Raw genomic sequence first — 576,716 nt, 5'->3', positions numbered from 1 at the left:
TTACCTGACTTCATTTTGGTGGGATATGCAGTGTTTAACACTGCTCAGTAGCTAAGGAAATTCTATTAGACTACTTGTCCAGATGCTCTAATTTAGACTAGAACTAATATTTAAACACAAAATAATGTCATTCTATATATTACTTTCAAACTTTACTTTTAAAAAAAGCATCAGAAAAGTCATGTCACAAATATAAAAATGGCCACAGAGGAGTCTGCACCAAATATAACAAACAAGTGAACAATGCAGTTAAAAAAGCTTCCTTGCTTGGCAGTAATTTTTCTGCTTACTTCCAAGTTTCTATTTATCAGAAGAGAATGTTCTACTCAAAGAAACAAATTTTATCATTTTTAGCAGCTCATTAAAGTGCCAAAGACATGGGGCATCCATAGATAAACAACATGAATTCAAAACCAATCTCATCAGACCCACAGATCAACTTCTCATCAGCATGTAAAGAGGCACAAACTCTCCATCTTTTCATATAGCTCAAGTCTGGACATAATTTCCTTCTTCTTGACATGCAAACTGTATCAAGTCGTACATGATGCATGCAGACTCTACCAGAATGTTACAGATTTTCTTTTTTGTCATATGGTATTTTTCTAAATTACAAATACAACTCGCTGTTCAGTTTGTCATCTCTGGAGATACATGTTCCTCACTCTCGGAACACAAAACACTTTTCTCAAATATTTAGTTAAAAGTTTTTACTATTTTTTATTAGAAACTCTACTTTTGACATTGAAGAACTACATTAGAGATGAGCTCTATCTCTACTAGTGTGAAGCTCTATATCCAAACCCAGTGAAGTACTATTTCAATGAGATGTGTGATATGAAAATGTAGAATTTTTAATAAACAAGATGAAAAACAAAAACAAATTTCGTCCACCATTTACTCACACAAGAATAATTAATGTTAATAGCACTTACTGAACTAATATTCTGTTGATTCTTCTTTACTCTTTCAATCTCTGGAGTCTCTTTTACGGCTGTGCCAGCTCCTACTTCCTTCTTATAAAATACCTTTGTTTCCCCAAAAGAAAAGGTAATTATAAGACTGTTAGCAATGCAAAGGCAAGTTCTCATAAAAGGGCTGGGCAAGTTTCCAAGTTTCAAATTGGTCTGACTATAAATCTTGCTAAGAAAGCAAATACTTTAATTTTACATAAATCATACCAATTATCAATAACTATGATAATATTGTTTGTTTTAAACTGTTATCCAGATGATATATTCTCATCCTTTAGACTGACCTCAGCATTTTTAAGTATTTGTAATTATAGTTTTACCTTTGGAAATAATATTAAAATTTATGCAATAATCTATAAACTTTTACAAATATAACTTTTTGCTTGAGTAATTTCATTTGTTTCAATTAAACATACATGTACATGCAAGATTTGATTGGAGATTTTTAATCTTCAGATCTTAAAATACTGTGAGAAACAAACAGATACTACCATTATTTCTAATTTCACAAACTAGAAATACTAGACATACTCATGACAAAATAACCAAAACAACTAGAGCTACAATCCAAGTCATGCAATTTTTGACTTATGGGTTCAAGCCAGATAGCTGAGGACAGCATCTAAAAACAAAGCTCACTTCTGAAAAGATACACATGCTGTTTATATAATTCTCCTTTCTATTTCAGATACACATGCTGTTTATTTCAATTGTTTCAGTAAAGGATAAAACACAAAGCACATCAGTAGAATCAAGTTACTGAGAGAGACATTAAATAACTTCTCCACAGATTCCAAGTGTGGCTATAGTTTAAATAACCATGGAGCACCAGTTCACGCTGCAAAACTAAAGAAGTTTTACTTTAATTTCAGTATTTGGTGTCACAGCTGTTGCCATTCCAGTAAGTATTTCCAGGCTGCTGGACTAAAAAGCAAGTCTGAACCTGGAGTTCATAAAATAAACCTCTACCATTTAGTATTTCTGCCTTTCTTAAACCAAGGTCTACTTAACTTTTCCTATCAATAAGCCTTCAACAATAAAAACATTACCCTAGATTAATTTCTCCTTCTTTCCTGAAGTCCTCTGAAATGTATAGGGTGAATACAACTGTCAAATATTCTAGAGGACAGTGAATGACTACAGCTAATTTTTTTAATATACAGAAAAACTTCAACAATTTAGAACTCTGTTTTACCATGTGGCAATCAAGACAGTTTATGAGTAAGAACTTGAAAATTCTTCTGCAGCAACAGGTCAGTTACAAAGATGTATGTCGTGGTCTGCACTAAAATATACTTTTCTCCCTTACCAAGTAGGGATTGGTAAAATATGCTGGAGACAGGAATTTTTCTACGAAAGAGATGACAGTGCAGTAAATATTGTAAATCATCTGCCAAATAAGCTAGGGAGCAAAAAGCATCAATGATCCCATCTGCAGAGCTAGTCACTTTTTTTGTCCCCTAAGGCAGGAAAATACTTGAGACAAAATCCAAAAATCAGACGACTATTAGAAGTCATTATTTTTTTTATATTGGGGTTGCTTCCAGCAATATCTTATCTCAGTAAAAAGTAAACTACCTTTATACTCTAAATTGTAAAGAAAGATGGAAGATTAAATCATAGAAAAGGAAGGAAAAATATAAATCAATCTCAGCTATAAACCGCTTTCCTGCATTTGGAGGATCCATTTCAGAAATAGAAAATGGACAGTCACAAAATAAAGCAAATACAAATCACCTTGAAGACAAAGCATTTTATTTCATATTATCTAGTACACTAACAAAGAGGATAATTATCAGCTTGGGCACTGAAGGCTTAAACTGGCCTTAGAGGGCTGCAAGGGGTTCAGATGCATCAGAGGCTTGTCAAGGCTTAATTAAGTAGTGAAAGGTTATTACACGCATGGTACCTAACTGTTAGTGAGTCTGCACTGCCAGACCCACTGAGGTCTTCTCTTTGAGGACTTCATCAAAAGCTATCAAAGGCAGGAGCAGCTGGGAAAGCACACTATGGAGGCTACCTTGGATCCCCACTGTTACAGGGAGTTTCAGTGTAGCATGTTAGGATACCAGTGACATGAGAAATGGTGGTAACCACCATTGCACCATGAGCAGAGCACCATTCAAAATCAGGAGGCAACAGATGACAAGAAACAAAATGAGGCCAGTGGGCCTGTCATGAGCTCCTATTAGAAAGCACTACCATGGAAAGAGACCTGGGGGTCATGGTCAGCAGAAAGTTCAATATGAGTCAGCAGTGACCTGGCAGCCAAGAGGGCCAACTGTGTCCAGAGGGGCATCAGGCACAGCATCACCAGTCAGTCAAGGGAGGCGATAGCCCCACTCTGCTCTGCACTGTGGCAGCCTCATCTCGAATATTGTGTGCAGTTTTGGCACCACAATATAAAAAAAGACATTAAGCTCTTAGAGAGTGTCCAAAGGAGGGCAGTAAAGATGGTGAAGGGCCTTGAGGGGAAGCTGTATGAGAAGTGGCTAAGGGCACTTGGTCTGTTCAGTATGAAAAAGAGGAAACTGATGGGAGACCTCACTGCAGGTACAACTTCCTCGGGAGGGGAAGAGGAGGGGCAGGCACTGATCTCTTCTCTGAGGTGACCAGTGATGAGACCAGAGGGAATGGCCTGAAGTTATGTCAGGGGAGGTTTAGGTTGAACATCAGAAAGAGGTTCTTCACCCATAGGGTGATTGGGCACTGAACAAGTTCCCCAGGGCAGTGGTCACAGAACAGCCTGCCAGAGTTCAAGCAGTGTTTGGATGATACACTCAGACACATGATGTGATTCTTGGGGATGGTCCTGTGAAGGGCCAGCAGTTGGACTCAATCATGCTTGTGGGTCCCTTCCAACTCAGCTTATTCTGTGATTCTGTGAAAGATGTAGCTTTCAGCTGTCCTCATCCAAGGAAGAAAAAGAGCAGGTAGTGGCTGGAAGACATTACAGGAGTGACCATCATCTAGAGAAGTCTCAAGGAGTTACCTGCTCTTCTCTCCCAGCAGGCTCTTACTCCAGGCTGATGCTGCAGCTGTACCAGAAAGCTGCAGGTAAACACCTCTGAGAAACACTAACTGCTCTCACACTTCCGAGAACTGGAAAAGCTGAAGACACCTCTAAGTTGAAGGACAACATCTCTGTTAGATAATACTAAAATATTTAAGTAACTTATATTCCTTTCTGTCAAATAATTGGTTTTATTAGTATTAGCCTGCCATGAAGAACTGCCACTAACCCATCTTCTGTTCTGAAGACTACAATTTACTCCTCTTCTCTGTTATATTACAAGCAAAGGCAGAATTACAAACAACAGAATTAATGGGCCCAAAAAGGAAGTGGAACTTAATACATCCCAAACTGGGCAATTTTAGAAATCTAAGCTCATAATTTATATTTAAGGATAAACTGAAACTTAATCTAGAATAAAATTTTAAAATATACTCAGTGTAATATAAAATCATTAGAGATATATATTTTCAAAACCTGATCTGTTCTAATTTTATACCCAAATCTTGATGTTCAGTACATATGATAGGAAACAGATGAAAAATCTTATATGCACAGTAAGAAGCCTTAGATTTTTTTCCCTCTTAAATAAGGTACTTCCTGGGGCTTGATGGAAAAAGAAAACGATCTTCATTTAAAAATAACTGTGGCTTGGCACAGTGGTATGAATGGTTTAGAAATTCAAAATAACAGGGTCACACCTAGAAAAGCTGAGTATTTTTTTTTTTACTGAAAGAAATGAATGATACAGGTTTTGCCAGGAAAATTATGCAAATGGCTCAAAGGACTTTTACTTATAAGTTCCCTATTTCATGCTGTGGCACAAGAGAGCCTATTTAAAATGAAAAATATCTGAAAAGTTACAAGCAAAGAGAGAAGCACTATTACTCACTGAACTGATGTTTTTCTGAATACTTCTTATCCTCTCCATCTCAGGAGTGTCTGTGACAGCAGAATAGTTACAGAGCATCTTCTCTGCTTCATCTTTGTACATTTTCTGAAAAATAGTTTTTAAATGTCTATTTCTTGCTTTTTTGGGCTCCAAAACCAAACCAAAAGATGCTTATTGCTGATGAGTCTCCTCATCCCTGTCTAGTATTTATTTCAACCTCTCTCCTCCATGATATTGTTACCATTGTCTGTGTGGGACACCCAGCACTGTCCTCCACACTAAAAATATATAATATACATATATATAATATATCCTCATATATGATATATCCTCATATATATTTTTTCTTCACTGTCAGGATATGTGTAACATGCCATTAGGTAATGTCAAAAAAAACTACAGGTAGATGTAAACAAGTAAATGCAATTTACATGACATAACAGGCTTAGAGTCAAATAAGAATCGGGTAGTTCAGATGTTTTATTACATGTAAATTAACTTAGTATGGGTATGAAAACCTCTACAGAGCTAGAGAAGAAATATTTGGAGCAATGTATATCAGGTACTCAATGTTACACAGAATTAAAACATTCAGCCTTTGACTATGTCTACCTGGCTTGCTATTTCTGAAGCCCTTTTGCCCCTTTTGTATTTCTGGAGTATATAGACCAACTTTCATTCCTTTCCCTATAATTTCAGTCTCCAGATCCTTTTCATATTCTTTCTGAAGAAAAAATAGAAGGGAAAAAAACCTCCATAACTAATTCTAAAATTATCTTTACATGTTGTCTTCAAAGCTATTCTGATAATACTGGTCAGACTTTGAAAGAAATTCTTAAGAATATTCAAGAAGATTTTGTTTTTAACATCTCATTGTGGTTTAATTTCAAAGTAATCTTAAAGCGTTTAATTGTATACTCACCTGGCTGACAATTTCAGAAGCTTTTTTGGCTCGTTGTATATCAAGGGTGTCTGTGCTCACTTCCATTCCCTTTCCTTTAATTTCATTCTCTAAGTCTTTCTTGTATTCTTTCTGAAAAGAACAGCATTGGAAATACTCATGTTTGACAGCAAAATTCTTAAATTTTTCCCAATTTAATCTGTGTGATTCCACTAGTTGTCTTTGCAGTTTTGGGAGCCACAGTCACAGACACATGTGGATGCAACTTCCTCTCTCTGCCATGCTTTGCAAGACTGGGGTAACAAGGTTTTAGCATCTCTCTGACTCTGCTATCATTTGGCAGTAACTAAATAAGTAGCTATTTAGACCAAAGAGCAGTAGAGCCCACAACAATCAAACACATCCCAGGCCAGGCATAGTTCATGAGGAACAAGTACAACCTGCAAAAGAGGATGGCAAATTCAAAGTTCTGTAGTTTTAAGTAACTTTCTCCCATATGCTGATTATGCAACTTCCAGACTCTATGCATCTTAACAGATTAGCTACCTGGTGAAATCTGTGGTATAACTACTGCTTAGTTTGGCCAAATCCTGGACCTCTCAATGACGATAATTTGATGCATTCTGTCAAATGGAAAGATTGCACCAGGTACAGTACTGACCATGCTTGCAATTTCAGAAGCTTTCTTGGCTCGTCTTATCTCAGGTGTATCTGGACCAACTTCCATGCCCTTCCCTTTAATTTCAGTTTCCAGGTCCTTCTTGTATTGTCTCTGTGAAGATAAAACTTACACATTATATTCACAGTATCCAGAGAGTTAGAGGTAGATTTTTTGTTGGGTTTTTGGGGTTTGGGGTTTTTTTTACACAACAGATCGAAAATTAGGATTTTGAATCAATCAAAACTCTCAAGCTAAGGGTCACAACTCTCAAGACTGTTGGTAAGCTGTTGTCAGAAAAAAACACATAACAAACTACAGGAGGAAAACTTTTAGAAGGTATTTTTAATGTGGCAGAGGGTGGAAGGAGATCAGTCCGTACAGCTTGCTACAATTATCCTCTAAAGTAGAGGGGAAATTTAGCACTGCAGAACATAGTGTAATAAGCTAGTACTTTGTGCCAGCCTAATTGAAACACATTTTCTTTTAAGAAAATATTTTATTTATGAAAAGACTACATGTTAGAAATTCAATACCATACAGAATTGCTTCCAGTGAACTTCCAGAGCAGGAAGTTGTAATTTATTCATTTAATAGGCCTTTCCTGAATCACAGCCATTAGGCAAGTGGCAGTACTCATCTGTGATTGCTGGTTTTGGCTCACAACATAAATTATAAATAAGCAATAAACTGAAAACAAAATGAATATTTCATCTTCATCTTACCCAAGCAAGGATATATTACTAGTTCATCAGCAAATTATATTAAAATGTAATACTGAAATATTTTATACAATAGTTGTACTTTTTTATTTAAAAAAAATACTCTCAGCCAGTGCTATTTCTGCTACTATAGTAGTAATCACTCTTTTTCTGTTCTAGTTCATCTCTGCTTGTAGAAAACTTTTTTCAAAATACATACAAACAATTAAAAAATGCTCCTTTTCCTGTTTGCAAATTATTTTTAGATTGCACATTAGCTCGAAAAAAGAAGGATATGTTTCTACTCATTGCATTGGTCTGATCACCTACAAGAACAAGAGGAAAAAGGCCTTCAATCTTCCATCTCTGTCTCATTCTAATGTGGAAATAAATATGATAAAACAACTCTCTTCTTTGCAAAACACAATTTTTTGCAAAAAGTGTAAATTAACCTGCAGAAAGACATAATCTCTCAATTCCTCTCTGCTAGAAGTAGGATGGTAGATGTTTTCTCCAGGCTTCATATTGTGTAAAACACCAAGGAAAAGATAATCCTAGGAGTTGCAGCTACATATTCCTTGACTTCTTTACAGCAGTCAGATCGTCCCGATGCATGGCATTCCCTCTGGCTTTTATGGCTAAGTAGGTATATGTGTGCAAATAAACACATATACATATATATATAGAGATAATATATACACACATATTAAATGAATATAAAATACATATCTAAAATAAGTATATATATATATATATAATATATATTCTTCACAGGCATAGTGTGCAGCATGAGGTTTCTCTTCCCTCCTCACATCCCCCAGCACTGCTGCTGCTACCCAGAGACAGCCTTTGGAAGACCACCCTGAGGAATCTGTGTTCAGAAAGTCTGTGTGCTCAGCAGAGCACGTTCAAAATACTGTGTTTATTGACCCCATCAACGATCACCTTTAACCTTTTAATTGCCTGAAAATCTGAAATATTTGTCCTAAGTTGATTTTTATCAAAATTTTACTGTGTTTTTAAAGCAAAACAGAAATAGCCTTAGTTTCAATACTTAAGTATTTCATTGTAGATTATGTTAAAAAAATATGGAACCTTCTCCATTGCGTTTAACATAAAAGGTGCACCCTCTGTGATATTAATAACCTTGAAAACATAACATACCTCATTTAGTATCTGTGCTGCATTTTTCACTCTAATCAAATCTGGTGTATCTTCAAACACTGTCATTCCTTTTCCTTTCATCCCTTCTTCTAAATCTTTCCGATACTCTTTCTAAGGATTTGAAAAAAAAAAAAAGGCAAGTGAGCAAGAGAGATTTCTCCTCTTAATATTGTGTGCAAGATCTTGAAAAAAGATGTCACTTATTAAATGTCTGAAGGCTCTCTTTGAAATTTCTATGAAATATGAATTAGCTGAAGTACAGATTTCAAAGTTAAAATAGAATTGGAAATTGTGAAATCAAAAGGTACAATGTTGAAAAATGAGAAGATTTTAATGATTTGGTTGTGTTCTTGAAAACCAGTCCTCTTCCATACACAACTAGCACATTGTTTAGGGGCCTTCACGGTCTTTAGACAGACATTTTAGCTGCAGTAACATTTTCTTTCTGCAGACCAATACTTGCTGTGCTGCAGTTTTTACCTCTGTTCCACTAATGGCATCCCAATTAGGATGGATTCCCCAAACACCATAGTAGGACCTATTAAAACCACTGCTTGATAGATTGTAATGTAGGAGCAATATTCCTACCATCCCACTCCTGTGCCTCTTAAACACTGCACTGATATGACCTATCAGCATTCAGCAACTGCAGCCTACAGAGTACTCAAATGTTCAGTATAAAATTCAAAGCACACTACAGCCTGCCAACAGACATCTGGGGTTTTTTCCTCTTCCCAGCTCCTAGAGAGCTGAGGTAAGCCTACTGAAATCTTTGATTTTTATTGGCTCTTCTTGTCTCTGGGTGAGGATTGGGCTTTTATAAGCAAAGAAATTAGAACATTGAAGAAAATATATAGAAGAAGGATTTATAGAGACATGAATTAATACTCCTAATTATGTATTAAATTTCATAAGCAGCAGCAAGAACTTTTATCTCTCTATAAGCTCTTAATTTAAATGAAAGGAAAACAGGTATTTTTAAAGAAGATTGTTTTATCATCACAAGCATGTCCTACAATAAGCAGAAAACAACTTCTATTAATTCAGAACTATTTAGTTCATCTGTCTCTTCTAAAGGAGTTGTGAATGCGGTTCCAGAGAAGAAAGTTCATCTTCTGAAAAACTCATTCATTTTTCAGTTACTCCAGGTTCTTCCTGTTTTGTGCAGTATCTATATAAAGTTTATTATGAACCTTCAAGCAAAACTACTGAGCTACATCCTTGACTATGAAGAAATACATAATTTTGCTGAATTATGAAAGACAATAATTAATTTGACCTCTGCAATATTTGGATTTGGAATATGTTCCTTGTCTATGGATATAAAACCATAAGAAATTCATGCAATTATGTATTAAAATATCATTTCCATTTTCTCATATGCCCCTTTGGCTTATAAGCATGGTTTATTCCCTAAGTAATGAGCCATAAAACTTGAGGAGGTAAGAATTAGGGAACACTTTAATACATATAGCACTATGGAGGAAGCTCCATTTACAGCATATTACATGTGCAGTAACCACTTCTGTGGGCATTCAGCAGGCAGCAAGATGAACTAAACAAAATTACAGCATTTGCATTTTTCCCTAGTATGTAGGTATACATGAGATGTATGTACAGAATAGTACTTCACAAACTAGACCCAGCCTGAGACTTGCTTACCTGACAGCCAGGCTTATCAGAATAAATTATTTAATAGAGCAAAAATAATAAGGAAAATCTGAAAAGATTTTTTCTTTTTATGTATGAAATCTAGCATAGACTGGGATAAGTTGTAGAAAGAACCAGAAAAGGAAAAAGATTCAAAGGATTTTAATTCTATCATCTTCAATTTGTTTTGAACAAAACCAAAAAAAATCAATTCTTAATATAATAAATACAACCAAGATACTGTTGGCTTCCAAATTCAAAGGGAAGATACCTAGCAGCTCTGCTTTTCTCTTCTAGCAGTTCTAGATCTTGTAAATTTGATCAAACAGTAACTGGTTTCTACAGAACCAACCAATACTCAAAACCTGACAGGAAACCAATTTTGAATAACAACATAAAAAGACTGGAAGGATTCTCAGTTACAGAAAAAAACTATTTCATTTGTAATGACACATACAACTGAAAAACATTTGACAAATCTTGAAACAGTGGACACACAGAAAACCTGTACCTTCTAACAAAATTTACTCAAAGCAGATTTTGTAATATCGCAGCTATATTATGGAATTTTGGTCTTCTTTATTTTCATCCATAGCATGTATGATAGATAATTATTTGAATTAAATCAGTTCAAAGTGACCAGACACAGCTCAAGGAAACCATATAAGTGTAACAGACTATCAAAAATGTGAAATATTTACTCAAAAGGAAAAACTGCCATCTGAACAGCAACAGAAATCCTCCTTTCCACTGCTTCATCTATCTGAAAAGAAAATGGTGGTTTTCTGAATCAGGTGTGCTGAGCTTCATAATTTCCTTACTACAGGACTAATCAGAATACAAAATGATGTGAAGCAATTTCTACTCATGAAGTGACTTGTATTCAGCTACCACGTTAACTTTAAGTTATTCAGCACTCAGAAGCTGGCAGCAATGCTCCTTATTGCTCATTAACAACAGTATATATATATAAAAATCCTTTACCTCTTTCAGAAGGTTAGTGACTTGTTTTATATGCAAGAACTCTGGAGTCTTGTCTAAATCCAGTGAGGGTCTTCCCCTGATCCCTTCTTCAAAATCTTTGCGATACATTTTCTATTGAAGCAAAGCCTACAATTAGTTGTACATGCATATGCAATTCTAACCATATTTCAAAAAGAACACTTATACAGGACCAGAAAATAAACATGCCATAAATTAGTCATCACACTAATAAGCAACTTCATTACTCATTTCATTATCTAGATTATCTCCACAAGAGAGAGGCAATCTAGACAAAAATATGTGTGTGGTATTTCCAAAGAGAAAGTTGAACCTGATCTATGAAAGAAATAGTTCAGTTGGCAGAAAAAAGAGAAGACAAATTGCACACAAGGTAATGGTTTGAAACTCATTAAAGTTCCTACCAAGAGCATGAGGTCACTTGTTTTTCATGACACAGCAAAAATAATGGAATCAAACTGCAGCATGGGGACACAGGGAAATACTCTCGCTCAGGATGGATGGTGAAGCACTGAACTAGATTGCATGGGAGGTCACAAAATCTCTATCACTTGAAGCATTTTTTAAAAACAAAAAATACCTAGCCTGACACAGGGCAGCCTGTGACTGTTCTGGAGCCTGGGAACAGTCCTTCCCCCTTGCTGGGGAGCAGGTTTCACTTAAGGCATGGGGTTGAACTGAGTTTTGTGGCTTCACTTGCTCACACATGAGAACCATTCCCTCACTAATGATGGAATTAAAGGGAAAAGTTAAAAAATTAGTAATCTCTGATCTAGATGACCTCTTGAGCTTCTCAATTAAATTATGCTACATACAATTTCTGTGTAGTATTAGCACTAATGGCCTTTCAAGAAAAAAAAATTGAAGAACTGAGCTACAGAATAGCAGAGAAAACTACTCAGTATAATACTACCATATCCTCAATTTACACTCCTCTTCATAAATTTTCTTGATGATGTCTGTTAACATCTCTGTTGATCTAAGTTTTACTTCTTCAAGCACACATTTTTACTTACCTCACTTTGCATCTTTTGAGCCTCCTTTGAAACTTGATACATTGGTGTATCCACAAACTCTAGCATCGATCTGCCTTTAGATTTCTCATAATTCTCCTTGTACTTGACCTAGGAAAATTAAAATAAAGTCTGTTAACAGCTGACAGAATGCCAGATTTGATTGCTTGTCTTGGCAACAGACAAATCCTGTCTTAGCCATGCTCCTTAGAGGTTTTGACTTGGAAGACTCCTCCCAAAATTAACCTGTTGGAGAAACAGGCCAGCTAGATAAGGCAATTTTTTTTTTCGGGAGTCATTTATTTCTTTTCTTCAAAATATCAAAGCCAAAAATTGTGAACGTTGAGGACAGCAGGAGTGAGGAGCATCAATCACAATCCTTAAACTCAACTGCATGATTTTGGCCAAATGACCTATGTCTGAACAGCTGGCATTTTTTTGATAGGATTCCCTGTCATGTTTGCATAAAATAATACATTTACTGTAACAACAAAATCTGTTTCACAGCCAGGCCCCAAAGGTCTTTGTTTCAGGCACAGGAACACCACTCGTAAATGCACTTCTGTTTGTACCTGTGGGAGGGAGAAGGGAAGGAAAACTAATGCCTCAGTAGGATCTGGTCTTCCACCAGTATTCCCCTCACAGCTACTAGGGACCATGACCTTAAAGCTAGAGGCAAAATAACATTGAAGGACACAGGGTTAAGACATCAACTTATGACTTTATGCTAACTCACAAAGCAAATACACTTTGTTTGGAAACCTGGAGAAGCCTTTTGAACTCATTCCCTCACACTCTTTTAAGCGTAGCAAACATATTACTTCTCTCAATCAATCAGTGTGGGGTATGATGGAAGATTCTACACAAGCAAATTGCTACAAATCAAAATATTGTATTCATAATGAGTAATGTCAATTTAATTTACTTGTCTCTTCAAAAACAGTGAAGTCTGAATTTTTCTTCCCCTGTCAGGCTTCTGCATTAGGTTTGGATCCTGCAAAAAACTGTCTTCTTATGGGGTGCTTCTGACTGACTATGTACTATCTCACTGTAATCTGTCATGCAGCTTAGTGACTGATTTAATCACTGTTAGAATGCTGCATTTTTCTCTTTACAAGAGATGTTTGTGGTTGCATATACCTGATTTTGAAGCACCACATTTGTTTCGTGATGGATTTGTTCAGGGTGAAACGATAGAAACTCTAGCTTTTCTTATATTCATACTGAAATAAAAAATGTCCAAGAATGTTTTCACAGACAAAATCCAGAAGGTTTTGGAATTTAGACACAATTTAAAATAATATAGAAGAAAGACCATAGAAGAAAATGTATTTGAGGCCTGCTAATTCAGGAGTTCCGTCAATTTTTAATTTAAAATACAGTGATGAAATAAAAAAATGATATGAAAAAAATAATTTGTGTACATTCTTAGAGAAAATGTTTGTCCTGCTAATCCAAAACTCAAATGTTTATGTTTGATAGAAAATAAATGTTATTGTTTACATTTGATGTGCAAAGGAACACATATGACAGTCTAGTTCTGCCTCCTAGTGGAAAGAATTATAAATGTCACACAACAAGATCACTTCTGTAGTGGAAACAAATGAAAATTACCTCCATCTACAGATATTGATTTCATACTTTTACTCCATTCCTCAACCAATGGAACAAAATAAAAAATAATGCTTACATAAAAACAAATTGTCCAAATCTCATTTACTTTTTCTACATTAAACTACAAGCACCAGATTCAGTCTCTTAAGTTCTATTTATTTACCCCAATCCATAAAATGAAATACATCTAGGTTCACCTTTTTTAGCCTGTAGTTCGTTAGCATCTCAAAGTTTCTACAACAGGCAGAGACTTAAAACGTGAAAAATAATAAAATAGCTCTGATACATATATCAAATGTTAAATTTTATGTCTCCATAGTTCATGCTGCATGTATACCTGTCCCAGCTTAATCACAGGCAGCAACTAAGCCCCACACTGCTGCTAACACACTTTACCCCAGGAGGATGGGGAAGAGAATCAGAAAGGTAAAAGCAAGAAAACATATGGTTTGATATAAGAACAGTTCAATAATTTAAATAAAATAAATTTTTGTCATCATAATAAACAATAATTAAAACTAATAGAAAGATAAATAAATCTCAAGAAAAAAAGCAAGTGATGCAAATGAAAAATAACTGCTCATCACCGACTGACAAATGCTCAGCCTGTTCCTGAGGAGCAGTCCTCAGCCAGCTTGTCCCTAATTTATGTGCTGAGCATGACACCATATGATGTGGAATATCCCTCTGGCCAGTTTGGGTCAGCGGTTCTGGCTGTATCCTCTCTCAGCCTCTCATGCAGCCCCAGACACCTCAATGGCAGGGCTACATGAGATGCTGAAAAGTTCTGGACTTAGGGTAAGCACTGCCCGGCAATATCCAAACCATCAGTGTTTGGTTAACAACCAAATTGTTACCAACATTATTTTCATCCTAAATCCAAAACACAGCACAGTACCAGCTACTAGGAAAAAAAATAACTCTATCCCAACTGGAACCAGGACAATACCATATGAGGGAAGAATGCCACCTTGTAAAAAATCTCTTCCTCATCAAAATAATAAAACCAGAATGAGTTCAACCTGTCAAAATCAGTCTATTTGTGTCCAAAGATTCCCATCAAGCTTTCCTCTTAACTGTTGGAATTTATTCCTGTTGAAGTTACTTGTATAACAGCCTTGCATTGGTATTACAGCATATGTGCTTCAAAAAGTTGCACACACTTCTATGCTCTAGGTCAATCAGCAACCTCATTCATTCAATTAACCATATGAATTTATGAGTTTAATTAATCATACAGGTTTCAATCTGTGACACTGGTGCAGGTGTAGCTATGTCATGCAAAAGATGAAGAGAAGCACAAAGTTCAATGGAGAAAGGTATACTGCAGGGAAACAGCAACAGTTCAGTGTTTCAGAAGGAAAAAACCAGACTATATAATCAGTCTTTGGAATCAGTCAACACTATAGTCAGGAAGACTGTTTCATACAATGGAAGCAGATTTCAAGACAGATGTGGTAGGTGCTCTGAAAAGATAAAGAGGAAAAAACACGGAAGGTACTGGAAAAGCAGGGAGAAAGGCAGAAGAGTCAACCACTTTAAAATCAAAGTGTGTCACTGGTGGCTTATATCTGAGAAGGACTGTGAAAATGGGATTTCTGCAGAAGGTAAGTAGTTAGTGGAAAGATTAAGGACTGGCAAAGTATTATTTTTGCTGATTGTAGCAAGAAAAAATACCCATCAGCATCTGGACAATGCAAAAATCAGACTTAGTATTTACAGAGTCCTCCAACGAGTGAATAGACATTATAAATTAACTCTTCACGGGCAAAAGAAAGAAATTTTGCAAGATGTGATCTGCCTAAGGGAAAGGCCAGGTTTCTATCTCATTTAAGATGACAATTGATGAAGTTCAAATCTGTCTTGAAATCTGTTCAGCTCAACTCCTGCCAACCACAGAGCAATGTTCCTTCCCAATACTATCCAGTCATGCCTCTCCACAGCAGTTCTGCAGGTCTTCTGTGGTTTCTGGAGTAAAGATGGCAAATGCAGTTAACCAGCCTACAGACACCGTGCATGCAGCATAGGGGCTCCTGGAGTGGGAGAGAAGCTTCACCGTGGCACAGGAACCAGGGATGTCCTAGCTCTTCCTTTCTGTTTCAACCCCCACCACTACCATGTGTCACACCACCAGCCCCATCAAAGGGCTTATCTCACTACATGGCCCACTGGAGCATGTGCCTATTTTGACCCAGTGTAGGAAACCTCAGATATTTAGGAGGGGAAAAAAGGTTTAGGCAGAGAAGCCCTAAGGGAAGGCAGCACTCAGGAGGGTGCTCATGAGAGAAGTCCAAATATTAAACTAGCATAATGGCCATTTCTGTACAGACACTTGCAGATGAAAGCAAGATCTTAGACAAAACAAGATTTGCAAGGAAAGAAGTATCTCAGAACAAAGGAAAAACAAGACCAGGTTTCAGAACATATAAGAATAAACACTTAACATCAGAAGTCTGTGTGATTCTTCCACAGTATATTATTTGTTCTAATAACTGAAATATGTCTTCTTAAAAACCCATTTTTCTTCTGTACACCCCTCATCTACTATGGTTACAACACTATAGTCTATTACACGTGAGACCATGAAGCAAGTACTAAAAATTTTGTTTCCCACAGTGACCATTCATACTACATTTATCTTTCAGGTCATTCTTAAAAAGACAACTTACATCACTATGCATTTTGCTGATTCTTAAAGCATGATTTAAATGTAGCAGGTTTGGTAGATCAGATGCTGGATCATGTAGTCTTTCCACATCTTTCTTGTAATTCACCTGGAAAGAGAATTCAGGTTATGCAAACTAAAGATTAACAAAATATTTCACAGCTTTGTATTAGTGTGGCTGCCCAGAAACAGAAGGCACGAAGTGCTTGCCTGAACAATCTCTACCAGCCACTAGATGGTGGTCATCTACTATTATTTGGAAGAAAAGGAAAAATCAATATAGGATTCAATCTGCTGAGTAAGTATTTGGGAACTACTCAAACTTCTCCTCCAAAAAGGACACCTACAACAAAATCAGACTTCGTATGAATTTTAACTTTTCAGACTAGAATTATTTTTTTTCTTTTTTCCTCTCCCCTCCTCTCCCACCCCCTACTGACATCAAGATTATCTTCCTTAATACTTTGAGTCTGTTCATTTTAAACACTGTTAATTCTTCTTCTTTTCCTCCTGCTTCAGGCATTACACTAACTCACTAATTTAAAAAGTTGTATATATAGCAGTAAAAGGGAAGTGCTCCTGGATATTTTATCTAATTTATATTGCTTCCAGCAAATGTAAGCAATATGTTGGTCTACAGCAAAAGTTAATCACCTAATGAAGTAGCAGAAGATAACCCCCTATCAGCCTACAGCAGGATTTTCCATACTTTTGCTAGCTGTATATCCACTTTTACAGAAAGAAAACTAGCCACATTATCTTGGATGAAAAAAACATTTAAAAATACCTTTAGTCATCTCCACATATGTATTGTGTTCTTCACTGATTTAGGCAGACTCTAAATCAAGGATATTCAATTTGCACATTTCTTACAATAATAATGACTTCAATTGATTTGATACTATACACGTAGATTTCGGAAACAATTACATATTCTACTGTACCCTTCCCAGAGCCAGTCCCTCCTGTTGCCATTACATGGTGCCCCACACTTTGGAAACACTAGACTACAGAATTAAGGCTTGTCTCTTGTCTGTTGGGATCACAGCCTCAAAGGAGAGCTCACATTTCTACCATTCAACACACTTCTAAATATATCATCCCAACAGCATTATCACTCCATATAGATGTTTTCTCCAGACTGGCTCCAGCAGCAGACAGCCACTGCTAAACCCACAGACTGCTGTATTTTGTAATACCATTGAGAAGATCAACCAGCAGAATGAAAAGACAGACATCCAAATCTGAACTGCTCATGCAACCTCCTTCTAAAAGCACTGGAGAGATGCCAGCACCTCACTCCTCTAAAGACAGGCACCTACAACAGGTGAGAAGAATTGCCCTCTAGACCTGTTATTTACTTTCCAAATACAAAGTGACCAAGTACAAGGCAATTAACTCAGAGTAAGCAGTCATGCCTTTTGACACACAAAATTAAGCTCTGGATGCTACACACCATATAGCAGAGACTGCAGCTCAGTGTAATTCGTAAGGTGACAAAAGAAATCCTACTTGTGAACAAAGGTTAAGCAGGATGTAAATGCACGTAAAATACACAGCCAGTTAACTTACATCACTTGCCAAGGTGGATGCAATCTTTGCTTGCTTGAAGGAAGCACTGTCGAGGGGATTGTAGTGGTGGCTCTTCATTTCCTTACTGAACTGCTCTTTGTATTTCACCTTTCACCAGAACAAACAAGTCTCATATTAACACATAGCACTTAAAAAAGGCACAGAGAATTCAGACTACAAAGAAACTTATTGAAGGCAATTACTTTATTCGTAAATGTTTGAGAAATGTTTAAAAAAGCTCAGTTTAGCCACACCTGTGACTGTCTTCTGTTGGTTTCAAATTGAGTTTTATGTATCTGAATTTCAATAAAATTTTCAGATTGTCATATGCAACTACTGGTGCTGAAGGATTTATAAAAAAGAAACAAAACCACATGACTTACTTGAGTAACCAAATAAATCAGAATTGTTTGACTAGCAATAATAATTGTTCAATTCATGATTAACATCAAAACTGTGATTTTAACAAAAGAAAAAATCCAAGATGAATAAATTGCAAAATTTTTAAAACAAATCACCTTTAAATTTTTCAACCACTTGAAAATGGGAAGCCAGAATCAAACTTCCCACTCAGCTGTCTTCCCACCACCAGGTCCACGTGTCACTCGCACTGTGCTAGACTGTCACCAGAGCCCCCAGGACTATTTTAAATTCCGCCAGAAATTTCCCTTGAGACACTGAGGAATCTCTCTGTAGTAATCCTTTCTTAGGGACTATCCCCAGCTCATTACAGTGCTAGAAAGTATGCTATGACTGTCTGCCACCAATTTCACTCTCTTTTCTTCTCGTTCAAAAAAAAAAAAAAACAAACCAGAGGGAATGACATACTTAAGAAGAGCAATACACAAATATTGAGACAACAGTATTAAAAAATTCTGTAAGACATGCTGAAGAACTGAATTTAGAATTCAAAAACATGAAATTGAAAAAAGTATATCTCCCTCCTTTGCCCCCTTTATGTGGGATCATCAAACATCTGGAGACTCTGCACATATCTTTGCTTCTTTCCAACAGCTGGGTATAATGGAGGAGAATAAAGTTCAGTCTGAATTATGCTGCTTTTATGAATATTAGTCAGACACCTAATATATAAGCCTTTGCAACATTCATTATAATTTATCACACTCTGCATTAAATAAATATGCAGAATTTTTCCTACTCCTTTTTTTTATTCCCACATGAATGTCTGATAAAGTGGTTAAACTACCTCAAGCAACCTTCTTCAAAAATTAATTTTTTCTCAGCTTTGTTGTGGGAAGAGGGTGGGGCTTTTTTTCCTTTTTAGTTCTTCCTTGCCTCAAAAGACCCTTAACATGGTTTAGCTTACATAACCATATTACCATTAGCCACAATGCCCAATATTTCATTAATCAGGATAACAAGAAACCAAAACTAAGCTACCCAAACAGAAAGCAGCCACATATGTTCAAGAGCTACATTATTATTCCAGCACTTGTTAACTTTTCTAAGAAAGGAAATTCTAAAATATTGGTAAAGAGAAACTTCATCTGAACACATGATGAATTTTATAATCTTTAACTCGAGAACAGAGTACCTATAGCCTTCTGGTAAATTCATCTGGTACATATTGTTTGATATTTGCCTTGGCTTTGGATCAAGAGCAAAAGCATATATCTGAATACAAAGACCAAGGCAAATCCATGTTCTGTATGAGCAGTGAAGGAATAAATCAGAGAGATTTTCTCTTTTAAAAGGTGTATCCAAAACTTGCCTTCTAATGAAAATCAGGCAATGCTGCAATATGTCATTCAAAAAGCCTCCTAAACCAGAGATCAAGTCAGCATAGTGAGCAAAACTGTCTTTCACTCATTTACTTGCTTCATAACAATGCCATGCACACGACTTTAAATATGCAGCTCCTGCCAACTGCCCGACCAACAAATGGCCACCAACGTACACACAGATCGAATGCACAACGTGGCCCTTGAGAATGCTGGTCCGTGGGAAGGCATTGGTGCCAAAGGGACCTCTCCTCACATCTGGCTTGCCATCTTCCAGCTGCAGCTGTTTCATGCCATCTTTTAAAATATTTTTTTTGCAACACATTTCAATCTAGAGGTTCTGGTAATAGATTCTCTTTAATATCACTTCAGATCACATTGCTGCTAGTGTAGGAAAGAGCAGGGGCCAGTGAGCCCAATCTTCAGGGCGTTTGCGTTGCCTTCAGAGCTGGGTCCTGATGCCGATGTGCAGGAGGGTCCCACATTTAAGAATACCCCAACCAATGTGACTGTAAACAATCCTGTTGCAGTGAGGGCTGTCGTGGTAACTCCAGGCCCTGCTGCCTCCTCTGGCTGCTCAGCTTATTGCCTTTGCTCTCCTCCCCCATGCCATTGCACGGGTCGCTCTGGGGCAGAATGGAGGACATGCAGTAATATCTGCTGACCCCACCAGCATCTCCAGAGGACTTCTAGCAGTCATTTGACCAACTTGTCATAGGGGATTTGTCACACTGAAAGCTACATAGACATCCACTTTCTCTTTTATCAACATTTTCCTGTTTCTTTCTCTGTTTTGAAAGGAAGCATGGGGTGGGAGAGGGTGAATTAAATAGACCAAGCCCATGGATGAGTCACAGTGAGAGAACACACACAGTACTTATCCTTCTTTGAACAGGCTGAAGATATGAATGCAGTTTAAAGAGGGAAATATATACCTAAGAGAAAAGATTCTGAATAAAATGAGGAAGAAAAATACTTCATGTGATTCCTCAACCATCTGAAGGGGGAAGGTCTTAGCAATGCTATAATATGGTGGAAGAGCAAACAAGTGAGAGCAGAATTCATAATTGTTAATGGACACTTACTACAAATTTCATCATTAACTGAGAGCTTTACTTTAATAAGGGCTTAAAAAGATGGTTACTTATTTACCACTTTCATTAAAGTCTTAAGTTTGTTTATTTTTTTTTAGAGATTTCTAGGGAGGTGGGGTGGTAATTTAAACGAAATGTGTGGAGGTTGCTCTCTAATGGTTGCATAAGAAAGAGCAGACTGCAGACTTTTAACACAACAACATACCTGAAAAATCCAACTAGAATTAAATTAGGCCTGGATAAACAAAGTTCTCATCAGCCTTGCACAAAACCTATAAAAGTCAGAATTGCAGCTGGACAGAGCAGTGTCTTTTGAAGCTTAGCAACAACATTCCTAAATCAAATCTGTAGTTCAAAGCTGTTCACACAGGGAGTGTTCAGTTTCAGAAGTGGATGACATCACCCACTGTTCAGATTTACAAAGAAACTACAAAAATTGAATCATTCAACCACTGGGATCCCAGGATGAAGAAGACACATTTGCAGCTAAAGTATTTCCTCATGACCATATGAAAACATCTTAAAAAAAGGAAAAGTTTGTCAGAATATATATATATTGAAGGAAATGTAACATAAAAAAGAGCAAACTTGAAATATTCATTACTTAAAGCACTAGAAGAGTTTAAAGCAAAGCAAGAATATTAATATCCTAGGCTCTTTGTGTTGTTACTGAAAATCTTAGAGAAGGTGCATTTTGAAAAAGATCCTACCTCTAACAAATTTATCCCGGAAACAATAAGAACCAGATCCAGCAACAAATACAAATATCCAAAATTATTCCTCCTAAAACCAGTTACTGAGCACCATAAGGGGAACACTTTGTATCAGCAGATCTTTGAAAAAGCTAATAAAATGCTTTAGAAGGCATAAAGAGTACATAAACAAGAGCTTGTTTTAATTAAAAAAAAAAAGAAAAAACTGTCCAAATTATACAATGTACACTCAGCAAATTGACAGGCTTCATGTTTTCACAAGAGCTAACACAGTTTCTGTTTTAAATTTGTTTTAAAATCAACAGAAAAAGGTTGCCACGTGCTGTGGGTAAATATACAAGTTCTGGGAGCTATTATTTTTGCTGCTGTTGTTGTCAAAGCTTTGTTAAATAAAAAAAGGGAAAAAATAAGAGAGAGAGGAAAAAAACACTGATTTTGTAGAGCCTTGAGTGCCAGTCAAATATTAACACTATTTTCTTCGCTTTGTTTGCTTTCCTGCTTGCCTTGATTGCTTTCTCCCTTAGTTACACCCACACTGCCTGACCTCTTCTTGCTCCTGTACTCTATACTCCCTAAATTACCTACCCATATGCACCACATTAAAACATGTTATCATCTTCTCTTCCCATTACATCCATCAGAATTGTCAACTTTGCAAATTTACTGTGAGGGTCAAATAACTAATATTTCTCTACATGTCGCAGCTTATAGATTCAAGTTATTAAGTGAGATTATCAACTTTAGCACAAAAAGTTTATAATTCTCTCATTTGTTGAAAAATGGATGTAAACCTTGAACCAGAAAATCTGGAGACAATAAAGGGATCAGTAACATTACTATTTTTTAATTCACATAATTGTTACAAGCCTTTTTCATGATCCTTGCATGAAGAGGACTGACATGACTGAACCATATTTAGATCTCTTCCTCTCCTCCAGCACAGGTGCATTCGTCATCCTGCCCCACCACTCTGCTCTTTGGACACAGGGGTCATCTTCATTTTTCTGTGCTCTTGATTTATGATTAGTGTGTCTAAGTGTTATAATGATTCAAATAATACATAAAAACATTAGACAACTCATGGCCACTGCCTTCCCTTTCAGAGGAGATGGAAAGTTGCTGGGTGCACCTCCCTGCTGCTGAGAGCTGCCCGATATTTACACCCTACCTGTGGCCACAGGCAGATGGCTGGCAGTGGAGTGTCAGGCTGAAGCACTGTCTTTCTTTCGAAAAGTGTATTCCCTGTCACACACACTGCAGCCGGACACAACAATATAGACTGAGGAGAAGACAAGACAAGGAATGATCCCAAAACCTGGATCCAGGGCTAGTGGCTACAGAGTCCAGACCACCAAGATTAAGTGATTAAGTAACAATCTTCTTTACAATAAATCTGAAGCAAGACGAATTTTGTCAACTGCTTCTCCCTTCCTACCACACCTTCTGCACCATTTGGACTCTTTAAAGAAGTTAAAATTGCACAGTAAATGCTGCCTCCTGCAGAACAATCTCAGCTACAACTGCTGCCATCACAGTCCCTGGCAGTTAAGAGACTCTATTATAAAGTGTATGCAGATGCAGCTTACATTGTCCAAGAGAAAAAGTAAATCTAATAATTATGAGATAGAAGTGCGTTGATGAAGCTTCCATGCAGCTGGCTCAGCATCAGCCTGCAAGACCCCATGATCCAGATGGTATTTTTTGCTTGTTGTGATTGTTGGCCAGAATCTAATGGGTACCAGGCTTAGGAAGATGAAGAGGGTTATTGGAAATGGATCCTGTTTGGTCCCATTTGTGTTGTGACAGCAGGCAGCTGCAAGCCCACTAGGTTCTGAAATAGGCTGCAAGGAAAGGAGTGTTTAGGCAGTAGAGTGGAAATAAAGGACATTACACACTAAATTTAAATATGAACCCTTTTAAAACCCACTAAAGGTGTTTGCTAAATGACAGACAACTCCATTTCCTGTAATACCCAGGTCTAAGTAGCACCACACTGACTCTTTCTAGAAAGCACTAGTTGACCTCCTAGCCTGCACAATGCTAAATACCTAATAATCTCTTAGTAGACTTGCCCATCAGCAAAGGAATGAGCTCATGATCCATTACAAAATGCAAGACAGAAAACTATTTGGAAAAGACAAACTCATTTTGATTCTGAACACATCATCAACAAAACAATAAATTATTATAAAAAATAATTATTTCCTTGTTTTTCTCTTTGTGTAGTTTTTGATGGTCCAGTATGAAACAGGAAATCATGCAGCAGGTATCCCAGGATACCAGCAAAAGGAGTGCAATCTCCTGCAGACATGGCACTGTTTTGCAGAGAGCTTGTTCTCTACCACACTTTATTCACACTTTATGATAGTTCTAGACGTTTAGCATCTAGCCAAATCACAAGTATTTGTTAGACATCACTGATGCTGAGACTGTTCTAGTATATCCACTGTTTACATGTGGGGTTTTTTTCTAGCTCTGGGAAGGCTAACAAAGCCTTCACCAATCAAAGCGTGTTACCCTCCCCATATAGGAGGGCAGAATTTGTTTCTCGATTTGCAAAAGCTCCAAGGGTAGCTGGACAGGATTACTAGAGAGGATTATGCGATGTACTGCTAAAGAACTACCTCAGGAAAAAAAATGGAAAAAAAGAAAATACAAAAATAATCAGGAGTCAAAACTCTGTTCTTACAATGCCAGGTTGATCTGTAGTAGAGTCTTATGTGTAGATCTTAAATAGAGTACAAAACTACTAAGAGGAAGAAGGCATAGTTCTGTTTCAGCTTTCCTTTTAGTTAAGGACTAAAGTAATTTGCCCTTTTTTTCTGGGTTTTTTTTTTTGGGGGGGGGGGGGATTGGTGGGGGTTTTTTTGTTTGTTTTGGGGGTTTTTTTGAGGTTAATATATAACAGTAGTACATTAAAGGTTCAGTTTCAGGGGGAGGGAAGGTGGGTAGTTTACATGTCAGACCAAATTCAGATCCCATTACTCACATTAGCAAGCAGTTACACAAAAGACCTCAGTTACTGCAGCGGGATTAATCACAGGGCAAGGTTCCACTCAAACTGGATGAGTAGTAAAATTTGCCTCTAAATTACACACAGTTAGTACTTCAGAAATCCTAGATAAACTATATAAATATATACCATCTCCACAAGAGATTAGTTGTAACAGTCAAACTTCATTGTATTTTTGCATAAAAATGTGTATTTGGTTTCCTAAGAATCCTAAATTTACCAGTCTTTGCAATACTATGAAAAATTTGAGAACATAATCTTCACACAATTAGAGATAATCATCTAAAAATCTAAATATTTCTTTGCATTACTAGGAATGAGATATCTGAATGAAGTCATTGTAAAATGATGGAGAATCTTACTTGGCTTAAAAGTTTTGAAACTCCTTTGGCATGTTCAAAATCTGGTCTTCCAAGTACAGCAGGCTCCTTATTCAGCTCTCCCCTTCCTTTCTTGTACTCAGCCTTAAAAAAAAAAAAAAGATATTAATCACTCATAAATTGTTTGGTTTTGTTTTATCAAGAACAATGTAAGCATTAAAGCTACTTGGAAGAGTGTCACTTAATGATCTACATTGACACTACTGTTCTGATCAGCTCTGTATAAAACCCTTCTCAGGATTCAGCTCCTTCACAACATAAAATTTGCCTATTGTAAAACACAACGCACAGCATTCAAAAAGATTCAGCTTTAACCAAATGCACAGCTTAAGCCTGAGAAATATTGTCCTCCTGATCAAGGCAGAATGAATTACAGTGGCTCAGCATTTTTTATGACAAGGTCTAAAGTTAACACAAGATTATTTGTAGCAGCTGAAAGTAGTCTTGAAATAAAACTAGGCTGAGGGGCAGCTTTTTTTTAAATGTAAGGTCAAATTCCACTCTCAGTTTTACCACTGTGATCTTGCTGGATGTCAGTGAGATCACACTGGTGTAGCAGAGCAGAATTAGTCCCACAAAGTTGATGTTACGTGATCCATCCAGCAGAACTGCCTTCCATGCAAATTGCTGCAATTTGTTCCCACAATGCATTAGAAAAGAGCACGGATGAATCAACAATAGGTGCTTTGCGATACCACAAACTAAATTACCCATTGCCTAAAATAGGCTTCTTGAATTACTCAGGCACTGTGAATCAGCAAGGACACAGCATATCAACAGACTGGGAGAAATAAAAGTCCCAAAGCCACTCTAACACTAAGAGAGCTTGAACAGGAATTGGTAAATCTGCATGTTGAGCACACTTAATAGAAAAAAATCCTGGCTGTTAAATGTGAATCGCAGAGCTTTTAAAACTGTCTCTCCATATGTACTTAGTCAGTCCCACATTTAATTATTATCAGTTATTTAAAATCCTGACTCAGGGCATTTAATATATATATAGTTTGACTTGTTTACAATAAAATATTAAACTGCATCATACACTGCTGCTTCTCAAACTGCTCCTTCACCCATCCATTAGCCAAGGTCACAGTGGGAGGGCAAAGAGCTCAGGGAGGAGAGCCTCCATGCAAAAAGCCGCGTCTTTGCACAGCTCTCAGAAGGACAGCAAGGAATTACATTTTCCTGTGGCTGCTGGCTGAGATGGGGAAAGGAAGCTGAGTCCTGGAACACAAGCTTCTCCTGTACAAGGCTGAAAAAAGGCTTGCTATGTCTTCTGAAGTGCAGTATAGCATGCAAGCATATTGTTTATTTTGAGAATGGTTATCACAAATAAAGCTGAAACAAAATCAACTTTAGCAGTTTTGATGTTGCTTTAAATCAATTATCAATAATTGCAAAGATCATGTTGTCAACATCAAACCGGTAACTTTAAAATATCAGGCAAGACTGGGGGTTTTGTTGTTGGTTTTTGGGTTTTTTAATCAAACCTCCCTATCAGATTTGGGGTTGCAGGTTTTCTGCTCATGACATTTGAGAATTTCAGCAGCATCCTAAAAAAATCTAAAAAAATTGGAATTAAAAAATTACACATCTAAAAACATAGAAATAGAGCAAAAGGGGAACATACGTCACTTATTATCTTTGTTATCTCAGTTGCCATCCTTATGTCTGGCCTGTTCAGCACTTCAGTGTACCTATGAGTATCTTGCACATCCTTCTTATAGGATACCTGTCAAAAAAACCCGAGTTTTGTTTAAAATCAACAAAAATATTTGTAGTTTATAAATAAGCTTTGAATGACCTATCAACTCAGCCATAAATTCAATAGAACTTTGCCTAATTTATTCCAAGACAGTTCTGCTTGACAGGGATTATATAGTAAGACCCACACACAGGTTACCAGGGTAAGGAAGAAATTCAGAAGCATTAAATACAATATGAAAATGAAAAATTGTTTTGCTTACAAGTATAGTACAAAATGAAAGCACTGCAAGGACCAAAATACTAGCTTTTGTCATTAAATTTCAGAGGACTTTTAAGAGTACAGGTTTTTTTCCTACATTGTACCCTTTAAAATATAAACTAACCCCCACCTCACTCTGACACTGAGCACTGCAGATTGCAGCCCAGCAGACTGCAGCTACTCTGAACAGAAACTGTAATTCTTCCACAATGAACGTCTTTTTCAGTATTAGAAAATCATGTAGCTGGTATGTAATTCAATGATACAACTTTACCTCAGCATTCCCACAATGCCACTTATCTGCTCCTTTACACAATTATGGGAACAAGAAGGCTGAGTGTTCCAGCATGTTGAGTACAAGACTGAATCTTTCTGTTTGTGCAAAAGCCACTGTTATAATGAATGGGCTGAGAAAACTTTGGCCAGAAGGCTAAACCACAGGTAGGAGAGTCCAAACATTCTCCATTTAGCAAAGCAATCACAGGAAAGGCATAGACCTCAGGGATATCACAGAGCTCCACAAATTATCCTTCTTTCCCCTCTTCAGGGTTTGTGAACTTTGCTGTAGCACATGTACCAATCTATGCCAATTTCCAAAGGGCTGTCTTAATTTAATTATTCCCAATGATTAAGAAAATCATCCCTCGTATTCAAAAGTGCCTGACTAATTGAAGTTTCAGGCGAAAGTTAGAGAACATAAAGTTTCCAGGAAACAGAAAATATCAAAATAATTCCTGCTTTACTGGAAAATCTTTCAGATCTTTTCAGATCTGTTGCTTCACAAAGTTAATTGCCCTCTCAAGATAGTATTTCACCAGCAAGAAAGTTCTCAGCTTGAAGCTTGTCTTCATAACCTCTGATTCCATTTCCAATCTAAAGTTTCACTCTGGGTACAATGCAACAAACTCTTAAACTATAAAATAAAAAAATCTTACTTTTTGGCAAATATTTCACATGCAACAGGGAAGTAATTTTGTGTCCATATGGCTTCAGCTAAGTAGACAAGCTAAACAGGCTTCACTGTTGGCTGCCTGCCCACAAATAGATCTTATAATTTTTAATCTGCCATGAGTGACACACAAGTGTAATCACTGATAAAATAAACAAACAAATAAGCTGGATGAATACAGCCCAAAGTATCACATACCTAGAAAACAGAAGTTGATTCTCACAGCTGGTTTAAGTCACTGGAAGCTTTATTTTGGTTATGTTTAGATATTTTTTAGAAATTAGGTGTGGAGAGAAGCATTTGCAACTCAGGACTTTACATGAATTTAGTTAATTATATGCTGTTCACCCTAATGACCACATGAGGTGAGGTGAAAATCACATAGGCAGCAGAAACAGGTTTCTGAATAGCACCCTATCATCCATGTAAATTGCAAATTAAAGGCCAGCATATGTGCTCAAAATAGAAATCAGGAATACAGTGAATTTAACATCAGAGAATCAAGAACAGTGGTGATAAAGTTGAGGAAATGTGGTCACTTATTGCTCCCAAATGACATGATCATATAGTATATGAAATAATGGATTGTGGTTAATTTCAGGAAAAAAGGCTGGGGGGGGGGGGCTGAGAGGGGGAGGGGGTGGAATAAGACAGTGACAGTCCTTTATATTTCACCATTTCCAATTATATTAGATGCAAGGCCAATTGCTATACTTTTCCCTGAGTGAATTATTATTCTTCCTGCACCTAAACCAGTATACCTATTACTTATGTCGGAGGGAAAGTCATCTAGCATTTTACAAATGTCTGCAATATATATTTGCTCCATTCTGCAGCTTGTCATACTCCGGTGAGAATAAAAATGTTATGCAGCAGAACAGTAGTTTGTCAGAGGTAGGCCAAAGAAAGAAAAAATATGTTTCCCATTTCCTGAATAACCTCAATCCCTGGATGCTGACCCCTTCCCATTGGGACACTGTGCTGGCCTCTATTACACAGCTGCTATTCTGTTCCAACCAGTGATTTTTTTTTATTTTTTTTTTATTAATAGTGCTATGTTAGAACAGTAAAACCAGAGCTATTCTGAGAGAGCAGGAGAACAGATGTAGACATGGCAAAGCAACCAGCTTGGTGTGTGCACTCATGGGCATCAAGAAGATGGAAAATGAAGACTTCAAGAGGGGAGAAGCAACAAAAGAAAGGAAACAGAAGCTCCGAGGTAAGAGGCCATCTTTTCTCCTGAGTTAGTTTAGCCCCTTATCAAGAGGTTCATAACTTGACTGGAAATTTCCAGGCACTATGTGATGCCCTTCTTCAATCATCACTTCAAGGGGTTGCTCAGGGTGCACCGAAAAACACAGCCAAAGGCTCAAGAATTGACCCTCTTCATGAGAAATACAGGTTTATGAAAAGTCTGCTCTAACTGACCCCTTTGCACAGGAAAAAGTAACCAAGATACCAACAACTTTAGAGGAGAAGTGAAATGGAAACTTACAGCCGTGGGAAATGCAAGTGAGAAAGAAGTAGGAACTAAAAGAGAAAAAAACCCTACAATCTTGAGTTTTAAAATTGAAAGCAGTAAATTACAAATACCAACTGAACTTAAAGTGGGTTTCTGCCTCAATGTGAAGTTACAATAAGAAGTAGTTACATAGTTGAATATTTTTAAGAAATTATAATCTGAATAAAATACATTTCTCGTCTTTAGTCCCAAAAGTTATTATATACTCTGATTTGCAACTAGTTTTTTGCAAACCAAGGAAAATTTTCAGGGCCTGCTCATAATTAGTAGTCTGATTTTAATTGGGCCAAACCTCCAGCTCTTATAAAAAGGCAAAAGGTTCACTTAGGATAAACATATATGATCTATTTATTCCAGCTGAGGGTCTTGAATGATGATGCCACTACAATGCCATAAAGTAAACTGATTTCTAACAGGGCTGCAAAATATCTCAGGCTGTCAATTAATAAACGCAAACTTCTACATGGTGAGCCAGGCAAACTTCAGTTTACGAGATTCAGACCTTTCCTGCACTCTTTTATCTTCTCACCTTTTCTAACACCAAATCTATTCCAAGATATAGGTAATAAATTATTAAAATATGCACAAGCAGCTACGAACACATTTTGTCCTCTTAAGATGAAGACACAGAAGTCAACTAGAAGCTGGGCACATCTATCTGCATGAGAATTTGTCTCTTACTGTTTGCCTCTGCTTACTATTTTCTAAGAGCTGTAAGTCCACTAACTAATGGCCTGTCAGCTGTATCTCTGCACCCTTTTCTCTCATCTGCACTTTGATCAACACTAAGAAAATGACTAGCTGGTGGACAATTACATTGGCAACAGCTTTTCTGATTCCCACTCAAAGGATGTTGAAAACTGTTTTCCGGCTCATGCAAAAGAGACAAACATATTTCTGGCCCATCACAGATTGATGCATTCATTCTTTTCAGTAATGGGCTTGAAAATTGATTGGTCCCAATTACATCAAGAGCAAACATCATCTTCAGCACCAGTTGGAAGTGGTCCACGGGGACCCACTGCTGACAACCACTGTCAGCAGAAAGTTAGTTAGTGAAAGGTGATTTTTCTAATGCAGATGCTGAATAGAGAGCCAGGAGAAGCTTGACTTTAACATGGTCTGCATTAAAATAAACATCAACATTTGGATGTGTTACTGATGGCGTTTAAGTGCATCAAGTTTAAGATCTGCTGATTTGGTCGTATCAGAAGGAATATATGTTTTTTGTGGGCAGATTGTGGCTGCACAATATCCTAAACATGTTAAAAAACCTCATTCCCTAAAGAGAATAGACTTATTAAATATTCAAATTTCATAATGCCCAGTGATGGACCAGAGCATGGAATGGACAGAAAAGTGAACCACAGCTTCGTGTACTTTCATCAAATGCTATGTGCAGCTTCCACATAGGCACAAGGTGGCAAGTAGTTTCTTTGCTTTAGAAACTTAGTTGTCATGTCATTTCACTGTTCAGTTATATTTTTCCATCCACATGATCCTCAGCTACACATAAGGCAAAACATTATTTTGTGATCTGATGTTTTTTTAAGGGCCACCACCTAGTTTTGCTCCCAAGTTTGGAAACTTCCAGATTAGCTAAATTACATCAGTCAAGCACAGACATAAAGTAGGCTGATGGACCCTATTTCACTGTTCTGCAAATGACTTTGTGTGCCAAAGTCACATCATTAACATTCACTTCACCACACACACACAATTTATAGAGAAAAGTACTCTCATTTGCAAAAACATGCTTTCGTCCAAGTATTATGTAGTATTTAACTTCTTTTTCAAGTACATTTCCTATCATTAAAAAAGTCACTTCTGTTCATTTGAGAGCAATTTTATTCACTCAAAGTATGAAAAAGAGAAAAATTATTTTCTTACACATGATCACATTATTCAGGGTATTTTACAGTATTTCCCTTTTACACAGCTGCTGCCCACACCTATAGGGCATATAATGATATTCAAAGTTGTGTGAAGACCTATAGCTCATGACAGTTTCAAAATGTCAGCACAAATGTTTTGTAAGCTGAATACAGTTTTAATTTTTAAAGGAAATTAAAGGTTTCACAGAGTTGAATATAAATGTCAGCCTTATTTTAAGGCTGAGTAAATAGTCTTAAATACATCCTAATCCTTTTAGATGCAAACCCTCCATGTAAAGGTTGAATTGAATTGGAAGAGCATCGTAGGTAAACACGCGTTCTGCTGCCACAGGTAAACAGTACTGAGTGGTGGATAAAAGAGTTTTGTCCCTCTAGTCCCTCAATAGTTTCCCTTTTTTTCCCTGTACTTTCAAAGCTGCAGTTACACAGATAGCTTCAAACAGTCTGGAAAGACAAATGCTTCCTATTTACTCCATGCTTTAAGTCAAAGATGAAAACTCACACAGTTCTTAATTAAACCTGTACTTACAAAACAACAAATCCACAGCTGTTCACCACAAAGACCAAATATTACCCACAGGAGCTGTGTAACTTTGCCGAACAGTAACTGGATTTATGTAACTTTCTTCTTTATGTGTGATAAAGATGTATGTCCATTGCCCCACAGCTATTCATGAGCAACCAGAAAGAATTTGCTCTTAAACAGATAAAACTATCTGGTTAGAGTTTTATGTTGGATATGAATGGTTTATTTGATTTTTTTTTTAATTTTGCTCAGGTTCAAAATAATTTTCTTCATATTTTTTCATTATTTTGAATATGGTATTAAAAGTTCTCATTTATCAAAATATCATTCCCTCCTATCTTTGCCTTCATTTTTTTTTATTTCCTTGCTTTAAGAGTGAAAGAAAATGAAACAACTGAATTTCACTTATCCTCACATCTGTGCTCTGCTCTTCTCAATTCTGTTAGCAGGTGATCTACAGCTGTAGGAGGGGAATAGATTTTGCACTAGCACACTAATCCTCAGACCATGATGAATTCGATACAGAAACTCGTCTCATATTCCTCCTGGTCCCAGCACTTTCTCTGAGAGGGATTCCCATCTCTCTTTCCAACTTTATTTTCTTCCCTTATAGTCCACCATCATTCCTACTGTTAGGTAAAATAACCCTCTTTCTTATGGGGAGAGACATTCATGTTCCCAGCTCCTATGCTCTGTCAGTGTGACATCCTGATGCCTCCACCAGCAGAGATGGACGGAGTTTGACAGGAAGAGGGAATTCTGTAATCAAGGCAGGTTGCAAATTACTGCTGGGAGTTCCAATGCAGGTATTTCCCAGCAGAAGGAAAAGTTATTCTTCAAACATAATGCTTCCCTGAAGTTTTCCAGCAGCCTTTTAATCAGCAGCCAGCTGTCAAGATTCTGCACACACAGACATAGATCTAACATTGACATTTAGTTTTCAGCCTACAAAACCTAAGAGTGTTTGTTACACTGTCAGTAGGCAAGAGAGGGTAAATTTAAGATAATTCAAAATGAACACCCAAGCTTCATTTTCAGCATTGTTAGCAGGAAAAAAATATCCCATTTATCTAGGAAAAAAAGAATTGTAAAATGCCATGTCTACATGACTTGACATGGTTACCCAACAAGAATGGAAATGGATCATAACTTTAAAGGTATTTATACATCAGCTGTTCTTAATAGCTTTATGTACCCTTCAAAATGACCTCACTATTTTAACCATTCTTCTCCTAAAATTTACTTTTCTCATGTCAGCTTTTACAAAACCTAAAACTAACATAAGTTTTTCTTCAAAGTTGTCTTTGTATCATTCAAGACACTAATGTGAGTTGCATTTCTGCCCCAAGCAGTGGTGCACTGAGCTAGTATAAGCTAGCTTAACCATGAAAGCAAACCTGACTTGATTCTAATTGTTATGGGTTTGGCCAGATGGGCCTAAATTTAGTTTTTAAAAGTTCAGATTAGGCCTGGGAATTGTCAGCTGACTTGAGCTGGGCTGAGCTAGCTAACACCTGACTTCTTCTGGCCAATAATATTGTATTCCATACCATATTGCATCATCTCAAAAGGGGTAAGAGCTGGTGTGTGGGTGTGGCTTAGGCAGTTGCTTCACAGCTGTGGTGCCAGCAAGACACTCTGCTGTCCCAGGAGGGATGGGGAGGCCCAAGCCCAGAGCACCGGCTTAACATCATGTTATCTGAGGGAAGTAAAATGTTTGTTCTTAGCTTTTCTCTCTGCTTAAGTCTGCTCTGAAGAACCAACTTCTCTAGAATGATTTGTAGTTAAAATGGTAGAATTTGTGTTTACTAGGAAGTGGGAAGTTATTTCTTGTTATACATAACTTGTGTAAGTGTGTGTTATATTGTAGTATCCTCTTAATTTTCTCTTTTCTGTATAAATACACGTAGTTAGTTTCAGCATAAACCTGGCTTTGGAAGTTTTTTTTCCCCTCTCCCTCTTCTTTTCCCCTTAGCTGGTTGGGGGGAGGAGGAACCCTTTTCACTCTGTCTTGGACAGTTGGCGTTTTGCCAGCTCAACCCAGGACACTAATATAAAATATAAATACTATTATTAGGCTTTTATATTGTCAAAACCTACAAAACTTAAAGAGGATAACAAGCAGCTGGAAAAAAATCAACCAACTTTCAAAATATTGCTAAGCACTCCTAATTATTTGTAAGTTATCAAAATAAAACTACAAGAAAAAAATACTTTGGTCAAATGGTATAAACCAGTGCCAGGCATCAAACTGAACTCTATCATAAATTATTCTATCAAATTCTTTGAAACTCTCTTGATAAGTATTCATGAGATAGGAACAAAGTTATTCATGTGCAAAAAAGTGTGCAAGAGCAGAGCAGAAACAGCCCACTTCTCTCCTCTATACAGTACCCCTGAAAAACTATCCAAGTATTGACAATGTAAGACGCTGAAACAACACTTCCATTGATGTAAATGAAGAGATTTATATATTTTCAAAGTACAAGTAGCTACAAGTGAATTCAGTAAACCTGTTTGCAATTTTATTTCAAAGTGATAGCACTTAGTTACTACTGATAAATAGGAACAACTACTTTTCACTGCAATTCAGAATAAAAGTCACAAACTGTTAATGCATAGCATATTTTATATACACATCATGTCCCAAATTACTTCAGAGCAAATAATCTAAAAAAAACCACCAACTAATGAAATAAGAAAATATTTCATGCCAAATTAATTTCACTTAGCTATAGCAGATGTATCTACCCAAAGCACGGACTCCTTTCAGATGGGAGAGTACTTACATCACTCTGGTGTTTACTGACTTCCATGGCATGCTTAACCTCTGGAGGCTCCTTCATTCGTGCATAATCTGAAGTTCCTTTCTCAGCATCATGTTTTTGTTTATAGAGAACCTGAAAGGAGCAACATTACACTTTTGCAACCTGAGCAGAGCAGGTATAATAACATGAGCTCGGTTAAACCCAGTGCCATAATGTGCTTGCACTTGGGAAGATACATAATAAATAATTAAGCTCCTTAATGGAACCAGAACCTTGAAATGAGAGTACGTTCCACCCAAAACAGAGACATATAAGGCCCAGTCAGCAGAGAGATTTCTCCACATCTGTTATTACAACAGAGTATGAGAAGACAGGGCGAAGAAAAAGTAATATACAGAAACAGAAAATTAAGCCTAACAAGATGAAAAGACAGACCAGGGAAAAGGATAAGCAAGAGCTTTTTTTTTTTTTTTGCTCAAAACACACTATTTTAAAAAGAATTATACATTTGTCATAAACAAATAGTTTTACAGTAAGTTCTCATAGCCCAAACTTCTATTTCTTCCACTGCTAGGAAACTAATAGCACAATATGCATTTCAACTAGCCCCCTGGTTCACAAAGGGAAATACTATTTACATTCAATTATCACCATGGTAAAGAAAAATGGAATTGAATTGTCAGTATATAAACATATTTATTTTTATAACAGAAATGGAGCTTAATGTTGGGCATTCATCCAGCTTTCACTGTAATGTGTTATACTTGCATATACACACAGTCACATACTAGAACTGCCTGAAAAGCTGATATTGCATTTATCCTTGTCAGAAGCTTTTACTGTTATATTAAGGAATTTCACCAGGTTTGAATGCCTAAAATCAGCAAGCACCAAGAAAATTCATCTTCTAATAACACTCATGAGCAAGCACTAAAATAATCCCCAAGAAAACAGTAAATACTGAATAAGATTGAAAGCTGATCAGAAGAAGGATTGAAATCAAAACCCTTGATAGCAATAAAAGAATATTATGAAAGTTTTGTGAGAATTCTCAACTACAGTAATTCGGACTCTTTTAGGACAGGACACTAGAACTGTGAGAAAATGTTGTATCTGTTTCTGCTTAAAGCAGCACAATTTCATCCGAGTCACCGAGTAGGGTGCCCAAGGCAGTGTTAGTATCTGCCCTGACTATCTCAGATTACAAAATGATATGAAGACCGAGAGATTAAGACAAAAAGGAGGGGTAGGTGGTATTTTGGCACTGTTACTATGTGAATGAAAGTATCAACTCAGGACACTTAAAATGTGCCACCTCCTTATACAGTGTTGTGTATAACATCATCAGACCTCTGGGGAAACAAACACAACTTAAATTGAAACAAAAAAGAGTCCATAACTTGCCTACACTGGTTACATGTTGCAAATAGAGAAGTACATAATCTTTGAGAAGACTGAAGCAACACTTAGAAATAATTCCCTGTAGAGGTGTAATTACTATACAAACATATGCCAGAAAACCTTGTTTGCAATTTCTCCTTGCTTACACTGTCACTTTTAAGATGTTCTTCACCTAACACCATTCTGAAAAGCAGACCTGTACAGTTATTTCCAAAACCTACTAATTTACAGATATTTCATTACATTACCACTTTGTTGGTTCAGCATCTGTACTATTCTCATGACAAATGGGTTACATAACCAAGACATCAAAACACAACAGCACATCAACTCCCATCATGAGAAAATTCACAGAAATTACAATTAAGTATCCAATACCTTGGGCAAAGATGACCATTTCTTTAGCTTAATGCAGCAATATCTCACTTGCTATTTGGCATCTGTATTCTTCCTATCTTCTCACATTATTCTTGTTAACACACTGAAGTAATCTTGAAGAGAGTTCAATGGCTGTCTAGTTTAGTTTCAGACAGTTTAGTGCAGAACTATTCCCAGATTTGTAAATCAATTCCAAGGAAGCATGAAAGAATAATTATTACTATTTCATCAATATTCTTAGAACCATTATTTTACAGGTTAATATGCATATATTTATTTCTCTCTCATGTTAATTTTCAAGTTTTAGCTAAACTGAACTTTCTTTCTCAAATCTGCATATGAAACTACTCTACAGAGAGATCAAGCATTACAGGTCACTGACATAACCTCTACCCTGCAGTGGCACCATTTATTAAGCTGAGAAATACAAGGCAATTATTTAAGTAGGTATGACTTCACACTGAACTAATTTGTAAGTAGTCATTTTTTATTTTTCTTATCTCTCTTGTACACCACTCTGTCAATAGGAAGCTGCATTAAGGAAGGCTTTGTGCTCTTTTAACCTAGCTCTGACCCTCTGTTTTGCCATACTTTAAACACTATTACATTTTTATTCTTATATTACACAACTGGTTACTAGGGAAGGTCTGGATCAAAACTATCTCAAGTCAGTGAGCTGAGCTCTGAACTTAAAATCCACAAAGTAGGATTTTGTAGGAGGGAATGTTCAAGAACACAGAAAACGTCATTTTAATCTCTACAGAGAGAATTAGATTATCCAGTGTATCCATGTAAAACAAACACAGAGAAGTCCAGGAGACTGCCACCATAACACAGAGGCAATCTCAAACATGACATTTCATATCATAAAAATAAAATTAAAGAATTACATAAAACAGTCTGATAATGTGTAAAATGATTGCATATGATGCAGTAAATCATAAAATTGCCATTGGAGTACAAAAACCCCTGAAACTTTCTCTGGAAGTTGAAAATATTGCTTAAGATTCACTTGGCTCATCATCTTTAAAACCAAACAGAAAATAGTGTTAAGCATTGACATTTAGTTACTCTTTGAAATATTGCCCTGTGCAAAGGAGAAAATTAAACTGCCTTCAGTTTGCTTTAGATTATACCTTTATGATAAGAGGGAAAACAGTGCAATCACTTCTTATGGCAGAAATAAAGTGATGAAAACCATGATGAAATGCTTACTTTTTTCCCAACATTGTTTCCCCCTTCAAGCAATTTTAAATAACTTTATCATTGTGTGTGACACCTTATTAAAATATTGTTCTACGTAAGGAAGTATTCGGTATACTGATCTTCAGACAAGAAAAAGACTTGGTACAGAGCTAGCAGTGACCAGAAGTTTTCCTTCAGAAATATTTTCCACAGGAAAATTACAATCTTTCAAAAAAACATCCACTTCCTCTCAGGAAAATCAAAATGAAGGTTCCCTGCCTGACTGTTCTCATCAAATTTATTTTCCCATTGCAGAGAACAGGGAAATTGGTGACAGCTTTGTAGCCTGGCAATGAGAGTGAAGTTATTCAGTGGGGACAGGGACTTTTGCTCTCTCTAGCTTGCCCTGGGGACAACTATGACAAAAGTGAGAGAAGGAGGCAAATCTGGTTGCTCATCCTCAAGAAATTTATTTAGAAGGCAACAGTCAAATTTTCTGTGTAGAGGAAAAAAAAAATTGAAAAAAGCCACCCAAATATGTGGGGCTATGAAACTTCTTTTTCATTCTCCTGAAACATTTTTCCCATAACGAGTGTAATGATTTTTTGGTCACAAATTTTAATAGATGTCCTTCTCTATGGCTAATTATTTCCATCTTCATGATAGCTTTACATAAAACACAAAAGAGCAAATGTGGGTTTCATGCAAAAGCCAGCAGAGATGGTCTTGTTTTAGGCTTTCCTGTGTATCTTGAAGAGGGAATTGAGCAGGTATCAATACAGTCAATATGGGGAAATATCTCCAAGGGAAGAGAATCACATTTTACAGGGTGCTGAACTCTCCGTTATGGCAAGATCCATATGTCAGTGCTGACATTGCATGGCTGGAACCCTACAGAATGAGGTCCTGGCTCTGCTGAAGTCAGTGACAATTGCTATATGAGTTAAAGCATGCAAATGTGCTCCATGATGCTGTGGCAGTCTGCTCTAGAGAGAACAGTGGGGGGCAGCTGTAGGTGAGGAATAATGAAACACATGAAAGTTCCCCTAGCCGCCTCCAAGTTCCTAAATGATGAGTATTATTTGAAACAGTGTATCAAATCACTAAATTGGGCCAGTTCTGGGCAGGCTGAAGACAATGCTGCTGGTCAGCAGCAGTACAGCAGCATCATTTCAGGAGCTAACACCAAATCATGGGAGACCATTTGCCAAAGACACACCTGTGCAAGGAGATCTTCCAGAAGAGGCATGCCAGCCTGTGCCAGCAGCAGGGAGAGTCAGTGGCTCTCTTTCTTTCCACACCATCCTCCCCTAGTCCCGATGCACCTGCTTGGCAGATGAAGTTACGCATCCTGCCAAGAACATGGCACCACGGAGTGAGAAAACTACCTGATCTGGCTACAAAAGCATTCAAGCCCAGCATTTCATTAGAGAAGCATGAAAAGGGAGTCAAAGGTGTAGATTTGTTCTAATGGGGGTTAGAGAGGAGGATATGTACTTGTATTTTCTGCCTCTCAAGAAATCAGCACCTATTTTAAAATCATCTTACTATAATTGAGAAACAGACTGCAGTTCTGTGCTTGCAGCAGCCTTTTTGCACGAGGGCTGGCACAATGGCAAGATGGTGCTGTTCTCTCCTTCCTATGGCATCTCTGGAGTCTCCTCCTGAAGTGACGACTGGTAAATTTACAATCCCAGCTAAACAGATGCAGCAGAAATTCCCTCTGCCACATCCTGACCCAGCTGGAATGTGAAATCCTTGTATTAGCTACTTAGGTACTGCAGTGATAGGCACAATATGGATTAGATTTGAATACTGTGGAGAACATTTTCACTAGAAAATCCCCTGAGATCTCTCTCAAAGTAGCATTAAATTCAGGTCCACTGCAAGGGTAACCACAAGTTCAAAAAATGTGTCAGCATATCTTTAAGTTTTATGGTAGATTATGATATATAATGCATCTATTCCTAAGGGATGGTATGAATTTTATGGGGAAAATTTCTGCTTAAATGTAACTCATCCTATATGCATATTTGTTTCTCTATGACTGTTGGATGATCAAAGAAAACCTTCAAAAACTGTAAAAGTATCAGTCTTTACCTTAGAAGGGTTTTTTTGAAATATCAGTGTTTTCAATTTTAGTCTCAGTTATCTTTTCTGCCACATCACCAATGTTAATTAACTCCATTTGTGTAAACTAATGTAGAATACAATAATTTGGAATGAATCCGGGAGTAAATCTGTGGCAAAATAGTTAACTAATGTTTTATAAATCAACCTAATGGTTTTTAAATGTTATACAAGTTTAATTCCCAATTTATTTCTACTGTAATTCCTCTAATCACTCACTTTTCAGTGAGATGTTGCATTAAGGTAATTTCAGCTACTGTGCTGCTTTAACTTGAGTGTATATATGTCCCATTTCAAACTATGAAAACTAAACTATATGTCATTATATTTGTTTAATATAGCTTTGATTAACACACTGTTTTATATCAAAACATTTTTCTACAAGCTGTCCTGAGATTTCAGTCCTTTCTTTTGTTATTTTCCTTTGTCTGAAAAAATATCACTGCATTAGAAGAATGCATATTGAAATACAATCAATAATATTGATTTAGGAGCATGTTCACACACTCGCTGTATTAAACTGTATGTAGTTAATATCTTTAAGAGAGAAAAAAGTAAAAACAAGAAAAATGTGGAATTGCTTGGTGGACAGAAAGCAATGACCATCTATCAGCTGTAATTCTCATCAGTAACAGTGAAAATCTGTAACTTCATTCATATTACACATACTTAACATTCGCAATTCCACTGAGATCAATGGAAGTGAAGGGTCACCTGCCTACATTTAGGGTACTATATTTTTAAACTGCCCTGAAGGCAACTGAACTGGAATTTACTATTTTACTGGTTATTTACATATGTTCCACTATATTCAATATACTTGATTTCATATTTTTAATTCTACAGAATTTGTTGTATTAGTATATAGACCATCAGAAATACATTTACTCCTACCAGTAAGTGCCTTTAGAAGTCATTTAAGTTTTTTTTACCTTTCAGCATCAAACGCATTATAGAGCTAATACAACACCCAACTGGAAATAGTTATGTAATACTAATCTATTCTATAAGCACAGTGCAATGTCACCGAATACAGTAATTCCTGATTGCATTCATGGATTTCTAATGGATTAATGAATCCATTAGCAACTTTTAAATGTGCATTTAATAAACATTACCATTTCAAAAGATTGCCAACATTTTCAAAGTGAATAGTTCTTGAAGTTAAGAAGTTTATGGTGATAAACTCGCCCAAATAAATCAAAGCTGGCAGTCAAGTGTTCGTTCAAATATTTTGTTAAAATTGGACATATTGTGACACACAGAGTTAATCTAAAAATCATTCTTGAGATTCTAAAATTGTACCTTGCTCTGAAGGTGCATTAATTCTTTTGCAAATACACTGTCAATTGTGGCTGGCATCTGCTGATAAAGAGAGTTGGAAAGGTCTTTCTTAGCAGCTCCTTTGTACTTCACCTAGAGGGCAGGAAAAGGTGACATATAATGAAAAAATTAAGGTACAGTAAACATACTACCTAATTTTTTTTCTCATAAGTAAAACGGCATAGACCACAGAACTGAAAAAATTTAATGCTGTCATTAACTTCCAAGCAAAAACATATTTAAACAATATTTTAGATGGGTGTGTTTAGTTCATGAAACAATGGAAAATATCTCCTGATTAAATTCAATCACTTAAGGGGGGAGTATAAAATAAGGTAAGCCAGGCAGCTTTTCTACACTTTTTCAAATGGTTTTCAAAACCAAAACTTACCTTTGTTTTTGTCTCTTCCCAAATGTTGCGAAATGGGAGCAATGAGAAGCTAACAACACACTTGAGTTATTAATAAACAGGAATTAAATATAACTGGAAAGGACAGGCACATTGAAAATAGCATGACCACCATCATTTCTGCTTTGTCTTTTCATATTATAGTCTCATTTTTAAATTACTTTTTATTTATCTTGTATTTCCTCGAGTGTTCAGCACTAGCAATTCCTCACAAAAGGGTTTCATGAGAAAGATCAGATAATAGTTCAAAATCTGCAAAAATTCTGGTTGGTATCTAAGTTTTTTGAATTCATGAAACTAATGTTAAGTACTGCTGAAAGTAATCATAAATACCAACATGTTTTAAATTATACTGTCTAATGTCATTAATTTGTTGTGCAATACACAGTTCTTTATTAGAGACTCATTCCCCATATACATATATATACACATACATTAGATAGATAGATAGATAGATAGATAGATAGATAGATAGATAGATAGATAGATAGATACATACATACATACATACATACATACATACATACATACATACATACATCAATAATTTGCTGTAATGTTTGCTGCTCTTTCCCAAACTGGAGAGCTCTATCTCACTTGCTGTGGACATGCTGTTAATAATTTCAGTGTCCAAGATTTGCAAAAACAGGTTATGGGACACTAGAGGTCAGTAATTTACAAGATAAACTATCCATCACACCACTGGCTTCAGGTAATGCTGCAATAAGCAGATAGAGTGCTCAACAGTGGTAACATAAAATATATGGGGTTTAAAAATTTAAAAATCTCTTTATATCTCTAAAACTTTAATTAATAATTAGCAACTTTTCTTTTGAATCAGACAGATGGATTAGATAGATACTCTCTGTATGCTGTATTTTTGTAGACTACAATGGTCTATCTCTTATGAAGTGCAATTAAATCAGATTTACTTCCCTAGGAGTATGACACTCTCAGAAAACAGGAAGTTAAATACAACAAAAATATTCATTAGATGCACTTATACTGAATGTAGCCACACAGCATCCTGTTGTATATTAGAAAGACAAATACAGAACGTATCTAAATTACGTAACTTCGGACAGAGATACTGGGATGTTCTTTACCATATTCATAAAGGTGAAACAAAAATTGGGGTAACAAAAATGTAAGTCTTCCGAGGGCCACAATAACAGAAAAATCACCCAGAATCAATGATTCCTAAACAAAGCAACTCTGTAAGGTAAAACTCCTGCTGCTGTTCCCACCTGTGGAAAATAACCAGAGTTGCAATCCGATGACAGCTTGTACCTGCCAGTAAATGCTGCTCTGGCATTTCAGAAGCTGTTCTTCTTTCTTTGCTGCTACAGCTCAGGGGAACAGTGGCAGCGGGGGGAGGGAGGGGGGGTTGTGGTTGTCTGTGCATCTCTGTGTACATGAGGAGAGCTAAAAACTCTGACATGGGTACGCACAGATATGCATGCAAGTGCTCAGGGAACCCACAGAGGGCATTGACCTGATGTCTGCCCCAGGCCCCTTGCTTAAGGAGAACAAGGATAACACGGAAATAGTTTCCTTGTCTCCTGTTTGACATCAGGCTGTGAATTCTCCAAAGCAGGGAAACTGCACAGGTGTAATTTGCAAACTCATCACTGCAAAGTAACAAAAAAATTCATTTCCTATTCCTCAGTTTATCCACCCACAAAATGGGATAGCTAGGACTGGCTCAGAACCATTTAAAAAGTATCTTTGAATCCCAAAATAAAAGTGTCCCATATTTCCAAATTGTTATTGCTCACATTTACAGTATACATTAATTAGAGCCTTTTAAGTCAATTTAGCTATAAACAGCATTATTACTGGAAATAAACCATCCTTCTCCCACTAAAAGTCACCATATTCAATTGAAAGAATTTTTAGGAAGGATAAAAAGCCAAGGAAATTCTTCAGTCTTTTAGATCTTACCTCAGAAATAAAAGCACCCAGACTTTTCACATGTTTTAGCTGTGGGGTGTCAGGTACAAATATGCACTTGCCTTTAGATTTTTTAAACTCTTCTTTATAGTGTATCTAAAAAGATGAGAAAAAGAAATCTAATTTTTCTTAAAAACACACACGTACAGACAAAGATAAACAAGGGTTATTTTTACTTATATTTTCTAAATTATTATTCCTATTTTTTTTCCATGGGTACTATGCTAGATGGCTTGCAAATACCTCTGGCTGGATCAAATTAAACCATAAAGGGAAACACCCAGTTCTCACACACAGTACCAGGGCTATGTAAAAGTCACAGAACGCTTTAATAATAAAGATGAAAAAGATGGGATTTTTTCTCTACATCTACAGCACATTTTCACCACTGTTGTAGATGTTTTAATACCTCTAAAGAAAGAAGAATCAAGTAATTGATCTCCTGGATGCTTGATCTCAAAGATAAAATTGTTAAACTAACTTCTAACACAGACCTAGCAAGCACAGAATCTGTATAACATTATCAAATGACCTTTTCTGAATCCAGGAGTTACATGAATAAATTCAGAAAACCACTGCCAAACCATTGCCTACAAATTACTCTACAGACATTCAAGTAACAACAGAATTTAAACAAATTTTAAATTGAACCATTTTTGAAACAAAACACCATGACATATTTGAAAAAAAAAAAAAAGAAACACGAGTCTCTTTTTTTTTTTTTAACAACCAACCTTTTACTTACCATAGGCAAACAGTATGGGCAGGTATCACATGACTGTTGATGAAGTCACAGTTACTATTTGTATTAGTGAGACTGAAAGAAGGATGAAATCTATGGACATGATTAATGCGTAGGAACCTTTATTATATGTGAACTGCATGAAGAAAGATGATTAAGTAGGATGAGATTGAGTAAATAAGTTTGAAAGAGACACTTTACGTGGACAGCCTTAAATATTTTTAGTGCCATTTCCTTCTTTGTACATAGAATAGTTTAGATCAATGCAAATTGAATTATTTAGTATAAGCTTTCATGGTTATTATCTACTACCATTTCTGTAGTTTCATTTTCACATTCTGCATAACAGCAGCTTGCATTTATGCACTCTAGACTTGCTGACAAGCACTGACAAAAGCAATATGATCTGCATCCGAGCATTACAGAAAAACACAGTCTTCATTTCCTCTCTCTCTGAATCCTTAATGGATATCACAAGTTCTAGTCTACACTTCTCTACGGGGACCTGGAAAATTCACAAGGATGGCAGCTTACACACAATCACTTCCTGTACTTTCTGATACAAACTTTTTGTACGCTGCAAAATGGATTAGTTAATGCCAAATTCATCTCAAACTCATGACTACTTAATACATAGGAAACAACTTTGGTTAATATTGATCTTATTCACATTTGGACTTAGGAAAGAATCTACATCTCATTACCAAAACATACTGTCTGCCTTAGGGGACTACAGTCTATTCTAAATAAAAACTGCTTGGTGAACAATGGGTATAACATTATTGTGTCATGATTTTACCCAAGGACCACAAAGCCAATGGTGTGTGACACCATTCTCCAAGATAATCACAGAGCACTACACAAAAAACTGCAGTTTTATGATAAACAGGACCAGACACTTGCTGTTCAACCTGCACACATGCATGGGAAATCTACAGAGCTGACTCTCTACTGGTTAGGTTTGATGGCATTCTCAACAGAAACTCCTGTAAAGCTGTGACTCTGGCAGAGCAGTCAAAGAGTCTTACAGCTCACAACTTAAGATAGATTACTGACAGGTATTGAAAGCTGATTTATTGTAAATGATGCAAGCAAGACGCTCAAAAGGTTGGCTGCAACTGAGCAACCAATGGCTGGAAGGACTAGGCAGAGAGGCTAACATTCCTCTTCAAGGTTTGGAGTTAAAAATTCAAATGTCAAAAATACTGAATATTACATTTTGCCTGCAAGTGACTTGTCCTTCATCACAAAATACACTGTTTAGTTCAAGCAGATCTGGTAAGTCTTGTGGGGGAAAAAAAAAAAAGAATAGGCAAAATTTGCTAATGATGGCCTGGAACCACTGCTCTTACAATATACTTTTGAAGTCCAATAGCTCACCAGATGACCAATTTTTAATAGCTCTCTCCTTATCCTTTTCGTCTCCCTGACTCATCATAAAACTAGCTCTGACCTGCAGCACAGCTATACAGTAAAAGTGGATTAAAATTCCTAGACAACCACCAAAACAGTAAGCTTCAAGCTACATTTTTTTCCTTAATGGATGTTATATGGAAAGATCAACTTTATAAAACTAGGGCATCCAGACTTTAAGCTGAAGCCTCCCAGTTTGCCAAGAAAATTCATCTTGTCCATGGCTTGTTCCATCAGCCATTTTTGGGAAGGAGACACAGAGGGAGACTGTGGGCTAAAGAAAAGGCTCCAATTGCAAGAGCTTAATCCAAGCAGCCACCATTCCTTTGGTATTCAGGGACACGTATTAATCCAACTGTAATATGAATATGCTCAAAAAATTGTTCTTAATAATCTTAACATCAACAGTATAACCATGTCAACAGTCATCATGACAAGATCCATTGTAGAAATCTCATGTCTCAAATACCCATGTAAGTTTAGAAAAATGACAAAGCTGCTTATCTAGAACAAAAGAAAACTTTTTTTCCACTAAGGACCACTTTCCAACTCTACACTAATTAATTTATAATCTCTCATAAGACTTAGAACTGTGTCAGACCACAGAACCATCTAATACAAAATCCTCTCCCTGTGGTCACAGAAACCTAGAGAAAAGCATGAGAAAATGGCAAGCACACAGTACCATACTCCACAATATTTCAGTTTTCTCCAGCAATTTCGATCTCCAAGTCCTTCTGAGTTACAGGCTGTGAGTAGTAACAGTGAGTCCAGGGGAACAGCTGCACTCAGAATTAGGTGATCAGAACCCTGTTGGTATGAGTGGAAAGGCACACTGTTCCTGCACTTGACTGTAGGTCTTTTCAGCCTTTCCCCTGTAACAGAGACCTGCTCCAGCAAAATCAGACTCTGTGCAAGGACAGCTAAATGGCAAGGAGTTCTACTTTTGCTATAGAGGAAAAGAAGCACTGATACCACACATTACCAAAATTGAGCAGAATCTTCAGAGGCAGTGTCTGCCATTCTATCGAAAAGGATTATGACAGTTTCTTCAAATATCATGTATAATAATTCTTGTCTCTGCTTATAACAGTATTGACAACATCACACCACATAATCAAAACGAATATGAAAATAAGCTGCAAGCAAATGGACAAGCTCAGTTTCAATATGGAAGAGAAAAGACCTGGAAAGGAAGGTAATTTGCATAAATCAAACATACATGACAGTTTTGAAAACATCTGTGGAATAAAATTGCATAATGGAGGAAGATTAAATGAAATGCCTGTCAAGAGAAGCAATCCAGGGGGTATCAGAGCCACAGAACAAACATCTGCCAAACTCACATGAAACTGGGGACTTCCTCAAGAACTGGAGCACATATACATTTCACAACTTCCCCTGCATACAGCTCAAGGCTGACAGCCATGCATGCACTCAGGGCTGCCATCCTTACACTTTTTAAAAACCATATTGCCAAATTAAAGTCAGCCTGTAAAGAATGCAGGGCAAGCATAAGGCAACTCCAGTATCTCAGGCATGTGCACTCTGGCATGCATCGTGATGGAGGAGCTCTGCTGACAGCTCCACCACCAGAAAAAGGCAAACACCCAGTCTCGTGGGCAGCAAGGACACAGGCTGCTCTTCCAAGGTCATCTTAGGGCCAAACTGCAAATGCCATAAAACTACTGTACATATAAAATGTACAGATGTACAGGACAGATAAACCTTCACAAATGATAGCTTGAGAAAAGTTTCATGGTAAATAGGATAGGAAATATATAAAATGTTCTGAATGTCAGTGAGTCAAAAATCAAAGATAAGAATGCAAACTCCTTACAGTTTACTGGTCTCTACAATGAAGTGAGCAGGGTGAAGAATTTAACCCCCAACACAAAGGACTTCACTGGTCATAAGAAATTTCATTATAGCAAAAATTCTAGGAAATAAAATTACTACTCTACACATATGCATATTCCATTCAAGTAAATGAAGAAACCCCTACTGATTTCATCAGATGTTGAATAAGGCCCCAAAGCTGGACGCTATTTTTAAACAGAGATTAAATTGGTCTGGATCATTAAATGTTGTTCTTGCTTAGAAAGCATTAATGACACTTTGCCATTATGCTTGACATATCTCAAGGAAAATCTCACCCATTTGCAGGCTAAACATATCACAAGTTTACAGCAAAAGCTCACATCCCTGAACCATTATAAGCTTCAGAAATCTGGCTTGACTTATTCACTTTAGTTCTCAATCCCCTGCAGAAAATCCGAGAAAATACAGCCACCCCATTTATCAGTTAATTAGCAGCCACAGCCAACATTACTCCTAATGGGTACACAATACAGTAATAATTCCTTTTCAATTAAAGAAGATATTTCTTCAGCATTTTTCAGTACGTTTTTGCCTTTAAGAACAGCAATCACCTTTAGAAAGAAGCTGCATGAAAGCAATAAATGTATTTTGGGTCAGATAAGTGCTCCACGTCCATTTTTATTTTGGCCTTTACATGAGTTGACAGGCACTTGATGCACCATATGCCATTTTTTCCCAAAGAAAGCATGTAGATACAATCAGTAAAAAATATTATTAATCTCCATTACTTCTTAAAGTAGCTTCAGATTACAAGAGAGCCATATTGTTGGATTCTTTTCAGGATCTATCTAATTTTCAGTACTCTTTCTGTGAAAATTGAAGTAGACAATGTATGGACAAAGAGGAAACTTTGACCTTGTCAAGTCCCACTTTCAAGCTAGCACTGTAACATCCCAGATACTAAGTTACCTATTCTTTTTTGATATATAACCCCTAAAAATTTATACCTAAAATGTTGATTTTTTTTATTTTCTATTCCTATAACCTCAACATCACTAATTTAAATATAGATTACTACGCAAGCCAGACATCACTTTTCAGTTTCTTTAGAATATTTGTTTAAGCAAGTCACCCTCACCTCAGTAATGTCTTGAATCTGATCTATCATGTTTATATGTCTATAATTGATCAACAGTTATAAAAATCTATAGTAACTAAGTCAAAAATAAGTTAGTTAAATAATTTTTAAGGTATTCTAGCACTTCAATGTATTCATCCTCTGAGTGTAGTCAATAACAATATGCTGAGCAGTTCTGAACCTCTATGATCACAGACCAAAAGACAACACTCAAAATTCATCTGCCATTTTTAACCTCCCTCCTTACAGCTGTGTATACTGAACCCAATTCTGTTCAGACCAATCAAACTGCATAGGATTAGGCTATAGCCAGAAAAGGTACTGCAATTTCCTGATGAAAGCTGCCGAAGTGTTCTCATGGGAGACACCTGACATACATTTTGAAACATCCTCCTTTCTAGGGCCTATGCTTCATACCATCCGAGCACTCTGGAAAGCTCATCCTTCTGCAGCTGATAACTTACAGTAATCTGTGCTTTTCTATTACTTGGTGTGCTTTTATATCTGAGCCTTGGATGGGCACAAGCTACACAGTACATATCTGAGAAAACATGTATCAAATATAAACACACTTGAAAACAGAAATTTAAATATAAGGATGCAAACAGTCACTGTCACTTACATCACTTATTAATTCACTGCATTTTCGGGCCAGTTCCATATTTCTGTCCTCAATAACAGGCTTGGGGAAGACCTGTAAGAGAAAGGTAATCATTTCAGGTTTATCATCCTGAAGAGCAACAACAGAAGGAAATGAGCACTTTTTAAAGCTATTGTGGTTTAACTCACCATTTCTTCTTCTTCCCCATTCTCAATTTCATCCTCCTTGTGATCCTGAATAACAGACACTTGCATTTTAATATTTTGCAGGAAGGAAACAACAATGAAAACTCTAAAAAGGTTCAGTGCTGCAAGAAACAGCTCAGACCCTCCAGCACGCCTGGATTTGTGTCCTCTACTGCACTTAACCCTACCACAACTCCTTCCTTATTTAGGCAGCACTTGACAGTCTTTATCTGAACAACTCAGTGTGAGTGAACTCAAAAGCATTGCAGATGGCCTTGCTAGCTATCAGTCACAGCAGAGTTAGTGCTTTCTTACTGATAAAATATAATTAAATGACCTATCCCCCTCAACTATTTTTAAAATTACTATGAACACAATTAAAATTCTGTGAAACAGTCAATTGGTAACATAAGCAATTCAGTAAAATTAACAGGATTAAAAGGGGAACCTTGAGTCTAAGTTTACAAGAAAACTACCCAGCTCTAAAATTCAAGGCATTAATGACTCCAAAACCAGTTATCCAAAACTCTGTTGGCCCCATAGTAGTTTTCTCGGTTAAAAAAGCACTCTATTCTCATTTTCCAGTAGATATAACTGCTAGTATATTTTTCAGAACTACTTCTTTTCCACAAAGCTTATAAAATTTATTTAATACTTTCCATATCATGTCAGCTACCTGTGCATACATAGATACAGACAAGTCTGTATTACTTACAAGTATACATGGCTATGTATTCACACAGACATGTATGTTCCATCACTGTTACCAACTGTCATGGTCCGTACTCTTGAAACCAACTTATTTTAAGTACAAAGTTACTGACTCCAGCTGCAATGAAACTGAAAGATATCCTTAAGTTGGTTGATGCAGTGCCAGTTATTCTGTAAAATAAGCAAGGAGGTATTACAGGACCAGTTGAAGCAAACAGCATTTTACAATCATTTTTCTTTCCAAACTGTAGCTTGTATATTCCTTATTTTGTAGAGGTCATGATTTTGAACTTCATCTAGCAGAGTCATTCACCACTACACAGCTTTGCAATCAGGCAAACATACAAGAAATGTGTGCTCTTAAAAAAAAAACTTCAAAGAATTTTAAGTGCTTGTGCCCAAACACAATATCCTGAGAGCTTATTTAAAAACACACATTTCCATAGAAAAAGAAACATTTCAAAGATAAGAAAAAACACAACATTTGACCTAATTAAGGTTTGAAAATATGAAAAAAATTTTTAAGAACAAAGGCACAAACTGCTTTCAGCCTAAACCAAGAGACAGTATTCTTTATACATTAATGGTGTAGAAAGATTCGAGACTTTCCATTTCACTCTCAAATATAAGCTCTTGAAGTTCAGGTTTGGATGGGCATTGCTGAAGTTTAGGTTTAAATCTAGAAGTCTGGTTTGTATAGTTCAGAATTACCTGTGATTTATGCTTAATGCTTTTGGAGTTCAGGGTGTTTCATCCTGGTGAAAACAAATGGTTTAGTCTTACAAGATACGTGTTGACAGTAATAGGCTGCTTTTGAAGATTATGGCCACAGCAACCTAAACAACTGAGTCACACATGATTTCAAGAACCACAGGCTAAGGAGACAGAGTGCCTACAAAAGTCCCAGACAGAAATGCAGCACTAAAGCTTCACTTTGGGATTTTTGGTATGGTATTGCAAATACTAGATTCTTTTAGTGCAGATCATCTCCCTTTGCTTCCTACATTTAATAATTTTTTTAAGTGAAGACACTGAAAAATATTTAAGAGAGTAGACAAAACTATTAGTAGCTGCAAAGCTTGCTGAATATGGAGAAATCTTTTGCTATTTTTTGCACCAGAAAGCAAACATGGCCAAAATGACAATGTCAAAACTGCTCATGTTTTGGGGGAAAAGGAGGTGTTCAGCTTTTTAACATGCTTACATTTTATCTGGTGGGATTTCAGCAGCAGGACATACCAAAATTCTTATATTAATTCTGGTTTTCCTGCAATGGTTCCTTTACAATAAAAATTTGCAAGATTACTTTTGGTTAGCCCTGAAGTGATCAGGCAGTTTGCCTACATGATCACTATAAGTCCCTTTCAACTGAAATATTCCATTCCATTCCACTATCTTTAACTACTTTGGTCCAATGTATTTTTTCTAATTTTTGCATGATCTGGATCAGGCATAACTGAGCATTCAAATACTCTAAGTCCCATGTAGTTTCCGTAATACAAGGATTTCAAGACAGCTGCTATAATTTCATTATATATATAAATATAATCATACGAAAGAAAGATTTAAAACTATGCACAAAGGGAAAACTATCACAGAATCAACTAACCTTAAAAAAATTACTCAAAATTCCACTTTTCACGTAACAGATGTAGTAAGATACTACAGGACAGAGAAATCTGTCTCACTTTTTTTGCTCTCCTCAAAACACTAAAAATCTCCAAACTGACAATTCTGAATCATTTTCCACTATATATAATGGAATAATCCATAGCCTTTGTTGTGTCATGAAACAGCACAGATTAAACAAAATCCAATTGTACAGAATTTTAAGACAAGACTGTAATGGAGTGCTAAGCTGTGTACACACAACATTTAAATGCACACAAGGCATGGCAACATTAGAGTATCTTATTGCATTACAGACAGATTAACATGCATACAAAGACGAAAAATGGCTTCCTCAGGGAAGTACCCAACTTGAACTCATTCATACTTTGTAAGGAAATGCTGCACAGCTCCACAATTGTACTTCCACACACCCTGCATGGACATTCACATCTCAGTTCAAAATTAGCCTTAATAATGAGGTTATTTTGTTGAGCAAGATGCAACAATATCACAATAAGTCTACATACAAAATAACTGTAACAGAAGCACAGTACTTGCAATTCACAACCTTGACTGCATATGAACCTTTGATAAGGGAAGACAAGTGTTCTCAAAGCAAACTATTTGGCTGATCCTACAAAAGGAGACATTTCAACTCCCAACACTTGGGGCCGTCATTAGGTTGTGTCGATGCACTATTTTTTGACACAGAACATTACTCAAGTACTTTGTTTAAACACATATCTGCTGAAGAGGTGGAAGGGGAACAAACTGGGGCATAAATGAGCCTGAGTCTCCATGAGTATGAGTTGACCCAGCATGTGAATGGTTCAGGCACACAGCTGGGCAGCTTTCCTGCTTTGATCATACACAGCTGAGTCCACATCTGGCCAAAGCCCCACCATGTTCTTGTCCCTTTATCAATCTTTCAAGAAATACATTTGGGAGTTGTTAGCCCAGCAAGTTAAAAGGCTTCATCTCATTTTGGCCCTGATACACATAACATAGCAGTGATTCTCAGCTCTGTCCCTGAATAAACAATACCACTGGACTTTTTTGGCATAATCCCTAAAAGCCTTCTGAGATATGCAATGTCCACATGTATTGCTGAGCTGAAAGAACTTCACAGAACAGAAGAACCTTTGCTTGTCCTAGTAAAGATACCAGAAACATCACTATCTCAAATCTATTTAATGTAGGGTTCCTCATGGGGTACTTGAACATAGGTTGCAAATTAAAGACTAGGGTATTTCAGCTGAAAGTCTGCACAGCACTGTCCTGAGAGGTATACACATGTTATGAATATACTCTTTTCAATTATGGACTCAAAACCTAGTAAGAGCAAATGTAGAGTTTTAGTGCTTTTCCTGTTTCCAGTGAGTTAAAAATCAACCCACAGATATCCCTGAAATTAAAATGTTATTTTCTGCTCTTATTGAACTCACACACACATCACTGAAGTAAGTACAATTAATTTAACACAACACAGACGGTGGTGTCTTTTCAAAAAACACACAAGGCATTTGTAAGTGATGAGACTCAATTACTTCTCATTTCTAGAAATATCTGTCTGACTGGAAGTTCCTAGCAGCCCTGCATGAGAAAGTTCATAGTCAGGCTTTCAACACCACAATCACAAACAGAAAAAGCAAGGAATCCCAGCGTGCCAGCTTTAACCTCCCTGAACAAGAAACACCAATTCACATTAACTAAAGAAATTCAAGATATGAGTCTCTTTAGAGAAAAAACTTTTTCATGAATTTGTCAGATCATTAACACTGCATTTATCAACAACACTTCAAAACCTGCAAATATCTCATGGTTCTAAGCTAGGATTTTCATTCAATGAAAATTATTTTATTTAAGGTTCTGGTGAAGCAGAGAGTGGCAATGATATTTTTAAAGATAAATACAAATAAGACATTAGAAAACTGACTTTTGAATCCCAGAAAATCTAACGAATTTTCAATGCCTAACAAATACATAAACACAGACATTTTTTGCAAACATACATTCTCAGAGACATTGTCTAGCCCAACTGGATTTTGATGACAGAGCATTTCAGATGTCTGTATGGTACGCAGCTAGTTTCACAGAATAATACCCAGTCTAACCTAGATACCAGAAGCAGTGTAGCCTGAGCTCATTATCCTGTGAAATTAATCCATTTAGAAGTGAGAGTATTTATCAGGGCAGAAGACTGTGCCATGTGGATGTGAACAGGAACAATACACTGAAATAAATCAGCATAAAGCTTTTCACACACTAATGTATTCTAAAACACCACCAAATCCTCCACTTCATTTTTCTGCCAATATTTATAATTGCCTAAATGTTTACACAATAGTTTTTAAGCCTTAAAAATGGTACTTCCTAGATGGGATACACAGTTCCAGCTATTTTTTTCCTAATTTTTCATTTGTCAAGAAATTGAATCCTCAACAGTGTAGGAATTTGATGTTTCCACCCCCTCAATATTTTCCGATTAGCCAGAAGCCTGAAAAATGTATCCCTCCTACAGCTGTCTTCACAAGCTGATGCATCAGGAGCTGAGATGCCATGTTTGACTTCATTGCAACTGTTTAATCCACTCCACCTGACACAGCTGAGGCATTTTCCTTTCTTGTCCAGTGTCATAAAGCCCCTTTCCCCTTACCCAAGTGTTCAGATAGGCTGGCAGTCCCCCAGAGTTAACAACTGGAGCACAGCAGCTGAGGCTCTTCAGCACTCCCATCTCTTGCTAGTACACTACAATAAATAGTTACGATTTTTTTATTTATTACCTACAAAACGAGCCCTGGAGCTACATCTGTATGCCAAGTGGCCAAGAGATGTGCATGCTAGTCCCCTGCAACCAGTGGACAGCAACACACATCTAAGCTATGCCTCTGCTCTGACTCTTGTGGCTCAGATTTCATAAGGCTCTTCTACAGAAGGTGGCTAGAAAATTAAATTATCATCTGCCTGGGTTACTGTGTGAGGTATCCATAAAAGCAAAGTCACATTCAGCAAAAAGGGGAGTTATGAGGAAATTATGGCTTTTCTCTTAGACTCCTTAAATGCAGAAAAGTTTGGATAATACTTCAAAGTTTTCCATTTACAACATTTTCATTTTATCCAAAACTAGATCCTATGGAAGAAAGAGCCAGGAAAATATAATAAGAGTTTTGAAATATTACTTTTCTATAAAACACAGCTAAAATCATCAGTGATTGCAAGTAAAAGGTATGAAGTCAGTAATAAACAAGTTTCATTTTGCCTCAATAAATCCTAAAAAGCTAAAGATATTTCCTTTTCCCTTTGAGTGACCATATATTCATATACAGCTTACTCAAATAATAGAAAGATGTATTTGTCTTATGTGTTTGCTTGCCAGGAATTTTTCTTGTGGAATTACTTTGAATTTAACTGCCTGAACTAAGGTAAACTCCTAGAGCAGGAAGAGAAAATTGGACATTTCCTACAAATTTAATTTTCAGCCTATGACCCTCATCTAATGAATGCACTTTTTTCTAGAAACCAAAGCCATGGTGGTTTAATTTTACTTGTATTTAATTGAGTTTTTTCTTCTTCATATTTCTGCCCTTGTATTTTAATAGTACTTATACTGTAAGTCAGTGGAGCAAACAATACCAATATCGCTAAGTAACGCACACCTTTAAAAATACCTTTAAAACTGTACTGTTCCAGAACATTCCATGTGTACTCTGATCCTCAGGTAAGTTAAATTTGCATCAAATTGCTACAGACAGCTAACTGTAAAATGAAAAACTGCATTATTCATTGACAGTTATTTAAAAAAATAGCTTTTCAATTTCAGAATAGTCTTCAGAAAGCTACCCAAAACACAAAAGACGAAACTAAACAGGCCAGGATAAGGAAAGAAGTTGAATTAACACATTTGAAATCACAAAAGTCACTTGTACATTGATGAAAAATTTATTGCAGTAACTTCAATTTTTTTATCAAGACAAATAATTTCAAGTCATAAATAATCAATGGAAGGTATATCTTGCAGTACCTTCAGAAGCCAAAAGACAAAATTAAACCTTTACTTATGTAAAACACACAACACTCTTATTATGCTTAAAATTTCTGGTTGTTAAATCTCATTTGGAGAAAAAAAAACAGTTTAAATTTTTTCCTATGTTGTGAATTTTGCCCATTGTAAGATTTTAATAAGAAAACAAGTTACACATACTTTGTGTCCAGAAGTGTTTAAATCTGAACTGTCACAGTCAAGCCTCTCTCTTTGCTACTGTTGCATGCATGATAGGTTGAGGCAAGGATACACAAGAGCTGTGCTATGAACTTAGAACGTATTCGAAAAAAAGAAGCACATAATGTATAAAATGCATATTCAGGAAAGATCCATAACTTTAAAGACAGAGAGTTTATAATGACTGATGGATAGTTCATTCTCCCCCAAAAAGGTACAAACAGTCTACTTGAATAGAGTAAATATTAAAAAGTTTTTATAATATGCTACAATAGATTTGGAAATAGAGCTGTTAATAACACTGTATTAAAAAGAAGCTTTCAACAAAGAACCCCATGCTAAGGGCTCTCTGGACAGTCTAATCCTGTAATTGTGTTCATGGCTGTAATTGAGGAGAGCAACTTACAAGTTCTTAAGCACTGACTATGGTGTTGAAGAAAATACACTAAAAATACAGCAGCTAACAACAATAAGTCACAGAAATGTTAGATCCTTCTGCACACTCTGTTTAACAATGATATACATAAGTTTCCTTGACAACAGTGAGAAGATGATAAAAACATCTTCTTCCACCATCCAGTGAAAAATACTTTTCTGCTCATATCATTGATTAAGTGGCAAGTACCTGATTTAGAAATGTCGACTTGCATTTAGTAGCATATTTTATATTCAAAGAAATGCAGATCATCTTTTTCAAGGATTTAATTGAATACCTGAAGCAGAGGAAAATTATTCATTAGCAGATTTTTTTAGTCTTTTAAAACAAGTTACATCAAACTTTACCTTTTACTTTAGTCATGGTCCATCGTTTACCTCCAAAACTTCAACTTAAAAATTTTTTACCCTCAGGGAAATTTCTTTTGCATGGATCAAACAAAAGCTGTTCTAGCACTTTCCAAATAAACAGTGAGGATTTTAGCAGACTAATGTATTATTTTTAAATTGGCTTAATTTTGCTCCATCATTCACAGAAAAAAATAAGAAAAAGCACATAAAGCACTTATACTTCACCAGTTATACTTTATCAGTTACTTAATTTACATTCACATTAACGTACCATCTTACTCCAAGCCTGAATTGTCTCTTCAAAATATTAGTTGATACAAAACAGGCATTTCTTACTTCCATTTACTTTTTAGTCATTCCTGGGAGCTGGTTACTCTTGAAAACAAGGAATGACAACAGTGGAAATGAAATGTGCAGTTATCTCAATACTTCTCTTAGAGCAGTCCTAGAGAATGTAACTCAAACAAACAGGCTGTAAACTAAGCTTCGTGTACCCAAACAAGATAAAGAATGAACGTTACAGTTTTTGGTGATGAAATGCAATGACGCTGTGCCTGCTCAAGAACTGAGGTCATGATGATGAAGACGTGGAGGGACCAAAAAATGGACTTCCTATAAGGGTGTGACTATGTAAAGCAAATAAAGAATATGTATTAAGCAAGCAAGACTATCTAATGAATATGTAAACAATATGTGTAATAAAAAGCCCTGTCTGTCTGTCATTTGGCATGTTTGTTTAGTGGAGCTATCCTCTGAATGTCCAGCATGCTGAATAAAGAATGCCCTTTTTAACACCTACAAATTGGTGTTAAGAAGTTTGTTTCTGCCACTTTTCGGTATCAATTCTGGGTGAGCACAGTTCTCCATCTATTAAGAACTACCATAATATATATTAAAATGTCAGTTCTTATATTTTACTATAGGAAAAAGTAGCTCCTACAAATCAGTAATAAAAAATTAGCCCTACAGTGCTCTTTGTCTAACACAGTATATCTACATTACCACTGAAAAAAGTACACTGAATTATAGTTCTTCAAATCAAAGAAGGCTAATGCCTGCACTACATTAAACACCACAGTAGGCACCTCTTGAATTGAGAAAGGCAAAGAAAATAATATAGCAATGTTTTGTACACCAAATTATCCAGAAATATCATCTTCAGGTATGATCACTTGTTGCTGTTAATAGCATTAAAGAATAGTAAATACTTTTTAGTCATACAGCTTTTTGTGGGTAAGATTTAAAGATTTTATAAATACAGGGTTAAAGCCTTTGATTGAGAACAGAGACACAGAGCAAGCCAAGTCCTCTCCCTGTCCTCAGGCACTTGAGGCCTAGATGGAGTCAGGCTTAAGTAAGTGCAGCCATGGGCAGTGAGTAAGCCTGACCAAAAAAAGTGCTCATGATTGCCCTGCTGATTCACAGCCAATTGACAGTCACGGTACAGACAGAGGTTTGGGAGATGCAGCAGACTTGATCTGGAGAGCAAGTTGGCTTAAGTCTCCTTTGAACATCTGGAATTTTGTAAAAAGATAAATAACTCCTCTACAGGACTGGTCCTTGCTATATGCCTGAAGATATACGATAATCCTATCAGTCTGTTTTACAAGGTGGAGAAAAGTAAAGCAGCATCTCCACAGTAAGAAAGGAAGCCTGCAATGCATCAAGATTTCTTGACTCTCAGCCCTACGGTTTTAATGCTGGTATCACTGAGCTTCTCAACAGGATTTTTCCTGGCTCTTTTTCAGTGATATTTCTGTTAAGTCATTTCCACCATAAACTAACTCTTAACTTATAATACTCTATTTACAGCATTGAAGATTTTTTTTCCCTAGAACACCTTGTTGTTAAAGAAATTTTAGTGTTAATATAGCCTAAAGAAATAAGAAAGGAACAAGTGAAAGGAGATCAGAACACAGAGCAGTTCTCTCATTTAGGATATTATACTAAACTACAATTGGTAATCAATTGGGCTAATGTGCAGGATAGAGGTAGAATAACAGTGTAGTTACTTGTTACACAAATTAATTTCAATGTCTGTTCAACCAGGAGTAAATATTCAGCATGAAACAAGCAAGATAATGTCTCTGAAATATTGAATATTGAAAGAGAGAGAAAATACCATCTTCCTTCCTGGCCATCTGATGTCTAAATTAAAGTTATATTTAGATGGTTTTATGTTGAATTCAAAAGAATAGGTGATATTAAAAAGTTTATTTCAAGTATAGTTGGGTACATTTCTATTTAAATTGCATTTTTGTAAATATTTATTCTTTTTTTTCATACATAAACCATCACCAGAGAATTATTTTGTGTTAGGGCCTAAGGCCTAGCTTTGAAGAGCTTTTAGTCTTTTTATCTCTTTGATGATCTCATGGGAAGTCTAAGCCTGCCTTTCAGCACAAAAACCTCCAAAGCCTGAGGCTGCCTCTGGAAGAATTATATTTGCCTTAAGGTCTGTGGTAAATGTATTTTGGCAGCTTTACAGCTAAAGAACTTTCTCAATCTCATCAGAAAAGTGTATGCAATAATGATAATCTGTAATACAAAACTGCAAACCCCAGGGACGGGAAGTGCCTAATCTTACATACATGGACGCTGTTCTACAGTCCCAAATGGAACTACACATTTCACTTCCTTTTAACAATTTTAAACCATCTCTTTGCAAGATGAAGATGCAGCTATAATATGCTCTGCGTAGACATTCAAAATATGTCAGACTCAGCTTCCCCAAGCTTATATTTAAATCCTAGGATATTAACATCCAGTACAGCACAGTATTTGACTAATGCTATCCATAGGGGTTTCTTAAGATGTTGGAACTTTCTACAGCTAAAAATCAAATTGAGGTAAAAAATGAGTATCGGAGCACAAGTCATGTTAATCTCATGTTGGCTCCAAGGCTAATAATGAGTTTAATCTTATTGTTTCACCATCATTAAACACACAAACAGCCTTTGGAGCAGCAGCCAGAACCGAGACACCCAGTCCTTAGTGCGTGATAACCACAGAACTCAGACAGAGAGCCCTGCTCCCTCATGAGACCCTTCTCTGGCACATGAAAGCAGATAAGTGGATTTTGTTCATATATATAAAACTAGATGAATTTGCATATTGTCAAATTTAATCAGTTTTGTTACATAAAATTTGGTTGCTTCTACTTCCTGCTCAAGGCTTTCAGTCTTTGCTGCTTTGCTTTTATTTGAAAAGCATCAAATTTTTGTTATTTGTTTCTTCTGGTGTAAAATGACTTCCAGACAATGCAAGAATATGGACTCCTCATAGATTTTCTGTCCATTAGAACTTACAATTCATTCTGCTGGAGTCCAAAATTAATGATTTTCTTTAATTCACTACTATTCTCTTCTATTCTAGAAGTGTTTAAAAATAAACATGCTCTATGTTCTAAAAAATCCAACAACAGTTTTCTTCTCATGTAGATAGCCATTATCTTTCCATCAACAACGACAACACAACTAATAGGTAAGGCTCTGGTTCTACCAAACCAGAATTATGTTTAACACCAAATATATGCAAAATTCTCTCCCATATGCAATTCTCACGTATGAAAATGGTAGAATCCACAAACAGTAGAAAATATTACAGAGGCTCAGCACTCACCATATAAGTATTCCCATGCATTGAAAATAGCATAATTGACATCTGCATCATTGTGTTTGAAGAAACAATAGCCTAGTTGCTTTCTGTTCTGCAAGATCTGTATTTCAGTCAAAGAAGGAATATTTCCTTCTATAATGCATGATAATATTAAAATTAGTTCAGTACAAATTCTTTACTCTGTTTAACACCACCTGACCTCTTTTACAGACTATGCTGAATTCAAGTTTACTTTTTCAATAATTCATTATAAAATATTATCTATGTAGCACAATTTTCGTTATTAACATGTTAATTTCATGTAAGCCCTGAAACAACTCGGATCACAACAACCTGGAGAACACAAGACCAGAAATCTGTTTAATACGAGTTAGTGAACTTATCTAAGGCACTGGTAGAAGAAATGGCTGAAATCACTATCACCCTAATTGTTATTACCAGAACACCTCAAGATGGGACCTTTTCAGGCATGCTGTAAAAGAGAGATAAAGTAGCTGATATGTGTTGATTACTTATGTAATAAATATAGGTATTCCAGAGTTTTAAAATGGGTTTGTTTGGAGCTAGGGAAAGCTCGGGGGAAAAAGGCTAAAGTTAACTGAACTTTAAAATCAATTAGGCATAAATGGAAGCTGAGATCGTTAGGTAAATTTTGGTCTAGAAATAAAATCCAGGTTTCCTTCTTTTACAAGATGTGTTATCCACAGTACAGTTAAGTTTATTGCACTCTGAATTGCAGATGGTACTCTGCCAAAAGCAGTAAAGGTACTCACTGGTATGGAAAAAATCTATTCCTATATTGTCCATTCCTCTATAACCTGTTACATATTAAAATATGCATTATTTGTTTTAATTCAAATCTAAGCAGAGAAAGGTTTTTGTCTTTCCTCATTATGAAAGATAATATGTAGTGTTTGAGCCATATTAGGCCAAATATTATCTGCCAGTATTTAAGATTCATAAAGGTGGCCAAGAAGGCCAATGGGATCCTGTCCTGTATCAAAAATAGCGTGGCCAGCAGGACCAGGGCAGTGATCCTTCCCCTGTACTCTGCGTTGGTGAGGCCACACCTTGAGTACTGTGTTCAGTTCTGGGCCCCTCAGTTCAGAAAGGATATTGAGGTGCTGGAGCGAGTCCAAAGAAGAGCAATAAGGCTGGTGAAGGGACTGGAGCACTTCACTATGGGGAGAGGCTGAGGGAGCTGGGGTTGTTTAGCCTGGAGAAGAGGAGGCTCAGAGGTGACCTCATCACTGTCTATAACTACCTGAAGGGAAGTTATAGCCAGGTGGGGGCTGGTCTCTTCTCCCAGGCACTCAGCAATAGGACAAGGGGGCACAGGCTTAAGCTCTGCCAGGGGAAATTTAAGTTGGATATCAGAAAAAAATTCTTTACAGAGAGAGTAATCAGGCACTGGAATGGGCTGCCCAGAGAGGTGGTGGATTCACCATCCCTAGAGATTTTTAAACGCAGATTGGACGTGGTGCTGAGTGCCATGATCTAGTAAATGGACTAGAGTTGGACCAAGGGTTGGACTCGATCTTGGAGGTCTTTTCCAACCCAATCGATTCTATGATTCTATGAAAGATGTAGAAATCTCTTCACCTACATCACACATTTGAAGAACCAAAGACAGTATGTAGATTGGTTTTAATTGGACACCCCTGTGTTTTTACACATGGTTTCTCAGTTTCCCATAATCTTGCAGGACACCTGGGTTTTCATTCAATAAATAAAACCAAAATGTTTTGTCTTTTTAAATAAATAAGAAATGTAGGTTTAAAACATATCAGCATGAAGAATTTGTTCTGCATTTATCCTAGCCAGTACTATGGAACAAGTGTTCAGAATGATGGAAAGTGTTTGGAATGAAAAGAAATATGGAGAGAGCTGACTTTAGTAAAGCTCTTTTGTTCTGTGTGAATATTAATTACTCCTGCTCAGTCCTTCATCAAAAATTCATTCAGAATCCTATGCTATTGGAAAAAGTGCTCACCTGGAGAGACAAACTCATGTCATTGCTGAATCAGAAGCTGGCAACCACCACAACAATACACATTTTTGAAGCACATCTTTATCTTCTGGGTGAGTCTTCCATAAGGTAAGCTTAAATGACATGCCTTCCGTGAGCCAGCTTGTGATTTTGAAAATGTCTCTTTGCACCTCTACTCTTAAAGACAGCTGGAAATACACAAAATAAAAACATTTTAAGATAAAAATTATTGTGGATGGCAAACAAAATATTGCATAAATAGAAAGAATGCAGAGATATAAAAACTGAGAAAACACTTCATAATCAGAGGCAGTACTCAGCTCAGCCACACACTATTTACAATTTCATTTCAGTAAGTCTGTGTATTCATTTTCCTTTTTCCTTCCACACATTATTGTCAATAAATTCTATATGTACACAGCACTGGAAGAAATTGAACTTAAATTTTCAACCATATTGTTATACTCCCTTTCAGTGTTTTTTTTTTCATTCCCAAATTCATCTGCAATGAGAAATTCTTCTTCTCAGGTGAAATGGTTTGTTGAATGCTGTTATTTACATGAATACTGTATTTACATGAGGCAATGTATTTAGTGTATACATGTTAATTCCTTTCAGTATTCTATCCACCTTAGCTCCATATTCTTTCCAGATACAAAAGCATTTTTGTGGGGAAGTGGCAAAAAGGATGTTTATTTTTCCTACAGATAGCTGTAGCCACATGATTTCCTCCATACCACTGTGGCTTGTTCTTTTTTCTGACAACCATTCACCAGTGGTGCTTGGCTGCACAAAGTCCCCCCCATCATTTCCAATTTATGGAAGAAACAGAAGAAAAAGCTGGCAGCACAGAAAATTCGTTCTTCTTCCAAAATCTAAAGCCGAACACATTTTTGAAAATAAGGCACTGTTGGATACTTTCAATAACATACTCTCGTATTTGGATGGTGCAGTTAAAAATGTTTTTACTTGAATCCTACAGCTAGATCTCATTTAATGAAGACTGCTGCCACAGTATGTGCTTTGCACAGTACGTGGTATGGAAGCAATTCAAGATGTCAGAGTGAGTGTTACGCTTCCTCTGCTGCTGCCCTCCCATCCCTGGATACCCTAAACAATGCTGTGTTCCTCCTGGCCAGATCAAATGAACCTCAAGAATCACTAGCTTCACACTTCCCCAAATCTGTTTACTCTGACCACAGCTGAGGGGCTATGCCACACTAGCCCATCCTCAGACTACATTACTGCAGCCCCAAACAACACTTCAGAGATCATTTTGATGGAGCCACCTACACAGAAGACACACTGCCTATCCCATGCTACTATGAAAATCAGAGCTAGTCTAACTCATCCCAATGGTAACATCAGCAGCATGCTATCTGCACTAATGCAGGGTTTCTACGACAAGGAGATGAGGAGGGTGAAAGGGAAGAAAGGTCAGCTCTCACGAAACTACAACAACCACAGTGAAAAACTGCATAATACTTTTCCAATGCTTCCACAGGCTAACCTCATGTCTGCTCCTGTATCGTTCCCAACCCTCACCTGCTGCTGTTCTCCTTTCACAGGTGCCACATGTGCAAGTCTCCTTACACCTGAGCTGCAGCACACTCCCCTCTGTGCATGCGACAGTTTTAAATACTTCAAGCTGCAAAATTTTATATACTAAATATGTTCCATTGCAAGGTCAACCAGGGTAGTTTAATTCCACTGTCTTCTGTTCAGTGATCTTTTTCAGATGGGCCATAACAAACAGATGCTGACATACAGTAAGACAACTACTCCTACAATGAATGTATGGCCATGACCAGAACAGGCTCTCTTATGGAAAACATACTCTATACACCTCAACTGAATTCATACTTTTCTACCTCATAAAACAGAGTCAACACTACTGAGAAAGGTATGAAGCAGTGAACATTCATTTTCCAATTCAATCAACTTGCGATTGTAAGCACACGAAAGGCACATGCATCTGATCTGGAGATCTCAAATTTACATTGTCACTCCTTGGATGAGAACACTACTTTCCACACCCAAAAAGAAAAACAAAAAAGAGTGAAAACATACTTCTCCAGAAAATTTACTTATTGTGTAGAATTTAAAAAGGTCTAGCTCAAATTTCAAATCAGTTCCTATGAAATCAATAGTAAGAATTAAGAAAAACAGTCTTCCAAGTAAGGAGTCAGAGAAACAATTACAGGGCCAAGCAGGAAGCTTATAGCACATGCATTTGATGTGCCAAGATGACCCAGGATTTGTTAGAAGCTGGATTGAACATCCTGTTTCACATTTATAATTGAAGGTCAGTCCCAGATAAATGATCATGAGGTGGAAAGACAAGATTGGACAAAGAAAATATAGCAAATACAGTACTTAAGATATAAAAGATATGAAAATATTATACACAAAAACATTTGAATCTCATTTAGAACTACATCACCACACATACAGTTTTTACTGAGGATTCCAAGAGCAAAATGAAATTTGGCATTTCATACCTAACCTTACAAATGTTTGTCAATGCATTCACAGTAACTTTCTCTTCAATATTTTGCATGTAGTTTACAAGTTCATCTTTCTAAAAGCTATGAAAGCAAGAATTCTAGTACTGACGCTCACACAGACTTTACCCAGGTTGTAACATTAAAACCCATCACACAGATCTCTGGCACCTGAGCTGACAAACTAAGAATAGGCTGTCATGTCCTTTGCCACACATCTCAGTCTGCCAGTCCTATCAGGCTCAAAACAACTCCCTGTCAAAGTTACCTTTTATGTGGTATCTTTCCCCAAACACTAATGGATCTTTCCAAACTGATAGTCCCGCTTTCCTCGTCCAGGTCACCCTACTTTCCCCTATTTCCACCAAACAACAGCTAGTCACAATTTCAAGGCTCTTCTTTTTCAGCTTTCTTCAATCCTCTATTTAGAGCTTCACAGAGTTTGTTTTCTGTCTCCTTTACATAGTAATGACCTGCAGGCTGTAGACTATTGAGGCGTTGATGGTACATAAGGGAGAAATTTCCTATTCCTGTTTCAGATATTTCAGCTTTGTCCAATATGCAGCAGTCTAACATCCAGCAGCAAACATGGAGGTAATCCTAAGTAGCTGTTGGATAGTAAATTCTAGCTGTGCTACATTCCTAAAGCAAATTCGGCACAGATCAATAGACCAATACTCATCTTTCGTATAAATCTTCCTCCTCTCCTGCCTCATTTCTTTTCTTTTTTAACATCATATGCAGCAGAAAAAAACATTTAAGTAATTCAAAGGAAAAAATTATGTATTTTTTTAAATAAGTGAAGTAATATAGGTATTTTCCTTGGCTTTGGAAGAGCTGTTCCAGGATGACAACTGACATGGACATTTTCAGTTCCAGGTAGCAAGGTTAGGCAAAAGCAAGCATTTAGAATAGAAAGTAGTGGGTAAACAATGCGACAGACAGCTCTAGCAGGTTTTAAAGCAAAACCTGTGCCTCACAGTTTACCTAAGAACTCCCTGACAAGCACTGCTGAAAAGCTACTGCACTTGGTGGACAAACTCTACGCAAAGAAAGAAGGAAGAGTTACCTGCAATGGAAACAGATACGTGTGGCAAAACTAGACTTAAGAAATTACAAACTACCAACAACTTTTGATGTGGAAAAGGTATACAGTCACAAGTACTGCTTTCATCTGTATTGCTGGTTTTAGAAGGGAACTTGCTTACAAGTGTTCTGAACAAACTTCCTTAACAAATTTTATGACTTTACCATTAGAACAAATAATTAAAATTAGTGTTTGTCTTCAGTTCTCACTGAGTTACAGACATGATGACTGTAGTCTACTCCTATCCAAACCAGTACATTCAACAGTAATATATGTTGTTCAGGCTGGCCATTATTAATAATAAAAAGAAAATCTTGGCAAGTACTGTTATGTCATTCAAGATCTTTTAGTAAATCACATGAAATCTTGGAGCAGATAAAAGTAAACCTTGTTATCACTGGGTATACCAAAATATAATAAGCAAGACTGACACTGTGATTTAGGTGTATTTCATTTATTGTACTGTACTCATAAACAACCCCAAAAGGTACCTTCTTTTGTTAACAACAGGCTTGTTCTCCATTTAAATAATAAAATGAAGATTGTACTTCTAGTCACGTCTAGTGCTTCCTGGGCACATCCTATTACAATGCACAAACGCAGCATTGGAACAAAAATAGACCAGAGCAACAGTAATCTAATTCCAACCTAAGAGGGATTTTTTTGTCTTCCTCCAGCTTTCTTTCCCCAATTCCTGTCTGAATCTTTCATTAACTACTCTCCTTTTGCTTCCTCTCTATTAAAAAAAAAATCAAGTCTGAAAGCTATGAATCAGGAATGCTTCTATGTCACCAGATCACCACAGTATCTCTGGATATGGTTAATCTTCCTTCTTTAATTATGCTTCTATAATTTAATTATGCTTCTATAATTATGTTTATATTCTTCTTAATTGATATCATACTATCTAGTTGATTTGCAAACTATGCTTTCAGATTTTACTGAACCATGGCTGAGTAGTTCTGATCTGCCATTAGGTCTCCACTGTGCTAGGTCTAAGAGGTACCAAAATTCCCTCCCCAAAGAGCTTACATTTTAAACATAAGTTGATGTCAATCTTTGTCAAATCCTGAACACCATCATTTTTATATTCTCTGCTCTGTAATTCTGTTGCATAATTTGAGTTCTGACAAGAACATGAACATGAAACATGAACATGAAAGCGTAATAATTCATTTATATTCCTATAGTATTCCTTGTCATAGGATGCCAGCTCTTAGACGTGAATGGCAGCTTGTTTCATACAGGGTTTTTTGCTCATCTAGAAGATTATGAGTTGTCCAAGATCACAGAAAAGTCAGTTGAAGACCAGCAAAAATATCCAAGTCCTTGAACATGGGACTGCACATCCTCTTTCCCAATTGTACTTTTTTCAGACCAACAGTATATGAAATTCAAAGTTTACAGCTGTATTCAAAGCATCCTAGAGCACAAAGTCCATCTGTGTGCTTCCCATTACCTACCAGTTTGGGATCTTTTTTTTCTGTCCTGACTGCTTTGTATTTGAAACACATTTTTCCCCACTTACTCTCCTTTTGCACTTCTAAACTTTTGTAGAGTCTATGGAATTTTTTTTTAAAAAAAAAGGAACAAAATGACTGTGAGCTGATAGTCCTTTCCACATTTCAATGGTGTCCTTGAAAAAAATGAAGGTAAAAAGAAGACGCGCCTAACATACCAAAATCAGACTAAATGTCATGTCCCTGCTGACTAGGTATCATTTCTTTGAAACATTTTTCCATACAATCTGGGGCATATGAAACCAATTCCAATTCCTTCCTTCATAATTCCTACACTACACTTTTTCCCCCATGAAGTATATATAAAAATCCATCTCCCAACTCAAACAGAGAAATGTCACAAAAGTTAAAATTCAAAATGGAGATCTGTAAACTGTGGGTCTCAAAAGTGCTGCTTCATTTCAAAAACAATCATATCAGCAGTTTCGGAACACCTACAAGCAGGAGGTGCATTTATTAATATTCTACAGAAGCAGTTATACAAAAGTAATGCACATTGCCCAAAAAGCACTCTAGTCCTTCCCCTTAGTACTGGAACCTCTTTCAAGCTTTCTCCAAGAAAAACAAATGTGTCCCATATACAATACTCACCACTGCATGCTGATACGGTATTGATCACTGTAATTTCTTTAAGTTACAGTTCAGGCTTACTTTCCCTCTCTAAGGGAAGAAAGCCACTGGTAATGACATTTTCCATAGAAATGCCAACTGATGCCAAAATTACACCGTGTAAGTGGCTACAGACTGGCAAACTCAACTGAAACATCAATACTGTAAAAGATGTGTTCCATTTCATTCATAATTCAAAAGATTAGAAAAACATAGTCAACAAAACACTATTGAATTTGAAAATATAAATTATACTTTCGAGGCTTTATGTTTGAATTGGTTTAGATCTACCCTAAATTAATTGCTTTTCCTTCACTGTGCTGTTAAACAACAAAGTTCTGAAAAACTCCACAAGAACTGTTTTAAATGTGGCTCAGGTGACAGGTATGAGAGATACTGTAAACATGCATTAAAAAAATTAAAGAAATACTTCTGTGGGGGCTGTTCTATTAAGTACTGAAACTTTAGCTGGTAAGGGAAATTATTTTCTTGGTCTCCTATCAATGGAGGGAAAAATACTGTAACTCCTTAAAAGTGAAGTAAACATAGTACCAAAAAGCCACAGGGTCCCAGGCGAAGCTGTATTAAACTGGAGTTATGACAAAGTTTGTATCAGTTACTTATGAGTTAACTAATTTTTTCACCAGTTCCAAAGAGGACAAGGTTTGATTTCCCCAAATCTTTTGTTCTTCAGACATACCATCCCTGCCAGCTGTGACACCAGTTCTGTGTAGACCACCACACCATCCCCACACCTCTGGATATACCCAGCATTTCCTATATCCCAACCACAACGTAAGCAACTACAGCCAGGGCTGTGCTGGGTTCACATTTCTCAGGTTGATTATGGGGGGAAAAACCCCAAATAACAATAATAGTTCTAATTATGCCAAAATAAAGTATAAAGATACAATATTCAGAATTGTAGTGAAAATCATAAGAAAACAGCCCTTAAATCACAAATTTTCAGCCAAGAAACCACAGTGAAAAATATTCTTAACTTTTAGCCTGTGAAAACTCATAAAATTTCATATAGTAATTCCTTCATCACAGTATATAGCATAAATACACAAATGCATTTTTCTGTATTTCCATCTGGAATTAAAAAGACTTAATCTATCTTTATTTTGTTATCATTTAATAAATTTTGACCTGGCAGTGACACAGGCCATGGCATTGCTAGACAGAACACTAGGGCTGAGGAATTTATAATTTGTTCTGTCCATTTCAATTACTACAGAATTTTTCCTTGGGGGAAGAAGAAAAATTGACTTCTTGTGGCAAGGTCCTCGTATTTTCCAGCAATCTCAATCTATTCCATTCATTTTCCTGTATTTACTTTGCAAAAAAAATATTTCATAAAGAGGAAACTGAACTTACAGCTCTAATTCTGCTTGGAATTCTGTGTAACAAGTTTCCACATCCCCAGGGATTTCCATTACTGTCAGTAGAGCACGGTATACATACATATATTTATATAGAAGTGTATGCAACAGCAGAGATCAAATTACTTTTAATTACAGGGAATTCTACTTCACTGTAATCACATCAACAAGTATGGAGACAGAGTACAGCCCAAGCTTCTTTGGAGTAACTTAAACCATGTAACTAATTAGCTCTGTCTTTAGAAAGTGACAAAATATAATTTTCTCACAGGAATTAGAAGACTTGTGTTTTCATACTTTCCAGGTTTTTCAATGCAGTCTTTACAGCCACAGTCCTCCAATGAGCTCCACACAGGTACAGCTTTGCCTTTATGCAAAGTACTAAACACTTACCAATACAGGCAAAATCATGCACCCATACACTGTGATCAAAATGGTATGGAATAGGAGACGATAAATACAAATTATCTATCTCATTTAAAGGAAAAAATACGTCTCTAAGTGTTATTTATTAGGAATTGTCTCTATCATTTTGTAACAATCCCAAGATTGCCCCATGCATAGAAATAGATCTGGCTTAAGCCTCAGAAGACACTCATATTCTGCTTATTTAAACTACTAGCAGGTTATACATGATTCACAAACTATTGACTTGCATTTTGAAACAGCCATGCATGAAACACCCCCAGTGCCAACCAGCAGGGTCCATAGAGGTATGCTCTGACTGTGCAGAAAATAAAAGGCTGATGTCCACTTCTGATCCCAGCTCATAAGAAACAAATAACCTCAGTCACTACCATGTGGAATCTAACTGATTTTTATTTATCTTTATGAGAGCATGTTTTACATTATGGACAAAACGCAATGGATGCCACTGATTCTATAAAAACATTGTCTTTATTGCTTTCTAAGGGAAAATTTATATCCCTATGAGAAGTTAAATCAGTAACAGAGGGTCAACAAAAGCATCTATTGTCATTGCAATGGTTATAAGCACAATAAGCATCTCAGCAGACTCTGAAACCACTTCCTCTCTCTTCTTGAAGCACATTTTAATTGCACAAATTCAATACTTATGCATCAATTTATTTTGAATTCTAATCTTTTGAAAATCAGAGCTAGTACTACAAAAACTACATTTGATGAAAAAGCAATTTGCATGAAAAATGCCAAAAGGCATATATAAAATGGTATTTAAAATACCAAAACAAAATTACGAAGCCTCTTCAAAATTAATTTCATCCATTATCTATATAAAAACAGACTATAATGGGACAATTTTTCTCTGTAGCAAAAGGCACTGAAATTGCAGCATAACTTCCATTTACAAAGTTTAATACAGTTTCAGTGTTATCTCATATGTTGGCTTTGAATTTTCCAATTAAACATTAAAATACTTCCTATTTTTATTTTTCTATTATAACTGTCACCAAAACCAAATGCAAGAAGGGAATGAGTAAATATAGTCTTTGGCAAACTTATTTTACATTTTCATTTTTACCATTTAAAGATATGGAAGAACATTTGACATTTATGTCTGTTGTCTTTTATCTCCCTTATTTTCACCATTCATGATAAGGGGGGAAAAGAAGGCCATTTTTGCCTAAATTTTATCTTTTTTTTATATAACTGCAGTTTTAAAAACTGACATAGAAAAATGGAAGTGCTTTCCACAAAGAGAATGAACAACCCATGTCCATTCCAATCAAGAGAGTAAAGGTTTGTGACACAAGGTAACATTTTAACATCCTTCTAACTCGTCTAGTAACTTTTTCTTTGCCATTGAGCAATCTGCAAATGTTTGCAATTTCTGTTCTGAATATAACAAACCTTAATGACTTTGCTACAGAGGACAATTTTCTCCTGAATGGCCTATCTGCTCTCATATCCCAGTCTTCATTGCCCAAGGATTTCCATTCTCAAACACCTTTATAGCTCAATACCCTCTGTAGCCACAAAAAGCAGTTTCACTGATGTGCTGATCATCTCTCCTGTAAAGCAGCTTCTTGGAAGCCTTAAAGCCCTTTGGCATTACAGAAATGTCCAAAACTGAAACTTTTCTTTACTTCAAAGGGTTCTCAGTGAGCGCATTGGGACACTCCAGTTCCATGCTGGGGCAGAATTTTGCCTACTTGAGAAAGGCAGGAGAAAGATCACTAGAAAACTCTTACGGATTCCCAGCCCTTACAAGCAATGTTTAGCCTGTGTATAGACCAATGAAAAAATACCTCAGGAGATTCTGCCGAATACTCTTTCTGAGGGGACACATTGCTTTCTTTCAGGATTAACTCTGTGCACAGTGATGCACCACACCTTTGGCACAGCTTGAATCAAAATTCTCAAGGCACTAACTTAATACAATTTCTTATATCAGAAGAATCAAAGATGAACATTAAGGGTGGAGGAGCACTAAAGGCTGTAAGTTTTAAGTTATCTGATATGCCTTTTGGGCAGCATCTTACAGAAAGGGACTAGATCATCTTCTTTGACCTTGCATTTGGTGACACTGTCCCCAGATACACATAAATTGTATTAGTTTAAACTGAATAAAAACCTAATTTAATTAGATCAGCTAAATCTTTTGCAGGAGGGCTCTTAAATAACTTTTAGCACTATGAGCACTACTTTTGCCCCATAAAATTCCCATCTCCTCATACCTAATATTAAACATATGAGTCAAGATCCACAAGTCTCTTTTAAAAAATCAGAATTGCACTGTCACTCAAAAGAGCAATCATGTCCTCTTCCAGTCTTGCCATACAGCTCATATGTGTTAAATTCCAGCACAGATGGATGGGAACTTATCTGGCACTGTCACAGCAGACAGTGGTGGCATCTCTTTAAACAGCTCAAGATCACACCACAGCCTGAAATGCATCCTTCTGGTCAGCCATCAGTCCTGTATGCATAATGAACTGTGAAGAACAGCAAATGTTTCACTTCCATAAATTTTATTCTTTTGTCACCCCTAATTTCTGGGAAGTGTAGGTAAGCCCTTCTAAAATGTACCTGCTGCATAGCATGTGGACCAGTTTTCTTACCATGAACCCCCAAATTGCTGTAAAAGATGAGCTTTTGGTCAGAAAAATATAACCATAACTTAGCTTTATTTTTATTTCATTTTTCTGGCAATCTTCGTGGTTAATTATCTTTACTCTTGAAAACATTCATTTTAGTTTCTAACTTAAATTCATCATTCAGACAGCCGATCTTAGTTTTCTTTCTTTAACACATACAATTTCTTTCTCCAAACAATTCTCTTTCTTTACAAGATCCTTCAAAATTATTAAATGACTTCAGTATTTTATTCAACAACCAAAAAAACATTAGCCTCTCTAAGGACTAAAATCTTGCCTTAGATCAATCCTTTAGTATTTCTCCAAACTTTCTTTAGTTTGTTGAACTTTTCAAATGTATCCATCAGAACTGAAACTGCTGCTTCTATAGAGGAATATTAATGTAACAGAGAAAGAGACTATAGAAATGGTTTGAAATACCAGGACAATGCAAAGTCCAACCTCCAGCAATCCTGAGCATCTCTCATACAGATGTACACTTCTGTTTGCAGCTTACTTGCACCTCATTGCATAGCACAAGACTGTATTTTGTACTCTAAAACACTGAACTCAAGTACACTAAAAAATTTCAGTCCCAGGATGGTAAGCAGTTTGGCACAGAGTGAGAAGATATAGCAGCCACACTGCAGAAAAAGTAAGAAAGCCTCAAGTCCTTTCAAATACGTGTCTGAGAAAACACCTCCAGGCCCCACAACCAATCGGCCTGATGCGGAGATGAGCAAGACACAACAGGACTGCATTTTTAAAAGTGTTCTCTATAGTACCTAACAGCATTGATCCAGGGCAGATCACCTCTAAATAAAAATACTAACAGTATTCAACTATCTTCAGGAAGCTACAGTTTATTTAAATCCAAAGCCACAAGACTTTGCCATATCTCTGTCAGGACCACTGCTAAGTCCCAGCTTTACTGATATCTTTTCTTTGTGCAAATATCTCTATGCAGTACTAAAGCCATTTCTTTCTCACAAATGAATGAACAGCTGTCACTTCAACAGCTTAACATTATTTTTACGATCCCTAAGATCATTTTTGCTGTCCTCTCTTGAAGCGTTATTTCAAATCCACCTTACCATGGGGACACCGTAGTCTACTATCAGTCCTGATCCTGTACAACCTCTGCTGAGTGGATCATGCTGCTTCTACCTAGAGATGTTTTGACTGAGCCTCCAAGGGTATCACCTTGTTTGCCCTAGTGCAACGAGAGAAGCAAGTAAATAGGATGACTTCTACACTTTTCTGGTTTTCAAATCCAACTCTCATCCTGTGATAAGTATCATTTGCCTTTCAGGTTCATAAACAGATTATTTTACATCTGACTACTAAAAATAAGTCTTTTCGAACTTTGACCATTTAACCCAGAATCTGAAATCATTCCATAATGATACTTGTTGAAAAATCACCAAGTTTCCTTTTACTTTTGGAATTATTTAACTTTGTATCTGCATAATTTATCAGTAAACATCTCATCTCACTGGAGTAGCAATAATAATTGTTCCAGTTTTTAACCAAGGAGTAGCTGCCGAGAAAGCTACAAAAGCATCCCTATTTGTGCTCCTGTTTTGATAACAACTACATCTTGAAATCTGCCAGTTAGCCATCTGACATATGCCTCACTAATTACAGACAAAAAACCCTCTTTAAACAGTACTGTGGTCCAGATTCAGATGCCTTGAGAAAGTGAGATGAACACATCTTTCTGCTTCATTCCAAAATTATTGTAACTTTTTATATGTCCTGATTGTATCTTTTAAAAGTCTAAATCCCAAATGTAAATAAGAGCTTACTTATTTCAAAATTCAACATGCAAAACATTGAGAAAAATTGGAAAGGATTTGATTAGAAACCTCATTCCATTGACTTGAAATAAGATGATGTCAGCAGAAGCTATCTTGATTATAGCTAAAAACTGTATTTTATAACGATCCTTTATTTTAAAAGCTTTATTATTTTTAACTCTGTTGGCCATTTATAATGGACTTTTTCACCTTTCTATATCCTTTGAATTTAGCTAGTAACTTATATTCAGCATCAATTTCTTTCCATATAAATGTTTTAAATTTTAGATTTTTATTACAATTTTTTATATAAATGTTTTATCACTGCTTCTATATAAAAAAAGAATTTAAAAGTCTCTAGCACTGGCTTAGATCAAAGGTCCATCTGGCCTAGTGTTCTTTGTCCAAAAATGGCCGCAAGCATTAGCAGGAAGCAGTACAGGCAGGGTAAACATATATGATACTTCACACACACACACATTCCTTGACTCCAATTGTTTTCAGTCTAATGTATTTCTTGAGCCTGGTGTGGTTTTTCTCATTCTCCAGTATATTTTTCTTCTCAGTGCTTCCCTTGTCCTTGAACTAATCTAAACCTTTCGCACTCACATAATCGTCTAGTACAAAAAGACATAATTTTATACTTCCCTCCACAAAGCACCTCTTTCTGCTTGGTTTGATTGTACTTCTAATGAGCTTCACTTGTTACTTCCTAATTCTTGCATGAGAAGACAGGCAGCAGTCACTTCCCTGATTATACTCTCTATGATGATTGTGTAATCCTTCTACAACACTTTTGTGAATGCTTAAACACCTTTTGTCTAGGCTGAAGACTCCACAACCTGAACTCATTCATTCCTCCAATTGAATTTAATCATATTTGGTGATTTCTCAAAACTTTTTTTCTTCCCCAAAGGCACCAGAACCAAAAACATGATTCAAAGTATAGGTGAAAAAGGGAAAGCTTCCACAGTTGTATAATCAAGCTTTTTGCTTTTGTTTTCCGTTTTCTTCCTACTTATTTCTAATGTATGAGTTATGAATTGCTCTTCTGACTATTATTAAGCACTGAGATTGTATCTTCAGCAATGTAGCTCATGAGTGGTAATGGTCAATCCACAGGCCATTATTTTATAAGTATAGGCTATACATATGCATTTATCTGAACTTTCAATCCCATTTTCCATTTTATGGTTGTTATTCTATAAAATATTTTTGTAATTCATATTCTACTCTTGCCCTACCTTGAACAACTTTGAATTATCACAAATTTGTGTCATTCTTTGCTTACCCCCTTTACAGGGTCTTTTATGACCACCACTTCTTAACAAGGATTGATTCTGTGCAGTGTAATTTTGTATTTCATGACAATTTGGTTACAGTTATAATACATTTAATTTAATTGCTCTAAGTTTTGCAAGTAGAGTCTTTTAAAGGTCCAAATAAGCACAGTACTGCCTATATGGTCTGCTCACACGTAAGTACTTTAATCAGATCATAGTCATAATAACTGCCAATTTTTAAAATGCCAGTTAATTCTTCTCCTCTCTCAGAATAAAAATCTGTATCAAGTCTCCTGTATTGACTAAGGGACTGGTTTACAAAGCTATCACCTGTTAAATTTATGAATTGTCCTCAGAGACGTTAAAACTGGCAACTAAAATCTGCTTTCAAAGGGTTATATAGCGGTCAATTATCCAAAAAGTTTCTTAATGAACATTTATTTAATTCTTAAGACTATTTCTTTGTATTAAAATTCTAATATTATTTTCTTAGTATTGGTCATAAAAAATACAAAAGCAAAAAGATATACTAACAAGTTCTTAGACAATAATACTTTTGAAAAATATACAATATTTTACACCTCTTCCATCAAGGACAAGCCTGCCTTGAAGGATCTTGTTTCCTCTAAGAAGGAAACAGACTAAAAGTGCCAGAAGGAAGTTGGCAGATAGTTGCTGTAGATAATGATGAATGATACTGTGTTCGTGCATCCTTTCTGCACAGTACAGACATCCAGTTCAATGTGTGCAAATGTTCACATGTCTATAACAGACAAAAAAGAACAACCGCGTTGCTTTTTAAGAACACGCCACCGATTTTTCTTCACTACTCAGAGAGATTTTCCACTATCAACATTCCTATTCTTAAAGCACATTTTCAAAGGATACATGCAGAAATCTCTGAGTTCTGCAAAGGGAAATCCATCCATGCTCTTCTGCTCTCCATATATGTAAGAAAGACCTTCTTATAGATTTCAGAATAAAAAAGCCTTGCTAGAATTAAATAATGATTTAGGTGTTTTAAATTGTTATTTCAAGACAGCACAGCTTGCCACCATATTGACTATTAGCCACTTTATCAACAGAATGAATTTATTATTATTCGGTCTACCTCTTAACACTCTGTCAAGCAGAGTCACTTCACAAAGAAGTGGAGTAAGGAATTCTCATCATCACTATTATCACCATTGCTGTAACAGAATACCAGAAAAATATACTGAATTAAGACTGAGCCAGAAAGGTATAGGAGAAAAGGAAAGGGGAAAAAAAGGAGGAAGGCATTCAAAATATCTTGATTTCCTCTGTGCTGACTTAAGAGTATTTCTAGCCAACCTGCCAAAGCTACAGATGTATGAGAGGGAAGTGTGGAAAGCATATGTGTAGAAAAAGACAGACAAAGTAGAGATGTTGGCAAAACTCTGTACAGGAGCAAGACTTTCAGGATACCAAAAAGAAATTTAGTTTAAAGGACTAAGGAGTCTTTATAGGCCATCATTTCAATAAGAAATTACTCTTTCCAACTCTAGATATAAACCAAATGTCAGAAAATACATAACAAAAAAAGGAAAAGGAAATAAGAAGATTGATTATTGCTAGCCTTGGCTAGCAGACCTCTTTTTAAAGAACTAGCATTATAGAAAAGAGAAAGGAGCACAATTTTTTAAAACAAGCAACTAACTTAAGAAGGGATCACACTAACCAAATTAGAACAAAAAACTGCTGAGTGTCTACAGGGACATCAAGGTTAACTCTTGGTAAGAAAGATTAAATAACTTTTAGCACAGTGGTGTTATCAAACCATACGAAAAGCATCTTAACACACACCAAAGCATTACTTTATTCACCTATGGAGTTCAGGCTTCACTCTTTGCATTCAGAAAGCATTAGCTGCAGGGGACTGCAAATTGTCACGGTCATTTGAAGAAATTACTCTAATATAAATTAATTTTGCTTACAATTTAAAGTATGTCTTCTTGTAGGAAAGTGAGGGTTGCATGACTGCATTTGAATCAAATGCGACATGCTTTCTGTCATCAAGTTTGATACTGCTTTAATATCATATAAATGCAACAGTTCTTATGTATCAGTGCGAAAACCTCCTAAAATATCTATTAAAAAAAATTGTTCTAGGTCACACATAATGCACTACTAAGCACATGCATCCAGGCTTAAACTACTTGTTTACTGAAGCAGAATCCTAATACGGGCCTAAAAAATGGTTTGTAAAATGAACACAGAGGATACAGCGTAGCAGTGAAGTAACTGTGACAAAATGAAACCAAAAAGAGTAGCAGAATGTCCCCACAGTTTCAGGGATTTCCTTTGATGTAACAATCCACTGACAAGGCATTTGGAACTGGCCACAAAGATCTTCCAAGGGTTTGGCCTCGTTTACCGTGATAACTAAAAGTCTTCGGAACAAGTTTCAGATTTATTGTGTCAGTAAACCAATATGAGAATGCACTTGTGCCTCTACATTTCCTGACATTTTTTTATTAAAAACAAAAACAAACAAACAAACCAAAACAAACAAACAAACTAAAACTAGGGTGACATTAATCCCATCCTGAGAAATACATTCCACCCCACTGAGATGTTACCAGAGACACTTAGGAGGATGCCACCAGGCACTGAGCTGACAGAGGACTGTCCTAGGTGAAAAAGGAAGGCAGGACAGTAAGAGGCACATGAGAACATCTCACTGGCAAAACTGGCCAAAGATGACTAATTCAGATCTCACCTGGAAGTTACACCACTTGCCTCCAGAGAAGTAATCACTCTACAACCCATTCATGGTTGGATGGAGTTGAGAGGACAAAAAGAAACTTTGCTATGAGGGAAAACTGGTTGTGACTATCTGTATTTCTTTTCTTATGCTAGACATTAGCAGAATGAGAGACACACAGATGCTCCAGTTTTCTTGGCAGAATTGCAGAGGGACAAAGGGAAGGAGGGGGAAGACTGGTCTGTAGAATAGCCAAATACCAGATCTTGGCAGTAAAAGATATACGAGATGAGATACATGAGGAGCTCTTGAGTTTTGGTCGTTCACACGTTAAACCTGGAGCCTCTTTGGTTTTCATGTACAGATGCAACATGTACAGCCAAGTGTCAAATTCAAGTGTCTGCCACCTATTCATCATCTTTATGAATCCACACCACTGTGTATCCAGCAGGGCTGAAGGTGATCAGCACATTACTTCCCTGTAAAATTGAGAACTTTCATGCCATTTCCACAAAATTCTGTATAAAATTGATTTAACACATCATATATACAAGTGCAAGACCCATGTTCAATTTTTTCAAATAGGGACTGAGATCTGAATTCTGCTTTGGCTCTTTGAAACTGTGCATTAACTACTCTGATTTCTCACTCTTTCCTACCTCCTACTTTTTTTTGACAAATAGGTCGGCAAAGTGCAACTTTTCCAGTGGCAGAGATACATGGCAGCACAGAGACACAGCAGCAGCCTACATCTGAAACAAGTCCCAATACAATAGAACATCACACACTGAGCATACAAAAAGGATTGTTCTTGTTTCTGTTATGAATAATTTTCATAGAAACAGAGAATATGCTGAACTGGAAGGGACCCATCAGGGTCATCAAGTCCAACTCCTGGTCCTGCACAGGACACTTCATGTGCCTGAGAGCACCCAGTTCTGAAAGGCTCCATGCTGCAGCAAAAGCATTTGAAAAATTTCAATATATTTCAAAGTTTAAAGTATCCAGGAAACTCTTACTGCAACACATCAAACCCAAGAGCTATGTTCACATCCATAGTTAATGGCCATTAGTACAGTTATCAATAATAATAATAATAATACTTCTAACAAGGTCTTTAAGTTTTATACTGTTTCACATATTCCCATCAAGAAAGGACAGGCAATCACCCAAACTTTACAGAAAGCTGTATGAAACCAACAGGCAAGGGATTTCTTAAAGCCTGTAATCACCATACGATTCTTTTTTCTCAATAATCTTTTTTTATAATCTTGTATCAAGCAAAGGATTGTAAAACCTTGTGATAAAAGTTTTCCAATGGTATTTTCTATTTCCTCAAAAGTTTCCAACATGTCTATCATTATGCAGATTTTTATGTGTCCAAATTGAAAGAATGGAAAATAACTAACCAAGAGGAGGGAATAAACCCCTGGCACTCTGAAATCATAAATTTCACAATAAGCACTATTAATGACCTATCAAATCAGGTATGGCAAGCACAGAGAACTAGTACAAGAGTATAAGGATATGTATTAAGTTAGAAAATACAAACCTTGATCCAAGAACTGCAAATTCAGAGACAGACTAAAGATCAGCTCATTCCACAAATAATTCAATGAGTTGTGCTAACAGCAGAATGACGCTGAAAGATACCAAGAAGAAATACCTTAAGGATGTGATAATTTTTTAATAAGGCATGGCTGTAAATAAGATTGCCTATGTAAAACTGATCAGGTTTGAGGCCTTCAGTAATAAGATTGAATTTAACATTATTTATTGCAAAATATGCTCTTCAGAGAATTTCTGCTGCAAGTTTTAAGTTTGATAGGTGGAAAGAGATGTACTTGCACATCCAAATCAATCACACAATGACCATAGGCCACCAAAACAGCCCTGAAGAAAAGTAAATATAATCCTGAAATTCATCAGGAAAGGTATTTTTAGAATCTTACTTACAATAGCCTTAAATACACTGTCATCCTCTGCACTCAAAAAAAAAAGGGAATTCCCATAGGAACAGACAAAGGCAGGACTTTGTGGAACAGTGAGACTTTTGCATAGGCACATAAGAAATTTTTCAGGATCATATAAAAGGGTCTGAGAATGACATCCCTCTAAACCTGTAACAGAGGCAGAAGTGCCAGGCAAACAAGAAGACAACACCTGCATGCAAAGAGATATAGCCCTGCCATAAAGAATTTATTTTTGTTGTGTAAATTCAATGAGGCTTTTAATCTACAGACAGTGAAGTTATGAAACTGTCTTCAAAAAGAACATGTTAAAGCTCTGATTAGATTAATATGGAGTTTGACATGTTTTTTGAGAATTTTATATGGTATGCTTGTCTGCAAAAAAAGAGAACTGATGACTCAAGACACTCCCTCTTGTACTGCTTCCCGTGTTCCCCAGTTACCACTTAGAAAATTTACATACAAAAGTAACAACACCAGCAGCCATAACATTCAGATGTTCTATCACTTTCGTTATAACTTTAAGGAGTTTTCCAAAGGCCCTCAGCAGAATTACAGACCTCACAAATCCAGGTGTACTGTAATGCCCTGTCTTAGCACAAACCAGTGATGGTTGATCCATGTATTTAATCATGTTTAAGAGAAACTGTCTGACAAACAAGAAACACCTCAGGTAACACCTGGATAGACACTTAGGGTCAAAAATCTCAAGGCTTTCAAGATCAGGCTCAAAACATGCATGACAAGATTTTCATGAGAAAATACTGGTGACAGCTGAGGACCTAAGTCAGTGGCCCTTACAATGCAATGTGCTTAACTAGAGTGGGTCAAAGTGATCATTCAATATGAGACACTTCCTGAAACCCTTTCCTTCTGTCCAGCCAGTCCTTGAAAGTCAGTAAGAAGCAGCACCGAGCAAATGGCTCTGTTTCTGTGCAGTATATGACTGAGAACAGAAACCAAACACAGAGCAGGTTAGGTAAGTAAATGAATGCCAGATCCACGCAATACATTTTAACAGTCAGCTTTATTAGTTTAACAGAGAAGGACTCTGTGCCTCAGTTCTCAACTTTGTCATTTTACTTGGAGTTTGTGTCAGAAAAGGTCACGTTGCAAAATATAAACAAATTGCTCACATGGAGCAGATTTCCTTGGATTGCTCAGGTTATTCATGCTGTCTGAGTCATAGAAATATCTTTTCCTACAGGCACAAGCCTTCCAGATAACTCTTATACCTGTTGGATATACTCAATCCTCAAGTCTCATGTATACATATGACATATATTTATACACTGCTTCTAAAGCAACAGCAACCAGCACAGCTAAATTTCTGGCTACCTGTCTTCCCTCCTCTATCTCACACACACAGGATTGTGTGCTATATTTTGCTGATCCAGACATAAAAATATCATATCATGGTAAAATTCAGTTCTATCATGTGACAGATGCAGTATGTTATCCCCAAAAGTTCAGAGCCCGTATATCAGATGCAATAGCTCTCACTGATATCACAGTTATCTACCGCTAACATTTTGAGGTTCTATCAGTTGCAGATAGACTGGCTCACCGGTTATGCACCAAGCTTCCCTGTTAGGGGTTTCTGGCCAGGTTAATTTTGCAGATGGCAATAACCACCTAATCAATCCATGTCTTTCTAACTCCTAATGGAGCACCTGCACATCCAGATATGAATCTTCCTCCTGACATCCTCCACTAACATAAATTACAAGTTCAGTGCATACACCTGACAAGTCCCAGTGACCCCTTGACAGGGCAAACAGAGGTCATACAACAATCTGGTTTTCAGCACCCACTATTTCCAGCCTTCCCCTTTCTGAATTTTAAAGCCTGGAGTTGCAGTTAGTATCACTCTCAGGTCTCACAGGAACACAACTTCAAAGTGATCACTCGTTCCTAAACCTGATAACCTAAGCAATGTTTCCTTTAGGAAGTACTGCAGAGTAACAGGAGCAGATCTCTAGAATGACATAATACTGAGGACATAAAGTCCGTATTTTACAGCAGGGGGAAGTAGCTATGCTCTAGCTCTACTATGGTCCAATGGACTGTATACACTTTGGTGGGAGGAGGGCATCATTCAGTTCAGTTTCTTCTGCAATGAAGCTACTTTGTATGTTCCAAGAGAGTCCTGCAATGCCAGGAAAGGTGTGGTAAGATGATAAGGAGATTCACTTGAAAACCAGTAAAACACTAGTAGTGTCAAAGCCATCTTACTCTTGACTAATACCTTCTCTGTCAATCACCATGGCCATGCAAGAACACTTGCACATACGTAAGGAATATCTGTCATATCTCAGTTACCCTTGTACCACAGCCACATATTCAAAAATTTACCATCCAAGACTCAGAAAGGCTTTCTGGTTTGTAAGAGAAGATCTAGGAAGACAAGCAGATGTCATGAATAAAGCCTGTTGATATCAGACAGGTCTAGGGTCAGGTGCATAATTAATATTCATTTTTAACTCTAACCCTGTACATTCAAGACAGCTATTTATAGTCAAGGACGCAATGGGTTGGTCACTGTTTGTAGGGCTGAGCCACAGCTGCGACTAAAATAGCACAAGGTACTAAGCTCACTGATGGACTCACTGGTCTCACAGATGACACCATCATGGTTCTGTCACTGCTCAGTAATGCAGGCCAAGGCAAGACACCTGCGAAACTTAGTCTTCCCCTTGCTGAGATCCTTTCAGTTTCCTGCTGTGAGCATACCAACTTCTGTCACTGGATTTGGGTAACAACAGTTAATATTTCCTGATAAATTTAACTTTCACAAGCTTGTCTATTTTAATGTATTTTATACTTTATACTCCTTATTTTAATGTATTTTATACTTCTTGGCTTCTCTGGTTCCTACATTAATGAGTTTCATATTTTTATTATATACCACATATTTGTTTTTCTTTTAAGTATGATTCCTGACAGCTACATTTCCTGCTGCTAATTCGTGCCTTATAAGAAACTGTACATAATCACATTCACTTCTACAGCTTTATAGGCTTATTCCATGTAATGGGTTTTTTTCCTACTGAAAACTCAGTCCTTGTTTGTGAGTTCTCAGTATTCAATATAGGCTGATCATTTAATCTCCGGTCTCTCAATACTGCCAGAGCTTTCCATAACTTTTTGCCATCACCTACATTGATAATTCTGCCTAATTTTCAATTGTCACCAATTTTTTTTGAGCCTTTCATCCAGTCCATTTCTGTTGAAAAGGAACCTGACTGCTAACTCAATTCAAGAGAGTATGCCAGCTATTATTTGAGCCAGAAACACACACTGTATAGAAAGGAATCTTCTCCAGGGACACCACCATCACATCACCATAGGCAATTCAGAGCTTAAGTCAGTCCAGCAGTTCACTTATCTGGGAAGTATCATTTCCTCAGACGGTAAGATTGACAAAGAGATAGACAACAGGCTAGCAAAGGCATACAAAGCCTTCGGAAAACTCCATAAAAGAGTCTGGTCCAATAAACACCTGAAGAAAAGTACAAAGATCAGTGTCTACAAAGCCATTGTACTGTCTGCTCTTTTATATGGGTCTGAATCATGGGTCATCTACCACCACCACCTGCGGCTTCTCGAACGCTTCCATCAGCACTGCCTCCATTCAATCCTAAACATCCACTGGTCTGATTACGTGACCAATGTGTCTGTTCTTGAACAGGCAGGGGTCAGCAGTATCGAGGCCATGCTGATGAGAACGCAGCTGCGCTGGGCAGGGCACGTCTCCAGGATGGAGGATCACCGCCTTCTGAAGATTGTGCTCTATGGTGAACTCGCCACCGGCTGCCACAAGAGAGGAGCCCCGAAGAAGAGATACAAGGACTCCCTGAAACAACACCTCAGCCTTGACCATATTGACTGCCACCAATGGTCCACTCTGGCCTCCAATCGGGATTCATGGAGACACACCATTCACGACGCTGCTGCTTCCTTTGAGAATGCACGGAGAGTCAGTCTTGAGGAGAAAAGACAACGCAGAAAGAACCGTTCCTTGCCAATGTCACCTAGGGAGACGTTCGCTGTGCCTTTTGTGACCGGACCTGCCTATCCCGTATCAGCCTTTTTAGCCACCAGCACGCTTGCAGCAAGCGTGGGTAATGCCCTTCTCAAATCTTCGTTCGTGAAGCCTAGCCATGATGATGATGATGGATGATGATGATGATAGAAAGGAAAGCCAAACAAAAGGCAATGCCAAACAAGTGACCTCATTCCATGTCTGCTTCCCTTGTCCTGGTCAAGTCTATGGCAAATAAAACTTTTGGCCCTTTCCTTTGTGCTCACAACACCACAGACAAGGGCAGCCCAGCCCACACCAGAGCAGGTCTCCCTGATGAGCAGGCAAGAAAACATGAGAGATGAGATTGAGGCACCTTTCCAGATCCTCTGAATCCTTCATTTTCTGATGGGTGGTGCCTGAGGGAACAGCACTATTGGGTGGCTCTTCAATAAAATGGTAGCCAAGCTCATTCAATATAAAAGGTGACAAAAGGCCCTTGTCCCACTAAGTGATAAGGGGAGGGAACAGAATCCCTGCTCAGTATTGGCCCACTGAGGCACAGCCTGGAGACACCCTGACTTTGCCCTGACGCAGACTCTGGATCTTACCACAGCCTGTCCATAAGACAATCCTCTCCTTTTCCCTCAAAGACCAGCTCAGCTGTGCCAAACCCCACACCAGCCACACTGTCCTCCTCAGCTACTTATCCACTCACTGTTCTGGAAACCAGAACAGCTATCCTCTTATGCCAAACCCTATAAAGATCAGTTAACCCTGGCAACATAAGTCACATGGTTTGTATATATAAGGCTAGTAAAGGACTAGACTGGCCAAACTGAGTTCACTTTACACCATCATTCCCTATTGAAAAAAGGAGAAAGGCAATTAAATCAGGGGCACAGCAGGACTGAAGCTCAGAAAGGCTGAAAATAGCCAGTCTTGAAGTTCAATAAACCCACTTCTCAAATGCTATTTTCTTCAGACTAGAACTTCTCAAAGTCCAGTGAAGACTGACACTCAAACTTCTTCTATTTACTGCCTGTAGCTTGCTCAGTGAAATATTCAATATCTGCCCCTTTATATTCTGTCCTTCTGAGGGACTGAATAGGGTCACTAATTATGAATTGAGAAAGGACACGAAAGAAAGAAAGAAACTCAAGGCAGATCTTGAAACACTGGGGAGGAAAAAAAAAAGAAAGAAAAAAAGACCTTTCAATTATTCATTAAAATATTGTGGTTGCTAACAGCAAGACAATGTTGGTGTGAGCCAGAGAAAGAACCTTTCAAAAAAAGTACACAAATATTTCTGTAGCTAAGTAATTATTTGAATACCAAGACCAGAAAGGGTTAGAAAGCAATACTAGTGTCACTCTGATCTCCTTTTTGGAGAAGTAAACACATCTCAGACCTTTGCAGACACAAGCAGAAATGGCACATGTAAACTTCTGCTACTTCCCTTCTTGTATTAGGATGGTTAAAAATTTTAATCATTAATTATACTTTAGCTACAGTGCTGGCTTTGTCACAAGTGATGTATCTACTGACAGCCTAAGGAAATCACAGACATGTGTTAACATGCAAAAAACCCCCAACTGATTGCCACAGAGGACCAGATAGCCCTGTTGTCAAGGTCAATGATGCCTGTGAGACATTCAAATCTCCAGAGATCAAGATTAAAGATGATATTAGCAGAAGAAGCAGCAGACCATCTTGTTCTTCAGCAGGATGTTTAATGCTTAAGATGCTGCCCTAGAAACTGATGCAAAGCACAAAAGCATCAGGCAATACAGAACTAAAAGGTAAAATGATTGGCAGGTAATGGACAATATAGTAAACCAAAGAAATTAGAAATTATATTTTCCTTGCAATCATTTATCTACTCAAAGATCTCTGGAGGTGCTAACTTCTAGTTCTCAACTTTTTAGCTAATTAATTTTTTTCCCATTCTAAAAGCTCCATTTTAATTAGCTCCCCAGTTGAGCTGCTATGAAGAGGTTTCATTTTCATTCTCCTTTTTCTATATGTAAAAAACACTGCCTTCAAAAATATGCATTCATTAAAAATAATTAGTGATTTTGATACCACTAAAATATTCAAGTGACACAGGAAAAAATAAGTTGTTGGGGTTTTGTCATAATTTAATTGCTTAGTACCACAACAGGGGAAACAAACAAACAAACAAAAAAGACATATTTAAATACCAGAAAACTTCCTTCCTAATAGATTCAGTCTTTAAGTCACTGTTTAAAGTGAGTTTAAATGCAGTTTAAAGAGAGACTCAAGTCCAGATAATGGATAGGTACTTGCAACAGTCACCACAAAACACTTTTCATAGTTGTATTCATTACAGCTTGGAATTTTTCATTCCATAAACTACAGCACAAAGAGGCATGTGCAACACAGTCAGTACTATAGCAAAATGTGGAAGTAGCATAACTGTCAATTTAGTCCTCATATTTACATAGCCAGTTTAGCCTCCAATAGGGCGTTCAGTTATAAATAAGTGCAGAAGTAAACTTCATGTCAATTTGTGTCTGTAACAAATGCATCCATTGACAAGATGGCAATTACTGTGGATTAAAAATGAAGTCCATGAAATGTTATGCTACATATTTGAAGATTATGTAGTAGGGTTTTTTTAAGCCTTGCCTTGAAATATGAATGTTGTTATCACAAATGGAAAATTAAACCAGTGAGACAAAAATTTCCATCTTTTTCTTTTGTATCTCCTAACTAGATAATTTTACTTTATGTTTACTTTAACCAGGAAAAACCCAAGAAGTATTTTTCTAGACTGGACTGAACATTTTGCTCATCAAGAAATACAGCAGTCTTTATTGAACTGAAGTGTATCTAATGGACAGCAATTCATCAGCCTAAACATAGGTTTAAAAAAATACAGGTTCAACTTAAAACAATGCTGATGACATAAATGAATGCAATGCCTTTGATTCTGGAGTTCAATGACACTGTTCTAATTACCACAAATACATGTTTTAATTATTTCCCTGTAATGCTCAGCTTTGTTACTGTTTTCTAAAGAGAAGCATGACAGGGCATCCCTATCAAAATATTTAGGTCATCACTTGATTCAATTCTACTTAAAGTCTACAGTTTTGCAACCAATTTCCATTTAGCATTCATCTCTTATGCATGAGTTGACCCACTTATGCATGCAGTAAATCCATGCCTTTGGGGATTTTTTCTGGACTGCTTGCTTTATTTCCACCACACAACTCATTTTATTTTGTCAATACAGTGAGCAAAGTTACAGTCATCCTGTCAAATTTATTTATTTAAATTAGAATCAGAAAGACTATACTACTCCCTGTGGAACGTCACTGAAAACTTTCTGAAACTTTGAGGCTACATAACTTTTGTAATCAACTCATCTCAGATGAAAACAGTGAAACAGAAGAAATAAGCCATAGTTACAGCAATTTCTTCTGTAAACTTAGAAAAGACTTCTGACATCCTAGAAAATTATAATCAACAACAGTAATAAATACCTTATCATACATGCTTAAAAAAATTAGACAGAGATTTTTCTAAGCAAGCCTATAGAATAAAGCCAGATGGAATAAGATCATTTAAGAAGCAGCCATTGTAGGCAGCATATCTGCTTGCTTTGACTACCAGAGATCCACTTAACCTAAAATATTTCCCCCTGCATCTCTGAGGACAGTTTCAAGTTCCTGTTTGAGAAGCTTCTTTAAGGTCACTCACCATCCTCATAGTGGGGCTGCTCAAAAGGAACATTTCCCACACAGAAATGTCCCAAGGTCACATGTCATTCAAGGCCAAACAGACTCATGTCTGACAGACAAGCACTTCCATTTTGTACTATTGGCTAATGTGGTGTTTCACAAATTAGTAGCGCACCAGAACTTCAGTGTATATTTGGGGTTAGTGTTTCAATGGACTTACCCCAAGGCCTACCTAAATTCACTCACATCAAGCTATTCTGGGGAGTATGGGATATAAAGACCATTATAAATCCTTATAGCTTTATCCTGTCTCTCTTGGGCAGGGGTTTGTTTCCCAGTTTCTCAATGACAAAATGCTTCTGTTCTTTCTAGTGAAGTTACACACCTTTCCACCTGCCTTTCAAAAGAAGCAGCCTTGTAACAACATCACGGCTTCTCCTGCTCTGGACCAGGAAGTTGACCTTGAGTGGATGAAGAATGTCACCTTATTAGGGATATCTGTTTTACTACCCCCATGGAATATGGCCTAATACAACAGAGTTACACATTACTGCACCTTCTCAGCAGAACTTCTTCTATAAAGTTACCTAAATTATCCAATTCTACCTGTACTGACAGATTCACACATAGTGATTGTAATAACTACCTGACATTCCAGAAAGTATTCTTCAACTTGGCATTTTGAGGGCTAAAAATACTGTTTCTTCCCACATTTTGGGAGCTATTGTCACATATACAACAAGGATTAAGAAAAAGATACCAAGAAAGAGAATCTGAAAAAGTTATAGGGACAGAAAAAGAAGTCAGTGCCAACCCTGATGAACCATGAAAACACTGTTCTGGTTTCCCAGCTATCTTTTCCTCCCCAACAAACAGCTGTAAAATTGCCTTAGCAAAGGTTCTGCCTCCCTCTACCTCTAATGGAAGGCTGACACAGCAGATAATGATTTACTTCAGGTGCTATTTGCTGCATTAACATAAACACTTTAATCTCTGCGCTTTAGTTCTTCATACAAATCAGGTCCACATAAAAGAGCATTCCAATACCCCCTCATTTCTTAGACAACTCCATAAACAATGTAATTGAAAACCATTAAAGAAGTGAGAACGAAGCTTTAAGAAAAACTCCACAAACAAGTTACAGGTTCTTTTTAAAATATTTTATGGTGTGTGGAATGTCATACCAAACACTAAATGAAAGAAAATATTACCAAACTGAATGTTTGGTGACTATTGTTCTACACAGGGATCACAGCAGGAAGAAGTGACAAAGCACCTTGACATTAAACTTTTTACTGAAAGCGTAGGTAAAGAATTCATATATGCAGGGATTAATTTAACAGTCTTTTTCTAACTTTGCATAATACTTTGATGATTAGTAAAGAAGGATTTCTCTTTTTTTAAGTAGAATACACACTGAGGTTTCACATGCATTCTCAAAGGTTTCAATTTTTAGCACAAGTTCTAAAATATTAATTATACTTCCTCAAATTCATCATTTCTTAAGCATGAGTTCAGTCATTTTCAAAGAATCACAGAATATGACAAGTTGGAAAGGACCAACAAGGATCATCGAGTCCAGTTCCAGGCCCTGCACAGCATTATCCCCAAGAGTCACACCATGTGCCTGAGAGTATCGTCCAAATGTTTCTTGAACTCTGGCAGGCTTAGTGCTGTGACCACTTCCCAGGGAGCCTGTTCAGTGCCCAACCACCCCCTCTGAGAAGAATAGCCAACTTAAATCTCCCCTGACACAACTTCAAGCCATTCTCTCAGGTGCTGTCACTGGTCACCAAGGAAGCTGTAGACTGCAATGAGGTCTCCTCTCAGTCTCCTCCAGGCTGAACAGACCAAGTAACCTCAGCCGCAGCTCATATGGCTTCCCCACAACTTCTGAAAGCTTACAAAATATGAAAGCTATACAAAAATTTGTAAAAATAGTTATGGTACTTGAAAATTAATGTGATTCTTCTGATACTTTTAAAGCATTTATTAGGACTCTACATTTAAAGACAAAATGATTTCTCCTTAGTCAAAAGGGGAGGTCAAAGAAACTTCAATATAGAAATATTAGAAAGTCAAAGGACCTGGGGTTTCTCAGAATTTCCATTTGTATGTATCTATACAAAGAAAGCTTAGAAGATCAACCATAAAATGAACACTGCATAGGAGAACAGCAGGAGCTCCACCTTCTTGCAGAGACACGCTCATATTAGCAATAGGAATGACATACTGAACCTACTCATTTCCAGCCAGAAAAAAATGCTGTTGAAGGCAACTGATAGATGCTTAATCACATGAGTTATATGCAGCATATTTGAAGTGCAGCTGTGTGGAATTAAGCCTACTGCATACCAAATAATGAATGGCTCTCGGAGTTGCAGTTCATGTTAAACTGTCAGAGGAATCAAGGGGAGCAGAAGGCAATTGGTACTACAGTGCATCCAGCCTACCATACATGCCATGGACATGCAGCAATTCAGGCACTGGTCAGCAAGTGCTATTCACCTATGTTAGTAGACATAATTGCCCTATATGACTAAATGCTTATTTTCCCAGTGAAAGAACAACAAGATACAAATCATGCTTAGGAATATGAGGACAGTCAAACAAAGTATTAATCACTTTAGGAGTAGTAAAAATCCCAACATTGCCTAAAACAGCATAAGTTCTTTTTGTATGCAATTTAACATGCTTACCCAGTCTCTTTGTTGATGTGCCATGGTTGGTTTTGTGAAATGTACATACTGATATTGCTGTGATATTCTCTTGTTCCCCTATTCCTCTCCTTCACTTCAATTCAATGGAAGAAAAAAAAAGCCCATAGAGACACGTGTCTGCAGGTTTTGTACTGTGAATTCTACAAATGGACCTGTGGGCCATGTTGTTAACATCTTCTCCTGCCAATTTGCTCTACAATCTTTTTTAGCAATTTAAGACATCATTTTATGTTTGAGTAAGCAAACAGGTTGAACAGCTCTGCCAATAGCTTCCAAATAGGGAGCCATGGCTCACAGTCTGCTAGGGACAGTTTCAGATATGCAGATGTGTGCAGCTACAGTAGCAATGTGGTTTGTGTCCTGCTTTAGTTGCTACTGAAGATATATTTTTATCACATCTGAGGTAGTACCCAACTCCTTATCACTTGTGTCTTTCTCCAGATAACAGGTGTTTAGTTGATTCAAATTATGAGAGAAATCCTGTCCTCTGCTGCAACCCCTGAAGCTGTATAAATTTAACTGGAGGTAAAAAGTGACCCTTGATACTGGGAAAAAAAAAACACCACCATGCACCATATTTCATTAAAGACATTTAAAGACAATACACAGCTTTTCTCATTAAAATCCACATAAAACACTTCCAAGAATGCTTCAAGATTCTCATGTTCTCTTCTCTGCAGCCAACACAGGCTTCACTAAATTCAGAGAGGAGTTCAACTCCCAGTACCTGGGGGAGACACTCTCTTACCTCATAGTGGGTGACCTTTCTTTCGTTAACTCTACTGTCCTTGCTAACTTCTTCACAAAAATAGGATACCTTGGAAATGTGCTTTTCAAAGCAGATTTAATCTGTTTTCTTATTTTCCTTCTTTACATTAAAGTATAATTTTTGTTTTTTATACAATCCAAACCTATCGGAAAATGAGTCCCACACAAATAAAAGACCTGAATGTCTTCATTTTGCTAGCTCTGAAAGGGAAGAAGGGCACAGATGGGCAGTGCTTCTTGCTCCTGCATTACTTCAGTTCATAACAGTATTAATGTGGAAGTGATAAATGCCTTTACATGAGCTCTCAAAGTAATGAAGGCACCACTGTGAAAGCTTCCTTACATCCTTCCAGTCATACAACCAAGGCAGCAACCTCTACTATCCAAGCAATGGCCTTTATCTTAATGAAAGCTTCTCACTCCATCAATTTGTAGAGACACCTGTTTTCTTTTATACTTTGCAGACATTTACCAGGACCAGATTTAAGAAAGAGTAACTTATTTCACATAGGATAAAGCATCCTTCAACTCAATATAGCTAGACAAAAAAGTGCAGTTGCAGCAAGCTGCAGCTCATTGATGCAAACTGCTGAAAGTGTTCCATTTCCCTACAGAAAATATTATTATATTGAGTTTCTACTCCCTCATTTAGCTATGTGTCATGACAAATCAATAACCCTTTGCCATCATCTTTAATTATTCTGTTCTTTTTGCCACCTTAACTTTTTCCTTGCAAAACCAGTTTGCAGTTAGCTTAATTGCAAAATCACCTATAAAAATTCATGGTATGTTTTTCATTTTGAGAATGTTCGAGTTCATACTAAAAATCCTCACAAAGTTCAAGATGGACAAAAAACACTGCAAGGTTCTTAAACAAAATTTACAGATTTCTCTGTGTGAAGAGTATAAATTTTTTGTGTATTGACTACATATATATTCAACGCCAAAAGTATGTTGGACATCTGCAGAACTAGGTTTTTAATGATGAAAAAGCATGAGATACCAGCGTAAATTTTATTCTTTTCTAAGAAACTGCATTCTGGTCCAAATACCTCCATCACGACATAAAATAAATTCACATGTTCAGTCTAAGTCTTCAGAGGCAGGATTGCTGATGGCAAAACATCAAAATCCAACACCCTCTGTCAATCCACTCTCATTCCATTCCTTGTTTGATCTCTTTTTCCTCACAAGGTTTATATTCATAGCATAAGGGATTCTTTAAAAAAATCAGAGCATTCTGGTATTATATATGTATGCTGCCAAACTTACTATTAGGACAAAAAAGACAATATTGTTAAAACATTTATGCTAATTAATATCTATTATAATTATTTTATTTTTTATTTACCTTCATCAAGAACATCTACACAGTCAACTATGCCCACTTACCTCTTCAATGAAGTTGTTACAATTTTGGTTCAAATAGGCTCTTTGAGAAGTATCTAGTACTTGAAGGTGAAATCAAAACAAAACTGAAAATTAAATAGATGTATTAGTATTTTTCCAGTTTTCTTTATATGAAAAATAAAATTATTTTAGAATTATTAAAGTGCTTACCTTTCAGTCTTGAAACCTTAATTTGATCCTTAGTTCATGATGTATACTGCTTATCTGATAAATACAGAAACTACTCTGTGTGGAATGCACTTCTATAATACAGTAGTTTTCCAATTAGATTTACGTTCTGGCAGAAGTATTTTTCTAGGATATAATGCCATAAATGAATTTATTTTTTAAGTGTAAGCAGAAATGAAATGCAAAGCAACTTCTTTTATCATCCACATTTTACAATGCCATTTTAGCCTTCAATATTAATTCTTTCAAATACAGTCCCTGACTCCAAATCTCTGTCAGCTACATACATTAAAAAACAAAAACAACTCTGTATTGTTAAGCCTAGATAGAACAAACCTGTATTGTTAAGACTGGGTGGTTAGAAATGAAGAGACAGGAGTGGTACATGCAGTCACCAAGGAAAAAAACTGAAATAAAACCATTTTTCACATTTAAAACAGCTATTTCTGTTTTAAATGTGCTTTTCAGCTAGTCTGAAAAGTCAGATAGATATCTTTGGTTCAGGAACCAGAAAGTATCGCAGATTGTGCAACAAGGTCTTCTGCTACCAGAGAAATTCCCTTGATCCATTTAAAAGTAGAGGTGGGAAGAAAGCTCTTTTCCATGTCACAAAAACACTTGTTTGATTTTCTTATCTTCTTTTCCCACAGCAGAAAACCCAACATGCTTTGAACAAGAGAGAGATAAAGGGCATGCAAGTGAGCTGTGCCATATTATTCTGTAGTCTGAAGTTGAGGGTGCAGGGCTTGATAGATATAATTAAATTTATTTGAATGCCAATATCCAAACTGAGCACAACAGGCCTGCTGCAGGGTACTCCTCTCAAGCTCTCCTAACAGAGCACGCTCGTGCGAGGAATTAAATGTTCATCAGAGCACTGATCATTTCATCTCCTTGATGCATTCCAGAGTTATCCCACACAAAAGAATCACTCTTGCTTGAGGAAGCTATGCAGGTCATGAGAGGACCTAATTTAAGTTCCTGATTGGAATAAAAAATACAGCTGATTAAAACCAGGGACTCGCTGAAGTTTCCTAGATCCCAAACAAAAGTCTTAATGGCCACGCTTTTTGTCACTCTGAAGAATACATCTTCCTCTCTTACAAACCATAATTTCAGTTAACCCAGCATGAACATAAGAGATGAGCTTTTGTTCTCATCTTATCTATGCACAGGAGCATTTGCACATCTCTTAAATTAACCATTGTCCAAAGCTCCAGGAAATAAGCCTAAATTTTTCACCTCAAATAACAGATCTGGACATCAAAATCTTAACTAGCCAATGCTTTGGCAAGATTGGTACATCTCCATTCCTGTGAAAAACTAGTATTTTTCATTGACTTTTTTTTCAATAATATCTCAACCTGAAAAAAGCTTTTTTTTCTTTCAAGTAAATAAATTGCACCATTTTCTTGTGATCATACTTACACTTGGTGTCTCTGATGCAATACTGCTATTTTATTACCACAGACAATGATTCAAAAACATTTTCACAAAATATTGCATGGAGACAAGGTCTTACAGCAGAAGAATGATCAGGAGGAAAGTCAAGACAAAGCTGATAGTATTGATGCTGTATCACTTCTAGCTCATGCTAGTTCTTACCTATTTCATACATGTCATACATATCACCCAATATTCCATCATGCAGTGAGTTAAACACGCTACAAGTGAATACAATACAAATAAATATCTTTCCTAGTGAAAGTTAGTCAGTGAGTCATTAAAAAAAACAAATTAAAAAGATAGTAAGTCAGAAAAAGTCCCATTTTTTAAATCCCACTCCTGTAAGCTAAAGAAACGCATTAAGTTTTGCCATTTGCCATTTGTTTCTCATCTTGCAGAGCATTGTCCTTTAAAAGACAAAACACTTTCTTTTAAAACACAGCATCAAAATTTTTGTCTGCTTCTAGAAAACCCCATCTTGCCAGTTATGCTATTTTTTGTTTTACAGCCCCTGCTAAAAAAGAGACAAAATTGTGTAACTTACATAATTTATACAGTTTATATGTAAATAAAAAGTTACAAAAGTATACCTACTCACAGGAAAATCTATTAAAAAAGTAAAAAGTGTCAAATCATTTTAATAAAAAAAATCCTCTGAGCATACTAGATGAAAGCTGGAGAGGTGAACACACATTGCTAATGTGCTGTACAAGTCCATGGTATACAGTCACACACACTCCAGAATCAGACATACACAAATCCATCACCAAAATCCCACTCTTCACTCACACAGACTTCATCAGAAACACCAACAAACACACTTAGACACACTAGTTCTCCATCTACAATCACTTTTGGTAGCAGTCACATACATTACTGATTTGTTCCTGAGTCCTTTTCAGTCTTTGTAACTCGGGTGTATCGGTCACAATACTGAATCCTCTTCCTTTGCTTTCTTCAAAGTCTCTTTTGTATTTTACCTACAGAATAGAAAATACAGAACAGGGTTATTTTCGTTTTCCACAAGGTGCCCCTAACAATCTAGCAATTCTTTTTTACTGTCAATAAAGCACTTGTAAAAGGCTTTCAGCTTTTAAAGAAGCTGCCTGCCTTCATCCTCTAACAGGGACAGACAGCAAATGGACAAAATTCCCCAGTGCCCAAGCAACTGCCTCCTCTGAGGTGTCATGGGCTCACCTCCACACATACTGCAACTGTGGAAGATCACTCTGTGATCATTTCATTCTCAGAGCAGTTACCACAGAACTACAGATGCCAGCACAGCACCAAGCAAGCACTATTCTCACACAAAATAACAACTGTAACTAAATCTGGAGGTCTAATCCAAAACTTCACATTTCACCCTCTTCATGATTATTCTACCAGTCTTTTTCCCTGTTGAAACATAAATTACACATCAAAAAAATACTGCATGAAAAGAGTATTCAGAATATCATGAAGGCAAACATTGGTAAGTTAGGGAATGGCTGCCTGTACAAGCTTAATTTGTCCCTCTTGCACACATTCATTCGGATACTGTCTTTAATCAGGTACTCATATATTAACCTTTCAGAAAGCCCCCTACTTTATTCTGTGCACAGCAGAGATGGTTCCACATGCAGTTGTATCCTTCTTTCAGACCAGACTATTCAAATCCTATTATCAAGGTAAGAATATTGGTTTCATCAGGACCTTTTATATATCTCTCACCACAGCTATTAATCAATCTTTCTAATGTACCTTGGAAAGTGAGAATGGCAATATCCACACTTCCAGGGCAACCTGCAAACTGAGGTGAAATAAGCTTAATTTCCAAACACATACAAGGGTCTCAGGGTGTTCACTCTCAGATTCCTAACGGTTGAATACATTCAAATTATGGACTTTGGGTTACAAATAGCCAGTACTTCTGCAAATCAGTCTTGGAGATCTCAGTTTCAACATAAAGAAACAGATGAAACCTGCAAAATATTAAGTCACTGTTGAGCAACAGATAAAACTCTACAGCAAAGACGGAGTTGGGACTCATGTGTTCCCAGATGGATTCATCTATCTCACCCATATAAACTTCCTTTTACTTCCTGTGTCCCTGGCTTTATTCACTACACACATCCAGATTTTGCAATACCTGGGAGAGCAGTAGTACAGACATAGCAGGATTCTCCTTCACACAGCTGATAACCAGAAAACATCCAGCACATGTGGCAAGTTCAAGGCTGGCTTAGGTTTATTTCACAAGCAATCACCTCATGTTATGATGATCATACACAGGAATAAATACCTCTAGATCATGAAAATTAAGTTTCAGAGGCTATAGAACAGAGTTTGCCTTCCTCATCCTAAACCTCAATGAAAATGTTAATAACTTTTGGGGTTTTTCTTTAACTGCAGTTTTAGCATATATCATTGTATACGGCTCACAGGTAAGCCCATCACTCAAATCCTTAAGACACTGCAGCAAATGATGCCATCAATGAACCATTTTTCCTGTGTTCCACACTTAGAGCTAGCTGTGGACTTCACACAAGTATAATCTTTTCACACCACCTGGAGACAAAGGAAAAGCACTTCCACTGAGGCTTTCAGAAAACCAGGGGTTGATTGCCCCATGCCTTTCTGTTCGTATTCCCCAGGTTCAACACCTTTGCACCTTTCCTTCCATTTGACCACTGTATTCAGGTATCCCTTTGTCTCCTTCTGAATTTCTAAACTTGTCTAGTCCATCTCTCCAGGGCTTCTTGCTAAATCCCTTTACCCAAGGCACTCTAATTTTCGTTGCCCCTTATCTCTCTTCTACCAAATGGCTCTGCATCTTCACAGTGACTCTCAGAGGCTTCCTTAAACATACTGAATGGACATACTATTCCAGCACTGTCTGCTGCTAAGAAAGATGTCTTAAGAGTATCTGTGAACTTTCTCTATTTGGAGTCATACAAAACTTTATCAAAATTGGGCAGACTTCCATGGCTAAGGATACATACTTAACACAAAAGACTTCTATTTCAGCAAGCTTCAGCTCCTCTTGCCTACATGCTAAAAAAACTGAGCTGTTCAACAACTGAAAAAAGAAAAAACACTTGCTAATAATTCCAAGGGGAAAAACATTTATTCCAGTCTCAGCCATGGAAACTGCTAAGTATTTCGCATAAAAATTCCACATTTGGCCTGAAGCAGGCAGCTGACATACAAATGTTCAGCTTTACTGCTTAAAGTTTACCAGAATTATAAGCAAGTGAACGTATCTTACAATGAAAAACAGGTTTAGTCCTGCCTACAAGAAAGATTACCTGTTCTTAGAAAGAGCATTTCCTGCTATTAGTTCCAAATGTACTAGCCATTAACTTCAAATTACCTTTATTCATCTTAGAAAGGAATAGAAGAAGAAGGAAGGGAACAAGATAGTTTTACCTTAATATTATTGTAATCCTTCAGTCAGATAAAAAGGGCTTCTACTCTCTTAATAAATCACTTTGCAGGATTAAGGTTAACTATAGTTCTCAGAGCAGCTACTCTGAAATCATTAAAAAAACTTAGTTAAACTATTAGAGTTAATATATGCATATTGAATTTTGCTATCTAACTTCAAAATGTAGTTTTGAGTTATAAAAATCATAAAAAACATGATGTTTCATGAAGAGCACGGCTCCGAGAAATGTAGCCCACTAACATCAGTATAAGTTCAAAAGACAAAACATCTCAGTTTCCAGAAAATGTCAAATAATGAAGATGCCATTGGTGATTTAGGATTTGGATCCAAACAAAACTCATATTTAGTGTCAAGAATGAATATGAATGAAAAGGAGACAAACCAACTGCTGATTTACTTCCAATTTCAGATAATTTAAAAGTTCAAGTTTTGCTTAACTAGAAAACTTTTAGTAACTACAAAATCTAGGATTAAAATGTAATTTGATTTTCTTAAACCAATTTACAGTAGAAAAGAATATTCTGTATAGGAGCTGTAAATATCACTATAACAATTGACTTAGCTACGTACCGTGTCTGTCTGGGATGGAGATAAATTTCCTCATAGCAGCCCATACAGTGCTGAGCTTTGCATTTGTACCTCGAACAGTGCTGAGTACCAGAGTTTTGGCTATTGCTGAGCAGTGCTCACACAGAATCATCCCCAGCATTACCCAAAGACCAGGAGGCTGTGATGGGTGAGGGGCTGGGAGGTGACACAGCCAGGTAAGCTGACACAAACTGACCAAAGGGATATTCCATATCATAAAACATTATGCTCAATAAAAAAAGCAAAGGGGGAGAGGGGACCTTAATGATTAAGACATTTGTCTTCTGAAGAAACCACTATACATACCAAGGCCCTACTTCCCAGGAAATGGTGGGACATTGCCTGCTGGTGGGAAGTAGAAAATAAATCTTGCTTTTGCTTTCCTTCTGTGTGCAACCCTTGCATTTTTCAAAAAAAACTTGACCCACAAGGAGGTTTTTTTATCATCTTTTTTCCTTCTGTCCTGCTGAGGGAGTGAGAGAGGGGCTTGGTGGGCACCTGGCAGTCAGCCAAGGTCAACACATCCCAAACTGAAACCCTTGAAATTTAGTTTTGAAATGGAAATGTCTATAATCCCTAATGACTTAATCATAAATGCAGTCACCTCCTACAAGGATGATTTTCAGCAACTCCTCACTGAAATCCCAGCCAGTGGTTCATAATGCTTCCCTCTTGGCTCCAAAATTAAGTGCAGTCTCACAAATGCAGAGCACCCTCAGTGGTGACTGCACTGAAAAATTGATCCTTTGAGAGACAATGTGTTGCATAAACATTAGAAATAAAACTGTAATAAATCACCATAAATTAAAAAGTTTTAAGTGAAAATACTTCACGAGAAGTAATTCTGCAAAGACACATGGTGAAAGGACTAAGTGATCCAACAGATCTTTAACAAATCAAACTTCTCAGGTTTGTGAACACCAGAGACACAGATACATTTTAGAGACCCAAACACAGGACTGTGTGAATCCAGTCATGAGGTCAGCATGAAGGAGCTAGAGGGTCCCTCTTACACTGATGGACAGAGGGTTCATCTTACTCTGAACATAAAATATTATGCTGAGAAAGTGCTGCTCATTTTTTTCACACGTACACTTGGCATTTGGCAGCAAAGCCACCTAACAGCAAAACAAGATTAATTATTCCTGAGAAAAATACTCTGAAAATATAAATGGAGCCTGAAAGATTGATTATACTCTTGGGGGTTTTGGCACATACCCTTAATCCAGACTCATTTGCAATACCAGAAGCACATGAACAAATAACATAGGAGCCCAAAAACACCAAGCAAAAAAAGCAGAGCAAGAATTCAACATGGTGGATCCTCATGCTCTTACCATCACTGGAAAGCTGTTAATAACACCAACCTCAGAAACACTACTCATTCCATCCCATCCCTATCAAAAGGTTACTCATCCACTACAAAGCAAATATTAAATTACCAAAAACTAAGGCAATGTTAAAGTTAGCTTCCTGTACAGTCCCCTGTACAGACTGTGTAGCTGTGTAATTAAATCTCCTTCCTTATTCTGACACACTGCATGGCCCTACAGACTGGCATCATCATGCCTCATGTCCAGCAAGGAAGGAGTAAGCAGGGTAGAATGAGAGGATGGGATGTCTCACACTCACATTTGCCCTGAGAGGAATGTTCATAGACCTAGAGTCTTTACTACACCCTGAATATTTATGATTTTTTTTCAGTATGTTATGTTTGAGGCTTGCCCAGAGCCATCTGGTCCTTCTGTGCCCAGAACACACAACCACTTCCCAAAGGTCACCATCTGCTAATACACTGGTTTTCACAGACTGGCAAGAAATCCTCTCCCACAGCACAGGTCCCAGAGACACATCTTGGCAAAAATGCCTTTATTTGATTCTGCTTATTTCATGCAGCACATAGTCTGCTGATTTTGCCTTGATTTATCGTATTTCTTAGAGAATTAATGACAAGACAGAAAAAAATTTACCCTGTAAATTAGGTTTTTATGAACATGACTAAAACAAATGTTTACAGGTAAATCAAATATAAAAAACAATTCTAGACTAAACTCATTAGGACTTCTGTTTAGTTGACTAATCCCTGTTATGAAGGATCCCAAACACTCTCCTCTGACAAAGTTAGGTTTCAGTCCTCATGATATAGATTTTCTTCCAACACTGCCAGCAGGTCTACATCCCATTAATGTCTGGCACATATTAAAGGTACATTTAAGTGCCACCCATGACCCAACAATAGTCAATACCCAATCTGCCCAAGCATTGCTTCTCCTCATGGCAGTAAACATGGCCTTCTCACTGCCGCTCCATTAGAATTATTGTCTGCATTAAATCTATACAGCCATCTGGAATGAAGAAACTGGGAATGACCCATAGGGCAGACCAAACTGTCCTCGAAATTTCTACATTAACTGGAACCTATAGGTTGGGCCTCCCTTAGGGAAATCCAGGAGCCATGGACTCCTAAATGATGAACAACTTGCTGAAATAAGGGACTTCAGAGTTACAGATTTCATCACTGTCCTCACATAAAACAAAATAAACCCCCCCCCGAGACTGCATTTTGAGATTTTTTTCAAATGGTCTTCAGAATGTATAAAGCCAAATTTTAGAATTTTTTTGCTTTTAATATAGATAAAAAGCCATTTTCATAACTCATAGCTCTGAAGCATTCATCACAATATTTGGAACTTTCTGAGAGAAGAAAGTGCCTTCTGAGAGAATCCAGTTTTAAAGCTGAAAACATCAATATTCCAACATAACAAAAAAACTTTGCATCTATATGGAGTAAAAAGCTTAAAGTGCCATCACTAACATTAAATATTCTATCTTTCTATACACATCATTCAACTATTGTGAAAGTCTCTCTGTGCTACCCTCTGCAGTACAGCCTCAGCAAGTCTCTGACCATCTGCAAATCTCTGCACTGTAATTTCCTGAAGACCTTTGTGGTTTTACCAGGGAACTACTTGTAACAAACAAAAATCTTTGGAATAGACATCATCGCAGTTAAAATGTTGGATGGGTGAAAATTAAAATGTATAAATAGTAACTCTGTAGATAATGTGGTCTCTTTATACAGAGGATGATGCAAGTGGCTCAAAGAAAATGCATGGGCAAAAGCGTTCCACATCCCAGGCTGTGCAGGGACAGGAAATTGGAGGCAGTGAGAGATCAACAATTTCAGAATGAGAAAAAGATGGAGTCCTCCACACAATATCTTGTGAACAGTAGCTGGCAACCAAGTACAATCACAACTGGAGTGTGATCTGATATTATTTCAACAGGCTTGTCCCTTCAGCTCCACTCCACCAGAAGGTATTTCCACTGACACTACTTATGTTCTTCTGCCCAAGAAATTATTTTTATGCAACTAAGTATGCTCTCAAGTGCCCAGCACCTTGTTTTACTATTCAGCAAAGTGGAAGTCAGTGATAGCCTTTTCTATTAAAATATAACACTAATGTTCTCCAAAGTCTGCACACACAGAGAAGACAACATAAAAGACAAACCAGTCTCAGAACAAGCTGATTTCCTCCACTTCAGCCAGTGACTATCATCCATTCAATTTGTGAAACAAACTTGACATCCATATTTTAGAAGCAGCAGACAAATTCCATGAAGAACTGCAGCTGAGAAGATATGAGGTGGCAACCTTCATGATAGAGACACACCGTCACATCTTCTCTCCACTGCCTATCACGTGGTATACACTGTGCTTGAACTACTTTATCTCCAAGGAACAGAAGTCTGGGGAAGTGAAGGGACTCTACCACAACAGAAATTGATCTGACTTCACCATGTCTCCTCTTCAGGCAGAAAAGGAAAGATTGATATTGAGATAGGTAGACAGATAGACAGATAGACAGACAGACAGACAGACAGATGAATAGAAAATTCAAACGCAGCCTGATAAATTACCACAAATTTTACTAATACCCTCAAAAACTAAACCAATGACAGCAAACTCCTCTAAACAGAAAGATAATTATCAGAGAGAGTTAAAAAAAAAACACATTTAAATGTCTCATGTATAAATTTTGTAAATCATGGAATACTGTTTTTATCTCCAGGATCTGAAACAAACATACAGTCCCCATCTTGCTGTTTTCATTATCAGAAAAGAGAACAGTCAGGCAACCACCAGGAAAATTACAAACTCATGAGCTGTGTACTCTGAAGGAAGTCTGCAGTAAATCACAAGCACATGTGAGCTTGCTATGCCTACGCTCCAAGGTGGACAGAAAATACGTAACTGCTGGTTGGTTAGGTCATCAACACTGAGCTAGCAATTCCTGCTGAGAGGCAGGATGTGTTAGCACAGGCTCAATGCCATGCAAACCGCGGTCATGCAGCCTGTAGTTGGCTCACAGTACGAGTGGAGCTCTGAGGCATCTGCACACTGAGTAGTGTGCAGATATAACACAAAAATGCACATCCACACAAAAAGCAGGCAGCTACAACTGCAATCCAGGGAAAAGGGAGCAGGGGGGAGAGGGAGAAAGGGGAAAGTAAAAAAAGAAACAACAAATATTCCTTTCCCTGCAAAACCACAACAAATACAACCTTCTAAAACCTACCTAATAAATCTTCCAAATAACACGAGTCATACTGGTTCAAAGAGTGCAGAATATTCACATAAAAATGAAGCCAAATACTGAACTAAAAAATGCAGCATGTCAGGTAAAGAAGATTAACCACAGAAGGGATGTAAAAGAAGACTGATTTCAGAAAACTGTAATACAGATTAAGGGCACAAGTTGTATTCATATGCCGCAAAAAGTAACCAAAGCTAACACTAATGGGCAAGAGAAGCCTGAACATGATGTGTGATGGGAAAAAATACCCTGTAATACTTTAATGAACAACTGCCAAAAATGTCAGAGATTGTTCACTGCTGTAGCAGAAGAAGGAGGTTGAAATTAGTCCAACTGAGAGCCACCAGAATGCAGCCCAGAACAGAGTGCAGAAGAAAAGAAACTGGAAAATCCAGATTTGAGCAATGCAGATATGCAAGCACACAAGAGTCACAGAAAATAACGGGACACAGTACAATTATACCCTTGGGCCTCTGCTAACAGTTTAGCAAACTCAGGCTCTGTTTAACTCAGACACCATGCAGCTGGTGCCTTATATATCATTCACACCAGTAGCTATCCTGTTGTCTCATTACCCAACAGCTTCTTGTCTATTTCCATGGTAAGGACATGTCATCTCTTATTCCAGAGTTAACAGATCATTTGGCCTTAGGTGTTCTCATGGAAGTTGCTTGCAACAGTTTATTGTGCTTACTTCTTGAAAACTGATATATCACATGGGAGCCTCATTTGCAAAATCCATGGCCATTTCACACAGCCTGTATCCCCTTGGCCATGTCAGTTATAGATGTCCCATGCAGTCAGTTCCTCTGTCTCTGTACAACCAAGGGTAGGGGAGAGGGACTACCCCTCTTTTCCATTTAACTGTAAACAAATTCTAAAATTCTTAAAATTTTTTCTGCCTTCCAAACTATCTTTCTGCCACTCATTAAAGTATATAAAGCCCAAACTATTGAAGGCTCTATAAAGGTACACTGCTTCAGGAGAAATCTCCTTTTCAAAAGATGGAAGTAAAAAGGGGAAAAATTTGAAAATCCATAATATCCGTTTCCAGTTAATATCTGCAGTTTGGCATGCAGAGATTAGTTTTAGTTAAAGACTAGCTAGAATGTGACATTAAACCCCATTTTTTTGAGACTACAAATTCTTCATTTTGTTCTTTATTTAAAAGCAAGAAGGAAAAGAAGGTGAATGCAAAATGATACACATAAAAAAGGTAGTTTCATACTGGAAAATACATAATGGACACTTCAGCCTTGTATGTTTAAATTTTCATTCATTTTCAACTCTGAATGTCAGACACTCTTAAGAAATTTCAGGTGCAGAAGGGAAAAATACAGAAAATATTTTGTCCCAACTAAAATTCCAAAAACTATCATAAGACAAGTTTGTAAAGAAAACTGAATCACTACAAATATTAATCTTTGGAGAAGTCCATAGGGTGAATCACTTAGAGGGAATAATTTCTTATACAATTCAGTATGTGGGCAACCTCCTATAAATGCAAATTTAATATTTACATCATCAGCCTCTCAAATATCATGGTAGCAACAAGAAGAGTGAAACAGACACATAGGAAACTCATAAAATTCCAAAATTACCGCCACAAAAACTCAGATCAGAAGATGCGAAAGACCCCCCAGTAAAATCAAGTGTTGGAACCTGGTTCTGTCTTTTCTTAGCAAACACTAATGCTCGAATCATCTGAGTACACAATTTTCAGTATGTCCAAATCTTCTGCCTCTGTAGTTAGAAAAGGAGGTAAATCTACCTCGTTCGCAAGGAGAATACAGACTCATGACTGCAGAGTCCCTGGCTTCATTTGACACTGCCCTGTGATCATCAGTAATTGGACCCCAGTCCTGCCACAACTCACAGGAAAGACATAGGTTGTCCTAAGGTCCTGACACTTCAAGGCCCAAGGTATATATACAAAAAAATCTTAGCCACATACTCAGGGTGAAAGTCCAATAGTGAGAACATGGTAACTTGGGGCTAGTTTTGCAGTATTGACAGTAACAGGGCTATTAGGCCACTTCATTTGTCAGTTATCTAAGTAAAATGGGCAACAAAAATATATCCAGTTCCCTCATCCCACCCCCAAAAACATTTCCTGCTGAGACTCTAACTTGAACATCCTTCAACAGAGATCAGACAATTAAATCATACTCCAAGCTTGGCCTTCAATTTTAGGATCTTCTTTGGGAGCCTCAGCTAAAGCTTGTTACAGTTATAGGAAACTCCTAATCAAATTCAGTTTATCCTTTAATACTGTTATTCCAGGGAACTCCTCAGATGGTGATAAATGGCCAGAAACAGTGGGATCATCAGACAAAAAGGAGATGTCACTAATACAGACACCTCACTAACCAACTTGTTTTTACAGTGAGTGGAGAAAAAAAGACATTTTTAGAGACAAAAACTCAGCTTGTCCTGAAGAAATTTTAAAAAAATATTTTTAAGACATCTTGAAAAATACCTTAAAATGTAAAAATAAAACTTAAAACTACCTACAATATCTTTATGCATCTTGAGAAGATACCTAAAGATATCCCAAAAAAGATACCTAAATCCAGGTGAAATGAATTCTATCCTGAGCTTCAACACACCCCATCATGTCGTCTATACACCTCCTGTGATGCTGCACTTTTGTGAGCTCCTTCATAATAAATTTGGGATCAGTTTCCTAAATCTTCAGAATTCTAGAGCTGCACACAGATGCCAGTAACGAGTTTGGTGTGGGATCAGTTTCCAGCTGCATACAACTGTGGTTTTTAAATTGAGAGCTGAATCACCAGATTTTTTCAAAGGGTGCCTGTAGAGCAATATGTAAAACCCAAGTAAAAGTGAGGTTATTTATGATGTGCAAAGGAACGAGAAGGGCAAGGTACCCTTTAAATGCATCCATTATTCATTCCTACTGAATACACATGACTTCTGCTTCAAACAGTGAGGGATATGTTGTGAGAGATGCCCTTCTAATAAAAACAAGGCAGGAATGTTAGTACCAGAAGGTTCCCTGCAGGCTAAAAAGTGACAGTTGGCTGGGCTAGGATCAGAGCAAAAAGTGGGGTGTAGCAGCAGGGCCTGCTTGCCCAGTACCACAAAATAAAAATTGTAAAGGAAAGGACGGGTCCACAAATTCGAAGAATTACTCCAGAAATGAACTGAAAACTGTCTCGAGGGGGAGGAGGAAACAAACACAACCGTTTCAGAAAAGGAAGCCCAGGCACCCCGAAGGAGCAGACAGCAAATGTACTTTCCATTTCTTATCAGAGATGTTAGCTAACAATAATGATTGAGCAGGAGGGGAGGGAGGGAAGAGAAAGGGAACAGTTGCAAATCACCCCAGCTGTAAAAACTGCTCCTTTTGTTAAACGGTCCTTAGCGAAGAGAAGGTGAGAATTTAAAGAAGGATCTTTGTTATTTAAATGCTATTCCGTACTGCTTTTTCAAAACTTCCCTAGAAATGTATAGTGAGAACAACTATTTTTCGGTTCCAAGCACTAAAGGCCACAGTCTTGGGATTGGGTTTTTTTTTTCTTTACTGACCACGGAAAACTAGGAGAGAGAGGTCAATGTCTCTTATAAAAGAGACAAATGGCATTCCTCTATCTGATACATCCTACCTTCTGATTGCTTTTAAAATTTTGAAAACATCTGCATGGACAAGGTTTATCACCACTGTAAAGCCTTCTACCTGCGAAACAAAGGTTGAAACTTTGTCATAACTTTCAATGCTGTTTATTTTTCTTTCTCACCTCCACTAAGAATGAACTTACATCTCCCAGTACAACCTAATCCTTTTATTTTAGGGGAGGGAAAGTAGTGACAGGGATAGTCTGACAACAGTGATACAATCTGTATGTGACATTTGTATGAAAGGAAATAGACTGGTACACAATTTTTTTAAAAACTGCTAAGATGCTAATTTTCTTGGATATTACATGGTTTTCATATTTTTTGGATATTTTTTTATCTAGAAGGAAAAAGTCTACAACCAGCATGCTACATTCCCTTTTAATATCTCCAGAAACATCATATCCTACAGGTAAGGTGCAACAGGGACTCTGGTCTGCCCTGTTCAATTCACCTCTGCAAGGAGGTATAGTCTATAGAAGGCAAATACAGCTTCTGTGAGTAGTAATACAGCCAGCCTGCACAAATCAAACTAGCTGAATAAAAGATGCATTTAAAGTCCCTGTAATGTTCATTAATTGCAGAGAATTTCATCCAAAGCCTACAGGACCCTCATTTGCTTGCATAATAAAAAAAGGCAACTTCTGGCAATTTTACAATGTGTTTTCCAACATACTTACTCAAATTACAGAGATTAGATACAAAATTTCACATATTTCAAACAATGATTGTTGTTTTCCTTCACAATGTTTAATATTTTCTGCTGTGAGAAAATGTTACTTGATCCTTAGGTCTCCTGTCAAAGTCAATTTACAGATTTTGAGAAATGGTAAATATTGCTAAATTAGTTCTAATATAATATAGAAGGGAAGTTCAAAAATGAGCACTGTCTCTTCACAACAGAAAAACCAAAAGAAGCAACATCCTTGTCACTTCATGCATCTACCTCTGTAAAGCACATTTGAATCATTATGTCTTCTTGCTTAAACAAACCAAATTGGATTAACTCTGGGCAGGCATTTTAAGGGCATTATTTCCACCACAATATTATTTTTAAGCTTTTCCTATCACAAACCTTAAATACATATTATAATTTCTACCTGATGGAAAGATACGAAGGAGTATTCCCCTTTTTCCAGAGCAGGGGAAGTTTTGAAGGGAGGCCACTCCGGTACATTTTCCCTGAAAAATCTGCTGCTGAACTGGTCCGTGTATGTTATGACAGGGCTGTGTCCAACCTACTGTAACCAGCAGGAATGTGGACCTCTCAAAACCCAGCTTCAACTGCAGTCAGTGGTTGGAAGGGCCTGTTCTGCATGGTGACTTTTGCAGCCATCTAGGAAGACCATGCTAGCAGTGAGGCAATAGTGGTAGAGCAACAGTGAAGTTCAAAATCTGTCCAAGGAAAGATGTCTGCCTTTTCTGACGCCTACAACATGGTAGAAACAGGTACATGATGTAAGAGGACAGTGGGAAAGAAATAGAGACATCATATGCTCGGCACAGCTCTGACAAGAAAGTTCAGTGCTGCCACAACCACTGTCAGATCACAGCAAGCGGAAAGGAATCGTAACAAGTACATACAGGTGCATTGTACACACAGCATTAGAGACAGCTATCTGTTACACTGCTGAATGCCAAACTTCTTAGTGCTTTCATTTTCTCATCGCTTTACACCCTAGACCTGATTTTTACAGAGAGAGTAGAAGTTCTTTTCAGGCAGACACAGCTTTTTTGTGTTGAATTTGTACAGCTCCTAGCAAAGCACTCCAGGACTAGAATAATTAGATACTGCAGTAATCTGAATATTTACTGAGAGCTGACATAGTCACAGCTGTTCTCTCAGCCAGAATTCAACCAGGGTGTTCAGATGAACACCTATACTCATTGAGCCACAGCACCCAGGGGTACATGTCAGTATCATTCAAGATATTTGGGGTCTACAAACCAGCAGGATCCAGAAAATCATCTACAAAAGCAGAGGAACGAAAAAGACACAGAGGATGGGCAGCAGCTAAGTGAGGAGTTAAACTACATTCCCTGCCCCAGACCCATGTCAGTATGGTGTGTTAATGCTGCTTGTCTTGAAGATATATTGTTATGGGTTTAGCCAGGTGAGCCTAAATTAGGCTTTAAAGTTCAGATTAGGCCTGAAATTGTCAGCTGACTTGAGCTGGGCTGAGCTAGCTAACAGCTGACTTCTTCTAGCCAATAATATTGTATTCCATACCATATTGCATCATCTCAAAAGGGGTAAGCGCTGGTGTGTGGGTGTGGCTTAGGCAGTTGCTTCACAGCTGTGGTCCCAGCAAGACACTCTGCTGTCCCAGGAGGGATGGGGAGGCCCAAGCCCGGAGTATCAGTTTACCATCATGTTATCTGAGGGAAGTAAAATGTTTGTTCTTAGCTTTTCTCTCTGCTTAAGTCTGTCTCTGAAGAACCAACTTCTCTAGAATGATTTGTAGTTAAAATGGTAGAATTTGTGTTTACTGGGAAGTGGGAAGTTATTTCTTGTTATACATAACTTGTGTAAGTGTGTGTTATATTGTAGTATCCTCTTAATTTTCTCTTTTCTGTATAAATACATGTAGTTAGTTTCAGCATAGACCTGGTTTTGAGGGTTTTTCTTTTCTCTCTCTCTTCTTTTTCCCTTGGCTGGTTGGGGGGAGGAGGAACCCTTTTCACTCTGTCTTGGACAGTTGGCGTTTTGCCAGCTCAACCCAGGACATGTATCAATACGGACACAGCCACTGCCTATACCAGATTTTTGAGATGTGTGAGAAGCACAGATTCAAACAGCTTGTCTGTCACCACACACATGGTGCAGCTCACATCGGCATACGGCACTGGCACAGGGAGCAGAGTGTGGATGTATTCCGTGCTGGAGAAAAAATATTTTTGGTTAGCTTAGTCTAACTTCTGCTACTCTTAGCAAACTGTGCACTGTTTGTGCACTATTGTATGCTCAGTCTATGATCATGTCAGTCCCAGCTCACACTGTCACACCCCTGACAGAAGTGTTGGTTCATGTTTGGTGCTCAAATCAAGAAGCCATCAGATGGCAAACCACAGGCTGCCACACCTAAAGTGCTCTGCTCTTCAGGGTGCTTTTTCACTTGTTTGCTACACACTCATAATAGCCCAAGGCCTGTGGAGAAGTACCTGGAGCACTCCTGACAGGTTCAGCCTGTTGGATTCTGCTTGCAATGGGAGTTCCTCATTCCATCCCAGCAGCACTGGTGGCTGCAGAGGTGGTGGGGCAGGGTCACCTGCAGCCTCAGAGGCTCCTCAGTGGAGCGAGGTCTGCAAACCACATACCTGGGACCAGCAGTGTGTAACTAACGTGGGAGACCCAAGTGCTACAATGGGAAGAGAGTATGACATAGAGTTACCAGAGAAAGAGCAGACAGCAGGGAAGAGAATTGCAAGGAAAAATTTAAGAAGATTTGGGATATTTTTCTGGATGCATGCAAGCATTCTCAGGACCCTCAAAAAATCCTGGACCTGTCTCAGTAATTTTCAAAAGAAAAATGGAAGGGAAAATATATTTGGCATTGCTAGAATACCAGGTGGCTTCACTGTTTGGCAACCATCTGGTCTCAGTTTTCTCTTTGTTAGTAGCACCAGCACCAAATGAGACAGAAATAGGAAATGTTAACTATTAAAATATACACAATTAGACAAATAAAAGCTATCATCAAGCAAAGGAAAGCCAGCAAATGGACAGCAGTGTGAAGCGCATGGCAAATCATTTTTTAAAAAATAAATAAAGGCATGGCTATCTTGAATTATAACTAAATAGCAGTTACTTTAATGCTTGTAATATTGCACACGAATTATGATATTTTTGCTAATGGTTTCTCACTGTCTTCCTCTCCAGCTCCCACACACACCATATAGTGAAAAAGCAGCAGCAACAGCCAGAAATGCTCAGATTACAAAGAAGGCAACTCAACACAAAAGAGAAAAACTATAGGAAGGAGGGAAACAGCAGTGGTGCCAGAGCTGTAGATGACTACAAACGACCAATCCAAAGACCTACACTTATTGATATGTCATTTAAAATTAAATTAAAAGAAACCATACTTGAATTTCATGTGGAACTTTTTTCATAGATCGTGGTAGCTGAACAAAGAATTTAAGACTTCTCTGAAGTGTCATTGTTTCAAGATGGTGGCTATCATCTCAAAGGAAGATCAGTTATTTAAAATATGAAGCATATGCAAGGCTATTTTTTCAGATCAGGGTAGAGCAAAGACTATCTGCAGATTCATTTGCCTCCATGAAAAACCTCTTGTTTGCTCTTGTGCAGCAGACAATTACATGGCATTGCTTTTGCCCATTACTAATCTAATTTTGCAGGAAGAGTTTGAGACTTTGGCACAAAAATGTTTGCTTTTTTTATTCTAGAACTCAAATAAACAATCAAGTAGAAACAGAAAAATAACAACTATGGCAAACATATCCAACTTGAAAATTGAAGAGACGCAGTCCAGCAACTAGAGACCCTTTTGTCCTCTGCCACTTGACATCATGGTCTTATTCCAGCTGTCAGAGAAAACAATGGATGAAAATACGGTGAGACAATTGAATATCTAAAAAAATGCAACAGTGTGCCATAAATGCCAACATGTATAATGTAATCATTGCCATCAAAGAGCATCCATTTATAATGGTATATGTGCAAGAGATTTATCATCACAATCATATCATGCACTAGGAAGATTAAATATGACTTTGCCACAAGATAACTCTTGACCAGTAGCTTGATTTTTTATTTCTTTTGTTTAACTTCTCCTTCTTTTCATCAGCACTGTATTGGGAAAACTTGCTTTGCCCATTTCCACCTGCCAGATAAATTTCTGATAAATACCATTAATATCAATAATTACTGGTAAATGCCAACGGAGGCTATTATTAGTTCATCCTAATAAGAAGAGTCCTGCTGAACAGAGATCAAAGGACACACCCAGCACAGAGTGAGAAAGAACCTCCAATGAACATCAGGAACCTTGAAAATAGAGCAGCACTGCCACTGGGCTCCATCCCCAGAACATCCATGGGAAATCCAGTTCAAACCTGGTACTGAGGACTCTCCACTCGAATCTTTTACCAAATGCACTAAGTGTTAATTAGAGCACCATAACCTCACTACCCTACCTACTCTATTGAAATCATGACTACACTGTGGAAACACTGACAGAACACCTGCCTCTTCTCAGCCACTCATCACTTTGCTAAGTGCGTAAAAAAACGTAAAATTACAGCACAGAAAATATGTGACTAACTAATGGTGTAGACAGCTCATAAAAAGAACTGAAAATTACCTGAGAAAATGATCCTGGTATAATTTTACACTTCAAACTAATCTATTTAATTTCATTTCCATTTCTGTTATTCTTTAACAGTCAATATAAAAGATCCTCCAGTTTTAAGGGAAAAAATTAGACCCATCTGTGTTGCCATAACTGTTACCAAGTACTTGAAGACTTATCTAAACTGTATTTTGGCAAGGATTTATAGGAGTCATTTTGGTGACATGGAAATAATTGATACATATCAAAGGTGGATTATTTTACCAAAACTCCCCATACTGCACATATCTTGCCTCTGTTCCCCTTGATGTGATAACTATTAAAAGACTATGTGTAAAAGAAATTCTTTGCAAAGTGTTTTCAAAGTGGGGGCATGTCATTCTCTCTGAGCAATTCAAGACTGCCATTATTTTAAATGTTGAGAGTAGTATGTAAAGAAATCAGACAGACTGAATTCCAGAAACAAAAATGTTTGAGTTATTGCAAACATATTTGTTACCAAGATGCAGAGTGTTACTACTGTGTTTTGGCTTAGGAAAGCCACCCTCAATTAGCTGAAAGTATTCCTTTTTTAAGTATCAGTGGGTATTTATACCACAGTTCATCACAATCATCTACAACAGTGTCTCTTTAAGAGTAAAATGTGTGCATTTAATTTTTCTCATATTTATCTATAAATCGACATAAAGGTGGTAGTTTTTACTAGGAAGTCATGAAATCAGTTCAGCAAATATGGTAAACTGTTCATAATTTCTGTCATTAAGTGTAATATATAGTAGTCACTGTCCACATAAACCATCACAGATGTCATAAACCAGGCTGAGTAACCAGTCTGGTAGCACAACAGTTTTCTGTAACATTTCCAACATTTAAACCTTAAATTTAGAAACAAAAAAATTCAAGAAAACTGTACCAGCTGGTGGAAGAAAAACACAAAGATATCATGTTTATTTAGAATGGGAAGGTGATGATCAAGCATCTTGTACTGTAGAGTTCTCCAGGTCCATGCCTACTAATTAAATTCAGACACTGACCAGTGACACATTTCAGTTTGACCTTAGCCACCTAATGCTCTGAAAAGAATGTATGGGGAAAAAGGTCAAACGAATTTCAACTTACTTTTAACTACAGCCTGAAATCCTCCGTGAACTCCACACCACATCTTGCTTCTTTAAATGTCAGAAAAGCTTCAGCAGAGACCAGAGAAACACCATCTTTCCCATGAACCTTTTTATGATTCCTTCAGCTCACACTAAAGAAATTCCGTGACTCCAGTAATTACACACAGATCTTTCAACCAAGAAAGACTCAGTAAGCAAAACAGGACACTCTTCTTTCCCCTCAAAAGAAAAGCAAAAATTACCCATGCACAGTGTAGATTATCTACTCCAAAGGGATATAAGGCCCTTAAAGTTAGTACTGATTTTATTGAGAATTCCATAACTAAATCCACGTAAGTGTGGCGTTTAGGTCAAACTGTTCCTTTTACCATAGTGCAATCTAAGTGCCAGGTGCAATTCTAGCTGATTCAGCTGGAATTTCTGCCAGGAATTCAAGGGAGTGTACACGGCTACAGATGCTCAGTCACATTTTGAATGGATGCAGTGTATGCTTTTCACGTGCTTAAGCTGCTCTGCCAGCCAGTGCAACGGAGACGGTGCCACAATCCCAAACTCACGCTTCCTGCTTCAAAGCAAATACTGCCAGATGTGCTACCTCCATCCATGCTAGCATGCACAGGAACTCTGGATGAGGTTGAGGAAGGCTTCTCAGACCCCTGCTGAGCCATTAGTCACATTACTAGCTGACCCTCAACATGGAAAAAGCAGAAGGCAGGAGCAGAGTTTGCTTCTGGATACCTTTTAGCAATATGTTCTGAAATACCATCTATTTATTATTTTTAATTTGCTGAAAACAATACAGACACAGTGTAAAGGCCACACTTAAGAATGATAAAAATTCATGTCCTTAACTTATCCATTTCTAAGTCCTAAGTGTACAAGTTTGTACATTGCACATGCAATGCTTGGTCTTCCCTTACTAAGTCGCAGACAGCACAGCTCATATCATCAACTAATTACAACTATAAATTACATCCATGACCCAAAACCTAACACTGCAAAGGGTTCAAAACCCTCCCTAATAAGCCAGAAACAATACAACCATTTTTAATACACATTAAGCCACTGAAACTTGAGAAACTGGGTGAATAACGTAAGGTGGATTTAGCTCCATTGTAGCTATTTCTTCACATTAGCATACAATTATCACACAAAAATTAGCAAGAAAACAGAACATCATCTAAAAGGGTCTGTTTGCTGCAATCCTTCAAGCCTGATTTTCAAGATGTCTAAAAGTTTAAAGTTTTTCTTCTTAACCTCTTCTTTCTCACGCGCTTTCTTGTTTTTCCTTCTTTCATCTCCTTTCCCCCCATAACCCATCAGCAGAGATGGAGCCTTTTTCTTTACGCTCATAATCAATCCTTCCAAGCTGGATTCCACTACATTTTGACATAACAATCAATTACTTTCCACAACCAAGGGTTTTCAGAGAAAAAAAAGAGTCCAACATAAAGCTTTCCTTATTTGTTTTACAAAAGCAAACATGAACCTTTGAACAAAATTTTAGGGACGAAATTCCTACAAGTTTGATAGATAATTATGTTATTTGAGTACATGCAAAGTTCTTTTTAGAAGAGATCAGAGAAAAAGTTAAAAGACTGAAAAGTGTGATAAGGGGGAAACATGTAAAATAAAGGGCAGATCAGTAACAGAAGACTGTGGAAACAAAAGGAAATTAACTGAAATAAAAATGAACAAAGGGCAAGACAAAAAAAATTGATAGGGAATAAATAACAGATACACTATGTTCAGAACCTTCACAGCATCATTCTCATTTATGAGTACATTTTCCCTCATCTGACTCACAACTCAGGCTTTTATTCAGTGAGTCAACTCACCCCAGGACTGTTGAATAAAGAAAATGGGATAATAACAGGGGCAATAATCCGATAACAAATGTTTCAGAGAAGAAAGCAAGATCCAAAACCGATGGATTCACCCATTTTTATGAAAATCCAAGTACTAATATGTGATTTCCTGGCAAAAATTACTGTCCATATACTGCCTGAGACCAGGAAGCTAAATCTAAAATCCCAAATGAGTGTACTTATAATGCTGAACAAGAAGACAGTGTTACAGGTTTCTCTTTTTTCCCTATATGTTAGCAAAAAGCCATCAATATGCTCTTTCATAACTTCAAGGCATTTTCCCACACACTTATTTTGTTATATCCTGAAACACAGGAGGTCAGTACTGCACTATCATAAGGGGTTTCTGACATCAGCTGCCACAGAATTAAAAAAAAGTTTTCTTATTTTCAAACATATGGTCTAATATATTTCCCAGGAGGGAAGAAGGCAACAGTTAACCCTCTTCCTCACTCTTTAGTTCTATTTTGTGACTAAATCCATGTTTTTAAAATAAGTTGCTTTAATCTGGGTGATTTTTTTCTTCTCTTGCTTTCTGAAACACTGCATCTTGAGCCTTACAGTTTTCAAAGGTTCCTGTACAATTATTGTGCTGCATCTGCATAATTCAAAAGCTTTAATCCACTCTTCTTTTGATGAAGGACAGAACCTGATCTATTTTCCTGCTCAGTTCATATTTTAAAGTAAGACAAATGTTTATGGCACATATTGTTTATGATTGTCACGGAATCACTTTGCCACAGCTTTTGCTTTTAGTTTCTCCTATTAACTCGTGTAAAGCCATGCTTTTACATATATGCTACAATAAATACTCATCATATTTTGAAGGAAAAAACCAACATCAGGGAATTTTTCCACATGACGCCCTCCATGAACTCCAGTGAAGTCCTCCTCTCCCTCCTGACAGTATTGGTATGATGGTTTTTGTTGCATTCACAATCTGTGCCCTTTGAACAGTGATATCTATCCCAAACCGCAATCCAAAAATCAATATATATCTAACAATATCAGGAATATAATTTGATTGCCTGATTTTATTGACTCTTTCAAAAATTCTAAAATAAATCTTTTTAAAGCAACATTTGAGCAAACTCCCTTCAAACTATTAATAAACAGGTCCAAAAATTTTATACAAACAGTAACAGAAAAATACACACCTACAACCTAAGTCCTAGAGGAGCTTGTATCCTCTTTCAGATTTAAAATTAGTCTATTTCACAAGGCAGAAAAAAACCCTAGAAATTTCACTGTTGTTTAAACACCAATATATCTCAACCCAAAATGGCCTTGTCTCTGAGGAATATCTGCGAAATAAAAGAAACGCTTGACTAAAACAACTAAACAGCATCACAAACAGCATTTTCATTGTTAGAGCTCACTGGATATTATTCTTCTAGTGTATTAAAAACAGGACAATAGTCCTCATTCTGGAGATCACAGAACTAATACATGATGAGAAACTAAGCACTCTAGTTACCAGAGCAGTGAGGAACAGACCTTAAAAGAACTTGATTTACATCACTGTTTACTGAGTTATATTTCCTCTTCAGTATCTTATGTATTTATTACATTTTAGCTGTCTTCAGAAAAATATTTTTTCAAAAAATCACCAAATCAATAGTCCTTGTTTTCAGGAAAAATAACTGCAAAGCAGGGTGGAGATCATCTGGTCCAACCTTGTATTGAAAGCATGGCTTTAGACCAGATTATCAGGGCTCTGTCAAGCCAAATCTTGAATTTTTCCAGCAAGGGAGATGTCATCACTTATCACACTCTCTTTGCAAGTTTGCATGGTGAAGATGTTTTTTCTGATACCCAGGCAAGAATTTCTCCTGAAGCAACTATTCCTACTGCCTCTTTCATCCCCATGCAACCTTGCAAAGAGAGAAACTCCACTTAGTCTGCAGCTCTTTTTTGGACATGGAAAGACTGTGATTAAGTTTCCCCCTTAGTCTCTTCTTGAGGATGAGAAAATCCGGTTCTATCAGTCCTACTTCAGACATCAAGTTCTCCTCCCCTTTTAAGATCTTTGTGGCTCTACTGCAACTGGCTGAGATGTAGTTATGGTGCTGTGTTTTTGATAACACACTAATGTCTTAGTTGTTGAACAGCATTTTCACAGCATCAAGGTCTTCTATATTTCTCAGTCTGCACCCTCAGTGAATAGACTGAGAGTGTGCAACAGGTTGGGAAGAGACACAACCAGGAGTGATGGCAAAGTACTCACCTTAAGACATCACTTATCCCAAACAAAACACTTGATTTTTATGGGCAAATCACACTGACTTTTAAGTACTCATTATCTTAGTACTGCTTTTTGATTTCTAATTAAGCAAATTCAAGGGTCATCTTGTATCAAAACTATGGAATGAGACCATTAAAACAGCATTCTTAATGGAACTGGTTTGGATTTTTTTTTATTTTTATTTTTGAATTACATCCTTAGGACAGAACACGCTTTTCAAAAAGCTGTTACACAACCTAGAAGACCAAGTCTTAAAAAGCAACTTAATCATTTGAATCCCTAGGACCGATTTAAATATTCAGGTGTTCCATTTGTAACGAAAATACATTGGGCTGAGGCACTCAGGGGAACTAACTTATCTTAGGTTTCATTTCTTGTAACTTTAAGGTTGCCAAACATAATTTTCATTCCTGTAGAAGCGCTTTCACCACCAAAAAAGACAGCTCATAGAATACAAGGAAAGAAACACAATCTTTATTAGTTTGTTAGTTTGTCACTTTATATTTTCCTAAATTTACATCATATTAAATGAATAGCTTGAGGCATTTGGCTCCTGCAGCTTATGGGCAGTTCCCTATAAGCAGGTGTCAGAACAGAAAAGTAAAAGGTAGCCTAGGCTGAAAAGCAGGTCATCTTGATAGATTGTCATAATCTTACCATAAGGTCATAAACTACACATTTGGCTACAGTATTTCACCTTCCTATCCATAAGCTGAAGCTCTGGAAAGTTACAGGTTTTCATCAGTTTGTGTTACCATGACTGGAGAAATTCCAGTAAATGAAATTTAGGTAATACCTCAGACCAAACAGAGATAGCCCCTGGAAAGATGCACAGCTCACTGCAAAGCTGAAGTTTCAAAAGAATCATTTCAGCTTTGGAATGAAATTTAACAAATTTCAGAGGTGGAAGCTTCCCAAAGACAGGTAAGAATACAGATAGGAAGAAGGGCTCCTGCTTCTGATTTGCTATTGTTATCTTCAAAAGTAACATAAAACAATGCAAAGATGGGGCTGAAACTAGAGAATAGAAGTCTACTAAACTTTGTTTCAAGGTGGTCTCAGTTGTTTCTCACCAAGTCTCAGATCAGGTGCATAAACATGAGGATAAATTACAGCTACATATCAAAAGGTGGACATTATTTGGAGTTCAGATGAAGGAGACTGAGATGGTATAGACATCTCAAAAAAGCCCTTTGCTTCTTAATGATCAGGTTTGTAAGTGACAGCTTTTTGGCAACAGCCAGGAGTTATTTAGCATATGTTTACCAGGGATTTTAGGATTTTATTGGAATCTGGACAGTGATCATGCCAAAAGCAATGGGTAGAGTTAGTAAAACAGACATGACCAAGAAGGCAGCCTGCTTTTTAGAGGCTACCCAAGCAAGTCTAAGAGAAAACTGGATGTTCAGGAAACACGGTGTAAACTTAGGCACTATAAATGGGATTGGAAGGAGAGCCTTCTGAAAGAAAGAATAGGATTACAATGCAGCCACACAAGGGAAACACCAGCAAAACTACTTTAATGAAAGAAAAAAAAAAAAACAGGGACATTTTGAAAACACAGCAGTTAGGAATCTTTCACTTGTACTGGATTTGCAAACAGGCAGGGTTTTCCCAGCTTTTTGGCCCCGTGCAACAGCTCCAAAGGATCAAAGCAAGATGTTGTGCTGGCTCCAGCAGCCATTAGGACAATTGCAACTCCTTCAAAAGAGGAGAAACTTCAGTTATGTTAGAATGTAAGATCTCTAAAGGTCTCCTTGAACTCTATTAGAAAGTAGGGGAATGGTATTCAAGATGCATTATATGACTTTAGGCCTCAGTGCAGTACACAGTGTTAACAAAGGGCAAACTTCAGCATAAAAAAGATTCTGCCCTCAATTTGTATCAAATTAACTTCCCCTGCATGTACTGGGGAGTTCTTGGCAGTGTAACATTAATGTGGCACCATTGCATAAGGTTCAGCACGTGTTACTCCATAGTTTGCAAAAAGTGCTTGTTTTTATTTGCACTAATTCACAAAATTCAGTAATTGGCAATAGGTTGTTCCCAGCATTAGTGCAAATTACTAAGGTTCCACTTAATTTTCTCTAATTACTGGACTGAAAAGGATGATCATGTACATTGAGAGATAATTAGCTAAGTGGGTATTAACCGGGTTTGTTGTGTGTGAAAATCTCCAATCATTCAACTAGACTCTGACTTGGGCATTTCCTTTTGAGATAGATGTTCCCAATGAACCCCATTAGCTCCCTAAAGCTGCACAGTAACAGCTGGAAATCAGTGCAGGCAACACTCAAAGAAAAATGGGCTCAAACAGGAGCAGCTATTCCCTTCTGAATTGGACTGCCTCATACTAATTGAGAACAACTTCACTGGGCTGACAGAGCCTGTAGTTCCAACATGATAAAAATGATGTTTACGGTCCCCAGGGGTACCAAGTAGAAGTCTGCCTTCATGCATAGGAAACATTAGCAATTGCATCAGTTGTGAAAAACAGCTGCCTGACCACCCCCTCCCAGAGCAAAAAGACTCGACAAGGGCTGTTAGTTCAGGAAAAGTAAGAACAGCCACACAGGCAAATAGAAAATATGCAAAAATGACCAGCACTGGACTAAGATGCATACAAGCACACAATGCTATGGTAACAGAAATCAGATTTAATTGAAAGCGAGGAAAGAAAGAACTAGGGCAATAACCTCTGTCTTTCAATAGCATACATTCTTACTGTAATTGAAATATACACAAAGCAAACACCCTTAAGGCATAATATGCTTCAGTAATTTATTTCCAAATCAGGGTCAGGACAGTAGCTAATACTTTTTCATTTCTGATGCAAGAACACGTGCCTCAAAGAAGAAAAACACAGAAAGTAAAAGTAGATAGGATATAAAGCAATTGTAAGTTACAGGTTTGTTTCTGATCTGCTCTTTCAAATAAAATATCAAGCAGGAAATAGATATTCCCAACCTTTCCCTTCCTAGATGAAATATCTGTCTGTTCCCTTAGACAGACAACATCTCATCATTGCTGTTGTAGCTCATTACCAAGGTAGTAACAGCTACTCCACCATTTACATAGAGAACATGAATCAGCCTGGTGAGCACAATGAACCTCAGCCATCAATTCAGTACAGAAACAGTTTGCAGATAAATAATTTACTGCTGTCATCTCAACTAGTACAGAAAGGAAATTGTCTGTTTATTTCTAAAGCAACATTATTGACAATGTCCTGCTTAACTCTGGGATTATATTTGCTAGCTTTTTTCCCCTTAAAGTGGGGAAATTCTAGTATAAAGCTGCATATATTTCTTTTTTTCTTTACATTTCCAGTATTTACCATTCAACTGGCAAAACAAAGACTATTTAATTCTCTAGTACTGCTCTGAGAGACTTGTAACATCATCAGCATACACTGGAAAAAGAAAATCTCTAGTAAACTAGATATCTAATAAGACAAAGAAGTTCCTAGCTGATATTTTTATTTAGCCACTTAACTATTATTCCAAGTGAAGGCTTTTGCAGTCAATTTATTGACAGATACAATGCCTGCGTTGCTCTGTACAGCCTCATGGAAAGAGATCGAAGACATCGAAGTACTGCTGTTTAACTGTCTTTGCAATACCAAGTACTCAGCTGAATAAATTCACTCAGTCAAGGACCCATGCTATAGCAGCACTACACTACATCTAGATCCCAAGCAGTTACAGATGACTACACCACACAGAGCAAGTTCCTGCTGTGGCTTTATACTTGTTTCAGCAAAAGGATATTTTCCTTTGATGTCAGTAAAATTCCAAGTTCTAATTCCCACCATCAGTGATGTACCCGAAGTTTTGAAGCAGAGAGAAATCAATGAAAAAATTAAACCCATGTTACTTTAAAATAAAATATGAGTTTCCTTCAGCATATGTTGGAAAAAAATCTGACTATTATTGAAACACTCTATTCTAGACAAAAAACTTCTCCGTTTTAACTGCATCAAATGCAATATCTATAGATACTAAAAATAACTCAGTGGACTAACATCTTTTCAAGTTTATGTGATCTATACAGTCAAAAAAAATTCCTAAGAACAAGCTACCTGATCTAATTTATTTTATACTGTAACTATTAAAAGTTGAGAAAGCTTTCATTTAATAAGCTTGATTATTTACCAGCGAAGAAGTCCCCAAAGTACATAAACTCTTAACTAGTAAAGCACAATTTTCTTTTAAGTAGATAGGAATAATGAATCAGAAACACTCAAATGCTCCAGAAATTGATGCTTTTGTTAAAGCACTAAACAACGTAACAACAAAACAAAACAGACAAAAAAATTAAATAGAAATACCTGTTATGACCATTTGAAAATATCCACTCCTCAATTCACCAGCAGCAGGGTGGGACTTTCCTCTCAGAAAGAGGAAGTGTCCAGATTGCATATCTCTGCACATTCTATGTTTCTATTTGAAATAAATACCTTTAATATCTGTGGTCACCAGGAAGATTCTTTTCATCTTTTCTGAACAGAAGGATGCAGCAGAGGTAAAATATTAACCAAAAGAGTTTTTGGTGAGCCCCATCACCATGTTTCTCAAAACAAGAAAGTTCTATATGGTGCTATAAAATAAGGTGATCAGCATAATTTTCCATGAGTTTCTGGTTCAGGACAGTAGATGTGATTTTCCTTAGACTTCAGATGTGCCCTATCACATTTTAGTCTTTTTTTTCTCACATTTGATTCCAGTCACCTGAAAAACCAAATATGGTCTGGTTATCATGTCAGTCAGTACTCAAACACTGCCTGCTATGTAACAAGGCATCAGATTCTATCCTACTTTAGAAGTCTTTATCTGAGATGGTCATGACACTTCATAGAGTGGGCAGAAACAGGCATTTTTAGGAGCACTGTTCATACAACCTCTTTTCACTATTCAGATCCTTCTAGATCGTATTATATCCCAGGTGACAGAAGAATATGACCCTATGGCTTTGGCATCTACAAAAACAGGGGGTATTTTAAAAGTTTTCACCTACTAACAATCTACCATCAAAACATGCATTTGTAACTGTAACTCATTCAAAGCACAGGGGTCACAGCTCTCTGGAGTCCTGCCCTCCACATCCCCACTCAGTAGCTGCTGACCCACTGAGCTCTGCCATCCCTGGTGCTGTGTGCACAGCTGACAGCTTTCCAGGGCAGCAGCTCCATTTTTCACTGCTATCACTCATTTCAACTATTCCAATTCCTGCATGCCCAATACACATCTTATCACAAGAATTTGTCAGGTTAGATTGCAAAGCAAAACTAACACAAAGTAAAAGTGAAGACCAAAAGCAGGATCTGGGGCTTGAGGATGTAAAACAGGATGAAGGATTGGAAAAGGATGGAACTAAACTGAAGCAGTTAAATTTAAAAGGGTGGAAAGGGAAGAATAGCTTCTGTTGCAGGAGCTGGTGGAGACAGAAGCAGCAGTATCAAAAGACTCCAGTGTTCATTTTAGTCCATAAGCAGTGGCTGTGGGCTCAGGCTGATGGCAAAGGCCAGCATGTTCACAAGACATTGCTCTAACGTCAGGATACACAGGCCAATGATGCACCAGAAAGCCACGACTTAAGTCAAATACACCATTATTTGATTTTTTTATGCTTCTTTTACACACAGATCAAAGCCTTTTCTTTCTGTCAAAACAAGCAATGTATCCCACTTCTCATTTATCTCAAATGGTGCCGCACTGTGTGCCCAGCCTGGCTCTGTGATAGGTGCTTGCATTCCAACCTTATCACCTGTGCACTGGAGCATCCCGTCCTCAACACACTTCTCTCTCTTACTCCCTTCTCAACAGGATTGAGCAACTTGGACTGTTCTTCGGACCATGTTTTGACATTTAAGTTTTCACCAACAAGTCATTTACTGGTCATTGTATTACTCTAATAAAAAGCTATCTTATGTTGCAAAAATGAGCACAGCTCAATATATAAGTGGTAGCTTCATTCACGTTTGCATCTCCTACAGCTTCAAAGCAGTTTATCTACACTCCCTGAAAAAAATTTAAACAGAAATTTATGCTTCATTTTACCCAGTAAAATTATTTTCATTAAAGTGTAATTCAACTATTTTAAATTCACAAGTTATTAAAAAATAACATATTAAATGTAGATATATTTATATAGAACTGTTTACAGTTAAAATAAAACTGAACTGTAAGTTTATATAAATACAAAATATTTAAAAGCAAGCAAGTCTTCTTTTTTGCCTTTTTTCTTTTTAATTGAAACAGCTTAATGTATTTTGTCCTTGAAAATTTACAGTCTACTAGTAAGCTACTGGAAAAAATAAAACTGTGCTCCAGGCAGATTCTAAAGTCAAATCTTTCCCTCCCACCCCACCCCACCCCCAAACTGTTTCCACCAAATACCTTCAAAGCTCTAACATTTGGTGCAATTAAAGCATTTAGTATTTTCTTCCACTCCCTTTATTTTCGGCAAGGTTAAACATTATACTAATCCTACTCTTTTTCCTTTTTCTTTTTTTCCTGACCCTTTCACTTGAAAGCCCATCAGCATAATCTCCTGCAAGCATAGTACTACCTGACAAACTATCACCCCGAACAGACCTCAATCCATCCAGTAAGGCAGCAGTTCCAAGAAATCATTGAACTCTGAATGGTCCCTGCACCATCTGAAAATAAATCAGGAGGACAATATATTTCTTGGATCTAAAACAGCCCCATCAATAAGTAACCTAAGTATCAGGAAAATGACCAACTAAAATGCTGACAAACGTTCATGGCCTTTTATTGGGGTCAAGGGGTAGGACTGCCTAGGATCCCTCATGCCTTTCTTCTTCATCCAAACACTCTGAAAGGCCTAATACTATGCAATTTTGGATTCATGAGTTGTTTTGGCCTTGCACCACCAGGCAAGCCAAGGCCAGTTTTGCTTTTTCTCTTCACTGTAACACTCAGTATATTACAAATGCTCTTTGCACCAAGAGCAGACAGCTCAGACTACAAAGAGGTCAGAAATTATCAAGAACTGAAAAGCAAACTGAAAGAGAGAGACAGGCAGAGAGAAACATCCTCAAAGCTTCAAAGTGCAAAAAGTACCTCTTGCTGGAGCAGAAAAAGCCCTTCTGCAGCTATTCAAAACCCAGAAGCCAGCATACTGCATTTCATTGGGAAACAAAGGGAAATGACAGAGATTTTGTTTATTCAGTTTCTAATTTTTCTGCTAAGGCTAAAGATTTTTTTTGTCATTTTATTTGCTTAAAGCTTCAACTTTGTAAAACTTTCAATTAAGAGAATGAGACACTCTCATCAGGCTTGGATTTCTCCTATTAAGCAGCTTTCCTGGTCATTTTGTAAAAGCCACCTCCAGAACAAATGCTGACCGAAAACAGAATTAAGAATGGATTTAAAGGGTACTTCTCTGTTGCGATGCACACAATGGGAACAGCTGTTTTACACAAAGTAGAAACATGCATATGGATAGACTTTTTTGTTACACTCAGGAAAAAAAGCAAAAGAGGAGAAATCCACCCACTTTCAACTGTTATATAGACATCTTTAACAATTTAAAATCCTTTAGCAGATACAAGTAACTGCTAAACAAAATGCATACTTATAAAAGCTCTTTGAAAGCAGACTTAACATCACAGTTAATCACATAGGAGAAGCCTGTGGGTAAATCAGTATTTTCCTTTTTTCTCAATATAGATCTAAAGACTGCATCCATTCTATGAAAAAATAACTGCATCAAATAAAAATAAATATAATCATGCTCATGGAAATTCTGTTTGCAATTCTACACTCCTATCACAATAAAAATATGTAACAAGTTTATCAAAAAAAATATTCAAGTATGGGACAAACTACTAATGGATTTGAGGCAATTTCCAGAGTATGTTAGAGAAGGATTTGATCTCTCAATCTATTGGTAAACTTAAATATATGTTAAAATTTTAAAGATGCTTTCTCCTTTAAAAGGACACTACTGATACCTGCCAACCAATACACCACTGTGAGCAATCATCCCTCTCAAGAATCCCTTGAACAACAAAAGCTGACATAGAATCATATAATCAGTGAGGTCAGAAAAGCCCTCCAAGATCACCGAGTACAACTTTTGAGCGAACACCACCATGTCAACCAAATCACAGCACTAAGTGCCACGCCCTGTTCTTTCTTGAACACTTCCAGGGACACTGACTCCACCATTTCCCTCGGCAGCCTGTCCCAATGCTTAACTGTCCTTTCAGTGAAGAAATTCTTCATGACATACTGAGTTTGTAGCATCAGTAGGGAAAAAAACCCTTATGTCTAAAGAGTAAAAGTGGCTCAACCTCATAGAATAAAACTTCCAAAAAAAGATGAGGACCAAATTAGAAAAATTTTCAGAGAACCAATACAATTAGGAAAAATACAGTCATTTAACATATTCTTTCAACATGTAAGTCCATGAGAATAAGGACAAGACAAAAATAAAGAGGAAAATCAACATTGCTTCTCGAAATTCTCCGTTCAGAACCTCTGAAGTTTGTTAAGAGATTGCCACAGATGAACAAAAATTGGTTTCATTATAACAAGATGGAAGACTAACTCCATTCCTTGGTAAGAAACAGGTCAGTACTTCTGAAAAGATTTGAACTTAAAATGAGGAACTAAATGACAACCATTAATTGTCCCAATGTGAAATGCTAAATGGATTAATCTAATGCTTTGATGTGCAAAGAATTCACTGTTACAATCACATGTTGGAAAAAATTTGTTGAGCTGTTACGTTGGGTGAAAAGGCATTAAAAAAATACTCATATGGCACTTTCAAATTGTCAAACATGCCAGTCCCTACAATTTGCTGGAAGAAGAAAAAGATCACTTAGGCCCACCATTACACAAATGGAAATCTAAGGCAAAGACTAAGAACTTCCTGGAGGAAGACACTACCAATATCAAGAAAATAAATTCTCCTAACTCAGTGTGTTTACTAAAAGCATATTCCTGAAAATTTCATTTTTTATAACCCAGGGTGAATAAGTAAAGGCATGCTCCTTAGCTGTCCTTCATTTTAATGATGGCATGCCAACAGTCCACGCTGGATCAGATCAGTCACCTATCGAGTCAAGTTTTCTCTTCCTGATCACAGTAAGTACAAAGTGGCTTGTGAAAAAACAGCAGTGTCAGCAACAGGAAGTGGGGCTACATGGACCCCTTTTGATTGAACATGGCAGTCTGAAAGACACAGATTCGAAGCCCAGAAAGGAAAAAAGAGTGATGAGATCTCATTTTCTGGCTTTGACAGATTTTCTTGGTACAAAGAGTCTCCTAAACAGGAGAGGGCAAAGCAATGAACTCAGTACTGACAACCTCGATAAAACCAGCTGGGTGTGTGCTGTGCAGCCATCCCCAAAGCCAGACCCAGCACAGCTCAGTGTCTACTTCAGTGGAGGGAGCACTCCTGAAAGGACAGCAAGGACATGCCTGCACTAGTTTTGCTCCTTTTGACATGACCTGTCACAGCACACAACCAAGAGGACACTGACCCCACAAACTCCCCACGTTTCAGGGACATCACGTATCGGGACACTCAGTTTCATGCTTCACAAATGCCACTCTGATAGGCTGGTATGCAGCCCTCACACCATCTTAAACACTACAAACTGGGAAAAAAAATATATATCCATTACAGGAGGAGAAGCCATACACTCTGTGGACATAAGCCAGTACGCACTATTTGTCTTTGGAATCGGGAATTTTTCTTGGCCCTCTTGTACTCAGACAGTATAGATACATCCTCAGCATCTGACTGCAGTCCCAGAATGCCTCACTTATTATGGCAATTCTTCTGTTCTCAGTCTTTATTTTAAATTCTCTAAAACTGAATGCATTTTTCCTTCATGTGGATTTAAATGCTGTACAGTAATGCAACCAAAATGCAACTAACAAGAATCACAGCATCCAATTACCTGCAACACAGTTGCACAGAGCAACCACATTAAAAAAATCTCGTTCCAAAAAATAAAAACCAGAAATAAGCTCAAGAAAACGTGAAGAGAAACTTGAAATGAAAAAGAACATACACTCCATTCCTTCCTCATCCAGAAAAAAAGACAATTTTTAAAAGATTATAATATTTAGTGAATATTTTATATCATAGAAATTCTGATAATATCTCCATTTTTAAGTTATTATTTTTATTAATTGATTCTCTATAAAGTTATAGATATTTCAACACTGGTGCTTATGCAGTTAAGAATTCCACAGTTCAACTTACAAATAACAGCTATGAATTGTGCGTCTCTTTTGTCCCCTTTCTGTTACTTATGACTGTAGAAGTAAAGATAGGATCAAAAAAATCAAGAGGGATTCGGACTAAGATTTGGTGTTAAGGACATCCTACTTGCTGTACATTGATTCAATGTCATAAGTCTATAAAAATGGTTTTGCTCCCTAAGTATTCTATTTAGTAATCATGACCACTCTGCCCTCATCCTACCACAAAAATTACCAGTATTTCATGTAAATGTATTATCCCTTCACTTTTAACAGTTAAACATTATGTGCGTATGAAATAAGCATGTGAAAGAAAACAAACTATTTTTTATTGTCAGTAGATACTAGAAAAATTATTATTATTATTAATATTATTATTATATTAATATATTAATATATTTTGCATCTTAATTTTGAGCCTTGGCACTGGAAGAGGTGATTTTTCTACTGTGCCCGTGCATTCTACAGACTTCTTAATTTTTTAGCTCAGGAACCGTTTGAGCTGTGTGCTTCTAAAACTGCATTATTGTGTGTCCTTAAATGTAGTTCTGTTCTGGTTTCTCCCTATCAAATTACATCACGTTTTCACATTGCTATGGATACTAACAACAGGACAAGCACTAATCCAAAGGAAAAAAAACTGCTGCCACTTTTATTTTTGTATCATCAAACTAAGAATGAAAGGCTGAAAAGTTATATAGGTTCTTATTTTCCACATATTTTCATGTGCAAATATATCTTAAATTTCTTCTGAATGTTGGGCAATTATTCATCTTTGCTTTGCAATGTGCTCCTTCCATTATCATCTTTGCAGAAATGAAGAAACAATACAAAAAGAATAGTCTGAAGCCATTGTTTTGCTCAGGCACTGAAACCTGTAATTTTGTCCTCAGATATAAATGCAGACACACGTAATAGCATATGTTCAGGAAAAAGAAAAAGAATGTATTGATTTTATCTCCACAACTTAACTGACTGATTATCAAAGAGAGGTGTGACCCAGAAAGAAAACAGTCAACATCATAAGAAAAATAGGGTTTTTTATAAACAAGTAAAACCAAAAAAACCAATATTCCAACCCCTTTGTAAAAGTACTACTTCATACACTGACCAGTACATTACCAGTAGAAATTAGTTTAAAATTCTGTACAATTAAACAGGTCAATGATGTTAGATTAAAAAAAGAAAAACAGGATATGCAGCCAGTGCCAGGAATCAGATTTAAGACTCAGTCATAAAAATTTAAAGCTAAAGCAAACTGCTCTTCTATTTCAAAAAGTAGCCCATAATCATGTCTTATATGCCAGTAGCATATTTGTATTTCTAACAGTGACATCAAAGAATTTCAGAGTGCTACAAATGTGTCAGTAACACAAAATTTTATTCCACAGAGGAAACTCCCTCTCTGCTGCACAATCTGTTTACCAACTATTACAGTACAATATGCTGTTTGGCGTCTTTGCTTCATGTTCTCATGTCTCCTGACCACAAGGTTACAACATGTTTATCTCCACATGCTGTTTCAGCACCTATGACAGCAAAGAATAGCAGATAGGAAAGGAAAGGAAGCAGTACTGTCACATCCTGAATGCTACAGCCTAAGTAAACACAGAGGGAGGGAAAAAAAAAACCACAACCAGAAACAGTGCAAATAGATGGTACCACAGTAAGAGGAGCCAGTCCTGTGTGGACAGGATGTAGACAGGATCCCTCACATACTCGGCAAGATAAAAATCAGAAGAGGTGACAACCATTTTCCCAGAAGACTGAAATTCATTCTGCCTCCTGCACTTCTCTCAAGCTTTGTATTATTCTCATCAAGAATGATTTTTATGCCTTTGACTCATGCAGATAAAAGAAGTCATTTAAATAGTCTTCAGAGGGGAAGAAGGAACAAACAAGGAGTTGAAAAAATCACATTTAATATGGGAGAGTGATTTACAAAATACTACTGTGAGGGGGCTTGCAGGGGAGCAGGACAGAGCTTTCGACAGGCAGTCTGAGTTTATTTTAGTGCACAAACCTGACCAACTACTTCAGGACTCGTCACTCAAAAGTAGTAGCAAGGAGATGCTTGAGAAGCCTGCATTCCTGTTCTCTCTCTCCTCTTCATACAAATTGTCTCGGTTTGAGGGGAAAAACCAAAATGTTTTACCCACAAGCAGGGGAGGGGCCTCCTCCTCAATAATCACACCACTCTTTATCAAATTTAAGAAAAGGAATTTTAATACAAGAAGGATAACTGCTATATATATATATATATATATGTAAACAGACTAGTGCAACCCACTTCCCCAACACCATGAGAGAAAAAAAAACAACAACAACAAAACCCAGCAGGTTTTCCTCCGGGAGAAAAGGTTATACTTAAGTGTCCTTGTCACAGCCCGCTGGCTGCAGAGTGAGTTTCAGTCCCTCTCCAGCGAAACAGACGAGCAGTGGGCTTTCAGATGGACTCAGTCTCTTCCCCCTGTGTTCCCCGTCCAAGAAGCAGAAAAGGTACGAGCAACCAGCAGCAAATCCAAGGCAGGTAGCAGCACGGCAGGAAAAAGTAATCCGAAGTAGGCAGCGGCAAGACAGCCAGGAAAACCCCAGCAGTAACCAGCAGGGCAGCCTGCCTCCTTGGAGCCCCCACTCCCCCGTTCCGCCGAGCCAAGACTGAGGAGAATATCCAGAAAAAAACCAAAAGAGACAAACCTGCCCCCACCCCAGCGATCACAGTTAACTCCTTCTTTTGTTAACCGCTGGCCTGGGCAGTTAAGTGGCAGGGGAGAGAATTTACATAATAATCCCAAACTACAACATTATCCACCCCTAAATTCTCTTCCATGCCGATACTCTACATTAAACTTAAATTTTCTTTCAAATAATTAAGTGTTTACAAATACAGTAATATGAGTCGTTTACCCAGAGATAAGTTCCCCTTGAGGTACACATCGTGTCTCTCCATCTTCCTGCATCACCCACCAGGTGGAACCAGATCCTTGAGCAAAGACAACCCCACGAATGGGTTTGCCTTTGCCTGAGGCAGGGTTGATCCAGACTGTTTTCCCTAGCATACCTCTCAGGTGTATTACAGGGACTTTGTCTCCATCTACAGTGTGAAGGGGTTCTGATTGGGCAGGGCCGGCTCGATTGACAGAGCCTCTAGTGTTGACTAGCCATGTAGCCTTTGCTAAGTGTTGATCCCAGTGTTTGAAAGTCCCTCCACCCAACGCCTTCAAAGTGGTTTTCAACAGTCCATTACACCGCTCAACTTTCCCGGCAGCTGGTGCATGGTAGGGGATATGATACACCCACTCAATGCCATGTTCTCTCGCCCAGGTAGCAACTAAGCTGTTTTTGAAATGAGTTCCATTATCTGACTCAATTCGTTCTGGGGTGCCATGTCGCCACAGCACTTGTTTTTCCAGGCCTAGGATGGTGTTCCGAGCAGTGGCGTGAGGCACTGGGTGTGTCTCCAGCCACCCTGTGGTTGCTTCCACCATGGTGAGCACATAGCGCTTGCCTTGGCGGGTCTGTGGCAGTGTGATGTAGTCAACCTGCCAGGCCTCCCCGTACTTATACTTATCCCAGCGCCCACCATACCACAGGGGCTTCACTCTCTTAGCCTGCTTAATGGCAGCACATGTCTCGCAGTCATGGATAACCTGAGAGATAATGTCCATGGTTAAATCCACCCCTCGGTCTCGTGCCCATTTATAAGTGGCATCTCTGCCCTGATGGCCCGAGGCATCATGGGCCCATCGAGCCAAGAACAGCTCTCCCTTGTGCTGCCAGTCCAGATCTGTCTGTGATACTTTCACTTGCGCAGCTCGGTCTGCCTGTTGGTTGTTGAGATGTTCCTCATTGGCCCGATTTTTGGGCACGTGTGCGTCTACGTGGCGGACTCTCACAATCAGCTTCTCTACTCGGGTGGCAATATCTTGCCATATATCGGCAGCCCAGATGGGTTTCCCTCTGCGTTTCCAATTGGTTTTCTTCCATCGGTCTAACCATCCCCAGAGAGCATTGGCCACCATCCATGAGTCGGTGTAGAGGTAAAGCTTTGGCCATTTCTCTCGTTCAGCAATGTCCAGGGCCAACTGCACGGCTTTAAGCTCTGCAAACTGACTCGACCCACCTTCTCCTTCAGTAGCTTCTGCAACTTGTCGGGTGGGACTCCATACAGCTGCTTTCCATTTGCGATTAGTCCCTACAATGCGACAGGAGCCATCGGTGAAGAGGGCGTAGCGTATTTCCTCTTTTGGCAATTGATTGTATGGTGGAGCTTCTTCCGCACGTGTCACCTGCTCTTCCTCTTCATCTGCTAGACCAAAATTTTCACCTTCAGGCCAGTTTGTGATGATTTCCAGGATCCCAGGGCGATTTGATTTTCCTATACAGGCGCGCTGCGTAATCAGGGCAATCCACTTGCTCCAGGTAGCATCAGTGGCGTGATGTGTAGAGGCAGCCTGTCCTGACAACATCCACTTCAGCACTGGTAGTCGAGGTGCCAGAAACAGCTGTGCTTCTGTGCCAATCACCTCTGAGGCGGCTTGGACTCCTTCATAGGCGGCTAGGATCTCTTTCTCTGTGGGGGTATAGTTGGCTTCAGATCCTCTGTAGCCTCGGCTCCAGAATCCAAGTGGTCGGCCTCGAGTCTCACCAGGCACCTTCTGCCAAAGGCTCCAAGACAGGCCATTATTCCCGGCAGCGGAGTAGAGCATGTTCTGTATGTCTGGTCCTGTCCTGACTGGTCCAAGGGCTACAGCCTGAGCAATCTCATGCTTAATCTGGTCAAAGGCTTGTTGCTGCTCAGGGCCCCAGTGGAAATCATTCTTCTTACGGGTTACCAAGTAGAGAGGGCTTACGATCTGACTGTATGCTGGGATATGCATCCTCCAGAACCCTATGGCACCCAGGAAGGCTTGTGTTTCCTTTTTGCTGGTGGGTGGAGACATTGCTGTGATCTTATTGATGACTTCTGTTGGAATCTGACGGCGTCCATCCTGCCACTTCACTCCCAGGAACTGGATCTCTTGGGCTGGTCCCTTAACCTTACTCCGTTTGATGGCAAAGCCAGCTCCCAAAAGGATCTGGATGATTTTCTCTCCTTTCTGAAAAACCTCTTCTGCTGTGTCCCCCCACACAATGATGTCATCAATGTATTGCAGGTGTTCTGGAGCCTCACCCTTCTCCAGTGCAGTCTGGATCAGTCCATGACAGATGGTGGGACTGTGTTTCCACCCCTGGGGTAGTCGGTTCCAGGTGTACTGCACGCCCCTCCAGGTAAAAGCAAACTGTGGCCTGCACTCTGGTGCCAGAGGAATGGAGAAGAACGCATTAGCAATGTCAATAGTGGCATACCACTTTGCTGCCCTGGACTCCAGTTCATACTGGAGCTCCAGCATGTCCGGCACAGCGGCACTCAGCGGTGGGGTAACTTCATTCAAGCCACGATAGTCCACAGTCAATCTCCATTCTCCATCAGACTTATGCACAGGCCAGATGGGGCTGTTGAAGGGTGAGTGGGTTTTGCTGACCACCCCTTGGCTCTCCAGTTCACGGATCATCTTATGGATGGGGATCACAGCATCACGGTTCGTTCGGTATTGCCGACGGTGCACTGTCGTGGTGGCAATTGGCACTTGCTGTTCCTCAACTTTCAACAGTCCAACAGCAGAAGGACTTTCTGAGAGACCTGGCAATGAGTTCAATTGTTCAATCCCTTCTGTCTGTACAGTGGCTATTCCAAAAGCCCATCTATGCCCCTTTGGGTCCTTAAAATATCCATTCCTGAGGTAGTCAATGCCCAGGATACATGGGGCGGCTGGACCAGTCACAATGGGGTGTTTCTGCCAATCTCTCCCTGTCAAGCTCACTTCAGCTTCTAGCACAGTCAACTCTTGAGATCCCCCTGTCACCCCAGAAATAGAAATAGTTTCTGAGCCCACATGTCCTGATGGCATTAATGTGCATTGAGCGCCAGTATCAACCAAAGCCTTATACTTTTGTGGGTCTGATGTACCAGGCCATCGAATCCACACAGTCCAATAGACACGGTTGTCCCGTGCCTCTACCTGGCTAGAGGCAGGGCCCCTCTAACACTGATCCTGGTCATAGCGGTCAGAACCTTTTCTCGATGAGTACACCTGGGAGGTGCCCTCCTGTGGGTCAGATTCTTGCCCGTGGGAAACTGGGACTGCACTTACTCTCACTGACCTTCTTCCATTCTCCTTCAGTTCTTGTACTCGGGCTGCAAGGGCACGGGTGGGTTTCCCATCCCACCGTCCCATGTCTTCTCCATGTTTGGCCAGGAAGTACCACATCTCAGTTCGTGAGGTCTGTCCACTTCCTCTGGCTGGGGGGCGTCTGGCTCTGACTTCAGAGGTTCTCATTCGCACTGGTGCCACTTGGAGACTTTCCCTAATTTCCTCTCTGATCGCTTTTACCTCTGCAGGCAGCGTCTTGAGACTCTCAACCAATGTCTCTACAGCAGAAATACGGGCCTGCATTGGGCTGTGGGTCATGCTTTCATATATCCGGAGCTTATTTGCTACTGCGCCCACTGTTTCATGGTTCTCTTCCCTATACATGGATGCCAGGAAATCGGTGTATTCAGCTGGCCCCGAGCGTGAAAGGTCCCACCACATATGTGGTGTGCATCTGACCTTGTCAGGGTCATTATTGGCTTGCCCACCTCTTCCAAAAAGCACGTCCATCATTGCCATCTCCCTCAGACGTAAAATTCCTTCTTCCATCGTCTTCCAAGTCTTCCTAATATGATGTTCCTGCAGGATTTCTCTATAAACAAACTTCTCTCTTACACTCGTTAGAAGTCGTGCCCAGAGTGAAAGGGGCTTTGATTCCCTCACGAACACCTGTTCAATAGCCACGTCCTGGGCCAGAGCCCCCAAAAACCTGGCTTCAGCACCATCCAGTTGTAAGGTTTCACCCATAAGGTCCCAAACTCGGATCAACCAAGTCAGGATGGGCTCACCCGGGTGTCGAGCAATGTCTTTCCGCAAACTACGGAGATTATCAAATGACAATGACTCAGTGATGATCTCAGGCTCTGGGTCTGCTTGCTGTGGAGGTGCAGCAGCCCCCTCATCGTCTGCTGGATGGTCTAATTTGGTCTTATATTTCCTTTTCTGAATAGGGGCAACTTCCATAGGCTTGGCCTGTCCTCCTGGTTTAGCCTCATCCTTTTCTCCCTTCACTGTGGCATCAGGGGTTTTATTCTCTCGCTTTTCCCCCTTCACTGGGCTAGGTTTCTGAATGCATTCTGGAAAAACCCTGGCCCTACCTTCAAACATTCTGTAAGCCGCAGGGATACAACCTTGCAGAAAAACCATAAAGAGCAAGATATCTCTGGCATCCAGGGAGAATTTAAACATCTCAAAAGCTGTTGTAGCAGACTTGAATGGGGAATGGACAAAGGGTTGGGAGAAGAGATTCCCCTTTGTTCCTTCCCAAGGGTCCGTACTATTATCACTGAATCCCCAGAGGTAGCAGCTTAGGTTGCGGCAGGAAAACAGCCTGGAGAGCACCACCCACATGACATCCAAAGGCATCGAATTCATGGCACCATAAATCCAGAGTAAGAACTCAATAATAATTGCGGCTATTTGAGTTTTGCTCATTGATTTGTTGATAAGACTTAAACCTGCCGCTCCTTTTGGCATGAATTTGTACCAACAAAAAGCCAATATATTATACAGGATGGTCCTGATGAACCCTAAGCTCAAGACCCACATGGTGCCACAAAATAGCAGTTATCCTTCTTTGTTTACAAGCCCCACGTTGGGCGCCAAGAAATGTCTCGGTTTGAGGGGAAAAACCAAAATGTTTTACCCACAAGCAGGGGAGGGGCCTCCTCCTCAATAATCACACCACTCTTTATCAAATTTAAGAAAAGGAATTTTAATACAAGAAGGATAACTGCTATATATATATATATATATATGTAAACAGACTAGTGCAACCCACTTCCCCAACACCATGAGAGAAAAAAAAACAACAACAACAAAACCCAGCAGGTTTTCCTCCGGGAGAAAAGGTTATACTTAAGTGTCCTTGTCACAGCCCGCTGGCTGCAGAGTGAGTTTCAGTCCCTCTCCAGCGAAACAGACGAGCAGTGGGCTTTCAGATGGACTCAGTCTCTTCCCCCTGTGTTCCCCGTCCAAGAAGCAGAAAAGGTACGAGCAACCAGCAGCAAATCCAAGGCAGGTAGCAGCACGGCAGGAAAAAGTAATCCGAAGTAGGCAGCGGCAAGACAGCCAGGAAAACCCCAGCAGTAACCAGCAGGGCAGCCTGCCTCCTTGGAGCCCCCACTCCCCCGTTCCGCCGAGCCAAGACTGAGGAGAATATCCAGAAAAAAACCAAAAGAGACAAACCTGCCCCCACCCCAGCGATCACAGTTAACTCCTTCTTTTGTTAACCGCTGGCCTGGGCAGTTAAGTGGCAGGGGAGAGAATTTACATAATAATCCCAAACTACAACACAAATACAGATCCAGTTCAGATACTCAGACAACTGAAGAGAGATCAATATAAATAATCAGTGTCTGATGGCTATCTGGAAGAGTCCCATCTTTAAATTGTGTTCCAGGGTTTTACAAAACACCCATAAAAGTTGCAACAAGGTGTATGTTATCTCATCTTTCTTCCTTCTTTCCTCAGCTGAAAGACATTTTTATCTCTGTCTCTAGCTCCAAGGACTTTTTTGTCCATGACTTCTCCAATAATCTCACTCAGAGTATCCCAAGAAATCCATCAAATGTCTGCCTTAGTAACCCATCCAGTATTTTGTTTCCCTATAGCATTCACTGTGGCAGCTCATTCCAAAGACTTCTTAAAAGAAGTGCATATAAACTGAAAAGAAAAACAAAAAAAAAACAGCTAATAAGATGAATCTGACTGGAACTTTGCCAACGCACACTTTACAAACAGAGAAGTAGAAATGGTCAAGAGGAACCTGAGGAAGGACAAGACAGAGATCATTCACCAAATCTGAAAACAGATGAAGCTGCAAGGAAACTCTGGAGGTCATCTAGTACATCAGTCTACTCAAAGAACAGCAGATTGATCAGGACTGTGCCTAGTCCTCTTCTGAAAATCTCCAAGGATGGTCACTCCACAATCACTCTGGGTAACCTCTGCCAGTGTTCAGTCACCCTCACACTGGAAAAGTTTTCCCTCTGTATAAACAATATTCTGTATTTCAGTTGACAACCATCAGCTCTTGCACTGTCACTGGGAACTGCTAAGCAGAGTCAGTCTCTTCATCGACCTGAACAAAGAGGAGTATGGCCATCCTAGATGCAAATATCTGACAATAACGATTTTTTTTCCTTTTCTGAGGTTTACTCTCTTCCAAATGCTCAATTATACCACGATTATCCTGGGGAGAGTTGTAGATAAAGATACAAACCCAAGCATTTCCTCAGAAAATATAAGATTATTAGGCTAATACACTGATTCAATTGGGTATGTCTCATAAGAAACTATGTTACTTCTTGAAAATTAACATTTTATGAATTCTATTTAACAAGAAAAACTGCAAGGATGTTTCTTCCTACAGAAAAACATCCCATACAATTTCAGTTATCCAAGTTCTTTAAAGGAAAGCACAAGAAAATTACTTTCTCCCATATGAAAAGAAGCCATTAGTTTGCAAGTACAAGAGCCTCAGGGTATGTCACCAGAGACTAGGATAAGAAGGCAGTAGGACAATACTCATGATTCTGTATCAAGTTCTCAAGACTTAAAAGAAAGTACATTACCTCAGAAAGTGCTGAACTATGAGAACACACCTTAAACATCAGCCCTCCTTTTGATCTGACACTTCAATATTCTTCCTGCCAAAAATGGCTTCAGAATGTCTGTTTCTTTCTGCAAGTTCAACTTGGAGCTGCTCCTTTTGAGGCACACAGCATTGCTACAGACAAGAACTAGAGGCCACAGAGCAATTTACAGTTATAAAGTTAGAGAGATCAGTAGCTAAGGTAATGAAGGAAATTCTCAAGTAAACATAGCTGATATGAGCATATCATTAACTTCTGTATTTGAGTTCATCCAAGAGAAGTAAGTGCATGCGGAAAGCATCCATTGTGTGCCATGGAGTAAGAGACTGCACTAATCACACAAAAAGACAGGGCTTTTTCATCAGAGAAGCATAAAGAAAAATTTTGCTTGAGACACTGGATCTTTATTTATTTAGATGATGAAAGTCCTTAAAATTCATTCTCTTCTGTCAGGAGGCACACTGGTATGGAGAGTTCTCTACATTAGAAAACAAACTTCCATCCTCTCCTAAAATGTATTTGCATCTCCTTCCAGCTACAGAGTGGAATGAAAGAACATGAAAGCAAAAGGCTATAGTGGGGAAAAGCTCTGAAATTATATAATATAGAGGGCAGCCCTTCTCTGGAAAGCTTTTAAATATTGTCCTTTGACTACTTAACATCCTAATTTTTCAAGTGTTCTATAAAGCTATCCACTTTCTATTGACTCATCCAGAAAACAGTATTTTTGTTTTGTTCATTTTGCTCTTGTCATGTTATGTCAACATGACACCCTGGTACCTGATGCTGACTTTAATGGTGTCCTGGGTTGAGCTGGCAAAATGCCAACTGTCCAGGACAGAGCGAAAAGGGTTCCTCCTCCCCCCAACCAGCTAAGGGAAAAAGAAGAGGGAGAGAAAAAGAAACCCTCAAAGCAGGTTTATGCTGAAACTAACTATATGTATTTATACAGAAGAGAGAAAATTAAGAGGAAACTAAAATATAACACACACTTACACAAGTTACATATAACAAGGAATAACTTCCCACTCCCCAGTAAACACCAATTCTACCATTTTAACTACAAATCATTCTAGAGAAGTCAATTCTTCAGAGACAGACTTAAGCAGAGAGAAAAGCTAAGAACAAACATCTTACTTCCCTAAGATAACATGATGGTAAACTGGTACTCCGGGCTTGGGCCTCCCCATCCCTCATGGGACAGCAGAGTGTCTTGCTGGGACCACAGCTGTGAAGCAACTGCCTAAGCCACACCCACACACCAGCTCTTACCCCTTTTGAGATGATGTAGTATGGTATGGAATACAATATTATTGGCTAGAAGAAGTCAGCTGTTAGCTAGCTCAGCCAAGCTCAAGTCAGCTGAGTCAGGCCTAATCTGAACTTTAAAACCTAAGTTTAGGCCCACCTGGCTAAACCAATAACAAGTGGATTCTTGACAGAGGATCCAGCACTGGAACTTAAAATGCTGTCAGTTGCTGCTTAAATGAAAATCAAATCAACAAATTTACAAAAACATGTGTCTTTTAGCTTATACAATATTTAATGGTGTTTCCTTTGCCTATTCCTACTGCTTTGCTGAGCAAAATAAACAACAGTTCTAAAGCTACAGATTTTGAAAAAATACTTGGAGTCCTGCAGTTAAACACAGGGTTCTGCCTCTTCAGAACTAAAAACATTAAAGATGTTTACTTAGAAACTAGAAAGTAGCTATTACTGTAGAAAAGCATTTATCCTTTTTCAGAAGTTAACATAATTTTTTACATTACGTAACACAGAATTTGCTCTATCTCAAATTGTCAACCGCATTGGCAGGAGGCTCAAGCAACTCTGACACTGGAAGGTAGTAATAATGTGACTCTATCCAGTCAAGTTTGGTTTCATGTGAAAGGCTTTTCTTGAACCATGCACACCCTTTTTTCTTCTGCACAGCACTGAAATAGAATAAGACCTGAACAATGCCAAATTAAATCCCATGTATTTGTTTCAGCTGGGATTCTTTCAACTTCCCCTAAAAAGATAGGACAATGGCCTAGGTGGCAAATAAGACTGATTCAGGATGGCAATGTCTCTGTCCTTATACTCTTCAGAGTATTACAGAAACTATTCAGAATTGACAGCTCTATTTTACAAGATTTAAGTTGGATTAGGAAAAGTCCCTGGAATCTTTATTTCAGCATTGAAACAATTTGCAGGCTGGGCTACTTAACACCATCTAGATGTGAATCAACAACAAGGCAGCAAATGATGATCAAACAAATTATTGCCTTTCTTCCAAATAGGCAACTTTGTACCCTTATAATTTAGAATTATATTTGGATCTGCAAATCTTTTGCTGACTAATAATTTTGAAAAGGGCACATTGAACAAATTAAGGGTTTCTCTCCATTTCCAAGTTTTGAGCAGATCCTTACCTAACATTTTATGCCAGTGCATTATGAACAGTTGCAGCAAATTTATTTATAAGGAAACTCCAAATTTCTTGTTGATACTGTTTATCCAGTCCTAGAATACTAAATGATCCGTTTACAAATAGAGAACAAAATAGGAACAAGTTTCCTTATGCTTCCAAAGTGTCATGTAAGCTTGTTGAGAGAGGTTAGGGAAAACCATTTCTCCTACATCCTCTAGAAAGAAAAGTAAAATTTTACTATTCTCCTGAATCCCAACATTTTCTGTCAAACTTCTAAAAATAGTGGGCTCAACATTTATATTTTTTTAAGTAGGCCTGTAAAAAAGTAGTCTTTATAAAGTCCTCTTAACTTCATGACATAGTGGTAACTCCGACACACGGAACCACAGAACTAAAAGACAATCAAGCAAATTCCACTTAAAATCGACTGAAAACAAGAGATGTACAGTCCAGTAACTGTCCTCTTTCTAGATGGCAGAATTTCATCATGAAACAATTTCTCTAAGTTTTATAATCAATAACTGTAGTGCCAAAAGGTAAAGAAATTTTTAAAATGTATACCATGCTAAATATCTGTGCTACCATTTCTCTTTAGCACTCCTCCAATTTTACCCATTAACTACAGAAAGGTTTCCAAATGAGAAAGCTCTTGTTGTTTATTGTCTGTTTTCTCCTACAGGTTTTTATGACATTGGCAATGATAGCTATCAATTTATAATGAGAAATTGCAACTAAAACATAACAGATAAAAAACATCAGAACTTTCATAAAATAAAATACAATCGAATACTACGATCATCATACACAGCCAGGCCAACTTCCAGCACTGCATAAAATCAAATATACAAAAGTGATACTGGAGAGTGGGTGAGAGGAGGGATTTTCAGACATTAATGAGTTAGTATCAATCATAACTTCAAATTATGTAGTTAGCAAACATGGCATTTGGGTCACTTCAGTCTTCATTGACACTTTCCTCTCTTTATTTCCCTTTTTCTTTCTACATTTCAATTGAAATATATTTCTTATTAACCTGCATAAGTTTTAATTGATAATATATGACAACTGGATTATTGACTGTGTCATATATCACAGAATCACACAGAATCACAGAATATTCACAGAGGAATTAACAGACCCACATACTGATCATTCAGTTAGTTGAGTTGACAAATATTAAAGGCTTCTAAATATTTGCTAATGACAAATGTTTGTTAGCCAGACAGCTATTTCATGATTAAGTTTAATGCAAGCTAACAGTAGTTTGCTGAGGTAAATGGACCCTTTTTAGGTTGAGTTGTAACACTTCAAACATTAAATACTATTTAGATACTTTGTATACTGCTGAAAATGAAGGATTTCAGTGATGTCAATGGACTTACAGTGGTATGGTAACTGGTTAAGTGAGATCAGAAATAAAATCTTCAGTTTTGCAGTGTTACACCAACGTACAAATATGTTCTGCAAATACACTGAAGTGCTGCTATATATGTACAAAGAAATACTAATGCTACTTTGAAAAACTACAGAGAAGTGGACTGACAGCCTCATATTAACAAGGCAAAAGAAATCTTTCATTTACCTGACTTTGCAATTCACTTTGTTGCTTCAGGCGAAGATTTTCTGGTGTATCAGCCACTGTAGTGAAGGACTGCTTTGGGTAATGTCTAGAAGAAGAAGAAGCACAAAGCCAAACAGTAAATATTTGCACATGCTAGAAAGTCAAATGCATCCCAGCATGCTTTCCTACAGTGTACAGAATTCTGCCATAGTTTGCTATGAATTAGAAGTACTTACTCTAAAAACATTGCATCAGACATGCTTTGCAGAAACAACATGAAGGAGTTCCTGTAATGAATCTAAAGCCCACCCATTCATCCTGCCCGCTGACTTCAAAGAGCACACAGCCAAAATTTGTTTTCAATAGAGTGAACAAATCTAGGCTTAACTGCATTGTCTTGGTATACCCATGTGCTGAACAAAGACTAAACTAAAAGCCCTTAAAATGGAATTGTTTTACAGAAACCAAAGCTACATAAGAGAGCACAGCTGAAGTACCATAGTGTCTTAAAACTATTATTGGAGAAACCAGAAGGATCAAGGCAGGTACTTTCCAGGTAGAGAAAAGTAAAATGCTTTAATGATAAATAGGTCAATACAGCACTGTAATATCTAGTGCCAAAGGCTGTGGTGTCTCAGAACTTAAATCTTTCTGGCATCTTCTCTTTGCATTTGAAATTTTACACTCTTACATTATGTTTCCTATGATTTGCTTTGGCATTTTATGGTAACATGCTCTAGGGGACCATGCTTGAGCAGGGAGGTTGGACTAGAGTTCCTCCAGTGATCTCTTACAATCTTAATCATTCTGTGATTTTGTGAACTGTAGCACTCAAACCCTACTCACTTACAGAACCACTATTAATTTTCATGGACTTACCCTACAATTTTACTGTTAAACAAAAAATTTGATTATAGGAAAGATGAAAAAAAGAAGGAAAAAAATGAAATAACATATCCCAAAATCTATATATTTGTATGAGCCAAAACACTATGAGGAAACTGATCTCTAACTAATTACTTTCTATGGTGTGAAATTACTTTCAGTGTGAAACCAAAACGTTTATCTTATAACCACATGAGGCACTCCTGACTTCGGTTACCATTCAGTCTCCCATGTCTGGCAGCTATCCCATTTGTGCCTCCAACATTTCAGATACAAGACATCAAGGATAACATTTCAAATACAGTAATATTTGCAGCATAATTTCTACAGAAGTAATAAGGAGTAAGCATCTGAAGATTCAGGATATCAAACATTAAACATTTACATGTTCAAACTCCAAGCTATCTCTAATATGTTCTTTCAGCAACTAGTTCAGTTGCTATAGCTTCACCATAAAATTTCTGTTCCATGTAAAGATCACATACATTCTCATTCAAAAGCGTATTTTGTTAGAAAGTTTTCCTTTCCGTTTGGAAGTTCTATTTCCATGAAGTGCGTGATTTCAATAAAATATCAGGGGATTTTATCTGAAAAAATGAAGCAACCATGAAAAATTAAGGAGGATTTCAGGTTTTAGCAAAAGCTGAATGTTTCCTTCTCAGAAATGCAAAAGCAATACTTGATGAGAAATACTTCCTGGACTTTACTTAGTCAACTTTGCTTCAGGCCTGATTGCCCCCATCAAACGACATCTTACGCTGCCAGACTTCTACAGTATAGTACAATGGAGTAGACTCATGCACTAAGAGGCTGTGGAACATCCCCTCATTTATGGTGTCATTACACAGGGAGAATAAAGGAGAAATACAGTACAACCCAGGGATTTCAAGCTCTCAAACAAAAATAGCTGCATAGAAAGAGCAAAAAGTAAACACTTTGATGGAAGAAAGCTTTTCCTTCCAGAAGGGTAAGAACCATCTCGGGCTGGATACTAGCAGATGGACAAATATGCCTTGTGGGAGCTCATGGTGAGATCCCTTCCCACCCATTATGTCAGCCACTCGTCTCGGAGAGCTTGTCACTTAAAACCAGAAAACAAAATTTCTAGGCATGGCACCCTCCAGCCAATTCTTTTGGAGTTACAGCCATGCCTGCCCAAGTCCCACCCAAGCTGGAGCTTTCGCCACAGAGCACCATGTGCCGCATACACTGCTGCCTTTTCCCTTCCTTTTTTAAAACTAGGGGCTCCCCCACCACCACCCCCCTTAGAACCAGCCAATGCCAGCCAGCAGAATGGCTTAGCCACAGCTCCAGAGACACACAGGGAGGCAGAACCAGGTTTTGCCACGAGAACACCAGTGGGAACCAGCTCTTGCATGAAGCAGATGGGGTCAGCATTGTGTAGTACCTTGGGACAAGAATGATACCTCCAGAAGGGCTGCTCTTTTTTTCACTTCTATCTCACTCTTCCATCTTCTGTATAGAGGCAAAAAACAAATGCCAGACAGGCCACAAGGAGGTTCACAAGCCCCTTTTGGAAAGCAGCAATGGACAGATGGTGAAGGCAACAAGCCACCTCACAGTCAGGCCTTGCTGATACCAAGGAAGATTGTAGCAATGGTGCATAATTCACACCTTAAAGCATTGCAGTTTTCCACATAGTAGCCATGAGATATACATGGATAACTCCTATAGATGGCAGAATCCCTGTCCCTAAAAAAGTATCATCTGCCACACATGCATTTAAAAAAACTACATTATGCACATGTTGAATGCTGAAAGCATTCCTGTAAACATTCATAGCACTGCTTAAACCATGGTTACATATGATGACCCTGGTACTAAAATCACAGCAATCACTTGTATTCATCCTTTTTAACACGGAGAACACAGAGTGTGAGCCAGCTCAGATGAGTTTTTTGGCCTGGTCCCCTTGTGAAATGAGTGGACAATGCTGAGGCAAGTGGCTCAGCCACAGCCCCCAGGAACCCTGTTAGCAACAGCAGCAGAGAACTACAAACCCAGGCTCTCAAATTAAACCTCTCCATTCTGAAGCACAGGAACATACACCTTGTTTTTATCATATGCCAGCTCTTACTTCTGACCATTTGCAAAAGGAATGCTTTCTTCCACAGGCATTTCAACAGTCCAAGCAAACCACTTCAAAACCAATGTATTTAAGTTCATTATTTACTTTAGAAACAATAGCTGCATACTTCAAGTAAAGAGGTATGCCCAATCTTGAACAAGCAATTCTTTCATATGCTTCAAAATACTATGTAAACTGATTTTATCAATGAAAAATATTCACACTTGGCCACGGAAGTAAACAATACTCATGACAAGTGAACAAAACTGCTGAAATTTAAATCAAGCCTTTAAACTGATCATATAAACCATTTACTAAAATGTATTACAGTGATTAAAATAAGAATCATTTAGCAAAATTAAATTAGCAGTGCATTCTACTATGGGTTGTCATTTTAAATGCAGCTGATTTATGAAACTACTCACAAAGTATATCAGACCAGAAAGACATGGGTTCAGATACATCCCTTGTAATTTATGGAAATTCTTGCCTCAAATGCATTAAAAAGAATAATGTTAAATTTAAATCCTATCTTCAGCTTTCCACATTTGTTTTAAGCTTACTGAGAGCACGTGTTCAGGATAATTATCACTATTTAAGATACTAAATTATGTAAAAACTATCTAAGATACACTGTACCAATGGGTACTTTTGACTAAAATAGAACATTGAAACAAAAGTGTTAAAATTCACAAATCTGCTTTTTTAACTATCAGTTTAGGGCTATACCACATTTCATCAAAATGTTCTGAATAAGGATGAGCAACTGGATGGCAACAGCCTTTAATTCAAAAGGCTGACAGTGGTCCCTGGTAATCCATTGCTCAGTTTCTCTTTTGTCCAAGATGATGTCTGAGAAAGAGCCAAGAATTGGTTAAAGAGGTTGATCTCATGTCAGCTATTTAATAGCAATGTCCAAAGGATTTTTTTGTTTATTTAAAGTCTTTGTTAGTTGTCTAAGTCTACTTAGCAATATGTCTTACCACACTAATGCTATTAGGATTAATCCTGTATAAAGATCTATACAAGAAGTTCCAGAACAAATCAGGATACACAGTATGGTGTCTCTGCTGTGGGTTACTATATTGCCTCCTTCAGCTGCACAGCTTGATTAATAAATCAAACCACAACTCAATCTCCAGCTCCTTATGAGAAAACTCCTTCCCTTTTGATATTTGGAAACAGTATTAGTAAAACCTACAAGAATTCAGGAAAGTACCTGAAAGTTTCCTAGCTTTTTCAATGACTAAACATAGAAAATTTCCCAAATACTTAATTAGCTGTAAAGTTTTCATCAGCATTTCTACACTCTTAAACCAACAATAACCAACAAAAAGGCAGAAACCAAAAAAAAAAAAACCACCAATCATGTTCTGAGACTGGGATGAAGATTCAGCTTCCTTTCTTTTGAAAAAGGTCAAAGACTGAGATAAATTCAAGCATCTGCTGAAATTAACTTGCTCATACCTTGCACTGACTTGACCAACAAGAAAATTAAGGAATTTGTGAGGGTATATTCTGGCTTTAATATTAACTGTTACTGCTCATAGTTACAGAATTACAACCTTTGCCACAGTTACTAGATTTCTATTGTGTTATCTCTCCCCTAGAATACTGATTCAGTATTTGCCTCCAACATTAAATTTGTGATATCTTCTACCCAGAGAACAGGCACAAAATACACACATCGAAATTATTCTCCCAAGCAGAGGGTGAGATCCATCACATCTTTTCATAATACCAATCACCATCACTGGCTGTCACATTAGGCTATATCTCTCCTAAATAGTGTCTGAAATAACTGTTCTAATTTAAGCAAACTCTAAAAGACAAGGAGGTGAAGAAAAAGAAAAAAGAAAAAAGAAAAAGAAAAAGAAAAAGAAAAAGAAAAAAGAAAAAAGAAGAAAAAAGAAAAAAGAAGAAAGAAAAAAGAAAAAAGAAAAACCACTTATTTTCAGTTGCAGTAGTACAGAGTGGAACAAAATAAACCTGAGAAAGATCATAATAAATTTAAACCAATCTCACAAGAATTAAAGAAAAACTATAAAAGCTAGTTATTCTTTTAAAACTAGCACTTCAGTACAGTGTATGCAAAAATTCCAAATTGAATTTAAATGTTGAATAATGATGTAGCAGTCTGGATGTAACTCAAGCTCACAAAAACTGATGGACAGGTAGGGAAGCTCCATCTTGGACCTGCAAGGGCCCAATCTGCTAATTGTTACCTGAGACTACATCAACAAACAGCACAAAAACACAGAGAATGAACACAGGAGTTCTCCAATTAAGTCTCATATAAAAGATATGATACAAAATAATTTATCCAGGATAAAGGTGATAAGGTATTAAGTTGTGCTCAGCGAGGGAGTGTTTAAACTGGCAGTCTGAAGAGGCACAGGACTGCTTTCATCTCCCTACCTTGAAACTGTGCCATTCACAGAAAGACACATAAGATGCACAACAGCAGAGAAAGAAGCAGCAGGAGGGAAATCTTGCCCACAGCTGACTATTTGATTTGAAATTCGTGCCTAGTTGCACTTACTGCTCTGAAGCTCCAGGGGGGATTCCTCTGGGTTTTCTCTTTTGTTTTGAGCTTTCTGAGCAAGATCACTTATTTGCATGCAATTATAAAGGCTTTTGTAGGAGGAATAATGTAACTAGAGGATAATAGAGCTTTGGGATGATGGCAGCACTTGGGCAATGAAGTGGACAAGAGATATTATCACAATTCTCCAGAAATTACTCTGAAGATAGCATTCACTTTGGCTACTGGAACCTACTCCACTGTATGAAGAACAGGTACTCTGGCTGCAGTGAGTTTGCTTCAGAAGCTATTTTTCCATCTTTGTCTTCTACTTTTAAGGGACTTTTTCAGATATTTAATTAGTGTTGCTGTACTTCTTATTTGAAGAAAAAGAGAAAGTTCTTCCCGTATGCTAGCTAAATACAAGTTCCTATTGATGAGAAAAATCCCCTGGAGAGGTGAGTTTGTATTGATTCAGAGATTCAGCAAGCAGCAGAATCCATGAGAAAAAAAAAAAACATTACAAGTAAGGACTTGCACTTGCTTGTTGGGGTAAGCCATAACATCCGTGCTCCTGGAGTGAGTGAAAGGCCACATATCACATAAAACCCGACACATGTTGCACATCATTGTGCTACCAGACTTGCACGTGATACACAACTACAGAAACCCATATCTGGGGCTCCCTTCAAAAGCTAAGGATAGGGACCACATTAAATATTCCAACTGTATCTACTCCCAAGGCATAGGTTAGTACTCTACCAGTTCTCTGCCTGAGGCTGAAAAAAACCAATCCATTTACTGAAAAGGAGCAAGGCAGAAAATGTTTACAATTTAAATAGAAAGGTGTAAAAACTGAGTAGCCAACTCTAATATCAAATTTCATGACTCTCACCATTTGAAATTCCATTCATAAATTCTACTGTATCAAACTGGTGGAGTAGTTAGCTCTGCAAATGTATGTCATACATTGAGGAATACCTGAAATTACAAAGCAGTGGACTACACAGTAATCTTATAATCACTGGCAGAAGGGGCAGCCATGAAAAATGCTAGATAGGTGAGCAGGAACCTATAGTAGCTTATTTTATAATTTTAAAAGCTATTTTATTTTTTAAAAATACTAAAATCTTCTAAATTTTCAACTTTTTCACAGTCTATATCCAAAAACATTAACATTACTCAAGTAGCCAGTATTGTTCAAGTTTTAGAGAAAAAACATAGATGTATCACTAAATTACTTTGTACTTACAATACCAAGATGACCAAGAAACCTACTGCAAATACATTTTCAGTTAATGGGTTGTCTGCATTTGCAATGCTGCCATACTGATATTTTGATTTCAACCAGCTCCCCTGAAAACTGCTCCGAGCAGCATTGGTGAAGACAGAAGGACAAGTGCCACCACGCCTACACTGTCACTGTCACACAGGCAGCTCTGACTGCCATGGATTGCTGCCTTCCTGCTTCCTCCCAACAACTGCTTCAGAAAGAAGAAATCCTCCAGGTCTTAGGGGATACCAGTGTTTACCCCATTTCTTAAATTTCTCTTTCAACTCTCTTTTGCAATTTCATATTTATTATACAAGGAAAAGACACATTGTTAAGGAGACAGGCAAGTCTTGCTTTTTGAGAAATTTGGGTCAAAACACTTTCATTTTAAAGGTTTGAAAAAATACAGCAGAAGGGGGACACAGTTCACATTTAAGAAACTTTTCATATAAGAATTGTTATAATACAGATCTCAGCAAAGTAGTATTCAAATTTAGCAAAAAGATTAAAAGGAGTAAAATCCAACCGCCATGGATGTCAAAATTAGAACTGCTTGAATTTTCAATGCAGCCAGGCACTTACCCCTTCAATAATTTACCTATTCCTCAGCTATGGGATCCCAGTGCTTGGGGAAAGAAAATTAATCAGTAGCAGACCAAGAACTACAGGGTAGCCCAGAGCAGGAGTCCATTGGCAGCACACTAACTGGTATTGACAACAGATCACAAAGCAAGAGCCACTGCTAGAGAAGGATACACAAAAGATGCACAGAAAGTGCAGGGAAACTTGACAGGTAGAAGCAACTGTGCAAAACAAAATAATAAACAAAAACCTCACTGCAACAACAAAATCTGTCAAAGACACACATACTTCTTACCAATTGGCAGTGCTACACTGCTCCCAGGATACCACCCAGTGAGTTCACCCAGAGCTCACTCAGGTCTATACATCACATAGACACAAAAAAACCCACAGAAGCTTTGCTTTTAAATATTCATAGGTCATCATCAGTGGCACAACACAAGGCTGATGACTTAATATTTCCAAATTGTTTTCTTCCAGATACTGTGATTATTATAATTTCTTTCAAAATACCCAAGAGACAAAAGAACATGAATATAAGCATGAAAAAACCACAGACTGAAGCTGAGTTTCTCCCTAACTTCACTTGTCAATTTACAGCAGCAGATCTAGCAGAATGAAAAATCACACAGTATGAGCCATAGTTCCCATGGTCTATGTTCTTCACCCCTTTAACATCTTGCTGTCCTCTTTTAAGAATGTCAGCAAGAGCACTCAGAGATAGATCATAAAAGCAGCATGTTTTGCATAGGTCTAAATGCTTGGTCTGCCTGCTCCAATGTAGTCCTAACATGCTACATATAAACATACATACAGATATTTACCAAACCTCTATGGTGCAGGTTTGTTCAAGTTCCAGCTTTCATTGGGGTATAATTCATGCATATAGCTATGGCAAATTTTCTTACAAAATTCCTAAATCTTCCTATTAATTATTATGCCTTCAATATATCAGTATCTCAATCTGCATGACACTGAATTATGCAAGTACTTTCTAAATTCTGCTGTTACTTATAATGCGATAAATGTGCTCTTCCTGCACCCACCCCTCCCCCCAGTTCTGGAATATTTTCAAGAAATAGCTCTTATGCAAAACCAAAAAAAAATTAAATTAAAAAATTACTCATGTAAGTGCTTTCTCTTTCTGCACCTGAATAACCCCAAAGATTCCCATCTTACATACCAACGCTACCAGATCTAGGTGAGTTTACAGGTGGAACTTCAGTACTTTCCTTTCTAATATTGTAATTTCATCACCTGATATCTGACCATAGGTATTGTAATTAAATCATTTTTCTAAGTCTACCTCAGGTAATAAAATATGTTTGTATTAAGTGAAATGTAGACAATATATACAAAAATATATAGATAATATATTTAATAATTTCCTTACCAAAAAGAATGCCACTTTACATTAAACTGCATCTTTACAAGTAATGTATCTTAAGAAACATTATTTCCCTAATGTCCCTGTAGTACATCTAATCTATTCCTATTCTTCATACACAGACAGTAAGGTACTTTTGACAGAAAGTGATCATTGTACCTCAGCCAGCCATACTGAGAGCAAAAAATTCTTTCTGTGCATGTATAGCAAGTCAAACTGAGGAAATCTTGCCAGTAACCACATCTTATAAACACACAGAGACAAAATCAGGCAGCTTCAAAAGCTCCTAGGCAATTGGAAGCACTCAGTATGGGAATTTAAATACAGCATCTAAATGGACATCTAAATGTATGGCTTTCTGATACCAGGACAAGCCACAAGCAAAAGAGAAGCAAAACTTGTATTTATTCCAATAATGCTTTCTTCTCTGACAGTTTTTCAAATGCAAGAAATACAACTGGAGCAAGGAGTTTCATTCTAAAAGTTTTTTTGTTCAAAATCTATGAAAATAACATCAGAAATAAATTATTATCTACTGCTTACTGTTTGTATTTAGCCTTCCACTTCCAAGAAGGTATTGGCTAAAAGTATATTTGCTACTAAAAACTGAAATTCTCATTCATTCATTCATTCATTCATTTAAAACCTGCTAAGCCATTTAGCACTAGATCCCAGCTGTAATGAAGCTGAAGTCTACCTGTTGCACTCTAATAAAACTGAAGGTATAGGCCAAAACCTGGGAAACTGACTGTGAACTAGATTTCCTTCCAGTTCCCAGCTTCCATGTTTTCTACTTCTTAACTCTTCTCTAAGCTCACTAGTTTTTAATCTTTATGCTTTTCTTTATTTCTTTTGCAAAGCTGTAAAGCCAAGCTTCACTGGACAATTCATTAGTGCTTCTGAATTCCAATGTTATCATTCAAGACATGACTAATAGGACCAAGGGGACAGTGAAAAGCCACCCATAAGACCAAAGAGAAATAAGTGCTAGAAGGACATCATAGTTTTCTTGACCTCACAAAAACTACTCCTTTTATCAAGAGGGTGAGAAATCTAATATCCCTAAAAGCCAAAAAGCATCTGTCAAGTCATCAGTCTACTAAGCTTGAGTCATAAGCAGCCTCCTCCAGAGTTGCAAGTGACATCCTGGACAGCTTAGCCAACCACATACTACTCCCTTCAGAGGGACTGTTTCTGCAATTAACTATGGAAGCAGACCTGAGATATTGCAACTAAAGTAATTTGGACACTGCTAAAAAATGGGAGAGGAGACCAGTAGGCAGATAGAAACAATTCACTTCCAATGTCTTAATATTGCTACCTCTTTAACTGGAACCACAGTGTGTTAAGCATTTGTCCTCTAAAACTGTGCCAACATCATCAACTCCAAAGAGCAAAAACACATTAAACAGAGTAATGCTTACATGTGTGCTAGAGGAAAAAAAAGAAAACCTGCTTTTTTGCCAAGTGGAAATTTTATGAATTGCTTATTCACATATTGTAAATTTTAAGCAGTTATTTAAACTGTACAGCTCTATAAACTCTCTTGTTCAATGTATCCATTTCTATAAAACTAGTATTAGTAGAAAAAAACTTATTCAAGTGTTTTATAGAAGATAGTTTATGCTAGTATTTTGTATAAGATTTCATATTAAAGTACTTTTACCTATACAAAATTATTAATTCACAGTCAGCTTTTGCTCATAAATGAAAAATATAGTCAGTAGAACCTGCTTTGGCCTATTCTGCTGAAAGGGTACAAGGATGCACAAGCAAACACTGTAATTTTTAATGTAAATCCTCCACAAAAGTCAATGTATTATTAAATTATTGAATACAGTGACACTTCACAGGCCCCTCATGACGTGACACAGACCATCATATTTCACCGAAGATCCAGTCTGTAAAAGTACCAAATTCTAAAGCCTATGTAATCGGATCAAAGCACAGATTCTTCTTCATGTATTTATCATGAAAAAGCAACAGCCAGGTACCATTTTCACTAATACCCTGCAAACACCTCCAGAATTTCTGCAAACATTATGCTCTCTGTTCCTCATGGACTGTTAGTTACTTTGACTAGACCCAGGTGCAATTGCCATTGTTAATCAAATGCTCCACCGGTATCACAGCAAAGACTGTCTCATCTCCTCTCCTCTTTGCTTTCTCTCTGCTTGAAGCTATACCTGCATGTATCTTCCAATTAAAGTACAGGGGTGCACAGCTCTTTGTTTTCAATTTAAGACTTAGGCAAATGAAACAGATTTATGTAATTCATATCACACAGACTTTCTCAACACTTTCTTGGACACAGACCCTAAATTCCTCCCAAGCAGTGTTTCAGAGGCTGAAGCAACTGCATTGGATGTCATCCAAGATGATTTCCACAAGTTTCCACAGACATAGTTACTCACACCATAGAATCATACAATCATAGAAAGGCTTGGGTTGGCAGGGACCTTAAAGACCATCTAGTCCAAATCTGCTAACATGGGCAGGGATGCAATCCATCACACCAGGTTGCTCAAGGCCACATCCAACTTGTCCTTGAACACTTCCCGGAAGGGAGAATTCACAACTCCTCTGCAAACAAGCAGAACTTGGTAATATCTCCTGAGCTTTTCACTCCTTTAGCCTGAAGGCCTCGCTGTTGATCTGCCTCTCAACAACTTCAGATCAAAAGGCAAAGAAAAGTTTTCCATCTACCCCCTTGGACAGAAGAGAGCAGCTGACAAATGGTTGCCAATATCCTAACAAATTAATCCTTTAGGATATAAAATAGGCACAAACAAAATCATGTTAGTTGAGTAGCACATAAGAGGAATGCAAGCTATTACTAAGCCAATTTACAAAAATGCTTTTCGCAAAGCATAAACCAAGTATTTTAAGTACAACAAAATGCAGAGAAATACCTGTTTCCATGAGGTATGTAATAATTCAGCCTGTAGAGCAGATACATTATCATACTGCCAAATCAGAAAGGTGAATTATTGGATAGATGGAGAAGAAAGGAAGTCACTGAACTAATTGTGAAAAGACAAGGTATGTGTAAGATGAAAGGAAAAGTTCTTGCTTCAGATCACATGTCTTGTCATGAAATAGCATTTATACCACAGGAACACAGCAAGACCTGGGAAGGTGTTCATAACCATGAAAAAGAAAGAAAGTGAAACATGTCCTAACTCTCCTCCTTATTCCTAAATGATGCAGGCTGCGGATCTGTCAGATGTCACTGTCTGAGCCCCTTTACATATTACTAAACTCCTGCAACCCATCAGCTGATCTTCCATGGCCAGAAACCTCAGAGGGCAACTGAATCCATTCAGAAGAAAACCGAATACGTATCTTTGAGTAACAGATAGGGATGATAGGAAATGCAAAGCAAAAGATTTGTAGCTGCTATATTGAAGTTCACAATAACTTGCAGGAAATATGTTAATGACTGAAGCTTGCACATGAACACCTAAAATTAGTCTTACGGTTGAAAAGCTATTATTTGTACTGTAAGTGCATGATTGGCATTACCATCTGTTTGCTAGGAAAACAGAAAGTAAACCCATTAAACTAGTATCTTAAGAAGTCAATAAGTCAAGGCTACAAAATCACAAAAATTCAGAAATTCCTTTAAACTGATGGACTTCATTTCAGCTGCTAAATTAATTTTTTACAAAAACTATTTTTTGTCAAATAATGCTATTTCACTACAGTACTAATGCCTTTCTTGCAAAATTTTGTTACAATTACACATGGATTATTACTAACAAAGCCTTCCACAAAGGCAAAAATAAAATACATATTTTATAGAAATGAAGGAAGAAGCAATCAATACATATTTCATTATTTATAAGCAACTTTAACTCAATTTCCAAAGAATCACTAATCTTTCCACTGGGAATTAGATTATTTTTGTTTCCTACAGATTTACTGATATGCACACAATGAGCCAGCCAAACCTGTTGTGTTCAGAGAAATGAAAAATATGTTTCCACCAATTTCTTGCAACTCAGTGAGGAAGAAGCCTGAAGCCTCTGAAGCAGTTCAGTGATTAACATCCCCTGAGTACCAGCCAAGTCACATGAAATGACTCGTAAAGCACAAGGCTTCCTCTATAGGCCTGTTGAATTTTACACTAAAATAGTTTACATTCCAAAAACTGTACATTCTGAATATTTCAGAAACAAAAATAGTATTATAAAGTTTAACAAGCCATATGCCTTTTGTCAAAACTGAACTGTACTGCAAATGTCTTTGGAAATGTAATTATATTTCCTTACTTGTATTGAGATTCCTCCTGGGGGCTTCATATGGATGTTTACTCTCTGATGGAAGTATACTACCAAACAGGAGCACAGAATTCCTTCTACAAATAGCTTTTAACACAAGAACAAATGCACAAAATAAAAACTGTTTCAGTATGTAAACTAGAGGATTTCCAAGTGCTTAAAGCACCTTTTAAGCATTTGTTTAAAATTGCAAAAACTCAGGGCAGTTTTAAAACACATTGCTCAAGTCTGCAGGGAGACCCATGCTCCTTCATCTGTCTGTCCTCCTGCACCAACACATGTGAGCCTCAGACTGATGGAGCTCTGTTTGCTTGTTCATCAAAACCCAGCGACAGACATCCAGGTGTTTAATGTTGTCACTTCTATTCAACTGAAGATGAGCATGACCTCATTGGAGAACGGTAAGACATCTGTGCTGTGGAACACTGCAGTAGCCAACAAAAGCACAGGAAAAATTTCTGCGCACCATAATCCAAGTTTGCTAAGAATATTATTCAGATAAAAAGTAAAATATCTGAATGACAGCTGCCCACAATCAAGACTTCACAATTTCACTGAAATCCAAATGGTGAAACGCTATGGCTGAGTCCAAAATAAGCACCCGAACAAAACAAATGATTTTCATAAGACATATCTTCTGTGGAATAAAAAAGTATACTGGGGGGAATAAAGGTTGAAGATATACTGCATTAATCTGGTTTTGTCAAAGTTGTTAAAAACATACAAGTTGTGCATTGCTCACCAGTGAAAGACTATGTTCTAATTTGATAGGAAGTTGAATATATTACAAGAATGGGTATAGCAAATACTGTCAGCAGAGCTGTTTAAAGAACAGAATTTCTGCTGTAATTAGAAATAAAACAGAACAGAGCATAGCTATTGTTGCTATTCAGATTTTAAAATATATAACTTTCCCATGAAAATACTTCTATGTCTTTAAAGCTCTCCTTTTTTTTTATCTTCCCCAACTCTTTAAATATGTCTCTTAATGTCTTCTTGTGTCTTTTAAGGTTCTTCAATTTTTAATAAATTAAGTTGATACTTGGAGCTCAACCTCTGGGAGTTTCTGGCTCAGGTAGTCTTCTGCTTCCCTATCAGTTATAAAAGATTGGTGAGGTCCTGCCATGACAATCCCGCTGATTCACGAGCCTAAAAACATAGGAGCTAGAGCTGTGGCAAAAAAGGCAAATTTTCAGGTTGCCAGATATGGATTCATGTACCTAGACTTTAACAGTACTGCTGTGCTAGTAAATTACAAACCATGTAGCAACACTCTGTGCTAGTGAGGCTAGCCGGCCCACGTTCAACTTCTCCAACTGCCCAAAACATGGTTACCATGCCTGGGCAGAGCAGAAGTTAGTTTGGTTGTGAACAGAGCCTCACCCAGCAACTACCTGGGAGAGAGTAACTAAAACAAGCTAAAACTGTTGTGCTTGTCAACATTTTAGCAATTTAACCATGTATTCCATTGAGTTTCATATTGATGTCTGATTTGCTAGTACAGATGAAACAAAGGAGTCTGAGCTAGGATTCCCAGCCCCTCTGCACTCCACGAAGAACCTTCAACAAACCCCAAATAACCCAGAACTCCATTTGAAGGAAAGTATGATTCACTGTCTGTTTCCATCTGCTTATACAAATGTTCATGGTTTAATTTCACATACATGATAATGACACAATGCACTTAAAAGCTATCAGGCTATACAATTTATTCATATTAACAACATAAAATGGCAGAGATTACAATAATAATGACTCACTTTTCAGACACAGTTGGAGGTACCTACCCTCCTATTCTGAAATACCTACCCTCCTGGACTTTCTGAAATGTTGCCACCTTTGTTCTCTGATGCCAGGATAAAAACTGAAAACATGGTTGAAAATCCTACTTTTCTATTATTGGTTTAAATGAGAAAGAAAAAGACACACACATTTAATATTTAATTTTTGTTAGGCTTGTTAGTTTCTTGTTACTACTATTATTACCTTTAATGGTGAATTTCCTGCTACTGAGACTTCTCATATACAAATCATGTGGCTTTTTTACTCCCCAAAACCAATTGCCAGGTAAAGTAAACAAGGAAAGCACAGCTGCAAATGCTCATAATCAAATCAGTAGTGGGATGAAGGCAAAAATCTTTCCAATGACCAGCACTGCAGCTGGCCAGGGGAAATAAAACTCACTGTTTAAGTGCATTTCACTTTTTGTTCCTTTCTTTTGTTTAGACCTCTGCACAAATCTCTACTCTTAAAATTCTTCCTATTGCTTCTTGGCTGAAAGTGTTGGGAAAGAAGCAACAAATGAACAAGGACTCTGACATGCCAGAAAATGGTTCTGTTTCCAGCAATAATTCTTGCACAAAGGACCAACAGTGTGCAGTTCTCCCTACATGGTGCTGCATACAATGATAGCCTCGCATATGCCCCACAGTAGGTTACTCCACCACCAGCCTCACAACAGTTGGAGGCTGAGAGACATACCATGGTGACATACTGATAGTTGCTAGAGAGGCTCGACCATCTGCCTCCTCCTACTTGCATGACAATGCAAGCTAGTGTTTAAAACACCCCTGTTAAGTTAGATAGCCTTAATCCTCTCTGTCCTCATGCCCTCCATGGGCAACACAGCTTCCCTTTACACAGGAGGATGTCTGGGGCTGTATTAACAGGAGCATAGCCAGCAGATTGAGGAAAGTAGTTATCCAGTGCTGTCCAGTATTCATAAGACCACATCTACAAACTTGCATCCAGCACTGGGCTTGCAATACCAAAAAAGATCAATAAAACAGATTGAGATCGATGAGGACTAACAAGATGGTCAGGTGGCTGGAGCACTTGCCCTGTGAGAACAGGCTAAGGGAGCAGGGCTGGTTCAGCCTAGAGAAGAAATGGTTTTGAGGCAGCCTAACAGCAGCCTTCCAACACTTGCAAGGAGATGGAAAAGAAAACAAGAGAAAGATAAATCCTGCAAGTAGTATCAAGTATAGGAAGCTGTGCTTTTCACAGTGGGAACACAATAGAAAATAGACATAAACTGAAAAAGAGAAGTTCAGGCAGGATATAAGAAGAAACTCTTTCACCATGAGGACAAACAACTAGTAGAAAATACTAGCTAAGGAAGTTATGCAGGCTCCATCACTGAATGTTTTCAAGACTTGACTGGTCACAACTGACTCTCCTTTGAGCAGGACTGGTCACAGCTTACTCTCCCCTTCAGTCTGAATTATCATATGATCCTAAGACTGTTCCCATTTGTATTTCTGAGGCTCTGTACAGGTATCTTTGAACTGGGGTGGCTCTGACATTGAGAATAATGAGGTCCATGCCCAGCAGAACTTTAGATCCTTGTTAAAATCTGAGTCTTACTTCCCTCTTGAACTAAGTGAAGACAGTGCACCTGCTAGCACTGTACCTCAGCACACCAGAAAAGGAAACAAGTGTCAGAATAAGAACTATACTGCGCCGGTGCAGTAGCCCTCAGCAGGGTTCTCCCTGAGTTTCATTAAAGTCAAAGATGGACACGCAACATCCAGGCTGAGCACAAGGAGCTGGGTGTAGAAGTTAGGAAATGCCAACACCCCAGCAGTCTTGTCATGAGGAAAGCAGTGAGAATTTATCCAGGTTTGTATTTATACACGAAGCACTTGTATAAGCTTGTGCTTCAAACCTCGTGGGTAAAGGGAAGTTGAACAAAATGTATTTTGTGTAATGAAAAACAAGTTCAGTAAATATGCTACAGAGTACTCATGCATTGTGTGCCAGTTTAGTAGACCTTACCCAGAATCTTGTCAGTGCACAGAAATGGGCCAGTGAAAAACCTGGACTGAGCACAAATCAGGGCATATAAGAAAAATTTACAAGGTCATTTACCAAGTATCGGCTAATTTTACTATTTTCCAGGCTATAGTAACTAAATATTCCCACATATCACTGTAACCTACCTCATCCTTGTTTGTAGCACATCCCTTTCTACACTGCTACTTGTTAAATACATGGCCACACATCTACTACAAAATACTCCACTGAGATCCCCATCAGTCCAAAAGCACTCCAGCCACAATTGCTTTTGAAGGAAGCAAAGGTGACCCAGGCACAGCAGCGGCTCATCCTCATGCAAATGAGGCTGTCCCTGGAACAGAAACACAGTGACCAGCTGGCTCGGCAGATCCAAGTGGACTGTGCTGTATGTGACCACAGCACAGTTCCGAGTAGCTCTAGAAACACTTCAGCAGAAACGTAGTATAGCCTCCAATCCTGCTAATAGTTGAACTTGGCTTAAGTAAGGGAAGGCCTCTTACAACTTTTCACTGGAGTTCCCCTTCTAAATTATGGCATAAGGAAAGAAGTCATAGTACCAGAGTTGAACAGCCTAAAACATCATATATTTGCACAGCACCTTATTTATTCTGTGTGACACACACCCAAGGTGCCAGCAAAGGGCAAACTATTAGAAGTAAGCAATAATTCCAAGACTAAAAGGTGACCAGTTATAACAACTAGTCATTCAATTGAAATACTTCTTCAATTATACTCTGCTTTGAAAGTAGATCATAGGTCTCCTAAAATTAAGAGGAAAATTTTGTAACTTTGTATTTATTGATCTCTGCTGAGACAGAAAAAAAAGTGATGCAGCAGAAATTAAAAGAAAACACCACTTTCAAATGTAAAACTTGCATATGCAGCCAGAACAGCAAATGCAAAATTATCTCCTGTCTTTGGTCAATGTTGTAACTTGAAGTTCCACCAATTACTTTTCTATTTATTTTTCCAGTGAGTCTGAGAGCATGGACCCAGTTAATGGAGGCAACTCAGAGATGCACACTCTTGCCAAATGTGACCTAATCCCTATTAGTCTTAGGTACAGATTTTGAGTTAAAGCAGGTTTGTGCTCTCCATTTCCTTTCATTTGAGTAGATCAGTTCAATTTGAGCTTTGTCTGTTTTTAAAAAGATAGATTTCACTCGGATTAGAAAACCAACCTTTCACTGAGAGGCAGAACCATCTGAATTGAGAACATGTAAGGAAATACTGATGGGAGAAAGGCTAGCACTGTGATAAAGCACTCTGTTTTCTTGGGGGGAAAAAAAGCAGGAAAGATTGAGGAAAAGGAGGGTCTCAAAAATAGTTCATAACTGAGAGAGGTAGAAGAGAGCAGATGGAGAATAGAGCATAAACCATCTTCTTTTCTGCCAATATTCTATTAACTGACAGTGGCAGAAAAAGAGGGTAAATGGGTCAACAGTGCTAGATGAACAAAAACTCCACATTGCTATCTCTGTGCAGAAGAAAAGAGGACAGGATGGTCTTTTAGAAACATGTAACATGAAATGCAATCAAAGTACACGCAAGTCTCTCATGCTTTCTATCAGACAATCCGCCCTGAAATGTCAAGAAATCAGAACATGACTATCTATCTGTGTCGCTGAGAAAGAGAATACACTTACAGATCAATGGGAGCCACTCCCTGATTTATGAATCTCATATCCCTCCTAATTCTTCTCATAAACATCATGAATCCTTATGGTGTCCAAGTGTTAACATTTTGTGTTTGATTTAGCTAAAACATATTTAAAACAAACAAAACCAGACCCAAGATGTTTCTGTGCAACTGAAGAGCTCTCCACTAACTCCTTCTTAGCTGAGCCTCAGGAATGTAGAGTGTCCTTTATAATTCAAGTGCATTAAATCATATCTAAAGAACTTCCCATTTGCAAGATAACATAGAAACAAGAGGCTTTGTATTAAAAGAGTATGAAAAAAAAATTATGTGTGGAATGGCAAACCTGCCCTGTCTGCAGTTTTTTAGTGACATATACCCTAAACATGGTGGCTGCTCACTGCTCTGTAAAGGCTTCACTACCATTTTTAATTGTCTTTATTTTAAGCACAACTCACAGCTTTGAGTAAAGAGCCCGATGTCTGCAGGTGGACAACAGCAAACCGCAAAAGCCAGAAGCAGGGAAAGGCAACTTTACCAGCAGCACAGAGTGTCACCGTAGAAATATGTAACAAAAAAGTGGGTAAGAAAATTAAGAAAGCAAGGGCAGCCAGGCCAAGAAAATAAAATACAGACACACAGAAAGAGTTTCATAAATATGAAGTGAAAAACAAAAAAAAAAAAAAAAAAAAAAAAAAGAGTAAGTTAGTGAGGTGGAAAAAGAACACAGATGAAATAAAAAGGTGACACTTCATTGCAGTTTGGGGAAAATGACTCAGCATTCAGTGGGCCTACCATCCAGAGCCTGAAAAATTTTTAAAATCTCTTGAGATATTGATTAGGTTAGAAATTACAACTACAGCAACTGCATAGCAGGTTAAATTACTCCCTCACGACTGCATCAGAAAGATTTGCAGGAAAGGAAACATGGAGGAGGGCACGAGCATCATCTTTAACAAACAGCAGCGCTGAAACAGTAACTAGAAGAAAGTGTGTCATTGTCAGCACGACTGTAGGCATAAAAAGAAAAAAGAGAGAAAACTGTAATAGGAAAAATTGTCACAAGCTGATCTTCAGATGATAACACGGTGAGAGTCAGAATATCAAATATGGTTATGGACTAGTATGGACTAGTCATTCACTGAACAGCAGCTACCCAGAAAGAGAGTAAATTAATATAGAGTGGGGGGGGGGGGGGGGGTGTGCAATTGGTTTGTTGAGTTTTTTTTTTACTTTTAGACTATTACTTTGATGATAATGGATTATCCTCTCTAAAAGGTGTGAGGCTAATTGCGAATACAGTGATATTCCTCCCCCACAGTGAACAGTAACTGTCAGTTTGTTGCTGAGATGCAGCTTGGGCTCTCCCCTCTCCAGAGAGGGCATCTCATAATGGGTCTACTGCCTGTAACAGGTATAGTTTACTGCCCAGACATCACTATATGGAATAAATCACTAACACTTTTTAAGGTGAATTAAAGGAATCAACTTATATTGCTGTAGCTTACAGCAAACAGCTAGGTAAAAGTTTTGCTGACAGATCCCCAATGCTGATATCTAAACCAATCACCAATAGCTGTGTGTTTGAATAAGGACCACTTTAAAGCATATACATTGCTTATACTTTCTTCATTGAAAGCTTAATGGGCTTTGCTGATAGGACCTGTAATAAATCAATCCACCCCAGGGACTATCCACAGCCTCCAGTAAAGAAGAAAGTGTCTTGGCTGGCCTGGAGGTTGGCCTGCTGCCTACTGCTATGTGAATCACAGCAAAACTACCAATGGGGCATAAACTAAAATAAGCAAATCTAAACAAATTACACAAACACCTCAGTAAAAATGTACAGCTCTGTCTGTGTCAGTAAAATGCCACCAATGCATATTTCAGTTTTAGAGACAGTCACCATCTGCAATATAGCCTCAAGAACATAACTATGCTCCACCCCAAAACATTGCATGGATTTCATAAACTCCTTACCAATTTCACGCAAATTTGACAAAAGCATAAAAGCATACAAGTGCTGTTAACTAAAGTTAACATGGAATTCTCTTCACCCAGAAATGTTTCTCATCTCCAAAGTGCACAGGTATGTGAGAATCCTTTTTTTAAGTTTTGTTTCTTTCTTTGTGATCTCTAACAACAAATCTGGCACTGAGTCAAGTTTCAGCTGAACAATTTTCTGACAACATTTTTACTTGGCCTACATACCCGTCTTTCAAAAGTTTTCAAGGCCCAGGTGCATCTCCTGACCAGTAACCAGAACATCACTAATGGTACAGTAAGCTGAGTCTGTGGACTAAAACAGGAATGGATAGGTGAGTTGTAAGGTGACACAAATCAGGCTTTCCTCCAAAAATGAACAGACTGTAATTGGTTTGTCACAGACAGCATGGAATTTGTATCAGCAATCTCATTTCAGTAACCACCAAGGCTGTCTCTACAGATCAATGGAGAATGACAGAGACCTCTAAATGGTGACCCATCACATTCTCTAAGAGCTAAGATACTCTACATAAAAAATAGATTCAGCAACAACCTTTGGAAACAGCCTACACAAGACAAGGTTAAGTAAAGCCACAACCCATCACCGCTCCCTCCACAGGACCTTTTAGAAGGGGATGGCTCCCACCAGCCAATGGATATCACTCAGCTTTTTGAGAACTTCCCCATGGACAACAGTACTTACTGAGAATCCTATTTAATGCCACGAAACTGCAAAGTACTATCCAGTTTCCTCTTCCACTGTCATCAGGCCATCATTTATCCTACCCAATCTCTCTGCACATACATTTTCCCTCTTTGAAGCCTGGAACTGAGAGCATTAAAGATGCTGAGAGATACTATGAGACCTTGGAAAATGACTTGTGGACCAGAACAAACATTTAGTTAATGAGATAATCTTCATATCCACTGAGAGTAGAGTAAATAACTGTACTGTCAAAAGAAACCTGAAACTACTCTCACCCTGAATTTCACTACCTAGTTGGAGACATTGAAAACTATAGTGGAGAAAGAGTAGACCAAACATTCTTTATTAATTTCCACATGCATATGGGTTACTGAAGCACAGCAAAATAGAGCAGTTCCCCCCAATCTCAGCCTACTCGAGAGTCCTCTATTCGAAGGCATTAATGATACTTATATTTCACATGCAAAAAAGTATAGTAAATACTAAAAAATATTTATGTCTCCAGTTTACCCTGCAATTTTTGTTCAAGTGTGACAGTGAACTTTGGAGCATCGCCGTTAAATGGAAATACCAAAAAAATACATTAGGAAGTGAAAATTTTCTTTTTATAGCTGTTGACAGTCTAGCTGCAGAACTATTACACAAAAAGTAAGTAGAAATATTACTGTTATTAGGAGCAGTGATATTTTAGAATGACTAAACTTGATTACATAAAATGCTAATGTGTTCTATAAACTTCTCACAACAAACATACCTAAAATCAAGAAGGCCCAAAAAGGCACTAAATCGAGCACATCTTCCTAGAAACAATTGTTAGGTAACTGGAGAAAGGCACTGGATTTTGATTCATGGGTTTTAGTGGAACAAATACTTCAGAGTTCAAGTGTAAATAATACAAATACTTGCAAGGTAGTGTAAAACAGAGATTGTCAGCTCATATTTCTACATCAAGGAGGAAAAACAAGCAAGGTACTTTCTGCAACAAACTATTCCTGACCTTCATCAAAAACAGGGGAAGGAGTTCAGGTCGTTGGTAACCTGGCACGAGTGGCCCCGGGAAACCCAACAGTTACTGAACCTGAATGAGATAGTAATGAGTCCTGACACTGCTTCCTAAGCAATAATCGTTGGATCTTATCACCTATGCTTGCTTCTTAACAAAATATGCTGCTGCACATTTGGTTGCAAACAGAACCTGAAGAACAAAATACAGCATACATTGCCTGATCTGGAAAAATCTATTCCACTTTCTCTACATGTGAAAGTGACAACTCCATCAGCAAGAAAGCATCAAAGGCCTACTGTACATGTTAGGGTTAGGGTTATATTTCTGTCCTAGTTACAGTGGCCAGGACCAGTTTATCACTATGTGGGTGTAACCAAAACTGTGTATTCTACACCCTCTCCATCATTTCTGATGAACTGTTAATAATAGATCATTTGCAGCAGCTGCCCAGTGCTACAAGCTGGGTGTTAGAGAACCCTTTGAGGCACAGGAATGTTTCTGTATTCACATCTATGACACAGCTGTGATAACTCCCATCTAGGAAGCAGCATCTTCACACTCACCCTGAGGGGTCATGTTTGCTAAGTGGCCATTAGGGACTAGCATAACAGGCAGCTGCAAGGACCTAGACCATCAAAGATTCCAAAAATATCCCATGACTCAGAGAGTTAAATCATCTACTGTGGAACTCCCCACCCTGGGGAGGTACTGGGCATTCCCACTTGAACCTGAACATACATTATCTTCAGGTTTTGGGGGGCATCAAAAACCAATTTACACTTTCAGGTTTTTTGGACTGACATTTCCTGTATCCAGAACAGCTGTACACTTGGAATTTATGTTAAACAAAATAATCTCAAAGATTACTGCTGTTCCAAAAGATCCAAGCACTAGTGGTGTTTCTCATATCAATCATGTGACTGCATATCACATTTCTGGGAGTCTCTTGCCCTTGCAGGAAGAATGGTCATTTCATGTAAAATCAGCAGCACAACAGGGCAGTTGTGCAGGACATGGGAACTCTCCTTACTCCACAAAAAAAAAATTTCATCATTATGAAATCTACCACCCAAGAAGGTTTCATTGGCCCTGTGTTTTAAAACACATATCGGTCTCTCAGATACTTTAAATAGTTTCTACATAAAAATATTTCGACACTAGCCTAACTTCAGCCTTAAAAAACTGAAGAACTTCATATTGCATCTTTATCAAAACTTTTCGCAGACACTTCAAAAGCTTTGTGCAGGGAGTAGGAGACTTAACACTCATTTCCAGCCTTTATGAAATCAGTTCTGGTCCTTTCTTAAATTTGTCATGTTGTGTACTCTTTTTGTAAAGTACCAAAATTTAACTTTCACTACTTATGAAAACCTGAGACATTTATCAAAAGAAAAGTTTGTACTTCTATTTTGGAACTGTTTTAAGTTACACATTATCGGATTTATTCTATCATAGCAGCAATAACCAAGTCTATTTCTAGTACAAATTAACTTCACTTTTTCTTAAGTTTGTTTCACCAAATTAGGTAAGTGAATGCAGCACATACCAGAATGATCAATTTTTATTTAGAATTTTGTGTTACCTTAACTGAATAATAACAAAACCTAATAAAAGTAATTCAATATTGGAAAGATAATAGAGGATACTGTAGTTCAGAGATATCTACCAACTCCATCAATAGTAACTCTGCTACAAAACATAAGAACAGAAAAATAATTTAGTATTCTTACTAAACATGAAACACACGTTGTGCAATAGCTGAAGCTTCAAACTACCAAGAAAAGCCAACAGGTCAAATGACTTGATATTTTATCCAACAAGACAATATCCCACATTTACGTAAGAAATGTGCCACTTCTTCAAAATTTCTTCCCCTCATTCTGCAGTTAAAATGGCTTTCCTCTAAGCATCCACTAGATATTTTTTCACATATTTCAATCACTACTTATATTTTTCATTAAAAATAACCAAAAAAATTACAAGCATATAAGAACAATACATCAAAGGACAAACACCTCACATTCCACCATATCCTCACTGCAAAGTGCTGCTCTGTTAGGATGATCAGCACTAATATACCCAGACAGTGGTGTAGCAATCACTAAAAAAATTATGTATTTGTACTATATTCTTTGCATTCACTACGAACTTCTTCACAAAAAGTTTATTCAACTATCAATTCACTGATAATCTCAATGCAACTATCCTTGTTAGATTACCTCTCTAGTCACACATCAACTTCTCTTGCACTTGCCAGCCATAACAGCTGCCCATAATGACCTCAGTGTGCAGAGGAATCTTATTGCTGTAGCAACAGCAGAAAGTTGTGGACACTGCAATAAAATGCAGTACCTAGACCTAAATTTAGAGAAGTAAGGCAAAGCTTCACCATCTCAGGTGCTCACAATACACCACATTGTGATTGAAACAAAACCTGGTCAGGAATTAAGCCTCTCTTATTTGGCCACCTCAGATTCTTAACTGTACTTTTGTAAACAGCCTTTCCTCACTCCAGAACTTAAAAGCCAAAACCAAAGCTAATGATTAACATGCTGACTAAATGAATGCTTAACACCACGAAGTTACAGCATGCTGCAATGTTTTTCCTTTTCTCTCAACAACTGTATCAAGAATATTTATTCTTCACTTGAATAACATTCACTAAGCACTTCATCAAACAAAGGCAACAACATTACAGCCCATTAATTTTTCACTTTGGTCTAAAGCCAGAACCAGTTAAAATACCTCACTATCTTTCATCCTGCAAGTAATCACATTAATATGTGTCTCCCTTCCCCCAACCCAAACAGTACCACATATATATTTTGCATTGCTCCTTGGTAATATCTTTTACAGAAGACACACCAACGCTCTCCCCAAGAAGAGATTAAATTAGTCAAAAACCTCCCTTGAAATCTCAGAAAAAAGGTCACAGCATCTCATATGATAGTCTTAATTTCACATAGGCCTTTGTCTGCAATTAAGGAAAACAACATACAGATATTTCAGAAGACAGCTTTGAGATAAGTTTTTTTAGTGTAAAAGAAACCAAAGCAAAAGATGACAATAAAAATAGTTTATAGAAAAGCAACACTGAAATGTGAGCAAAAACAAGGATGGAACAGCTGACATTTGGGGTTCTGTAGATACAACTTTAGAAGATAATAATGCATACAGATATCTTGATATTCCAGAGGCAGTGAATTCAAGACTTTGCTTTATCATACGCTTCTGTCCGGGTAAGCTCTAACCCATTCTCTACCTCTTCTCTTTGTGTGCCTTTTTGGGACACAAACCATCAGTTTAACTTGACCTTCCATCAAATTTGGTTGAAACTGAGCAAAAGCTTAACAGCTGCTGAGAAATGACCAGACAGACACATGGCATGTGCTCAGCATAACGAGGACAGCAGACTGCCATCATATTTGTCTAAACAGAGAGGAACAGTACAGCTAAAAAGTCAAAAAAGAGTCAAGGTCATCCTACCAAACACAGCATTCTCACAATGTCATGAACATGGTATGTATTTGCAGTCTCCATGTCAATGTTCAACATTCAGTCTTTACTGTCATGATGTAAAGTTTTGCCAAAGACTTTTCTGAATGAGGTTTACAGATTATTTTTATATTCTTTGTTCACTTTGGCACTCAAAAAAAATAGGTTAAACTACAGTTTTTGATGTTTCTTTTTCATATGACCCAAACACTTCCCCTTTCATAGCTCCACAATGATTTTTTCCCAAACATCTAATATACTAACTATTCTTTCCCTAGGAGTTGCTCTGGAGGGGAAATAAATTATTTTTGTCACTGTTTGACAAGATAGTTGATTGTTGTGGCATGTTTACTCCCAACATGAACTCCAAAATGTCATATTGTGCCTCATTCAGCCTTGCTTGCTTAAAACCGTGCCAACATAACAAGTTGCGTGCTTTCAGCAAACTGTTGTATTTCTCATGGCATCACTGCATGTGCACAGTCAAAAATATTTTGCTTTTAAGTTGCTGACATGATTCTGTTCTGCTGTGATTAATACATGCTTGATTACATGTAATCAAGAAGTTATATTAATGTGACAGGAATTACTGATTTAGGGATATGCTGTTCTGTATTTAAGATTAGGTAATTTCACACTTGAAAATAAAATTTCTCAACCTGATGCACAAGGTACAGTTTTTTACCAACAAAAAAAAACTTTAAACCATTTCTCAAAATACACAATTTTATGTATCTAAATTTAAATCGATGGTGGGAGGGAAATTGTAAATCTCGATTCTGTAGTGACTTCCTCAATTACTCTTTGTTCTCTAAGAAGCTAAAAACATCCTCCAGCATCCATGCAAGGCAGTCTTCACAGGGCACATGCAGAGGCGACCAAGAACAGGGAGACATAAGTTCTCTCCCTGCCTACTTTCTATGACCTCAAAACAAATGACAGTTTTTCACACTACTCTCTTTGAATACCATTGATTAAAGCACAAGAACAAAGAATTTAAAACTAGTCACTACAGAAATTAGCCAAACATGACTGGTTTTTCAGTAGCTAGGTTTGGAGAAATGACCATGTCCTTTGAAGGAAAGCTCAAAAATTATAAACACTTTGCTATTTCTACTTCACTATTAGTGATTTACAAAGAGTTATCATCTGCATCTCACTATATCTCTTGCTATGAAAAGAGAAGACCTGACAAGGATCACTGCAAACTCATCACAGGTATTTTAGTACCCATAACAAACCCCCCAAAAAAATAAAAAAGTCTGAATTATTTCATTATTGTTGTAAATGAAAGGAATTATGTTTCCCTTCTGAACTCTCCTTGTAAAACACATAAATAATTAAGTATTTAAGGGGTTTTGGGTTTGCATAGCCAAGATAAGCAGCTGTGACTTTTTCTCAAGGGAAGGGTGCTTCCTTCCCAGCAAAACAATCCAGGTCATCTGTCACCATAATGGCATCAACTCCATGCAGCAGTAATTTATTTTTAAAGACTTACTAACTCCAATGCACTGTACTCTACTTGTGAACTTTAACAACAACAAAAAAAATTTTTTGTGACTGTTATCCTTTTCCATGATTCCTACTCACTGAAAGGCAGCTTACACAACTCTGTCATATCTCTAGTTCTGGTTCTGACCCTTCTATCTAGACTTACTACTTCAGTGACACGCTGACAGTTGATGGCAATATCAATAATTCTGCAATTTTGGGATCCTGAAATACTTCAGTAATGACTCCAGACTTTTTCTTTCATTCTTCTGTTCCTTTTTTCCTATTAGAGCCTTTCCCTTCTGCCTTCTCCCTGCAGCTTTGATAACCTCCACAGAGCTGTCCCCTGGTTGCCCAGCACAGCTGTGCATCAGCTGATGGTAGGCTGTCCTGTAGCCACTGCACTCCTGCCCAGCCACCCTCTGGCTCCATCCCTTCCTGCTGGCAGATCTCTGGCCCTTAGAAGATAGGAAAGAATTCCTGCTGTGAAATGCAAATCTGAGGCTCAGCTACAAGGCAGCACTTAATTGCAAGCAGAGTGCCACTGATTTCAAACACTGTCATTTTTTTGCTGCTGCTGCTTCCCATATTTCAACACCTGGACTGTGCAATTCTATTTGCATCTCTGCAAGGAGCAGACAAAAAAATCAACAATTGTCAATTACTTCAATCACACCTCACCATTTTTATGTGAACATGGTTTGGCCGCTAGCATATACAGACCCAAAACTTCTCCTGCTATTATTTACCTCTTATCTGACCAGAAGAGTTAAGAGATATGGTAGGTGTTAAGTCACTGGTTATCAGCCATGAGTCACTCTGCTTGCACACAAACAAGCAGTAAAGACTATGAAGTGAGCAGTTAAGAGTATGTGCAGGTCTAATTACAGCCACAGGGTGAAAAAGAAGATGAGAAGAAAGGCGCAGAAGAGGTACAGATAAGAATAATGTCACCAGACTTGAATCACACACACACCATGGTGCAAGGCTCAGGAAAGGGCTAAAATTGCTTTACCTCACTTCATGAGCAAAACCATGCTTGATGGGTCTAAACGAAAGATGAATGACTTATGGTGTTTGACCAGACATTATCTGTAACTATATTTCATAAAATTCCTAGCAATATAATTTTCTTTTTACATTATTACTGCATAACTCTATGGCATACATACTTGTAATTCAAAAAAATTATCTATTAGCCTGTTCTTTTGCACTAACTCTGCTCTGCAGTGTAACTATAGCTGTCTACCACACTTATTTTACCTAGTCCCTCTGGGCAGATCTTTGTGCTAACACAGCAGTATTGCTTTTAGTACTTGAACACGCTTGTTTAGGGCCTCTTGAGTGCCTCTCTGTACTGTGCCTCAGGGACATATCCTGAGAGCTGCATTCTTACAAGCACCTTAAAGTTATGCACCAGCTCCCAAAATGAGAACTGGATGCCTATATCCATCCTCTAGGCACTTTTTAAAAACACCTACTCTCAGCTTTGTTTAACACAAAATAATAATGATAAAGTGATTCTTGTTTCAGTAGGGTGCAAAATCCTTAAACAGCAGATAAGGAATCAAAACGAGGAAACCACTGGAAAAGCAATCCTAATACCACCACTGAATCCCAGAAGAAAGCATAAAGATAACTTGGGACCAAATTCTCAAAAATTCATATAGACCTCTAACTCCATATTAATAATACAGAGTTGGTGCTGGAAAGGATAGAGAAGAAACAACTAAAACTTGTGTAGGTAGAGTGTTCTTCATGTCACGGGAATCCCTACGTAGCTTCCATATGGTATAACATAGCAGTAAATCTGAAACATAATATAAAGGAAGTCAGATGTTGGATTCATCCACAGCAGGTCAACCTAAAGAGAGAATTTTAACTGAGGAAGTACCATATTACAGAGTGCTGAAAACTAGGAATATATGACAAATATCTCCTGAGTTTTTGATATATTCAACATTCTTTCCTCAAGTATCTGTTACTGGCCACTGTTACAAATAGGATGCACACTGCATGGAGCTCTGTTTGACCCCATATGGCTGTTTCCATGATCTTTACTCAACATTTTAGTACAGGCGATCAGGGAAAGAGGACAACACAGCCCCTTTGCAAGACGGTAATCCTCAACTCTTAAAGCAGAGCTTGATGTAATAGAGGAGCCAACAAATAGGGGCTTGGCAGCATTCTTGCCATTTTTAAATATATCCATGGGGAAAGGATACATAGTACAAGTAGTCTTTGTAAGGTGACAGATGAACAGAAGAAAAAACAGCTTAGACCTACACACAGCCTTTCTTTTACTAACAGACAGCTAAGAGCACTGGTGTGGTTTAATACCTTAGATACAGGTTGCTGTTTCAATGTACTCTTCAGTTTCTATAAATTATTCATGCAAGTATAATAGATATTTTCACAAACTATTTCTCATAAATGTTTTTAGTCTTGAGTGTAGCCCACTTATCCTTAGGCACACAGCAATTTGAAGTCTGTTCAGGTTCCTTTCTGGAAAGAGCACAAGAGGTAATCTTCGTTCAGACAGAACAACACATAAATCTTTCACTGTTGTGCAAAGCCAAGTAGGGAAACAGTTGTTTTCTTAGTATGAGACAAAGTAATACTGTACATAATACATATAGAGGCAGAATCTCAGCTGTTTTGAGTTCTGTTGTTTACAATAACAGCAGTAGCACAGTGTCAATTGAGACACACACGACATGCCACCAAGAGTCTCCAGTGGAGGCGGCATGAAGAAAACATCAGCAGTGCTTTTTCCCACACACACCCTACAATTTCAAGACAACAAATCAAAGCAATTATTTGGAGCTCTAAAGCCAGCTATAATTTGCACCTTTTGCACAATTACGTCTCTCCTGAATGATTTAATTTCCTTCTTACTCCCTACAAACAGAGCCTACCATTAGAATTATCCCTCCTAAAGCAAGTCAATGGAGTTCTTTAAGGGAATGGCAATTTCAATCAGTGGCTCAACTTCTTTATCAAAATTCAACTCTTTCCATTTATTAACTGATGAAGTGAGATGTGTGGCTGCTCAAAGTAGACAGAATACAGTCTCCAAAATTAGCATGTCTTTTTAGAATGGGAGCATATCTAATTCCTACAAACAGGAAATAAGTCTGGGAATAAAATATTATTAAACAACACCTCTCAACAGCTATGGTAGGGCTCACTCCTGGAAGATGCCAAGTACACTGAAGAGCCAAATGATGAAGTGGAATTCCACCCTCCTTATCAGCAAGATGTAGGAAGGAAAGGCAATAGATCAAAAAGACCCTGAACTGGACAACACTTGCAGTAGAGAAGAGGGCTGAGAAGCTTAGAACAGCCACAAACAAAACTACACACTTCCACCTCTACAAATTTAATTCCATTCCAAAAGCCCTGTGCCCTGACAATGGAACAAGCAAGCAGAGAAGAGGTGATAGAGAGGATAATTTCCACATTTAGACAATAATTTTGGTTGTCGCTGTGAATGTGTACAAGGATCATAAGGATTCATTAATCACAGAAGAAAGACATACCAGGGTCCAAGCATCAATATTAAAGGCATAGTTGTTCAAGAAATAGAATTTCTTCTTTGGAAATTTAACCATACTTCCTGTTCAAAGATGTTTTGTGTAATGTTTTCATAATCTCCAATCAACAGCATGCTAGGGCACATGCCAGAGATTTACACCTGCCTATGCAAGTCAATAACAGTAATAACAATAATCCAGGATAAGATACTGACAACTGGAGTCAAAGTACAAAGATACAGAGGTGGAAAATTACCTGTAGTAAAACAGAATTTGATACAATAGATTGAAAGTTCTCCGCACCTTAATTTAGATGAATGTTTTTTTATATTTGCTTCACACAGCAAAGTGAAAATTTCTAATAACTGCCTAGTATATGCATTTAGTACTATCAATTACACTGTTATCAGTGGTAACGTCTCATGTTTATAAACAAAGGCATTTATTGCTAACTTTGTATTACAAAAAAAATACCAAGTAGATACATTTGAAAATTATATTAGTTACAATACAAATCAACTCAAGTTACTAAACAGTTTAGTGTATTTCAGCAAAAGTATTCACTTCTAATGCATACTGCTGCTGTGCCAAGCTTGTTACAAATAAGCAGCAACATTCATTCCATCTACTGTAAATGAAATGGGCTGTATGGAGTGAATACTGATTCAATGTCAGGGCTTCTCATCTTTTTTTTCTAGGCAGCATTTTGTCTCTGACACACTTTAAAATGAGCAACAGCAGGATAGCTTTCTCCTTTCTCAAAACTTTGATTTTAATTGCTTGCTCTCTCACCCACAACATCACACAAAAACTCCTTTCAGACAGAGAGGTGCTCTGAAGCCCAACAGCTGCAGTTGCTCTTGGTCTAGTTATTTAGCAGTAAAAATTAACCAACCCCTCTTAATGAACAGTCTCTCCAGTCCTAATGTGAGAAAAATAAAGCTCTTGCTACTGTCATTAAGTAGAGTCATCAGTATCCCAAATAAATTATCAAATTCTTTAAACAAGTCAGAGAAAGAGAGTTACCCATTGATAATTGATTCATTAGCAGCACTGTTCTATGATACCAATGCCAAGGATACTGGCTTCAATTTGATGGATCTGAAGAGAGTTGTTGAATGATTTGTCCATCATAATGCTCAGAAAAGGAAGATTTGCTAAACAGCTTGAAGCCAATCTGGTTTGATGTTTGGCTGTCACTAGTTGCAGAAAAAGCTGCATTCCCTCCACCCAGGGAAGACTTCATAACCGTTTCCATAAGCCTCTGTCAGAACAGCCAGTATCTCTGACTGAACAAGGCTGTTAACTTTAAGGCAGACAGTTCGCTTCCAGCTTAAGCTTAACAGAACGATGTCTGACTCCTCCTAGCTCTCCTAACAGGCCTTCATGATGTTACTATTTAAAAGTCCAGGGCATAGACTCCCATGGCCAGCCTGGTGGCTGGGAATTAATTGGAAGGTACAAATTCTAAGTCCTGTCTTTTCTCACTCTGGGCATACCTTGGCCACTGACAGCCAGAAGAGACACTGCAGACAACTCCAGGCTCCAATGCTCAGGAGCTTCACTTCATGGCAGCAAAACTCACCAGACACCAGCTCAGGCAGGATGAGACCTCTTTGCTCCAGAGGAGAGTCAGAAAATAAACTAAGTCAGGATCAAGTCACTGGATAACTGAATGTGTTTTAGAAAACATATGAGACAGATGCTCAGAAAATTTAACAGCTTTTGTCATTAGGCTTAACAGGTCTCCTGTCAAAACAATATTTGCACAGTTCTCAAACTAGCACAATGACAGAGTTAGAAAGTGGACTGAATCTTAAACACTGGTTCAAGGAAGCATTTCCTTTTCTTAAGCCTAAATTCTAAATTCATACATGATTTTTTTTATGCTACATGCTAACAAAATGCTTGATGCTGAAAAGATAAAAGCAGTCCTGTCTTGGAAAGTCTGTTGAGTGAAGAAAGATATTGAACTAGTGTCTCTTTCTCTCACAGAGACAGACAAAAAGTAGTAACCTTGGTTTGTTGTCTTTCAGTTCTCTTAACAGCCCTCTTCCTCTCCAAGAAGTTCTCTTTCTTCTTTGATAGGATATTAAGCCCAGTGGAAGTATTTGGAAGAACTTATGGCAGACAGCAAAGGTCTAATCTGCTGTCAATATCAACAATAGTTGAGCACATATGGACAATATAGGAAATTATGAAGGACGATTCCTACAAGGCCAAAGAAATAGCAGAGCAAACGATTTAAGAGGAAACGAGAGCCAAGCTGCAGATATTTCCTCTAGCATCACAAAGAGCTTGCATAGAGTACTAAACATTTACACTAATGAAAAGCAGAGATACACAAAGAGAAGAGCTGCACAGTCTGATTAACAAGAAAAGACACTAATCATCATCAGACTATCAGTACTCTATCAGTTAAACATTACCTTTCCAAGACAAATGCAAATTCATGCATCACAAGCAAATACACAAACGTTTAGAAAGACGATAAGAGAAATGTCTTCAGCTAAACAAATAGAAGGCACACATGAAATGATAGTAGGTAACAAATTGAGGACACTGAAAATACAGTTCAGGAATGCCATTCCAATAGGAGGGTAAATTTTAGCCTTCCATTTTACAAGTAATTTTGACAGCACTTAAACAGAAGAGCAAACCAACAGAAAACACAAACTTCATTGATTCTCTTACAAAACCATCTATAGTTACTTTAAATCACTCCCATGCCCCCAATAATAAATGCTGCAATTCATCAAAACTGTAAGAAGACTGCTCACAGGACAATAACAGAATTTCTTTAAAAATCAGAAACCTAGTCAAGCTATGAGTATAGAAAAAGACCCCACAGCTCTCTCATCACCGTATAAACACTTTTCTGACTGTGTTACAGCTTGGTAGCAGTCCTGAGAGATCCAACCAATACTGAATTGTAATCAAAAAGGAAAAGTGAATGTGTGGGCCTGCATTAATCCTTCTCTTTGTTACATACTGATGCTATTAATTTACAATTAGTTCTTAGATTAGAAACTTAAGATTTAATTTCATAAATACCACTGGGAACTAGAAGAAACTGCAGATGGAATTAATTGGATTTGGAGGAGGAAAAAGGAGGATTCTGTCTAACTTGGCAGCTCAAAGCAGTGCCATCATCTCAGTGTTTTCCATTATAATTACTGCTATTACAGTATGCACATCTGGTCAAGCCAAGCCACAGTAAGAGAACACAGGGTAGATGGTAGACGGAGACCACTGTGTGGCTAAATCTTAGTCATTTATTGTCAGAGTATGTACTTCACCATAGCTCCTCTTGAGGTTGACCAGAAAATCTTGTTCATCTGCTCCCTCCACACTCCTAATGTGGAAACAGTTCAGCAAGAATCAGAAGCAATACAGTCATTCAAAACCTGGTTGCCAGGTGGTGGGGTGTCCAACACATGCATTAAAAAAAATTACTCTCTGCTAACACAGCACATGCTTTCTGCAAGCAGGAAACAATTGAGAGGCACATTTAAATTAATAGCAGGAGGGCCAAAAAGATCACAGTGAGACCACATAACTTTTATTTTGTTTTGACTGAAGCATCTTCATATGTACCAAAATTTTTCTTGACCACTACCTCACCTGAATTGGAGCCAGGAACTATAAGTCACATACTCATCTCAGCTGAAATTGCAAATAATTTAAATAGGCCAAAAGTTTAGTTTCTTAATCATCTTTGGTCAAGGCAAGAATCTAACACCACATTTCCATCAAAAGATGGGATCCATCATCACCTCAGCCCCATCACCCTGCTGTGTAATCCCCATGTTCCTCTAGTTCCAGCACTGCTAATTGCATGGCTCCACAAACAGCACTACTAAACCCAAAATGAAGGTGAAAGAGTGACAGAAGCAGCAGAAGGGAGGGCAGAAGTGGGGCTTTCAATGGCAATTGCAGTCTGACTCAAACTGATCACAAGGCAACACCCAAACTAATGCCAGGACTGTGACCAATTTGCCCAGTGATTCCAGAATAAACAATGTGCCACTGAAAATTCCAATTTCATATAGTAAAAACTTTTAAAATACATGTATACATAGCAAGTTTTATAAACTCAGGAAAACATGACAGCTTATCTCTAAATATTCTAAAGATAAATATACTGTTGGGGAACTATCCTGGACAGATGCTTGTGGTATGTGTTGTTTGACATCCACAAATACTGATGTTGTATGGACAGCCCATTATTATAGCTCAATTTCCTTGCAATTATGTGAGGAGAAACAGATTCTCTACAGTTAAACAGTAAAGGATTTAGTTACTGCCCTTTTAAACAGAAGATAAGGTGAAGCAGAAGGCTGCTAGAGCAGAGTTTGATGAAATGGAATTGTCCTCTCTCACCCAAATAAACATAATGGGAGAATCATTCCCCAAAAAATGTTTGCCTTCTGAGAACAGTGAAATAAAGGAAGAGCCAGTGAAGACAGCAAAATAGGAATTTCAAAGTTTCTGGCATTGTAAAACAGACAAAAATAGCTACTTGTGACTATGAAAAAAGTGTAATTTGATCACTTAAAAAAGAATATTTTTAAGTTGTATTTAAAAGCTTCACACAATTTAGCCATCTTCTGTGATCCTTTTAGAAGAATTATAACCATAGTTACTACAAACAAGTCATATAAGTGTTTTATTAGTTACTTCTATGAAATAAGAAATCAACAATGTTAGTCAGGATCCCCAATGTGAAACTCATTCAGATCTTGCATTAAAATGCAACAAATATTCCATAATTACATGCTTACAAGTAAAACAAAATAAAAAAATCAGTAATTGTCCCCTTTCTCTGCTTTTAAAACAGAAAAAAATTCTGTTAGGATTACAGCTTGTGCCTTATGAGTAATGTCATTTTCATTCCCAGTCTAAGTTACTTCACCAAAACTCAAGGCTGCACAATTTTTTTTTTCATTTCAATAAGAACCATTTTTTAAAATAGAATTTCTAAGCAAGCTGCATATAAGTATTTTTATTTTAAGAAACACTACCTTACTTTCTCAGATCTGTAATTTTCTTTGACACAAAGCATTATTAGACACCATCTTGCCTTAATTGCTGCATCACTAAGTACTCTGGAGAGGTCTCACTTAATCTTTCTCTCCTCAGAGTTATCTAACTTTTCATGAAGTATTTCAGTATTCATTGAGTCAGAGATCAACACAGTCAGAATGAGTCTACAATATCATGGTTTAGACTTTTACCTGGGAGGTAGGAAAAAACGAAAACCAAAACAACACACAGTGATTAAGTATGAGAGCGTGGCATCCCACACCCTCCCTTACTGGTACCTGGAACACACAAATAGTAAAATTAAAATGTGGTAGCTCAGCTTGCTTTGAAACAGACACCTGGTTTCCAAATCCCTTCCTGTCAGGAACGGAAATTGCTGGGAGCATAAGAAAGAGCACTGCACCAACTCAGTTCTGTATGTAGCTTCCACAACTATGTTCATTTGGTGACAGATAAAACTTGCAGATCTATTTCCGAGGGGTGAATAGAGGTGGATCGTTATTAGAAATTGCATCAATTCTTTTTCTTGTTTAAAATTCTATGGGTGTACCTGCACAGGGAGAATTGCACTGATCCAAATTGACTTCAAATGTGAGTTCAAAATGCATTAGTTAAAACATATTAAACCCCCATGTGGACATTTTCATTCATAAGTAAAGTGGCCTACTTTCATCGGATTTAATTAATATGTTACAAATTCACCCCTTTGTTAATTAACCTTCACTTTTCTGAGCATGCTCTTACAGTGACTCTGCAGAGTGCTGTAAAACACAGGCCCTGTGAGCTGCTGTGCCAGGACAGGCTCTCGGATTTGTGCAAGCCAGAACCAGTGCAAGGGGACAGAACTGTGCCTGCATTGGGAGCACATGCCAGACAACGGGGGAGCTAAAAGTAGGAGGGAATTAGGAGAGTTTCCAACTCAATATGCCAGTCTGGACAAGCCTGGACAAGACTCACAGGAACAAATCTGCTGTAGAATAGCTGGTGTGATACAGTTCTACACACAGGAGCAATTGTTAAGAACATGGAAAGCAATACTACCTAAGTGCTCAAGAAGACTAATCTAAACAAGTACTGCTTTTAGTTTACTTATTTCTTATACAATATTCCAATTTATCATGCTCTTTTCTGCTACATTTTTTTCTTATTTCTATTTGAATGTGTGCAGGACCAAGGAATCAAATTCAGAGCCTATAAGCAAACAAAGAATAAAACTCGAATTTAAATGCTAGTTCTAAGCCATAAGAATCCTGTTTCTAGTCCTAGGTTTCTAAAAGCCCTGGTACTAATCATACCAAGCTCATATAGAGTACACAAAAGGGCACTGAGACAACACGCCCACAAAAACTATTTCATTTATTATTTACTTATTCCTTTTCAGCACCATCTGCAGTACTGGTAACTTGAGTGTCTGAGGTAAAAAATTCTTGCACAGTGTAAAGTCAAATGAGCTAAACTAGAATACTTTTCAAAATGTTAATATCTATGGTAGTAAAAGCAGGATCTTTCTGTCCTCTTTGCTCAACTGCAAACAGCTCCTATCTGCAGTGACAGTAACTCACTACTCTGACAGTTGTCCTATGGCCTCTGTGAAAGAGTTGGTAGTTTCTGTTCCTACTGGGCAGGTATCCAAGCTGTAAAGCTACTGTTCACTTGTCACTAATTGATACCCTTGGTAGTCCATTAAGGAAACTATGGCATGAATAAGCACCTCTCACTGCTAAAAATATGCTCAGGATATGGTAAAAAGATTGTGGCACACTGGCAAAAGAGCATGAGAAAAGCTTCACTGCTACTCATGATCCATCAATTCAGAAGATAAATAGAGGGCTTCATTCTTCGGATCTGTCACTTTGGCATCTTTCATAGCAATAAATTAGCATTTAAGAAAAAGCTACAGGAAAATTAATTCTTCTTGCCAGTGACAAAACCCAATTCTCACACATAAACATAACAAAGGACAATCACTTCATAAAATATTCGCTGGAAAATAATGTATTATTCATACACTGAATCATGCAAAATTTCTCTGACCTTTTGTGCTTGGCTTTTTCTGGATATTATCAACTGTTTTATAACTTTCTTGAATTTTTCATTCTTTCAAACTCATCCAAATTAAGAAGTGATTTGATCTTGTATTTTAAATCATCATAAAACCATTCTACTAGAAATCTGAGAGCAAAGCAACACTTACCTTTCTCCAGTCTCTCCCAATGTCTATTCATGTAAGATTTGCTAATTGTTAAACAATCCTCTAGTTTCATTTTTGGCTTCTTTTGCATAATGTGTTGTTAAATTACATTAACTTAATGAATAAGCATTTCAGTAGAGATATTTAATTTCCTTTGTATCTGACTCAAACAAGAAAGACAGCATTCTAATTTACAGCATCTAACAATCTCAAAAATTAATGCTCAATGCTAAACAGCTGGAAACAGTAATACTAAAACTGTGCCAAACACACAGAAACAACTCAAGCATTTAAACTGCAGCCATTACATTTGATACCGTGATGGCACATTCCTAACAGGCAATCATGTTCTCTCACCACTGCTGTCACTGAATACTCCCGCTGACCAGAATTTCCCCTAAAAGGAACATGCACAGTTTCCATAAGTTTTGTATATAATCTTTGTTAAAAGTGTAATGATAGAATTTTGCATCTTTTTCCAAGAGAAAATGCAGCAGCCATTCTGGCCCATGCAGCCAGTCCCTATGCCAAGGCTGTAACATTATATCATGCCTGTGAAACCTTGTACTTCTCCGACATCAGCTGAAAATGAGAGTAGCTGGAAAATGGTCAAGGGCAGCTCAGTGAAATAACACCCTTGCAATTTTTCATTGATTCCCCCAGCCAATATCAAGCCATGAATTGTAGCAGTCACCATAAATCACAACCATGAAGTAAGCAATGTTTAAAACAAGTTTTCCAACAATACAGCTGATTGCAATTACACACAGAATAATTTCTAAAGATTCACAGAAATAAGTTCTGAGTGTGGCAGACAAAAAGTTGTTCAGAGTTCAAAGTCATAAGCATTCGAAGTGAATCTAAAAAAAGAAAGACGTCATCTATTTTTACAAGAAAAAAAATGAAACAAAAGGAGCTCAGTTTTTGTTTCAAAAAGAGTGGCTTAGAAACTTTTACAAATGCTCTGCCCCTGCTAATATAATACATCCTATTGTCCCAACTGCTGAGCGCCCTGCAGTAAGCAACACCCAGCAGGAGCAACAGTTTTTCAGCTTTTCTCATAGCAGGTCAGCTATAGACATACAAATACTTTCTAAACTTTTACCATTCAAGGCAGCTCAGCAATTGCAAAGGCTTTCCACGAACTTCCACTGCATGTACACAGTATCTAACTTTACAATGCAAACATCACATTCAAAAATGGAGTTAACTGTTCTCTAGTTTGCACTTCTTTGCTTTGTCTTCTCCCCAGGCTGTTGGTAGCCTTAATCTAGGACACAAGGGGGGAAAAAAGAACATACTATTGCAGGTTTAAAGTCAACTCAAAATCACTTTCAGAATGAGAACACTAAAAGTTAAATGTAGAATTTCCCAACCCTAAAGATAGACCTGTGCTTGTGACCACAGTTGATACGGAAAAAACCTGGTTTGTACCATCTTTAAAACAGCTGATGTTACCTTGGGGTACAATACAAAACTGCAAAACACAAGACTTTGAGTGTCTTTGCTTATTTGAGTCACTGCTGGAAAAGTCTGATTAACCAGTGGGAATTTCCCTCTGCCTGGGCACCTTTTGCATTTATTATAAAGATAAGTCAGTAGGATTTACATTTTACAGAGTCTTACACACAGAATGAATTCTGCAGGACTTTATCTTACTACATATTTTTTCCACCATTCCACAGTTACGTTCTGGTGGCAATACCAACACAATATTTCAATCATTCTTCCAAGATGGACAGCTCCATGAGCCATAGAAATGATGCAAATATACATATACTTGTACAGCGACATCTAAAGCTACATGTCAGCCCCTGTTTTGAGTATGACACGATAAAGGAACAGATCAGGCATTCTCTGTGTAGGACTGTGAATATAATACTACTACAGCATGTGGGAGGCAAACGATTTCACTGCAAGGAAAATCTGACAGTGGAAATTTCCATTTGTTGCATACTTTAAAGGTAAATTTGGATCTTATACTTTAAAAGTATTCAAAACTGGAAACAAAATTCAGTCAGTGTACCTTTATCAACAGAAACTAAAGTTAAATCAACACCTGGATTTTCCTTAGGAATTAGTGAAACCCTTCATAACTATTCAATTTGCACATCTTACCATCACAACTCACACAGAACACTAGCTAAGTAAAAATATGTGTGTTTAATGTGTGTTCAACAAAAATGTGTACATTAACACTGCTTATTGTGGATCAAAACAACTATTCTCACACATGTTGCAGCCTGACTTCACTTTTGCCTGATTTTTCACCTGTTTTTTCCTTAGGTTACTATTTTAAAGTCATCTCTAGCTTTCTCTGTCTATACCTCTGATATACACATCTTGCTTCTACATGTTTTAATGCCTACAAAGAATGTGTGGAGGACCCTTCCCGTTTTCACCAGCTCCAGTAGCCTCCACATGCTTCATGAACCAGTTGACTTTTGTGGTACTCCTCAGGCTTTATTCTAGCCTTTCTTCCTGTCTTCAATGTAGAAGTAGCATTTCCCCAGAATCTCTCCTCTAGTCTCCCCAGACTCTAAACAGATACTCTGTTTTTCAGTAGGAATTACTGTTTGAAACAAACAGAAGTTTCAACCATATAATCAACTGCGTATAATCGCTTGCCCACATCTAGTGAGAACCATTCAAACTGAAGTTACTGTGAAGCTCTTCCTTTCTTGCTACAGTCTGGTTGTCCAATACTACTTCATACAGCACCCAAGGACATCTCAGAGTTCAATAATAGTTATTACACTTTATGTGATTTGGGACAATTCAGCTTGCAAAGCTTGAGGGAGGGGATTGGATAAGGACATACTGCTTGTTTCTATCAGCAGCAAGCTGAATGGAAAATTCTATATATTAAAAAATTCAAAAGAGCTTAAAATCAACAGACTTCCACTGCAAGGTGCATAATGCAGGAATCATTCTATTAGATGATGAAAATGCTAATTAAATACTAAAAAAAAAAGAATTAGTCAAATGCTAAAATAAAATCTGAATATGTACTAAATTTGCTAAATCCTTGTCACCATCTTCTCTTTATAGAACACCCACAGTGTGCAGTACTTTGCAAGAAAATCTCAATCCTTGGTACAGTTGTTTATAATCTATATAGACCATACAAGAAGAAGAAGTAATGAAGGTCAAAGCAGTTGGAAGACAGACTAAAGAGGGATGTTGTATTCATACAAGGTTAGGAGGAGTTAGTTTTTGCTTCCCTTCTATATTTTCTGAGTCATTTTACTTAAAGTAAGCCTTAATGAAGATGCAACAGAAAAGCCAGGATTTAAAGGTCCCTTTGAATGCTTGTTCGCAAAGGAGGAATTTGAATGAGAATGGAATCAAGACCTGAAAGACAAGGGTGGAATTGAAGGGATTGAAAAAAAAAATAATAGTTATGTACCATCCAGTAGGTACAGTCAAAACCAGAGACAAAATAGGGCAGTTCCTGGTCCCATTTAGAAAGGCTGGAGAGAGGCAAGAGATGGAAATATGTACATCAAGTAAATAAAAGGTACCAAACAAACCATCAAAAGCAAGACAACAGTTTCAAAACAGAAATGGAGACAAGGACAACATTATTGGACATGCAGTGAGTGAAAAGCAGAAGGACTTTGTATCAAGCTGAGGGGAGAAATAAGAGATATGAAAATGAAACTACTGTTTTGCTTAGGCAGGACAGGAGGTGAAGCCAGTGGCCCTCAAGGAAGTGCAGAAAAGCCTGGGAGAAAGAGGTGGACAGGTTTTGCTGTGTTTACATTGCATTGGCAGAATGCCATTGGAAAAGTCTAAGGTAAGGTGGGAAGCTCATCTATTAAACCCTTATGTACACCTAGCGCATAAAGTCCTAGAACAAGATGAGGTTACCCAAGGATGAGTTACCAAGCTAGACAAGGAGAAGCCTGATGAAATTCTCTTTTCCCTCATTATAAATTAAACACAACGTAAAGCACTAGAAGATGCCATAAATGCTGGCAAAATCATGCTCAAACCTGGGGCAGGGGAGAAGAAAGGAAAACATTTTTTAAAAAATCCTGGGAGGAAAAAACCAAACATTGTGAAGTCTGAAGGAGAAAAGCATTTTCCATGTCTGTGACTAATGATTCTGATGTCATCAATATACTCAGGTACAACAAGTGTAAAAGGTCTCTTCATATGATGTGGCCAGGTAAAAACTGATGTTATCAACTGTAAAGTGCAATTTCCAGGGAGTAAAGGAGACCTGAGAAGAGATTGTCAAACAGAGAATTTATAATAATGTCAAGGATAAGAGAGTAGATGGCATTTTCAAGCACCACAGAAGCATAAGAGAGAAGCAAAGGGCAATTGCAGCTCCTAAGCAAACTGGAAAGAAACAGGCAATGTTGCCAACTCTGTCCTTAGAATCATAGAATCGATTGGGTTGGAAAAGACCTCTGAGATCATCAAGTCCAACCCTTGGTCCAACTCTAGTCCATTTACTAGATCATGGCACTCAGCGCCACGTCCAATCTGCGTTTAAAAATCTCTAGGGATGGTGAATCCACCACCTCTCTGGGCAGCCCATTCCAATGCCTGATTACTCTCTCTGGAAAGAATTTTTTTCTGATATCCAACTTAAATTTCCCCTGACAGAGCTTAAGCCTGTGCCCCCTTGTCCTATTGCTGAGTGCCTGGGAGAAGAGACCAGCCCCCACCTGGCTAGAACTTCCCTTCAGGTAGTTCTAGACAGTGATGAGGTCACCTCTGAGCCTCCTCTTCTCCAGGCTAAACAACCCCAGCTCCCTCCTCCCTTCATCAAACCAACAAAATTCTGATGATAAATGAAAGTCTTAACTTGTCCATGTCTACACAGAAAAGGACAGAAAGCACTTGTAGTGATACAGACTAATTCACTGCTGTCTTAAAGAGAAATAACTCCCTTTGAAATTAAAAGCATAAAAACTCATACAGAACTTGCTCATTTTTTCTAATTCTCCCCTAAGAAGGGCTACTAAGCCATTTTATCATGAACATTATTTTGTACAGTTACTGCATAATTGTATTCAACTGTTTCTGAATACATTCTGAAAAGAAGTGAATGAAAGAAAAACCATAGAAACTCCATCATCACTGTTGTACCACCTTACCTCAATATCATTTCACTTTGATAAGATTTTATTGCCAAACTTTCACCCTGAAGATGAAGACCTCCCTCTTCTAGCAGTTTCTGAATATCTGCCGATCTCTCTAATCACATCCCCTCTTCCATCCTGCAGTTTCCTTCTGCAAATTTACTCCCTCCTTTTATTTTTTCCTTGGATTCTTGCTCCGTCAGAGCCTTGACACTCTTCCTTTATTTCTCATTCCTCCTCCGCAGTTTCTTTGCTTTCATTCTGCCTGCTGCCCTCTTTTCCAGCTATCTGTACACTGTAAGAAATATTTAAATAGAAGATCTCACTTTGAAAACTCGTCTCCCCTGGCAGCCTCCACGGGCTGGGGCGGCCGCTGGCGCTGCAGCGCGCGTTGCTAAGCAGCTCTTTAGCACCCTATTGGAGGGACTGGGACTCAGCTCTGCTCCACGCTGCTGGTGCAGTGCCCTGGTTTGCAGGCAACAAGGGGCCTGCACACCTCCGTGGCAGGAAGATCAAAGTTCTGCTCATTCCTGGAGGTGTATGGGAGGACAGAGGCAAGAGTATATTGTATTTTTTAAAATAAAAATGTAAATAAGCTTTCCTAACAATGCCCCTGCTATAGCATTCCCACCTCCAGAAGAAAAATTATATTTTGCAGCCAAAGAACTTCCAGAGAATTTTTGTGAACAGCATCAGAGAGAAAGATCTCTATAACCAAAACCAGCAACCATTCATAACCAGCTCCCCAAATCAAGCAGTCTCTCTGCTGCTTTCCTGCTCCCTCAAACATTCTTACATGTCAGAGGAGGCCCTGTGTATTTTGGGAACTGGGCACAGTTGCTGATGCTGTGCCTGCTGGGTAAAGCAACACTCACAACTAGCCTCAAAATTGCTACACACGCACAGGCGAACAGCAGGGCATGGTCCTGCCGCAGGATCTCCACTGTGGTAGCACCACATGGTGTTACCATAACAATCTCATCCAGACACAGTTTCTAGGTCCTCTCTGAGTTCTTTTCAAATCTCAAGTGTGACTAGATAACTGGGTATTAAGACTAAGACAGTATAAGAGCCATACCCCAGATCCTGTACCACTTTCGAAACTGATTCCAGATGGCTTGTTCTACTAATAACCACAAATACCAGGTACCAACCTGGTATCAATCACAGAAAAAAAGATTTCCATTTTGGAAAAGAGATAGGAGGATGAATGTAGAGATGGCAGTGTCTTCTCCCTCACTTCATCTCCCTAGTTCAGATCATATTCAAGTGTCATTTTTTCCTTTTGGATTCAGGTGGGTGAGATGGGAATGTTCAAGTCCTGAGGTGGACAAACAGAAACTCCTGGACTGGAAAGTGATCATGGCAATCAGGGTGCACATCTCAGGATTTCAAGCAGGTCAGCCCCTCAGACTAGATGAAACTATGGGTGGAGCTTGGACCTTTATTCTGGCACCCTCTGCACACCAAGTCACCAGAACATACACTGCAGAGAATCACTGCTCTTGCTTCTCTAAAATATATATAAAAGAGAAAGGCAAAGTACCTAATGCCTCATTCAAGTACCAATCTACAGTAAAAGACCAGAGATGAAGTCAGAAATGAAGGCCTGATATCCATGTTTCTGTTTTGCCCCAAGACTAACTAATCAGTCAGCTGATGACAGACCACAGGAGAGATTATAAATCAGAGTTACAATTTAATAAAAATATTACAATAAATACAATAACATAATAACACAAAGAGAAATTGGTTTTAACCCACAAAACCCAGTAGTATGACCCAGTGCCCTGGGGCACGAACAGAATAGTGTTCATTAGCCCCTGTGCTGAGCCTCCACATGGTTCCCTTGAGTCCAAAATAAAAAGAAGGAAAAAAAACCTCTTGGTGCAGATGACAGTCACAGTCTGCTCAAGAGCGGTGGTCTCATCCTGTTGAGGTTCTGGTCCTTCTCTGGGTCCAACAAGTGGTCCCAGAAGTCTTTAAACCCCAAGATTATATATCCTGAGGTCCAGGCGGGACCTTTCTGTACCTCCCCCAGGGCGGAGAGTCACACACTGGGTGGTCTCACTCTGTGAATCAAGGGGTATTTTGGAATCATTGATGGCCCATTAGCAGACACGCCCCCTCAGGCTGGGTGTGGGGGTGCTAACGGCTTCCTGGAGGGGAGTTATCACAGCTCCCATCTCACAGGCTTCTTTAACACCCAGCTTGCATCCTGAGGGACTGGATCTGCCCTGGGCAGCAGCTGCAAATAGTCCATTGTTAACAGTTCACGGGAAATGAATAGAGGGTGTAGAACACAGCTTTGGTCACACCCACACAGTGATAAACTGGTCCCACCTGCTGAGCAAGGACAACAGTGAATCCACAAGTTGCTTGAATGACTTCAAAATTTTTCATACTCTTACAAATCTAAGTCTTGTATGCTTTGCTGACGAACCTAAACAATCCCTCACACAACAGAGGCAAAATGGGCAAGTTACAAGGCTGGAAGAGAGGCTTAACTGCACATTGAAGGTAAGATAACTGATGTCACATTTGCAGTTTTGAAAGTTTAAAGAATTAAAAAATATTTTCTCACTTCATTTCCCAAATTTTCATGCATACTTTACTGAATATGGGTATCCAGGAATACAGGCAGAGCTCTCTTCCTCAGAAGTAGAGATTCTGCTGAAAGCATCTTGACAGTTCACTTTACCCAGTCAGTCTGGTCCCTAATTAATCAGTATATGATATGAACTGTAATTCTCATGAGAAGGCTGCTGCTGAAACATTTAATCCTCCCAGCATTTTAAGCTGTTTCTCACTGATGTTTGGGGGGGGATGACAGTTTTCAATACTAAACAGGAAGCTGATACAGTGCCAAGTACATCCTTTAATTTCAGGTGCTTCCACTGCATCTTTTACAAATTATGCAATTGCGCAATAAAACTCTCCTCACATTCTTCAATGAATGTACATTTTAAACAGAAGGTATGGGTGCCTAATATGAAGCAATGGTTCACACTAGCTTGAAATAAAACTATATGCATTTGAGTATACCTGTTTATATGTAGTAATATCCTACCATATAATCTCAAAACACATTTGTAAGAAAAAATAGAATACAAATTAGTTCTCACACAGAGCTTCCCATAAGCGCAGCAAATCAGACTCCTCATTCAACAGAATAAAACAGCATTTACTTGTAAAGAAACAAAGTAATTGTCCCATGAACCAGCAGAAGCAAGAGGACCTTCACGCAGAAATTACATCTTCTCAGATCCTGGCAGCTGTCTAGGCACTGGACAGGACAAAATCAGTTGTCTACAGACAGCAAACAACTTGTTCTTTGGAGAGTCCTGTCTCGGTCACCTTAGGTGTATTGCACCTCTTAGGTACTTTCTCAGAAGTTTTCATAGTCACATTTTCCCTGAGCTCATTTTGTCTATACAGCAACTGGGAAGAGAGTCTCAGGAAGTGATAAAAGATGGGCTAAATGCAAGTCAGCAGTATAATACTGTTGTTGAAATGTAAATGTCACTGTGAAAATGACAAACTAAGAGGAATCTGTGGAAAGCATCAGGAATTATAAGTGTTTCTGAAAGTACTGAAAAGGATTAGAGGAATTTAGGGGTTTTTTCATTATAAAAAGACAAAGTCTGAAGTAAGCTATGGGAACAGCATTCCAATACAAAAAACATTGCAAAAAAAAAAAAAAAAAAAGCAGAGGCAGCAATTGTCCACATCCACTAGGAAAGAAGAAAAATAATTAAGACAAAGCTGCAGAAAATAAGATGAATTTCAGAAAAACTATGAACTCTAAGGACATAATACAACAAAGACTCTAAGAAAACTAAGTTTTAAGAACTGATTAGTAAAACATATATTCAGCATAATTTAGACAAATAGTATCCTACTGCAGTGCAATATGGGCTAACATGATATGAAGTTGGTTTCCAGTCTTTAGCTCTTCCATGCACTACCCTAAGACAAATGCATGCATTAGCTGAATTTTTATAAAAAGACACATAGAACAATGAGAATAATTACATTGATTTGTAATTTAATTTCTATGAATGTCTTCATGAATATTAATTTATTTCCACTTAGGGTGGATGAAATGGCACTTCTCTGCCTCTAGATATTATTACCATATTTCCTTATCAGTGTGTGCTGAGTATAGCTTCCTATCCCAGACCTGCACTGGGTACATTCTTGGTCACTCATGACAGAGAGCTGAAACAGCCTCTGACACGATGATGGGGACCATCAATTCATTGTCTGCTGATTATTACAATAATTTGTGTCTTACCTAGGCTACTCCTATGAGCCAGATAAAGCAAGGACAAGTCTGTGGCCTCTTTTCCTGTCTAACATAAGTAACATAAAGACATTTGAAAAACAGTGAGCCCCATTTCCATAGAATTTCCCTTACCCAGCTCATCCATAACCTTCCAACTCTCACACCCTGGGGTTTTTTCCCCACTACCACTTAGAGCCCCTCCAGCAGTGCATTGGGAAAGGACTCAACACCACAGGTATGGGGGCTTGCTCACTCTCATCATTACCTAAGGAAATACCCAAACATGAAGGGCAGCACACATTTTTAGACAGACGGGATCTCAACATCAATAAGGAAACCTGGGTATAGGGAGGTGCTGTCTTTCAGTTTGCATATTACTATATTAATTGACACAATGAAAATCAATGCTCAGTGATAGTCAGACCAATATGACATTCAGTATCTAACCAGATTCACTGTTTCTTCCACATACTTTATTTACAAAGATTATTAATATGGGGCTGATACATTATCATCAGACATCCTTGTTGGTCAAAAATCTAATCAATATTCAAAGTAAACAATCTTAAATGTCCCAAAATTATACATTTTTATTATACAGAAATTGTTCTATGGAAAAAGAAAATGCTAATTTGTGTATAGTCTGAAGTATACATCTTACATAAGGTATTATAAAGAATAAGAAGAACATTCATAGCTTCCCTTTCACTTCACAGATAATGTTAGAATAATATTTATAAGATTATGAATACACTTATAACTCCGCCAGAAATTTAATATTAATGTCTATCCTATGGAAAATTTAGCTCTGCGACTAAATGAGAAGGGAAAGAATCCCTCAAAAAAGCACAAGTAACAATAAATCAAATGGATTTTTTTCTTATATGTTAAAATATCTATGTAAGAGTTTAAGTACTAAATTCTTAAGAAACAAGTTTTTAAATGAAGAATTTGATCCTCTTTCAAACAAAGAAAGCAATTCTGTGGGTTCTCTCACTGTGACAGATTATAGATTACTGTGCTCTCCAGCCTCAAGGTTTTTTCAGAGGTTTGTTAATCACTTGGTGAGAGACAACAAAAATAGTCACAGACAACAGCCATATATGGGCCAGCTCTTCTCTGTTAAATCTTGATCCATACTATTATTTAGACAAATCATTAACACCAACCACCAAACTGAAATAAAAGGAACATTCTGTAAGTATTTCTGTCTTAGTAAGATACTTAATTCATATCACAGATGAGTTGTACAGATGTAGAGGAAATCTAAACGGCATGCAGAAGGACCCACACTTCTAAATTAATAAAGGTTTTTCCTACCTCAAAATAGTCATTGTTCACCCTTGTTAATCAAACAGGAGGTGAAAAAATCATACAGATAATGCCTATTCCATTCTCGCTTTTTCAAAAGTTGTAAGGGCACATCATCCAGCAGGCCCAGGCAAATGCCTCAAATCAGCCACGGAAAGCAGACTCCCTGTTTCAACAAACCTGGGAATTAAACACTCCAAAGGCAGAACAAAGTGGATACTCCCTTGGTGGAAACATTAACCAACCAAGCAATTGTATGCTCAGAAAGGCAGCGTGACGCTTTGCTGGGGGCAGAAGTTCAACTAGATAAAAAAGGGAGAATCCTGGCCCTTGCAGAGCAGAGTGTCTCGATATGGTTTGCTTTTCTATCTACAGTAAATCCACCACTGTAAAGCTACGGCCACCACTTTATACTATGAGATGTGAGGTCAGCGGCATATGCTGGTGTTGCAGTCCTGACTAATGAGTGTGGTTAATGCCAGCTACCATCTCCACAGAGCCTGGTAAATAAAAAACTCTCATGACTAACCAGCACAGTACTCTGAAAGTACTGCCTTCATTGGCTACAGATTTATCATCAACATCAGCAAAATATTTCCTTGATCTTGGAAATTAAAAGTTACATTTTAATAGTAGTCATTTAATAGTATTTGTATATGTGAAAAAGTTAAGGATGGGTCTTTAGTATATAACTTCAGGAATTACTAGGCATACAGTTTCATGCACACAGATCTTCTGTCCAAGAATTGGTACACATATTCCTTTATATGTAAATAAAGATTTAATAAAAGACAGACAAAACACACAGGAGACTATAAAACAAACAGAGAGCTTGGACAGAGTAGATAAATTGCTGACTTGGATTTAGCAAATTAATTTTTTTGTTTAATGAAAGGCTATAGAAAGGGTTTCCATACACTGCATACCAATTAATCAAATCATTCTGAAAGGACAAAAACAAAGTAAGGGGAAAAAAAAGAAAAACCAAATCAGCAGTCCATCACATCAGTATAGCCTTTCTTTGTTGTCTGGCTGCAGGTGCGGCCCAAGTGACTGAGCTCCTGTGTCTTGGAAGAAAAACGTCAGTGCTCGTTGGAGAGCCTACCATACAATGTCATCATGTATTTCTGGATGTCATAAATGCTTGTACCTCACTGTCTTCTGGAAGTAGTCTCAGAGACCAATCCAATTCTGTGTAATTGTCTTTTAAAAGATGCATTTAAAAATATATACATATATATATGCTTATTACTGGGTTAGTCTACATTTTCCATTAAGATTTTTAAAAGGCATATGACTAAATTCAGACATTTTGTAGAATTTTTAATTGGCTGTGAAACACAATTTTTCCCCCTCAGGTTATATGACTTATCTTTTAAAATGTGAATCTAATGTGTAACTCAAAATACAAAAATCTGAGCTGGTTAACCCCTGCATTGTCAGTTTTAGCAGAGCTTATAACAAATTCATTAATGCAAAATAAATTATGTATGAATTCACCTAATTTTCTTCATAACTATGCTTGATGAATTCACAGCTGCCCTTGGTGATTAGGCCCAAGACAATACGGACAAACTGCAGATCCATCATACGGTCATTGAACAGCCCAGGTTGGAAGGGACCTCAAGAGACCATCCAGGGCAGCCTTTCATGGGACAACAAGCCTAGGTGAGCTTACCCCAAGCTTAGGTGAGGTAGCACCCTCTCCAGTTGCATTCAGAAAACCTCCAGTGAGAAAGACTAGCACAGCCCTGGAGAGGATGTTCTTACTGTAAATAAATTTTTCCTTGTCTCAAAATAAACATTCTCCCAATGCAACCTTCTACCCTTGTCTTCTCCATGTGGCTCCTTGTGAAGAGGCTCCTTCCTCTTTGTAGCTGCCCTTTAAGTACTGGAATACTCATATGAGGCCCCCCTTGAATCTTCTCTTCTCCAGGAAGAAAAGACCTAAGACCTTCAGTCTTTCCTCAAAGGGCAGTTTCTCACGCCCTTTGATCATCTTTGTGGCCCTCTTTTGAACCTTCTCCAGTCTGTTCACATTTTTCTTGAATTGCAGGGCTCAACCCTGAACACGGTTCTCCCCATGCAGCCTGGAGATGAAGAAGGAGAGATCACCAAAAACAAACCTCTTTTGGACCTTCTCCAGTCTGTCCGTATCTTTCTTGGATTGTGGGAATCAACCCTGAACACAGTTCTCCAGGTGCAGCCTGGAGATGAAGGAGAGATCACCAAAAACAGAAGAACAAGTCTTTTTCTTCTTAAAACTGTGAAATAAATGTTTTGAGATACAAAATGCTCAACTTTTTTTTTCAGTCTTTTTTTTTTTGTCTTTACATTAATGATACAGGTTTGAGTAACACAAGAATCTGAAGGCAATGGTGCAGAGACAATGCGTGCAGTGAGATGGCAGGCAGAGCTCAAAAACAGGCTTAAAAATGGAATGGAACAACTGAAATCTTTCCTCTCCCACAAGCTTGCTCAAGTGCCAATGAAACACCAAAGGACTGGAAACCTGAGTTGGTACAAGCTCCAGAACATTAAGATACTTGTTCTGACATTGCAAACTGACTCTCACAGAAGATTCACTTCATGACAGGTATGCCTCTGTATGAGGCAATTCATGAAGATTAAGTTAACATAATTAATGATTAATAAAGTCTGTTTCATCTATCATAAAATGACTCAGATGAACTGAAACCTTAAAGTTTTATTTATTCTTCCACCAGCTACAAAAACAGGACTAGAACAATGATTTCAGCTTATGTATGTCAATGTGGGATATGTCAAAGGTAGGCAAGATGAATGCCACCCACAGTTTTCAAGTCAAGGGATACAGCAGTAGTGAAACAACCATAAAAGGTTACAAGCATTTGAAAGCAGAAAGCAAAACATTCAACTGAAATGAGCCATGTGAATAGCACTTTTAAAATAATTGAGTTGAACAAACTTTTTATCCTCTAAAACACATAGAACAAGAAACTAAATTCAGACCTCATCCTATAGGGCATTTAGTTTGGTTTATTTATAAATTTGTGAAATTCATTTGCATTTTTTCATGGGGTTGGGTCTGTGATTAAAGTAGGCTCCAGGATTTTAATAACACTCCATCTGTCTCAGAGGTGCTTGCTTAATTTTTGCTTTCACAGGCATTTCAAACAATAAGCATGCTAGCATTAGAAATTTCTCAGTTTCTAAATTCTTCTGCAATATATTGCAGAGGAGGTAAACAGAAATCTTGAGCCCTATTTGCAAAGAAATAAAAGACCTTAAAGATTTCAGGAAACCTTAAAATACAGTAAGTACTTGAAGACATGCAACACTCAACAGCCAACACTTCTCTAGATACTTCCTTTAGCTGTCAAAAAAGATGTTTTACAAGTCTTATGATGCTCAGCCTCTAACACACTTCTCTCTCCTGGGAACATAAGTGTAACACTATGTAAAAATGAATCATGAGCCTCTTTCTCATACAGATTGGTCCTGATATCAATGCAAGTCTGAGAAAACAACTGTCATGTTGGAATTGCAGTCCCATGGAAGTTAATTGCTAAACCTCTGGATTTCAGATTCACCTACAAAGTGTTAAACAGCATTATCCAACTACCACCCAAGTCCACACAACGGTGTGAGCCAGGTGTCAGGTGAGTTACATCAGACATCAACCCCTACAATGACACTCCCTGCAAGATACATGGTGAAGACAGAGATTGTTAGAAACATACTGCTGCAATACACACCCACATGGTGTACTGGATTTCCTTTCATCATCTTTAATTATAAGGATATTGCAGATAGATTATCATAAATCAACAAATCTGTTGTCCATAGTGTGTTACTAAGCAACTGTAACCAAGACCTTGTGTAAATGAGATTAAAATTCCAAGGTAACGGTACTCAAATACAACCTCAGATTGAATAGCCAAAGAGAGGAGGATGTGTTCATATTAAAGGAAGGAGTTTTGTTTAGTTTTATGGTTGTTGAAATAGTTTAGATACATAGAAAATGTAAATCTGTTTATATCAGTTGTAGGCATTTTCACCATACAATGAACTCTGCAAAGATCTAACAATCATGATGTATTTTTCAGATTAAATAGCTAGAAATTTTTTCAAATTAGTTTAATTATTCATCATAGGCATTTCATTCTGCCACTTAACGGCATCTGAACTATACAAAAATAAATACTACTTTAAATAATCTATTAATAGTCATTATTAAAACTATACAGAGAAGATATCATACTCATATATACAATGGGGAATAGGAATGTTGTGATACTATAGTTAATTTTTTTGTTGCACTTCCAATATAAAAAAGACTTTTTTTCCAGTCATAAATACACAAGTATAAGCACCTTTCTAATAACTGGCTGCACTCAGAATGCATGTCCCCATCAGTCCAGCACTCAGACATTCTGTGGGCTTATCAAGTAATGTGAGGAAACTTCCAATTCATATAGACTAGACCAGAATGCCCTCTAAGCAAAAGAGATTGTCATAAGCACATGAAATTTTTCTGCCACTGTCAGTCCTGCCATTCCACAGAGTTTCAAAGTTCAAGTTATCTGACCTCATATCAAATGTGAATAAATATTTTAAAATGTAACTCAAATTTAAACATAGAATCACAGAATGGTTTGAGTTTGAAGGAACCTTAAAGATCATCTAGTTGCAATCTCCACCCGCCATGGACAGGAATGCCACCCACTAGATCAGGTTGTTCAGGTCCCCATCAAACCTGGCCTTCAACACTTCCAGGGAGGGGACATCCACAACTTCTCTGGACAACCTGTTCCAGTGCCTCACCACCCAGAGTAAAGGATTTCTTTCTCACATCTAATCAAAATCCCTCATCTTTCAGTTTTAGACCATTCCCTGTTGTCCTATCACTATCGACCTGTGTAAAAAGTCACTTTCATTCTGTTTTATAAATCCCCTTTAAGTACTAGAAGGCTGCAATGAGATCTCCCCACAGCCTTCTGTTCTTCTGGCTCAATGGCCCCAACTCTCTCAGCCTGTCTCCAGCCCTCTGATCATTTTCATGGCCTCCTCTGGACAAAATCAAACAGGTCCACATCTTTCTTGTGCTGGGCACCCCAGAGCTGGATGTAAGGTGTGGTCTCATGAGGGCAGAGTAGAGGAGGAGAATCACCTCACTTGACCTGTTGGCCACTCCTATTTTGATGCAGCCCAGGATGTGGTTGGCTTTCTGGGCTGCAAGCACACACTGTTGGTTCATGTTGACCTTCTCATCCACTAAGAACATCAAGTCCTGCTCTCAGTAAGTTTTTGTTCCAGTTTGTACTCATTTCTAGGATTGCCCCATACCAGGTGCAACAGCTTCCAACTGGACTTGTTCAGCTTCATGAGTTCTTATGGACCCCCTTCTCAATTTTGTCCAGGTCCCTCTGGCTGGCATCCCATCCTCCGAGTGTGTCAACTGCACCTCTCACCCTTGTGTCGTCTGCAAATTTGCTGAGGGCACACTTGATCTCACTGTCTATGTCATTAATGAAGATATTGAAGAGCATCAACCCCAAACCAGAGCCCTGAGGGACACCGGATTGGTCAGGCACAATCTGCCGTTGGTAAAGCCATGCTGGCTGTCTCAGATCACAGCCTTGTCTTGTACATGCCTTAACACTGCTACCATAAAGTTCTGCCCTATGATCTTCCAAGGCAGAGCTAAGCCTAACCAGCCTATTGTTCTCCAGGTCTTCCCTTCCCTTCTGTTCAAAAATAGGAGTGACATTTCCCTTATTCCAGTCACCAGGGACTTTGACTGCCATGATTTTTCAAATATGGTAGAGTAGCTTGACAATAACATCAGCCAGCTCCCTCAAGACCCTGAGATGCATGTTGTCAGGCTTTTCATTTCATGTGGTTCCAGACTTGCATCCCACCTACAGTGGGAGGGTCCTTGCTCCCCCAAACCCCACCCTGGAGGTTCAGGGACTTCAGAGATATGGGAAGTCTGATTGCCAGCAAAGAACTCATTGAGTACCTCAACCTTTTCTGTATACATTGTTGTCAGTTCTCCCTACTTTTTTCAGGGGGGGATACACTCTCCTTGGCCTTTCTTTTCTGACTTAGAGAAACTCCACTTGTTATTCTTTGCATCCCTTGCTAAGTCCTGTTCCTTCTGTGCCTTAGCTTTCTAGACCCCATCTCTACACATTCAAACAATATCCCTGTACTCTCCACAAGTCACCTGACTCTGCTTCCACCGGTTGTGCATTTCCTTCCTACTCCTCAGTGTGAGGAGCAGATCCTTGCTCAGCCATGACTTTGCTCCTCACCAGGCCCGTGCTCCTTAAGATCACAAACTCACCAGGGCATGGTTGCTGCAGCCCAGGCTGCCTCCAATCTTAACCCAATCTTAAGGAAGACTTATTTTACTACTTCTGGCTTACAAGAAGTCTCTAGAACAATAGCAGAAAACCGCTGTAATGGAGACAGAACCTTCCTGGAGACAGTTTGTTCCTTGTTCAGCCCAGTTTTTAGGAACTCAGGGACATCACAAGCCCTTTCTGCTCCAAGCACATGTTCCACTTATTGATATTGCGTCCTTTTACACATAACATGCATCTTTGCAGAGAGCCTTGTTTTCTTTAAACCTTAAAAAGAACCACTGCATATACACACCACCTGCTGGGGAGAAGATGAGAGAACAAACATGTGACAGACATTAATCACGATGCTTAATGCACTCCTGGCAGGCTCTCTACTATCACAGCAAGGAGAATCATTTAACAACCTGTGTGGATGGAGCAGAAGGCAAAACTTGCCAGCTTTATTCCGTCATGCCTTTTAAGTTCTTCTGCCTGTTTTAAACATTCAAGGAACGTGTAATATGTGTAGAGGCCTTTCCATTCTAAATTCTCCTGCAGCAACAACTTGGTCCATAGCCCAGCCTTCCTGGAATGTCACATTTCTATACCTCCCCCTTCCTCTTTCACCCAGAGTGCACTTTAATGTACCCCTGCTTTGTGTCAGTGGTACCGCACAGTGAGGACTTCTCTCCTCACCACTTTACATATTTCTTGTCTTAAGGAAATGGTTACGACTCTTAATATTTTATGCCAGTCAAAACATAACTTAATGACATAATCCACTATCCTAATGTGTACATCTTCTTGGAAGGTCAATAAAAGCTGGTCTGCTTACAGAACAAAGGAAATCAAACCACAGGATAATTCCACTGAGCACATCTCTCCTGCTGGGAAAAGGGTGACAAATTGAACATCAAAGGAAGTACAAAAGGTTGTATTTTTTAATTCCTTCCATTGAGAAAACAGAATGTAGAATTGGTAGTGGCCTACTTCAATTACTTTTTTCAATTACTTTTCAGACATACCATCTACACTACTGTTTTCTTGTGACAAGAGAAGCGTAAGAGATACAAGCAGCAGTTCTATTTGCTACCACATCTAAAGAGCACCTTCAACTTTTAAAAGGTCCCCTCCAGTGCAATGTCTGAAAAGTAACTACCACCATAGTACAGTTCAAAAGGTATTTTTGAGTATTTAATTCTGTCAAACTTCCTTCAATACTCTACACTTAAGATAAGGCTGTTTCAGTTCATTGTCCTCACTTTTACTGGTCAGTCCTCAAAACAATGTTCCAGGACATGAAGAAATCCAGCCCCCTATCAGAGGTATACACTTTTATAATACACTGGCCCATCAGCTTTATATAACTAACATCCCCTGGGTGAAAAGTATTCAACTATGACGATAACAGGAACTCCAAAAACAAATTATATAATTGATGATTGTGTGCTTCAAGTGTTTCACTTCAAAAACAACAGTATAAATGACAGTCTGACTCTGCAGGATCTTCTCCTTTTCTGTGTTCAGTGCATTCCTATTTTAAGATCTGATTTTTTTATGGGAACAGCAAATATTTTTTGCTTTTCACCCAACTTTATTGCAAAACTAACACAGACAAGATGATTTCCTATGCATCAACAGAATTGTTTATCAAGATCTACTTAGCACAGCCTTCATGAACATTATGGCATATGGAAAAATCTTTTCAGCTGAGGTGTATATTTCTATCATTACCCACTGGTTTCATATCCAGCATCTTCCACATACTAAAAGCTGTGATTAAGCTTCCCCTATTCAAAAATAATCCCATCACTTCTTTGGGGAAATTGGTAGTTGCTTGACTATTTGTAGAGTTCTAAGTGTTGAAGCTTTCCCAGCTTTTGCCCATCTACTACTTAATTTACTATGACCAAAACAGATGATTCTTTAGTGTAGTTGCTTTATAGTAGATAAGAAAATGGTGCCATGAAGGCTTCCAGTCCTGTTCATTTCTTTAAGGAAAATGCCAGGTTAGTTTTTTTACCTAATTTTGCTTTAGAAAAAGAACTTTTGAAAATTAACATAAACATTCTCAAAAGTCACACTATAACAGAAAAAATGTTAGACAATTTACTGTTAAATTGTCTCACTGACCTTAACTGCCCAAAAGAAAAGTTGCAAGCAATATATGTACCAAAATGACCAATCTAGTTCTTACCAGACTAAACATGTTTTAAATAACATGCAATAGGGATGGGAAAACAATACCATTTTTTTGTTTGTTTATTTAGCATTTATAGGTGTATTTTTCAAGCCTAGAATTAAAAAAGAATTGGCTCACATGAAAGTAGACAGTCATGAGGAAAAATAAAGAAATTATTTTAACCTTAACTTTCACAGGAGCTATGCAGTTATGTTGCAAAGGAAGATGTACAAAGACATTACTGGTCATGTTACCCTTAAAAAACAACAAAGTACCAAGGAGACAAATTTAAACTCTCCCTAACTGTAATACTCTAAACTAAAACTATCAAGATATTAGAGCAGCATCTTTCTTTTTTGTTGTGTATATGGGATATAGAGATACAGATGTTCCTGGTAACATCATATAAATTTGCACTAGTCTGTTTCTTGGGTAAAAAAAAAAAGAAGAAATTGTGCAAATAAGAGAATGCCTCTTCTCTTAAAGGTTTCTCTCAAAAACATATAGCAAAAGAACAATCATTCATGAAATCAAACATGTTTCTTAGCAAATTTTAAATTACTTTATGTGTAAAATCTCCATTCTAGCAATATATTCATCATACATGTGATTACAGAAAACACCAAGTTCTAAATGTCACCTGGTTCATAAGACTGAGTTTCATTCTGCAACTTGGGTCTTTGCAAGACCAAAAACTTTAGCAGATACACTATCAGTTTGAGACCTTGACACAAAACCTTCTAGAAAAATCATACAGGAACCAAAGACCATAGATGGTAAAGAATTCAACTTAAAATAAGGTAGAGCTATCTTGAAATGCTTTGTAAGCATTTTAACAGTCTTAGGATTGTTTAGAGTTAACTATGCCCAAATTCATTACTTTGCTTTCCAGAGCAATATTCAACATGCTGTGGACAGTCTTTCTAACACACTCCTTGATATATTAAAGTAATGGGCACTGGACCCAAAATGTTAATTGAAGTCTATATAAAATGAAACAACACAGTTGTTAATGAAGTCCTAATAAAATTAAAGGAACATATGGTTAGTAAGAAGAAAATAAAAAATGGAGACTGCAACAGTTATAAAGTTTGTGTGTCCAAGTGCTCTACAAGGTCATCCCCACTACAAACTTCTTCTAAACTTCCTCCCACACCTCAGGAAGCAGCAGAGCTTCTCACATCCAGTTGCATAAAAATGCAAACCATTCTTAATATCATCTGTGACTGGGATAAAACATTCTTTTCAGTGAAGAATTGTGATCAAAATTTTCTTCACAATGAACATTTTCCCTTAAAATTACTATTCTTCACAAGCTATAGTAAAGAACCCCAACTATATTACAACTCCATGTTCTTGAAAATAACATATTTTATCTCCTTCCACTTTGATAGGTTCTTATTTGTAAATTGCTTTGATAACACGAATGGAATGTACAACTATAATAAAATTAATACATGTAATAAATACAGATAATCTTTTAATGTTTTCATAAAAGTTGTTTTGGCTAAATACACATAAACAAGATCAGCTTAGCTGACAAAACTAAATACTTTGTCCCTGAAAGCATTCTGCTGCTATACAACCAACACAGATAAAATCCACATTCCTACAGGGGGGAGAAAAAAAAAAGGTTGAAACTGGAAAATTCATGCAAAACATCTCCTACTAAGAAACTGTTCCACTGAAAAAATATAACAGGCATAAAATTAATTAGTATTAATTTTAACTATGAAAGGTTAATCTACTGGACTATCAACTTTAAATATCTGCTGTAAGTCTGTTCCTGAATGCCCAGTTCTGATTTCTTTGGTAACAGCTGTTATAGTTACTATTAACTGCATATATGAGTATCTGTTATCCCAGGTGTGAAGTGCTGCCTTACTGTAGCAGTCTTTGTGAAGATCCACATCAGAGACCTTAAACATTTACACATGATATCCAGGATGTACACACAGGGCAACAAGGGAGACACACCTTTCTTTCACACCATGGGCAGTGGTCACAGCACACCAGATGCTGAATTACTGCTTCAACTGAGTGAGGCCTGCAACTGAGAAGAGAAATCTGCTGGAGAGATCTGACACCAAACAACCAGGTGGCTCAGCCAATGCACAAAGGAAAATGGCAGAATAAAACAAAAGGGCTTGTTTGCTCAGCAAGCTAAGTCCATCAGAGCCTCTGTCTCCAAGCAGAACAGAAGTGACAGAATGGAGAAAGCTATGAAAAAAGAGGAGTTGCCATTCTCCTCAGGGAGAAATAAGTAATGAGAGAAAAACAACCAGTTCTACCCTGTTTCCTTTGACTTCCAAAAGCACATTACAATATCCTTCACACCCATACCCAGCTTGACAAGCTTAAAATTTTCCTTTATTAATATATTGCATACACAGTATTATTCTGCATAGGAGATAATCTGTCATTGCCTTTTGGGCAGTAAGAGAAATTCCTGCTGCTGACCCAAATGAGGCTTGAAACAGCAGTAGTAGCAGGGTCATGAAAGTTAAGCATTTAATCAGTATAAGAAATTGAATACTACTCTTTCAAGTCTCAGCTCCACAAAAACAAAAGTCATCCTGAAAGGTCTTTAGCACAAAGTGAAATTAATACAATGCTTGACCACCTTATATTCAGACTTCAGAATGTCTTTCTAAACTTCCAGAAGTAACTATAAGTGAAAGCCCTATTTATAAATTATTGTTAAGTTTTTCAAGTTCTACAAAAATATCCTTAGGTACTGAAGCAGTTTAGTAGCCTGTAGAACAATATGATCTCTTATTTTTCAAGACAAACTCCAAAGATAAAGTTTTGGCTATGCTGAGTTGCTCATAATTGATAAATGCAAAACATTAACAGTGCCAATCTAAATAATGACTTCTCAGAAGAATATCCATGTTCATCTAATTGGAAAAAAAATTTACAATCTAGATTTACTTGAATGAGACTAGCAGAAAAACTAATCACACATGCTGTTCTCATTTTCACATGACTTTCACTGCACTTCTTAGTTTCCCCTCAACCTTTTCACCTTCCTAGGGACACTAATTTGGTATCCTAGCTCAGTGTAAAGAAATATTTCTCAGGGGGCATAAAATTGAGAAACTATTTTTTTCCAGTTGTCATGATATTACTCATTCATTCCTAACCTCATCACAATCACTTCACTGCAAGTTCCTCAAAGCAGGATGAAGTCTTCAGGACCTGCAGTGGCAATAAACCAAATCACATTTCATATAGCAACAGCATCTCCTACTCTGAATATTCATTTATCATTAAAATAATGACATAATTAATGGAACACAGACTGATCAAATATTCTGTGTCAGCCCCTGCAAACTGAGACCTGGCTTCATGGAGGAGTATTTCATGGAACACACTGACCATTAACTCAATCCAAGCTCATCTACTTGGTCTTCCTTTTTCTACCAGCTTCTTCCATTCTTGTTAACAGGGATTTCCAACATTTCTGACACAACTATAATGGAAGCCACACAGCAGTATAAATAGTGAGGTATCTAAAAATGTCTGTTTAATCTCTCTTATGATCTTCAGATCAAAATAAGCCAAAAGCTCATGACATGATTCACCATGGTAGCAGCCCAATCCCAATTAAAGACTCAAAAGTACGACCATTTCAGAAATATAGTTTGCTGTTGCTAAACTGAAAAGTTCAACCAACATTTTTATACATTCTCTTTTCCATCCATCCTTCCTTTCTTTGTACTCTTTTTCCCCACCTTGTATAAGCAGACATATCATCAGTATGAAGTTTCCCATAATTTAGCCCATTTACCAGAGGTACCAATTCCTTTCACATATTTGTAAAATACTATATATAAAAAATATATATTTTGATACATTTTTTCCTCCAGACTGATTTTCCATTTCTCCATTCCTCCTAACAATTTTGTGCTAATGCCACAGTGTTTAAACAAGTTATGCTAACTCTTGCAACAAACTTCATCTGCTTTCTGATAGCCTGACAAATTCCTATCAACTACTGCAAAATATAACTCTTAGACCTTACTATGTTATAGCAAAATTTCTATCAAATATGTCTAGATAATATTTTTAGAACCAAGCTTGTTCCAGTGGGCATTTCTCTTTATTCACCCTCCATCAGTATCACTTCTCTGCTACCCATCAAACACAAACAACAAAGGCAGTAGTATCACTGCATCAAACAAACAGCAGCTTCAGACAAATAACTGCAAGTCTTCTAAGTACCTTTGCTTTTTGACATATGTATTTTCAGATAGGTTCTTTAAAATATGTACTGTCACCTCCCTTACAGCAACACACCAAGTGTGCTGCCTGTTCTAACAGTGCTCATCATCTTCCAGTCAACCACTTATTGAGCACTTCTGCTGCTGGAAATCCTCATACTGGCCCCTTTCCTTTTTGCATGACCAGGCAAATAGAGGCAGAAACTTCTACTCTCTTGCATTTGCAGATGCACACAACCAATGCTATGAAACATGTGAACACCCTACTGTGTTGAATGTATGCCACTCTACACTGTTCAGCAGAAATAGCCCATGCTCTTTTATTTAGCCAATTTATTTCCTCTTACCGCTTTTCCCCTCCACAAACTTAGCAACTTGCATTTTAGTTCAGTCTGAAATCAGCATCTTTTTTCTTTTAAATCTTTCCCTAAGTATTTCTATTTATAGTTTACTTATATCAAAAGGAATTGCATTACGAGTATTGAATTCTTCTAGAGTAAAACTGGAACAGAACAAAACAAAAACAGCTATTACCACTTAGTTTGCTAAGTTAAAAAAATAATACCTGAGGTAATATTAACTAAATAAAAATGCAGCACAACTTTATTTTTACATCTGTGAAATTGGCATTACACCAATACACCTGTGTGAAAAATTCTGCCATTTAGAGAGGGAGAACATGATGGACTACCTCTAAACATGTGCTCTCCTCAGGTGGGAAAAAAACTAGTGTGAATTTTTGAAACTGTGAAGCACAGAGGTAACTTACCCAGTATCCACATAGATTTTAAGAAATCATCTTTAAAGAGTAACTGTGCACTTCCCAGAAAGGCCTTTATAATATATGCTTAAATGACTACTGGCCAAACTACAGTTAGTTTTTTATTTTAAAACTAAGCTGCTGTAGTCTTCTCTCAAATGTGACACTGATCACACATGTTTGTGCCCTTCTCATATCAAGATATTATGGCATCAGCTATCATCACACAGTTGCAGCACAACTAAGAACAGCAGTATTTGGAGAAGGGAAACAGGAGACACAGGGGCAGGAGGAAGTATGAGACAGTAAAAATTCTGCACTACTCATCATCCAGATTTTCCCCTCTAGTACAAATAAAAGTTACACAAGCATCACGAAGAAAAAGCAAAGGAAAATATTTTGGCCAATTCTAATGCAGCATCAGCTCCAACATCAGAAAACAGAGGGAAGTAAAGAGAGAAGAAATGGACTGATAGGCAAATCAAGGAGAATTAACTGCAGATTTTTTGTTTTTTAAAAAGCTACAATGTCAGATGACATAACTAGAGATATCATGAACTCGGTGGTGTCATTTATATTGAGGCAGACCAGTTATTCCACAAGTACTTCACCCACTTTTTCCTATAGCAAACTTTTCCTTTGTGAGTCCTGCCTACCTTTTCCTTTTCAAAGAACCTCAACATCACACAGCCAAATGCTGCTCTCGGTGTAACTTCTACATTCTCTAAATTTAGAAACATTTCTATAAGCACTCCACAATATTCAAAATGAAGAAAATAAGATTTATTGATCACTCATCCAAGATTGTGCATTGTCTGGATAATTACAGTAAGCTTCCACTGATACTTTATGTAAACAGCAAAACATGTTTCTTGAGACTGAACTGACAGACATGATGTGTCATTCATACAATTTTGAATCCACATAGTCAGTGATGCCAATAGAGAAAGATTGCAACATACATTGATTTTTCTTCAAGCTTTATGAAGTATATAGAGTATATCAGCTCAGCAGATTTATTTGCTACCAATAGCAATGTTAGCAGAGCCGCATGAACTTCAAATTCAGCCAGGTGAAAATACTTTTCTTAAGTTCTTTGCCAAATATGATGGGAATTTCTATGGTTTAGAACATTTGAAACCTCAAACAGTTAAATCACAAAGCTATTATCAAAGCATACCATCAAGATTTCACAGGCTTGCTACAACTGGTTATTACCTCTTCCAAAGCTCAGGCTACGCAATGCAAAGAAGTAAATTATTCAAAATTACAAAATTTCATCTATTGTTCTTGTTCTGTTGCCTAAATATTTTAGTAAATACAATGAAAAAACCTTAATCAGTCTTTAGGACTAAGTACAGAAACAGTCAGTAAGAAAAACCAAGATAACCCTGAGCATCAACAGTGGCTAAAAGACTAGCAAGCAAAAAAAACTTGCTTACTGAAATTGTGTCTCAGTAATCACAATCCCCTGACAATATATGTTCAGTATATTCTATGATTACAGGTGCTGAGGATATGCATGTTCTCTTCCTTGGAAAATCATCTACTGTCTACAATGACCAATGATCATACATATTAAAAACACGCATTTACTTGAGCAAAGATGTAAACTGGCAACAGACCAGGATTCCACACAGCAAAGATTTCTATGTTTAGTGCAGTCTTGAATAACATAAAATAAAATGTATTATATTAATTTGCATATTTTTAATTTACTTGTCCTGGCTATGTCCTAAGCAATACTAAATTGTAATTGTCCCTTCAGAGCAACAGCAGGGACAACAACAATATTGTACCAACAGTTAAAATATTAAAATGTGAATTCTAAACACAGACCCTACACTCAGATCAGGGACTGGACATGACAGAACTGGCTTAATACAACCTAAGAATTCACCTGCTCTGAGAGAAAAAGGTATCATCTCCCTCAGGGCAGTTTTTCAACTCCACTTGGCCCAGCAGGGAAGCAGGCTGGCTTCACCTAAGCCATAGGACTCCATGGAGCTCTCCACAGCTTTCAGTGATGCAAACCAAGGCACCTATTGGAGCTCACAGAGTCCTCTCCCTGCATATCCTCCATGCATGTAAGGTGGTATATGCAGATCTTGACCAAACATAAAATCAGTACATGGCCAATTGAACGTGTTTGAAATAGAACATGAGCAATAGGTTTGCATCCCATTTATTAGGTGCAGTCACAGGAATAAAAAGCAGACCAACTCTTCCCAAGACCTGTGCCAGTGATAATTATTCTTTAGTAACTCCTTTGCAACTAACTACAATCTGCCTCATGAACAGTATTCAGCAACTCTGAAAAAGTGTTCTTATGTGCCTTCTAGAAAGAGTTTAAAGATATGCATCAAACACCTTTCAGAAACTCAAACATATTTTGCCCGAGAGGCTCCTTCAATTGTTCTAGCAAATAGGCTCAGCTTCTTGTCCTACTTTCCTTTTTATTACTGGATACTACCAATACTAATTTGGACCGAATACTCAATTAACCAAGTAAGATAACACAGCACTGAGCAGCAGGAATGTATGTTTCCTCTACATGTAACGGTCCCTTCTATTTAAGCCAAGTTTGCATAAATATCCACAATTTCACAATTTTACTTCCTTTCTCACACAGAACTCAATGCTTGATCTAGCACTTCATGAATAAGTAGTGAAGATAAAGTACTTTTCCCATTCATTACTGCTCACTCCAGAAGGAAAGGCTGCATCAGACCACAGCAGCACACACTGCTCCCAACACCCTTCCAGGCCTTCAGCTAGCAACCTGGGGGATGAAATGAAGATTACACTTATTAAATTTGCAATGTGCTTACAGGCTTTCTGGTGGGAGGGTTGACAGGTTGATAGGAGGGGGCTGTAAGCACATTAGAGAACAAAATTAGAATATAAAATGAACTTGACAAATTGGAGAAGCAGCCTGGGGAAAAATGGAGATTTAGCTCAATGAGAACCAAGTGGAAGATTCTGTGCTTAGCCAAGAACAATTAACTGCTCAGATAATGGATGATAACTGTTGAGGTTGCAATTCTGCATAAAAATATGGCCCAAAACAATTTAAATATGACTTAACAGTAGTTTGGGTTTTACAACATTAAAAAGAAGGCAAAGACTGTACTGGGATATAGGAGAAAAATTAAACACAAGTACATTTGTACTACCAGCTCTGGTAATATATATATATATGTAATTTTATATATATAGATATATATATATATATATATCAAATGCAATTTGGGTATAATGGAAGGTAGAGAAACAAGAATTAACAAAAACACATTTCATGAGGATAAAGTTAGAACTGTTTTGTTTGAAGAAAAGATTGCTGAGGAGAGACAAATATTTTCAAATACTGGAGTCCATACTCATGGGATGCTGAAAAAAAAAATGGACTTAAAAGATATAGGTCTATTTGCATCTGTGTTGAGATCCTTACCAGCTGTTTTTCTAGTGATTCTGTTATTTGCATTCCTCACTTAACATTAAGTCCTAAGAGGAAAGTCTTCAATACACAAAGTTAATGAAGTGACAAAGTGCAAATCTCTGCCTTCTAGGTTTGCAAGGATATTTCTGGGTTGTTTCTTTTTATAAGAATAAACATTTTGGGTTGATCTATATAATAGCTTAATTTTGATCAAATCTTATGATCAGAAAAAGCTGAAAAGACCAAGACGACAAAATAAAAGCAGAAAAAAACCCCCAACATGTAACTGACTGTAAGGTTAACCACACCATAAAAAAATCTTCCCCCTCAACCCAAACTCATTTTTATCCTTTTACACTAAGTTGTTGTTCAGTAACAGTTGAAGACGAAAAATTTTAAAACAAAAGCCTGTTTACTTTGTGCACTCTCTTTACTGCAACTCATTGAAGTCGCTCCATAAGATTTCAGGATTGTTCTCACGGCTTCTTACCTACTCATTCTTTCTTACCTACTCATTTTCTTTCTTCCTGACATATTTAAATTGAAAAATAACCACGTGACGAAATCAATAGTGAAAAATAAGATAATGCTAGCTATTTTAACTAAGAATAATATCATGACACTCCTAGTCACCATCTAGAAGTTTTCTGAATGGTAGGAAAAAAACCCACTCATGTTTCACAGCTAACACCAAACTTCTATACTTAAGTTCACCTTTCGGGACAGTGGATTCCCTTTACTGACCACATTAGATTAAAAGCAACTGCTTGCACTTTCCAGCCCATCTGACTATCCAGAAAGCTGTACCATGTTCTTACCATTTCCAAGCTGTTATAAAATAACTTTGACAGTTTTATCCTTCCCCTATAGTAACATTAAATGTAAAGTTTGACTGAACTTGCACATTGAGACTGTGGTACAATTCTTCTAAAAACATCACAATATTTCAAATGTATTTGCATATCTATTTCCTACTGGCACAAGGTAAAAAGAAATTAACGCTAGGAAAAAAAAAGTGATGACTTTTTCTTCATCTCAATAAATCCACACTAAGACTGATGAGAGTATATTTAAATTTTAAGTTATATAATCATTCCATATGGTGAACTCAGAAATAAAAACCTGTATACAGGTGATTAGCACAGTTTTAGATACTAAATATTTCAGAATAATTTATTGCAATAGTGAGGTTGTTTGTCTTTGGTAAGAGGGCATATCAGGTCTGCAGAAGCTTAAATGACAAGGTTTTGCAAAAATTAAAAAGTACATCTCTGTTGGATGTGTTCACACACAGGAAGTCTGTTTGCATCAGTAGGTATAGCTAATGCAGAGAGCACATTCCAAAAATATGCATTTCACCTTCTACATTTTGCATAAAAAGTGGTCTTGTGTTTTGGTCTAGTGAATCTGTCAGAAAAGTATTTCAATTAATATCCATAAGAATAAGTGACCACGTAATCATCCTACAATCAATTATTTAACAAGCTTGAGAACTAGTACACAGATGGTTAGTTGCCAAAATGCCATTCCTTTCCTTTCATCATCTTGGTTATCTGCAGCTGGAAAGAAGCAGATCTGAGTTTGCAAATAATAATAATAATAACAACAAATTTTCTTATTTTTATTTTCATATATATTAATTAGGTATTTAATAATCTCTGTGTGCAGATACTAAAGTAGAAGCGGGGTTCAGATTTGCATTAAAGCCACTGTGATTTGGTAAATCATCAGATTACCAGATATTTTAATTTTCTTAACCTTTCTTTTACTACTTTTATGCGCATTCAGAGAGGCAAAGAACAGCTCATTCACCTGCTTCAGGCGATGCACAGCACTTGGCTGAACTGCAGAACTGGACTACAAGTCTGAGTCCTTCATCTCATCATCAACATTATTTCGCAAATCAGGCAGCAACCTGGCATATCTAAAGTCCGACTGCAAATAAAAGGCGAGACTAAAGTGGTCAAGGCAAAACTAGGAGTGTTCACATGCTATGCATCTACAAGCCTCAAGATGTTGTATATGAGGCCCTACAGACGAAATGTGAATGCAAGTGAGAAACACAATACTGAAAGCTATCACAGCACTGTACTACTCAGAGGTCCAAGCTGAGAGAAAAGCACAAAATTCTAAGCACTACATAAACAAGCAGAGATAACTATCCTGACTGAAACAGCTCGTAAGTTACATAAATAAAAAAATATATAAAAGAGAGAGAGGAGAGAACAAAGTTGTACAGGCTTTACTCTACAAGTAAAAGAATTTGAAGGTTTAAAGGAGACAGATCATGGAAACTCTGTGATACAAAAATGATTCTTTTCAAAGCCAGATTATACACAGGGATATGTAGACAAAGTTTTCCCTCTAACCCAGTGCTAAAATCTTTCACAGATCTACAACTTACAAATGCTACATCAGTTGCTCAGTCATTACTTTTGGTATCAGTGTATCCTTATTACAGGGAGGGTATACAATAATTTAACCAGAAATATGCCAAACTGTCCAACAAAAAACTTGACCTTAATAAAAAAAAGCAGAATCTTGTATTTACAAATATTTCTGTCCTTTTCTAATAGTCACTGAACTAAAGTATTTCACAATATATTCTTTCTTTATTTCCACCAAAAATACAGTTTGAACATTTACAGATGAACATCTTTTTGTTTTATTAAAAGAAAAACAATTATGTTTTACAGGTAAAACAATTTCTTTGCCAGTAATGAAGCAAAATTTATTAATTTCATCCCCTGGAAAAAAAGAAAGAGTGGAATACTTTAAGTTCAAAGGTCAAAATATAGTCAATATACTCATCTGACCTGTGAACTACCAAATAGATACAAAAATTATTAAAGATACATGCTTTTCAACTTGTCCTTATAAAAAATAACTATGGCTTCTCATCTCAGTAAACAACTTCATGGCAGTCCTCTCCCATTCAAATTAGTGCATACTTCTCCACTCTTTTATCTACAAATTACACTCTCATTGATGGATGGCCTCAATAAACAGTCTAACAGTAATTGCTCTTTGTCAAGTGCTTGTAGGTGTTTGTATGAGTAAATTTACATTCTTTTCTTCACAGGTTTTCTGATCAAACAGCATTTAACATAAAACTGGATTTGCATCTTTCTAATAAAAGCTGAATAAGATACATCATAATTTGAAATACTGTAACAGTATCTGCCTTGCAAATTAGTAACCTTTGAGAGGCAAGAGATCTTTGTCAAAATTTAAGTCAACTGCATTTTCAAAACACTTTTTTGCAAAAATATCTTATCCCTCCTTTGAAGAATAGTAAAGTTTATTGAAATCACAAAGTACATCTTAGTCTTCCCTTCATGGTTCCACAGAACACATAAAGGTATTTAGATTACATGATTAAAGTTTCTCTTTAAAAGAAGGGGGGGAAAAAACCAGACTTAAGAACAAAACTCACATGGTTGACATTACACATCACATTTTGTCTCTTCTTTAATAGAAGAAATCCCAATTCTTTAATGGTTTTACTTTGTTTCTTCCCATTTCATAAATCAGTTTGAGAGACTTTTCAAGGTTAGAGATTATTTTTTCAAGGATCACTATTACAAAGCTCATCAAAGCAACTTCCAGAAGAATAGCACCTGAACAGTACATAACATATTTGTCATCCCTACTCCCCCTTATCCATCCAGAGGACACACCACATGCCATAACATACATGAAAAACTCTCCTGCAACACAAGTTTAACATACACAGTGTGGAAACCCCAATGTATTAGCATGGAGGAGACTTTGCAAACAGTGTTGTTAAATACAAGTAAGTATCTGATTACATAGGAAAGACCAAACAACCACTGAAATTTAACCACAGAAATATTGGTAAAAGGCACCATCACTGTAAAGGATGTAAGCCTGTACCTCAATTCAAACAGCACCACAAGCAGAGTCCCATCTAGGGCCAATACTCAAGGTTGGTCTCAACTTGGAGCATACCACCTGTTGAAGCAGGACTGTCCTTTCCTACACAGCTTTCTCTACAGCATGCAACACTCCCAACGGACCACACTTTGATACAGGAGGTCTAATGTCACCCTCATACACTGTGTGGAGCACTTCAAGGAAAGCTACAAACGTACATATGTAACTCCATATGCTCCTGCAGCAATCTGAGTACAACTGTGCACAGTGAAGAGGTGTTTCAAGTTTTGGCAGCATAGCAGATTTGTAACAAAACTTGTATTTTAGACACTGACTGGCTTCAGTTTTATCCTGGAAGAAATAAGCATATGCTCCTGAATTTTTCTGTTATGGCCAGTATAGTCTGTCTACTTCAATATCAAACAAATATTTTAAGATGAGTACAGGAGAGTATTTCTGAAAAAAAAAAAGTTAAAAATGCCTACAGCTTCAAAACTCCATCTCTTAAAACACGTTTTTATTAGGTCACGGTCAAAATGATAACAATATACAAATAACATATAAGATCAAACTTGATTTCAAAATCTTAAGAGATATCCTCCTAATGAAGCATATTATAGCAGTTTCTAAAGACTAAAACATACTGAAATGCAATTAGCAAATCATGGGAGCATGGTACAAAGAATAATAACCAACTTTTTCCTACATGTACCAAAATGCTCTTCTGCAGTACTTTCAAGACAAATATCAAAGCGGTCTTCAAAATCCACAAAACAACAAAATCTAAAAGTTGAATGCAACTGACTATACTATAGTATAATCAAACCAAAATTAATATATTTTCTTTATCAAAATCCAGAACAGATCAAAATACAAGGATTTTGTAAATATCTAGCTTAGAAACCTGAGATGTGTGAACAGCATCACAGTTTTAAAAATAGGCTGTCACGATCTCTAACAGGATACTGTCTCTGGTAAACTACACCATCAAGATGCACTTTGTTTTCTTATTACAAAATGCTGATCAGGTCCATAACCCTGAATACAAGTAGCATAATGGACAATTGTATTCCAGCATGCCAATAATGAATGTAACAGGAGTCAGCACCAGATCCAACACTTCTGGGAGGAAAGGACCTGTATCCTGAGATCTGACATTAAAGCACTGCCTAAACACATGATAATCAAGTATTTTCATCTTCTGTCACAAGTAGAATACTCTATCTGAAAAGATCCTAAACTGCTCTAGACTGCACTGCTCTCTCTAGATTAAGTTTTTACAGCATGACAATACTTATTTGACAATATCCACAGCCAGGTTTTCTTTTCATGTGCATTTCTGCAAGACTTGACATTTACAACACTTACGCATTGCAATAAGGTTTCTTTTCATATCCTTTGTAGTTATTCATGTTGAGAGCCATTTTGCAAACTTCACAGTGGAAACATCCTTTATGCCAGTACTGTAAATAAATGTAAAGTAGAATTACTTACGGTACTGATGTTTTGAAAGGTGTACAGGGTATCGTAAAGGTAAAAACACAATTACATGTCAATATTTTGGCCGTGCATCATAGGTCTCTGTTAACTAAATCAAAATAATTACTTTCACATGCAGCCAAAGGTGCTTCCAAAACACTCTCCAAAATGTAAATTCTCTGCTAAGGTAAATGCCAAGACCTCCACATGCTGACTTTCCCAGGATTATTTTAAAGATAACTGAAGCAGAAGTTTGACGTTTTGCCTCGTTAGAAAAAAATAGCCTACACCGCTTGCTCAGAATGCAATACTACGCGAATGAAATCACTAACTAATGTGACGGCTGGCTTTTTGGTACGCCGCACAGACACTAAATTTAGTACACAATACGGCATTTTCCTCCGGTGGCTTCTACCGCCTGGCATTGCCTTTCCGGGGACGCTAATTTGGCGCATCTGTCAAAGCCTCGCTGTTGTTATTTACGGAGCGACCGCGCTCGGCGTACCCAGCATCACCGGGGACACCCTCGCAGGACGGGGCTGCGGCCACCCCGCTGTCCCAGACACCATCCCCATGGTGTGAGAGGCAGCCGCCCCAGCTCGGGGAGGCATCGACAACTACAGCCGGGCGAGGGCCGACTACAACTTCACCTCTCGGGGACCCGCCACCGCGCCGGGCGCCCTCACTCCCGGGCGGGCACCGCAGGGGCGCCTCGGCCGCTGCGGGCCCCGCTCGCGCCACGACACGGCAGCTGCCACCCGCGGCGGTGGCAGCGCGAATGCTGGAGCACGGACGGCCTTTGAGACATTGCATTTGCCACCTGCCGGCTCGCCCCGATGCCCCGCCGGCCCCTGCCCTGCCCTGCCCGCGCCGCCAGAGCCGCGAGGAGCGGGGCGGGCACGCCCGGGAGGCGCCGTCCCCGCCCGCCCGCGCCCCAGCACCTTGTCCAGGCAGTTGACTTTCTCGGTGGGATAGACCACTTTGCCACAGCGGGCGCACTGGGGGTTCATTTTGCGGTTCCTCTCGGGCGGCGGCTCCGGCGGGTGGCAGCGGCCGATGCTGCGGTGCGGCGAGCTGGGCTGGATGGGGCTGCGGGCGACCGATCTGTCATCCCCTGCCCTGGCGGGGACGCCGGGGGTCCTCAGCGGCTGCGGGCGGGCGAGGAGGTCATCGGCGGCGACTGGGGAGGAAGCAGCGCTCCAGCTGACTGCGGCTCAGCAGCATGTGCGAGTGGGCGGGCGGGGAGCCGGTGCTGCCGCCCCCGCCCGCTCGCCGCCCGCCCCCGCCGCCTCCCCCGTGTGCCTGCGCGCTCGGCTCCCCGCGCCGCGGGCTGCGTGACTCACGCTGAGCCCCGCGCTGCAGCCGCAAGCCAAGCCAAGCCCACCGGCGCGGCCCGCAGCGAGGGGGGAGGGCAGGAGGGGAGGACGATCCCTGCACCGCAGCCACCCCGGGCGAAGCGAGCTGGCGGGATCGGGACTCGCTGGCTGCGGTCGCCGCCGGGCACACCTGCCCGGGGCTCGCTGGAGCAGCGCCAGCCCCGTGTCCCGGCGGCAGGGAGAGGGAGAGAGCGGCGGGACGGCGGCGCTGCCGGGGCTGCGGGGAGCTCGGGCGCTTCCCCAGGTGCGGCCCCAGGCCAGGCCTTGCGCCCGCGGGCACCTGCAGGCGCAGCCCCGCGGACCCTCCGGCGGGTGCGGCACGTCTGTGCTCCCCCAGCAGGGTGTCCCCGTGGGTTTTCGGGTGCGGTGTTGCCGCTTTCCCGGGGCTGAGTCTCGCCGGGTCTCACCAGCGGTCCCGCGGGGCAACGGAGTCGCAGCCGGAATGGCAAATGACGCTTTTCGGAGCAGGCTTTGGACAGTCATTTCTGACTTGCTCTGCAGCGCTGCGGAGCGGTACAGCAAGAACTCATGTGTTTTTAATTCGCCGAGGACTTCTTTAACTACCTGGAATATAAACCATGCTGAGGGACATGCTTAAGCCAATGCAGCACAGCCTTTTCTGAGGCTTTTCTCAGTAGCGCAGCATTCTATGTGGCACACAGCAAGGACAAATTGTACACATACTTGGGTGTTACTAAGTAATCAGAATACAGTCAGTTAACTGGAATACTTGGCTATAATTCTGCATTAGCAACCCAACTTTTATGCACTGGCTGTTTAAAGGCACAGAGAGAAACAGTAATTTCATTGAAATTAATAATCTATGTGATTAAATGAGAAACACCTAATCAGTCTTTAAATATTACATGATGGAAGTTGTAAAGTTGCCTCTGCCTCATCTAGACTGAAATATCTGGCACCCAGTGAAACTCAGTGTTGAGATGCTGGCTTGGTTTGGCTTGGCTGTGCTGCAAGCAACAGGAAAGCAGATTTGCAGGCAGTCCTGAAATGCTTATTGTCTCCTATGTCTGTCTCGTGCAGTAGCAAATAGACAAACTGCTGACCAGCTCCATTTCTGTTCCTGCGATCTGCATGCTGGGCTATTTCAGAGCCAGTGCTAGCAATCTGCAGTTCTCAAAAATCCTGAAGCAGACTTTTTTCTTTTACTGTTAGTAACAAAATTATCTTTCATATGAAATTCAAGATTTCTCACTGTTCGTCACTGACAATAGCATGATAATTTTCACAAATACCTGAAGACCAGTTTGGCCTCCGTCTAAGATTTCCCAGAGAGATACAGGTGCACAGGCACCGCGCAGTGCCAATGCAGTGAGTCTCATCTACTACCTCTGTGCTGCACAGATTACCTTACACTTTCTGTTGGGCAATCTGGCTGGCAGTGAACAATGGCTTTCATTCAAGGAACTCTGAATGCTAGCCATCTGAGTATGCTGATAAAGGAAACCTGAATACACGGTAACTCAATGTTTTCTGCGGGAACTGTCATTTGGGGACCCATCTAAGATCCCATCTGAATTGAATTAGACCCAGCACACAGGGAAGTGATCTCTGTCCTACAGAGGCTACACAATATAGACGAGGAACAAGTCTGTAGTAGGGACTAAAGAGGAAACTGACCGAAAATAATCTCAAAGAGAAGGCAGTGAATGTTACTTATGTGTGTGTGTGTGTGTGTGTATATATATATATATATATATATAAATCTTAACTGACTTAATTCTTTCTTACCTTAGATTCAACCTGATGGCTTATAGGTGAAAAGTCTCTGTATCGCATTAGAAATAACTAGAGGCATACAGCTCACCCAAACAGCAAGTATGAAGTCTGAGACAGAGGCTTGGAAGTTCCTGATTACTAAAGTCACAATCAAAGCCTTTGCAAGCAGGCAAAAATCATTTGGATATTATTCTTGGTATCAAATCTCTCACCTTATTCTTAAAGGAAAAACTATTAACAAAAATATCAGCACAAAAAATGGAATAGTAAAATCAATAGGAATAACTGCAGTTGGATCTGAATTGAGTGTTTGACAGTATGAATGCATTCCAGTATTTCTCCTTTTATAAACTTTTATTAGTTTTTCTCACAAGGGGGAGAAATTAGTGTCTGATTCACAATCTTCATTTCCATAGCACAGATCTCTTTCCTCATCAGCCACAACTGTTTTCTGCTGCTGCCGTAGTGAAAAGCAGATTCTTTTGCTCCATACAAAGCAGTGGGAGAGAAAAATCTATCTCACCCATGATTGTGAGAAAGCAGTGAAATGTTACTCATCAGCAGCCTTTCCTTTTTCTGAGTAGTAACAATGCAATGGTAAAGTCCAGCAAAGCAAAATACAACACCACTATGACGCTGACTAAGGGTGGAAACCAAAGACTGTGAAGCATAGAAGTGCACAGACCTTGTACTCTGAAGAACTGCTGCTACAAGCAGGGAGCCTGTGGTAGGTGGTGAACCTCTAGAAAGGTTTCAGCACTGATTCCCAACTGGTATGGATCAGCAAGTTATAACTGGTATCCCAAGATTTCAGGCTATTATGCTTCTCATCTGGTATATTTCAGGGCTGTTTATCTAGCCTAGATGATTGAAAAGTGGGTGTTTAGCTGAGCTATGCAGATTAGGAACACTTGTAAATAGATGCTTTTTCAGCATACCTACAGTGGTCGAAGTTAAAAAGACTTTCTGGGGCAACTATGTTACAGCATGAGAAATATTATAACTAGGTGAAATGGTGATTACTAAAGTTACTAATGAAAACATTATGGTGATAGGTGTTTTCACTGCATTATACCCAAGACAGAAATGTTTCAAAAAACTGTTAAATTAGAAAGTTACCCTGTGTTATTGGAGGTGACTTGACAACATCTTGGAAGAGACAAGGCTCGTAGGGATCTCAGGTTTGTATCTAGTTTTTCTAAAAGCTTTCCTGGAACTTCCTTAGCTTTCTTTCCCACAAAATAGGATCCTTATAACCTATCTCCAATGGATGGGGTTTAGAACTCTTGGAGCCATCAAGTGCACTTCACAGCAGGAAAGCAAAGGCTTCTGTCTTGTGGATCACCATGCATTTCAAAGGCCATACATAACAGCCCAGGGAAAGTGTTTACTGTCTTTGGTGATCACATGAAGACATTGTCTTTTCACCCAATTTTCTGCAAATTGCATCTGCTCATGAAGTTCTGGTTGTATAGGGCCCTATTGGACAAAATAGAAGTTCATATAAACATGGTGATGTATCTTCATGGCAAAGAATGTGGTTTTATTTTCATTCAGGTACATATTTAGTTATTATTTATATTTCGTGGGGGGAAAGTGCTGTATGTAGAATGCTTCAATCAATAGCTGATGCCCTACTTGCAGTGTCATTATTCAGTCATTTTTCTGGATTAAATATGACAATATATACTTAGACCCTGATGGAATGTTGTAAAAATACTGTTTCATGTATTTCACTGGTTTTTCTTACCTGATCCGTTCTTTAAACAGGTACAAAAGGTGGGATAACTAATAAATTAAGATAATGTACTAAAAATACTGTCTGACTGCTGTAACCAGCTGATACACTTGGGTACTAGCTCCAGCAGATACTAAGCATTGAGTCACTTAAGTGGAAGGATGATCTCATGGTCAAGGCACTGCATGGAGAATTGGTAGATGAGCCACAAAGCAGTACCGCAATACAGATAAAATACTGAGAGAGGTTTTATGAAATTATGTGACTGTCCTAAATTATGTAGGAAGGGTAGGAAGCAAAGACATTAAACCAAAATATTGGTTGGCACAGGAATAGGCAATCAATTTTTGAGCCTTACTGTTTGGGCTTACATTTATTGACATAAAAGAAGAAACTTCATAGTTACATTTCAAATAGAAACTATGTAACCTTAATGTGACCTTGTTTAAACCTACTCAGGGTGCTGTTAGAGGCACATGCTTTTACATTCTCTGCTGTGAAAGCCTAATTTGTACTTTCATATGCCAGGGTTGGTGGAAGTGTTTTCAACTTCAGCTATAGAAAAACTTCCTACCAAAACAAAACCAGGATTGGTTAGACTATTATATTCTGCAATATCATCCAAAATTAACTCTGCAGTGGAATCTCAATACCCATTTTCAGAACTACTCAATCTTTACCTGCTCAGATCATTATAATAGAGTAAGGAAATACTAGAACAAAAATGGATAGTTGATCAGCAGCTGTATTTTCTGTTCCTAGGATCTCCTTTCATCACGTGAAAAGCCTGCAACTGAATACTGCATCCCACAATAGCTATATGCTCAATAAACGTGGGAAAAAATAATAATGAAGAGTCCATGTGACTCATAGAATCATAGAATATGTCAAGTTGGAAAGGACCCATCAAGATTATTGAGTCCAAATTCTGGCCCTCTGCAAGGCATCCCATCAATCACACCCTGTGCCTGAGAGCATTATCCAAATGCTTCTTCAACACTGTCAGGCTTGGTGCTGTGATCACTGCCCTGGGGAGCCTGTTCCAGTGCCCAGTCATCCTCTGAGTGCACTATGGGATTGTCTAGAAGGGACTTTTATTCTCTTAGTACTAATGTTGCAATCGAAATTTCTATTACTTTATGCATGGTATCTGGATTTTGCCTTATTAATTGAGTGTTTCATGATACCTGGATGATAATTTCACTTCAAGTTATAAAAAAAGCTTAGGAAAAATGGGCCAGTTATTTGGATTGTGTTGAACAAGAGGTTGTTACTTGGTTCATTTGCGTTTTTTTAACCTTAGAATAGCTGATTTATGAGCAAAAAGTAGATTGAAGACTTCATTCAGGTGCAAATCTTGTTACCTTTGTGCACATGTATGTACTTCAGAAAAGCAGCTGGCATTAAGAAAGAATAAGCACTCTGTAATTCAGGTGCACAAAGCGGGTGGAATTCTGTGGGTAGCAAAACACAGGAAGTTTTGAGAGTTTGGCAGTGCATGTTAGACGGTTAGCTGCTTCAGCAGGCGTATCCAGAGATGGAGTCAACTGAGCACAACTGTAACCATACATCCGGTATTCTGTAAGTTGTGTCTGTAGTGAGCTGGGAACACAGGAACAGTCAACCTGACTTAAAGTTTACTAATGTATTTAACATCAGGAATTGGGGTGCTGTGCACTTAGAGAGTCTTTGAGAGGAATGAACAGTGTAAACAGGTGCAGGCAGATCACAGCAAAGGCTACACTGGTCCCAGTGCCTCAGTTCAGCCATGCAGTCTATCATCTCATTTATAGACCAAGGTGAGGAACTCACAGAACCCAAAAAAGTGTTTGCATAGAAAGGAGTCTGAAATCTGGAAGCCTTTAATCAAATTTCCACATTCAGTGACAGAGTTTAGAATAAATATGCATTATTAGTACTTTTTTGATTTTTTTTTTTAATTCCGTTCTCTCTGTTACAATCACTGTGTTTTTCAACTCAGTTGCAGCTCAGAGTATGTTCTGGATGTTCTAGGCACATACATTTTGTTTGCTGTGTTGAGTAAAAGTATAAAGCTACTACATTTTTCTTATGAAGATTAAATGGAATGAAAATATTATATCAGTTGTGGATGTTGTTTATTGGCTTATGTTTAGCCAGAGAATAAAATAGGAGTTTAGAGATAGAGTCCTAAACTGAATGTTAAAACCTAATGAGAGGGTTCTGGTAGCTTTGAATAAAAGAACAATGCTATTATTCATACTCTTGTCTATGTAACTACTTTCCCATTATTTTCAAAAATAGTAGTTGAGTAGCTTCCTGCCAAAATAAACAGTTCATGTAGGTAGAACTTGGGCTATAAAGCTTTTTAAAATAAGGTTTCCCTTTTTGTTTGAGCTGAACAATATAGTGAAATACAGGAAGGGTTGGGCTATGATTGGACCAGATTTTTGAAGTTAATGTTTTAAAAGGTTACGTGACCAGTTCAGAGTAACTGAGTACACTTACTCTGTGGATGGCCTGGAAGTATCGCAGGGAATATGCTCCTTCCATTGCCAAAAGAAATAGCATCTTGTAATAAAGATTCGAAATCATTAACAAGCTTAACTCTGGACTTAAAAGGAATCTGTGTTTCCAACCCTTCTAGAAAGATCTTAAATTATGCCTTCAAAATGCAGACTTGACAAATCTCACACATCAAGAGCGAGTCTCACACGTTTGGCTTCCAAACTCTCTCCCCTGCAGCTTGACCTATATCACACTAATTTGCAACACTGTGCCATGGCTGCTCTCCCATTCTCTTACCCCACATGCCAGGCACAGCTGGGTGGCCCAGGCTGCAGTCTGCAAAACAGCTGCAGCTACCATGGGCTATCAGGAAGCAAAAGAGGAAGAGAAGGAGGCACAGTACAGCATGGCTGCATTTCTGAAAAGAACAATGGATTCCAGGGGAATCCCTGGAAATAGTAGGAAAATTCCTTTCTAGAAAGTAAGAAGTAAACTTACTTCATAGATCTATGTTAGCATTTTTCCAGTTTATGTTACTTTTTGAGTTTTCTGCTTTGAGCAGAGACTATGAGCTCCAAGGCTATTGAATAGAATATTAAAAATTTTTAATATTATAATATATAAATAAACAAATGAAAAAAAGTTTAGTTGTGTTACAGGCTTAGGTCAGCAAGATGATTACTGGTACTAGTCTTCTCCCAGCAACACTGGCTTTTGCAGTACCATTCCTGGTTCCAAGCTTGCAAGAATACTCTAACAGAGTCAGAGAAAGGACTGAGGAATAATCACCTTCCTGAACATATATGGAGATAAACTTCTAAAATCAAAACAAACAGCACACTTTGCAAAGCCCATCTCATTTAAGCTCAACTCAGACACTTTTAAGGATGTGACTGAGTTCTGCCTTATGCCTGAATTTTGAGCAAGAGATCTTCAAATGATTGCAAGTTTGGGAACAGGCCATGGCAGAGACTCGGCCCTCACTCTCTCCACCACATGGCTCTCTAGCGTACCTGAAAGGCACCATTTGTGGCTTGGTGCACTGCTGCTTTCCTGGAAAAGTCATGGATAACAACTTGGAAGCAAAGAATCATCAGTCAATCATCTTTTGGGGTGTATTTTCACAGGCTTCTTTACTAGGCCCAGAACAATGTCTTATTTGAACCATCTTCCTAAATACAGAACTATCATATGGGGCTTTATGAGCCTTGGGTGGGGAAATGTATAATTTATTTCTGTTTGTTTATTTTAAATTAAATACAACTGAGTTAGAAAATTAATAATCCATTGAAGTTTTTCAAACATCTTGACTGTTTTGACTGGTAAGATTGTGCTAAGAATAAAAATTGTGTTGTACATATAGGCACTTTATAAAATCTGTTTCATGTTTTTAGTCTGAATCTATTCTTTTATTTCTTTCCTCTCTGCACTAGACAACTTGGGGAATTGCAGAACCAACACCACTGTCTTGAAAAAGATGCTGGTGCCATTCTTTGCATCAGATCTCTGCACTTCTTCATGAATAAAAAATTTTAAGACAAGAAACAAAACTAATTGTTCAGCTCAAAATTCATCTGAGTAGTCTAGACCTTGAGTAAGACTCTCAGCAATGCATTTTGGAGAGCTTTTTTAGGTATGATAAAAAGGCATACACAAAAAAGGAGGAACTTTGAAAAGGACTACTTAACTTCTTTTCCTTCTACCTTTAGAATTACAGCTAGCACATTAACTTTAGACTTAAGAAGCAAATGGAGAGCAACATTTGACAACAATTAAATATTCTAACATGTAATTGAGGATTTTCAGTGTGAAGTTCTCATTTTCCCTGACACTCATTTTCCCTGATACTCATTTTCCAGCTTTCTATGAATTATCTTAAATGTTATCTTAGAAATGGCAATTATTATATGAAGTATTAAGCAGAGCACAAATATTGGTACACTGCAGAGACACCAGTTAATTTTCCTTTGACTACTGAACCATAAATTAAGGAAAACAGCATAGTTAAGTGGTTCTAAAGTTACACAGGGGCAAGCAGTGATGGTGGTGTTCCCAGGTGAAGGATACCATTTTGGAACTTGCCACAGAGGGAATTACTGTAAAGTTACATTATATAGAATGTTTCTTTCATTTCTTTCACATTATAAAAGTGTTAGTAATTCTGCTATATCCCTCCCTTCCCTTCTGCAACCTGCAGACCAAATAGTCTGACTGTCCATGTTGGCTTGACTGCCAAATGTACGTTTCACATTGTAATGAGAGTGACATATTTGGTCCATCAAGGGAAGGGGGGAAAACTCCAGAGGACTTGGTTTTCAGAGCCTCTGCTGATGTGACTGTCAGCAGTTGCAGCTCCTCATACCAGTAGTAGCAATTGTATGAGGCAGCACATCACATCTCCTGCCCCAGAGCAAAGAACTCTCTTATGAAGGATTAGCACCACAGCCCTGAAATGACCAGAGCAATCTTTCTAAGAGGGCTTCACAAATTCACCAGCATATCTACAGCACCTGATCTCCCCATATTCCAGCTCCCCCAAAATAGGGCCTTGATCTGACTATACAAATTAAGTACAAACCCACCAGTGGCCATCAGCTCACATCTGCCTCACAACCAGCTGCATCAGCCTGGGAAGACAGTGCAGTTGCAGGCCTTGCTACCTCTGACCACACATCTTGATGCGCCTGATCCCATTTTTTCCTTAGAAGCTCCTGTCTGTGATATGTTAAAGGGAAATGGTTCAGGGCCACCAGGTTTTCCAGGATAGTATTGTCTGGGACAAGCAGGAGTGAATCCCTGTAGTTTTCCTTTCCCCTACCACAACCTGGTTTAAACACACTTCCCTTTGGCTTAACTGCCTCCACATCTCTACCACAGGTACACATGTAATCCTAACTTAAAATGAGGCTAGAGAAAGAGGCAATTGTTACAGCCACCTAAGCCAGGCTGAACTTGATTTTCTGCCTTCAGTCACTCTGCTAAGAAATAGCAGTAAATAATGCCAAATATCAGGTAGGACTCTCTCAGTATTTCTTTATAGAGAATTATAAATCAAAGGCAAACAAGTGAGGCAAGAACTATAAGGGCCTTGTCTTCTGTTCTCCAAGGGCTGTTGGGATAGCTGCTGGGCCTTGGAATGTATCTATAAAAGCTGAATGTGTCTGGAGACACCAGCCCAAGAGGAAAGTCCATTTCCAGAGGGAAGTCTTCAGACCAAAGAAATGTTGACGTATCTTGCTAGACTGCTGGAGTTTCATCCAACACATGTTGAAACCAGCTGAAACACTCCCACTAACATCCCTGTGTGCTAGATTAAAGTTGAAATACAATAGACTATTTAATTTCCACTAGGAGGAGTTTCAGCATAAACAGAAAACAATGTAGTTGGTTATGTGCTGGGACCACATATCACCTTTAAATGTCATGAACTTTCACGGCACTGGTTGATGCAAGTGGACGGGAAGCTACTGAAATGATGTTTTGCATAGGTATTATCTTTCTCTTCATCACAGTTAACTCTGTTGAATAAGAGGCTGCAGGAGCTGGTGAGGAACATGAAGCTCAAGGGCAGTGTTGGCTGCAATGACCATAAAATTATGGATTTCAAGATTCTTAGGGCATCAGGAAGGGCGCATAGCAAGCTTGCTACCCTGGGCTTCAGGACAGCAGATTTGGGCCTCTTCAGGGATATCCTTGGTGAAGTATGCTAGGATTAAGCCCTGGAAGAAAGAGGAGCCCAAAAAAACTGGTTGATACTCAGACATCACCTTCTCCAAGCTCAGGAGCAATGCATCTCAACAAAGAGGAAGTTTGGCAAAATTGCAAGGACCTCCAGGAATCCTACAGCCTACAGAGATTGGAAGCAGAGGCAGGTAGTCTGGAAGGGGTACAGAGAGATTGTTCAAACAGCCACTGATCAGGTTAGGAAACTAAAGCCATGATATAATTAAACCCGACCAGAGACATCAAGGGCAACAACAAAAGCTTCTATAGGTATACTGATAATACAAGGAAAACTAGGGAAAATGGGAGCCCTCTCTGCTAGGAAATGGGAGTCCTGGTAACCCAGAACATGGAGAAAGCTGAGGTACTCAACAGCGTTTTTGTCTCAGTCTGCACCAGCAAGTGCTCCAGCCACACCACCTTAGTCACAGAAGGGAAAGGCAGGGTTTGGGAGAATGTAGAACTACCCATTATAGGAGCAAATCAAGTTTGAGACTGTCTAAGGAACCTGAATATGCAAAAGTCCATGGGACCTGATGGGATGCATCCACAGCTCCTTAGGGAACCGGTGAAGGAATTATCAAAGACACTATCCATCCTGTTTGAGAAGTGATTTCAATCTGGTGAAGTTCCCACTAGCGGGGTGAGTGGAAATATACCCCCCATTTTTAAAAAGAGAATAAAAGGAAGACTCAGGGATTTACAGGCCAGTCAGTCTCACTGTAGTTTTTGGCAAGATCATGGAACAGATCCTTCTAGAAGCCAGGTTAAAGCACTTGTAAAATAAAGACATGATTTATGACAGCTAGCATGGGTTCACTAAGGGCAAATCATACCTGTCCAATCTGGTGGTCTTCTATGATGGGGTTACAGCAATGGTGGAGAGGGGAGAGGGTTAGGGTTAGGGTTAAGGTTAGGGTTAGGGTTAGGGTGAACTTGTGCCTGGACTTGTGCAAAGCATTTGACACTGTCCTAAATGATATCCTTGTCTCTAAACTGGAGAAACATATATTCAACAGATGGACACTCAGTGGATAAGGAATTGCCTGGATTGTTGCACTCAAAGAGCTGTGGTCAGTGCCTCAGTGTCCAAGTGGAGACCAGTGACAAGTGGTGTTCATCAGTGTTCAGGACTGGGACTGGCACTCTTTAACACTTTTGCTGGTGACATGGACAGAGGATTGAGTGTTGAGTGCACCCTCAGCAGGTTTGCCAGTGACTCCAAGTTTGTGGTATGGTTGATGCACCAGAGGACAGTGATGCTATGCAGAGTGACCTTGATAAGCCTGAGAGGTGAGCCTGTGCCCAACCTTCAACAAGGCCAGGCATGGGATCCTATAGGATTTTTAGGGCAACCCTAAGCACAAATACAGGCCGGGTGGAGACTGAATTGAGAGCAGCCCTGAGGAGAAGATTTGGGAGTGTTGGTGGACAAGAAGCTTGATATGACCCAGCAATGTGCTCTTGCAGCCCAGAAAGCCAAGAGTATTCAGGGGCTACATCAAAAGAAGTGTGAGCAGCAGACTGAGGGAGCCCCTCCACTCTGGGCTTGTGAGACTCCACCCAGAGTACTGCATCCAACTGTGAGGCCCCCAATGTAAGAAGAATATGGACCCATTGGAGCAAGTCCAGAGGAGGCCATGAAGACATCAGAAGGCTGGAGCACCTCTCCTGTGATGACAGTCTGAGAGAGTTGGGGCTGTTCAGCCTGGAAAAGAGAAGGCTGCGGGGAGACCACAGAGCACCTTCCAGTACCTAAAGGGGGCCCACAAGAGAGCTGGAGAGGGACTTTTTACAAGGACATGTAGTGACAGAACAAGGCAGAATGGCTTTAAACTGAAAGACAGTAGGTTTAGACTAAAAGCTGGAAGAAATTCTTTACTGTGAGTGTGGTGAGGCACTGGAGCAGGTTGCCCAGGCAAGTTGTGGATCCCCCATCCCCAGAAGTGCTCAAAGCCAGGTTGAATGGACTTTGAGCAATCTGGTCTAGTGGAAGGTGTCTCCATCTGTGGCAGAGGTCTTGGAACTAGGTGGTCTTTATGGTTCCTTCCAACTCAAACCATTCTAGGAATCTGGGATTTCTGGAGGCCATTTCAGATGCTATTATAATGAATTAAACTTTTAAACTATTTATCTATAAGATCCTGATAAATAGATGTTAAACACACCAAGTCAGCTTTCAAAGAGGTTCTTAGTAAAAGAAATTCTTCATGATTGCAGAAAGCTTAATAGTGCAACACTCTGGAAATTGTACTATGGAAAACGTTTCAAAAAACCAGATATGAGTAAACTTCCACAATTTGGTGTTATCAAAATACTTAAAGAAGAAAATGGTAAAATGACATTTACACTTCTTTGGCTTAATAAATACATGCCCCACCAATTATCATCGAGAGTTATTGCCTTGGTCCACATACTTAGGGCTGCAACACCTGCTCTGTCTGGCTCTTCATGAGTTAAGGAAAAGCCACATTTTGTAGACTTTACTGCATTGGCACTTGACTGATTTCCTTTGCTCAGCATGTATTCCAACTGGGGTAAATATTGAGGTCAATATATAAATATCATGATGGATAACTGCTCTAGCTACAGTACATCTACTCTCCATAAATCTAGTTAAATAAGGCAGGATTGCACTGCAGATCAAATGTTATATCTATTCAGCAAACTTTTGTCATAAGTAAAACTGAAGTTGTACCTGTGTGTATCTAAACTGGTGAGGCAGGAGGGCCAACTCCAACATCATAATCATCTTAACACCAATCAGTCACTTAGTCCATGAGATATTTTTAACTCACACCTTTGTGTTCCCCCTCATAATTTCTGAGTGCCTCTGCAGTGGGAGGGTGACTGATATGACACATCCAGCATATTACTTAATATTCTGCAGTCCTACTCAGTAACAGGTCACAAACCTATTTTTAGAAGAAAATAAGGAAACACAATTCAACCGCAAGCACAATGAAAAGAAACAGAATACCAGGAAATCTGTACCAAAAATTGTGTTATATATAATTTGTTTTCACTTCAAATATGCTCCTCTTACTGGCTATAGTTTTTCTAACACAGTACTCTGCAAAGGTCTTCAAGGTCCTGGAAAAGAAAATAACATGCAAAATAATTAAGCAAAGAACTCAGTTATGTGTGAGTTGTAGTTGTAACTGTTAATCCACTCAACTAAGCATAGATCAGAAAACCCACAAGCTGTCAATTTTTCAAATTATACCAAAATTTGTCAAGTATATCCTCATAATTACATGTAATACCTGTCATGTGAAATTTCTTTTTATTCTTTTTTTGCCATTCTTACCAACTAACCTGTAAACTGTTCAAATGTAAGTCAAAACCTTCTTCTAGCCTACCAAGCTGCCTGACAAACCACAATTTCCTTTGGACAATTTCATCATCATCATCATCATCATCATCATCATCATCATCATCACAACTACAACAATAATAATAAGTTATAAAGCCAAAATATACATCAATATTGTTAATAAAGGATAAAAGAAAGTTTCAGCATAACAGTATGTACAAAACTAAAATATGTTTACTACAAAATAGTAAGAACTAATGAAAACTCAGCTGCTTTCCAGTTCTCATGACTCCAGCAGATTAAGACATGGCTAAGCCTAGCAAGCTTTGGGCTATGTTGTGTGGGACTGGCTGTTCTTATAACACTGAAAACAGATTTTCTTTTTCCTCTCTGTCAAGAGGGATTTCTTGGATCAAGGCAGAAAAGGTCATAAACATTTTTTATTATTATTATTCATTAATTAAATCCACATTAGGTGTTAGGAATAATGTATGTGAGTGGAGACAGTGAAACACTGGCATAAACTGTCACAGAGGTGGGTGATAGAGTTACCATATTTGCTGGGCATTAAAATTGTTTAGAAAGTGCTGATGTCAGCACACCTCAAGTGAGAGTCTGAATGGAGGGATTCCCTAAGGTCCCTTCCAGCCTAAATTGTTCTACGGCTTTAAATTAGTGCCAAGAAAAATACAGACAGTACTGATCCTGCCTTGAGACAAGAACTTGGGGCTGGTCAACCTTTTGAATTATGTGTCAGCCCAATAATTTGATTAGGTGGTTTCTCCGTGTTAACCATGTCAGCATCCACCCAGTATTCCATGGAGGGATTTTCCTTTGCATTTCAGGTGCCTTTCAGCTGCAGGTGAGCCAGCAAAGGGCCTAGACCATACCAGAGGAGAGCAAAGAGCCCCACCAGCAGGACAAAAATCTGAGGGCACACCAAATCAAACATGCCCAGAGGGTGGATCCTGCATTGCAAAATTTACAGTGATCTTTAACAATGAGAAATTCTGACATTGAGAAAAGGAATTTCTCAGGAAAAAGCAGTCTGAATTGGAATGAAGATTGTGAGTGTTTCTTATCTAATGAATTTGCCAAAATACTGTCTTCTTTTCAAAAGACTTGATCTAATTCTTTCAGATTACACCAGTATTTGGCTCTACTATATAGAGAGGGCAGGTTAAATTCATTTAAATACTGGAAGAGCCTAAAATTCAGCTGGTTTGTAAAAAACTCATGTAGAGGTTTATCAGCGGATTGTAAATAGCCCACCGATACGGTGGAGAGGTTTCCGCTTCCAGGAGCCAGGCTAGGAAAGCGACAAGCAGAGCTCCCTAGGATCAGGCCCCTTAGAAGCGAGGGTCGGCTCCTCCCGCCCCCGGCCCGACGACCGTCCCGAACGGAACAAGCCCGCACTTGCCAGGAGCCCACGAGGAAAAGCCAAGTTTATTGCCGCGCGCTGGCTTTTGAGGAGAGCATGGGAATTCCCCGGATGTAGGCGGGGAAGAGGGGCGGAGACGGGGCGGAGTAACACAGTTCATTGGGTACATGCAAACGAAGGGAAGGAGGGAGGGGAGGAGCGGCAAAAGGACCAATGGGAGAATGAGATGGGCGGGGAAAGTCTACCGTAGGGCTTCAGGCACTTCGAGGCAGGGACAGCCCCTGCCCAGGCTCCAGCGGCGCCACGTGGGCGGCCCTGCCGGCCAAGTCGGGCCAGGACAGGAGGCTGCGACTTGGAGGGTTCTGTGGGAAGAGGGAACCTGGATAAGGAACGACTAAGGGAAAAATAACCAGGGTAGACATATTGGGGTGTATAACATTCAAACTGGGGAAACATCAATATAGGGTGTGAACATTAGAGTCATAAATCTCTCGCAGAGCTTCCATATTCGGGGAGCCGGGTTCCTGGACTTCGGCGTCCTCCTCTATCCATCTCTTGTAGTATTTTTGCCACTGTACAAACCCTGGGTCTCCTCCGACAGAGGTTCAGCTAGATAACTTCACAATTTTCCAAGTCACTGAAGCAGTGAAGATACCTGTTGTTTGAAGAGAGGACTAACTGGCTGGTGGCTTTTTTTTAATCCTATATTTTGTTTGGGTTTTTTTTTTAGTTGTAAGGAGGAAGGGGCAAAGTGACTTAGGTAATTTTAAATGTGTATTTACTTTTCTGAAAGCTTTAGTAAGTGTAAAAAGACTTTTTAAATGCATATCTTTCTGGAAAAATGAAAAAATTATTCAGAAGGGAAAAAGTACTGTAAGTGTTGGGGGTTTTTCCATCCTACCTGTAATGGTTCACGTTTGCAGTACTCCAGCAGCTTCCCAGGTTCACTGAAGATAATTAATGACTTCTTATAATTAAAAATTTTATGTGATTTTTTTCTATGCCCCATCCAACTTTGAAAGTTGCAGGTTTACTTCTGTCCATCATTGCCACTTTAGTGACAGATTGGAACACTATTATTTAGCTTCTCAAGGATGGTTAATATTTTTGATTGCTTTTTAACAGAAAACAGAAAGCATTTACCCAAGGAAATGCTGTTAGAAGAGAACATTAATTGAGAATCCTCTCTATAAGTCCGAATAGTAGTAATAGTATTACTCTGCATTGAAGGTCCATAATGGAGTTTGAATTAATTTATTTGTCTCTGCCCAAAACAATGAGTGGTCTCTGCAGAAGATGTCCTGAATAACCTGAGAAAGACATATAAATTTAGGTATGCTGAACATTTGCTTAGTAGGAAATGTGTGGCCATTAGATTTTACTTAGTGTTTGATTTTACTGTGATATTCAAAGCTTGTTTCCTTAATAAATTAAAGCATTGGTGAAAATCAAGTATAAGCAAAGAAGGAAAAATTTTTCTTTCCTTTTGTCTCCTAGAAAAAGCATTAGCTTCATCAGTTAGTGCAGAGATTGGGGCAATTTATGTAATATAGAAATGCCTCTGTCAAAAATGCCGTAAACACTACAGAACAGTGAAGAAAAATTATGGGAAGGGTGAAAAAAAAAAGCTGACCCTCTTCTTTTATTGAATGAGGTTCGTTGTAAGAAAGTAATGATACAAAATTTGGGAAGGGGCTTTTTCACAGAAAAAAAATTATAGTAGATGAAGAACCAACTTTTATTCCAAGAATTTGAATTGATCAGCCTATTATTTGTAATCTGACCAACACATTTCTCCAGGGATGCAAAATTGCCATGGTACATACTCCAAAAAAAATGCTGGATTTACTGCTCAAAGACAGGCTCATAGTGTGATATATCGGTTTCCACTGCCATGGTCTCTCATACTTATTGGAAGTATTTGAAAAAATATTGACATTTAAATGTCTGCCTCTGTCATTTAATAATTGTTAAAAACCATTATCTCCTGAAAAATCTGCAAGAAAAATTACTATCTTTTTCTTAGTAATTTTTGACACTAGGAAATCAATCTATCTATAAGCCTGCAAAATCTGATTGATTTAATACAAGCTTTTGTATCACTGAATGCTTCCACATAGACTGAAACAGCCATTTGCTAAGAGGAACTGTCACATACTGCAGAGAAACTGTGTTGCAGAATTATCAAGTCTTGTAACTGTGAATAGGACTGTCTTACTTACACAGTCAGTTGAAGTTGACTACAAGGGGTGGCTAAGCAGCAAAAATCACATTTTTGAGTCTGAATGTCGAGTTGATGGTAAATTTGAAAAATTCATTATATCTCAGTAATCCTGAGGGGAAGGTTTAAGGGTGATGGGAAAGGACTAGGAAGTTGTAGCAGAATAAGGTCTTTTCTGAGTTGCTCTGTCTCAGCATTCAGGACAGAGAAGAATAGAGAAAGGATAGCCAAAAAAATGAAAAGGAAGATGAAATCAAGGGTCTAAGAAGGCTGACAAAACCTGGTAGGGCTTAGATGTCTGAACACACTTGGATGTTATGTCATATGTGACTGCAATCCTTCTGTATTTTTCTGTAAGTGAAATTTAGGTTAGAGGGAAGACAGCACATGCTTACATAATAGTGCTAGTGCTGAATCTCCATGTAAATAACTTATGCTAATGTACATTTTCTGAAGAGTGAAATACAAGTACAGATTTCCAAGGGGAGGCTGGAAAAACCTTAGCCCCTGGCTTTACCTCCATTTCACCTACTCCACTGCAACACTGATGGCTCCTATGGTGCTGCACAATGCTGCAGCTTCTCCCTAACACTTAGAGGTCCAAAGGGAAGGTACACTGTTGTACTGCAGCCAGGTGAATGTGTAGGGTTTTGTTTTCTTTCCTCTCCTGACTGTTAGCAGCTCTTTCATGTGAGCCAGTACTGATCCAGTGCCTCAGTGTAGGGACTGAGATCACCCATTTTGGGCTGCATTTGCCCGTGAACAAAAGAACACACGGTTTCACTAAAGGACTTGCCTGTGTGCTGAGCAAAGAGTGTCACTGAGGGTTAGTGCTAGTTTCAGAGTACTGGACTGAAACTAATGCAAATGCATAATTTCTGATAACAGCTGCAGACTTTCAGAATGTCACTGCTAATGCTTCTTCAATAACCATATAACTACAGACACCCCGCCAGCAGTATAGTGCCTAAATCCTGCCCAGTCCTAGCAAATCAGCAACATGTGCTCTCAAGGGTTGGGTAAAGCTTTCTCATTAGCCAACATGTGGAGAGGCAGGGCTATTCATCAAGGCTTGATAAGATATTGTACTGGACATAAACACTACCACAGCAAGTTATAAAGTGTTTTTGAAAGAAGGCTTTGTTGCAGGGGGAAAAAAATCCTATTCTTAAACTGAAAGCTAGAAATATATCTTACTCTGGTGTCAGATATTGTGCAGAGCAATTATAAATACAAACAGCACAAAAGTCTGTTTGCAAGCTCAGTAGCCACCAATGTTTGCTCCTTGCTGATCACAGACATTAAGGGCTTATGGCTGTACCCAGCTGCTTGAGCAGGTTGGGTCACCTGCTTCAAATGGAGACCCTGAAGAGATGCCACTTTTGCCCCAGAGATGGCAGGGACACAGAGGGTGCTCTGCATGGACTGAGGAATTCAGGAAACCAGATGACTTAAAAGAAGCATGAATACCATATATGAAAACCATGAGAACACGGGCAGAGCCTTTGCAGGCACAGGGGAACCATACCAGGAGCAGCTGAGGTCACTTGACTTGTTCAGCCTAGAGGAGGTTGAGGGGAGACCTCGTAGCAGTCTACATCTTCCTCATGAGGAGAAGCAGAGGAGTAGGCGCTGATCTTTTCTGCATGGTGACCCGAGAGAATGGCCTGAAGCTGTGTTGGGGAGGCTTAGGCTGGATATCAGGAAAAGGTTCTTCATCCAAAGGGTGGTTGGGCACTGGAACACGATCCCCAGGGCAGTGGTCACAGCACTAAGCCTGATATAATTCAAGAAGCATTTGGACAATGCTCTCAGACACAGGGTGGAATTCTTGGAATGGTCCTGCACAGGGCCAGGGGTTGGACTTGATGATCCTTATCGGTCCTTTCCAACTCAGGATATTCTATGATTCTAGATATTTGGGCTGGAAAGCTGTAGTTAGGGAACCTGTTTCTCAGCATGGGTAGAGTCACACGTCTTAAATCCAGAAGGGTTGTGTATGCTTGTTAGTTCCTTATTTTAAAAAAGTTAGGTCCAAGAGGATTTCTCTGCCTTTGAGCTAAGATCTAAATGTCTGCTGCTGACAGCCTACATGGGTTTTTTTAAGGGGCAAAGAATCTTGGGAATTATGATTAAAATAAAGATAAGGGAAGTTAGCAAATCACTGTGGTTAAACTCTGAGCTGATCTTCAGTCCAACAACATTCAAAAAGTGCACAATTGATTCTATGATCACAGAATGCATCACATCACAATGGGACGATGCTCACATGTGACTGTATGGGTTCATGCTGTTTACTGTTCCAGATTCTGTTTTATGAGTTTCCAGACAAATGCAAAGTCAGAACACATTAGATTTCAGAGATACTTGGCAGTCTAAGGCAAACAACAAGAAGTAGATAAAGGCATAAGAGAAATTAAAAAAAAACAAAACAAACATGAGAGGGTGTTGGTAACAGTGATCATTTACACACCCAGATTGGCTGTAGTTCTTAGACATCACTAGAAAGGGAAGGTTTTAAAAGAAAAGTTGACCTAAAGAATACCTATGTGAGCTTCATTCCAGCAAGAGAGAAAGAACAAAAGAACTTTGTTCCAAAACCTAGCACGTGGCCCACAGGGGCAGTAGGTTGCTCAGAGGTGAATACGCAGTCTGGTGGAAATAGTGTAGTGTAGAAGTAGATTGTGAAGAACTGGGAAAGCAAAGAGATGTAGCTCATTATGTAGGTCACTACCCAACCGCAAGGCTTTGTCAAGGTGGACCCTGCACTCCAGCAGCAAAAAGCTGTATCAGATGATCCTGCAAACTACATAACTGGAGCACATTCTTTAAAGTATGAGTTTCTCCTTATAGTAATGATTTCCTGGCACATGTCTGAGAGACTCTCTCTAGAAGTTTTTAGTACAACCTGTAGAAAATGCTAATAAATTCATTAGAGTTTCTTCCAAAGCATTTCTTTGTTGTTTCAGGTCTGATCTGCTGACAGACCCATTGCACCAGCAGAGCCCATTACCTAATTCTAACAACTGGCCCCAAGTGAGATTATGTTTTTAACTGAAGTTTCCAAAAAGAATCATAAATTCCATTTTTTTTTTATTTTAAGGCAAATGCAGAAGATTTTGCAAGCCTAGTTAGGCTTCAGATGGAATCTCCAGTCCTCTGAATCTTGGGAATGTGCAGGTCATTACTCAGATGTGCAGGTCTGTCCCAGCAGCAGGCAGAGGGCATAGGAGATTGAGGGCTAGGGAATTCTCACAAAGCCATGGAAACCTTCCAGGAGTGTGGTAGCCTTCAGAAATTGCTTCAATAGTCTTTCCACAGAGATACTTCACAATTTTGTGGAGAGTTTCCTTCTGCTCTCACAATATCAGCCTCCTTCATCTGGTAAAATAACTCACCACTTAAGTACCCTAGTGATATTTGTCAGTGGGTTTTAACATTTACAAATAAGTGCACTTAAAATCACTTTAAAGAAGCATTGCACCTTTTTGCTTCAATGTGAGATACAGCATTTGTATTTCACTTGCAAATGTTGGTAACATTACCATGACCAGCAGAAGCAGAAAATCATGATGATATAAAAGTCCAAAAAGTCCAGAAAGAAACAGGAAGAAATTTCTTTGAAGTGTAAAAGAAACTAGTTTTAAACAGAATCAATTGAAAATAAGATTAAGAATTTTAAAGACTTATTCCAAAATTGAATAGTTTCTGCCATTATAAATAATGCATCCACTGAGAGGGGGAAAAAAGCGTACCCAAGAGATTTCTTTTTTCATCAGTGTTACTCTAAATTGCTCTGACTGTGCAAAAGAGCTGTAAGTGGTGAAGTCTCGCTGAAGCAAGCAAATCACTGTGTGGCACACTTTAAAAATGCTAAGGACTCAATGTCCCCTTAGAATTTAAAGCAGGTGTCCATACAGAGAAGCACAATATAGCAGAAAGTGGTGCTCCAATTCCAAATCAGCAGCCCTGCTTCCATATTCCTCCCACACATCCTACCCAAAACCAGGACACAAGGGAAAGCCAGCGCTGGCCACCATTTCTGCCAGAGGACTGTATTCTTCACAGAGCTCCAAAAGAGCTCCTATCCCTGCCCTTGTGTCAGTAAAAATCCTGTTCCTGTCCAATGCAGGAAGCCAGCAGGAGGCTGTCACAAGGGGACTGGGAGTAGAGCATGTACCACCTCTGTTCACTGGGCATTTGATTGGGTTGCAGCTGTTTATTTTTCACTCACAGAATAATAGACATCAAATCCATAAGAAGGATGGCACCTCTGCAAAACAAGACAATGGCTTACAGATAGTCCACAGCTGGGAAATACCTATAAAACAGTTGAAATTAAAACTAATACTTTTATTCTTAACAGGAAAATTTTTTGAAGTAACATGCTAGTGTCTTCTTTATTAAAACTCCAGACACTGCAATCCAGAGACTGTAAGTCTGCAATAATTTCAGTTTGATTTAGTTTTAAATTTGTAATTAATTTGTGTTATACAGATATCAAAAATAGAAAGTAAAAATAAGCAATTTTTTTGTATTTCCTGTGTATTTGTTCATCTTGTGCTCTGATTCACAACTTTGCAATACTAAGATTTCTGCCAGACAGGGTAACATCCGTGTGAATGGCATACATATAATAGACAAAGCTGGAATCAAGTATAAAGAAATCTTTCTTGTTCTGAACTTATTTCAAATAAACTTCAGTTCTGAATTTTCGTATTTCCACAGAATCTGCTTTTTTCCACAGTTTTTGTTTTCAGATTCTGACACGGCTGTGCTTGCAGAGGCCGCACAGCACAGGGAGCAAGGAGCCCATGCCTCAGGTTACACACTGCATGGTGTACTTTTTTTCTTTGAATGATTTGTAATTAATCATCCAAATGAAGGTGCCAAAGTAAGTGTTATGCTACCATTACCCCACATTTATTATAAAGCATGAGTTAAACCTCGCACATTGTCCCAGTTTAGCTCCAATATAAAATTTTCAGCTTCAGGACCTCATTGATACCAAGATTAGCACACATTAATACCTTAATCCTTTCTCTAATTTGTATGAAATCTAGAGTCATCAACAACTTCGGTCATTCCCAATACGCTTTTTTGTCAGATATCTGGTTTCATCATCTATGCCTGCGTTTGCAGGCATAAACACTGCAAAGTGTAACAAAGCCCAGGCGAATATTACCATCAACATTATACAAGTGCAGTGTGTGCACCAGTGTAAATCTTTTTTCTTAAACAATTTACTATGAGAAGAAATCACTTTGTTCAAGAAGAATCAGGAAAAAATTATTCTAAACTGACTATGCTTTATAACAAGGTTTTCCAGATGCATCCATTTTCAATGCTCTTCCTTTTTGTGCTGTTTGTGCTTTTGCCAGTTTGATTTTGTAACACTGACTGGTTTACTACAGATTTGTTAATTGCTAGATAAGCCAAAAGTAGTTACCAGCTATTTACCCTTGAATAAAATGGTTGTGCTACCTAAATGCCTGAGGATAAAACTTAATCTAGATTCAGAGATTCTACAGAATTTAACAGAATATTCTGATCTGGATGGGACCCACAAGGATCATCAAGTCCAACTCTTATGTGAATGACCCATTCAAGGATTGACCCCACAACCTTGATGTCATTAGCACTATCCTCTAAACAACTGATCTAATCTCATCGTCTACTACTAGAATTATAATTTAGTTGTTTTGAGCAAGTAAATAAGTACTTTGAATGTTGTTGCTTGTTTTTCTTTAGAGAGTAAAAACAGCCTGGAAAAATACTGTGATTGCTACACAAAAGAAAATTATTAAACTGAACCAAAATTCTAAAATGTTACACAGTGTTACACTGAAACATTAATGCCTGTTAAAGGCAGTTAAATGCCACCCTAACACCCGATCCCATCAGATCTCGGAAGCTAAACAGGGTCAGCTCTTGTAAGTACTTGGATGGGAGATCTCTTGGGAATACTGGGGGCTGTAGGTTCTAGTCCTGAGGACTTCACTGTCACTGTCCAAGCTCGCTCAGCCATGGCAGATGAACCTTAGGAGTTAAAGGGTGAGGCCAGTTCTGTTCACGCTGTGCCTCACCTAAAAAATCCACTGTGCAGGCTCAAAGGACACACCCACATGGGGAGAGCCCTTCCCAAATCTTCGTTCACAAAGCCGAGCCATACAAACATACATATTGTTAATGCTCCTAGCAAAGTTAAAAAAAAAAAGCCCAGCATTGTCAATCCCAATATGAGAACTAAAGATGTTGAAGATACGGAGAGGTCATTCTTAGAATAGGTACTTGATTTTTAGATTTCAGGGAAGAAACTTCAGACTGTACTGAACAGGGGATGCAAGATTGATGAAGATAGTGCAGAAGTATCCAGTGTACCCACCATAAAGTAGAGCAGCTTTACCTGGGTGAGCTCATTCTGAGAGGAAAAGAAAAGCTGCAAAGAACTCTGAGGGAGATGATTTTATATAGTTAGTTTTACTACCCCAGCATACTTGGTTCAAAGGCAGCTCTTAGATCTCTGCATGGTATTGGCGTGTACACCACACTTAAATCATTAGGCACGGCATCAGCTGATGAGTTCAGGCTCAGAAAAGAGGGAGCGTGATCTGTTTTCTGTTCTAGAGGGTCATAAACCAGCTGGGGGTAATGAGGGAGGAAGGAGTCTCGAAGGCCTGAACCTATGCAATGAATACTTTTTAGGGACCTCTGTCAGGTCTGTAATGTACCTTCAGTATCTGTCCCTAGCAGTGTGGATAAATAGCACACTGCCAAACACTGAGTTTGGTTTTAATATGCTGTTCAGATCACTCCTCTTTCAAAATGGGATTTTGAGTGCCAAAATGCATTAGAATGCATTTTTTTATCCAGGTCACAGTGATCAAGTAAATTCCTATTTAATTATTAAGGAAGATGATGAATTCATTATAGCATATTATAAATTATTACAATACAAGAAGCAGATAAGAAGCAACCAGGACTTACAAGAAGTGAGTCAACTGATATTGAGTAGCACAGAAGAGGCAAGATAGACCACAAAGACAAAACTTACAAAAGTTGCAATTAAATTTTGTGAAAATCAGCTCTGGGTTTTGTGGATACTGATTAATCTTGTGATAAGCAACATGCCTGTGGCCTTAAATATGAAAGATAAGTAATTGTCCATTTTTGTGGCGGTTAATTGCATACAAGGAAAACAGTGTGATAATTCAAACATAAATGTGTTATCTGAAACAATTACACTACAAAAAAATTTTAAGCCAGTAACTACCATTCAGATATGGAATATTTACAGGATACCCCACAAAGAGTTGTTCCTGAGATGAGTTTCTAGATGAGTTTCTAGACTATCTCTTAAAGAATCTGACCTGTGAATATAAGAGTTTTGACTTGTTCCTAAGTGCCATTACAGAATTCAATTTATATTTTTTAAAAAAATCAGACAGCAGACTGGTTTTAAGGGATTTTTCTAAGATCAGTGGCACACAATATGTGAATGCTAACAAAGTCATTGTATGAGTTCCTGTTCATCCATTATCACTTTTTTTAAAAAATAGAGAATTGGGAAAACACCTTTCTCACCAGCAGTCCTAACCAAGAGCATTATCTCTACAACCAATAGCTGTGACCTGTCTGCCATTCCTGGAGATTTAGTGCCAAGATTAGTAAAGCTGTGATGTCTTCTGCAGCCATGAGAATTCTACATCATGTTTGACTTTACAAATATTTTTCATTTACTGCAAGATATTTTATTATATTTAGTACATTTTACTCTAAAGCAACATATATACTACCCCTGAACTCAGTAGAAACCTTTATTTTATCTTCATTATGGATGAGATCAAACTCATAAAGAAATATTTTCAAATATCCATATATAGAATCAGATTTTCAACTTTTAAATGCTTAATACAAGACCCAGATTTTGACAATGATAGGCTTGAGCAGTTTGAATAATTTTCTTCACTGCAGTACAGCAAATGCAGGCTTAGCCCACTGAATCACTAATAGCCATGAATCAGTTAACAGATATGAGTGCCAAAATACTTTGAAAAATGATAATGTTATCTTTTCAATTTTGGGTGATAATAAAATCTTCTCCTAATTGTGTATTCTTTATATAGGTGCACCTCCTGATTGGAGAACAGTGAACAGTGCCAGACCTAGTGATATCTGGTCTCATGGAGATGTGTGTCCTGCCTCAGTAGATCCCACAAAAATAACTGTGACCTCTCTGCAGTGCTTCTAGTTGTTCTTCAAACTCAGTAAAGCCCCATGTCCATTACTTTGATACTTTTCTCATGTCTGTAAAATACCTGCTCACCAAAAGGCAGCATGTGAGGTATCTGAGACACGTCTGTGCTGACTGGCTGGCCAGTGCCTGCACTGATGGAATGGCAAACTATACTGAAAAGGCAGCTCTTGAGCTCCCACTTTGCCAAAGCCAGGCCAGTCATAAAGACTCTGTATTTTGCCCAGACACGGATTTTCATAGCTTTGAGACTTCTTGATTTCCTGTCAAAAGTGATTGAATTTAGCCAAGTTCAAAAGTTACTGGAGGAAATTATAGAAAGATTGATGGATGGACAGACGGACAGCACACTCACATAAGTCTCGCTTCCTTGGGAAACCAAGGTAAACAGGAACAGATTCATAACCTACAGTTATAGGCACTGTCAGCCTACATGTGTGTATCATTACTGTTCCCTGCCTCCACTCATCTCTCTGACTGATGCTCGTATGAGGAAGTCACTTGATATTTTTATCCTTTATCTTTTAATTAGTAGAGCATATTTCCTTCCAGTGATCCACCCAATGCCAGCAATTAAAACGGAGTTACTTATTTCCTCAGGGCCTTTCTTACACTACTCACATTTCTTTGTGCCTCACAAATGTATAATCTCCATCACAGGATAAGAACCTTATTGGTGTGATAGCACAAATATGTAAAATGAGCTGAATGTCTGTAGATAGAACCTATTTTAGAGCTGGAAATTCAAGAGAATACCCACTGAATTGCAAACCAATGTTTTGCTCTACAGCACATTGACTGTCTGCCAAAATTGCCATACAGTGACTGCTGCCCCAGCACAACCAGCACTGCTCAGCCCTGACACCAGTCTGGATGCACACACCTTATCTGGAGGGTGGATGTGTCCAAGAAGCTTGGCCTCACTCTCCTTCCCTGCTTCCAGAGAGACCATCTGTTCTTCTCAGTGCCTCTTTGCTTCATGTTTGCACAGATTCAGTCCTAGACAAAATTTTTCGTCTTTACCTAATTTTTTGATGCATTGCCATTATTTTGTTCACTATGCAACTAAAAAAAAATCATCTTTTTTTCTTTTCTGTCAGACTTAATCTCTCAATAAAATCAGAATGGAAATTCACAAGGCAAAGGTAATGCGCTTCCCTAATCACAGGACTTTGTGCCTCTCAAACATCTTAGGGCTTGTACAAACAAAAACAGTTCATAAATATTCTTTAAAGGGAGAAAATACATAATCTAAATAGAGGGATAGCTGTTCTTAGACCGCTAATCATGTTCAGGGGAGATTTAATTTGATTTCTTGGAAAGATTTCACCTACAGCCACCATCTGGCTCACTGAGACAGAGCTGAAGAGTTTCCCCAGTAAATCCCATTTATCCTATTAAGTAGCATGAGATGATTTTGAGGACCTCTTTCTTCTCTTTGCAGTGTTCCTGAAGACTGACTGCATCATGCAGAATTCACAACTTGATGTCTCCTTTAAGATGCTGGATCTGTTACAGTGTGTGGTTGCCTAGCTATTAACAATTATCATATACTGCTTTCAAGGAGGTTTACTGCTTATAAATCTGATTTCTTCTTTTCCTCCACTGAATATTTAAATTTTGTAAAGACTAGAGGAGGAGAAAACACATACTTTAACATTTTAACTCTCATTCTGCAGTTATAATTTTTACCTTAAAATAGTCCTAAGGAAAACAAGTTTGGTGTCTTATTTTCATTTTTCATTAAATAATCACCCAGGTCTAACATTTATTTTGTATTATTATTGTATTGATTTCTCTTAATAAGATTAATAAATCCTCTTTTACGCCACTGATAGTTAAAGGTTGCTGTGGCATGTGGTAAGGCTGGCACTTCTTGTGTACGGCAGGAGAGTCCTTTCACGACATGCCTGGTTTTCTCTGGCTCCACCTCAGCAGTGCATTCCAGATTGCTGTGAACTCCCAAGTCTGAGTCCAGTGGCTCTCACATCGCATTTACCCCAATTTAATTTCTATGGCTTCAGATAGTCTGTTCTTTGTTTTCTCCACTATAACAAGAGCAGAATCATATCTCCTGTCTCCTGAGAGTGCTCTTCCTTGACTTTCCTCTAGTTAGATGCTATTAGGAACTCCTGCAATTATTTGTTGCTTTATTTTATGCATAAGTATCAGTGGTTTAATTACCTTTTAGGGTCTTGCAGAAAGAAATGTGTCGAACTAACCTGAGGTGTCTCATAATCTCTGTAAGAAACCGTGGGGAACTAAGACTCAGTGTGACAAGACACTTGTCAAATCCAGTCTTCCCTCTACTTCTTATTCTTCCCCAGAAGTGGAAAAATTTATGTGCAGTGACTTATTATCTAAATCCTGGAAGTTGTCCCTAGAGGATGCCTGTCTGGTGGGCATTCCTGTCGGTGGCACATACATAGTAACTCCTTTGCTTCCTAACTCTCTGCTAGTCTGCTATGAATTTGTTGTGATTGCTACAAAGAATCAGCTTTTTGTTATGTAACCATGATCCTGAAATTGCTGGTCAATGTGTAAATCTCCTTTCATTAATTTATTGCCGATGTTTGTTTATCCCTTCCACAGACGGGTGTGCTGGTAAGGTGTGTCTGTGTCTGTGTATCTGTGTGTCTGTGTGTGTCTGTGTCTGTGTGAGTAACTGAGTTTGTTTGTGATTTTAGCCTTTGCCTGTTCTGAGAATAGGAGAACTTCCATACAAGAAAAGCGACTTCTTACTCCAGCCTGGAATAAAAGGCAACCTACAAGGCACCACTCGAGTGAATTGCTTTTTCGTGTAATTCTGCATTTTAAATAAAGGAGTAGTCTAAAGGCCTCGCTGTAATGGAAGCTTTCCCCAGATTACATAATAGCTTACGCAAACAGACAGTCCTTCAGAGACTGCAACTGCAGTTCAAACAGAATGAGTCCAGTCAAAAAATAACATCCAGAATAATAAACTAACAGCCCCTGGATCCTTCATCCAAAGGAGCCCCCACCTCTTTTTTTGGTTGGTTTTTTATTATTATTTTTCTCCCAGCTGTAAAGCAGAAGAAGAGCACAAAGGGAAAGAAATAGGACTGACTGTCTTATTAACATGGCATGCATGTGGCTGGCATTTGCAGAAACCTGCTATGAGCAACTCTAAACTCTACAAATAAGTGTCACTATGGAAACTAATCAAATGAGCAGAACTACGAGAGAAACCGCCCCAGGAAAATGTCTGCAAGGGATAAATATTACTATAAACAAATTCTTAAGCTTAAAGAGCCTCACTGAAAAGGCTGAAGGAGTGGGCCAGGTGTCTCAGGACTCCAAAGCAAGTTCTTGACCTTTTTCTTGCTAGGTCAGTGGCATCCGGGAACATTGTGAATCTGCAAAGGGAAAACAGAGCCTGCTTCATTCCTGTGCACCCTGGAGATCTTGGCTCAGAGGAAAACCTTGCTTATATCCTCCAGGAGGATGGCTTCTTGGCAGAGAGATTTGTCCCTGACAGCTCATAAGGATCAGGATAAATAGCTGGGGAAAACTCAAATTCAAATCAGAATTAAATGTTTTGAATATGCTAAACTTTTTAGACTGGAAGCCAAAGATATGTTTTATTTTAAATAAGTACAAAAGTTACAATACTTTCTTTTGCAGAATGTCTCAGCCAATTCTCCAAAGAAAATATGTTCATTATCTTTTCTGCAGCTAACTCTGTATGCGTACCTCATGTTTGGTGATTTTTAAAACAATATATAAGAAAAATTGTAGTTTTCAAAAGCAAATAGAAGCATTCATAGCTCTTATCAGCTCAGGGCATATGTCTTTATGTTCAAATATATCCCATGTCATATTGTACTTTGTTCTGATATTGCATTGCATTATAAAAAGTAAGCCTTCTGAAGAAAAGAAACCAAACCCTGAGTATGGATGGAAGGCAGGGAATGTGCTTATCCAGGCTCAGGGGCAAAGCAGAAAGGTAAACATGTAGTCTCCTGACTTTGATCAAGCAGCACCTTCAGGCAGCTATGACCTACTACTCCTCAGATCACAGCAGTGGTCTTTTAAGCAGAACATTCAGCAAATTTTGGAAGGGAGAAGAAGGATAGTCAGTGTCTGAGTCTGATCAAAGTCAACATTAATTAAGACTAAACAATGAGATAAAATGCAATTTTGTTGAACACTACCAATACTTAGTTCTCTGTTTTGCCTTTTCAGTAATAAATGGTGCTACAAATGTGTTCCAAAACTCATCCACATTTACAAGTTATTTAAGATGGGTTTGGCTGTAAGTCACCCACAGGAGATGTATGACTGAATATTTGACTCTTGGAATCACTGTGACAGGGCACAACATGCAGAAATAATCACTGGTGATGTTTTCCTGTCAGTGATGGGCCAGCTCCAGGAAATTCACAAACTGCAGCTTTGAAGGGTTTATAAACTGTTTGGTTTCCACTAAAATGATGTGGAGGGAATTATATGTGAATTTTCAAAAGAGATTTAATCATAGAGGTGATTAAGATAATAGACAGACTCATTCACAGGCAGTTTTTGTAAATAAAAGAAGGCTGCTCAGGGGGCATTGGTCAGTGGTAACTTCTGATCATTCTTTTGTAGCTGTGGCTCTCCCAGTCTCTTGGCAAATATGATGCACAGCATAGAAAGCCTGTGCAGGCTTTTTTATGCCACTGTCTTTACTGTCAAAAACAAATCTCTTGCTGACTGCTTGAAGCAAGTATGACTAATACAGACCTCCAGCTATTGGGGGAGAAAAACTGCAACAGCACTGAAGTTAAAAGATCCAGTGTTTGTTTGCACATATATTTAGCTATGATATTAATTCTCTTTTAAGTGGAATAGATACTTCTGTACTTCTTGTAGAAGTAGAGATCAGGAAGTAAGCTTTCCTTGAAAACACTCTAATCCTTCTGCAAGTAGAGAATCGTAGAATCACAGGATGGCCTGGTTCGGAAGGGGCCATAAAGATCATCTAGTTCTAACTCCCCTGCTGTGGGCAAGGACAGCTTCCGCTAGAGCAGGTTGCTCCATTCAACCTGGCCCTGAACACTTCCAGTGGTGGAGCATCTACAGCTTCTCTGGACAACCTGTTGCAGTGCCTCACCACCTTCACAGTAAAGAATCTCGAAAGAAAGAAAGAAAGAAAGAAAGAAGAAAGAAAGAAAGAAAGAAAGAAAGAAAGAAAGAAAGAAAGAAAGAAAGAAAGAAAGAAAGAAAGAAAGAAAGAAAGAAAGAAAGAAAGAAAGAAAGAAAGAAAGAAAGAAAGAAAGAAAGAAAGAAAGAAAGAAAGAAAGAAAGAAAGAAAGAAAGAAAGAAGAAAGAAAGAAAGAAAGAAAGAAAGAAGAAGAAAGAAAGAAAGAAAGAAAGAAAGAAAGAAAGAAAGAAAGAAAGAAAGAAAGAAAGAAAGAAAGAAAGAAAGAAAGAAAGAAAGAAAGAAAGAAAGAAAGAAAGAAAGAAAGAAGAAGAAAGAAAGAAAGAAAGAAAGAAAGAAAGAAAGAAAGAAAGAAAGAAAGAAAAGAAAGAAAGAAAGAAGGAAGGAAAAGAAAGAATGGGGGACGGAGGGGGGGGGGGGGGGAAAGGTGTAAACCCTAACAAGCTCTTGTAGATTTTCACGCAAATTAGGGATGTCACAGACTACGAGGTGCATGCGAGAGCCTGAACTCTGGTGATGGGGACAGTGAAACTTGGCGCCTGTGTGGGCGAAGCGGCGGTTCCGCTGCACGGGAGCACCATCTGCCGGAGGCTGCAGGCAGGACGCGGCTCCCCCGGGAACCGCCGCCAGCTCCCGCAGGATGGCCTTGGACAGGAGTCTCCCACTGCCACCCTGGGCAGGACCCTCTGCTGCTGAAATTGTGCCAATGTTGTTATGGGAGTAAGCGAAAAATATTGTTAGAGCATTCCTCTGGCACCTTTCTGCTTTCTTCTCAGGATCATACAGATGCTACAATGTGTCATAGAGTAATAGAATCAGAATAGTTTGGGTTGGAAGGGACCATAAAGATCATCTAGTTCCAATCCCTCTGCCATGGGCAGGGACAACTTTCACTAGAACAGGTTGCTCGAAGCTTCATCCAACCTGGCCTTCAACACTTCCAGGAATGGGGCAACTGCAAATTCTCAGGGCAACCTGTTCCAGTGCCTCACCACCCTCACAGTAAAGAATTTCTTCCTAATATCTAACCTAAACCTATCCTCTTTTAGTTTAAAGACATCATGCCTTATCCTATCACTTCCTGCTGTTGTAAAAAGTCTGTCTCCTATTCTCTTACTGTCCCCTTCTATGTACTGGAAAGTGCTCTATGGTCTCTCTGATGCCTTCTCTTCTCCAGGTTGAACAATCCCAATTTCTTGATTTTTCCTCATAGGAGAGATGTTTCATCATTCTGATGAGCTTGATGGCCCACCTCTGGTTTACATCAGTTTGCAAGTCAGAGTTAGATAGGTCGGTTTGTCAAAAATACAGTTTATGCAGTTAATGGATTTAATTAGAGGGTGATGTTTCTATATGGGTCTCTCATTGACTCTCTGTAGTGATGCAGAATTGTAGAATACCAAGTTGAAGGCAAATTATTGTTAGAGATATTATAATACATGTTCTCCAAACAGGCTAAGAAGGAGAGGGGGAAAAAATCTGAAGTAGCGTAATTCTACTAATTGAAGCTCTTTCTTGTTAATGTTCAGGATTTATGACTCTTTCTTCTCCTTATAGTCACAAGCCTTTTTTCTTAATCATTATTTCAGAGAACTTCTGAGATAGAAAGCTGGTGTTCTCACAAGTCATTTCATTATAAGAATTTTGCATTTCTGAAAGACTCCATCTATCCTTCAATTTCATAGTAATGCTTCTAATCACATGGAAGGTTCCATATTGAAATCAAGAGAAAAAGCCTGTATAGTTGTGGAGAATATCTGACTATATGAGTTTAGTGTAAAGGAGAGGAAAAAAGAGCATTGAGCAATATTACTGTAGACCTTTTTTTTTTAATTTTTGGGTTTTTTTCTCCTTATCTGCACAATCTGTGCTACAGGGAACAAAGATTTCCAGACAATCCACATGTACCTAAACTTGTGTTCTTTTTAGGCTTTGAGCCAACTGTTTGAATATTTTAGATGAACAACCTTATGAGCTAAGATATCAGCACTGTTGCCATTTCACTTGTGCAATCACATGCCTTTCACTTATCTCTTTTCTTATACTGATATGAAAATCAATCCCATGACTAAATGAAAAGTATAAACTTCCTTGATGGTTTTGTGTTTGGGACATATTTAATTAAATTTATTAAAAAGACAGCTTAGGCAGGATACTTACACTGTACCGGCTAGAGGCAATATTAGAAGAGCCTTTATGACTCAAATTCAGGAAAGTTGTTGCAGTCTTTTAGCCTGTGTGCTAAGCCTGTCCTGTGCACACATTTCTGTCTCATGTAAGATAGCATCTTTCAATAAACCCATAATTATTCTCAAACAACGCCTTAAAGTTAATGTAAGGACAGCACTTTACACATTACAGTAAAGGACAATTCAGTACTGAAACTGAACTCCAGATCAGACGGATGAAAGGACCTAAGGACAAAATAAAGGAGCAAAATTTTCTAAATGTCACTGTAGAATAAACAAATGAAACCAGCACTTCACTGTCCTGCAGAAATAAAGAGAGGTAGGAATCACTACCTGCCTTCCCAAAGTTTTGGAGCCACACAATTTCCAGGCATTCCAAGTCTTGCATGCTCTTATCTAAAATCAAGTATGTAGACTGCCTCCTCCTTACAGCCTTGCTCTTCCCCTTGGCCAATCTGTCCCACGGTGGTCATCCATCCCTGTGGGGACTGTTGGGTCTCCAGGGCCCAGGCTACCCTGCAGTTCATTTCCTACCCATCATTTCCAAACACTCAGCTCAACCACCTTCTGGCCAGCCACAAGACTCGGCTAAACACTTGATCTTCAGCCTCCTTTCTGGAGCAGAGAAGACAGCACTGAGTGGTGCCCCAGCTGTACCTTGCAGGATCCCATCCATCCAATGGTTTGAATTCCTCCAAATGATGAACTGGCTTCAATAGTGACCCTGGTTTCCCCTTACAAGTATTTGATTATGTCCATTATGCTGTGTCACATGTTCATTATTGCCTTTTATTGTATGCCCAGCATACATTTCTCAATTGCTTAATTTCTTTATCCAGACAGTAAGTGTATAATCACATTCCAGTCATTAGCTCTGCATATTCAGTTGATACCTAAGCCATGTTACTATGACCAATATATTTGGATGTTTTCTAAGCCTCACTCATTGATTTTATATCCTGGACACAGCTGACCATGCAGAGCTGTTTACTTCTGTCAGTCCTTCAAGAATGCCATGAAAGAAAAGAAATGCTTGCAATTCAAAAGTTACGACAAACATAAAAATATTGAGGCATGTGATTTATTGTCATATTTTTCTTTTTTCTCATTGTTTTTGTGTGGACTGTAGTCACTTTTGTAACATGGGATCTTGCAAAGAGGAGGAGGCCTCTTTGGGAAGTACAGGGAAATAGAAAAACCATGACCCTGCTGCCTTCCCGTCTCATAAGTGCTCCTGGAGTAATCTGTAGGCAAACAACTGTCGGACACTGTCCCAGGCACTGAGGTCACGGGACTGTGACATAATTTAGACTGAAGAAACCTTGAGATATCTCCAGTTCAATTCCCTGTTCAAAGAGGGAATGGCCCCAACAGGCTAAGTTGCTCAGAGGTTTGTCCACTGGAGTCTGGGGAAGCTGCTCAAATATTTCCTTCACAAGGAATATCTTTTATTTATATCCAGTCTACACAAGGTAGGTATCAATGGGCAGACCAAAGACTGCACAGAGCTTCTTCCTCAAACATGAGCCACAAGGCAAAAGCCATCTAGATAGGTCAGAGATATGTTAATAACAATTAATTGCTGAGTCCTGCTGGAACTATTAGCTCAGTTGGTTAGAGCATGGTTGCTAATAATACCAAGGATGTAGGTTCGACCCCTGTATGGGCTATTTGCTTAAGAGTTGGACTCGGTGATTCTTGTGGGCCCCTTTCAACTGCTACACCAGTCTGGCACTGGGTCGGGCTTGTGTCCACCTACCAGTGTAGACATGTCCTGCCTGACAGCCCACACCATCATTACAGTTGCCATCAAGTGCTGCAGGGCTTCCTTCCCTCTTGGACAGCAAGGCTGTCAGCAGGGTGAATGAAATCAATCTAAATTAACAGGCAGGAACTCTCTTGGATCTTAATTCATTTTGTAGCTTATGTATTTTACTAAAGAATACTGATTTTCACAGTGTTTTGTGTAATACTAATTTGCAACAGATTATAGCTTCCATACTACAATTCAGAAAGAGGATAAACTCTCATATATTTACTTCAGAAATTGTCCTTTCATTCAATTGAATACAGCAAGAGTACTCACTTTTCAGCAATGCAGCTTTTGATCTCACAAGAGTTTGTTATATCTAACAGGAATGATCAAGGGTACAGGAAACTTACATGGAAATGGCAAAAATTTCCAAAGAATTTTTCTTTGGAAATATCCTACAAAGAGAATAAAAAAGAGAGAACATAAAAAGGTGTATCTTCTAAAGAGTAGCACAGAGATGGGATTTCTGGTCTTTCCATCAAATACAACAATAAAGGAACATTTGATGGGATGATGAGATACTGCAAAGCAATAAAATACATTCCTATTAAACAATGTGTATAATTAAGCTGCGTAACTTACTGCCACAGGAGGTTAATGAAGGAAGAGCTTATGAAATTCTGACAGGAGCACTTAAGCACTTTCTGTTAAGATTTCTTGTATGAGAAAATGGACTTACTGCCTAACAAGTGCTCTAACTGCAGGGCTGCCCCCTTTTACTGGCCCTGTGGACCACTAACATGTACTTGTGGCTGTGTTTAACTTAGACTGGGGGACAAGCAAGAAAACACAGTTTGAGCACAGATGGAGGTGGATAGAAAGAACTGCAAATAGTGTATGATTCAACACTTGCACTTGAATTGATGTCTTATGGTCAGCTTATATCAGAACAGACACAGGAACTACAGAATGGCTTTAGAGATAGATGACAAAGTAACATAAGCATAGGAAAAATCTTTGGAGATTGGGACTGTTTGCCTGAGAGCAGGAACAGGAGAGAGATAAAAAATGCGCAAAGGAAACAAGCTTAATTCTTTTAGTACAAGAGCAAGGAGACAGCCAGTGACAGCAACAAACATGGATCTGATGAAAGAAAACACTTCTCTACTCAGAAAAGTATCATGTATTACTAGTTTGTGGAATTCATTCACAAGAACAGGTAAAGTGCTCAGGAGAACTGAAAAAAATGCTTAGGAGTACTGAGTGTATTCAGTAGGAATCATTCACAAATTAGAAGGAAAAAACTTTATTTAAAAGAATGACACTATAAACCCTTGCTCTTCAGGGAATGAGACTGAGGTTCTACAGGGAACTGAAAGGCAGCTGTGCAACCTCTAGTTCTTTCTCTGAAGCTGGCCTCAATGTATGACATTAAACTGGGTCTGGTGAACCTTTAATATAGGTGCCACAAGCAGGAACTAAATATCAGGAACATATTTACCTTGGGAAAAGGAAATGGAAGCAGAGTGGAGGACAAAAAGCAAAAGCAGACAGAATTACAAGAATGGCAATAAATAACAGAGCAGAAAGAAAAACAAATAATAAAACTGGCAACATATTCACCTCAGTGTTACACTGGTCAGCATGTCATTGGGCTGCTAAAATGAGAGACATGAGGGTGCACGTAGCAGGCTCAAATTTTTATATTGTGATTTGCTGCTTCACAGAAATAAAGGATGAATTGTTAGTTTTGGAAAATACTAAGACATATTCAAGCACCCACAAAGCCACCTGTAGACAATGTATATGTACAAAAAAAGTTACTGCCACTTTTTGCCATGTCCCACCTAGTCCCTTGTTTCAGTCTTGTAGTGATTCACTACAATGTAAGAAAATAAAGTAGTTTTCTCTGTGGGGAAATCTCACCAATACGCAGGAAAACTAAAGGAAAAGCTTCCCCATCCAGCCTTTTAAGTGGATAAATCGAGATTTTAAAAAAGGCATCTGGATTCAGAACACTCAAAGTGAATAAAAGCATCTCACCATAATTACAAATGGAAGAACCAGGTGTCAAGATATAATAAACAAATGGGAGGGCAGAGTGAGCCATCTGCTTCATCAAAGAAAAATTTCATACCCTGCAAGAGTACAAAACGTAAACACTAGGTGATAAGAGAAGAGTTTTGGTTTTTCAAGGTCTCAAAGGTAGAAAATGCATTGGGTAGTGGTAGGGTTTGTGCTGCACAGATAATGACCAGATCAATTCAGCCAGAGCTGCTGGCTCTTCCCAACTCATGACCTTCAGATAGCGTATGTCACACTGGGAACAAGAGCCAGCCCACAACTGAGTAATCCACAAAGTCCTTAGTGCCATCAGTCTTCCACCAGGTGCATGGGGAGTGAGTAGCCCTGTCAGAGTGCATGGGAACATTCCCTGGAGTGAGGCCTGTTCATGCAATTTGGGCTGGGAAAGCCAGCAGGAATGGGACGAGCAGGCCTGGAAACATCTAACAGCAGAGTCATAAAAGAGAAGGGGAGTCACTGGGAGAGGAGGGCGGCTGCTGGCAGATGACTGTGTCCAGCCACACCAATGCAAGGTGGATGACAGTGAGGCAGGGCACCACACAAAGGGTGGCTGGTGGAAGCGACCAGAATGAGAGGACAGACAGCACGTGTATGTGAGGCTGCTCAGGTGAAGATGGTCATAACTTGAGGACGCACTTTACTTCAGAAAGGAATTTGAAAAGGTTGAGAGATCCATTTAACAACTTAACAATCATTAGACTTCTTTGTCTCATCAATTCATCCCCTTGCACTATCTCAGTGAGGTCATGCCTACAGTTTGAATGTCTGTTCTACAGCTATTTGAGCATGGTCAGCTATATGTCAGGAACCTGTCCAATATATTTGGGATATTCCTGTCCTATAAATAGTATGAAATCCCAGAGGTAAATACAGAAAATACCTCTAACTTCATTAAAGGAAGAGGATGTAAGGTGTATTAGATTAGAAAGAAGTTGATCAGTACAGTTCCTCAACAAGTGATTGAATGCAGGCTCAGACAAAGCTAACAGTGCTTATATTTAACTTACTAAAGCTTACTAATGTGATATCATGTGCACCGCAGGTGACCCCAAGCAGTTTAATCAGAACTTAAGCTCTATTTTAACAATAAAAGGGAAAATGCAGCTGTTGCAGTTGTGAGAAAAGCTCCCTGAACCTGAACTACTGTAGTTATATCAAAGATCTGCTTAATTCTACTGTCATAGAGCAATTAAAAAAAATGGAAAAAAAAAGAACTAAAAAAAACCAAACAAAAAAACCCAAACGACAAATAAAAAAGAACAACTGATCCTCTTTCTTGTTTCTGTAATTTTCCTAGACAAATTTCCACACTCTGTGTCATCACACTGTCACCAGCTGGGCAGGCACATAACATTATACTGAGAAGATGTTCTATTTGCTGGCAATGTCAAATGAAACAGACAGTTCAAACATGCCATAAGGACAAGATCATGAACTCTCTTAAGAGTCTTCTGGCAAACAGACCATACAAACACTGGATAAGGAGTTACTAAACAGTGATTAACTGAAAGCTGGTTTTCACAGCTCCCCATTAAGAACAGTAAATAGCACCATAAGTATTTTCTTCAACTGTGCATCAAAGAGAGTAACAATTTTTCTGGGAATGAGTGAGATTTTTGTATTGCTTTGCATTTCCAGGGCTGCCACCTGAAGTTGTAATATATGTCAAAGTGCTTGTATGAGATTTGTGTGCTTCTGGGATGCAACAGTACACTTGGGAAAATTTCCTACTGCATCCGAAATTAAACCAGTGCCTATGTTTAAGTAACTGAATCTTGTCCTCATTATGGGTTATATATGTGATTAGATGTGGATAATTCAGTCCTGTTCACCTCTGAGTGCTCTGATTCTGGAACATCCTTTTGGAGCAGAAGGTACTTGTTCTCCCCCAGGGGGAACTCACTGTTGTTTCTGTGAAAGTATTACAATATTGATCACTCTTCTGTGCATATGCAATCTAACACCATAAAGTCCTTACAGTCAAGGGTCTTTCAAAGGAATTGAAACAGTCTGTATTTTTCCACTCCAGGATATACTTCTTTGTATTTACTAACACTGAAGTTATTTCACCATCTTTTTGCTTGTTTCTCTAGTTGGTTTAAAACTTAGTCAACTTCCCTTATAGTTTTTTTTTTCATAGTAGCCAATCTACATAGGTAACTTTGTCTTCAAATTCCTCTTTACCCCTCTGTCTCTTTTCAGACTACAAATACATGAAACAACAGATGGGTTTGCATGGTATCTAAGATTCTGCTGTTAATCTTACCATGCTGTGAGTTGATTTTTCATTGCTCTCATTGGTTGTTGTCAACTGGCCAATATAACTGTTGGATACATTATGAAATACAGGAAATCCTGATGGAATAAAGTTCACCAAAGTAACCTAATCACGTCAGAGTGTGGATTCTGATTGTATTTCCATTTCAGGCACCACTGGACTTAATGAGCCCACTTGGTACCATCCAATCCCACAGAAAAGACTCAGAAAACTAGGTAGGGAGCAGAGCTGGCTTTGTCTGCATCCAGCTCTCTCTTTGCTCCCCCAGGGCAAGGGAAACAGTAGATGTGGGTTCCTCATCTACCCCAGCACTGCTACCAGTGGTCTCTGCCTTGGTCCTCAGTGCAGCTTGCTCAGACCATGGGGGAAAGGGTTACAGCGTTGGTCCCAGCCCAGCCTTCACCCTCGCTTGCTTTCCTTCTCGAAAAACGACAGCATAACCTGACCAAATTTGTTTCTGCCATGCCCTGCTTTACCCTTCAGCCAAAATGCAGCTATGTGCCACTCTGTGTGACTTATCACAAACCCCGGGATTACGGACAGGAGTTAAAAGATTCTTTTAGCAGTTTCTTTTCGTAGTTGTCCCTTTGTTCCGCTGTTCATTGTGTCACAGCGTGGCTCACCGGGAGGTGCCTGCGGGGACAGCAGGGAGCTTACTGCTGAGATTGAAACAATTCCATTGAGCTCTTCAATTCCTTTTCCATTCAACCACCACAGTTGACTAATCCAATACCAAACTTCATGTGCATATTTATTATTGCCAAAAGCATCAGACTATTGCCCTGTCTGGCAGCTATTTGTTTTATTTAGGTTTTATTCACGAGCAGTTGGAAATTTGGCAGCCATCTCATCCGTGACTGGTTCCAAGGGGTTATTTTAAAACAAAAAAGTACTAAGGAAAATTGTACCTAGGTTTTTCTTTTCTAAAATAATCACTGAAAACAGTCTCATAAAAAATCTTCTATAGTTAGAGAAGTTGAGGTAAATAATGCAGTTTCAAAACATATGAATCAAGTTAAAAATCATGTTAACTGAAACATTGAATTATTACATTTGTTTCTGCTCTTTCAATACGTACAAAATACTAGTTCATTAATTCTGCAAGGGATAAGACATTCAGTCATTACCTTAGTATGACTATCAACTTCTAATGAGCTTTTAAATTGTGTAAACTGAATTTGAAAATATGAACATATTACACTGTGACACTTGTGACCCTGTGACACTTGAATTTTTTGTGAACCCCGGAAGACAGACTGCACTGTTCTCCGAGCATGGTGCATGTATGAGGAAGGAGGAAGACAATTTGTTTCATTTCAATTTCATTTAACTTTCTACATAACCTCACAGAAATGATTTGAAATTGTACTTTTTTATAAACTTTAAACTGAACATATAATTTATAATCTTGTACTACATTGCAATACAGACTACATGTAGAATCCTGCTCCTATTTGGTTGTTTAATGTTTCACAGGGATGAAGGACAGAGTTAACACTTCTGCACTTTCAGACTCCTGAGACTAATGCACACAGGTTCACCAAATACTCAGACGTTTTGAATGTTTGATTCAAAACAATGCATAGAAGACAAACAAGATAAGAGTAAAATAACATCAGAAAACATAAAAAAAAAAAAACTGGCTGGTCTATAAAGAGATATTACTCGCTGAGCAATGTGGTGTTGGAAATTTCTTACAATTTAGCTTTCTATCATATCAGCAATTTTAAAGAGTAGATAATAGGATTGCATGAAGAAAAAATTTGAGCTTGGTATGCACATACATATTTATTTCAGTCTTACAATTCGTTTGACTGGAGAAAGCTCCTGTAAGTGATGAGTAACAACACCAGAAACAAGCCTTTCATATGTAAATTTAAGGAGTTTCTATATTAAAAACCTGATGGTGTAATGAAGATTTACTCTCTGAAATAAGACAGTCACACTGTCAGTACGGACAGTTGGCCAAATCCTGCTGACTGCAGCCCCTGCTACATCCATTGAACTCAGAGGTTTCAAATCAAAAGACAAATTTTACCCAGGATCTTTTAATCACCCACTCCGACAGCGTGGCAAGCAGGGTTTGTGCTTTCTGTTTTGTCCGTCCTGATTTGCTTTGCTTTATGGGTTCAGAAGCCATGTTGATATTACAAAAGGACTGTAAATCTCCTCTTAAAATTTGATTGACATTGCTGGAATGAGGAATTTATTCTGACTGGTGAGAGGTAATTGGGTATATTCCCGTAGTTTGCATTTAGATGCAGGGAAAAGAGGAGATTAAGTAGATTAACCTCCGTCATCTGGGAGATGACATTTCTTGCTGTGTTTGAAGTATTTTGTGAAAGAAAGATGGCACTGATTTTGAAGTTTATATTAATCAAATCTCTTTGATTTTGTTTGATGCAGCAGCTGCAGTGACACACCCTCTCTCTTTGAAAGCCTTGAGCTGCAAGGACCAGGATTTAGAGAAGACCAGCTACAGCTCAGAAGTGTCACCTTCAGCCTCCAGGGGGAAGGAAAGCACTTGTCTAATTTCTCCTCTTATCTTCTTAAATTTGCGTTAGAATTGAAAGCAAAGATGGGTGATTATATCCTGATACAAAGCTCTGACTGAGAGGTGGGTTTCTGCACCAAAGACAATTGGAAAATTAGCAGATGGTATGGTAAAAATGTCCTTTCTTTCTTTGTTTCTCTCTCTCTTTTTCTCTCTCTTTCTCTCTCTCTCTTTCTCTCTCTCTCTCTCTCTTTCTTTCTCTCTCTCTCTCCCTTCCTCCCTTCCTTTCTTATTATGACAAGAAGTTGTAGATACAATCTTCTGTTAACAAGGTATTCCTGACCTGAATTTGCAAAGTAATGTGACTACTTCAACAAAAATTTCTTTTGTGTTGTGAGTTTAACATATTGAAGTGGTATTGGGTCAAAACCCTGCAAACTTTTTACATGTGTTTCATTTGCTTCAGTCCTACGGGTACTTTTGGCTGTGTTTGATTTTGTGTTTTTGAGTAGTCCTGAGGTGAAGTCAAATGTCTGAGCATGCAAAATAAAGAGCATCAACCTCTGTCTGAACATCACCAAAGGTGAACCACGACAATGAAGCAAAATAAAGAGCATCTTAACACTGCATCAAAGGCAAAGATTTTGCTTTAATGATATACATGAATGATTTTCATTTATATGACAAACCTTTTTTCTATAGTTGGATTCACTCAAAAACATTTGTGTGTACCCCGCCAAGAGGTATGAGCTGACCTGACTACCAAAGCCTTACTTAGAGAGAGGCAAGAGGCTGAAGACCCTTCTCCTTACCCCGACAGCCCCAGTCCTGCCTGCTGGGATGGGCACAGAGTGCCCCGTTTTCACCCTATGATGCCCGAAGTAGTTGCTGGTGCACGGCAGCCACCATCCATCCCCAAATGCAGGACCAGAGGCCAGTTCCAATTGAGGCTTTCCACAAGCACAGTCCCACATGTCTCAGCGTGCCTGGACTGCTGCCTTTGCTTGGGGGAAAACAAGTCTTCAAAAAGGACAAGGCAGGTGGCACACTTTTCCAGCCACATTAAAGAGGAATGGTGGCTCTCCATGTTTGTTACAACTCTTATGTTCATGACTGTTTATTATGGGAGGGCCTGGGGTGTGATCTGAGCAAACCTTGGAATGCAGCCGGCCCTGGAGAGATAACTCTGAGTGAATTTTGTGTCTTCATTTTATTTTCTTATGAAAATCAAAGCCCATAAAAGGATAAGTTTTAACCTGTTGTTATTTGCTTTGGCAATGACTAAAAGGGATAAGGCAACTACCTGCTGACAGGTTTTGACTACATTTAATTGCTAAAAATCAGACTGAGTGACTTGAAGTGATAGGCAAGTACTTAATGAAACTATTCAGATCAGTAACTTTTCAGTGACAGCAAACCAAGGAGGGCAACCAAATGTTTACTGAAGCTGAACCACCAATGAATCAACACTTACCTATCAAAATAGATTTAATCGCATTTTTAACTGTTCTGTTCCCAAAGAATTTCTTAGTGTCGTAAAAGGTGCTGAGGTTTCTTTCTCTCTCTTCTGACAAGCCATCACCCCTAGGAAATCATCTATTTCCACTTCACTCTTCAGCCACAAGTCAATCACAATATGTCATACAAGACATCAAATATTAACTGAAAGGAGCAATATTACTGCAAATGGCTAGAAGGCACTACTACAACAAATATGAAATTTTATTTAACTAGTATATGAGAGTTAAATGTTGGGAGAAATCCTGAGAGTTTGGAACTCAAATTCAGGATTCATCAAGCTGCCCTCTGACTGACACAACTTCCCAGAAGAGATTCTGGCTACAGACATCAGTACTAGATCTACTTCTGAAGTATAGAGAAAAAAATGTAAATATTTGTAAATATTACAAACACACTGGGGCTTAGGTACCATAGTTGAGCAGTGATCAATAGTTATTATCTCAGAATATATCTGTCTTTTTTGTATGGTGTCACCAGACATGATTTTTTACATAGGTATTATTTAACACCATTTTCAAGAAGAGCTTGCCTAAAGCAGAAACACTGCATCAGCCACAGAAAAACACTGCCCAAACTTTTGCAAAATTTAATTAGGAATTAATAGTAGCAGTTGGATCCCAGCTCAATCTTCTGTTTTAACAGGACTGCAGCAGTTTACAGCTAGCAGTAAAGAGCAATTATTTTTCCTGAACCCTTGCATCCTTAACTGAGCACTGGCTCTAACTGAAGTACTGCCAAAACCGTAGTTCTCTCCACTGCTTTCCTTTACGTGATCCGTTTCTCTGGCAAATAAGAAAGCAGCAAAGGATTAGTAAAACATCTTCAGCAACGCAAAAGAGCAGGCAGCACCTCCACTCATAAAAACCCAGTCCAGAGGATGATACAGCATCTTTTAGACACCTGATAAACTTTTATACTTGCACTTACCCAGGCTGTTACTACTGCATGCTCTAACATTTCAGCATATCTGGGGCAAAACAGATGCACTTGCAATGTCCCCAGTATCACGTGCAGCCCCTGAATCGTCCCTGGGAGCCACAGCTCTGCCAGATGCATCATGGTACAAGCAGCATTCAGAGCCCATTTCCAAGGTAAAGGATAAGCAGGAAATATTGATGAAAACGGCTGTAGGGACACAGGTCTGCTGCAATGTGTCAGCTTTACTATCTTTCTGTCACTTAAGCTTTTAACCTATGCTCAAAAGAGAAGGCAAAAAAAGCAGCAGCAATAAGAAAAATAGTCACAGGAATGACCAGAACCAGATCAGACTGGCCTGAGTAAACACAGGCCATTAAATAAACAAGCTTAGAACAAGATCTAACCTCTCCAAATCCAAAGAGGTTCACTGAATACATCCACTTTCCATAGACTCATTCAGGTGGGAAAGACTTCTGAGATCAAGTCCAACTGTTAACCTGACTCTGCCATATTCACCACTTAACCATGTCCCTAAGTACCATATCTACATTTTTTACTACCTCTTTGAAATCCCTCCAGGAATGGTGACTCAACCATTTCCCTGGGCAGCCCATTCCAGGACTGGATAGGCCTTCCAGTGAAGAAATTTTTTCAAATACCCAATCTAAACCTCCCCTGGAAAAATGTGAGGCCATTTCCTCTTGCCTTGTTACTTGGAGGAAGAAGCTGACCTCCACCTTACTACAGTCTCCTTTGGTATAGTTGTAGAGAATGGTAACGTCTAGCCTGAGCCTCCTTTTCTGCAGGCTGAACAACCCCAGCTCCCTCAGCTGCTCCTCATCAGACTTGTGCTCCAGACCCTTCACCAACTTCACTGCCCTTCTCAGGACACACCCCAACAATTCAGTGTTTCTTGTAGTGAGGGCCCCAAAACTGAACCCTGGATTTGAGATGCAGCCTCAGCAGTGTCCAATTCAGAGGGATAATCACTGCCCTGGTCCTGCTGGCCACAGTATTGCTGATGCAATATTTACCTACTTACAATTATGCAGCTTTATACTAGCAATTATGCAGCTGGTTCTCCCCGCTCTGAGCTCTGCTGAAGTCCTGCTCTCTGCCCTCAGGTGCCGTGAGGGGTCCCTGGCTGGACATCTCATGCCTGGGACAAATTTAACCCTCACTGACTGTTTACCTGTTATCTGTTAGTGTGTCTGACCACTTAACTTCTGCAAGTGTTCTTACAAGCTTTTTAGAGCTTCCGTATTAAGATTATTCTCTTTCTGCTGTAAGATTATACTATTTATGTCTATCTTCCATGTGATGTTCATTTGAAATTAATTTGTCTTATTTGTTCTACTCTATTGTTAATGCTCCTAGTAAAGTTCTCTTAAAATCAGTCATTTGGTATACTTTGCATTTTCTTTCCTGAAACTCATTCTGCAAATTTTTTGATAAGCAGATCATAATGGTGAACAACAGTAGGAAGGTATGGAAAAAATAATGGAGAATTACAGGGTAAGCTGATCATTCTGCCAGAGTGAAGGTGGTCTTGGCACTTTCTATTACAAGATTCTCTTTTCACTTGAACTTCCAGGCTAAAATTTCCATTCAGAGGGTCTGCCTCCACTTGACCTACTTGAAAACTTCAAGGAAAACAGTTCAGTTGTACACAAAGACAAAAGTGAAGAAGACAACTGATCCAAAAATCTCGAACTACTTCGGGAGAGTTTTTGTAGTTCTGGGTAGAGAACTAGAAACTTGTAAAGCAGTTATCTAAGTGTCCAGGCTTTGTCTCTTGTTATTCTGAGAAGGAGCAGGAGCAAGGGAAACACTATAATTATGTTCCTCAAAATAAAACCCTGAAGTTCATAATTTGTTATAAATAACAACTAAATTCTGAAGTTCATAATAACTAAATTCTGGTTTTGCAATAAAGATTGTCTGGTTTTGTGAATGGAGTGCCCAAGTGGCACAGGACACAGCATTGCTTTGCGGGGGGAGCCAAGCGGCAGAAGGCACTGACTTACAAGGGGAGCAGGGTGAGAGGGTGGTCTGTGAGTGAGGAGCTGGGCAGGGGCAGCAGTCCTGGGCTGGGGTATGGCCCACAGGCAGTGGTGGCTCCAACCAGCTCAGCAAGACACCTGGGATAAAGAGCCCTAGAGAGGACACTGGGAAAGGGACAGGGAGCCTGGTACTGTAAAGTAAACAATTTCCTGCGGAGAGAAAGGACTTCACCGACAAGCCTATGAGGTTTTAAAGTGAAGACCCCTGTATTACACACAACACATGGATTATATAGGGTTAGAACTACATCTTATTGTCTAAAAAGAGTTTCACACCACCACGCCAGAACTTTAATTGGTTAAAACCCATATCTCACAACTCCCATGTTTATATTATTTTATCCTGGCTGTTTTCATGCACCTGCAGAGTTCTGTGAGAACCTACTGTGTGAATTCTTGGGGAGTAACCTCCTCCCTACCAGCCAGCAGCAGCTGAGCTCCTTGCTGCTTCTAGCTGATAGCTAAGTCTCACAGGGTTTGTGCAGGCTGGCTTCAGTCTTACAGGATCTTATATAGATCTGAATTGCTCACTTGTGATTTTTCTGTTGCTACTGTACTGAAACAGAGGTTCAGAGTGGTGAAACAGGTGTGAGGCAGGTTAAGAAAGCAAAGTCCAAGAAAAACGGTTAGGGTTAGGGTTAGGGTTCGGGTTAGGGTTAGGGTTAGGCTTAAGGTTAGGGTTAGGGTTAGGGTTAAGGTTAGGGTATAGTTAGGGACAGCAAGAGCCCCTGCCACAGCACAATATCCCCAGGCCAAGATCAGAACCTGCTGCAGCAACCAGTTACTCCGTTACATCCACCAGCAGTGCTCTGGGTGGTAAATCTACAGGTTTTGAAGCCACTGGTGACTTGCAAGAAGAGGGAATTGGGGTTGTGGTTAAGACAGTTGAGCGTTGCCTTTCAATTCCAGCCCTGTTTGTGCCGCAGACTTCTTGGAGAGCTCGCCTAAAGTAGAGAGTTCTCACCCTGTCACCAACTGTAAGTTCCTCTTTTCTGGCCAATACTGTGCCCTGGGTCTGGGGAACTCACAGGGGTTCTGAACTCTCCCAGTCTCAGCCAAAGTCAATCCAAACTGGCCTCTGAAGACAAAATTTTTTCAATTCTCTGAATTCTCTGAGATACCAGGTCCTGGAATCTCATAAAAGTCCCCTTAGTTTCTATAATAATGATCCTGAGCTGCAACTCTCCAATACTGAGGTATAAATAATAATAATAAAATCACACATCTGTGTGATGGAAAGATAAATCAGTTTTATAAAACATTAACCCTGAGACAGAGTCTCTCAGCAAAGACAGGGACACTATTTTTCTTATTCAGATAGCTTTAAATGCACTGAGTTATATATGGCAAACAATGAGTGATGAGAAATTAAGGTACAGCTTAATTCTTCCTTATTTGAGTGAAAGCTCTTCTTTCTGCTAGAGAACAGATAGGTTTTTAAGATTAAAAAACCTGATGTCCCAGAGCAGAGGTACAATGTCCAAGCAGGAATCAATGGCCTCTGCAATTGTGCTACTTCTCATTCTAACTTTAAATTTTTGCTGAAGAGGGAGGCAGAGTTCTGATTCTTCCAGGAATGGTTATGCACCATTATATTCCAGAGCAACTGCACGTAAAACTGACAAAGAGGTGTTATTAGTATAGTTAATTTTAGAGAGATTACCATTGGTTACATTGAATAAACACATGCATGTGGAATACTAGAAACCAACATCAGACATATCCAGGATAATATAGATCATTTTAAAATAAAATTTATCTGGTATGCATAGACCCTTTCCCTTCATTTCGATTCCTTCCCCTTCCTTTCCTTTCTTTCCTTTTCCTTTGCTTTCCACTGGTTCTCTACACTAAATTGCAAGACTTAAATGTATCATTTCCATTCTCAAGTTTCACTGCTTAGAGAAGCACCTACAAAATACAGCAGCGCTCAGTTAAATACACAAGCATTGCAGCCTTTATTCTCAAATAGATATGCATTACATGCTGGAGCATACAGGTACAATTCAGAAATCCCCCAAAACTAAAAAAAAATCAGAATCCTGTCAGCAAACAACAAATTTGGACTTCACCATTTGCAGAACTAATTCTTGGATTAGCACTGACACATCCTCAATTGCTGGAAAAAACAGATGTGGTTCAAAGAAGTCTTTCAAAGTGACAGAGGCATTGGCACCTGGCCAGCCCAGCCTTCCTCCCGCCTCAATCAGCCAAGGGGTCTCCAGCCCTGTCCTCCCTATTCCCCTTGCTCCAAGCAGCACACGGAGCAAGACCTGCCAGGCAGGCAGCCCACGGGAGACAGCCAAGTGCAGTTCCTCAGCCTCCCTGCCCCATCCAAGCCACCTCTCCTGTCCCTGCTCCTGGATGTTTCTGGTGGTGTGAAAACTGTGTGCTGTGCGAGGGGTTGTCACCTGCAAAACTTGGGGGTGTGGGGTGCCAGAAAGTGGACTCATGGAATTCCAAAACTTTAGATCTTAAGTGTTCCTTACTTACACCTGGTGAGTTTTAAATCAGAAAGAAAAAAATTTAAAAATATTTATTGCATTAATATGTTCTACTATTGGGCTGTCTTTCAAAATCTGAAGTGTTGCCTATGGGTAGTGCACTGGGTTTAACCCCTGAGATCCAGCTTTTAACGCTCACTTTGCTGCACAGGGCCGTGGTGTCCCAGTCCTGGCAGTGCTGGCCCGCAGTAAGCTGACTTACAGCAGTAAGTCATCTCTTGGGGTCAAGTGAGATATGTCAGTACCAATATACAGCTTTATGTTTTGTGAACGTAAGTATATATATAAATCAAGTATATATGGCCCACTCTTTGCATGGATTTCCCATCCTTCTATCCTGTTTTAAGTAATCTAATTCCTTCTAAGTGGAGTGGCTCTACCTCATTCAGAGGAGCTGTGAGTCTTAATTAAAACACATGTGAAAGTAGAGAAGAAGTTTTTCTGTACAATACCCTTACAAAATATTTGATATACACTGTTCTCATTAAAACAAAATAATTAAGAACTTGAATAAAACTCTGCTTAACTAATATCACTGCTGGTTTCTGCTTTCATTTCAGTAAAATGAGATTTTCATATGTTATTGTTTCCCAATTTAAAATTCAAATAACAAGAATATAAAATTCCCCACTGACCTAGGTTATACGATTATTCCATTTCTTCTGTTTGTAAATACTAATAAACTTATTCCACAGCCTGCTGGTGGCAATTGCCACAGTTTTCTCCTGCCAAGACTTACACAGACAGAAAATACTCCCAGGATTTTGCTAAAGAAATATTTGGTACAAGTCCAGGTTATTGCTGCACAGAGAAATTCTAGAGGTTTTATTCTGTTCTTATGTAGTCCTTTCATAAAATTACATCACTAAACATTCAAGGGAAGAAAACAAAGTGGAATGCTTATTCTTATTTTATAAAGTTAATATGTTTCCTTCTTACTCTTCATATTCTTTCGACAAGTCTAAAAGCAAAGATACCAACATATGAAACAATTCACTAGGAGCAAACAGGGTTTTTGCTCCTCTTGCAACAGAGTGGTTGTTAATAGTTTGGATCATTGCAGGCCAAATTTAACAAATTAACAGTGCCAGAAAAATGAAGTATTATATTTCCAGTTTTAGTCATTTTCTCTGATTGATCTTCTACTACTGCAGCAGAGCAGCCTCATGCAGGAAGCAGAGCAGGGGTTTGTCACTAGCTCAGTCACAGTGACACTATAGAAAACTTTACAGCAAAATGAAATTAATGTTCGTTTTTGCATTTTCTACAGAATTAAATATGTCATTTTCAATTAAGTTTCAAGTTGAGTCTGTTTTGAGAAAGCCTTCATACGAATTCGCTCTAGCACAAAACAACCTTTCCTTTAGCAAAAAACATGTGAACTATCACCAGTCATACTGTGTTCATAAAAGTGTTAATTGGGCTTTGAAGTTGATTCCATTACAAAGCACAATAATATAAGAAACAAACACTCCACTGAGAAAAGACACTTTTACTTCTTTAACCCCATTTCTTCTTCCCACAAATATCTTTTTCAGGGTGGACTCTGTACATCCATTCTCCCAAAGCAAGATTTCCTGTCACACATCTGTGTTCACTACAGCCATCAAAGGAGTTAATAGGTTATTAATAGCAGTTAAAGTTATTACTTGAAATACCCCACCCCAGAAAGAAATCCCAGAAGGAATATGAATTCCCATTGAATGCATTTCATATAAATATCTTGAAGAACTGCAGCTATGCCTTATTCTGCAAGACCAACCAGACCACTGTTTTCCTAGAGAGACTTCTGCTAAAACAATAGCAAGCTTGCTTTTCTGTGCCTAGTAATAAATCTGGGAACTAAGGATGTACTGTGCATATTGAACAGATCCTTAGGGCATACAAAAGACTTACATTAAAGCCAACTCCTAAGTATTCAAGAGTCACTCTAGATTTTCAGGACCCCATGAAAGTTCGCATTTAACCCCTTCCAGAGTAGTGTTTTTCCACAAATTTCCTCACTGCTGTACAAATTCTGCACATCTGCATTATCACAGACTTACAGTCCACAGGGTTCTGTGCTTGCAAAGAGCTGCATTCCTGCACAAGCCCTTGCAAAATCCATGCCAACAGTCATCCATCATTTGCATTCATCACCTTAATTAAATATCTATTGGGATGCATGTTCTCTGATTCACCTAGTGCTACATTTTGGTATGGAGCTGAGCCCTGGAACAATCCTTCCACAATAATTTTTCTTGGGTCTGATTTTTTTCAGGATAGGACTCAACACGGAAGTTCAGAAATACAGATACAGTTATTGTGAAGCCCTAATATTTCATCCCCTTTTCTCACACTGCACCCATGTCTCTGGAGTGCTGTGGTAGACATTGATACCAACCCACCACTTCAGGTAAAACAAAAACCTTGTTTCCAAAAAAAAAAACAGAGGACCAAGCAGCCAAAATTACTTTAAAATATACTCCTGGGTAAAGTAGTTCATGTGTTTCTATGAATCGTTGGCTGTATTTCTTTTTAATGTACAGAAATCCATTCCCCTATGGAGATTCTATTCCTAAGGCTGTTTTACTGTAAGAATTCAACTTATAATAAAGGTAAATGCATATGCTTTCTCACATACTCATTTAATTTTCCCCAGATGAGGCTTTTAAATACGCTATAACAAAAAGTTCTAGTTCTTAGATATTTACATGTTTCCACATTACATGGATACATAATTGAAATGTAAAAGTCCAGAAAGCCTTCTGCTTTGTCTCTGAAGTTTCTTAACCTTCACTTGATGTTGGTTTTTAGTAGAAGGCTTTGAATGAAGATGAAAAATAGTGCATCCTAATACTACTGTTATCCTGAAGTAATAATTACTATGTTAACAAAAAAGGTGATCACAGATTGCTGAGGATCAGAGCTGTTTACATATTGCCTACTGTGAAGCAACAAGTAATGAGTTGATGAACTAATTGTTCTAATGCCATTGGGATAAAATCCTGAAGCACGGCTAGGTGCTAAAGGTAGACAAATTCTTTACTTCTACAGGCTTTACTTAGTCCCTGAACCAGTTTTACATCCAAGCTTTTATCATTAACTTTCAATTTTCCAGCCAATTTTGCTGGTGAGCAATTCAGGTTTGTTAAATTACAATACTCCCTTGCACACAAGTAAAATAAAAGTCATAGAATCTTTTAGTTTGGTTTTTGCAGCATCCTGCAGAAACCCAATGTGAATACTGATAAGAAATGCAACTGATATTAATTCAGAGTTTCCCCTTTAAAAAAGGAAACGGGTCAAAGGATATACCCTCTAGGGTATGCACTGGGATTACACACCTGTGATTAATCTAACAAACTGCTGGAGATGTGATTGTTTCTTCATAGAACTGCAGCTGAAACAACAGTTCTTTGGCAGTAAAATAAATGTAACCCCTTCTGGTGCCCCTAGACATACAAGATAATTACAACAAAGTACCTTCATAGGAAGTTAGGACACTCCTGCTGCATCATTAAAATAAACGGACCTGTGATAACTGATGCAGCCTTGGAAGTGCCACAGAGGAGCATGGTACTCAAGAGATGAAAGAGATCTGCTCTCCTCCCGGAATGTGCATGTGACTTCTATTAGCTTTAGTGGAAGCTGGGATTTCTAGTCCAAATCTAGCAAGAATAAGAGACAGGTTTTATCCCTCTGAAGTCAACTGCAGTTTTGCCATGGAGTTCAGTGGGGCAAGACTTTTGAAGTGAAATTTAATTATCCCAAGGCTTCTCAAGGCCACTCTGTGCTTCACAGTGGAGCCTGGTGCAGAGAGATTTAAGCTCGCCTCAACCAAGCTATCTGCAGGAACTGAAGCAGAAGATCTGGCTCTCCTGTCCCACTCAGGACAGCCATTGCCTGGGAAGAGGCAGCCCTCATCACTGTATCACCTCATGTTGCGACCATGACTCCTGCCCAAACCCACATGGCACTGCGCTGGATCACAGCACTGCACCAGAGGTGGCTTGAGGACCAACACAATGACCCCACCCAGCCACCAGAGACATTAACCAGGTGTTTTCCCAACATCAAATATAGTCAGAACTCTGTAAAGGAGAAATGGTACCATGATTATGTAATTATGTCAATTAAAGGAAGTTAGCATGTATTAATACCAAATAAATGCAAGGTTGCAGTTTTCATGGCTTGGGTGATGACTTGCAGGCCAAAGTAAGTGAAAGGAAGAAAGTGTTCCCAATGACTTAGCATGTCCAGCATCAATCCCATTCTGATCCATATGCAACATACCATTTTCATGATAAACATCTCAGCAACAGGGTTTCAACAGTAGTAACTTCCAAGCTGTCGCACAATCAAAAACATCTATGAATCAGAATGCAGTTCTTCTAGAGGTTCCATTGTTTGTTTCAGCAAATTTTCATAGCTATACCTCATAATAATCCTCAGATTGCTCTATTTTCTCATCACATATACTCAGTTAGTTGTAGACATATCACTCCAAGGAAGGGCTTTCTAAAGCCCTGCCCTAAAGACTTGCTTCTCACTAACTGCGATATTTCAAGTTAATGTGTACACAGCTCTCTGTCTGTATCCAAAACATCGCAGTTACAAGGATTGCTAACAGACTGCATTGCAATCATGCTGGAGTACCAGAAACCCACATATGACAGTCAGTATAGATAGGGTCATTATGAGAGCTAATTTATGTTATGTTTATCATCATTTAGTGGGAAATAAAATATGTTGAGGCTGCTTTCCTTCATTATTTTTTTTCTGGGCTGGTAAACCCAGCAGTATCCATTTATTTGACTCCTACCTCTTCATCCTTTTCAGTTGATTAGGTGTGCAGATAACGCTGTAAATCTAAAGGAAAGGTTTAGCCTTCAGAGTAGACAACTTTTTTTCTCTGGAAATAGGGAAAGGCAATGTAGTAGTATATATGTGAAAGTTGTCTTCACCATTTCAAGGATGAAAAACGTGATTTTTATTTTTTTTAAAAAGTAAAACTGTACATGCATAAATTCTGCGTAGGTAAATGTTTATGTAGGAAACTTTACCATGTTACAGAATCCCATTCTAAAACAACTAGGGCAGTATGACGCTTTAATGTAACTTCTGGCACAGTAAATTTGTCGGTGTAAATGGAACCCTGAGCTGCACGAACACACCAAGTTGTCTGTCTTGTGCCAATGGAAAAAGAGTCCAATAGCCAGGTTACAAGGAAACAAGTGCCAGGTTCCAACTTACTTAGGAGCACAATGAGAACATGTGGGATTATCTTTTAGGGCAAGACTCAAGGGACATTCCAGACCATCACCCCACTTCATTTCTGCTAACTGATTGTGTACCTCTTGGCTGGGAGCAGATTCGTTTCACCATTATGTGAATCAAATGTGGTGGATAAGAAGCAAAAGGCAGATTAAAGGGGAACTTTGTTCTTAGATATGCTTGACATCTAAATACCCCCCTACTTCAAAACTGGCAGAAAAAAAAAAAAAAAACAGAATTTGAAATTAGTTAGCAGACTAATACCTGAAGAAAATCTTACCATGAGAGTTAATTTTTTTCAATGCATACCACGTATATAAACAAAATAAACACTAGAAATTTAGAAGTCTCCTAAAATAATAAAGTAACAGATAATAATTTTTAAAATCCTAATGTCATTAAGAACTGTTGCTTTATATAAGATTTTAAATAATTTAAGTGAAAATAACATTTTTCCTTTATGAAGTCCAGTGCTGGGCTGGAAATTCTGAATTTTACAAATGAGCTTGAAAAAAGATAGTTCAACATTTTTATGCCAGTAATTCATTTCTTATATATCTCTATTTTTCTTTAAATTTGATAGTCATTTTCATCACAATACTCATATCAATATTCAGTACAATCATTCCTGCATAATCAGTTAACTGACTACATGATTATCATATTATCTTAGTGAATTCTTCTTTTTAAATAAATGCCAGTTAACCTAAGGTAACATGATGCATAAATTAAATAACTGCATCTTAGTAGTCTTCATAAAAAAATAATTATCATGTAAGATCATGTTTTAAATTCAGCAATTTCCCCTATTTACAGTAATTCTCTTCAAATATGAAATTTTTTTTGTTTACTAATGTTCAAGAATATATCCATACGAAAGTTGATGCTTTTTATTTTGATCACATCAACCAAAGCCTTCTTCACCATTTCTGTCTGAAGACTTGCTGCCCCATTGCTGGACTCTGTGAAATACCCTTCCTTACCAGGCTTACAGAATAACAGGACTCTACAAGCTCTATTTTATAGCTGTACTTTCAGTAAATACCTTGCAGATGTTTTCAGCTAGAGACTATCTTCTGTCTTTCTGAGTCTGCACCATTCCTTGGATTTATGTCTACCCATCTGCATAATTCAAAGTTCACATCCCACAAATGATTATGAGCTTCTCTTCAGCTCTCTGATCTTCGGCACAGATTGAGTCACGGGCTGAGCCGAGTCCCTCCTTTCACAAGTACCTATGTCTGGTTTTGGGAAAAAGGGAAGAGCCTTTGGACCAGATCTTCACTCTGGTACCTCATACCAATTCTCAGGATGAGTCTCTGCTCTTAGCAAACATCATATCCAGGTGTGGTAATTTTGGCTTTAGTTTCCGCCAGGCCTTAGCTGGGCCTCAGTTCAGCAGGCCCAAAGGATGTGACATAGATCAGAAGGGACAAGCATCACCTGACTCAACCAACCAAAGAGGTATTTCATATCATCTGACATCATCAAGAAGTGTCAAGAAGTATAAAAAGAGGGAGGTGGAGCTTCTGCCTCTTCTGGTTTTTGCCTCAGACCCGTGAGGACACACTGCCCTGCCCTGCCAAGATTAGGCCTTGCCGCCATCCCCGCTGTGTTATCTAGGGAGGTGAACATTTTCTTGTTAATTTCTCTCCTCTCTTGCTGGGAGTTTTCTCTGGAAGAGTTTTTGAGAGGTTTTGTGGGGTTTGGGTGGTTGGAATCTGTATTATTTGGTTGGGTGAGTCGGTAGCTATTGTTAGTTTGGGTTTTTTCTCACATATATATTATATTCTGGTTTTAATTGTTTTTCTTTTGTATAATATAAGAAGCTTGCTACTTCAGGGTTTGGGTTTTTTTTCCTCTCCCTCCATTTCCCTTGGCTGGGGGGGACCCTTTCTCTCTGTGCTGGGCATTTTGCCAGCTCAGTCCAACACACCAAGCCAGGCTCTCACCATCCCTGACTAGACAATGTCAGGTAACCTGTGTTTATTTCCCTACCCAAACATTAGGAATTTTGTCCTTTGTATCTGCGTTCCTCAGCAAGGAAAAGGGTTTTGGCCAATGTCACATCCATTCCCAGTGATATTTTAGGCTTTTGTTTGGGGGTCTCTCTGGTTACTCTCCCTTATTAAGCAGTGTTTGGGTTAACTTAGATGAACCCTGACTGGAAATATTAAATTCAGTCAATATGTCACTCATTTCAGTAATTTCACTTCACATTAAAAAATTCAATATAACACTGGTTTTGAAGTCATGAACAAAACATTACGTGGGGGTAGAAAATCTCCACTGAAAATTGGAGACTGCTTCATAAAGGTATTTCCCTCAAAAGCAGGAGTCACCATCTAGTTCAAGTATCCAGCAAGAACAGATACACAGAAAACCAAAGCTAAGCGGAGGATAACGGGTTCAACCTGCAGTGCCCACCTGGCCCAAGCAAATTCAGTTTTGCTGTGAGATTTTGTTACCAAAACACTGGTTTCACTTGTTTGATTTTACTGCTCTGGGAAGGTAACAGAAGATCACTGAAGGACATGATAGCAAACTCTTGTGAGTCTTAAGGGGACTCTTGCTATCATGAAGGACATGATAGCAAACCCTTGTGAGTTAAGGGACAGTGGCATCCTCTGGAGTTGTAATGCTGCTACTGTGGTAAGATGAACTATCTGAAATACTTGGCATTGCCTGCCAACTCTTCTTCACAGAATAATTGCCCAGGTAGGACTGTGCTTTTCCCACCAAACTCTGTCCTGCTTAGGAGCGACACCACCACACAAGGCTGTCCCTAGGCACACACCCTCTGAAGCTGCAGCTCACCATCACCCTCCTCTGCTGTTTCAAAGCAAGAAGCTCACATACTCTTAAAAAAGTAGTTTCAACATGGCTAAAGCCATTTCCCCCTGATGAATGAATGATTCTGGCTGAAGTTTTCCAAACTAATACAGCACAACCCACTTTCACTCTAAGGAAAATTTCAGCCTAAGCAGATAACAGATGGCAGAGTTATAAACAATTGAGAATCAAGTCTTTCAGTAGAAACTAACAGGAGACCCCAATAAGAGGTCATGCTAACATGTCTGCTCATAAAACTTAACTTCTACATGGCATATTCTTATTTCAAAGTGGACATATGAATAGTTATCATAAAATTTTGTACTTTCTTAACTTTATGGTTTTCATCGCCTATTTCAATAGCTCTGAGATAGTCCATGCTACACTTTCATATGGTATGAGCTTATGAAAATAGTGATAGAAACTCATACAAAGGAAAGGAAGATTATTGAGGAGGGTGGTTAAGAAAATAGTTTGTAGATGTGCATACTCAGGTTATATAAGTACATATAAATATTTACATTGGCCATACTATTAAAATATTTGAGCATTATTTAAAACAAAAAGATACAATTATATGGAGATTTCAAGAGAGCACCTTTCAAGGAAGTACTGCCAAAGGCATGCTGTGGCTGTGGGAAACAGGAGAAGTGAGGGCTCTAGTCCTCAGCTGAGAAATTTCACATGAACAAGGCAACCCCACAACTACTTGTGTGCATGAGCAAGAGCTGTGGTTCCAGGCACAGCCACTCACTTGCCTTCAAAATATGAGAAAGGTCATTTTCTCTGTGCTTTTGATATGAAGAATATTTTTTGATCATACAATGCCTAGAAGAGGTTGATGGGTCTCAGAATACTCAAGCTTTGGACAGGCATGTGTCCATGCTGGACAATAAATAACCTGGGGTGCTGCGGCCACCCCAATCTCAGTGTGCAAGGTCCATTTTTCTGCCAGTGGAAAGGAGATTATTTCTGACAAGTATTTGAGATTCTGCCATGCAAATGGCAAAGGATTGAGAAGGGAGAAGCTTCCAAAGCCCTGAAATTTTATTTTTTTTTTAAATAAAAGGTAGGATTTTGTTTAGCATTTCTGAATTGTGGCTTATTGCCCACCAAACAAAATGTTAACAAGATAAACTTGTAATTTAAATTGCTACTACTTCCAGGATACTTAGAAATGTATATTCTTTTCATCTAGCCTGATGATTAAAAATGCCTTTGGGATCATGCCTAGAATAATGTTTCACAGTATGGAGGCCAATAAAGAGTCTTTTGCTAAAGACTTGGATCAGGTACACTGTTACTGTTCCCACCTCTTAATCAATTAAAAGTATATATCATAACAGCATATGCCTTGTAAGAAGGAAAACACAGAAGTTATTCTCCTCTCCAAGAACACACGTAACTGCTACTCAGTTTAATGGGACATATATATGTACCCCAAATGAAAAATATCTTCCAGAATATGAAGGATTCATATGTATCTGTAAATTATTACATGGTTAGGTGCAGGTTGGCCTTTTGCCATGCTACACTCAATGCACCCAGTTTTGCCTAGTCTTGGAAGCTGAACAGTCCCAGGCCTGGCTAGCATTTCATGCAGGGACCATCTGGGAATTCAGTGTGCCATGAGCACAAGCCAAGGAGTCACAAGGTGGTGAATATTAAGCCATAGAAACTGGATGAGCAGAAAGATTTCATTCAGTGCCCTCAACCCTGATGAACCAATGAATGGGAATTTCACCATTGCTCTCCTGCCTCTACCTGCTTTCCCTCAGTAAGGAAATATTCACATTAATTTTCATGGAAAGGATGCTGGAAGCATCCAAAGGGAAGGATGCAGTACAAAAGTATCTATAAATGTAGCAGAAATAAACTGAGGAAAATCTTGATAATTTAAGTGAGTTTTGAACACTCAAAGTCAAGTGAATGAAATCGGTTTGCAGAGATCTGGGTTATTTTTTAATCACTCACCTGAGTCTAATGGAAGTATTTTCTTTAACAAAATAAACAAAAAGACCTATGGCTGAACACACTAAATCTGTATGCTTATATGCACTGTGATGGGCACCAAACCAAACAGAAAGGTATTTTAATTTGCAAGCACATATACATGTCTGTTGGACCTCACAGCCGTATTGTAAATGACAGGGATGCTTCTGACAGTCAAAACCTTTAGCATTATGCTATGCTTCTAATTGAAATACCTAACTAATGTCTGAGACTATTGCACAAAGCACTGGAGAAATCTCAAAAACAGTGTGAGTTTCAGCAGGAAGGAGGGAACTCCAGCAAGTCCCTTTCCTTGAGGTTTGACCATGAGAAACAAGGCATCCTCAAGGCATCAGGAACCTTGGCAATAGCCAAGACATGCTCTTCAGGAGTCAGATCTTTTGATCACTTGATTTTTTAATTTCTTTTTTGCTTTTCTCTTTCTTCATCCTACCAAGAACTGAAGAGTATTTAAACCAAGAACAGCTAGTAAAATACTATTAAAGAATGATTATTGGTACTCGCATAGAAAACATTTGATAACTTAATGATTCCTAGAGTTTATTTTACTCAAACTTGAGAAACTTTCATGTCATTATTTTTCTTACAAAAAAAAATTAAAAGTTTAATGTCATGGATATCAGCATGATAAAAAAGGAAAGAAGAGAACTTATTGAGAACAGATGTTTTGTAAATAAAACAAGTAATTGATGGCAAATTGCTAGTTATCATCATGTTAATTGTTCTTCCCTGAGCTGCCAGCATCTATAAAAATATTCCAGTATACATCTACCCAGAAATGGAAAGGGGAAAGCTGCCTGAACTACTGATACAGCAACACTGCTGAAATCAAAGGTCCCAATTCTCCTTCCACCATTATACCATAACTCCTTGGTTACAGCTATGCAAAGTGAACACATGGGTAACTAAATCAGAATAGCAGCATTTGACAATTTACAGGGGTGTAAAATTTCTGTGCCATGTTCTAGGCAACAAAGAACCACAGGAACTATAATCCATTATCTGAAACTTCACTATCTGCAAACGCAGACAGATACAAGCAAGTCCTTCATTGCAAACAGCAACGGGCTTGCTGTCATTAATCACTACAAGAAGGCTATTGAAGACAGACCCTGGGATGGATTTCAGCGGCAGCCTGTAACTTCATTAGCTTAACATATCCAAGCATTTAAGTGGATCCAGTGTAGGAGTTAAGGGACTCCCACCATACAAATTATAATTCATGCTTGACTGTCCTCAGCCTACCTGCAGAAACCAGTTTCAGATATCTGACATCTTCTCACCTTAAAGAGAAAGATAGGAGTGTGGAGGGGGAGTCTCGACTTGCAGAGGCTCTGTGTCTCCTTTTTAAGTAGTCTACCAGCAAAATCCCAGCTCTTCACTTCTGGTAGAGCATACTTCAAACTCCTATCCATGCTATATACCAACTTCAAGTTTCCAAGTAATTATTATACTAAATATTACAAAGGTATAAAATGTGCTTAATATTTATACCCATGTCCTGTGCCAGATGTATTGCCATAATGACACACAAGTGGAAAAACAGACAAATAAGACATAAAAATACCTAAATAAGACATAAAAACACCTATCCTTCCTCAGTTTGATCCTAATAGGAAAATATGTTATTCTGATAGGCAACCTATTAAATCTGAAAACATGGAATCGATTATAATTATAGGTCAAGAATGAAGATACAGTTTAAATTAATCAGAGTTCCTGATTGCAGCACACACCATGTCACATAACCTCAGGAAGCACCATCTAGCCTCCAAAATCGTCTTTCTCTAAAGGGGGAAACCTTTTAATTTCCAGCCAGAACATATTCATTGGCAGTCTATACCTCACTTGACCCAACTCCATCTGTTATCTTAAATAGCTCTTCCTCCTTTCTGGCATTTGTCTTCAACCCCCTCACAGATGTAAACTGTGTCAATGACAGAGGGAAAGCAACATCCTACCACCTCCCTGCCCAGACAGCAGGAGAAAAAGCCAATGGAATAAGGAGGAGAAACCCTTTTTCTGCCCTGTCCTGCCTTCCACAAGCTGTTCACAGCCCGGCACCTAATCAAGACTCTGACTACAGTTCTCATTTCTTCGCTGGGCAAACCCACAGAGTAACGTGTTTATTAGGCATGAAACAAAGACACAATCCCTCTGTAGAAATTAACAGAATTTGACAGTAAATAAATCTTGTTGGATAGACTTGAAGTGAAGCAAAGGCAAAGAGCTTTGGAAAGCTGAAGAAAAATAGGTAAAGAGGGAGAGCATTTTCAGACCCAAGAGCTGTGAGAAATGTATTGGAAAGCTTTTGTGATCTGGCTGAGGACACACCTCCCATTTCCCTGCTATTGATCAGCAGATTGGGTACATGCATTTCAACACCATGACATGATCTGGAGTAATGCAGGTTCTCTAAATTCCACTATATCCAGCAGGTTAGCAGAGGAATGACTGGACCACAAAGTCATCCACTAATGCACAGGTTGCGTATTTTTTCATGAAGAAAAGACAGTAAATGTATTCTCTTAGTCATAAGAAGGAAGAGGAGTCACTCAAACTGAAAGAGAAATGGAATGTTAAAGATATGCCATACGGACTTGGACCATTGACCAAAGACTGTATCTGAGGGCCCAAATACCTGTGCTGCCAGCGTCCCCTCTGCAGAGCTGGAAGAGCTGGAGCTGAAGGGCTGGAAAAACAAAACAGGGCTATAAATTCATTGAAGGTTTGTCTTGGCGTTTGTTTTCACGGATTTACAGATGTAACGAATGTTCTGTTTAAAATATTCACCCAGCTGCTTTTTATCACTTTCAGACGATTTAGCACACACCAGAGTCCTTCCCTCTGAGACAGCCAGAGATAAACGGGGGCTCGGCCCCTGCCAGGTGACAAAGAGCGGCTGATCGGCAGCAGCGAGCAGCGTCCCCGGGCTGTACCGGGGCAGAGAGGGGTCGGGAAGGGGGCTTGGCCCCGCGCCCCCAGGGAGACAGGAGGGTCCCGCAGAGGGGAGCGCAGCGTGTTGAGGGGTCTGCATAACCCCTGCTAGAGGAGCAATGGGGGCCAGGGCAGTGTCCAGAGCAGGTCACAGCCAGCCTAGTGCTTGGCAGGAGGGAGGTGACAACCTCTGCACTCTGGAAACGGGGGACCCAGCTCAGCCCAGCAAGGATTCTGCTTCAACAAGAGGCTACTGAAAAGGGACAGAGTTGGCTGGACCAGCCAGATGAAGAGCCCAGACCTGGGGTTGCTGCTGCCACTGACGCGCAGCAGAGAGGAGCAGGGAGCAACAAGGCTGCTGCCAGGGGCTGCCGCCCTGCATCTTGTACTTTCTCTCAGAAAAGAAACCAACCTGGTCTTCCTGTGTCTTGGCATAAGCAAAACAGGCTGCAAATCCCTGGCCATTTTGCAAGTCTTTCAGCAGTTTAGTGTCCTGGCAATTGCCTGCTTTCCACAGCCACAGATCTTGGTCCAGGTTACTGCTGGGAAATTAGAAGATTAAAATCAGAAATGCAGTTACTTTAGAGAGATTTTATGTTAATTTCCTGTCAGAGGAGGGCTCCTTTGTCAAACCTTTATGCACTTGAAGAAACAGTGGCTAGCGGAGCAATTACCCCATTAGAGAGGGCAAGGGGCCTGAAGATCCGACCTACAGGATAAAAGAAATTTTCCTCCCACTGGGTCCTGGGCCAGGTTATGCCCACAGACCATGCAAGGTAGGCAACAGCTCTAAGCACAGGCTCTCCAAAGGAAAAGAGCCACTGCTGGTAGAAAAGAGCCACTGCCATCAACTGTAAATGTGATCCATTCAAAGAGCTGGGTGAGCAGCTTTGGGCTTCAGGACAGCAGCAGCCAGCACACCACAGTGATGGCTCGGACATCTGAAATTACTCTAGTTCTTGGACAAACTGGCAGGCTGGAAGGAAAGCAAGAGTGGACTACACAAATTAAAATAATGGCTATTACTGAGCACCTGCTGCTGGCAACAGTGGTAATCCAGCTTTTTCTGAACATGGTTATATGTGGGTTCTTCTGCAAAACAAGATTGCTGTTTAGCAGAAGAATGTTACAGACCAAAGCTGTGCATAGGAGCCATCACTAAGGCTGCACAGGAGGTGCAGCTAGAGAAAAATCAGATGGAGACAGCATCTCAAAGCCTCTGACAGCAACAGAGGTGAAGGGTGGTGAAGCCGCCTCGCCAGCACAAGCTAGGGATTGACTTAACAGAAGCCTTGGTGGAAGGTAGTGAAAGGAAGCAATTAGTACAACTGTGGTAATGCTGCACCAGTGCATCCTCAGGAATAAAGGGGAGCTTGTAAAGATGTGACCAAGTACAACACTGGATTTCATTAAAACTGTTCCTGGCAAGCAGTTTTGAGTTTGAATTCTCTGAATACAAGGTAAAAGTGAAGCTAAGCAACATTCTGAAGGTAAGCCTGATTGGACAACATACCTAACCCTGGACATACCTACCTGCACACCTTCAAAAGCCAAAAAGAGACATAAAAACATGAATTGTTTTTATGATTTTTATGATGTCACATTTTTACATGAGATGTAATGCACAGGCAGGTCAAACATATGGATAAAGTATTAGGAGCAAGACATTTCAGCAGTTTAAATATGGATAAAGTCAGGTAACGATGGGATCAAAGGACCAAGAAAATAAACTGTATCTTTGGATCACTTCAGTGCTTCAGTGTGTCTTCTGAACCTGGAACCAGTCAGGCACAATTTAGAGATACTGAAGGATCTAAAGATTTTTTTTAAAGAACTAAAGAGATTTTAGTTCAGTTCAAAGTATTATTTCTGAGTACTGAAGAAGGCTTCACAGATTTCATTACACACATTAAGACTGGCAATGATTTTTAAGCTTTTAAAGGCCTAAACCTCAAGAAACACATACCAGTCTGTAAGGAGCTGCAACCTGAGCATAATGTCAGTGAGGACAGGCTAAAAGTTTCAGAGCACCACCAGAGAGTGTACAAAACAAAAAAGATCCCTGCAAAACCACAGGCTATCTGCACAAAGATACCATATCCACAAAACTTTTGAGCCCATTATCAGAACCAACAGCATCACCTCGTTATTTAACAAACAAATCTTTTAGACAAGGGAAGAAGAGCTGATGAGTAAAACAAATGAACAGTTTCCCAGTTTCCGAGCCATGTTTTGTTCAGATTTTCAAAACCAACCCTCAATCTGCAGGAGTTTACAATGTTCCAAAATCTCCTGGTGAAATCTGAAACCAGTGAGGCTGGTAGGTGCTCTTTGATGACTTTCACACAGATTAAATGCTACAGAAATGAAGAGTTCAATTGTTGTGGAAGTCCTGAAATCCCCTCATTTACATTTACTCAATAAGGAGTTCAGTGTACACAGGCTCACAACAGGCTGTAGCAACTCCTTATCAAGCACAGCCTAGCAAGACATCCATGGAGATGGATCCACAAACCAGCCAGATAAACATTCTCAGCTCAAGAGAAAACAAAAGGAAACTGCGCCTGCTGTTTGCAGGGCACAAGTGTGGACAGGCTCCCTCTGGCCTCCCTACTCCAGACAAGACTGACCTGAGGATCCCATTTACTTCTTATGTACAGTGCCTCTCAAAGGAGACCCCAGTTCAAATACAGTATAAGAGAGTAACCGCCTGGAGTTCATAAAGATTCATTTCAAGGACTTAAAAATCGGGAAATCACCACTTTCTTGTGTATGACATGACTGAAAATATGTAACAGCAGAGCTGCTGAAGCATGAAAAGGAGCTTGAGACTGTTACAGACAGGCTGATGAAGTCTGTGATGCTGTGGTTCAGCCCATTGTGCCACATCTGTGGTGATGCACCTGTGATATGAAAGTAGGAACTTCACCACTCTTGTATCTTCCTCACTCAGACTTCTTTGTTTTTGTAAGAAAGCACAACTTTCATCTGACACAATTAAAGTCTATTCTACTTTGATGTTTAATATATATATTTACAGGCAATAATGGAGCAGGAATACACAGAATACCTATTTTTAATTTTAGACAAAAGCTGACAAGGTTGTTTAATAAGAAAATCTGGGGATAAGTTGTCTCTGTAACCTAATTTGTGCAAGCTTCAGCCAAGGACGTTTATCATTTGCTTTCTACCTCCTCCAGGAAACAGGCAGGGGAAAGCAGAGCAATAAGTAACGCCTTGCAGAGCACAGCATCGGTTAGGCAGGAAGAGGCATCCTTCCTTCCTCTTTAGGGCAACATAAACTGCTCCATTTTGGCGAGCATTTTTTTGTTTTGCTGAGTACTGACCTCCTTGATACAACCCTAAGATACGGAGCAAAGATAAGGACCAAAACCAATCAAAAATGACAAGACAGCAACAAACCTAAGACAAGGAAGAGAGACAACAGCTCTGACAGATGCAGTTCATTTACTGATGTCTATCTCCATTAGAGTCACAGGACACTCAGTTTCAACAGCATCAGAACTTGATCTAAAAAAAAACCCAAACAATACTTTGATCAAGAAAATAAATACATTTTTACTCTATAATATGCACAGCCATTAGGCTATTGCTGCTAAAAAATATTAATAAATTATTAATCGTCACAAAAATTAATTTAAGCAGAACTTTAATGAGAAATCTGCAAAAACAGTTTGAGTGCCCAAAGATTGCATCATAACAAAACACAGAATGAGAACAAAGAGGGAAGACAGTACAGGAAACTTCACTCTGGCATTTCCTAATTCCTGAGTACTTGACTTTACAACCTCCACTTCTTTTTGTACATAATTTCCTAATGGAAATTTCCTTCATGGCAAGGATAGGCAGCATCCCCCAACTCCTCTCCCCCCAGCCCACCTGGCCTAAAAACATGGGATGCTCTGGGGTGCTGGCGCAGCCCCTCCAGCGACCTCAGCCCCATGGCAGCCTCTAAGGCTGGGAAGAACAAGAACTCCAATTAGGTCAAATCCTTGGGAGACTGGAGTACAAAAACCCAAACACACACAAGTTGTAACTGCCCTGAGGATCATGGCTCAATCAAACTCCCACACATTATCCCAGGAATAGCTAGAAGTGTCTTTCCAAACTGTAGTTACCCCAAATACTGAATCATGCACTGCTACAGAACACACTACAGCTTTCCTGTAAGGTTTTGAATTAGTTTGTTTGTGTGTTAACATGAGCCAAACAAGGAAATTTCTCACTCTTTTTTTCAGGGAAATCTGAAGTCTTTTAGCTAAAGTTTTCCATTGCAAGTTCTCCTCAGACTCAGTATTTCCTTGGAAAGTTTCAGTCTCAGTAGTTAAAGTTTGGCTGAGGTGAAAGCATGGCCACCTAATGGAAAGAGTCTGAAAACTTCAGTTACAGGCTGTAAGACTAGCCACTAGAACACATATAAACACCCATATATCTGGCAAACTTTCCCAAATTACTGGAAGATACACAGTCTATGACTGAATTTCCAAATAAACAGATGATGTCCAAGACTTACTCATGGGAGTAGCTTTTTTAGTGTTACTCATGTCCATGCAGAGTCAGTATATCTAAGTTAAAAGTAACCTTATTTTAAAGCAAGGCTAACTCTCAGAGGAAAAGGAAGTATTATGCCTAGTCTTCTATTTAATAGAGTTAGGTTATTTGATATATGAGACTGCACAAAAGTGGCAGAACATCACAGCATATTGTCATTTCATTTTGTAAGGAGAGGGGGTTTTTCTCATTTTTTCACTGTTCTGCATATACAAATTCTGTAATTGTTAGAGTAACAAGGTGTAAATAAGTGGCGACTGGGTCTGTTGTCGTTAACAATGACAAAAGTGCAACCAGCAATAAGACATGGTCTCACACAGACCACCCCCACAACTGTCTGAAGACGAAACTCCAGCTTGTGCCTGCTGTGGCTGTATCCTGCACCCATCAGCTTTTCAGAGACAACTTGAGCCCCACTGGAAACCAGCATTTTTTCTTCCCATGACACCAGGTATATGGATTTTTTTTACTCTTCCCCTACTCAAGAGGAAACCTCTATTGACAGTTCCACCACATTCCTTCACATACCTTAATCCTTCCGTGCCTGGGACAATTCCCAGACAATATGGCAAACGAAGTCAGGACAAGTGAAGAGACAGATTACCCCAAGGAATTGCATCTAATAACCTCTGGGATAAAATTTTGTGGCTTTGCACGCAGCTCCACAGTTACTTAAATCAGCCTTATCTGCTATACCAGCAGTGGAACAGTCCTACTGTGAAACAACACTATTTCAGCTTTATGTGCTTATCATCCTTGCTGTTCTCAAATTGACCTAGACAGGTAAGTATTACAGCTCAACTTGTAGATGGATTTTCATGCAGACCCTACTGTGATCAAGTACAGTCCGTTTGATTTTCAACAACCCTGCCAGATGAAAACTTACAGCCCACCTTGAAACAAAGATGAATGGGACTATCTTTGATGTTGCAAGCCCGGTAGGAGGGAAAGTTGATAAAAGGTGTTTATATGCCATCTTCTGCTGTTAAAATAATACACAATGCAAAGTCAAAGTAAACATTTCAGTTTTAGTAAAATCAGCAGTGACCTGCAGAAATCTGACAGGGAAAAGTAGAATTCTTGCAACGAGAGCATAGAAACGGTCTTTCCTATTTGCTTCTCTGAAGGAAATCAGTCTAGTGGTACATTTTTACATTTAGATACAGACAGCAATGATGAAATCAGTCCTTTGTCATGAGAGAAGCAGTAATGATTTTTAAATGGCTATGGAGCCCACAAGCAGCAAACACCTTGTCCATTGCGCCCTGGAATTTATACAATTCAATTAAAACACTGGTAAACTAAGTAAGTGGTTACCTTAATACTTCTGCTGCAAAACACTTTGCTTTATAAAATACTTTTGGAATATTAGAGAATTTATAATGTCTTCAACTTGCTTGCAAAATATTTTTTAATTTTAGCAAAAGAAAAACTTTGAACCAGAAAAGAGCCTTTTCTCAGTCCCGTGATTTTGTGTTATGATTTGGGCAAGATGCAAAGCTACAGACATTCCTGTCAGTGACATTCTCATCAAAAATGGTGGCGACACACCAAAAATAACTGAGCATGCACATTTCAACCAAAGGCCGGGCCAAGCCACTCCTGTGTGAGCCGCTGTAGCACTCCCCGCACGGGGGCAGAAGGCAACGCAGGAGGGTGACGGGGAAGCAGTGGGGGTGAGCAGCCCCAGCCTTACTCCGGAACCTTCTCCACACCCAAGATAACGCTGTTGTCCTGGGTGGGACCCGCGCCATTAGTCCTGTAACTCAAGCTGTGGTGCCCGGCTAAAGGTTCAGGTTTCGGATCCTGCTAACGAGGAATGCTGCTGCCGTGCCTGGGAATTCCACATTGAGGGGGGTGAAGAGGTTGTTTTCATCTTTAGAAAGCTCAGCCTACAATGAAAGGTATCGAAGAGTTAGGATGTTAGCATACGGCTGGCTTGTGTGGTTTTCATTTAGCTTCTTTTGTGCACACACAATAAGACAGTCTTTAACTGCACAATCATGTATAGGATTTGTTGGATTGTTGGGTTGGATTTTCTCTTTCCACAAGGCATGAATCCGTAGTCAACAACAGCTACAGACATAAAGCATTAATCATGTTTGTGTAATGTGTTACATTGTTTTAGCAAAATATTTATCTCATCGAGATTCAGCATTAAATTTTGCTGTGGATAAGTAACTCTCAGTTTCCTGTCATCCTTGGTTTCCAAAAAGATGTTTTCTGAACTCCTGGGGAATACCAGAACCAGGGTGTTACTGATTTATTCTCTGCATTCACGACACTGGATGTGTGGAAGAGCAGAGGGTGGGTTTGGGGAGGGTCCGCAGGAAAGAGTGAGAGGTAGAGCGAGTGGGGGGCAGCCGACCTGCACTGGCTCCTGCGGGAGTGCCAAACAACAGCGCCCAAGCAGCCGCTTCGGGAGCCCGGGCTGCTCAGGGAAAGGCGGGGATGGGGCGGAAAATTCCCTCCGGTGTGTTTTTAAGCACTTGGGTTGGACGGTGCAGTCCCCGCAGGGGCAGGAGACTCTCCCGAACCGCCGCAGCCTCTCTGGCCTTTGAACCCGGCGGCTGCGGTTCGATCCCGGTTTTCCGCAGGAAACAAGACAGGCGCTCCCGCGCTGCCCGCCTCTGCTCGTCAGCTCCCACGCGTGGGAGGCTCCGTCCTCGGAAAACGGTACCCGAGACCGTAAAACCACGATATTCCTGTAAGAGACGGGGAAAAGTCGGGACTGAACTACCCCGGGGTAGGTGGTGCAGCCTTTCCGCCAGCGGCTTAGCAGGGGCCGGGGTTGGAGCTGCCACGGTCGGCGAGTTCGTAAGGAGCCTGGGCTGGAGAGGGAACACTTGTGAAGGGTGTCTTGATGGGATAACTTGTGCTCCCGACGGACGGCTACAGGACCGTGTCCCTGCCTGCTTTGTGCCCGCGTACCCCCGGCAGCCGGGGCACGGCAGGCTCAGCATCCCTCCGGAGCCTCCGGAGCGCCAGGCTCCCTCGCAGCCCGGGGAGACCCTTGCCAGCTCGCGGCACTCCCAAATCTCTTGTAGGCCCTTCGCTTAAGGCTTGGTTCATTAATACACAAAGTAACACCAAATAAAGCTTTTTTCCTCTGACCAAACAGTCGACACAGCCTGTGCGCTTTCCCTTCTCACCCCTCTCCGCTTAACCCTTCCCTGCCTCCTCCGTCCCTGGAAACTTTATTAAAATACCACGGCCTCTAATTGCCTGCCTGAGTTATACTGCTGAACAAAGGAAGTAAATTATCCACTCATTGGGAAAGGGTTTTATACTGAGATGCAGGTGGCAAAAGCTTGTCCTGAGTTTATTGTATTGGTCTGTATTTATTGGTAACTTGACTATATAAATTATATAACTATATAAATGAACGTTGTTAATACCTAAGAGGTCTCATAACAGGACTCACAGCTTGCACGCTTCTGCCTACTATTATTTACAGGATCATACAAAAAGACGTTTGGAAAACCAATCACATTTTCCCACTACTACTTACTTTGTCCTGGGAACCAAGGGAAAAATTCAGTGGCAGCTCCATTAGTTAAAACCAAAGAATAACTGGTTAAGTGTATAGCAAACCCCCTTTGCAGCTAATAGAGTTAGACATTCATGTAAACAGCTGTGAATCTTACTGTGGGGCTGCTTTCATGGAGCAAAAAACAGGGTTACAGGAAGACAGAAAAAAAAAGGCTGATGAATGTAAACCAGAAGATAAGTGCTTTTTTTTTCCTGTAGTGCTCATTGAAAAATCAACGTTTCGTTTTGTTAAAACAGGAGATGACAGTTGCGGTGAGACCAAAATGTGAGCTGAGCTCTGGGGTAGCATTTTAAAACAGAAGATGACATCAAAATCTGTGTATTTGCTAGGTACTGGCACTCACATTTCACAAGGTGACTTTCTTTTCAGTACAAAGAGTATCAATATATTTCTCTATCTGTAAAATACCTAGTTTTCAACAGTTTATAGAGCACCATGGGTTTTTTAAAAGTCTAATTGATATTCAGATTAACCAAGCACTGTCTAGAGACATTTCCATTAACATTTTTGTTTGACTAGGCTGAAAAAGGGTTAAAAGTAACTTTAGTCTCACAGTCAACAGAAAGCTATTGAGATGTTTGATTATCCCTGCAGCAAAGGGAAGAGAATAGTAATACAACAGCAACCTCTCTTGGGGTGAAGTCAAGATTTAATAACCTAGGACCAAAGCAATTGTTCAAATCAAGCAAAAGGAAATTCAAAATATTTTCAAGTACAATCTATTTCATTGTGTTTATTTTGATCAAGATGCCCTCAGATAAATAGTCCCCTTCCAGGAAAGACAATAGAAATGTCACCATTGACTCCAGGGAGATCAGGATTGATGCCCAGACATGGTGCGGGAACTTTAATTTAATATTCCACAAAATAGACCAGTTAAAGAGTCAATATTTGCTGTCCACTCTGTCCTTTTTTCACCAGATTTCTTTATTATTCCTGTTTAATCACTCACCTAGAATTCAGTGACAGACAAGATCCAGCAGATCAAGCAATCAGTCTTCCTTTGAATGCAATATTTCTTCATGGGTTTTTTACTGATGTCTCAAGAGTGCAGTTTTTAAATGTCCCAGGTGATAAGGGCTCCTTAAAGAGCCTTGCTGCATGTTGTAATGGATCTCTGACTGTGATCAAATCCTGCTGTTTCTTGCTATGCAGGAAGTCTTTCCAAATTAGTCTAACACTAGGGCCGAGCACTGTGACTAATAGGCATAACTGCACTGTTCATGCTATCTGTAAGGCAGGTTCAGCAGAGAAAATATCAGCACCAAGAATGTGCTTGCTATTCCATGGAGTAAGGGGTAAGCTCACAGAGAAAAAAAAAAACAACAAAACAACAACAAAACAAAACCAAAAAAAATCACCAAGGAAAGGGATTTGAGAGTTTAAATCTAAAGCATAAATAATTAGGCAAAAATGTTTTATTCTGGAGGTACTTTGTCAGTAACAACTTCAGATAAGCTGAAGGAAAATAAAAAGCTACTCAACAGCAGCCTCAGGTTTTCTGCACTTCTTGCTTCATATGCCTCTTGACCTATCACTAAATTTGGACTAAGCAGAAGAAGAAACTGTGACCCTCAGTGTTAAATTCTATGAATCTACAAAAAAATTTTTTATTTAAGATTGGCCATTGGCCATTAGATTTCACTGGCTTCAACCAGTGTTGTGTCCAATAACTTGTGCCTGACAAAAGCATAATTTTAGGACAGCTTAAAACCAGCAGTAACAGTGAATTAGCCACTTCCCTGGGCGGTGTCCTACAAATGTGTACTTTCCTCACACATGAATTTGTGTTGCTCCAGTTTCCAACTATTTGTTCAGGCTATTCCTTTCCCCACTAGGTTAAAGAGAGCTTCTACACCTCATATTTTCATATCTTGGGGATATTTCTCTTTGTAATGCAGTCCCTTAAGAAAGGATCTGCTCCACGAGCACCTCGTACACTTTTGGGTTTCAAACCATAACGGTGGGAGGGGAGAATCTCTTTCCCATGTTCTTTAAAATTTCAATACTCCTGAAAAAAATGAGAGTACAACAGAACACCATTATCTTGCCTCACTATAAAATTGAGGGAATGGCTTGTAAGAGAAAGGATAGAACCAAAAATATAAACTGGGCAGTTGTGAAAGAAAGTTCACAGAGGCCTGTATGCTGAAGATGAAGGTTTGTTTTGTTGAGTGCTCTCACAAAATTTGCTGTTGCTTGTTTGTATAAATATTCCTGTTAAGCTTTCTGTTTTTCTTCCTAATACTGGCTGTTGGCCTTTAAGATGTAAAGAAAACAAAGTGTTCTTTAAGAGCAGAGAAAACATCTGAAGTTCCTTTGCAAGAAAGTCAGGAGTGCCTTGTCCTTTAGTAAGACCCAAAAGAAACCTATTGCAGACCTTTCTCCATGATGCCTTGTGGATGGCGGGTGGGAAAGCTGGAGCTTGTATACCAGCCTGCTTGGGTAGCCATGGCGTAAGCTCTGCCCAGAGCAGTTCCCAGTACTGGAGGGGTCCCAAGGGCCTCCAGGAGTTCCTCGAGGTCCTGGTGACAGGACCTGTGGGTTGACCTGTCCAGCAGCCCCCAAGTGATTGTAGTGCAATAGGTGGATCCTTGGAAGAGGAATTGCTCCTGAAAAATTAATGTAAGCCTCCCTCACAGTTTAAAACAGACACTGTTTTCCAACGTGGGGTTCTTATTCAGATTTCACTGTTGAGAAACAATTAATCTCTACATTCACGTCCATTTACTGTGACACTTGTTTTAGCCCTGGACAAAGAATGTGTTTGATAAAATGAGGGCAATATCTTTTTCGTTTATAGAGGCAATTAGCTACACACTCTCTGTTGTCAGAGCGACACAGCATCAATCACGGGTAGAGATCGGTTTCTTTAAAAGTTAAAATCCCTGCTGTTGGCCCTGCCAGTGTGTTAGTCACATGCATTATGTTTACCTTGGGGAGGAAAATCTGTTTCATTCTGTCAAGGGGAAGAAAATGCTCTGGATGAGGGCTTCTTTATCAAGGGAAGACAGAATATTCTGAAGCGTTAGATAAAAAGGGGAGATAAGGTACCTGATTTGCTGCTGCCGCTTTAATCGCGGTTATTATGGCATATTGTGACACGGTCTGCTGAAGTCTATGAGATTGTTGCTTGCTCATGGCACAGCTTGCCCCTTCAGGATTTTACAGCTACCCGCTTCAACATTAGATTGATCAATAAATCACCATGTATTATTTTTGATTGCTTGTGTATGAACGCTGTGGTGAAATATCAGTACCCCGCTGCGGCATTTGGGTGTCACGGGGTGCAGATTTTTGTCTATTTTTCTAAACTTCCAGCTTTACCCTGCATGAAATCCTACCAGAAAGCTAAACACACAAATGCCAAATTTTGGGGATCTTTTCTGTCCGGGCGAACCCCAGCGCTAATTTCTCGGCTAATCTGCATAAACTTCAAGCGCACAAAAAAACCCAGAAATAAACAAAAAATAAAGCGGCGAAGCGCGGAGGACCTGGCACCGACCCCGTTCCTCGTCTTGTTTCAGAGCTCGGCTGGGCTGTTGCTCCCAGAACAGCCGCCGGGGCAGGTCCCTTGGCTCCTCTGCGCGGGGAGCGGGGCGGGAGGGGCAGGAAATACGTTTGATTTTGAAAGTATTTCGCCGCCGTTCCGGCCGGCTCGGTGTAGGCTGAGGGTCTCCGGCCACCGTGAGGACGCGGACGATGTGCGGGGCTGCCCCGCCGCTACCACCGTGCGCGACGCGCACAAATCACTACCTGAAAACACGAAAGGAAAACCTCGTCGTGCTTAATGGCCTGTGGGGAGTATCTCTAATGCAGAATTGTCTTCATTAGTTTCCACCACCATCAGCCTCCCCGGAATAAACAAACCCCAATCTGGAAACGTGAATAATTCACTCCTGAATTTTCAACGCAACGGTCGCGCCCCCGCGCAGCCGAGAGCCATCCCCAGGCACCGCGCCTGCCTTTTCTGCTCCATTTCGGACAGTAGAAGAGGTGCTGGTGGCGGTGTGCTCGGCGAGATTCGCCGGTGTCCCTCGTCCCGCCGCCGCGTCCAGGAAGACGGAGAGGAGCTGCGCGGCCCCTCCGGCCCCGCCGCGGGCACCGCGAACCCTCGGGCGCTCAGCGCCGGCGCTTCCCTGGGAGGATCGTCCGCTCTGTCACCGCGCCTTCTTGGTAGTCCCAAGAGCCAAAGTAAAATCCTTGCTCAGTGAGGCTGATGGGTGGGCAGGGGTCTGCGGAGAAGTGCGCACGCCGGCGCCTCCATCCTCCGCTGCCCCGGGGATGGCGCGACGAGATGGCACAGCACTTCTGGGAAGCTGCAGAACACTGTGTAGGAAATTTTTTTTTCCTTAATTAACTTTATTCGGTTTGCCCTAGAGACGAATGTCTCAGGGCAGGGAGAGGATGTTCCGCGGCATCAGCCCTGGTGCCCCACTCAGTTCCGCTTCGCCTCGCAAGAAATGGAGGCGTGCCTGTGTGTGCACGGGGGGAACACGGAGCCGTGGCAGAGAATGTGCCCTGGCAGCCAGGGGACACCCCACCCCCACCCCCCCTACCCCCCACTACAAGTGTTCGGTGCTGGCAGGACCTTGGTGCTTGCGGCAGGACAACTTGAATGGCTCTTCTCTTTTCCCTCTTTGCCCTTCTTTTTGCTCCCACCCCCCCCTCTGGGCCAGTGTTCCAAGCCAGGCGAGGAATCCAGAGCTGCGGCCGGTCCCGGGGGATGATGCGGGACGGCAGGGCCTGTCCGTACCCCGCGAGGAGTAGGCCGGCCCCCGTCGGGAAGCAAAGCACAAAGCGACGGGGGCCGTGGAGGCCGACGGGTGGCCTGTCAGTAGCGCCGCGGCCGTCGGAGGGGCCGGCTCGGCCCGAGCAGCTCCACCGACCTCTCTCTCGAGGATTCCCTCGTCGCAGTCTCTGCCCTGGCCCCGCTGCCCCCAATAACCCACCGAGCGCGGTACGGGCTGCGCCTCTCGCATGGAAAACCACGCCCGCGGAAGCACGGCGCGCTTCACTGGCATGTGCTGCAAACACTGCGATGCCTTCACGGGAGAGCAGGGACCAAGGCCTGAGACGGCGGCAGCTCCCACGGTGTTTCAGAACGCGGCCAGCGGCCGCCCCGTCGGTCCGGACAGAGATGCCCGCGCGGAGGGGCCGCCGCCGTCGCCCAGTCCGTTCCACCTTAAGAGTCCCGTCCCCTTTAAGGGGAGGTGCCGCCGCCTATGCGCCGCCGCGCCGCCGCCGTCCTGCAGGGGGCGCTGCCGGCCCGCGTTTGGCGGGGCCGCGGCCCGGGCGCGGCTGGGCGGCCCCTCACGGCCGCTCACGGCACCGCGGTCCCTCGGCCCGGCCCGCCTGCCGCCCCACGGCCGCCCCCGCCTCCGCCTTTGTTCCCCCGGCGGCCGGGAACGCCGCGCTCCACCGGGAGCTCCCGCAGAGCCCCCGCGCAGGTGCGGGGCCGGGCCGGCCGCCGCCTCCCGGCGGAGCGCAGCGTGACCGCCGCGGCTCCGCAGTCCCTGGTGCGTCCCCGCCGTGCCCGGGGTTCGCGGGCGGACGGGAGCGCCGCGGGTGTCGCTGCTCCCGGCCGATCTGCGGCAACTCGCGGGGCTCGGCCGGGCCCGGGCTGCGGGGCCTCCCGGGCGCTCCGTCCCGCTCCTCCCTCCCGGTGGAACCGAAGGATGACACGGGAGAAACGGGGAGGCTCCCCGTGCTCCAGCTCGGAGCTGCACGTTACCGGCGCCCTGCCTTTGTTCGGACTTCAGTTCAGTCACCTCTCCCTCGTAATTCGAAATATAATTAGACTCATTTTTTCTTAAGAGCCCAAATATATTAAAATAATCTTAATTTTACTGTGACCTGACACCTATTTTTTCCCGAGAATAATGAGAATAAAGCAGTCATTAATTAAAGCCGAGATGTCTCCGTATAAAGATAATATCTGGATATGCGGGTGCTGCGAGTCACTGGCCGTATTAGTAAATGTATAATTGAACATTTAGATAATCATCGGGTTTGCTTGTGTGTCTGTGTTTTAACCTGAAAGCACTAAATTCATTTGGCACAATTGCCGGGGTCCTAATTATTTGTATTTCTGGTGGCCGAATAAATAAACCTGTCCTTGTTCCTATTGTGCAAAGCATTGACTCCTGGGCAATCCTCAGCTTTGATAAGTGATCGAAAATTTGATAACAGGGCAGCCTCCCCTTGCAGCCACATTCAGAACGGCGCTGGTTAAGCGCCTCGTCCTGTATCGGAACACCGTGAGCATTTATTTTCCGAAGGATAGGAAGGAGCCAGCTCTACGCAAGGTATCCTGGCCCTGTGTTGGACTGTGTTTGCAGTGTCAGGATACGGAGATGGGTTCGAAGATGGTCAAATCGTGAAGGCCACCGACTCCGGCTGGGGCTGCTCCACCGGGGAAGGTCTGTCACCCGCTCTCAGGGACTTTACCCTACTCTGCCACATACCCTACCTATTTTTTCCCCCTCACAATTTTGTGAGAAGTGGACTTTGTTCAGAAACAGCCGGTCTTCCAAACAGACTCACACAGCAGCCCTCATGGTTGCCTCTCCTGACTCTCTCGGCTGGTTTGAACACATTTTCCCTCATCCTTTTACTTGCCCCATAATTTTTTTTCCCTCAAGTTTATTTGTACTTTTCCTGAGAATCTGAGATATAAAACGCAAAGGGGCATGGTATAATATCTAATTAGTTATTCATATCAATCTGTCAGATATTCTTCTTATTAAGTTATTCCTGCACCATGCGCCCATTCTCACCTCGGCTCAGCACAAGATCTGCAGGTCCCAGAAATATCTGTTTTCACGTATTCGGTGTTCTGTCAGAGGCAACATTTTTAGCTTGTAAAGTCAATTTTCTTCTCTTAAATGCTGCCTAAAATCTTAACGCTATTTCTTACTCTATTTGGGGGCTTTGAGCAATTAAAGGGGCATAAAGGAGTAATTTCTTCCCTCTCTCTTTCTTTTTTCTTAGAATTGGTATTTTCCCACTATAATTTAGAATGAAATGGGATTTTTAAAAGATCCAGAGTTCTAATCTCGGTTGATGTTTTGGTGTATTCACGGTAATGAGTCCTATTCCCTCGGGTCATGAAGCCCCCAAATGTCAATCAACCAAACTGATTCAGAAATGCCATTGTTCGACTCCCACGTCACTCGCCTTCCTCTCATTTTACTTAACAATACTGGAGTTCTCTGATCACTCATTCGGAATATGGGCATTATCTGTGGAAAATGCACAAAGTGTCTTGATCTTTGGTTGGCAGATACTGCTGGAGGGTTTCCGCCGAGCAGACGGTGCGTGTTTATACTTCTGCACCATGGACTTTATTACAGCTCGGAGGAGCCAATGAATATCCTGAAAGCAAACCGTGCCATAAATCCGTCAAAAATTAATTTGTCTGAGGAGATGTTACATTTCTATTTCCGCGCCCAGAGCCGGCCCCGGCACGGGCTGAAGCCCCGCTCCGAGCTCCGCGCAGCCCCCTCCGGAGCGGGCTGCGTTCCCCGCACTGCGGAGCCGGGCGTGCCGCCGAGCCGGACACGCGTGGGAGCTGCCCCGCAACCCACCGCACAGCAGCACAGAGCTCATGGACATCGGCAAGGGGCTTCTGAGGTCGCGTGCCCCCGTGGGGAACACCATGAGGGTGAAACAACCCTCCCCGGAGCAGGGCGTGGAAATGTCCCGTTTCGGATGCTCCGGACAGTGCGTGGGGACACCCTCCACGTCACCTCCCGCCAGCCTCCGGCGCTGCCCGTGGCCGGCAGAGCTGAGCTCCCTGTCAAAAGGGGAGCCGAGGGCGTTGCTTTTGCGGATCTCCCAGTCCTCGATCCAACGGTGCGTCCCCGGAAGGCGAGGGACGCGGAGGGCGGTGAGCCCTGCCCGGAGCCTCGCAGCGAGCCCACGGAGGAGAATTAGTGCTATCCCTCACCCAGTCCGAGCACGGGCTCGCTGCTGGCTGCAAGGCGTGAACGTCGTCTTCATTTAAAATTAGTGGCATAAGATCCCCACCCCCAACCTCAGCATTTAAAGTGCCTTTTGTCTCTTCATTTCACTTAAGCAAGGTTTTTGTTGCCGGTTGCCAAGTTCTATTAATGCAGAATTTAATCGGGAAGCGCTTTTCCCCAGTCCCAGTAAGATGGAAACAGGAGATTCTGAGGCCTGAGACGGTACAAAACAGATCCCTCGGTGATTACTGCTAATACCCTACAGTTTAATGTCGTCTTTAGTAAAAACCACTTATGTGGCAGCAACTTTTTGCGCTCAAAGGAAATACTGGTCCTTTATGTTTTTTCTCTCGAGCACGCAGCAATCACGCCCGACACTGGAATACGAAACCGAAAAGGTTTTCTCTGAAGAGAAGGGTCTTAATTACTAGATTCCGTGTACAACTAATCCAAAGGCACACTTAAAAGGAAACTTAATAGCGCCAGTTTCTATTTCACTCTGACTCGCATGTGTCCTCTGGCTGGATGCTCCCAACCCGCCTCTCCCAGCGCAGAGCCTGAGGACTTCCCTCTCCATTTTGTTCGGGATCTGTTGGCTTTTCTCAATATCCCCTTCTCCCTGCAGTGGAAATAAATGGAAAGCCTTTATCGGGATTAAACCCTTAGATTTTCCCCTTTGCTAACCAGTAAAGAGGGAGAGAGGGAAGAGAGGAAATGAAATTGTTATGGAGATTACAGTGTATGTCACAGGCTCTTTGGCCAGTCCTTGGGTTTTGTCGCTGAACGGTTAAGTGCAAACTTGTATTTCCCTTCACAAGAATGGACAATTTTTCTCGCTTGTTTGCAGTTTTCCAAAGTTCTACACACAAATCAGTGAACCTTAAGAGACCCTTTCACTCTTTTATTGTGAATATTTGTCAGTGCTCGGGGGCAGTGATTGCAGTGACAGGTGAATCCAGGGGCCCAGCGATGGCATCCCAACTTCATAGGTTTGGGAATGTAAAAGACTACCGGCCCTTTCACTCGGGACGTGGCAGTCAACAGGTTCTCATTTTCTGGGCTGTATTCTCTTCCCTGCAGCCGAGCGGGACCGGAGCAAAACTGAGCACCCCGGCCGCTGCCCTGTCAAGCATCAGACCCTGCCTACCCTCAACAGCCTTGTGCCAGGCGGCCACCCCGGTATCACTGGGGAATAGGGGGAGGGAGGTGGCCCGGAGGGTGCTGGACGACCCCCGCCCAGCAGCCCCGCATGACCCTGGGCCACCTTCTCTCGCAACCCCAGGGCCCAGGAGGGCTCCTACGGGCTCTCGCTTCTCCTCTGCCCTCTCTTCAATTTTCATTCTGCCTTTTAATTATTAATTAAAGCCGAGAAGGGCTGTGGCTGGGGGGGGGGGAGGCGGGAAGGTATGCCGGGAAGAAAGGGAAGAGAGGGGTGGGGGCAGCGGTGGGAGCGAAGGGTGGGTGGGGTGCAGCTTTGTGTGCTGCTTTAATTGGCCTGGCCACGGAAGGGCTGCCGGGGGGCGGCCTGGTATGGCTCCCGACCCGCACTCCGCTCCATCCCTGCCCGTCCCGGGGTCCCGGCTGCAGGACCCCCCTGCCACCTCCCGCCCCGCGCCCCGGTGCGCAGCCCTGCTGGCGTGGCAGCCGCTGCCGGGGGCCGTTCCTGTCCCGCGCACAGAAGCAGGACTTGATATTTAATCCGGCTCTCTTTGGACAAAGACCCATCTTTTTACCACGGAGAAATGCCAGTGAGATGCGGCTAACCTCTAGAGCTATATCCCAAACCGCGACCCGATGGCTTGAATGATGCTTGCCCGGCCCTTCTCTAACCTGAACAAAATGGATCTGTAAAAAAAAAATCGCTTTTTTTGCACAACAAAGAATTCCTAATCATTTCATCTTGGGGGTGAATTTTTATTCCCGTCTCCACTCAGGGTATTGAAATCGATCGCTGAAATATTTAATATATTACTGTCTTAGAGTCCTCTCTCTGTAAGGCTGGGTTTATTTCTTGTCTGACTATGTCCTCTCCTATAATAGCTCATTCTGTGCATCTGTCTGCGTGTAAAATAATCATAGTCTTCATTAAATACACAGTCATTAAAGGCTGCGGTCAAGTTTTCTAATTATCTGGAAAAGCAAATGCCGAGTAAATAAAGACATATTAACAGAATAATCTCCCAATAAATTCACAGGCACTTGAATAACAAATTCAACAAATATCTGAAGATATGACTACAACATTGGAACTAACTATTTTTTAATTATGTGAGGTTTATATAATGTACCCTTTCCTATAGTGACCTGTCCCATAACCTTGTAATCCACTGTGGGATATTTCTTTGTGGCCTCTTTCCTTTTGTTATGCCCCCACAGGTTTCCAGCTAAGATGCTTTTTTTTTTCCTCTTGGTAAATGCGTCTTTAAAAAATATTTGACCTGTTTGACTTGGAGACGTGCATAGACATCTGTGGATTGGGTTAGGCTTAGAGTTTCTACGTGATTTCATGATCTTCGTAAAGCACCACCTGAAAATTAAAAGTAATAGTCCTTCGACGTTGAGGGAAATTGATACATTAGCACCGTTTGCGAATGTCGATGGCTCTTGCGTATGGGTTGATTTTCTTTTTTTCAATACACACAAATATATAGCTTAATGATCTCTTTGGGAGCACATCCTCGTTTATATTAAATGTTCCGGAATAACCTAGTTTTTCCCACCTCAGTTTGCTATGACTGGATGTCTCTGGACAGCCCTTGGGAAAACCAGGGAGTACACCAAAGGATCTGTAGCACCTTTATAGAAAGTGTGAGATAGAGAGAGGGCTCGGGAGCTTTGCTTTTCCCACTTGCCTGGGAGGGAGAGAGGTTCCTGGAAAACGCTGTCACCCCAGCCGGAGTTTGGGGGAGCCAGGCTCCAGCCCTTTATCATAGAACAGCTCTCTTCGCCGGGACCTAGCGGGTTGTTCTTTCGGGGTGAGCTTTACAGGTCCTGACGAGTGAAGACATTGCAAAACAGATAAAAGTGGAGCAGGGGCACTGCTGAACTCGATGGTGCTTGCGATGACACCATGAGCACCTTTGCGGGCAGAGCCAGTTAGTCTCATTAGAAACCCCTTCTTCTTTCAGCACCCAAGTGATCTTCTTCAGAAACCCTGGGGTGGTAGAGATGCAGAAATGTTAATCGCTATCATGCCTATGCAAAGCTATTAATGCTATTGATTCTTAACTTTCTCAGCGAAGACAAATTCACCATATGTCGATGTGTAAACACTTTGGAAAAAATTAAAACCAGTTCTGTGCAATTGTCACTGTGCTTGATTCTAATACAAACTATCAGATGTTTATGTAGTTCGTCTTTCTGAATGATCAGGCGACGTTGGCGTTGCTAAACCAAATACAAGCAGTAAATTCTGAATGGAGGACGACTCGGGCTCGAGGGTTTTGTGAAGCCGGAGCAGCTCGCACCAACTCTCAGCGAAATCATCCTGCACTTTTAAGCCGGCTTTGGGGCTGGGAGGCGCTGAACAATCAGTTACCCTCCGGAGCTTTTTCCTAAACCCGGTGTCACCCTTCTCCTGCGGAAAACGGGAGGAACAAATGCAGCAGCACGGCAGGAGCCGCCAGAGGAGCCGGGCTCCAGGCTGGGGCATTCCCGGGAAGCCTCACTGCATCTGTGCACTCATGTTTACGGAGGGGAGGGAGTCAGAAAGGCCTCGGGAAAGGCAAGAGACTCTTTTAAGTCCGCTGATGAGGAATTGCTGCTGGGTATACTCCTCTTTGTCCCACGAGCAATGCAAACACGTTTATAAAGATTTCCAACTTTCAGGTGTGTTTTAAAAAGTTCACCTACTTTTAAGCTTGTTTCAGAAGCTCGGTTTTCCGGGACGGAACAAACACCGCCAAGTGCTCTGGGTGGAGGGTAAGAGATATCAGCGAATATCTGGAGAGTCTTTCTATTTATCGTCCTCTACAAAGCTAGATAGGGAAATACGAATGTTCACGGACTTGATGAATGGCAGGGCTTGTGTAGAATGGGTACATTTTACAGGCCCCTTTACGGGAGAAGGATACTGAAATCATAATGGAATTATTGAGATTTTATTAGCAAAATTTGTAAACCCCAGGTAACCATTTATAAACTTCCTCTAAAATGTAAGAGAGACTGTGAGATCACAGCCGGGGAGATCTGACATTATTTTATATGGCGTATTAAATGCCATTCCCTCTTTTCTTCTACCACATCATTTAGCACGAACATCTTTTTCCCTCCGGCGAACTTAGCTAGATTTTGACGGGGACGATTATGTCATAGTGGGAAACAACCTGAAAATCCTTCTGCTTATATGTGCTACTTCAAAAATCCGCAGCAGACACAGTAAAACTGGAAAACTGTACACGGAATAGCGCGTTATCGCTATTTACCCTTACCAAAATGTCATGACCATTAAAAAGCAATGAGGGTTTCTCAAAAAGAACAAAGCCTTTTCTTTCTTTCCTTTTAAAAATTTATTTATTTACTTATTTATTTTCCCCATGCACTTTACTAGATAATAATTCTAGGTTTGTTACTGTCTCGGGCAATTTACCCCTGAATCTCAGGAATACGAAAGCATCGCGGGTAAATATAAAACATATGTTCGCACAGGTTATGTGGCAGCTTTAACACTCGCAGCCCCAATCACACGCATCTCCACAAACGCACAAAGACCCTAGAAATCCCAGCAAACGCGCTGTTCCCGGGGCAGCCAGGCGGGAGGTGGTCCAGGAGAGCGCGGGGGGTTTTGCTCCGGGAGCAACACCAACCTACAACAAACAACCGGGAGGTCGAGGAGGGTGTGCCCGGACCGAGCCGTGCTTAGGCCGGCGATGGGATGCTGGCCGTCCCCGCTGCTCCGCCGGGTGCTGCTGGTGCGGCGACCCCGCGCTTTGCCATCATCAGAGTCTTTTCCAAGGCTCTGTTTGTTTGTTAGTTTATTTATTTTTGCCCGGGAAGATAGAGAAAGGAGAATGACAGGATGAAATATAATACAGAGATGTGAAGTGACCCAAGTGGCAGTTGAAGGCGAGGGTTTAGCTGGGACGTGTTTCCCAGCTAAACTCTCCGCTGCTCTTTGGGGAAAACCAAATGCAGGTTGATGGAAACATCCTGTTTTGAGGGAAATGGACTGCACAGCCCTATCTAGCAGCTCCGACACTACTAATCAGCCTGGAAAAGAGCTGAGAGCACAAGTCCCGGGAAAGAGAGAGCCGTGCATTTGAAACGTTGCAATTCAATCCTGATCCTGAAAGGCAGCTTGGAAAATCGCTGGGCTCCGAGGGGCAGGGCCGGGCTGCGGCAGCCCCTCCGCGGCTCGTCCCGCCGGGATATCCGCGCCCTCCTCTGCCTGCAGCAGGGGCAGAGCCCCGAGCCGGAGAGGGGAAGGCAACAGATGTGAGCTGTACAGAAATCCGTGGAACAAGTGCTCTAAACCCAGGGGATGTCTCCTAATAGCGAAATCAGAGGGGGAGAGATTTCAGGAAAGAGAATAGCCCAATATAAGTTTCTAGAGTAGAATTTACATTTCATCCTGATTTCTTTTTAAAATATGCAGGCGTGTGCACGCGGGAGGGATGTAGGTGCCAGTGGCAAGGGAGTCCCCGCGTTCCGGTCCCTCTGACCGCCGGAGCACCAGTGGGCCTTTCCCCACGGCCAGGAAGAGGGGGCACGGTGTGGAGTTTGGAGAAGTTCACTGCGGCACTCCTATTCCCATGCCCTCCCCGCACCGCTCCGGAACGGGGAGAAGGGCCTGGAGGTGCTGGCTCCTGTTTATTTGTCTAAGGGAAACGGCGGTGTGGGAGGCCCAGGGCCGCGCTGGAGCCCCCCTCGCCATGCGGACGTGCTGTTCGGCGGGCAGGGGCACCCGGGCTGCGGGCGGGGCGGGGCGGGACACCCGGGTGCGTGCGGGGCGGTGCGGGGCAGGCGGGCAGGGGCACCCGGGTGCGTGCGGGACACACGGGGCAGCGTGGCCGCGAACAAAGGCGGGAGCTGCCTCTGCACGTGGGCGCTGCCGCGGCGGGGCCGGCGGGCTCGGCCGTGCGCCGGGAGGGTCCGGCCACACCACTGCTTCCCGGGCTGCCGGGCCGGGACAGGGGGTCACCCCGGACCGGGGTCCCGGCGCTTCCCCAAGCGATGGACGAGGCTTCAGCAGGGCCTGTCTGCGGGGCGTCCATGTCCGGCCCAGCCGCCCAAAGGTCACCGCGGCTGGTCCGGCTTCTCGCTACGGGCCACATTAGCGGAGCGGCCATTTACTGCCCCGGGATTGCAGCGCAGCCCGGGTTAGCCCATAAAGCCATTCACACTCAACAATGGGGATTTTCTCAACAATTAACAAGAAACAACATAATAAATCCATTTACAAAGCCCTCGCTATTTACTATAAATTAGCCACTCTTTAAGAGACCGGTGCGTAATTTCACACGCTTTACAGCCTCGGCCGCATTTTAGACACAAGACCAAACAGCCCTACTGGACCTTCCGCGCTGACCTCTCTCCCCGTCCCCTCTCGGGCCGGCTCGCGGGGGCGGTGGGTGCACGGCCGAGCCCGGAGCCCCGGGCCTTCCCCTGGCCGCTGCCTGGCCCCTCGCCTGGCATCTGCCCCGAGGGCTCCGCAGAACCACCGCGGACTTCGCCGCTGGCTCGGCCTCGGCGCGGACGGGCAGGGCCGCGCCACGGGAGAGCCGGGGAAGATGGACGCCCCAGCGGAGGAGCCGGAGGGGGCTGCGGGGTGGGAGCCCCGGCCCCACTTTGAAGTGCGGGAGTCCCCGGGAACCGCCGAGTCGCCCCCGCTACCCGTGGACCCCTGGCAGGGAGCGGGGCTGGGAGCGGGGCCGGGAGCCGGGCCGGGAGCGGGGGAAGCTCCGCGGCGCCGGGCAAGATGGCGGCCCGAGGCGCGGTGTACCCCGGCCCCGCCGCGCAGGGGGTGCCCCGCCGCTCGGGGGCCCCGGCTGCCCTTCCGCTTTTTTTTTTTTTTTATCTCACTCTCTTTTTATTTTTTTCACCCATTTTTTTAATTGTAATTTCCAGGCAGCGGCAGCGCGCCGCGCGGACCGGGAGCGGGGTCGGCGGTGCTCCCGCCGTCCTCCCCCCCCTGTTTACAAACACAGCTGTTGCCGTGTATTTGCAATGCTAAGGGTAAAGCCACCAGCAGCGAGGAGCAAACGAGAGATGGTGCGGGAGAGGGGTCCTCGGCATCTGGAAAGGACAGGGCGCCTTGTTTTTGAAACTGTCAATTCCCTCAACCCCTATTGTGAGCGCCTCATGCAAAACATCTCGGGCCTTTTAAAGCGGGGGCTTGTGAGGCCGCCTCGGAGAGAAAGAGAGAGGGGGAGAGAGAGGGGCCTAGGGCACGGGAAATAATTATATCAGCGCAGTGAAAAAATGCAACGTGTAAGGCCTAAACCCGGCTCGCTGTCCCTTCCCGAAAGGTTTTCGGGCAGGCCGGAGCTGTGAGGCCGCGGATTGTAGGGCCAGGCACCAGGGGAATGGGTAATGCCTGCAAACGTGACCTGAGCAACACAGAGCCCAATGCTTTCCTCCTGATTTTGCTAGCCAGAACTTTCCATTTGCAGGCACTCGCCCTCCTTTTGTACCTCTGAACTGACCAAATAGATCCCGGGATGAACCATTACATATTCTTCCCAGCAATCCTCTTAGCCATAAAAACCACAGTTAACAAGGTTACCCGTGTTTTATGTTCTCCAACATACTGCATATGTAGAATATTTTCCTGAAGATTACCACTGGGTGTCAAAAATACCAGTTTTTGACCCCTTTCTCAACCACTCGCACGTGTGAACAGTGACAAACATAAATATGATAGCATTGCTCTCATTTCTGCAGAAACTTTAATTTATTGGCAACTAAATCTGTTAGAGGCAAAGGGATCAGAGACCACGTAAAAATCACCATGTGAATTGATTAAACAACAAACTTCATAAAACAGCTACCACTATTTTGCATTATTGCTAGTAGTGGCATTTTAAATAAACAACCAGTAAAGAGATTATCCCACTGTAGTCAAGTAAGTGTAGCTTATAGAACAATCACTTTTTAAAGTAAGTTGCTGTAAATGGCAGGTTACATCTTTTAAGGCAATATACCTCATTGTTGAAGGCATTACACGTGTTCCCCTTTTAATGCTCTAGAGAATTAAACAGAGTCCAAAACTTTCTTTATCTTCCATCTGGCAGCAGAAATCTTCCCAATAAATTTACTGGGGAACTCTGCTTGTGGCAAATACCTATGGGAGTATAGTCCATAAAGTACACCCACTTCTCTCAACTGTTTTTTCCTCTAGAAAATTCTGTTGATTTTTGTGTACACCAGGAATTGGAAAATGGTGGTGATTCATTACTAAAACATTTTAAGTTTTATCTCCTGTAAACATTGCAACAAAATGGTAGCCTGGCTCCCATGGAAAACCTTGGGTTTTCCTCATTATTAGAACTTACCTTGGATAAGACTTGACATGATTAAAGCTGAAATGACAATGAACTCTGATAGCAATAATAATTACAGTGTCATCAGAAACAGTCACCAAACTGCCAGAATTGGACAGAATACCTGTAGAATACCTTTTTTTAGTCTACTTTTTTTTTTCCCCTAGTGAGTTATTGTACCTGGCTAATTTCTCCAATGGCAGTAAAAACACGAATGTCCCTGTTAGTGGCTTGCACTAAACCGAGTTGTGCACGTGTGAAAATTATTTGGCTATTTAACTCCTTGCCGTTTGCTGCTGCCTGGGCGGAGGAGCCCGCGGAGCAGCCGCCGGGAGTGTCCGGGGGTGCTGGAGCTCACGGGCCGCTGGCAGGGCTGGGCGCCATATTTCACATCCTCAACTCTGCAGAGCCTATTTGGTATAAATTTATGCTTATTCCTCCCCCTTCTCACCACTCCCCAGGATTATTTCGGGAACCTGAAAAAGCACCTCTGTAATTTACAATTCCTGGCCAAATAAGCATATCTATAATTGGAAATAAACAGGGTCAGGGGACCGAGTTACTTTGAAAGTGATAGTTATTTAATTGACAAGGCGAAATTTTAGGTTTCAAGTTTGCATATTGCACTTTTGTAGCTTTTGGCTCTATTTTTTTCTCTTTTTCTTTTTCTTTTTTCTTTTTTTCTTTTTTTTGGCCAAGGGAAGATCTTTGTCAGGCAGACACAGTTTCTAATGGAGCGGGGGTCTTTCCTGAGCAGTACAATTCATACATACTTACATTTCTCTGGAAATAAGGCTGTAATCTGTGTAGCTCTAAACACATGAATGTAAACATTCATCTCAGAACAACTTCAGTAAGCAGATTTTTCACGACCATCGTAATTTCAGCAGAGCAGTTAAGTATGCAATGCACCTTTTGCAATTGGCAGCTTCAAGTGATGTGTGTGTGCGTGTGTGTGTGTACGTGTGCATGCAGGGGGGAAGGGTAACTCCACTGAAAGGCAATTGTTTACTCTTTCCAAATATATTTGGCTGCAGGTATTCTTAGACTAGGCCTTTTACAATGAGAGGAAAACTCCGGTGTGGATATAGGAAACAGAGCTGAAATCAGTTAGTGACTACTTGGAATATTTGGAGACACGAGGGTTTGGGAGAGGGCACCACAAAAGGCAGGAATTGAAAATTTGTATCCCAGGCAATGGATTGCCAGCAGAAATGTTGACTTTGAGTCACACAGTAAACATTACATTGTTGTTTTGTTTTCCTTTTTTGATTTATGATAAATTATTCTCCCGGGATTGATCGATGAGTGGAATCCTTAAAATTTAATTTGTGAATGATCTAGTATAAATAAAATGCTAATCCAAAGAAAGAAACCAGCAATTATTCATCCTAAACTCTGCTGATTCAGCAACTCAATTATTACTGCCTTTCTCAAGCTGCAAACTTTTCAGGCTGTTTTCAGAGTTGCTGTACCCATCCTCCCCCCGCAAGACAGACCTTCCCCCGTCCTCGGCTCTGCCTCCACGGCGGCCTCCAGCCTTTCTCTTTTTTTTTTTCCTTCCCTTTCTTTTCGAGAGGTTGGGGAGGTGGGGGGCGAGGGAGGGAAACAGTTAACCTCTTGAAGCGTATTTCCTCCAAATAAAAACAGTGAACTTACAAACGGAGAGGAAACCATGGATAACTCTGCAATAATTCAAAGTGTTTGGAATCAGGATTTTTTAAAACAGTGTTTTTAATTGAAAATAAAGCTAAAGCATGCTTTTCAACAGTGCAAATTTCCATAATTTTGATTTACTGCTTCCATCATCACAATATATTATACCAGCATGACTTACCGAGGGCCAGACTCTAGAAGTCTGCCTGTTTGACTATTTTGATATTAAGTGCAAATATAGATAATTGCCTCTGATTGTCACGTGCAGTAGAAATGTTTCTGCTACATAGAGAGGATGGCATGGCAAAAAAACCCCCACGACAGCAAATTTCAAGAGATGAGGATAGAACCGGGAAGTGTAACACAGTTTAAACATTTGAGTTTTGGTGCCAAAAAGCTATGAATAACATGGTCTTCTCGTTTTGTGTAATCTTTCCACTTATGGCCTCTCATTTCACTTTCTGTGTTGTATTTACTGCTTTGCTATTTCCTTCAGCCAGCGTGAGGGGCTGGACCATAAATTGTACTGCTGGCCGGGTAAATATTTTAGTTGCTTTGCAAGTTTGTAAGGGGCATGTTCAGACTACAACTTAAGTATTACATTAGTGGGTAACAGTAACCTTATTTAAGACCTCTGGGTGAAACAAAAAGGCTTCCCAATTGCAAAGAGTGGCTGTACAAGTAAAAAGACACCCTTTTACCAAAAATAGAATTCCACATTTATTTACTGGTTTCAAATGAGGCAGCTTTTCCCAGTGCTGGGGTCGCAGACGGACACCAGGCTTTCCAAACCAGAGAAAAAGGAGTAAGTGCAACTGCTCTTCGAAAAAGACACCCCTGCACCCAAAAACAAAGCTCCCGAAAAGTAGACTGCTGCCACATTGAATTATAGTGAACCCTTACTGTGCAACCATGTAACTTAACAAACTTTAACTGAATTAACAGTTAGACTTCCATTTTCGAAATCTAGTGCATAAATTTAATGGCTCATTCTAATATTTATTATTCAACCTTTTGACATTTATTTGCAGCAGTTGAATTGAGGTACTGGTGCATTATTAGCATTTAAACAGTAAAGTGTTCCAGCTTTACCATAATAACTGAGTTTAACTTGAGTCTTTAGCCTGAAGTATTCTGTGGAATGTAACAAAATAAAAAAAAAAAACACCAACGCAAAATCAAAACAAAAAGAAACCACCAAAACCAAAAATCCAAAGTAACCAAAATCCCAACCACTGCTGTAATGGTAAACAAAATAGTAATCCGGTTTCTGTCTTCACAAGGTGATAAAACAGGATTCCAAAAGTGTGTATAGCATTAATGGGTTTGTACAAACCATGCTGCAGAGTTTAAAAAAAAAGTAAGAAAGTTAAAGGTGGTTCAAGAAAATATTTTCCAAACTATTTTATTAATTAAATTTCCTGAACTTGTGGCTAGGTGGAAGAGGTATTGCAGAACCGCCCAGCTGCCATTTCCATACAGGATGGGCCTTGTGAGGTGGTTGAGAATCCGTAGTGGTGTTTAAGGAATAAGCTGGCAACAAATCCCCATCATTGCCAATAATTAGTGATGGTGGACAGGGAAAATTTGCCATGAAATTAAATGGCCTTTTCACTGCTGATGCTACATTGCCGGCTACCCTTTTGCGTCTATTGTTAACTGTAAAATCATCCAGTGTTCCTTCATGTGTCTCGATTTTACCTGTAGGACGTGGGCTTCGAGCTGATTTCAAATTTGGTTTGACTGGAGGAGTCTGCAGTACAGGTCGCTTTCCCAAAACCAGTGTCCTGTAATTTTTTCTCACCCTTGCTCCAAATTTATACTCCCCATCCTCAGGTTTTGGAGTACCTAAAGTGCATGAGAGGACCTGACTCTGAGTCAGAGGGTTTAAGGAAGTGGTTTCTTTCTCAGTGCATGCAGAATCTTCCTTGGCTGTTAATAAAGCGTCCTGGTTATTACTCTCAGTCACACCGTAAAACTCATCCTTAGTATCATTGCACTCACACTTTAGCTTATGTGTTGTAAGATCAGGCTCATACTCGTCGTTCGCACTGCTGTCCTCTACTTTGATTTTAATGCTGTGCAGGAATGGCAATGCCTTATTGCCTGTATCAGTGCACTGGAGCTCAGCTGCTGCTGCTGCCCCTGGAGAAGCAGCATCCTCCGCAGGATCAGTTTGTAAAGAGGGCAAATCCGTGGCAAATTCAATACAATGAGGGATTTTGGAATCTTTCTCTGAATTTGCTGCCGCTGATGAAGAATCATTATTTAAGAACCTAGCAGCTATTGTATTGTTATCTGCACGGTGTGTAGTAGTTGCTTGAAGGCATTTCCTTGCCTCTCTGAGTATTCTTTGTTGTGGAAATGCATTGTTTGTCTTTGGGCTAGGTGAAGAGGCCCCCTTTGCAACACAGTTAATTGTTAGGTCAGTACTCTTGGCATTATTGGAAAATTCAGAGTGTGGGAATGTGATCTCGGATACCCTATCATCTCTTATCTCCGCGAAGCAGCTTCCCAGGCCGCCGGAGCAGCGCAGCGCCGGGGCGGCGGGAGCCCAGCCGGGGCGGCCCCACTCCTCCGGCAGCTCCGGCTTGACTCCGCCGGGAGCGCCGCGGAGGGCGGGCAGCCCACCGGGCTCCGCCGGGGCCGGGGCCCGGGGGGCGGTGGCGGCCGCCAGATGGTACAAGAAGTTGGCGTGGACCACGGCGGGCGGGCTGCAGAAGCTGGTGCGCCTGAAGCGGATGCTCTGCACCGAAACCTGGCTGGAGACCGAGCTGGAGTCGGAGTCCGAGGTGCTGTCCTCCTCCTCCTCTTCCTCCTCCTCTTCCTCCTCCTCCTCCTCCTCCGAGCTGCCCTCGCTGGAGTCCGAGGCGCCGCTGCCCTCCTCGTCCTCCTCCTCCTCGTCCTCCTCTTCCGAACTGCCCTCGCTGGAGCTGGAGAGGCTGGAGCCGCAATCCGAGTCTTGGGCGGCGCGGCCCGAGCAGCAGCTGGACTCCGAGTCGCTGCTGCCGCTCTCGGGGAAGGCGGGCGGCCCGAAGCCGCGGGACAGCGGCAGCGGCAGCCGCGGGGCGCCGCGGGGCCGGCAGGGCCGGGGCAGGGCCAGGGGCCGGCGGGCGCCGCTGGGGAGGCCCAGTGTGCCGGTGGCGGCGGCCGCCCCGTGGCGGCGGCGGCGGCAGCGGACGGGCAGGGGCGGGGGGCCCGCGGCCGGGAGCCGGGGCCGCGCCGCAGCGGAGGGAGGGCGGCGGGAGCGCAGGGGCGCGCAGCCGCCCGCCGCCGGCGCCGTTTCATAGTTTACGGGGGGTTTGCAAGGCGCCCGAACGATTTCTGGGTAGCTGTGGCCAGTGTATTTACTAAAAATGTGAGGTAGATGAGCGGCCGGTAGCAAGGCTGTGTCCCCCGAGCGCAGAGCTTTCCTCCGGACGGGCAGCAGCGGCCGGGGAGAGTCGCTCAAACCCAGCCAAAGTTTGTTCTCCTTCCAGAAGCTGGAGAAGGGGTCGGCGGGAGCCAGCTCCGGCCGGAGGTCGGTGGCAGACAGCGCTCGGCTTAGTTTCCTCCTTTTCGTCTTAAGAACCCGTTCGGTTTTGCAGGATGTGTACAGGGCTTCCACGTCCTCTCTGGAGATCAGGGTGCATTTGGCAGCGTGGAAAGCGATGGAGTTGATGGCTTTGAGTTTCCTCAACTCCTCCAGGTCGCAGTGATGCTTTTTTACTTTTAAATGATCCATTCGCTTGTGCACGGTAGTTCGCGGGATGTTTTTGAGCAGGTCTGTAAAAACCTGGGAGAGTGCAAACATTTGCTTTCCTTTAATGATGAGGTAGCCGAGCCTCACGCCATCCACCTCTTCAAAACCCGACTTCAGGTCTCCCATTTCGTGAATTAAATTATTCCCAGCATTTGCAGAGAGAGACAGAGATGGGGGGGAAAAAAAGTAAAAAAAAAGCAAAAAAAAAAAAGCCACACACACACAATCCTCAGCCAGATGCTGTATTTGTCTCAAGGCATCCTGCTAATAAAATATAACAAAGGCTGTTATTCCTGGTGAATGAAGTGCCAAACTTTAGACAAAATTTTAAAAATAAATTAAAAAATACCGTGAGGCTACAATCAATATATGATCTTAAAAATCAGGTTTGCCAAAGTGTTTCTCTAAGTTGCTGCTGAAGATCAGTACCTGTTCCCTTTCATTCCCTGCTTTTCCATTGGAAACTATGATAATGGAATGTGAAGGGAGGAAGAGAAAAGAAATGCAGCTGCTATTCCCGCCGCTGCTTTAGCTACAAATAAAATGACAGAGTGAAGTGAGCTCGTCCGGAGACACCTTCATCAATTAATTCCCCTAAAGCCAACGCTGATTGGACACTCCTGACAGGTGATGCAATAAAAATTGATATTCCACCCCTTCCCCCAAAAAATCTCCCACTAATTAGCATACCCTTATACTGCCACCTCCCCTCCCAAAGTAAATAATACAGTTAGTATATAAATCTTTCTATTAAACAATCCGAGCTCAAACATACTCAGCCATTTCAGACTTCCTCGTCGCTAGCTTCCGAGGAAGGATTTGTACGCTTTTCCCCACTATCGTTCCGTATATTTTCAGCCTGTTTTGGACAAACGTTGCTCTTTTGTGCATGCCGTGAATTTAAAGGACATAAGTCTGATCGTAACGATGGAAAATCCTTCGGTAACGTAGCCGCTTTAAACTAGCGTTTTATTTTGCATTGTGTGGAAAATGAAGCTTAGCGAAAACGTGCAGAACAGCCTGGTATTTCCCCTTCTGAGGCTCCAAAGTTAAATGTTCGGTTGCTAACGAGAGGAAATACTTACATTTTCGAGTTTCTCTTGATTTTCCTCTTCTGCTTAATTAGCTTTTTACAACCAGAGACTAAGGTTATTTTTGCTGTCTGAATATCACGGATTCCCGCACCGTGATACTGTAATACTTTTAACTGAAATTCTGCCTGTAATATTGCTGGAGGGGGGAGGAGGACGTGAGCTCACGTCAGACCCATAACAAAGCATAGATAAGCCAGAAATGTATACACGTTTCACGATTAAGCGTACTGGATCACGAGCTGGAATGTCCTATAGTCCCAGAGCCCAAGTCAGGATTCCTACGTGCTGATTGCTTCCAGCAGAGAAAGGAGAACGTAAAATATCCAAGGTGCTTCCAAGAGCCTTTACGTAATAACAAAAAAGTGCTGGCACACACAATGTACGATATTGCATCGGGTTAGGATGCTTCTGGCTCGCAGTTTGTATATTCCGCTCGGAGTAGCACTGCCGAAGATTTTTGATGCTCCATTTATAGCAACCCTTTAAAATCAATCGGAAGAAGCAGCATGAATGTTTAACTTCTTCTTAGGAACGTTAAATTATTCGAGTGTCAGGAACGGAGATTTCGCAAATGTTGCGATAGCTGCATGCCTCTCCCTTGTCACGTTAAAGTGATGCTTGCGGTTTGCACGTTAGGCGCTGAGAAAAAAAAAATCACCAGTCTCTGCCGTGCATCCAATGCTCCGCTGGATACAAACACCAGCACATTTATGTATCACTGCACATCCAGAATTAGACACATCCGCGAGATTAATGAGATATCTCATATTGCTGTGACTTGGCAAAAAAATCGACGGAGAAAAAAAATTAAAATCTTCAATCCCAAACGTCAATATCCACTCCGCATGTTGGCAATATGGTGCGTGGAGTTCGTGTTACTCCGTCAGGTACAGCTAAAAGAAAGCACATAATCACTCTGTGAAAAAGCAGTTTTGCATGCCAAGGCAAAATGCAGGCGAATCCCCAAATTCACAGGAATTCGAGAGAGAAGTGGGAATTTGGAGAAGTGCATCCGGGAATGGAGGAAGTCTATTCAAGGGAGCCTCTAACTCGGAGGGCTGAGATTTGAAAAGTCAGCCCTGGACTACTGTTGCTCTCAGCGCAGATGTAATCGCCGCTGTTCAACTTAATCCATGTGTGTGCGAACCGCGATGCCTAGTTCTTCCCTTTGAAACCTAGGGATAGTATTCCCATCCGAGAAAGCAGAGCTACAGCAAATTACATTTTCTCCTTCGAATTAGAAAAGGATCATTGAGTGGATCTCGTGATATTTCAGCCTTTAAACGTAACAGAGAGGCAGCAGTGAACAATGCCTCGGCACAGCTCAGACCATCCGCGGAGTTCGCCTTCCCTCTCTTCGCATCTGGATCCCCTAGCCTTGCCTTTCTCTTGCTCGCTCGTGTGAGAGGCACTCTGGTATATGCTGAGGCTGAAAGCAAAGTTTCGAGAGAAAACAGCTGCTGGGGCTAAAAAGAAATCATCGTGGTCTTTCTAGAGCTAGAGACAATAAGGTCGTTTAAAAATTCCTCCTGATGTACTTATATGCTGCCAACACCCCCACCCCCTCCCCACTGCTCTCCTCCCCCTGCTTTAAGGTTAAGGCTATGGAGTCAACAGTAAAGGAACTGTAAACTCCGATAAAGCTGTTCAGAAGACATTACCAAAAACCCCGATGGGATGAAAAGTCTTTTATTCATTTGTCAGGTAGTTCAGATAGGTCAGATTCCCGTGTAAATCCACACGTGCATTTGCACGCAGGGAACCATGGGCACCCAGACCCTCACCCATGCGCTGCCGGTGACAGCCTGGCAGTGGGATTCGGTAACTATTTAAAAAATTCCTTTTTTTTTCCCCTTTAATTCCGGCGCTACCAAAGGTTTAAAACTAGTGGCGGCTCTTCGGCAAACCTCGGGCTCCTGAAAGGTGCGGCCATGAGCACCGGGGTCGAGCTAGCGCCAGATGTCGGCAGGAAGAAATCCACCAGAAGCCTTGGGAAATGTCAGGAGCCCAACCTACACATCCCCAACATATACTTACACACACTTTCAGTTGCATATCTTTCTCCGCATCTCACATGGAGAGCTTTGTTTCTTTACTTCTCCATGGTTTGTTTTGTTTTGGTTCTTTTTGTGTGCGTGTGTGTGCCTTCCCTTAGCCATCAGCACATATTGTGTATCCGGGGTCGTCTCAAGCAGGCTGGGGGAGATCCTGATAAAGAGCCCTCAGAGGCCTCTTGCACACGCACACGCACAGGCACATTAAAGGCAGGGGACTTGAAAATGGATTTGCACGCGCACAGGGGATTGCAATCAATAGCCACCAACATTTATGACTTAGATTGTTAATGTGAAAGCTGGTCAAAAGAATGAAAATGAAAAATTAAAGGTGTCTGGTGTCAATTACATGAAAAGTTATGCCATAATTTACTTACTGGGATGTATGCCTGTGTGTTTTTGTGTCCATGTGCATGTGTGTGCAGATCCAGATGTACATGTAGCTATCTCTCTAAAGCAAGGGAGTTTCTTTGTTAATTTTGTGGACTGTGTCACCCTCGCTTGTGATCAAAGATGAACATGATTAAAGGGATGGATGTTTGTCTCACATTTCTTAAGATAAGGATGCCCAGAGATGCCCGGTTTTGACAAACACATACACATGCAACTACAGAGAGTTGTGTGTATGGGCACACACACACACAGAGGCGATCAATCAAGTGTGCTCCTTTTCACGTTGAGTAGCGTGCAATCTGCAATCTACACTCTATAGCCAGTAGTATTTCAGTCTTGAAACTGTCTGGTCGAAGGATAAACCTCATTAGAAAAGAAAGACCAAAATAATATTCATAATACTTTTCTGCAAACCTATTCCCATTTGTTGGAAATCATATACTTTTTATTTTTGTAAACTTGTGTTAAAATATATATGCTTGCAGCAAAGTGCTTAACCATGTCATTCCGGAAAGAAAACGTGTGTAACATTTAAAATACTCCTTTTACGTGATGTTTTGATTTATTTTCATAGTATGATTATGTTTAAATACCAGTGCAATTCTGTCTGACCTCTTCCTTCTGTGATGTAGTAACGCACACACCATTTACAGGCTTTTAAACGTTTCAATGGGAAATGCAACAGCGATGTCCATCCCCGGTTGTACTAATGGGAAGAATTCTTTTGAAAATCTTCAGGAAAACCTAAGAGGTTGTGTGCATTTTAACACTAGGATTGCCACATTATTACAGTGTTAATATTATTTATTATTACTAATTATTATTTGTTAATGCTGACCCATGTCTTCAGGTACTGACAAGCATTAAATAAACCTTTTGCTTTCATGACACTGGGCAGAAATACATATTTCACATGAGAACTTGATTTCTAACACTACACCCTGCTTGTAGATACTGCTGGGCATATTTTGCTCAAGGAGGACACAGATAGAAAGCAGCTAGAGGCTATCACAAAGAGTCCAGTAACGTAAATATAATAGGGTCAAAGAACAGTATAATAGGATCCTTCTGCTATTTTAAAGTCAGCCAAATGTGACTGTAGTACCTAAAATTTGCTGTAAATTCTAGTCTGACAATGTATCAGAATGTATAACTAAATCTTCTAAATGTGTGGCACAAAGAAATACCAGCCACCAGTCTAGGAAAAAAATAATAATCTGGCTAACACTCTTATGCCTAGGAGTTTCAGGGTTGTTTTTTCCTGTTTTTTTTTTTTTTTTTTTTTTTTTTTAAATAAAGACGCAGTGCAGAGTTCTACTAAATGCCTTTTAAGTCAGGGGTTTTGTTTGTTCTTCCTTTTTTTTTTTTCCACGGGGGCTGGAGTGTTTCTTGCACATTAGAATTTTATGCAATTTATAATCACCACAGGCTAAGACTATTTCTTGAGTTTAACACTCATGGTAGTTTTAAAATACTTTTTAGCAGGAGTTTCTGGACACATACTACATGCCATGTTGTTTACTGACCCATAATCAAAATGCAGTGACCTTCTACCCTTTTTTTGCCCCTTGACCCATGCTGAATTCAATGCAGCCTTTATAAATTTGCAAATCCTTGGACGTAAAGGGGATTTGGTGAGGCTTTGTTCTGAAAAGATCCTAAAAGTTTGCATTTTTAATTAACAAAGGTAAAGCAACAAACACTGGGAAATAAGATCCTCTCCTGCATATAGGTGATCACTCTTAATTTCTATGCTGGGAAACTACATCTTAAAAAACGTACCCTGCAAACTGAAAAGCAGTTGCAAACGAAGATGATCAGGAGGTTATGAATTGCACCAAATTAGCAATGTTGTACAAATCACTTTCATGACGTAAGGGATGGCCAGGCCACAATCTTCCGGCACTCCTCATCTCCAAGGACCGTGTGGATCCTGGTGACCCGGGGAGAGGGGAGAGCCAGCGATTTGATCTGGAGCTACAGGCGCATTCCCTTATCTCCTTTGCTATCAGTCAGTTTAAAGGACACCGTAATTATGATGGTGATAAAACAATGCCCGCTTATGTGTGCTGAATAAATAAAGAATGTTTACAGCCTCAGAATGTTTCAATTCCAATTAAATGCTATCAAAGAAAAGCCCCTCTCCCTCCCTTTCCCCTCCCTCCTTCCCCACGACTCCCTATTTACCTTGTTGGTTGTAATATGGCCCTATGAAATAAACCGGCCTTCCAGTTTGCCATTAAGATCGGGAGGAGGGGGAGGAGGAGGAGAGGGGATGTGAGACAACACGCACTCCCAGTCCCACAATTACTTGGGTCGCCTGCATCCTCTTTTTCTTTTCTTTTTTTTTTTAATTTATTTTACTATTATTTGTTTATTTTTCAATTGGCAAAAGCGTGATGATGCAGGGGGAAAAGGCACTTAAGGATCACGCTCCAACCACTGACCAAGGGAGTTGGTCTGAATTAATCCGGCGCCCCTGGGCACTGGAGGAGGGGGCTGTGTCCACCCCCCACGGCTGCCATCCAGCCAGGCCTCGGGAAGCGGAGCCTCCTCACCGCTCCTCTTCCTTCTGTGGTGAGGAGCCTTGGAAACAGGAGCCTGGAAATGCTTCCTGCTCACTAAGACACAAGGATCATTTCAAATATTCATTGTATCAGCAAACCTCATCATAATCAGATTAAAACAAGGTTTGGGCGGGGGGGACTGCCTGCGTTTCTGGGTGCAAAACACCGACTGGACTACAAGGAAAGCAGAAAACTGTTTCATCTCCTCCTGGCTTGGTTGCACAGGGGAAAAATGAAAAGCAGTAATTTTTGCAAGAAAAGGACACTTACAAAAGCTGCATTTCCCCCCATTTTACTCTGGGTACTATGTTCTTCTCAGAGATTGCTTCCCTTTAAACTTTACGTTTAATATTTCTATATGATGCTCTTATTTGCTTGTTTTAAGCTCCAGACAGAAAGTATTTCTGCTGCAGAACACACTGAGGTAGAATTTCTTCACGCCAATTTGCTTTTAGCTTATCTCAGACGAGGGAACAGCTTTTCTACATTCAAACTTTAAAATGTGTATTTCAGTGAGTTGTCTGGGCGAGATGTTTATACCCATGTTGTGGAGTGAGTGAAGAACTGAGTAAATTTTCAGGTCTGCTTGATAGATGCAGGCCCTTTACCTTTTTGAAAGTTTAGACCTCCAATACCCTCAGTTCTACTGGCAGAATTAGGATGGACTTGGAGGGTCCTAAACGTGACCATTCACTAAGGCGGGGGGCTTGCAACAACGTGCTCGGCAACTTAATCTTACGCTAAAAAGAGCAGAGAGCATAAAAGAATGGAATACAAACGCTCCCGACATTTGTAGTCGCTTCCAAAGTGGACCGTGCATTTTAAAGCTGATGGGAACGCGTATGTTTTGGAGCAAAGAGGAGAGAAGGTAAGTGTTTATTCTTGTATCCGCCAGTTCGGGTAGAAACAATGAAAGAACAAAGGGAACCACTTCTCCGTGTGAACATTTCACATTTTTTTCCTCTGTCAGAGCCTCGCTGCGAGGGGCTGGCGGGGGGGACCGGCTCCAACTTTACCTTTGGCGGCGGGACGGGGGTGCGGGGGAGAGAAAGTTGCGGGGCGGTTCAAGCGACCCCCCCGCTCGCCGCTGGAGCGTGCGGAGCAGGAGCTGCGGGATCCGTGGCTCTGGACCCGCCGGAGCCCCCGCGAGCCGGGCCCGGGCCCGGGCCCTTTGTGTGCGGGCCTTGCCCGGGCCGCGCTCCGCTCTCCGCGGTGAGTGCCACGGTGGCGGGACAGCGGGCAGAGGTGGGAGCCGGGCGTGGGGGGAGGGGATGGGGAGAACCGCAGGAATTATTTGCAAATCCCATAAATCGCCTGGAAGCGCGGCGGGGGGAGGGGCTGAGGGCGAGCGAGCCTCGCGCGGACCGTTACAAAGGGCGGCGGCGGCGCGGGACACACGGACAGGCACGGACGGACAGACACGGGCGCGCACACACACTGGGCGCCCGCAGCCGCCGAGCGGAGCCGGGCCGTGCCGCCCGCCATGGGCGCGGGGACTTTCGGCCGCTGACCTTTCACCCCCCCATCCCCGCCCGCCGCTTCCTCCACCGCCCCCACCACCTTCCCTCCCTCTCCCTCCCACAATGCCCCGCGCCGGCCGCGCTCGTGCCGCGCTCGAGCCTCCTGCCCGTCCCCCCCCCGCGTCCTCCACTCCATCCCCCTCGGCATCCCGGGAAAACCCGAGAGCGGCGGCGCCTCCCTCGGGAAGCGCCGGGGCGGGATAGGGGTGTCCCTGTGGCGGCGGCGGTAACGGCCGGCCGGGGGCGGGGCAGAGGCGGGCCCGGCCGCGTTTGAACGGGAGCGCTGGCGGAGCGGCGGGAGGCACCGCCGGGAATCCCGTCACCAATCCCGTCACCTGCCGCGGCGAGCCCCGAGCGCGGGATGCGGGGGGAGTCCCCTCGGCACTGCGGCAGGAAGGGGGTCTGAGGGCCCTGCCTGCCCGGCTGCTGTGGGAGTCAGTGCTCTGGGAAGAGGATTTGCCTGTTGAATTTCATTGCTGGTAGACGTTAATCTCGTGTTTTAAAGTACCTTGTCAGTGGTTTTACGGAAATCAAACGTGACATTAATCAAATCACACAAATGTAAACATTTTTAAGTTAAATCCTAATATTATGCAATTATTTAAATCGAGCCGTGGTTTTTCCACAGCGGTGTTGTAGCTCCCGCTTTCCTTCTCGCATGCCTGGAGTTTTCCGCTGGATCCCGGTGTCTGCTCCGTGCTGTGCCGAGCGCGGGGCCGGGAACGCGCTGGGGCCGCCCTCGCAGGTGGCAGAGAAGGCAGCAATGTAGCTTAAGTAGCTAACCAAGCCCATCAAGGTTTAAAAGCATGATGCTTCCGTGATTTTGAGGACGGAACCCTCAAATAATACCTGGCATTGGTAGAGTTGGGTTTTTTCCCTCATGTTGGTATGTGAAACGGGTGATCCCGTGTGGAAGCTCCAGAAGGAGGCTTGGGTGGCTGGGATGAGGAGAGAGGTTCCTTTGTAGCCTCAGCGGGTCTTTTTGGCAAAGTGGTATGTGAAAGACCCACTAAACTGAGAGCAGGGAACGAGGAATGGCGGGCAGGGGGGCTTCGACGGCAGGCACGGCACGAGGGCGAGTTCGGGTAAAGGCGAGGATGGCAGGATACCCCGGGAAGCGGCCGGCGCCGCGGGCAGTCGGCCTCTCCCCATCTTCGCCCTCCGTCCCGGCCCTGCCCGCTCGCCTCTCCCGGCGGGGAAGAGGGGATTTGGGGGTCAGGGAGAACAATGCTAAGCCGCCCTTTGTGCGCAGCACCGTCCCCTGAAGGGAGGGAGCGGGCAATGCAGCGGGGCCGCGGCGTTCTGTAGTGCTGCCGCTCTCCTGCGGGCAGTGCTCGCGGCATGCGGGGCAGGAGCCGGGACAGCGGGGCCGGGGCTCCTATAGGCCGCCTGCCCGACCTCGGGATAGGCTCGGGAGCGGGGCTGGCGCCGCGCCAGCCGGGCAGCCCCGCTCGCCCTGCGGGGGCGGGAGAGCCCGGGGGCGAGCGAGCGGCCGCAGAGTAAACGCGTGGGTGCCCTCGGCGGCGCGGCGCGGAGCGGGCACGGGGCATCCCGAGGGTGAGCGGGGGTCTCCCGGCCGCGGGACGGGCTCCGGACAGGCTGCCCCGGGGAACGCAGCAGCGCGGGCCCGCAGGAAGCGGCGGCGGGTCCGGAGGAAGCGCGGCCGGGGCTCCCTGTGCTCCCGGCGGGCGCTCCCCATTGTTCCCCGGCCGCCGCTTTTCGCGCCGCTTCCCGCCGGCGGGGAGGAGGGAAAGAGAGCGCCGGGCCCCGCACCGTGCGGCGCGGGCAGCGGAGGGGGCACCCGGCGAGAAACCGGGGGCAGGAGTAGAGAGGAGGCTTTAGAAGTGCCATCCGCGCAGGGAGCTCCGTGAGGCTGTGGCTCACGTGTTACTTGAAAGGTAAAAAAAACCCACACTACCGCAGCGGAATTGTACGTAAAAGTAACATCTGTTCTTGGGTGGATTTTAAAACAGGACTTGTTAAAGAAATTGGGAAAAACTGCTCCGACCCGTTTGATTTGGATTAATAAATGTAGCCAAAGAGAATTTTGGAAGGAACTATTCTTAACAGACTGTCTGTAAAAGCGAAGATTAATCTTACCTTGTTTTTCATATAAGCACCATGATGGATTTTTTCCCCAAGTGGTTGTTTTTTGTTGGTTTGAGATTTTAAAAGATTTGTTTTATAGGAAAAGTGTTTGTCGCATTTTCTTCCCCCTGAAAATAATTAGAAATTTTTTTTTTCAGTATGCCATTTCAGACCTGAACTTCCTCATGTATTCACATAGAGGAAGAATTGACTAACTTGATGTTCAAGAAAATTACCAACAAGTGCTCTTAATCATGTAAGGGATAAAATATGTATTTGCACATTGTTTCTGGAAGATTAAATTAAAACGGGTAAGGATTCATGTATGTGATGAGGAAAGAATTTCTAGAGAACTGGTTATTTTAAGAAAATTCTAGGAGAACTGTGATTATTTTTAGAAAGTTATCTCTGAATGCTGGTGAATTTATCTAAAACATTAAAAGTGATGTCTAGATTTTTATTTTTTAATTTAAAAAAAATCAGATATATGCCAAAAATTATCGTTTTACATAGATGATGAGCAGTAAGTAGAAGAAGTTAAAGGACGATGTTTGTTGATATTACCTAGCTGAAAATAATTCTGAAGTGACTTTTCTACCCCCATGCACACTTGGGAAGTTGCATGCTCACAGTCATTGTTTAAGATAATACCGTTTGGGACTTCTTCACTCTTGGAAAACTTGCAGGCTTTTGTGGGACTCCTCCAAATAAAAGCCCAGCTCGGTTTAGGTGGTAAAAAGCATCCATATTATTTGAAAGGTGAAGATGCAAGTAACGTTTACTAGGAAAACATCACCCTGGTAATATCTGAAGGCATTAGCTGCAAGATCGAGGAGAGAAAGGGTTTTGATTTCCTTGTCCTGCTTGGGTATTCCGGAGATGCATTTGCTCTTGATTGCTGCTTGGGAATTTTCAGAACGTTACTACAAATTTAGAAAGCGTCATTCAAAAGGACATTTAATACTCTTTTATTTACTGAAAGAGTACATCGCTATTTGAAAACTATCTTATTGAAAGGGAAGATTAAAAAAAATAGGGAGAGTCCTTTTGTTGCCATTCTTCATTACTCTCTGATTTGTATTTGTGTGGAATGTGTTGACATATTTTATATATATATATATTTTTTACAAAGGAGCATTGTTGTTACTTTTAATTGGGAAGTACCATGTTATAAAATTTACCCACATTCCCGACTCTGAAGTACCATAGTAAGATTGACAAAAATGATCCGAGGCTTGTGCGCTTAATTCACCAGGAATGTTAAGCTTCCCAGATACACCCTATGTGGTCAAGTTAGACTTTTGCACTTAGGTAGCTTTTAATGGTCAAAGTTGTACCTGGAGGAAACGTATCTATGTGTATATATGTGGAACTGAAATGAGATGGTAACTAGGAGTGGGAATGCAGCTCACTGATCGAAAGACTTTTTTTTTATTGCATTTGGCAACCTCTTTCTTTCAGAGACACAATACAATTAATTAACATATTCTGGGGCGTGTTTTTGCGATTGGGAAGTGGTGGCCCCTTGTTGAGAAGAAAACACTTTAAATAAAAAAGTAACATTGTCTTGTCCAAATCGTACTGGGAAAAGCAGAGTAGTATTGCTTATCCAGCCCACGGATGCGGTTGATTTACTCCAATTTGCTTTAGCATATAACAAACCAGCTTTTTCTTTCCCACGCCTATATTAGAATATATGTGTTTTGTTTATACAAACCCATCTAAAGTAGCTCTGCATTTAAGAGATTTGATGGGAAATTCAGCATGTTGTTTCTCATATTTAATATGGAATACAGATACCATTCCTACATTGAAATCAAATAAATGTGACCTGTGACACAACACAGTATCACACTGCTGATTGTAACACAACCAACATAAAAAAAAAGTTATTAATTTCTATGGAATGTTAATTTAGCAAATCCTACATAGAAATCTGCCTGTAGAAGGAGAGTAATCTGAGGCTTGGTCTTGGAGTGATGCTATATAAATGTATTTAATACAAATCCAGTGAATTAATATGCACCTCATAAACCCCCAAACTTTGTAATGAAGCATTTGTTCTTTGAAGAGAAGCCCTGCATTACATTTAAGTTGCATATAATCTAAATTCCAGCATTTACTAACCCAGCTTTTCAGGGCTTAAAACGGCATTAATATTCAATATGGCTTGCTAGAAGTTTATTTCAGGTTCTTTTGTATCATACCGTAATTATCATTACTTTGACTTGACTCATATAAAAACGTGGTTAAGATTTAAATGCTTTTTAAATGTAGAGTATTATAAAATAACTGTCACATTTAAATCTTTAGCTTGTATCACTCAGGGAATGTTAAATCTTTAAGAAGAAATAATCACTACACTTGAAAACATCCTGTACTAGGATTCCTGTATGCAGAATTTTGGTTTGAGATTGTTCATTCAAATAAAATTCCTTGTTTCATGTTTACTGTAAACCTCAGTCTGAAATTAACATTTAAATGCCAGCACTAGTAACAGAAGCAGTACTTGAAAACCACCAATTTTATCCATTGCTGCTAGTTAAGTGGAATTTACCAAAGTCTCCAAAGGTGATAATACAATTAAAAGCATAAAAAAAGAATACAATAGTTGGTGGAATTACCTTCCCCTTTCTTTGCAGACTAAAGAACTACAAAATTTGTAATTATGTTTGCATAAAAGAAAATAGCACAACATATGAAGAGGAATAGTGTCCAGGAGATGCACTGACATGACCTCCAATGCTGCTACCTGTACTTGAATAACATGTGAATACACAGAACATGCAAACTCCTGATCATGAAGTGACTACGTGTTAAATGTTGAAACTTCTAAGTTATTGAGTACATTGCGTTTGGGTAGGTGGTAAATACAGATTTTTTAGTATATTAAAGAATAGGAGGAGGAAAAAGAAAACTTGTATTTCTCAGTATAATTTAAGAGTAAGCATGTAAAGATACATTAACATTTTATATGTGGGTTCTGTAGACACACCATATTCTTCATAATTGAACATGGATAGAAAGAAATTGTTGGATCTAAGGTTGGCTGCCATTTAAAATGCACTGCGTGGAAGGGGCAACATGTCAGAGTCGCATTTTATTTTGTGTAAAGTGACCATTTTGCTGCTGCCTCTCCAGAAATGAAATAAATACACATGATTAGAAGGTATTTCAGTGAACACTGTTAATGATTTAAACCTACATAAACAAAAGGCAGACAAGCTTCAATGTATTTTAAATGATAATTGGGAGACAGATTATCCTAGCTATTGAATATCACTAAGTTACTGCAATTTTTCTGTTTTAAGTTGCACCTTGTTAGCTGCAGCATGTATTCTTTTGCACATAGGTAAAGATCACAGCTTTCTCAACAAAGACTTAGTCTGAAAATGGAGTAAAAATTAGTGTGAGAAGTTTGCTCTCTGGAAGGAAGGGAGTTTCCCTGCTCTGCAGCTCCAAGTCCCAATATCAATTCATGTTTTCTAATATAGTATGCATTTTATATCAAGTCTCTGCTTTTTCTGCTATTTTTGGAAGACTCTTCTGATTATTATATACAACTGGTAATATGATTTTGTAAATTAAAGACTTTTTCTTGTCCAATGCTTTGTTTTATTCACTAAAATCACAGTATGATTTTGCCCATTTTAGGAAAAAGTGACATTTAAATTAAACATTCAAAAATCTTAGCATTACTATTGGAACTGATTATTTTCTAGTCAAAATTTGTGAAAATCTCTTTATTTGTGTTCATGAAGCTGAAGTGCTATTCACTCATATATGTTAATGTTTTCTTGGGGAATGCCTGAAACTTCTAAAACCAATTTCCATTTGGAGAGTGTAATTTTCTTTGACTTATACATTCACTCTGTGGAAGGATCTAAAAAAAAATTGAAACATAGAATCTTTTTGTAGGTTGCTTATAGTGTAACTTGTTTAGCTCCTAGGTTTTGTATGTTACTTTGAATAGAATTGGATTTTCTCCTTGCATTTAGATTAACAATGAAATTATTCATTCTTACTCACTGGATTATATTCCTCTGTAATTATTTTAATCTCTTATATATCACTATAAGAAGGACAGGCTTCTTTTTTTCTAAAAGAAAATTGGTCTTCTGTGTCATGTCAGTGCTTATTAAATACTACAATCATAAGGACATATATGCTACAAGATTTTATGTTCTGATTGCATAGTTGTTACAGGCTTAGTGTTTGCAGTATTTATTTAGTGGTTATGCATTTCTTTTCCTATTTTGCATTTCAAAGGTCTTCTTTAAATGATTGTTTTACAGAACTATCAAGAGGTTATCTAAATTTTTCCATCCAATATTACACAATACCATAAAGTGGTAGTCATGGAGTTTCTTCCAGTCCACGTACATTTCTTCTATAGAAAGAATTAAACAGAAATCCATAAAAAGACAACAAATGTTTCATTAAATAATTGAATGTATTAGGCTTGACTGAATTTTGACCAAAGCAAAATCTCAGGCTGTTCAATACTGAACTGATGTGTTACATGGTGTGAGATTAAAGTATTTTTATTTGAACACTATACAGTAAGTTTTTCATGAATATACTTGTGTTGCCATGGTGCAGCTTTAATCAAGTTGGTGCAAAGCAATTAGTTTTTTCTTTGGTGATGCTTCTTTATAAAACTAAAGATTGAGCTTTAAAATAGCTAACATTTAAAAAAAAAGGGGAAAAAAAGAAAGATTCGTGAACTGTACTAGTTGCTTTTCAAAGAAGAAATTGCAGGAAGACCTCAATGAATTAAAAAAAGATGCGTGAAGAAAAATTTACAATTGTTTGTTACAATACAAGTTTTACTAAATGTATAAATTCATCAAACAAAATATATTTAATAGATTTTCATTTTAAAAGGATATTTATTTTAATTTACGTGTTGGGAAAATAAAGGATAGATTTTTCTGCTCTACTGTGATTTTTCTTTTATTTTTTCCTTGGTAAGGGTTGGCAGAATCATTGAGAATGCTTCTTAAATTAGATGTCATTTTCTCGACAAGAATGTAGAAGGGCTGGGACACTGTATCCATCAGCCTCAAATAATTTGCCTTTTTTTAAAACACCAGGATACATTAATTGCTTTATTTTCTTACAAAGTAATTGCCTGCACCTGCAATTTTCAGGGTATTTTTATGAGCTTTTAAAGTAATAAAAATAGTGTTTTAAGTATGTTTTGTAACATAAATAGTTTTATGTTCAAATTTGTGTACTTTAGTATTGATAGGACATTTGGTGCAGAGTGTTTTTTTTTTTTTTGCAAGCAATCTTTGGTTTTACCCAAACTGAAACATACTGTGTTCCACTCCATTTTTTACATGGGTCTTTAAAATTTTTAAACTCTTACGGGTATTTGGAGCGTATATTTAAAAAGAAATGCTTAGAATGTGCCCCAAATGACTGCATTAATCTCATGTTTGGTTGGGCCCTGCATATAGGAAGCTCCCACCATGATTCCTTTCTGACTGCCCACCATTCTTCCTCTATCGAAATAGTATCACTTAAAACTTCCAAGGAGAGAAAAGAGCTTGACCTAAGATATCCTGCATACAAACTGCACACTCAGATGTCTGTAGGGACTAGAGAGTTGTGCACATCCCACCTCTCCCTTCCACGCAGCAGTTCCTCATACTCCCGCACAAAAGTGCTTATGTTTTATTAGGTAACAATGTAAAACATATAACCTGCATATGTATCAGTCTAAGTAGTGATGTGTCCGGGAATCTGCGTAAATCGGTGGTGGTTTGTAGGGGTACCAGCTAAACAGCCCTTGCAAGATCATGGTGAAAACTACAGTCCAAGCACAAATTCTGTTTCTCTGCCTTTTAGCATAATAAAGATGAATCAATAATACCTTCCTTGCCCAGCACTAAACAAACAAACAAACAAATAAATGCTAGGGCTGGGGCAAGTGAGTGAGCAGAATTTTGCAAGGCTGCATTTAATTTCGCTGTGCTCCTAACAATTAGTTCCTTCTGCTACAGGCATACCTGCTTACAATGGAGAATTGAATGCCCTGAGATTTTCCTCTCTGCTGACCACCTCAGCTCTCTCCTGCAGTTTTTTTATCTCCTTCCTCTCTCCTTTAATTAAGAGAGACAACAGAATTACAGAACTGTTTTACTAAAACAGAAACCCCAAACACACAACTTGTAGAAAGATGTATCCCCCTCTGAGTAAGAGCAGAGGGCAGCTGTGTTGAGGAACACGTTTGGTTGCGTGTCTGTGGCCTCCCCCGTTTCTCCGTTCGTAACATCTCCAGTTCAGCATCACTTTCGCTGCTGCGGCAGGAGCGGCTCGGGCAGCGCTGCATCCACGCCATAAGTTTTGGGGGAGAGGAGAGCGCGGGATTAATAATGCATTAGCTGTGCGGCCCCAGCCCAGGGAAAATAAACAAAATAGTAGAAGTTGCCGTGAGGGCAGGCAAGTGGCGTAATAGCGAGAACGCATTAGTCCTGCAGGCATGCCGAGGGGGATATAAACAGGATAATAAAAGTTGGGAGCGGGCATGCATTAGTCCTGCAGTCACATCAGGGGGAAAATAAACAAGATAGTAAAATTATTTCGCGGGGTGGAGGAGGGGGGGGGGGAAGCTGGAGGGGTGGGAAAGGGGCGGGAATGGGGCGAGTCCTCCAGCCTTCCTGAAGGGGGCATGAGCAGTGACATCGCGGGTGGGAGCGGGGCGCATGTCCGCCGCCTGCCCGCGCCCCCGCGTCGAGGGGAGGGAGGGAGGGAGAGAGGGGGCCGGGGCCGTGCCTGTGGCTGTGCCGTGCGAGGGGCCGGGCGGGCCCCGCCATGTCCCGCGCGGGGGACGGGCCGTGGCCGCGCGCCGAGGTGGGTGCGCGCGCGGGGCCGCCAGGTGCGCGCGGGCGAGGCGGGGGCGGGCGCGCGCCCGCGCACGCTCTCTGGGTGGGTGGGTGGGTGTGCGGCGGCGCTCACGCTCCGCGGGCGGCGCGCGAACCCTCGCGAGGAGGCCCCGGGCCGAGGCCTGGCCGCCCGCCCCGCGGCCGCGCGCGCACTGCGCCTGCGCGCCGGCGCCGCCGCCGTGCCCGCCCGCGGTACCGCGTCCGCCTCGGGAGCCGCCGCCGCCGCGGCCCGGCAGACACAGCCTGGCCGGTTGGTCGGGCGGGGACGACACGAGGCGCTCAGCCGGCCGTCATGGGCCCCGAAGCGCTGCCGCGGCGGCGGTGGCGGCGGCGGCGGCTGAGTGACTGAGGGGAGACCCCGCCGGGGGAGGGGGCAGGCGGAGGGCGAGGCGCGTGTGGCGTGCGCGGTGTTGACGACGGTGTTTTTAACCCTTAGATGGTCTCCAGCGAGCCTCTGCTGCTGCCGGTGTCACTGGAGGGCGAGTTCTCCAGTAGCATGAAGGAGATGATCGGCGGCTGCTGCGTGTGCTCCGACGAGCGGGGCTGGGCCGAGAACCCGCTCGTCTACTGCGACGGGCACGGCTGCAATGTCGCAGTGCATCAAGGTGAGCGGGCAGGCGAGGGCAGCACACCTGCCCGGGCCTCCGGCCTCACCACTTCCTTCTGGGTGCTCCCTGCCCTCCTCCCTTGGGCCTGCTTCGCCCCCACCTCCCACGGCCGGTTTTCTCCCCATTTTCCATCCCCCTCCCGGCTCCTTCTCGTTACCTGCTTCCCTGTTTCCAAGGCCACGTGCCTTCTGATCTGACCTGTCTTGTCATCCTCTGTTCTTCCAGTCTGCCTGTCTTTTCTGTCATATGAGTCTTAGTGTATTATGACTTCCTACATTATGGCTGTGAGAAAGGAAGATCCACCTTTCCAATTTTTTTTCTCTTCCACTTGTGCCTTTTCTGTGTCTGTACTTCCCAATCTGCCTTGTTAACCTCAGCTTCACCGTTCCAAAGACTATCTAAAATTCCCTTCCCTTTTTGCAGAACTCGTTACTGTTCTCTATTCTGGCAATTTTTGCTGTATTTCTTTCTTTTGTACTCGATCTCTGTTGTCTCTACCTTTCCCAAGTTTGAAAAATTTGTTTGTGGGGCAGCCAGCAGACGAGGGTTTAGGATTGGAAAAGAGAGGCGTGTGTAGGAAAGACTTAGCTATCATGTGATTCTACCTCTGCCTGCCTTTCCTTGAATGTCATTTGGCTGATGTTTCCTGGTAGATGAACAGACTTCCTGTTGTGTTCTGCAAGGGGAGGGTGCTAGTCGGAATGGCTGATGCTGGATTTGTTTGGCTTAGTGGAGTCTGTTGGTTGGTTTCCAGCTCTGCTCAGGAGCTGGCATGTTCCCTCTGTGTGATTGTTTTGTTTCTGTCAGTGAGCTGACCCTTCGTGTGAGAGCAGAGGAAGAGACTGGGTTGTGTTGCTTACATTGTGAGAAAGGAAGTCATCATAGCTTTTGCTTTATGGTAGCAGAAATAAGGAATAAGATGGTAGTTTTTCTATACCAATTCGTAAGCAGTCATATGAACTCCATGACTGGCTCTTTGGCTACTCATAGATGGTGAACAAATTAGAGGAGACAGAAAATCCTAAATCCAATTCATTAGTCTGAATGCCTAGTGCATGTGAAAATGCTACTAATGAGTGTCTCATGCTTGGTCTTAAATTGTGCTGAAGATGATCTAATATAGTAACCGGTTGTTTCAGGTCCTAAATTGTGCTGAAGATGATATAGTAACTGGTTGTTTCAAGTATATGCTCCTTTGTAAGCTGACACATAGTGAGAAATAGTAATAATTTATAGAATTCTGCAAAAGAATTTAGTTACTCCTGTATGTTTGATTGAATGCAGAAGTGAGCTGACAGGATCTGTGAAATTAATCTGGCTTTGAATTGGTTTTCTCTTGTCTTAAGAGCTGAGTAAACTTAACTCTGCTCTTGTGGAATCTTAGGATTATGAAAAATAATACACTAAAACATGAATACTTTTAGAAGCCATACCTGAACCAGCTCATACTTTTGTATTATTGTGGGTATCTTCCTTTGTATCTAGAGCATTGCCAATATCTTAAGTGAAAGAACTGGAGGATAGCAGCAGTTGGAGCTAAAATAGTGGGAACAAAAGTCAGTTATAGGAAGTATTCCTAAAACAGAGAGACACACTTCAGTAGATTTGGTACAAGACTATGAACTTTTTTAAAAAGTCATATCCAAACCTGAATTTGAATCTGTCAGGAAGTGTGCAAAGTGCTGCTTTCTCTAAATCCAGATGTTGTTGTTGAAATCTTAAGAAAGGAAGAACTCCATATTTTGATTTATTGTATCAAAATGCTTTACCTTTTGAATACTTTCCATTCCATACATCCCATCAATGAAGGTGGTAGGGGAAGCGTGTCTGCTGTTTTTGTGGCCTTTCTGTAGTAACTGCAGTGTCCTCCTGGTTAAAGGTGACAGGCCGTATTTCAAGTCCAGAGAGCAGTATTACCCCTGAGGCTCTATTAACTGCTCTTTTTTGTTATTATAATTATTTTAAGTTCAGATGAAACTTAAAGTGGTAAGTCATTTGCAAGTGGTGGAGGACAGAATCACTTCATGTGTTTAAAGAAGGTTTGCACAGTAGTGCCAAAGAGAGCCCTGGAACTCTATAAACGATATGACAGTATCTCAGAGCACAAACCAGTGATGGACTCCTCTGGGCTCTAGGTCTACTCTGTTACCTTTGCAGAGATAAAAGTACTTCACTTTAACTTTAGTCTTTGTCCAGGTTGTGTTGACTTCGTGTCTACTTGCCAGCCCTGTCTCTGAGTTGCATTCCATAATTGTTTCTTACTCTGAATGTCATTTGCTAACCTGAATGTGTGATTGCAGATTTAAAACCTTCCCCCTTCATTCCTTAAGGGGAATTCAGCATCCCCCCATCAGGGCTAATATAGATGCAAGGAAAACGAGATGGTTTTTTTCTTATATTAAAGAACTTGCACAGTGGAAAGGGCTTATCAGAATAGTTTGTCCTGTCAGTACTTGGATAAAGTATTTGAAAATCTGACAACTGGTCTTAATATGACTACATGTATGTATATAATAGGAAATTATTTCATTGGCTTTCCTTCACAGAAGGAAAGGAGTATTTATACTATAAGTATTTATATTACTACTGCATTACTGTTTTTTCTCTTCAAGCTAGCACAAAACTAACAATATTTTTGTGTATATATATATATTAGAAGTTACTAATTTAATCTCAGCTTTCTTCATAACTATTAATTTATTATATCTTTTTTCCTACTTACACATTTAAAGCAGATTTTTGTATTTAAGTAACATATAATTGTTGAGAATTGAATCTGACACCATATTTTTAAAATTTCATGATTATTTTTTTGAGGAAAATGTTTGGCTTTTTGATTTTTTTGTTACTTTTTACACCTGTACAAGTATTAGAATATACGCACAGCATTTGTGTTCTTGTGTTTTCGTTCCCTCAGCAGTTTGCAAAGGTGCCTGATGTGTGCATTTCAAACAGAAGCACTATTGCCAAATTACTGAGTTCTTCTCTGTGAAATTTCTTAGCGAACTCCTGGGGTTGCTTTTATATACTATAAAAATACAGATGAAAGTCTTGCAGATAAATCTTATTGTCTCAGAATCTTCTTCTTAAGGATTTATGTTGTATCCTGGCTGTAGTTGTGACAAATCCTAGTCCTGATGCTTTGTTACGTTTGTATTTGCAGCTCTATTTGATTTTTTCAGGGGAAAACCAACAAACTTTGTATCTTTGTTCAGTTTATTATGGATTTCCTACTTAAGTTATTTTACTTTTAAAGAGTGAAAGAACTGAATAGTAAATAAGTGTATGAATGAACATCTTACCAAAACTCAGATCTTACTTGCTTTTAGTTCTCTTAAAAAAGACCTCACAATAACAAGTATCCATTATTTAATGTAAAGTGTCACCTGTTTTGAAGGTAAATAAATAGCAAAACAAATCACATTTGAAACATTGCTGCTTTTGAATGGTTATGTTACTTTTCAAGCTCATGGTTTGGGTTCTTTCTTCTTTTAACAAACTCTTCATTGTATTTTAAACTCGTACTTCATTTCTAGTACCACTAGAAATAATTTCATGTGCAATGCGTAGATGTCAGTTTGACTTTCTTGACAATTAAAATGATGTGAGATGAACTTTACTAAACTTTTTTTTATAACATTCATATTAATAGTATTGTAGTGCTGCTTATGTTTGCTGAAATATTTTTGTCTTGTTTGAAACAGCTTGCTATGGAATTGTGCAAGTACCCACTGGACCGTGGTTTTGCAGGAAGTGTGAATCTCAGGAAAGAGCAGCCAGAGTGGTATGTGTTTTGTTTATTAAGTAATGCTGGTTATAATACTTGTGTGGATAATATTTATTCAAGTGTTATAGTAATGGTAGAAAACAGCGTAGCTTTCTGTTGTAATTCCATCTAGATGCTGTTCAGAAAGACCATTTTGCTTCTTATTTTCTAAAAGCATATATAAGAGCATTACTGTCTCTTAAATATTCTGACAGTTTCAGGGTGTGAGGGGTGTTTTTTATTTTTAGGTGGGGGTTTGTTTGTTTGTTTGTGTTTTTTTGTTTTCCAACTATTTCAGTGATTTTGTTTTTTTTCTGTCCATGGTGTAGGTTTTGGCTAATTTTGTGAGGTTAGCACTTACAAAGTGAGGTACAGGAAGGAGATAAAATCTCTGTCCAATTTTCTTTTACAGCAGCTTCAGATTGCCAGTTGAAAACTTCAGTTTAGGAACACTGAACCAATAAGTAGTAGTGTGAATTTCAAAATCTAATGCTTACTTGGAATATGATACTTACAATTGAAGAAATGTTTTCTTTCTCTGTTTTTAAATTTTTTTATGGTAAATACTGGGGATTCAGATAATGCTTTTTTAACCTTGATTATATTTGACTATATGAGGTTTTGTTTTGGTCAGACTTGTATATTGTTAGGTGAAACTGCATGATATCAGGAATTTTTAAAAGAATAGTGTCACATTTCTCCCTAATTGTCACTTTTTAGTTTGTCTTCCAGCAAAAGATAAAGTGAGAGAAGTGAGAGAATTTAGAAAGACTAAGCTGTGCCTTTGCCTCTGAAAAAATACTCATAGGAAGTGAAGGTGGTGCAGCATTTTAGGGCAGTGTGTAAACTGTTTCTGACTTTCATATCTAAAGACACATGAAAGAGTCAGAGACCAAATTTTCAGTGACTGTACATACTTTTTTTTCTAATATAAAGTACTATAGAATGGTGGGAAGTCTTAATGTTCTATGAATTTTTTTCTAAAAAAAGGCTGTTGCTTTTCCTGGGAAGACCATCAGCAGTGTAAAGTTTTAAGAGCAGCATTTTTTAATTTGACTGAGTTTGATATACACAGGTTGATGGCAAAGTTAAAAATACAGAGGAGGGGGGAAGAGAAGCTGGTGGCTCTAAAGAGGATTTTTCAGGTGCATGATAGGGAATTCTCATCAGTGTTAAGGATATATTTATTCTTGGCTTCTTGTGACACAAGAAATGAGAGAGAACTGTCCAGAGTTCTACAATAAACAATGTCTTACTGCATTCTCGTAATTTCTTGAGTTTACCATTGAGAATTGCTTTGGTAGAGATGCTGCTTTTCTTTGCTGTTTGAAGTGGAGAAGGAATAATAATGAACTTAACTCAATTCTCTGCCTGGTGTATTCTGTTCTTGTTTCTACTGAAGAGGGTCTGTTTAGTTCAACAGGTTGATTACTGATGTTGTTCTGGAAAAAAAATTCCATTTTGAATGTAGTGTAGATTTAAGTGGTTCTCAGGTGGGACTAATTGCATGTGAGATATAACAGATTAATAAAAGCTGAAGTTTTAGCAACTGTTTGTTAGAGACATGCTGACTGTGTCTGGGGTGTCTTGCAGAAGCTCTTTAACATTCAGAAGCTAAACTGAAGCCCTGACTTCAGTGTGGAATCTGGAGCTTTGCTGTAACCAGTTTTTCAGATGCAGAAGTTTTAATGCATTTGCTTACAAAAGCTCACATCATCACTGTACGAGGCTGAAGCTTAGGCTGTCTCTTGGTGTTTTTGTCTCTAAACAGAGCTGGAATTAAATGAACCGTATTGCATTTAATATGCTTCCGCTTACTTTTACTCTTAAAAATACCTCAGTCTTGCAGTCAAGACATATTTTTCCATGCTGATGCTGTGTATGTTCTGTGTTTTTAGGCTGTGTAGTTTTTGTTTCTTGTTTATTTTTTTTTTTAATTTTGTTGAGCTGGAGTGCCTGGGCAAATAAATTCATTCTGATAAGAAGGTGCAGTTAATTGGTCACACTGGAGTTAGTCTTGTTTTAACAATGGAAAGAACTAGACTAAGTCAGGAGCACATAACCCAGGTTGGTGGGTCTCCAGAGAAGTTCACTGAATAGCAGGTGAGGGCAGTTGGCTTCCCCATGTGCTTCCAACTGTTGGACACTAATACGTACTCTGTTCCCTCTCTCCGTGTGCTGCTGCTGCCAAGCTGGTACATCCTGGGTGTCAGTGACAGTGGTGGCTGGTTGTTTCAGCCCCTTAACGCTCCTGGATGGTTGACTTGTGCGTTTTGGTTGGTGAGGTGGGTGCCAGTGTCTTGGGTTGTGAATGGTCAGTCACTAGTTGGAAATGGCTGTTTCGTGCTGGACAAGCCGCACTGAGTTTTGGCTTCAGCAGGGTCATGTTTTTGTATGTCTGAGAGAAACACTGAATTTTCATAAACCTGAACTGTTTGATAATGGACACATTGAGGTGACTGGTAATTATTTGACTTACTTTATAATCATGCCTATGTAGTACATAATAAATAGCAGATTGTAATCCCTGAATGCATTTTTTACAATCACTGTGTAAGTTTTTAACTCTTGCTTGAAAAAGTCTTAGTTTTCTGTAAATGTGCTCATTTATCTTAGCTGATCTATGGAGAGCTTGAAGTGTGAATCTCTGCAAGATGGGTGGCAACTGCTCCCAGCTTTGCCTGTGCCTGCACTAGCTCTTACTACCCTGCATAGTGGACCCTTTTAGTGTCTTCAGATGTACCCGAACTTCTGAGTCAAAAAGCAGAGCAGATAGATACATGTTGATGTAGGAAAAGTTAATATTGGAGTCTGTGTGAGGATGTATATGGAGTAGTCTGTAAGGGACTTTAGATCCTGGCTCGAGAAGTGGGTTGGTGCGTGTATGTTATCCAAGGGCTGATAGTTCTGGTATCCAAAGAGAGACTGGAGAGATTAAGCTTAGGAATTGTAGCACAGTGGTTGTTCAAGAAGACTTATTTCCCCATAATCCTGTTATGTGTCAAATATCTTCCTTGATGATCTTATTTGAAGAATGATTTAAATATAGTATACAGTGGGATATAAATAGACGATGTTTATGGTTTACTACAAGTTACTACTGTTCATACTCATGGAGGAGCTGCAGGAATCCATGGGATAGAGATACCAGGCAGCACAGAGACGTTCAGTGTTTGCAAGATTCATTTGGTCAGGCTTTTTAGTTATGTGTAGGTGCTGTTCCTTGTGAATCCAACTTGATTCGGACTGACCAGGAGATCTCAGTACTGAACTTCAGAGTTATGAATTACACGAACTTTTACTGTCTCAAAGTGCAGTTCAGATGCTACATGTGAGGTCACATTGCTTCTATTGCAGGTGGATTTTTTTATGCTGTTTCCTGGAGTATGTATATTATGTGCCTGTCATTACATCTGGAAGAATCAGTTTGGACTTGGTACAAACTACTCTGATGACATAAATGTGATGTTTTTTTCACTTGGCATTTTTGTGGGTTTTTTTTGATGAGGTGGCTTATGAAGTTGAACACAGTCCTGGCCCAGACCTGAGTCAGCACATTTGTGTGACTCTACAGCTTGTCTAATAAGCCACCTGCATTTCAGTCCTGGGAAATATGTTGAGGGGGCTGTGACTCCCTGTGGAGCTGCCACATAACACTTGGGATAGTGTCCATCTGGATCTCAGCAGAGTCTGGCATAACTGGAGTCTCTGTGCTTGCACGTGTCTTTCTTGAAACTTGGTGTGGACAGAGAAACGCTGTCATTACAGAGTAAGTTTAGAACATACATTTCTTAATACTTAAGGATTCTGAGCAGTAGAAATGCAGCTTATACTGTTTACCTCCACACTCAGTTCACGTACATTGTGCGCTCATAGTGGTAAGTTCCTGCTTGTTATCCTGCCAGACCTGAGCTGTCCCTGCATCTGCTGCACAGATGACTCACATTCTGAATGATTTTTAATTTTTTTAAAAAAATCATTAATATAACAATGGTTGTAGCTCTCTCCAGATCCTCTTTTTAAAAAAAATCTTTCATCACATGCATCTACAAGTGTTTTTTGTAGAGTTGCTCACAAGAATTGTTTGATGTATCCATAGTTCCAACACCTCACTCCCAGCATTACATAGTATAAAACAACCATAGGTGTTATATTAGTTGCCTTGTGCCTAAACTGAAAGAGGCAAAGAAGGAGGAACTCGAAATGTGGCCTTTTAATGTGCAGACAGGTTTGTGATCAGAGCTCTGACAGCTCAGGCTCAACAGGCTGTCTGCAGGGGTGTGGGATGTCTGTTGGTATTCACCTGTGTGTGTAAACTAGAATGAATGTTCATAAGTATGGTCACAATACAGGTGAACTAAACTCTTTTAGAAGAAGAAAATTTGCTGGTTTTTTCTTCAATTTGAAATACTGTCCCCCAACAAGGACTACTATACCGTGTAGTCACTTTGAAGATATCTCTTGAAATAACTCTTCAAGAAATTTTGATATGTGATGTTTCTTTAATGTGTGGCCATAATTTTCTGTGGACTCTCTATATAAGAATATTACCATACCTACTTTTAAGAATACTGTAACAAGTATTAGTAGAAAAATTGCTTTAGTTTTGAGTGTGTGACAGAGAAATTGATCTGTGTGCTTTTGTTATTTTGTCTGGCTTTTACCGAAACACAGTCTTTTATGAATGACTGTGCAGTGTAGAAGGCAGTGAATATTAGTTTGTAGCTGGATATCTTGAATAAAAGGGCTGCATAAAGATGTTCAGGCAGAACATGTATTGGGTTTGTATGAAGAAGTTTTGTTAGTGAAGGGGCTACAACAGTGATTTCTCTGAGAGGCTTCCCCTGTGTCTGACAGCCCAAGCCAGTGGGCTACAGGGTGGACCCACTGCTGGCTAAGACCTAGCCAATCAGCAACTGTGGCAATGCCTCTGAGATAACAGATTAAAAAAACCCTGAGCCATAGAAACTGCAGCTGGAGAGAGCAGTGAGAACATGTGAGAGAAACAACTTTGTGCACCCCGAGGTCAGTGGAGAAGGAGGGGGAGGAGGTGCTTCAGATGCCGGAACTGAGATTCCCCTGCAGCCCGTGGTGAAGACGCTGGAAGGTGGGCTGGGATTTCCCTGCAGCCCATGGAGGCCCACAGCAGAGCAGAGATCCATCTGCAGCCTATGGAGGACCCCAAACCTGAGGAGGTACACGTGCTGGAAGAAGGCTGTGACCCCATGGGAAGTCTGCTCTGGAATAGGCTCCTGGCAGGAATTGGGACCCATGTAGAGAGGCCCATGCTGAAGCAGGTCTACTGGCAGGACTTGTGATCCTGTGGGGATTCAATGCTGGAACAGTCTGTTCCTTTGGGACTGCTTCCCATGGAAGGGGGCCATGCTGGAGCAGTTTGGGAAGGACTCATGTTGGAGAAGTTGGTGGAGGGCTGTCTCCCATGGGAGGGATGGAGCCCATGCTGGCGCAGGGGAAGAGTGTGAGGAGTTCTGAGGAGGAGGAAGGGGCAGTAGCGTGTCATGAATTGACCACAGTCCCCACCCTCATCGCTCTGTGCTGCTGGGTGGAAGGAGATTGTGAAATGGGGAGCAAAGTTGAGCCTGGGAAGAAGTGAAGGGTATGGAGAAAGTGTTTTAAAACTTAGTTTTTATTTTCCCATTACCCTACTCTGATTTGGTTGGTAACAAATAAAGTTATTTTTTCTCCAAGCTGAGTCTGCTTTACCCATGGTTGTAATTGGTGAGTAATCTCTCCTGTCCCTGTGTTGACCCAGGAGCCTTTTGTTCAATTTCTCTCCAGAGTCCAGCTGAGGAGGAGAGTGACAGCAGCTTTGAGGAGCATTTGGCATCCAGCCAGGATGAACTCACTTGGTGCCACAGATGGAGCATGAGAAAGTCAAGAGAAGGATAGTAATTGGGAGAGGTAGTGAGCAAAACTTGGACTGAACAGAGCTTGAGAGAGAAAAACAGAGCTTGAGAGAGAAAACTGGAATGATTATGGAGAATTTGTGTTTGTTCTGGTGGTGGTGAAGGTGCAAATTCCCATTTTGAAATACTACTGATTGAGTGATCTGTGTTTCTGGTCCATTACATATATGGGTGAGTGTTGTTTGCTTTGCACTTCATGAGTACAAGAAAATATTTTTTTCCTGTGCAGTATTTGTTGTTGTATGTAGTGAATTCAGACCTGTAACCTTATTACACTGCACCTCAAGAGATGACAGAATTGCACAGTGTCTGGTAGCCAAGGTTAAGTGTACAAGAAGTGCAGAAGATGCTGCAGAAGTGCAGTGTAGGTTCTTTGTACTTTCCCCTGCATGTCAAACTAGGTGTATTAATGCCATTTCTGACTGTACTTCCTTCATGCTTTTTTTTTTTTGTGCTGCATTTTCCCTTGCATGCTACTTGTTACTTAGTTTCTAAATGCACAGCTGAGTTCATAAACTTTCTTAAAGCACTTCATTACACCAAAAAGTGTTACTTTGTTTTGTTTTGATTAGCTACAGTTTACCTAAATGTACACATAATTTGTGCAGTAATTTATAATTACATTATGTTAATTATGAATACATAGAATATTCAGGCTTTAAAACAGAGTTCATCCCTCAAGTACTACTTTGATCAAAAAAGTTTTAACATGGATGTCAATACTTCAGTAAATGGTCTAAACCGTGTGTGTCAAAATTACTAACCAAAGTCAGACTGGAGAAAAATGTTTTTCCGTACAGGAATTGCTTAATTCTTACGTGGAAATGTTTTATGACTGTTTGTTTCATTGTGTTCACTGGCGGAGGAGAGGTAATCTCCAAAGTAAGCAAGGAGTTCTCAGCTGTGAGGAACCTTACTTGAAATGCATGCTGGTGTTTTACAGCTAGGAATTTTTAGGATAAGCTGTGGTATGCTGCAGAAGAGCACTGAAGGGAACTATGACATGCTGTATTTTCTTCCTGTAGATTGAATTGGGTCAGTAGAACTCTTTGGACTGGTAACAAAAACTTGGATGTTTAATTGGAAATGCAACCGAATGTGACAGACGTTTCTCATACCCCCTGATGCTTTCCACTAAAGATCAATGTGTGAATCTTAAAAACTTTTTGTATGTTTATAATTTGGATTCTTGCAACATCTAGCAGGGCTTACTAGTCTTTAGTATGTAGTGGGAGATTTATGGCTTTGGTCTTTGGAAGCTGGAATAGCCAGATCAAGATGCGTGCTGTGCGGCATCACTGTGTAACGTTGTACTCTCTGTTCTCTCTTCTAGTTGCCTTACATTTATTGAGGAAAAGTGTGACTAAATGGCACCTGTAGGATGTGCTGACTGGATGGCCTTGGAGGAATGCTGATTTGCATGTTGAGTGCCTCTAATCTTCTTGTCATAGTCTGCAAATTTATTACCTATAGTAGATGTTTTTGACAGAGCTAACTGAATCTGCATATATTTTTATCTGATGCCTTGATAAAAAGGACTAGGTTGAATCTCTTTAATTTAACCAGGTATAAAGCCCAAAATGCTTCAGGTAGTCAGTCTGTTGTTCTTTTACTTGTCAACTGTCTGCTTTAAAAAAAAAGTTCTTTCCTTCTCCTGGGACAGATGACTGAATAGAGATGGGGCAGAGATTTGGCAAATTTGTCAGCATCAAGAAATGGTTATTTGAAGATGGAGATGACTTAATTTCCTAAGTTGTCAAGTTGCAGAACATGGCACTTTCCAGAGAAGAACTGACAGCATGCGTTCGTTTGCTCGATTAGTGGTGTCAGCCAGTTGGGGATTCTTGGATGTGGCAGAAGATCTTTTGATTCCTGTTGGTTTCTCATTGTGGTTTATAAATGCTGGAGTCTGGTGTGAATCACAGGTTGGAGTCATTTGAGCTTTTGTTTGCTTCTTTTTGGACATTTTGGTTGAAAAATTGTGTAGTCAGCTACTTGCTGATTTCTGCTTCAAATCCTTGCAGGGTGGCAAACTACCACTTATAGAATCATTTAGATCAAAATCGTGAAGGTGGGTGTTTTGTGGGTTTATAAGTAAGGTCTGAAGATACTGCAGGTTGAGACTATTGGTAAGGTATATTACTATCCCTCTGTAGTTTAGAAACTGATAAATAAGAAAATGTGGATTTGGTTTTGTAGATAACAGTGTCTTGTGTATTCTTTAAAGATGCTTTTGGAAAAGTGGTTTGCCATTGATTCTTTGTGCTGTACTGACCAAGTGAAAAATGAACTTTTGACTCTGGCAAGTATTACAAAGTATGGGTGTTAAAATAGAATTAAACTCTAACGGAGATCTTCATAGTACCTAACAAGTCTTAAGGAAAAAAACACCAAAAAACAAATCAGTACAATATCAGAGTGAAAAGATTTGGTATGAATGGATGACCTAACTTAGGTGTGAGTAGAAGTTCCATAATTTTCAGCTGCTGCTGGGAATACTTCTGAGTTTTATTAAACTTTCTGGAGACTTGAACGGCTGAGAGGTTCATCTTCTCTGGTCAATCTGTACATTGGCAGTGGTGATTTTGCTTCATAGATGGCTTGAAGGAGTGAATGGAAAGATGAGATGTCAGTGTGTTCTGAGAGCTCGGGTAAGTTACTGCCAGCAGGTGTAGACGTGGTCAGTCTGGTGCACATCCTGTTGTTGGATCTGTTCTTGTGCTCACTGCTTGTAAATTCATAGAATCATAGAATCGATTGGGTTGGAAAAGACCTCCAAGATCATCGAGTCCAACCCTTGTCCAACTCTAGTCCATTTACTAGATCATGGCACTCAGCACCTCGTCCAATCTGTGTTTAAAAATCTCTAGGGATGGTGAATCCACCACCTCTCTGGGCAGCCCATTCCAATGCCTGATTACTCTCTCTGGAAAGAATTTTTTTCTGATATTCAACTTAAATTTCCCCTGGCAGAGCTTAAGCCTGTGCCCCCTTGTCCTATTGCTGAGTGCCTGGGAGAAGAGACCAGCCCCCATCTGGCTAGAACTTCCTTCAGGTAGTTGTAGACAGTGATGAGGTCACCTCTGAGCCTCCTCTTCTCCAGGCTAAACAACCCCAGCTCCCTCAGCCTCTCCCCACAGGGCTTGTGCTCCAGTCCCTTCACCAGCCTTGTTGCTCTTCTCTGGACTCGCTCCAGCACCTCAATATCCTTTCTGAACTGAGGGGCCCAGAACTGAACACAGTACTCAAGGTGTGGCCTCACCAACGCAGAGTACAGGGAAAGGATCACTTCCCTGGTCCTGCTGGCCACGCTATTTTTGATACAGGACAGGATCCCATTGGCCTTCTTGGCCACCTGGGCACACTGTTGGCTCATGTTGAGCTTCCTGTCAATTAGTACTTCAAGGTCCCTTTCTGCCTGGCTGCTCTCCAGCCACTCTGTGCCCAGCCTGTAGCGCTGCAGGGGGTTGTTGTGGCCAAAGTGCAGGACCCGACACTTGGCCTTGTTGAACTTCATCCGATTGGAATCAGCCCATCTCTCAAGTCTATCCAGATCCCTCTGCAGAGCCCTCCTGCCTTCCAGCAGATCGACACTCCCTTCCAGCTTGGTGTCATCAGCAAATTTGCTGATGATGAACTCAACCCCCTCATCTAAATCATCAATAAAGATGTTAAACAGGACTGGACCCAACACAGACCCCTGGGGAACACCACTAGTGACTGGCCGCCAGCTGGATGCAGCTCCATTCACCAGCACTCTCTGGGCCCGACCCTCCAGCCATCTCTTAATCCAGGAGAGGGTACACTTGTCCAGGCCATGGGCTACCAGCTTTTCCAGGAGTATATTATGGGAGACAGTGTCAAAGGCCTTGCTGAAGTCCAGATAGACCATATCCACAGCCTTCCCCTCATCCACCAGGTGGGTCACCTGATCATAAAAAGAGATCAGGTTGGTCAGACAGGACCTGCCCCTCCTAAACCCATGCTGGCTGGGTCTAATCCCTTGTCCACCCTGAAGGTGCTGTGTGATTGCACTCAGAATGAACTGCTCCATAACCCTGCCAGGCACGGAAGTCAGGCTGACAGGCCTGTAGTTGCCAGGGTCCTGCTTATAGCCCTTTTTGTGGATTGGGGTGACATTGGCCAACCTCCAATCATCTGGGACCTCCCCAGAGAGCCAGGACTGTTGGAAGATGATGGAGGGCAGTTTGGCAAGCTCTTCTGCCAGCTCCCTCATCACCCTGGGATGGATCCCATCTGGTCCCATAGACTTGTTAGGATCCAGCTGGCTCAGTAAGTCAGTCACTATTTCCTCCTGGAATACAGGAGGGCTATTCAGCTCCCTCTCCCTGTCTACCAGCTCCAGAGGCCAGTTGTCTTGAGGGCCACCTGTCCTACTGGTGAAAACTGAGGCAAAGTAGGTGTTAAGTACCTCAGCCTTCTCCTCATCTTCCTTAACTATATTTCCCTTCAAGTCCAACAGAGAATGGAGGTTTTCCTTGCCCCTCCTTTTGTTATTAATGTATTTATAAAAGGACGTTTTGTTATCCCTAACTGAAATAGCCAAATTTACTTCAAATTCCACTTTTCTTTCCCTAATTTTTTTCCTGCATGACCTAGCTCAATCTGTAAATTCTTCATAAGTAGCCAGCCCTTTTTTCCATAGTCTGTAAACTTTCTTTTTATCCCTGATTTCTTGCAGAATCTCCCTATTTAACCAAGCTGGCCGTCTTCCCCTCCGGCTGGCCTTTCGGTACACTGGGACAGCCTGTTGCTGTGCATTCAAAATCTCCCTCTTAAAACATGTCCATCCCTCCTGGACCCCCTTGCCTTTAAGGGTTGTTTCCCAGGGTATGCTCTGAATCAGTTTTTTGAATAGGCCAAAATCTGCTCTCCGGAAGTCCAAGGTAGAGGTTTTAATGGTGGCTCTCCTTACATCCCTGAGGACTGAAAATTCTATTATTTCATGGTCACTATGCCCCAGGCGGCCTCCAACCACTACATCATCTACCAGCCCCTCTCTGTTTGTAAACAGTAGGTCTAGCAGGGCCTTACCCCTGGTAGGCTCATTTACCAGTTGATGAAGGAAATTGTCCTCTATACACTCCAGGAACCTCCTTGACTGCCTCTTCTCTGCAGTATGAAGCTCCCAGCAGATATCTGGCAGGTTAAAGTCACCCACAAGAACAAGGGCTGGAGATTTTGAGACATCTGCCAGCTGCTTGTAGAATAATTCATCCCCTTCATCATCCTGGTTGGGTGGTCTGTAGCAGACTCCCACAAGGGTGTCAGCCTTGTTGGTCTTGCCCCTGATTCTGGCCCACAGACACTCAACCTTGTCACTGCTGACCTCGACTTCAACAGAGTCAAGAGACTCTCTAACATATAAAGCCACCCCTCCACCTCTTCTTCCCTGCCTGTCCTTTCTGAAGAGCTTGTAGCCCCCCATAGCAGCACTCCAGTCATGTGAGTCATCCCACCACGTTTCTGTGACAGCAACTATGTCATAGTTTTCTTGCTGCACTATGGCTTCCAGCTCCTCTTGTTTGTTTCCCATACTGCGTGCATTGGTGTACATGCACTTCAGCTGGGCCATTGATTTCATTCTCAACTTGGGCTCTTAGGCCTATCTTTGGAGAGCCCAGTTGCCATCCCTTCCCCCTTCAAACCTAGTTTAAAGCCCTCCTAACCAACCCTGCCAACTTATGGGCTACAGTTCTTTTGCCCTTCCTAGATAAATGAAGCCCATCTGCTTTGACGAGACTGGGCAACACGGAGTTTGCCCCATGATCAAAAAACCCAAAATTTTGACGATAGCACCATCCCCTAAGCCACCTGTTGGTAAGCTGGGCTTTCCTAAACCTCTCCTCATTCATCCCGGCTAGCACAGGAACTGAGGCAATTACTACCTGTGCTCCTGTCCCATGAAGAGATTGGGTCAGTGCCTTGAAATCTTTTTTAATTACTCTGGTACTCCTTTTATTAATGTCATCACTTCCAACCTGGACAACCAACAGCAGGTAATAGTCTGAGGGTTGGATAAGCTTAGGAAGTCTTTTGATAATATCCCTCACCCTGGCCCCAGGAAGGCAGCAAACTTCCCTGTGGGACGGGTCTGGCCGACCTATAGGGCCCTCAGTTCCCCTTGACAGAATTTATGCCAACATCTGAATTTCAGGATAAAAATGTCTTGGCACCAGTACACTGGTTTGCGCTGCTTTGCAAATGATGTGTGGGTTTTTCTTATTTTTGTTGTCAGGTCTTGCAAAAACTGTTCCTTTGTAGGCTTTGAGGTGTTTGTTCTACTGTAGATAGCCTCTGATTAGCTGAATTTGAGTTAGGTTTTCTGATAAGTATTATCCAGTTCTCTCTGGTTCTTAATTTCAATTAGCACACTTTCATAGAAGTGTCTTTAGAATATGGTATCTCTTTATAGACAGCACTGTATTTCCATTGGTTGTTCAGTATCATATTTACATGAATCTAACACACATTAATCATTAAAATTATCCCAAATTGGGGAAAACCAATTTTTTCCTATTTTCAGTGTTCACATTATAATGTACATGTGTTATTTTTTTAATTTTTTTTTCTTACCAAAGAAAATACATTGGGGTAAAAGGGATGTGGGAAGTATAAAAGGAAATGAGAAAATATAAGACTCTTTCCTCTGGAGAAGATGCAATACTATTTCACATCTTTCAGAGGAGAAGGAAAATAAATAGCAAAAACATTTTGAGCTGAGAAGATAGTTTTCCATCAAAAAAAGTGAATGAAGAGCTTCAAACAGTTATGTATAGGTAGGATGACAGATATGCAGCATTGGCATAACTGAAATGCTAGACACAATTTGTACTAAACTTCATATCCAGAGCTGTTTTCCAGATACCCTTTTTTTTCAAGACCCTCATGTTTTTGACAGGAATTTGTCTGAAAGCATTACATTGTTTTACATTAACTAAAAATACCTGCCCATGTCAAGATCTGTACCCTTCTAAACCAGTTTTTAAACCCCTGTTAAGATATTAAGACTACTTGCCATATTTGAGGTGTATAGGATTGGGAAAGATTAGGGGTGACTTCTAGAGGTTTGTTTCTTCCTGGTAATGCCCAGGGGTCAAACAAATCGGTGTGGAATACTGGTGAAGGAGGTGAAGCTGTGGCATAGAGCTTGGGGGATGAGTGCCTGGGCAGCAGCCCATCATGCTGCGAGACTTCTGCACCCAGCCAAGCCATGAGCAGCCAGTTTCTCCAGGAGATGCTGTGGGAAACAGTCAAAGGTTTTACCAGAGTCCAGGTAGACACATCTGCAGCCTTTTCCTCATCCACTGAAAGGGTCACCTTATCACAGCAGGAGATCAGGTTGGTCAGTCAGGACCTGCCAGTGCTGACTGGGCCTCAATTCCCTGGTTGTTCTGCACATACCCCCGATGGGCATGATCTGCCTCAGGACCTCCCCAGCACTGAGGTCAGGCCGATAGGGCTGCAGTTTCCTGGGTCTTCTTCCATCCTTTCTTGTAGGTAGGTGTCTCAGTTGCTAATCTCCTGGTAAATGGTTGAAAGTTGCAAGCTCTTCTGCAGCTCCCTCAGCACCCTCAGGTGGGTCTCATCCAGCCCCGTGGACTTGGGTGTCTAAGTGGCATAGCAGGTCACTGACCATTTCCTCCTGGATTATGAGGTCTTGATTCTGCTTCTTGCCTCTGTCTTCCAGCTTATGTTTTCACTAAAATGTAAACTACAATTTGCAACAACAAATGGATTTAACCATTCTTCTGTTTAAATAATGAAAAGAGGAGCAGCAGAATAAAATACTTTGTCTGACAAGTTTTAACTGCTGTTGATGAAAGAATTAGGAGAGGTTAAGTGTAAGGTTTGAAGAACTGTGATGCCGTTTTATGTTACTTACTATTTTATTATTTGTAACTTTTTGGATCATGTATTGCAATCAGTTAAAGTTGTTTCTTTCAGTTAAATACTGTTGGGATTTGGGAGTTAGTGTTTTTTTTTCTTTGTCTTGCAATATGAAACGTTAATTCTATGATCAAAATGTACTTTGGAGAATAAAAGCCATTCTGGAAGTGTGTCATGCTGGGTATGGCTGGGTGTCATGCTTGGCAAGGAAAATGAACTTCTAAACTAAACAGTTTGTTTGTATGACTGATGCCTGTTAAAAATCTTGGTATATATGAATATCAGGGAAATATCAAAACAAAATTGACCTAATAAATGTCTGGATCTGGGCCCAAGAAATATGTCTGTATTACTACCAACATTAAATGAATCTGTTTCAGGTATGGTGTATAGTTTTTAAAATGTATTTATTTATTATTTTAAATAAGGCCTTTGATTGGACTTCCATTCCCATTTATAACCAGGGTAGTTGATGCCACCTCCTGAACCGGAGGTTATATCCTTTATATCCTTTCCTGACTCCTGGATCTGTGTTCCTCTTATGTTTGTTATCTGACATTGTTGTCTGTTTGGCCTTACGGAAAGGTGGCTCAAAGAAGTGATCTGGCTGGGAAAAAAAATTATTTTGAGATTGCTGATTCGGATTTCCATGTAGTCAGTTGAATGTTTTTCCCAGAGCAAGGAAGGCAGAGAAAAGTGCACAGCAAGGGATGGCTGGTGATCTTCTCTTGGCAGTGCTGTGCAATTCTGCTGCCTTACAGTGAGCCTGAAGGAAGTCAGCTGAAACTGCAGCCTGACTTCTGGGCTAACTTTAAGGAACTGCAGTCTGTTTACCCTGCTGTAGATATTCATGTGTTATTTAGGTTAACAGGTCATATTGAGAGACATGTTTTATTGCCTCTTTGCAATGCTGGGAATTCAGTCCTGCAGGATGTTACTTGGTTGACAGTCATTACTCAGGTGAATGGTTCCATTGGCCTGGCTTGGACCAGAATTCAGTAAATTACTTGCACAAGAATTCTTTGACATTTGTTTTCTTATAACAAGAGACAGTATATAACAGATGTCTGCAGATGATGCTTTATGAACGTGTTCAAATTTACAGAACCCTGAGGGAAGAACAATATTATATTCCTATTTTTATTTTCTTTTTTTTCTCTACTACTTGTATAGTCTTGTTCCTGTCTCTCTTTTTCCTGTCGACCATGTGCCCTTTGCTCTTCATTCAACATGAATAAGGTAGTCTCTTGGTTTAAATTAGCTTTTCTATGCCTTTCCAGTTGAAAAATTGGTAGAGTTAGGTTTACCAAAAAGACTTGAGTAATTAGATTTGTCTAATGTTATCTACTGCTGGTTAAGGTAGCTCTTAATCCTGGTTATAATGGAAAGGTGTATTTGTCTAAAATAGAGGGAGAACGCTTTGTACCACAGTGCAGTGGAACCAGGTTGAACTGTAACTGATTCAGTATGGGAAGTTGGAACTATTTAGCTTATTATTCTCTTGTTTTGGCCTTCCAGTCTTGGACCTTTTTTCTGATGGCTATCTTGAGTGGATACCTCTATTCTTTTTTTTTAACTATTTATTTCTTCTTGGTTTTAACCCTGACATTATTAAAATAATAAAAGAAGTTTCTTTCCCCTTTTATGTGAGTCTGTCATGCTTCTGTCCACTTTAGTTCTCTCCTGGGTGATGTTTTAAAGATTGGACTTTTCAGGAAGCAGTGAGTTTTTCATCAGGCCCAGGTAGTCTCAGTTTGCCTGAAAGCTGAGGTTACAGGACCAGTGTTTATGTAGTTGAGAAGAGAGTTGTGACAGTCACACTGCCAGACTGTTCCAGTTGCACAGCTTTGAGATTGGTTTCACTTTAGTCCTCTGCAGGAGACCTTGTAGTCCAAAGCAATTCCAGCTGAGAGGTCACCCCAATTCTGTTTGGACAGAAGCTAGATCCATGAACTAGGCTCTTCCACCAAAGACTTGCAAAAATTAGATGTCCATGCTGCACTCTAAGGACAGGAAGAAAAGGGATAATGGCACATTCTGCAATTTCATTCATTGTTCCTTCAGCCAGTATTTGGGTCTTTTTCACTCTTGTTTACTTCAGCTGCCTCTCTGCCTCTCTGGTGTTCACATTTGCACAGCTTAACCTGATGGTGTTTATCTGAATTGTTGATCAATTGTAGCAGCTTGTCCTATTTATGCCGTGGTATCTTGTGGGTGTTGTGTCCGCCCCTGCCATCCACCCTGCCTGCCCCCCATAGCTGGTTTAGTAGTTCCCCACAGTATTTTTGAATGCTCAGACAATAAATCTGTGTCAGAAATCCTTTGCCAAAGATAAGACTTACCACACAACAGGAGAAAAGAGACCTGCCATACTCTGTGTGCTCAAATATTAGTGTGGATGATCACATTATTCCATGTACTGTGTTGCATCATCAAACATGCATGACAAAAAGATTAAAACTTTATTTTATCCATTTGAGAACTAGTAGTAAAGTGTTATGTTAAAGAAAGTAAAAAAAAAAAAGAATAATTCTCTAAGCTTTGCCCACCTGGCAAAGTTACTGGTGTTGCTGGGGGTGTATTTTGAAACAGGGCAGAGTAGAAATGGGTGACAGATTAGAATCTGAGAGTGTGAAATCTGGGAAGGAGCTCCATAACCAGGTAAGGGAGTAGAAGGGGTCCCTGTCTGGTGTATCAATTTCTTAGAGTGCTACTTTGTTGCAGATTGTAGCCAGAATTCATGGAACGAGCAGTGCTCTGTGTCATCAGAGTGCAGATGTCTCTGCAGAATTGCCTGTCTCCAGCACCATGAGAGCCGAGTGCGGCCATCCCGCTCCCTGCCAGGCAGAGGATACCCTGCACAACTCTCTGCGCTCGAATTTTCCTCTGCTGTCAAAGTTCCCTCCTCCACTTGTTTTGCATCTTTCATTGGTTGCAGCCAGGACTGCAGAGAATTAATGAGGGAAGGCCTAATGGACCCGAGTCATTTTAGAGATAGACAAAAATAAATCAAGTGAAACCGAGCTCTGATGAGACTGAATGGAGTGTGCTTAACCCTTCTGCATAAAGGACTGGTTCAGTTCCTTGCAGCTTCATGTCCTGTGATCATTTTGCTTGATTTTATGGTAAAGTTTGCTCTAGAAGCTTGCTAATTCTTGAATTACTAATGCTGCAGTGCTATGGCTCCATGCCTTCAGTTTTGCTGGTGCAACAATTGTGGGATTATGCTTAAATTGCATCAGTGGTATGACCTGAGTTAAAAATGTTAAAAAGTTCATTTCACTCCGTTTCACTTATCTAGTTTAAAGGGCAGCCCTACAGATAGTTGTGTCAACACCTTAGGGAGTGGTGGAGGGAAGAAGAGAACCTCCTGAACTGGTTTTGCCAGTAGAGAAAATATATGTCAGACTTACACAGGATTGCAGAGGTGGGGCAAGGTAGACTATGCTGGCAGCTTCCCTGTTCTCAGATATTTCATCTCTTCTCATGGCTTTAAGCTGCCATCTTGCAGCTCAGGTGTGGGAACAAACTATTGCCCTGTTACCATCAATATATACCAGACTTCTTGCTTTGGGAATCTGGTTCAGTGTGTGATAAATTCACTGAAATGAAACTGCTACTACTGTGTGTCTTACAGCATTTAATACTTAATGTTTGGAGAGCTGAAGGGTTAAGATACAGCTCAGCTCACGTATATACTGCGTATGTAGGATTTAGTTTAAAATGATCAGTTCATTTCAGTGTCCTGACTTAAAAAAAGGTGTAATCCTCCCAGTCTGCAGGTAACTTACAGAACGATTCAGAAGTTTTCAGCCACTTTTATATCTAAATTTCACCATAGACTTCTTGCTGCCTTTCAGTAGATTGCTGATGATTTTAGTGAGTGAATGTAATGGAGAGGTGAGTGAAGCAGAAGACAAAAGGCTACAATCCTAGAGATTCTTCTTTCTGTGTACTCCTCTCTATACCAATATACTGAGCAAAAATAATTTGAGAATTTTTCTGCCCCTTGTGAAAGCATCTTTGTTGCTAATATAAATTTTCTTACAGGTTAAGAAAGTCTTAAAGGTTTAGATAGATAGTCCATATGAATTTCAGGAATGGAATTTCTAGTACCTCAAATAAGTTTGCACAATTTGTTTCAGAGGCACTTGTAGCATCACAGACTCCTCTATCTGCTGCCTTGTCAGTAAGCTGGTAACGAAGGATAGGTCTGTTCAGGGAACATGGGGAAAGGCTGTACTGATGCCAGGTGTCCCTCTCTGTTTGAAGGATGTGCTGTTAAGTTCGTGTCTGATTATCAGACTGTTCTTCCTTTACTTGAAAGGTTTGTTAAGTTGGTATGCTTTGAGTTGGAAGTATCTGGAAATACATAAAGGTTGCAATAAGGTGATTCCCAGGTGTAGGATCTCCTATAATGATGTTCCTTTGCATGTCATTTAGAGCAGTTAAAGTGGAATGTGTGTCACACCTATCCATTTCTGTCATCTCTGGTTTGGAATCGGTTCACACTGGTCTAGGACACTTAAGAGATAACCTTGATATTAGGAACTTGATAGGAGGCAGCAGTAGCAGAAAGACTCTTCTGTTGTGGTCCTGGTGTATGTCGGAAGAATATTACATCGAACTGCTTATTTCCAGGCATGCTGTCTGTAAGAATTTTAAGGATGAGTCAACTTCTGACCTTCTTTTTCTGAGTCAGAAAGTGAGAGGTTTTTTTTATCTCAGGATCAGAGATTCAGCAGACTGTGTAGTCAGCAGTATGTGCATCTATGCTGATTAATCCATGGCACAATGTTGTGATTGACCACCTTGGGCAAGGAAATAGGGTAGAGAGTGTTTGCACTGTGCCCAGGTTTCTCAGCATGTCGGTCTGCCCCATGCTATAGGCTTTGGAGGCTTGTCTTCAGAATTCCAGGGTGTGGAATCCACAAATAAAATCTTGGGGATAGAACTGTGAGTAGTTTTAATATATGTCGTAGTTTTAGGATCTGGAGGAGAAAGCTTTGTTTGTCACAAATTAACATTAATACTCGAGTTAAAGTTTAAGGGAAAACATACCCATTCACTTCTAAAGAATGGTTGCTGCTTTAATGCCAGATAACAGTTTTGATGTGTTTGGTTCTTTTTCAATGCTGCTGTGATCATTCCATTTTTTTTATTTTATTTTTGCTTTTTTTCCTAGAGATGTGAATTATGCCCTCATAAGGATGGTGCTTTAAAGAGAACAGATAATGGGGGTAAGTTTTACTTTTCGTGAACTCTCTTATTTTGTATGAGGAAAATAAATCTGTGGAAAAAAAATTATAGGGATCCTAAACGTAAATGAAAACACTGGCTGGTTTGGAAAGAGATAACTATTTTATAGTAACCTTTATTTGTCCAATTTAGGTTGAATTTAGTTTGAGAACATCTATCATTATTCTTAATTTCATTTTTAGGAAAAAAGTTACAATGGGACAACTCCATTTTAACATAAGATTTTGATGGGTAAAATGGATAAATTTTATGTGTATCTAGTTGGAGTCTGAGTGTTTATTGAAAGCTGTTAAAAGTGCACCATTCATGGGGGAAAGTGGAATTTTTATGTCTATAGCTTAGACTGGATGCCCCAGTGCCTTTTCAAAGGATGGCTCTTTCATGCCTGATTTACTAATAGATTCTGTAACAAAGCAGTTAGAGCTGGAAAGTTGCAGTAGTGATTACCCCTCCTTTGCATCTTTCTAATTTCACTGTTCAGGTTATCATCAGTTCTGCTCCTGCTGAGTAGAACTGCTAGAGAAGGTATCCAATGAATATCCCATCTTGATTATGTTTATACCAATTGCTGGGTGATATGAGTGAGAAAGTTCAATTAATTTTTCAATCACTTCTGGAATTCATTCTTCTCTCTTTGCTAGATACTTCTGAATTCCCATCCATCATTTATTGTAAATAGCCCTGGTCATTTTGATCCTGAGCCCTTTCTCTTGTGAGAGGACAAAGTGTTGATCTGAGTTACGGATTTCATTTGGACAGTCTGTATAAATCGTATTCTGCAAATTTTATGCTGTGTACATAATATTCTAATTTCTATCTTAGCTTAGTGTGGGTGCAGCTTTGCTATTTCTGTTGCAGTTGAGTTGCAGGAACACAGAGCCTGCTCATGTTTAGGCTGATCTACCCTTTCCCTTGCCTGCCCTTGGGCTGCTCTGTTCAGTGTATGCTCCAGGTTTACTGTTCTCGTGTCTGCTCCCTCAGACATGTTAGTGAACTTTTGGTGCTGGGTGTGAGTGTTGGGAGATTGCACTGTGGTTGTGTCATTATGTGTCAGTGGAACTGTCATCCTAAGTACCAGCCTAGTGCTTTAGTCTTAGTCCTCTTCCTTGGTGTTCCTCACAGAGAGGTTGATACGTCAGTGTTGAATTCATTTCTTCAGAAATGGCAGCTGGACATTTTGTTTATTAGGAAATAACTAATAAGAAAACCTCAAACCAATTGAAATATACAGTAAAATTTGTGCAGCATAAAGTAACTGAAGTGTTCTAAGGTTTTATACTTAAAGTAGCATTTGAGAATGCTTTGCTGTTGTCTGTGGTATTTTTGAAACTTCCTTTGCATAACTTCTTGAGAACTTATTTTGACAATGTGCATCAAAGATCTGAGCATCCTATTAGTTATCTCTCTTATGGCTCTGTTGTAATTATAAATTCTTGTCTGAAAGTGAATTACTGTATAAGATTGAAATGATTTAAGTTTAAATAGCAAAGATGTTACACTGTACTATAATTTTAATGTCCAAGTATTTTCATCAGTGAAAGTTTGATAGTGAAGATTTCATAGGTGAGGCTTAAGAGTTCACAAGAGTACTCTGTGTTGGTGAGGCCACACCTTGAGTGTTGTGTTCAGTTCTGGGCCCCTCCGTTCAGGAAAGATATTGAGGGGCTGGAGCGGGTCCAGAGAAGAGCAACGAGGCTGGTGAAGGGACTGGAGCACAAGTCCTGTGGGGAGAGGCTGAGGGAGCTGGGGTTGTTTAGCCTGGAGAAGAGGAGGCTCAGGGGAGACCTTGTCACTGTCTACAACTACCTGAAGGGAAGTTCTAGCCAGATGGGGGCTGGTCTCTTCTCCCAGGCACTCAGCAATAGGACAAGGGGGCACAGGCTCAAGCTCTGCCAGGGGAAATTTAAGTTGGATATCAGAAAAAAATTCTTTCCAGAGAGAGTAATCAGGCATTGGAATGGGCTGCCCAGAGAGGTGGTGGATTCACCATCCCTAGAGATTTTTAAACACAGATTGGACGTGGCGCTGAGTGCCATGATCTAGTAAATGGACTGGAGTTGGACCAAGGGTTGGACTCGATGATCTTGGAGGTCTTTTCCAACCCAATTGATTCTATGATTCTGTGATTCCTTCTGATAGCATCCAGCTCAGTAACAGATCTTGTCCATGGTGTTGAATATAGCAAATTCTACCTTATGGACTAAATATCCTTTAAATAACAGTTTTACAGCAGGATGTGAACCTTTGAAAAAACCAACTCTTGACTGGTGTTGCATTTCAGAAATTTGCATTATTTACCTCAAGCTTACCTTTCAAAGAGGTGCCTAACCAGAGATTGTGCCAGAAGATGCTGTTACACCATTTGTTGCCAAGTGAAATGATAAAAGATGCAGGTATTCCTGAAGAAAGTTTGAAACAAACATTTCTGATAAAACCTTGTAAGGATCTAGCTTTATAAACTTGTAATTATGGAGTCTTTCTGTAAGTATATAAATAAATGGTCTTAGCTTTTCAGAATAAGTGAAGAAATTGCTGATTTTATGTCAGTGATATAAAGCTATGCTTCCTTCTGCCTTCTGGCAGCAAGTAACTTCATTTTGTAGCCAGAAAACCAATGCAGTTTTTGTTTTGAATATTCACATAGCTGAGCTCATACTCTGCTGCTCTTGTAGATTTTTTTTTAAACAGTCTTCTGGATATTTGCTTTTTAATAAGGTGAAGAAATGTGGTTTTGGCATTGAAGGTACTGTATTTGCTTTTATGTTAGGAATCTTAATGGTCTACTGAGCCTTTAGTGTAGGGTTCCATGATTTTGTCAACCTGCAGTAAGATGCTGTTCCTGCTGGGAGGGTCCTTGCTATATGTTGCTTCCTCCTTTGTGGTGGTACAAGCATTTAAAGCTTTTGTCCTTTTTTCCCTGCCTGGGTTCCTTTTCAGCTAAATGAAATAATTTCCCTGATCTGGCTGCCTGTGCTGTTGCTGGTGTAAGGGAATGGCCAGGACTGTTCTTTCAGCAGCAGCAGCCTCTGCATCAGCTGCCTTCAGTCAGTCTCACACTGTAACTGAAAGCAGCCTGATCTCATAGCCCTTCTGTAATGGTGTTATGTCACCTTCAAGAACTCTGGGGCACTGTAATGTATGACAAAGTAGTTTGGGAATCAAACATGTATTGTTTATAAGTATTTTAAACTTGACTATAAGTATTATTAAATGACTGTGCGTTATGGTGGTGTATGGTGTGGCTGGGTTGGTATTTTGTGAATTCTTTTGTCTCTGCCCCCCAAATGGTGTGAGGTTCCTTTGTGTGCATTCTTCTCCTTTTACTGGGCTGTTGCTGCTTATCTGACCTTCTGGAGATGATTTTTTTTAGATTTGCTTTTTAGGTTCTGTATTTCTAGTTGAAGGTGTCTACCCTGCCTTGGTTGTGCTTATCAGTACAGTTGTTGAGGGTTAATGTTGGGCTGTCTGGTATCATTGATGGCAAACACAGAAGTACAGTTTTCAGTGATACCTTAAATACAGCATTTTTGGAGCAGAACTGTCATGGTCTTAGAGAGGACTTAAAAGTGACAGCCTGAGATGGTAAGAGGAGAGGAACGTATCATGAAGGCCTACTCTGTTTATCCCTTTGAACCAGGTTCTTGGCAAAGTTCTCATGTGCCTTCTTAGAATACTTTCCCAGCCTACAAGTATTTGTGCTTTGGGACTTCTTGAACCAGAGATGGTATTTTTGTGTTTAATGGAAGAAGAGTCCATCACACTACTGGGGCATCCACTTGGGTATAAAGGTTTAGTATCCCTAATGTTGTGTGGAAAGGCATTTTGCAGTTGAGCTGTACCATGTGTCAGGGTGTACACTGGTTTGTTTTGTGACCTCATGGTTTTATTTGATCCACTTGGCACTTGTGAAGTGATAGGAAGTGACAAAGATCAGTTGTTCTGTGCTCACCTTTTCAATACCTCTTCCTGTAACCTTTTTGGAGACACTGGAGAACACAGAGATATCTGCCTGTTCTTGCCTTGGTGGTGGTGGCTGCTGGCACTGCAAACAGAACCTGTAGCAAGCCCAAAGAGTATTTCTGTCTGGATTTGAGCAGGGTATGTCCTGCTCTGCTTCAGTGTCCCTCCTGTGTTTTCCATTGTCAGAGACCTGAGCTGACCCTGAACAGAAGCAGCAAAGGTCTGTTTGCATGTTTGTTCAGTCTCTGCACACTGTGTGAAAATGGTAATTCTGCTCCTGCACTTGCACAGATCTTGGAAACAGTACACTTGGATTTAGCAGAGTGTAGCCTGGACTACTCTCCATGGTGTGGTTTATCTGCCAATATGTTTATCTATCCTAAGGATTGTTAGGAGTTAACTAAATTTAGCTGCACATTTGATTTAATTAATCTGTTAATAATAGTGGGACATTGCACAGTTATAAGTGGGGTGTTTGTCAGAAATTTTAGGAATAAGTTTTGAATAAGCTTTATTACTTTGCCTAATGTCTGTGACTTACAGTCTTACAGCTATGATTTCGTGAACAAAAATAGTCTTCCCTATATACAGACTTTGTGGTCTTTGTTTTACATAAACATTAGGACTTTTCACTGTTCAGAGATAGGAGTTCTATAAATTCTATTAAGCTATTTACTGTTTTAAAAATATTTTTATTTATGAATTTTTTTACGGATCATAAAAGTAGGAAAATAAGATTGAATTGAAGCAGGAACTTTCCTCTTTGCTTTTATTTAGGGACAGAATTCCTTGATAAATTTGGTATTCATGTTCATTTGGGAGCACTGTTAGGGTTTTAAACACAACTGAATATAAAAGTTTTTTAAAATGAGAAAACCTGAAAGTTTACGAATTGCTTATTGTTTTGCTGTCTTATGTGTATGTGCTGGTTTAAAGGTAAACTGGCAGGAGAAATGAACCCAACTCAAGGGAGATTACAAGTAAGAGTTACAATTTACTAAAAAGAATACAATAAATGTAATGATACAGAAAAAAGCTGGTTTTAACCCACAAAAGCAGATGTATAACTCAGCACTGTGGGACAGGAACAGAATGGTGTTCATTGGACCCTGTGCTGAGCACCACGTAGTCCTTGTGAGTACAGAGTAAAAGGAAAGGAAATCTGTTGGTGAGGATGATGGTCGCAGTTCAGTCAGAGTAATTGATTACAGTCTTGTCGAGAGTGGCAGTCACGGTCCTGTCGAGGTTCTGGTCCTCGTCTGGATCCAGTGAGTGCTGCCAGGTTGCGTATGCTCAGGTGGGAATGTGCAATACAATACCTATCCCATAGTGAAGAGTTTCACAATGGGTGTTTTAACTCTGTGAGTCATGGGATATTTTTGGAATCTTTGATGGTCTAGGTCATTGCAGCTGCCTATTTGGCAAGCCCATTATTGCCCATTAGCAGACATGACCCCCCAGGCTGGGTGTGAAGGTGCTAAAGCCTCCCTAGAGGGGAGTTATCACACCTGAGTCATGGTGTGAAGGCAGAGAAAGGCTCCTCTGTCTCACAGGGTTCTGTAACACCCAGAGTGTAGCCTGGGGAGTCAGGTGTGCCCTGGGCAGCTGCTGCAAATGATCCATTATTAACAGTTCATGAGAAATGACAGAGAGGGTATTGAATAAACAGTTTTGGTTACACTCACATAGTGATAAACTGGTCCCTGTAACTAGGACAGTGTAAGAAGGCTATTGAAAGATGAGTTTTTGTTTAGTTTTGTACTCTTGTATGTGGATTGGTAGTTGCATAAATTATAAACATATTATTTTGAAAACCGAAAGAGTAACAAGTGAGCACTTCTTGTAAGATACTTGAGAAGTGTTGGCGTTTGGCAGTTTCGTGCCTTGTTTCCTTAATGGATTTTTTTGACACTCACAGAGGAGATAAAATCATGACCATTTGAACTGATGATAGATTTTTGAATCCCAAATACTTAATTTTTTTTTATAATACTGAGTATGCAGTCTGTTTTTAATCAAATTGGTCACTTGCATCTAACATTGTGCATCTCCTGATTAAATGGTTTTCTTGCAGTAACCTTTGTCCGCAATTTTCTGTAAGCCTAAAAGGCTTGATTTTGCTGTAAAAGTTGTTACTTTGAAATCTGATTCCAACGAATGATGATCAGGAATGCTGTGTAACAGCATTCTTTGTCTGACTTTTCACCAAGACTTCTTTCATGCAGCTGCTTGGGGAAGGGCCAGCGAACAATGTGGTGGTTTTATGTCATGGTCCAGGCCCTCTTCTCACCCCCGAGTTAGCACTGGGATCTCCCAAGCCTATAAAACGGTATATTCCAGGTTTTCCTGTTGCTGTTGTTTTTATTAGAGTCAACAGCTCTCACTGTCAGGTTTACTGTTCTGATGAGTTTTCTTGGTGTTAATGTCTAAGAATGTGAATGGTGTTATGTCGGATGTACACACCAAGTGTTTGCATTTATAAGTGCTTAGTTACAAATGTTCCCTGGTCCTTTTGAGCAGATTTGCAGGAATTTATGTGTGTATTTTTTTCTGGGAAAGAGTAAAAATTTATAACAGTCTTAAAATATATTAGTAATATAAATACATGTATTACAATTTAATGTATATTATTTTTATTGCTAATTATCATGATGTGTATTTAGAAATTTTTTTAGAGTTTTAGTTGTTTATTTATGACATTTTTTCCTTTTGTTGTAGGAAAGAATTTCTTGAGGGTAGTGAAAATCATTAATTCCATAGCATGCCAGACAACATTATTATAACTATTAGCTTACTCTGTGGACCAACCAATGGAATTTCATCTGTAGCTGTTTTAAAAACAAACTGTTTGTTGTGCTGCTGAGTGATGATTCAAAGTGAACCAATTCTTTAGTTGAGGACCAGATTTTTTTAAATGGAGAGTTTAGTGAAATTCGATAGTGGGATGAAGCCTTTTCTTTATAGATGAATAGTACTTATTTTTCTTTTTTAACAGAAATTGTCCATTCTGTACCAATGATGAGGTTGACCACCAACCACTGGCAGTTACTGTGGGCACCTTCTTTTTACTCATCTTAGTGGATCTAACAGTATAGTGAATAACAACAGCAAACTCTAAACCTGTATTTAATAAAGTAAGGAAAAGACAGTAACTTAAGCTGACATTTCTTTTCTGCAAATTTTCTTGTTTTTACAGAAAAGAAAGATCAGGGTCAAAACAAAAGTATATGGAATGCCTTAAGAAAGAGACACTTAAGGTTTTAAATACTACTTAATCTTTCCCTTTGGCAAATGGTAACGGTCTTAAGCACATCTTTGAAAGGTGAATCCAGCGGAGCTGGACAGAGCTCAGTCTGGGGGTCAGTCAACAGATCTGGTGGTTGTGGAAATGGAGGGTGCAATTTTCCTGTAATCCAGGACAGCTGTTGACCTCTGCCGAGAGGAGTGGGCTGTGGTTTTGCCATGACCAGGTGCTTCTTCACTGCTGGTTTTGTGTGTGGTAATGTTACAACCTCAGTGTGGGTTGCATCACCCTATTTACTGATCTTCTTGGAAGGTAAACTTGCCAGTTTTCCACAAGTTAAGTAATCAGATGAAAAAGAAATTATTTGCCCTGCTACATGACAAACTCATACTTGCAGGAAGAGGGCAAGACTGTACAGTTGGAAGTGAAGAGTAAGGTGAGACCCAACCTTTTAGCGGCAGTCCATGGCTGAAATGGATTGAGGCATATTCTCAAATGCCAACCTGGAGCAACCATAAAAAGAAACTAACATTTCACCATTTTTTTCCATGCTGGAATAATAAATACATTCACTTGGTTTGGGAGTGAGCTGTATTTAGAAATAAACTAAAACGTCCTTAATGAGATCTAAATGACTCTTCAGGAACTTAGTGAGAATGCATAAACAAATTTTGCTCTAGAATTGATACATGGTTAGGAGATGGAGATCATATCCCAGAGCTCTCTTGTGGTACCAGACTGACACTGTGGCTGGAGCTCAGGGTGACTCCTTGATTCTGACGTCTACAGTGCGTTGGTGCTTTGCAGCCCTGGCTCAGCACTGACTGCGGGTCGTGGTGTTGTCCCTGCTCTGTCAGTTCACAGGCTGGATGTGCTTCCCAAGGTCTGGGTGGGCAGATGGATTATGAGTCAGTTGCTGTTATTTTGTGAATATGAACTAAAAGACTGTAAAAGCAAGACTTCAAAGTTTGCACTGGAAGATGATTTAAAAGTTCTGTGAGTTTATTTATCTTGATAGTGCCTGTGAGTCAAGTTTTGGGCAATTAAGCAGTAATTGTAGAGGCAAAAGTTCAGTTATCTGCATAACATACTGTCTATTGTTTATCTTCCTGTGTTTTCTTTGTTAATTTTAGCTTACTTTAGTAGAGTTTGCTTCTAGTTACTGGGTTGTTTGTTGTCAATGGTCTTGTGTTTGCTGATGGTGAAATTGCTAGGAGTTCCTTGTTCTTTGGCACACTGTTAGATCAGCTGGGGCTTGGAGTCTGAGCTTTGTTACTCTCAATGAACAATGTACAGTAAAATTATACCTGCTAAGTATGTACTGCTCGGCTTTCACTGAGTTAGAAATCAGTTAGGCACTGGAAATAAAAATCTCAGTGAAAGATTGGTAAAATTTGGATAATTCTGTGCCGGTAATTCAACATTTTGCAAGCTAGAACAATATGTAAATATGTATGTCTTTCTGAAGAACAAATGAAAATAAGAACTCAAGGGAAATGCTGGAAATTTCATAACATGTATTTAAACTATGAAGACTTTTCAACAAGAATTCCCAATTTCTGATATTGGAAAAAATGGTCTTCATTATTATTGTTCTCAAAGTAGATGTTGGAATTGGTTTATATGTATTTTTTGGTATTGTTTTAATGTTGGCAGAAGTTGTTTTCTAAAATCTCTTCAAAGGAAAATGACTTAGTTGTATTTGTGTGATGTTTTCTTAGAAAACAGAGTTTTGTTTTTTTTTAAATGTAAGCAGCATTTCCCAAAGTTACTGAACTTTAAAAGCACAGTTGAAGTAAATGTTTCTAACTTTAATTTGTCTGTCACCAGTAAGTAAAAACTAAAAACTGATGGTGCTTTACAGTCTTTGGATAGAGACATTGATTATTATAGAGTAATGAATTGTTTAAAACAAAAGAGGCAGAGAATTTGTCAGTCCATGGTTGCCTGAGGGTTTTTTTCAGCAGTTTCAGAGAAAGCAATTCTGGTAAGAATGTGCAGAAACAAGCAAAGTTGGTGGCTTATTGAATCCTTACAGTACATTTCTTAGGCATTAGTTTAAAAAAAAAGTAATAAAGCTTATTTTAAGGTTAGCAAGCCAGGCATTTTATCATCTGGTAAAAATACTGTTACTGAGAAGACACATATGTCAGATGGCCACCTTCTCAAAGATTGAAAAATAGCCAAATAACAAACAAACAAACAAAAATATCTTGAGTATAGGGAAAATTTTAAGATAATTTTGCAAGTTGCATTTGCAAAAATATGTGTCCTGCCCTCCCTTCCTGTTAAATTTGTCCTGAAAGGAAGATAAAGCCAAAAGTGCAAAAGTAAATTGCAGTCACAAAAGTGAGCTGAAGTATTTAGTGGGAATAGTAAGAGTTTGTCAGCAATTACTGTAAGTTTCAGAAGTGAAATAAAAGTGAGTAATAAATCTGTGTCCATTTGTTTGAATTCAAACCATGCACAACTGAAGTGAATGGAAACTTGTTATTGATTTAAACAGTAAATGATATGGTTGATAGAGATGGGTTTGATAAACTCATTTGGAATGAAAGTGATCACAAAAATGGCATCAGTTCCTGGCTAAATTTGGAGAACAAATAGGAAAAAATAAGAGTATCCTGCTGTTACTTGTGTGTGGTGTTTGGCTGGAGAGGAGCAGAGGATGAAACGATCCCAGTTGCAACAGAAACTGTGAGAATGTTTTAAACGTTACTGAATGTGTAGAATGGTGCTGTTGGAGGGGTTTATTTTAGAATCTAAAGCATAGATGTACAACAGTATTTTTCACACTTAACTGTTGGTAAAGCTCAAAAGGACTGGATTTAATGATGATTTTTTATTTCTGGGTGAGAAGGAAGGGAAGGATGTGTAGTTGCTGATGAAATTATAGTTGCTCAAGAATAATGTAGCAATTGATTTGAATAGGAAGTTTATAGTGCAGTCTTTATGGCTTGAATGGAGTAAATTGAAATGTATGTATTTTAATGTAGTCTTGAATATCATAAATCCTTTTAAATACTTTCTTCTTTTATGGGCTTTTATGTACAGTTTGGGTGAGTTTCTCTTTAGAATGTTTCATTACCCCTGCAGATAAAGTAGGAAATTGTAACCCAGAAGGAAACAGTGGACAGACGTGGCAATAGATCCTTTATTCTGTTGGGGTTCTGAGCTCTGTGCTCAGCTGGAGAGTAGTTGGAAGGAAGTTTCAGCAGAGGACTGGGAAGATGTTTCTGTGCTGTGTTAGTTAGTCAAGAGCACTCTCAGTAGCAGAAAACGTTAAGTGACGTCTGTTTATCTGCTGGTGGCTCATTCTTTCCTCAGTGGGAGAGGAGGAGCTCTCAAGCTCACTTTGTTTGGCTGGAGGTGTCCTGACTTATGGTGCTTATGGTTTGTAACAATAGTGACTAGTCTAGCGATGCTTAGGAAAAAGGGGGTTCGTTGCTTTCTTTTCTGTTTTCCTTCACTCACTACTTGGTCTTTGTACGCCAAAACTGAATCTTCTTGACCTCCCTTAAGTTCAAAAGTTTTGTGGAGGAGTCTGCAGACCTTGAGTTCTCCAAAGATGGAGATTCCACAGCACGTTTAGAGAACCAGTCTGTAGCCACATTTCTTATGGAAAATTCTCTTCCTTACTCCTTCTTCAGAGGCAGCTGCTGACCCTCTGGCTCTTTTGACTTTTCCAGGTGAGCTGGGTGTTGCTCTCTGAGAATTCTGTATTTCTTCACCAGTTAAACGTCGGACAAAAGGAAATTTAAGAAATTGTGTGCAGTGTGTCTGAGTCCTAGTGGGAGCTGGTGCTGGAGTTGGGCTTCTTGCCTGATGGAGGCATTTGAAGCTGCCAATATGAGGGTGCTGCAACCACCCTTACGGTTAAATGTTTGTTGGACAGATTGTAATTCTGCAGTAAGGTCTGGTTGTTTGGGATCTGGAGGTGGCAGATGGAAATGAATGGAAAATGTCCCTTGTTCTCAATTCCCTGGGCACTGATTGACCCCTTTTCGAAAAGTGTGTTACTGCTGCGGCACTTAATTTTTTGGGGGTAAATAGATCCTGGTTTGTTTTCATGGAAGATGAAAGCAGGCTGCTGCCCACTGTCCTGGATGTGCACTTGGGATTTTGGAAACAGGAATACATTCAGCTTCTAGGGTTTGGTTTTTCCTTTTTGTTTTTTGGATAGCGATGGAGCAGTTATTCAGTTAAAGTTGCATCTAAAACTGGTTTCTTTTAGTGAAAATTCTTTACCTAAATTCCAGTTGGTTTAGTAAGTCATATTTTTTTGAATGTCTCTTGTATATTCTGTATATTATCATAAGAATTTTTCATTAGATGTAAGTATAACTGGAGGACAAGTTTAATTATATCTGAAGTAAAAGCTTTTGCCATCTGATTATGTGTAGCTAAGTGTGAAGAAGGTTTTTTTCCCCAAGTCTCAGTGTCACTTTTTCATTGGTTTGATGTCTTTATTAGATGAATGGTGTTTCTATTTGAGTTAATTTTTTGAGAGGAGATTTAACGATAAATATTCACCATTAACACCATGTTGACGTTTATTTGTCTTCAGTAAAATGACTCTTGCTTAGGGTAGTTTGCAAGTCTTAGAAAAGCCCTTTTAAACACTTATTCCCTAAAGATATTTCAAATGGAGGGGAGAACAGAAAAAAAAAGTTGTGGTTTTTATAGTTTTTTTGTTCTCTCTATTAATTATAACTGTAAAATGATCTGTTGTAACAGTTTTTAAAAGCAGCCCAAGTTGGCAGTTTATCCTTTTTTCCCCTATACTTTTATTAGTCTTAGGCTTTTTCCATATAGAATAATTCTACAGACTATTTGGGAATAAAATGATGAAGCAGCACAGTCAGTGTGTTTGGCTGCAGTTGCAGTACTGGAATGATATGTGTGATGTTGACTGTGAATGTTGACTGCACATGTTGTGTGTTTGCACTTTCCATTTTCTGTAGAAACTCTAATGACCAATTTAGTGAATGGAGATCCACCAGATCCATTGGAAGTAACTAGAGAAGATTTGTGCTTTAAGAAAAGCATCTGGGATTGCATATGTGCTTTTTATTTTAAGGACCATTCCAGGGTCTCAACAATACTATTGTAAGCAAGTACAGTTTTGTTTAGCTCAGTGTGAGTCAAGGTACAGTCAGGTAAAGAAATGAAAAACCTTTATTTTCAATAGAGGAGCTGAGAAAATCCAAGATGAAAACAAAACTCAAAAAGGCTGCAGTGAGGCAGTATGGTGGATTTTGTGTGGTTTTTTTTTTTAATTATTGATGTGTGGGTTTTTTTTCTTTATAGCATGGATTTGCACAGTGATAATTTACTTCGCTGGCCTAATATGATAATCTGCTAGATTATCTAATTATGTAAGTCTGTCATTTTATGTCCATACAAGTAAGCCTGGGTAGCAGGAAAGCACAATTATTTTTATACTACACTGAAGATGTTGTGATGAGAGACTTTGCTTTTCCTCTCGGGAAAGGGCAGAATTCAAACCAAATGAATGGCCACACCAAACTCACTTTTAGATAAGCTGTTACTGCTCTTATTAATTCTGTTACTAATGTCAGTGTTGGATTAACTGTGTAGCAGCTTCTGCTAAAGTTACAGCTACTGCAAACAGTCTTCCACTAAAACAAACTAACAACTCTCAGGATCTTAGTTTTGAAAAAGACTTTTAATTACTATGTTTCTTTCTAATGGGTGTTTCCATCCCCCCAACCAAATGTCAGACAATTAGGAATATTGGCTTCTCAAAATGTTGTTAAAGCACAGTATGGTAAGTAACCATTTGTTGGTGACCCCAAATTAATGAGTTCGGATAGGACTGGATATAGCAATTTGTATTCCTATGAAAAGTGAGCTGGCCACATCTTTATAGCAGGAAAAGAAGAGATTTCATAGAGGGGAATGTGGGGGTGTGTGTATGTTGGGATTTCCTTCTATAGAAAGAAAACAGGAGTCTATTCAAATCAGAATGACATTGTTTAAATAAAAATTATAAACAGAAGTCTTCTGTGATGGTATTACTTGCATGAATACTAGTTTGGTCAAATGATATTTCCCTTTTGCAGGAATGTGCAGTTTTAATGCAATGACTTTGTTAATCCAAGAAACTTGAAGACTAATTTGTTTTTCCGTTTGTGTGTCACTGTTTGTCTAAATCATTAGTGTTTGAATTTCATGGAGTATTACTTGTATAAATTCTCCCCTGACTAAATTAAAAAATGTATTACAGCTCATCTAAACTTTAGATAACAAAAAAGAAATGTAAACATAATGTCTAATATTCTAAGCAGTTAAAATAGTCTGTAGAAAAAAGTGTTGTAAAAGATTCTTTGTACTATAATTGAAATGTCCTTTGAGCTTCTAGAAAACATTAAAATTAAATACAATTATAACTTTTTATAGGTTGGGCTCATGTGGTTTGTGCTCTGTACATTCCCGAGGTGCAGTTTGCAAATGTTTCTACAATGGAACCTATCGTGTTGCAGTCTGTTCCTCATGATCGTTATAATAAGGTATAATTATATGTCTTTTTATATCTAATGTATTTATTTTAAAACTTATATAAAAATACAGTTCTTAGAATGCAATGTATGTAAAATTAATAAATGTGTGCAGTACTGCTCTGTGTTTTCTGCTATGTCGTTATGGTAAATTGAAGAATTAGGAAAGCTGCATATCAAATTAAGGTGTAACTCTCTCTGCCATGTCTTTTACAGATTAGGGACTATTTTGTTAATTAAAAATATCATGATCTTTGAACAACAGTTTATTTTGAAAGGAATGTGAAATATTTCCTATAGGTTAAAATACTTTAACACCTTATTTGAATTGTTTTTATTAATTACCATGAAGTCCTACTGTTTGAAGTATTGATATGAACATAAACATGTTTATAAACATGCTTTTTAGGAAGAAAGGTATGCTAATATATTAAGATAAAAGTTTGCAGACTTTTGCCTTTGTAAAGAATATTCACTTTCGTGGGATTATTTGCTTGTAGAAGAACTGCTCCTAAATAAGGGTCAGTGAGATGGAATGTTTTATAAAATGTGATGAGACTTTAAATAAAAAAAACCAAAAGGCAAAGCAATGAAACAGTATCTTAGTAGTATTCCTTATTGATAGTTACATTTTTCTACTTCTTTCACTTGTGTTGCCTTTTCCTCACTGGACTTAACTAAATCTTTCTTTGTGTGTTCCCTTCTGTAGACAGCAAACTGTCTGAGTTTCTGATTAGTTATGTTACATATTTTTCTTGTGTTGTTCCTTTTACCTCCAATTCCTTTCTTTTACTTTATTTTATGGTGGTCTGTGGACACTGGAGTAAAGGAGGAATAAGCTGTGTTTTAAAAGAAAGAAGAGAAGGGCATGCATCCCCTCTTGTGTTCCTGCAGCAGGGAGAGGAGTCCTGTTCATGTTGTCTCTGTGACCTCAGCACACCCTGCAGACCCCCCTTCCAAGTTTCCATCTCTGATTTATGGCCTCCCCCTCCATTTTCCCACCCTTTTTTGTTTTTCTCTCTTTGGTCTTTTCCTTGTCTGCTTCAGATTTTCCAGTTGCTATCAGTATGATTTGCTCATCTTACTTACCAATGTAGCTGAAAACATGAGTTAAAGTCTGGGTGTTTCTCAGGCTTTCTCAGTAAGTACCATCTGAGCATCTCTATTGGCACCTCACTACTGACTTCCTTCTGCACTGGCAAGGACATGAAACTCATTAAATACAGAACTAATAAAATTTTTGTGCTTGGACACAAAGCAATACAGATTTGCTCTAGCAGATGAATTTATTTTTTCTCCTTTACTCTGAGTAAATAGAACATCTGTTTTCATATTTTTCCTTGAGTAGTAGTCATCATTTATTTTTTAATTTGTAGTGGTTCTTCTCTAATGTACTTAAAATGTACTTAAACAGTTTCATGGAACACTTTGGATTTTGTTTTATCTTACACTATTTCCATTGATAGTAATGGATATTGGATGAGAATATACTTGTAACTTCAAAAAAATGTACCCTACATCTTTTATTATTACTTGTTCACACAATCTGTTGTTGGTCTCTTTAGTCTAATTCCTTTTTGTCATAACTAAAGTTACTTCTTTCGTGAAGTGTTCTTGTTCCAAATACATCACACACAGTTGTGTTTTACTGATAAAATTCCAATTTGTATTTTGTTGGTCTGTAGTTACTATGATTTTTTCTTACTAGATAGTTACTAGTACCATACATTCATGTAGATGGAGTTCCTGATGTTGCCCAGCTCTTAGTTTTCTGCACTTTTGGCAGGAGTTCTGATTGGGACCCATTTTCCATGTTAACAGTCAGCCTAAAACTACCTTCCTACAATGCACTACAGTATATTGTAAAATACAATGAGACCTCTGTTAGAAATGTCAAAATTTGGGGCCACAGCCCTAGCCTGCAAATTATTATTATTTTTGTTCTCTTTTGTTACAGAGCTCAGATTATGCTGTCATTATTTAGACTGTTTGGTTCAGGGAGATAGTGGCTGTGGAATTCAGAGAATCCAAGAAATACCTGTAGTGCAGTTGCTGCAGCAAACCTGAGCCAATCTTTAACTTCACTGCCAACAGCAGTCTGGTTGTAGCAGCACAGAATTTCAGAGGTAATAGCTGGCATGGGACTCTCAACTTGTTTGGTATATCTGTAGCCAGTGCTGAGTTTGGTGCTGCTGTGGCTGAACTGCCACTGGTTCCCAAGCAGGTTACTTTGGAGCAACCCCCCCAAATCAGTCAAAGTGTTAGTTCCCTTTTCAGGTAGCCTGCAATAATTTCACCTTCCATCCCCCTTGCTATCCAGTATAAATTGTGTTTATTTAAATGATTTTTTTTTTAGATCTGAAGTTTTGTAAGGCATTTCACTCTGACTTTATCAATTTAGGAAACAAAAGTGAAAGAAAAACTGTTTTTTGAGAAGCAGATATGGCAGAGAGTTCTTAAAACTTTGAGAACAAATATTAACATGTAATTAGGAAAAAATGATTTGAGCTGTTTCTCTTTTTAGAGAGACTCAGTAATGACTTCATTCTGTCTGTCAGGTCAGGTTGGAAAAAGATGATTTTAAGTAAGACTTTATTTCCTGTGAAGTTCTAAATAATTCCCCGTGCATGGCTGGATACATACAGAGCACTAGCATAGCATATGAAATTGAGGGAAAATAGAGGCCAACGAATGTTACCATGAGGAAGAATTTATATTGTTGCCTTTATATTTATATTGGAGTTTTGCCAGGAAATAGTGCTTAATTTACTGGGTTTTTTTCTATGCACTTTTATTAAGCACTGCAAAATGTGCAGTATTACCAAGGACAGGCAGGAATGCAGCAGCCACCAAAGCATGAGGCTTGTCAGGATGGAGATGTTTGGCTGCTGTTTCTCTGAAGTTTTCCTGCTTCTGGGCTAAAAAGCCATCACATTACAGAATGAATCCACTGAATGACTTGATTGGTGGGTTATCTGTCAGGAAAACTCTTCTTACACAGTCACTTCCAAAATGAAATGGACTGTTAGTTGCTCTTCTGTTTAGTAGATGTTTGTTACTGAATGGTTATGCATGGATAGTATCTTTATTTTATGTCAGCTTTATTTGTCTTTTTCAGGTTCATTTGAACCCGTGGGATAATTGAATATAATTACTGCTTTTCAGAATCTCTTTTGAGAACTGATTAAAAATTAAGTGCATTTGGAGTTCCTTGATTTGCCTGGTAGTGAGGGCAGTGGGTAGACTTCTCTTTCAGCATTTTCTGCAACAGTGAGGAATTTCCATACAATTCCTAGGTTTGATTCTGTGATCAGGGAATGCCATTGGGTACCTGTTAGGAGTAAATGGTTTCTCAGATTACTTCTTGCTTTATAAGGTTTTTTGCCTTATCTTCCCTTCTGTCTTTGCTTTTGCGAAAAGACTACATTTTGAATCTGTGAAGGGAAAATATTGGATGAAACATAAAGGCAGCTTTGCAAAATGTATATTTTACCTTTAAAGAAATTAAGATATTTGCTGTAGTTTTTGAGTAAAATTTTCTTGCTGAGTCAAAAGCTTTGTGTGATGTTTTGCCTCTTTTCCAATGAATTTGGGAAAAGTCAGAGTACTCTCTTCCTTTAAGAGCTTCAAAGAGCTGTGTCTCTGTACGTGGTGGGACACAGAGTTTTAAACTTCCGTTTCAGAGTTGTAGCATTTGCATTGATTTGCAAATGCATGGAAATCTTCCTTTGTGAAAGAAAGGCAAAGGTCCTCTGGCTTCTGGAGTTGTTTGTATGTCTGAGAGAAGGTACAAGGTATGAGCAGCTCATCTACAGAGAACTTACTGTTCATGTTGGAAAGGAGGCTGAACCTTTTTTGGTCCTGTTTCATATGAAAGACTAGGGAGCAGGTTTTATACTTCTCATGACAGTTCAGCAAAGACAGAAGTTCTTTGAGCATGTTGAAATGGATAAGCCGTCTCCAGTGTTGTGTTTAAACTTGTTTGTAATGTAGCTCTGGTTGGTTGTTATTTTTCAGTCATTTTATGCATTTTAAGATGTCCTGAAACACAGACCCTACATGTAGAGTAAATGTTGAAAAAAATGGTGTCTACATCCCTACTAAGTGGAATGTTTGTATTGTTTTTCTTTCTGAACTTCAGTGTGGAAAAAATGAACAACTTAAGGCAGAGTTCTGAAAAAAAAGAAAGTAACTGGAGATTGAGTTTTATGAGGTCTGTTGAACTCTGTTTATAGAAGTATCTTACTTTGAAGTTACTTACAATTAATAGAGTAACTCAGATGAGGTTGATAGACCATGACCTTGTTTGTTCCTACAACCTTAATGTGTCAGGTCATGGTATGGAAAGCTGAAAAGCAGCCAGCCTCAGACTCTGTCAAACAACGGCATTATCAGTATACACCACCTTGATGTATAAAAGAAGCAAGGCAAAGAATTAAGTAGGATTATCCCCTTTCTGATCTTTCAAATGTTAGAGGATATAGGGTATGATTTTAGGATATATTGGCTGTTGGGTTGAATGCTTTATAAAGTCTTGTGGGAACTGTACAAGAGTGATTTGCCTACCTGCAAGCCTTGCATATTAACAAAAAGGCTTTAGTTAGCTGACATCTCATGTTAAGTGTCCTAAAAATCTCTGTAGAAAGCTGCTCTGAAATCAGAATTTCACTCATTTTCATGTCTGACTAATACTGGTTTTCTATTACATATATTCTTTTCAGTGGTATGTTGGTCCATTTTTCTTCAATTGTGTTTTCTACTACCCATGGTTGATGTTATTTTTATTTATTATTTTTTATTCTACTCATTCTCTCTCTCATTGAAGGGAGGTTGTGATAAAATTGCACTAAGTTAAAATATAGAGAATATTTTGGAGGGTATAAAAAAGTTTATCTTTTCCAAGATCTTATAATGGGACAGCTACAGAGGTAGCAGTGTACCATTTATGTTTATTACCCAGTTACCTCTCATTTAAAAACAAACATTTAATTGCCCTAGTGCTGTATGATGCTTTCATTGAGAATCTATTCTTCAATTGTTACATTTTGCACATGAATGTGATATGATATGGAATATCTCTAAATGGTATTTTGGTAGTTAGGGCAGGAAAAAATGAAAACAGATTTAGTTTTGCCTCACGTTTCTCCCTGGAGCTCTGGTGAGATTGTAGTGATGCCTGTTGGTAGTGGGGAGCTTCCATACAGCATTTATCCATGTTTACTGGCAAATGTTAAAAAAAAAGAAAGAATAAGTATTGAATAATGTGAAAGAATTTGGATTCTTTTTATCTTAATTTTTTTCTTTCTTTTTACTGAGAATGGTTTTGAAATACTAAAAATTGCCATAGCAGCCCAGTAAAACAAATAAATTGTCCAAAATTCTATGAAAAGATTTTCAAGTGCCAGATAGGTTGATTTCATTTTAGCTTGTTTTGGATGCTGAAATGGGTTTGATGTACTGGTTTAAGCTTTGTTTGCAGAAGGTTCTTGCTGATTAGTTTCTAAGGTGTTTATGAGGCTGTCCAAGTCATGCTGAAATTACAGCAGAATTCTTTTGAACACCAATTTAATTAAAAGTAACTGAGCATCATATGTATATTGAAGCATGCTATGACACTTCTGAAAATTCTTTGCACCAAATGTACAAACAAGAAGTTTGTACAATTACAGACAGAAGAACTGCATACTCATGTGTACCATATGTTATATTGTACCGTTAGACATTCAGTCTAATCTGATGTTTCCGAATGCCACCAGTGCAGGTTCTGTTAAATGGACATGAAAGTGATGGTAACCCGAAAGCAAAAACAAACTTGAAAGCAAGGACAGTGTTGAAGCCTAATGCTGTTAACCCTTGTCTGTTAACCATTTGGGTAGTTGAATAGTGGTATGGAATGTAAGTAAGTTGGTATTTGTACTGCCTTAACATTGGTGAAGTGTTACACAGATCCCAGGAGTCTGCCAGGTGATCTCCTTTTGCAAACAAGCGTCATTGGACTTGCACAAAGAAGTTCTTACATAGGCATAGCTGCACAATCCAGTAGTTCTCAGACTGGAATCTCCTGTAACACAGAATTTTGTTTGTATGCTTCTTATCATGTTAAGTATTTTCTCTTTGATAGACATGCTATATTTGTGATGAACAAGGCAGAGAAAGTAAAGCAGCCACTGGTGCTTGTATGACGTGTAATAAACATGGATGTCGACAAGCTTTTCACGTAACATGGTAAGTATATTTTATTATTTAATATCTCTGATGTTCCAGAGTCAGTGCACACAGTGCAATGAATAAACTCTTCATTTAGTTAGTTTTTGATTAAAGAAGTATAGTAAAGTGTTTTGTTTTTATTATATAGGGTTTGGTAGCAATATGGCAGCAGCAGCATCGATACTGCTGTCAGCTGCAGAGGCTGTCTGGTAACACTCCCTTGGGTTGTATGAAACGGTGTGCGCTCCTCTGAGTGTAGTTTAGGGAATTTCAGATCTTTTTCCATGGTTTTAGGTTATTTTTCTCAGATGATATTTATTAGGATATGGGAGCACGAAGACATTATTTACGTGCTACCTGATTTCCGTGTTTACTTTTGGTAAATCAGTGGGAAAATGACTGAGCTATATGTAAAAATGCACTAGACTCCCCCATTGCAGTACAGGTATCCAAACATTTTGGGGTAATTCACCTCACTGGTTTTATCTAAATGATGCAGATCTATGCTGAACTATTCAGGTTTCATGTATTACTGTTGGAGACAAACACCATCTGATTCATTCCACTGTAAGATATTTAGGTTTGCTTGCTTTCAAGAGATGCTTGTCCCACTTTATGCACTTCTAAACGAGTCTGGATAATTAGATTAAATGACATGTTGGCAGGTAAAAGGAGGTCAAAGAGTTCCACCCCAAAATTCACAGGCATTGTTTGTGTTTTCAGATTTGGCTGAAGATATTTTGCAGTAGATAGCCAGCAGGTTTATAGAGGCTGTTCAGCTACATCATCTATGGGTTTACCTGTCTGTTTCATGAGCTGCCCCAGTGTGCTGCCTCATAACCAGTTCAGTCAGGGGAATGGTATTTGCATATCTACTTAAATTGCTTGAAGATACTTCCTTCAGTTCAACTAAGTGATAATTCATATGTCTTGTGCAGATCTTAAAGGATTTATTCTGTTGTTTTGGTGCTGAGTTCTTGGCAACTCTTCAATTTTTTTCCCCACTTTTAATTACTTGAGTATTTTGCAGGTTTTATTCTTTCAAAAGCATCTATTTTTTCATTGGATGTGATCAATGTCAAATTTCTTTTTATGGTGAAATTGGATTGTGTTCCTCAAAGCGTGCATACCATGTAAAGGGATTGCTTACATATGTGAAAAAATGTATACAAAAAGTGCTTGTATGAAAAGGTTTCTTTCCTTTCAAACACTTGGATACATACAAGAGTCCTTTTCATCTTTTTACTTTCTTCCAAACCCTGTTTTCAGTGAATGCCATAAAGAACATGAGGCTTACATTTAAAATTAAAATGTTTATCTTGCCAATTTTTAGAATGTTTTGATTCAGAAGCTTGGTCTTTACTATAAAATGATAGCTAGTGGGAGAGTACTATGACTGGGGATATTGAGAGGCCTCTGTAATATTTAAAAACATGGAAGACAAATGTGAAAACTGCAGAAGGCAGAAATCCAGGGCAAGGTGTATCAATTAAGGGTTCACAAACGAGTGTCTAATGAAGAATGAGCTTGAGTCTGTTTGGTTTTTGTACGACAAGCTTAGAACAATAAATCTTTGCTTAAAGACATCCACTTAAATGTTTTCTGCAGTTGGTATCTGCTGTAGGTGTGCATGTATTTAGAAGGTGGTATTTCTGAATTTCCCAAGATCATATTTTGAGAAAGCATTGAAAATCAGCCACCTTATATATTGTTCTTTGATTTAAATACTCCCGTGCACCATTTTGACTGTAACATTGCATTTTTATGGTAATGAAAATGAAGCTGAAAAATGAAACTAAATATTTGGGTTTTCAGTATCTAAGTTGGTTTTGATAGAGAAAATAAATCAACACTACGAATGGTGAAAAGCAAAATTGATTTGAAAAACATGTAGTAGAATAAGGTAATAATTAGCCAGGGCTGGGCAACTTGTGAGTCTTGTTCTTTTTAAAAGAGATTAACCTGCCATAGTATTTTAAACTAGTAAATATGGTTTGATTTATTATGTAATTCAAGTTCTATTTAGGGAAAAAAAAAAGAAGTGATTTTCCTGGCAAATCAGAGAAGGATGTTTGCAGCTTCCGGAAAAAAAGTCTTTGTATCTACAGTACGGTTTTGTTAGAAACTGTTATTTCCATAGATAATTTTTGGTTTGAATTTGGGCTGAGAATCATTGTAGATTTTTGGTTGGTTTATTATTGAGAGTAGCTGTATAGTAAATTTAGATTCAGAAGCCATAAGCTTGTGTGAGTGTCTGAAAGACCCTGAAAAAGGCATCAGGCCGAAGTGTGAACCACACATTTTTTCCCTGGGCTGCAAGGGTGGGTTATGTGTTGATGTGCCATTGGAAATCACCTGTGGGGAAGTCTCTTATTAATTGCAGGTATAAACATCTCTACATTATCAGCTCTGATATCGTGGTACAAGCTGGTGTAAATTTGCTTTCCTTGAATATTGTTTGGTTTATTTTTAGTGCACAGTTTGCAGGACTTCTTTGTGAAGAGGAGGGCAATGGTGCAGATAACGTCCAGTACTGTGGCTACTGTAAATACCATTTTAATAAACTGGTATGTATTTGTTCAATTCTATAAATAAATGTCACTGACTTATTTTTTCACTTTGAATTGCCATTAACACTAGAAATAATATTTTCATGCAGCTCAAAAAGTGGATTTTATTTCATTAGAACAATGTTTTAATCACAGTTACAGAAGTACTAGCTGAAAATGTTTTCATAAGTGATGAGTTTCTGGATGTGTGGGGTTTTCCCCCTCTGCCAGAAATAGCATACATATTTTGTGATTATTTTTCATTGGGTTCCTGTAATGTTTTCTTTTGTTATTTATGTTGGTGCCTTCTAGGAATTTAGTCCATTTTGGAATAAACTAGAAAATAATACTTGTAGAGAATAAAGAAGGCCTCCATTTCTTTCTGCTTCTGTTACTCTTCTGCCCACCTCTTCTGTTCTCTCTCTCATTGTGTAGCCAGTGGATATTCTCTGCCTATAAGTCCTCTTAAACCCAGCCTTAAGGAAGTGACTTGAAGTTTGATTTTTACAAAATAAACAAACAAAAACCATTGAAATTTCTCAGTTATTTCAGTAGGTTGTGGATCAGACCTCTGGAGTCCTTCCTATAACCTCTTACTAACTTGATGGTTCCAGATCCCTGTTTCTGTGTACATGTGCGAGTGTGTGGACTTCAAGGACATTACTGATGTTTAAAAATGTTATTTATGAATATTAAAATATATAGACTTATGTTCAGATACTGCTTTAAGTATAGTTAAACTTGCGGATTACTTGTTTTCACTGCTGAAAAAGGTGAATACTTGCTGTGACTTTTGAATAGGTTCCAAAGGGGTAACACAGGGTCAGTCACCCATTTTAGCTGTCTAGAAGATAAACTTGGGGAGGGTAGCTCTGTGCTGTACTGAATACTGACGAATTTGCTTCATAATTAAGAAAAGTCATGGCTTTCTAGGCCCTTACTAAACTAAGACTGGGTTTTTTTGCAATCTTGAGCTAAGTCTATACAAAAAGAGCAAAAATGGTCTATTACTTAGCAGTGAAGACAAGCCCTTACACTGTTAGGTGTCTGAGTGGTGCAGTGCTGCTATGATTGAGAATATTTATGTTAATTTAAAAAGCAGGTTTAATGATAAAGACATAACTCTATATTTGACATATAACTAGTTGGCTTTCTGTTATGAAATTATAGTGGTAAGAACAGTAAAGAAAGGCAACATCATTTAAAGTGTTCCAGTGTTTATTTGGGCTTATTGTGACTTTGAATGCCTGGTAAATACAGGTGTTTAGTATTTACTGCTGAAGGTGGTGGATGGTGTGTATCTTTTACTCCACTGAAAGCTGGTTGACAAAACACTGATCTGAAGTGTCTTCATAATGTTGCCTCAGTCACGATAAAGTAACAAACATTAGAACACTGGTCTGGCATAAAGTATTTGCAGTCCTGGGCTGGGCTCTCAGACTTTGCAGAAATACAGGGAGTTACATCTGCTGCTTGTGACCCCAGAGATGACTGCAGCGCTCTGTGTCCTGGTTTTTAATCCATTTAAATGAAAATATTACAGACAGATCACTTGAAAAATAAATAATTCCTGAAGCCACTAAACAACCACCTCACAGTGCATTTCTGGCCTGTGTCAGGGCTGCCCTGGGGCTTCATATGATACTCACTTGAGCAGCATTTTTTTGTTCTATGTTACAAAAACTTAAAACGTGTCTGACATTTTTAACTTTTAAAATGTGGCATATTTTGTTTCTTTGTGAATCTTGCAAATTTGTGGGAGGTATAAAAGTCAGTACAGGAATGGGCTTTTTTCTGGTGTGCACTGAATAGCCTTGGGAGTTTTATTAGTGTCAGTTTTTCAGTAACTGAAGTACTGAATTATTTTTCCTCAAGCAGTACGGCATCTTATCAATTAAAATGCTTTATACTTTTTATTTATTGAAATGGTTCCTTTTCTCTGTCCATAAATATATTTTCTCTTTTTAGAAAAAGAGCAAACGGGGATCTAATAGGTCATATGATCAAAGTTTAAGTGATTCTTCCTCTCACTCTCAGGATAAACATCATGAGAAGGAGAAAAAAGTAAGTGGATTTGTCGTTGCTAATTCTGTGGCACATCTGCTTAATAGTAGCACTTTCTGATAAATTTAATTTCTGCTGAAAAGCATAAAGGAAGTCTTGTTCCTGAAGCACGGAATAGTCATAGAGGTACCAGCATTCCATGAGGAAAGATTTTCAGGTGCACTTGTACATGCACCTTCATAATCTTGTTTATCATCAGTTCTGGGATACGCACTGAAACATATCCATTGGGAAGCTGTTTCCATGCAACTTCCTTTGCTTTAGGTTTCCATTAGAGTTTTGCTTGTATAATCTTTGTGACAATGTAGGAAAGATAATCAGCAGTAGAGATTTTAGCAACTGTGCAGCTAAACAGGGCCATCTGATTTTTTATGTTTCAATCTGCTGTATCTTTTTCCTCATCAAAGAACTGACATCTCTTCTTGATGCATTTTACTGGTACTGATGGTCAAGCCCACTGTGATGGCAAAAGACTGTTATTCACCTGGGAATCTTCCTGGGAGGATGCAAAGAGCATAACTGGCTGCTGATTCCGAATGTTACTGTATTCATTTAACAATTCGACTGACTGTATTTTTTAAAGAAAGAATTTTAAATTTATGTTGGTTACTTTGTTTATTACTGCTGGATTAACAGTTGTCTATGGGAAATTTGTCATCTGAATTTAAAAGGGTGGGATTAGAAACTGTGGCACAATAATGCAAATGAGCTTTGGCTCTTTTTTAGCCCTCTAAGGATACATGCAAAACTGCTCCCTTGCACACATCCTGTGCAAATAGCCTAATAGAATTTTGTGTGGATGTGGGTAAACTTAGTTTTGCATTTTAAAAAATCATTACATAAAAATTGAAATCAGAATCTTTTGACCAAATGTGTGTTATACAAAGGCACTGTATTTATAGTAATAAGTAATTGAGTAACAAATATTAGTTCTCAGACTCTGTCTCCTTAATATTTGACTTGGATTTTTAGATCATGCCCATTTTGGATGGATGTTGATCTCCAGTTTTCTTGGATAATCTTCTGAAAGTATCTTTAGATTTGATGAATGATGTAGGTGAATAATTCCATGTTCATCTGGTAGTGCAGAAGACAGCGTGAATTGTGTTGCAGTTGTACCATAAAGGCTACATTTATGGCTAGAATAATAAAAGTTTGGGGTTTTGGCAGACCTTTTCTTAATAGCACATTGATAGCAAAAACCATTCTTGAATTATAGACTACAGAATTAGCTGAAAGGTAAACTCTTACTAATGTTAGCCATATTTTTTCTTAGTTTTTCACCACAGTGATAATTTATGTCATGTTTTGTCAAAATACATGCATGGGTTTTTACTCATATTGACAAAACTCGTAAGCTGGTGAGTTTGTTTTTTGGATGGTGAGTTTATGTTTTTTGGGTGGTTTTTGCTTTGTTGTTGTTTTGTTTGCTTGGGTTTTTTTTAAATGACTTTGACTGAAGATACTGTACCTCTTCAGGTCTTAATACCTGTGAAGTCTTCAGGATGTACTTGGAGGGACTTTCTAAGAGGGTGTGCAGTCCTGCTCTGGAAGTATTTTGATGGAGACTTTCTAGAAATAGTTAATGTTGTGGTTTGCCTTTGCCAATCTTGGCCTTCTTCTGTGACTTGAAATTTGCAAGAAGTAGGATGTTGAAGTTTCTTCCACCTTTCATGCACTGAAATGTGGTAATCCAGGAGATCTCAGGATCTGCAGTACCAAGTGAAGCAATGCAGTTTGAAGCACTAACCTGTTACTTGGCTTTCAGTGGTTCTTGTGGCATGTATAATAACAAAACGGCATTCTAGTTAAAACCACCCAGTGGTGAAAAACGTAGTTTTCTAAAGCTGTTAATCATCTAACTTTTTGTGGCTACAGATTTTTCGCTTGTCATTCCTAAACTTACGCGTTCTGTAATTGAAGAACAACCTGTTCTTTTCAAAATCCTTATTTTCAGTCAGTGAACTGTATGTGCTGTGGAGCCTAATGCTCTTGGTAAATTTAATTACCTCCTGCCTGTGATGTCTTACACTGTGTATTTGATACACTATATCAAGTCTCTCGGAGGAGTCGGGTCATTTTTTAGGGTGACTTTCCTTATTTTCTGTTCTGTAAATCTTTTTGGAATCTGGATTGTTGTCATAGCACAGTAAATATGTGTATCTTTCTTCACCGAAAAGTGAAGTGTCTGTGTGTGGGGGACACCCCTTCCCTCTCCCCACCATGGCTGCTGTAGTTTCTTCTTTATCTTTCCTTTTTGTTCTTTGGAAATCTGGATAATCTGATCTGCAGGCATTGTTAAAACTTTCCCTTTTATCAAGCAGTAGTATATGAGTTGTGGATTGGAACCATTTTTATTTCTCAGACCTCAAAATCTATCCATTTGTGCATATGAAATACTATATTGGAGTAAGAAGAGGTTGGTCTGAAAACATTGATATAGAAAGCTGTCATTTTTACAAACAAGACACAGCTGAAAGCCTTTGTTTTCCATCATAGGATGTGTTAAGTTTCTTCTGGGCACCCTGGTAACAAAATTGATAACAAATGTATAAGGGTATATTAGTAAAAAAAACCCAAACCCAAACAAATCCAACCCAACCTTTGGTATGATTTCATTTTAATCATGAATTTGAAGCTACAGAATAAATAACTTCATTACTTTTTGCTTACTGGTGCCTGTGTATTGGTAGTTTCTGTGGCAGAGAAACTATTCAGCAGAAGTGATTAATGATGAGACTGCATCTCTCATAAATAGGGTTGGTAATATGTTCTTGACATTCCATTATAATACCCCTTTTTTCAGGGCCCAGGTGTTTACCTCAGGCTTTCTTAGTTAAAATTTGGCCACCATGACGCTGTGGAAGAACAGCTGCTTTAATGTTCCTGGCAGTCGTATTTGGAAGGACTAAAGAAAGAGCTAAACATACCTAGAACTGACTGTTGTATATAAGAAGTCTTTTTAGCCACTTGCATGAAAATTAGGCAGGATTACTAGGATTATATGTTTGTGCCTCCTGAAAAATGTGGATATACTTAAGTAACTACTTTCTAGCAGCGAAATTATACAAATTTCTTTTTTACTAGAAGTGCTTTGGTCTGGGCTGAGCAGGAAGGGGAAGTTTAAAACTCTGCTATGAGGCCTTATATGATTTAAATTAAACAAAAATGGGCTTGTGACTGAAGACTGCAGATGTACAAGAAGTTGTGGTTGAAGAGGCAAAAAGAACAAAATCGTGACAAGGAGCCCCAGGCAACTGTTACAGAAATTGGAGAGTGTCCGAGGAGAATCTGAAATACAGGAGCCAGGATACTTGTTCTTAACACTGAGCTTCTGATTAGTTCTTTGCTGCTTGTCCTTTCCTTGAAGAAATGTTACTGGTTCTGTGATTTTGTGGATAGAAACCTGCACACCTAGGAAGAGCTCAAGGCAGTGCCTCACACTCGGTGTGTCCCACTGATCCATGAACTGGGTTGTTGGACCCATGGGAAAAGAACTTTAAAAGTCGTCTCTATGCATTGGAAGCTTCCATAGGAGAGCTGAGGTTTGTCACTGCATTCTGAACTGCCCAGACTTTCCCAGTGTGCTGTGAAGGATCCTGTGTTCATGTGTCAGTGCAATGAACTTCATTTGGGAGAAAGGCGTTTGATGCTTTTTAATGTGTTTTAATGCTCTGTGTGAGATGCTACAAGTCAAGTTGTAAACACTCAGATCAGATGTTCTTGAGGTGTTCCTCACTGTGTGAATAACCAGCTGTGAAAAAGTAAAATTGACCTGCCATGCATCACAGAATATTGTGGCAAAAATAGGAACAGATTTCAGTTTTTTGAGTTACCATTCAGATGCATAAACAATGGTTTCTTTTTTTTTCTTAAATAAAATAAACACCTGCTTTAGTCCTGAAGGGTCAAGTTACAGCGGTGTACAGAGTATTTCAAATGTGATTCTGTCATTCCTCTATTAATTATCCCAGTTAAACTAAATTATGTTACTTGAGCACTGGGGTTTTGTGTAACTTCTAGGGAGAAAAACTCCCAACTCATCTTAGTAATGCAGTATCCCATTGCCTTTTAACTAATTTTTTGTCAATCAGTTTAATAGATTTGATTCTTTAATCCTTTCAACTACTCTCAATATATGAAGCAAAACTGTAAGAATGCTAAAGATAACTAGAAGAAAAGTGGTTTGCAACCACTTTGAAGTTACTTAAATTTTAATAATTGAAGTAATATTAGATAAATATTATTCAGATGAGAACCATGTGATATGGATGCTGATTGTGATGCTTACCCATGTTAACTGACTCCAAATTCTGTTCATTCGGAGGGAAAGAGGAATGCCTTTAAACACCTCTAAAAGCTGCTTGGTAAATATGTACCATGCGTATCTCACTGTATAAATGGTCTTTAATAGATATCTAAGGTGTATACCCCAGTTCCTGTTTCCTTAAAACTGAATTTTTGTGTGGGTTCTGTGGGTTCAAAAAGGGGCATGACTTCACACTTCAGTCTTCACTGTTGTCAGCGAATAGTATTTCTGGGCATCTGTTCTGTACTGACTTTTGTAGAAGTGTGTTTTTTTCTTTTTTAATAGATCTCTTTATGTCAAATTCTGTTGAAAGTCTAACTCTTTGGGAAGACTGACAGAGTGTGACTGTGTAAACAAAATTTATTTAGAAAGCTACTCTATCTCAGTATATTCAGTAATATATAACATTATCTGCAGGATTAAGAGGAAAGGTGACATCTCGTTGCCTGTTAAAGTTCTCTGTTAATTTGTGCTGTTTTCTGTGTATTCTGTGTATTCAGTTGTCATCCTGATAATCAGCTGCGTGTAATTTACTGGAGCTGGCACCAGCTGGTGTATAAATAGATGGCACAGCAAAATGATCTCTTGTGGAGGTCAGGAAGAGCTATATAAGCAGATAAGCTCATTTTTCTTTACATTTTCTTTAGTAAGAGAAAAAGTAGGAACTTTTCATCTCCATTTTTACATTTATTGTGAAATTACCGATTTGATTACCTCATTTTCTTAAATATACAGTAACACATTATATATATTGTCAAAAAAAGAGTAATGCTTTTAGTGTACATTAGCACAGCAAACACCTCGATAGTGTTAAGCTGGTCACCTGGGATTGGTTAATTATTGTAAGATCAAAATGGCAAATACACCACCTCAGGTATACCTAAAAGCTGCTCTGTAAGATGTAGATTTTTTTTTAAAGGCTGCATAAGTGTTAACTGTCCTTTACCCCTCAAAGTACACAGTTTAGTCTTTTACTTTTCACTGTGAAGAAAATAAACTCAAAACTCTGCAGGAACTAACAGTAAGTGATAATTGTTTCTGTAGATCATAAAACTGAAAATCCATGGGTGGCAAAATCCTCAAACATTTATTGGAAGAAATTAGACATATCTAGAGTAGTATCAGGAGATTCAGAATTTTGAGTGGGTCTGTACCATGAATAAGTTCTTAACTGTGCTCATGAAACAAGAGTTGCATTTTCTAAAAAAGAAAAATCACATTGTTGGTCAGCAGGATGTCTTCCTTAGAGATTCCCTGGAAGGACCAACTGAAATACTTGTTTCACTGAAAATTTGCTATTATATACTTGAGGTGCTACTTCAACTTATTTTTTTATCTTATTATTATGTATTACTTCAGTTTCATCAGTATCTTCACAAAACTTTAGGAAAAGTCTTTTTGTCTCATGATTTTGAGCTTTGTACAAGTTGATTGTGTTGTAGCATCATTTACCTCCTCAGTGTTTGTGCTCTAACACATCATAAGGCAGAAGAGAGTAACTTTTGAGTAACTGAGGTGGAGGGTAAGCTGTACTTTGAAGAAAAGTGAACACTTTTTGCTTGGGAAAATGATACAAGGTTGTTTGTCTTAATTTGAAAACTAGGTGACACCTGAACATTAAAAATAGGTCATTAAGGTCACTGCCTCATTTTTATTCATATTTGAGCAGTGTATCTTCCCACACTTCAGTTGTGGTTTAACCCCAGCTGGTAGCTCAGCTCCACACAGGTTCTTGCTCATTCTCCTACAGTAGGATGGGGAGAATCAGAAGCGTAAAAGTGAAAAACCCCAGGGTGTTGAGATAAAGATGGTTTTTTAATGGGTAAAGCAGACGTTGTGCATGCAAGCAAAGCAAAATAAGGAATTCATTGACTGCTTCCCATGGCCAGGCAGGTGTTCAGGCATGCCCAGGGATGAAGGGCTCCATTACTTGTGAAGACAAATGCCATCACTCCAAACATCCCCCTTTCCTTCTTCTTCCCCCCAGTTTGGCATACTGGGCATGACACCGTATGGCATGGGATATCTTTGGCCAGTTAGGGTCAGCTGTCCTGGTTGCGTCTTCTCCCAGGTTCTTGTGCCCCTGCAACCCACTCACTGGTGGGGTGGGTGCCTGGGCTCTGTGTAAGCTCTGCTCAGCAGCAAAAGGGAAAACATCCCCATGTTATCAACACTGTTTCCACCACAAGTCCAAAACACAGCCCCGTACTAACTACTGTAAAGTAAATTAACTCTATGCCATTCAAAACCAGCACAACTTCAGTCCTATAGGTAAAACTGTGAGAGATGTAGAAGCAAAAGGTGCTTTAATATATTATTTTTCTGCACTTTAGATTAATACAAGATTATTAGTACTTTGTATGAATTTCTAGATGGTAATTTGGATACTTTGTAATGAAGATGCTTACATATATTATATCTATATATACAGTGTTCACTGGGTGCAGTGTTTTGTGTGCTAGTAGACCATATGCAGTTAAAGATCATCTGCAATGTTAAGCTGACTGAAGCAGGAAAATTGGATGTATTCCATTTTATTTTCCAATTTTTTAACCTATGTTTGACAAGGATCTTTATGTTACCTTGCAGGCAGTGGAGCATTTCACAGTATGTAAATAAGTATTTTAAAATTTTAGTACTTGCAGTTTTATAGGAATAAATGAAGGTAAGCATTGACAATAAGTAGTTCCATTGATTTAGTCTTGCACCATTTTTGAAGTTATAAAGTGTGACTCAAATGTTTTGCACTGAGTACCCATTACTAACCATTAATATTAGAGTGTACAAATAAGGAAAGTATTTTAATATTAAATATCAAAAGAATAGTCACTTATTCTGGATAAAAGCTGGTAGTCTTGAACCTTGTAGAAACTTTGGCTGGCATTTTTATTGATTCTTGAGTCTTTTTACCATTGACAGTTAAAATTTGGACAATTATTCCTGTTTTTAAGTGAGGTTTGTGAGTATATAAGTTAATTATATCAGGGACTGGTACTTAAAACCAAATGTGTCCTTAGCGCTGCATATGTGCGTATTTGAATAATGCTGGCAGTGGGGTTAACCTCTCTCTATGAGCTATCCTGTGCCTCTCTCTCTCTCTCTCTATTACTGTGACTGCAGCAATGGTGGTGCTGTACTGAATTTTTGGGTTATACAATTCAAAATGATAGCTAGATGAATGCCTGAGCAAGGGCTGTTCTTGTAAAAATAAGATAAACTAGAATATGAATATGAAACTTCTGCACTGTGGGCATCTTTCATTCTGGAGTTGTTATATTGCTCGTAGCTCCTAGTCCCAAGTTAGAGGTCAGGCAGATCTGGTGTTGGGGATTGACAAGAGCTACGTGCAGCTTTCCATTCAGGGTGTTAGTTTTGATGGTGGCAGCTCTGGATTTACAGTCTTCAGAGACACAAAGATAGTGCAGAGGATCTATAAATGACAAAAGCACCAATCTAAATACCCTGTACTAACAGAACATTCTGATGTTGGAATTACCAGAGTCAAAACAGCAGCTGAAAAATTAGTGATTTAGACATAGATGATTTTGCTTACAATAATAATAAGGAAAGAGATCCCAAAATGTTGTTAAGGTTTGAAAACTTGGGGCAACCAAAGATGGTAGAGGTTTATGATTGTTGTAAAAGAGAAGGGATAAAAATGGAATAATTCAAGGTCCACCCAAGCAGGTTTGTTTTGAAGGACTTCTCTGTTCTGTCTTGTTTACCTGTTCTTGTGCCTGTTACTGTCCATCTCTCATGTTCCGTCACAGAGCTCACATAGCTCAGTAAAACAGCAGAAAACTCTCCACTTTGTTTTTTGTTGCTGGTGTTTTAGCAGTCCAAGTGGGTACACAGAAGGTCTGAGAAGCTGAACAGTCTGGGAAAGGTGAGAGCAGGGTTAGAAAACTTTTTTCCCTCCTCTTATAACAGTAAACTATTAAATGCTGCACTTCAGAATGTATTTTAATGAAATGAAGCATTATGTAAACCTCATTGGCTAAGCCTGTGTATTTCTGAGATGAAAATGAATTGCAATTAAGTATAAATACCTTCAGCACGTTAAATGATACTTCCATGTGGAAATTTTATGAATTAATAATGTCATTTAAGAGAAAAGCTGAACTCATCCACTCTATCTGTACTAAAAAAGTTACTGTTTACCTGCATTATTCAGTTTTCCCAAACAGTGAAGTCCAAAGTGTGAAAAGATAGATGGGATAACGTCTGTTCTGGTTGTGTCGTGGTTTAGGAATGGTACTCCCTAATTTGTTGCCCCCCTCCCATGATAGCTCGCCTTCCCCCTCCAGTGGGAGATACAGAAGGCCAGGATTGTGGTTTGAGATACAGTTTACTGGAACCAGCAACAAGATGAGAAAAGGAACAGTAACAACAACAATCCTAATAACAGTAGTGTATAAAAGAGAGAGGGTGTTTTCCAGGCAAAATGCTCACCCACATAGTGCAACTCCTAAGACAATGGACAGAATTGCCAATGGACCCTCTGGGCACCATCTTTTCTCCCTGACCACAAGCCAGGTCTCTTCTCAGGAGTGAGAGTCCCTTCCTGCCACACTCCCGTGATGATGTGGGTGGTATGGAATAACAACACAGACACACCAACACGGCTCCAGGCTCCATCCTTGCCAAAACTAGGCCATGTTGGTAACATATCCGAGTTACAATGAAGCTATACACGTATTCTTAATTTGGTGTTTTGATGAGGTGGTATTTTCATTCCGCAGTCTGATAAATGTTCCTCTGAAAGTATGTTAAAGAAAATGAATGAGCAGATGCTGATCTTTAGAGTGATCCAGAATGTAAATGAGCTAAAAAATTGAAGAATTGGAACCAAACGGTATTTATGAAGTTGTATTATATAATAATATAGTAAACTGAATCTTTGTGGAAGAAATAGAAGTAATCAGAATGTTGTTTTTTTCCTCTTCTCTGCCCCCCTACCCCCTGCCCCACAAGAGGGCAGTGTACAAAAGGTGCTATAGAATTCCAGAAATCTTTCACCTTATTTGTTTTCTTATCTCGCTGTATGTAGCTCTTAGAGTTAAGATGGTATTACATAATTTTTTAGATAAGAAACAAAATCCAAAAGTGAGATCTCCGGTGATAAATAAAGCTTTCTGATTAATCATGACATGTGACCTCTGGGTATTTTATGTTGGTATTTAGCTGCATCATAAATCAGAGCTCTTCAGGTTCTGGCTTGAATAATGTTACAGCTGCTCACCTAATGGCTGCATGGCCATCACACTTTATTTTTCTTACAGTAAAATAGACTTCAGAAGCTGCCCAAATCTGGTCTGCTGAACTATCTTATTTGTGAACCAGGATTAAAGTGTCCTTTGTCAGTTTTGTAGCTGGCCCTGTATTTTTTTTATTATATTCTTCCTTGGAATGTGTCTTCTGCTAAATTTTGGTGTTACAGAATGTAGTATTGCATTTGTCAGCTCTGCACAGGTATTTGGAACATCTGAAGTCATACTTAAATACATCAATGAGTTTTGCCTGCCTTTAATGCTCCCTTAGCTTTCACTTACTGGCAATATTATTTTTAGTCCTTGTTAACAGTAATTTCTGCCTTTTATTTTTGTTACTGTAAATCTTGTAGAAGGTCAGACATTTGATATGATTACCTTCCTTAGAATGGGGTATTCCCATGTGACTTTCTGGATGGATGTGTGTCTTGGCGAGCTGCTGCCGTGTGTTTTGGGGATTTTTTAGAGCTGTGGCAGAACAGAGATCTTAGAAAAGGGAAGCACACAGAGTTGTCCATGAGGGGCCAATGGTTTGTTCTTTTTCTGGCAGTAGGGAGGGTGGCCAGTGTTTGTGGCCTTCGAGACAGACTTGATTGAAAGCTGTCATATTTGTTAAATATTGTGGAAATTCATGTGCCTCTGTTACTCCTTTTCTGGATTCCAAAGTGGGTATTATAGAAGTCTTACTATACTTTGTATGCATCTTTATGAGGAGAAGGGGGTGAAACTGCACGGAGTCATATGGGAGCTATGTCTGTTCATCTCAGCAGGTTGTTGTGCAAAGTTTTGTTCTTGCCAGTGTCAAATCTGAGCATTTCTTACCAAGGTTTTCCTGCAGTGAAGTGTTCTCCACTTCTTTGATGTTATATGCAGCTGGAGTCAATTCACATTAAGAAGTAAGACTTCTGAACTTTCTTTAGGAAGAAAAAAAAGGGAAAAGAAAAAAATTAGAGGAAAAATTGTTGGAGGAGGTATAACTTGAAAGGAGGAGGGAATGTAGAGTTGAGGACAGCAGATGTCCTGTGGATGAGATATTTGTATGTAAAAGGCCTTTGGTTGGGTTACCCCTCCAGTGGCCTTGAGTGGTAAACTCATTTTGGGAAGCTGTCCTGGCAAACTTTATGTTGATGCTTTGGGTCTGGGAGAAGAATTTGATGTGGTTGCTGCTGCTTCATTTTACAGAAATTAAGCATATTCTTTCTAGGCTCTTATTAATGCTCCTTCCCTTCCTGCTGTTCTTGTGTCCCCTTTTCCTGCTTCTTGACACCTCCTTTTGTGTTGATATTACTGGCAAAATGGTTTCTGTACATTGCAGAATAAGTTCTCTTAACTGTTTCTTTGATCAGAATTTCATGTTTCTTTGCCCTTTAGACAAAATTAAAGCTGAAAGTAAAGTCAACAGATAAGATTGTAAAACCTGCTCATTTAAAAGTTTTCCTATTGTTCATTGATATAGTTGTGAAGATTCATATTAAAGTGTATTAAAGTCATGGCCCCTTGGCTCCAAGATTATAAATAAAACCAGGTCTTCATGGGGATTGAATTTCATAGTAGAAAGCTAAAGAAACTCAGGCAGTAGCACAGCCATTTCATGGCTGTTCTTGAGGCTTGTCTGGTGTTCAGTGAAATTGTTACTTGGGTTTATCTAAGCATGTAACAAGCACTGGTGAAAGTCTTGGATTTGGTGAACAGCGTGGCAGTCTGAGTGTAGATACTCTGTTTTTTCTTTTTTTCTGGTAGTCTAGGTAGCACTTTTGGGACTGTTGCATGTAAGACATTATTGAAAGGACTCTCTATTTTTTTTTTCTTTCAAATGGGTATTTTCCAGGTTTAAAAAGAAATAACCACACTCTTCCCTGCAGAAAAACACAAAACAAAAGCACTCTCCCTGATCTAAAACTCCTTCAACAAGCCTATATGAGGCTTCAAAAATTTAAATCCTACCTTATGTTGTATGTTGTTGCAATTATGACACCTGCAGACTTGATTATGAAAGGGAAACTCTGTATTTCTCTCCGTATTGACACAGTGGGGAAAAAATCCCCGTCAGCTTTTTAAAGTGTTCTCTTGTACCTTCGAGTTTTAAGAAATGTACAAGAACTAAAAGAACTTTATACATTGTATTCCGGCAAGTGTATTTTTCCATGGTACTTCGGGGACAAAAGCTTTGTTACTTTATTTATGAACTTTCCTGGTTAAACTGTATTTCCTTTCTGGAAAAATTCAGTTACAAGCTTAGTGAAATGGATTTGGGCTGATTAGGTGGTCTCTTCAGTCAGTCAGCTGGTATTTATAGTTCATAAAAGTAGAGATAAATGTGATTTGCTTTCAGCTTTGTGTCTAGATTGTCAATTAACTGATTCTACTTTATTAGAGAATTCGAGCACCCATTCTCTTATGCTCTCAGGCTGATTCCATGAAATAACTCTCTGATATTTCTTCCATTGTGACTGAATAGAAAACTTACACTTGGTCATACCTGGATATGATGTGACTGTAATTCCTCTTATCCTGGTGCTTGGTGAGAGTGGTTGTGTGGTCACTGTTGAACAAATTATGTTTTCTTTTGAGAGTCTGGATATAATTTTGATAGAGAAAGATCAGCATGGCTAATTTTTAAGATTCCAAACAGTTACTGAATTTTCATATAGCTATTCAGGCTCACACATTTTGTGTTCCTTATGTTTTCAAGCTGCTCAAGGAGATTTTTAAACCCTGTGTGTCAATGCATATATATGCACTTTTAAAACAAACTGTTGAAACACTCATTCTGAAGAAATAGCCACACATTGTGCTGCTCTCCAGAGTTCTGTGTTAGTACACAAAAATTCCACAAATACATAGTTAATGAAACAAAATATTGAGTGGCAGTGGCTTGTAAGTAACTTTCTCTCACACCTGTGGTTTCTCTGCACCTTCTGATACTGGCTGTCTAAATAAACTGTATTATAATGCTAAGGAAAAAAATTACTTGTTTATGATTAAATTGGTAAAAACTCCTTTATTCTGAGTTTAAATGTTGGTTTTGTCAGTCTGGGGTTTTCTTTTAAAGTATTTGAACTGTTTAAACAAATGCAATTTGGGTCTGATTCTGTAATCCTCTAAGAATTGATTTCTACCAGTATGAAAGACTTCTCTTATACTCTAAAGGCTCTGGGTTAAGGAGTTATTTTCTCTCTGTTTGCACAATTTCATTCACACTGCCAATGCTTCATGTTGTGTTTAAAAAATAAAAATTAAGAAAATCCCTGTTAAATTCTCAGCTCTTTTAGAAAGCACATTTAATTTATGTAGGTTTTGACCCTTTGATCAGTTTACCATGGAAGATATTCACTTAATCTGTAAAATATATGCACCTTTTTGGGAATGAAATCTGAATCAGATTTCGCATTCTTACTCATGGAGATGTCAGTAGGGGAGCCAAAGCTACAACCTTGCATTAATTTACATGAGTATCCAAACAAAAAGTACTGTACAGGTGCAGAAATGCAGAAAGACAGCAATCTTTGGTGAAGAATGGAGGAAGGTTTCTGAAGCAGAGGCCGTGTTTCAGTTTTTAATCTGGTTTCTTTAATTGATCATTGAAAAGATCGATGATATTAACACCAGTGGAGTCATAAATGCTGGCTGTAATTGAAGAATTTCCGTTTGTGTACTTTGAAAGCAAATATAAATACTTGATTTGCTTTTATAAAATTATATTATAAAAATTTCAAAATGTGTTTTCCAAATAGCATTATTACAATCTCTCTTAAATGCTTTCTTGTTGCTATGTAAAATGAGTTACGTTAAAGATGAAGCTGAACTTAGTTTTTATTCTCTTGTATAACTTCCAGAAATATAAAGAGAAAGATAAACACAAACAAAAATACAAGAAGCAGTCGGAGTCCTCACCATCCTTGGTTCCATCTCTTACTGTAACTACAGAAAAAGTAAGTCAATGTATTTTTTCTCCTCTTCCATTTCAGTTATTTAGGTTGAAATTTCATGATGTGATCATTCCACTGTATATATGGGAGCTTTATAATGGCATATGTTCTGTAATTACCAAGCACAGTTGGTATTTTATAATGTAAAATCCTAAAATACTTTGAGACTTACCACATGGAGAAAGGCTGAGAGTTTTGTATTTAAATGATGTGCAGTTTAATGACCCCAGTCAGGTGCTACGAATACTCCAGAAAACTTTATTTAATTGAGTTATATTTAATAATTTGAGAAGTTTTAGAAAGTCTTTCCTTTGAAATTTACTTCTGTGTGCTAAGCTGACACTGACCTGTAAGCATATGAAACTGGTAATTATGCAATTACAGCTCATGCTTCATGGACTTGTAATTCCATTGCCTGCTCAGCAGTCTGCTCCATTAGGTTCTGTCACCTTTTCTTCCTGGTAATGTACTAGCAAATACCTAAGTGCAGGGGAACATACAGGGTTAAAGAATGACAATTCTCATTGTACTTGACAAGAATCCCTTTTGCTATCCCCCGAGAAAACGGTATGAATGTTGGCATTACAGAGTGGGCAACACTATGGAGAAATGGGTTTTTAGATTTCAGAGTTGGAAAACATCCCATTGCTGTGGAAATGTTTGACATCAGTGTCAGAGAGTCATGGTTTGAATTCATTAGGGATCAGCACACAGATGATTGTGTTTTACCAGATGTATTGAGGTTGTGTTATCTCTACATGGTTTAGTTGCTGAGCCATTGCATTCGACAAATGGGTGTCTGCTTATGGTACACTAAGACCTTGTCAGGGTGAAGAAATACCAACTTTCTCTCTAAGTCTCTGGAAGTATTCCCTCAACCAGTGGTATCAATTTCAAGAATAATCTCCAAGAAAGTTAGATATTTAGTGTGCTTTGCATAATTCTTTATTCTCAGTAGTAAGATTATTAAGTCAAGAACCTGTTAACCTGTTGTGACTCACGCTGCTGTTAAGTATCTTATTTCTGGTTCTACTGTATTCTCTTTGACACTGTTGTGTCAAGTGAAACTATTCAATGGTTTTCTGAAACCCTCAATAACTATTAAAAAAAAGAAGAAAAGGTAGAGTCAATTTGTTGCTTGTTGTTTTGATTTAAGAGCAATTAGGGATTGCAATCAGTGTGACAGTTTTTATTACAATTAAGTCGTGGAACACTTAGAGTAGTATTGATTAGTCCATGTGATTTGTTACTTCATTTTATTAATTTGCCCTAAATGTATTCCTCTCAAGTCTGAGACAACTTGTAAAATTCATAGCCTGCAAAAGAGGCTTCTTGGGTGAGAACTTATATAAACTTTACAACTTTGTTTTAGGTTTTATGCTATATATGATCTGATCTTTCTTGAATTACATCCCTCTTGTACTTTGGTTATCTAATCATCATAATAAGTTTTTACAAAAGGTGATATTACTGTATATTTTTGTAAAAGCTAAAGAAAATATATTGAAATACTGATTATTTTTTGCATCCTGCCTATTAGAATGGGCTTTTAATGCCAAAGACACAGTTGGATTCTGTTTTTCTGCTCATCTTATTTCTGGTTGCTTTGTCCTCCTTTTCCTAATTACAAGGTTAGTCACATGGGTAAGCTAAAGCAAGTTGCTAAAGTGAACAAAAACTCTCTAATTATATAAGGTAAATTATAACTGAATTAAACTAAAACAGAATATTAATTGTGGAATTTAAATGTCAACATGTACCATTTTAGTTTTCTTATTTAACCTTTTGCATCCTGTGGGTTTTCTTCATCCAAACTGCCTGCTTCTTTTACTGCCTTCTTTTTACAATGCTGCATATCATCAGGAAAATTGGTGTTCAGTGTTTTAACTGAGGTTATAAGTGTGATTATGTTTTTTTTTAAAAGTATCTAGGGGATATTGGGAAGTGATTTTTTTTGGATAGTTCCTTCAGTTGATTTTTTTTCTAAGTCCTTTCAACACCATTTGCATGTGTTTGCTTTTCTAGGTTACAAACTCATAATGTGTTCCTCAAATTTTTGAAATTGTAATAATGGAACAGGCTTTGTTTTCTTCTGAGCTGAATATTTGGTTCAGAATATTGTACTAGTGTGTTACTTCTATTTGTTCTTTTCCATAGGGTTGTTGGAATTGTTTTGGACTTGATGTCTGTTTCACAGCAGTCTCTCTTTGCATTGAATGCATTACTTTATCATGGTATATAATTACTTCTGCTGCCATAGTGCTCCTGTGGGGGGAACAGAAATTTGAAATGAAATTCATTTTTTCGTTTTAAAGTTGTCAAACCCTGTGTGACATAATGGTAATGGTCATTTATGTGGGTGATGCCTTAAAGCATGTTTGTACCTGGATGAGTGGCTCCTGAAGACAGAGTCATGTAAGGCTGCAGAGTACCTGTGGATTTATGTTGTGTGAATTGCTGTATATGGATTGCCTGTTTGTTCTGCTGAACTTAATTTCAAGAAATTTTACCAAGGTTCCAATCCATGCCATTTTGAAAGGCATTTTTGTGCATCCCTGTCATGTCTCAGGAAATGTTGTTAGGGCTGAATCAGGTAAGTTTGAGAAAGTTTGAATTAAGAAATTCCTGACTACTCTTCAGATAATGTATTTGCAGTTTTTTTCACTTTTGGGACATAAATATAGAATGTTTTAAGAAGGACTAGTGTAACTTAGGAATTTTAATTCTCTTACTGCCTTTTCTTCGAGCCTTCTTCTTGGTTGAGAAGAGCCAATCAACCCTGTATTTACTCCTGATAAGAACTTCTGTCTCATGTTTTGAGCTTTGACTTGTATCAGGAGTTAAAAAATGTGTGTGGTTTAACAGCTCCAGAAAAACACAGTTCCCCCCCGCCCCACTCTTTTTTTTTTTTGGCGTAGTGTATGTTACTAATTGAAACAAAACCTCCAAAACATTGATGTATGCAAAGATACCCGTGTATCTGCATTCAAGTTGCAGTCAATAACTAGCAAAAGACACTGCAAACAGAAAGTACAGCTGATGAAATTTCAGCTGTAACAGTAGAGATGATGATGATAACTGTCCTCAGTTCACCCTGACTGTCAGCTGAACCTGGTTCTCAAGGGAGGAGCTCAGATCCTACCACACTGGGGTACAGAAGAGAATGAAAAGAGTAGGGAAATCTCTGTTTGATGTAGTTGAACATTGTTGTCCTACAGCAGGTTGGTGTTTGTGGGCTGTGGGATAGGTGGGTTGCAGTGGGTTGACCCTGTCTGGACACAAAGTACCCACCAAAGCCGCTCTGTCACTCCCCTCTGCAGCTGGACAGGGGAGAGAAAATGTAACAACAAAGGGTTCATGGGCTGAGATAAGGACCAGGAGGGATAATTCAGGGATTACCATCATGGGCAAAGCAGACTCATCTTGGGGATATTAATGGAATTTATTACTAACAAAACCAGAGCAGGATAATGAGAATAAATATGAAAAACACCTTCCCCCCACTCCTCCCTTTTTCTCAGGCTCTATCTCCTCCTCAGTGGTGCAGTGAGATGCAAATGGGGGTTAAGGTCAGCTCAACACAGGTTGTTCCAGCCACTGCTCAGGGAGAAGGATCCTTCTCCTGCTTCAGAATGGAGTCCCTCCCACAGGAGACAGTTCTCCTCAAACTTCTCCAGCCTGAGTCCATCCCATGGGCAACAGTTCTCCATGAACTGCTGCACTGTGGGTCACTCTTTCACAGGGTGCAGTCCTTCAGGCACAGGCTGCTCCAATGTGGGTCCCCAAGTCCCATCAGGAAACCTGCTCCATCGTGGGCTCCTCTCTCCACAGGTCAGCATGTCCCTGCCAGGACCCTCTTCCAGCATGGGCCTCCCACAGGGTCACAGCCCTTTTTGGGCATCTCTCTGCTCCAGCAATGGTCTCTTCCACAGGCTACAGGTGGATCTCTGTAGCCCCATTGACATGGGCTGTAGGGGCACAGCTGCCTCATGGCCTGGAGCACATCCTGTCCTTCCTTCTCCACAGACTTGGGTGTCTGCAGAGTTGTTCCTCTCATATGTTCTCATTCTGCTCTTCTCTGACTGCAACGGCTTCTGCCCAATAACTTTTTTTTCTTTTTCAGTGTGTTATCATAGAGGCATTACCACCATTTGTGAGTGGCTCAGCCTTGGCCAGTGGCACATCAGTCTTGGAGCTGACTGGCATTGTCTCTGTTGGACGTGGGGGAAGCTCCTGGCACCTTCTCACAGAAGCCACCCCTGTAGCACCATCCCCTTCCCCCCTCCCCTGGGCTCCCAGAACCTGGCCATGCAAAACCCAGTGTTGGTTTTGGACTCTGCTCTTGCCATCTGGCATTTTTGTGGAGGATTACCTGCCATGGTCCTTCCCATCTCTGTGCAAGGGTACTGCCTTTTACATCTGTATTAGGGCTAAGGCTGCCCAAGCCTTGGAACATACTGTGTATAGCAAGAATGATTATTATGCCTTTACCATAAATCTAAGGCTTTCCCCACAAGTTTTAAGACCTGCTGCAGATGGGGATGGCATAACTCTTCAGGCATAGAGGGTGATGTATGGAGAGTGTAAAAATGACAGAAGCTCTCTGTGCACCAACTGGGCAATGTAAAAGTGCTTTCTGGGAAAAAACCCTGCAGAGCAGTTTATGGGAAGCGTAAAGGAACCCTGATACACACAGAGTTAGGTTGGTAATTGCTGTAGCAAATACTGAGGGTTTTTTTAAAATATGTTTAACATTCATGAAATAGTCAAGTCCTCCCAAACAAACCAAGGAATGGCACTGGGTGACAGCATCTCTGGAATCTCCTTTCTGGGGGATGTCTGTATTGAAATGCATGAAAGTGACTGACTGCAGTGTGAGCAGTGAATGGGGCAGCCCTCAGGAGTGTATTCCATTTTAAAAGCATGTGCTGGGAGGGTGCAGCATTGTAAACTCAGAGGGGGCACCAGAGGCTGAGACCATTCAGTAAATAGCCAAAGGTGTTCTGCTTCTATCCTCAGATTCTTGCTCTCCTGACTTCAACAAAACCCAAACCAACTGAACAGTGTAACTTGGCCATGGTATAATAGTGTTTTTCTGAAACACTTTTATTAGGTCTTTGCCATTAGAACTTACCATTTTGGAAAGCAAATTATTTAGTGGTGGGAAGGTTATTGTATGAAGTAGTTTAATAATCTAAAGTTTGTGCTGAAGTTTTACCTTAGATTGTACTGCATGCCTTGTGGATTCTCAAAGCAGTTGATGTAAGTGTATCTGGTTTAGGGCACTTTGTTGCAATTAATTCCTTAAAGTAAGGAATATAGTTTGTGGGGAAAACCCCACAACTCAACCAACCAAATGATAGGAATTTTGCTTAGCTTAGGGTGTATTGCATCATATTAGTGTTCGAGATACTCTGAGTAAGTGTGCAGATTGCAGTACACTTTACAACACCTCCAGAAACACAAATAACTGTTGGAGCAAAAAAAGCCAGAACTGTGATGTGCCTGCATGTTCTTCAAAATCTGCCAAGAGCAGAATTCAGACTTGCAGTCAAACCAAATCTCCACACACTATTTGCAATGTAATGCCTGCTTTTCACTGCCTAACCCTGGCCAGTCTGTACAGCTGTTAAACTCTTTATTTCGCTTTAAAATAAATAAATATTTTAAAAACCCTGCAGAAAGGGGGAAGAGGTACTAGATAGCAGTAAACTATGTTGATACCTGTAGGGCATTATCCTTGCAATTAATATCTAAATGAGTTGATAGGAGATATGAATTAGTCTAGGAAGGTTTTTCATAAGAGAAGGAATATTGGATCATAGAAAAAGCTTGACTTTTGGTTTGGGTTTTTGCAAGTCTGGAAACTTTTTGTTTCAAATGGCCCAAGTTTGAATCATTCTTAACTCAGTGGCATACCAGATTCTGGAAAATTGAGCCTACTTGTGGTCTTTGTAATAGTTCAAAAAGTTGACTGCTAAACTTACCTTGGAGTTGACTCTGTCTTCATTAGAAACACCAGTGTAATTATATGAATTTGAGTTATTTTTGACATTGTACTGTAACAGACTTAAAGTGATTTTTCTTCACTGATGTTCAGAAAATCTGTAATATATTTTTACAGCAGTTCATAGTAATTCATACAGAGTGGTATGCAAATAGATTGAAATTTTTGCCTTCCTCAGAGCTTACATATTTAGTTGTCTTCTGTCATTTGCAGCTGAAAAGGAAGGTTTATGTAAATGTCTTAACTGTTTCAGTAAAATGTAGAAAACTTTGTATAGCTGGTATACAAAGCTGTTTGTAAAGATGAAGAAGTGTTTTGGTGTAGGCCTAAATTCAGCAAGCATCCCACTTGTGAAAGGGAAAACAGGTGTATGTGCTCAATATTGAGGCACATGTTTGTGTGGGCTTTAATGAAGATAAATTTAGATACTGTTTTAAATTCTGTTCTGTAAAGAACTAAAAACCAAGCAAGCTCATTTTGAACAGATGAGTAGCTTCTAGGTTTGAGCCATATTTTTTAAGAAGCTTTAAACAGCTATTTAATAAGGTGATTTAAGTGTAAATAACAGTTGAACATTTTTTCCTTTTTCCTGATTTTGCTTTAATTTTCTCTCTTGTGTTATTAAAATTCTGCTATCACAACTCTACATTTTTTTAGTCATGAGAACAATTCTGTTCCTTTGTATGGTTTCCTAATGTTGTGCAAGCAGCTTCCCTGCCCACTTAATTACTCTATGAATCTCTTTTGACTGTTGTGCACCAATCTGTACAACTGTGACAAAATTTAACAGAATAATAATGGACCTAAAGATAAAATTTTTGAAAGCCCTGTGAAGAGCATGTGAGAGGAGAAGAGCCAGAATTCTTGGGGGTGGGCGGGGGTTGAGGAAGAAGTTTGCAGTGAGAGCTCAAGAGTGTATTTTCCTTTTCCTTCCTGTCAGCAGGATTGAAGTAGGTGTGTCTTGGCTGAGTGGATCTCATGTGTCTTCTTTACTTGATGATACTTAAGGAACTGAATGAATGGGACAGATCAGATGGCGGGGAATCCTGGTGTGGGGATGGGAAGGGAAGACATAAGGGGCAGTTGGGCTTGTTGGAGTTGATTTTGGTTTGGTGTTGAGACTATCAAGTCACAGAAGTGCAAGGTTCTGAAGCCTTTAACAGTTCCACTACTGATGGAACATTTCAAGTTTGATAAAGCTGTATAAAAATTTTATGTTCGGAAGAGCACTGAAATTTAGTTTTTAATTTTTAATTCTAAGCATAAAATAACAATATCCTATTTAGATAGACTATAAAGACTGTAACCATAGATATGAGATTAATGCAGTGAAGTAAAAATTTCAACCAAAGCCATTACTTCCATGCTTTTTTTTCCCCACAAAATGAAGTTTTATGCACTTCAGTTGTTTGCTGAGAATCTTCGCAGTTCAATTTCTGTAATTCCTGCTGTTTTCAGTTACGTTAGTGTTTGAACTCTTCTAAGCTTGTTTGAAAGAATGGAGTCTTTTAAACAATGCTTTTGTTGCAGAGTTTTTATGTGACCTGTTTCTTTTATTTCTTCTCTCTTATCAAAATGCCAGACGTACACAAGCACTAGCAACAACTCCATGTCAGGCTCCTTGAAGCGGCTGGAAGATACCACAGCTCGATTTACAAATGCAAATTTCCAGGAAGTTCCTACACACATTTCAAGTGGAAAAGATTCTTCAGAGGCTAGAGGGTCAGAGAGCAAAGGGAAGAAATCTGCAGGTCACAGCTCAGGTCAGAGGGGAAGAAAGCCTGCTGCTGGAAGGAATCCAGGAGCAACTGTGACTGCAGCCAGCCCTTTTCAGCAAGGTACTGACTGTGTGCTGTAATGGCATGAATTAGAAATGTTGCCTGTTTAAAACTTGAAAAGTAGTTCATATTTTATCCTTAGTAAGGAGAATATTATTTCACTTTGGTAAAAAATCAGCTTTTTTCAGGCCAGAAAGTTTGTTGTCATAACATGAAAAGGAAGGTCGTGCATCTCAAAGGGCAAAACTGCTGCTTTTGTTCAGACTGTTGAGGTATTCGCCTTATCTGCTAAAAACAGAAGTGTCTTTATATGCCAGAAAGTTAGTCTGGGGTAAACTTTAACGTCAAATTGGGCCTAGAGGTCTTTCTTAGCCTTTTGGGAGAGTAATGTTTTGTCGTCCGTGCACACTAAAATGAAACTGAATTACCTAACATATAGGATGTGGTGGCTTCTAAATAATTTTTCAAGCTGCAGATATTTAAAATACACCATTTTCTTCAAAGTGAAAGACTTTTTTACTTAATTTTTTTGTTGTTATTGACATATATAAGCAATAGATGACGATGTGACAAGCATATATGGATTATTTGCCTTAGGTAGTACAAAATTTTTTACTTCATGAACCTGCTAGAACAGCACATACACTATTGACACTTCTAAAAAGCAAATTTTATTATAGCATCTTTGTCAGAGGTGAAGAAACATTAAAAAATATAAAAATTTTTTATTCCTTAACTAATAAAAAATATTATTTTCAAACACAACAAATCTGACCTTCTATAAAGTGGTTGTTTTTCAATAGTTTTCACTGTGGTGTGTAGTAGGTGACTGTCCTTTATGGTTTGTGATGTTGCTTTTCTTTTGAGTTTATTTATTCAGTGAACACTTGTAAATTTGTCTAGAACTCCCTCAGTATTTCAGGCCTTTTTACTGGAAAGAAATGGAAGTGTTTTTTCATTTAAATTCTCAAAACCTTGAAAATTGTCTTCTGTAATTCATCATATAAAGAAAAACCTTGTTCACTGCAAATGGCAAAATACATCTTTACTATGTGCAAGTATTGTCTTTAAGGCTGCATTAAGTGAAATTGGTGTAACATATTTAAAATACAAAGCCATGATATTTTAATGATTTTTTCTTAAATTGCTGTTTTAATATAAATTGTATTTTAAATGAAATTCTTAACAATATATAATGGAATACTAATGACAAACCACTGATTTTTAAAGGACATGGGTTTTTATACCTAATGTTGTATTTTGAAATACTGTCTTGATGGGATAGTTGTCATCAGTCTGAGTTCTGCAAAGCAGTGTGCACATACACCCACTCATATAGAATTACTGAATTTCAGTGCAAGTAGATGTTTGTATTTCACAACAGTGCTCCATTTTCTGCCTTGCATGCACTAACACAGTGATGAAATGACTGCATTCCAAATACTACAGAAGCAGTGTAATTCTGTTACACAAAAGATGTTTGCAGTTCTGTGACAGTGCTAAAGAAGTGTTAAAACATCAATTTTATACACAAGTTTTCTCCTGCTTTTGAAAAATACCTCTTCTGTGGACACCTCCTCAGCCAGGGTAAATTAAGTGCAATTGTTGTTCCTTGGTGTGTGCCAGGCCCTGGATTTTGGGCAGAAGGGTAAGGAAAATCTCAGACATAGTGTAGATGTGATCACAGCACGTTTCTATCAGCCTTCTTTTTACATATGTATGTACATGTTTTAAAAAACCTGCTCTGACCTGCATCAAGTATTTGTTTGTTGTTGTGGCTTCAAAACACCATGGATATCAAAGTTGCCTAAGTAGCAAAGTTTTTACTCTCCTTTTATTTGTTTTCACCTTATTTATGTTCCAAATTAAAATCTGAATCTCAGAGAGTGATCTGAGAATCAGCTCCAGCAGAGTGAAGATCAGCAGGAGGACCAATGCATTATTTAAAAAATAAACTCTTTCGCTCTTGGTAATGCTTTTCATGAAGTCCTTACACTTTAAAGTTTTGTATTCTAAGATAGTAATATTTTCCATTAGTTTTCATCAACTTTTTTTTTTTAGGAAGCTTTTTGGGCACTCCTGGGAGCATCAAGTCATCTTCTGGAAGTTCAGTTCAGTCTCCCCAAGATTTTTTGAGTTTCACAGACACAGATCTACGAAGTGACAGTTTCACACATTCTCAGCAGGCTTCCTCAACCAAAGATGTACATAAAGGAGAGCCTGGGAGTCAAGAGGGGGGTGTCAATTGTTTCACTTCCTTGATTGGTCTCCCTTCATCATCAGCTGTTTCCCAATCTAAAAACTTTGAAAGCTCACCTGGAGACATAGGTAATTCAAGCCTTACTTCTACAGCATACAAACGAGCACAGACTTCTGGAATAGAAGAAGAAACTGTAACTGAGAAGAAACGGAAAGGAAATAAGCAAAGTAAACATGGGCCTGGGAGACCCAAAGGAAATAAAAGTCAAGAAAGTCTTTCCCATCTTTCAGTTTCTTCTGCTTCCCCTACTTCATCTGTGGCATCCGCTGCAGGAAGTGTGACAAGCTCTGGTCTTCAAAAATCTCCAACTTTGCTCAGGAATGGAAGTTTACAAAGTCTTAGTGTTGGTTCATCCCCAGTGGGTTCAGGTAAGCATTTGTTAGATTTGTTTTCTTACCTCGAACTACGTTTTTGTTGTTTTATTTGTAATTCTGAGTATCATTTAAATTATCATGTAAGTCACATTGGGGGAAAAGGTAAAAATTAGAATGAGACTGTTGGAAGAGTAAGTTTTGTTCCATGTGTAGGTGCCACTGTGCTGTGGTTGGCTGTGGTAGATTGACCATGTATTGGCCTGTAGGGTATAGAAGTGCAGGTTTTGAGGCTGTAGAGGGAGAGTAAGTTGCATGAAAATAAGTTCTTTGGAAATTACATGTGGCAAGTTTGGCTAAAAGTAAGTGACAGTTAATACAGACTGTGTTGTCTGTATGTTGTTGTTACACAGAGAAAACAAAATTGGTCCTCAGGCATATCAGCTGTGCTGAGAATGCCCCTCAATTGTTTTTTCCCAATTTAGCTTCACTAAAAATCAAAATGTCTATATGGAGAATTACCAGTTTAAACATGCAAAAGTGTATTCTGAATCTGGACCCCTGTGCAGCTGGATGACATTCTCATATTCTTGTGTGCTTTTTAGCAATTCAAGTTGGCTGGTTTGTTCTTCCTCTGTTCTAAGTGTTCTGTGCATCTGGGGCTGTGAGAGGTTTTCTGTTCCCAGTAAATGTGTGTGGAATGGCCTAGTAGGACACTGTATCTACCAAACTCTTTGTTGCTCTGAAGTTTCTCTCAAAGATTTTGTGTTCAGATAAAAGTAACAAACTACCTGACCTTTGAAACTTAATCCTTTTTCTTGTTGTAGCAGGATTTTTGCTTAGTTTTTCTATTATGGTAGAAAAGACAAGTGGAACTTGAATATTTGCTTGTGGGCAGAGTTTTCTGCTTTTTATATTGTATATTTCCACTGTATAAGCAAGAGATACTTTTAAAATATATGTTCATCAAGAAACTAAAACCTTTGTATTTCTTTTAGAACAGGGCAGGTACTTAATAACTTGATCTCACACCCACATGGTTTTAAATCTCTTAAATATAGGCAAATGATGATTTTTATTATGGGTAAAATTATTATTTTATTACGCAATAACAATGGCAACTATATTAAAAATATTTTTCCTGTATTGAAATCAGCAGAGAGAAGTGGTATGTGACAGAACTGAGAGCACACTGTTTATCTTTTTGTTTAAAATACAATTTTAAGAACAAGTTCACCTCATATCTGTTATGAACAGAGACTATCTAGCAGGCTTAGATCAGTGTTCTGATTATTATAGTAATATATATTATAGTAATATTTCTTAATCCTTTGTAATCTCTTTGAGGTGGATTGTGTATAGTTGTAGTTGGGGTAACAGTAGAGGTACAAGGTCTTGGTTTGAAGTGAATGACCCGTGTTTGGCCCTTTGTCTGAATATTTTGCTCTTGTCAGCTCCTTGAACAGGCCTTTCCCTGGCCAGATCCGTTCTTGCCTGTCTGTCTGCTTTATTAGATCTCACTCTTCCATCTATAAAATGACAGTGATAATGTTAAACTCCCTTTGTAAAATGTTTTGAAATACATGGTTGGAAATACTGGGTAGGTTTTATTACTTTTATCATGATATTCACCCTATAATTTCGCTTCTGTTAAGCATACTTAGATTCTTGGTAGCCAGTGTTAAACCTGTCCTCTGAAACTCTGGTGTTTTCTGAAGCTGCCAAAGAATAGGAATGAAAAACAAACAAACAGTATCACCTCAATAAAAACAAGAAAACCCAAAGATACAAAACCAGATGGGGTGTCTTTGAGCATGAGCTCTAAATTCATCCAGAAATTTCTGCTTGAATCAGAACATACTGTTTTAATGTGCTCTTCTCACTTATTTCCCCCTTTTCCTGTGGTTGTAGTGCTGCTTTCCTCACTTCATCCATAAGCTTCTTGTTTAGCAGTGCATTTGCAACTGCCTTACAGTGGGGTAGGGCATGTTAGTGTTATCAGCATTATCAAACCCATACATTTCTCAGGTGTGATATGTGGATGTTTCTCTTTGAAATGTGTCTACATTGTTCAGTAACAAAATCTGACAAGTAAGTCTAAATTATATGACCCAAACTCCCAGATAAGCTTTTGTGCATGTAAATGTAGTAAGAGAAAATGCAGGGTCCTTAAGTCAAAAAGTTTTTACTGCCTCTTACTTGAAATTGTCTTGTTACTTCAAAGCAGAATCAGGAATGAGCTAGACTGTACTAAACAAAGCTTTTGTGGCACTTTGTCAAGAATCTTCTCCTCTTTTTTATTTCAATAATCTTCCTAACTGCAACTATCTGAAGCTACCATTCCTTTTCAGTTTTCTTTAGAGTACTTGTTGAGATCCATTTAAATTACGAAAAACAGGACCTCACAGATGTATGATAATTGTGTTCATAGTTAATGTTCAAATTGGAGGAAATATGAAGGACAGCTTATTTTACAAGGTAATGCAGGTTCATCATGTGCTATTTATACATAATTAAATGTCTTCCATAAGTATTCAGTATTCAGAATAAGTATATTCAGCTCATTTAGTGAAAATATTTGTCCTCTCCAAACTTTTGTCCAGTCCACAGGACTTCTGCTTTCCTGTGTAATAAGAACAGGGATGTGCCATGAACAGTATAAAGACGTGTAATTCAAAGCTACTGCAACACACACACAGTTTGTATTACAGCTGCCATGAAACTGGTCTGTGTTCAGATTTTGATCACCTAAATGTTCGGTCTTTGTGCTCCTTAAAGTTTTTTCTGAAATGTATTTATAACCTGGTAGAAAACACTGAAATAAGATTTGGTAAGATTTAGTTGGTAGGGGGGATAACGAATTTTTGTAGTAAATCGACATTTTGCTGGTACATATCTTCCTGTTTAAAATAAAAAAGCTTCTTTAGCTCATAACAGCTAATTTACAAACCATACTTATCTTTCTGTTGGGAATTCACAAGCACTGTAAGGTTATTGTCTAAGAAGACGCAAGTCTGTTGTTAGTGGGAGTTCATATAAAGCTGATACCAGTTCAGCCCAGATGGGGCTGGTCTTTGGAGTGATTTCAGGATCTGAGTATTTTCATGGGGCCAGGAGGGGTGGAGGGAGGAAGGGTGAGTTCATCTGAACTCTGCAATTTTAAAGAGCTATTTAACTTTCTGAGTTGCAGTGGTTGTGTTCTCAGCATCCTTCTAGGGAATAGTACTTAAAGATTTCTGGTGTGTAGTATTGTAAAGCATTGATTCCTTCTTCTGAAAGCTTCTAATTTTTTTTCTTTTCACTACAGCATTGGTTAAAGAACAAAACCTTAGCTCAGGGCTTAGAAGAGATGAGTAGTAGCTTGTCCCAGTAGCAGATTCCAGGATCACATGTTCTTTTACCACACTTGTACTTTATTTCACCAGGAGTGCAGAAGGTAATAAAGTGGTGGGAAGGGAAAAAACCCAGTTATGATAAACGACTTTCATATGTTCTGTATTTTTCTGTCAAGCAGTTTGTGTAGGCTCTTGCCCCGCTTTATTTGGAGTGTGCTCCAGTGCATGAAGAACTTCCTGAGAACTCTTCTCTCACAGCAATAGGGAAAAGAACATTCTGTGTCGCTTACAGTACTTTGTGACTTCTGTGGAATAATGTAGCAAGGTAAAATGGAAAGCAATCCAGTATCAGATGTCAACTGAAATTTCTGTTTCATGGTAGATAAAGTTCTTACGCAGTAGCTTCGAGTTCAGCCATGGGTACTTGCTGCTGGAAGTGTTAGGGTGCTTCAAGCACTTCTCTGCCTTTCCCAGTTCTGCTCCTGATTTCAAGTGCCCAACAAATTGTATGGTATCAGCGTCAGTAGCCGAGTACTTCAAGGCATCATTTGCTTCAATATTTTAATTTTTGTATAATGTATTTTATGCACTTACTGTAAACCCTAAAAAATCTTATAAAGTATTTTTTTCTTTACAAAGACTAGAGAAGTTTAAATTACAAACTGGGCCTCACAATGGTTAGCCCATTGCTGCTGTGCACATCTTCTGGAATTCCTTTGTCCCAGTTGAGGCAAACTTACCATTTGTCTTCCTGCATTTTTCTGTCTGCATCATAAATAGTCTGCCTTTAACCAGTCTTCCGTGTGCTCTCGTTGGTAGTACTAGATAGTTTTTGCAATAAAGGACACATCTGAACTCAGTGTTGTACTTTAATATAGCAATAGTTCAACCTCTGAGAAACCATTAATGTTTTTCGGGCACAGGCCCCTCCTAAGTTGGTCTCATGTCTTGTGCAGCCACATCTCAGCTTTAGATACAAGTTTGCCAAGTGCTTCAGCTTAGTTCCATGTATTTTGTGATTCTTTCTTACCTGATTCAAGCAGTGATGAAACCTTTGTCAAGTGTTACAAGTGTTACTGTGCAAGATCATTGTACTGTTAAGCTCGTTATCACGCCCGTGATGTAAGAGAACACTTTGAAATTGGGAGAGGAACTTGAAATCATTCTCACTGAATACTGATAGTCCCTCAGTACTTAAGTTAAATCTTTGTGATGCGATAGTTAAAGTTTGGCTTAGTAGCTACATCTACTGAAAGAGTTTAGAAGAAATTATTCTGAAGCAGTTTGTGCTATTACATTCATCTGCTAAATTCACCAAAGCAGGAGAAGTCTTGCTGTGTTAAAAGCCAGTTCATATTTCAGGGGAGATAGAATACAAAGAATAAATTGTTATTAATAGATATTAATGGCCTTTTAGAACTAAGCAAATGATGTAGAAAACACACAAGACAAAAAGAATGTCCAGAGAATTTCATTCTTCATATTTGAGGCTCAGCAGAAGTGGCGTTGAGATTGGTAAATGGTGTATAAGATTAAAATGTTAAAATTGATGATTGTTGGTGTAGGAAACAAGGAGACATTAATCAGGTAACAGGGGAAAAATCACATGAGGTAGTAGCTTATAAAAATGAGCATTATCATGAGATGGATCCTCCTCCATCAGTGTTCTTAACTAAACCATAGAATAGAACCATAGAATCGATTGAGTTGGAAAAGACCTCCGAGATCATCAAGTCCAACCCTTGGTCCAACTCCAGGCCATTTACTAGATCATGGCACTCAGTGCCACGTCCAATCTCTATTTAAAAACCTCCAGGGATGTTGGGATTTGCAGGGATTTGCTGCACATTTGCAATGCGTACACACAAAATGTTCTCAACGTACCATGTTGATAACAAAAACTTATTTATTTTACCTATTGATAGGCCAATGAGGCCAAGTGGACCATGTTACCTGCACCTTGCTTCACTGCAAGGACTGGCTACTTGTATTATAAACCAGTTGGTATCAGCAGTTACAGCTGGAAGTATTGACATTTCCTGATGATGAACACACTGTATTTCCATGTTTTTGGACTGTCAGGGTTAAATTTCAGTAAGTCTTTAAAACTTCTGAAATTTTAAGAAACTGACGAGTAGTTAATGTTACTGAATTAGGATGTGTCTGACAGAAGAAAGATGTTAAGAGATACAAAAATGTAATGATTAATGTTGGTTGTTGTGAGTTATGGAAAATAACTTATTGAACTGATTTTATTTTATTTCCAATTTAAAAAATGCTATTAATTATTTATAAATAAAAGTGGCATAGTAAATGTCTGCATTTCAATTGATACAGCATGACATTTTAAATCAACACCTGTAATGACAGGAAGTCAGCAAACCCTTGCATTAACTATAGTTAATAGATTAATTTTGATCAGAGACTTATTAAAACAGTCTTTGCAGACACATGGAGTAAAAGTATGTGGTATTATATTAAAAATAAAAAAAGGCAGAAAGAGAAGAGATACTGGAACTTCCAGTTTTGTGCTTACATTATGTTAGTTCTTTAACTCTTATTATAAAGCTAACACTTAGAATTTAAAATAGAGCAGGGGAACAAGGAGGCACTTGGAGCAATTAAGATTTCTGTCCTATCAGATGTCTTTGTTGCAGAACTTGGTATTTGCTGTAGAGGTGTACCCCTTTTCTGAGCATCAAGGAAATATTCCTTAGGTGGAATTCTATTGCTGCATGGAAAATAAAGTGAGATACAGATGTAGTTGGCTAACTTGCAACTGTTTCGTTCCTAGGATCTCCTTTTAAATTAACTTAAAAAAAGGACTTGAAATGGTATCAAATGAAGAGGGTTTTATATATATATTTTAAAATTAAAATACTCTTCTTTTTGCGTGTGAACATTTTTCAGCATCTGGAGTCAATTACTGGAGTATGGCATTCTTTGTAAGTCAAATGTGAGATAGCAATCAGTCTTTTAACTCCATAAAATCTGTTAAAGGTGACATGGGAACATTAAAAAGTGTGTGTGGGGGAGGGTAGAGAAGAGGCGTGACTATAAAAGAAGCAGTAGGGATTTTACCCCTCCTTGGAAATTGTACTTTCAGATCTTACAGACTTTCAAGTCTTTCAGAATTCAAATATAGCTGAAAAATAAGTGATATGTATGTGTTGATAGTTCTTGAAGCATTTTTGTCCCTCTGAAGGCTGTCCAATTCATATGGTGAAATTCTTTTTTTGTTGTTGTTGTCACTCAAAGGTGACAGCACTACAGTCAGGTTTTTAAAATCAGAAGGAGGTGTACTTTGCATTTAAATTTTCCATTTATTTGATGTGAAGAACTGCAGTACCAAAAGTTAAACTGACTGAAGGTTGTTTGAGGATTACACTTGGGGAGAGGCTGTGATGTCTAAAGCTGTTGTTGATTATTGTAATAATTCCTGATATTCCTTTGTAAAGTTTTAAAAAGAAAACAAAAAATTGAAATAGAAATGCTAGCATAATAATGTAGCTGTATAAAAAAGACTAGTTACCTTAAAATAATTGAACTTTTCACTTGAGGAGAAATCCATTAAGACGTATATTGGACAGATATTTGTTGATGTATAGGAGCTAGGCGACTTTTAAAAACATACAGTAGGGCCAAGTGTCTGATTCTCAAGTCCACATTTCTTTGTGATTCCTTCTTAGTAATTTGTTTTATGTCCTCAAATAGGTTATATGGCTGTGATGGTACTAAGAACAGCAGCTCCCTGAGGCTCTGGGCAGGTACTGTGGTGCCACTTGGTGCAGGGCTGTGCCACGTGCCCGTTGGCAGTTCTTGCTGAGCAGTGAAGTATTTGTGTCAGATGGTCCCTGGGGGCTCCATATGACAGTCTGAACATCCAGCTGCACTTTACATGACAGGAACCAACTGGGAGAGCTCTACAAGTACAACTGAAGATTTCAATAGCATTTGTATTGAAAACACTTTAGAAAAGGGAAACTGTGGAATCCAATGTGTGTTTGGATGTAGACTAAATGTACCTAAGTGCTTTTTCACTGTATGACACTACCTGACACTGTACAAACATTAACCTGTACCTGCAAGATCTTCATGTTAATACACCTGAATGTGAGCTCATTTTTAGTAAATCTCCCCAGCAGAAATAAAACACAGAACATTAGCACAGAGAAGCTAAGACTGTATTTCCAGAAGGTTACTCAAATAAACCTCTCTTTCAGGAGCATTAGGCATACCTGAAAAAGTGTTGTAAGAGCTCAATATACAAGTGTGCTGTATACTAATTGTGCTGTCAAAATACTTAGCAGGACAGTTCTTATCAGGACTTTTGTGGTGGTAATACAGGAAAACAGTAAGTGAAATAAACTATTTTATATTGTTGAAAAGTTGTTTATCTGATCTGAATTTAAAGCAATTTTTTTGTCCATTTGAACTAAACTGGGATTTAACACCTAGTTTAGTGCAAACTCCTTACTTCATATTGTTCTTTCTATAATTTTTATTCGACTTGGAAACAGAAGTCTTCATCTTTCAGTGTTGGATCTGGTAGATAGGTGAGGTGTCTGTGAGAAGGCCATAAGGAGAGCAGCACGAAAACTTAATTTCGACAGTGATCTGGTTTGCTGCATATGTTCTTGTGAGGGAGAATTACATGAAGTGGTAAAAAAGTTTCTGAAGAGGGTTCTCATTAAACTAAGTAACTGAAAAAGACTGGAAGAAGAGACTGATGGAAGCTGGTAACAACTGAAGAACATGAATATGCAACTGGGGCTTGTGTGTGAGTAATCCTGCAAGATCCGTTGTACTTGGCTTGGTTTCATTTATGTTTTCGACTGTTCATTTGTTTTGAACATTTATGAGAAGGATTTCCTAGTAAGAATGACTGGAAGTCCCAAGTAAATTAAAGAAACAAATAAACAACCCTCTGACCAAAACAAAAAACCCAAACAAACAGCCCCCCAAACACCAAAGAAACAGACCCTCCTCCTGCGCCCAAAGCTCCATTCTCCTAAACAAATGAAAAAGCAGCTCCAAAGCTGTCAATACAGGTAGCTTTCACATAAGAATCTCAAATTCAGGTTGCTGAAGAGGTTTTTTTGTCTGTTTTATTTTGCTTTTTTTGGTTTTGTTGTTTGTATACTTGCCTCGCTACCTTAAAGAGTGGTAGCTGTCATGGACAAACATCTGATCTGAGGGATTTAGTGGTTGGTTTACAGCAAATGAAACACTTCGAAGGTGCAAAGTCATAGGCCTTTCTTTGTTGTGGAAGTAACGGTAAGCTTAGAATTGATCTTCAGTTCTTGTATGCATAACCAATTCCCTTAAAAACAAGTAATGAACAGCCAAGGATGGCGACTTGGATGTAGGCATTACTGCACAGTCAGTTCTGAGATATTTGGAAACTAATTGAAATGAATGAGCTGTAAGCATCAATACAAGTAAAGCAGTAGCAGCTACTACAAGAATTGGATAAAGAAAGGAAGGTTTCAGCCAAGACAGAGAGGAAAGTGCGTACAGCAGGAGAGATGGAAAATAAAGGAAAACAATGAATGTGAAGTCCAGCTATTACAGCATGTAGTTTTTTGGCATATATATGGTTACCCTTCACTGCCCCTAACCTTTCTTGACACTTCAGAATGTTGGAGTTCAATAGCTTGGCTGTGCATTGTAGGAGAAAACTAGGTGGCTGGGTGGGTACTTGAGCTTAGGAAAGTCAGGAAGGAGGCAGCTGCCAATAGAGGCAGTTACACCAGGAACCAAGACAGCAGCTCTTTTTTTCTTTCAGAATAAAACACCTTTTTCATCGACCTTCTACTAATTTATGGAGTGTGGAAGGGAATAGTGGTAGGGGAACAGTCCTCCTTCTGTTCTGTGCTGAGGCTGGAGGGAGAGTCTAGAATTAGCTCCATCAGTCACAAGGAGGACTGATCTAGTGTTGGCCCTTCCTCGTGTAACTGGATGAGGTCTGTGTTCGAAGAGTTTGTTTTAAAGGCATTAAGTTAAAACGGGATGTTTTCTTACTAGGATTCTTTGCACATCTCTCAAGGCTGGAGATCTGCAGCAATCAGTCTTTTCCATTAATTGGTCTTTTCCATGAATTTGTGTAATAATTTATGCTGTCAATACCTGAAACATGAGAAGTAAGTTTCATATCTTTATGCATTGTAAAAGGACGTACGTGTTCTGCAACTGTTGCTGATCATGTTTTGATACTCTAAATACAGTGAATATTGATTAAGTGTTCAGCATTTTCAGAGTATTTCTAACGGATTAAAGTCTGTAATTTCCCCCATTATTCTTTTTAGACCTAGATAGCTTAGTGTATCTTTTTTTCATTCATACTATATCCTTCCTAACTCTTCCAGATCTCTTTTAGTGCTACTATATCCTCTTTTAAGAGATGCAGATAGTATGTGAAACATGATAAAACATGGTGCAACATGAATTTTTAAAGTGTTATAGTTATGCTTATAGTTTTGTTCTTTGTTCTGATAGTTTAAAATACTATATTTGTCCTTTTTTTCATCATTGCATGATAGCTTTTTACTCCCTATTGGAAAACTTAGGATTCCAGAAAGTGACTGTGAAAGTAAGAATCGAAGTTGTGAATCCTTTGCTCACATATTTCTTCCATTGTATGGGCATTGCAAAAAGTTCTTTTGCACAGTAGCAGACGATCAAAGTGTAATTCATGTGTCCTAGAATTGTCACTTTTGTCTTAAGGACTGTGTATACCATCAGTGTTAAAAAGACATTTTCCCAGTTGGAAGTGGTGCTGCAGCAGTTTGTTTCCCCTGCTTTGTTTTTATTTGTGTTGCTGAGTTGCCAGACAGGTGCTGTTTTAACCCCATGTTGCTGTCTCGGTCTGCTGGCCAGGTTTGTAAGCTCTTTAGCAAGATCTCCTCCTGATTTGCCTACGAAGTGTGTGTATTGTCGTAGTACATTTTGCATTGTGGCATGTCTAGTTTATTGTGCTTCAAAACTTTCTCATACAGCTGGAGTGATGGTCACTGTGTTGGGATTGCTTGGGCTAATGGTAGCTCCTGTGTGGTAGTTCTAAAGAAACAAAAGCAAAAGGTAGTAGCTTCAGGAATCTCGGGCTGAGTTACCACTCCTCCCCCCTCAGCCTCCCTTCAAACCTGCCTGATGACTCCTTAAATTTGAAAGGGACTTTCCTTAATATTGGAAGTGATGGTGGATCAAAATGGCTGCTTTTCTTGTGCGCAAAAATTGAGCATAACTGGAACAAACTGATACAATCAAAGAAAGACTGTGGGGAGTAGGTGTGGGTGCAACGATTCTGCCTTTAAGGGTGCCAGACCACAGTTGTATTGTGTTCTCTGCACCTAAGACAGAACTTGTCCAAACAGTATAATGGATGTGATTCCAGCCATAGTAACTGTGCATTTTAGTAATACTTTTTCCTTCTAAAGTAATAGTTTTGCTTGTAAGTGTAATTTTGTACATTTTGTTAGTTCTCTGAAAACTGTTGAGAACGTTAATTAGAATTACCAGTTTCACTTTTATCAGATTAATGCACTTTCGTCAAGATTCATCCAGGATGTTCTATGTTGTGAGTTCTTTTTCTTTACCACAAAATGAAAAAAAATGCCCAACATTAATGTTTGTATTTTTTACAGTACAGACTTTGTAGCTAATGCTTTAATTAAAATTTTCCAAATTTTAAAAGTTTTTCCATTGGAGTACCTTTGGCTAGTTATTTAAGTCAGTAGGTAAAAGTCAAGGCTTTTTTTAAATTACCTCTGAACTACTTTTCTAATTGAGTATCAATGACAGAAGTTTGAGGTGCCTTTTTTTATTTCTTTTAAATCCTGATATACAGAGTAGCTTGGCAGTTAAAGAATTAGTTATGACAGCAATTTTTGGTAGCTTCCAATTTTGGTGAGAGTAAGTATTAAAGCATTCAAGGCAGTCACCCTTTTGGAGCATGAACAGCTATTACAGGCAGACCCCAGAGGCTGATGCAGGTATAAAATCCACCCATGGAAGTACGACAGAGCTCCTTGCCACGCTCACCTGTAAAATCCTTTATCTTGTCAAACCAGATGTGTAAGCTGAGGGCTCTGTAGTGTGAAAGAGTGACCTGGTAAACTGAAACTAAAATAATTCTGTAGTCGTGAGGTCATTATCCTGAGCAGGAACAAACCGGTGGTGTAAGTGGAAGAGGGTTGGTATCTGTGTTGCTGCCATCACTCCACAGCTGGGCATTGAAGTGTTGGGGTGCTGTGGAGGCTGCATGAGAGACTTCCCGTTTGCTCAGTAGGGGATACAAGTGTGTTCCAGCAATTCAGGATCAGAGATCAATACTCTCTAAAAACCCCAACCCTTGAAGGAAAGAAAGTTTATGTGAGCATCTCCTTTGGTGTACCACTAGTTGGACATTCTTTCTCTCCACATGTCTGAGTTGTTCTTGAACTGAGCTCTCTCAGGTCCAGCAGACACAGCCATTTTCTGTTAAACTTCTTGATTGATTTTGTCTCAGTCTATCAGTGAAGAAAAACAGATGCCTTGTGATTAAAATTATCAAGGCAACTTCCATTTGAGTGTCTAAATTTGTTGCAGACGATGAAATTAAAATCAGTCTTTTGTTGGAGCATTGATTGCCTCTGAAAACTATTTGAATTTTTGTTTGTAATAGCAGCTTTAGAATGCAGCTAATTGATGTGTACTGGAATGTTCTTATACTTGACATTAAAATCTAACCAACACCGATAAAAGAAGTATAAGTAAAAAATTATAGTGGATAGAAATAAATCCATTTTACAGTTTGAGCTACTGTAAATGATCAGAGCTCTAATACAAGAAAGATGTATTCAGGTATATTATTGTTCACTGAAATTCCTGTCTATACATATATTCTTTTGTGTGTCTGTTAAACATGATCTTAACGTGAAGCCCTTTTTCTCCTAACTCAAAAGCTTTCTCAGAGTTGATGAATGCCATACATAATGGTAAGTTATATTAGAATCTTTTTCAGAGGTTCATTTATCACAAAGGGTAGCCTTTTGTGGAAAAGCCTGATTGAAGGTCTGCATATTCTATGGATTGGGTGAAATACAGGTCTGCAGTGAGTCAATTGTTCAGTACTTGAGTGAAAACTTTGTAGATTGTCTGCAGGAGCCTGATAGGTCAATAGTTCCTCAGTTCTCTTTTTATGATCTTTTTGTATGTGTGAAGTAAAACGATAACAGTTTTATTCCAGTTCTGAGATTCTTTTCTTTAATTTTGTGAATAGTGTTTCTGCTTCGTCTTCTGTGCTCCATTCATAGGTGTGTTATAGTGGTGTCTACCTCAGACATTCCCCCACTTGCCTTCCTGACTACTTAAATTACTACAAGTAATGCATGTGAAGGTAGCCTTGTTTGGCCATTCTTTGTTCTGACTTTGTTTTGTGTCACTGATAACAGAGTGGTTTCAGAGGGAGAAATACTGAATCTTAAATGTGTCTCATTGCAATTTCCCTTTAGTATTCAATATTGGCTTTGTACCCCTATTTCTGTATTCACTCATAGGCAGTGGAAATGAAATAGATCTTATTAAATTAGAGCTTGTTTACTCTTTCAAGGCTTTGTTCATTTGTAGGAAACAACCATAGCTACACTTAAAAGTTACTGAAAGATTAAAAACCCTCTCATGAGGATAGTTTGAAGATGATCAAGTTTATTTCCCAATGTGATATTTAATTGGTGTCAGGTATCTGTTAATAAAAATTTGAATTTTTTTATCCTTTGGTGTCAGCCAGATAGAAATTTTCTTATTGTGCAAGTATGTTGGAAGAGTAGTCCTATATACACTGTATTGTATTAACTTAGAGTTCAGCACATGGAAAAGAATTGACCTGCTTGAAACTTTGCATGGTGAAGTTCTTTGCACTTTAAGCTAGCAATCATTAAGGTTTTGCTTTTCACACTGTCAGATCTGTGAATTACATTTGTTAGGCAGATGTCTACAGTGGTGGGTCTCTTAATAAATTAATACTACATTAAATTTACATTTCATAGTCTACATGTGCTGAGAAATATTGAAATTTCTCTGTATTTGCTTTGCTTTAGTAAAATAGGTTTAGCTTTTTTCCTTTTGATATAGGGTTTCCCTCTCACTCTCCCAGGTATACAGTGCTCTGAACCAGCTTTGAGATGAAGGAAAGCAAGCTCACCATTTTTCTGAACAAAAATAAAACATCTGAAGGGTATCTGACAAAGTGTGCTGAATTTGGACTTGGTGAGTTTCTGCTGTTTTATAAGCAGAGCCTTTTTGCTGTTTAATGTTGAAGAGGTGTAGGCTCACAACAGTGTACAGAGTAGAAATTGATGAAACACCGTTTGTGACTTCTTTCCACATTGCACTTTTTGTTTTTTAAGTAGCATAGATGTTAAAAGGACATATAAGCAATAATAAACCTTTATATAACTAACTGTTGTGGAGCAGCATAATGTTAGCCACATATTTGTTTTAGAATGGTGTTTTGGACAGGGTTTATAATTTAATCTACCTTTTTTGGGGGTGGTGGTAATGTTTCATGGTACTTTCCCACATATAAATTGGTTACTTTTTCCCCCTCAGTATAGCAGAGGGGTTTTTTTGCTCTTCCCCCCCTGCTCCCCTGCCCAGTATTGCAGGACTCTTGTTTTGGCAGAGGCTGAAATCAATGAGGGCAGGGGGTAGGTAGAAATTGTGGAAATAGGAACAGCAAGGAAAGATCCTGCTGTATGTATATATGGGATGAAAAGAGATGGATAGAGTGGGCTAGAAGAATGATACAGTTCTCCCCATGCTCCTAGACCAGTCTGTCATTCATCTGTCTCCTTGAGTCACATTTGGAGCGTTTCTTTCTGAGAGAAAATTCATCTTGGGTGGGCTATGGGTTAGGGTTAGGGTTGGATTAGGGGAAAATGTGGGTTTCAGCCCTTCTGCAGTGGAGGGCTGTATTGTAAGACATGTATCAGCTTGGATTAATTTGAAGTGGGAAAAGGCACACTGCACCAGGAAGCTGTAACCTTTCTGACTGGGGTTTAGGCAGTTTTGAAATCTTGTACTTATAAGTCTACATGTTGAAATAAAATACTAATTTAGGGCTGTACACTGACTGATCTTGGTCTAAGCAGTTCATGAGTGTTACTTCCATGTTTGTGAAGAAGGTGTATGTATTCCTTACTGTTCCTATTTATTGAAGAGTGAGTTGTGTATCACTGCTGATGTGTGATCATCAATGAACATGGAATCAAATATAAAATATTATTGTTCACTATAGCAGGTGGGACTAGATGAACACAGGAGTAAACCATTTTTGTAGCTACATGGATGAGTTCTCCTTTGCCCCCACCCCGTTATTGAATACATTTCTGACTGACAATAGATAGCTGTACAGTCAGGGACTTGAACATAGGGATGGAGTAGAATCATAGAATTGATTGGGTTGGAAAAGACCTCTGAGATCATCAAGTCCAACCCTTGGTCCAACTCCAGTCCATTTACTAGATCATGGCACTCAGTCCAATCTCAGTTTCAAAACCTCCAGGGATGGTGAATCCACCCCCTCTCTGGGCAGCCCATTCCAATGCCTGATTACTCTCTTTGTAAAGAATTTTTTTCTGATCTCCAACTTAAATTTCTCCTGGCAGAACTTGAGCCCCTGCCCCCTTGTCCTATTGCTGAGTGCCTGGGAGAAGAGACCAGCCCCCACCTGGCTAGAACTTCCCTTCAGGTAGTTCTGGACAGTGATGAGGTCACCTCTAAGCCAGGCAGAAGAGATTGACCAAACATCATTTGCTGGCTGAGCTGTCAAGGCTTTGGGGATAATTTTCATGGAGTTTGGTAGCAGACTTCAGATATTTGCTGTATATGCAGATGATGCAATCACAGATTCATTATATCTGTGACATGGCTATCCTGAACTGTGTTCCTTCCTCAGTTGTGTCAAGGTTCTTGTAAAAAATTTTGGACTTTGGCTATTTGCCTTAGTTAGGGCATCCAGGACCATCTTATCACTGTGTGAGAGTAACCAAAGCTCTGTATTCTACACCCTTAGTGTAACACCTGATGTACTGTTAATAATGGATCATTTGCAGCAGCTGCCCAGGGCACACCTGACACCTCTGGCTACAAGCTGGGTGTTACAAAACCCTGTCAGATAGGGCCTTCACACCAGTGACTCAGGTGTGATAACTCCCTACAGGGCAGTCACTAGCACTTTCACACCCAGCCTGAGGTCATGACTACTAATGGGACATCAATGAGGCCAGCAATATCGCATGGCTCACAGAGGTAAATCAGCCATTATGAAACTCCCTACCCTGGGTGGGAGGTGCATTCCCACCTGAACCTGAGCACATATAATCCTTGGGTTTTGGGACGTGAGGGTACCACTCATCAGATCCAGAGGAGGACCAGGACCTCAGCAGGACTGAGACTGCCCCTCTGGACCAGACTGTGACCATCATCCTCACCAACAGGTTTTCCTTTTCCTTTGGGCTCAGGGGGACTACGTGGCTCTCAGTGCAGGGGCTAACAAACACCATTCTGTTTGTGCCCCATGGTGCTGGGTTATACATTTGGGTTGTGTGGGTTAAAACCCAATTCTTTCTCTGTATCTTTATATTTATTGTAATCTTTTTATTAAATTGTAACTCTGACTTGTAATCTCTTTTTGAATTGAGTTCGTTTCTCTTGCTGGTTTACCTTTAAACCGGCACAACTATAAATCTGATTTATACAGTATTCTCAAAGTGGAAAATCGTGGCAGTCTGCATTCTGTAAATAGGTATGAAACCAGAGCAGTTGTTCCAGTTTGAAAACGTGTACACTTGTATCTTCCCTCCTCCCCCGTCTATACCCAGCAATGTGTACTCTTTGGGTGCTTTGAGTCTGGGAGCTTTTATTCCTCTACCTCGTCATGGAGAGTACTTGGAATGCCCTTTGTGAATGGAGGGCACTGACTGTTGGTCTGTGACAGGATGCTGTGCCTCTATCAAAAAAGGATGCCCAGGGAAATGGTAGCTTGTTATCCAGCTGCAGATCAGTAACTTTCATTGCCTTGCACTTCTAGAACTGTTACTCGGAATCTTGTAGGAACCTGTCTGAAAGTGAACTTTTACTGCTTTGTTTAGCAGCAGCAGGAAAATTACTTGATCATTTGATTCTTAGATTTCAGATTCCTTCATGAAGGAAAACTGATGACCCTTAGCATCCAAACTCATTATCTCATAAATTGAAATGAAACATTGTTGCTAGCTCAGCAATTTCAAGTGGAACTTTCTTCTCATTTTAGACAACTGTCAAAATAACCTGGTTTTATTTGCTTGTGTTTTGCATTAAATTGACTTTAGTTTATGTCCATATTACAAAATAATATAGTGGGGTACTTCTTCCACTATAAACATTGTACTGGAATAGAGCATGTGCTTTCTTGTGTAATGGAACTTAAATAATTTTTTCTACATGTTCAGTTACTAATTAATAGAGTACTTCATGCAAAGCCACTTTTTCATTTTGTACTGTACAGGAAGTTGTCAGGGGATTTAGGGGAGACATTTTGATATTAGCACAGGAAGTGAAGGTACTGAAAATGTGTATATAGCTTTAGCTTTTGTAAAGAAGTTCTTATAACTCAGAATTCCCTTCTATTTCTGTGAGTTCTACTAGAAGTCCCCTTGAGGTGGTTGTGCCTGCCCCATGTCCATGTGTCCTCCCTGAGGTAGGAAGGTTCTGTAGTTTTGTGCAACTTTTGTGGGCTTGCAAATTTACATTTTAAAAATAACCTCCTTGACAATATATGGCTTATTCCTAAAGTTTTGGCAAAATGCTAAGATGGGCAACCTATGACAGATACAGATAACTTCCTCTTTTCACAATTGTTGCAAGGGTTTGAGGTTACTGACCTACAAAAGAAGATACAGCTTTAGGGAGAACCCTTTCCAAGCTTCCTAGGGAAGCACTCTGTATGTTGTCCCTCTTGATTTTGGGCCACAATAAGCTTTGAGCTTTGAATTTGTTCTCCAATTTTCAGAAAAAAACCCAGGAGTCTAAAACATGCAAATTCCTGTAATAGGAATGGACATGTATGGCTATAAAAGTAACCACTGCCTATTTTATCTCCTGCTGAACTAGGCAGTCACCAGCGTAGGAAGGGACAGAAGGGAGCTGGATAATGGAGGGAGCTGTAGTAGTACTAGAAAACAAGAACTAAGGATTTCATTGCTAGATACAGAAATTGTGGTGGAAAACGTTAGTGTATTTATGTCATCTGTGAGATGCAACACTGTCAAAAGCCAGCATTTATTCTCTTGTTAATTCTTGGGCTCATGGAATTGCTTATTTGTGAGATTTTTTAATAAAATCCCTGGAACTGTTCTGTGTGCCACCTGATGTATGTCGCTGCACAGCTAGTTCTAACTTGAGGCTTGAAGTTCTTTTATTTCCTCTGCTAGCTATTTTGTCATGGGTTGTCAGCAAAAGGAATGCAGTTTTTTCCCCAGTCTGCATTTCTGCACTATCTGATGTGTTCCCTACTCTATAGTAGTACCCTTCTGTACTAAGCAGGCAGAGATGCTGGGGTTTTGTGTGGTTTGCTATGGTTTGGGTTTAGGTTTTGTTTGTTTGATTTGTTAGTTTTTGTTTAATTTTGATTTGTTTTGGGGTTTTGTTTGTGTTTTGTTGTGTTTTTGCTTTTTGCCTTTGTGTGAAGGCAGCAGTGCAGGCTGTGTGTGCAGTGTCTCTGTTACAACCTGAAGTCAGCGTTCTGCAGCTGTGCCGGGGTGTTACACACAGTCAGACTTGAAGAGTCCTACATGACAATTTCCACCTGGAGCTGAAGAACTCTGTTCTCTTTAAAATGCTGAACATTGTATTTGACCATGCTATTTATGCCTCTGGCAAATTGCACAATGCCATTCATCACAAGTTAGAGCTACTTGGCTTTTCAGGAATATGGGAAGGACTTCCAGGTGGTTTGTTTGTTTTAAACATTGATGTGGTTTACAGCGATTTGTTCAGGCTTTCGTTATTATTCCTTCTTGATCCAGAAAGTCATTTATCTCTCCCCAAAGGACAACTTAGTATGTTTGAGACATTTCAAATGTGTTGACTTTCTAATACAGTGTGCACATAATTTTTACACAGGGTTTTTTGTAACGGTGCGAAAATCAAGGATTTATTTGTATTTTTAGCATACAGTTCATATTTGAATGCTCGCATGGACTGATATCTTGGTTGCATGACTAATTCAGAAGGTGCATGTACTTTATGTGTTAAGTGAGGCATTGCTAAATGAAAATACCCCAAACAGAGTGTGTGGATGGGACATATTTGTCCTGTATTTTGCAATAGCAACAAATAGTGTTTTTAATTCTACTGCAACAATTAGCATAAAATGCTAGCCTGTCTCATTCCACTGGCAAACTAGTTTACTGCTTGTCTTTTTTTTTAAGTATTTTTATGCCTGTGATTTCGTAACTCTCTGCTTGTATTCCAGAACTTTATTTTTAAGAGGAAGAATAAACCTTATCATTAAAATAGAAGCAGCAGAAGGTCTGCAGTTACTAAATGTGTAAGATTTTTAAAAATTAGGAAAAAAATTCTACAATAGCTATAAAATTTTGGAGTTGTTTTCCCTTTCTGGGAAAATGTCCTTCTTTGTCAGTGCTTGACTCTCACCAAAAATTTTGTTTTCTCCTCTCACTACTCTTGGTATTTTATGAGAGTGATAGTGTTTGTGGTGATGAGCTCTTATGATTTAATCATAGGTGGTGTGATATTTCATTATTTATGCTCTTAAAATTTATGGTTACTGAAGCCTGATAATTGCATGGCCATCTAATATTTTTTGAAAGGTTTGTATGTTTAATTGTTTAAATGCATTAAAAAAACAAAGGGGCGAATCTCATCCTTTTTATCGATTTGAAATTGCTGATTGAAAGCAGATTAAAAAATATTTTAAGGACTTGGGGTATATTTCAGTTTTTGTTACTGTAGTTATATCACATTTAAGAGTAGACTCAGTAGCAGAGCTGGGTTTTATTCACGTTCATTTTGGTGGTGTGTAGGGACAAATAAGAGCAGGATCCATAAAATGTGCTGTTTGGTGAGATGAGACAGATAAAACTGGGAGAAGGTCATTGCAAAGTGAAAGCTTTAAGGATCTTAACTGCTAATGGTGCCATAACTGTAGGTTTTGGGAATGGTGAAGAAAAAAAACTGAGGGGGAGGTGTACTAAATGGAAAAAGATATGGAAGTCAGAGGAAAAGCCAAGCAGGTATGGAATTGCTCTGTGATGAAGAGGTTGGGGAGAAGATGACAAGTCACTAACTTTGGTTAGGCAGGAAAAAATTGTTGTCGAGATGTGTCTTCAGCTGTTTTTTCACATCTTCCTTCTTTACTGGGACTGGCTGATTTTCTCTTCCTTTTTCCTTGACAGTTAATAGAGGCAGGGAATTTAAGATGCATCAGTGTTTGCATATTGTGTGTGGGTTTGGATGATGTTAGTCTCCCTTGATGCCTGTGCTCAGAGGGATATCTGGGTGGCGAGTGGTGTTTTAACATTGCGTATCTTCTTATTGTCACTGCCTTCTTCAAACCATTATTTGTATGAGTGACAAACTAGCTCCACTCTTTGCCTTCTAACTGGCATTTCAGTTCTGTTGCTTTTTTTGATCTAACCATGTTCATTCTACTTCTGTTTACTCCCTGTGGCACTCTTCCTCTAACTGCAGTTCAGTGCTACCATGCTTGATATTCCTTGGCCAGCTGACAGCTCACTTATCTAATGCACGTGGAGCCTAACGGTTTCATAGACAGGTACTACTTCTTGTCCTGGGCTTCTGGTCAGTAGGGTTTTTTTTCCCAACCTCTGTAATGAACTTTACCCTGCATGTAGATGAACAGAAGTAATGGCTTCACAGAGTGGTACGAACTCTTCCTATTTAAATTGCCAATGTACAAGTCTGAGTAATGTTAACGTGTTTAGTCATTTGTTTGTTGGCTGTCCTAGCAGAAATGTTAGTCAAGCATTCATATAGATCATGGATGGAATTTTAGTTTGTGAATAAATGAAATACCACCAGTTCTATTGGCGAATCTGAGTACTTCGTCCTCAGACTTGCTGTCAGTATTTTTCTGAAAAAGCACAAGCAATCCTTAACTGCCAAAATTACAGTTTTGGACAAATGTATGTTGTTTAGAAATATCTACTTTAAAGTTAAAATATGTTTTCCATTTGTATGGTGTATGTTCAGTTATATAGCCCAATACTTCATTCTTTACTTAACAGTAATTCGTTTAAAGAACAAACTCTGATAACAGACTCAGTTGAAGGCAAGCATTTTAGCCAAAAATTCTGTTACTGTTAATATTTGAGCAGTTTGTAACGCACATAAATATTTGATTTATCACACATGTTTTACAAAAACTTTAAACTGAATCAATCTGTGTTCCCTGAACTGTAGAATGTCAAATGACGAAAGCACTTTTATCAATCAGCATGGTTAGAATTTCAACACAGGAGCTTTCTGCATTATATATTAAGTGATCTTGTTTGTCTTGATTAATTTTTCTACTGCATATTTACATGGTTACTAGAAGACAGAGGGAGGGGGAGAGAGAGAGATGCATGTAATCGTTTTTGTAATTTTTTTCAGGTATTTTTAGCAGCAATGATGTAGCAGTATCATTTCCAAATGCAGTATCTGGCTCAGGATCTAGCACTCCCGTTTCCAGTTCTCATTTACCTCAGCAGGCTTCAGGGCACTTGCAGCAAGTGGGAGCTCTATCACCTTCAACTGCGCCTTCTGTAACTACTGTTGTTGCTGCAACTCAGGTAAACCATCACAAGAGTTTAAGATAGCAAACCATGTTATTGACCTGCTTGTTTTCAATGTTAAAAGAAACAGTAATTTGTTTGGAAAAATAGATTAATAAACATTGTATTTGTTGTGAAAATGTTAGAGTGGTTAGCAGTTCCCCATAATATTACATAATTTCATCTTTGTAGAACACAGGTTTTTTAAAAAACAGTCTGAGAAAGTGTTCAGTAATAATGACTGTATTATGACTAGTAGCATAAATTCTGGTTGCAGTTCATCAGTGCTCTAACCAATGTCTTTTATCAGAACAATGTTTTAAGAAAGGGTTTAAAAGAGAAAGATATGTAAAGCTTTTCATGTTTTATGCAAAATACTGATATCAGTTAAAGAACAGAGGGTTTGTTTGGGAGATGTGACAAATGGACAACTAAGGCTAGCCCTGGCAAAGGGATGGCCAAGGGTGACATCTTGCTAACAAATGAATGTTGACACATATGTTATAGTTCTGTATTTGAAAAGTCATGCAAATGAAGATATGTAGTTCATGTTTGATGGTGAAGAAGTAAGGGAGACACAGGAGCAGTGCAGAACGATGGCAGAGTTGAAGTAGTGAACCAGAGAAAATATGTTTGTGATAGTATTTTGTTTGAATTTACGTTGGACAAGATTACATTTATCAAGACCAGAGAGTACAAAGTGATAGTAGTAGAAACCCACCATGATTAGTGTGCAAGTATGAAGGAATACTGCACTGGACATGATGATTTTATACCTGTATTTCTCATTTTCTGATGGGAATGTCTTACAATGAATGTATGGAATATGTATCTTTATGTTTCTATAAGCAATCAACTTTATAGAGTCTACAGTGATTTAAAATAGTGGATACAAACATAAAGAATTAAAATCAAGCTTAATGGTGTGTATGTGCACATAAGGATGTCTATGGTACATGTATAGCAACAATGCTGTGTGGAGACCAACACAGAATACATTTCAATGTTGAATAACAGCTTTTAGGTGGCAGTTCATATCTTTACATCATTCTTCTGGACTGGTTTGATAAGGAAATAAAGTGGTTTCATCCAAAACTGAGTGACATCTCTGTTGCACAAATTGATAGAAACAACTTTAAAGAAATGAATGAAAAATATGGTGCTTTGGCAAGTTTTATTTTGTTTTCAATTTCCAAAGTTGTTACACACTGTAACTCGCTGAAGACTCTCAAATTGAACATTCCTGGAGACTGATAAGGGGAGAGGTTGTGTCATAGTTTAGTAGCAGATGAAAAGATTTAAAAAAACTCAGGCCCTAAGTGGATTCTCAGTTTTCACAGTGGAAGGTGTGCCATCAGAGTGTTGGAAAGACTTGGCCTCTTGTACAGCTCAACTTATTCATAAATGATCTAGGAAAAGGAGGAGGAACAGATGCTGAGTCTGCTGATTATGCTGGGTTACAAAACAAGCCATTAGGAAGATCAGCTGTCACAAACTGCTGAAAGACCTCACCAGCCTGTGTTGACAAGGTGGTAAGAGGGCAAATAAAATCAATGTTAAAGAGAAAGGACAGTTTCTATTCAAAATAGATATGGTGCATGCCAAAAGAGGTACAAGATGAGCTGTGGCAGTGAACAATGCGAAGAATATCTTTATAAGGGGTGAGTAAATAGTGAAGGGCTCTTGGCCTGAAAAAGAGACACTGAGATGGGATAAGACAAAGGTCTGTAAAATCAATTGACATGGAAAAGTTAAATAAGCAAGAGTAGTGTACCATCACTTCTATTTGTTAACCTCTGACAAACGACAAACAGATTCAAAAAGCAATAGGACAAAACCCATATTTAGCAGTCAGGAGCAGAAATACTGTATTATTTTTTTCCCTAATGTTGTCAAAAAAAAAAAAAAGAGAATTATATACCCTAGGAGAGATAGACTTTCTCATACTGTTTAGCTGAACTAGAGAGCCCTCCATAGGTTAAGTGCTTAAAATTCCTGTCCTTCCTTTGGCTTTGTTGTTTGGCAGTTACCCTGGGGACTTTTTTTTTTCCTTTCCCAAAGAAGTTGTGTATCTTACCTCACTGTCAAACTTGTTTTCAAGTGGTCACAGATTTACTTGTCAGGATCTTACTCCCAGGTACTATCATTTAAAGAGTCTTTTGGTTCTGAACTGTGTGAGAATTTCTGGTTGACAGCCATAAAGGTGAGCTCTTGGCTTTGAACAGAGAATTAACAAAGTCCTCCACTGCTTCAGTGAGTCTTCTTTCAGTGCGTAAGGTCCTTACTAGTTTGAAGAGATTCAGTCAAGAGAGCCCTGTTTGCCAGGCAGTTGTTCTCCAACTGAAGCGAACCTTTTTTTTTGGTCCTCCTGCCCCCCCATCCCCTGCAGTTTTAGGGTAAATGAGTCAAGGGTTGGGGTTTACCTGCTCAGTTCTGCAAAGTTTCACCAGAGTGCAATGTCTGCTTTCTGGGCTCTTGTGGAGCTATTCCCAGTGTTTATCCACCTCTTGACCATGGAAGTCTTCAAGTAAGAGTGTGCAAATGTATTTCTTGTGTAGTGTTCTGATTAAAAGAAAAACAATCATCCCAGGTTATAAGCCAAGGTGAGGTTGTACCTTTATAGCAGGTAAAAAGTAGTAGTTAAAAATTAGGTTTTACTCAAACTACTATTAGTTAAGAGGGCAAGTATGACCAAACCTTGGCTGCTCAGTTCTGTGGTCAGGGTGGCAGATGTACAATTGGAATAGTACTAAAAATTGGAGTAGCCTCAAAGATGTACCGCTGAGGGGGATCCTGTAAGATTTCAGCTGTTTTCTTGCATCTCTGTTGGGTGTTAGTCATAATGATTTTGGGAACATCATAAATTTGTCAATTTCTGATGGATTTTATTTTTAAAGGAAGATGTTTAAAACATAATAAAGAGAAGGTCTTGGGGGAAAAAAGTGTTTCCACAGAATTAGTCTCAGAATTCTCTGATATATTTTGATTAGGATGGTATGATAGGTATCTAATACAGAAAATTTTGTTCATAGTATTAAAAAACTTGCTAGCAATTGAAAGCAACTGTCCTAGATTAGGTAATAGTATTATTAAATAATAATACTATTAAATTAATACTACTCAAAATAGCAAAATAACTTGTTATTTTTAATAACTTATATGCACATATAAAACTTCAGTGATTAAAACCTTGAACTGCTGCTTTTTCCTGCAACAAGTAAACAACCCTGATTTTAAAGCTGAAAAAAACAGCTTTAAAACTCCTCGAAAATCCAACTTGAAAATCCTTTGATTTTTTTCATTCTGTTGACCAGTATGATGCTTCCAGTACAGTAGGTTTTGTTTGTTTGTTTTTCAAGCAAAAATACAATATGGGTCTTGTTGCAATCCCCTTTTTTGTCTTATTTTCTTTTCTCTCCTGCTACTCGTAATTCTGATTCCAATAAATCCAAAAGACATTACTAACTTGTGTTCCATGCTGTGCCATAACTGAATTTAAGTGCTGGTGTTTCTCACCAGGTGGGAATCATTGGACTAGTAAAAATGCCAATTGCTGGAAGTGCAAATTTTTTGTCATCCTGTTCTTTTTTATATGTCATGGGCATTGCCTCACATAGGTTACACTGCTTAATTCAGTGAGGCTTTATTAGCATAACAATGCATGCAGTAATTGCAACAATGTAGGAAAAAAGGAATACAGGCGAGAAGAATAGTCCACACAAATATTTGTATCTGATTTTCCAGCGAATTGGTCCTCTTGACATGTTTGTGGGTAGTGCCTGGTTTATATGTAACAGCAAAGTCCTGTATCCCAAATGTCTGTCTTTTCTCTCAGAAGTGTATCTTTAACTTTTACATGATTATGTCAAATTTATATGTGTCCTCTGTCCTTGAGAAAAACCACTTTCTAGCATTTGGATTTTGAATATTATCTTAATTTTTCCCTCAAAGGAAAATGTACACCACTCTGACGTCCTATGCTCAGTTTTTCTCTCAAAGATTTCCTTGTGTTTCATAATTACAGCAAAAATGTTTGTCAGCTTGTTACACTGTTCTGTAACAGTTCTCTGTATTGCTTTCTGGTAAGTTATTCTTAGTGTTAACATGTTCATAAAAAAAGCTGTGGCTTGGGTGCCTCAGTGTCTTCTGGTATTGCACAGCAAGATTTGTTTTTATTCATCGGGAAATGATTGTTAGATTGAAATTTTTCCCCCAAATTTTTATTTAGTAGATTTAGTTTTGTATAGTTGAATGTTTGCTACTTTGGTTGGGGTTGAGATTGAAATGAGTTGTCTGTTCTTTTTCATTATTTAAATGAGTGAAATAACTGTTCTAGTGCTCTGTGGTTGTTTCTGGGATCTCCATGTTCTGAATGCAGGATCAAACTGCAGGATTGGAAGGGGGGAAGGGTTTTGACTGGGTTTTCTTCAGTCATTGATTGTTACAGCCATTTAGTGTCTCCAACTGTATTGCTTTTAAGAAAAAATGCACCTAAGTATTTTGTCATCTCATTTCAATAGTATTTTCAGTGGGAGTGGAAACAGTATGTAGTAATTTGCTTAAATGTGCAGCCTTTTGCTTTAAAAATTTGTAGCTCATCAAGTCTTTAGGATTGGTATTGTATGATTCAGTAATGTATGATCTTTACATTATAGTACTCTCAGTTTATTCAGTAATTTTCAGGATTCTTATTTTGAAAATTCAGCATAAAATTTTGACTTGGTAGATGATTTTTTTCCTTCTGTGGCGTGACGGCATCTCTGCTCTTAGTGATTGTAATGAGCACATCTGTGAGGCAATTTCAAGCAATCCTGCAGATACTTGCCACTAACCTCTTCTACAGATGCAATCCAAAAGATTTTCTTATGGCAGATTTTTTTTATGCTGCTGCTGGATTCTTCTTCTTTTTTTTTCTGTGCTGCTTCTGTGGTATTTTCTTTCTGAATTCCCAACACTTATTTTATTCACTGTGCTTCCTTTGCCACAGAGGCAGATCACGAAGAAGGAAAAGCACAAGAAGTGTCTGTAACAGCAGTCCTTAAGGCTTGCACAGAGACAGGGAAACTAAAGGGTGTTTGTTATTCTTTTACATCCAGTATTTATTTGTGGTGGTCTGGTAGGTCCACTTGCACACAGCGTGATGCACCACCGTGGAGGTGGGAGAATTGGGAACGGAGGTGCTGCCTGCTCAGTTGCAATTCTGAGTGAAATAAGTTTCTTTTTATCACTTCCATTGTCCCTTCTGAAGTTCATTTGGCTTTACTCTCCTTGGGAGCAGGAGAAAACCAGCAGGGTTTTCTTTAGCATTCATGTAGTGGTGGTATCCTTTGTCTGATCAGCTTTTAGAGGGAGATAAGGCTGACTTTTTTCTAGTAGGTTTGGTGGTGTTGGTTAACAAGAGGAATGTGAAAGCTATGGAATCCTAAGATTTTTTTCAGATTCTGAATGTAGGGCACATGATGTTTCAGAGGCATCTGTCCTGTGGTTTATATTTTCTCACTTTCTGAATTAGTCTAGTCCCTAATTTTGGATCTCCAGTCCCCTGCTCTTTCTCCACATCACTAGTCTACACTATTTTTGGCTTCTTGTTCTAGCAGGTTTTCTCCTTGTCATAGTTTAAGTCTGCTCATTATTTCGCATGCTATCAAGGGAACTTTCTTGTCCTTTTTATTTTATATTCTGGCACTCATGGGAAAATAAATGAAAATACAGGAAATAAGAACTCTATTTTTAGTTCTTGTCCCTATCAATAGAGAAGTTAGGAGCAGTTTTGGGAGTAATCTTATTTGTGCCTTCCACACAACAGGGATGAAATTGCGAGGGAACTTAAGAGTACATCTTAAGCAAGTAGATATTTCTTTGCTGAAAATTCAAGTTGAGAGGGGTTTTTGCAAGTCTTCGGGAGGGGGGTTTGGGCATGTTCATAGGACAGTAAAATGCACCTACCTGACTGATATTGTTTCCAAGTTTACAGTTGTATTCTCAAATTATGGGTGTCATATTCTCAAATTCAGTATGGCCAAGGAAGATACTCTTCTTTCATTTCTGTTTCCCAGTCTTCCTCTGAGAAAAATACTAATTTTTTTATCTTCCCCCCCCCCTTTTTTAATTTATTTTTTAAAATATTCAGCTTAAAGTAAACATGAGGAAGAAATGAAAGTTTCAGGTTAAGCTTACGATTTTGCTGGGGCTGGGAAGGGTGGGGTATTTTAAGGGAAGTTTCTGGGCTATCCTCACTGTGGGAGCTCTAGAAAATGACAGGTCTAACAGCTGTCAGTGTTTAATGAACTTTTCTCTCAAGAGTAGAATGAATACACAAAAAAAGACAAGTTGCCCTCAGTTCTAGGACTTTGGGATGAGATAGATGTGACAGTCCCAGACTGTAGTGAGTAATCTGTGTTAAAAGCATCCTGAAGGTGCCACATCACAACCATATGTGAGTTAAAAGTTTGTAATGCAAAGGAACTTATCCTAATTATATTAAATAGCATTAGACATGTAATCAAGAGATGATTTTCAGAACTTAGGAAGAGCTTTACTCTTTTTTTTATATTTTTTTCAAGCCACTTTGTGAAGTCTGTTTCTTAATACAGAAACCATTAAGATACTGAGTGCCGTAGGAGCCCTTAGGAAGTCCAGAGTGCAAATAGTACAGATTTCTACTGCGTGTCAGCAGAGGTGGGAACAGGTGGGTGCCTCGTGGTGAAACACTTGGCCCTTAGTAATTAGTCATTAAGGTAAAGCATAGGCAACTATTACAGCAAAGGTTTAATAGGTTAATATATTGCTAAATTTCTCCAAAATAAGTGAGTTCTATCAGTTCATTTTTAAGTTCAGTGTGTGGTGGTGGTGGTGTTTGTGAGGATTTTTTGTTTGTTTGGCATTTTTGCTTGTTGTTTTTTAAAAATGCAAAACAGTACCCAGTTTTACCAATTTGTGGTCAGTTTGGGTATATTTCGGCATTTTTCTTTGTAAAGATAATGTGTATGACCTTTAGTATGAGTGATAATTAAAAAGAGAATACTAAAACATCTGGACATAAGCATAAGTATGGTTTAAGCAGCACGCTTCCAGAAAAAGGAAATTATGTCCTTGCTGTGGTACTAAATTCTCTAATCAATGGAAATGGTGGATACATAAAAACCAATTAACATATTTTATGTTACTATCAAAACACCTTTTGATGATCAGGTCTCTTGAAAGAGGTTCCTACTCACTGGGCACCAAAGGTAAATATTGACATGGATCACAGACTGGATGCTGAAATTACTCAGTTCTCCTGATCTCATAACTTAACAAAAAAATATAAAAGTCAGCACATCCAGAATAAAAAGAAATAATTTTCAGTAGAATATTGTTGCTCATCTTTGGGATGCACTGCCAGGGGAAACTGTCAGTGCTGGTGGATTTAGAAAGTGTGCTAAATGCATCCTGCAGTATGTTGTAGACAAAGAGGTTTGATACAGTGGGGTAGGATGTCAGTGCTAAACAGTGACTTTCCCTCCAAAACATTTGTGTCACTGCCACTTGAATCTTGCAAAATTAAAAATGTAGAAGAACTGTGCTAGTAAAGGTTTTTCCATCAAAATTGTTTCTCACTTAAAAGGGGTTTTAATTCCTTGTTACTTCTAGGCAAAATGGGCAAAAATCTAATTTTCTTCTCATGCAATCTAACTTGAGGATTTTTGGGGTGGGGGTGGACGAGAGTAGCAAGGAGCAAGAATTTACAGCCAGAGGGAAAATTCCTTCTAACATGTGACTCAACTGGAAGAACAAAGGAATCATAGTTCCAAGTAATCTAGTATTTACCCCAATGAAAATCTTTACTTCTTGTGTTTTTTCTCTTGCTTCAGTAAGATTGTGTTCATGTAGACTTATGCAATGTAGAGGTAGCCTGAAAGGCAGCTGCATGAATTTGTGCAGGCTGCATGCTGAGACAACTGCATCCCTGTTTCGGGGTAGCAATAAATGTTTTCTGCCTTCAAGCTGAAGCTTATTTAGCTGGGCTTATCTGGTGCTGCTGTAGCAACAATCAGTCTCCAGGCAACTGAGGCACATTGACCTCCTCGTTGAACTGAGTGTAGCACTACTTCAATTTAGCTGCTTGAGACAATTGTAATGGTGTTCAGTGTGAAATATGTGAAGTTTTCTAGTTTGTATGCAATGGAAATAATAAAAACTGTTTAGATGGAACTGAATGCTTAGGTCTGACTTGGAAAAAGATTTCAAGTTTACCTGGTGTGTGTTTTGTTGCTGAGTCAGTGTCCTTACAGGCCTTGTATAAATGTTGAGGAGCTTGCAAGCATTTTTACACAGCAGCAATTCTGCTACTGTGGGTGTTTGTTTCATCCCTTAAATAGCAAAGACTACTAAGGTCTATTTAGCTGCTTTAAGTGTTAATGTCTGTGAACAAGTAGCTGATTCTATATTATTACTCCTTCTGAAATTATAGATGATCTTGAAAATAGTTACTTTTCTCTCAGATCCATTATTTGGCTTATTATGGGCGTCTGGCTTTCTTTGAGATATAAATGAAGAAAATAGGGCAGACTAATATCGGCATACTAAGTTTGTTTCCTATTAAAGTAATTTTTTCTGCTAGTCAGTGTGAGAGTGAAATGTAGGTTAAAGTTCTTATGAAATTCAGATTGTTAGGCAAGGTAGTGCTTCCAGTTGTCTATGTAGAGCACACACAGGTTAAGTGCTATGAAGATAGAGGTGGATGGAAAGGATGGAGGAACAACCTTGAGGTAAAAGGAATTTGTGTTGAAATACAAGCTCTGTTTTCAGTTATGTCTGTGGGGGAGTTGGAGGAATCCCACGGTCTCACCTCTCTAAAGTGTCCTTTGAAAAAAAGCCCAAACCCACAACAAAACAAACAAACAAACAAATGAGCCTGAACAACAAAACCAACCAACCAAAAAAGACCTCTTAATGAGGTAGCATTCTAGTAAGTTTTTGGTACAAGTCTCTTTTTTTATATCTGGTATATAAATAAATAGATTTTAACTCGTTAAAATTTTATATAATATCCAGCTTAGTTAACACGGAGGAGATGAGTAAACAGGTAGTACAGTTGAGATGGTAGTGTTTTCACATTACTGGAAGATAGACCTTCTATCCATGTGGTTTTTAATGACTTGATGTGCCCTTGTTGTACACTGGGCAGAGGTATAAATTAGTTTCTGTAGGTGTGCCATTAATTTTTCATTTTGCCTTTCAAATCCCACTGTGTTTCCCAGTTGCATTCATTCATGCCTTTCTGGGAAAAAATTTGAGTGCTGCTGTTTGAAGGTTAGATTGCTTCATTTAATTGAAGGATTTATTTGCACGTTTAAGCAAAACAATTGATTCTCAAAGACAGTATTTGATTATTTGTTTGTTCATAAGCGAGAGTCTTCATTACAGCTCTAGCAGTTCAAAGTATTTATTTTTGCAAGTAACAGAGAAAGTACTAATGATGTGAATATTGTATCCATACAATGATTCTACATGTCACGCACACAGTTTTCCTGACAGATTTAAATTATAATAATTTGTACATTTGTAATTAATGCCTTTTCTTTTTGAATGAAAAGTTGCTGTTGTAAGACATTGTAAAATCTTTTTCTTGACTTCATTTTGACTTTTCCAACCTCCTAATTAAATGTTTAAACTGCTAATTCTTCTATTTCAGCCACATAGTGAAAACATTTCTTGTGTAATTGGACCTTGATTATCTGTTTTAAAAAACCCCCAAACTTTAAGGGCTTCAGAGTGCTTGGATGGTAACAGTGACAGTATGGGAGGGTTGTGTTTTTAGCCTCAGTATTGCTTTTGTAGAATGAATGAATAAAACACTGCAGTGGTTGATTCACACTGATGATGTGTGATAGCAGGTGAGATGAGGTTAGTGTAAAAATTTGCTCTCTGCTTTCAATCATGAGTAGATCATGTAGGCTGTTTTAGTCAAGTGCTTGATATAGTTTGATTGAAAATTAATAATGTTCAACTTAGGACAGCCAAAATGTGTATTAATAAGATGTAAATGAAACTATCAGTTTAGTTAAAATTATACAAATAGTATTTACCATGCTGCAGATTAGTACTATTTTCTGTTGTACTAGTTGTTTTAAAAAGTTAGAGGATAATTTTCAGAAGAATTGTGGAAACAGTATTTTATTAAGGATCTTCTGTGTTGTCCTCCATTCCATCTGTATTTCTTGGCATATAGTAAAATAAACAGGAATGTGGATTTTTTTTTTCATTAGAAACAAGATCCAGATTTCTAAGCAAATTCATATTTGTGGTAAAAATTTTCAAGGGATGTGTTGCAGCAAGTAATGCATGAGAAGTTGTTGTGGCAGAACTTGCTCTTGGGCTTCCCCGCTGCTTGGCTGTGTTGCAGTTATGGGTGGTGTGACCCCTCTGTGGGTGTGCGTGGCCATCCCAGAGGAGCAGCCACAGCTCAGAGAAGGCAAGTGACAATCAGTGTGTGTTGGTGGTTCCCTCACATCTCCTAAATGAAGTTAAAGGTGGCACCATAAGCACTCAAATAATAAAAGGAAGCATAGCATCTTCTTCACATTGCCTTCATTACCCAAGGAAAGGCCTTAAAATTCTAGGGATAAAAATAATACTTCCTCACCTGTCCAAGTTAAGCTGGGAAGCAAAAGACAAGGCTGCTTTTGCTGCTGTCACTTGATAGGCAGCTCTTTTCACTTCTCCAGAAAAGCAATTAATTTATATATATGCATATTATCAATTTGTTATTATAATGATGTGCCTAGCATTAATATGTGTTCATATCTAAGCTCGTTTAATTGCAGTGCAGGTTTTAATCAATTAATACATTGTTCAGATAAATGCTGCTTGTCATAGACCAAAATACATGAGCTTAAGATGACTTCTAGATGAAGTAAGCTGATGTTAGTACTTGGTCTGGTGCCTGAATTTCCTTTCATGTTTCATGAAGCTCGACAACTGCATGGAAAGCGTTAGTAACATCTTCTCAGAAGTGTAGCAGAAAAGCTTGCAGAAAATGTAGCTTTAAACTTCATCTGTATCAAAGTATTTTATACTGCTTTCAGTAGTAGTTGGCCGTGAGTAGTTAATTGCTTGTGGTATCTAATGATCTTTATTTCTTTACTTTGTGTTAATAAGAACAAGGGAGAGTTTTGTGCTTTGTATCACAGCATTGTGCTGTGATGAAGAACCTGGTATGATTGGTTAATGGTGTGACCACAGTCACAGGAACAATGATATGTTTTTATTTTAAACAAGAAATAAAAGTAACCTTTGAAATTATTTTTGACAAATAGATATTGGTGGAAATAGGTAATTAGGTGATCTGTTGCTAATTGTAAAGCATCATGAAGATATAACACAAAGCTACAATATAGCAATGACTGTTTTTAAAGCAGAGGGGGAAAGGGATGTTGATTGGATATAACCTGATTAGGGAGCCATCTTGGAATTGGTTGTTCCAGCCATCCATGTTGTCCTGTCATGAACGAAGGAGAGTTCAGTAGTGGTTTAACTACAATTAAATCCCTCCCCTTTCTTTATGGAAACTCAACTGTAGGCATTTCAGCATTAGTCTAAACAATGGTTTTGAATATGTTAAGCCCCTAACAATTAGGGAGCAGTTTGGGGCATAGAATAATGTGGAATGATGCAATGGAACCTGACAGCTTCAACAGTCAGCCTACTCATGGGACCCAAAAGTTGTTCACACTTGGTTTCATCTCTCATCACACGCTGAGTATTAAAACCTTACTGGTGTGAAGCTGAGACAGAAATGAGGCCTGTTATCAGAAAATATTTTATAGCATAAAACTTGAAAGAAAAAGGGGAAAAGGCATGTTCAAAGGGTCTCAAAGTTTCGAGACCCAATCTAATTGCATACAGCTAAGTATTGCCTAATTCTCTCCTCTTTGTTTTTTTCTGCTTAAAGAACATGTAACTTTTGAAATGAGGAGACTGCTTTCCCCGGAAATTTAAGTAAATATTCAGTTACTTGGGAAACTTTGTAGTCATAGTGTTAGAGTAAAATAGGATTTTGGAGTCATGCAAACAAATATGAAACTATTTAAAATATTTCAGAGTTAAATTTAGTTAATTTGCAAGTCTTGTTCTTTAATTAGAAGAATATACTACCACTTTGTTGCTGCAGAGGAAGTGTTTTTAAACATCAATCAAATATCAATCATTTATTCTTATTGCACGTGCACATTCTGTGAATTACAATGCAACATCCTTCAGTGTTGCTCTGCTGCTTATGGCTTTACTGATTTATTGAACATGCCATAAAGGAAAGCAGTGTGTTACATACCTCTAGATGGGCTTAAATCCTTCTGCTAAAATATTTTCGGGGAAATCTGCTGCGTTTTCAAAATAAATACTTAGCAGTCTCATTTTTTTATTAGTTCATACATTTTTATCATGTATTGTGTTGAGTGTTTAAAAGGAATCAGTTGAAATAAAGAATAATACAGCTTTAAAAGTTCTGCATTTTAGAACATTTCAGTCCTGTGACCTTAATATGTATTGACAGGATGATTGCGCATTTTTAATAAATGCTTGCTACAGCTTGTTTCGACTGTGAGTGAAACATGAAGCTCCTTATTTCACCTTTAAATTATGTAGCACTCCTCCACCTTCTCTACTTCCCTGTCAGATGAAGTCGTCACATTCATAAGAAAGCTTTGCAAATCATTATTCTTGTCATTTTACATTGCTATTTTAAAAAAGTATTTTCAAAGTTTTTTATTTGCCTCCAACTTACTGAACAATTTTATTGGCTTTTTTCTTTGAGAGTTTCACAGGATGCAGGATGGCATTAGAACTTTGGTAGTTCCAACTTGTAGGACACGTTTACTTTTATTTTGAAGTATAAACAGGGGTTAAGTTTAGGGTGAAACCACCACTTGTGAAAAAACTCTAGTTCTTAGATACTGTTTAAATCCTGCTAAGTCTTTTGATCTATCAACTCACTTAGCAAACATTGTTCAATTCCTTTGATGTCTCTTGTTTTGTGATGTGATGGTTACTTAACGAACTTTAGCAACCCCCTTTGAGATACTTAGATATTTTTAGAAAGTTCTTAAAGCTATTTCTGCATATTTTAGTCAAATTAACATGTATTCTCCTTGCTGATTACAGCTACCCTGCCATCATAAACCAATGGGTAGTCGCTATTGCACATTTAAGCAGCCTTGCAGTGAATTACACAGACTAAGAATAGCAGCTTCTGTGTAAAATGTGAGCAGTACTTACTAGAATTAAAAGAAATCTTTTAGAGAAACATTCTAAAAGTAAACAGAAATAAGACCTGGTGTTTGGAGTTAAAAAAAGCACAAATTGTATCAGTAGAATTCATAGCCTCAAGCAATTATTTAAATCAAGTGTATATACAGACTTTATTTTGCTAGTCTGACCTTTTAGATATGGTTGAATGGTTGAATCTCTTAATATTTCATTCTGTAAGGTTTCTTCAGTGAAAGGATTCAAAAAAACCTATATTGTTTTTGAAGTTTGTTTGGTTTTGAGGGGAAAACAGCTAAAGGTTGCTAGTGAGCAGTAATAGTGAAGTTGGAATTGCGCTGTAGGCATTTGTTAAGGATAACAGGAGGAGCTGTTCTGAGCTGGTGCCTTTGTCAGTCAGTGTCTCAGGACTAATACATACGGTATTTCTGGAAGCTGTTATGTATAGGTGGAAATGCCTGCATTGTTTTTAAGACTTAGAAATAATTCTGATTAATTCTACTAAAGATACACAATTCTTAAAAAAACCCCAAACCGAACAACCAGAATTAACAGCCAGATTTGAAGTGACTCTGTTGTTCCATGTTTAGCAAATCTTGCACATACCTATAAACTGAAAAGTGAAAAAAACCCCAATCATTGTAAGCAATTACTTGTGGCTTTTTCTAACTTTGTGACAGTAGAAGAATGTGAGTATCAGGCACAATTTCTCACCAGTATATAGTAAATAAAGCATCATTGAAAACAGTTGTGTGAATTCATAAAAGTCCATTCATCAAGTTTAATATGTTGGCTGAAAGCCAAAACTTAATGGTAGTGTGTGATTCTTTCCAGAGACATAGTTTATACTCTGTAATATTTTGCTGTAATAACCAGTATGTTTCCCCTGTCTCTTGTGTCCAGTTGTGCATGTCAAAATGCCCCACAAATTGAGTTCCTTACTGTTCACCTTCTTTTTTTGTTTCAAAAGAAGTTTCATTTGTAAAGGCTGTTTACATTTTCTTAGAAGATTAATTTTAAAACCGGTAATCACACAGGTTTGTGTATCTTCGATTCCATCCCCCACCCCACCCCTCTTGCAGTCTTTTTGTTGTTCTGAAATAATTTTTTATCAGATAGGAAAATGCCTTTTAAATAAGCAGCCATGTCTTTATTTCCTTGATTGCCTGTCTCTGCAACTCAGCATTTGACACAAATCTTTTCTTCGAAAGGGAAAAAGCATAAGCAGCCAAGGAAGAAGGTATTTTTATTGTGTTGGATTATGCAAGATTTTGGCCGGCCTCCTTAGCTTCATCTGTTTAAGGGTTCATTTTCGCTTGTTTGGCACAAGTCCCAGCAGAGACCTTCAGAATTGTGGTTAGCAACATGAATGAACACAAACTTTGGGAGCTCTTCAATAAGTAGAGCTGGCCAACTGCCAAAAATACAGTTCCTTATATGGGGTCAGGGCAAAGCTGTGATTCCCCAAGCCCCCTATTGTATAGAAAACATACTTGTAATGGCTGTTTGCGTTCTTTAAAATAAAAACAAAACAAAACAAAAAACACCAGGCTTCCAAGTCTATCAAAATAGGAAGTAACAAAATAGTGTGCACGTTTTACTAATGACGGAGTCGAGCAAAGGAAATATGGCTCTGTGTAGTTAAACTATAGAGCTGAAAGTTGGACCTTTTGACCTCCACAGCCGGCTTGTGATGTAAGGAACCCAAGCATTTGTGAGACATCTGTTGTCTACCTGCCCTTATTTTGTAAATGGTTTAATAAGATTAAATAATTAGTAGGATAACCACATGGTCGCCATGCTCCTAAGTACTAACACTGAGCGCATACTTCAGGATCACAAGGAAGAAATCTGCCCGTCCTGCTACACTGTGGTTGTTGTAAAATGCAGTTTAGGTATTTTTAGTATTTGCTACCGTGCTTTTTCATTAGAATTATTTTTTTTTTACTAAGAGATCTTGCCAACAACAAGTACAACACACTTTAAAACATATTTTCAAAGTACTGCAACTCTATTTCAGTAGTCACAAAAGAAAAATATTTTTTCTTTTAAATACATTGTTTTTAAAATACATTCAACTTACAAAAATAGTAATTGTGCAGTAGGAAGGCTTCTTGAAAATACATTGAGCATTTTACCCCCCTTTAAAAAGAGGATTCAAGTTTTAATCGGTTTCTTGCAGGCAAACACCCTACCTGGATCTTCTCTCAGTCTGCCTCCATCCCACATGTACGGCAATAGGCTGAATCCCAATTCAGCCATGGCAGCACTTATAGCTCAGTCTGAAAACAGCCAAGCAGGTAAGCGTCCGCTGCCGGGCAAATGTGCAGCTCCACAGACCTCGCTGTTTGTAAAAAGATTGATACATTTTATTTGTGAGCTCTGCTCAGCATTTGGCTGTTAAATGTCTGTACGAAGTTCTGTGTTAGAAGTAAATTCTCAGTTGTTCTGTGGAACAGCGTGTGTTTTCTTCCCCCCTTTTTCCCTTCGGTGTGTGAAATGTAAATGTTTAAGCAGAGCCATCAGCAGGCAGGAATGCACCAGTGTCTCCTGTGACTTCGGTGATTGATGCGCTCAGTTCCCAGCTCTTTGCAACTGGAGTAACACAGCTCTGGGTTTTGTCGTGAATAGTTGAAACCTTTATTTGCATAATTCATGAAATTGCATTACCTACAAGTTTGTGTGAAAGAGATCCCGTTAGAGAACTTGTGCAGCATTTAATAATCTTGTGAATATTTACCGCTTGGCATTTGGTACCGCGGGCTCTCCGCTGCGGTTTTAATGAGCCGCTGGCTTTGCTTTGTTTCATTCCCTCCGTAAGGATTTGTTGACATGTCGTAGTAGTCATGCCTGTTTGGGGGAAGGGAATGAGTTTAGCAGTTTACCAAGAATGGATCAGTCATGTCTTTGCCCTCCAAGGGGTCGGAGGTCGCTTGACTCAGAATAGGGGGAGGGCAACCTTGAAGGGGGCAGATAGGGTTATTTTATTGAGAGGCCATAGGGAAAATAACCCTTTTGAGTCCTTCCAAGCAAAACGTTTTCGTATATTTAATGAGGCCTTTTTTGTTTGTTTTACTACCTTTTTAGCAAGGGGCTTTCCTATGCTTCTGCTTATAAATAGGAATTAGGGAATTATACGCTTTCATAAAGTTTTCAGTAAATTTGCAGAATAATGTGTGCTTGTTAGATGGCAGCAGTAAGTTTAATACATTATATATTTTATGAGTTGTTTTGGAATGCAAAGTGTTAAAAAAATACAGAGCATCAGGATTTGCTGTGATAAGCATACAGATTAGCTGTCCACAGCTGTGATTCATTACTTTCACCGTACAAATTAAAAGTGGCTGAGGGGAGGGTACTGCAAATGCAAACCACGCTTCTGTGCTGTAAAACTGAAAGGAATGAAAGAAGTGAACATAATCCATGGCCTGGTGCAGCCTCAGAAATGTGTAAGGACAACACCTTACATGCTACAGTTCAGCAGTCTTAGACTAGTTACTTATGCACTCTTCAGCAGTAACTACAGATAGAAGTTGAGATTTAAGGTATTTTTAAAATACCTGCATCAGATATTAAAACTCTTATCTAAGAAAAGGCGATTTATCAGCTGTGAAATATTTACACTGCAGATCAAGATCTTGGAGATAATAGCCGAAGCCTTGTTGGCAGAGGAGGATCACCCAGAGGAAGTCTCTCACCACGGTAAGCGTTATTTACATTGGAGAGTGCAGGCAGAAGAAATGTTTTAAGATTTGGAAACTTCACTGTCTTTTTGCTAGTAATACTGAAGTGTTTTAAAAGCCTGTATACATAAATGTATATAAACACATGTATAAATACTTGTATTTTTATATAGATGCGTCCTTCTAAAAACATCCCTAATACTTTCAGAGAACTAAAATTGTGCTGAAATTTACCTTTATATCAACTGAAGTTAGGTTTACAAATGAAGATTTGTAAGTAAGTTAGTTTACTCCCTTACTTAAGAAATGGAGACTTGCTTTAGAGGGATTTATCTACCATTTAATCCACATATGCTACTTTATCTCCTCAGATTCATTACCACAATCATATTTTCCTCCCATAGACTTAGCAATGATCACATGAGTAAGATGGTGTGAAACATTAAATATCAGAAAAATATTCAAGTAAATGTTTTCTTCCTTCTCCCTCGCAACTTCAAAATATGTAACAATTCTCTGTTGAAAATAGAACTTTTTTTGTTCTGCTGCAATTCACATCTACTGGAAAAGTTTGAGATACCTGCTGGAACTGGATCGCATTATTTTGTTTTGAAATACTTGCTGTTAAAATTTCAATATTGTGTTTCAAATATACTTCAGTAATATTTTCTGTATATTTTAAACGAATCTTTGTTTTTAAAGGGCTGTGCTTTCCATACTAGATCCCATATGAATTAGACTTTATAGAGGTATTACTGTATTTTTTTACTTAGGGACTGACCATGGGAATTTATCCTGAAAAGGATTTTAGGATAGCTAAAAAATGGTAGTTACACAGAAATAGCAGTGCAATAATGAATTTTATTGGTACAGCATCTGTTTATTACCGTAATTTATAACAAATATCTCCAAATTAGATAATTTAATGTATGTGCCTGGTGTTGTTGATCTTCTATTATATTTCTTAATTCATCAAAGATGCCTTGCTGGATGGGATGAGATTTTTCCATTATCACACTTAGGTATTTCTACCTAGTCATGAACTTTCTTTTAAGCTTTCTAATATGTGTTGCTTCTAAAATAATAAATAGGGAATTTACAAATGAGTTTAGGGTGTTTTCTCATTATAAATAATATTACTTAACTGAGCATATAAATTGGCAGACAAGGAAGTTCAGAGATGCTCTGAAATGTTCAACAATTAGGAAATTCAAGAACTTTGGATTATATATTAAGAAGTCCTCTTATGCATACATGTTTTGGTAATTGGGAGTTTTAATGCCTTCTTGGTTAGTATGCAAAGACCTGGTCTTTGCACGGTTTGCTTAGGTCATGGCTGTGTTCAGTCTGTCTTTTGGTTGAATATTTGGGAAGGTAAACTTGTTAAATATGATGCTTCTACAGAGCGTGTGTTCATGGTATATATACAGTCCAGTACTTGCAACAAGGTAAAATTCCAGCTGGTTTAGTTGGGGATGGTGAAGGAGAACTGGATGATACAAAGACCACCTCAGTCCATAACTGGAAAGCTCCCTGCAGTGTGTGGAAGCTGGAGCACTTTGCAAAGAGCAGATAGATGTTACTTGGCAGCAGGGTTGTTCAAAATCAAGCCAAAAAGGGGAAGGGGGATGGGGACTGCTGTGTGAGAGAGAAAGGGGGAGAAATTGTTGCTGTTACAGAATTCAAAGATGGAAAATCTTAGTCTGAAATACCTAGGATGGAAAAAAGTTAGAAAACCTACTCATTCACTTTAGTTCAGTAGTCAGCAAATTTCACCCCAGTTTGTGTGATAAAAAAGATCACACTAATGGCAGCGTTTCTAAAATGTGTGGGTAACTCCACACCTTCCCCACTTCAGTCTGCTGTCTGGAAACTTTGCAGCTCTGAATGTTACCTGCTTTATCTGTTGGAGTTACTTTGCTGCAAGTTTGACAGTTCCCTTTGAAGCTTATGAGATACATAAATAACGCACTCCTCTGAAGGAGCCATGTGATCTGCAGCAAGTTGCTTAAAACAAAAACACTTGCAGAAACATTTGTTTGCTGTTGATGATACAGTTGATTGCAGCTCTTCTGTGAAGACATATGTGACTCATGAGCTTGCATGGTCATTTCCAATTCATGTTGTTACATCTTTGTACTCGAATATAACCACAGTGTTTGATGTTTAAGCTGTCATATTTTAACTTTATAAATATATATATGTATATATGAGAAATATAAATATACCTGGTATATGTGAGCTGTTAGCATTTTGCAAAGGAATTGCTGCTTTTCCCAAGGTAACACTTAAACGTTTTCTTTTATTTACCTTGTGTTAACCTTAGATGTAAAAATGTGCTGTGTAATACCTGCATTGCTTCTAATTAATGCTCTAATAGTATGAGTAACTGTATCCCAAATTTAAACAAAACACAGTTATGACAGCAAGCAGGTATAAAACACGGGATTGCCATCTCCGTGACACCATCAGACCAGTGCAGGCAGAATGTTTATAATCATGTTGAAAACTATGATCAAATACTATTTGGAATAAGGATTCAACCCTAGTGTGCAGGAACCACATCATGTCTAAAGGATGAGGTAGGGGTTCTCTTGGAAGACAATGGATTGACTAATGTTGCAATACATGGAAATCTAAAATAATTTATTTTTTTAATTCTTCTCCTGTACAGACTTCCAGTGAAGGATTGCAGAGGTCAATGTATTGCTTTGTTTCTACCTTTTTGAAATTGATAGGAAACAGTCCAAAGCCCAACAAGTATTTTATTGGTGATCTATAATTCAAATGGCACAATCTGTTAGAGTAGCATTATGCACCCTTCAAAAGCAGGAAGAGAGAGAGGTTGCTGAGGGAGTTGGTTGGGGGTGTTCTGTATTTGGTTTTGGTTTAGTTGTTTTGGGTTTTTTAAAATGGGTTGCTTGTGTGGAGTGTAAGTGTATTACCTCTGTTTAAAATACTTCTGCATAAGCCTTCCTTCTTATGGCTTCAGCACATCCTGTAAGCAGACAGTTTTAAGGCTGTTTTTGGCCATGTCTGTGCCGAGCTGTTAAATGCTGTTGAGTTGTCATCTCTTGTCAAAAAACACTGCCTTGGTTACTCATTCATCAGGGCTTTTTGTTTTAACAAGTGCTTTTCTTTCATCCTGTATGGAAAAGAGGAATTATTTATAAATACTTACAGAGCTCTTAAGTCACCTATTTAAAACCTTTTCTCATAAAAATCACTTTGCTCTGGTGCCTGCAAAATGCTTGACAGTCATTAGGTAGCTAATGTGCTGTGACCACTGCTTATTACGGTAATCGTAATTAACACAGTGATTTCCTGAGCTCTCTCTGTTGTCCTGTACCGGGTCTGTGGTGGTCTTGTTGGTAAGTTTGCACTACAGGTAGAAAAGTACAGCTGTGATCCCGTTATGGCATCAGTTGCTCACAGTAATAACTAATATATGAGAATCTGAGCTCACTGCAGTTGATGAAAAAAACCCCAACAACCAACTTTTAGTGGGTTTTGGTGTTGGTCCTCTATGAGGAATGGGACCATGCATACATCAGACCAGAAGCCCTGGTCAGAAATACACTTAACATCTAGTTTTGCTCACAAGTTAAATTTTGCCCCATCCAATGCTGAAGAAGCCCTGTCACAGGACCTGAGAAAGGTACCCCTGTCACAGGACCTGAGAAAGGTACCCTCTTTCTCTGGTTGTGTGCTGAATATTTGGATTTCTCCTGAATGAGAAAAGACACATGGCAAGGGGATTGATTATTTTTTGAACAAGGTATGATTAGGGGTAAAAAAAGGAGGTATATTAAGTGTGCACAGGACAGGCAGAGGATAACTTTTAACTTTTGTTGCATCCCTTATGAAATAATATTTACATGTAGTCTCTGAAAAATCTGAGTTTACCGAATTGTTTTGAGAACATGTTAGTGGAATTGTATATGGCCTTTCTATGTACTGTTTTTAATAAATTGCTTTCATTTTTCCCAGCTTTCTCTAGGAAAGTTTTGAAGTTTGATGTTAGTTGGTTTCCCCCACCAACAAAGACAGGTGCCTTGTGTATCCATATATAATGGTTTTCTGCTGTAGAAGTTACGTGTTGTATAATTTAATTCAGTGCTATCTGTCAGTGAGGATGTTGTGAGTCTGTATGCAAGAAAAGGTTTATGTGCTTTCTCAGTATAAATTCTCACACTGTAATAATATGTCTTTCTTTTATTAAAGCCCTGGCAGTGAGAACCAGTTGTGCTTAGTGATGTTGATGCATTAACTTAGTCTTGAAAGTGTAAGATTATGTAGGCTGATATAAGAAATTTCAACAGCCTTTTTTCAATACATTTCCTTTCATCCTTTTCTTTAAACAATTGCAATATTCTCAACAGATCCCCTGTGAGCAGTTTGCAGATTCGCTATGATCAATCAGGGAACAGTTGTGGGGAAAATTTGCCCCCAGTAGCAGCCAGCATAGAACAGCTTCTGGAGAGACAGTGGAGTGAAGGACAGCAGTTTTTATTAGAGCAAGGCACCCCCAGTGACAGTAAGTACTCACAGTCTGTTTATTAAGCTTTTGGTAACTGTTACTCAGAGCTGCTATTCTATGCTTGTCCAGGAAGTTTAACAAAATTTATTTTCTTCTGTGAATCAAAATACAACTGTAGTGGATCATTCTAATGTAGTTCTTAATGTGTCACATGGCATCAAAAGATTACAAAAGACTTCTCTGTGACTGTCTACATTTTTATAGATGGAGAAATCTGGTCAAGCAAGAGCAAGTAACTTGCAGATCCAGCTGGTCAGTTGCAGAGTTTGGAAAAGAATTCTGAACTCTTAGATCCACTACTGTAAATATTGTATTACAGTTCCCCACTTTTCTTTATATTGTGTGATAATAAATTAGCATAAATTTTTATTGTTCTATTTTTCATTTTTGCTGTAAACTGCTTGAAAAGAAAATCTTTACATGTTAGGCAGGTATCCTACTGAGCTTTCATGTCTTTATTATGTTCTGCCTTTCTTGTGAACTTCTTAAAGCAAGCAAATATGATTTTTCTCAAGTTAGTTTAATAGAGTGGAATATCCAAGAATAAATACGTTAAAAGCATAAGTGATCAGTAGACCACATGGATCTCCATATTCAACAAAATATCAATCATTGAATATGTTAAAAAATTATTTGATTCCAGGTTGGGATTTGTGTTATATTTTAGTGAACGTATTAGTCTTCTCATTGGTAATGTAAAGTGGTATCTAGTTAGTATTTTTATGAATGGTATCCTGACAAAAATGCTAATTGTGAGGAAATTCATGCGGGGATAATCCTTTAAACATGATAGCTGGAGGACAGGTTTAGCTAAGTCTTATTGCATCTCATTTGGGCTCACTGAGGGTTCCTTTGTATGTTCTTGAAGAGGAGGGATAAAAGCTAAATCCTTGGGAAATGACCAGATGTGCCTATACCAGTAGACTTATGTCTGTAGTAGGCCCAGAGGTCATGTTAAACAAATACAGTTTAGAATTTGAAAAAAAAAAAGCTATCCCTGTGGCTTTACAGTCATACTCCAGTACTAGCTGGGAAATCCAAGCTCTGAAACCAAATCGGAGTTTGAAAAAACTGTGCTTGGTAAAACTCAGGTTAGTGCAGGAGGTGATGCCCTTGTTATGCAGAGCCGGGGGGTAAGTGCGGTGCTCACAGAGTGCTCCCTGCTGGGGGATTCCGAGATCGCCGCTCGCAGCTCCCCGCGAGGTGGGCACAGAGAACTTCACGGCACATTACTGGGTTTTTTCATTGTTTCTGTATGTTTACAATTCACTGTACAAGCCATTAAAGCAGAAAAATTCCCTTTTCACAAACTTGATTATTTTTATATAAATGTTGTTTGTTGCCCATATTTATTAGCTGAATGCATACTTGTCAAACTTTCCTGGTTTATAATGCCTAAAATACCAAATACTGCAGCTGAACTGGATTTTTGTCAACTATGCAGTTAACCTGTGCTACTAAAATACTATAATTTCTTTATTTTAATTTGGGGATGAGTTATCAAACTGCAGTTTGCTTGAAATGAATGCTAGCTCTAATGATGCTACTTTACCAGTATTTAAGCCAGGATTTAGATGTATTCCAAGATTACTGTCACACAGTATGTGCTTTTTTCTATAAATTACTTTAAATTACACAAAATTGATCTTAAATCTTGCCAGTAAAAGTCAAACTTCTGTAATAATTTTATTTATATTCTCACATATGACTTAATGCTAGTCTTAACTGTAATACTGAAACTAAAACCAAATGAAAATGTTGTTCATTCATTGAATGCTGTTGTGAAATATATGCACTTTTGTCTTAGTTTTAGGAATGCTTAAATCATTACACCAACTTCAGGTTGAAAATAGGCGGTTGGAAGAACAGATAAAGAATCTGACCGCTAAGAAGGAGCGGCTGCAGCTTCTCAATGCGCAGCTTTCCGTGCCCTTTCCAACAATAACTTCAAATCCCAGCCCGTCTCATCAAGCACATGCCTTTCCAGTACAAGCACGTAAGTAGAGGAGATTATTGAAGTGTCAGAGTTAGATCATGTATTTATATGAAATACCCATTTCATCCACACATGCCATTGATGGGAGATGCATATACATACAGGGTGGATATAGACCAAGTATTTGCTGAGGTGTTTAAATGTTTAAAAATTCACTTGGTTTATTTATCTGAATCGTTACTACTTGTCTCAGTGCAGCTCTTTTACTTCAGTATGGAGCACATCTGTTTGAATTTATTGATTCACCAATTACTTAGTTAATATTTTACTATTTAGCAATGATTTTAAGGTTGACTTTACATTTTCTGTGTTTACCTTTGACATTATTTTGAAATAATTATTCTGAATCTTTTTGCATGTTACAGAAATGTAACCACTGTGTTTTTTGAAATAATTACTTTAGCACCTAGCACTGATTCCTTGAACAGCAGTAAAAGCCCTCATCTAGGAAACAGTTTTTTACCAGACAATTCTCTTCCAGTATTAAATCAGGTAAGTTTTATTTCTTCCTTTTAAGCCTAAACTTGTTGCCAGTTAACTCATCATACTCCTTGCATTGTGCTGTTAGGTAAAATTTTAAGCAGCTGAGGGGGTTTTTTGTTTGTTTTGACACCAGGAGATAACCTCCAGCGGACAAAGCACCAGCAGTTCATCAGCGCTTTCCACTCCACCACCTGCTGGGCAGAGTCCAGCCCAGCAAGGCTCAGGAGTCACCGGAGTTCAGCAGGTCAATGGTGTGACAGTGGGGGCACTGGCTAGTGGTATGCAGACTGTAACCTCCACCATTCCTGCAGTGCCTGGTGTGGGTGGAATAATTGGAGCACTACCAGCCAGCCAGCTGGCAATCAATGGAATTGTAGGGGCTTTAAATGGGGTAATTCAGACCCCAGCAACAATATCACAGAACCCTTCTCTCACTCATGCAACTGTGCCACCCAACGCAACACATCCTCTGCCAACCACATTAAACAACAGGTAAGAATTTGATGATCTTATGTTTTTCCTGATAGTGCTTGCTGTTCCTCTGGTTAGCTGTATTTTTTGTCTTATTCCATAGGTACTGTTTCTTCCTTAGCCTGTAATTGTCAAACTTAGTTCTTCTCCTGATCTGTGAATGAAGGTAAAAATTCAATGGAAGCACAAGTAGTCAAGTTAAAGAAAAGATGTTTTCTGTTTAGCTTTTGGGAATCCTAGTGCCCGTTTATTCCCCCCCTTTTTTAATCAAGTCACATTCCCAAACCAACGTAATTATGCAAATGTGCTTCAGCTCATTTTTTTAGTTCAGAAAACAATATTCTTTATCCTGCCAATTGTTCTTCCAGGATTAAAGGAGCACTAGAAAAGCTGCCATTTGTTGCAGTAAGAAGGGGGGAGGGGGAAAAGGAGAAGGGTATATGGTCATGTAGTTCAAGATGTAATAGGCATAACTAACCAGAGTTGTAATTCAGTTCCATGGTGTTTTCAGTTGCCTGCACTGACTCCAAAACCAACAAAATTAGTTTTTTCAAATGGTGTGAAGGATATCTAAATGCATAAAAAGGTTCATATGTGAGTATTTGTAACAGCTCCTCCTCAAACCCAGGTACCTTCAGTAGCATAAACTGCTGCTGCTCGAGCTGCAAGGCAAATGGGCAACAAAAGGGGACAGCTGCTTTCCAGGAGGGGGAATGGAGTTCTTGGTCTGGAAGTATTTTGGGATAGAGCCTGGGCCAACTCATTCTGCCCATCTCCCTTCCCCCCACCCCTTGTACTGTGCTTCGCTTAGAACTACGTCCTGTTCCACATAGAGAGAAATGCCTGCAAATAGGGGGTGGATTACTTGTCATTAAGTAGAGTTTATTTTTGGAGATCAAGGTGGATAACCAAAAAAGGCATATGTAATTGAAATGATGCAAGGGACCCCTAGTTTTTTTCAGTTTCTTTCCTTGCTGTTGGTTTGGCAGCTCCTTAATATTCATGTATCATGTAGTTGTGTGCTATTGCTTCAGTAGGCTCCTAAAATCTAATAGTTTAAAGTGTATCCATTGTCTGGATGTGTCATTTTTACTGAGGAGCCTATATTTTTCATATTTTATATCATATATGAACTTGAGGTTAAACAAAGTTTTTGTTAATGAAAAGCTGTCTTCCTTCTTGAGTATGAGAGATTTGTGAAAAACAGAAGAATTTTTGCAATGCTCTCCCCAAAAGTGTGAGGAGTGAGAAATACTATACAAAATCAATAATGTGAGCCAGCTGCATAATACTTTCCATTTTCAGGTACTGCCAGAATATATTGGTTATGCTAAATACCAGTCATGCCATTGTTTTCTCAAATAATTTTAGAGACAGATGATTTACTTCCAATTCTTTAAGTTGCGGAAGTTCTTTTGTTTCCTTTTTAATACCCATCTTAGCCACTGTAACTCTTCAGTGTGTAGCCTAGTAGTAGAATGCTCCAATTTGTCCAAAAACTGCAACTAGTATCCTGTTTGTAAGCTCTCATTCTAACTTTTAGTAGAGTCTGGAATACTCCCAGTGATTCCCTTTTTATACTACAAGAAGCTAATGATGTACAACTCTGCCAGCATTTCCATTTCTCTGTTTCTGTTCTTGCATGTTCTTTCTGCTCTGCTCCCTCAATAATATTAATTTAAAATTAATGCTTATATTAAATTTAAAAGTGCACTTTTCACACCATTCTTTGCTTTATTTGAGCTCATCCAGATTATTCCTGGGCCCTCTTCGTTTTGAGGTTTTTCACAATTGCCCCCATTTTTTGTGAGTTTTCAGTATTTCTAGTTGTATATTTAAGAGAAAAAATTCAGGCCAAGCAAGCACTACTGATAACTCGTGCTAATATGATTTTGGTAATGACATGTACATTCCCATTTCTTCCATTACAAATGCTTCAGTGAAACATGAAAAAAAATTTCTGTTACTAAGGGACTAAGTTGCAAAGAGGCTTTGGGATGACTTTGAAGGAATGAAAAAAATATAAAAAATATTTTCCACTGGTTGAAATTACTTGTTCTGGGACTCTGTGGGATGCCAGCCAGTCTTGGGTTTGATGCTACTTCAGTGGCAACTAGTTGGTGTTTTTCTAATGTAAATTCCCCACGGTATCACTGCTCTCCGAACTGCACTGGTGGGAAGGTTAAACAGGCATAGGCAGGCACAAGGGTTTGTTGCCATGGTGGTGGTGGGAGCTCTCTGAGCCTGGTTAGATTGTGTGGGGGTGGTCAGGTCTGGAGGTGTCTTGAATTGGTATGGCAAAATGTTGGAAAGCCACATGAGAACTCAGCCTTTCTAATTTTTGCGGTATTGTTCTGTAATTAAAAGACTTGCCAGATGTTCCTCTAAGTTCCTTCTTACAGTAACTTCCCAAGATTCAGAATCTGTTCCAATAGTTTCATGTAGAAAATAGCCAGAGTGTTCACCAATACAAGCAGACTTCTTTATGCATATTGTCCTTATCCATGTGAACTCTTTTAACTGTGGGACACTGAGAGGTGAGAAAACACTGATTTGCACACTGCTGTTGGAGAGAGTTTCCAGTTGTAGGTAAAAGAGCCCACATTCATTCAGCAGAGAAAAATACTTGATCCTTTTCTGGGAAAGAGATGGCTTAATGCAGATGGCTAGCAACTGGGAGATTAAGTGATTTGAGGAAAGAGATAGGATTGTTTCTTTACATTCTTGCAACCAGAGAAGGCTGTAGGATGGAGAGTTTCGGACTGATCACGTACCTTTTAATGAGAAGCTAAAAAGGATTAAATTTACATTCCAAGCTGGTTTAGAGAAAGCTCTTGTGGTGAAATCCAGTGAACTGTCTCTTCTGGGAAGCTTGGGAGCTGCTCCATTCTGTCTTCTGCAGTTTGGTTTAGTTTCTAGACACTGAGATCTCAGCTGCTGACTGAGGGTATTTTCTTTCAAGTACCAGTGCAGAGCAAGAGAGGCAGGCAGAGTGATTAAAGAGAAGGGAGAACAAGAGCAGAAAAAAGAAGGGCAAAGGTAGAACATGATCTGAGAAAAAAAGAATGGGTTAAAAGAACAAAAAAACCAAACCAGATAAAAAGATTCATACCAGTAAAGAAGAATATAGAAGTAAGGTAAAAAGAGAAAGAGATAGTGGTAATGTTAGTCAGAATACTATGGGAAATAGTACCAAAGGCTTTGCCTAAGCCCAGATAGACACATCCACAGCTTTTCCCTCATCCACCAAGCAGGTCACCCTGTTACAGAAGATCAGGTTGCTCAGGCAGGACCTGCCTTTCTCAAGCCCAGGCTGGCTGGGTCTGATCCCTTGGTTGTCCTGCATGTGCTGTGTGATGGCACTCAAAGTGATCTGCTCCGTGACCTTCCCTGGCACCAAGGTCAGGCTGACGGGCCTGATCTCCACATCCTCCTTCCAGCCCTTCTTCTAGACATGCATCACATTTCCCAGCCTCCAGTCAACTGAGGCCTCCCCAGTCAGCCATGGCTGATGGTAAATGGTTGAAAGTGTCTCTGTGAGCACTTCTCCAGCTCCCCTCAGTACCTTTGGGTGGATCCCATCCCACTTCATAGACCTCACTGATAGATGTTTTCCATTCCCCAAAGGAAACAGGTGTAGCCCACCAGGTGTTTTCCATAGTGCTGAGGTCATCCAAGGAAATAGGAAACAAAGTTCTTACGTGCTTTGCCCTGTCCCAGCAGGAGAGAGTGGTGATGCTTTGGGTATTTTCATATTCAGATTATGGTGGAGATGGGCTACAGTCTGCTGGGTACTGCAAAAAGGCAAGATAAATACTATGTGCTGAGGAGCTAAATGATTGTAGCCTAATGATGTGGATTTGTGGCTGATTTAAGTTAATAATTCCTTACTACCAATCACAACAAGCAATCTTGTTACCCTCTTGATCATCCTGTGCACACCTTGTTGCTGCTACAAGCACCATGACCTCATCTACGTTAATAGATAATCTTTCACTGTGTTTCATATTGGCTTAAGTTTCACCTCAGTTCCCTTGAGGTGCAGCTCATTGTGCAAAAGCCACTATAAGGGAAGGGGACAGAAATGTACAACTGAAAGGGAAATACTTAATGTTTCAATAGCAAAATAAACCTATTGTGAAACTGTACCATAATATTTTAATGGATGTTTTAAACAAGTAAAGGCTAACACTGGTACTGAATCCAGCTGTCTTCCTGGTCTTCTACCCCTGACACATCCTTGTTCATCTGTTGGTCTTGCAGTAAACTGGCTTGGCTGAAGAAACCCTTTATTTCCAGACTAGTTGTCAGCTGGATCCTGCCCAGTTTCCTGAATAACTGCAGAGAATCACATGTAGGCATGGAAATAGGGACTGGGAGTGAAGAAGTTGTCAAGTGCAGAGGCAGCTTCATTCCAGGGCAGCATCCACTGGCCCCCTGCAAGGCTGAAGGTGTTTGCTAAATTACAGCCAAGGTGTGGGCAATAGTGAGAGATTTGGATGTCACAAAAGATGGGAATTAGAAGGAAACCATGGCAAAGTAAATGCTCGGTAACTAAGTGTTAAAGGTTGGCAAGGGCTGTCTTGTGATGGCCTTTCTGTATAAGTACTTGGAAAAAATGTGGAAGTGGTAATCATTAGCTGAATTTTAAGTGACATGCCTGGCATAGATGTGTGTTACAGGCAAGAGGTTTCTGTTGCTCAGCATAAACGAGACTTGGAGGTGGTGATGTGTAGGCATGTGTCAAAAATGCAACTGGATAGACAGACAATATTTGCAGTATGCAATCAAAATGCTAAATAGGGACTGTCTGTGCACATCTTTGCTTTAATGGAAAGCTGAAGTAAAAAGTTCCCATACTTCCATATGAACTACAGTATTACTCTGTCAAACCCTACAGTGCCTCGGGACTAGGATTGCTTTCTGACCAACAGAGACAACTTTTACTCCATCAACAGCACCAGCAATTTCAGCAATTACTAAGTACCCAGCAACTCACATCAGTAAGTTTTCCAGTTAATTATGATTTATTCCTCTGTTGTATTCTAAGACTTTCTAAGGCATGGATGAAGTCCTCAGCCCAATACAAATACTAAAAATGTCTTTAACTTGATACTGAAAGCTTTGATAATATTTTAGTTTTTCAGTTTTTTTTTTCAGCCTTTTTGGATTAGTCATGTTGAATTGAGAGAATGTTACTGGGCTGTGTGTATGCCTAGAAGAATCATTCCCTACTGCCTTCAGTTTCATTTTGTCCCATGTGGACATGGAGGCTTTTATCTCTCAGCATCAGCTCTGGACAGCAGAGTTTGGGACATGTATGGATTAAAATAATATCCTATCCTAAGAATGAATCTCTGATTCCACTAGAATGTCAGCAAAAGATTTTTGGATATCATCTCGTGAGCTGTCTTTGCTCTTCCTGCAGTATTCATATAGACCATCAGGCAACTGGTTTAACTATTTGTAATGTTAATTGTGTAGTTTTAGTACATGGTATGTTTGTTCTGACAGGCCTGATGAAGCCAGCAGGCTTAGCTGAACTTCTGCTGAGCTACTGATTTCAGGAAACCTTAGAGGAACTTTCTTCCCTTTCCTACAGTTCCATGGATCTTCATTAGTGTAATCTAAATTAACTGGGATTAGGTTAAGGATTGCACTGACTGATCTGGATAAGCAGGAACCCAGGGTGGAGCTAATTTTTAGTAACTAATTACTGGGGTTTTTTTGTTTTTTTTTTCTCTTCCTCATATTACTGAAGGAACAACATCAGGCCCTTTTGTATCAATTAGTACAGCAACAACATCACCATCACCAACACCATCAGTCTGAAGTACAGCAATTGCAGATTACTGGAGGAGCACAGATACCCATAAACAACTTACTTTCAGGCACACAGGCCTCGCCACTTAATGCAGCTGCTGCCAACCCATTCCTTACAATTCATGGAGATAACACAGCTCAGAAGGTGACAGTAAGTATACTTCTCACCGCACTTTGAATGCAGTACCTCCAGGAGATAACCAAAAGAAGCAGGTTATGTGCCTGTATTCACAAATGAAGGATGGTGGATTTTTTTTCTTTCTTTACTTTTTCTCAGCCTTGGGCTGCACTTAATGAGGCTCAGAACTCTCTGATGTTGTAGTCACATCGAACCTGTCTGCTGCACACTCTTGCCCTGGATCAGGACACCAATCCAGTGACTTGCCTTCCCCTTGTAGTTACAACTGCAGCCCTCGTCCTCCTCACCCCAGTTCCTCCCCAGTGCTGTGCCCGCAGTTTTGTGGATCATTCCTTCTATCACCTTACTTGGCAAGTTTGCCCTGGCCATGCCTTAGGCACTGTGGATCTGCAGAGATGAGCTGATGACTCGAGAGGTCACAGCCAGTAAGGTGGAACGTGTGTCAGGAGAACGGGCCACATGCAGCTTGGCTCTGGCCTGGGAAAACGAGGCTGTGTGCTGAGAAGCTGAGCAGCTCTTTTGCTTGATAGAGTAATAAAACCTTTCCTAGACAGATAAAGAAACAAGATACATCTTATTCTGGCAAAGATATTCCATTATCTTGAGTATTTGCCCATAGTCTCCATCCCCAAGATGGGAATTCTTTCTTCAAGAAGTCAGAGAATAGAATTCATTCTCTGAGGGTCATACAATTAAGATAAGAGGATGAAGGGAACTTGGAAAAATGAAGGATGAATAGATGAAAAGAGCAGGAAGACATAAAGTTCCAGTATTCCTTGGAGAAGACATCAAGTGGCAGTGGTAAAGAAAAAAGGGAGACTCATTCCCAAAAGCAGGTGGGGAAAGTTCGGTACATATCAGTCACTTCTCTGCTCCCCACTCCCAAAGCTTCCAGCTACTTCAGGAGCGCTGTAGTGGAGGACTCAGGCTGGGCTTCTGTGTTGCTTCCCAAATAGTAGGTGAAACACAAAATATAAATGCTGAATTTTCAAGACAGTGTTTCCTAGAGACACCTCTCCCCCATTCAGGCATGTGACCGTTCACTGGGCTTTGTGCAGGGTCACTGTCACGTGTGGCTTGGTTGGCTGTGCTGCTTGTGGCAGGGCTGTGGTGGAGTCCAGTCCCAGTCCCTGCCAGAGCACCAGTGGTCTGTCACAGGGGTTGGCTCCATGCCCTGCCTTCCTTTAGAAGTGTCCACAGTTTGCTCTGGAATGTTTAAAATTTATCCCACCTCATCTTCCAGAATTTACTAGTGAACGCAATTGAGACCCTGTATTTGGTTTGCACTCAAACAAACTATTCTGTGACCTTAATTTTTGACATGGCCATTCCTAGGTCTGTACAGTGTAGCATATTCTTACAAATACACCATTACGGTTCATGTTGCTGTAACAGTGAGCTGTAAATAATTCCATCTTTCAAACAAAAACCTTAGAAGCAAAGCTGTGTGAAATGGTTTGCATTTTTTTAAGGTTAGAATTGAGACAGGTTGCATTGGATTTTTGAACTGTTTTTAATAACTTCTCTATTGCCAAAGTTCGAATGTTTTAATCTCATCTGGAGTTGGAAAAGGTTTTTAGGTATTTCGGAATGCTTAGTGAATGAGATGAGGTTTTTGATCAGTCCTGTTCAATACTTGCAGGGCTTGTCTCTGCAGCAATATATGAAAGAAAGAAAATTATGATGAAGCAAAGTAGAAATTGTATTTTGGATCTAATGGGGAAGTGTAGATTTCAGCCCTCTCCAGTGGGCAAGATGTGATAGAGGTCACTTGGTATTTGTCTGGACCATCTTGTGGTTCTAGAGAGACCCATGGCCAGGAACAGCCAGTCTTGTGAAAATAAAAGTTGAAGCAAAATTGGTGTGACTTTAGTATTAGTTGCTTCAATGCAGGACTACTTTAATTATTTTTTTCTTTCCCACATTTTTATTCTACAGTACAAGTTATTCTTTACAATGCAAAAGTTCCTATTAGTTAGATGGCTTCAGTGAATGTACCTCATCTGTTTTGTCATTTGTATGAACTTAATTGTACTTAGCTCTGTTATGTTATAATCTGATTTTTAGAAGTATTTTCTCGTGCACAGAGGCTCAATGATAAAACTGGACCAGTTGCATCAGAGAAGAGTTGACATTTGAATCACACTTGAGACGTGCACGTCCTGCTGTTATAGCACTTCATCTGGCTGCAAACCACGGTTTTCCTTTCTGCAGTTTGAAAAAATGCAACAAGGAACTCTTACTGCACAGCAAGAGGTTAATAATTTTCATAGGGATATTTTTGGTGGGCTTTAATTTGCTTTCTTCTTGCACTAAAATGGATGTGTTTTTTAATGTTTCAGACTGTGAAGTAGATAAAACTGCAAATTGTAATTATTTTATCAATATGATGGTACTAAGTACAAACTCAACCACAGGAGAACATATACTTGACTCTTCAGTCCTAATCTTACCAATTTAAAGGCTGTGAACTGTCTGCAGTCACGCATTGCTTTGATTTCAGAGCAGTAGTTTTTAACAGCCCCAACCCAGCCCACCACCTGATCTGCTGCTGCAGCTACAATAGATCATTTTAAACTGAGCTTGTAATGGCAGCCAGGACTTGCTGTTCGTCCTTTCTTTTTTTACACACCTATTTTGAAACCTGACTCATAAGGTAATTGACATAAGAACTTTTTACTCCTTTAAATTCCTGTTGTTATATAGTGGGAGTTTTTCTTGAGTATGAATTACAGTATGGAATCCAAAGTTTATTAATTTTGGTGTAGGTTTTAGATTTCTGAGGTTTTTAAAGGAACCCATTTGGTTCCAGTGACAAAGTTTTCTTACCAGATAAGGCCACACGAGAAGAAGTTCGTGTAGTGTTTGGCCTAAACCAAGTGCCTGTTGCTACCTCCACTTTGTTGAAATGGCTGCAAACAGCTGATCATGCACTAGATGTGTCCTTGTTAGCAGCAGGAATATTCTGTCTTGCACCAGCAGCCTTGTTCTGCCTTTCTTAGAAGTGTTTATGCCACTGTAGAGAGCTCAGGCAGATTGTTACCTGGGTCACTTTCACTAATGAATTACCAAAAAAAGTGAGTTAATATTTCCCACTAAAATTTACCAGTGGTTGAAACGGGTGAACTTGTGTTGCAGCACTTCTGGCAGTTGCTGGTTTTGTGGCTTGAGTCTATGCAGTGAAGGACAGTTTAAATGGGGGTAATGACCACTAATCAATGCTAAGGTGGGACTTATTAGAGGAAAAGACCCAGCTGTAATTAGACCTCCACTGTGTACTTATTTGGAAGAACATGTTAATTCTGCAATACGTTTCTTAGTTAAACATTGCACAGTTCTTACCTCATTTCTGTAAATAAGGTTTTGTGAATCTGTTTTGTATTGTGAAGAATTCATAAGAAAACATTGATATTTTGATTTGTAATATTTCTAATTAGTAGATTTAATTGAAAAAGTAAAAATAATTTATTTTTATATGTTCTTGGGAATTTTTAAAAAATGTCACAAATCACTTTTGTAGATACTTTACAAAAGTAAACCAGTGGTTTATTTTACTTACTTGCCCCACTGGTGGATATTCTGTAACAATTTGTACAAAAGGTAAGATGGAAATGTGCTGTTATTTTGACTAGATGTAAAATTCCAACTGTATGAAAAGATATGTACAAAGCTTTTGTTAATAAACTTTAATGTTTATCATTGTATGTGGTTTGTGTGAATGTGAGTCTTGTGGAAGAACAGTATTTCTATCAACAACACAAGAAAGGATTTCAGTTGCAAGCGGACACTAAATTGTATTACAAGTTTTACATGTTGCTCATGTAAATTTGTGTTTGCAAGAGAGACTGATGCAGCTGCAAAGCTGCCCAGGGCCATCTCTGACATCAGACCCAGGGCTGCAACTGCGCTTTTGGCCAACAGGCCCAGGTTGTTTTGAAGTGACTCGGGATGGACGGTTTCTTTATCTGCCCTGTGCCTGGGCTGAGGTGATTGAGGCCAAGGCTGGTGCTGTAACCTTTGCTCTGTACTCTCTGTAAAACCAGCTCAGTGGATTTTTTCTATGGATTTTGCTTATTGTCCATGGAAGGCTGGTAAACACACAGCTGAACCTTGGTTTTTTATTTCCCGGGCAGCAAAGAGAACTTGACCCTTACCATGCCGTCACTTGAAGATAAAATGTGAGGCTGGTGGCAGTCCAGGTTTTTGGCAGACAAGAGATGCATTATGGCTTCCTCACAATTTTTAGCCCCTTGCTGTTGAAGGGGAGCCTCAGGCTGAGAGCAGCTTCTGGGACAAGCAGCAGGATGATGGTGTTGCCACAGGCCTGTGCCATTTGTATGTTGTTCCATCTGCTGAAGTTCTGAGTACTGAATATTTTTGTTTTATTTTCCAATGGGGAAAACTGGAGTCCTGAAAGAAGACAACCTTTTCTACTGGTTAAACCTCTAGCTGAGCTCTAGACCTGTGTGCTGTCAGTACTGTGGCTCTGCTGAGTATTGACTGTTGGTTAGTGCTTAGAAGGGAGACTCTAGAGAACTTACAGGCTGGACCTTGGAGTTACAGTTTGTGCTGCCAAACATGGAGAGGAAGGGGAAGAAAAGCCCAATGTGCCTCTGCCTCAGCACAAGAACTTCAGGGAATCCTGGAGTGACCCTTCTGCTGGAGACACAGACTGCTGCTTTTTATAAGCCAAAGCCAAAAACTCTGTATGTCAGACAAGTATCAGTAATCGCCCTGTTCCTACTGGAGCAGTACCACAGGGACCAGTACAACAGGTAAGTTCTGCCTTTCCTTACGTGTTTCCTTTATTGGAGAGAGAGTGCCTGACATCTGGTACCTGTCCTCTGCCAAGATTTATATGCATTACTTTGTGTCTAGCTAATTTTTCATAAAAAGGAGTGCATATGAAACACTGTTATTTTCCCTAAATACTTTGCCCTTAAAGTTTTAGAGGAATGGGATGAAATGTTGTGAAATGCTGATCTGTCAGAAGCAATTGGCAAACAGTTACTGGGGAAATCAGCGGTGGAAATGGCAGAAAGAGACTTTCAGCCACTGAGTTTTGATTTTAAGTTCAGATACATGACCCTCTGAGTTTTTGTTCTGATTTTGAATTAAAGCTCAAAACCTTTTAGAATCCTGGTATTACATCAGAATTTGAGTGGTAAATAATGCTTTAAAAAATGGAAGTCCTTAATGTTTCTTGCAAAAGACCGTGATCACTGCTCTGATTTATTGCTGTCCTTTACAGGCCATTAAGTACCCTTTATTCCAGCATTTTAAACTTACCATAATTTTGGAAAAGTTACACAAAGCAAAATTAACAAGCACAGAATAGTAACCCTTACTACCTACTCTTTAAATATAAAACCAACCTACATTGAATTCAGGGTATACAACCATCCCCAATTATGAGAACTCTTAGCCCAAAAACGTTTGCCAATTCTGTACTTAAAAAGTGGTCCTGAAGTGCGTTATTTAGCTTAATTTCTAATTAAAAAATTAAGGCCTTTAGTGTTTTTGCCCATTTCAACTTTACCAAATTAACAATGCTGTCAAGTATCACTGTATAGCACTGCAGGGCTGGCACAAAAAGTACTACGTTGCAGGTGCATATAAATGTACACGGAAGGTAAGATTAGAAATACTACTTACTGCAAAATATGACCAGGCATTTACAAGAATAAGGTATTTATAAGCATATGGTCATGGCTTTAGAGATGCAAGAAAGAAAAACACATTTTGCGTGCAGAGTTTCCTTACTGTCTTGCTTCCTTAACAGTTTCAGGTCAATCCTCTCTTTCAACTACACATTATTTATATGCTGTATATCCATCAGTTTTAAACCCACCAGGTTCAGTATGTGATTATCAGAGGGGGTTTTCCTGAAGGTCCACTCATTTTTAAGACATTGTTATCACACATCTGCATGAGCAGCTCTTCAATGCAAACACACCTTCATTCTTCAACACACCAAACAGGTAAGATGGTATAAGATTTATTCATGTTTTCTTTTACTAAGGCACATGACGTATAGAAGTACTGAGGTACAAAAATGCAGTTTCCTGCATATGAGATTTAAAACCCAATTTTGACAAAGATGAGCTACATCTCTCCTGCTTACAACATTCAGCTTTTAGCCATTTTTTTCTTTTGTACCAGTTCAACAAGCAGCTTGTATCTTGCTATACACTCCTCCTGAAAGGAAACACAAAAGTGTTATTTAAGGGTTGATACTTTAGTATTTCCTAAATCTTTGTTGGCGAAGCTGAGCCATGATGGCTTTAGTATTAACTCTATACACGCTACCTTTTTCTAGAAGAAGAGCTGGATTCTGAGGGCTGGTGTAGGGGGTGGGTAGTTTGGGTTTTATTATGTTTGGGGGGGGAGGGTTGTTTGTTTGGTGCATTTTTTGCTTGGTTGGGGTTTTTTCCCTTGCCCAGACTGTGGTGGTGTTTTGAAGTTGCACACTGAATTGCAGAAGGAGCATCCACATCTAGTGAAGAGCGGATTAGAAAAAATGAACTTGCAATTTACCTTTCTGAATGGATAATTTGTCTGTTTGAAGAGCACACAAACCCAAGAAACAGTTGCCTGGTACTTCTCAACAGTGTGTGCAGGAACAATTACTAAACAGCTGTATTGTGGTATCTCTTTAGAACAGTTCTGTGGTCTGAGCCACACTGCAGATCGGTTGGGACAAGCCCTCAGGGTCACCAAGGAGCACCGACTGACACCAAATACTGCGCAACAACTTCAGAGCCAGAGAACTACACAAACCCCTCCCCTCATGTCTCCTGCTCTCTCACAGTTTGGCACAAATAAAATGAGGATTTTCTGCAGCTACAATGACTGAAGCAAGCAAACTAAGCTATCACAACTGCTAGGAAATCTAGCACAGACCAACCATATCAAACACTATTTTAAAAAGATGATACTTACAAAAAGAACATTAGATAGATTATTGAGCATTTAACACTTACAGATGGATTACTTATTTTGTTTGTTCACTGAGATGGGTTGATAAAGGTATTGTGAAGGTGTAAGCAAAGCAGCTCACCAATGTTTGGTTACTAATTTTGAATCAAAATTTGGTTTAAAATCTAATTTGTCCTGCAACTGAAGATCTGAAAGGCAGAGGAGAGGTAGGTACTTTAAATGAAACAGGAGTTACTTCAACATTTTCCATAATAGATCAAATGAACTGAAATAAATGAAAAAATATAAATAAAGCAACAAACATGACAGTAAATGATCCGTAGGTTCCCTATACCTGGACTGATAGGCTGAGTAAAGACCTCACCTTTCTGTATGTACCCTCATTCTTACGGTAATCATAAACTAATAAATTTATACTGTAGTTCAAACAAAACTAGTCATACCTTGCTCTTTCCAGGAACACATTTTGCTATTTTATCCCAGCGATCTGAGGTTCCCTTTGGATACTGCTGCAAGGCCATTTCAAGAAGTTTCTGTTGGTTTTGAGTCCACAGTTCTTCTGGGGCTCGACTTTTCTCTCTTCTTCTGCTCTCATCGTCACTCTCTTCCTCTTGCTCAGTGTTATCAAAATCTCTCTGGCGTCTTCCTCTGCCCTTCTCCTCTGGTGCCAGCACAGCCATTTCCAGGGCCTTGACAATTCTCCGTTTGCGGTGTCTGGTTTCACTTGCAATCGTCTCCTTTGGGTCTGTCTGCACATCCATCTGCTCTCGCACAGCATCGTAGTTCCCCTCCTCCTCCTCGTCCTCCTCCCTTTCTCGCTGGGTGATTATGTGATCTGGCAAATTCATGTTGACTTTGACATTTTTGGGCTGGGCCAGTGTTTTGAGCTCGGAGAGCCTGATGACACCTGTTAGAAGTATTGCTGTGACACTTCTGGAAAGGTAAAACACCTCCAGGCAGGCAGGGAACTGCCCATAAAGTAAAGGTAACACGGAATAGTGCAGAACAAGCTCTTCTGGACTGACTGAGAGCTTAAAGAAAATGCTTACTGAGAAATCAAGGTATTCAGGATGATAAAGCAATGACCCTTGCCAATTAGGAGCTTCTCTGATATAGGGGAAGTGCTACTAAATTCCCATACTGATAGAAAGAAACAGAACAGCCTGAACAAGCAAACAAAACCCACAATAACCTGAGTAAGAAAGCCTGGGAGGATGTAACTAAAGTTGCCTCAGAATACCCATCACTTCTTTTGCAGAAAGGAAAGCAAGGTTGCAAAAGTCTCTCTGAGAGAGACTTTTTCAGGATCAGTTCCAAAGCCGCCCCTGAGAAACACAGTGCCCAAATACAGTGATTTTCGTAAGCATAGGTGAAGATCTGGATCAGCACACACCTGGTGTGTATGTAACAGAGTCCTTCACTTGTTTGGCCTTCATGGTAACCTGTATGCAAACAACAAAAATAAAGGACTATTAAAAAAAATCACATTATTTGGGCTATTGAAGAATTCATTATCAGCTTACTCCAAAATACCTACACTGAAGATACACTAAATACAGGGAGGATGATGTTCTTTGGCTGCCTTTGCTCATATGTGGAGGCCAAACTGGCTAAAAGTAACTTTCTAGACTTTGTACTTTCTAAAGCATTCCTTGATGATTAAAATACTGCAGGCAATTCTACACATTTCTATTACTATCACCATCATATACCGCCCTTGATACTCAGACTTTACTGTCTTTCCTTGTTAAAACCTGATTTTCCAACATAAAAATGCCAGAAGGAGGAGGAAAAATTAAACAAATTAGTTATCTTCTATATATTAGTTTCTCAATACTGAACAGAAGAACAAAATAACCCACATAGGTCCAAATGATGAAGCAACAAATGGACAGACATTTAGTCCCAAAATAAAATGTTAACAGTTTGACTGCCAAAAGTCAGCAAAGGCACCTCCAAAGTCCTGGTATTTCAGGGAAAAAAAAGTTTATCACTGATAATCCAAAGGATGGAGAGCTTCCTGCTTCATACTCTCCATGTATACTGAATCCTCTGTCCTGGGAGAGAAGTAACCTCAGATTGAGGATTTTGGGGTTTTTTAAGTAAAAAAAAGATTGTTAAGATTGCTCTAAGGAAACAAACAAGCTTTCTCCCTACACAGAATGAGGAGCTTCTCCATCCCAAATTTCTGGACCACACTACAGATAAACAAGACAAGCTTCATTTAAAATTAAGGTCCTTTTAATTACTTAGCATCTTTTTTATATCAAGGAATTATAGAGTGGTTTGGGTTGAAAGGGACCTTAAGGATCATCCTCTTCCAACCCCCATGTCATGGCAGGGACACCTTCCACCAGACCAGGTTGCTCAGAGCCCCATCCAAACTGGCCTTGGAACGCTTCCAGGGATGGGACATCCATAAATTCTCTGGGCAAACCTGCTCCTGTGCCTCACCACCCTCACAGTAAAGAATTTACTCCTAACACCCAACTAAACCTGCCTTCTTTCAGTTTAAAGACATTTCCCCTGTCCCGTCACTACAGGGCCTGGTAAAAAGTCTCTCTCCAGCTCTATTGTAGCTCCCTTTAGGTACTGATTTAGAGACCCAAGTTAAAGTACCCAAAAAAGCAGCTTAAAAGGTAGGATTCAAAGAATTAAATGCTCTTTTTACATACTGAAAATATTTTATGAATACCAGATTTCAATTTCTTTTTGTGTTTTTTTGAACGTGAGGTCTTTGTGAAAAAGCCAGAAATTGAAATCAAGTAGTCTGAGCCACTCAAATCTATCTTAAAACATGAACAGGCAACAGACAACCAGGACTGATACTACATGAGACGGGTTCCCTGTGCTTCCTGCTGTCTGACCCTGGGACTTCAGATGCTGATTAATACCCATGTAGGGTGAGGTGTGTGGCAAGTGCTGCCCAGAGCAAAACCAAAAAATGCATCATTTGCAAGGTCAGGAATTCCTCCACATGGGACTGACCCACAATATGAATCATTTAGGCCTCAGAGCCCCAGCACAGAGCTCTGCTGTTTTAGATGCTTCATGTTAACAATACCAACACTCCCCTCTGCAGAGCAAACCTGCCAGGGGGTTGTACAGTCATTTGCTGTGAGAAGAATTAAAGATTCAGGATTTTTGTTCTATGACAAGATCCAAAGTGAGCACTTCAGGAGTTAAAATACTTTGGTACTGTCTGCTTCTCATCTTGTCTGTTTGGTTCCTCCCACCCATCTTTCTGCCCATGAAATTGCAGCAGTTTGCTGTAAAAATAGGCTTGTGCTGGATCTCCTTAAGGAAATGACAGCAAGACTTAACAAGGCAAAGTGGTCTATTTTCCCTAAAAATTATGCCTCATTTTCTGTGATGATTAAGTTCAAATGAAAACTCTGAACAACGAAATCCCAACTCTAATTAACCACAGCCTTTATCCAGAGGTAGACATCTGGCACAGAAAACTCTGGTTTCTACTGTTGCAGTATGATGAAGTTTAAATTGTTGAAGAAAAATCTCAGAATACTGTAATATAACCAGATAATTTTAAGTGGCACAACAGTTCTGGGATCTGCCTGATCTCAATTTTGAAACAACAGGATGGATCCTACTTGAAACAAGTGATTCACTAATAGAAATTGCCTTCCTTGAATAATTGATAGTCTAAAATAATCCAAATTGAAATGTTCTTCATTACTAGCAGAGTGTTTCTATAGGGCCAATGATTTAAAAGACTGAAGGGAGTGGAAACCATTCTTGACTGCTGAACAGAATGGATCCTTAGTGGTGTCCTCCTCTGTATCTCTTAAATGGAAATTATGTTACATAAACTGGAGTATAATAGATTAGAGAAGAGTGAGATGAATTTGCCATGCAAACAAGTAGCTGATCCTTCAGAGCTTCCTGCAATGATGCAGTGGATTCACTGCAAGCATGACAAGGCCCTATGTTCATGTATTCCAGAAAACCATTTCTAAACCATTTTGCTATTTTTTAAGTATGTCTTTCAAAGATTTATAGCCTGCTCATAAGGGCATGAAGGCAGGAAAAAGACAGCAAAAAAGATGCCCTGAATAAAACAGAGCAGAATAAACTGCCAGCAAAGACAAAAACAGGTACAGTGCTCATGTTCAGTTTTCTCTGTGTTGAACCTCTGAGGTTTTCAGAGGTCAGGAACTGTAATTTTATCTTTCAAACAAAGACTACACATGCAACACAAACTTTGCACTGGAAGTCATGCAAATCAATAATGCTGGATTTCAGTTTCCCTTACAAGACAGGTTTCCCAATTAGGTTAGTGTAGGTATGCCACAATAGATACAAATTTTGCTGCATATTACATCTAACTGGACTGGAATCTAAACTAGCCCTCTTCACCTGAACAGTGAAGCATTCTGGCTTATTCCTAGATCCTAACTGCATTTCATGTTTTCCCCTACGTCCAAAAAGTCCAGGAGTAACAGTCTTGCCACAGGTTATCTTGTGTTGGCCAGCTTCAGTACCCGTAACTTGGTGAACCCAGATGCAACATTTGTAGTAAGTTACCCCATTTATCACATCTAGTATTTCCAAGACTTTATCTGTTGAAGGCTTTATGATATCTGTTCACATTTTGATGGACTTTCAATATGAACATTCACCAGGTAAGCTGCAAATAACAACTGTGTGTATGGTTTAGATAGTGAAAATCTACAATTTCAAACACTGAATGAGCACCTTCAGTTGACATAAGTTTGACAACTCATCAGGCTTCTTACAGCTTTACTATCATCATTCACAGGTTACAGGGGAAGATTATTTGTCTATTATTATTTTTTTTGTCAGCTTTCTTCTTCCTATGGATGATTGCAAGTCCCTTTCCAGGTGCTGTGTACAGTCATGTTTACTCCAGGTCTTTTCACTGAGAGTTCAGGTATCACTTATTTCGGCTTCAGATTTATTTGTCCATCAGCTTCAACTGTCACTGTCGTTAAAGACGCTGACAAAGGGCAAGAACTGTTAACATGTCAGTATTAAACTACTGAGGAGTATTAGGAATCCAACCTATGGAACATATAAAATTGTATTTCAACTTAGTCTGTTTGAGTTTAATCATTGTTCTTGCCACTCAGCTCTGCACTCTTCTGTTGCCAGTTCCTCCATGCTTTCTGACATCCTTAATATCAATTTAAATTTCCTCTCCAGGGATAAGTAGTGTTATTCTTAACTGATCCATAAAAAATTCACTAAGTTATGCACCAGAAGTTGTTCCACTGCTGTCTCTACTCAATTACTTACTATAACTTGCTTATATGGTATTATTACTTTTTCATTAGTTAACAGATAACGTACTTGCAAATACTGTTATTCAAAGTATAAAGCAGTTACAGAATTACTTTTCTAGTTATTATGGCTGTTTGTTCCTGCATAATGCTTTACAATTGCGGTTTTCATGTATATTAAATGATGAATTTTATCCTGACTGTGAAAAGTTGTGCTAACAGCCTGCTGTTATTGACAACAGCTTTTACCAGAGTGTTCGCCAACCCCCCGTAAGAAATCCTGGGTCTGGGAACACCTTAAATAATAAGGATCAGGACTGTGAAATTGATTCAAAACAGAGAGAGCAGATCCCATATTCCTGCAAGTATTTGTACTGCTGAACAGATACACTGCATTATTTTATAGGAATCAACTTTAAATATTGCAGTCCACCAGGGACAACAGAAATCACAAATAAAGTCAGGTAATCGCATGCACAGTGAAACAAATTTCCTTAGACAGATAAAGATGACAAAAAACCCACCCCTGGATGCAAGCAATCCAATTGCTGAAGTAGAAATGAAACCATCTTACTATGGGACCTACAGAAAGAAGCCACAGGAACAGTTTGCTTCTGAGAACTCCCTTCTGAACTGTTTCAATAGTTTTGCTATAAAAAGATTCTATCAAAAGTAAGAGGGATTAGTGGGATGATTCTATGTGATGAAAGCCAGACAGAGCTGGTTTCCTCCTGTACTGCTGACAATTAGTGCAGATCACAAAGATGAGTTGCTACTCAACAAGACACCTTGCAGTAAAAACACTCCTCATCATGACCATCCAGATGTTAAATCTCTTGTTACCCTGGACACCTGCCATCTCTTTCAGATGGAACAATTGATGCTTTAGAGATACACAGGAGAAAAAAAACATTCAGAATCAGCTTAAAAGACTCTCAGATGCACAAGGAAAAGCAAATTTTGCTATCACAGGAATGAGAGGGTACTTTTCACCCTGCAGGGAAGGCAGGCATAAAAAAGCACAGAAATGTGACAGACCTAGAGGGAAAACCCTGTAAAGTGAGGTACAGTGATCCTACTGTTGCCACAGAGAGAGAGAGAGAGCCCTTTGGCAGCAGATGAAGAGCAATTGCCCATCTCACAGCAGCACCACCAGCCCACCCACCCCTCCAGCACCACGACCAGCCCAGATTCGCAGGGCACCCGCCAATGTGGCATTGAAGCCTTCACCATTTTGTGGTTTCCTGGGAATTTTTTGTGGGTAACAACCTACCTTCCTTCTCTAGGATAGTATTTTGATTAGAATTGAGGCAGATAATCATGAAAGTACAAACCTCTTGGGTTCTGACAGTATTTTGATAAAATAATGTGGGATTTGTTGAGGAAGAAATAATCCATGTCACTTGGGTTTCCCAATGTATATAAACTTCTTGCAAAGGAGGACAACAGGTTATTGTGCTATTGAAAACTGGAGGTTCTGAAAACATTTTTTCACTGTCCTTAGCATCTTCCTGAGCTGAAGGTCTGTAAGTATTTACTAAAGCAGCCATGGTTTCTCAGCATGAACTATCAGAAATTTGCTGTGCCAGTAGGAGTTTCCTGTTCATCCAGTTGCTATCTTCCTGCATCTCTCCATCTACTTGTGTCATGTAAAAATGCCAGGATCTGTGGAATTATGGAAAAAAATAACGTGGAGACAACAGCCTGTGAGTAGTTGAGGCTACTATAAAGCAATAAGGAATTTCTTGAACCTTTTAGCCTAATTTAAGTTTTAACCACATTTTTCTCATAAAGGAAAGGCACATACAGCAGAATGTTAACACCTTCCTGCTGTCAAAGGAGTAGGTACAGATCTACCCTTCCAGAATTTCACAGAGTAAACTGGCAAAGTTAAAGTTCTCCCCTTATAATCAGAATACTCCTTGCTGCACTGAATTGTTCTTCCAATCTACACCTAAACAGCTTTTTTCACAGCAGCCACAACTGTATCAACCAATTTTTGACACAAGTCAGACAATAATAATGACCCATTCCTTTATTTCCACATGACTCAAAATTTATTGCTTTATAAACTTCCCCTATAGACACTAAAAGAGCTGCTAAAATAATCTTCCAGTTTTAACAGATTGGTGAAGCTTCACATACTGAAGAATCATTCTCCGTTTTTGCAAGGGCCCTCATTTGCAACTTGCCAGACCCCTTGAAATGAAGTCTTTAAAATCAGAAGATGTGCCTTTACTTTGGCACTGTTTGTAACAGTTTGTTTAGTAGATTGCGACCAACTTTTCCAGAAGTAGGTAACATAACTAGTCTTTATCCACTGTGTAAATTATAGGTTGAATTTGATGCTAACACAGCAAATGAGTATTTTAAAGACAATGTGCTCTTGAAAGAACTAAGAAACAAGTTATGAATTTAACTGACTTTGCTTAGAAGCACCATTTGCAGCCAGAAACAATAGTTTTATTATGGTTATGGACTTTGAAGCCATGTGTGATTCTGAACTTTGCCAGAGTAGCTACCTCAACAAAAATCCCCCAAACAGCTGTGAGTTTAATTATGAGGCAGTTTAAGATGTGGCCTGCAAAAAGGCAAAGTTGGCCTAAATCACCAGATGTAGAACTCTCTCCAGTTTAAGTGCCCAAATAGTTAATTTAAAGCAGCAGAAGAATTGCTCCTTTTTTCAGGACACGAGAGGAAGAACTTGGTAATTAGAACTGTGATGATGCTGGAGACTTCATACTGTGCTTGGTTTCTGCCAGTTGAAATCCCTGAGAGTCTTTAGCTCAATACTGTAGGCTTTCATGTAAGAGAGGAGTTTGGCTCAAATGCCCACTGCAACAACTACCTGGACATCTTACTTTGTTGTTGATGGTGCAAAATGCATTGCCTTTCTTGAGAGTCAGAAGATTTGAATTCTACAATGGAATTCAAACCCAGCTCACCAGGAGCTATGTGGGACATTACATTAATTCCAGCCCCTCTAAAAAGCTGCAGCATCACTGGCCTGATGCCCCACAACCCATCTATTTGCTGCCCCATCCTGCAAAAACAGCAGGGGCAACTATAGGAGTGCACAGAACAAAACTGTACCATGAGAGCAGCGTGAACAGCAACAACATTTTCCTCCCTCAAGTATCAACAAAGACATTCTGGTGTGTTTGTGAAATTAGACACGTGTTTCAAAGACTTCACTCTCAGACTGAGGGATCTACATGACCTACATATGATCTAAATCCCATCTGAGATATTCATAACCTCTCTTGGACCTCAATCAAGAGCTGTCTTTATACTTCAGTGAACAACTGGAAGAACTATTGATTACATAAATATATGCAAACTGCAGGAGTGAATGTTTTAGAATATCCACAACTGGACTGCACCGTAACTGAGTTAACACAGACATAGTATACAAAATGAAATGTAAGACTGTCCTAGGAAAACAGTTAATCTCCAGAAGCAAAAGACCTAATAAATTCATGAGCTTTTACATATGGACTATTTATCATATAGATGTTTTTTTGTTGGCAAAGTAATGAGTTTCCATTTGTCAAAAATAAGAAAACTATTTTATAATGGCATATCAAGTATAATGAGTATGAACTCACACGGTCACAGTTAAAGGCTGAAACTGTTGCTTGGGCATACAAGAGATACACAAAATAAGCGCCCTCTCCCCCAAGCCTTTTGCTTTCAGGTTCCAGGATAATTCAGAATGTTGCCACCTGGCCATTGTTTTGCTGTCTACCTTAGTGTTCTTCTACACAAACAGCAAATCCCAATCAGTCTGTTTTTGCAACACAAATGCATGAGATTAGTGGCTGCAGGAGCAAACAGAATCAGTTTAAGCCCTGTAAGACAAATGAATGATATTACTTCACAAGTATGAAATCTGAGATCTCTTTGCCTTTAATTTAAAAAACCTGTACCTAATAATCACATTAAAGTCTGTTTGGCATGCCAGACAGCTTTTACTTCCTCTGTTATTTTTACAATTTGAATGTCCTTTGTAGTTACTGAAATTAATTTATGCCTTTCAGCAAATATTTTTTTTAAACTTTTTATCTATAAAGGTTGGTATTGTCAAACACAATATACTTTTGTAATTTCACATCTAAGTGCTTTTTCTCAATTTAGAATTCAGTAAAGCTGACAATCATTATTATAAATCTTCATAAGGCTTGGCATTTGTCAAATCAAACAATATAATTTTTCCAGAAATAGTAGCATTGCAACTCCACTCCATTCATTATTTGTACTGTGTTGTAGAGTGTTCACAGTGCTTAGGAAATGCAAACATAACTTTTTTATTTTGCTTTAAAGGGTCAATTATTTCCTTAAGTATTGGCCAACAGAAATGAGAACTAACCCTGGAGCAACAAATTCAGCAAGGAAAATGGGTCAAAGAACAGATGTTTGGAGGATGACAGAGAGCACTGGGACAGGTAACCAGGTCAGCAGGCAGGAATCCTGATTAGAGTTAACTGAACTCCATTTCCCTTTCATAATCAAAATACTTGAAAACCTAATTTATAGCACCAGCCAATTGCAATAAAAATGACTTAAAAAGCTGTAGAAGCTTTCAGTTGTGAAAGCAGTAAGATTTTATAGCACTAAGCCAGCTGAAAATCATCTTTATGGGAAAAGGTTGCTAAATTCCCAATATGCACATATTAAAATGACAATTAGCGATTTAAATAATTTAAATAACTAAACATATCAATAAAATGAGCCCAACTTAACTTCATCTATTTTGAGTTGATTATTCATTGCCTGTTAAAATATGTCTTCCTGAAGAAAGACAAGATAAACACATCCTATATTTAACGTGACAGAAGTTAAAGTAATAACCCTTCTTACAGTGTGTCTGTACCGTGGGCAAAGCTTGACCTCTCTGAGCTGAGAAGCACAGGAATTTGCTGCAAAGATATTTATGCTGGTATCACACTGGGCAGCACAAATAGGAACAGCAGAGCTGAATGAGCTCAGGGCACTGTAGCATGGACATTTGTTTATTGCTGGGTTTTGGCTGGCACTTTCCCAGCAGCTTCTGTCATATTGTGTGGATGTGCTTGTTTTGGATAGGGAGTCTGGCAGGGCCTTAGAGTGATCCTTATTTGGGCTGTATTTTGGGAAATATCAATTAACAAACTTAAATGTCTACAAAATGCCAATTTGAATAGTAGCAGAAAAAACCCCAAACCTGAAGGAACACATAATTAGGAATTACTGGATTTAAGAAGTCAAGCTAAGTTAATATGCAGTTGCTACTAACCAACTATGGTAACTATCTGGCTTTAATTTTACATTTTTAAAAATGAGTTCACAGATGCTTCCAATTGTGGGGAAAGTTTTGTTTCCTTCCCCCTTTCCTCCCAGATAGCTTGCACTTGGCTAGTGTAATCAGAGACCAATATGAGGAGAAGGACCTTACCTCAGGCAGAACCACTACACTGATGTTTCTTGCAGACGTTTGTGTAACCTGTTCTTAAAGACCTGCAAATATGAAGACTCCACAGCAGTTTATTCCACTGATTTATCATCTCCACTGTAATTCTTTGTCCCTCAGTGTCTAACTCTGCAGCCTGTGATAAAGTTTGAGGTAATTACTTCTTGCTCTCTAAAACTAATACAGTGCACAAGCCCCTTCTTTGTTAGTTTTCTTTTTATGTAGTTGAATACTTACATCCTCAGTTCCTATTTTTTCAGTTCAACAACATGAATTCCTTCACAATCTTTCCTTGTAGGTAGCATTTTAGGAACCTATTATTCTCTTTTTTCTCATCTGGAGTCTTTCCTTCAAACCACATGTTTAAGTGCAATACTGAAAACTAGGCACAAACTAAGGACGTAGTAAGTTAAAACAACACCACAAAGTTGAAAAGTTCAAAAAAGCCAAGAACACTCTCCTCAAATTGGTTCACACTGCTTAAAAACTGCCAGTGGAAATGAAAGTAGTTGGATGTAGGAATTTATTTCTTTAGAAAAAGAAAGGGTTTAAGACAACATAAAATAAGAATTTCTGTGGAATGGTTAGAGGGAGTATATATGAATGGTTTCAGCTTTTTCTGTAAAAAGTGTTGAGGTATTTTTCTAACCTTTCTTTTGCTGAAGAAGAAAGCTCTGAGATAGAAGCAATAATGGAGATGTCATTTTGGACAGGATTACTCTGAGTTGTTTTTATTAACACCTATTTAGCTAATGTACTATTAAAAAGGGTCTGAATGCTTAAAGTCACATGGAAACAAGCACACGACATTCTCAGCCCTTCCTATTGCAGTTCTCTATCTGTGAAAGGAAAACCAAGCCTTACTGCTCTTTGTGCTTTACCAGAGAAAAAACAAGCACATAGTGACACCAAGTTTTTAAGAAGTATTTCCTGTATTATAAAATGTTGGAAAAACAAACTCAAATTTGCCCTTGAATGTTTTGCCAGATAATACATACTTCAAACTCTGTCTGGTTTGACTCCTGTTACATCAGCTGTAGGCACGGGATTCCCAAGCTCTGCTACACAAAACTTATCTCCTTGCACTGCTCCCAAAGAAAACTGCCAACAGTTGTTGGGGCAGCAAATGCTGCCTGAACATGCAAACACCTCTTTTACTGTGCACAGTTTAACAAATCCAGAAGTTTTTCCTGCAGCTTTAGCATAACATTTATTATTCAGCTATGGTGATGCCCAAACAAAGTAAGAATCCATGCTGTAAATGTAGATACTATTCTATGTCATCATCAACAAATAAAAGGATAAGTTGTATATCTTGTTCAACAGCTGAATGGATATATCTGAACTGGTCTGCAGTCTCAACACTTCTAGTATTGATGCAATAACAGTCTGAGATCCAAAGATGTTTCTGTTAAGCTTTTAAGTGTTTCCTCTTAATACCCAATGGCTGCAACTCGGTGCAACCCCATGACAGAAGCAGCAGGAACTCTAAAGAGTTTGTGTGGGAAAGCTGACCTTGCATTATCAGCAGTTGGGCATTTTTAGAGAAGTAAAAACTTGTGTGGAGAACACATTACTCATATAGTTGGAAGTCACTGGAAGTAAAAAGGATTACACTCAGACCTTTCTCCACACAAAAATCCTTGAAAATTCCTTTTTTCATACAAGAAAATTGACAGTTCTTAGAACAATCATGTTTCTCTTTCCAGCTCACTAAACCAAGAGAACAGGTTGTTGAAGACCTCTCACCTAATGGAAGAAGCAGGTGAGCTTTGTTTTTATTTTCCAGTACTGGATTTTGCCAGTATGGCCAAACACGTTATGCAAAGGATGTGTTTTACACTTTAAAGAATGTTTTTACACCCAAGTCAAGGAGTAAAGCAGACAATGGGTGCAAAAGGCAATCCTAAGATGGCATTAGCTTTGTGATGGGTATATATGGAACCATTCTACAGGTCTGCATTATCTGCATCAAGATAATCAGATTTTCCAAAGAAATCCCAAAAGATCTTTCCCATGCACACTGTGTACTACCAACTCATGTAAAATATTTTTGCTATTAATATTCACTCAGTAAAATGTTGCATCATTTTAATAAAATCACTCCAGTCGTATGAATACTTCAAGAAATATAATAAACAATACTAAAAAGAATAAACCTTAAAAACCTTCATTTCATTTGATTAGCAGGTTAGTAACTTCTTGCTTACAAACTTAAAAAGTAACTTCTAAAAATACTTTTTTGTAATTACATCAATGAGGAAAAAAACCATTAAGTACACAAATTTCCCCAAAGGCTGTAAGAGGTTACATGTCACTCTAGCCAGTGGCTTTGTTTTCCATTACTTAAGACAGTTTCTGAAATATAATAAATAAAGAACATCTAATCTCAAAATGTACATCAACAGATTTAAACTTTATTCTCATTAACCCCTAAAAAGCCTATAAAATAGGGACAGCTAAAAGGGCTCTCAAATGGTCCTCAGCAGACACTACATCATGTTCTAGTGATCAACGGCTTGCAAAGGAAAAGTCTTTTCACAGCCCAGCCCCTAAGGGTTGTAAGATCATAACACTTAAAATCCATAAGTACAAGCGCGCTTTGATATCTGGTACAATACTATAAAATATGAATTAACAAGGACATTAATCATTTTACATGATATAATTATTAAGCATGCTATAATCCTGAAAAATGCAATGAAATAGTATCACATGTATTACTCGTTTTAAAATTTGTAAAGGTATTTCAGTTTAATTAATGGAAACCACCTGTCAAAACACCATGAGCTCACGGGCATTTTTTAAGGACTAGCTTGAAATAGAAACATAATCTTTAACCAAGTCACACAAACATTCACTTGCAGGGAAAGGGGGTTGCTACAAAACCTGCAGCCCATTGCTTTTCTGTTCTCGGGCTGCAGTAGCTGAAGTTTGTAAGCACCAGAATCCCCCACCCAGCGGACCAGTTACAGCTGTTAATTGTGGAGGGAAGGACTGGCCGACATCTGCTGCTTGCACAGTTAGTTAATGGTTCACTTCCAGGTCCTAAAAGGACAGTAGCCTCTCTCAAAGGACAGTGTCGGCCCCCATATATGTCTGCCTCTACACTGCCTGTCTTGTTCTGGTTTGTCATCCCCTGCACAATGCAAAGCCGAGTGCACTCACATCTGCCACTGATCGACCCAATTCGTGAGCAATTTTTTCCCATCGACCAGGGGTCCCCCCTGGGAACTTAACCATACTTCTTGTCAGCTGGCTCAGGTCCTCCTCTGTCCATTCAGGTGCCTGTAAAACATTTGTAAAACATTCATTACAGTGGGATACTGGACAAATACTTGCAAGGTAATACACTGCAAAAAATACCTTTAAAAAAATTAATATTTAAAAATAATAAAAATCTGGGTACCTTCTCCCCGTGCTGTTGCTGAAAATGCTTAAAAACAAAAACCAAGAGTAAGATATTAAAAATCCTGAACACTCAAAAATGCATTTTGTGTATTATGTAGACTAACACATTTAATTTCTATAAATGTTAATACATTGTACATAACACTATAAAATGCAGTAAAGAAAACAAGCAGCAATACTTTTATTAACCCCTATAGGGTTATGGAAGGAAAAAATTTAGAAGGGCCAAAGCCCAACACGAACTTAATCTGACTACTGTCATAAAAGACTGCAAAAAGAGGTTTCTACAAATATAGTAGCAACAAAAGGAGGCCTAAGGAGGATCTCCATCCTTTACTGGACGGAGGCAGAAACATAGTGACATAGGATGAGGAAAAGGCTGAGGTACTTATTGCCTCCTTTGCCTCAGTCTTTAATGGTAAGACCAGTTGGTCTCCATGTACCAGCCCCTGAGCTGGAAGACAGAAACACAGAGAGCAATGAAGCCGCCATAATTCAAAGGAAAATGGTCAGGGACCTGCTGCACCACTGAGATACACACAAGCCCATGGGACTGGATGGGATCCACCTGAGGGAGGTGGAGAAGCACTCAGTGAGCACTTTTCAATCATTTTACCAGCAGCCCTGGCTCTTTGCAGGGGTCCCAGTGGACAGGAGGCTACAAAATGTGATGCTCATCTACAGGAAGGGCTGGAAGGAAGATCCAGGGAACTACAGGCCCGTCAGTCTGACCTCAGTGCCAGGGAAGGTCCCAGAGCAGATCAACCCCAGTGCCATCAGACAGCACATGCAGGACAGACCAGGGATCAGGCCCAGCCAGCCTGGGTTTGAAAAAGGCAGGTCCTGCCTGAGCAACCACATCTCCTTCTGTGACAGAGTGACCAGCTTAGTGAATAAGGGAAAGGCTGTGGATGTGTCTACCTGGACTTTAGTAAAGTCTTTGACAGCATTTTCCACAGCATCTCCTGGAGAAACTGGCTGCTCAAGGCATGACCAGGGGTGCTCTTTGCTGGGTAAAAAACTGGATGGATGGCTGAGCCCAGAGAGTGTTGGTGAATGGAGTTACATCCAGCTGGCAGCTGGTCACCAGTGGTGTTCCCCAGGAATCAGGGCTGGGGCCAGTCCTGTTTAGTACCTTTATCCATTATATGGATAAGGGGATTGAGGAGACCCTCAGTCAGTTTGCAGACACACTGAGCTGTGTGTGTGTGTTGATCTGCTGGAGGCCAGGAAGGCTCTACAAAGGGATCTGGACAGCCTGGATCAGTGGGAAGAGGTCAGTGGTAAGAGGCATCCTGGCCTGTGTCACCAACAGTGTGGCCAACAGGACCAGGGCAGTGACTGTCCCCATGTACTCAGCACTCCTGAGGCTGCACCTCAGTTCCTGTGCTGAGTTTTGGGCCCCTCAGTACAAGAAGGAACTGAGGTGCTGGAGCATGTCCTGAGAAGGGGAATGGTGCTGGTGAAGGGTCTGGAGCACAAGTCTGATGAGGAGTGGCTGAAGGAGCTGGGGGTGTTCAGCCTGGAGAAAAGAAGGCTGAGGGGAGACCTTATTGTTCTCTACAACTACCTGAGGGAGGAGGTTGTGGTGAGGTGGGGTCGGCCTCTTCTCCCAGGTAACAAGCAATAGGACAAGAGGAAATGGCCTTAAGTTGCACCAGGGGAGGTTTAGATTGGGTATGAGGAAAAGTTTCTTCGTCAAATGGCTTCAAGCATTGGAACAGGCTGTCCAGGGAAATGGTGGGATCACCACCCCCAGAGGTATTTAAAAGACATCTGGATGTGGCACTTAGGAACATGGTTCAGTGGTGGACTTGGCAGTGCTGGGTTAACAGTGAGATTCAGTGATCCTAAAGGTCTTTTCCAACAGAAGTGATTCCATGATTCTATGATTAAATCACACTTTAATATGCAAAGTTTTATACCTTTAGTTAATTGCATGTGTAATATATTTTCAGCAAACACCAAGAAAATGTCTCCATTTTTACATATTAAAAAAGCCTCTAAATAAAACAGAACTGTCATCTCTAGCTTTTTGTCACTGTTACCATCCAGTGGTTCAGCACTCTGGCATGATCCAGGAATAAAATCTGTTGATTCTAATATTCCATTAAGACTACTAAGAAACACCCCTCCCTCCTCCCTAAAATGCAGTTATGCCACAAAACCAAACCGGATGCTCCTACCACCCAAAAGATATAAAAATGTTTTGCTCTAACCACATGTCAATCTGTTAACAATAACTGTCTTCATAACGGCCAGATAAAAGTGAACAAAGCAAGGAACACACAATTAGAGCAGTTTTAAGGCATGAAATCGCACTTGCCTCAGAAGGCAAGATGCAGTAACTGCCTGTGACATTTGCAGCATCTTTGGCAATGACCACAGAGCCAAATCTTCGTTACCATCAGCAGTCTGCCATTTTATTTATTTTTAAGGAATTCTTTATGCCATACCTCTTCTAATCACTATTTCCGATAATGACCAGGCACATATCAAGCGGTTTGCATTACAGAGCCATCAGCACAGAACAACAGTCAGAGGTGAGTGACCCCAGGGACCATCCCCACAACTACAGCAAAGCTTCTCCCTGACACTAATCCTGCCTGTCATTCTCCCACTGTGCTCTTACCACACTGACATCCGCCTGCCGCACTGCAAGCTTAACGGGGCCCTTCCTGACTTTTTACTGTCTCCCCCAATCAATGGTTCAAGCGTGCTCTTTTCACCATGTCCAAATGGCAGCTTCACTCATAATCAAAGTGCATTGCTCCTGTTAAAGGGCTTCCCGAAAGGCTTCACCATTTGCATTCATTTGCAAAGCAAACTACTTTTATTCACTTTGTTCTGCTATCAAGAGTGTTCCCTGAAGCAGATAAATTGGCATAAATACAACCTGCCACTTAAAAGACAGTAAATAATAGCCAATAGTAGCAAGGATTTTATCAATCGTCCCGGTTTGGATCCATGTAGTCCTTTATTCAACGCTGAAAGCCTCAAACATTCATAGTTTTTAATACAAGAATAAAATGAATTATCTATGATGTTTCAAACACAAGATGATTAAACAATGTGTGTGTATGTGAGAGATCTTGCACATCCATTTCATGCATTATACAACTACACTCGGCCTAAGGAAGACATGATAAATACACAGAAAATCTCCACAATGCACAAAACCTTATTCCTTTTACTATTTTGAACAAGTTAATATACTTCATACATTTATTATTTTGTAGTGCATACAGATATTTTAATTATTTTTTAAATAAATATTTGCCGTACCTAATGTACTACTTACCAAAATTTTATCACTGAAATTTAAATAATGAATTCTTCTAAGAGTTTTGGTTTAAAGCCTTTTGTTTAAAAATGAGTCCAATTTCATACCTCAGAATTAGCCTTAATATGCAGTTTACTGTAATTTTCTCTTTAATTTGTACTAAAACTGGGGTGGGGAGGGGTGTGTGTTACTGGGGTATTTTTTCCTTTTTTTCCCTTTAAGTACATTCACACCTATTCTCTCTCACCATATCCAAAGCATATCTAAGCAATTACACACGGAAATTAGGATGATCTTTTCACTGATATACATATGTTGGAAGCTTTCTGGTAAGTTTTACTTTCAGACTTTTTTGGTAAGCTTTGATTTGTGCTCACAATTTTACTACCCATTTGTAACTATTACAGAACTCTTAAGGTTATCTTCCTATTTAATGGACAAAACCACAATCATTCTGCAGATCTGTAGTTAATTACACAGCTAATTCACAGCACAGGAACTCATTATCTACATTAAAATATCAACTTCTTAACCTTATTTCAAGCTGACAATAATTTTAGCATGTGAAGATCTAAAACATTTATAAATTCGGAAAATCTTTGAAAAAGCTTTTAGAAAATTCGGTCTCAACAGCAAAAGCTGTAAAAGAGCTTTTGTGAATTTGCAATTCCTCAGCAACAGTTAATTGTCTCTTTAGATGCAACAGCACCTACTGTGATCCAACTAGTACATGCAGCTACGAGGGTGGTCATGGTGAGAATGTATTCTCCCTGTTCTCATCTGGAGCCAACTGTAACTGTGAGAGTCAAATGAATGCATAAACGTACTGCTTTGTCACCTAAAACCATGTGTGTCCAATATTACTGAAACACTGGGCCAAAATTCATCTCTACAGTAAAGCAATGGAAGACACCACATGGTGAGGGGACAGCTGTTGTTACTACACAAGCATTCAGACTTTGCATCAAAAAAGCCTCATTCTGGGATTAACTCTCCATACTGAATACAAAATTAAAAGTACAGAGTTATGGTCTACAGTCTTCAAAATTAAAATAAGCTACAAGTATATATATAAAACTTTCATAGCATTCCCATAAACAGTAATCCTTTAACATGGTTAACATGGGATTGTACATAGCTGGCAATACTGAGGTATTTTTTACACAAACCACTCTGCACCATTCTATGGGAAAGAAATATGAATGTGGCTTATTACTCATCATCCCTCTTACATATGCATCTGCACTTGGCAATTCCATCCCATCTCTTTCAGCATGACAGTTTTACACTATTAGGAATTTTTTAAATATGAGAAACACTATTTTAAATTACATGAAAAGCAAAATTTTAGACAACAAAGCATTTCTTGTCAAGAGAAGTCTGACTCATTATTTAGATCCGTTATCATTAATAAGTATAAAACTATATATGCTTTTATTAATGAAATTGGAAAGTGGCTGGTGTTTGAGTTTTAAGGAAACTTTTAGAATCATTACAGTGCCCTGACAATATGAGATAGTTAGATTTTTTTAGACTAAATATTAGCTTTAGACCACTTCTTTCTCTCATCAATATACTGTACATTCAATTGCAATCACTGTTGTATAGAAGTTGGGCTAATGTTTCAATGTAGCTAGGACGTTGTGATACAACTTCATCTAATTTCGGTGATTCACTGATTTGAGCACATCTAGTCCATGCTCTTGCAACTAAAACATGAAGCAGCATCTCTTTAAAAATACCTGTGTAAATATTTTTAGACCAAGGGTCCTAGTAAAACTCTGGACAATTTTCCAAATTAGGAAACATTTACTAAGGAACAGAATGTGAAAGTTTTCCTGATGTCATTTTTTGTTTGTAAGGTCTTATTTATATTACAATATTCTTCTTTCTTCTATATTCTTACAATTTTTTGCTTACCTATAAGAGGTCTGCAGCCAGTCTTGTTTTATCAAGTGTAATACAGATTTGGCATTGTGTTCCAGCTGTTGCCGAACACAAAGGGTCTGCTGCACTGCCAAAGATCTCTTGTGAAGCTCTCAAGACCTGCTAAAGGGTATTAATGGTCTGAACTCATATTCAGAGCCACATGTTCCTATAACCCTTCGGTCCTTCAAAGCTCGAACTCAAATCCAACTTCCACTAGCACTGTTTTTATTAAGTAAGCCAACAAAAACAGACAGCTATGCTGTTTCAGACCAATGGTCAAAGCAGTCCAGTGAGCTCATCAATTGTGCTCAGAGTGCAGCAGCAGCAAACTTTGTCATAGCAAAAAACATTATGTTTATCGTTCACTCTTTCCAGTCCCACCCTGCTCTGAAAAAACAGGGACTATCTGCATATACAAGAGTAGGATGAAGGGAAGGATACAGGCTACCTATGCTTCCCCCAGTATTTTCCCAGACTCCAATTATTTTCAGCTCATGCAATTTCTACAGGCTGATTTGTATATGCTCAGATTTATCCATCTCAATGAATCTGTCTTTCAAAGTTTTTCCCAGTCTTCTGTGAAACTATGTAAACTTTCTGGATTTGCAATTTGTGTTCCTGAGGAGTTGCACCCATCTGGTACTCATTAAACAAGGAACCCTCTTATTTTGTGTTTTGAACCTGGCTCCTGATACCTGGCTCTTGGCTTTGAGATAATCTCCTCCCAACAGTCTATGTGTACTGACTTCCATGGCACTTACAACTTTGTTCAAAACCTCCCTCAAGAGTATTTTGCTGTCAGTTGTCTCTTCCTGGCCAAAGAGTCCTGATCTACTCAGCTGCTTTCTCAGGTAAAATCCACATTATGCATCATACTGCCCATGATGCCTTTTTCTAAACCACCTGCAACCAACTTCTTTGAAATGAGCTGCAAGACTGCAGAAAGTAGGATTAATCATGAGTTATACAGTGGAATAACAATTCTTCTAGTTTGCTCTCAATTTTTTTCTTAACAATTTCCAACATTTTATTGGTTTTTGTAATAATCCTGAGCTGATGTTTTCAATGAAGCCAGGACTGGTAACTCCTAAGGTCTCACTCCTCAAGGATCAAGGTCAGTTCAGAGCTCATCACCTTGTGCATGCAATTAGGACAGTCATCCCCTATATCAACATTTGCATCACTTTGTATTTATATACTGGGAAATTTTTCTGCCATTTTATTGCCCAAGCAGTCAAAATCTTAAGATCACTCCATAGTTCTTCAGTGTCTGTTCTCACCTTCACTGTTCCAAGTAATACCATCATTGATAAACTCTCTCACCTCAAGATTCATCTTTTTACCACATTATCATCACTACTTTATATGAACACATCAAACACACAATTCCTGGCAGAAACTCAGACAAACTCCACTGCTACCCTTAATTTCTCATCTTTCATTAACTATTTATCTGGGAAATAGCCTTCTTCTTATCCCATAACTGTTTCCTTTCCTAAAAATGTACAAAGCTTTGTTAAATCCTTCTGGAAAATCAAGCAGACTTTTATCAATTAGATCACCTTCTCCTGCCATATTTGTTAATCTTTCTATGAAGCCCAGAGGCTTTAAGGCAGGACTTCCAATCATAGAAGCAACGTTCCAAACTCCATGCAGTTCATATTTACCTGGGGCTCACAATTCTATTCTTTATGACTTTTTGGTTAGTTTTCTCCACAGAGATGTTAGATGTACAAGCCTGTGAAGGTCCCTGAATTCCACCGAAACTTAATAAATATATAGAATGCAACATCTGGCATTCCAGTCCTCAGGTACTCAATAAAATAAACAGTTAATTGAATTATTTAATCCTTACATTTTCTTTGAAGTCTTCCTTCCATATCCTCTGGTCCCAGTAACTTGAATGATTTAATCTTAAACAATATATTACACAGGTTTAAAAGAACATTAATTGTAGAATTCTTCAAAGCAAGTACATGTAAATATGAAGATAAAAGTAATTGTCTCCTCTTATAAAGTTGTCAAAATAATAACCTAACCATCATAGTTTTTTGTTTATACTATTCTTCAGACAGAAATGCCTTCGGCACTGAAAGCATTAAAATATTAAACAATATACATAGACAACGGCACTCAGAGCTAATACAGGTCCAAGAGGAATTAGTATTCAGCTTTCTCATTCCTAAGCTGTGCCTCTATATAAATATAAATAAAAAGATATAAAAATAAATATAAATATATATATTAAAAATATACATCTATATATATGCGCGCACATGTATCTCTTAACCTCAACATGAAGCCTGCCTGAATTACAGATTCTCCCACCACCACCTTCAGCAACATTACATGGTGCTGCCAGGCTATTCCCAGACATTAAATAAGCCATACCTTAAGTCTGAAAAACTTGTGTTCAAACAGACAGACAAAAATCATGGGAGGAGGAGGAGAATTACATATAAATCAAGTTAAGAACCAGCTATATGAAGTAGTAAGACAATTTTTTAAAGTTATGACTACATTCAGAAAGTCACAGATACTAAAAAAACAGCATTAATCAGTCATCTGACAGAAAAGGTGGCATGCAATGACTTAAAATTGAAGTGCAAGATGTGCTATATACTGACAAGATGCACACTAATGTCTCTGGCTGTCACTGTTAGCCATTGGCCTTTCTATGTCTTTCTCCCAGACCAAGCAAAACTTTAATAATGAGTATTTTTTCCCATGAAGATCCCTCTCCCAGTATCAGTACATACCATTTCCAACCCTTCAGTAATTTCTACAGATATTTATGTCTATTTTACATCTTTTTTTTACGAAAAGCCATTCAGAGCTGCTTTTTCCTACCCTTTCCTACTCAGCATTTATTATTACATCAACAACACAGAGCAAAGAGGAGTTTTTAATACTGTCTTCAAAAGTTTCCAGTTCTTTATTCGTAATCTGTAGAAGGCAACGCTGAGTAGTGGATGTGAAATAATAATCTGGTTAAAGCTACACCTTGGAAAAGCGGGGAAGGTAAAAAGCATGAAAACACTTGAGTATTTAATTGTAAAAATCTTTAGAAATATATCAAAAAGTGAGCATTTTTTTATCAGCTGAATGCAGGCAGCTTTCTGCAGGAGGAGCTGAGGGGCTGCCTGGTGTTGGACACAGGCAGCTCCAGCAGCCCCACTGCAGGAGACAGCAGAGCCATCAGCCAAGCTCCCAGACATCTCTGGGAATGCGCTTAGGGAAGGGCCAGGTGCTGCACAGAGGTGTGAGAAACAGCCCTGCAGACGCCAGGGTTGGAGAAGGAAGGGGAGGAAGTGCCCCAGGCACCAGAGCAGAGACTCCTGGCAGTCTGTGGAGCAGCCCATGCTGGAGCAGATACCCACACTGCAGCCTGTGGAGCACCCACACTGGAGCAGGGAAAAGTGGGAAAAGGAAGGAGTGGCAGTGAGGAACTATTACAGGCTGACCAAATATACCCCATTCCCTCTGTGCCACTGGGAGTAGGGAGGAGGTAGAGGCATTGGGAAACCAGTGAAGTTGAACTTTCAACCTGAAGGGGACTGGGGGGAAGGTGTTCTAGCTTTTGTCTTTATTTCTCATGATCCAACTCTACTTTACCTGGCAATAAAGTCATTTTTCCCAAGTCAGGTCTGTTTTGTCTGACAGCAAACAATTCCTTGATCTCCATGCCTTCACCTTGACCTACGAGCTTTTTCATCTTATTTTCTCCTCCAGTTATGGTGAAAAAAGGGAGTCAAAGAGAGGCTGGATCAGGACCCGGCAGCCAGCCTTAGTAAACCCACTAAAGAATTATGAAGTACCAAAATAAATGGCTTGTATCTAGGAGAAGTTTTGGGGAAGAAGGCTTTGCTGATCTCCCCTCAAAACTTACAGGAATAGATTATCAGCATCTACAATTGCTGCTGTTGGTTACAACAGCACAAATACCAAATTTAAACTAAAACTCTGCTAGTAATACAAGAGTCTGCAGATCCACCTCCACAAAAAATAAATATTAAAAATTTGTTATTTATTGGTATAATTAACAAATTGGTTGAATTTTCTACACCAACTAATGATAATCTTAAAAAAAAAGTTACTTCCTGTGTGATTTAAGTACTTCTGAAAAAAATTATTCACATTTTTTCTTTTTTTGACTAGCTTATAAAAAAAGGAAAATCGTCCATGGATGTCTGCCTTCTAAAGAGATTGTCACCTCTTTTGAATGGCAGAACATATTGGTTGCCTTCACTTAAATGCTGAAGCCCTTTCATGATCACAAAGGTTCAGAGAGATTAGAGATAAAAATGACAATTCCATAACACAGATAAAGTGAGCATACATGAAAAGGACACAAAACCAATAAAAAAGTTATTAGATTGTAAATGTCCTCATTTAAAGTTAGAGAACAATTACTTCCTACACAGTCCTCAAATACCATTAGAAGTCTAATTAACTAATTAACTAATGAAGTTTCTACACATGGTTTTCTTTAATGAGAGGTGTTTAGAACAATCATTTCTATTTCAGTTTACCTTGATCAGGAAGGTATAGGACATAACTTGTATCTGATGAACGTTTCACTCAGAATACTTTCTTTTAGTCAATTAAAACTGACATCACCCTTGCACTGTCTGAGAATAGGACTCAAGTCTGTGAGTAAATGCACAATACAGAGCAGAACCGCAGAGTGGCTGCAGTTGGGAGGGACCTCTGGAGCTCACCTGGTCCAACACTCGGCTCAAGCAGGGCCATCCAGAGCTAAGCACCTTAGCCAAGTTGCCAAGGACCATGACCAGACAATTTTTGAATATCTGCTACCAAGAAGGGAGCCTCCAAATCTCCCTGGGCAACCTGTGCCAGTGGTCTGTCACTCACAGCAAACCAGCATTTCCTGATGTACAGAAGAACACTCACATTTGTACCCGTTCTGGTATCTTGTGCCATAAATTCACAAACCCAGTTAATTTTTGGTGAAGGTGTAAGTAATTTATTGATTAGGAACTGATGCCTCAGGGCTTTTTTGATTTTTGATTTTTTAATTTTCATAGATTTTAGAAGCAAATAATAGTTGAATAACAGTGAGCAGTAGATTTTGGTGTATTAGTAGTTCTAGTAGCTTAAGTCCAATGTTTATGCCTGCCAACCCTTATCCCGTATCAACCCCTCAGGATTCCATAGCTGTTTAGACTTCATTTCAAGGCAAAAGGCTGAAAATCACCTCAAGGCCTGCACCACGAGACATAAACATTGGCAGAGTGACCTCCAAGCCCAGAACACTGGAAGGCCTCCAAGTGCCCTGCGTGTTGCGAGGAAGATGAAGCATGATGAAGAGTCCCCCCAGACTCAATTCCTGACGGGGTGTGCCAGGGCCAGGCTGGGGCAGGACTGGGGGATGGGTGAACAAGGATTGGATGGACATTATTATAAAAACCCTGGAATCAGGGTTGGGGATACCTGCATCAACATGTATTTCTGAAGGCCCTAGGCCTGGATGTTAAAGGATCTACCCTTTTTATCTTATTATACACTAAGCTGGCTAGAGTCCTGTTTTCTGCAGTCTCTTAAAGCATCAAAATCTTTAAAAAGATCAAAGTGCTTTTCAAAGTTACACTTCTTAAAAGGCTACATAGTTTGAGGGGAAAAAAGGTATCTATCAGATTTGGTGTAGAAATGCAAAATTCCAACTATAATCTGCTGTCGCACTTCTAGTAAATAAGTTTTGTTTTCAGAGGTCATCCTTACTGTGGTTCAAGGGATGACATTTCAGGGGTGATCAAGTGGCACGTGGTTTGGAGTGTTTCAGTGGGAACAATAAATTGGGCAATACCACTCCTAAACCATGACACTGTTCTATGATGATGTCTCCATCAACTGTACAGTTAAATGATACTAAGAACCCTTCTAGGTAGCAAAGCTGTCCTCACCAAAATGAGAAATATTCAGCATCCAATTGAGGCACAGATCACTGCAACACCTGAACTTGTTTAACAGAAGGAAACACAACAAGATGTCTTAATGGTCATTCCAGCCCTAAGATGCAGGATTGAACACCAGTGACAAAAAAGGTATTTTAAAATTCTGGTTCTTTGCAAAGATTAGCAGATCTTAGGAACTTTATGAATCTGGTAATACAATTGGGATGACATTAAATAAAGTGCATGATACTTGCAATTTATACATGAGCTCGAAGCTCATCAATTGCAAGTGATACAAAAACCGCCCAATTTACTGGTAGAAGGGTGACTCCAAATTTTCAGTGTTATTCAGAGATGAAAAACAGAAAAGACATCACCAAATGGATGAAATAAGGTCCTCCCACAGACACACAATCTTGCTTAACAAAATAAAAGAACTTTTTAGCCAGGTTTTGTTTTGCTTAATAATAAATGGTTTTCAGTTCCTGTTCACACCCCTACAGTCAGTTACATGAACAGAACAGAGTAACACAAGGCACAAGTGGGACATGAGCACTCAGGTACACATTTAACGTCAAGTTTAGTCTGGACAATGCTTCAAAGTAATTTTCAGCATGCTAACAGGACCTGGAGGGACTTGGGTTCCGATTGGGGAAGATAATCCATTCTATTAAGGACCTTGTTCTATAGCAAGTTCCCTTGAGTATTAACATAAAAATGTGTTAACTTGCTGTCTGCAATGCATAAACTCATACACTGTTTTCTTTTTAGAAGGAACTAAAGCCATAAAGCAGTAAAGCATCTGTCTCAAACAATACACACCTGAAAAAGTGCAGTGCTCTACAATTTGTTTTCACACTTCAGGTTCTACCAGGCTTTGATTCCAGATTTAACACAAAGCTTTCTTTAACCTACAGCTGTTAACACGGCCAAATACATGCGGAGGGGTTTCCAACACCACCTACATTATCGTAAAGCAATCTCAATACTCCTCCTATCAAGTACACAGTTTTCAAAAACATGGAAAATAATTTGAATTGCAACAGATTTTTATGGCTTTTGAAATTAAATTGTTCTGTCATATTTACACAAAACCCAGGTAATTTTGTCTTTTTCTGTTTGTCATTACAGCAAACCATGGGGGGGGAAAAGGTTATTTCTTGCCACATTCTCAAAATGAAATCTATTTTTGCATCACACATGCCAGAGGAAAAATGTCAATTAAATGGTTCATAAATATAACACTAAAATTACTATTTAAGTCAATGTAATTGAACAGAAATTAAAATGTAGTTTTTAATTGCATATTACAACTTAAATGGTAGTACTTAGCAGAAAGTGTTAACTCATTTATTTTTTAATTGTTAGCTGCTTCAAGGCAATTGTTTTAATGCAGAAAAAAGAGAGAAGCTCTTCAGTAAATTTGATTGTAGGACACTCAGGCATGCAGATCAAATGAACTATAGGTTGAATAGGTAATTAGGTTTGGCCTGTGATACATTAATGTGGAGACCAATTCCCAAAGAAAGAGAGTAAATGTGTTTTCATTTAATTCTGTCTCAAAATACCATTCTATTTGGATTCTTAAATGCAGTTTGAAGAGTATTTCCATTTGACAGATTTACAGTACCTAGGTGAATTACTTTTTCAGGAGAAGATTTTATAACTTCCATAAACTTCATTAAGGAAGTATACAGAGTAGTAAGTCCTCAACAGATTGCAGGTGGCAACTGTTTTCATAAAAAAAAAAATCTTTAGCCATGCCAAATTCACTGGAGAAGATGAGCCCAAAGGCATGCAGATACATTAAAGCATATGATTAGTCTTTATTAGTATATGGAGTGTTTTTCCTTGCAAGGTTATTATTTGTCTCATGAAATACTAAGTAGACTAAGCAAGTGTGAAATATTTAACAGCATCAGGCTGTACACTCTTATCCACTTCAGTATGACATGGAGTACTATGGATATTTTGAAAACACTAACATATGGTATTAAAACCCATTCACTACATGAAACCATCCCTTGATGGTGTCACAACAAACCAGATACTATTACCCAGCTAAACCTGCTGACTGCTCTGCAGTGCTGTCCTCCTCTCTCTCTCTTTGTCCTTTGTCCAGCTTTTCTGTTGTGCTCCTTGGCACATTTTATCATATGATAGAGATCCTATCTAAATAACTTTTGTTTTGGTTTGGTTTTTTGTGGAGGTTTTTGACAGTGGTCTGTTGTTGGCAAACTATTTCTCTTAACTTCATTGCCCTTAATAGCTTATCCAAAATAAGAGGGTTTAGATGCCCCTGCCTTCACTCATGATTTGGTTTCAACTGTCTCCCTCAGAAACATTTCATCCCCACAGATAATGTCTAAATAACGTTCTTCCTTCCACAGCAAATGAACTAAATTGTTTCACTAGTAATGCTGTCTTGCTCTAATGCCCTAAGCCAGCACAAATACTCTGATCTCTTGGTTTTTAAGTCAAACAGAGGAGGTGCTCTGCATCCTCAAAATGCAGGGACAAACTGTGGAACACTCTACTACACTGACTCACCAAGTCGGGCTATCAGAACACTAAACCCAAAGGAAAAATTCAGCACCCTTCTCCAATGGACAAGATTTCCAAAGATGATCAAAATTCAACTACGTAGAATACCGAAATGTGGAGGTTCGGTTTCAATATGGAAGGTCACTTTGGTAGTGAACAAATACAGAATGGTATCCAGCTGAACACTTAACAGATGTTTTGGCATGGCTCAAGGCAACTGTGGATTTTGGCTATGAAGGAGGAAAAACAGAAAAGGAAAGAAAAAAACCAATCCAGTGTCCCAGCAGAATATGCCTGCAAGAATCAGAAACAATATATGCATTTAGAACTCTAAATGGGCTACCTGGAAAATGTCATGAACATGGCCCAAACTAAACTCAATTTTCAATTCTGTTTTCCAACAGTCTAAGTTGTCAAGTAATAATGAAGGCAGAGAGCGGGGACAGAAATCTGAGAAGTTTTCATGCATTCATAAAACACAGATCTGTGATGACAACCTCAAGCAGAGCACTGCCAAAAGAATCCCAAATTTCAAAATTGTTAATTATCATGAAATAGTATACATGTAATTGAAAATAAGGGCAACACTAGTTAAACTCATAAACATTGAACCTGTCTGTCAAATTCCCAAACATAACCACAAAGTGTGGGCTAATTAAAAATTAAAGTTAGCCTTTTCTCATATGCACAGATTTTCCTTCTCGTAACTTGTGGCCATTTGAAAACATACCATTAATGTCAGTCTCATTCTTCTTGCACTCACCTTCTCATTAACAGGCAAGTTTTCCAAACAAGGACATTAAAAAAAGAGCCCAAGGCAGTGAAATATCACTGATACTGGCAGATATTCAGTCGAGACCAGTATAGTTAAAAAACCCCCAAACATACACATACACTAAAAGTCACCAACTTCCTACCGGTATTCTCTGTTGACATACTTTCTTTCTAGACCAATTCTGTTCCATTCTGTTCCAAATCAGACTTTCAATATGAATTACAAATATTAGCTAGCAAATGCAAAAACTGAAGTATTAGGTTTTCTATGTTCATGTTTGTACGTTTTAAAAAAATAACAAATGCAGGCAAAGAATTTGTCTCATAATTAAAAAGAGAACACAACTAGGAGAACTTTGGATGATCAGAATACTGATGTTTCCTAAAGGTCTGTGTAAAAAATCTGATGCTACACAACACATCAAGCAAGTGCATGCTATAAATCTGTGCTTACTTTGTGAAAGTCTGGGGCCTGCAGCAAAACAGTTTTCCAAAGTACTCAACTGCAAATGATGCAAGAACCTCCATTCCTTCACAATTTGCATCTCAAGAATAGGGAATGTATTAAAGAAATTCTGCCTTTTGGACATTATAGAAAGCTTCACCACCACAATGATACATGACCCTCACTGCAATGTACCATTGTCTCCTCTTTTGCAGGTTTGGGAAAGTAATGTATTATCCAGTAGCATTTTATAGGAATCATTATGGACACGACTTCTAGTCATTTAAATGGAACTCAACTGCACGCTCAAGTGTGCTGAACTGAGAGTTTGAAGACTTAAAAGTGATCGTTTCAAGACTGCATCCTGCCTGCCAAAACCTATACAGAAAATGGCAAATAACTAGATTGAGATTCTCTGAAAATTCTGAAGAGACAAAATGCTTATGTCAGTAGTATTAAAATCACTCCTTGGCAAGGCAGGATTACATATTTATCTTTCCTGGGGGGAAAAAAGCCAAACACCTCTCACACTTTTCAGTTTATTTTTAGTTGCTGGAGTTTACCCTAGATTACAGTTTCTGGGCAATTTCTATAAATAAATTTGACCAAACCTCACTATAGTCATGGCCTGAGGAAGAAAAGGAAAGTAGCAGCATTAAGCACTGTGAAAGAAGGTAAGATGCTGAATCTAACCAGATTTTCATTGGTTTGTCTGGAAAGTACGATACAGAAACATCAATACTGACTTACAGTTATAAATTAAAACTAGATTTATTTGAAGCTGATTTCATTCTCCCGCTTAAAGATAGCTAAAATCATACCAAGAAAAGTAAGTAACTATTTTGCAATAGTTTGCACTTTTCAAATTCATATTAAAAAGCCAAAAAGAGCAGCAGTGAATTGCACTACAGAAGTCAGCGCTATAAACTGCAAATTCTTTCTGATCCCTAAGTTGTGGATCCTGTGAAAATCTCATTTCAGGGATATTTCACATCCTTGCCTCTCATTTTTTGGCAGAACTCTGAGGATACACGACTGTTGAACTGCTCGCTCTCTCTCTCTCTTCTCTTGGATGGGTAGGCAAGTGGGGCAAGGCCAGCGTGATTAATCAGCTTTCACATGTTCCTCCAGCTCCTACTTGGTATGTGCAACTGCTCCCTTCTGCTTCTCTACTCTCCCTTTCACAGCTGGTACAGGAGTGACTTTGTTTTGGGAAGTGACAGGGAGGGACTTCTACCTAGGAACACTAGGATTTTCACCATCCTCTGACCCCCCAGTTGGGCTAAATCAGAGCAGTTTTTCTACATCTCTCCCAGGCTGAGAAGAAAACAAAACCAGTGACTATTAAAAGGCACTGCACAGTTTCTTCAAATTTATGTAAAATGGATATGACCTTCAGGACTGAAGAGACACTGTCAATGACAAGAGTCAGGTCTACAAGGATTGACTGGGAAAGACTGACTTCCTGTTTTCCTCACAGGAATGACGAGGTTTCTCTTATATCAACTACCATCTTGTTCTATGAGAAACAACTACCACTTCAATCTCAGAAAAGCAACAGGACTTGAGCCCTGAGGTAAATTCACAAGTCCAACCTGAGCCATAAAAGTTACTGTCACAGAAGCTCTATAGACCCAGTTTGGACTCAGGCAGGTGCCTACACGTAGCTTACAGTGTTGCCCAGTGCAGAAACAGAGCTTTGAAAAGCCCTGTGTGTCTGTGCCCACAGATTAACACTTCGTACAATTAACTTGAGCTCTTTGGCAGTTTTCAACTGACAGACTCAAAAAACTGAGGACTACATAATGAAAGTGCACGTGTGAAACCAGTCAGACTGAATTATGGCAGCAAGTCACATCAATCACTTGTTCTGGAACACAGATTCACTTGGAAAACTTACTGAGAGCTAGAATTTGACACCACAACATCTACAGCATGGTGTTAAAATCAGTGTATTACTCTTCTTGTCTGTACAAGACAAGAACCTATGCTACTATATTTAATTAGAAGGAAAGTTTAAAACCTCAATCACAACCAGGAAATATCAAGCAAATGTCAACAGTATTGTCTTGATTCAATACATATGCATGGCTGATTTATGTTTTTAACTAATGCATAAGTGTTTATATAACATATTGTTACTATCTTTAGTCCTTAGGGAAATACATACTTTGGCTTTTTGATTCCTTTGCAATCTAGACCTTTTTTTTCTGACTGTCATATCAAATAATTTCTCTGCATCATTAAGATACTTTTTAATATTAACCTTAAAGGTTCATAGCATGACTTTCCTGCTTTCAGAGATTATACCCTCTCCACTCAAAACTGTGCCAGTCAGCCTGAGAATGGCACATGTGAAAGCAGGATAATATTGAATTATCTATTCTAAAAATACACCATTACTTTCTCTAAATACAAGAATAGGTAAAGAAATAAAGTTTTCTCTGCTTCTTTAACCTAATCAAGCCAACTAATAGGTCAAAGAGAGAAAGACAGAAAAGGAAATACATAAATTACAGATATGTACATAGCAGTTGTTCAGTTAGTGTTTATTCACAGTCTTTATATATTCCTGACCTATTTTAGGCAAAACTCTGTAACTCTTGATTCCATGCTTACTACTTGTATCATTTCTCCCAGTCACAGAAACTATTTTCTCTAAATCCATTGCTAGAAATTAATTTCTTCATTTTTATTTACAAATATGATTTGTTCTTTGATGCATATCTGCCAGAACACTCACTTGATATGCCACTTGAAGAATATACCATCATCATCCTATAACTTTACTCTTCCTTAAGAAAAGCTGAGGATTAAAAGCTTTGCATGTTTAAAATTGCAGCTGAAATCAGATTCCTGACCCTAATGATTTGATATTCACAGTGCAAATTCAGACAAACCTTATTTTAGATTTAAGTATGTGGGTCATCATCTCCAAGGAAAACTCAGTAATTAAAAATAATGTTTTTTTAGAATCGCATTTACCCTCAACTTAAAGCTATTCAAATCCAAAGTGAAGTCCACAGAGGCTTAAATATTTAAAACTGAAAAGAAGGTTATAGTCTGCATTTAAAGAAAGATGATTCAAATCTATTGTTTCTAAACAAAATAAAAAGTACACCAATTGGATAGAAATATGCTAAATACACTAATTTGCTCAAAATAGAGTGCTCTAGTTCAGCAGTTACACCGAAAACAAAATAGATTAGCCATAAAAGGTACAAAACATTGGCTGCTAGTTATGATGCAAGAAAATTTAAAAAAAAAACTTTCTAGTTTTCTTTTGTTCATTAGGCTGACTGACTTAGTAGCTAGCAAAGAAGAAAAGAAAGAGGAACAAAATCACTGATATGCAATTATACAAACATTTTAGAATAATGAAGGTGTCTGGCTACTGTTTTGTTATATGAAGTCCTGTTCCTTATCTCACAAACAGTATATAACAAAAGGATGTCTTCTCCACACTCTCCCTTGGTGCCAGGGAAGGTCATGGAGCAGATCAACCCCAGTGCCATCAGACAGCACATGCAGGACAGACCAGGGATCAGGCCCAGCCAGCCTGGGTTTGAGAGAGGCAGGTCCCACCTGACCAACCACATCTCCTTCTGTGACACGGTGACCTGCTTGGTGGATGACAGAAAGGCTGTGGATGTGTCTACCTGGACTTTAGTAAAGTCTTTGACAGCATTTTCCACAGCATCTCCTGGAGAAACTGGCTACTCAAGGCATGACCAGGGGTGCTCTTTGCTGGGTAAAAAACTGGATGGATGGCTGAGCCCAGAGAGTGTTGGTGAATGGAGTTACATCCAGCTGGCAGCTGGTCACCAGTGGTGTTCCCCAGGGATCAGGGCTGGGGCCAGTCCTGTTTAGTACCTTTACCCATTATATGGATAAGGGGATTGAGGAGACCCTCAGTCAGTTTGCAGACACACTGAGCTGTGTGTGTGTGTTGATCTGCTGGAGGCCAGGCAGGCTCTATAAAGGGATCTGGACAGCCTGGATCAGTGGGAAGAGGTCAGTGGTAAGAGGCATCCTGGCCTGTGTCACCAACAGTGTGGCCAACAGGACCAGGGCAGTGACTGTCCCCATGTACTCAGCACTCCTGAGGCTGCACCTCAGTTCCTGTGCTGAGTTTTGGGCCCCTCAGTACAGGGAGGACACTGAGGTGCTGGAGCATGTCCTGAGAAGGGAAACGGAGCTGGTGAAGGGTCTGGAGCACAAGTCTGATGAGGAGTGGCTGAAGGAGCTGGGGGTGTTCAGCCTGGAGAAAAGAAGGCTGAGGGGAGACCTTATTGTTCTCTACAACTACCTGAGGGAGGAGGTTGTGGTGAGGTGGGGTCGGCCTCTTCTCCCAGGTAACAAGCAATAGGACAGGAGGAAATGGCCTCAAGTTGCATCAGGGGAGGTTTAGATAGGGTATGAGGAAAAGTTTCTTCGTCAAATGGCTTCAAGCATTGGAACAGGCTGCCCAGGGAAATGGCCACTGTCCTTGAAAGCATTCAAAAGGCATGTAGGTGTTGTACTTAAAGGCATGGTTTAGTGGTGAACACAGTGGTGCTGTGTTAATGGATGGAATCCATGATCTTAGAGGTCTTTTTTCAGCCTAAATGATTCTATCATTCTAATTGTTATCAATATTTTATCAATAGCATTCTGTTCTATACCTGTTCACTGACCTCAGGTAGGAGCCCAAGTCTATTATATAGGTAGACTTCAACAGTTATTTTAAAATTGAGTGTATGGTTTTCATTAACAGTAATAACTCTAATTAAATATGCCAACTTTAGGATTTGTCTATGGGACATAAACTGTAGTTTTCATTTAATACGTAAACCCCAACATTCTACTCAGGCTGAGTCCACAACATTTGCAGTGACACAAAGTATAATAAGCCACAAGAAAGCCTGGGCTCTTCTTACTTAGCACTTGCAGTAACATCTAATGCAGATTTTCTTTTTTTCCTTCTTTTTAAATGAAGCATCTTTTAAGTGACACTACATTTTTAAGAGTTTGGTAATAGAATACTGAGATTTTCACCTCAGGGTTACTAAATTCAATATGGCCCAGACCAATAGTGACTCAAAGTCATCATCACTTGATGAGAATATGGAACTCAGGTTAAAATGTATTATGAGCTCAGACTAGCTCCTAGTGAAGAGCTTCATAAGTGACACTAACAGGTATGGCTGCTGGCAGTCTCAATATAGAGTCTTAAACTCTATGGGCGCACAGAGTGATTCCTTTCTGGCCCTACAGCCATCCCTCCGAGTCAGGGCTGAGGGGCACCAGCAGGACACCATGAGGAATCTCACACTGCTAGTTGCTTACTTGTACGTGTCGCAAGAATCAAAGACCATTAGAATACAGACAGACTTTTCAAATACCAGATTTGTGTCATTGCTTAGAAAAAGAAAATAAGTTATATCAAAACTAGATGACCTCAGGCAGCACACTAGAACAGAGTAAACCTTCCCCTCAAAGACCAATTTATTAAAACATCTGGTTTACACAGCACATTAATCCTGCTAAGATACAAACTGCTTGCTTAAGAAATTAACATTTTTTAAAAGCCTGGAAACTGTATTCAGGTAATCCATCCTATGACATCTGATTAGAACAAGCACCACAGTGTTTGCTACCAAAGAGCAAGCATACTCAGATTTCAGAGCAGCACAGATGTGTGAAGATTTGAGGCAGCAGAGAGCAGGTGGCAGGCTGGCTGGCAATTACGAAACATGCAGGTTTATAAAATTACTAAGATTTAATTGTCAAATCTACACGTTTTAAACTAACAAAATAATAATCTAGCATTTGTATGGCTTTTTAGCTTTTAATTTTATAAAGCAGAGAGATCTCTTTTGTACATTTAAAGTTTTTTTATACCATTGTTCCACAGCCTGCTTTCAAATAAAACCTTCATGATGAAAAAGCTCACTCAGTTACCAATATCCTATCTCTGAAACACAGTGCTTTGATGGCCCAGGCTGAGAAAAATAATAACACAAACTGCATTTTAACCAGAAAAGAGCTCAGTATCAGATGACCAGAGTTCAGCAATTAAGAAAAAAGGGTGACTACCATGTTTCCAGCATCTACCAATAAACTGTGTAAAAATAATGCTTATGTATACTTTTATTTCACAGTATTTTTAATAATCCTAATTTAAAGGTAAAAAGTATAGCAGATGCTGAAGATTTATGTTATCTAAGCTTCTCAAGCTTTGTGCATAAAAATAGTTTTTACTACTCTTGCTTTAGTAAATCAAGCCAGGTGCTCCTGCAATATCAAAAACACACAAATGCCAAGAAGTGCTGCAGGAGAACATGAAAAACAAAAATAATGAGAAACATAATTTTCTATCCATACATCTGATCCAGCTGGAAGGGATCAGGCACTGTCTTTCTCCACCTTTACCTCTCCTTTACAGACCAAGCAAATATCAAAAGGTCAAAAGTATCAACTCCTCATTGAGACAGAACTTGGAACTGTATCTTCAGAAACAAATGAGCCAAATAATGACAAGGAATGAAGAGATGATTCCAGTGGAGAAGATGAGGAATCCGTAAACCAAAAGGAATTATAATCCTGGTCCCACTGAAGACAACAATAAATCTCCCTCCGATTTCTCTAGGGCCAAGATTTTCATGAAACAACAGTATTATTCACATAAACAATGAACTGTCATGAAAACAACATGTTTTACAAATCACATAAAACTACATCAGAACAAGGAATATGAGAGAAATCCCACTGAGAAATGATTCATCAATAGAACAATTCCAAAACCAGTGAATACCTATATTCTTGCATGAATATTTGCAGAAATGAGAGAACAAGATCAGATGTAACAAAATATGTCCTCTAATAAGTTGTTTTTCTTTCTTCAAGCTCCACATAATAGGTCGCTCAACAGGAAAGTAAAGGGTTAAATGGCTACTAAGTAATGCAATAGTAGCTTAACAAATATTGAGGCCACAAAATAATATACCTCAAAGAAAGTCCACTCCATCTAAATTTCCCTTAATTCCTAACAAGTGTACACAGAACATGTTTTCCATTCACTTTTTAATGACAGATTAAAAACCAATTTTTAAAAAATCAAAAACTCAAGCTAAGTCAATCAGGCCATTTACCTCAACTACCTGAAAGAAGATCTTGCAGATCTCCCTCTCAGAAACAGCAAACAAACAGTGACAAAACAAAAATAATTTTAGAAATAAACTTTTTGCATTACTTGCTTTGAAGAGTTTTGTTGTATCAGCATGAGAAGGACCTTTTAGTAATTCCTCTCAGGCTCACAGTCATATGCAGTTTGCATGAATGGTATAAACAGCTCTATATGAATATGAAGTTTAGTTTTAGGTAAGTATATGATTTCCCATATATATAAAAAGCCCCCACTACTCCATTTCTCTGCTCTCAAATACAATTTGCTCAGCTTGCACCATTTCCAACAGACTGAGGTTAAGGACAGGATAGATACAAAGGTTTCATGAATGGCTTGGGTAACAACAATGATCTAGTTATGCACCTCCCCTGCATATGTTCCTAAATATGAATTGATTTAAGTATCCTGGCTGCAAATCAAATTCAGTGTTTCTTTCTCTCTGAATTTATGAAAGGTAGTAAGTTGTAATAATTATTATAATTTTACCTAAAATAAAACCAGAATTGACTGGAAAAACAATGCATTGTTATTCCCCAACAGCTTCCCTTTTCTGGTCTAAAACTCCATCTATTTAACCTTCCCTCATAAATATGATTTTCTAAATTTGTTTTTATTGCTCACTGAGTCTTTCTGTTAACTGTGTTTTGGGGTTTTTTTGTGAAAAGCACAAGGATCAAAACTGTACAAAAAGTCCTAAAGGTGGATGGATCACTGCTACAGAAATGCAGAAAAATTACCTCTCAGTTCTGCAATACTGATGTCTCTGAGTATCTTCCAGTACCTCACTTTCTTTTAATGTTCCTTTCTAGGTAGAGAGTAACAATATGGCAAGACAAGCTCCTTATGGACATAAACTCAGCGTGTTCTCGAACTTGGAGAGAAGAGTAATTTGACTGTGCTATAAGCACATTTTCAGCCAGCTATGTAACCTTATGAAAAATATGAAATGCACTCCTCTTTCTCCTTTCCTTGGTAGATCATTTTACAATTCCTAAGAAGGAAGCTGTTTTCTTCTCCATAGCCTGTTCTTTATTTACTTCAATACTTAAATCCTAACAATAATCAAAATACTAAATAACAGAGACTGACTTCCAACTAACAACTGACCATAATCTAAACTTTTCACCAAGCTGGGCGCTCTGCATGGCACAGCACTTCTAAAACACTAGTTCGTGGACTGGGGGCATCTCTAAAGTACAAATGTCAGCAGTGCAAAGCAGTGTATGAACAATATTAAATTAACTGTAATCATCTACTCTTGGGATACTAACAGCAGGGACAGCAACTCCATTTCCTATTCCTGGAAGGATGACTAAGTAACATACCACTTTATCAAGCCACCACATGGATAACTGTTCTCAAGGCTGACGGCTGGACATAGTTCACAGTCCTGAGCTGCCACAAAAGACAAGAGGAAGGCAAAAAAAGGAAAAAAAGCTAACATGCTTCCTTGTAAGTGAAGAATTACAATCCTGAGAAAAATTCTGATGGCAAACTGATTTATGAAAGAGCAACTTTTTTCTAAGACAAGAAGGACTGAGAGGTAAATGTTACATACCATCTGATTTCACATCCATGCAAGAGGCAGGAGAGGGATGCCAACTGAGTTCACATCTATGATGTGAAGTGAAGGAAAATAAACATTTCTAAGATGAAAAATGTGTTGAACGACAAGAACAATTCACTTGTGGTACAACCATTTTCCCAGTAAGCTTTTTACAAATCACATGACGCAGACATTCTCCTGTTACACACCAATGGTTCCTACAGGCTACTGCAGCCATTAACATATATTCTCCATTTCTTTGGAGTTTATGAATCTGTTTTCCTCCACGACTGCAAATGTTGCATCATGATGACATATTAGCTGCCAAGCAAAGGAAGTAAACCTCATCAGTTTGTTCAGATCAAGCACCTTACCCAGACCATACCTAAGAATTGCCTGCTTGTCCCTAAACACTGATTCCTTTTGTAACAGCATATAATTAAAAAAATACATTCACTGATCAAAGCAATGAGATGCAATACTAAACTGCAGCTCGAAATGTAGAAAACCAAATTGGCTTCATTGAGGACATCTGAAAGGATGTACCTACAACTTCTCTTAGCCATGTCTGTGAAGACACAACTGGTATGTACTCTCTGTGGGAGGTGCAAATTTACAGATGGAATAAGCACAGTCTTATAACATTTTTTCATTTGCATGGAAATCCAAATACAGATTCAATTTCCACCCAGGAAAGGTGAATTTGGGGATCCAGATAGACAAACATGCAACCAACCCAAGCCACTGTAAACAAACAAACACCTCTCCTCCCCACATGGCTTGGTAAGCAAAGCTGTTCACAGGGGTGCAACTAACAGGCATCCAATCCACGGGCACTTCTTGAATTAAGGTAAGCAAAGCAATGACTGTACACAGGCTTTTAGCTCTCAGACAGGTATTCTGTAGAATTAAGCATCTGAGCTCTTACTTTCTCTAAGCATGTGAAAATATGACCCAGGGCTAAGGATTCTGTATGTCAATCCCCTGAAGAGAAATGTTAAGCACATTTGTCAAATTGATTTGTTACAGAAATAAAAAAAAATAAACATAATGCAGATGTACTAAATAATACAGAATGACAAAAGTAAGAGCAAGAGAAAACTGACAACTGGGAAGTCAGGAAACGTAAGAATCCAGTCATAGCAGATGATTAAACAGGTTAGGCAAAACTCAAATAGTTTTAGTAAAAAATTAAGGTCTGGCTAAAAATGGAAGAGAGGATTTTTCACAAGCTTGAAAACAAATGTGTAAGCAACTGCAGCAGAGAGGAGTCAAACCAATGACAGCAGGAACTTCTCTCACTACTATGACACTGAAGTCAATGTATTGCCCTCACTCCACTCCAAACACACTCTTCTCTCTTCTGTCTTCCAAGAAAGGCAGATTTTCAAGTCAGGAGACCAATTTACAACACTTCTTTTGTGATCTGTGCATCTCAGTTCTAAGATGAAAACTATACATTTTCAAGGCAGTATAATTGAATAAAATTTACCAGGAATACAATTATACTAACCACCACTAAGAACCGTTATCTCTGAGGAGAAAGAGCCTTAACAAAAGGCCTAAATCAACTTGTTAGGACTTTTCCATACGTCAGATGAAAGGGACAAAATATATAAGAAGTTCCATAATCAAAAGATATGACACCTGCATAGGAAGAAGCGAAGGTTTCTTCTTTTATCTCTGCTCTTTTTAATATAGAAGAATCTATTCTTGCAAGCAATATATTATTAACTTCAATTAAGAGAAATAACTAAGCCTCATATAACTTGACAGCATTATGTTCTACTAATTTCTAGTGAACAAGAATAGTCATAGAGAGCATTCATACAGTTTAATCAATGACGTCCTATTATAAAAACATTTCCAGTATCATTACGCAAATTACACTGAACATGGATATAATTTTTTCTGTTATGTCTCTGTCAGACAATTACTACTTCTCTAGACTTCTGTGGTATATGAATACTGCAGTAGTATACACACAGTATTCCATTTTCCTAAGAGGCAAGCAAATGAATCAACATTTAAAATATAAAACAAGGTGAAAGACTTTGAACTTACCTTTTTTTTTTGAGTTCTGTTCCTGCCTCCCAGCCAATCATCCATCTGTTCCTCAATCTCTTCAATTGAAGCTCCATGATCATATGATGGTGTATATGCACTTGATTCCAGAGCCATGTACACAGGGAATTCTAATTTTGGTTTCTTGACTTTAGGCTTCTTCTCCTCTATACAAAAGTAAAAAAGAAGAAAAAGTAACGCTACCGGTATTGCAGAGACATGTAATTCAGAAGCAGGTTTAGCTCCTCAACTCTTAACCCTATATTAAAACTTCCACTGAGGAAAGGGCTTCAATTTCTTTGTTAAAAAGAGAATCAGAGTTCTGCGTAATAATTGTAGCTTTATTGGAACTAAATAGCAATGCACCCACTTATCCCCTGTTCCATCCGAACTGTGCCTGAAAGGGCCAGATAAGGCCCTCAGAAACAGCTGGCTCTTGTTACTCCTACACTACCTGGCAATGAAGATTAGTACAGGCGAAAGCAAAGGAGCTGTTAAGACATCTCAGAAGTCCAGTTAGAGCTTCAGAGAAACTGGCAGAGGTAGAAAGGTGAGGTTTAGTTTGTTCTGTATTCCTTTATGGTCAGCTATGCTGAGTAAAAACTTCTGAAAAAATGGATACCTTCTCTACTCTCAGATTTCTGCACCTACAAACAGCTGTGTTCTAGCACGTAGACATTTAGGGAGATTTAAATGTTGGACACCATTTCTCAAACTGATCATGGTTCTGTGCTCTCTCTGTCCTTCAAATGGTATTAAATGGGAGCAGCAAACTTTGGAGATAGGAAGGAGGGACAACACAACCTAAACCCAAGCAAGTAAAACCACATCTGCCATATAAAATTATCTCAAAAGAAAGAATGAAGATGGAAAATTGACAGAACTTTTGGAAAGACAAGAAGATGAGGAGCAGAAAGAGAAGCTTGAACACTCAGGTATGCCCAGTGAGACTCTTCTGTTTTTAACTCATGTTTTAAGTATGTGCTGTATTCACAATAACCAGATGCTACTAAACTGAAAGAGCTGATCCAATACCTCACTGCAACCAAGAGGGAAGTTCTACTCTGACTCCACCTTCCCACTCTCCAGTGCAAGTTTTTGTGTTCCTCAGTCTTTTACTGAGCTTCAACAGTCATCCAATCACGTATCAAACTAATTCAATTCACTAAGTTAGTAGAAAATTCCTCTTTCCACTCAAACAAAAATTAAAAAACGCAAGTCATTTAAAGGTGGTGGGCAAGGAAAAGAACCACACTTGTCAGCAACAGAGGGCCATAAGATGAGCTTATCTCCCTTAATGCTTCAGAGGAGAACTGTCTGCTGTTCTTTAAAAAAATCCTGAAGAGGACAGAGGACTGTTCTTTCCAGGCTCCGATGCAGAATTTCTTTTCCTGTCTATGTGCAGAAACGGCACAGTGAAAAACAGTCCCCAGATCTGTCAAACTCCAAGGAACTGAATTTTCAAGCAAACAAGAGAGAGAGAACTGCTTCATGGTGCCTTTCAAAAGTCCAAAAGGAACAGAAAATCCCTACACATCTCGAAAGTTAACAGAATGATGTTTCAAATTTTCTTTGTTCATAGTTTGATTGTACTTTGTTAGAGACCTGTTTTTGTGAAAAATCTCTAACTTTGCTTGTCAAATAACTCTCAATAAATGAAATATTAAATAAAAACTTGTATTTGGAATTTTTTTAGTATCCCTCTATAGACACTCATAATAAATATAACAAAATGACAGATGCTCCCTAAAATATAAAACTAAATGAAAACCCAAAACTAGCATTTTTCTCATTGTGCAGATGTTATTAAAGACAACAGTGGTACAAAGTTCTTTTTGCCCATTTCAGAAGGTAATTTTGATAATCAAATCACATATATTTAGTATTGCCTCATTTTACTCCAAAACTGCCACATGTAACAGCTTCTGGAGTCAGAGTTAGGATTTGCATGGATAAGTAACAATGGCTTGAACAGCTATTTATCCCAAACATATATAATGGCAAAATATTCTAGGAAGTTAACTTAAATGGTAATTTTCACCACTGTATTTCAATCCCTCAAAATAATCAAGCACACTCTTCACTGGGAATTACTGAACAGTGGAGACACACAATGAACAGTTGGCTTTCCCTGTATCTTGCACCCCATCAGCTACTGCTTAATTTTTCCTCTCAAAATGTGCAAATAGTTAAAAGACTGAATGCTTCTAAGCAACATTTAAAAATTAAGAGCGTAGCCTGCAAATAGGTCTCTAGGCTCTTTGTGCAGTTTTGAAAGTAATTCTGTAACAGAACACACTGCACCCCACTTTAAAATTAGGCATTAAAGACAGTATCTGGGCTTTCTTCAGGCAGTTAAGTGACAGAGGAAGACCTAACATAGATAACACATCCTGCTGTTTGCTGACTATCAAAGGAATGAGAAATCCCACTTAGAGAAGATGGCTGTACAACCTCAAACAAGCACTCAACCACAGCTAACAAGAACTTATCTCTACTGTCTCCCATGCATATACAAAAAGATGAAGTAGTTGAACATATCCCTTAAATACTACGATAGCTGTCAGATTTAAAAAAAATAGAATTGAAATCATGGCACCTTTGACATAGGGCTCCCAAAAACCCACTGAGAACAGTTTCACTTCAGGATTTTCAAAGCTATTTTTTAGAACAGGAAAGCATAAGAAAGTGGTTTAATGGTAACATCATATAGGATTTTAGATAGAGGAAATTCAGAAGTTACATTCAGAGGTTTGAAGCCTCAACTTAAGGCAACCAAATACTGTTGCCCTTTCAGGTGAAGATGGAGAAAGCAAAACATCATTGGAACTATTTCACCCAAACAACAGAAGTCCACAGGAAACAACTAGGTAGAAAACCTCTCTCTTTTACATTATCTTTTCATCAGCAGCAATTCAATTGGCAGCCCAAAAGACATTTCCAATCTCACCTAGTGCTTTCCCCTGAAGAGAATATGGATCAGGGGGTTGTGATGTCTACACAGCTGAATCCTGTATCTGCTAAGGCCTGACAAACAGACAGGAGTTGGTGCAGCTGCCACCACCACAACCTACAGCAAGGATGGGCTGACAGCACTGGCAAGTGCAGCTGTGATTCAGAGTGTTGAAACACGAGTGTTCCCTTAATACCCAATGTCATCTAATGGTGCTTGGCTTAGCCCATCCTGTAACAGAACAGGCTTTTCAGATGCACTTTTCTCCTCCAGTCTCAAATACTGTTCTAATACTGTTACACATAAACCTAAGTGAAATGCAGGAAAAACATGCAGAAGAAGATTTCACAGGTTCCTCTCTGTTTTTTGACAGCCTGCTCACTGCCTGCTGGAGACCCAATCAGACCCCTGTCCTATGGGGGCACCAATATCCAGCAAACTTTGACTATGACCAGAGTTAGAGGTGGTCCTACAATTAAATGCAGAGGAGAGAAAACAATCTTGGTAAAAAAGAGCCTGATTTCAAGCTCAGTAGGGTAAATTAATAGCTGACTCTCATTACTATTTTCTGGGAACATCACGTACTTTAATTGTCAAATTACAGTGTCATAACTTTTCTAATTTATTAAACAGGATTAAAAAACAGGCAACAGGAGAAAGTAAAGTGAATCCAAGTGTAAACACAATGGAAATTGTTTGATATCTACCACTCCAATGTAAAATAATCAGTGTTTTACACGATTCATTGCTTTACTTTGTCCTCTGTAGCAGAAGAAATTTGGTTTTCTTATTTGCTGAATTCATACAGCAAGGATACTAATTTTCAATGAGTATTTTCCACCTTTAGAACTATCAAGCTAACTCTCCAAAAGTACTTAACTTTATGTTTCTAAAGACCCCCAATACTATTCCTGCACTGGCTACACATTTTACTGGGTTTTAGTGCCATGATCTGGGTTTTTAAGTCTGATGAATTACTTGCACATGAGCAGATACTTCGACCTTCCTCTTTAGTTCTTCCATCTTGTTACTGCATTAATTTTATCAGTGGCAGAATTAATAGTATCTGGCTAATGGTTCTCCCTTTAATGTGTGCCAGCAGATAAAGAACCAGCCAGCCTTTTTGGATCAAGTGTCAGGTAACAGAGCAGTGGTTCTTCTGTAACAAGTGTCAGAGGTCCTGTATTCTAAAGTTTGCAGAAAAATATATACAGATTTTACAGGTTAGTTGATGTAAATGCAAAGAATTCGGAGAATTTTTCACAGAAAGAAACAACTGCTTCATATAGAAAGAAATAAACCAAAAACAAGCACTGAACCTCTGCAAGGAAAGTATGACACATCAAGTGTAGCTCCCTCTCTCTGCAGGTCTTCTAAGCTTTAAGTATGAACAAGAATTCAAAATCAAATGCACAGACTGCCCAATATCTCATGCATCGATAAGCAAGAAATACAAACAACACACAGAGGTAGACAGCAAGTATCTTTTTGGCAAATCAGTAAGATACTGCACTGAGATTTTTTTCCGACACTTTGCTTATCTATGTAACTATGAAAGACAACTAAAGCTTTTACAGCATGAAAATTTGTTTTAAATGTGACAGAAAAATTCACTTGCATGTACAGCAACACAGTCAGACAGAACACAAAGAACCCAAAAGTCTGGAAAAAATTTAGGAAGGTTTTGACAGCCTATTGAAAAAATGGAGCAAACTATATTCAATATCAATGCAAATATGGGGCAAAGACACATATGTTCAAAAAAGGACACCCTTCTGTACTCATAATAAAGTCAATGGCATTCTATGAAGGCATCATGAGTTAGAGACAGATATATACCTCTGCTGTACTTGGACCTACAACCTAGTTTAGTTTTGAGCTGACTAAAGACATGCTCAGGGTTGAATGCATCCTCAGCTCCAAAAAACTTCTCACAAGCTCTAGATTTTGATGCCTTTCCTCTTTTCCTCAGTGTCTGCCCTTCCCAAAACTTCCAATTCCCTCAGAATACAAAAGGGTTAGAAACAAGGTTCCAATATTTGAGAGCTAATTTGCCTTCCAACAAATATATAATGAAACAGGCACTCCTCTTTCAGATGAGACTCATACACTGCATGTTAGTGGAGTATTTTCCATAAACTCTGAAGCAAGTTTGGCAGGGAGAGGTATCATACAAGTCTAGTTGAAACAATTGGGAAATGCACATGAGTTTGCAAGTTCAAAATTCTTTCAGCAGGCCTGCCAAAACAATCAGTGAAATGGGTGATACATAGTTTGCAATAATTAGGCTTCAGAGGTAACAATTAAGTGATCAGAACATTCACACCCACACCGATCAAAAAATCATGCATTGCATGAATTACTTGTCTCTGAACCTGCCTGTCAGCAGATCATTACTGAACAGATATGTCAACACTGCATTTTGGCAGGGATTCATACTAAAACACTATTATCCAAGATATTTGTCAATTATTTGGAAGTAAAGTCACCTTCAGTATAGTCTAAGATTCCATCAGTGTGGTCAAAATGCTTTACAGTGAAGAGGAAAGCACAGGAAGAAGTAGGAAGCTGGACTGGCTGGGGCCTTTTTGAAAAACACACAGTTAAGGACCTTATGCCTCATCAGCACTTACGAGGAACTGTGTGCAAGGAATCTTTGATGTAAGGGCTCACAGCTATGGTGAACAAGCAACCTGAAACAAGCTATCAGAGCAATGGGAACTAAGGTAGCCTGTGATTCTCTCAACAGAACAATAAACACAGAAGAAACGTGATTTCATAATCAGAAGATGACAAACTTTAGAACAGGTATACAAACAGAGGGCCCAATACTCACAGCTACATTGTAAAGCCAAGTACAGAAGATTCACAAAAATTAAGGGCTAAAGAAATGCTTTATATTAAGAAAAGCTGCAGGTAAATAACACCTTTTTTAGGCACAGACAAATGCTAATAATGAACAAACGAAAGCTATAGCTAGAGAAATCCATACTGAAATTAAGATATAACTATATAATAGTAAAACTAATTGACTAAGCAAACCATGAAGAACAGAAGGCATTTTGAGGTTTTCTGATCAATATCATACCTTGTATAACAAGAAGCACAAAGCTAAGGTGCATCACTGGTAAAAGTCAAACAAGTAAGTCTGGAGAATCAGTATTTTTTACTAATTTTTGCCTATAAGGGTCTGAAATGAAAACATTATACTAAATGATCTAATGATGTCTCCTATCCTATGTTTCATAACAATATACAACCTACCCAAGCAGCATGCTGTATTCTGAGCTGCCTGAGAAGGGAGAACAACCAAGCTGTATTCTGAGCTGCCTGGGAAGGGAGAACAACCAAGCCTAACCCAACATGATCAAACATACAAAAGGTTTCACTACAGCCCTGGATGTTTGGTGGCAGATACTTCAGGAAGACTGCTGTAAGAATGCTTTGATATAAGGCCCTATGGACAGACACATCATAACCACATCATGCAACATCACACCACATCATACAGGCCCAACACAGAGAGGCAGACCTATACATGCAGCCATAGGACTCCTAACTTTGCACTTCAGTTAAAGCTTGAATGACAGGAGTCGTAAGGAAAAGCCCCAAAAAATCTACTCAACGTGGTTTGTAACTAGAAACAAAATAGTTACTTGCCATAGATTGTTACAGATGCCTTCTACATCACAGCAAGAACTCTGGATTTGCAATGAAAATGTATTCGGTAACTGGGATGCCAGTGAAGAGTTTACTGGCAATATCTAGCAGGCACCATTTATTTAAAAAGGCATATTTTAAAAATAAATATAGGTCTTCATATTGAAGGTCAGGGAAAAGAAACTAACAAGAATGGAAAGTCAGAGAACTGCAAAGGTTAAGTATAAAGAAATACAGATGCTTCCCCCCAAATGGATGTGGTTGAATTAAGTACTCCATGCAAAAAGAGCTTGAGAGCTGCTAGAATTTGCCCTGATAACTACTCAAACCTTGCCATTTAAAGCTAAAAACTGTCAGAGTCATCTGTCCTGACAATATATCCCAAAGTCATCTTAGTTTAATGCCTATTTGGTTCAGCTAATACATATTCTATTTTACATCCTGGGACTACGAAGAACAGGGCTACCCATTGTTAAAGAACTATTTCCTCATGCAGGGATCTCACACATGTGACATTACAGGAGAGGAAGAAAATGAAAGTTTATTCCTTAAAGCACTTTGATTTGAAAATAAATTTTGTCTTCTATCTAAATGTGAAAACTGCATCAGGAAACGTAAGGTAAACCACTTCTATTTTTGTCCCTAAAACACACAGTTACCTGTAATTCCACACAAAATTGAATTTCCAGGAAACAAGGTTGTATTGTAAGTTGCTATATTTTTGTAAGGTTAAGTTAATTTATTTGATGAAGGTAGTAATGACCATTTTGAATGGATGGAGAAGTGATAAGAAACACTGCAAAAATGCCACAAACATAAATCAAAACTGTGCATAATGTAATATTGACTTACCAAAACCTAGTTTTTCACACTGCTTAACAAATAGAGCACTTTAAATGACATCTTCTTATTCCTATTTTGCAAATTATATTTTCCTCCTCAAGTACCCTTCTCAGGGTTTAGTTCAAGCCACCTACAGAACACTGCACAGTTTCAGCAGCAAAGCAGACAGACGTGGGGCAAACCAGCAATCAGGCCATGAAAAAGCAAGCACTGTAAACCAGCTACTGCTAATCAGCATGAGATATGTTTACTCAATTAGATAGATGGAATTGTTATTATGAACTGCATCCCAGGGATGGTCTCTGAAATTAAGAAGAATGGAGCAAACAAAATGCACATTTGGTGATTTACAACCTTTCTAAGCTAATTGGGAAGTGAATGCAGAGCAACGTAATGAAATAAACAAATTTAGCAGATGCTTTGTGCACAAGCTTCTGGAAAAAATGATACAATTTTTCTGGCCTACGGTAACATGGATGCATCTCCTGTTCCTCTCTTGGGAATCTTACTTATTTTAAAAAAAGGTAACTGACAGCTCATTCAGCTGCCCAGCTACAGCACTGCTACGCTAAGTAATTCCATGCCAAATTTCAAACTCTGCTAATTACAGGTGGTGACTCTCAGTGCTTCCCCCTGTTCCCTGCCAGCAAGCAGGGAGGGCAGGATGCCAGCCCGTGCCCGGTGAGGCCTGCCCCTTCTCACACCAGTGACACCAGGGCACCTGGCAGACATGGGGCTATGCCATGTGACACTCGGCAGTGTGACAAGGGACAGGGTGTGCTCCTGTCAGAGGTCAGGGGTGACCAGGAGGGGTAAGAGTGCCAGGGTCACACCTCTCACATGTGGGCACTGCTGCTGAGGCAACGTTGAAAAAAGTGACCTTTCAGTGACACAGGAGGGTGCACACTACAATTTTAATGACATTATACTTTCATTTGCACTTCTGCTTTCAAAAACTGGTCCTTTTGAAACAGTAGTTCACCGATTTCAATAAGGAATGCATGCCAGCTATTTTGAACAATGGGAATACATTGCTATCTGACAATTTAACAAGTTTTTAATAACCCAAGTCAAGACCCTTTTCAAGGGCCCATTTTGTGGTAGGTATCTCAAACATAATGGCAGGCCTCTCCAACAAGCATTAAATGCACTGTTTTGCTAGATTTGGCCTGGGTCCACAATGCTCAGTTACCCATTTTCCCAAAATGGATTCAGCTACAGAGAAGTTAGGAATTATTGCTGAAACTGGATCTCTTTGCTGATTTTACAATATTAAGCTATTTTGTAAATATAAATAATGCAGCTGTATTTTAAGTGTCTAAAGGCTTATGCATACTTCTTAGCTAGTAAATTATCACAGGGCACTCAATGCACTTGTCAGAATAAAGGAACTTAAAAGCATGCACTTAAGTACAGTAAATAAAGCAAGCATGCACATACAAACACAGAAAAAAACTTTTTAAATTGCCTTCAGAAGAGGGTAGGTTTAATCATTGTCAAAAGCAAATAACTGAAAGAAGAAAAGGGAAAAAGTCACCTATAATTATTCTGAATACTTTATTAAGGGAAATGTTAATTGCCTTCTCTGGTCTTTTATAAGAGTGTAAAGACTTTAAAGCATTTATTTCAACAATAGCATGAATCCATCTCTGAAGTCTGCATCCATGCTTTTGGAAATTCAAATTATGTTCACTTCCTATCACAAACATCAACTCATTCCACACAAAAGTATTATTAAACACATTTTTAAAAATAATAGTTGCACACAAAGAGCATATAAGAATGCTCAAAACCCAGTATGTAACTTATGAAAAGGTACGCTTCAAGCTCTAGACATTTGAGATCTCCCCCTCCCGTAAAGCAACATTTCTAGCAAGGAATGCTCTTTTTGCTATGATACAATTATCACTCGAGTTTTATGCACCTATAGGAACAAAACAGCAGCCTACTGCAAAATTAGCAACAAAATTAAAAGCTCATTAAAATTTAACAGCAGTGCAGAAATACATAAAGCATGTATTTTAGGAGATTATAAAAATGTTTGTTCATATACATCCAGTGTAGAATGCAAATCATGTTACATCTTTGTTTATTAAGACAGTGGTAAAAACTCACTCTGCAGTGTTTCAAGTTCAGCCTTAGCCAGGGCATCTTCTTTCGCCTTCATTTTTGTTTCTTTATATTCTACATATAATTGTCTGGCATCCTTTAAGAAAACGTTGCAATGGCATTAGCATCCTTATACAAACAACTTATTGCAATGGCTCTGTTTAAAGTTCTCAATCAACCTCACAAAAAATTTTTAAGACACATTCGTTTCCTTGAGTTACAGCAATTTTTAGTCTAGAAAGTATTTGCTTAGAATGTAGAATTTGTGCAATAAAGGTTCAAATGTAATAGCACTGATATTATGGACTACAATGCTGACTGACAATCTGAAAAGCAAAATGGTTAGAGAAACGACCTACAGCTTTGGAACAGGCCACGCTCCCCACTTTGCTCCCATCAGCAATCTGGAAGTTCAAAGGAGAAGGGAAAGTTTTTAATTGGAGTAGTGTGTGCAGGGACAAACAAAGGCAATTGCTAGGCAGCAATCACCTCAGTGTGAACTCATTAAGGCAACGTTCCACCTTGTTCCCCTCTCTTTTTTAAACCAATTTCTACATTGTTATTAAAGCGTTGAAAATATTATATATTGTTTTTTTCTCCAAGGATTAGATTCGAATTTGAAATCTATACAGCAAATGTATACATAAAACTAGAAGTCCTGTCACAAATACCACAATAAGGTACACATTCCCAAAATCTGATGAATTAATAATTACAGATTTGCATTTAAACCTTTCCAATATGAACAACCAGATTGCTGCAGTAATAAATACGGAGTTTTCTTACTCTGACTGACCAGTTTAAGAGATTTTGATACTCAAACAAAACCAAGGAATTTATAATAGAAATGCTGAATTAGGTAAGTTGTTATTTGCAGAATATCTATTGTATCACATAAAAATTAATTAAAGTATTAAATAAACCTAATTTTAGTTCTTTATAGCCAAAAATAATTTCTTCTTGTTATTACACTAACAGGACCACTTTTTACATTAAAAGGGTGATTTTGTAAAACAGTTCCAAATATTTTTTATAATTTCAACTATAATCCCATAAATTTGAACACAACCTCATATCATTAACATAAGACATCTTAAAAATATCTTGAAAAGAAAAAACCAAGATAAGCAGTCATTCTCACTGCCTCTAATGGTACAAATCATCTGAAACCATTTCTTCCTGCAAAGATGCTGTGACACAACAGTTGTTCTTCACGTTCTGCTGGCATCTACCCCTGCAAAGAAGCCTGAGGAAGGTGGGGGTACACAGGACAGGAACCATGACCAAGCTCTAAGCAGAATTTTGTGATGTTCTGGAGGTATCTCACCAATACATGCCAACATGCTTGAAGAACAACTCAGTAAGGTCCCACTTCCTTCCAAAATGCCTCAGCTATCTATTTGTCTTTACACTGGGTGTAGGAAATGGGAAGATACATTCCTTCACCAGGTGTGTGTAGGAAATCACTGCACACAGAAGTAATTTTAGAGTTTACATAACTTCTTGCTGCTGGAACATAACAGAAAAGAGCACCTCACAGTTTGCAGTTTTGGGCTGGGGATGGGGAAGAGGGTTTTTTTGGTGTTTTTACAAGAATTGTGGCTAAAACAAATGTGTAGGTACAGGAGGACTGGCATTAACAGCAGATAAAAGGTTTTGAGGAAACATACTCAGTTTCTATGTTTGAACACAGAATTACAAAATTAGGATCAACACTGGTTCTCTTTTTGGTTTACCTGAAATATGAGTTCTCTACTACATATGGGGCTTTCCTTATACCTTGCAGATCTGGACTATCTGTACCACTAAGAAACAGGAACAGCCATAAATGCAATGGTTCAGTTCTGCCGTAACTCTGAGACATTCGGGTTGTGTGGCGTACACGGGACTCAGATATCCAAAAAACACTTGTGTTTAAGGCTATGATTTCAAAATGACTACAATTAACTGGCATTTAAATTTAACCCATTTGACACTGAAAGCCAATATTTGATGCAAATTCTGGTGTAAAATCCATTATTGCTTGTGGGATCTCCAGACAGCAGGCACTAGGGGGTAACTGTCAATCTCTCCAGCACATCAATCACAGAACAATTGGAAATGTGGCTCAGATGAAAATGAGACACAATAGCTGAACAACAAAGAAAACTAGTCAGAAGCACATAAATGAAATTTGGTACTATTGTTGCATTATAGATATAAAATGGATTATCACTACAAATGGAGTAATACACAGGTAACAAAGGCAACATCAGTCTTTTTTCTTACTGATAAGTTTATTATGGCTGGTACCATAATAGCAAAAAAAGGGGAGACTGCACATTTTGAAGCACAGGCAAATGCATACATATAAAGAAAATCAAGAAAAAGAACCAACAAAAAGCTTTATTCAAAATTGATTTGAAAGTTTGTAAATCAAATCTCACAAAAGCATAAGAAATGGCTCTAACAGGTTGTAAAGAGAAATTAAAAGGCATACCTGAGTAATGATTTTGGACACAGACACAGATTTCATGAGTATTAGACCTTAGAGGTCAAAATGAAAAAAATACTGGAAAACCATTTAAAATAGGAAGTTCTTTGAAGAAAACTTCTGCCTTAACATAAATAAACCCACTTCAATTTATTCCTCATTAGCTTTCAATTGGTCTAAACATGAATATTCATTTTCAAGCATATGTTTCAGTTTTGGTAGTGTAAGTATTTAAAAATAGATTTATGTTCAGATCTTTTACTTTTCCAAAGTGATAAATTTAAGCAGTCATTTTGTCTCAATACAAACATTCTAGGGCCCTAAAGACACTGGCAACATGGACACAGCCTCTTCCAATCTAATGCTCCTTCCCCAGGATTCTGTAATGATTTTACAGCTCAAAATATGTGCAATATCAGAATTTTATACCTGATGTACACTTCACCTTCAAGAGGTAATACACATAAAACAAACAACATTTTTGTACTTCTGGGCATGGAAAGATACAGAGGAAAGAGATACACAAATACAAATCTTGGAACTGCCCTAAATGAAAGCTCCACCTTACCTAACCAAAAATATTTTGTTCTCATTTGCAGAAGTTCAAGAAGTTTTCAAAAAGAACATCAATACAAATAAATTACTTCTTCTCACTATCAAAGCAGTAACATGTAATTAGTTAAGCAAAAAGAATAAAGGAGAGGGCTGATACATCTGCTTTATTATACTATAATTTCAAATAAAGACTTTCCAAAAAGGAATAGAATGAAAAAAGAATGTATTGGAAATGCAAAGTTCTGTTCTTAGTATTTCTAAATTATATTTAAACTGCCATATATATAAAGTTCCTGTGTTTACCCTCAGATTCAATAAAAGTTTTCCAAAAGTGTTGTGGAATAAAAGTAAAAACACTTATTATAGTTTCAATATTTTAATCACAAAAAAAGAACAAAGAATACAAAAAAAATCTTGAAAATATAGTTTCTCTCTTTATATAAGTACCATCTTGTGTTAGTAAATTTGAGATTGCCAAGACAAAACTGAGCTTCAATTATGTAGAAATACAGAAATTCCAGATACTGGACTTACAAGGGGTTTTTTTCCTTTGTTTGTCTGTTTGGGGGTTTAGGGGTTTGGGTGGGTTTTTGTTTCTTTACAGCATTTATTCAAACTGTACTAATTCTAGAACTAAAAACTTCAGTTCTGGATACGACTCAGTCATTTTGGCCTCTCCTTGACTTTTGGGGAGGGTGATGAGGTTTTGTTGGTTTGTTTGGTTTGCGGGTTTTGGTTTTTTGGGTTTTCTTCCTCCACTTAATCTTGCTGGTTTTCTGGTCTACCTTAGAAACACTGGCAATTAGGAGAAAGAAAGCAAACATTGGAAACAACTTGCTGTATTTGTCATATGTGAATCTTTATTTCAGATTTTGTGATAGAATCAGCTTTACATTTTAGTTCTCTGGGTAAGGGACTGATAAAAACAAAATGTGTCACCTCAGAATTTACAGTTAACTGAAAACTTTCTCACAACCACACTTAAAATAAGGATACTGAAATAATTTTCTTTGTACTAACTATTATTAAAACAATCTATAGTCTTAAAGATAAATATGGAGACCATGAACCAATTTGGGGGTTTTTTTGAGTGCAGTGTTATTGTACAATTTATATTAAAAAGAGATAAAAGGGAGTTCAATTAAATTTACTCCAACAGCTGACCTTCAATTTGCTATTTCTATGCAATAAAAACGCCAGCCATTATAGCACAACAAAAATACTCCTTCTATGGGTTTCTAGTGATTTCAATATGTTATGGTGAGAAATAATGTTATAAAAAAAGAGTTGAACACTATGATTTATATTTCTCTTTGGCATTTTTACATCTTTGCCCAAAGGCAACCTAGCAAATAAATAAGAACTACATTATTTTCTCTTTACAATCAGAAAATCATGGCTCAACCTTGAAATATTACCAGGTGTGGCGAGGCTGTGCAGCTGTGCAGAGCCCGGGTGCAGTTGCAGCGTGGCTCCCACGCCCCGGGTGCAGCAGGTGACCGGCTGTGCCCCTGCAGTGTCTGCTAGGGCTCCCATGTGCCCCGAGGTGGGACAAAGCAGCCACAAGGGGGAACAGAGGCCAGTGCTGCCAGGCCTCCCTGGGACCCCTTTCACACCCCAAGAAGCCTCACACCACAACAGACAGTTCCATTAATGGAGTGCCAGTATCGCCTCGCACACACGAGCCACTCTCGACACTACGCTCCTCTGCCACGTGTGGGAGGACATACAGAAGTGATTTAAAGAAGCTGCCACAGCACAGCAGGTAATTAAAAGCAAATTTGTTTACTGTCTTGCATTTATTTAAAACTTTTACTATGTAGCACATTTTGTCTCCAGAGCCTCAAACAATACCCTGTTAGTCACAAATTTTTTTTCCACTTGCATACACCCAGAATATGTTTTACCGTCCCCTCTCCTCTGACCTGCTTCTAAGCTTCTAATTGACCTCAGGGTCAAGAGCTTCATCCTAACTTTGGTTCTCCCAACAGCTGTGAAATAGCAAGAAACAGAGCAAATGGGCAATCACTCGTGCCACACATACTGCAATTGCTCGCTCCCCACAAATTATATCAACACTGGTGCTGTACAGTAAATTGAAACACGTCAAAACCTTGTAAAGCTGGGGAATGAAGAGACATTTAACCTTACTGAATTGAATAAATCCCTTTTCTGAAAAAAAATCTTTTTAAGGTATACATTATTGAGTGCAATAAATTTTGTTTTAATCTCACACAATTTTATGTAACGTTATATATGAAGACAAACCAACTCACAAATACATCTGCTGATCTAATCAAATCTTGCTTAAAAGCTAACTTGCCAAAGGAGATGCCCTGCTGGCAAACGCTCTTGAGTTTAATGACACAATGCCAATCCGTTTAAGGCCAAAGCTGAACCATCACTAAACAGGTGTTGAATTGTGATCACGGATTAAAAAAGAACCTGAGGAAAAAATGCCAAGAAATTAAACACCTCTGGGTCACTAGTTTGAATCTATTCCAGGCTACTAAATCAGCTACAGTAATTACCATCTGGTAGTCTACATGAAAATAAATTACTGGCCTTTTTGTTTTAATTCACTTTGTGCTACACAAAGGTCTTTATAAACACAAGTTTCAATTGTAATTGAAAGCTTTGTTGATAATCTCACTGGGTTATACACAGTGCAACTACACACTGAGCTGGAACTGCCTCCTCATCACTGCGAGCCACCAGGAGTTCTCCCCACAGCTCGCTGCAAGGGCACCTGCACTCACCAACAGCATCAGGGACAGAAGGAGGACACTGTATTTTCTTAACAAGAAACCATTTCTGTCTGAAACAAATAAAAATGCTTTCTGCTTCATTACCCTCAGGACAAGGGCTCATAATTTAGTTGGTGTAAAAATAAAGACATTCAGTGCTAAACTTCACCACGCAAATGTGGAGTTGATAGCAATACTAAGAAACACTCCTATCTTCTGCTTTCTGAAGGAAATGTTTTGTGAAGAATAATTAACAACATTGGTTAAAAAGACCACTTTTCTTAAGTTGCATGTCTGCACATCAAAAAAAAAAAAGCTCTAGTCAGTTGATTTTGAAATAAACTGCAATTCACTTGGACAGTTCTCCCACAAAAGAAAAGTACCCTTAACACAACTGTCTGGTCCGTATTGCACACGCCATTTGAACTGAAATTCTTGCACGCTACATGTAGCTAGTTTATTTCTTTCTAAGGAGAAATGTCAGTTCCATTAATCATTTTAACTGTGTTTCTGTGGGGGTTTCCCCCTATTTTTGTCATTTACGTATTTTTTTAACTACAATGCCTTCCTAGGTCATTCTCATGAGTTAACCACAAATGGCCTTACAAACAACTTTCATTCTTTTTCTGTCTTTTTACTAACCTAAATTATAAGAATTAAACTTCGTAATAATCAATGCAATTTACACTCCATCTAATGCTTCTTTCACAGCACAGGTATTTGGTTTATGATAAATTTTATGCATTCTTCTCCCTTTGCTTCTTCAAACAAGCTTAAAGATGTTTTCACCCCTAAATTTAACTAAACTAAATGTGTGGATATAAAAACCTATGTAGTCTCCCTCAAAATACAACTGTCAATAGTTTAAAAAACCCACTCATTTTTTTAGTTTCTCTCATCCTCCTCTGACCCATTATTCTTCCAGTTTCTTGACATAAAACGCAGGCTACAATAAAATGGCACAGGCCATCACAAGGCCATGCAAACAAAGCATTTTTCTTCAGTGAAGGCCCACCTTAATTATTTTAAGTGCCTCCTTCTGAAATCTGACATTTTGAAGGAGGCAGGGAAGTAGGAGAAAGACACTCAATTGGATAAATGAGAGCCAGGCATGGGCAGAAGCCCAGCAACCTGAATCCTCAAGACAGAGCTGTTGTGAGTAGAATATTCACATTAACTAATGGGGGGAGAGATGGATGCAAAGTAAAAGGAATTCAATATGAGAACTGAGAAAAAGTTTAAATAGACCTCTCCTTGTATTTTTTGTTTTGTTGGTGTTTTATTTGTTGTTCTTGTTCTTCTTGGTCTGGTTTTGTGTTTGGTTTGGGGTTTTTTTTGATAAAGTTTCCTCTGAGGAAGAACTTAGGTACACAAGCAGGTGGTTTCATTTCCTTAATTTGAGGAAACAGTTCAGCTGTTTCACTGCCACGGCTTTGAAAAACTCAATGGCAGACAAAACGTTCAATTAAAAGCAATGCTAACTCTTACCCTATTCTGTCCCAAACAGGGTTCATTTAAATATGGATGCATTTTTAGAAGTTCATCTACAATTGCATTAGGTGCAGGTGAATGACAGTCAGTTTTGAAAACAATTTGCTGGCTCTTAAATGACTGAAAAAATCATTTAGATTAAGGCAATAAACAACTAAAATTTGACGTGTCCATCCTGATGTCAACCACTGCAACACCTTGTTAGATAATTTGCCTGTGTAACCTGGACATACAACACTACTCAGTATCTGCAGGATCCTTCATCTGCTAGAAAAACTATTGTAGTGATTCTGCTCACACTAAAAGCACAAAATACTCTGCAATCTCAAGCCTATGTTAGTGTACTATTCAAGAGAAAAGCACTTATATTCAAATCAGGATTGCTGTACCAGGGTATAGTATTAAAAGTATAGGTAAATTTTTGCTCTATGTTGGTAATTGCAATTAAGGCAGAACTTGCCAAAACGCTAAATACAACTCAAAAAGAGCCCAGAGACGTCTCTCAGTCTGGGGAGCTACAGCCCATCAGGCATCTTTTCAGCTGTCATTTCAGAAACAGCTCCAACATGGGGTCATTGCCGCTCTTACACTCTTCAGAAGAGGCAATACCTATTTAAGTCTTGTTAACTAATAAGCTACAGTAATTTATTTCAGTCACCTGAAGTCTTGAATATTCTTGATACTGAAGATTCCTTATGGTCCATTGCATATTAACTCACATAATTAGCAGGTCACATTGAACACATTAAACTATTCTGACAGACATAGGAGCTGCTTTTTGAACAGCAAATCTGAAATCTGTTATACTGATTTAACACTCTATCTTAGTATCATAAAAATTTTAAGATGCCCATATAAAGTCCTAATTTCAAATTATTAATGAATCTTACTACAGTCTCTATTTTTTAAATATTTTGCAATCAAGGCAAAAGAAAAAGTACTAGAACGACAAAGTTTCAAACACACAGCAACAGAGTTTGCTGACCTTAATTATATTCTATCTGACTCACCTCAGTGAGGGTTGAACATCAAAGCTTAATTGGGACACAACAATTGATTAAGCATAATCAATTTGCCTTAAAATATGCAAAAAGAAAGGCTTCTTTAATAAAATAGCCACACAGTTCTGATGAAATTTTTAAAAGAGGGAGAAATATTAACTTTTCCATCTCTTTGTAGGCAAAGTTAAAGGCTGTAAAAATGGACTGAAAGACCAGACTTTAATGCATTTATAACTTTTACAAGGTTTTTGCTAACAGAGTAGGAATTCTGAACTATAGGCTTTTTCTGTCTTGAGCACAGACAAAAACTGAACAATGATGCCAATTACACTACTTATAACTTCTAAATTAACACTCAATATTTCTGTAAATGAAAGTAAAATTCACCTTGCATTCCCTGATCCATACTAGAAGTGACAAGGGTATTAAAACCAAAACTGTGTATTCAAGGAAAATTAAAAGAAAGAGCAGTTGATATTAAAAAAGTTATTCTGCTATCAGTTATAACTGATCTGACATTGGCTGACTACCAGCTAGATTTTACAGTTTACATTATTAGATTAAAAACCACAATTGTAAGCAAGTCTGACACATTGATGTTCATTAATAACAACCATACCTTTGTTACTTTATCCTAGTAATTCCAGGTATCAATTTGTATCATTATTCAGTGAATTAAAGAAAGGAAACTCAATCAGAAAAAGCGATTTCACTGTTACTCCAAATTTAAATGACATATTAAAATTTTCTGTAAAAGTATAGCATTGCTGATTTGAGATAGAAGTACTTCTATTAACATCACTTAAAAGACATTGCTATTCCTAATGAGATGGATATATATCACTCCTCTCCAATCATTTATTCTTGTAGTTTTGTCTAACAGAAACTGCTTCCCTAGCAGCTTAAGATTAATATCCATTTAGAATATATTCATATTCCCATGAATTTATGGTATTAAATTCGTCTTCAAAGAGTAATTTATATATATATACAAACACACATACATATATGGTATGTGCTTGAGCCAAAAAATTGATTAAGAACAAGTGTTACACATCTGATTATACATAATAACACCATCAAGAAAAATAAACTAATACAATTTAAAATCATTACTATTACCTGGAATAGCTGAGGTAAAGCTTTCACTGTGAGACAGAACCATATTCCCAGCTTGCATGGGAGTAAGTCATGCCATTGTGGTTTGTCCAGTATTCTGCAGACAAGTAAAATTGGAGGTTTTCCACTATTGCCAAATAATCCCAAAGCCAGAAATTTCCCATTATACTTTACGAAGATAACTATTTGCCAACTTACATAAAAATGTCTAACTATATAATATTCAAAATACATTGTGAATATTAAATTCAAAATATATAACAGTTAACTTCTAATCACTGCATCAGGGCATTTCTTTAGGAAAATAAATTCATAACCCACATAATCAGTTTAATAAAAAAGAACAGACCAAAAAGAACCCTCAAGCCTCAACCAAGTGTTCACAAGTGCTGACAACCAGATATGAAGACTGTAGCATAAACAAAACAATACATAAAAATTAATGTCATTTGCAGTTCACTGGAGCATTACTCACTGATGTCATCAGGAAAGACGACAGGCAAAATAGGCTCTGATCTCCATCCCTCATTGATCCAGTTCATGCCCCTGCTGTGTGAACTATTTAAACCCTTTATTTCTTTCTATGAATCAATAGAAGAAACGGTGGTATCTTTTGGAGTGTCCTGAAAGTCACTATTTCCCCATGTGCTACTTGACAAACAATGTGTTAGAAGAAGTCTTTGCCACCATGCTTGTTTTTAAGTTAATCAGATAAAAAGCATTTAATTAGACAAGCATTAAAACCCCAAAAAACTCCTTGCTTGCTATAAACAAACTAAAGCTCAAATACATTGAAATTCATTAACTGTAATCAAAGGCAAAAATACAGATGGAAAAAGTAAAATCTTCTAAAATCAACTTGTGGATATAACACCCTTTGACAAGCCAGATACCATTAATTCAGCTTTACTCTTTCAATTATTGTTGATCTGCTGGATAAACACCACATTTATTTACAAATCAAAGCATGAAAACACATCTACACTTGCACACTTTATATCAGCAATGGCTGTTACTACAAATACAGTTACTATTCTCATCAAATATTTCAAAGATGCAAAGAGAAAATTATAGAACTAAATCAGTCACCGATAAAATGTTTTAAAATGCAGAAAACGAGAGCTCCTTCCCACCTCTCATTTTTGTCTAGAGCAGCGAGTTTGGCTTCATCTGTACTCCTGATGCCTGTTTTTTTCTTCTTCTCCCTCTTTTTTCTGCTAAGCAGTTCATCCTTGATGTAGAAAGAACTACGGTTACAGGTTATCATTAGCATGTAAACCACAAATGTTACTGGGACTCTTCTGTGAAGGGTAAACAGTAGAGTAGCATTTATGCAAATGTATCTGGGGTCCTACATGATTAAGTAAAATGATCTATCTTAACAATAACTGTTGCCATGGTATCCAGTCTTTAAACACACATGAAGTCCAGTTCTGTCACTCATGTGTATCTCCATAGCAATCAAAGTTTTCTAAGAGGAGAAAGCATTCAACTTGCCTCCTTTCTCATGCATCAACTTCAATAATGCAGTGGAATATAAAAAAAGTAAATAGATGCTAATGTATGAATATTTTTCAAGTTATGCTAAGTTTTTTCTCCTAGTCTACTAAGTGCAATAGACTTTCATATGACAACAAAATTATCAAAAAATAATGTGGTTTATGCTGCTTACCAACTCCATTAACGAAAACTCAAAACAAAAAAACATTTAGCTAAGAAGAAAGGCAAAGCAAGTATGACTTTTAAATTAATAAAACCTGAATATTTTTAAACACCATTTAGGAGAAGCTCAGGCATGACTAAAGCAGCATATTATTCTGTATCAACAAATGATAAAAGACATTTTATTTCTCTTCTCCCTGTCAGTTAAAAACCAAAGGACTATGTCTTGCAATTTATTAACAATTCTAGAAAAATTAAGTAGTTTTCAGATTATTACTATTTCTGAGAGGTTGAATATCTCATTCTGTGATTATCACCATTTTAAATATAATCCTTTTAAAATATGAAAAATGCAAATTCAGACCAGGGAAAGTGCTAGAGATCTCTGTAATATGCAAACTTCTGCAGGAAATTCAATACTAATAATTGAAGCAAGTTTGATTTATTACCAATACTTACCAGCTGTTTTTCCAGGTAGATCGACCAAACCACAGCATAATGACCCACTGTGAGTATAATGAACAAGAGTAATGCCAGCTCAGCATTGCTCATTTTTCTCACCCGCCTGTAGTAGAACACAGGCTGTCGCCAATCTGGTAGTCCATTGATCAGAATATCATCATACCTACAGTAGCAAACATAACATGCTTTCATGCAGAGCTAAAATGAAACAAGCCAAGCCATCCAATCATCAAACAAAAGATAATCCACAGAGCGCTTGAGTAGTTCACACACAAAAGATCATTTTGTAATTTTTTACACTTTTTTTAGAGAGCAATGCCTTGTCTTGTCAGCAGCCAGGCTTGCATCTGGAAACAAACAGCAGCCAGAACCAAACACTGGGGAAATGTACCGAGTCTTTTGAGGGTAGAAGTAATTCAACTGATCCTGCAACATCCCCCCCAGCCCTCACGGTCCTCAAACCCATCCAGGTTCATTCCCTTCTGAAACAAGAGGCTTCCAGACATGTACGTGTGTTGTACCTGCCCGGTGATCAGTGGCCAGGTCTCCATGATAGAAGTAACAACTCACTAACTACTAAATATGTAGCAAAGAACAAACATCTCAAACACTGGAAACCCTTTTTTTCCTTTTACAAATTAAAACCACAAGTGCTGGGGGAGAGGAGAGGTATTTTTGCTTTTTTTTTGTCCTTTAGTAGCACGATACCCATTAGGTAAAAACCCAACAGACTTAACATCCATTCTGTGTAAGTTAAGAGTTTAAGTTAGAGGCTTGGTATGGATGTTTGAAAACAAAGTTCACTACTTTTTTATTTTCTATTTGAAAAGCTGTCTCTAAAATAACTCTATTTTGAAACTGTTCAATTTTACTAACTACAGAAAATGTATTCTGATAAATCATCTGTTTTCCTTCACACAAATGTCTTCAACTATCATCGTATGTCTGAGGCCTTTTATTTACAGTATATCATAAATTTAAAAATAAACAAACCACAGACATGCAAACCAAATTTTTTATTAACTTTTTGGAGTAAAATTTCAAACAAAAATCTCTACAGTAAACCCAAAGACCTGTATGTTCAAGATACACAACCTGTTAATCTTAAATTGAACATAACTCGTTACATATTCTAATCACACCGTTTCCAGAATTAAATCTGCACTGAAAGGCCTAATTTGGTGCAACACATTGACCAAAATATTTTAATTAAAAATATTCTGAGTTAGTCGCAGGCCTAATTACAGGAATAGAAATAGGGCCTATATTGTCATGCAGGTCAGTAGAACTCAGTAGTAGGTTTTTCTCAAGTAAATTGACCAATCCAGGAATAATAGCGCAGCTGCTAAACTGCCAGTCTTGACATGTAAATCAATTTAAATGCAACAACTGCACTAGCTACTTTGATAGTTATAAAAATTGATACCTCGGAGATGTACTAAAAAAAAAATCCACAAGCAAACTCATTTTTTAAGCAGAAAAAGAGGCAGAGGTTTTCAATTAAAAATACACTTTAATTTAGTGCATATCTAGAAAAGCTGACTTCTGATAAAACATTTGTTCAAGTTGTCATCGTTATTTCTATGCAAAAGATTTAACACCTGGGATTCTTCTGTGTTCTGAAAGTTATGAGAAGTAAAATTCATATTACAAAATTCTATCTTCCATGACAACTATAAAATACTAAGATAAATATCCACTATTGTAAAATTTTAACCAGCAACTTTCTTCCTTTCCCAGTAAGTCAGAATGAATCAGCTACCGATGCCTGAACAAAAACTCTGCGCAGAAAAATTGCTTAGGATGTTATTGCAAAACTAAAACTTCTACTTTACTTTTGTTTAAGAAATAAGTAGAAGTTTTAGCACTTAAAAAATAATAATGCATTTACAAAATATTTTAGCGATAATAGAATATTTTAGAAACAAAACCATTTTTCAAATAAATCAAGTTGATAACAAGGTTTCACGTAAGATGTTCTTTGAAAGCTTCAGAAAAATATGTGTAGAAGCAAGTTGGGGTTTTTTTAATACTACTATAAATTTACTAAGCAGTTGCCCTTCTTGTCCACTAATGGTTGTTAAGTGATGTACTGAAAAGCGGCTAATGCTTAAATAAGGTCCGTACATGCTGATGGTAATAACACAGTAATACATAAACTGAGATTTCAAACTGATGTTCAGCAACCACATTTCATTATAAATTATCTGTTGAGAAAAAAAAAATAAACGAAGACAGCAGAGTCTCTTGCATTAAGCGCTTTAACCAGCACTGGGTATTTACTGGGCCGCGGCCGCTGCTCCGAACAACAGTCTCCAAGGATTAAGCCTCGGAATCAATGCCCTATTGATTTTACTATCAATGAGCATTATGGCTCACACGACTGGCCATTTTAAGGGAAGATAGCTTCTATTATAACCCACTTTTTAGAATATATACTGTTAAAAGATAAATCACTGTTTTCAATGGTCATTAAGCTCTGTATTTGAAAAATAAAGATATCAATGATTTTTAGGTTTTCAACTGGAAAATGATCCTACTCAAACTCAGAAGCTTCCCATAATTTTTAAATCTTGAGTTTCAAATTCAGGATGTGGATTAATTAAAAGCAAGTTTCTCATTAAAGGATTTCTTTATAGAAACTTATATTAACTATGAAAGACAGTTAATCTGTGTGCATCAAGAACTACATTGAAAATTTAATTGCAAAGCATTCTTTTGGCAACCTGTATTAATTGTAAATCAATATAAGAAAAAAAACAAGCTGAAAATACATATCTGCAGTATATTTTCCTAAAACACAAGTACACAGAATACAGCACATTTCTGACGTGTGTATCCCTACCAGTTGTCTCCAAAACAAGCTGCAAAAAACCCAAAGCACCCAAACAGAAACAAAACCACAAAACTAAATTCCCATTTAGATGTGTGTTAAATATTTATTTTAAAACTCAGGACTTATTAGTCTTGCATGAACAAGTAACAAATTGCAAGATTATTAAGATTTCTTTTTTTCTGTAAAGTTTCATGAAATAGTTTTTAGAGCTTTGTGAATCAATTACATTGCAAGGAAAAAAATCCATTAACTGCAGAAACTAATTACAGTATCATCTATTTCAGTATCACTACAACTCACTTTTCCCTTTAAGAGAGCCACTGCATTTTGTATTTCAAATAATTTCAGAGATCTGATATGGTTTATATCCTCTAACCTTGAATTCATGAGATCTATTCTGTTCTACAGGAAGATTGCACTGGCACTTTTTATTGTGAGGGGGCTTTTTTTCCTCAAGCAGTTAAAGAAATCCAGTGCAGCATCAGTCAGAACAATTTATACCTATGAATAAAGACATTTAATTATAACGAGAACAAAGATAAACACCTTTCTTACTCTAAACAAGTATATCTTGATTCCTTTGCAAATGCTTCCTGTAATCAAGCCCACATCGTTATAGAGGATAGGCCTGGTAGGTAAAAAACACTCCTTAAAATGGTAAGAAACAATGAGATTAAAATCTAAGATTTTTGCCTAATTACAATTAACAGAAGTGCATAATACTATCCAGTTTTCATAAATTAATCAAAGGCTAATAAATTGATTGAACAATAAATGCACCTATTTCTACACACCCTAAAAAACTTTTCTGTAGAATTTTACACTCTAGTGAAATACACGGTACATATGCAAAACAAAAATTTGTGCTCTGCTGCATGGATGCTTAATTTAATGTTAAACAGAGCTACATCTAACAATAAACATCTGTGCAACATTGCTTAAGTATTTGAATGTTTTGATTATGTATCACTCACAGTGTGTATGACAAAAGAGTAACATGTAACTGTATTCTGAAGTATTAGTGCACTTCACGAGCAACTACCAAACTCTCAAAAATGAAAACCACAGTTTAAAGCTCTCTACTATAATTATAACTCGAGGAACTGTAACATTTTAAGAAAAGCATCTGCCATGAGATAAAGTAAAAATTCACTGATGGTTTTAGGAAAATAATTTCATACAGCTGGCCAACAGATCTGCCTTTTTAGAACACTGTTTCTGTATCCACACAAACAATTACCACCTCTGACACTCACCAAGACATGGAGAAAGGGTTTTATTGTTTCAAAAGGAGTTCAGCACTCTCTCATACAGTGTAGGACCTTATTCCCACCCTTGCTGGTTCCTGTCTCTGTGGAGACACACCAGGAGTGACGCTGCATTTCATCACTTTGGAGATAAACAGGAAGAAGCAGGTACAGCTGACTTCACTGTACAGAAGCAGAAACTGCAGCTCACTCTTCTCTTGGTGGTGTAAACCCATGTCCCAAAACATTCAGGTACCTGCCTGTGAAGGGATTCCCAGCTCAACTGCCAGAATTCCTCACCAACTAATCTGTAAGAAATGGGGGACTCTTTCCATCTCATTCCCACCCTGTCTTCTGGACAGGTTAAAAAAAAGAAGGAGAGGAGAAAAAACAGGAAAAGAAAAAAAAACAAAAGAAAAAGAAATCTGACAGAAATCCCTGTTACAGTGTCTCTGGAATGAGAATAAAACTGACTTCATAAGCCCTGAGAAACAAAGGATGTAGCACAGATTCTCCCCAGGACATGGGCACGACAACAAACTCTGAGCCTCTTCCACTAAGTCCATCACCTCACACAATGCAAAGCCAAGCTCAACATCTGAAACAGAACGATTTCTCTCCCCTTTCCTTTGCTGTACAGTTGCAAGGAATTCTTAAGTTACCATAGAGCAGAAACAAAACTACAGGGGGAGCAGCTCTTATCACACCCACTAAGGATTTGTATCAGTGACGTGCTACAACACCACCTTACAGGACACAGACCCAGACACCCTCCCTTTGCGAGCTCAGCTCAGAGTTCATCATTAGACTGTGTAATCAACCTGATCAATAAAAGTTTTCTCAGAGCAGTATGACCATGTAGCTCAGCTCAACATGTCACTTCTAAACTCAGCATATTATTTCCAGAAAATTCTCTGATGGTAAATGCTGTTTAATCCACCATATTTATTCAACTATAGAATCAGCAACAACAGAATTCCTCCAAATTCCATAATGGAATTAAGTACCAGAAGGGCAATAACCTTAAGTGTATGTAAACAATATTAGCAACAAAAACTTGCGAGGATTTGGAGGATAACTCACTACGTGGTCTGAAATCACATAACTAACATCTTTAAAAAACTTTCCTTAAGTGTAACTTCACAACAAAATTCTCTTTAGAGGGATGAAACAAAAAAAATACAATTTCCAAAATCATCTGAAATGTTATAATTAAATCAAATAGGACTTGAATATAGCACTGCTATAATGCATTATTTAAGAACCTGTGCAATTTAACTCACCTCTGCCTCCTTTCTTCATCCTTTAAAACCTCATAGATGGCAACCAACTACAACAAAAAAAGACGAAAAAGAAAACACACAAACAAAAAGATTTTACATTATGATTGAGATTATAAAGTTTGATTAGTAGTATATTTCCACTCGCCAATGAATTACCTTTTCCAGTTTTCAATCTTGCCTACAAGAGCAAGAAGCACATCCAGTATGCAAAAGAAACAGTGACACATACAAAGTGTCACAGACACAAACAAGCAACTCCTACACAAGACTTTTTTCCCCTTCTCACATCCGTCAAACTGAGTCTTGTTTCAATTGCACCTTAAAAATAGGTATCTTTATTTCAACCTCAAGATCTTACTGAAATTAAGTAGCTTTATTTAATCATCAGAGGTACATTAATTTTAAAGGTAGAGCTAATTACTAAGTCAAGTTATTTCACCCTATAAAGCATGAAAAGATGAAGATTAAATATCTAAACCAAAGTATTTTCATGCAATTATGCCTACCTAGGACTGATCAGAAATTTTCCACGCTGCTTTTGAAAGTGCAAAACATTTTCCTCCTAAGAGTGTAAGGATTAAGTTCAAATTATATTTAATAAACAAGTAAATGCTAAATATAAGTTATTCAACAAGGTAATGCCAAAAAAGTGGGTTTATTTTTAGTCTAGCTACATCAAGGAAAGTGTAATGCAATGTTTAACTTATCAATTTCAAAGGTGCACTATTGTTCTTACTAAAATGACATCATTATAAAAATTCTGATTCTATTTTCCATAAATCTTTTACTGCCACACGTTGCACTTACTTGCCTAAACTGTGTCTCTGCATTTTCATCTTTATTCTTATCTGGGTGTAAAATGAGCGAGAGCTTTCGGTACGCTTTCCGAATGTCTGCAGAGGAAGCATCCTGGAAAACATGAAAACAAGGCAAATTGTCAGAAACTGATCCCAGAACTTTGCTAAGATCTGAAGGCAGCAAACCAAGTGCAGGAACCAAGAAAACGTAATTTGAGACATCTCACAACCAAACCTGCAACCACCCCAGCCTAAATGACCTAACAGGCATTCAGTCCAACTCATCTTTCCTCTTAACTCCCTTCATTACCAGACATCCATTACAATGACACTTGCCAATACTTCCAAACACTTCCTTGCCTTAATACCCAACCCGGGCACCTTCTGCACCATTTAAAAGTTCAAATGAAAACTGGAAATTATTGCATCTGCATATCTTCAAGACAGACATAATTTCAGCAAATTATCATGCTCAATTTCCCAAACTCAGGACTTGCTAAGAACTCTTCCCTTATTAATATTTACATGCAATTCACTCCTAATAGGACTTCCATTCAACCTCAGCTTCACCATGTCTAAAGAACTGCATTTTTCTAAAGTAGCTTCAAATTGCAGAGTTGGAGCTTTGCTGCAGTACTGACATCAATCTGTACCTTAACCAGTGTAAGAACTGCACACATTTGAGGAGAAAAAATAAAACTCAAACCATAAAATGATGCACCAATTTAGCTGCACAAATGCAAATTTCTGAATTTGTGACTGCTGTTTATTATATGCTCCAAAGATATCCAGAAACAAAGATATCAAGAGTTGTATTCTATATTATATGGGTGTTACCCTGACTGGGAGATCCACAAACCGTCACATTTAAACATTCTATTACTACCATGTTCAAGGCAACATTTTAGAAATCAGCTGTTTATCTGACAATTTTTATTTCTTGATTTTATATATATTGTTCCTAAGTATGGTCTCTCTCTCAAAATTACAGTGTCAATGGGGATTAAAAAACCACTGAAATCCAGATCTGAATTAGCTGTGGAACAGAGCTGAAACAAGACAATAATTAATGCAATACTGTAATTAGTCTGTCAAGCTTTTTATAACAAATCATTATTTTTATTTTAAAATTTTCAGTTTTATAACATGAGACTATTACAGTGCTGTATACAAGTTTGGGCCCAGAGTGAATAACAGAGAAAGACAATGAGGGGAAGGAGAAAAGCAGGGGAAAATCCAGAATTTGGAAAATTAAAATTTTATTTTAAGGAAGTTGGTATTATTCCCTAATACAAGACCGAAGTGTCCATAATCTCCTGTCAGTCAAAGAAAGGACCTTTTATTACTCAGTGGAAGATTTCTCCTGAAAAGACCACATATGCACTTTTTAATTTTTCCAGTTTCCACAGCTACTCCTAAAGCATGTGTGCACCAAAGCAGAATTCCTCTGCTAAACTAACAGCTTGCTGCCAGCCTGATTACTGACAATGACTTGTTTCATATTGCCATTGTTTTATAGGTTTTGGGGTTTTTTTGGTTAAGGGGAAGGAAGAGACAGTGACTAAACATCTATTCTAAGCTTAAAGAAACATTAAATTCTTGAGATGTGACTTAAGTGAATTATATGAAATAAACATGAAAATGCCATGTAGAAATATCTTTTACAAGTTAGGGATTGAGACCATGATAGTCTCAAGAAATGAGTACCTCCAGACTGTGTATTTGGGATAAACCACAGTTTATTCCTTCTCTGCCACACACAAGCTCTGCAGTGCTCTTCCAATCACTTCAAACAACAAACAAGCAAAAAAAGTTACAGCGTTTTCAGTTGTATCTGAAGAATTTAAACTCTGGTTTTATTTGGGAGCAGCAGATTATTTGTGTAAAGGATCAGGACAAAAGATAGTTTATATGTTTAATGCTTAAGCAAAGCAAGAGATCCCAAGACAACTCTGAAATAATCAAGCAGCTTAAATATTTATGTTACTTCACCTTGAGAAGTTGAAACAAAAATGTATAAATTCACAAAACCAAACTGTTCATCTTAGTTACCAGAAATAATGTAGAGATTGTTTTGTTTCCCCTCATCTACCAACCCCATCAGCCACTTCATACACAACATGGCCTTGTCTTCAAACAAAACACAGTTATTTAAACACTCCTACAGCAAATAAAACAGAGGAAATAGTTTCCTGCCCATGGTTTTAGCTAAACCATTAAAGTGATCTTTATCAACACATCAGCTTATTGTAATTAAGCCTCTAAAAGGTTGAAGAGAGTACAATGGTATCGATAATTAAATATGGAATGTTACTGTAAATTATTTCATTAAAACTGGCACATATGGATTTCTAAAGCAGTAACTCTGCCTGCTAACCGGTTCTTCACAACACCGGCAAACACAGGACAGAGGAATGTTGCACGTTCCAAGCCTTCTGATAATTAATGGTACCTAAGGACTGGTACCTAAGCTGGGCGTCTTCAGGCAACATTCCAGATCCTCCAGGACCAGCCCTGAACAAAGTGGTTGGTTTTTGAGAAAAGCCTCTCGTCACAAAGAACTTCCTAGCAGTGTATGACTCTAAATAAGCTATAAAGAACAATTATTTCCAAAGTAATAAAGAAACACCTCCCATGGTGAAATCACCCAAGAGACGATCATTTACAGCCACTTGACTCTCTTGGCCACCTTCAGTAACACTTCCATAAAAGCTCAGCAACCAAACACAGAGCTAAGAGCCAATGCTTTCTGCAGACTAAGACACTGTTTTATGTATCACAGCAGAAGTCCAAAGACTAAAGAAAGCCATGACCACACTAAGGTTTTGTTTGTTTTAAAGAAAAAGCTCAGGAAACATGTTGGATGGCTTTAGGAATCTTGAACTCAGTTACATCTAGGGAGGGAAAAATAAAACCTGTATAAGGCACCTCAGTTAACAGCAGCAATGTAATGTTGTAATGTTGTTGTAATGACAGCAAGTGCATTCCCTGATTTCTCCAACAGTGCTTCAGGTTGGCAGGTTTTGCCACCAGTTAAGGCAAATGAGCCTGTCACACTGTCTCCCTCATGTGGCTACAAACATCTCAAGCATCACCCTATTTCTTGACAACTATCCTTCCAAAGCAATAGTTCCACTATACTTTCAAGGTTGGGCATCTCTCTGTTTTGTGCTAGAACTAGTTCTCAAAAATACCAAACTGCAAGTCTATAATTAGGTAGCCCACAGTCTGGCCTCTTATGCATGCCAGTATTCAAGTATTCATGTGGGAATTTTTAAATTCCTAACACTTCATTGAACAGAGTACCCATATGTCTAGTTACAGGACCTCCAGGTACAAGTTAAAAGTTCAATCTTCTACATTTTTTCACATGGATCCCTTACACTACAAACAAGCATTTTAGCACACAAACAAAATTACCCTTTGAAGAAATCAACAGATTGTCAGAAGTTGAACACATTTCTTAAGGTTCCCTGCTGTACTTTTATTTTTTTGTCTAAAGGATGCTATGTGTCAGATTCAGAGGGTGGGGAAGAAGAGGAAACATTCTTCTCACTATTTATGACATCTACTTTTGGCAGCTTGTTTAATTCAGACAATGAAAGACATATTAATTTTTATTTTACTCAGCATCATTTTCATATTCTCTAGTACTACCTAGAAAAGTTCTATCATTAGACTACAAATATATAAGTAGAAACACAAAAGGATATTTTCACAACAAAAAAGATAAATAAAAAATTTACATGGGCATTTGTCCTCCATTCTTTTAAAATTAAATTCTTGCTGAAAATGCACAAAGATTCAAATCTGGTCTCCTATTCTGTCTATACAATTTCAGACTCCCACTACAGAGTTCACTTCCATCTTTACAATAAATACAATAACTGATGTCGCACAGAGTACAAGTGTATTACTCCACTGTCTTCTACTCCTAATGTAACTATGATTACTAATGAAGCTAAAAAAAAAGCCTCATTGTGGTCCCAAGACAATTCTTGGTGAAAACATAACATACCAGATATTGCCATAGGCAAACAGTGATTAGGTCAAGGGGAAAAAATAATCAATGTCTACATAGTTTTCACTTACCAACATACACAATTCAAAACCTAAATTGTTCCCTTGAGTGCAATGCAGTTACACAACAAGACTTAGTTACTTACAATTTAGCAACTGCTTCTAACGCAGTAAATGTGCTCAATTCATCTTGGGTTTTAAATATGCCTGCCAATGTTTCCAAATAGGTGGCAGTATCTTTATTAGCAATGGCAATGCACATGGTCCAGGAAATAAGTATGCAGATAGAAATCACATTTCTGTTCACTTGCAGTTTGTCCAATTGCAGTTAACAGGCGAAAGGAGCAAGACACGGCACACTATTCCATTGCAGTGCTGCTGAATGGCTGTGTAGAATTTTCCACAGCCATGTGGCAAAAAGTGACAACTGCACAGAGCACCAGCTGACGGTATTTCAAGTGTGAATCTGTAACTTCAGTGCTGACAGGCCTTCATGAGGTCTTTTTTAGCCTTCCTAAATGATAAATCAAAGTTATATAATTCTTGTGTTTGGAATTTAATTTTTTTTAATTTAAGAGCAATTCAAATGTATATGGTTTCTTCAATAAAAATATTTCATGCAGTACTTTTGCGTAGAAGGAGTATAAAGTCACTACTTTCCCTCTGGTAACCATTAGGCACACCAGCTGAAGAATAGTACAGAGAAAGTAACAGAAAGTAAGCTTTGTAAATTTATCATCCCATATTTGTCTTCTGTGATCTGAAACTGCAGGATGCACAGGCTGTCCTACAAAATTCACCAACAAGCAGGGGCAGGTAACCAGGCAGAAGCCACCACCATCTATTAAACATTGAGTCGACACTGCTGCTTTCTACCTGTTTGTCTTCAAGCGAATTCCACATAAAACTCATATCCCTGAGTGTCAGAGAACAAACAAACACCACTTCAGGTCAACAATTAAATATTCACTGTCCTCATTCCTTAAGCAGCATCAAGGAACTCAGTGTGTTCCCCTCCTTAGTGTCTCATTCTCATATGGGGACAGAACAGTGACCGCTGTTGCTCCACAACTCTTCTGGAGGAATTCTTAGGGATGGAAACTACACAGCAGTGACCCTCCTTCCAGCCTGGTCTTACCCTCACGTTGGTTCAGCACAGGCTGACACACATCTCTTTAATACCACTCCCAGAACTGCTTCACACATACTCACTTCAACCTGATCCTAATTTAAGCATAATCAGATTAATTCCAAGAAGTACACCTGACTTTGCCAAGTCTGCACTTGGAAAAACATTTATGAGGGAAATAGAATCTTGTAGAAAATTCCAGAGGTGGGAAGGACATGCTGGCAATCCTGAAGAACACATATAGGTTACAAATATATACATATATATATATATATATATACACACATATATACACATATCTATCTATCTATCTATCTATCTATCTATCTATCTATCTATCTATCTATCTATCTATCTATCTATCTAAAACCCCCACACCTCTAGGAAAGGAAAACAAGTGTCTCCCAGAAGACCAAGCATTATCTGTGAACTTTGAGAGTTAACAGGTACCAGCTGAGTTTTGGCTTAAACTTCTCACTGCATAACCTTTGTTCAATTACCCTTCATTTTTATCGAACTTCTTTCCAAGACACTCATCTTTTCCAAGGATGTAAAATGAGTTAAACTCAAATTTGCTGCTTGTCTACAGATGAATACTCTGAGCCTGCACAGTCAGGAGGAGAGATTTGCTCTGCTGCAAACCCAGCCATGTGTCTCACAACATTCCATTAATTTAAACTGAGTAACAGCACAGCAGGGAAATACAAAGGAACTAAAAATAATGCTAAAAAGGTGTTTCAATGCTTTTTTATGTTGCTAAGTTTTAAAGCAATTCATGAAATGAAAATGAATACAAACCAGTACAGTGTATTCCTGTGAGCTTCTGATAACTGGCAGAATCCCTTCCCTGGCATGTTTGTTTCCAGGGGAGTGTGTCAAATGAAAGAAGACTCTGTTTTCAGCCTAGCATGCCAAATGAATGAAAATTCTGCTGCCTCATGCTTGAAAAACCTAAAAAAGTGTTCTCCTCAGCACATGTGCACAATTACATGGGCTTAGGTTTTCTTGACCAATTTGAACAACTGTATTTATACATAATTTTTTTCCTCTATTGAAACTATTTTAGCCTTTCACATTTTTTTTCAGAAACTGATTACTTAGGAAAAATTAAACTGTCCAAGAGAATACTGTTATGTACAACCATAAGTAATGTTTTAATATAAGCTTTCTCTCTGAGATGCAGAGAACGCTCATCAACTCAACATTTTTAGATTTACTTTTCAAATTCACAAGGTATAGAAGCTGTGAAACAACTGAAAACATTACTCAAGCCAATACTAATTTATTCAAATCCTGCCAACTGATATTTTATTTCCATTTAGTTTTCTATTCTGATAGTTAAAAAGAAAGGAATGAGTAAGTATTCCTTAATTATTTCACATGTTTTCCAGGAACACTATTACATATTTAATTTTATTCTATTTCATATATACCATTCATTGTTCATATACTTATATGTGTTGTATATATTTTTATAGCACAGATAATGGTATATATTTATATATACCTGTGTGTATTACCTTATAGGCTCAAGAAAGCTGTTTCTAGGGAGTTACCTTAAAAATCTGCCTATTGCATCAGAGATTTCCAGTCTGCAGTTCTGTTAAAAACATTACCTGCAAAACTCCTGATCCTGCAACATATTCACAGGACTTATATTGCTACAAAGTAAACGCACCACTTTTATAGTTCAGGCTGGCAAGGAAAGCAAAATGTGGTGCCTCCTGCAATGCCTGTTACCCAGTGCCTTTGCTCCCAGGTAACACAGTCCATGGATTTGCAAGGGGTGACACCACACCCCAGGACGGCTGCACAGCCCACACTCAACACTGTGGAGCGTCAGGGTAAGGCAGCAAAGATTCTGGGGTGCTGGATCGGACAAGTTCTGACCCTTCCCACAAGGTAATACTAAAAATAGGCTGCTATTCGATTGTTTATACAGTTTTCTTGGTACATTTCAGCTTTAGAATGTTTCCAACTTCTTTTCAAAGAACACAGAATTGAAGGAAATTAGAAAATTAGCAACGCCACATCCACACCAGACCTGCAGCCCTCCCTCCTCATGCTAACTCCTGTTCTCTTTACACCCTTTCACCAGAACTGACATTGCTGACCTACACACTCTGACACATCACGCCATCTTTTCAACTAACTGCTTTCTAGATCTCAGTTTAATTTTTGGAGTGAGATTTCTAACGACCAGAGATTTAGGTCTTAACAAAATCCAAATACCTAAATAAATAAACAAACTAATTAAGGCTGCCAGAATTGCTTGAAGTACTAATTACTGAATTCCTGTGTCACCTGAATGGTTACTCTCACTTCTGTGACTGCATCTTTAATTCCTAAAACTCTACCCCTCCTTTAATGTCCAAAAAATAAGGAAAGAGCATTTGAGAGACAGGATACAGGACATACGACTCAAAATATTTTAAAGTCATACAAAAAGCCAACAGAGTACAATTTCCTCCAACACAGCAGTTTTCAAAAATCTACCTGTTATGTTACACATCAACACAGCAATAATGACCCTCACAGGCATCAACTTCCAGAATAAACATTAACTATTTATTAGCAACTTCCTCAGCCCTACCAGCAGCGAAAGACAGCAATTTATATGCCCATACACCCACACACATCCATCTTATACATTTTTATACATACACACTAATTTAAAAAGGGGTGTAAACAAGCTTACCTTCCCAGCATCCTTAATACTTATACAATGCTCTAGTCTATATTTTTAATTGTTGCTTAACTTCATATAGTATTTTAAAAACACAGTTAAAGAATTGGAAAGAACAGTGTGTGATCACATTTGTATGTTGATTTATGTAATGTTTCTATTGTACAATATTTTTTAAATAAATAACAAAAAAATGGATATCCTGAAGCTTCTCTTACAGATGCAAAACAAAATGGAAAAAAAATAAATCATACTCTGATTATTTAAAGGCTCTAACTGTCAAAAATTAAAAGGTGTATCAAGCAGAATTTTATGAGGTCCGTCCCAAGTCCACACAGTATTTTAACTAGCAAGCTGAATTACAGAATCATGATTGATCTGGAAAATCCACAAGACGCAGTCAAAGAGAACTGGAATTTTAATAGATCTCAACAAAATGGAGAATTGCTCTAAAAAAATACAACATTATTTCCGAAATGAAAGAATAATGGTCTACATCTGGACAGAATTCATCAACTACACAAACACGGGATAGAAAAAAGCATTTAGGCAGAAACAATCAGTAAATCACAAGCTGAGCATGAGTCAGTGGCATGATGCTGCTTTTCTGTGCAGCACCGCCGTGACATGAGCAGGATGGCAACAAGCAGCCCTGCCACGTTACACAGCAATTTTAAGAGCTCAGCAGATTGCTGAGTCCAGCACAAACAATGTCATTAAAGAGAGCCATACTCCTGCTCAGATGAGAAACAAAAATATCTTACTAACTGGGGGTCTAGGAGAAAAAAAACAGTGACTTGTTCAGAGAAATCAAAACAAGAGTGACTCAAGCCTAAAGTAAAGGCAGCTGACACAAGGACATAACACCTTCAAATATGTAAAAGATAGCTTTAAACTAAAACGTGAATAATTGCCCTGTTTGATCTACCAGGGCTAAGCACTATGAGACACGCAGCGGCACAGGAAGATCCAAGTTAGATAACAGGAAAACCTCCTACAAGTATCGCCAGCAAATCACTGATGAAGCTCCTTTACAAGCAGGTGTTTCATACATTTATCAGGCATGACTTAGATTTAACCAGCTCTGTCACAGCAGGGTACAGTAGGTCACTAACAGTCCTATATTTCAGAATTTAAATATCCTTTTGATGATCAATTTAATAATTACTCTGAAAATACTCCAAGTGGATTTACTGCATCTGTTTATGTAGTTTAAAAGGTCCTGGCTGAAAGACAGTATTCTTGTCACACTGAAGATGACAGATGCTCGTGCCAGAGGAAAGAGTCAATGAGATTTTCACAAAACCTAAAAGGGCTTTGAAAGGAGTGTCAAGTACAAAGGGGCAGCAGGAAACACCTCTCTGCTATGAAGTCCACAGGACCTCGCCCCACGACTGGGACCACGACGCATTAGGGTTATTTTCCCTATTACACAGTAGTTGCTTTGAACTAAGGAAGTCCTCCTGCAGCAAGTGATCACTAATAGGGCACCCACATAATTCCAGCTCAGAATACCTTCTCTATCCATGACCAGGTCTAACCTTGAAAGACAGTAATATAAAACAGGTATGATCAGCAAGGTTCCTTCACAATGTCAGATGGAAACAAGGCTGAACAAGAAAAGCACACAGACTTCTACAACTAAAACTACTCCTTTAAAAATGTGTTTATTATAAATAAATACTGAACTCCTGCAATAAAACCACCTAAATGAGAATATGGTAGAGCCACTATAGCAAACCATACCCATGCACAGCATTTAGGACAGAAAGCAGGAGCATCTCTCTAAAAATCGTATATTTATTATACATGTTTAGAATATATTTATATATTTTTCCTATCTGCTTCCACCCTCCTTTTCCTATTGTTTACCCAGCTTCTGTACCATGCTATAACATTTCTAAAGGGCTCGTTTTGCAGAAGCAATGATACATTTCTTAGGTAAAGGACACTTAGAAATAGCCCTGTCCACTGAATTTGAGCTGTGACATCCAGGTGCACCTGAGCCTGCAGTCTTTCATTTCATTGTCCTTCTAGAGCCTGAAAGAAGACATGAAGCATTTACTGAGATAAGGAAGTTTTTCATCTCACTGCTACAAAACCCACATTGTTCAGCTTGGATAGATTCTTAATACCTTTCTCCAGAAAATAACGAGTTAAATGAAAGGCATAAAAAATATCATCTCGTGTATGAGGTGGTTATGTTTTCCATGAACAAAACTGTATCAGGGGAATGTCGCTCCTCCTTCTGCAAGGGAAAATTGTTCCATCTTTTATTTTTGGCATACAGAACAGAAAAGCTCTACAAATCTTAAAGTCTTAAAAAACCCACCAAATGTAACCATTTATGAGGGAAAACAACTTTTTTTTTAACTCCAAACCCAAGTGTTCAAAAGTGGCAAAATGCTGCATAGTTTTAACCAATGATGCTTCGTTGCAGGACATGTTATGGTAACTTCAAGATTATACAGGATATTAATACCTCTGAAAGCTCTAAAACACGTTTCTGAAGCTGTATTAATTTATTCAAAATGTATTTCTATGAGTATTTTTCAAAAGCATTGCCTTAAATAGATAAGTTTATAAAGAACTACCAGCAGCATTTCCTTTGCTATTTAGAATACGTTCTACTGAACTAGTTAGGATTTAGCCCTACCATCATGTAGGAAAGTCATATAATGATTGCTTTATACTCATTAACTACCATTTTAATGAGCTATTACTACCTCGGGACTCAGAACACCTCAGGGAGGTTGTAACATGCCACTGCCTATGTAGTAATTCACTGCTGAGTTAGTCCATAGCAGCCTCCTTGAAGGAATACAGGAATGCCCTCTATCACCCTGTGCAGTTCAGATGCATCAGCAAAACTCCTGCATGTAAGACACATCCCAACCTAAAACTTAAAAAGCAGCTCAGTTAAACTCCAAGAAGCTGAAGAGACCACTATTACTATGGGCCACCACTTTGCTAAGCTCCTCCTAACAAAATGAACTGAAAGCAGGAGCGCTCAGACCACCTCAGCTCACACTGCAAATCTGATCAAGGGCACAAGGCTTGAGGACACTTTCATCCCAAAAAATGATTGGCAAAATCTGCCAGAGTTTGTATGAGTCATAAATTAAGCAGATGATGTCCATATGTACTCGGATAAAGAAATCAAGTTTAGCATTATGGATTATTAATTAAATTCACAATGACAATTAATTTATAAGCAACTTAAAGTTAAATAATATTAAAATATTAAAGTTGTGTCCATATTTAAAAAGCCACATATATATGCAATGACTTGTGATGGAACTGACCCAAAAACAGCCCTTCCCATTCACTAGAAATCCTGTATGGAAAACTGGTATTACAGTCTCTAAAAATGCTTACCTGACATTATTTCTAGTGAGAATGAGCCAAACAATCCTTAAGGAAGATAATTGCCTCTCAAGATTTATGGCAGCTGTGGGCAGATACTGTTACACACAGTGGCATGCTGTTCCCTGAATTGCCCTCTATGTTTTTCAAATTAAAATGTTTTAACTGAACCACACAGGCCCAAGGGAGGGGCACAAAGATCACTTTCCTGCTTTCCATGAGGCCCCTCCCTGCAAGGACTTACTGCTCTTCTCTTCCAGTACTTGGAGGCATCTTTTGCATCCAGGAAGAAGGGGAGTAATTCATGCTGATCCATAAATTACCTCCACTCTTGGCCTGCAAGGGCTGAAAAAAGAGCAAAGACAGACTACCCATACTGGGAGACCCTCACAACAGGGCATTTCCCTGCAGAGGCAGCCCAGGCAGCAGCTGGTGGGCACAGGATGTGCTGAGCTTCTGCTCTCACAGCAATACCCACAGCAAGGCTAGAGCTGAACCAGATGCTCTGAAACAGACAATTCTTCTCAAGCTCAATTTCTCAAGGGGAAATTTAAGTTGGAGATCAGAAAAAAACACTTTCCAGAGAGAGTAATCAGGCACTGGAATGGGCTGCCCAGAGAGGTGGTGGATTCACCATCCCTGGAGGTTTTTAAACTAAGACTAGACGTGGCACTGAGTGCCATGATCTGGTAAAGGGACTGGAGTTGGACCAAGGGTTGGACTTGATGATCTCAGAGGTCTTTTCCAACCCAATCGATTCTATGATTCTAAGAGAGAGAGGAGAGATCTGCACAAGGAAGAAGTGCTGAGATGAGGTGAAGCAACACTTCTTCCAAACTCCTACAGGAGTTCTTCAGTTAACTGAGTGCAACACTCAACAACCTCCTCACTACAAAACGCGGAATCAACCACATGTATGTGTCTGCTTCCCTCCTTGTACCTAAAATTAATTCAGCAAAAACAAACCTGTTTTGCTGGGAAGCTAAATAGCCCATCACCACCATCAGAGGTCTGAGAAACACACAGTAATAGCTCTTACCCAATATTTCCCCTGAAGTCACAGTGAAACAGATTGGGAAACACTCCCAAGCTTCTGAGAGAAACAGTAAGTAAGGGGCAAATGTAAGGTCACGTTTTGAGGCACTGATATTGGAAGACCCATAGAGGCCTATTCTCAAGTCACAGCAGCAGAATCAAAACTGGAGAACTGAAGAAGTCTCTTGCTTCCTCCATCCCTCCATCATTTCCCCACCATCATAAGCAGAAGTAACAGACAAGGAATTTTCTTCTGACATCTGTATTTTAAGGATAGCTCCTCACTCTGGAAGTGATAACAGAGCAGGACAGAGAGCAACAGCCAACTGCAGGAACTATGTGAGTCAAGGGAGCAGAGCTGGTAGCACAGCAAACACTGCAAAAGGTGACAAGCCCAAAATAACGAGGACACCTATGCCTTTTTCTGTGCCTGTGGAAAAGAAGAATCAGCAGCTGAGTGAGCAGCAATAAAAACTTGGCACAGGTTACCTCCCATTAACTTTGCTATCAGAAATCTTGTTTCAGCGAAGTGACTGCAAGAGATATTGGCTATTACCCATTCATTTACTGGCCTCTCAACATGGGATTACAGGATTATCAGCGTCAGAGACAACAGTGAAAGCTGAAAGATAAAACTGTGGTCCTACTGCCTCAAGTACAAACACTGGCAAATGTAGAATATTTCAAATGCAAAATGTAAAGGAAAAGTTTTGTGATCACAGGACTTAAGAGGTGCAAGGATAAATCCTAATGGGTTCTCTCCCAAGTTTTCAAGTTATAAAGTCAAGATGAAAAGAAAGATCAATATACAAAAATAACATAATTAATAAATAGCTTTTGACACAGGTGGAAATACTGAGGCTCCAAGTCCACAATCTACTACATGGAAATAGGCATTTTTTTACTGATAGTCCTGAAAGCTGCCAAAGCTCCCTTTCTCTCTCTCTCATAACTCCAGACATGGAATCTATTCCATGGAGGTTTTTTTTCCCATCAGATGCAATTTGTTCTTCTCAGAACTTGTCTCCTTTTGAAGGAAGAAAACCCAAACACAAAACAGTGGTGGCAGAAATACTGCAAAACTATTTCTGAAAAAATTCAGTCACAGTAGCACTGGACAAAATAACACAAATATTTACGGCTGGGTGAAGAAACTGGGAAGGAGGAAGAAAGGAAGAAGGGGACTAGAATTAATCAGTTTCCTCATCTAGCTCCCCTCTTCCAATTAGTCCCACACAGACCCTGAGCCAGCCCCAGGCAGATGCCAGCAGTGGAAGCTGCATGTCCTGTAGCAATATCAACAGAGAGCAGCACACTGCTGGCAAACAGACCAAAAGGATAAAAAGTTTTGGTCACGTTCGATTTTTGTTCTTTGAATCAAGAGAAAGGGTGCAACTTTTTTTCTTTTTAAGTAACAAGAGGAGGTGTTGTTACAAAATAATGAGATTGCCACAAGGTAAAAGTTTAATTTGAGTTTAATTCAATATAAAGTATAAACTTACCCTTTTAAAATTAGGGGATAACAGAAATATGAAAAAGATAATACATGCTACAGACAATAATGCGTATTCTGAACAGGTAAAGGGGATTTGGGCAGAACTCAGTAGTTCCCAGAAAAGGCACTACAGTCTATTGTCATTAGTGCTGCCACCCTGTCTGTACCAACACACAGATGATGATGGGTTACTCAGGGAGCAGCTACTGAGGATTTTCCTCCATGCACTTGTTCATGTGTGGCCTCATCTGCTCTAACTGCATGCTGTTCCAACACGTTTGCAAGCCGTGGTTATTTGTTTTGAAGCCCATCATGATGGCATCAGAGTTCATCAATATTATTCACCACTGCAGTATCTTGAGACAAGTGTGCATTACTTGCCTTTTTTCACATATTGTAAAACGAGGCACAGATTAAGGTAAAATCTTCAGTAATCTGAGGTGCTAATTTTATCTCAGATATGATTTTTACAAGTGCTCAGTATCAAACAACATTTCATACATTCAGGGCACAGACTTTAATCGACTTCAGCTGCAGCTGCAAACCCTCAGCATTTCTGCACATAAGCCCCTGGTATCTCAAATTATGCAACCAGAATTGCAGAGCACTCAAATCAATTAGTCACCACTTGGGAAAAGTTTCGTTTAAACGACTTGCCTTGCATCACACAGGAATTCTGTGGCAGAGAGAGGAACAGAATTCAATCCTCAAGGGCACTTTCCGTCTGACTGGCTTACCCATGAAACCATTTCTCCCACCCCCCGCGATCTTCTCCCCCACTCCCTACATACCCTCAACATCCACAGGTTAAACAGTTTTTACAGACAACAGTCTCTTTCAATACATAAGCCTGAAGCTGCACTGGGGCCAGATCTCTCCCTGAGCCTGAATAAGTAAAGACCCTGTAGAATATAATGTAGTGAATTAAAAATCATCACAATGAACAAGCACAAAGAAACCAAATTAAGATTTGAGACATTCTGAAAACTGACATTCCCTAATTTCAGAGTGTGCAGCTCTGGAATGTATTACTAGTCTTTTAAAAGTCACATTATGGTACATGGCTGTTGTAAAATAAGACAGAAAAACAAGTAAATTCGGAAAGGAAAAAGAAATTTGCATAAGCAATGCAGACCTACTTTATAACACTAACTCACAAGCAGTAATTTTTTTCCCCTCCCTTCAATAAACCCCAGCTCTCTGAAGCATTATTGTGAGTCTAACATGCTTCACTAAACTGCAGAACGCTCTGGCTGGTTATCAACTTGCCTGTTTCAAACGGCAAATCTTAACACAAACGCAATATAATATGGATTAAAACACCAGAAGTGTAACATTTCCGTGAGACACGCAGTACTGGTGCCTGCACAGAACTGCAAACCAACACGTGCTGTGTCACTGGGAAGGGCTGCGAGAAAGGACGAGCCGAAGGCATCGATCAGGAGGGTGAGGAGCCCGCGGGCGTTTTGCTTCCATCAGAGCAGCCCGAGGCAGTCGGGCAGGGCCGGGACACGCAGGGTCCGGGCAACTCATGATTCTCCTACAGCAAATGCACTCTGCGTCTCCAAGGCCCAGAAACATTTACCAAGCACTTTCTTGCAAGGCTTATGTATTTTTATCTCCTAAGACAAAGCAGCCCAAGACTCTGCACCTTGCAAAATCTCTCAAGTACAATGAAAGTAATGAGATTCTAAAAGTAATGGTAGCCACATGAGAAACGGGTTAAGTGCTTTAATTACTAATTCTGTTACAGTACAACAAAATTCTTCCTTAATAATTCGGTAGAACTTCCCTACATGAGAAGGTTCTCCAGAAACAGAAATGGAGATGTCCACTTTCAGAACACAAATTACTGCAACCATTTTTAAAATAAATTACTTGGAATCTTGTTGCAATATAATTTGTGAGGCATATTTTCGGAAGTTATAAATAATCCAGAAGTGTTTTGCTTATGTGAATGGCATTGTTAGCATTTATCAATATAATACATACTTGCAATACTTCAGTACCATTTCTATCTCATTTTATTATCACATTTTATGTAAAACATTTGACTAAGAACAGAAAATCTTTATATACCATGCAAGACAAATTCCATCAAGCTGAATAAACATGACTAATTCAAATCTTTCTTTAAGAATAAACAAACCACCAAACAAAAAACCCTTCAAGAATCTATTTGTAGTTGTATTTTTTGAAACAATATTTCACATATTTTATATTTGATGTAGTTTTCCTGCACTACACAAAAGAATAACATAAAATATAGCACCATACTATTCTCACATGGGGCAATCAAAATTTGCATGGAATTGAACCAACATTGTTTTAAACACTAAAATCGTAACTCCACAAGTTTCCAGGAATCCTACGGCTCATTCATGTATTTACATGGCAGTCAAATACGACTCCTGCCTGAATACTGGTGGAATTATCCTCTCAAACTGACAGGCTAAACTTTTATTCAATAATATTTATAGATCTCCAGTCAGACTCAAATACCTATAAACTGAAAAATTACAGGCAAAAGTTTTGCTTTCTTTACTAAATGAGTCTCCAGAAATCTTTAATTGGGTCTGAAATTAAGGTGAACATCAATAAAGGACACAAAAACAAGAAGACTTGCTGCTCACTACATTAATAAATTGCAACACCATGAAATTCTAAGTCTGAAAGGCTCTCATGCCAAAGTAAAACAAACCCACAGAGAGTTAATTCTGAGCAATTTTAAGTCCTTCATATTTATTCTCCTCTCACTAAACACAACAAGAAATGCTAATCATTACACAGTTTTCTGTGATCAGTTTTAGTAGCTTTTTTCCCTATTATTCCATAATCATAAAAGATCCCTCTGCAGAAGGGAAACTTCTGATTATTTTCAGTAATTTAGTAGTTTAAATAAGTGAATCTCCTCTATCACTATTAAGAACCAAGTGAATGTCAAAATGAACTCCCCAATAGTCTTCAGTTCTGGCAAGGCATTTTTATTCATACATGACAAAGTACAGCAAACAGATTGGGAATTAATTCTTTGTTCAAAATACACCTCAGTGGTGAATACAGGAATATGCAAGGAAATGAACTCCATATATTGGTTGCTTTATGCCTTTTCCAAGAACTGACTTGTTCCTTCTACCAAACAGGAAGTAACCACTGGAGATTTAAATCCTCAGCAGTCAAGGATAAATGATAATTCCACCAATTTTTTTTTCTTTAAATGCCTTCAAAAAACCTCAAGAGTTCTAATGATAACATAAAAACGTAACTAAGGGACAGTTTCAGGGCAAAAATTACGCCAAGTGTTAGCACAGTAAAAGAAAAAAGCCAAAGGATTTTTAAAAGATGAATATGAATCTGCTGACTTTTACAGAGACAAACTCTGGAAACTGAAACCTTTACTTTAATCTGCAACTCCTTACCAGATAAGGAGAAATAAAGTAACACGCTGCTGCTGGGGCATTGCCACTGCTGCACTGGTTAATATAGAAACTGTTTAGTACAAACCAGTTACCCCCCAGGAAGCACGAGAGTTGCATTGCACTCACAGCCTGGTTTTCCCCCTTATAAAACGTGATTTCTTGCACACAAGATTTAACAATTGTTCTCAGTCATACAACAGACACCCCTGAATGAATACACTGCCCATCAGCTAAATAAATTCATTTCTACGATAAAAAAAACCCAAACAAACCAGATTTTTTTTAAAGTTGCATTTGCTAAAATTCTGACAATCACCTATAAGAATAAAATTTATTTTGCACAAATATATGTGTCCTTCCCATATCTGATTTTTTGTAACCATGCCATTCACCCTGGCAAGCAAAACACAGCAAGATTAACACCAACTCCCTAAAACAAATTGATTTAATATTCCAAATGCTATGATAATTTTCTTTGTATCTTTCAAATTCCAAATTCCCCTAAACAGAACAGAAGCAGCTGGAAAAGCTGCATCCCCTTATCTTAAAATTGTACTGCCCCACAGGAGCCAAGAATTTTCCTCTGACAATAAATAAATGCAGCCAACCCATAACACATCATGACGTAAAATTTCATTGTTTTCTAACAAATCTTACTGAAAACAGCATTGACAAGAAACTCATTAATACCATTTTATGCCCCAGATGAAATGCTACAACCACACAAGGGCATTTCCAGCACGAGTCTCCACTGGCTGAAACGATCATCCCAAATACTGCACTATCTTCATCTTCTATAACCTTTTCCTTCTACCAATAGCCAGAATCTGTAGTAAATAGTTACTTGGTAAGACAAGCTTGGATTTTGCCCAATAAGTACGCTCTGGCTGCCATTGTATTAAACCAGCACAGCAATCCACCAATCAGGTTAAGAGATGCCAGCTAATACTAGAAATAATGTTCTTAAATGCTTTTCAAAAATAAGAATGCTTTTTAAAAATAAGAATGACATCTGAAACTAAAGTAAATATTTGACAACTCAGGCAAATTTCCACTCATTTTCAACTGTGAGTTCATACAGTACTGCCTATTATAGAACTAGAATAATGGTGCCTGATTAAAATATTCAAGAATTATGCAAACTCATAATTTGCCTTTTGATATTTTCTTAAATTAGTACCACTGTACATTCAGAAAATTTAACAAACCAAGTTCTTTATTTAGTATCCTATAAAAAATATACCTGCAAAAAATTAGCTGTGTGTATTTCATCAAACAAGTTCAATCAAGTTGCCTCCTATCATGTGCATGGATGTTTTTGACACTCATTCAAAATCACTTACATGTCAAAGACACTGCATGAAATTGAAACCTTTGCTAATGCCAAGGTTTGACCCAGGATCCAAAATAAATCTGCATGTACAGACCCTTGTACCTACACAAAGCACCAATTACTTCAAATAAGGTTTTGTCTGTGCACCGGAGTCCACCCATGTGGAGCCAATTACTGTAGCAGGGCCATTATATGGTTCATTTCCCTGTACCAGCCTGGCAAGAGGTGTATAGAGTGTAGGGAGTGCAAAGAACCTCTGCTAATAACGTGCCTCAAACACACATCCGTGCACTGTAATATTTAACAAAATATTCTTCAACAAAAACTTCTTCACTGCGACCAGACCTTGCAAAACAGTAAATATTGTAGGGCAGGTTTCAATTTTTTCACATTTCTCTTTTCAGTCACAAGTAAAATCCAACTACCTTTTTTTAAAAAAAAAACTTGAATAATTATGCTGATCTTTAATCTACATTGCACATTTCTAACTACATCTGAGATTTCTTAAGAATATTGAGAGGTTGTAGGACTTGAACTGAGGGTGTGAGGAAAACGTCAGAATTGCACGCTCTTCAGGTAGTATGTTTATAACAGCAGAAGCACTGATATTACTTATTGATTATGTCTGGTATCACTCCAGGCCTAGATGGGAAAGTTGTTGTTTGAAATAATTATTATAAATAGGAGCAAACCATTTGAGTATAAAAATCTCTCCCCCACTGGAAATACTGAAGCTCCATCTAGAGGCTTTTCTTCCTCTCCTGTCATTTGTGGTATACGTAATATCACCTAGAAATGTGAACAATATTAAATGTCAGAGGCTTCCTTTGTACCTCCTCTTTTGTCATTCATAATGGGTTCTTGCCCTGAACCTTTGCCTGGCAACACCAGCTCCTTCACTGCCATCAAGTGGTAAGAAACCAAAACTGAACTTAAAAATGTAAAATCTTAATAATCAGATTAAATGATCAGTATTGTAGAGAGATAACTATAATTACTGAATACTGAAAATCTTTATGGTTCTTTCCATTGAAGCTCTGGGGTAGCTACTCCAGAGCACTAAAACACTTCACACAATAAATTCAGCAATGGATTCAAATTTTTTTTTGTACAGTTCATTTTTACTTCAAATTGCACAGAATAAAAATCTACATCCATACTATTCCCCAATACCATATTTAGAAAAAAAAAGAGGCATCACAATAAAAGAATGTTTAAGCAATAGTATACACAACACTTAGTACTTTAAAAATATTTAATTTGGCAATTAGGAGGAATTCCATAAGATAATTACAAGAACAGCACAAACATCTTCTCAGACTCAGCGTTGCCTGTTGGCAGCATCTCAAAAGAAAGGGCGAAACAGCAGCCCATCTCTTGGCAGTGTGTAATGCAGCAAGAATGCAGCTCTGTCAGCCTCTCCCTTTGTGCTCCACAGCTGTAATCGACTGGGGACATTTGTTATGGCAGGAGAAGCCTTAATGCTCTACAGTCACAAGTGACCTACTGGGAAACGAGCAGACAACACACCAAAAAACTGGGAGGGTTTGTCTAGATCAAATAAATAGGAAATAGAACTGACAAAGTAACAGCAGAATGAAGCCAGGCTGCAAGACCTTGATTCCCTTAATTTCAACCCCAGTGACTTACGGTCCTCCTATTCCCACCATTGCCCATCACTCCCACATTCAGTGCTCTGAGTTACAGAAATCTCACAAGGTCTCCCCCATGACCAGGAATACCACCAAAATTAACCTCCCAGAGCACACACAGAGTGAAACTGCATTAACTGCTTCTGTCTGCTCTTCCATGCACAGCCTTATTCCACTATACTTTCCTTTTCAGCAGTTACTCCAATGTGGTATTTTGTACACGTTCTTGGTGTAGTTCCATTATACACAACAGGGACCAGCACAGGCAATGGAACATAAGAATTCACTTCTGTTACAGAAGTTTAAAAACAGAAAAAGGAATAATTATCAGATTATCAGAAAAAACCCCCAGTTTTTATAGCAGAGATATTCCATGCCTTATCATTACTTCACTGGTAAAGAACTATTGAACTGTTTCTATCAAATCCTGTCATGATGTTCCCTAACAAATCCTGTGCCTACCAGTCCACAGATTGAATCTGTTCCGTGTACGTACTGGGTGGCCACTCACCTGCTTCTGAGCAGAGCCAGCTCTCTGCTGAAAAGCTGGGTCTGCTAAAACCTTGCCATTGGAAAAGCAAAACAGCCAAACTCTCCATCTGAAGAGGCCAGTGAAAGATCTAACTGCTGTGTTTCCTTTCCCTGGAATCCAGCCTGCTCTTCCAAAGACACTTCATTTCTAGACCAGCAATTTTCAAACACAGTTATGAAAAAACCTCCTTCAAAATAATAGCTGATGCAACACCCACATATTGAAACAGGCCACATCAAGTATTTATTTGAGAACGTCTTAAGAAAGCCAAAAATAATAAAAATATGTACTATGAAACTTAGGACAATTATTTCTTCTGCAATGTTGGGAAAGGAAGGGCAGGAATGGTACTGACAAAAGTAAAAATGGATCTTCAGAAAGCACATGAGTAAGGAGAGACCAAAAACTAAACAGAACTAAGTGAACCAGCAAAGACAAAAACAAACAAAAAAGCAACACCACCAACTCAAGTATGTGAGGATTTAAAAAAAAAAGGCAGGATAAAAAAGGGAATATAGAGGGGAACTGTAACATGGAATCTAAAGCCATATGCAGCTTTAGTTATCAAGGCAACAGTAAGTGGCTGTTGCTTGGTAATTCATCTCCAGGTCCAACTGAAAAGCCCAAACCAATTTTAGAAAGTCATTTTAGTTACAGAAAGCACAGGGATTAGACAAAGAGGGTGCTCCTGAAGTAACTGAAATATAAGTTAACCAGAGTCCATGCAACCACTTTAGCTCCTGAGCTGAAAGGAGGGACTGAATTTATGATGAGCAGTGAAAGCCAGAGTAAAATCTGATGGCAGCAGGAATACATTTAAAAACAAACAAACCAACCACACAATAAAGAGAAAAGATGACCTCCAAGATTAAGAGTGACAAACAGAAGACATTGGAGATTAAAAAAAACACCTTTAGTTTTTCCTTCTAAACATAACATGTAGTTCTGATTGCAGATCTCTCAGAAGGATGTATCAAATATACTGATAAGTAACCAGAGAAAGGGTGCTTTAAAAGTTACAGATAAACTTGTATCAAATCCCTTACTGACAATTCTAGTTAATGACAGGACAAAAAAAGGGAAGAGGAATCAGAAGACAAAGTACAGTATACACTCAAGCAGAACAGAGAAGACTGTCAGACTGTTCATTCTTTTAGTCTTTGAAAATTAGAGCAGAAAACCCCAAAAAGAACTAGCACAAAAGCCATGGAAAATGTCATCAAAGAAGAGAGAATAATTCTTAGCTCCAGAACTGCATTGCAGAAGGTTCCTAAGATGTACTTACAAAGCTGTGCCACTGCTCGAGCAGCGCAGCCAGCACAGACATTCTCAGCTGTGGCCACCTTGGCCACCGCCCTCATTAAAGACACACTCGGTGCTGTCTGGGTGAAAAGCAAACCTTTAGGCAAAGAACAAGAAACCATTTACACAACTGTCTCATTCTCCATCATTATTCTAGGACTGACAGTTTGAAGACAGAAACTTAATTGGGGGGGCAAAAAACCCCAAAAACATGATGCTCAGAAACCAATGGCAGTGGAAATAGTAAACCTGTTGCCAGATATTAAACTAGAAAATGAAGCCCTTGCAGGCAGGTCTGAACAGATCTGCTATGAAGTCTAGAGAGAAATTAAGAGACTGAAATAAAAAAAAAATCAGTATAGAGCATTATTTATTCTGAGTATTCATTTGCATGTTTCCTGGGTAAGGAAAATAACGAAGGACAGTTAAAATAAAATATGTAAGAAGTCTACAGGAAGCATCAGCTTCCTTTTGGGAGCCACAGGTGTTTATCCTACTAGTAGCTGGAAGGAAACCTGCTGTGCTCTCCTTTGTCAAGATGAGACTAACCCTGGGACTCCAGAAGGAAGACTGTGGCCCAGAAATTGAACTCGTCCAAAACATTGTCTGGACTTAGGCTTTGTGACAAAATGGGGTAAATGGTTCAACCTACACAGAAACCAAATAACAGCATCATCAGCAAGATGCAACTTAAAATATCACCAAAAGATCAGCAATGAGTCCTTTGAAGATTGGCTCCTTTCCTTGGGCTACATCACAAATTGCAGTGTGTTTTCCAGATTACTGATGCTTGAAATGGAACAGTTTCAGAAAATTTACATCAGGGCACATGCAGTAAATCCTTGCTAAAATCACCAACTCAATATTTACCTTAAAAATTTAAGAAGACCTCAAGCCTGCTACACAATCAGCAAGAGTGACAATAAGAAACTTGCCCTGAGTAACCTGCTATTCCATGCTGGTTCCCAGGATTCTTCTGCTCTCCTTCCTCATGCCAGTAGGACTCAACAAAGTGCTACCCCACACTGCACCATCTGCTAAGGGATAGATATTACACCAGTATAACTGACCTAAAGTATTTTCTCACCTCTTGCAATGAGGTTTTTCTGCAACCAAGTCATTACAAGACAGACCCTTAAGAAAACAAGTCCTGTTTTCAAGATGCTACTTCTGTAGGGTATGAATCTGTTACTACTGACCCACAGTAGAATCCAAAGCACAAGCACTGGGTTAAGAGTCAGAACAGCATTTTCTAGGCTGAAAAATTATCTCAACTGCTCCTAGTATAGCATAGCTAGGAAATTAGTAACTGGTATATTAATTTAGTCACACCAAAAAAAATCTAAATCACCAAAAAACCAAAACAATAACAAAAACTCCCAAACCCACCAAAACCAACAACACCACCCACCCACAAACACAGCAAAAAACCAAAAACACACACACAAAAAAACTCCAAACAAAAAACCAAAACAAACCCCACATAAACAACCAACAACAACCCCCCCCCACACACAATAGTAAATGAGGGCAGGGAAGGGATCTGTTAATTCCCACATTTCACAACACATTGGATTGTTTCATATGTTTTGCTCAGATTGCTCCAACACTCTAAGATTAACATCCTCCAGGGATTACTTAATTTTTCTTTTGACCATCACTTCGAGATTTGTAACATCTCATTTTAAGTGGCATACTGATTTCACCATATAACCAAACAGAAGACCAGATTTTTCCCATGGCAGTATAGTTGCTATTTCCCAGCTTTGCCAACTTGCACCAGGTACCATCCTTTCAGGCATTCTTACCTTCATTCCTAAATGCATCAATAGATATTTTTTGGAGGGGTGGACTGGTATTTTTTTGTGTGTGACTTTTTTTATCCACCCACACCTTGCCAGTGGAGAGTCCAAAAGACACCTCTATTTGAGCAAGCTGCGCTTTAAGAACAATCAAAATAATCATCTCACCAACCTGCCATGTGACTCTGACACTCAGGTGAAGAATGCAATGACTATAATAAATGTTCTCCTTTGGGGCTCGCAGTCCCATCAGACTCCACAAGTGCCCTCCCGTGTGAGCTGTGGGGGCGGGTGTTGGGCTTTGCAACAGGCAGTTCTACAGTTGCAGCTGGAATGGGAAATAGTTTGTATATTTGTCTTAGCTGAATTGTAACATATTGAATATCTGATCAAGATAGAATTGTACCTTGACTGAGAAATCAATTCCTGAAAGCAGCCCAGTCCATTGCTGTCTTTCCTGGGCACAGTATCAATCCCATCGTGTCTAACCAGCTGTCATGTCAGGCTCTCATATCTCATGACAGCAGACAGGACAACCAATACCCTGATAATAACGGGATATCATTAATTCAATGACAGTGTCTTTGAGTTAATCTGTTAGAAGAGAGCAGAGAAGCTACAGGAATGCATCTCACACATTCCAGAAGTGAAGAAACTCACATTTTACAACTTTCTACTTCCTTTAGGTCAGAAATTTAAGAAGATACTGTGCCCCTATTAACAGTTGTCCAAATAATACCAGTTGGATTTTCTCTTAAAGAAAATATTTTTTGAAAAATCTGAACTTTGAGGAAGTTGAACACAAGGAAGACAAATGAAATTACATCTTAGAAAGAAAATACAGATAAAATACAGATATCCATATTCAGTGTTAAATAGTGTTTATATTCACAAATACATTTAGAAGAGAAGTATTCAAGACAAGTGTTAGAAGAGAAGAATGCAAAATGGCAATCTATACAAGAGCTCTTTTTTTACTTTTTGGCTTTCAGATACTACAAAATGAATGCAAACAAATGTTTTATGCTGAAAACTCTTAAACATCATGATTGAAATGGGAAGTGTAGTATCAAGATTTAAGTTCTGTATTGTTGGGGTATCACTTTTAGTTCGAGCATGTTTCTCTCCAACTCAATCCCTTTATGCTGGCCAGTGTAGTATTACCCAAACATTTTGGATTAAAATACAGTCTACTCAAACACACATCTTCAGAGAGTGATAAATATTATGGTTTTACTCAAAAATCAAGATGAAGCTAAGGCACGTGTGATAAAAATCAGCTGCAAACTAAATAATGTTCAATTGCAACTACATATTGCAATTTGCTATGACAAATTGGAGCCTTGAGGGGATGATCCCAGGTCCAACAGTTAAAGGAGCTCAAAATAGGAAACATAAATCCCCATCACCTCTCCTATGAAACTATCTGAACTTTGCACCCAACACATTGTACCTACAAAGTTAAGACTTCCCAGAAAACAGTCTGATTTAGTCTTTTATTACCCCACACTTTTTTCTAGACACTCTTGGCATTCTCAGACTTGACCTCTCAGTGTATCACTCAGATATGCAGCTGTTGGCAAAGAGTGCAGTCTACCCTGAAGTCACATCTCTTGGTGACAGCCAGGGCAATGCACAGGATGGAGCAAAGCACAGGATTAGGGACAGGGTTCAATTCCTTCAGATAGCACATAGAAGTATGAGTTTATCATGTCCTTGAACGATAAACAGATCAATGGCTCAACTTTATTTAGAAGGAAATATACCCTGATTTTACAATAAAGAACTGTACTAAAACCTTAAAATTCAATAAATTTTATTCAATGCAACTTTTACCTTTAACATATTCAATTAAAGTTCCTGTATTTCAAACAAGTTTTCTGTTGCAAAATATATCTCACCAAGTTTCTCCCTTTAAAAAAACTTCTGGAAGTGAGGGTATTTCATAAAACCCTGACATGTTCCTCCTCAGTGTTAGCATTTGATACAAACTCGAAAACTGAAGTTTTCGCTGTGATTTATATAACTGAAATAATGCAATACCAAAATCTTCCTTAAACCAGTAGCGATTAGCAAGGGCATCGCTTCTATGTGGTACCATCAAAACTACAATAACTGGAGTCAAACAACGTTGATAATCTCATTGTTTTCAAAAGCAAGACACTTAAGTACATCAGAGTAAGAACCTTGCTGCAAAATTAATAAATCTAGAGAATTACTATGCTATAAAGGAACAACTCCACTTGAGTCTTAACTCAAGTAGTAAAGCAAACCAAAGCCTTCCATCTTACCTTCTGAAAAGAGAACTACTGTCCAAGACTGTGGTGTTAAGGACAGTTACTCAAAAAAAATGACCAGCAGCATAGAACTGATTCCTGAACTCCCTCCAGATATCTCAGTTAAAGCAGAAGTTCCCATGAAAATGTGCTTCATCATTCATGTGTAGCAGGTAATCAAACAGGAAAACTGTAAGAGCAGTTACTGTTCTCTCTCATGGTCAGTAACTACGCAAGCAACATCGTGGGGGTTTGTGCCAGTTCCACTAGAATTCATGGAACGCACAGATTAAAAACCATGTTGATTCCTTCCTTCCAACATGTTACCAAGGACTTTTATATTTGTCCAAGCAAACTAGAGTGGCATTTATTTGATTTTCAAAACCTTTATTTCTTTAAATGTAATAAAAAACCAGGATGCTACAGAGTGTTTGATGATGCAACTATGAAAAGCTTCATTCAGGAACAAAGGTACAACCGTGCAATTTAATAATTTATTGAATGAACCTTCCTTGTTGGAGATGTTCAGGACATTCCCACACCAACGCATTCTTTGCAGTAGACAGGTCAGAGAATCCAATTCAATTTGAAATAAACATACTGACATATTACTCCAAAGAGACAAATCAGATGCTAGGAAGTCAACAGGACCTTGGCTTTACCTGAGACTGCTCAACGAAATTTAAATACAGAGCTGCACACTTGCAGGTGAGGAAGGTAACCCAGAACTGAAAAAAACTGCCACCAGGGACCTCACAGCCTGCCACACATATTAGGAAAAAAAACCCAACCCAAACCAGAAATGATCCTGGGAATTACAGACCAGAAAGTTTGTCCTCCACCTTTACTAAAGGCAGCAGATGCTGTACAAATAAAGTCACTGCAGACAGGGACAAACAAGGTCTCGTGGAAAAAGTGTTGCATGGCCTCTGAAGAGGGAAAGCCTCCCTCATCAACCCAGCTGAGGCACTGGAGTGCAGCAGCAAGGACAGAGAGAGGAGATCCAGCAGACACAGTATAGCCCCATTTTGGAAAAGGTTCTGACAAGGTTCTACACCAAAGGCTATCAAAGAGACTAACTTGCCACAAGATGGGAGAAAAGAGTCTTACAGATAGAAAATTAATGAACAGGATACAAAAAGCAAAGTTTAATGACTAGTTGTTGGGGCAGAGAATAAGCAGCTAAAAGGTATTCTGCGGGAGAACTGGTGCTGGGACTGGTGCTGGGACTGGCTTCAGTCAGGATATTCAATGACAACCTGAAGAGCCGAACATGCAGAGAAATCTCACAGCCCATGGGTGACACTGCGTGTTTTGGGTAGATACGACACTGGCAAGAGAATTGCAAACCAAGTGGTCTGGCAAAAAAGTGAGAGAGAAAAGATTCAGCATAGATGAGACTGTTGCCTTTAACTACACCCTGCCTACACAGGGCAGGGCTTGCAGTGGCAACTATAACCATTACGGGATCCAAGACACGCTGCTGGCAGTTCAGCAAACCCTCTGTACAGCATCAGCCTGAAAGGAACCATCAGGAAGGCACCTCTGAACATTGCTGCTCAAAACCTGTGGCGGCTGAGAGAAGCACAGGGGGGAAATGGACATGGTTGGGTTCACACGTGCTCCCAAGTGGCACCATCTATTGCCACCAGCTTTGTTGTTTTTATTTAAGAAAGAAGTGCAAGGTTTTACGGAAGTACATAATTAATAAGAAACAAGAAAGGAAGCCAGGCACAGCACGTGGACAGCATCCAGCACTTCCTGAAGGCATCCACGGAGCTTATGGATGACATGGAGGGGTGTCCTAACTGGAGACAAGAAGATACAGGGAATGAAAACAGGCCCTCAAGCATCAGGATGCATCACTTGAGACATAATAGGAGACTGTTAAACATTGCAACAAAGGCAAGTCAAGGGTGTTTAGTATTCTCATTTGCAAATAACATTAAAAATCACATTATTTCTTAAGTGATTTAAGTTTATCCAAAACATGGATCCTCTTTAGAAGCCATAGGGCATGTCACCACTGAGGAAAAGACAAAAATTTAGAAAGACAAAAGCAGTAGGTATCTCCAGTGACCAAAGGAGTATCTTGCAGCACAGTCAGTGTACAAGAGAATATCTCACTATACACAGTGACTTTCAACCAATGAATAACAGGGCCCTGAAAACCAGTAAGCTACTGATCTACTTCAGCTACTGTCCTTCAACCTAAGTGCACTAATGAGCAGAGTGTACCTCCACTAGAAAATTAAGGTATCTGTAGATCATATCCATTTGTAGGTAAGAAAGGTAAGTGTAAGTGTGTAAAAGGCCTAAATTATCCTGATTGATGAAATTAGTAAGTAACTCATTGATAGGCAGGTTAGTCTCTATGGGTCCAGCAGACAATTAGATTTATTTATTTTTAAAAAAATTTAAAACATACTGCTTTCTAGTTAAGCTCCTAGTATTACTCAACCAGAAAACACAAAGATCAAAAATATTTACTAAATGGAGTACTGGTGCACTCCAGCATGGGGACTCTGTACTGTGTAACTGAGAATGACTGTAAGTCAGCTATACCTAATTTTTAAATATAGTATATAACTTATGTACAGAAGAGGTTTATTCTTTCATCCTTGCAAGCTGCAAGAAAGAAGTGATTGGCTGATGCCCTCAATCTGTATTTCAACTATTGTTGATATCCTGTTCTCAACAGACACAACCCAACATTCAGATTCATTATTTTGTTTTGAATGTTGCTGGGTTGGTCTGTAGTGTGGAAAAGCTACTGACGCAGAAACAGAAAAATATCCAGTAGAACAAACTACAAACCACATAAGTTACAAATTGACAAAAATACTTTTTATTCAATGGGTAGGTAGACTCAGGTTGGAAACAACTTTATTTCAAATTTTTAATCAACAAAAATGCTTGAATTGTATAAGATTATTAATAATTCTTAATAGGAAATGTGAAGAGGCTTCCATATAGGATGAAATTTTACAGACTTCTTTCTACTGTAACATTGTAGCAGCCACTGTGAGACACAACATCCAGAACAGCAATTAATGCTACAGCTGCCACAAAGATAAATGGCACAGAGCTCTTCTGTTCTCCTATCACAGTATTTATAGCCCATCGAAGAACACCAGAGGAATCACTGACTATGAAATGGCAATTATTAACATAAATGCTAGTCTAAATCAGCTTGAAATTTAATAAAACATTGATCAATCAGATTAAAAAAATCATTTGCAATATTTTCAGGGATAGGTAAAACAACTGTTGCCCTTTAAAGGAGAAGTTATTCCCCCCAAATCTGTGCCATAAGGCTATTTCACAGCTCTCTTGTGCCCTTATCAGCACTGAATGTTCCCTTCAACAAACGAAGTTACTTTAGCCTTGGAGTCAGCAGGTTTCAGAATTACAGTCCACAGCCCAAGTGGCGAGACTTCTCTAGTTCTTCCTTCCCTCTTCAGTCACTAAAAAAAGATTGCAGAGTGACTTCCTTTCAACAGCTTCTGTGCATCTTCTGGTTTTCTCCACGCATTTTCCAGATGAACACTGAGAAGGAAGAATTTCAGATCTATCAGAGACTGCTGATGAATTTCCTTCACTTCTCATCCTACTGCTCATTTGACACCAAGAACAGTTTGCAAGGCTTGCAAACCAGGTCATTTAAGAAATCTGGAGTTGAGCAATCCCTCATCAGAGAGCCCAGGAACACAATCCTGCTTTTAACTGTGTTGTCATTTGCACAGCTGTAACATACATCCTGTACAACACATGCCCACATACATAAACTGGTTACAAATCACTTCTATACAGAGCTAGTAACATCCAAACAAGGCTGACAGACAAACAAACAATATGCAAAAGAAACCCAGAAACCGCAAATCTCCTTCTAATTTTGGGAAAGCCAACCATTTTAGACTGCAGGGGAAAAAAATTAAAAATGAGAGAAACAAACTTCTAATGTTGTGTGAAATTTGTTAGCCCACTAGGATGCTGTGGAAAACCAAAACATTACAGATTTTAAAAGGAATAAAAGGAGGAAATTAATGCATATCAGACTCCTCCTTAGAGATGAAAAAAACCTTTGCTACCACTTATACTCTCATTCTTACTGGCTCAGCTGCTCAACAGAACCACAGGCTCTTGTTTCCACCTCTGCTGAGAACACAAGAAGTACAAAGCCAACTAAGGAACATTTTATATGCTGAATTTTCATTTTATTTTTTAAATTTTATCACATGCTAAAGTTAAAATGGCACCACAGATACCTCCAAACATCTCCCTTAAAGCCAGTTTTCTCTAGATCTGATTAGGAAACCATGTTAATCTTAACTGCAAAATGACTCTAGGTGGAGCATAGAAGGTTTATCACTCAACAGAAAGAAATTAAGGCTGCCTCTAAGATTTTTCTTTAGACAACTTTAGAGACAAACATCTGACCACAATCCACAGCAAGCAGCAAAAGGCCACCAGGATGTTGTTTATAAAACTCTTAGATCAATGATGTAGCTGTTTTAGATACCAACACAGGCACACACAGGGAACCTTCAGCAAAGGAACAGGCACAAAACATCCAGGCTTCTTGCAGGCACCAGAGGCCACCAGCACAGGGCACCTGTCAGGCCTCACCAAGAAACAGGCCACTCCCTTCAATGAATTACGAGTCAAACGCAGAATTTTTAGGGGGAAAAATAGCCCATTTTTAATTTCTGCAATTTGAAAAATCAAGCTATTATGGATACATCATCAAAGGATTAGTGAAGCAAGAAGGATAAAGAAAAAGAGCTGAAACATTATTCCTGCCACAGACAGAAAAAAGAAGCCCCAAACATTCAAGACTGCTCGTTTAATCCTTTTCATTGCACTTGGCATATCCCTTGGGTTCCCAAATAGAGTAGTTCCCTATTGCTGTATATCCTTCCACACAGCAAGAAAGAAGGTAACTTGAAAGAAATCAAAAAAGTGTTTTATGAATGAAGTGTCCAAGAACGTTAAATGTCTTTAAAACTGCTTAAATTGGTAGATTCTGAAACACTTTTGTGTCTTTAAGAATGGAGACAACAATGACAGCGAAAAACCCTCTGGATTTTCTTGGACAACTTCCAAGCAGATATTTAAGAGACAACAATACAGAAAACCCATTTTTATGGGAAATGTCAGTTTTACATCTCTAGATGTTTCAATCATTTTTATATGCAACAATAGTGAACAAAAACATCAGGGCAGGGCTCACAGAACAGAATACATTATCTGTCAGCAGTTTACCTGGAAGTTCAGCACTGTTAAAACACAAATCCTGCACCATTCTCACTTACAGAGGGAGCAGTTTTCATTTGTGTTTCTCTATGGTATACAATTAAATTGTGAGCAATTAAACTACTCCACAGTTCAGATCAACTTTGTTCTATAGGATCCAAGTGAATAATTGCAATGATGACTTCACACAATTTTAATAATTTACATCTTTTAGGAAAAGCAGAGTTTCCAGAACTGCTGGAAATCTCAGTTTCACATATAACTTAAAAGTAACAGACTCAAACAGGAAGTTTTAAACCAAAATGGATGCAAAGTTTTGTCAGAATAACATACCCGGAAAAACCCAGACAATTATTTACATGGAATGAGTTGAGATCACAGTTAAAGCCACTAGAATCAAACTTGGAGTTTCTAATGTTATTTCTGTTTGAACTGGTGCAATGGACTGTTACTGCCTCGATATTGACAGTATATTTGTGGGCTTACAACAAATGCAGTTTCAGGAAAATTACTAAAATATCCCACTGTCCAAATAAAGGTCTGCTACTATTTATCATCTAGTTGTGTATTAGGTCTGTTAATTAGTATTGAAAGTTTGGAGCAAGAAAATTGAAACATATTTCATCTTTCCAACTGAGAACTCTGATGTTTCAACTGACAGTGCATTAAAATGTAATGACTTCTGAGTTAGATCTCCTTAACATGCATTTTGAACAACAAGTAGAAAACAGCTGTGAAACAGGCTGAGACCATCAGAGATGATGTTCAATCACTAGTTAAATCACAACTTTGCTTCCTCAAAAGTCAGTAACAGACACAAAGCTGCTCATGGTTCCATGTCATTTCATGGCCCGAGACTTTTGAAGGTCACAGTGAATATCCCATTTGTCATGCAAGACAAAATAATCTTACAAAACAAAGAAAGAATAGCCTACAGCTCGTAGTTTTAACACAATCACCTGAAAAAGTGATGTTATAATTCCAGGTGTGTGAAGCTCTGCCTCACTATATCAAACACTTCCAAAGCTTAGAGACTGAAGCACTGATACCATCCTAGATTTTCACTAAAACACTTGCAGATTATGCACACTCCAGGATTTTAGTAACACTGCACCCACATACAATAACCTTAAAAAGCAGCAGGGAGGAGAACAGTCTGAAGTGTTAGAAGAGCAACCAAAATATGTCTACGGAGTGGGATCCAGCTTGTCATTGGAAAGAACAAACTGCAGAGTTTCTGGGCTATCCCCTCCTTATTTCTGCTTCCCTGCCCTACTTACATGCACCTTGACTGCCAGGGAAGACAGAATTGTATCAAGACAGAAAGGCTGTGCTTGAAAAGGAGTTGAGACTATTCCTTGAATAGATACAACTCTCCCTCACATGCTTCTTCCCATTTGAGGGGACTACTCTATGTGCTCAAAGTTTCCCAGAAGTTCTACAGGCAAAATAGTTCTATCTACAGTTTTTTCCGGACAGTCACTCATTCAAAGCCAGAACCACAGAAGTGCCAGATGATACAACAGTGACAGCTTCAAAGACTGACATTCTTTTTGAAAAACAGGTTACCAAATCTACATCCAAGAACTTTACTTACATAAGAGATGAATTCACAACTTTAGAAGTGCAGTAATACATGTTATCAGCCACTGCACTTGCATAAAACAGACTGTGCAAACCCTACTACTGAGAATTTTCTTCAGTCTCCAGTTACACTTCATAATACCATAAATATAAGCCACACCATTTTTTGTGGTGTTCATTCCTGGCAAGGTTCCTACAGGACAAGGTAAAGAGGTAAAATCCAGTATCAGCCATTTACTATGAACTATACTCTTAGAGGTGCATCCGTCTCATTTTTTTTGTGCAGCCAGGACTGCACATGTAAAGCAAACTCCATTATTGTACCCCCTGTTTGTATAGCATGAAACAGTCCCACAGTGGATGAAGAGGATTCCTTTGGGATAGAACTCAACTGTAAGATGTGAAACCACAAGCACAAACAACACACTTCAACACAAACAGGCATTGAGTTCATGCATCCAGCCCGGAATTTGTTCAACAACAACAAAAAAATCCTTGAAATGCAAACAGTATGGACACCAATGCCTCAACACCAAACATTGCACTCTACAGGCACAACCCTGTCAGGTCCTGCTACAACAGCTCCTCTGTTCCAGTGCTCCTGAAAGAAGCCCATTAGCCCAACACATCCAGCTCATCCAGAGAGATTGTGGCTTCCCACAGCCAAAGAAATCCAACTCCTTGGCCTTCCTGCCTTGCAGTTTCCTGGAGCTGCTAACACACACCAACATCTTCTTGCAGGCTGTCAGACCAAAACCGGGTTCTGTACAGGCAGCTCTGACATTGTGCTGCAGCTTCATCTACCAAATGCATCACCTTGCAATGACAGGGACAAATCACTCTTAGTTCTCCAAAGCAAAGCCACACAGATTAGAGCCTGCTTCAAAACAAATATCCTGCCACAAGGAAGGCATAAGACAATACTGAAGAAAATACCTCTCTCTCACCATTTTTAGGGATTATATATTTATCCAGAGTGTTGGCCAGTAAGTCCCACTTATGCTAATTCTCCCTCAGCAATCTGAGCTGTCGGGCCCTCTTTTACTGCCTCAAAGGGAGCTCAGAGAAAGTTTCTGTGTTTGCTTTCATACACTGCACAGGCCTAGCACAACTTTCAATACCAGCCCGTTCCCTTAAAGCCAAAGCCTTATTCAGACATTCCTTGGCCTCACTGACACAGGACTCGCTGCTCCACGCAGGCCAATTGCAGCAACACAGCTCAGGCACTTTAACACATCTTCAAAACAGTATTTCCTAAAAATTTCTTGACCAAATCCCTTGTATCCAAGATCCATATCACAAAGTTTGAAAAGACATTCAGGGGCCTGTAGTGCCTTCCTTCGTTGTTGCAAGCCAAGAAGAGTGGAGGTACATGTCATACCCTTGAAGCCATATTTACAAATTATAATCAAAAACATATTTTAGGAAAGAGATCTAACAGTTCAACTCATGCCAAGTTGATTCATCCAGAGACTATCATATTCATGCAGGTATCAGCTACTGAAAGCTATAAAAGATGATGAAATTAACTTCACCAGTTTGTTTTTTCACCATGCAAGCTGGTAGCTCCTCAGATCTTCCTAGAATTTTTCCAAGAAGGTGACATCGCATTTGTATGTTCTCATTTTCAGAAAACAGGTCATCATATTACTGAGTCTGAATAAACTCTAGGTCATTGCTGCTGCTTCATCTGAGTTTTTAGAAGAATACTATTTGGTTCTGTTCCTCTTGTTGGTTTGAAACTGGCTATATTGAAGTGATTACTGGAATGATTATTACATCTGATCTGTCAAGAGCTTATGATTCCATTTCCTTCAGTAACCACTTGGGGAACAGGGAAACATAACCTTTTCTCAAGCAATAGATTATCCCTCCATTCTGCCAGGTCAAACTTCTTGAGAACAGCAATCATTTAAGTGAGTTTTTCATTTAATCACATTATCAACTTAAGAACAACCAAACAAAGGGAAGGGAGAGCAATTCCCACATTGTTCAGAACAGCTACAGTAACAACATAACAATACTTTTCCTTACACTGTATTACTATTAGGTCTGATGAAAAAACAAATGGATAGATTGTATCCTTGTACAAAATTCAGATATTTCCTAATCAATCCAGATACTCAGCCCTAACACTTGGGGGGTGGAGAAAATGGGCCCTTCCAAGCTCGACCATTCTGGGAGCATTTGTAAATTCCTCAGTCAACCCCCCCCTTGAAGAGGTCAATTATTAAACAGCCAAGACGGTCACAATCTCACTCTCTTCCTTTGTCATTCCACAATCACAACAAAAATCACTTCCATTACATCATCCTCTGTATCTGCCATTGATCATAGAAAACACCACAGCAGCTCCAGGCTAACACCCTCCAGAGCTGGATGAGTTACTTGGCCATGCCAAGAGGCTTTCACAAGGCCCTTGAAATGACAAAACACAAACCCCATACTGCTGCAAGTGTAGACCAGAAACAAAACAAAACAAAACAATCATTTCTCTCCAATCTGAGTGAAAAATCCATCAGCCAGAGGCTTCATTAAAGCATGCCTGAGAGCTACAGGACTTCCCACAATGCCTTCTGCACCTTGTCAGTTAAGGTCAACATCAGCTTCTGACACTGTGTGTGAGTTCAACAAGTAGTCAGTGCCACTCCCATCAAACCCTAAGCTGCTTTAATGCCTTCAGGAAGTATTGGACTCATTCCCTATGCTTTTTCAGAACACAAGATGACATGTTTAGAAAAACAACGGCAGCCCTGATTAATACTACTGTTAACAAACACAGCTAAGCATCCGTATCTCAGATGTAGAAGTTCCATCCCACATAAAGGAGAAGGACTCCCTTCTCCCGAAAGTACATGAAGGAAGAATTATGAGAACATGATACAAGGCAATGAAACAGGAATGGGCCCGGGGTGGGGGAAGCAAGCTTTGATGAATGAGAGATAATTAAACAGTCCAAAGGTGTGGCCACAAAGGCTACTGTCACACACAGTGTCTCTCTTGTACTAAAATGCCAAGAAAACCATCTGAGTACAGAGAATGAAACCACCAGCACCAGAACTACAAAAAGTGCATTCTAGTCAAAAGCATCCCAACTAAAACAATAATGACACACAAAAACCAGCAAGCTCTACTGAGCCCTGGTATTAAAGAAGAGCAGAAGATCCAAAGAAACATGCAAACAGCACATTGAGACATTACAGTAAAAGGAAGCTGTGTTAAGACATCCAAGATAGGATACAGCACACCTGAGATCTGTGCAGTTCCTCTGACCTCATCACAAGACTGGTTACCCTTCTCATACCGTAACTCAAACAGCTGCAGCTGCTGAGCGAGTCACTGCAACCAAAATCCCACTCCAGGATCTTGTTGGAAGTTTCAGGTATAGGTCAGAGCTGGAGAAGCAAGTGGCAGGAACAAAGGATACAGTGTGAAAGAGCCTCTAAGCCTATGCAACATCTTCCAGTACTTACAAATTCCTACTGAAGCCCAACTTCAGCACTGTGCACTGTATTACTGTGCTCACTGGTCTATTCCACTGCACGTGCAAAGCACCCAACACAATGTGCACTCCAGTCTTGGCTACAATAACAGGATGAGTAACTGCTGTACACCTTAATGAACAAAACTTCACTTGTGTTGGACTTCCACCATCTTTTCCCTTGCTAACACATTACAAGCTAGGTAAGCTCTCCTTTATGATTAGAAGTGTGAACTAGCAGAATATTTGCTTGCCAAAATTAACATATTCTGCTAAACATACAGCACTAGGTACAGATTCAGCCCTAGCGAAAAAGGATTGTAGAAGATGACAACAAAGAGCTGCATGCCAGATCTGTACATCACTAACTGAAACAAAGAAAGTTTTGTATCCCTACATTATTAAACATTGAAATTGTCTTTGAGAAATTAACACCTAGATTTTAAGGCTCATGAAAGTGAAACGTGGGTAACAGTGTTTGCTTTGTTATATAAATAATGATATTCCATAGTACTTAACACCAGTGCTTAAGAAGGAGAAAAGGAAAGAAAGAGATGAAACTTACTCAGAATCCCTCTACTATTATTAACAACCACAGACAGTAGTTTCCAAAACTGGACCGTTAGATACTGCAAACACCTTCCCTCTCTTTGGAGACATAGCCCTAATGAAACACACCTGAAAATATATTATTCTCAAAAACCACATCAGAATAAACTTCAAGGTTGTCAGGGACACAATTTGAATAGAAGATTCCCTCACCGTAATGTAGTACTGGAGAGAATGTACTAGGGCTACCCAATGTACTAAGAGACAAAGAACAAAATGTCTTTTGGGGACTCTGGGTGAAGCAATGGATTACAAAGAACTGTATATTTCATTACTGAGGAGAGGAACACTGACTGGAAAAAAGAGTCAAAGAAATGGTTAAGATGCATGAAGAGCAAGGTCACACAATGAGACCTTCTAAAGAGAAGGAAAGGCATCATGCGGGAGCCAGGACAAGTGATACAAGTTGAACATGCCAAGCAGCAGCAAAACTAGCAAGTGCATCTAAAATATACACAACAACCATGAGATAAAAGCGTGTCTAACAGGAGTTCTTGTCTTGACTACACTGACATGAAAATTAACCGAAGGTTACTTATCAAAAAGAGGTGAAAACCATGCACAATAACGAAGATACACGGCAAGTAAACAAATACAATAATCTATAAGCCACTGCCATAGCCAAAGGTCACAGTCTACCGCATGGCACCCGTGAGAGAAAACACGAGCTGCAACACATGGAGATGCAAAACCTTAAGGAGATAAGGAACCAGCAGCTATACAGAACGAGGGAAAAGTGAGAAACAGCCATACTGACAATATGTATGGGAAGTGGAAGAAGCTCAGAAACTACTTCTGCCTGTTTGCAGATGTATTTGGAGAAAAAGAAATATATTCAGAAGAGCAACAGGCAGCAGGAGCACACACAGGTACAGCTGGAGAGGGAGCGCTGATTTATGATGGGGCCGGAAGGATATGAAATAGACCAGCACCTGAAGGACAGCAGAACCCCCGCGGTGGGAGGGGAGAGGCTGGGAAGGGACAAGAGCGCTGGCCTGAGCCTCGGGAGCCGGGCCCGTGGGCCTGGGCAGGGTGCGGGCGACAGCGCCGGGCGAGCGGGCGAGGGGCCGGCGGCGTCCCCGGGGCGGGCCGGGGCTCAGGGGGAGCCGGGGCTGCCGTGCCGGGGCTCGGGGGTAGCCCGGACGGCCGTGCCCGGCGGGATCAGCGGGAACGGGAAGGGGCAGGGAACGGCGGGGGACGGGCTCGGTCTCCTCGCTCACCTGCTGCACCCCCAGGAAGTCGTAGAAGTTCCGCGGCACCTCTTCCACCAGGTCGAAGAGCTCCAGGTCGCCGCTGTCCCAGGCACGGGCGCGGGGCGCCAGCAGCGCGAGCAATGCCAGGAGCGGCAGCAGCCGAGGGCGCGGGGCGAGCCGCGTGCGGGCCATGACGCCGCGTGCGGTGGCGGCGCCGGAGCGGTGGCGCAGCGGGGCCGTGCCCGGAGCTCCCGCAGGCCGCGCTCGCCGCAGTGGCCGCTCCGCACTGAGAGACGCGGCAGGCCCGGCCCGGCCCCGGCAGCGGCGGCTCCCGCGGGAGGGGGGGCGCTCCCCGCCCGGCCAATCGCCGCCTCTGCCGGCCGTGACGTCACGAGGCCAGACACCCGCCGGCGCTCGCGCAGTGGCGGGGCCGCGGGCACGAGCCCTATGCGCGCGCCTGCTCCGCCCCCCGCGCGCGCGGCGTCGCGTGCCGGCCCTTCCCCCCCAGCGCCCTGCCCGCCGGGGGCGCGCGCGCGGGGACCGGGCCGGGGGCGCGCGCGCGGGGATCGGGCCGGGGGCGCGCGCGGGGGGACGGGCCGGGGGCGCGCACCGGGAACCGAGCGGGGGGGGCCGGCACCGCCCCCGTGGGATTGAGCCCCCCCACCCCCAAACCTCCGCCGCTCTAAATCCTCTCTCGACTTTCTGCTTAATACGAACTCCTTAAGGGCGTGTTTGACCACTGTAACCTGTTTCACCCCGAAATCACTGCAGGGTATGATCAGCATCAACCAGATTTCTCAGCTGTTTCCCCCGGACCTTCCGTTCCTCGCTTCAATAAATGTGAAATGTTTCACGTTGAACGGCGAGTGAGAAATTAGATGGAAACCTAATGGATGAACAATACAAATTCCGAGCACTAAATCACTTTTCTCTGGCACGTTCCGACTCCTTGGCACACCCCATCTGTTCCGTCTGTCTCACAGCTGGGCGTGGTTAGGGACTCACCATGGGAATCTTTAGAAAAGACAGACTCGCTCATCTCCAAAATCTCCATGAACTAAATCGAGTTCAGAAAGTAGTTTTTGCAATTAAAAAAACCCCACCCAAATGCCAATCAGATCTGCACCTGAATTCACCGAAGAGGAGCTGGCACAATTTACAGCATCACTGTATAGCAGAGCACTGCCTTGAACACTCCATGGGAATAGCAAAATGTGGCTTTAAAATACACTCTGATTAATCCAGAGTAAGGACTTCAACCAACATAACCATTATCGATTTTCCAACTCATAGAGTAGTCATAGGTATTCTCTTCTATTGAAACTGTTCCCTTTTGTATAAACTATTTAAATATTAATTAGATGGATATTTAAACTCATGTTTCCATATCCAATATGCATGCCCACTGGGCTTTTAGGATCACAATTCTGCCTCTGGCTGTGCTTTCTAAATAGACACCTAAATCCATTTGCCAGGAAATTATAATTTAGCCAACAGTGTCCTATGTAGACCCCTTTTAATTCATCTTTCTTATAAAGGGACACTTAACAGTTCATTCTAATCATCTTCAAAATGTTCCTTCCACTTGATTACAGAGCCAAAAACACAATCCTTTTCTAGAGAACGACAAAATACAGAAAAATTCATGGGCTAGTTAATTTCTCATCTGCTTTGTTTGGATCTAGTAACTGAATCTGGTATAGATCAGTTACTTTCCACATCCTTATTTTCTTATTCTGTTTTGCACAGCAGTATCCATAGCATAAATTTGTTGCCCAGTATGTTTACATTCTCCTTGCTTTCAAGTCTCAAGCTTTATTGCACAAAAATACCAGCTTTGGAATCAGACAGTTACCTACTAACAAGGTTGTAGTACAAAATATAAAGATGCAAAATGCCCCCAGAAACCAGGGGCAAATGAAGTGTTTGATAAGGTAGTATTATTTTTAAACCATGTGAAAGAATTTTTAATACGTGAGATTAACCCTAATTTCATTCCTATTAAAAAAATTTTCTAAATTCTCCTTTCCTACTCACTCATTCCATATTTTCTGTATCTACTTCCTTTTGCCTCATTAGCTTCTAAGCCTCCTCAGTTAAGTTGACCTAATGCAATGATCAACCTTGAGGAGAAGCATTTTTTACCCCAATCTTATTTTTCACCGTTTGGAATTTGTTACGGAAAACGACCCCTTTCAAAATTCACCTCTGGCTGCTCTTGATGAAACTGTTAAATTAGCCTTCAAAAAACCTGATAAAATCAGGTCACCTATTCCATTTCGCTGAGACTAGGAAAAATTGCCCTAACACTGACCACAAATTGCAGGTGGCTCGTGGCATCAACCCTTCTGAGAACACAGCAGATTATAGCTATTTTGAAAGAAATTCCTCAGAATTCTTCAGATAAATTGTGGTTTCTTTCAGTCAAGAGGAATGTGAATTTAGAAAGAATAATAGGATGAAAGAAAATGCAGTAATGGTAATGGAATTATGATTATTTAAAATGTACATTTAAGAGATTTCTTATATTTAAGTCAACATAGTTAAATTATCCCAACTGCTTTTAACAAAGTGAGAAGTTTAAATACTCGTTTTTATTTCAGTCCTTAACCCCTAGAACCAAAGGCCTAATACTGCATGGAACGTTTCTAAAAAAGGATTTTTAAAAAATTTCTAGACTATGAGATTAGTTTAAATGTTTCCATTAAAATTGTTCTGTACTCCAAGCATAAATACTGAAATTTGGGGAAGAAAATGCTAAAATGCTATTAAAAAGCTGTAAGCACCACCATAATAATGATACATTGTATCTTCTCATTCTTGTTTTCTTCTTTATGAAGTTGAGTCATTAGTGTCCTTCCCCATAGTCCAACACTTCAGTTAATCCAAGTCACACTAGTCTTCCCTCAATATAAAATAAATCAGTTAAATTTTAAGTCAGTTCTCTGTCCTGGCTTCAGAGAAAGACTTAAAATACAAAATAAACATAATCAAATTCAGCAATGCTTGGCTTCACTATGAGCCTGCGACAGCACATGTGAGAAACTCCCAGAGACACACAGGTGTGATGGCTGGTGAGTTGAGTGGCCAGTGAGGACGATTTAAATCTCACTACTGTAAATTCTGGCACAAAGATAGAAGGGAAGGTAGAGGATTACACATGGCTTTTTCATCACTGTCTAAAACTACTCCTGTTGGGAGGTATTAGTATTTTTTTCTGTGGCTCAGACATGACATTTAAATGGCTAGAGGATCAGAGAAAGGTCTTTAATCCTGTGTGTAGTCTCTGCAGCTGGGACAGCTCCTTTAATTTAAGAATATGGAGAACTGTGAAGGCAAGGATGGCATTTTCTTTCTGTGCTCCAAGTTTGCCTGCACACACAGGGAGGTGTCACTGAGTCAGGTGCACTCGGCCACAAAGCTCAACTTCACAAACCGGTTTGTAAGGGAAAGAAGCATATCCAGAAATAATTTGTTTAAATAAATCTCTCTTCTGACGCTAATTGACAGTAGCACCCAAGGCCCGAGGCATGAGCCAGTTATTATTAGCGTTTTTAACAGCACTGAAAGACCAACATGCTTCATAAGCCCAGCAGGATTCACACGATCACATTCTGAATAGCTAAACAGCCTGCGATTTCGGCATCTCAAATGAATCACAGACGTCCAGGGGAAAGACCTTATTAAGGGACTACCCTTTTTCTTCCGAAAGATAAAACCTTATCTCCAGCAATTCAAGAGCAGTCTGTTCCAGTTCTCTATTCGGGCAGTGTGGTTTAGGTGCTCCGCACGAGTTTGCACAGTGACACTGGTTCTCTGTGCTAACAAAGCTGGCCTGAGTGCCCTGTGCCCTCCCCCGGCCCGGGCGCTGGGTCCCACCTCGGGGCCGCTGCTGCCTCAGCTGCGCTCAGGCCACTCGGTGTGGGCCATATGATAAATCAAATAACTGACATTACCCCGGTTTAAAAAAAAAACAACAACAACCACCCCACTTGCGCACACATACGGACACACGCACAGAAAAACTCAGACATTTCACTGCTCCAAGTTACAGCACAACCCACAAACAGCTGCACTCCCACAAGCAAGGGACGGCAAACCCCGATGAGGCAGCAGGAACAAGAGGGCAGAGCAGGCAGGAGACTGCCCGATTTAAACTGGCTTTCCCCTTGGAAAAGAAACCCTTTGTATAACTACACGAGGAGAGCCGAAGGCGAGCTGTTCCCCGAGCAGCGCGGGACTGAGCACAGCGCAGGCAGCGATGCTTTCACAGCTGGCAAGGACAGTCGAGGACTCGCACCGGAAGAGAAGGTTCCTGCCAAAGCGGCGAGGAAGCAGGAACCTCGCTCCGAGGAGTCCTGCAGTGCTCCCTCTCGATCGGCAAGCGCTCTGGTTATTGCCTTTTTAGGGGATTTTTTTCCGAAGTCAGACCATCTTGCAAATGCAGTTTCGCGTTTAGCGATGCAAACAGACGTGTGGAGCGGAGACCGGGGAAAGGGAACATCCAGCGTGGCAGTGCGGGAAGAAGGGGGCACAGGACCGCTTTACAGCAGCCGTGCCCACAGAAAGATCTGTAAGGAATATGCCATTTGTGTAGACCAGCTCTTACCTTAGGCCAGACATAAGTCAAGGTAATGTGAAAGAAATGTGGAAATGGAAAGAGGAGCAAAAGCAACAGACCTAAAAACAGAAAGCTATTACAGTCCATCAGACATGAAAGAATATTATTTAGGAAATAGCTCATTCATGCCTGGTCTGGGCAGCTCAGTCATCTCTTTTAGCTACATTACTCTTTTTTTTTCATGTTACATCATTAATGCCAAAACCCAAACAATCCCTGCCTGCTGAACCTGCCATACCCTTGATGCTGTTTTCCAAACTGATAAACTACCCAAATCCGCATTGCTATTGTACAAGATGGCTCACATGATGACTGTTTCATAGGAAAAGAGGGTTCATTCAAGAATATCAGCCTAATAGAAAGGCAGCATATGATTAAAGCCCTAATCATTATAAATGGTCTTTTCCCAGCATAAATGTATAACATTTTGCTGCAATACACGACAGTAAAATAAACTGTCATTAAATTTTAATATGTATTTTCCTGAGAAGAACTTTAACATGGGGGAGCACTGTCTTAGCCAGAAATCTTGGGGGCATAAGTATTAAAAGGCAAAACAAAATCAGTGATTAGAAGGCTTATGCCATCTTTTTAAACAATGTATTCTTGATACCTTTCAAAACGATCTGTAGTTTAAATTGCACGTGGATGACTTCCAATGTCAATTTTGTTCTTACAAATCCAAGCATGACACCCTGGTAGTCTAGTTACATATGGAGATGCTCAGCACACACAAGGTGAAAAGCTCTAGACAACTTTTAGAAGTATGTACACCTCTTTTTAAATTTTCATCCAGGGAATGTTATTCTAATCTCCCAGAATGAGAGCTCTCAATGTATGGATAATATAACTAATCTCCAGAGAGAGGCATATCTATAGACACTGTTCAAATGAATATAATTCCCACAGTCCATTTCCAGTAAGAACACTGAAAATCAGGGATTCTCAAGACTACACTACATTCTCAAGACATTTGTGTTAACCCTCCCAAAAAAGAAAAGTAAGAAACATGATTTTGAAATCTTGAAGATCTCATGCAGTTATCAAACTATTTTTGTTCTATTCTGCAGTGACCATCAAAGATTTATGGAGCTTGCTCACAATAGGATTTTTCCTAATTATGTTTGACACATTAAGTGCTGCTTAGCAGTTTATTATTACTTGTATTCAGTGAAGCAATTAGTATTTCCTTTTCATTTCAAGTAAGTTTTCCTAAAAATGTTTTGTAATATTTTTCAAAATTAATTCACCACCAGGGGGCAAAGAACTGTTTCTCCAAAGGGAACATTTTATATCAGTTTCGTAGATGCATGACCCTCCCAAGGTCCTTTCCTACTTCACAGTAATTGCAGAGGTGATTAAAAACAAAAAGTGTGGAGACCTAAAAATACACCAGAGGGATATCTTTACCACTGTTTTCCAACTGACTGCTCTAACGTTAAGACAATAGTTGGGAGAGAGAGTAAGCTGGAGGACCATGGAGAGGTTGTGGTGTGAGCTGTGCTTTGGTCCTCGGTGTGCATAGTTGTACCTCACCTCTGTCGGTCCCACACTGTGATGTGTCTGGTACAGAAAAAATTAGAACCATCTATGCACTCAACCAGGTAATGATAGTAACACAGGATTGCAACCAATACCCTAACACTTATTATAGAATCACAGAAGCATTCTACTTCAACTGATTTTAATTCCCTACTCAATGATATCAGTGCTGTTTTGTTCCTTTTGTCCCTCCTTCTGTTTTTGTTGCTTTGCCACAGAGGACCTGATGTCAGGAATAATTAAAAATAGAATTTGATTTTGCAAATTAAAAGAACAAGTTAATATCACCAGCGACTTTGCTATTGTTTTGAAGATCATGCATTTCCATTTGCCAGTACATAACACTCATGTCCCATATATTAATATGGTAGGTATGTATGTTTGTGACATTTGCTAGGGAACACTCCCAAGAAAGGAACATACTAAACACCATAAAATATTGGAGAAGAGAAGGAGGATCAGGCAAATCCAAAACTAAAAATACATAAAATGAACTAATATATAACTACTACCATGTGCAGAGAAACTGCAACCAGCAGCACAACATGCCAACAGGACAACAGAAGAACCTGTTACAGCAAACATATGTAGGAATTAATCATGGTCAGCATTTGGTTTGTGGGATATCTTTTCAATAAAATGACTGAATCCATTCAGAGAGAAAACTGAAAGCTATGATGGATGAGCCTAGAATACCCTATTTACTCAAAACTGCTGTTTCTGTACCATAGATTTTTTTATGGTAAATTGCAGTTTTGTTCAAAATTGAAGATAATACTTCAAAATTTTTTCAGGATGTTAAAAATATTTTCTTTATTAAGTAAATTTCAAGTTAAATAGTTTTCATGTGTCAGGCTTGTATTAATGAAGTAGTCAGATTGTGATTATACAGTGCAAACCCAGCAGAACTAACTAAATATATGAAGACCATCAACATGATATGTGTGTACATGTGTCTTTCTAAGAAAGTTCCTGTAAGAAATATTCAAATTCCATTTTAAATTTAACAGTGCACTTATTTGTGATTGGAAAAAAAAATCCAATGACTTCTCATCCACAAAATTTCAGTCTATACAGGTACCAAAAAGAAATTTCTAGGAAGACCAGTCTGGATTGGATAATCACAACTACATAGCAAAAAAGTACATCGCTAGAAACCAATATATAGAAATGAGGTTTGATTATTCCATGATTATAGTTACCGAATGGGCGCTTATGAAATCCTACTGACAGCTACAAATACAAACACATGTCTGCTAAACTAAGCATTATAATGTCTGATACAGTTTTTTGACATTTTTATGATATCAAGCAGAGATATATTTCCTCCTTGCAGTCATTTGCTTTTATTAAATTAAAAGTTCTGTGTTAAACTTGTCACAGCTTCTTGCTGCTGGTAGATTATATTTGAGTTTTCTGCAAATCATAACATAAATGGCCAAGTCCTTCCTCTACCTGCACAGTTGTGACTTCCATTTGCTCTCAAGAACTATATTTCAGAAAACAGAGCACTGCATGTTACTTTTATTACAAGTGCAAAACGTTATGTTCAGAAAAAACAAATTACTGTCCAAAGCGCTTTCTTTGCCAAAATTCTGCCATATAATTTCTCACAAAATTCCATTAGGCAGTACAATCTCTCCATAACTAACTCTTCAGTAAGTATTCTTTAACAGACCTTTAACAGCTCTCAACAACATGGGGTTTTTGTTGTTGTTGCTAGATTTTGCAGTGGTATGAATTTCAGTCACATCACAGACTAAAAAAAAACCAGAAAAGTAAAAATAAAGATTTCTCACACTAAGAACTTGTCATTGAAGATAAAAGATGCCCTCAAAATGAAGAACCCAAATGGTCCAGATCTTATAGAAAGTTGATCACCTCTGGAGTTTTCTTGAAGCAGTGCATTTTTTGACAAAGCATGACTGCTGTGAATAGTCATTTACAGTCCTCCTTAAATATTGTTATTGAAATATTTTACTTTCAAATTCTAAAATCCAAATAACTGAACTCATCTTGCTCCTTGCTTTTTCTCAGAATCACTGTAGTCATTGTAGAAATATTTCATTTTCTGTCTATGCCCTTTAATCACTTTTTCTTTCTGCTATATTTGCATTCTCTCTCACCTCCCTTGTGTCTACTGTACTGTGCTGCCAAATAAATATTAAATATGTTGTACTCATTTAGTTCTTTTTAACTAGGCATTCAATTCACATAACAAATACTTCTGTGGGCAAATATTAGACAAGGAACATGTAATATAGAGTATTATTCAGCAAAATATATTTAATGAATTCTATCAAGTGAGAGGTATAAATATTGATTTCTCCTCTATGTGGCATGTAGAGGAAGAAATCCCTTAGTGGATGCTCCTGGTACATATTCTTGGTCACTGGCAGGCCGAGAAGGTGGTTTGCAAAGCACAGAGTAGGAACTTGTATAATGGTGTTATCTGGATCCACTTCCATGCCAGTGGCACTAATGAGTCATACTTTCAGCACAGAGTAGCAAAAAACTAAAAGATGAAACAGACTATTTGGTAGTTTGTCAATGGCATGGCAATCCTCCCAAAGTCAAACCTATCAAACTGGGAAAAGAAACGACTTTTAATAACTGTGCTAATTGATGTGATTAGTTAAATTACAGATCCACTGATTTGTTTCACCTGTGTTGCAGAGACCAAACACTCTCTTCGTTTTTTTGACCAATAATACAAGCTCCAAAACTATCTTCTATACTGCAAATACTAAGGAATTTGGTGTTGAAGTCCTTTGCATGACTTTAGGATATCTTTAAATACAATTATTAATGTCAAACAAGAGCCCTGTTGTCCTTATTCCATTTATACCAGATTTGTTTTTATAGTCAAATTCTATTTTTCAGTTTCATTTTTGTTGCAAAATATTTTTAAAACAGTAAACAAACACCAGACTAGCAGAATTTTAATCAGTGCTAGATCAAAGTGCTGTTATCTCTGTCTAGAGGCCAGCAAAGGACTCCATTATATCACTTAAGCACCATTTAAGCTGAGTAGGTGATTTATTCTTGAGCATGTTAGAGGAAAGGGCAGAAGGAATTCTCTCCGCAGTACCTCCTGCTGGGTGCAGGATCCCCTCCTACAATTTCTGTGTCAGTGACAGATAATTTATGTGCCACCAGCCATCGGTGATTGTGGTCCTATCAAACCCAGGGCTAAATATGGTCAAGGTAAAGCCAGGAGGGTCCCAGCTGACTGCAGTGCATGTGCACACTCCTGTGCAGGCACAGCAAATCATACACGTGGCAGGTGAAGGGGGCAAACTGAGCTGCAGTGGTGGAGCTGATTGCTGCCAGTACACAGGAGAGCTTGTGTCATACAGGACCAGCACACAAGATGCAGAACTTTCATGCTGGATGTTCTGTGTTCAAGGGATGTTTGCGAAACCTGGCTGAGGAAAGGCTTGACACCTGCGCTTCCCTACACTGTGTGGTATGAGGCTTACCAGCAGGGAGCTCCTAATAGCACAAGAACGGCCATTCTGCCTGCCCTTCAGTCTTAGAGACCACCAGCAGCTCCCCGCAGCCATGCAGCCCCCTCTTGGCACAGTCCCCCGTTGTACGGCCTCCTCTCCCTCCCGCTCCCCATCCACCCCATCCTCTCAGCATTCCGCAGCTGCTGCCCAGCCCAGCATCCTCTCCAGCCTCAGCCCAGCATCCTCTCCAGCCTCAGCCCAGCACCCACACCAGCCTCATCCTCAGCCTGTGGAGGAGCGACCTGGGCATATTTGTGCTTTGTCAGCACATACATGTGCAGAGCGGCACCCAGCACTGGGGCCCTTCTTGCTCCCTCCTGTTACATGCCAACAGCCACTCCTGCTGACTTTTCTGGGAGAAAAAAGCTGATTTAGACCATGCAGACCATGCAGGGAACAAGTGTTTGGTAACCTTCCAAAGGCTAATCATAATGGACAAGTTCTAGCCAAAAGTCCTACATTACCACCTGACTCACCTTTAACAAGGTAGCTTTTCCTTTAAAGAACTGGACCTTGGGGCAAGACCACCCTGTTTTGTCAGTAGGTCCAGCTGAGAATGGATCGTACTCTAGCCATGAAAAACAAGCCAAAGCAGGTCAGTGTGGCAGGAGATGTGTCTGTGATCACCTGTCCTCTGCGTGGCTGACAGAGATGAGGAAGACCTCTCAGGAAGCTGTAGCTCATGGCAGGTAAAGGAATAATCCTGTCCAAGTATATTTCTGAAATTTGACATTGAAGAATGCAATACATTGAAACACAAGAGGTAAAAAATAATTAGGTCTTCTGCTTAAAAAGATTAACTGTGCGTTTTTTCATCTCTGTTGTGATTTTGAATAATTTTTACTTACCCCTTGGGTGCATATGTTAGTGTTGTCTGGTTTCCCAGGAGTATTAAAAATGTAGCCTAGGCTTTCCTGCAATTATAAGCAAGCTAACTTGCCACAGCTGTGCCCCATGTACAGGCCCAGTAGCAGACTCTGACCACACTCTGCACTACTTCTGTTCCCACTGGGCACAGGGCTAAAATTCACCAAAATGGCAGCACTTCCATAGCTGCAATACTTCCCATCTGTGCCAAAATCCCATCATCTTTGCAGTCCTTTTGGAGTACCAGATTATTGAAAACAAAGCCAATCTGGAAAGAGGCACAGGTGCAGCAACGGGTCCTTCCTGAGCTGGAATTTCTGTGTGTCTTTACAGAAAATGTTAAATACTCCTGTAGTCAGTGTTCTAAAATTCCACTCCATGGCTTACTGCTGAAGATAATACTCTGTTCATTTACATTGAAAAACTTATTTGCCTAATAGAAATGAATATTCAGCAAACATTTAGCAACAGTACTTATAGGAAGAATGGTCTGATCCAGATTCAGTTAGCGTATAGATGCATAAAAATCAGGCGTTGGACTCATCATGATCCTGATGAGTCCTTTCCAGCCCAGTGTATTCTATGATTCTATGACAACTACACACACCATCACCTCCATATTAAGAACTGTACAAAATTGCAATAGCAGCCAAGGTGAACTGTAAATGGTGGTCATGATACTCTCCTGGATATCATTTAAATATGCCTCAGTTATCATGTGGTTGTTTCTGTCACTCTTTTACCCTTATGTTTGAAGGCTGTCTCCTGAAACTGCACCCCACTCCAGAAAATCTTGGATATGCCGTTAGTCTACATGCCAACAGAGTGATCTTAACCTAAAAGGAAAGGAATCAAACTGGTCAGTTTAAATATCTAAATTGCCTTTAGCCATCAGCTCTCTCAGCCAGAGAGCTGTAATTACCATGAAACACCCAGGGAGGCACTTACCATTGTTGCTTTCTCTTTGTACTTCCAGTTATATTTGGAGTTATGACAGATTATACTACAGTTACTATAAAGTCATATTTCCCAAGTGAAAAGACTCTTCACAAACCATTGTCTTTCTGTTTTCATTTTTGCCACCCAGTGACCAAAATGTTCGTTAGAAGGAGAAAGAAGCAGCATAAAGATTTATTTTGGAAAAAAGATTTTGTAGCCGAGGGATGAGCAAATTGGATCTTATTGTTTTCTGGTTACATTTTGCATTTTCACAGTAAGAGAAACAAAATGGTGGTTTCTCAGCTATGACGATTTTAGAAATATAGTATTTAATTAAATAGCTTTTATAGCAAAGTATTGCAAAAATTCTTTGTGTTTCTTGTAGATCTGAGGCTTGCCAAGTTTCACTCAGATAGAAGATCAGTCACTCCAGAACTGAAAGCAGTTTTCTGGAATATCTCCATAAAAACAGCATTGAATAACTTAACTGGACGTAAGAACTAAATAGTAAGGTATTACAAGCTAATTTTTAACCTTGGTCTTTTAAATTTGGTGCATAATTATACCATGTCATTCCTTCCTCATTTAACTTCAGATACAGTCTTAAGCATGTAACACCTGTAAACATTAAACAACACTCATGGTAAAAGGCACTTTAAGAAGAATTTTGGTCTGAATTGGCTACACTCAGTCAGTGCTATCTACCTGATGGAGTGAAGCACATGGATCTTTCCCCAACATTAGTTTCACTTTAGTTATGATAATGATTTATTGTATTATTTTATTATTTCATTGCCACCTCAGAGGCTGATGTAGCACCAGCAACAAAATAGAAACAAAAAAGAACAAGTATAAGGAAAGATAGGGAGTAAAGGATATCTTAGAGAAATCAGTAACAACTGTACTATGCATTTAGCTTTTCAGAAATACACTAGAGAGCTGAAGCAAAGCAGGACCAGATTTTTTTCTGTTCTTGAGAGGATGAAAAAGTGACCTAAAATTGCTGCTGGTCAGGTGTGCCAGATTAGACAAATAGCCCATGTGCAGGTGAGAAAGAACAAGACAGCTGTTACACAGCACTAAAGAATTTAAGAGTATTCTTCAGTTACAGAAAGGTAAAGCTGCAGAGGGATCAGTTTCCTATAAGAAATCAAAAAGATGTGTGATGCTTTCTATGTATTAAACTGTAAATCCAGAAAGAGATGCAATTGCAAAACAAAACTGAAGGCTCTGTAGAGAAGTCCACAAAATACAATCAGAGCAGATTTGCAAGAAGTCACATAAAAGATTGCACAAAGACTTGAAATAAAATATAGACCAGAGGAGCCTTTGGGCAAATCCGTTATGTTTGTAAGAACTAAAACAATTCTGCAAAACTCTGTGTATGAGAGCTGAAGAGAAGAAAAGAAGAGCTAGAAAGAATAAATCATGGAAGGAATTTTGCAAGAGGCTGCTACATGCAAAGACTGGATTATCACTTTGAATATGAAAAGACTACGTATGATTTACAGTTGGACACAATACACAAGTAATACTACATTTGAAGTTACAGAAAGACAAACCTTTTGAAATTAAATTCTAACTGTATTGAGTGCAAACCAGCAAAGCTCGTCTCATTAGAGTTGTGCTGCTGGAAATGTGCACTGCAAACCAAGGCAAGACAAAATTCAGAAAAGCTAACTCTTGCAGCTGTTTCAAAAATGAAACACTATCTTTTTTTTAGAACTGAAAATGTCAGATACTAGATGATAAAGCTAATTCTAAAGAAAAACACAAGAAAGCAAAAATAAAAAGCAAAACCAGAACATAATTAAATGGATAAGTGAATAGGAAAGCAACATAGGAAAGGTAGGTTATCTGTACCCTTTTCTTTGAGATATGTGGTTGAATGTCACTCATACTGTCAGCATAACTACATCCAAGCACAGTTAGCCAGGTAATTTATGTCTTGATGCAACCCTTGCAAGTTTCAGCCCCTTCTATGTGATAGTTTAATTTTTATTTTTAGTAAGAATTAAATTCTTTTCTCTTTCACTAGCATATAAGAATATGGGTTAAGTTGCAAAATTTAATACATCCAAAAAAAAAAAAAAGAAAATGTCAGTGTTCACTTTCATATTTCTTTTTTCTTAGCTGTAAAAAAGGGATAATAAATTTAACAACACAGCTCACATGATTCATTAGGCTTCATTAAGATTTTCACAGATTGTATTTTTTTGCTGTTGGGTGTTATTATTTTTATCTTTCTCCCTCTGATGAAGGGATTTAGAATGTCTTTCAGTATATTTCTTATCACACTTGCCTTTTTTTTCTTAAACTCAGACATTTAGAATCCTGTTTCTTAAAAGCTCTGTATAATATCTGGGTTGATAAAGCATCTTGAGACTCTTTTAAGATAGCACCAACTGTTTTACACATACACTACCCTTAACATTCTTTGGTTTAAATTACAATATAACCCCAAACCCCACCTCCTCAGCTGAGAAGGACAAATGCATGAATTTGTGAAGATAATCTGGAGGATGCTGCAATTTATGCGTCTGGCTGCCTAAATTCACATTATGCTAGAAACTATATTTAAGAAAAAGAAACATTGTTAAGGTTGTGAGGCAAATATTCTGATGTTAAATACCAGAATTGGAACCAATTCCAGAATAATTTACCACCTGTTAATTTGACATTAATTTCTAGATACAAAAGTAGGAGTTCTGCACTAGACACTTAGATGTTGCTTTATAGGGCTTGCTCACCTGAATACTGTAGTACCTTCATGTATCAGGACAGATTTTTCTATTCTTTGTGAGCACTTCTGGTTAATTCAACACACACACTCACACACCCCTCCTCATGAATGCCATGACAAGCCCACTGTAGTCCCTACACATACCTTTTCTCAAGTAATTGAGTTTATTATTTTGATGCCAAAATGAAAAGATACTATGGAACTTAAACAATGGAGTTTTCTTTTGTGCACAACAATATTCTAGACTATGTGGACAATTTTAGGGCTTTAAATCACCAGAAGAACAACTAACAACTCTTTAGAATACCACAAAATGCTGCATTGTGTTCTGACTGTAAAAAGCTGATGTGAAAATTACAGCTGAGGTTTTACCTTGGTTAGGGGTTTTTTCTTTTCATTTGTCTGTTTTCAGGCTACTCTGAGATGGATTTTCACCGCAACATAACAAGCAGTGGCAGCAGTTGGACAGAATGTTTCTTTACAATGGAAGTTAATATCCTTCATGTTTGTCTAATTTTGATCAGGGAGGTTTCTTGGCAAAATAAAAATCACAAAAATGTTTTGTTAAACAAGTAAAAGAAGTTATGCATAAACATCTTATTAAATGTTTTGAGCACCTTTTTCCTGCTAGCACTGCTTTCTTTGCAAATTTTGATCTAGTAAAACTTCCATGAAGGAAGCCCCAGCAGGCTACAGGGACAAAATATTTCTCCTATGTACTGGTAACCTTTTCAGCACTCTGAGGTAGCATTATCAGTCACAGCTGGTCTTTCCTCACTATTTTTTAACCCCCAAATTTTCCCATTGCAGAGCACCCAGTGATGCTCTATGAACCACTCATATTCCCAGTTAAGCTCTACTTTACGTACCTTAGCACGTCTTAAATGACAGCCTGACCTTTTGCCCATTCTGTAGGTGTGGGAGCACTGGGTGGATGGATTGTTAAAGTAATCACCAGGCCCTACAGTGCAGAGAATCTTCCTCTCCAGCCCTGGCAGGAGGACCCTGAGCGAGCTCCTTGGATACTGTCTTGGCATCCTACCAAAGGCACAAGGAATAGGACAGTAAATACTTAACAAATGGCTTTAAAAACATGATACAAGATGAAGGTTGGAATGTCGCATTCAATTTTACTTTTTTTTCTGGAGGAGGGCAGGGCAGGGGAGAAATCCGATTGCCCACATCTGGATTGCCGAGTAAAAACACCTTTTTAGCATTCTTGAATTTATATGAGATTTATTCAAAATGCTGTTTCCCATCCCTAAATCTATAGGGCAAACTAGATACTTCATTTAGATGAGCAGCTTTTGGGCATGAATGACAACAACTGTTCATATGGATTTTTATTATGCAGATTAAATACTCTCTAATTACACATAGTGGAATACTTCATAACAGTCTGCTGTGTTATGTCAATAATCCATTAAGATATGAATAGATGCTTGGTAAAACTTCTGCTGAAAGCAAATGAGTGCTTATAATCTTGTTGGGAAAAGCACAACAATCCTATTGACGCAAGCCCAATGGAATTGCAGGGATACAGTCTCATGAGCTGCACTTGAAATCCAGAGACAGGTCCTGTGGTGCTGATGAATTCTAAATACTAACAGAAGCACAGAACTTCAAAACTGAACTCCACTTTTTTTCCAGAGTGATTCATTGTGTCTGTAGAAACAGCTCCACTAAACCCCATGATGTTTTGTTTCTTCTTCCCACAAACAAGTTTAGATATAATTTTCAGTGAGTTTTGTCTTTGTCGTATAGGTAATCATACAGCGATAACTTGTGAGTATCCCTCAGTTACTAGAACAAGGACAGTTTGAGCCAGGACCTGATTCTGGAAAACATCAGAAAGTATCAAAAGATACCCATGTCCTCTTCCACTATAGAATCATAGAATATCCTCAGTTGAAAGGGACGCAAAAGAATCATTGAAGTCCTTCTTCTGGCCCTGCACAGGACCACAAGTATCACACCATGTGCCTGAGAGTGTTGTCCAAACACTTCTGGAACTCTGTCAGGCTTGGTGCTGTGACCACTTCCCTGGGGAGCCTGTTCCACTGCCCAACCACCCTCTGTGTGAAGAACCCATTCCTATACTCAAACTCAACCTTCCCTGATATAACTTCATGCTGTTCCCTCAGGTCCTGACACCAGTCACCAGAGAGAAGAGATTGGCACTTGTTCCTCTGCTTCCCCTTGCGTGTTCTGTGCCTGCTCTCACCACCTCTCTGACACTGAATCAAGCACTCATGAAGACCAGTTGAAAAGGGCCAAGAAGACTAAAGCAAAAGGATGGGTGATGTTCAAAAGTCATGATAATCAGAAACAGGCATATTGTAACACTGACCTGAATCCTAAGCACAAAAAGACACAAAACAAACAAATCAAATATAGTTATTTGTTGTTCATATTGGCTGACCCAAGATCAACAAGAGGTATTAACTTGAAAACACTAAAACTCATCAACTGCTAACATAACCATCCTGCAATTTATGGAGTCATGGCAAAGCCACTGTTCTGCACATTCTTCTCTCCACCACCATCCTTGTCCGTCCAAAAATGACAATTCCTTGGGAAAATTTTTAGAGTAAATTAGTGTGCTACAGGGTTGGTGATCGTGGGCTATATCCTGAGAAATATTTTTGCCACAAATAGTTCTCTTAGGACTGGAGTAGACATGGGACCCCAGATGAAATTTTACACTGCAGCCACTGTCACTTGAATTAGCATAACCCAGGAGAAGCAGTTTCAGAGTTGAAATCTGAGTTACCTACATTGTAAAAGGTTATGAATACATCCAGTGGTGATCCTGAACCACATCACTGCTGTGAGCCAGCTAACAGGATGGCCCTGTAAGCATTTCTATCAGCCCAGTGTGGCCAGTGGGGAATTCACATCTGGGTAGGAATGGATGTCTGGGCAACTAGGAGCAGGGGGAACAGTCAGGGCAGGAGGACCATCTTTAGGCAACTTTGCCTAGGTTTTTGTGTATCCTTTTTCTTTTCATGAATTGAACAGATCGACTGAACCCAAACACTCACTTTGTGAACAGACTGTGCTCCATCTGCTTGTAGCTCCAGTGTGACTACAGCACAGATGTGCCTTTCCCCCCCACCACAAAGTATTCTCCTTTGCCTCCGGAATCCTGTGACTGTAGTGGGCATCTGCTGTTGTTGGAACATTGAAATATGCAGGGGAAGTTGTACTTTCACAATATTAATTGCTTTGAACAGGTAGCAAGAAAAAACAGCGTGTCTTTTCTGTGTAGACAGTGAACTAAGTGCTATGTGGTGACACCACCAAGCAACTATATGGTTGTTCAGTGATATCACTAATTAAAGACTGTGAAAAATACTTGTGAAGTGAGATTTGCAGTCACAAGTACTGTATTTCATAAAATCAAATTGTGTTGGTTGGAGAAAAAAAGGGTTTGAACAGACAGACACCTCTTTACGTCTCAAATAGAGCAATCTTCAACATGAGATGCAAGTGCTAAGATTTACTAGCCATGCTAGTCAAAACTTAGATACAAGCTCGTAAAAGACTGGAGTTACACAAAGACCCATTTGTGGCACTTCCTAATTTTGGGGAGCTTGATTTTTCAACCTCAGTAATGTTATCATTATTTATATATACATGTTCTCATTATTTATATGTTTGTATTATATACCTGTGATACCAGTAAGATCCCCAGAACTGATCAGAGCAAACACTTGAAAGATACCCTGACATTTCAAAGCAGTAAATTTGAGGTAGTTCTTGGAAAAGACCCTTCATGTTCTTTGATCAAGTCACTGAGTGTATTATGCAAAAATAGCAGGGCAAAAAAGATGATTTGTCTGTTGATCCATCATTTATTGGATCCTTTACGCACAGCTGGTAACACATGTCGATCGTATTTTATTAGTTGGAAACACAAGCACTTGGGTGGATCTTTTCACTGGCATTAAGGTAGATTACATTTCTGCTCTTACCTCATTAACCTTTATTGCTAGAGCTTAAGTTTACTGAGATAGACTTTGTCACTCTGCAATCCTGTGTTAAATTGAATAGAATGCTTTGTAGGTTGTCTCATTTCACTGTATTCCTCTATTTAGCTCAGTGTAGATGGTTACTCATTTTGAATAAAGCAGTCTCCAGATGAAACAAATAAAGCTTATTTACAATCTAATAGCAATAAAAGTCTAGACAAACAAAAATTTACACGTTGCTTTTATTTGTTTTTTGATTTCTAAGTCATCAGAGCATACATGAATGTGGCTTGTAGCACTGCTCTGCAGGCAGGGACTTACTTCAAATTTAATTAAAGATGGAATTCCTGCTGTAATCATATGAATTTAAGAGTTGGGGTAGCTAAAAAAACCCCTAAATATTTTTTGACTCTCAGTGGAATCATGAGTTATCAACACCCAACTGCAGAGCTGCATGATTCACTGTGAAATTGATTTTATCACATGGTTCCACAATGCACCCTATGGGGGTTTTTTGCATTTTTTCCCATGCATTTTTAATGCATTGCCTGATCTCTGGATACAAATTCCTCACCCTTCAGCAAATTCTAACTTTCTAAACACCTGAGCAGTTTCAAACACCTGATATTTAATTTTCATCCACCAGATATTTAATTTTCATCCACCTGATATTTAATTTTCATCAGTCTTCTAGGGAAATATTTCTTTCCTCTTAAATGTAGATATCATTCTGGTAAGATTTCATACTTCTGGGGTCAATCTCAAAACATGAGCAGCTGAAGGACTAAAAGTTAGATCTCTATCACCATAAAAATAAATAGATATAGTTTTCTTATAGGACTCAGTTCTTGCTTCTGACACTGGCAAGACAGTAACAGCCACCCACCATTTAAATGTTCACACTTTCATTAATAGAAGAACCATATAAAGTTATTTTAGAACTGATTTGCCTTCAACTTTTGCTACTTAAATTCACTCACAAGTCTCAAATGCATTTCTTTATGCACATTTGCTCTTTGACACCAATGTAATTCCACACTGTAACATGTTTACATGCTTTGCAGAATCCTGGCCCTACAAACACAGCCCTATATGGGAGGAATCCCAAAACATCTTAACTCTAATATAGCTAAAATTTTATTTTAAGGAAGAAGTTAATGTGATTCTAGATATATGTGTGCATGTTTATAGCTATATATGAAAGTCATATGACAAATGAGGTTTTGTTGTTACTTGCTTGAAGGGATATGCAAACACACACATGACTAGCTGAATTTTATACAGGCTCTATCTATTGTCCAACCATACAGTTGCCAAAACACAACTATTTTTCATTAAGCAGAATAACCACACTTCCTATTTACTTGGGTAATTGGATAAATAACATAATTCAGCTTCATATTTAAAAAAAATGAGGGGTCTATATTAAATAATTTGAGATAAATCATGGACTGCTTGAAAGAGTGTAAACAATTAATAATGATAAATAGGCTGCAATTTGTTGAAATAGATGCAAAGAGGTACCTAGGGAGATGCTGAAGAAGTCAGCATTGAAACAAATTTACTGTAAGCATAAATGTTCTAAAAGGGGCAGTTGATTAAATGAGTATATGATATTTTTTAAAATTTCAATATAAGCAAAAATGGGAAGAAAGAACCACAGTAGTCAAAAAAGCAGCAGCATGAGGTTACTTCAGCTGAAATGTAAGATAATAATATGAGAAAGATTAATTACAATCTTAATTATCCTTCCCTCACTAAATTGTCTTCATATACAGCTATTGTTTAAACTAGAATTAAGAACTGAAGACACTGCTGGCTTCAGGAGCCTGATACACAGGCTGCTAAAATGAAAGGGAGCCTTTCCCTTAATGTCAGTAACTTTGGATCCAGCCTTACAAAAACCTCTTGATTTGGGATGGAGTTAATGTAAAGAGTAATAGAAACCAAAATATGTTAAGGAATACAGATGAAGGTAAAGTGATCAAATAATGACATAATCTCCCTGTAGTGGCACGATTACACTATAATTATAATGAATTCATGTCAGGATCTGTGGACACAGGTTAGGGTAAAATACTTAAAGTAACATTGTATAGCTGAGTCTTTTCCTTCCACCATAGCATGGAGTACACACAGGGACTGTTCTGGGATTATTACTTACATGCAGACTTCAGAAAAACAAGTAATTTTTTTTTCTCTGCATTTTCTTAATGTTGGTGGAC

General features: G+C 39.0%; 4 protein-coding genes and 2 long non-coding RNA genes across 13 annotated transcripts in view; 2 read left to right on the top strand and 4 right to left on the bottom strand.

The window, feature by feature from the left end:
- NEBL (nebulette) overlaps positions 1-213,734 on the bottom strand; it is a 257,377-nt gene extending 43,643 nt beyond the window's left edge. For 2 of the 4 annotated variants that reach the window (XM_071560195.1, XM_071560197.1), the window contains exons 1-4: positions 212,872-213,213; positions 211,820-211,914; positions 141,022-141,106; positions 95,058-95,165 (exon numbers count right to left, since the gene is read on the bottom strand). In XM_071560195.1, coding sequence (XP_071416296.1) covers positions 95,058-95,165; positions 141,022-141,106; positions 211,820-211,914; positions 212,872-212,940 — 357 coding nt within the window. In that variant the 5' untranslated portion in view covers positions 212,941-213,213. Of the gene's footprint in view, positions 1-935; positions 1,029-4,879; positions 4,985-5,801; positions 5,913-6,441; positions 6,553-8,303; positions 8,415-10,937; positions 11,049-11,971; positions 12,080-16,251; positions 16,357-17,819; positions 17,928-24,743; positions 24,846-26,391; positions 26,494-34,408; positions 34,520-40,786; positions 40,898-43,157; positions 43,263-48,902; positions 48,975-49,069; positions 49,136-95,057; positions 95,166-141,021; positions 141,107-211,819; positions 211,915-212,871; positions 213,214-213,713 lie in introns of those variants that run through there. The other 2 variants (XM_071560198.1, XM_071560196.1) reach the window with 2 other exon arrangements.
- LOC139674073 (uncharacterized) lies at positions 60,028-92,722 on the bottom strand. Its single transcript, XR_011698267.1, has 3 exons — positions 92,554-92,722; positions 62,005-62,189; positions 60,028-60,111 (listed from the first exon to the last, which is right to left on the bottom strand). It is a non-coding gene; the product is annotated as an uncharacterized lncRNA (long non-coding RNA).
- Positions 213,735-300,471: 86,737 nt separating the features above from the next.
- Positions 300,472-304,841, bottom strand: SKIDA1 (SKI/DACH domain containing 1). The gene has a single exon (XM_071560819.1). The coding sequence runs from the start codon at positions 304,261-304,263 to the stop codon at positions 301,804-301,806; it is 2,460 nt and encodes an 819-aa protein (XP_071416920.1). The 5' UTR covers positions 304,264-304,841; the 3' UTR covers positions 300,472-301,803.
- Positions 304,842-320,634: 15,793 nt separating this feature from the next.
- MLLT10 (MLLT10 histone lysine methyltransferase DOT1L cofactor) lies at positions 320,635-447,861 on the top strand. 5 transcript variants are annotated; one of them, XM_071560182.1, is made up of 21 exons: positions 320,636-320,714; positions 321,183-321,351; positions 325,059-325,138; positions 344,144-344,198; positions 357,845-357,954; positions 364,064-364,167; positions 366,623-366,716; positions 368,667-368,762; positions 382,178-382,273; positions 389,860-390,115; positions 392,117-392,683; positions 413,617-413,795; positions 429,205-429,322; positions 430,652-430,724; positions 435,088-435,242; positions 437,053-437,241; positions 437,645-437,733; positions 437,858-438,216; positions 443,096-443,198; positions 443,957-444,169; positions 446,228-447,861. In XM_071560182.1, exons 1-21 carry the CDS (start codon positions 320,676-320,678, stop codon positions 446,294-446,296), a joined length of 3,213 nt encoding a protein of 1,070 aa, XP_071416283.1. In that variant the 5' UTR covers positions 320,636-320,675; the 3' UTR covers positions 446,297-447,861. The 5 variants fall into 5 exon arrangements, with proteins under 5 accessions (XP_071416286.1, XP_071416283.1, XP_071416284.1 ...); XM_071560183.1 differs by having other exon boundaries at positions 320,637-320,714; positions 446,245-447,861; XM_071560184.1 differs by lacking the exon at positions 320,636-320,714 and adding an exon at positions 320,901-320,996.
- Positions 447,862-448,118: 257 nt separating this feature from the next.
- Positions 448,119-451,545, top strand: LOC139674061 (uncharacterized). The gene is made up of 3 exons (XR_011698262.1): positions 448,119-448,932; positions 449,997-450,138; positions 450,817-451,545. It is a non-coding gene; the product is annotated as an uncharacterized lncRNA (long non-coding RNA).
- On the bottom strand, positions 449,832-556,649 carry DNAJC1 (DnaJ heat shock protein family (Hsp40) member C1). The gene is made up of 12 exons (XM_071560175.1): positions 556,321-556,649; positions 518,134-518,235; positions 517,327-517,373; positions 511,958-512,123; positions 510,970-511,067; positions 509,840-509,933; positions 500,457-500,547; positions 490,886-491,052; positions 464,975-465,094; positions 452,490-452,538; positions 451,540-452,003; positions 449,832-450,355 (listed from the first exon to the last, which is right to left on the bottom strand). The coding sequence occupies exons 1-12, from the start codon at positions 556,483-556,485 to the stop codon at positions 450,287-450,289; spliced, it is 1,632 nt and encodes a 543-aa protein (XP_071416276.1). The 5' UTR covers positions 556,486-556,649; the 3' UTR covers positions 449,832-450,286.
- Between the last annotated feature and the right edge of the window lie 20,067 nt (positions 556,650-576,716).

This window comes from Pithys albifrons, chromosome 7 (genome assembly GCF_047495875.1).
Source record: "Pithys albifrons albifrons isolate INPA30051 chromosome 7, PitAlb_v1, whole genome shotgun sequence".
NCBI classification, from domain to species: Eukaryota; Metazoa; Chordata; class Aves; order Passeriformes; family Thamnophilidae; genus Pithys; species Pithys albifrons.
Note: the sequence above shows the minus strand (reverse complement) of the source record. Positions and strands in the feature narration are given on the sequence as shown.

Bases quoted from the DNA above. Each gene is read 5' to 3' on its own strand.
- SKIDA1 (XM_071560819.1), bottom strand. From the start codon at position 304,263: ATGGGAGACCTGAAGTCGGGTTTTGAAGAGGTGGATGGCGTGAGGCTC.
- MLLT10 (XM_071560182.1), top strand. From the start codon at position 320,676: ATGTCCCGCGCGGGGGACGGGCCGTGGCCGCGCGCCGAG. The intron at 325,139-344,143 runs GTATGTGTTTTG...TTTTTTTCCTAG, and splicing joins AGGAAAGAGCAGCCAGAGTG to AGATGTGAATTATGCCCTCA. The intron at 435,243-437,052 runs GTAAGTACTCAC...CTTTTGTCTTAG, and splicing joins GCAAGGCACCCCCAGTGACA to TTTTAGGAATGCTTAAATCA.
- DNAJC1 (XM_071560175.1), bottom strand. From the start codon at position 556,485: ATGGCCCGCACGCGGCTCGCCCCGCGCCCTCGGCTGCTGCCGCTCCTG. The intron at 500,548-509,839 runs GTAATAGTAATG...GTTTTCTTAAAG, and splicing joins CTTTACCTCAGCTATTCCAG to GATGCCAGACAATTATATGT. The intron at 465,095-490,885 runs GTAAGTTCAAAG...AATGTTTTACAG, and splicing joins ACAGAACTCAAAAAAAAAAG to GCACCTGAATGGACAGAGGA.